Genomic DNA, 543,650 nt, shown 5'->3' on the forward strand with positions numbered 1-543,650 from the left:
GGCCCAGTCCTGAGATTGCTTGTCTGGCTTTTGTAGCTTGGGCAACAGAAGTTTGTACATGCAGAATTGGGCGTCACTGTTTTGATTCTTGACATTGATCATCTACCCACAGGGACTAGAAAACATTTACTTTATTGCAGTATTAAATTAAGTATCTAAAAACCTAGAAAGCAAAGGCCATAAGTAACAGTCTTAAGAAAAGGTGTAGAACAAGAATTGGTGATAAATTCCAAGTTGACTCTGTGTCGTCATAGCTTATCTAGTGCTCTGGACATCCCCAGATGCTAATTTGCATTCATGAAATTTTCCCATCTTCCTCTATGCTATAGGTGTGGGAAACACATTGTGTGTAGTCCCACTGTTCAGTCTCTTAATTAGTACAGGAATAGGGTAAAGAATGACAAGAATTCTGTGATACCACAGTTGCTGTCTAATTCTTATGTGTTGCCAAAGAGTGGAATCAAGCTGTACTTTCTTTCGTTATTGCCCTCCTGTGGCTTGGGCTCTCTGACCTATATCTCCTTCCGTGAAGAGAGTTTTGATGCTATTACTGGAAGGGTCGGTGAGATTCAGTTCCTGAACCCCTCTGGACAATACTTCATGAAAGCAAGCTACTTTTTCTTACCTTTGTTCAGGAAACTGTTTTGCTTATTCTTTTTTCACAAAGATAACTCCCACACTAGATGGTAGAAGGCATTAAATTTTTGTATTGTGAGACCTGAGCCCCTGCAGAGATCCTTATTTCCATCTATCCAAGTCCAAAAGGTCCATAGACTGTTGGGCTCTTCACTGCAGTAATATTGTCAAATTGCTAATTTCCATCTCTTGCAAAGGCTCCTTGTGCTGAGGCTCTCAGGATTGCAGGCATGCAGCCTCCTAAGCCTTGTATCATTGCTGGTAGAGCAGGTAAGCACAGCCCTTTCTCAAAACCCTCTGAACAGTACTGAACTTCTCCCTCGCTGGAGACACTCAAAACCCACCTGGACACATTCCTGTGTGAGCTGCTCTAGGTGACCCTGCCTTGGTGGGGGCCTTGCACTAGGAGATCTTCAGAGGTCCCTTTCAACCCTAACAATTCTGTGATTCTGTGAACTTCAAGAAGAAGAAGGGAATACTGCAAAGGAAAGCATATTGCAACATTTATTTTTTAACTTCTTCAGGCTGTGTTATCAGTACGTGCAGTATGTTCACAACCTCTCTCCTAAAGTCCATCTCTTCTGGTTCCTCATTTAAGAGGATGCTTGAGAAGGAGAGGTGGATGCTTTACTGCCTTTACTATTGCTGCAGTTGCAGGAGGTTTGATGTACAATACTGAGGAAACTCATATGGTAAAATTTACCTTAGAGCTTGCATACAGATAATCTCAATGTAAATATACAAACAGATAAACCATTTTAAAGAACAGTTCCAGGAAAGTAACTTGTCTCTGTTCATCATTCTGCTAGTCTTTGAGTTCTAGCTCAAAAGCAATAGTTAAGTTCTTAATGATTTCTTCCTTCATAACAATGTGTTGCTGCAGCCATTTTTGCAGTTTCATGTAGCCAGATTTGCTTTGTTGTTTCCTCTTCCAATGATGTTGCATTCAGCAGCTGAAAATACTTATAAATTGTTTTAAAAAGAAATAATTTATGCTAAAGCAGTATATTTGATACCCTTCAAATTAAGAATATGTGGCGAATGCCTGGACGGTCGGGATGGATGGAGATGAGAGATCTCTGAAGTCAGGTCTTGAAATATATGGTTTATTGTAAAGGGCGTGGGTGTGGGGCCCTGCTTGGAGCTGCCAGCCACAGCTCGTGGCAGGCCCCAAGGAGTGGGGGCAGGGAGAGATAGGAAGAGAGAGAGAGAGAGGGGTAGCGGGGGGGCGGGAGAGGATGCAAAGAGAGCATCGGGTCCCCTGGCACACCTTATCAGGGGGCCTCAAAGTGGGCGCGGAACAAGAATTGGGCCAATGGATTTACAGATACCTGATGCTTCACGGGGAGGGTTACAAGTGTGGGATGAACCATAAAATTTGAGGGGTGAGATAGAACATTCCATTTGACCCTTGGACCTGTCTGTAGGGAGAGGGCATTGTTTAATCAAAGGGGGGATTGCCTACAGCTGGCTATACTATTATTTTCTAGTTGTTCAGTAACTAAGGTTTGGTATCTCAAAGCTTGTTCTCATCTCAGTCTCACTTATAGTTTCTGTATTTTCCAAATCTTTTGCCAGGCAATCATATTTATAAGGCTTTCCTATTTCATCTTCCCCAACAAGAACAGACGTTTTCTTTAGACCATTTGGATGAAGTTAAGAAATTTATTTAATATGTGGTTCAACTGATAAATGTTTAGATATCACTGTTTTTCACATCATGCCACTCATTTGTAGAAGTTGAATGACAGCTTGGGGATTTTTTTAATCCAGTGGATCTCTGCTGGGAATAATTATCTTGGTCTTTCTGTGTTGCACTTTGTGTGTATTTAGTGTTGTAGTATGGAGAAAGACAATTCCAGCACTCATCTTGCTGACTTGCTTACTTCACCCTTCTGTTTTAGCTAATTCAAAATTATGCCTGCTGTCATGTGTGCTGAGTCACTGGAACTCAGTTCTCCCCATATTCCCACAGTTCCATTTCCTGCTCCTTGTCAGAAAGCCACTTGGAAAGCTGGAGGCAGTTGCTTTGGTTTAGTTCATTTGAAAAGGTTCTTTTTCTCTGCTTTTCTTGCTTTTTGTACAGCCTGGCTCTTTACTGGAGACTTTACTGAGAAATTTTACCCAGCAGGGGGGCTCCCCTTCCTTGAAGTCCTGCCATGATTGTGGATGAAGGGAGAAGAATTCTCACAGACCTCTCTTGACATGGGTTCCCTAACTTGTGCGCCCCTGCACTTGCGCACAAAACACACGTGGTTGTTTTGCTCTTGCCTTGTCCTCTTACTCCTCCAGATTTACAGGGTGAAACATCTCTGTTGTGTGCTTGAAGTTTGCAGAATAAAATATGTCTATTGATATGGACTGTGACTCCAGTATCCTTAATGTTCAAAGCTTCTGCAAGATTTTTACACATAAAGCAGTTCTAAAGTTACAGTAAAATACAGCAAACTGTAATGCTCTATTTCTTCAGTATAATTTTCTGTTCGAAGTAAGTTGTGATTGCAAGATTCATGGGGTGACTTACAGAAGTAGATGTCTGTATTGTTTTTGATATCCTGGAAAATATCTGAACTCAAGCTAGATAAAATTCCTGTAATGAAATTGCTTAGGTGGAAAAGGAAGGAGGGAGAAGACTAGAGATCATTTGGTGTTATCTGGGGTGAAAGGATCATTACCATGTTATCCCTATCTTAACTGTAAAAAGATAGTGAAACAGAGTGAAAATTTAACAGGGTAGAAATCCATTTGGATTTAGGTGAAATGTGCCACTTTGAGCTTGCTAGCATAAGTAAAATATGCTATTTAGTCTGGTAACTCTGCAGCACTAGTAAAACTGCCGCAGCTGAGGAGAAAGAATGTAATTTTCCAAGCTGAAGAGATAAGAGAGGCTCCTCGAACCTTGAAACAGACAGGGCAGGGTGACCCAGGAGTTCTTTCTGTTCTTGCTGTACTTTCTGATAAAAACCTGGCTACAAGTGTAACTAGCTGTAAGTGTAACGTGATATGAGTAGAATGAATATGCATTAACCTATTGTGAAATATGCATATGTATATGCATATGTAAACTAGTAAAGAGGGTTAAAAAGGGATCAGGAGTTCTCAGGGGTGTGCATGTCCTTGAAGGGGAACGATCCCCACATGCAGCCAGCGCTGTAATAAACATACCATCTCTACAAAACTTTATAGGAATTGTGGGGTTTTGATTTTTCGTCCACGTTTCAATAGAAAGCTGTTCTGGTTGGAATTCTTAAAATCTATGCTTTAAAGAATTCTTTGTTTACAACAGCCCTTAGGAAAACCAAAAAGAGAGGTAAAAATAGAATCAAATCAAAAGACCAGTGATGTCACTTTGAAGCTCATTAGCTTCAATATATACCAACATGTTTCCTTCAGTGTCCATCTGTTAGATATGATTACTAAGTCAGCTACACCCTGGGGTAAATATAAAATTTATGAGAAATTCTAATATTTATAGATCTGGATTGGTTTGGATTTCTCATTTAGAGACTAATACAGTCCTGGGTTATGACAATAGTTACACATGGTGACAGTACTTACACATGAGTTCCTGAATATTCATATTTGATCAGGAAATGAAGAGATTTAGAAGAAAATTGAAGAGTTTTTTTTTTTTTTTTTCTGCACTCCTGAGGGTTTTAGCTGCAGCCACATGCCTTATCTAAGTGTTACTGGAAAAATTAGCTGGTCTGCTCAAGGCAAAGACACACTTCTGAAGCAGCAGAGGTGTTTAAGGAGCTTCCAAGACTAGCTCTGTGTGACTAATTCCTGAGGCAGAACTGCTCTGGCAGGGGTCTGATCACTGGGGTGGAGGGGGAGTTTTCATGTGGTTTTTTTTCCTTAAAGTCTTGAGCACAATTGGATGTGATGTATATAGGTCAAAGTTCAGGAAGGTGTCATCTCTCCAGTGACATGTTTACTGTGTCTAAGCTGGAGTGCAGGAATTTTATAAATTATTACAGATGTTTTACTTATGAGTGACTGATGAGGTTATTAATCAATCCCTCAAATATGGACCTGTGTGTTTTTTCTGGCTCCCTGTCAGCCTCTTTCAAACTTTACAGGATTGAGGGAAGAAAACAAGGCTGATTCTTAAGCAAAGATTTTCATGTCAGGCTGTTCTCAAAGAAATGCATTGGAAAATTTCCTAAAAAGCAAGAGAGGTTTATCTGAAGTCAGAGATGATCACAGAGAAGATAGGAGATGAGATAGTTTTCCATCACTTGGTGTTGCTTAGGCATAATTTATTGTGGATTGATGGCTTTTTACCTGGTCAAGTACCTCCACTTAAGTAGACAAATATCCATGTATTCACAGGTGAGACAGTGAAACACTCACCCTGAGAAAAGTACTCATCTCTCTTTCCTAAGGAAGGCTTTGGAGTCATCTGACAAGCTAAAAATAATTATAGAGAGAAAATCATCGTAGCAAGAAGTGTAAGACAGGTATTTTTAAAGGTCTAATAAAAGACCTTGCAAACACACAAACACGATGCAATAAGAATTCAAAAGACATGGATATGACAGATCAAGGATGAAAATTCAAGGCTAAGAAAGTGAGAAAGAAACAAAGCTGTATCACTACAGTTTTCATGCCATCTGTGCATACGAGGAGGTGCTAGACAGAATTTTGCTGACACATCCTATTTTGAAAGCAATGTTGAAGATAAGACAAGTAGTGCATTGTCTGTGCTGTAATTTTCGGTCTTTCATACAGAAAATCAACCCAGAATCAGTTTGTTTTCATATGGGCTTTGAGCTACAGCAACAAAACCACGTGAAAACATGGCTGGTTCTAATCTGGACAGTTGGAACACGGAGATACAGAGAAAGTTCAGCTCTCCGGTACAGAAAAGTGACACAATAGCCACTGAAGAAGAACATGCTCCTTATATAGGAGGAAAGCCATGACTCTTTTTATATATCAGACATCCATAGTGAAAGGACATAGAAGAAGCTGTAAGAGACTGATGTAGTAGATTACGTTTCTGCTGTGAATGTGGGGGGAAAAGTTATCCCAGATTATTCCTTTCTGCAAAAGGCATCTTGCTGATGGCTTATGGGAGCCAGAAAAAGCAGTGAGCTTTGGCATCCTGGTCTGTGACAAGGCTTCTTCCCTTGCTTTCACAGCAAACAACAGATAACTTTATCTTGTAGCAAGTAATGCTGGGCAGCTTTCTGTCTGCAGACACAGTCCATGTTTTAGCCTCCCACTGCACACTCTAATTAGCCCTGCAGTTACTCAGGAAAGGACCACATTAATTCATGTGGGACAAATGCACAGTCAAAGTATGGCCAAGTAGTGTATCAGGGAATGTGAGGACCCTTGTTGTAGGTAGGACAAAGATTTGCTGCAGTCAGGAAAATTCCAGCATTACTAATGATTCCAGACTCCCTACTGCAACATTTGTGTGCTCCTGGCTGGAAAAAGTGGGTTTCCATTCAGGTCCGTTTTTGTGCATGCGTGGTCATATCATGGCTGCAATTAGCAAAGCTACACTTGGATCTCTTGGGAAGGGGAAGCTTGTTCTGCCAGGAGGTCTCTCACTACTGGTGTTTTCCCTGGGTTTACAGCATAGTCCTCTTCTGTCTTGTTCCACAAGTCCAGTGGAGAAATGATATCCAGGACTGCGTTCTCCACAAGTCACGCTATCACATTTTGTTATGGCCACCACCATAACTGGAAGAACAGTGAAAAGCCCCTGTTTTCAAGGTACAGGTGTTTTAATTTCTATTATTCTTGTTAATGTAATTAATACACAAACTAATAAATATTAAACTACTTTCCATATGTTTGTTGTGTAGTTACAAATCTGTCCAGATACAGTAAGTGTTTTGGCATGGCTGCCATATGATTTGTGTCTTCATGCTCTTGAGGTTTTTTGGTATTTCAACTCTGGTTTTATTACAACTGACTGTGCTATTTAGATCTAAATGGGATATGTCCTTGCCAAAAAAAATCCCCTTGTCTACAAAGACACAGTACCATTCTGTGCAGGTGATAACAAGCATTCATTTCTTATAAAATATTTTTATTAATCTCAGTCTAGTTCTTTATTGCACTACACAAGCTTGAAGTTCGGCATCTCCCACACTTGGTTTTGTATGTGTCTTTTTTTTTTTTTGTCTTTTTTTTTTTTTTTTTTCTTTAAATGCCTTTATTCTCCTGGCTGCAGTACCTGGAAATTTCTGTCAATGTACATAGTAAAAGATTGGCACAATTTACATTTTCTTCTTTGACTGCCATGTTCAGGTAACATTTATTTGTTGACTCTGTCCATTTTTTCTGTTTCCTTGGGTTCAAAGTCATGAGCTTGACAGTCATGTAGGTAGATTCTTCCAGGTACCTGGAAGAAACAAGACAGGCTGCTATGTAATGACGTCTGTCTCATTTTATGTGGCTGCATCATGGTAAGCTGCAACCAGAGGCAATTAATTTCATTGCAATAAATCCTCAAGCTTCTAAAACTTCGATACTTCTATGGAGCTGGAGGAAATTTAAGTTAGGTGACGTAAAAGCAGGTATGGAAATGGACCATATGCTTTCTTTTATCTGTGTGTGATACAACACAATCCACTACTGATACTTTTCTTATTTGTCATAAGCCCTATTGTAGCACTGCTAATTCTGTCATTTTTGACTATCAAAGCCTGTCACAAAATGGAGCAAACTCAAATGCATCAATTATATGTACACATTAATGCTGAACATCTAAAATAAGGTATTTCTTTTCTATATGTTGCATGTAATACTCACTGCAAAATCTAGTTGATTTTTGGAAAATAAGATTTTCTTAATACTGAGAGGGGAGGGGAGGGCAATTTTAAGAGCTGCCAGTCAAGAATTTTTAATGGTTGCTCCTTATTTCAATTATTTCTTTGTTTTAACTGGGGGAAAATAATCTCCCCCCATGTTTAGGAATTGTAGGATTGTTGTTGCACTTCAGGAAGTGGCTCAGCACTGCTATTTTTACTGCAAAATGCTACTAGATGTAGGTAGGTTGGGAGTTAATTATGTCTTACAGCAAAAATGTAAAAGCGTCAAATCAAAACACTTTGTCAAAACTTACATTATACTTCTGAAGCATTCACACCTGAATTTATAAATTTTACAAATCTTATTATGTGACATCATTCTGCCTTTAAATACTTTGATACTTTTTCTCTGCTGAAAGGAAGGCTGGATTTGATAGTTACTCAGCTGTTTTTAGGGATCTGCTTATGTATGGTACCAAAATAACCGTGCTAGTACACACTTTTATGCAATTGTAATTAGAGTCAGAATGGCTTGGGTTGAAGGAACCCTAAGGATCACCTTGTTCCAATCCCTGCCGTGGGCACAGACACCTTGCATTAGACCAGGTTGCTCAGAGCCGCACTCAGCCTGGCCTTGAACTGCCAGGGATGGAGCATTCTGGACAAGCATTCTGGACAACCTGTGCCAGTGCTTCGCCACCCTCACAGGAAGTATTTTCTTCCCAATACCTGAACTAAACCTGTTCTCTTTCACTTTAAAGCATCTCACCTTTATCCTGTCACTACACACCCTTCTAAAAAGTCCCTCTCCAGGGAGGGACTCTCCTGCAGACTCCCTTCAGGTAATGGAAGGTGCTGTAAGGTCTCCTGCCTTTCATATTGCCTGCATCTATACCACAGATGATGTACAATTGCAATTCAGTATTAGAAGCCATCTCAGTTTCTCAAGTCATCTTTAATTTTCAAGTATTCAGTGGTGTATTGTTGTCAACAGACTAGATGGGATTACTGAACATAAATGTGTGATTGAGTTATTGTACTTAATTCATGGAAGTAGAAGCTGGCCATAGTCTGGGTGATACTGTGCTTTACACAGAATGAAAGAGATTTTTGTTGGACTTTCAGGTTCTTTGCTCGCTTTTCTCAATAACAAAAACCACATTTCATTTTTTCATTCTTATGAGTCAGTTTAGGGAACCACTCAACTCTATGAGCTTCCTGTTCAGACCTGTGAAAATAATATTTCTTGCAACTTTACTTAATTATTCTGCTGCAATTGAATTAAATATTTTGGATAAGATCAGCACTGTTGGAAGAGAATGAGAAAAAACAGTTGCCAGCTCTACTTTCCATGCTGAAGATCAAAGACACCAGATAGCAATAAATCTTAGTTAACTGAGAGTGGAACCATACTTCTCATGAGACTTATTCTTCCCCAAAATGAAACATTTTTGCTTTAGGCACCAGAGAAACATTGTTTCTTAAGGACTGAACAGCAGTGAATTTGTTTACAAAACCCATTGCAATTCTGCACCCAGATGATTTACTGTCCAGAACACTCACTTTAAAATATTGACAATATCTTCTGCCTTTAATCTTGTTAAAAATGCTAAAAAAATGTAGACAGTATTAACCAAAGCCCTTAATACATATCTACTTAAAATGTGCCCAAACCTGAAAAGAAATACATGTCATTATTAAACACTTTTTTCCCTTTTTTTTTTCTTTTTTTAAGAAGAGGCCGCAATGCAGAAGCTGAAAAGCTCAGTGGCAAGTGAAGAATGTTGCTGTGAGATCCTTTTCTACAAGAGATAAAAAAATTCAGAATTTAAAGAAGTTGATATTTTTAGTACCATACTGCTTCAACATGAGTGCATCCTGGTATCATTAGTTCCAAGTTAAAAGGGCTGATCTTTCAGATATTTATGTCTTAATGAGAAAATCTTAGTCATGTCCTTTTAAAGTTCCTTCTAGGGGCGCAGGGAAGTTGCACTTCATTTTTGTTCAGGTTTATAATTCACTTGATATTTTTGATAGAGAAAAGAACTTTTGAAGTAGCTGAATTATATGGCTTTGAAACATTTTTTCTTACAAGCCTGTAACTTTCAGGTAATTATGTCTGTTTTGCTTGCTGTTGCTTAAGGAGAGATTAGAAAAGAACATGTGATATGATACAGAGGCTTTTAATTTCCTTTTCTCAAATTAAAACAACAAACATTCAGGTTACCTTATATGTTATGGAATTGCGGAAGAGTGGTCATTACAAAGCTGCTGAATATTTACATGGTTTATTCATTTACTTTAAACCTAATCAAACCCAATTTTATTTAAGAAGTTGTTGCGCTGGTTTTGGCTGGGATAGAGTTCATTTTCTTCACAGTGGCTGGTATGTGGCTATTTTGGATTTGTGCTGAGCACAGGGCTGATAATTTAGAAATGTTTTTGTTATTGCTGAGCAGGACTTGCACAGAGCCAAGGACTTTTCTGCTTTCATACTGCCATTCTGGCAACGAATGTGGGGGTGCTTGGGAGGTTGGGAGGAGACACAGCCAGGACAGGTGACTCCAACTGACCAGAGGGATATTCCAGACCACATGACATCATAATCAGTAAATAATATGAGGGGAAGAAGAAGGAAGAGAAATGACATTGTATTCCCAAGTTGCTCTTACATGTGATGGGGCCCTGCTCTCCTGGGGATGGCTGAACATCTGCCTGCCCATGGGAAGCAGTGAATCAATTCTTTATTTTGTTTTGCTTGTGTGCATGGCTTTTGCTTTTCCTATTAAACTGTCTTCATTTTAACCCACGAGTTTTCCAGCTTTTACCCTTTCACATCTGTCCCCAGTTGTGCTGGTGGGGCAGTGAGAAAGTGGCTGCATAGGGCATGGCTGCTGGCAGGGGCTGAACCAAGGGAGTTGGTGAAACAAAAAAGTGCTCTTTACAATAATACCAAGAAGGAACTGATTTCATAGAATACAACTCTTACAGATCAGTGAGTCCATAGACATTGGGACAAAAAGCATCATTTGAAAAGGAACAAGGAATGTGCTTTGATTTTTTTTTTCTTAAAACAAATACAGGAGTTAGTTAGTAGCTCTACTGATAGGTTTACCAATCCCCTCCTGCTATATCAAATTATTTTCAAATGCAAGCATAGTAACATAAGTCAATGAGAAGAATTTTCTTTTTATTTTAGGTTTCATTGCATCAGACATGACATCAAGAAATTTCAGTAGAAATTCAGCTTCACTGCTATGAAAAATGAATTATCACATGCAATTGATAATTTATAGCTGTTTAAATTTTTTACTTTATGTTGCAAGTGGTCTTGTATATCCACATATTAAAATATTAGAATCAGAGGGTAAACCACCAACAGCACATAGGCATTAAAAAATAAAAATATTTTCATTAATTGGGCCGCTGCATTGCTGACCTCAGTAAGGAATGTTCATTGTTTGAAAAACAATCTTTTAATGACAAACTCTGAATTTAAAATAACCTGTTCTTCTTGAAGTCAATAAATCTGCTGTGAGGAATATGTAGCATTTATTGGACGTCTCATGTTGCGTACAAAACAATATATGGTATTTAGTTTCAGGAATAACAGAGCAATCTCATCAGAGAGTCCTACTACCTTAACTCTAATACCTCACAATTGATAAGATGTGGCTAATGATTCATTCGCTTGTACATAGAAAAGGCTAAACAGGATAAAAAATACTGTGATGAAATCCTGAATGCCTGTTCTATTGCATTGTACTTCCCAAAAGAATGTAGGTTTTTTAATTACATGTGCTGGTGGCTGAACTGATTATAAAAACCGTGATGGAGAAACAAGGCAGAAACCCAGCAAGGATAATTTCTCAGTAAATAATAAATATTACTAGAAAATACTCTTAATCTAAACTGCCTTTATTAGCAATGCTTTTTCAAAACCTTCCTGATTTTCCCCTCTTGAGATCTAAGATTACATAAGAAAATCATTGAACAATCATTTTAAGAATAATTTAAATTGTTACAAAAGTATTTTAATAATTTAATTTCAACAATAGTTGTTCAAAATAATTAATATAAGTTGTAAATGGAATATTATTTAATTTTGCAATGTCCTACATTAAAACACATAAACCACTGCATAAGTGTGGAAAGATAATTATATTATGGTTTTTGGGACTGAGGTGATTTTATTAAGCTATGTATTGTCTGCCCTGTGCTTTCTCAGACCTCTGTTATATGTTCTTCTGAAGAAAACAGTTCTATAATTGTACTTTACTCAAAGCACAGATTTTGCAACACTGCTGTCAGTCATACCCTCAAGCATCTGCAGTAGCAACAGAAAAAGGAAGGGATATATAACTAATTTTCTTGAAATTAATTCTACATGTTATTTGTCACTTCTTTCAAAGTATCGCTAATTCCTCGGGGTCTGATTACTAGAACAGACTGTTTTCATTAGCTCTTCTTGATAAAAACCCTTGTGGAGCAGAGTGGTGTTGTCAGGAGGTTGCTGCAGTGGTTGTGGATAGAGCACTGCAGCACATGGGGAGCCTGCCCAAGGCAAGAGCAAACAGAATTTCTTCTGCAAATAAGTGGTAAGTGAAATAAAAAACATCCTCAATTTCTGTGTCCTTGGAAGCATTTGAGGCCATTACACTTATGATATGTAATCCCAGTTTGTTTCTACTATATCTTAAAATACAAGAAGCTGTCACACAGAAAATTGGATAGGCAATAAGGAGTTTGAACTTTGTGCTAGAAATAGATGAAAACTAGGAGGTTTTGAACATGTGAGATGGGTCTTGATGTTTAGAAAATGTCTCCAAATAAAGACCACTTCCTAGAGGTGAAATGGTTTTGTTTGTGCTGTCTTTTGAGGTGATCAGGTCTTATTCTGAGATTAAAAATGAAACTTTTGGGTTTTAATCACCAGAAAGGCTGAAAAATCTCAGCAGCTCCATTTGTTAGGTTTCTCTTCAGGAACACACTTACAGGTGGTCACTGGCAAAGGACCAGCCAGAAGAAGGGTGCTTCCGGCTGCTCCAGGTTTGTTCATGAGCACTTCAGAGGCCCAAAAAGGCCCTTTACTCTCTGCCCTGTTTGTGAAGGCCACATATAAAGCTTGTAGGACTGTGTGGAGATTCACGGGGAAAAAAGGCCTGAAAAAGATTCTGGAAATCATCAAAGCTTTCACACTCCTCCCAAGGGAGAGAAGCCATATCCATGTGTTTGGTAAACATTTACATAGACTATTTCTGAAAGATTTGCCAGACTCTTTATGGCGGATATTCTTCAACTTCCCTAAGCAATACATTCCAATACTTCACTAGCCTTAATCTTTAGAAAGGTTTTTTGTCCAACCCAAATTTTCCTTGCCTTTGTTCTTGTGAAGGAAAATAACCTATGTTTGCCACAACCTGTCTGCGACAAAATACTTTATTGATGTCATGGTGATACTCAAAAATAATGTTGGATGACTCATGCAGGGTGGATTTTTTTCCCCAAACAACCAAAATAAAATTATCAGTATAAAAATTCTTATTTCTTTCCTTTGCTCCTCTTCAAAAGAATCACTGCCCACCATCCCAATCTTTCAGTACATTCCCAATCCTTCACAAGCTGCCAAAATAACACCAAGTCCCAACATTGCTTCAGCTGTTTTTTTTTTAATTCCTGTGATGAGCGACCCACCTTGAATTAATCTGAAGGCAATACTCCACTTGTCTCACTTTTTCTCACTGAGTGATACAGTCAGATAGCTATTAACTTCTAGAAGTTTGGAATTAATTACTTTCAACAGTTTGGAATTAATTTCTTCTAGTATTTTGGGTGTTGGAGCTGCATAATCCTTATGTCCTTTTCAGCCCAAGCCAATCTGTGATAATGCCAAGGTCTAATTAACACAGATTAAATAATCTGCCACTTCCTGTGAGAGCATTTCTGCTTTGCTGTAGCACTTCAATCTTTCTATGTCCCTTAAATAGATAATACTGATCAATTGAATATGATAATGCTAACTTCAAATCTGTATGAATTAAACTTCCATTTTGAAGTACTCTTACCTTAATTTTAGGCCTTGCATTTACACATTCCTGGACAAAGAACTGATCAGATGTTGGAAACAGTCCTAGACTTGGCAGAAAATGGTACATGGCAAAACTTCTGGACAACTTAATTTTGGCTGATGGCTTTAATGCACATAAGCACATTTACATGTGGGCATTTGCTCTTTTTATATGAGCAGTAACAAGAACATTTAGTAATGGTGATTCAAAAAGAAAAAGGAAAATTAGAGTTTTTCCTAAATTTGTAAGTAGCACTAGGGGTGTCTTGCCAATGAGTCAATGCTCTAGTGACTAAGTAGCAATACTAGCTAGAATTGTACTACTAATACAAAAACCATAGTATCACATTAATAAACAGGATAAAAATAACAAACATTAACTTCACCAGACAGAAAATCCATGTGCCTGAGTGCTCTGTTCCCCTACCTGCACTGCACCTGGAAGCATGTCCTTGGTGCCTTCTGGAAAGAATGAGTTTGCTTTGTTTGCTGCTTTTGCATCTTTTTAGGACCAAGATGGAGTCTTTAAGCCTTTTGTAGAAATAGTACCTCCAAAATCTCACACTGTTCTTTAACACATCGTGTTTTGCTCATAGGTAAGATATTCAGAAGCTGCATATGCTTCACAGGGTTATATGACTGATAATATGCTCCTTAGAGAAAAATTCAGGGAATGCAAGAGGAAGATTAAGGAATGCAAAATCCCTGCAAGTGTATTAGCTCAAGACACGTGGTCTGCTTTGAGCTGTTGGTTTTTTTCTGTTCATTAGGGGTCTTCTTAACTTGTTTTACTTTCATTGTTGCATATGTCCTTCAAGTTATATTCTGAGCAGCTTTTAATAGGTATGACAATTTCTTTTTTCCCCATTTTTGGTTTCCTAGCATAACTATAAAATCCCCCATGTCCTTTACAAAGAAGAAGATGTCAGCCTCATTACCAAAAGGCTGCTGAAGCAGAGACAGCTACCTGGTTATGTGTCTTGCTTTCTTGGGCCTGCAGGTGATGCACTGAGAAATCAAAGAGTGGATTATGTTACTTGGTCCAATGTTGGCTGATATGACGAACAGTTCATCCCCACAAATACAAGAAGCACAAAGGCAGGATGGAGAATCCCTGTACCCCAGAAAGAGGAATGAAGCCCTTGTACCAGAGCTGCCCCAGGAAAGCCATCAGCCTTGCTGTCAAGCTGTGAGTCCCTGTGGATGATCCTGCTGCTGGAGAGGTGCTCTGCATCTGGCCTCCAGCTGTACTTGCCACAGCACATTTAGGGGAGGAACCAAAGGTGGGGAAAGTGGGAAGGGAAGGAACAAGCATAGGAAAAGAGAGGAGAAAGGGGATAAAAGGGACTGCTTGTGTGAGAACAGGTGGCTGCCATTACACTTAAGGTCATTATATTTTGGTCATTACATTAAGGCTGCACCCTCTGTTGCACTCCCACATTCTGTTCTGTTCCATCATGAAACTCCATTTCTAACTACTATAAATACACTTTCATTTAAAGACAGCTCTTTCTTTAGGAATCGCAGAATTTTAAGTGCCACTTAGGATTGTGCCACTATTTTTCCCATATCTTCAAATCTAGGAGGTACAAAACAGCAAAAAAAACACCAGAGGGCTTGCAGACTCTGTAAGTGGTTTTAAAGATAAAATTTTGGCTCTGTTTTTGAAAATGCTCTGGCACTTCTAAATGTACAAGATGTAAGTACAGCTTGATAAAGCACATTTATTAACATTCCCCATTCCCCAGGTTTACTTTCATTAATGTATCTTCTATATGTGCTGCCTACTGAATTAAAACATAAAAAATAGTTGCAGGTAAGGTATACAGGTATGCATAAAGGACATCACTTATTTAATTTGTGACAGCAGTAAATTATTACTTGATTTTCCTTTTTGGCACTAGTAAGAACACTTTTAAACCAAGCTACTCTTTAATTTTGTCCTTTTAAGATGCTGTGTGATGGGCTTCATTATAATTTTGAGAGGCTGCTTATTCTCAGGCTTTCCATGAGAAGAGCGTGGCCACACAGAAGGATGACGGGCTCACAGCTTTTGTCTAGGGCATTGGTACCCACATCTGCCTCTGTTCCACTGGAGGAGATGAGCTTTGGAGGATGCCAATCCACCAGCACAGCTAAGAATGTAGGAAAAAGTGTCTGGTGAAGGAACTCAGGCAATTGAAGCATGAAGTGTATGCAGTGTTTCCAAGCAGTCAATTTCAATTTTAGTTTTATGTTTCTTTTTACAGCTCTTACTCTCACTACCCCACTGCCTTGTCCCTATGCACAGCTCCCTTTCTCCACTCTTCTCAGACACGTTGCTTCTCCTTTCCTAGCAAAGACATCCAAGTTCTCTAAATAACTTCCTTCACTCTTAATAGGAAAATTACCCATATCTATATATATTTTTATTACAAACAGCTACATAAGATGGGATAAATAAGGCACCTTTCAACATTTTTATTAAAGCATTTTGAGAAGTATTCAGGATTAATGCATACTACCAAAGTTCTACCCTAAGTCACTCATGTCACTCAAGCGTAGGTACAAATGGGAATAGGCACTGATCTGTAATTCATGTAATTATAATGTCATCTTGACAGAACTTGATAGCTAATTTACAGAATAGCAAGAATAAAACAATTTCATTGTAGCTAAACTGATTAGTTTTAGCAAGTTTAACTAAGACTGATTTAAATAGTAAGACACAAACTAGTCGCAAAAAATGGAATTTTATGCCTTCCCCTTCCTTTTTTATTTAACCTGCCAGTCTACATTGATTTTTTTCCTGTTTGAAAGTAGAAGCAACTGCACAATTGTCAATTAGCAGCATAAATTATTTCATACCACCCACACCCCTTTCTGCAAAGCTTGCAGACTGTTCACACGGAAGTAAATGTATAGCAGTGAATGAATTATATACAGTCCTTCAAAGGTTACTAATTGAGAGAGAATTATAGCTGCTAAAACATAGAATACAATTAATAAGGTTCTTTGCATTCTTTAAAGTATCTCACTGAGGTGCAGGTTATGATGTAATTTTGAACTCAATTCCATAGTACAGAAAAACATAAAAATAACCTTTGGAAAACATTCCAGCAGCAATTTGGTCCTTAAACACCATATGGAGAAGTAACTAATCCTATACACAACTAGATGATTCAGTGGGATAATCCACAGAAGAATTTCCATATGGCATTCTCAGTGTTCTTCAACATCCTTTTCTATCTCCAGCCAATGCTTATGAAATGCTGGCTGATGCACTGCTGCTACAGAAGCCTAAGTTGAAAAGCAAAATGAATATCCATTTTATCTGTATCCAAAGACACAGATGACACATGGATGTGTCATCACCAGCTAAATGCTGGTTATTTGTCTCCTTGGATGGTGAGCCAAGGCCAGCAAGAAGATAGAATTTCAACTGGCCTATCTCTGCCATGGTACAGCCTATCTCTGCCATGGTACAGATGTTCCAGGCTTGAGCTTAGATTCAAAGTTAGATCATTAGGATGGTTGAAGGATTTGACTGGACTGAACATGACTCCGTTTGAAACACTCTTTTCCTATATTCCCAAACTTGAGGATCTGCCAGTGTAATCTCCCTCATTTCCAACTTCTCAAACTGAAAATCAACTTTTTTTTTTCCTTCTATCAATCCCTCAGTGTTAGTCTATAAATAATTTTGTAATTATCTGTCTAATTAGAAGGTCTTTTACATGAAGGTACTCCAGACACTTTCAAGCAACCTCGGCCCTCATGCAGTGGTCTCGAAGGTAGCAAATTGACACAGATCCATTAATCCATATTTCCATTATAAAGAGTACACAGAGACGGCAGAGCATACAAACAGCATAGAGAGATAAAAGCATCTGACCAAATAGCAGACATGGATCTTAGTGATTTCTTGGGGCATTATTTTTAGCATCACCTTCTTTAGCATGGAAAGTCATAGTAATGACACTTCGCTGATGTTTTTCTCTGTCAAAGAGAATGAATGGCCTTGATGCTCCCATCACTGCACAATCTGGTTTTAAATTATCCATTTCATAAGTTCTGTTACCAAGAAGTGTATTTTACTTCACCCAGCATTTTCATTTGAAAAGAAGCAGATATGGCTCTAACCCTGTAACTGATTTCAGGAGCTTAAAATTTAGACTGACAGGTAACTTTAGTTTCAGGTGGCTTGCTCTGCTGAGAAAAGTTATGCAATGTGAAGCAGAGCCAGATTTCTTATAGTACCTTTATGAACATCAAAGCCTCTGAGCAAACATTAGATCCATTTCAAATTCTTTCTGAAACAATAGAATAGTTTCTTAACTTATGCTCACTGATGATGACAGAATCTTATTTACTTCTTTATTACCTTCATAGCAAATTTTAATTAATTATATATTCTTCAATTATTTAATCACTTTCAGTTGACTATCCTTCCAGACTTGATGTATGCAACATTAATTATTTGCCTATGGCAAGATTTTTTGAACTCTAATATGCACCACATGTTCAACTTGCTCAAAATTAAGTACAGACATTGTATTTGGCATTAATGTATGTCTTTAATTGACTTTAATTTCACATCTGTGTTGCTTTATATACAGCATTCTTTATCAGCATAAATGCACACTGCTTCTGATGTGTGTAATAGCAGCCATCAAACCCACCTTTTGTATTAACATTTTTATCTTTTCATATAAATCTACTTTTCTGGGTTAAAAAAAAAAAAGTAATTTAAAAATAATCTTTTTCATTCATATTAATTATTTAGAAAATCAGGTAGAAAATGCTGGCTGAGATCTAACAGAGAAAATATAAAGTCGCTAAGCTTTGCCTGAACAAGAAGGTTTGCCTCTTTAAGAAAAAAATCTCTTCGAAAGAGGCTTTGTTGTGGAAATCCATGCTTAGCCTGAAGAAACAGGCAACAGCCTCACTTACTAGCTAGCAGCTTGTTAAGGACAGCCCCAGGACTACTCCCACGGTTCCTCTCAGTTTGCCCAGAGACACATCTGAGGTAGCTGTAAAGCCCTGCCTTGGTTCCAACCTGGAGGTGAAACCGAACAAGCCCCAGCACAGAAAAACGATTCAACTCTCGCTAGGAATCTGGCACTGGCTTATCATGCAGGTATCTAGCTGTTGATACACAGATTAGGCAAAGTAATGCTAATTAGGGTAAGTTCACAAGCATTATAAGTACCTTTCCAATTGCAAGGTGCAGATATCCTAAAAATTACAGCAAAACAACACTACACATCTCAGATAAGATACAATGTGTATTCAAATACAGGACGCTCTTTGGTCCAGAAAGTGCTCTGCTGAAACACACAGAGATTTGCCACATTGACAATTTAGATTTAAGAAAATTGTGGTATCATTTTACTTTCTGAGGGGATCCTGATCGTGTCAGAGCTTTTTCAGTACAATGTGTTTTTGGACCAGTAACTCAGACAGTGACTATCAGAATCTTCACCTATTGCTGAGGGAGACTTCAACATAAACTGTGGAGTAACATTCAGCAATTTTTAGGATAAGAAGGTAGGACCAAATGCTACTCAGCACAAAATATAATGAACTAATTATTCAAGGTAATACTAAATTATATTCTAGGCAACAGGAAAAACAGCATACAGAAAGAAAGTATTCCTTTTCCCTTAGCAGTTGACAGGAGCAGCAAAAAACAAGATAACACTTGAAAAATGATTTCTGTCTTACCACCAGACTTTAAAATTATGCTGTCAGCATACTTGTAGCAAACTGCTTTACACTGAGGCATTTAATTATTTCAAGTCCCAGAATTCCACTTCTCATTCTTAAATACTGGGTAGGACTCAATTCCAAACGGATGCTGCTTTGAAAAGGCCGATGCACATGGTTTAAGTGGAAAACAGTAGCCTGCAGATTCAGCATCCAAACTCCAAGGACAAAATTCTTTGCTTTCTAGAACAATTTAACTTCATACCATCCTTACAGAAAGCCAAATTTTAGAAGCTTGTATTATTTCAAAGTTCAGTTTGTTGCTTTAAAGTGAAGGAAATACTTTCAGTGGTCTCAAATATTTCATCTGGAACTGAAGAGGTGACTTAGAGTGACTATAATATTTGAATTGTCAGACCCACCCGCATCTTCTCCCTGCCTCTTTGCTTGGGGGGACAAATTACTGCTGTTAATGACTTGGCACGTAAGTGGCACTCAGGGGAAGCGGGATGCACAGCAGTTCGCCCTCATCCAAAATCAAGCCAGATTAAACCATTTAGCATTACTGAAAAGAATGCATCTAAACTGTTCAGGGCCTCCGTACTTTCAGAGAATCTAAGCCCACAAGTTCAGCCACCGTGCTAATTTTCCTTTGGGATCTGCTGCCACCTCGTGGGCTCGCCGTAAATTTTAAGTCCCCAGATAGAAAATTAGAAGTTAACCTTGGATTGTGGGGGAAAAGCCCAGATACTTAACTGACATGTAACCTCACTTACATACCAGCATAATTTCTGTCTTGGTGTGACGAGATTTTTGTGTAATCAGGTTAGAGTTGAGACTTCACTTTCTTGAATTTACAATTATAGCAATAAAAGACCTCAAATTAAAATACAACTGTTATTTTTTACGGGTTTGGTCAACAAAGAAGTAATACACTTGAATCACTCTATACTGTGTATAGAGTGTAGAGAGAGAGAAAACTTTTTCAGCTTATTGGAGTGTTCTCCTGTATTGTGTTGGTTTTTTGACATTTTATAACTTGATATTGGAATTAAAGGGTTTCTACAGATTCTCCAGTCTATATAAGACCATGGAGTCATTAATAGCTTGGTAGTTTGTCTTCAGAGAAGGAGGTCACTGGGATATTAGACTGGAAAAAGGAAAAGCAGTTTGTGGGACACTGAATTCCATGGGTTCCTAAAAATTTTCCTATTTTACTGTTGCTGAAAAATCTGATAGAGTGATGTTAAGGTGCTCATCCAAAACTCCTGAAGTTGTTAGAAGCTGATCCATTCACCTTGGAATGACAAAAGCAAAACAGTTGCATGAGCAGTATGAAATGAGCAGTAACTTAAATTCATTTTAACATCATTGGATAGCTTGCATCTCAATTCCCTTTAATTCTTAACAAAAAAAAAAAAAAAAAAAAAAAAAAAAAAAAAAAAGGAAATAAACTGCAGCAGTGATGGCCCTACTGTACAGAGGTTTCTTCAGTTACAGACTCTTTAATTGTACACCCTGTGGACTGAATCTGACTCTGATGATGGATCAGCATCACGGCATAGCCATGACAGCCTCCTCACCTCTGTCCTCCCAGCCTAGGGGTCATTCCCCTTTGTAGCCCATGCTTGGGGCCAGTGAGGCCACTTCTCCCTCAGTCACTGGATACACAAAGTAATTTCAAGCAGAAAACATTGCTATAAAGTTGCCTTACAAACATAAAAATCACAGAATGGTTTGGGTTGGAAAGGACCTTAAAGACCATCTTGTTCCAAACTCCCTGCCATGGGCAGGGACACCTTTCATTAGACCAGGTTGCTCAGAGCCCCATCCAACCTGGCCTTAACACTGCCAGGCATAGAGCATCCATAGCTCCTCTGGGCAACCTGTGTCAGTAACACACTTCCCTCTGAGTAAAGAATTTCTTCCAAATATCTAATTTAAATATCTCTTCTTTCAGTTATAAGCTATTCCCCTTTGTCCTGTCACTATTTGCCTGAAGTCACTCTCCCTCCTCTTCATAAGCCCCCTTTACGTACTGTAAGCCTGCAACCAATGATTTAAAAGTGATGTCTAGAATGATGCTAATATTTCAAGTACTATATAAAAATAGAAATAAATCAACCGAGTCTGTGCCCCCTTCTCCTCTCCTTAGTCCTCTTTTCAGACAGAGCTCGAATCCTCCCTCCGGGCATGGCCTTGCCCCTCCATTGGCCGGGGAGAATGAAGGTGGCGGGATGCCTGCGGCCCTGCAAGCACAGAACGGGCGCCCGCGGGCGGGCCGAGGAGGAGCAGGAGGAGAGCCTAAAGCCCCCCCGCGCCCGGCTCCCGCTGGAATGTCCGCGGCGGCCTCGCGGGGGCGGGGCCTGGCGGTGCGCCACAGCCAATGGGGCGGGGCCTGCCGGGACGGTTCAGCCAATGGCCGCGGCGGGCGGCGGCGCGGGGTTGGCGGGAGGGGGCGCTCTCGGCTGATCCGCCCGTCCCTCCATCCCTCCGTCCGTGTGTTTGTCCTTCCGTGCGTCGGCCGGGGGGCGCCGGGCGGGGTAGGCGCGGGTTTGAGACCCGGCCATGGCGGCGGCAGCCGCTCGGTGGCTCTGGGCCCTCCTGTGCCTGGTGGCGGCCCCCCTGTTATGCCCCGCGGCGGCCGGTGAGTAGTGACCGCGGGGGAGGGAGTGAGGGGAGGTGTCTCCGCGGGTTCCTCTCTACAACATGGCGCAGGGGCGGTGTCGCGGCGCCGCGGGACTCTCTTGCCCGGCCGCTGTCGGGACGGGATGCGGGAGCCGGGGAAGAGGGGGGACCCTGCCCCGCGCCCAGGAAGCGGCAGCAGCGCCGTCCCGGTCCCGGTGCCGGTCCAGGCTGGTGCCTGCGCCGGCTCCCTAGGGAGGGAGAGCGCCCGCCGGAATCCCTGCGGTCAGGACCGGAGCCGGGGAGAGGCATTTCCATAGCCTGCATAGCGGCCGGATCTCCGGCATCCCACCCGGCAGCATGACGGGCATAGACCTCCTCGTCTACCCCAGCGGGTTCCGTGCCTCGGGGCCGGGATGTGTGCCTTCGGCTGTCACGCTGCCTGCGGATGAATTCCCAGGATTGTGGCTTGGAATGGTCTAAATGGGTAAAACCTGACGCAGTGTCAGATCAGGCTGTGTGTTCCAGGGCTCCTATTCCTTGTTTTCAGTAGAAGAGTGGTATCGAACAAGGTATCGAGTATTTTAAAAAGTGGGTGCAAGACGTTTAATAAAGAGCAGGATAGCAGTAAAAGAGCTCCACACATTACAGCTGTGATAGCAGATGTCTTGGCAATGTGTGTTTGCAGCCCAGAATGCCAGTCATGTCCAGGTTTCCCAGAGGATGGATGCTCCATTCCTGGATGTGTTCAAACGAGTCTGTATGGGGCTCTAAGCAGTCTGGTCTACTGGAAAGTGTCCCTGCCCATGGCAGGGGGTTTGGAACTAGCTTATTTTTAAGGTCTCTTCCAACCCAAACCGTTTTAGGAATCTATGTGTCTGTAACTTCCTGACAGGACCAAAAAAAGAGTGGTGGAAAAAGAAGGCAGCTTAAGACAGATATTGGAAAACACCCTTTAATACATAGATGACTTCGTTGTCATAGGAATGGAAACTACAAAACATGTAATATTTTAAAGCAGAAGACTGCAGTCACTAAGACATTTATGGACATTTAATTGTTGTTCTGTAGTTTTGGTTTCTAGTGAGGCTTAGTTCTAGGAGGGAGACAGTAAAAAACTAGCGGAATGAAATACGACAGACTCTGGCCCAACTTTCCATTGATAAACCTACTAATATTGCAAGGAATTCATGTCCAAGTTCCTTCTTGATGATTCAGTCAAAATCTGTTTGGTAAGGTGTTGTGAAAAAGACTTTTGTTGTTGTTGTACCAGTGTAATACATAGTTCAGACGCATCTCAGCAGAAATCTATAATCATTAAATGAATATGTGTGTGGAAGTAAAAGCTTTGAAGGACACCTCTGTCTGTTTTCTAAAACACTGAAGAACACAGGAAAATGAGGATGAAAATGGATATTAAAGCACTGTTCAATTCATTTTATATTTGCCAAGCTTAACCGTGAATGAACAAAATATTTGAATGGTAGGGGGTACAAAGCACAGCAGAGTATAATTCTAAAAATGCTGCTTTAATCTTCGGTCTTTTGTGAGTTCTCAGTGCTTCAGTTGTTTTTGGGGTTTTTTTTTTAACTCCTGATGTGTTCATATCTATGTTTGTTCTGTGACTTCCATCCAGTCAGGCAAATCCTGTCTTAATCATCCATCACTAGTGAAACAATTTACAGTTTTGTTCCAAGGTTTTTAGAACAGAGAATTCAATGAGCAGCTATGTGAAAAGAGACCCCTGGTCTGATTTCTGTTCCTAACTGATTCTTGCACTTCTCAGATTCTGTGAGATGATTCAATTTACAAAGGCACATATTCTCTACAGAGATTTTTGGTGGGTTTTTTGTTTACTTTTTCGTATTTATTCTTTTTTATGTTTCCCCTGAGTTAATAAATTAAATTGTCTCATGAAATAATTTCATGTGACAAGCTAGTGCAAGTTAAGTAGCAGAAATGTGACTAGAGGCAGAAAGGGAATGAGATCTCATTTTGGTGGCAGTGAGTGTTCAAAGGTAACTGTGAGACTTCTTGTAAGGATCTTCATAATTTTCAGAACAAAACTTTCTCTTGTTCATTTTTTGCCTTTCGGGAAGGAATGTTTCCCACAGTCATATGTGGGCCAGAAGATTGTCCTGATAGAACATCAAGTGTGTACTTGTGTTCAGTAATGATGGTTAAGTGTTTCAAATCTTTAAGTATCTTTTTCCCTCTCCCTACTTTTCCATAGGCTTGTCTTGTTGTTACCATGCAAAGGACAATTTAATGTGCCGTGATGTCTGTGAACAGGTAAGCTTGTTTTAAATTTAACTCCATCAGAGTTGAAATTCTGCCTTTAAACAATGATATAGCAACATTAAGTTCATAAGCTAACAATCCTCTCTCTGGAGGCTGTGTGTGAATTGTGAGATGTAATGGTATCGAAATGAAAACTTGGAAGTTTTAGAACCATAGTCCTCTTTCCTTTAGTAGTGGAAAATGGGTTCTGCTGAAATTGAGGAGAAATAGAAATACCAACCTGAGGCCACAATTTGGTCAAGAAGTGATAAGCACATTGGGAAATTAGAGGTCTGAAGGTATTTTACAGAATTTATGAATCTTACGTGTTTCTAAGTTCTGGGGAGTTCAAACTGAAGAACAAGTTGCTGGTATTATTCTTTCTTCCTTCAGGTTCTTGCTTGTCCAATAAGCATCTCGTTATGATTTTGGCTTTGTAAATGCAGCAAAAATCTGCTCACTTACTCTATTCATAACACTGTTTGTTCTGAATTCAAGCTTGAAAAGTATTTTTCCATAACTTATGTTTAGATTTGTACCTGTGGGTAGTAATTTGTACAGCTTTGGGTGTGTGTGTAGTTACATTTATTCATCTGCGTAAGAATTTTACATCAGTAAAACTTACATCGATATACACACAATTTTTATATTAAAGTTTTGTTCTTAGATCATACTTGCCCTCTTTTCTTGTTTTCATTACTCACTTTGGGACTGTTCAAGCAATAAACCTGGTTATGATTAAGTTTATATTTATCTCTGTACTAACAAAACTTCCACTTTAAATTGCACTTTTCCCTCCCTGATATATCTAGAGAATACAACCAAATCTTCTTTCAGCTTTCGTATTGTTAGGTCAAACAAGGAAAAGTCTTACAGTCTCTTTGCATAAGATATTCTCTCAATTCCTATAATAATTATTGCAGCCCTTGCAGCATAAGTTTATCTCTTTTAATGCAGGTAAGCAAAACTATACATGGCATTATTTAAAAAAGTGTGGTACTCAGTCTTAAAAATTGTGTTCAAACTTGGATATAAGAGAAAGATATCCATTCCTGTATATAAAAAAAAAATTGGTGAATTTAGCAGCTGCAGTGATACAGCATTTGGAATCATCTTCCCATTTCTTTCTTGTGTTTCATTGGTTTGAAGTTTTCACTTTATCATGTTGGCTCTTTATGAAAGGCTGCCAGCTTTTTACTGTCAAATTCCATCCTAATTCTGCTATTCTGGTTCTAATTATTAAATAGTGTTCTATGGGTTTTGTAAGATACTCTGATCTGGCTTCATTGGATGATCTCTCTCCACTCAGATAATCAGCATATCCAGAATCTTAGTAGTGAGAGGTCTAGAAAAAGTCTGAAGCAAGACTGGTGCCCATCAAAGTATGCTATAAGTACCTGGCTTAGCTACCTCACATCAGGCTAGTGGCATCATTTCTGTGTGATCCTTTCATATGATGCAACAGGCTGACTGAAGGAACTGTCTGCTGTTATTTTACTGGTTTTCATCTTCTGTAACTTAACTATTTTGTGCAGCTGACAGGAGGAAGAAGTTTCATGGCTGTCTTTGGATATGTACTTTCCTTGGAGCAGATGAGGAGGAATGATTTGCTGAGGAGCCATCTTGGCCTAACCAGCAGATTATAAACAATACCACCAGGAGAAACACTCCCTTCTGCAGGGCATGGAGGCACTCTCCTGCAGAGGAGACTTTGTGGCTAAGGTCATTTGGTTTTCAGGGACTCAGATCTAGGATGTTGCAGGAATCACAAGGTTTTTTTGACCCTCAGACTGGTACCCATTGTCTGCACATCTATGCAGACACTGGCAATGGTATTGAGGGAGGCCTTGCCTGGGAGCCCAGGGACTAGGGTGAAAGGCACAGGACACCCAGTGATGTTGCCCTGGATCCTGGCAGTTAAGGAAGAAGGCTTGATTAAGGGTAAGGAATTCTACTAACCAGTAAATCAGCTACTGTGAGACTTTTGAAAAAGAGAATGTGGATTACAGCTATGTTTGTCAACTAACATGATTCAAACACCTAATTATTTTGCATTCCTAATAAGTATTACTTCACTCTTTGCTTTAGTATCATCTCCTTTTCATGATTATTTGATCAAACGTGTCAGATACTGTAGGAAGGAATAAGCGGGCCTCTCTTTCTTCAGTTGACTTTTTTTCCCCTAAATTTATTTCTGAGAAGTTTCATTGTGAAAAGTTTCCTGGCAACATTTATCTTTATACTGTTCCAGAGGAATCTATCCATATCCTTCTCCAAGCATAAGGACTGTCTGTCCCTGCTCCCAGGAAAACACCTTAATGTTCCAAGAATCTGATTCATTTAAACAGAGAAGTCATTAACAAGCTTTGGTGCGGAAAAGATATGGTATAGAGAGTGTAGAATCAGGGAAATGTCTTACAAGAAGAATTTAGACTTTTTGCGAAGGCAAGTAAGGTTGTATAGGGAAAGACAAAGCTCAGCTGAAATTGAGACTTGTAGAGGAAGTCAAGGGCAACAAGACATTTTATGGCAGTAGTTAAAGGCTGAAGAAGGAAAAACGTAAAGCTGTTGTTGAAGGCAGTGTGTGATTTAGTGTCAGTAAATCATTCCTGGCCAACCTGGTTTGATAATAAGGATGGATTTTCTGGATGAGGGGAGAGGTGTGGATGTCATTTGTGTTGTCTGTAGCAAATTTTTAAACATTAATTCACTCAATGTATTTGTATTCATTTGAGGATCATATGGCTTTGAGGAATGGGCAATTAGATGAGTAAAAAACTGGTTGTAAAATAAGGCTCAGAGATAGAGGTTAGTGGGTCCTACTTTGCCTGCAGGCTAATAAGACGTGGAATACCAAAGGGGTCTGCCCTGGCACCTGTCCTGTTTAACATCTTTGTTAACAACCTGGACAAGGCAACTCATTGAGTTTTCAGGCCATATGAAGCTGAAAGGAAGTGTTGATAATCTTAATGGTAGGACTGTCATCCAGAGGGACCTAGACGGATGGAAAGAATAAGCAGATGGACACCATGGTCTGGTCTCGTAGTTTACCCTTCTTTAAGCATGAATTTGAAATAAATGATCTTTTAAGATCCCTTCTAACCTGAATTATTTTATTGTTCTATGACCTCAGAAGAGTCAAAATACTAATACTGTTCTTTTTTTGCTCTCATTTCTGAAACAAATGGTGTTGTTCTCTTTGTTTTCTTTCAATAGATTTATCATGTTAGAATAGAACTGATAGTTTATAGTGTTAGAGTAGAACAAATTTAGAATAGAACTGTAATGTATTTTTGCTTCTGAAATTCATCTGTTTCAGTTATATATAAAATACTTCCATTTTCATATCACACATTAATAGGTCTCTTTCCATTCCTCTTGTTGACCAGTTTCTTGTTTTAATTTATAAGTAAACCTTTTTTAGACTGCTAAAGGAACAACATCTTCAACATCCTCAGTTGTATTCCATCCAGCGACCTCCTGAGTTTTCAGTTTGCCTGTGGGTATTATGCATTCCCTTGTTAGTTTTGATTGTGTCTTTAACTAGTCTTGGTTTTGTTCGGCCTTTTTCCACAGAAATTACTTGTTTCAGGGTTTTTCTGAATTTTAATTGCTTAAGGTCATGTAACATGTAGCAGAAGGTTAAGTAAATAGAGTTGTATAGTGTTTTGATGTGTGCAGCAGAAATCCTCTTGTTAACATTGCCCTTCCACATTCAGTAGAAACATTTTGATTGAAATGTTTGAGGAGGAAATTCTCATTTCTTCTAAACAGAAAAAATTGTGTCTCTATAAAAAGTGAAACATATTTGAGAAACTACAAATACATAAAAAGAAATCTTAAATTTGAATTCTGTTCATACTGTTAGGCAAAGTAGTCAGAGTAGATATTAGAGAAACTAAAACCAGTGAAATAAATTGAAAAAAGTATTTGATGTGCCATTACATTCTCTATGTTTTAAGATGTGTTTTGTTTCTAACAGATTTTGTCTTCTAAGAGTGACTCCCGTTTGAAGCACTTACTGCAGCGAGCACCTGAATATTGTCCAGAATCAATGGTAAGGCTTGCTAGAAAAGCTCTTCAAATGAGCTTTAACCTCAAAGTAAGATTTTTTTTTTATAAAGCCATCATAAATTATGTTACTTGCAATAAGGTGGCATGTATAAGCTATAAAATACAATGAAAATCTTATCTATGTTATAAAAACTTGTGCTGGGTGATTGTCACTTGGATGTTAATGGTAGTGACTTAAATTAGATTGTACCTTCCAAAATGTGTGGCACAAAGCCATGAAGTCTTGGGCTAAGACAAGAAGGCCCTGATAGCTGCACCAAATTGTTTATGGCCTTACCTGAGAAACTGAAGTAATGCTTTTATTGGACAAGTGAGATTATTGTTTCCTGAAAGTTCTGTAGTATCACTAAATTTCTTTAGTTTCACTAAAAAAATAGTGTAATCTGCTGCATCTTCTAAGGACAGTATAATCAGGGAATAGATAAGTATGGTCATTCAGATTGTAAATTTTAGAGTCTTATCTCTTGGCACCTTTTTGCAGTCAGAAATGCCTGCTTTCTTCTGGTAATTTCTGTTACTTCTGAACAGTATCAATACTGTTTGCAGCAAGCCTAAAACATAGCTCAGCTAAAACTCAGCCCAAGTGAGCCTAAAACTCAGCTCAAGTGAGGAATGAGTAGGAGCAGTAAATCTAGGAATAACATTTAATCAGCAACTTCACAGGATTGTGTTTGCTTATAGATTTTTTCTGTCTGTCAAATTCCTTTGGTTTTTTGTTTCTGGGGTCAATAGTTCTAAGGTCTCAGAAGGTTATAGACAGCTCCTGGTATGAGTAAAACCTGTCATGAAAACTTATTGAAGTGATGAATAGCATTTGGTTTGGTACCGGTTTTCTTTATCTTTTATTCGCTGATGAGTAGAATCTTATCTGTACAGTAGAGAACTGCTTCTGATAAGACAGGATTGGAGATTATCTGAAAGGGGGAAAATGACACAATGGTTTTTATAACTCCCAATTACTATCTTTATAAATGACAAGTCAGCTGTCCAGTGTGGATCTTAAATTAATATCACTGAACTGGTAATATCTAGATACATAAAATAGCTAACCATTCAACAACCTTATTTGTTGTTCTCAGATATCTCTTGTCTTGTTGGACAGGTGCTCTAGTGCCATTTCACTGATGAGCAGATGGGTTTAGATTTAATCAGATGGTCAATATTCTCAAGCACTGGTTACAGACATTGTGTTGTATGTATTCCTTCAAGGAATATGATAGGGAGTGTATTGCCTGGTATTAATTTAAAAAGTAGCTGTCAACACAAGAGGTGATTTTTTTTTTTCTTTGATTCATAGGTTCATTTAGTTTGGAAAAGACCCTAAAGGAAGTTAACTGAATCAAAGGGATGGAACTTGGAGAAGTAGCAGCTCTTTACCATCTTTGTTTGATCCTGCTTTGACTCTTGTCTAGGTAGAAAACCTCCACAGATACAGAGGAGGATAGTGTTAGATTAAATACAGATTCATTGCAACTTCGGAAAGTCATAAGTTCCCGTGATGATAGATAGATAGATAGATAGATAGATAGATAGATAGATAGATAGATAGATAGATAGATGTGTCACTGTGTGACAATACGGTTTGCTGTGTCAGTGTGATTGAAACACTTTTTAAAATTTGTTTTCTGTGTGGTTTTGTGTGTTTAGGGTATTTTTAAGCTGGTGGGAATGAATGCCAGGGCAGTGAGCTTCTCCGCAGGTCTTAGTCCTAGACAAATCTTGTTCTTTGTTTAAGTTGCCGTTTATTTCTGTAAACACTGATGGAGAGAGTTGACTAGCTTGTGTATTCTAGATAACTACATTATGTTCTACACCTGCAAAAATGCTGCTATTGATTCCATAGTCTGTGCATAGCAGCCCCTCTCATGAAAGGAAGTGGTACTCAGCTTCTATCGTAGCACTTCTTTAAAATATGTTTAAATATAAGAATTCTTTCAATCAGATATTTAAAACCCCCAGTGAAAAAATGCTGAAATTGCTGGTTTGAGTCTGCTATAAACTCTCTTATTCTGTAGACTTTCTTTTGCATAATTGCATTTTTACGTTTCAGAGAGAAGTGTGGGGTTGTATAAATTCTTCTTTGCCAGGTAAGAAATACCAGTTGATTATTGAATCATGTTGCTTTTTCACCCTCTGTCTGTTTTGATATTGTATCTGCCACCTGTACCTATCAATTTCATGATAGTTTAACTTCCATTATGCATCTAATATAAACTGTGTGTTGTTAAGTTTCCTCTAGTATATAATGAGTCACTTGTGCATTTTATTAATAGTTTTCCTAGTTAAAAAATATTTAATATATTTGTATAATTAAACATGTTCTTCTGTGACAAATCAGGGAAATATCAGCATTTCTTTATTTTCAAGATTTTTTGGGTTTTTTTATTTTGTTACACCTTAACCTGATCTACAAAATGGTTGATAATTATGACTTTAGTCTAGATGCAGCATAATTTGAACAAAAACTGAGTAACACAGGGAGATAGTAAGAATTAGGCAAGCAATTTAAGTGAAGGGGCTCAGATTATGAACCAAACTGCTTATTAGAAGTGGATTTAGAAAGTGTGACAGGTTGAAGCTGGCCAAATGCCAGTTCACTCACGAGAAATCATTTATTCATTTTCCTCTGCTGTAGTTAAGCAGAGGGGGGAAAGAAAACTCATGGGGTGAGATAAGGATTAGGAGAAAACACTGTAGGGGCAAAGCAGGCACAAAACTTTAAAAGGTATAAAGAAAAAAAAATATCAACAGAATTAAAAGAGGATAATGAGAACTAAAACTAAGGGAGGACCTGAAGAACTCCAGGCTTGGACAGTTTCACCTCAAACCCTCGGAAGGTAATGGAGCAGATCTTCCTGCAAACAATTTCCAGACACATAAGAACAAGAATGTCATACTCTATAGTAAGCATGGATATATGAAGGGGAAACTGTGCTTAACCAACCTGATGACCCCCTATGATGAAATGACTGCCTTTTTAGATGAGGGGAATGCAGTGCATGTTATGTATCTCAGCTTCAGTAAGGATTTCACCGCTATTTTTTATGACTTGGTTATAGACAAACTGATGAAGTGTGAGCTGGATAAGTGAGCAGTGGCGGTGAAGTGAAAACTGGCCAAATTGCTGTGCCAGAAGGTTTGATCAGCATCACAGAGTGCAGCTGTAGGCTGGAATCCCAAGGGTTGATGCTGGGTCTAGTCCTATTTAACATCTTCATTAATGATGGGAAAGAGTTCACCCTCAGTGTATTCGCCAGTCATGCAAAAGTGAAAGGAGAGGTTGCTAGACCAGATGGTTGTGCTGCCATTCACAGGGATGTTGATTAACCAAAGGAATAGGCAGACCTTATGAAATTACAGAAAGGGAAATGCAAAGTCCTGCACCTGGCGAAGGCCCCATGCTCCACAGCACACAGGAGGCTTGGCCAGCTGGAAAGCAGCTTGGTAGAAAGGTACCTGGGAATCCTGGTGACCAGCAAGTGAAACATGATCCAGGAATGTGCCCTTGTAACAAAGAAGACCAGCAGCATCCAGACTGCATCAGTGAAAACGTCAGGGATACTGTGTCCAGTTCTGAGCATTTTGGACGAGAAAACTATGAACATTCTGGAGCAAGTTCAGCAAAGAGCCACTGTAAAGTGATTAAGGAGCTGGAACGTATATGAGGGCAGGCTAGGAGTTTGTGTTAGGCAACTAGATGATTTGTTATGGCTCAGGAATCTGTATGGTACAGATGAATGTGATGAATTATCCTAACTGTGGGCTCCAGTCAATTAATTGTGCACTGAAGGTGTATTTTCATTTAGAAATGCACACAACTCCTTGATGACAAAATTAATTTATAAGTTACTGTATTAAGACTGAAGTTCAGTGTTTCTTGAGAGTGTGACATGAATTTATTCACAAGCTTGTCTGCTGGCTGGATATAACCTGGAGAGAGGGCCACTTGCCAAGAAAACATTAACAACAGCTGAAAATTATCAGCCTTCTTAATTTGGTGTGTATTTGTAGCTTGTTTCATTATTTTATCACCGTTAAGTTTAGTTCCAGTATGTCTGAAACCACAGGCCCTGTATTGTACAAAATATGGATGACTAATTACTCAGTGGTGACTGCTCATTGGTGACACTGCTCCTGAAGCTGTCCAGCTGTATTTACCGTGTGTTTCTCCTGGATACAGCTAGTTATTGCAGCAGAGATTTCTGGAAATCTTTTTTTCATATTGCACATGATGTTTCTTTGATGTTTTTTTTAGATTGCTTATGCCTTACGTTATCAATCCTACTAATAAGTGTTCTACCAAACATTACTGTTCTGATTGAAAGGAATCCTCACACAGGAATTTATGCAGAAATTACTGATGTGTTATTTTATGCCTAAAACAGAGTACAGTGAGTGGTTGATTTGGCCATTAACTATACATATGTAGGAAAACCTGAATTCCAGATTCCTGAGCACTGATTGCAAGCTATTGATGTGTGCACTACAGCACACATCCATCAAAAAGATGCTTAACCTCTGAAAAACTAATTCTGTACCCCAGTTGTGGAAGTGAAAGGTGAGCTGTATTTGCAGTTGTTAGTGACCTTCACAGCTAGTGTGAATTGGAAAGCTGAGGCAATGCTCTGAATAGATGTCAAGAGGATTTTGAGAGTCTCCAGAAGGACCTATGGATCATTGGCCTGCAGAGGGTCTGAACCATTCAGATGGTCAAACTGACAGAATACAGCCTACAACCAGAAGCTGTAGTGCAGCTTTGCCCCTCACTTCCCTTCACCTGCTGAGCAATGCTGCTGCCTTACTTGCATCAAGCATTAAGCTTTAAGCTTTTAATTTGTATTTTAATAACTGTTATGCATATTTTAATGTCCATGGGGAATGTGTTCATTTTGCTTTGTGCAGATTTTGCTCCTCTATAAATTTGCCATTAGCACATTTTCTTAATTTACCCATTGGAATGTCATGAAAGACAGATGCTGGCAAACTTGGCAAACTTTCTATGCCACCTGGGTTTGTAAGGCCAATCAAATGTGTTTAAAAGGCAATTTTCTTCATTATAAATACTGGTTGGCCATTGTTTTCCATTGATTGCAATTATTTTTTATTCCTTTTTTTCCAACACTTTTTTTCAAGTGTTTTTGTAGCATTTAAATTTAAGATCTTACACCTAGCTCTTTCACTTCCCTTTTTCAAAGCTGGACACCCCATGTGGCTCTTCTAAATAGGTATTTCCAATAGGCTTAAGAGCATTTTTAAAAACTAACTTACTAGTTCTTCTGCTTTCTGCTTTTTTATTTCTACATAAAGAATATTATTTATATATTTAATAAAGTACTTCTTTACTTTTTAAATATTCGTAACGAAAATGAGTGGTTCATTTGAGTTAAATAATTCTACCTCCTGTCCTAAGAAAAGGAATGTAACAAGTTTGTCACAGCTGCTGAGCAGCTGCATAGATCAGACCTTCCCTTTATTTCTGTCTTTAAGGTTACAGGAGAAATAGGTACAGGAATGCATTTTAAAATTTTATTTATGGTGTTTGGAAAACATTAGAAAATCTGTATTTATTATTAATTTAAGAGGATGAAGCATCTAATGGCAACAATTTGCTTCTTACTATATTTCCATGTAACCTTGTGGTAAGAAATGACGATCATGCAAACAGTGAAATAAATGGATTAAGAGAGACAAGGAGATGGGAAAGTTCTATTGGCAGTAGTTCTGGCTATGAAACCATGTTGCTGGGGAAATAAATGACAGAGAAAGTGTTGTGGATTAACCCCAGAAGGCTCCTAATTACCACACAGTGTTTGCTCATTTTCCCATTAGTGGGAGAGGGGAGAATCAGAGGGCAGCAGTGAGAAAACCCATGGGTTGGGATAAAGACAGTTTCTAATTTAAAAATGGAAGGAAGAACAAGAAAGAAAGGAGGAAAAAAACCCAAACCCAAGAAAAACAAGTAAAGCAAAAAGAAAATAATTGCTTACCACCAACCAACTGATACCCAGCCAGTCCTCAAGCAGGGGCAGCCCCTGCCATCCTCAACCCCCAGCTTTTACTGCTGAGCATGGTGCCATGTGGTATGGAATGTTAGCTGGGCTCAGCTGTCCTGGCAGTGTCCCTTCCTGACCTCTTGTGCACTGCCAGCCTATCTTTGAGCCCCTATGAAAAACAGAAAAGACATGGATGCTGCCTCTATTTGCAGTAAATAAAACATCCCTATGTTATCAACACTGTTTTAGTCAGAACTCCAAAACATAGCCCCATGCCAGCTCAGCTGAAGAGATTTAACTCAATCCAGACCAAAAACACCACAGGAAGTTTGGAGAAAGAACACGGAACATTTCCTGCATTGGCAAAGTTGGTAGAGAAATGTGCTATTGGAACAAACAACAGGGTGTATCTGTAAGAGATGATGCTGTAATGAGATATTTTTCCTGATGTTTTTTGTTGTCTTATATATCAGATTAGATAGATTATCAAAATCTGGTATTTCCATTGAACATGTAAAGCATCTTTATCCTCAATGTGTGGAAGGTACTTCATTAATTGCTAGTTTCAGCATTTATGAAAACACAGACTTGTGGTTTTTGCTTGAAGTTGGTTTGGAATTCCAATAAAATGTAATCTGTACATAGGCTTCTTGAATGAGAACAGGATTATCAAATTTGAAAAGTAGAGGGAAGGGAAAAGGATGGCATAGTTTCTCTTTCTACTCTAATTTAAAGTCTGTCATCTTATTTCCCAAGGAGTTTGGAAGAAGTCTGATGGGTGGGTTGGTTTAGGCTGCTGTGAGCTGGCTATTACTGTGGAATGTCGTCAGGCGTGTAAGCAGGTAAGGCTTTCACCCTACTGACTGAATCCAGGCTGATTCTGCAGCTGTCTTTGGTTATGCTAAGCTTACTTCTCACTTTTTGTCACAGTCTCTACATAAAAGTTGTTACTTTAAAATAATCTTGAGTGAAAGGCAACACATGGCTGATCCTAAGCTTTTTTTTTTTTTGTAGTGTCAGGTTTAGTGATACAACATTGTGGTTACAGCCCCAAACAGATTTTTGTGCCTCTTCAAAGAGGTTTTTGTTCATCAGATAAAAGAAAAGGGGTTTTTTTTGGTGTTAATAGAGCCAGTGCTTTTGTCAAGTAACAGTTTTAAGCATAATTTGTAAATTTAGCAATGACCTTTTTATTAAAAATCTGTGGTGAAGCATTTAGTGATTTTTTTCCCTAAATATGTGTTTGTGGCTTTAAAAATATCTTCAAAATCTAGGAGCATATTTGTGTTTATCATCATCCTTGTAATTCATTTGTGGAGCACAGATGTATTTAATATTCATATTTGTGAATGTTGCCTGTGTAGTCTTAATCTTGACCAAGCAGCCTCCTGCAAACTGCTGTCATAACAAAAAAAAAATTATACTTTGACCCAAAAGCACAGGGTTTAAACTATGTGGCAAGAGATGAGCAGTGAGTACAGAGTAGTGTGGGAGAGAGATGAGGAGTGAGTAAACTGGATACTTTTGATCTTCAGAAAAGAAGATGTGTGTTTATTCTCAAATGCATTTTAAGCCATGTTTTCAAATATGTCCTAATGCTTAAATGTCTCCAGACCTGATAAAGACATTTCTGTTTATTGCAGTCTTCTTAAATTCTATTAATTTAATCTCATGATTGTTACATTGTTTCTCATTATTCTCTAAATCAGATGTTGTATTGTTTGATTGCAGACTGTTCTTTCAGAAGCTTAGCTATATTTTGTACTTTAGCAGACTCTGGTTGAAACATTTACTATTTTTTTTCATTTATTCTAAAATCTAAATACCTGCTAAATATTAGGGATAATGGGAAATATTTGGATTTTAATTTTGATCCTTGAAAATTGAGGGGATTTTGGGGTCATTTTGAAGGCAGTGATATAACAGGTCTGAGGACAGACTTTACCCAAGTGTTTTAAATTACTGGAGGGGGAAGTAATGTGTTAGTAGTTATTATAGTTTTGAATATCTGTCCTATGAAAAAGGAGCACAAGATTTTGTGTAGAACAAAGGGATTTGCAGTTTGCAGGGAGAATTTCTGCAACTCAGTTTGACAATAGGAACCATAGAAATGAACATATAAGAGGGAAGAGAGTGGAAAACGACACACAAAAGTTATTAATCAGCAGGGAAAATGGGGAGATCTTTATGCTCAAGCTCTTCCGTTTCTTAAATGCTTCCTGTGATCTGCAATCTGGCAGACCTTTCACAAAACCTAAGTTGCTTTGTGTGCTTCTGCTATCAGCTAAGTTGGTGCAGAAATATGAGGGTTTGTTTTTTCATCAAATGTCATCTTAACAGTCATGGTGTCTGCTATTTTTTCTTAAAGCTTTCTTTAGGATTCTTTAGGTTCTTAAAGGAACATTTTAATAGATCATGAATCCATTGTTATTGCAGTTAATTTAAAGGTTATTTTGCAACATGATTTATCATTTTCTACTACAAATGGAGAAATTTATCTGTCTTTCAGGCTTCTGCAAAAAATGATGTTTTAAAGGTCTGCAGGAAGGAATATGAGGTATGTTTTTATGTGTCTGAATATATCTGAAAAAAAATCAGCTTTTATATCAATCGTTTTAAAAGTCCTGTAAAAATATCCTGTGGAAGAGGGAAAGTTCAGTCTTTTTAGAGCTGTGTTTCTGAATGTGCTCATTTTCATATGAAACTAAATTATCTCTCTGCAGTTTTTATAAAAGTATAATCACATTCTGTAAAAATGTTTTGGATTTTTAGACTTGCATATACCTTAATTTAAATGAAGAAGTTGGAACTTTCAAATTGGATTCCCAAAAAGTTTATTTCATAGGAGTTTTGATCAAAGTCAGCATTTGTTGTGATCATTCAATCTGTCAGAAACCTTTCAGCTTGGACAGTGAGAGTCAGCTTAAAAGTGACCTTAATGAAATAAACTCAGCATAGAACAGCCTTAATATCCCATCTGAATATAAATAATTTCAGTGTATAATTTTTTGTAACATCAGTGAAACTGTTGATGCTTGCACTTATTTTTACTGTTTTGCTCATAAAATTACTCATCAGGATATCTTCAAAAATCTGCCTTTACCTATGTTCTTTTTAATACAGTGTATGGAAATGGTATTTTGCAAGGACTGCTTTTCTTTTGATCTTCATCTTAATTAAAAGCCAGATTCCTTCCATTTCCTTTCATCTGATTTCCTTCAGCCCTAAGTTAGGTAGTTCTGCATCAGTTCTGCTTATAATCAACAGTTTGGGATATCAGAAAATGTTCCATTCTTTTGATTTGGGCAGAAGTGGAGCAGTTTTCCTGTTTTTTCCAGGGAGTATTGAATTACTTTTTTGAAATTTATTTTCCCTTTTGTCATTTTATCTAAACAACCTACAGAGTATTTTCCTAGACTCTTCAATGTGGATGTTAGCATGGGTTGAAGTTGCCATAGCTTGTTCTCTTGAAAATGCATTCTCATTTTAAGTAGTTCTGTCTCCTTTCATGCTATAATATGCTATACTGTCAATATCTGCAAGCTTCTCCTCTGTTATGCTGGTCTGTTTCCTTCTTTTTTTCTGGATTTCTGCATTGCTGTAGGAGGTTGGCCAGTATGGGTTGAAGGAGAATGGGAGAGGAAAGGTAAGAGAATAAAGAATGACTTCAAAATGGTCATACTCATCTTATTTACTTTTCCAGTTTTTATCTGGAATTTTGAAAACTGGGCATCTCACTCCTAATCAGGAGTGATCTTGCTGTTATTGTACAGAAAACCTTAATGCTTGCTATCTGTGCAAGACTAAAAGAGAAGGAGAGAGAGAAAAATCATAGTAGAAAGTATCAGTCTTCTGATTAGGGAAGAAGGAAAGAACTTTTTTAATGAGGACTAGGTGTAGTAGATACAAATAGTGTGTCAGGGACAGAAATTGATGTGCTAGATCTTCAGTTATGATAGAATTCTGTATGACAATGATTTGTCATATGTATCCAGGCTTACAGGTGCTCATGGAAAATAATACTTAAAATACTCTGAGAGGCTCATTGGTTGAATTAAATTCAAGGAAGTTATGCCTAAGATTGAAGATTCCAAATACAACTTTTGGAGGAAGCCTGCAGTTTCCCTGTCATTCTTTCTTTTTAAAAAAAAGAGAAAAAAAAAAAAGAAACCATTGTTCTTGCCGCTTTGGTGTATGAGTCCTCCTCCCTCTGTAGTCTATGAGTAGCTTCTGTGTCCTGTACTGTACTTTGCATTCTGTGGAGTTGACTGGGGAGGCACTGAACTGGGGAAGGAATGGCCACTTCAAACTGAAAGAGGTGACATGAGATCACAAATAGCATGTGAATCACATAAATACCATGTCATACATACTGTGTTTGGTTTTGCATTTAAGAATTCATACTTCTCTAAAAATGAGAATCCAATTAGAAAATTAGTTTGCAGTATGGATCATAGTGCTTGGTAATCAGCTCTCAGGTCTGTTGCTGGGGTATTTAATAATTAAGTACATGACATAAAAGTAAAAACTATATTAATTCAGGATTTAAATTATAATTCCATTTTTTGTAAACACTCTCATAGCTTACCAGTCTTCTTAACTTAGTTAGCTTACCCACACAAGGATTTCCCAGCAAATTTTCACAAGCTGCTTAGAGAGTCTGAACTGTGCATAGTACATTTCTGTAATCTTTTGTGATTAGGAAAGCAACTTAGTGAGTTACCCTTCAGCCTCCCACTAAGTTAATGAGGGTGAAGAAGGAGGTAAATCTTCAGGGTTAGGGCAGAGGGTTCAGAGCAGTGAAAAAAACCAAACTCCATGCTGGAGCTGTCACAAGTTTGAAGTCACTAAGTGGAGTCTCAGGTTGTGAAGTAGCAGAATCACTTCAGCATTGATGTGCCAGCCTTAATCGAAGATGCTTTTCCTGCTGATCATATATTTCTGCATTCCTTTTACTGTAAATATTTATGTTTATTTTAATGTGGAGATTTTACACATTTTAGAAAAGTATTGTGTTGGAATAAGGTATTCATTTTTTATCAGTGCTTTGAAGATGGCATGTCCTGTTAAACAGTTTTTATTTTCAAGTAGCACTGCATACAGAAATGAATAAATTTTACACAACTTGCCCAGTATTTTTGAGTGTTACCAAAAGGTATTTTATTAGCCTTCTTTTGAAGATTTTATTCTAATAGTCCTTTTTTTCCATCTTCTGCTGCTCAGATACTCATTTTGTCGTCCTCATTTTTCCTCTAGTTCTCTGCCCCTCAGTTCTTTTATCTTTCACTACTTCTTCCAGCTTTCTGCTATCCTGTTCATCTTCCTCTAAAAAGAAGGTAGGTAATAGTCAAAGGAAGAAGAAAAAAGAAGTGGAGATGGTATGGATTGTATGTAGGATTTTCTGATTTTTGAATTTTTAAAACTTTCATGTAAAGTGGGGGTTCATTTTTTAAAAGACCACATGGAATACATGCTTGGAGGAGCAGCTTAAAATACTTCATTAATCTTAAAATAAGCTGTAAAGGCTTTATTACTGTGTTTAAGATCCCTTTTCTTTCTTCTGTGCATGGAAAGAGTAACACTAAAGTTTTGATTAGATTGCAGCTCTTGAGTCTGTGCACTGCATATTGTGAGTTCATCTCTCTGAATATTAAGAACTCCAGTTTTTACTTCATGTGTTCCAAATAACACATATAAACTTCTCTAGTTAATTGGCACTGTGAGAGCTTTATTGCAGCTGAGCACTATTAACCCCTCCCAAGCAGTTGAAATGCAACTGAAAATGTCACCACTTATTTAGCCTCTGCTCTTAAAACTACTTTTGATGCACAGTGGTGAACACTTGATGTCCCTGGATGGCTTAAAGGTAGTTTTGCTATCACAGATTTGAGCACTCTAGTCTAATCTCACTTTGCAGCTGTTAAACACAAAAACTTAAAATGCAGTGCCTGCAGCTTCAAGTGCTGTAATGGGGATTCAGAAAAGTATTCACTCTGCTATGGTATTGGTTTGTTTTTTCTTTCTGGGGTCGTATGATCCTGCTTTTTGTTGAGATTTTACTCAATGCTGGCTATATTAATACCCCTGCTGAAAAATGCAGTCATCAGTTTTTAGCTCTTATCTAATTGTTTGTGTGGATTACTCCGAGACAATAGATGATAACTCAAGGAATTCTTTGGGACATTGTTTAGCTAAAGGTTCCTAAACAGTTTTAATGAACTCCTAAGGCACAGGACTGTGTGTGGCCTCTGGAAATACTGCTTAATGAATTCAGGATGGACTCTGACCATACACTACACATCGTAGATAATGTTATTGTCATCTACTGGTGCTTTTTGTCTCTATTCTCTGCTGTTCGAAGAAGGTTGATAGAACACTCAATGATCTCACCAAAATTTGAGTTCCAGTAAATTTTGTACTATCTCACTGTGCAAGTGTTTTCAGTTCTTTGCTGGTTTACATAATGGAGGAAAATCTTGACCTTACTTTTTATTACTGCAAGTTTTTAAAGTTTTTAACAGATGTTCGTCATCATTTGACACTTCAGCTGATTCCACTAAACCTTAATATGCTGTTACCTTCTGACTTTTATCTTCTCTCAATAAATTCAAAGATTAAATGAAGTCAAGAGGAGATCAAGAGGGTTTTCTTTTCTGTGCTTAACTGCACAGAGTTAAGCATTTTACTATTATATTTGTTAACTGTAGGTAATACTTATAAAATAAGATGGCCTTAATTGGGTAGGATCTAGATTCAAATATTTGTCATGGTTAGGTTGCCTGAGACAATAGTACTGAAGTTATTTTTCTGCCAAAGTTAGTAGAATATAGATACCATGATAATTTTTAGGGAGGAAAATACTTTTTGTGGGTTTTTTTCAAAATACTCTTAATTTCTGGTGTGAAACAACAGCTTCACTGTTGCTTTTCATTTAAGACATATGATGCAGCCATTTAGAAAAAATGTGCTTATAATGTGAAAGCATGCCTCACAATGCAGAGGACTTCTTCCTTCAACAAAATATTCTGCTCTTTTTGTGTTGGGGTGCATGCATTTTTGAGTTTTGAGCCGTTACCTGCAGCTGATGAGCTCCAAAAAGAGCGAAACCAGTTAGGTCCTGCAGTACTGGCTAAAATCTTCCTTCAGGGGGTTCTGGTGGGGAAGACTAAAGAAGGTTCTCTGCTGCATAAACCTCAACAGCCTTTTTCAATTTCCATAACACCAAATTAAATCTTTCAGAGTATTTGCTTTAAGGTGTACATGGTTGTGATGCTGGTGTCCGCCTGCCACTTTTCACTCCTTCTGCTTGTAGTCTCACTGGTTTTAATCACCAGGCTTGGAAACACCTGGCTTTAAAAAAAAAAGAAGTCTGAAAGATGGGACTTGTGCACAAGTAAAACAAATCATTGTGTTTGTGGTTTAGAAATTTTGATATTGCCATCTTTGTTCTTAATTTAGTATTCAACACATGTTAAAAATGGAGTATGAGACTGTGTGTACACAGTATTGCCTTTGTACCATCATTTTCCCAAATCCTGGTGACTTAATCATTCCTTTAAAGAGAATATACTTTTTTCCTCGTTTGGTTTTTTGTTGATTGGCTGGTTTGGTTTTTATTTTTTTATTTTTGGTTTTATATCTGTCTTTTACCTTTTGTTTTCTGTGTCTTTTATCACTGCCAGTTCACTCAAAGATTCCAAAGGAACCTTGAGTGGGTGGAAAAGCTGGTGACCTCTTAGATATGAGTGCTTATTTAGTAGAGATGGACATGAACTTTGTGTTCTGAAAAGAAGTTGCAGTTAGTAATTCAAATCAGACTGACTGCCTAATGCTGTTAACAACTTTATTTATGAACATGTAATTAGACACTAATTTTGAAAATTTTTTAAAATACTATCTCATATCTATGTAGCTATACCCCTCACATTTGTGAGGGGTATACACATACACATAAACTGAACATTACCCAGACCTGCCCAAAAAACAAAGTTGGCACCCTCAACTAGTATTCTAGTGGTGGCTACAGACACAGTTTTGTGAAATATGGTGAGTTGCTGTAACAACTCAGTGCAGCTGAACTTCTTCCCCTGCCTTCCTTCAACTGCCATTTTTCCACATACATTCCCTCCCCTTCCTTGCCTTACTCTGCCTCTGGCATCTGGCAGGTCCTTCTAAAAGACAATATCTAAAAAAATGCTTCTTCTATTCTGTTCTAACATAGTATTATACCTGTTGATATCACTGACTTAAATCCTAGGGGATGAGAAAAATGAGTTTTCATCGGGGTTAGTGAGAAAGATCAGGTCATGACAAGGTGATGGTGCAAGGGCATACACAAGACTATGCAGCTGGGAACAAAGGCAAGGTGGAAAAGAGAAGCCAGACCACCTCCTCTTAACAGAAATGTGAGGATTATTACAGCGATTCAGCAGTCTGTGGAACTGTGGTTTCGAAATACAGAAAGAAGACTTATTATTACGTTAGGCATTCCTGTATGTATAAAATTGGTGTGTGAAATCACTGTGAGAAGATCATTTTGTCTCAATTTGAGCCCTTCTTTAGAGGAAGAATATTAGTAAATGGCATAATTTTATCAACATTCTCCTTTCTTTTGTGTCCTCTGAGCAGGGCAAGTGACACTATTATTCATTAATTGCTTTAGAATCACTTGTTTGTATCATTCAACTTCTAAATAATGTGACCATTTTTATATGAGTTTATTGCAGCATTACAGTATGATTCTAAGTATTGTTTGTGCTAACAGTATGGTCAAGTACTCTGTGTAACCATGGCAGACAGACTTAGACTTTCCAGCGGCTTCTGCTGTCTCAGTGCCTTAATCAATAAAGTTACGATGCTCATTCTGCCTGGCTAGTTTGTGTGCCACCTTCCAGTGCTCCGTGCAGGGTGGCTTTGGAGAAGTCAAATTTCAGCAGCTTCTGAGGACAGTCAGTTTACGGGCAGAGTGTTGTTGTGTGTGGCAGGTCCCAAGGAAACCGGATGGCCACATCAAAACAGGGCCTTTCTGGTAACCTTTGCTTGGCATCCACAGTGAAGGATATATGGTGCTGCAAAAATGTCATGAGCCTTTAGGCAGCAGTATAAATCTACTCTTTACAGAGGTGACCCCACCTCTGTGTTCTTTCTCCATTAATTCTCTTGTCCCTCATCTTTGTTACACGGATGCGTAACAAGATTTGGTTTGTGTGTAGGAAAGAAGGGAACATCTAAAGTTAATCAGATGAAAACGCTCTGCTGGGATGAAGAATGTTGCTGCAAATTCATTGTAATCTGAGAGAAATAATGTATCTGTGCTTTTGGGAGAAAAGATCTGAAATATTGTAGAGGTTATTTTTGGCATGAAAATAAAACATCTGAATTGCTGCTTTATGAAATCTGGGGCTTTGTTTTATCTAAGGCACATTTTTCAATTTTTGTGTGAGGTGTACCAATAGGTCTGTGCTTCATTTATGATCACTAAAATTATAAATAGTTGCTGTTTCTGGAAAAATAACTTACACTTTCAAGTTAGATATGTGTTTATTCTCTTAGGGCCTTTCTTTGCCACATCTGCCATGGCTTACCCAAGGTTTAAATTAATTTCTGAGTGTTAACAGAAGGAATTTGATGCTGCTCATTATAGTATTGGGACTGTCCTGTTTAAGTTCTTGTGTTCAGGAGAAAGCAAGTAGAAAATACAAATGAAAAACAAATTCCTGCACACTAAACAATATTTAAGTCAAAAGGAAAAATAAAATAATCAAGTTAATTCCTAACAAATTTGTATTTTCATCTGTTTGCAGCAGTACAGATCTGCATAAAAGTAGTTCCACGATTATTTGGGATACCCACTTCTCTGCAATGCAATGAATAACTAGTAATTAAGATAGATGAAGAATGGTGAACTACTGAGCTTGAACTAGGTCTGCATTTTGAGCTCTCTTCCATGTCTTAGAGGTAGTAGCACATCTGGTGCTTTCCTGTGTTGAAGCAAAACTGTAATCCCACATGATTTGGGATCAGTCTGATGATGATTCTGTTTTCTTCTCTAGATGCTCTCTTTTGTGTGAAATACAAATTTGTTTAATTATAGGAATAGGGGAAATGGAGACCAGGAATTTTATGAAGATGAGGATTGTGTTTTGTCATTATATCGATGTATTTGATCAGGTTTTATAATCTGTTGTTCTGATAATTGTAGAGGTTAGATATTTCTAAATTCAAATTTCTCTTTTCTCACAATCATATAATTTTAGTCTTTGATAACTGGGAACTACATTTTGGAATTTCAGCCTCATTACTTCATCTTTTCATAGAGTTCCAGACAGCTTATATGCAGTATCTATTTTTTTAATGGGAAATGTGCTTATTCAGTGTGGGGAAGACTGTGGGTTTTTTTGCAAGAGTTCAGTAGTCGTTAGGGAGGGGATTCTGCCTCTCTGCTCTGCTCTGGTGAGACCCACCTGGAGTGCTATATCCAGGTACAGGATGTGCTACATCCAGTGCTACATCTTCAGCCCAGGAAAAATGTGGACCTGTTGGAATGAGTCCAGAGGAAAGCCACAAAGAGAGATGGAGCATGTCTCCTATGAAGAAGACAGGCTGAGAGAGGTGGGGTTGTTCAGTCTGCAGAAGAAAAGGATCCTGAGAGACCTCATAGCACTTCCTGGTGCCCAGAGGGGGCTTGCAAGAAAGCTGGAAATAAACTTTTTGGCAGGGCTTGTTGCGATAGGGCAAGGGTTAATGATTGTAAACTAAAAGAGGGTAGTTTCAAACTAGATACAAAGAATATTTTTTTTTTTTTTATGATGAGGGTGGTGAGGCACTGGAACAGGTTGCCCCGAGAAGCTGTGGATGCCCCATCCCTGGAAGTGTTCAAGGCCATGTTGGATGGGGCTCTGAGCAGCCTGGTCTAGTGGAAAATGTCCCTGCCCATGGTAGGGGGTTATGACTAGATGAGTTTTAAGGTCCCTTCCAACCCAAACCATTCCATGACTGGTCTGCTGATTAGAGACCTCTGAAACAAAGCAGCAGGATGTGTGTGTTTCCCTTCTTCTGACATTTGAGACGTACATCCCCCAGCTGTGCCTTTTGGCTGCAGTTCAAGGGAGTTGGTTGCATGCTTCAGCTTTTAAGGTACATTGTCATGGAGTTATTTTGTTGAGATTTCCTGTTTGCATGCATCCATCTGTGCAGAATTATTTTTTTCTACATAGAATCTTTAAAATTATTGTCCTTAAAAAAAATCCCAACATTTTGGGACACCCTATTATAACCATTTATCCTATTTCTAAGTTAGTCCAGAAAAGTCTTCCAATTTACTTGTTTGCTTGAATATTTATCTGTTTTATTATGAGTACACAGAGAACTTTGGTGACCCTGGATCTCTTAATTTCCTGGTTTCACTGTTTGTATAGTGGTTTTGTTTTAATGTAATCTAATTGAAGCAAATAATTCCAAAGGTTTATTAGCTCATTATAACAAATGACTGGATTTATTATTGTTATTCAAATTTATTTGAAGTTTTCTGGCTTGTAACACTGCTTTTGTTTTGATTTCAGAATGCTCTCTTTAGTTGTATTAACAGAAATGAAAGTAAGTATATAATGAATAGTTTCTTTTGTTTTTCTTTCATAATATTCATTTTTTCTCTAAACTGTAAGAGATTATGTAGGTGAACATATACTCAAACACATGGATTTCAGACCCATATAGGGAAAAGCCATGAGTAAATTGTCTTACTCAAGTAATGAAGGGATTTGGGTATTTGTATAATTAATATCAGTTTTCAGTTTGTGTATTTGCATTTGTCTTTTCTGTCATCTTTTTCTTCTGCTTGTTCATTTGATGTGTGCTAAGTAGCAAAATTAAATGCATAGTTTAAATGTTGAAGAGCCATGCGTTTTGTTGCGTGATATCTGTTTATATAAAATGAAATCAGTGTCTCAGAATTAAATCCAGTAGAAGCTATTCTCAAGAACTACTATATGTATTTAACAGCATAGCAAAAGTGGGTGGATCGCCAATACCATCTGTCTGGGTTTTTTGAATGATACTACTCATATTTGTTTGTTTATTAGTAGCATTTCTCTCATAATTCAATTATTGGACATGTCTGGTTACCTAAAATAAGAACAAAACAGTTGAAAATGAGATTCAGCTGGCTTGTTCATGTCTTGAACTTGAGTTCAAGGCAACTTTAATACTGACTTTTTCTCCTGCCAGACAAACAAATGTAGTTTGGCTAGTTACAGATATTTCCAGTCATTCTGTAGACAGAGGTTTTCAGTAGAGCATAGAATTTATTCTTTTTTTTTTTTTTTTTTTTTTTTTTTTTTTTTTTTTTTTTTCCATTTCTTTTAGCATCCTTGTGTGTCAGACTTGCTCATCTCTTCATTTCTCTGCGTAGGAACCCATAGATTTTCTGTTGTTTGTCTGTTTGCTTCCCCAGTGGGGTCAGTGTGTTGCAGTTACGCAGGTCACCATACGAACTGCCGGGAATATTGCCAAGCAATTTTTCGGACAGATTCCTCTCCTGGTCCGTCACAAATTAAAGCAGTTGAAAATTACTGTGCATCTGTCAGCCCTCAGCTTATACACTGTGTGAGTAACTACACACAGTCATATCCAATGAGGAACCCCACAGACAGTAAGTACAAATAAATCCATCTTTACTGAAAGAAAGTTATAGAAGATACTGAAAATGTACTTCTTGTACATTTTATATAAAATGTGTTATTGTAGAAGTCTGTCATATAATTGTATTACTATCATTATATGAATGTATATGATGATAACTTTTGGGTATAGGTGCATTAATAATGTTTATTTACTTTTCATTTTTACATATTGGCTTTGTAGTTTTTTTCCAGAGTTGATTCTGTATCTATTTAGGAGAAGCAATGTTATTTGAGATTCTTTGGAGAAGACACCTAACCGCACTTTTATTTCTCAGGGCTGTTATGTTGTGCATCTTTAATGTTGTTTTGTGCTTGACTGTTAACTGTTTTGTTAACAGGTTTGTATTGCTGTGATAGAGCAGAAGACTATGCGTGTCAGACTGCCTGTAAAAGAATTCTAATGTCAATGAAAACAGAGCTTGAAATTGTTGATGGACTTATAGAAGGCTGTAAAACCATGCCTCTTCCTCAGGACCCACTTTGGCAATGTTTTCTTGAGAGTTCAAGATCTGTTCACCCAGGAGTCACTGTGCACCCTCCACCTTCAACAGGCCTCGATGGAGCTAAGCTCCATTGCTGTTCTAAAGCAAATTCTTCCACATGTAGGTCAGTATCTCTCTAACCTCATTTACAATTCTGAAAGTACTTAGGAATTTGTCTTGTTTCTGGCCTTTGCCTGAATCTTGCTGTGTACATCAAATAGGAAGTTCTGGAATTCTTAGAAAAAATACAGGTTCAGGTAACCAGAGAGTAATCTGTTGAGTAATGTATTCTCTCCAATACTTTGTATCTCAAAACATACTGTTTTATAAGAGGAATCAACCTTTTCATACATTTGGCACTGGCTTATTACAGCAGACACAGTAAGTTAATGAAATTTGCACCGTACTTGTGGTCATAATAGCCAATATTGCAACCTCTGGTTAAGAGGTCTTAATGAGATGCTAGAGAGAGACAAACGATTATCAGCTCCACAAATGCTCAAGTGCCTGGTTGCTTTATGTTAAAACCTTGGCAGTATTCCTTTCTAGATGTTCTTCTAGTTTTTGTAGGTGAAAAATAACTTAGGTAATTTAGTAATTAAACAAGGGAACTAACTATTCTGACATTTAGAAAAACAAAGGTTTTCAGCAAATTGTTGCATGCTTCCAAATTATTGAGGCATTTTTAGTCTAGAGTGGTTTTCTGTCCACTTTAAAAATAGATGATGATTGCATTTTAAATGCATCAATGTGTCTGAATAAGTGGCAAACATTTTTGAGCTGTTACTTCCTTTTATATCAAAGTTTCCAGTAACATCTCATGAATGCAGCAGGATCTTTAAGGGGTTTAGTAGTAGAGCCTCAGAATTACATTATTTCTTAGAATGTTGTAGCATAGGATAGTTAATAAAGTATTTTTTAGTTCTTTGCTTTGACAGCGAGTTCTAAAATGGATCCTTCTATCAAGTTTTCAGTAGGCAGGAGATCTAATAATACAGTGAAGTTCCGTATCTTGGAATGGAAACATTTGTAGTTTGTAGGACATTGCTGTAAACAATGTGGGCTGGGTATTGCTGACACCAGGAAACATCTCAAACAAAAGCAGCAAACAGTGTCCCAAACATCAAAGAAGGCAAAAGAAGGAATGTATTTTGCTTGACAGTCATTTCTGTAGGAGGAGAAAGTGTGATTTGAAGCTGAAGGATGGGATTAGAAGTTGTTCATTGTGATGGCAACTTAGATTTATTACCAGTAAAAAGAGCTGGGATAGTTTTAATCTCAAAGTTGTAAGTTCAGGTTTCAAGTTGTTACATTTTTATTGGATATTGCCGTTTTATATCCTGAAGTGTTTTGATCTTGCTAGCTTAAACATGTACTGACATACTTGAGCAAAATGGGTTATTTGCTTTGAGCACTACATTTGGGTGCCCTTGGAGACTTTGTGGGCTCTAACACAATGCTCTGTGGTGAGCAGAGGCAGAGTGATGGAGCAAAGAAATGATGGGCTATATCTGAATGGCTGTTCTTTTAATTTTATTTTCTTCATCTCTATTTCTTTTTTGTTTTCAGAGAGCTCTGCACTAAACTTTATAGCACGAGCTGGGGCAATTCACAGAGCTGGCAAGAATTTGATCGCTTTTGTGAGTATAATGCAGTTGAAGTTTCCATGTTGACCTGTTTAGCAGATGTACGAGAACCTTGTCAGCTGGGCTGTAGAAATCTTACTTACTGCACTAATTTTAATAACAGGTAGGAGAGAGACACTGAATATTTTATAAAGGAATTCCTATGCTTTGATTTCGAAAATAAAATGAATTGTTTTTAAGACTTATTTTGAGATTGTATGTAGCTTTCTTTCTGCAAATATGGTTTTAGTTAATTTGAAAATAAGTACTTTTTCTTTAGAATGAACCTTTGGAAATGCATTTAGCAACAGATGTAACAAAACTTAAAAGAATAAAAGTTGTAAAATGTCACAGTGTATTATTATCTCTGTGTATTCCTCTGTCTTACTGCATAGACAAGTAAGTCATGGTTACTGGAATGTTGTATATTATAAATAAGGTTAAAGTGTTTGTTAAATTTACATGTTACTCATTTTCAAAATTCCTTTTTTGCAGAGATGTTTCTGTGGGTTTATAGGACAAAATTATTTAAAAGTGGTGTCTGAAAGTAATTGCAAGGTTAGAGTTTAAAAAAAACAGAGTTTAAAAAATCCCCTAAATTTTCTTAGCTATTAGAGATCACTGGTGTGTTTTTTTTTTTTTTTTTGTTTTGTTTTTTTTGTTTTTTTAATAGTATGTAGTGGTGTGAGTGTTATAGGAGAATCCTAATTCTGGCTAAATATAAATCATAAATAAACTCGCATTAGTGATTCACTAAGAAACAGATAATTACAGAGATATTTGGGCTAAGATATTTTCTCTTAGGTCAACTTCAGATGAGAAATATTAAAGTGATACTTGATCTAAGAGATAGAGGTGAGAAGGGAGTTTCAGCCTTGAGTCTTAAAGACCTTGTCTTCCTTAAAGACAGATTTCAAATTGATTTTGATCTTGCTTAACTGTGGGAGGGATTAATTGCTTGTATACCACAAAAAGCAAGCCATATGAAGGATGTAGAGTTCTTATGGTGAAAAGGTAAAATGTGGGGTATTTATTTTTTTTATACATGCTATACATGCTATATCTTACCTTCTCCTTTTAAGACCAACAGAACTATTTAGAAGCTGCAATACTCAGTCAGACCAGGGAGCCATGAATGACATGAAGCTATGGGAAAAAGGGAGTATTAAGATGCCTTTCATAAATATTCCTGTGCTTGATATTAAAAAATGCCAACCAGAAATGTGGAAGGCAATTGCCTGCTCCCTGCAGATTAAACCTTGTCACAGCAAATCTAGAGGAAGTATTATCTGCAAGTAAGTACCGTGGGGAAAACAAAAACCATTTTAGAGGTTTTACTAAGGATTTTAATGAAAGCTAAAAAGCTGTAGGACTGTGTTTGCTATGTTAGGAAAACATGGCAAGGCAAACATGGAAGGAATATGAAATTGTTTGGTTGCCATTGCTTGAATCTCTAACACTGTAAATTAAGATATTTGCCTGTTAATGAGATGGATGTATATGCTTGCATTGTGAAGTGAAAAAAAAACCCAGATGTACTGAAGTTTTTTTGGCTCTCTGTGGGGTCTTAAATCTTTCCTCTTTTTTGGTTTTGAGATCTACCAATGACTTTCAGCTGACAGAAAGATCTGGGGAAAAAAGGTTTTGTTTTTTTTTTTTTTTTTTTGTTTCTTTTTAATAAATTTTGAAAGTAGGTGATTGAGTAGAAAAAAGAGCAGTCAATAATGCAGGTAGTGAGGTAGAGTTCAACCCATATTAGACATTAGTAAATTAAGGAAGTTCTTGGTCTTGGAAGATGGCATATGATGCCATAGAAAATGAAGATCACCAAGCCTGAAGTCAAAGAGGAGTAGTACAAGCAGTAGTTTCTGTCTTTGTGTCACAAATTTGTTCCTTCCTCCTACATAAAATATAGCAAATATATATATATATATGTATATATATATATATAAACACTCTGCTGTGAGGCATATTGGGAAAGTTGTGGATTCAGGGAAGGGAATAACAGAATAACATAGAAAGAAATCTTTTTCATATAAGCCCTTTTTTCTTCAAGTAGTCTTCATGAAGTTCTGTCTTTTTATTTACCTGTAGATCAGATTGTGTGGAAATACTGAAGAAGTGTGGAGATCATAATAAATTCCCTGAAGGCCACTCAGCTGAGAGTATTTGTGAGCTCTTATCTCCAACAGATGACTTGGAGAACTGTATACCCTTGGATACTTACCTGAGTAAGTACTAACATACCTATGCAGAAAAATTAGAAACCAGGATACTTTGAATGCTTGTCATTACTTTAATAATACTCATTCTTGATCTTAAAATTGTATTGAATTCGAGACATTTTATTTAGTGTATTAGAGAAAATTTGAATTTTCTAGTTGCCATAGTTCACTGCTTCTATTCCTTCTTGTATTGGACATATGTGACAGGAAAATTATTGGGCAGACAAGATAAAGAAAATATATTTTGTTTGTGAAGGATTATCTGGGTCGTTATTTCCAGGACTGAGGATTAAACTATTGAAATAAGATAACTACCTGGTCATATAGCACTTCTACATCTATAATTAAAGTAAAAAAATTTCACAGAATTGGCAAAAATATTATTTTACTGGATGTACGAAATGTCATGCTTTGCTGAAGAAACAGAAGCCTCATTTAAATCAGTGTAGATTATGTGTATTTTGTTTTCAGGCCCAAGTTCTTTAGGCAACATTGTAGAAGATGTCACACATCCATGTAATCCAAACCCATGTGCAGCTAATCAGCTATGTGAAGTAAATAGAAAAGGATGTCAATCTGGAGAGCTGTGTCTTCCATATTTGTGTGTGCCTGGTAAGGTTTTTTGGGCTTCTCTTTACTGAATTTTGCAGGTAAACATACCACTGAAATGTTGTCGAAGATTTTTGAAGTGAACTACTGTGCCATGGTTTAACCCAGATGACACCTGAGTACTGCACAGCCACTCACTCGCTTTCCCCTCTGGCCTGGCCAGGAACAGTTTAGTCACTGAAATAAAGTTAATAATAATAATTGTCAGGGTGCTGCTGATGAAAAGGGAGATAAGAAAAAGAGAGGAATACAACCCAGAGGAACCAAGTGATACACAGTGCCACAGCTCCCCTCCTACTGACCCAATGCCCAGCCCTTCCACCAACGATGTCTGGACATGCAGCTAACGGCGTTTCTCCTTCCGCTCCCTTCAGTGACACATTTAATGTGGTTGCACCTCACCAGAAAGACAGTTATGGTCATTTGGGAACTGCTTTTTTAGAACACTGGTGTTGTCTAACATCTGCACCATGTGTAAATGTGAGCTGACTGGGGAGAGAGCCCCATGCAGAATAAGTTTCAGGTACCTGACTTTGAAATGGCAGGGTTGGGTGGTGTCAGTAACAAGGATCAAACCTACAAAAGGAAGTGAGACTCTGCAACGTCCAAATTCTACAACCCCTTCATTGTTCTGCCCTAAGGTACTGGTAGTGCTTGCCATAGTTTTCCCCTTTCCTTTAAAGCAGGACGTGTCATTCAGTGACATGAGGGGTCAGCTGTAGTTCTTGAAGCAGTGCGGAAAGTGTGCATTTGGTGACCACTTGAACATGCGTGTGACTGAGCAAGTGAGAGCAACACTCTCACTCAATTTTTACACTGAATTGCGTGTTCTAGAGGAGGTGATAGAGAACATTGCCATAGCTGTCTCACATCAGTTCCCTCAGCCTCTTTTCTTCCAGCAGTTCTATGGCTGAGTAGCAGTTTTCCCCAGTGGTTCCTAATTAAAAAGGAAAGCTGGATTTTGCCTCACTCATACATCTGCTCTACTTGAGCTCTTTTAAAAGTGAGGATAGACTTCAGATCATTCTTTGTGTGAAGCTAGGGATATTGTTTTAGTTACACTTCTATGACCCTTACAAATATTTTTGTTTTCCTGGAAAGCTGAGCCTTATTGCTATAGAGGTTGTATTGTCTTCATTGTATTGGCTGCAAAAGTCATTCAAAGTCATCTGAAAACAAGCTTATACAGAGCTTTTGAAGAGACAATTTACTTCCTCTGAAGGTTGGAAAGTGACTTTATATTTTAATTCAGTCTTTTTACTGGCTGAAAGTTTCAGGGGGTTTGTTGCAGTTCACCCCTAGTAGGGTTATTTCAATCTGCTATTTATTTTATTATTTTTCCTTGCAATTTTTAAAACAGTTATTTTTTTGTTTCCATTCTTTTTTAAATCTACTTTTCCTGCTTTTTCTCCCTTTCTCTCCTCTTCACATCTCTTGTAAGAATCCTTCAGTGTTCACTTAAGAGGTACAAGTAGAGAAGAAAGGCACAATAAAATATGTGAGAGAAGGGAAATAACGGGGCTTTGCTTGTGAGACCCTTTAGTTCAAATTCTGTATTGGAGAGGGTGAAGCATGTGTAGTATTTGTCATATAACATGTTTCATACTACTACAGAGCTGAAAAATTAAAATACTTGAGAATTTTAATTTCAAGTCTATTTCTCAGAAGTAACCTCTTTACAGGTACTTCAGAACTTTGTCTCAAGCAACTGTCTTCTATTTTTGCTGTTTATTGCCTCTGTGAAATGGGTGAATAAAAGGGCAAGAGTAAGGCTGCTCAAGAACACCTTATGTTTTTTGCAAGTCAGTGTAGTAATTAATTTCAGTAGTGGCACTTGCCCACATGTTTACTACTTACGAGCTAAAATTTTTCCTTGTATTCAGGCTGCAAACTGGGAGAAGCCTCCGATTTTCTTGTCCGACAAGATACACTTATCCAAGTTCCATCCTCAGCTGGTGATGTTGGGTGTTACAAGATTTGTACCTGTGGACACAGTGGCTTGCTGGAGAACTGTATGGAAATGCGTTGTGTTGACCTCCAGAAATCATGCATTGTTGGAGGACAAAGGAAAAGTAAGTAATAGAGTAGTGATGCATCCAGCACCTGCTCCTTACCTAAGGAATTTTGAGCTACTTGAGAAGACACAGAGAATCTGAATTCAGAGTTTATCAGAAAATACAAAAGATGATGACTGCATCCCTATTTTTAGTACTGGGTTAAGTCTTACATATGCTGGAGGGTTCCACTGTTGCAATCAGTACTGAACTCTGCCTGTCTCAAATCAATCACAGTCCTGTGTGAAGGGTATTCTCAGTACAATATTTCTTTTTAGCGTGGGATGGTTTCTCTGCTAGCTCCAAATGGTTGGTGAAGGGTTGTTTTGGATTTGTTGGGGTTTTTTTCTTCCTTCCAGTGGCTTGTGGCATCTGGGCCGGTCAACTCCCAAGGTTTGTGTTTCCACTTCAGTGGTTGGCACAAAGACCTCTTTTCCCTACTTAGTGATTCATTCAGCTTAAGGTTTGTGAGTACTCATGCAGCTATTCAGAGTAGGAAGCACGTATCTTAGAAGTGTAAAAATGGGATTAAGTTGTGGTGATCAAGTGTAGGGTTTAGTGAGAAAGGCATACTGTCCAGCTACCTGTCTACATTGAACCAGTCTTTTTTTCCCCTCTTCCCTTTGCTTTCCCACACATCTTCCTGCTTGATTCATCCTAATTCCTCCTTTTCCTTTTCTTTGGCTCTTCCACTAAACATATTTATCCATGGGGCTAACATATGCCTAAAAATAAACATGTAAGCAAATACATGATGATGATGAAGGTGCATTGAACACTCAGGTTTTTAAAGTCTTCCTCACCATGGCAGCCCCCTGTTTTAATTGGCATGGGTAACAAGGATTAATTGGGTTCTATCTAATCTGACAGTCCAAGGAGTTCAAGGAGATGTGACAGGTGCTTCTTAGAAGATTATATTGATTTATTTTCAGATTTACTCTTTGCTTTAGAGCTTTAAATGTGTATTTTTGTCATGCAAACTGGCATTATAATCTTGGGAAAAGAAAACAAAATCAAAAACAAAAAAACCAAAAAAAAAAAAAGTTACTAAGGTAGGGGGAAACTTACAAAAGGTCTTGAATGTAAAATGGAGTCTGTGCTGAGCTGTGACCTATCGAAGTTGGTGCCTTTTAATCAGCAAGCAAGACATATTCTGCTAGTGAACAGTTGCATAGCTCAGCACTGGACATTGTTTAGTGTCTGTAAATCAGCCCTTTTAAACTACTGTCAGACTGTTGTCCAAGCAGAGCTAAAGCAAGGTAAAAATAATCTCATGAGTCCAAAATAACTGAGGTTTCTTTTTTACCATGTGATATGAGTTATTTTCACATTAAGTAAAACTTAAGAAGCAAGGCACTTGTTGTAGTTTCATTTGTCACAAACATAATTTTCAGATTGGGAACCAAACGCTAAATCATGAAAGACCAGAAAATTGGGATATTTCTTTCTCACAAAAGATACCAAGTTGAGCTAAATAATCAATTGAACTATTATTTTCATCACTCAGGAAAGTCTACCTGCAGTATTCCAGGAATGGAATGGGGGATTTTGGAATCTGTTTTTTTGTTGTTTTTTGTCCAAAGAAGATAAAAGGCAGCCAAACATATTTAAAACTTTTATTCTGTTATTTTCTTTTTTTTTTTTTTTTCAGACTTGGTACTATTTGTTCATGGAAGCAGAACAATGAAAACATCTTAACATTAACAATATATTTGATGGGCAGTTGTAGAAAATATCTGGTGAAAGTGGATACTTTTAAGATACAGTACTTTTAAGATACAGTTGTTAACAAATACAGTTTTTAAATGGTGACTGTGACTTTTTATGGACCATTCTATTCAAGGAAACTTGTAGGTTTTCAGATTATTGGTGAAAATAATCACAAAGATGTTTGATGCTGTATTTGTATTTTATAGTTGCACAGTGTACAGCTCTCACTTGTTCTGGGAACCATAACAGTATGTGTAGCTGTAGATTTTCAGTAAGTGCTGTCTATTTAAAAACAAACAAACTACCACAACCCCAAAACCAGACAGCTTCCTCTTTTGCCATAGTGTCTTATGTAGTGTTTATGGTGATTAAGACTCTAGGTATTATGTTATAAAAAAATAAAAATTACTAGGTTCCAAATTTGTTAGATGATGCATTGAAAGCAAAGAATTAAAAGTTTATGGTCACCATGTAAATATTTTGCAGTAACTATATTTCATTGGTTTATATGTCAGTCATATAAAAAAAGGGTTTAGACATAACATCTGAACTGTGTTTTTTATAAAGAAAACAACTCTGAATGTTTTGAATGATGCTGTTTTGTTTTTTTTTGTGTTGTGAGTTGACTCCACCCAATAAAATGATTACTGATGAGGACAGGTTGCTGTGTGCACTCTTTGACAGTGAAAGACAATAGCCCTGCACAGTTTTCAGGTGGATCCTAAGTCAGGTACTCTGAAGAATCACCTGAGATCCTGTGTTTGGCATTACCTCCTAAGCTTTTCTTCTTCCCTGCTGGCAAGTTCTTTGCTCCTTTGAGAAGTACTGTGGTGTAAAGAGAGCTTTTTTGTGCTACAGAGGCTTTCTCTTCCACCCCCTCTTTTCTGCCCTCATTTGTCTTCTGAATTGCTCCAGTCCTGAGGGGTTTCAAGCCTGTGTAATGTTTTCTTTAAAATTCTAATTCTCAATCTCAACCCTTTGAAGAGATGAGAGGGAATTACCTTATTTTGTAATTGGCTTATTTTATAAGGTAATTACTATTGCATTTTCCTCAAGAGCTGTGTACATTTTTGTAGTCTTTGATAACCAGTTTGGTTATAGATAGATCAGAGTCTTGTCATCGACGTGAATTGATTTGATATAAAACATATATCACAGAGAAGGGCAGTCATATGGGCAGTTCAGAAAACCAAACTGGCGTTGCTAAACTGAAGAAAAATCCTCTTAAGTTTGCAGTTTGATTCTTAGATTCAGGTGTGAAAATATTACTCACTTATTCCAATCCAACAAAGGCTGGAATGAAGCATTGGAACTTTTACCTCTTGACAAACACATACAAGTTGTGCTTTATGTGTGAGACTAAAAGTTTAGGAAGCTTATGTAAAGCTTTACCTTTAAGAAAATACGAAACTTGCTAGCCAGAATTTATTGTTCTTAAAAAAAATAAACAGAAAACCTAATTTATACAGGCTTTGAAAGGACTAAGTGCTTGCTTCTGTGGCTAACTAATTAATCAAAACCATATGTGAACAGGCTTTTCTGTAAGTGAATAAAGCAAAACTTGAAATCTATTGAAAAAAAAAGGATGGAAATTTCAGTGGGCAAATACACTGAAAAGAGAAATTACAGAAGCAATAATGAGAATGTAGTATCTATGTAGTGCATATGAATATGTAGTCTTTGGGTGTATTTGCATTAATTGTATGTATTTACTTAATTTATTTGAAGGCCATGGAGCATCCTTTAATATAGATTGCAACGTCTGTTCCTGTTTTGCTGGAAACTTGATTTGTTCGACACGTCAGTGCCTAACTGAGCACAGCTCAGAGGATGAACGTCGGAAGTTTACAGGTAACTTTCCAAACCATGAAAACTCTAAGTTGAGTATTTTTAGAGCAGAAATTATCAACTAAATTCTTTCTGCAGTACTAATGGAAAGCACCCAATAGTTTGTTATTACTATGTTTTTTTAACTATTTCTTTTTCTCACATCCAACCTGCACTGCAGGAAAAAGCACATACTTTAAAGAAGAAAATCAATACTGAAAAATAAAACCTCAAGTAACACGTAAAAGTAAGTAGAGACAGGGTGCACTAGGTATGAGAGAGATAAAGAGTTTAGAGGAAAAATGGAGAAAGCTGAGTAGAATGAGCAGAGGCAGGACACAAACTTCTCTTCCTGCTCCTTGTGCCTCCAGCACTACTAAATGGCAGGTGGGAGAAAGGGGCTGAAGGCGAGACGCCTCAGTGACACCTTGTGTATCTTGTGTCATGGAAAATGAGTGTGCACCCAGTCCCTGTTCTGTGCATTGCTCTTGCAGGTTTGCCCTGTAACTGTGTGGACCAGTTTGTCCCAGTCTGTGGCCAGAACGGGCGCACATATCCCAGTGCGTGCATAGCTCGCTGCGTTGGGCTCCAGGACAACCAGTTTGAATTTGGATCGTGTATTTCCAAGGATCCTTGCAACCCAAACCCTTGTAATAAAAATCAAAGGTAAAAGCAGAATATGTTTTTCAGTTTTTCTTTTGCTTCGTCCACTCATAAAGCAGATTTACGTGTTCTTTGAATGTGTTGTATATTGTAACATTCTACTTTGGGGGTATTCCAATAAAAATAACTGTTTGAAGTAGCTGCTTTTTATTTATCATAGTTAGTAATATTGGACTGTAATAACTGCCAGTTCTTGGTTCCAGTTTTGTAATACTATGTCAATTAAATTCATTATGCAGATCTCAGTTTAGCAGTAAAGGAGACTTCACATATACTTTCAAAAGTGGGAGAATCAGATTTTGTCAAAATGGCAATAACTGTCATTTACTACTTTGTTTCACACCTTTTACTAGTTTACAAAGAAGACCCACATCTGAATTCAAGACTTGGAGTCAGTCTTGCTTATTCAGTCAGTAATCTGTGCTTTTTGTCTCTAAAATAGGAAAATATCAATCACCCTTTTTTTTTCTTAGACTGAAATCTTGTGAAAACTATGTCTGTACAACCTCTCGTTTTTCAATATCAAGAAAAGCAAAATCTGCATAGACAAATATATTAAAACAAAAATATGCTTTGTACTAGTCTCAGGCAAAAAAAAAAATCTGACCTTTCTTACAGAGATCAAAGTCTGTGGCTCACAATATTGGTCTCTGTCTTCAGTTTTCCCAGTGTTGTGCAATATTGCAGTCTCCTTTGAATTAGTGCATTTTTCTGTTTTGAAAGAAAGCCATCAAAATAAGTTGTGTAATACTGTGCTTTCATGAAAGCTGATTGTAGCAATTTTAGGGTTTTTTCCTTTTTCTGCACTTATAATGCCATGATGCAGAAAAATACTGAGAAAACACTGTAGTTTTGTAGCTGTTACAGCCATAATGGCATTCAAAATTGGAATTTCAAACCTGCATTGTGGATAAACATTTTTTACTTTTTATGTTTGAAATTTGGAGAGGACATAGAGACTTTCCAGTTTTTCAAAATACCATTATGCTTAGAACCTCAACTTGTAGTTTCAGTAAAGGATTGTACACAATACATTTTTCTGGGTCAGTTTGGTAATACAGCTCAAACTGAACATGCTCATCTGAACATGCCCCTGATGCACTTGGAATGTATTTAGGATCTTACATTCCACTTGTGAAGTGTTTAAATCTCAGAATTTCCAAGCCTTCCCTAATATCAAAGGCGTGTCTTTAATGCATGGGAGTGCAGCACTCAAGAGAGAATAAGGACATATTGTGCATTATCCAGTGGTGGCAGCACTGCTGTAATTTATTGAAGGAGGGAGTTGTCCAGAGAGGCCATGAGACCTTTCATCAGCCTGCTCAGCAGACTGCATTGGCTGGCATTTCTCTAGCAGAGGGATGCCTTGCAGGGCCTATGCCAAATGTTTTGCAGATAAGATCATGGAAGGTACATGTTTTATACAAAAGGGAAAGAAATTGTGCTGGTTTTCTGTCTGTACTTGTCTCTGCAGAGGAATGGACGGTAAGAAAGGGTAAATACAAGATTTTTCTGTTTGTTTGCAGTCATCCTCTAGATGGGATGTTGTACAATATTCCAAACCTCTAAAGCTAGAATCCAATTAGATATTTGTAATTGAAACCATATAATCTTGTAGGTCTTGTTTTCACCCCTTTCTCAGAGAAGGGAAAGACTAGACCTCTGCAATAGAATCTTTTCTTCTTGCTGTTTCCATGTTTTCTCTAGCCTACCTGTTGCTAAATATTCATCTACAAAATGAAGTATGGGAGGTAGGTAAGAAGTTTTTCCAAGCATTTGTCAGTAATCCATTGAAAAATACATGGTAAAAGATAAATGTTAGCAGAAACTGCGGTTGTTTTGACATCATTGAGTAAACATGGTGTGAAACTGTCCCAGGTTTGTGATGAAAAGGGCTATTCAGAATGTTCTATCACTTTTATTTCCTGCAGCTCTGCTGAACCACAGTTAGGTCTAAAGCACTGGAGAAAATTTCACTGAAAATATTTTCCCTCAAAAAATAATCCCGTGACATGACATGAAATTATTATGACTTTCTGCAGGTGCATACCAAAGAAACAAGTTTGCTTGACCAGTTTTGAGAAGTTTGAATGCAGCCAGAATGAATGTGTGCCAAGGCAGTTAAATTGTGACCAGACACGGGATCCTGTTTGTGACACAGACAATGTGGAATACACTAACTTGTGTACTTTGTACCAAAAAGGAAAAAGTTTGGCATACCGAGGACCATGCCAGGTAGGAAGTGGTTCTGGCAATAAGTATCAAATCTTCTTTGTTCCTTGGTGTTCAACTTAACAGTTTTTATTTTAATTTTTTAAGTATTGTTTGTTTGTTTGGGTCTTTTTTTAAGTATTCTTTTTGGAGTTTATAGCTTATAAAATATTCTAATAAAAAGTAGTAATCTAAAAACTTATTTTTAACTAGTATAAAAATAAGTAATCTAAAAACTTATTTTTAACTATTATAAAAATAATCTCACAATCTTCAGAATTTTGTCAAATCTTTCTCTGCTTTAGTTAACAGTTGTCTCAAAGTCAATCAAAAGCTCTACTTAAGCTTTCTTGGGGGTAATACTCTTGATATTTATATCTTCCTATATATGCTATTAAAGCTTGCACGCTAAGATGTGTTTGTAGTAATTAGTGCAGTTCCGGGGTTACTTAAATGCTAATTCTTACTGATATTAACTTGTTGAAATATAAAATAATGCCCAGTCATACAAAGTCTTTAGCTTTTTGTGTGATTGTGCCTCAGGTTTACCAAGTTCATTGCTCAGGATCTATTTACAGACTAGGAGTCTGTAATAATTTCCTAGTTAGTCTGCATTGGATTAGTCTTCATATTAATCCTTGGGAAGGATTAAAATTAGGTTTAGTTTTTGCATCCCACCACTCTCTGCGGTGGTGTTAGATGAGCTACTTCTGTCACCTTACAATAACACATATACAAATATAAGTAATATAGGTAAATAAGTGATATATAAAAATATACAATGTGTTAGAAACACATGTGCATGCACACTAAATTTTAAGCACACAAAATGAGTTGTTAACAAATTAATTTTTTTAATAGAATATTTTAAGGTATAGTGAAATTATAATGATTTTAATTGATTATAAAAGTTGATTTAAATATGGTCATTTTATTTAAGCACTGGACAGAACAAAAGTTGTTCGTTTCTGCAATATGTTTTATTGTGCATTTCTCAGACTCTGTCACCTTGAAGGACTTACCCTTTTCTTTTTTGGCCTATTCATAAACTGGCAGGTTATTTCCTCTGGATTTCCTACCTTTTCAAAGTTCTGACAATATTAGTAGTGAATTCCCATTAACTTTGGCTTTCCTCGTGTTGAAACTACTCAGCAGTTTGTGCAGCAGGGCTGAGCTGACGCTGCCGGCGTTGCTGTGTGTTACAGCCCTTCTGCAGGTCGCTGGAGCCCGTGTGCGGACACAACGGGGAGACCTACGGCAGCGTCTGCGCCGCCTACGCCAACCGTGTGGCCGTGGACTATCAGGGGCACTGCCAGGCCGTGGGCGCGCTCTCCAACTACGGCTTCCACTCCGAGTGTGCCTTTGTCAGGTGTCCCCAGCTCTCTGCCACCGGCTGCAAACCAGTCCTTGCGCCAGGTGCGGCAGGTCACTGCAGAGAGGGGAGAGTGCTCCGGGCTCTGGGGATAAATAGGGCAATACTTGGAACAAAACACAGGCTTTAAATGTTATATTAACAGAAAGCATAAAGTAATGACTCTGCTTAGGGCTAGAACAAGCCAGTAACAGGACTCAGACAAGTAAACCTGAATTGGAAAGGCCTTGGCCTTAGGGGGATGCTCCTTCAGTCTCTTAGACTGGCAGCTGGGATGGGTTTGGGAGAAACGAATGAGCTCTGTGGTGTCCAGGGTACGATGCTTCTAGGAATCCGATGAGTAATTTTTTGGAAGTGGCAGCACAGATACCATAGTGGAATGCTGAGCGGTCATCAGCATAGGGTTCCCAGAAGGGCAAAGATGGTATTTAATTAGAAGACAGAGTAAAATACCATATGTATTCACAGTGCTGTGGAAGACAGCAGTAGTTTTGCAATGTGCTGGTTTGAACCAGTTTTTTATTGTTTTCACAAGTGCTTCCTTTATGAAACAACTCATCATAGGTAATACACAGAGCAAGGATAGCTCTGTTCTTGAAATGGAAGTTTTATTTCTTTTTCTCCTTTGTCACCCCCTTTGAAAAAGGTCTTCATACTTTGTAATAACATTTAGTACTGTAAATGTCACTCTGTGAATGTGAATTGCATATAACTTGGAGAGTGGATTTAATACAGAGGCATGGATAGAAAGTTGAAATATTATCCCTTTGGTTTCTGACATGGTGAGGAAAAACAGTCAGAGAAATACGATGTCTGTCAGACAAGCACTTTTTCTCCCTTGTTATATAAAGATTTTACTCTCCAACATGGTGTAACTGCAGAAATTAATGCTTGCAATGTGCATAAATGCTTCTGTCATGTCCTAGCTATATCAGCTCTTGAAATCCATAATTTCTATAGGTGATATGCATGCATCTGTACAAAATCTTGTGGTACACACAGTGCCTCCAGTTTTTAGCTTACAATAATGAAGGATTTTAAAATGAATGAAAATTAATTGTGTTGCTTCATGCTGATAGTAGTAAATGTGTGTTGAAAGGTGACTGATTTTGCATTATAAATGTTTTCAATATTAAAAAAAAACATTAGAAATGTGTAATTCTGCTGTGAAATTGAAACATTTACTTTGCTTTGGTAATTTTGCTATTTTCATTCTCAGTTAATTTTCAAATTTTGACTCTTGCTTACTTAAAAGTGAAAAGACTATTTGTTTTTATTACTGAGATTTCTTTAATTCACATAGGAGCCTGCTGTCCACTATGTGCTGGAATGCTGAGAATCTTATATGACAAAGACAAGCTGGATAATTTTGCAAGGGTAAACAGTTCAGTCATGCCTAATGTTAAATGGTATATGAAAAGTCAAGTTACCATGCACTTCCTCCTGAAAGGTTAACATGTTACAAAAGCCATTATTTTTTAGTTGTTATTTGTGATTGTAGGAGGTTTTTTTCCTTATGCTGCTTATACTTTCCTTTATTTCCTTATCTGAGTCATAAATCGAATTACAATGCAAAACAAACCAGAGTTAGATTACGCATGAACAAGCAGACTCAGGTTTGCAGTTTGTAATACTGTGGTTTGTAGCAGTTTGCAGTTTTTGACTTGTAATAATGCAGACAAATTACATGATTCTACTATGATCTATGATTCTAGTGCTTTCCTGTCAGAGATTTTATGTTTGTAGGTGCTGTGTATGTGTGTTGACCAATTTTGCTGAATAACATTATCTATTGGGTCATGACTGCATCCTGGATTGCTGTCCAGTTGTCATCTCTAATGGTACCAGGGACATAGTGGCTACTGCAGCTTCTCAGTTCATACATTACAAGAAGAATTGAGTGAAGAAGAATTTTTAGTTTCTGTTAGAAGAAGGCTTTCTAGTTAAAGAAATGTATTGGTCTTATTCAAGTAGTTGGTGATAACTGCTCTCACCTACTAAGTACCCTAATACCTGGATTGTAATGTCTGCCTCTTTTAGTTCAGACACCTTGTTCATGTGAGAAAAAACTCCTTCAAATACTACAGAGTTCTATAAATCTAGGGCTGCCCTGCCTCTTGTTTTCCAGTGTGGGAGCACAAACCCCTGTAACAGATAACCAGTTACATTTTTTTGAGGTACCTGATACATAGACACACTAACCATGAAGGTGGACAACAACACATATCAAAACCACAGTTAATATAAGAAGTAAATATTTTTCCTCTTTCTTTCTTTCACTTTTTTTGTTTGTTTGTTTGTTTGTTTTTTGGTTTTTTTGGAGGGGTTGGTTTTCAGGTTTTTTTAGAATCAGTGAATCATTTTTTTTAATGATATTTTAGAAGCATTGAACCTGTTAGGTCTTTTGCTAGCATTTAGAGTAGAATTTGGAATGGCTGAAACATTTTCTGGCATGACATAATGTTACAAAACTGAGGAGGAGAATTTTCCATAATACCACATCATCCACAGAGTTCTTTGTTTTCCTCCAGGTAACAAATAAAAAGCCGATAACGGTACTTGACATACTTGAAAAAATCCGTCTGCATGTGTCAGTGCCACAGTGTGATGTGTTTGGATACTTAAGCATAGAATCAGAAATTGTGATTCTCATCATTCCTGTGGATCAGAATCCCAAACCATTGCAGGTAGATGATGTTATTATTTTATTTACCCAGCATGAATTTGCTTCACTTTTGTATGTGTGGGATGGTGCTTGTTTCTCAGGCAGATCCATTGTGTGTAATTTGATTGCTCATGCCCTGTTATGTCCAACTCAGCTCCAACTTCTGTCTCCTTCTCTAGCAGAAATAGCCCAAAATGTTACCAGGACTTAGGAAGGAAAGTCTTGCCAGCCTGGTCAACTCTCGCTCCATCTGCAGCAGATGCTGTCAGATTCCTGGGGGGAGGAGGATTCCGAAATCAGAGGCTACCACTGCTTACCTCACTGGTGGCACCCATTGCTGAGCTAGACACTCCTCAACTTTCAAAGCTTTGGACCTCCAGATATTAAGCTTGTCAAGTTTAAACTTCACCAGAGGCAGCTTCCAATGCTTTTAAAGAGACTTATTGCTAAATTTCTTTCTAGGGTGCAGTAGAAAATGAAGTGGAAAAAATTAATTTCCTAACATAAATTCATTAATATCATCATGTCAATGGGGTAATGGAAACCTGCAGTTTCCCAGGTTCTGTTACTTCCATTCTTTTCTCCCTTTCCCATAAAGGAAATAAGTTATCTCTCATTTGGAATAACAATCCCAGGAAGGAGAAAATCTGGGTTTTTCTACCATTGCAGACTTCAAGGAATTAAGCTGGTCAATCAGGAAGGAAGTCCTCAGTTTTGGAGGCACTTTCTTTAGTGATAATTCACGGTGGGCTTTTTTGCATCAACATTCAAAATGTATCATCCCACACTAACTTGTATATAGCTTCCTTCCTTTTCCTTTTCTACCGCTCAGGGCTTCCACAGGAGTTTTCATAGTACCAAAGTCTATGATGAGACCTCTGATCTGTTTTCCAAGTACTCCCCAAAATTATATAAATCTTATGTGCTGATGGGAATATTTTTGCATTGGCATTTTACATGGTAAGAAGAGAAATAATAACTTCTTTTTCCCTCTAGATTGAAGCCTGCAATAAAGAGGCAGAAAAGATTGAGTCTCTGATCAATTCAGACAGCCCAACATTAGCATCACACGTGCCTCTGTCAGCTCTAATTGCATCTCAAGTGCAAGTTTCATTCAGCATTTCTTCTGCTTCTGCTCAAGTGGTGCCTGCTCTGCACTCCCTGTTCATAAGCCTTCTATTCCCCTTGTCATCAGCATTGAGATACTGCATATAACTGCTTGGGAAATATGCATGAGCATTGTGGCATTTGTATTGTGAAGGACATTTGGAGTTGTTGAACACTGAACCAGAAAAAAAAAACATGGAAGATTTGGTGAACTTACATTTTTCAATGAAGGACTAAAAGTATTTGAATAATGTGAAAAGATTATTCTCTTATTCATAACTAGTCAGATGACTGTTTCAGCACAATTAGATTGTTTTCCATGGATCTTGGAAACATAAATATGTTCTGGTTCTGACATTATGGATTTATGATTTTGAGGAGAAGGGATCCTATAGGGTTTTTTTCAGCCATGAACTAAACAGTGTTTTGAGTTTACTGAAGAATGCTAATTTTATATTATTCAGATGAATATCAGTGACAATGAAAACATGTACCTATTTTAAAGATCAGTTTTGGAAGAAAAAGATTGCTGCTACTTAATTACCTTACCAAAAATTTAAGAGTTTATTCTCATGTAAATATGCTTTCATGTTTTATTATGAAGAAAACTAACTAGCCCTGGGCTTATTTCAGTAGACATCTTTCCTTGGACTAGTGAAGACTTGCAGGACTTCGGGCTCACTGCTTGTAAAATGACAATCAAGCTCTATGCTAGTACCTGACTTCAGTGAAGAGATGTGTTCTTTTTATAGTTTTGTACATTTCAGAATCTCATATTGGATGCAAAATATAAAGAATCTCAGTATCTATATTTAAGTGCCATTTAAAATATTGCAGTATTTGCATGTTATCTAATGAAATTTATACTTTAAATGTTTATACAAACAGTATGTTTTATTACTTATTGTATTTTATGCACCTGACTTTACATGAAGTATTTTATATCAGTATTATGATAGCCAAGTTTTGAAGTATATACAGAAAAACTTATTTTTGCCAAAATGCTGAACTTTGAAAGAAAGCACTGAAAACTTTTTGAACATGTATGTTGTAGCATGTTTGTAGCAATTATTTTCTGCTAAGTCTTTTAAATGCAAAAGCATTAAAGCTTTTTATTTTAATAAACACATGTGTCTTGTGTCCTTGTGTAGAATGCATGTAATGTTATGGATTCAGCAACACTGCATATATTTCCCTTTCTCTCTCAAAATAAGCACTTTAAAACGAACTGCACTTACATACATGCATGACTCACACAGATAATGTTCCCAAATAGATGTCAAGAGGGTCTCAAGGGTGAAAGTGTTCTTGCAAAATACCTTGAGGAAGACTCATGCACATAATCATCCAAGTCTTGCAACAAAAAACTTGAGTATGTTGATAATTCATCTGTTTCTGAAATGTTATGTGTATTCTTTAGACTTGGACACAGAAATAGAATGGATGCATTTTTGAAAAGATTTTTGAACTGAAATGGCTCAGATGATAGCCCCAGAAACTTCAAACAATTCAGATTGTTTAATTTTTCCAAATCATCAGCAAGTATCTCTTCAATATGTAGTTTCTTAGCTTGACTAGCATTTAGCTGAAGCAAATATGATGCTTATTTTAAAAAGGAATTATAAATGTCTTAAGGAAAAAAAAATTCTATATACACACATACATGTCTGTTTATGTATATATATATATATATATATATATAAAATGTATATATGTGTATATATATATATGCGCACCACACTGGAAAACTTAGTAAAGAGCTTTAAAGTCACACTTTTTTGTGGAATAGAATATACAGTGAATTTACTTTTATACGTCAGCTTTTGTTAATTAACACCATGAAGCTGAAGGTTTCAGTTATATTTGAACCTATAATTCTATACAAATTCAATGCTACCAATAGATGCATTATGGAAGGGCAATTGTGTGTAACTAATATTGAAAGCAAAGGTGCTTACTTTGTAAACTGGGGAAACATCAATTGCCCAAAACCTTTCTTAATTTTAATGGACTTTGTACATGCACTTCTTAATGGAAAAAAAGTGGGAGCATTTAATCTTAATATAAGGAAGACATTTTTTTACAGTGACAACAAAAAAATCCCTGGAATAAACTCCCCAGGAACATGGTGGAGTCCCCCCAATTGGAAGTTTTCAAGATACAACTGAACTGCTAAATGAACCCAAAGGTTGGATCAGATGATCTTCTGAGGCAACAGTGAAATATCAAAGTAAAAGCTCTTGTAAAAGGATTTTTTTGACTTTCAGTTTCTAGGACATAAAGGAGAATAAAAAATAAAAGACAGCCTTCCCTGAAGATGCAATAGTTCCTGAAATCATGCAGTAATCCTACCATTACTTACATAAAGAAAGGTTATTAACCTTACATTTTTCATTAGATTATCATATATATGAGAACAATTCTGATTATATGTGTATATATATAACACATATGTGAACCTATAAATTACTTTAAAACTTGTATTAACAGATTATTAGAGTTAACAGAGTTAATTAGATCTCAGTCCTTTCTTAAAACAGAATAAATCTATTCTTCCCCCCAGAGTATTTTCTGATTTGCCTTCCTCAAAGCTGGATTCTGCTTCGTTTGGCCAGGTCCACTAAGGAGAGTAATCTGAGCCAAAGGGTGTTGATGCCTCTGTAATTCTGACACTCCTTCATAATTCCATAGCTTCTTGCTGTAAAGAGCCACCCCTGTGTTTTTGCAAATGCCTTCTGGTGTGCTTGGCAAGATTTCTCAATTTGCGTCTTTGTGCTCAGTTTTCAGAAATGAGCTGCAATATATACAAAGGTCTTCCATCTGTTTTATCAAGTTCTGACTCAGCCTCTAAGCCAACATTCCTCTGCAACACTGCTGAATAGTCCTAGGGGTTAAATGATTCAATCAGTGGGTTATGATATATAGCAGAACAGAAGTTCTCACCAGTGCTAATGTGGCAGGTTTCAAATTGAAGCTTGCTCTTCACCTTGGTGTTCTGCAATTCCACGCTGGTGGCTGACAGTGGAAGAAGTGGATGGGTTGTTTCTACTGTTTGGTGTATAAATTTACTTTTTAGCCATGTTTTAAGCTGCAGCAGCAGGAGTAACATTCAGTAAATATAAATGAAGATATATGCATATGCACATATATGCTTGTATACACACAAATATACACATATATATGTATATAAATATATTTATATCACAGTGTTCTGTATCAGGCCCCATATCAGCCTCTTCAGGAAGAGCACATTTGGCCATTGTAGAGAATTTAGCGATTTATTTTAGTAAAGAATATAAATATGAGGGGTTAATACTTTGAATTTCAAGTACAAATGGCAATCAAAGATGCAGGATCACAGAGACTTATCACGTAATTTATACACTATGTTGTCCGGCAATATTCACGCAAAAAGGTTAAAGATAACTTTGGATGGTTTCATTCTCAAGTGCACTCAGCTGCAGCAGTTCATTTTCCTCTGAGTTCCCTCTGGAATTTTCACTCTGGTCCCTCCTGCTCAAGGCAGTAAGAGCAGCTTCCAAGTACCGGTGGAATTGCTGGCATCAGTCCGGAGCCACCAGACCGCTGCCACGTCAGGGCCTCTGGCATAACAAAGTAAGTTTAAATATTTGCAGCCATTAATTCTATGCAGCAAATGAGCTGCTGTCAGCAAGGCTGTGGCTGTGTTGTCATTAGCAGTGGCTGTGGGCACCACCAGCTTCATCCAGATCAGAAGCAGGGACATGTCTTAGCCAGAAGACAAGATACAACAAGCAGCCTGTCTGGCTTCCATGCTGGAAAACAAACGCCGTCACACACACACACATTCCCTGTGCATGTGTTGGATATGGCAGGTTGTGCATTTTGCTTCTTTACCAGGCTTGAAGTGGCAATGTAAACTCTAGATCAGCATCTTGTAGCTGCAGAACTTTCTGAAGTGCTGCTCATATCCATAATGCAGGATTTGCTGCATCCCTGCACCACAGCTTTAGGGCCTCACTCAAGGCCCAAAGGAGTCAAAGGAGATGTGAGAAATGCAAATACACAATTCCAAAGTATAAAAACTTAAATCTATCTTATTTTCCTTTCTGGCTTTAGGTTTCAACAGGAGAAACTGTACAGGCAGAGTCAGAGGAATGAAACCATGTAACAGAATGTTTATCATAGAGATGAGCAGAAAAGAGAGATGGAAACTATTATTTCCTTCCATACATAATGCAATAAGGATATGCCATCACAAACAACCTCAACACATACTTCTCACCCTGCTCTGGGAGATGGAACAGCCAGGCAGTGCTGGTCAGTGACCACAGCTTAGGAACAGAGCAAGCAATGTTGTGGCCTATGGAGGGGAGCTGAGTTACCCTTGTCCCAGGACAGGCAGTTGTGATGGCGAAGCAGCTAACACAGTACAGATTGTAACAATAGTGATACATGGAACTGAAATGCATTTCATTATTTTGAGAAGGATTTTTAGTCATGTTTAAGCACACTCAAAAATATGCAAAGACTTGATTACAATCCAGTAACAGCATCTGTTATGTTGATGTGGAGAAGTTTTTCTTGGCAACTGTTTAAAAAACTTCAGAGGCAAGCATAGGTGTGAGCAAGGGCCAGAGCCTCGGAAATGCTCTTTGAACTTTTCCTATCATTGTTGCTGCATCAAGGACATGTGCAGTACAGAAACACAGACTGTTAACCATTACTGTGGCCCTTCTTGCTCTGATGCGTGACCCATGATCCGCCACACCTTGTGTTCATTTTCTGTTATGTAGTCAGAAGCAGCACACTCACAATCAACAAAAAAATAAAAATAAACAGCAAATCCACACAATTATAAGCAGACTGAGTTCACATCAATGGACCACACTCCGCAATAAAAAAAATTGTTCAGTCCTTGTTCTCAGTCCCAACTTTCCCAAACTGAATAGTTCGCCCAAGTTTCCTGTGTACAGCAGTGCTGTCCATCGGCCATGAACTGATCCAAGTGAAGATAAAGGCATTGGCAGTGTGGATGTAGCAGCTGTGCCATCCTTTGATGCTCTGATTTTTAACAGCAGAGACACTTCCTACCAGAACATAGCAGGAACGTTTTTTCTTAATAAATAGGTGTGCAGGTGCTGCTAATCTTCGATACATTTTTACTGCCCTCTGCAGCAGTCTTTTAACTACTTTGTTATTGGCAAATGTCATTTTCCAAGCCCTCATTTGTTTTCTAGAAGTGTTAGGAAAGGCAGACCCTGCTGGCAGGACAAGAGGCAGTGGACACAAATGAAAAACCTCAAACTTCACCTGAACATCACTTTTACTGTAAGATTGGTTAAAGCAGTGCTTGGCACAGGTTGCCCAGAGAGGGCAAAGGTATTTTCCATCCTTGAAGATAGTCAACACATGTTGGGACACAGCCCTGGGCTCTAGGTGGCTCTGCTTCTTCCCACATCAGAAATGCTGTAGTTCTGTAATAAAGCTCTGAGTAGCTGAAAAGTACCACCATACATGCTAACCACTTTGCCGGTCTCCTCGCTTACCTTGCATTTTTAAAATGTGGTCATTTCCAGTGTTTGGATTTGAATTCCATGACGTATTTTCTCTCTGCAAGTTAATTCTAGATAACAGCTCCATTGTAGCAACACATAATCACAGAATCACAGAATACCAGGCTGGAAGGAACCTCAGGCATCGTCTGGTCCAACCTTACTTGGCAAAAGCACAGTGTAAAGATGGCCCAGAACCCAGTCCAGCTCAACCTTAAAAGTGTCCAGTGCTGGGGAATCGAACATTATTCCCTGGAGAAATTATTCCAATGCCTGTTTGTTCTCATTGAGAAAAAAAAAAATCTTCTTGCATCTACTCATAATAAATATCAAATATCTTTGAAATGGTTTTCTTTGTGCATCCAACCCACCTGCAGCCATCTGACAGTGCTGTGCCACATCCACCAGGTAGGTACTTGACACCCTTGAAAAAAACCGGCACTCACTGAGCAAGAGGGTTGAATGTGTCCAGTCCTTCCCAATCAGGATAAAAGTGGTTACTAAACCTCCAGTAGCCCTACTGGCTTGACTGAGAGCTCTGAGCTTTACTTGGGCAATTCAACCCACAACTTAGTGACAACAGTTCTGTGTTTGGAAAGAATCAAGTGAGTTGAAAATGCATTCCATACATTACTACTTATTCCTGAAGAGTACGTATCTTTTCTCATATATTTCGGCCTTTTCTGTGTTGTGGAATGAAAGGTCTTGCCCAATATATAGTTAGTGAAAGACTCAGAGCCATAACCCAGATGCTTCTACTTTGAGTGTTTAAAACTCAGGTCACTTGTCTGGAGTTTAGGACTAGTATTACACTTTCATATCCATTTTTTGAAGTTTGCATTTAATTATGGCTCCCAAATGCTAATCTTTTAACACCAAAATCCTCTGCTCTCCAAAACATGTATGAATTTCACAGGTTCAAAATCACTGCTGCAATGTCTGCAGAAACTCACAAGATTTTTCATAGATTGTATTACTCTGATGATTTTTTTACAAGGCAGATCTAGTATGCACTAAGCATTTCAGAAATGCCTCTGTGGGCAGGAAGTATATGAGGTGCTGGGCTCAGGTCTGTAATTGCTGACAGCAACACATCAAAATTTCTGAGAAGGAATTCAACTTTCCTGAAATTCAATACAGAAATAGCTAACTACAGAGTGGGAAACATTTGATAGACTCAGGAGGACATCATGCTCTTGTGGTTTTAAAATAAACCTTCAACCCTAAGATTAAAAATCTAAATGCTGTGGTCAGGGTTGTGTTCCCCACAGAAATCCCATAGGTGGCATCACAGCACAAGGGGAATTACATTTCAGCTGCTTTTGATTTAGAAGGAATGCAGCCGCCTTGGGATTTTTATTTTTCAATTGTTTTTGTTTAAAGCTAACACTTTCCTGCAACTTCAGTTCTATTTTCTGTGCCACTTCATTCTTGAGAAGATCAAATCTGCACAGGCTTAAGTCTCTCTTGCTTTATGTAAATTTATTTCCTCCTGCAGATGCCTAACAAAACCTACTCAGGGCTGCCCCAAGAATGTAATTCTCCAGTTGAGAAGGATAGCATTGGGTAGGTCATGTCTGAACAACCTGGTCTCCTTCTATGACTAGGTGACCTGTCTGGTAGATGCAGGAAAGGCTGTGGATGTTGTCCATTTAGACTTCAGCAAGGCCTTTGTTACTGTCTCCCACAGCATACTCCTGGAGAAGCTGGCAGCCCATGGCTTGGACAGGGAGCAGTCTTCGCTGGGTTAGGAACTGGCTGGATGGCCAGGCCCAGAGAGCGATGGTGAATGGTGTTGCATCCAGCTGGCGGCCAGCCACCAGTGGTGTCCCTCAGGGGTCTGTGCTAGGACCAGTTCTATTTAATATTTTTATAGACGACATGGATGAGGGCATCGAGTCCTTCATTAGTAAATTTGCAGACGACACTAAGCTGGGAGTTTGTGTTGATCTATTGGAAGGAAGGAGGGCTCTGCAGAGAGACTTAGATCAGTTGGATGGATGGGCAGAGTACAACAGCATGAAGTTTAATAAGTCTAAGTGCCGAGTTCTACATTTTGGCCACAAAAATCCCCTACAATGTTACAAGCTGAGGACAGTGTGGCTGGACAGTGTTCAGGTGGAAAGGGAATCTGGGGGTGCTGGGAGACAGCCAGTTGAATATGAGCCAACAATGTGCCTTGGTGGCCAAGAAAGCCAATGGCATCCTGGCCTGCATTAGGAATTGTGTGACCAGAAGGAGTAGGGAGGTCATTCTTCCCCTGTACTCGGCGCTGGTAAGACCGCATCTTGAGTACTGTGTCCAGTTCTGGGCCCCTCAGTTTAGGAAGGACGTTGAGATGCTTGAGCACATCCAGAGGAGGGCAACAAGGCTGGTGAGGGGCTTGGAACACAAGCCCTATGAGGAATGTTTGAAGGAACTGGGGTTGTTTAGCCTGGAGAAGAGGAGGCTTAGAGGTGACCTTATTGGTCTCTACAACTTCCTGAAGGGAGGCTGTAGACAGGTGGGGGTCGGTCTCTTGCACCGGGCAGCAACTGACAGAACAAGAGGACACAGTCTCAAGTTACGTGAGGGAAAGTATAGGTTGGATATTAGGAAAAAAATTTTCACCGAAAGAATAATAAAGTACTTGAATTGTCTTCCCAGGGAGGTGGTAGAATCACCATCTCTGGATGTGTTTAAAAAAAGACTGGACATGGCACTTGGTGCTGTAGTCTAGTTGAGGTGTGTAGCAGGTCAAAGGCCCTGAAAGGCCTCCATGGCGGTCACTAGCCTAAGGTAAGAAATGCAGAGTCATGATGAGTGGAACAGAGCTACCCCTCTTCCGCACATCAGACCCCTGTTATCTCTCTGTAAGGCTATAGGTCGTATTCTCCTCGACCCCAGTGATAGGTCAATTCCTGATCCTTCAATACCCTATTTAAACCCATACCTTTGCCCAGTTCAGACAGAAGAGCTTTCACTGGAACCCTTTGCAGAAGCTGGCAATAAAGACATCTCCGCAGAACTCCACACAGCCTTCACCTCTCTCCATCCCTGCGTCTGCTGAGGCACTTTGCGAGCACAGAGCTGAAATCACTAAGAGCTGAAATCACTCCACAAGTGCTCGCTAAAGTAGCCAGCAGCTCGGAGCTAGCTGGGGGGCCCAGACAGGCTGCGCCTCCTCAGCACAGTGCTATCCGGGACACCTATGGCGGCTGCTGCCCCAGGGGCCAGATGGACCCCCGGGACCCAAGCCACGATACGTGGCAGCCTGAACGGGAGAACAGACATCCTGGTACTCCTGAGAGCAGCATTCCTTCGTGGATTGTTACTGCCTTGGCCTGCCACGACCCTCTGAGGGTAACATCTCCATTATAGAAGAAGTTTTCTGGAAGAGGCGTCCAACTAACCTGAATTTCACCATCTGGGACAAAAGTCCTCAGCAGCTGGACAAAGCAGACACCCACCCAACAGTCTCTGATCCAGTTTCAGCTGAAAAAAGTGTAAGTTTAAAACAGCCTTTCTGCGCACTTTTAATTTTGGGTCCCCTTTTTGGTTTTTTTCTTTTTTTTTTCTCTTTTTCACTGCTGGGCGGGACAAGGGAATTTACAGCAATGGGATCAAACTCTAGTAAATTAAAACAATCCCAGAATGAGAGAGATATATATTTACAAATACTGGAAATCCTAAATGCTAACAGCTTTTCTTTCTCTAAAGGCAATCTTTCAAAAACTAACTTGAAAAAATTTATAACATGGATCCTTTCTCAGTTTCCAGACGCTAACATAAGCATGATTAATTCAGACTCCTTTTGGGACTCAGTAGGGACAAGAATATGTTTTTCAAACCCAAGAAGACTTTTCTGTTACTAAATTCCTGCCTCTCTTTCACTACATCACAAAAGCGGTGGAAAAAGCTAACACAAGCAGCCTAACAGCAGCTGAGGAAATTCCAAACTTATCTCCCATAGCAGATCCTCCAAATGCTAATCTCTCAGATAACAGTCCTCTCTCTGTCGGCTCAGTTCTTCCTGGTATGGGGAACAGGGGAACCACGCCGCCCCCACCCACCCTTCTTGCACCCGCGGGGTCCGCGGAGCCCGCCCGTCCCTCCACCTCCCTCCATCCCTCCGCCTCATGCTCGGGTATCTTGATCGGGTCCACCCCGCCCTGCCCCAACACCGCCCTGCAGCCTGCCGCACCTCTCCCCCCCACCACCGCAACTCTCCCCACCCCCGTTACCACCCCTACCCGCCTGCCTGCCACAGATCCAGCTAATATCTCGGCAACTGCCGTGGTGCCAGCGGCAGCAGCACCCCCCAACACCACCGCCTCCTCTCCCCCCCTTCTCCCCTGCCTGCATTCCCAAGCAATGCATCCACCCAGCCACCCTCAATGCCCACCTAATGGCAACCCCCCACACTCTGTCCAGTCTCCCACACCCCTGCAAAAGGTCGCTCCAACATGCCCAAAAAAGCGTGGAGCACCTCCTGACCACACCTCATCAGAGGACAGTGAGTCTGAATCTGACACAGACAAAATTGATCCATAGGCTTTAATTAAAATGGAAGCAACTCAGGCAGGGGATTGGGAACTAGCTCAGAGAATTACTGCCTTCCCAGTAAATTATATAAAGGGGAAAAGAGGGGGGACCACTACTAGAACAACGTGGGAACCTAACACAAATAAAGAATTGCTACAACTACGAAATATAACCAAAGAACACGGTAGAAGTTCACATATTTTCAGAAACTTCCTTGAAGCGCTTTTTTCGGCGCATATTCTGGTCCCTCATGACCTTAAAAACATTGCCAACTGCCTTCTTTTCCCGGCAGAAAATATGCTATGGGAAAGACAGTGGAAAAGGCAATTAAAAACATTATCAGACACTTATGCTCAAGATGCAAATAAGCCAGATTTTACAGTCCAACAGCTGGCCGGAGAAGGGGATTTACAGAAACCCTCTGACCAAGTTAACACCTTACCTAAGGCAGCACTACAAGATTTGGCTATTACAGCAAAAACCTCATTGCTTCTTACCCCAGATGACTCTATCCCTACCCAACACTTCTCTAGTATTAAACAAGGAATAGATGAAAGCTTTATCAAGTTTGTAGACAGAATTAAAGATGCTCTGGAAAAACAGATAGCACAGAAGCAAGAAAAGAACTGTTGTGCAAGCTTGCTTTGTCAAGTGCAAAAGAACAATGTAAAATAATTCTGAGGGCCTTACCCTTGGATACAGAACCCACCACAGAGCAAATGGTGGAAAGCTGTACACATCATCTGTCCACTGAAAACACAGTGGCCCAAGCAGTCTCTAAGGGAATTGCAGAAGGAGTTTCTGGTGCATATGCAGTAGTTACTTCTAAAGACCAGGACCGCTGCTATTACTGTGGGGAATTTGGACATTTCATGAATCCAGACAGGTCACCTACCCGAAACCCCCATAACACCTACCAAAGACCCCAGAACCAGCAGCGATACCAACAGCGTTCGGGAAACTTCCAGCAGAGCACGGCCAGGCCCCACGCAAAGACAACAAATCAAAAGCCATCCAGATCCAGTCACGCGTCATCCCAGCAGATTCCAGGACACATGGAGAGGATCCAACCCACGGAGAGATACAGATGGGAACACGGCACCAGTTGGTAACTGCTTTATCCATTGACTTTAATAATAAGGATGTCTATCGTGTTCCCACAGGTAAGCATGGGCCAAAAGGCGGTCCTTAATTAGAGGGGACACTCTCCATGGCCCAGAGGAAATCTTTATCATTCCAGAGGTACAAACAATGCACCCAGGACAAGAAATCTCTGTTCAGCTGTGTTGCACGGACTTACCATTTTTTCTTTCAAAGGGAACTCCTATCGCACAAGCCTTTCTACTCCCAAAGAATCACAGGGAACAGCTTCCTCTCAATCCAACAGTAATGTGGACACAAGTTGTGGGACCAAGTAAGCCTACCATCGAGTGTGATCTATCCTACAGAGGAGAAAAGTTCCACCTACCAGGGATGCTGGACACCGGTGTGGACGTGACCATCATCACTCGCTCAGAATGGCCAGCACACTGGGGACTACAACCGATAGCAGGAATGATTTCAGGGATCGGTGGAGCTACAGTGTCCATGCGAAGCAAGCACAACATCCTTGTCAAAGGGCCGGAAGGCAAGCTGGCAACCATCCGCCCACTCGTGGTAAGAGCCCCCATCACCCTTTGGGGAAGGGATGTTCTTTCCCAATGGGGGGCCTCCCTACATATTCCCAGTCAGGATTTCTGACTGGGGCCACTGAGGAGCACACACTACCAGATACCCCTCAGCTCACCTGGAAATGCCAAGACCCAATCTGGATTGACCAGTGGCCCCTCTCTAAAATAAAACTGCACGCACTACAAGCCCTTGTGGAAGAACAGCTCACCAAAGGTCACATCGTCGAGACCACCAGCCCTTGGAATTCTCCAGTATTCGTCCTGCAAAAACCTGGGACAGACAGGTGGAGGCTCCTCCATGACCTTCGCAAAATCAATGTGGTACTCGAAGACATGGGTGCCCTCCAGCCTGGACTGCCTTCACCATCGATGCTGCCCCGAGACTGGACACTTGCCATCATAGACATTAAGGACTGCTTCTTCAGCATTCCGCTGCACCCTCAGGACGCTCCATGGTTCGCTTTCTCCATTCCATCTCTTAACAGAGAGGCTCCACTCAAAAGATACCATTGGTTATATCTCCCCCAAGGACTAAGTCTCACCCACCATATGCCAGTGGTACGTCGCTCACATCCTGTCTCCTGTTCGGAACCTATTTCCAGATGCAATCATCTACCACTATATGGATGATATCCTGGTCTGTGCATCAGAAAAAACTTACTTAGAAAAAGCAGTTAAAGGGACAATTGAAACCATAGAAAAAGCAGGGTTCGAGATCTGTGAGGACAAAATACAATACACCAACCCATGGACTTATCTTGGATTCCTGATCCGAGAAAGGACAATTGTACCCCAGCAGCTTGCTATCCGAGACGACCCAAAAACCCTGAGAGACTTACACAGTCTGTGCGGATCCATCAACTGGGTACACCCCTTGCTAGGAATTACAACAGAGGACCTTGCTCCCCTGTTCAACCTTCTTCGTGGCAACGAAGACCTAGACTCTCCACGCACGCTCACAACAGAAGCCCGAGACACCATCGCCAAGGTCCAAGAAGCCCTGTCTTCACGCCAAGCCCATCGCTTCGAGCCCAAGCTGCCTTTCCAGTTCATCATCCTTGGAAAAGCACCTCGGTTCTATGGACTGATCTTCCAATGGGATCTTCAACTCCAAGACCCTTTATTGATACTGGAATGGATCTTTACAAACAACCAACCTTCAAAGACAATTACCACCTTTCAGGAAATAATGGGACATTTCATAAAAAAGGCCAGAACTTGCCTCCACTCCCTTTCTGGGTGTGAGTTCACATGCATATATTTGCCACTCAGCACTGGGGATCTGGAACATTTGCTCCAGACCAATGAAAACCTCCAATTTGCCCTAGACAGCTATACAGGCCAAATTTCCATTCATATCCCAAAACATAAACTTTTTAATGCAGTCTTTAATCTGACCCCAAAATTAGTCCAAAGTAAAACACCTCTCAAAGCTCTAACAATTTTTACAGATGGCTCAGGGTCATCCCATAAATCTGTAATGACTTGGAAGGACCCTAAGACTCAAAATTGGGAATCTGATATCCAAATAGTGGAGGGATCTCCACAGATTGCAGAATTAGCAGCTGTTGTCAGAGCCTTTGAGAAATTCAAAGACGAACCCTTTAATCTGGTCACAGATTCTGCATATGTCACAGGTGTAGCTATGAGAGCAGAACATGCTCTTCTCAAAGAGGTTTCCAATCCAAAGTTACATCAATTGATTTTGGCATTAACATGCTTAATCTCTCACAGAAAGAAACCTTACCATATAATGCATGTGAGGTCACACACTGATCTCCCAGGTTTCATCACAGAAGGGAACAGGAAAGCGGACGCATTGGCCATGGCAATAGAAACTGCTAACGTTCCTGACATCTTTGCCCAGGCAAAGTTGTCACACGCATTTTACCATCAAAATGTACCTGCCCTTATCAGAATGTTCAAGCTTTCAAAAGATCAAGCAAAAGCTATTGTCACCACATGCCCAAACTGTTAGAATTACCAGATACCATCTATGGGGACAGGAGTCAATCCCCGAGGACTGAACAGCTGCCAGCTGTGGCAGACGGATGTCACTCACTTCACAGCTTTTGGAAGGTCAAAATACATGCATGTATCGGTCTACATGTCTTCGGGAGTAATATTTGCATCAGCTCATCCAGAAGAAACTACACAGCACACCATAAAGCACTTCCTCCTTGCATTCGCCACCCTGGGAGTACCGAAACAAATCAAAACAGACAATGGACCTACCTATACCTCTCGAAAATTAAGAGAGTTCTTCAGTGAGTGGGGAATAGAACACAAGAGAGGTATACCAGCAAATCCCACAGGACAATCAATCGTGGAAAGGACACATCAAACCTTCAAAAGAGTCCTCAATCAGCAGCGAAGAGAGACAAAAATCATATCTCCAATTGAGAGACTTTGCAAGGCTCTCTATGTCATCAATTTCCTAAATGGTACAACATCAGAGCCTGACCCGCCAATACTTTGCCACTTTGCAAATACCACCCAAGCAAAGCTCACTGAGAAACCACCAGTGCTAGTGAAGGACCCGGAAACACATCAAATTTCTGGGCCTTTCCAGTTGATTACTTGGGGTAGAGGGTATGCGTGTGTTCTACTACCATCTGGTCCAAGATGGTATCCAGGAAAAAACATAAAACCATACCTAGGCAATGCAAACACTACTCCGACAAACAGTGACAAGAATTCTCAGGAGTCAAATACAAGACCTCCTCAAAATCAGACAAGTTCTGCCTGGAGACGAAGACGTCGTCAAATGTCCACATACAGAAGAAAAGACCATCCTATCATGCGACAGCAGACAAAACAGAAAGTGGAACAACATTCTGCTGTAGCAGTTAAGCCATAAGCTAGAAACAGCCTGAACACAAATTGTTCTCTGAATGATTACCCTTTGTTTACCCTAAAAAACCCTAGTGCTTTCCCTTCCTAACTTCTTAACTCTTACCAAAAACCTTTAACCTTACACCCACTCCCCCATCCTTAGCTTAAAAAAGAAAAAAAAAAAAAAGGGGGGGGAGGGAAGGAAAGGATGAAAGGAACAAGGGAGAAAACCCTCTCCTACCACCATAAAGATAACAAATGTTGCTTATACTCCCTATCAGAAGCCCCATCCTTATCCAAAGATGAAAATTATCTCCATCGGTGCTGTCCTCACTGCCGCCTGGATGTTCTTCACTGTGCTGTATGCCTACGGCTGGATTAGCCCACAGCCTAGCCACAATGTTTGGGTAACCCTAGCAAAAACATTAAAACAGGATAACATGTGCTTATCCATGGGAAGCATTGATAACCCACTTTCCACATGTTTAGTAGGGATTCCATTTGTAGCAGACGATTGGCCCGCCTACAATTCAGAGCTTCTCTGCACCACAGGTAAGAGACCCAACATAGTAGATACTTGGGACGAGTGGGCAAAAATGTTGCCCAATGCTCAAGAGGAACCCCAAGAATTGGACCTGGTGGGGTCCTCCAAGGCAACATACTGCATCAAATTTTACTTTAGACATCCAAAGAACAATTGGCCAGAAATTGACAAGACAAAAAACACATACAGAAAGGATGCATCACCCATTAACAAAGCCTATAACTATCTGGATTGGTGCAATTACACTGCTCAGGTGATCTCTGTATCCTCTCTCCACCCCAAAGTATTACCCAAGGGAACGTTTCTCATCTGTGGTGACAAAGTATGGACTGGGATTCCCTCCCGCCTTCAGGGAGGTCCCTGTAGCCTTGGAAAACTTTCCACCCTCACTCCAAATATTACCTTGTTACATAATTGGAAAAAAAGAAAGCGAATTAAAACGCCACAAAAGATCCTACACGGAATTTGATGAAAATTGCGATCCAAAATTATACAATTGGAACAAAACAAGAAAGATTGCAGTCTCCCTATTCCTACCCTGGGTAGCTGCAGCTAAAGCTCTTGGGGAAATAAATCACTGAGGGTGCTGGCTCAGCAAGCAAGCCAATGCTACCTCTGCCACACTAAGCGATCTTTTAAAGGAAGAAGAAACCACAAGACATGCATCACTTCAAAATTGAGCAGCGATCGACTTCCTACTGCTAGCCCATGGACATGACTGCGAAGACTTTGAAGGGATGTGTTGCTTCAACCTCTCTTCATGCTCAGAATCCATCCACGCAAACATCCAGAAACTGAAGGAACTTGTGAAGGACTTAAAAGTAGAAAACAACCCAGACTGGGTTAATGACCTTTTCGGTCAATGGGGATTAACGGGATGGGTTGCATCTTTGGTTAAGGGAATTTTGTGGATTTTCATTGTAATTGTCATTGCGTTAACTATGTTTTCATGCTTTGTCCACTGTTTCAAAAGAACTATAGGACATGCATTTTTACTAAATACAGAAAGTGGAGTTGTAGCAGTCAGAGGCCCTGAAAGGCCTCCATGGCGGTCACTAGCCTAAGGTAAGAAATGCAGAGTCATGATGAGTGGAACAGAGCTACCCCTCTTCCGCACATCAGACCCCTGTTATCTCTCTGTAAGGCTATAGGTCGTATTCTCCTCGACCCCAGTGATAGGTCAATTCCTGATCCTTCAATACCCTATTTAAACCCATATCTTTGCCCAGTTCAGACGGAAGAGCTGTCACTGGAACCCTTTGCAGAAGCTGGCAATAAAGACATCTCCGCAGAACTCCACACAGCCTTCACCTCTCTCCATCCCTGCGTCTGCTGAGGCACTTTGCGAGCGCAGAGCTGAAATCACTAAGAGCTGAAATCACTCCACAAGTGCTCGCTAAAGTAGCCAGCACCTCGGAGCTACTGCGCCTCCTCAGCACAGTGCTATCCGGGACACCTACGGCGGCTGCTGCCCCAGGGGCCAGACAGACCCCTGGGACTCCAGGCCGTGACAGAGGTGTTAGGGCATAGGTTGGACTTGATGATCTTAGAGGTCTCTTCCAACCTCATTATTCTGTGATTCTGTGATACCTGACATCAAGAACATGAATGGATGTATTAAATTGTTGGCATGGAAATGAGTCAAATCCACAACCATAATTTTTGTCACCAGCAATCCAAAGAGTTCATTTAACTGGATACTTCAGGGATGAATCAGACACAGGCACATACACAGGCACACTCTCAAGTTTTCAGTGCTTGTTAACAAAGAAGTGAATATTTTGAAGGTTTTTTTTAAGAAAACCCTGATGGTTCAAAGAACTTTTGTGCGGACCTGAAATTATAATAAGTAAATTCAGCATTATTGTCTTAATTCAGAAGAGGAGGGAAAAGCAAATGAGTGCATTAATATCTGAACAACAACCAGTAGATGTCAGCACCATTTTTAATCTAGTATTGGGGGCCTCCACAAGGGGAGGACTGGGAAAACCAGCGAGGAGTCCAGGACAAGGACTGGACCCAGCCCCAGTTCACCACCCGACCATCCTGTCCCCAATAATGAACATCAGGCCAAAGTGCCCCACCCTTCAATTAGAACCACATTGGTTTGCTTGATGTGCAACCATCTGGGCACAATGTATGTTATCTCCCTTCAAAAAGAAAAAGGAGGCAAATTGAGGCAGGGGTTCCTCTGGGCTGAGCCTTGACTGGATGCCTGACACCTGTTGCTCTGCTTCTCCCTTGCAGCTGACTGATTATACAAAGCAGAATAAGAAAACAGTGTACTTTTAATTACCAGTATGGAAGAAAGGAGAAAAAAAAAAAAAAAAAACAAACCAAAAAAAAAAAGGAAAAACCCAGTAATTCCCTCTTGCAGGGTGTATAGCCCTTCTCAGGACTTCTCAACATAGTATTTCCAAACACAACTTATGCCTCTGCCCTTGGCTGAGTCTGCTTATAGGGTTTGCGAATTCCTTTGTCTAAAGCTGCCTGTTTAAATTTTTTCCCTCCTATATCCTTAAGAATCCACCTCCTCCCACCCAGAGGGACAGAACACGGAACTGGCTCCACCAGTTAAACATCTTCTAATAGTAATGTCACTGTATTTCAAGTTTTTAAGGCTTCAGATTTCCCATAGAGAAATCTGTTTCTCAGTATGATACAAATACTCCAGCAAATACACAAGCAGATCTAACAATGCTCAACCACAGAGTAGTACAAAGCAAAAGCTTTGTGCCAATAACAGAAATCTGTCAGTTAATTTCTCCTTCACTTAGTCCAGAACTAGACAGAGAAGATACACAAATTGCAGATTCTTGGGTATTTCAAGGTTTTTGCCAAGATTTTTGCGTATTTTATGGCAGTTGATCTCACTGCCCCAAGGGAAAATGTGCCTTAGGGCAACAGAAAGAGTAGGAAGAATCTGCTCTTTTTTTTTCCTACTAATATATCATTTTGTTGAGCTCTGTTTCCCCAAGAGCCTTGCAGGATTAAGAGGTCTTTATTGGTGCTGTTGTTGTTCTGGTTCCCTTCTCCTCTCCAAAATGAAAGCATTCAGAACACTATGTGCAATTTTTTTAATATCTATATTATTTTTTAAAATAATTTATTTTATACATATTTGACATTTTATTTTTTAGTTGAACAATTCTTATTAGAAAGCCTCCAGTCCAAGCTAATTCATGTTAAAGAACAAAAATGGTGTCTGAAGAATCCAGTGTCACTTTTGAGATGGACCTTTGCTCTACCCAAGACTCCATGGGCCTGCCAGCCCCAGCCCCTTTGGTGCAGCAGCACCAGCTTGGTCTCATGCTCAGAGGGGCTCTGGAGAGGCTCCCCCATCCCCACTCCCACAGCACCCCAGCATCCAGGGACCCCAGGTCCTCTTCAAACTCCTCACTCGTGCAGGGACCTGGTCAAAGCCATGTTCAGCAAAACCCAGGCTTTACAAAGAAACTGCAGAGCATGAGCCACGACCACTGCGCTCACAGAGAGGTGTTTTGGGAATTCACCTACAGCAGCCTTCCTTGGTGCAGTGTTTAACAGGGAGCTGCCTCTCAGCTTCCAAATGCCATTCCACGCTCCGACCCAACAAGAGTCCCACCCTTGTTAGCTGGGCTTTCGGTCTGCTCCCAGGACACACATTTTTGCAGAACTTGGCAGGTTCCTACAGAGACTGCCCAGCCCTGGCCTGCACTGGTGAGTGGCAGCCCCTTCGTACCTGGAGCAGCTACCTCACACACCTCCCCTCAGCCAAAGTTCAACCCAAAAACATCTTCCTGCCCCAATCACACTTGGTCCTTCTCAATGTCACAGCCCTGAATCCAGCGCTGGCTCTGCACAATGCCACACTGAACGTGGTCACATCACCCTCCATTTGTGCCAAGGCTACCCCTGGCCTTGAGCAGCAGTGGGCTGGGTGGATCTACGCTGGCTGACCTTTATCCATGTGTGTTTATAAATCATGATGCTGGTTGCATGAAGTCCCAGCACCCAAGTTCTTCATGTACAATACTGGTTCTTCTCTGCACCAAAGCTGCCTAGCAGATTTTCCTCCATTAACAAGTAGGGTTAATAGATTTGCACTTTTCACAGCATTAACAGCATTAATAAGATCAGTCCAGATAGCTACCTTAAAATAAATTCATACTCCAAAATGCAGATCAACAAAATGATCAGAGGTATGCAGCACCTCTTCTACAAGGAAAGGCTGAGAGAATTATTCAGACTATAAGCCAAATTGACACTGACTCTGATAATAAAATTAATCAGATCTTTCTCCAGAAATGCCCAAGCCTGATGGTTTTCAATGACACGCACACTGTCAGCTGTCCCATCCTTGGCTTACTTGGTGCAGCTCAATGCACACCCCACCTGCCAATCTCAGCCTTCAAGGATGACAGGAACTGCTCTCACTCCCACTTCATGGACAAGCAGACAAAATAAGAATGATACCTGCAAAGCTTCTTGAGACTTCTAATCCCCCTCATTCTATTACAAGCCGCTCTGAAACATACTGCCAGGTAAAACCTTGATGAACAGCAGTTGATGTGGACTTACAAGGGTGGGCACACGGCCCACTTCCTCCTGGTTATCTGTGGAACACACTCCTCGAGCACACTGGGCAGCACCACAAGCACACCACAGACACTGCCTTGCAATCAGTGTGCTAAAATGGGCAAGTGCAGAGCAAAAAGAACAATGTCACATATGTTTTTGTATATGGTACCCAGGTAAGAAGAGAAATGGTCACAGCTGCAGGCTGCTTGTCAGATCTGAACAGCCAGAATGAGACAAGGAATAAGACAGCAGGCACTGAAGTGAGGTGTTAAGACTTTAAATGCAGCACCACAAAGCCTTCCTTCATTCATGAATACTCAATTTGTTCTTTTCACATTGCAGAGAAGTTAAAGGTCTCCTGACTTTAAAAAAAAGCAATGAATGTTTTCATTTTATTAAGGTTTTGGGTTTGGGGATGGTTGTTTGGTTTTTATTTGGTTTTGGGGTAGTTTTTTTGGGGGTTTTTTTGGGGGGGAGCATCCCCCTCGCTATTAGATTGCAACTTTTTTTTTCATGTATCTGTACTTTCCTAATAAATATCAAGTATATTTCCCACAAAAAGGTGTCCATAATCAAGTTTTCAAGTTTGAGAAATATGTTTGAAAATGGCACAGCCACAGCTGCAGTAGAATATTAGCTTTATAGATAATTTTGTTGAGAATTGCAAACCCAAAAATTATATTCATCAACTAGCTGAATAAGCATCTGAGGTTTTCTGAATTTTAAACACTGAAAGGAAAAAAAGTTTGATGTGTTCGTGAAGGTAGGTTGCATTCCATACAGTATTGAAAACTCACCACAAAGGTGCTTTGGTTATTGGTCCCTTCCAAAATGTCAGTTTACCAAACAATATTCACTTAACTCCCAGCACATAAGCATATGCAGAAAGAAACATGACCAATATAATAATAATCCTTCCTAATACATATTCAAGTAATAAGTTATCACACTATTTCACAAGCACAAAACTCAAGGCACCACAACAAAGTATTACTGCTCAAACATGGACACCTCTCCAGACCAATGTATTTCAGAAGCCGAATACATGTAGATTTCGGGCTTTTTCAGTCCCATAGGAAACAAGTACTTGCAACAATTATCCTGCAAGCCAACCAGTATTCTTCCCAAAGGGGCTTCCTTCACATGCTTCAGGGACTTGTATTCATAGTCTGCTGCAGAGGGCAGCTCCACTATTCTCCCATTCCCATATCTTAGCAGTGTGAGGCTCTGTCCTTAGGGAAGTGCCTGAGAGGCAATTCCACATTGCCCATGTGGAGCCTAAGGCAGGGGCAGCAGTGTGTTTCCTGACTTTCTATCTGAATGATTTCACCTGTGAGAAGCCCACAGCAAAAAGGCTGATTTAGTTAAAGTCACTGATTTTTAACTTGGCTGTTTTCAAGCTCCTTAGTTTTCCTGAAAATCACAACCATACTGTGTTCTCAATCACCACTTTCACATTTCAAAATTCATCTGGTTTTTATTTCTACAGTACCTACTTAACAAGAGCACAAGCAGTTAGTGACAGCAAATTAGTACCAAGATTTACGAATATCAGTGTCTGGGAAAAAATGCAGCCATGAGTATTTGAGATAATACATAATTACTATAATGCACTAAGATCTACCTGAGGCATCTAGATCCAAGTTCTACATCTTACTTTCCTCTTGTCTCTTTCAACAGCCATTTTGCACCAAAAAAAGTTCATATAAAGTTCTGTGAATGTATTAAAAGACGGAAGAGGATGGATAGGCAATCATTTGCACACACACCTAAGAGAAAGTTAAAAATATGGTTTATTTGGAATTGTAAAATCAAAATCCAATAAATTAAGTGTTTAATATCAACACTGGACACTATGTAGGAAAACTCTGGTAAGACTGGATTATTCCCTTGGTGCCCCAAGCATGGATGAACCATGAAATTACTTCCCAGCTCTCCACAGCCACATTGCTCACTCTATAATCTTTCCCCATTCATGGCAAGCCTGCCCCAGATGCACACTGCCAAACCCCCATCCTGGGGTCTCATCAGAACCAGCAGAACTGCTCCAAAGATGACAGGGCTCACAGGGCAGAGGCTGTAAGAGCAAGAATAAGTGCCTATATTTCAGGACTTCTTCCTCACCCACATCCCTCTGAACAGGTTTCATGAACAGTGTGCTATGGCCAAATGTATTTTATTTTTTAATTTTTAATGAGCTATTATGAGGCTCTAAGAACACAGTTTCTTAATCACTTTTTGGGGTGGGGCATGCAACTGATCCTAGAAATATTGTTTATATTTGTTTAACACTGCTATTAAATTACTAGGTTTTTCCAAATAGCAGGTTCTCTCTAAGTAACCGTATGTTACATACACATTAAAACTCTTTGAAGCAATAAATATGAAAATATGAAGATTTTACCCAAAATATAACTCCAAACAGCTTATAAAGCCTCAGGCAGGAAGTCACCAAATTCTGCTAAAAATGTCACGCCCTTTCAGAAACAGCAATAAAACATTCTGTATCTGCTTTAAAAAGTGCCTATGGCACAGGTCAAAAGACTACTTACTACCTTAAAAAATAAAAATAAGCTTGGGCATATCACCCTTTCTTTCTAACACTGGCACGAGTGAACTTCATTTTTTTTCTTCTTAGAAAGGAGGGTGGGGAGAGTGGGATGAAGAGGAGGAAATAAAACCAATGCATCTTACAAGTTATTTATTATGCAACTGGCTGTTGGTATTGGATGCACTCTTTGACAAGCCAGATGAAAACAAGCATATCCAGAAAGGACACACACAAGGCCTTGATGTTTGTGCTTCAACTCAAGTGAAACTTCCCAACAGCTCTTCTGTATTCTGCAACAGAGATGTTAGTCCATACTGAAGGTAAGCCTGTTTGGGTGCGATGCTCTCTACAGGCCAACAAGAATCCATCACAACATGAATATCATGAGCTCGAGTACTCAATAGTTTAAAGTCTTGATGCTACCAATTAATCCAGGTTCAGTTTGTACCACTTCTGACCCAAGGGACTTCAAGCCAGGGATATAATTTGCTGGGGAGTAGGCGCTGCTCAGTTATAACCCCATAAAACAGCAATTTAAAATGTGAGATTTTTCACCAAATTTGGGTGATATTTGGATAGGGCTTCTACACATAAGTGACATGCACAGAGGTCATATACTCCATGTATCAAAGCAATGTGACACTCTCCAAAGCAGCTTTGTTTTTTGAAAAAGAAAATAAAATAAATGCTGCTTTGAACAACAGGTAAACAACCAGGCTTCAACACCATATGAAAAGGATAAAAAACTTCTGGTTAGCAAGATCTATTTAACAGATAACACAACCATTTCAAGTCAGTTCACTGTAACACTTCAATGGGCACCCAAAAGCCCCTCATGTTAATACTCAGCAGGAACCACAGATCACCAGACTTAACTGGCACAGGTATTGTGACCAAGGAAAAAACCACAATGTCATGTATTTCACAGCTACCAGTTCCATGGGAATTTGAAGGGGCAATGGATGTAATGGTCGCAATCACTTCTTCAGTAGATAAACCAGAAACAAGTAAAAAATATCAGGACTTAAAAATATAAATAATCAATTTCATCTTTTTCACATAGTTTACCTTGTTATTTTAACCTACACTACACATTTTGTTACTTAGAAAAGATGACACTGCAGAAAAATAAAATAAAATAAAATTTGGTTTTAACAAGTAGGAGGGTTTTACACGGTAGTATAAAAAATGTAATAGTAGCCTGGAGGGGAAGAAAAATAAATGGAAGTGGAACAAAACACAACAAAAAACAAAAACCACAAAGCAAAACAAATAACAAACAAAAAACCAAATACAAACAGAAAAAAACAAATCAACCAAAAAACCCCCACAACACTACCCCCAGGGAAGGTAAAAAGCTAAAACAAATTCCAGATGTTTAAGTCTGAAGGTTTTAACTTTTAAAATACACAACTACGTGTGGCTTTCACAATAACAGTCACAGATACTTTTTGTATTACTGCACCCTTCAACAGGCCAGTCTGCAAGTTAAAATAAACAATATAATAAACTACTAAATTTTAAGTATGCAATTATGGATTGCTTTTAGCTGTTATAAAAAGCTGGGTTACATATCCAATGGTCCATCTTTTAAATTCAAACTGTGCTTAATGTTTTTTAATTCAGACATACTGAAACCCATCAGCACAGATGGTTTGTGATGTTTTATTGCCTTTAAGCATGTATTCCTCATTTTTCCAAAGAATGATGCAACATCAATTTTCCACACATATAGCAGCAAGGAAAGTAATTCCACCTCTTTTTTAGAAGGATATGGCCTCTTGTGAAAGTAGTCTGACAAAAACTGTTTCTGTGCCTCATATGAATTGTGATCATACTGATTAGGATCTACTGCTAGAAAGCGAAGATCCTCACTAGAAGGAAGCTTCCTCATCTCAGTCCTAATCTTTTGTCGTTTAAAAGGCACTACCCCTGAATTAATTTCATTCTCTGCAGACAGAGCTATGCCATTACTTAAGCTCAAAGGCTGCTGTTCCTTATTCCTTTGGTCTTCTGCAACAAAGCAGGAATCTGATTGCTTTCTTTTCAGTAACACAGAAAGATGCTTCTCACCATTCACAAACAGCAGCTCTTTTCTCTCAGTGCGCTCAAGCTGCATCTTCAGGTTCGAGTTGGTGTCTTTGGGAGCACTTCTACAACGGAGCAAATGTACAGCAATAGCTGTCAGAGTCATATTTCCAGTGTACACACCACAACAGTGGATGCACTTGAAAGCAGGAGACTTTAAAATTGTATGCACAGTCGGCATTATATGATGCCTCTCTTTCAAATGCTTTTCATAGGTTTCTCTACCAGCAAACGTACCTAAGCAAAAGGGACAGGTGAACATTTTTCTAGTGCATCTCCGGTTCACTTGTGCTGTCTGAGGTTTCACTTTGATGTAAACAGGGACAAGAACTGTTGAATATATTCCAACAAGCACTGCCAAATGTACTTCTCTTTCGCCCATGTCTTCATCTGGTAGCACTGTGTTGAAATCAAAGTGTGGGAACACAAGGCCACCCTGAGCATCGTTACCTAGCTGAATTCCCCTGTTGCTGTAACTTGCATGCAACTCCTTTCTCCCACTGTGTGCAGTTCTGTTGTGCTCCACAAGGCTTTTTAAGTCATAGAAAGTACCTGTGCAAAACAAGCAAGATAAGCCATGCATGAAGATATGCTTCATGAGCTCTTCCTCACAGAGAAAACATTTACAAGCATAACACCGGATCGCCTTTTCTGTCATCCTCAGAAAGGATGCACAAGCTGCAAGTTTGTGAGGTTCTGGGGTTTCTATTTTTACTTCAAGTGGTTTGTGGGCCACCTCCATGTGCACCTCGTAGACATTTGAGGGGAAAAGCTCATTACAAATAGGGCAGGTCTTCCACTGCTTGGCCTGTCTGACAGCCTGGCTTGTTTCAGGAGCAGGTGGGGAGGCCTGCAAGGATACATTGTCAGAGGTCAGAACCACAGGAGGAGAGGGAGCATTGGCTGGGGTCCGGGACAGCTGAGCCACTGATGCCGTCTGCATGAGCTGAATGGGCACCTGTGGAGGTGTCACAGTTGCTACTCCACCACCGGCAGAAACAGGCAAAGTAACAGAGACGGGGGCCAGCGTGAAAGTAGGTATCCCATTAACCTGCTTGCCAGTGGGAATCAACTGCCTCAGTAGAGAGCCCGCAGTCAAAAAAGCTGTGCTTTGAGAAACCGGAGGTTGAACTGGTTGATTAACTGGGATAACTGCTGGGGCAACAGGTTGATTAAGCTGAAGGAACCCAGGTCCAACAGGCTGTCTGACAGGAACCACTCCAGGAGCAAGAGGCTGGTTAAGCTGGAGAAGACCCGACCCAACTGTCTGCGTCACTGGAAGAACCCTGGGATCAATGGGTCTGTTCATGTTCCCAAGTGACTGGCTGACAGACAGAATTCCTGGAGCAACTGACTGATTCACAGGGAGGACTCCTGGTTGACTCATGGGGCCAACAGGTTGAGTAGTAGGGAGCGGTCCAGCTGGAACCAGACTGTTTATAGTCCCAAAGGTTTGATTAACAGGGAAGAGCCCAGGCCTGACGGGCTGATTAAGAGGAAGAACTGCAGAGGCCACGGCTCTATTTATGGTCCCAACAGAATGATTAAGACGGAGCCCATGAGAAACAAAGACAGCCTGTGAAGGTGACGGCTGAATACTAAGGTTATTCTGAGCCACAGGAGGATTGCCGGGCACAAGAGCGACCTGTGAGGATGTAGCAGCAGGAGCAGAGGTGGTTTTTGGGAAGCTGCCAGAGGCACTTGGGACAGTCACTGGCCCAACTGTGTTCTGAACTGCTTGTGTATGCATCATGCTCTGGTTTTGATTATTCTGTGGAAATGCAACATGGATGCAAGCTGGAGCTGTCACAGAACCTGCTGGGACAACAACAGGCCCTGCAGATGGGGCGGCTGCTGCTACACCTGGGACAGGCTTTGGAGCAATATGCATTTGTTTCACAAGTCCAGGTTTCTTAATACGTTCTGAAATCAGAGATCGAAGTTTGTTCTCCAGGTCTCTGTGTGTTTCAGCTGTCAAGACATGGTACATTAAAGAATCTGGGCTGTTTGCAGGAGCATTACATTTTTTACAGTAGAACTCAACTGAATTCAGCGTACTTTCATCACATTTCTCGCCGAAATACGCACTTAGCAAGTTTTCAAAATGGTTCATCAGCACGTGTTTCTTCATATTGTAATACAAGGTGTCTGTGAATTGACATTTTAGACACGTGAAGTTTATGATGTCACTCCTAAATTGTTTCATGCCATCCAAAATGCTGACTGTATAGTTCTGTATTTGTTTATTAAACGAATGAAACATCCAGATGTGTTCTCCCACTACTTTGGGACGAGAAGAAAATGCACATTTTGGGCAAGAAACCACCATCTCTTGGTCCACTTCATCCTCATGGTAACGATGCAAGTGATTCTTGAAAGAAGTAAGCAATTTGGATGAGAACTTGCATAAGCCACAGCAGTATGGCTTTGTTCTGTATCTCTGCAAACAAAAGAAAAACATCCACTTAGAAACTGTCAGTTCCTATGCCACTGGTATATGTTTAAATCGGCACTATCACCTGTCAAAAATGCCTTCACTGGATGTAGAGCATGTATCTTCTCAGTTTCTTCTGGTTTTGAAAAGCAGATTCAAAGATTAGATAATTAAGGGGAGAAACATTTGTGCCTATTTTGTTTCATAATAATTTACTAAGAAGCCTTAAATGAGTTTACTTCTACCCTAGTTCACAAGAAGCAATTCTGAAGCTTGTCTGTTTTTAAATACAGGAATCACAGAACAAGACGGGAAGAATTTGTATCCCCACTGTATATAGAAGTTAAGCTTTAGGAATCAGGAATAGCAGCCCTTTTAATATGACACTTTTAAAGCTTTGTTTATTTCACGGCCAGCTCCTATCTACTGGACAAAAAGACAAAAAACAGAATAGGCAAGGATTTTTTTTCTGTATTTCAACAACCTATTCTTCACTGAAAACTCTCCAGACCTTCCTAAGAAAGCCATAAACAATGATTTTTTTAAGAACATTCTTTTGGAGCTAAAATAATAATAGAAAGTAGTAAAACCCCCTTTATAATAAAGCAATGATGTATTAACTCATATATACAATTTATTTCAACTCACACATACTGGGCATCCCAGTATTTTTCCTCAAAAAAATTTCCTCAAAAATGCTCAGTACAGAGCATACACATTCCTCTCAGAAAAGTATTTTAACTGCTTAAGAACACATCTATCTTGCACTAAGCAGAGATTTGCTCCCTCAGTTTTATGTCATGTGACAGCACTGCTTTAATATCCATATGAACATCATTTGTTCTTTCTGAAAAACTGGTATCCCCATCAACCATTTCTTCTGATAAACTTCCTAGGAAGTTAATCCTGGCTCCTTGCAAAAACTACAGAATCAGTCACAGCAACATCCATGTGACAAATCTGTACACTCAAAAATCTAGTGGAATCTGTTCCTTCAGACATGTTTTTCACCTCACTGATTTCTGCCCTCCTGAAACGGAGCCCAAAGGGAACAAGCTGTTATGCCCTACAGCATCCAGCCCAGTTGGATCACCCACATACATCTCACTGACACACCATGAAGAACAGCAACACAACACGTGCAGGTTTGGGGTTTTTTTTCCATGTTATATAACCATGCAGGTTTTACAGTCAGCCATTTACAGACAACAGCCAGCCATCTCCTAGCAGTACTAGGAGTCTCCTGATGATAACCAAAATCTGAGCTCCCAATTCAAAAGACTGGGTCAGACAATGCCACTAGCTGGCTAAGGCTGCTGAAGAAGCACATTGCTAAGCTATCACTGAATTATCTTCTAGTTATACTCTTTAGGTGTCTAATCTTAGCTGCTAGTAAACAGCAACAAAGCAAATTTGCAGATGCATCAATCTTGAAGTATCCCACCTAGAGAAAGGCCACTTACACTAATGAACGAATGAAGCACACATAACATTACTAGAAAATATGCCTCACTACTTCTGAAGGAGTAAAATGACAAAGGAAAAATTCCAAACAATTCTCTTTCAGCTGAACAGAAGCAGGTGGAAGTATGCTGCTTTGATATTCTCTGTATGAAACAGAGCTCTTCCACACAAACCCTTTAAAAACCATTCTGCCAGCACGTTCTCCTTCCATACTCATCTGCTTTTTCTGTTCACTCATCTGCTTTTTCAGGTTCACCACAACCTACCAATGGCATGCCAGTTTTATAGAAACTTTGATGAAGTAAGAATTACAAGCCACTTAGGAAAAGCAAAGCCTCTTGGAGAATGACCAACACAACCTTCAACTGTATAAAGGAATCCAAAAGAAGGCTTATTAGAGACATTGAGGTAAACTCAATTAGCCCTCCTTTAAAGAACCTACCTAAGAACATAGTAATATACAACTGTCTGTTGTGTAGTCTCACATTCCCCACAACCTAGAATCATGCAGAAAGACAAGACATCCTCCAAAAAACAAAGTTCTGCCAGAACTGTTAATGTCTCCCTAAAAACAGTACAAACAGTGGAAACCACCAGCTTCACTTACATAGACAACTTCTCCAGCCTACTGAGTTTACAGGAGGAAACTATTTTCCCCTTACGGCAACAACTTTGGAATAGAACACTCTGAAGGACCAGCTTATTTTCTCCCAAATCTAGGCAGCATGATATGTGAATGATATACATTAATAAACCAAAATGGTTTAAAGAAAAAGGATAAGAACAACATTAGTATACAAAAGACACAGTTTGGAACACAATCTGTTCCACAGCAAGGTGTTATCAATTCCACATTGAATTTCATCGACAGGTCTTCCTTAAGAAGGCCATGAGGGGCCCTAAGACTCTTCAGCAAGATTGATTGACTAGTCTACATTTTTTTCTGGACATACTCCACTGCTCTATACACAGCATCTTAGAAAGTTGTTACTATATAAAATTATAGAATTGTTCATCTCAACCCCGCCTTTCTTGTGGAATCTAGATATATAGAACTAAAATCTGTTTCACGTACACAAATCTAACTGGAAAGAGTTTTCCACTGCCACCCTATACCAAGCCACTAATAATAATTTCATCTTAATCCACCTGCATCTATGCAATCACACTTTCACTCTTCCAATGAAACAGGAGTCATGTTGTACAGAAGACCATGCTAGGACTACATATTAGGTTAGGCTAAAAAGGCAGAATATTGTTGTGACATCTTAAACACTGATGTTCAGGGTTGTATCTTTAAAGACTGAAAATAGTAACTGAAGTCTTCATAACCACCTGCATTACAGGGAAAAACAAAGAGGAAATATAAGATTATTCCCTGACTAATAGCACTTAGAAAACAAATATTAAAGCTATTTTTTTCCATAAAAAAGCTGCATTACAATTTCTGAAAATTGTCAAATTCAGCAACTCCACACAACACGTTTATCCAGAATTTGTGTCACAAACATACATACCTTCCTTTTGCCCACAGGCTCCCAAGGAGAGACATCACTCCATGAAGTGTTACAAAAGTAGTTTTCACCTGCATCAAAACTTTTAAGATTCTAAAAGTAAAATAAAAACATGAAATGAAAATGAGGAATTTGCAGTCTGTTCTGAATATAAAGAAATTCTCAATAGGAAATAAGGAAAAATAAAAAAGAGAAACACACACAAATAGAGGATGACTTGGAAGTCTCTAATCTCCAAATAAATTACTTCTTTGATCAGCTTTGATTTATTTTACCTCAAATATTTGTTCATGTGACTGCCTGGTAATACAGTAGGAATTCTGAACATTTCTTAAGTTACTGAAAATAATATTGGGAGTGAAAATACTTACACTTGAATTCCACTGCTTCCAGCCAAGTTCACAGTGAACACTCAAAGTATTTTTCCCCTATACCTTCCTCCTCCTTCATTGGTAATATTTCATTGCTTACTTCATTCCTTTATTAACTTACCACTACGGTTTACTTTGCAACAGGTTTTAGTATTAAATCTGCATAACATTGTTATACTTCTAACTTGGAAAAACAAAAGACATTCACAGAAGCTGATTTCCAAGAGATGCTTTTCCTGAAGCTGCAAAAGGAAAATATTACTATGTCTACAACAACCGTGTCAGGGAAAGCAACTGTCCTTACAGCCTTCTTTTAATTAATCCCATCAGAGCAGTTCACATCCCTCAAGCCAAAGCCAGCTACTATCTTAAAAATACTAAGTTCATCTCTAGATTTCTGAGACCCACATATATTTAAATACAAACTTAATGTGAAGAAAAAAAAAAAACCAAGAAGAAATCCCCAAAAAACCCAAGCTAGATTCCAACTTACTAAGCATTTCTGAAGACCCTAAACTAGATTCAACAGCACACCCAGAATGCCTTGGATGGAACACAGGCTACAAATCCAGGCTTTATCCATAGAAAACTTGCATCTCTTCTCCCCTCACATTCTTCCTTTTCACAAATCTTTCTTCACTCAAAACTCTGCAGATACTTAGAGAAAGCATGATTTCCATCTCTTCACCAAACACCAGCAACAGCAGAAGCAGGTAACAAATAACATTTAAGATCAGATGACCTTACAAAAGGAGTGGAATTCATAAACCTAATAATTTAGCAGCAATACAGAACATAGTCAGCAACAAGGAGCAACAAAGCTTCAACAATCAAAAAAATACAGAATTCTACTTAACGCAGGCTCTGTCTGTACTAGGCTCTTGTCCATTTGCACCCTGCAAATATGAGCATTCCTACATGTTCAGCAGATTACAATAAGCCAGAACATCATGCCAGTGATAATTTGATTTTAACCTCATTATTCAAGAATTTAGAAAAACATAGCAACTGTGTTTGTAATATGCTGTCTACCTTTTCAACTGTAAATTACACTCAAAGAGAAACCAGAAAAGCTCAGGGCAACAATAAACAAATCCCCTGGAATCTAATCAACCCTAGACACTGAATGAGTCATGTATTTGCCCTTCAACCAAGCAACCAAAAAAAAAAAAAAGAAAAAAAAAAAACAGCCAAAAAAGACAACAATAAAAAAACCCCACAGAAAAACCAACCTAAGAAACAAAAACAATACAAACCACAAAACAAACCCCAGGAACCTTAGAAAGAACTCTTGCATGCAACAAGAGAAATTTCAGAACTTTAGTGAACTATTTTTGATAGAGAAAATAGAGCCACTTAAGATTCACTAAAACTTTTTCAGCTGAATACGCTGGAGTGAATTACACACTGTTAAAAAAAGTTTTCTTAAAGTTTACGACTTATCTGAAACATGTTCTGGTTTTGGTTTGAGTGATGGGCTCCTACAATAAAACACCAAATTCCCACAAGCCAAACACATGAAATATGACTAGATAATTTTGCTAAAATAGCTATTTCCTACAGAGGAATAGCCATTCTTATCAATACAATTCTTCACCAGTGCAAATGGCTGCTGTGAACACTTGCTTTAAACAAAGACCCATTAATTAGTTATGCCCTTTCCACAATTTCTCACTTCCAGGAGGGGATGAAAACAGAAGGGAAAAGTAACAAGAAAGGAACAAAGCCCTCTGAGAAGCCTGCCTAATCCTGATGCATAATAGGTATTTTTAAGTTGAAGAGAAAAACATCTTTAAACTAAGAACTGTTCTCCCCTCTGTATTAAAACTACCACTGTTTTCCTTAACAAAAAGGTAAAAAGGTAGGAGTTTATATGAAGACACAGAATCATAGGACAGAATCATGGAATGGTTTGGGTTGGAAAGGACCCTACAGACCATTTAGTTCCAGCCCCCCCATCATGGGCAGGGATGTCAATCACTAAACCAGGCTGCCCAGGTCCACATCCAACCTGGCCTTAAACACTGTCAGGGATGGGGCATCCACAGCTCCTCTGGGCAACTGTACCAGTGCTTCAGCACCCTCTGAATAAAGAATTTCTTCCTAACATCTAATCTAAACCTATGCTCTTTCAGCTTAAAACATTGCTGCCCCTTGCCCTGTCCCTATCTGTCTGTACAAAAAGTCCCTCTCCCTCCTTTTTATGAGCTCCCTTCAGGTATTGCAGGGCTGCAAGGAAGTCTCCCAAAAGCCTTCTCTTGTCCAGGCTGAAAACCCCAGCTCTCTCAGCATGTCTTCAGCTTCAGAGCAGAAGTGCTCCAGCCCTCTGATCACCTTCACAGCCCTAAAGACCACAGTATGTTAGAGAAGCTGGAACAGTGTATTAAAGGAAAACGTCTGACCTTACAGTGTACTTAAACACACTACTTGGAGAATCAAACTATAACTCCAGACAAAATGCTCATGTTTTGTTCCTAGAAGAGATCAATTAGCCTAAAAACTAATCCTTTTGGTCTCTAAGCTACAGAGACGTACTAGTCATACATTCTATCCCTTCATCTTCCTCACCAACTATTGTCCATTATCGTGCCTTATTACAACAGTGAAAGACCAGATTCAGGTCATGTTTGTAGCATATCATATTTCAATCAATTTCTTACATTGTCCAGCCCCTTCATAAAGAGTCCAGAAATCAATCTAAATATTTGAGAAAACAAACTTTAGGTACTTCTCACTAGATGGTTTTCAAGGTGCTTTCAAACCCAGGCCCTTCTATGATTCCAAGTTTTATTAAAACATCACATATCCCCTGCTACCAAAAAGCAATACCATCATCATATGAACCAAGTACAAATCAAGCTATAGAAACCATTCTTCCTACTGCTAAAGTTGTACCAAACCCAGCCCCAGATTACCTGGAAAAAACAAACTGAAGTTATGAACTTTGTTGAGGGAGAATTATTTGCAAAAAAAACCTAATATGGTATTTTTTTGGCACAAATCTCATAGAGGTTTTTCTACAATGGAAATGTTTGCTGGGTTTCCCACCACCATTTTTCACTTAAAAATGAAGCAAAACCAACTAAACATACATTATACATACCCCCAAAAACCCAATCAAATACAAAACAACTTTTTACTTATTTACTATTGAAGTCCATGCAACAATCAAAGAGACCACAAGCAATTTCATAGTAAAAACCTGTCACCATTAAAACACTCCTGCTTCCAATGGTCAAGACAGCTTCTGAGTTAGAACTGTGATTATAGAATATTAACAAAATAAAAACAGCAAGTAAATGGGTATTAGTAGACATTATGATTTTCCTTGAGCTGTTAGAACATTTAGATATATAAAAAACTGTTCAAACGCAATAATAAAGAATGTTCCAAAATCAGTTATGCATGTAGTCTTGAACATTTTTTTCCAATTACTAACAGAATTTCAGAAAGAAACCACCACAAAAGACACAACAGCACCCTTATGGAGTGTTAAACCTACTTTAGGACTGCCATACAGAAGCAATGAACCTCTTGTCAACGCGAAGGCATGAAATGTACTCAACAGCTAAAAAAGCCTGTGCACCAGCTCACTGAAATACACTATTGTTAAGAAATGGACTTACATTGCTGTGTTTGCACCTCTTCTGGTATTAGGTTTGCCAATCTGATGGTGTGCATTCTTCCTGACTGATGCACAAAATTCTCTTCTCAAAGTGGCAACACTGGTACAAGGTTTATCTTAATCACCCCAGTACACCTGCATACACTTTTTAAGATACAGAACCAAACTACAACTCTGTAAGATCATTTTGGTATTTTTCACCAGACACAAAGTTTAAAGGCTTATCCATTTTCAGAAACGCAGATGATTTGTATGTCCCTTCAGAAGCTTGCCCTTGATATGTGATGGGATGTCTTTGAGGAGATTCTTCCTCATCTGCTTGAGATCTTCAAAGAATTGAAAGAAGTTTTGGCATAGCACACAAATAACAATTCATTAGTCTGTGGTATTTTTTCCTAAAGCTGTACTGTTTCTTTTTGTTGAAACATTACTAACAGAATATGTGGCACCATCTATGACATGTATTTTTCAGGATTTTACATTTCAGATTGGTTTACATTCTTTCAAATACTTTACCTTCAACAATTCCCTGCAGCTGTCAAGCCCAAGATCCACAAGAATGTCCTTCACCTTTTTTCGAGCCTTCCTTACATTATCAAGGTTTTGAACAGGCATTTGAAACATTTTGCACTTTTCCTGGGAAAAAAAAAAACCACAGCAACCAAAAAATAAAGAAAAAAAGAAAATAAAAAAAGAGGAAAAATAAAAGAGAATGAAAAAAGGGACTAAATACTTGAACACAGGCACTTGCATTTAAGTGTGTTAAAATAAGAACTAAAATCTGAAAAGTCATAGAATAGAAATATTTAGGTTAGAAAAGACCTCTAATATCATTGAGTTCACACATTAACCCACCACAATCATTATCCATGCCTCTCATCACTACACCTATGTGTCTTCTAAATACCTCCAGGAATGGGGACTGAACTACTTCCCTTGCCAGCCCATACTAGTGCTTGGCAACCCTTTTTCAGAAGAAGTTTCTCCTAATATCCAATTTAAACCTTTCCTGATACAACTTGCTCTTTTCCTGTCACTTGTTATTTGGGGGAAGAGACCAACCCCAACCTGGCTGCACCCTCCTTTCAGGCAGCTGTAGAGAGTGGTAAGGTCTCCCCTTGAGCCTCCTTTTCTCCCAACTAAACACCCCCAGCTGCCTCAGCCACTCCTCATTGGACTTGTGCTCCAGACCCTTCCGCAGCTTCACTGCCCTTCTCTGAACTCACTCCAGCTCCTCAATGTCTTTCCTGACGGCACAAAACTGGACACAGCACTTGAGATAAGGCCTCACTGTGCTGAGTACAGGGTCAATCACTGTCCCAGTCCTGCTGGACACACTCTTGCTGATATGGGCCAGGATGCCATTTCTTAAATATGGAAACCCAAAATCCTTAAGCCAAAGTGGGCTCATTAGCATTTCCCAAGTAGAACACTTGACTGATTTTACAGGAAACAGAATCTAATATGGGGTGGGGGGAAATTCCTTATATTTCTTCTATCTACAGAAAATTCCAAGTATTTCTTTCAGATCTCCTTGTATCTACATGGCAGGAACATTGGCTTTGTAGGGGTTTTGTAAAAGAACACGAACACCAGAGTTTTATTAAGTTCTATTCAGAAAATTACTATAATATCATTTAAGAAGGAGAAATTCCACACCTTTCACCTTAAATGCTAGCATCAAGATGGGAAGTCTCTTTGATAATTTTGTTTGCTGTCAAGCATGTAGGTGCTTAAAATATGATTGCTAGTAAAATCTAGATTTCCTGCAGAAGCTTTTACTTTTGTAAACTTTTAAGGTATCTCCATAGGCTGAGCTTTAGAAGTAAAAAAAGCTCTTTGTCAACTCCTTCCTAGATTACAGCAAGATGCAATTTAGACTGAGCTTTAAGAAACTACAATGGACACAGAATGCAAAACCTAACTCTAAGCCTGCACTGAAAAAGGTCACTGGAAGCTTCTGCAGTATTTGATGCTTAAATAGCTGACAGAGGATCCAGGAACATTTACAACATCTTAGTCCTTACTGCTAAACAATTCATCCATCCAGGACACACTTGAACAGGAAAAAGGAAAAAAAAAAATCAAAATAGAGGAAATCTCCAAACAGTACTTTAGCACACACAGTCTCAAATGTCTAGAAAATCTGTACTTTACCAAAAAAAAAACAAGCTCTCTGCCAACATGAAAGCTCTACTTTGAATGATAAGACTTTCATGTAAATAGTTGCAAAATCCCCTTGCACATAAGACACCAGGTACAAGCTAAGCCTAAAAAAAAAAATCCCCAACACTCACAAACCATGTAAAAAATGTTCTATTCTGTATGTAATCACCCCAAACCTTAATATATGTACAAAACATACAATTGATGGGTTTATGATTAAAATTCAAACAACTCACATACTATTCTTTGCTTCTTCTCCCTTGAAAGGAAAGGTAGGGAGAGGGAACCCCATTTGACAGACGCTAGTCTTGTTTTCTAATGTTTTTTATCACCAAGAAGTCCAGAAGACATTCTGATACCATCAGGGTAGGTGTAGAAAAGGAACCTATACAGAATGGAATAAATCAGAGTAATTGGTCTGCCGTTCTCTCAAAATGCAATGAGCAAATATTTGACATAAAATACTCTTTTTAAAGTGAAGTCCACCAGGAATTTGCAGAGTCCCTAGTTAAAGCTTTAAGATCAGTCCCTCTATGACAGCAGGTTATGCACATCAACCCCACAGGTCCAGTGCGGGTAACAACAGAGCTGACTGGACACCACCATGCCCAGTGGTGATCAGCCAGAAGGAAATATGGTTCAATACATTAGGCTCCACTGGAAACAGTTTCCCCATCCCAGTCCTCCAACTCATACACTAATGCTACTAAAGAAGGTGAAGCAGGCATTTTTTGAGGCATGTCTAGCTCACAAATAAGAAACAATCTATAGGGGCATAGTATGTGACATCCATGTACCTCAACAGTTCTCTTAACCAGTGATCATTCTGAAATTATTAATGCAGAAGAAAAAAATGAAATAAAATTATTAATTATCCTTAAATTATTAATCCAGGTGAAAGAAAAACACACCAAAACCTCCACCATAACAGAAAAAACTTGAATATAAATTATTTTCCAGTTTTCAAACAGCTGGTCTTCAATCCAAAGGCCACCGTGTGCAATCACATGCAATATTATTCAGTAGGTATTTAAACAACCTTCTTGGGAGTAAGGATCTTAAAGGATCTCGCACCAGAATCACAGAACAGTATGGGTTAGAATGGATCTTAAAGATCATCTAATTCCAGACTTACTTCCATGGGCAGGGACACCTCCCACTAGACCAGGTTGCTCAAAGTCCCATCCAACCTGGCCTTGAACATTTACAGGGATGGGGCATCCACAGCTGCTCTGGAAAACCTCTGCCAGTGCCTCACCACCCTCACAGTTCTTCCTAAAATCCAACCTAAATCTACTCTGAGTCTCTCTATCCATTAGACCAGCACTGCCCCACCATAAAGGTCACAAAATATCAACCTTCTAAATTTATTCCCTCAAATCCTCAGTTTAATTCCTTGATTATTATGCAGTTCATTATCCACATCTTCATACTAATAATTTATTTTCCTTATATTTTGGACATTCCTCAAGCTTTAGTTTGCACTTTGGTTCCATGCATTTGTTGCATGGAACAATACACAACAAACTGTTCCACATTCCATTCTTAATCAGCAAATTCAACACGAAAGGACTACAGTTAAACTCAACAGTGGTTACCAAGAGTCTTGATAATTTTAATGTGCTGCCTGTCTAAAAGACAAAAATTTATTCTTCACTGCTTTTAATTGTTGTTTCCAAAAACCTGATAACCCAGAGTTTTCAGACTAGTGCCACTTCATAAACAGAACCAAGGCAACTTTTTAGCAAAACAGAAGAATAATTTTAGCAGCTGATGTCTCACATTCAGTTCTAAGAATGCCATCCAACTCTTGTCAGGCATTTTAGCCATCAAGCTATTCCTGCATTTGTTGCTTGTTCAGATAACATCTCCATAATAATATACACAGTGGAGCTTTATTCAACACTACAGGTTCGTTTCATTTCTACATTTGTTATCACAGATTGTTACACTCAACAAACTACATTTGACTTTTCAAAGATCACAAATGCAATTCCCTTCCAGCACTACTGCAGTATTTTAAGACTAGTCTAAAAGACAAGGTAACAGTCTGCACAGTATCTTGGTAGTTAAAGACACCAGTTTTCAAATTAACTACCTTTTACTGTCATTTCTCTGCATTACAAAAAAAGAAAGGAAAAACACTAACACTGCACCTCTTCAAAGTGAGAAGTCATCACAAAATGCCAAGTTTCTATTCATTCTACTTCTTAGAACCATTCTCATTCACCTTGGAAGGAACCTCAAGAGGACACCCAGTCCAGCTTCCTGTAAGCAGGCTCAACCATTAATTGCAGTCAGGGCACTCTGCTTTGGCCAGTCAGGTTTGGCGACCTCGCTGAACAACTTCCTCCAGTGACAGACTGTGGTCACATTGAGAGCTTTATTCCTTACATGAAATCGGCACCACTCTTGTTTGTGTTCCTACAGGAAATAGGTATTTGCAAGCAAATGAAAATGGAGTTGGTATGGAGCTGGCAAAAGGAAGATGCACATATGTGCCTTCAATGGGCATGTAGATACTTACAGCAAAATCCAGTCAACTAGATAATGAGGCATTTCTAGAGTTTTCAGGAAAAGAGGAATGTTAGAAGATCCACAGAGAAAATAGCCATAATGTATTTTAGACACCAGATAATCTCTACAGAAGCAAATCTCCAGATGTGTTCCTTAAGTGTTTGGCCTTCACTTGCCCATTGCTCAAAATAACTGCTTTGAGCAGGAAAATTATGAAAGATTTATGGAACTTTGTCCTTTCATCTGCCTTGGAAACTGAATAATTTTTAAATTTTTTTAACTTTTATATAGTAACTGAAAAATAATTTTATAAAGGCTTTGGTCTTTTTAAAAGGTTTGTACCTTTTATAGGACCTTTATAAAAATGTATGGGTTTGGAACATTTGGGTTGGAGTATTTTGGAAGGCTTGTTTACCAACTTGTATTTCAGCAGTTGTCAGAACTGACAAGCACCAATAAAAAATTACGTGTTGCGGCCAGAATATTGCTAATAAAGTCCAGGGTAAGGAAGCAAAAAGGGCCTTTGCATGGTATCCACAGATGTTTTATTCAGCCTCGCAGTGAGATGTTCAGGGTCCAAGGCACACTCATTAGGGGAAACCTGGTTTCTCCCTGTCCCCCGAGGTAGGGGCTGAACTGTGCTCTCGGACAGTACAAAGATGATGGCCGATAGGGGAATAGGGAGGGAGTGGCTGAGGGACATAGTAACAGGGGAAGGAGCCAATGGAGGTCCCAACAGCCCCCGAGGGAAGCCTCTTGTGTCTCCCCAACCCAGGGAATGCCTCCCAGGGTCCCCACAAATTATTTTCATTATAGTAAACTCATCGGAAGTTGACAATTCAGTATTAGTTCAGAAAACAAATAAAACTGCTTCATTCCTGGAAGTGGAATGAAAGCATGTGATCTATTTTCAAGAATCCAAGGAACAAGAACACTGGATGGCAGAGAGCAGCTAGGAGGACAGGCGCACTAAGAAACTGCCTAGAAGAATGAAAGTTTGGCTCAGCCATGCCAAATTTTACCCTCATCAATTTTGTTCTGTTTCTGATAAGCTTACATGTCCTTTAAGAAATCACATCTGGGTATCTGCTCAACCACACATTGCACGGTCAGTTCCATTTCCTGGACTCTTATCTCTGCCTTCTGAAAGATTCCTAACCGAATTTACAAGTATGTCAGCACCATCAAAGCTTATCCAACCTATGGAGGGAGAGGGAAGAAAGCTTCCTAAAGAAAAAGTCGATTGATTAGAATGGATGCTATTCTTGTTCATTGTTTAATCTGCTGTAATTTAAAATATATTCTAAAAAAACTTACAAAGAGCAGTTCTGGTCAACAAAGCAGTTTCTCTTTATCTTCTTATATTCAAATTTCTATCCAAGGGCAACTTAATAGAAATGTCAAGTAAGAAAAAAAAATTTAACTCTTCTTTGTCTAGCTATATCAGAAACTTCTGGGCACTTCAAATCATAGATCTCTTAGAGTCACAATAATTCTGTTTATTTCATGGCTATAAATCACATATCTGTTAAAAAGGTCATCTTGCCCAACACCAAGATGACCATCATTCAACAGCTGCTAACACACAATGAAGACCAGTAAGATATGTGATGGTATTGCTTGAGATGCAGCACAACAACCTGCATCTTACCTAACATATCAAAGCAAATTTAGATCACTAACTTCAGCTACTGTGGTATTGTGATGGTTCATTAACACACAACCAAGTCCCTGCTATCCAAGACTGGTGAGAAGAGGCTAAGGGACACTACCATGAAGGGACACTACCATTTAAACTCATGGAGCCTTCCTAAAGCACTAACACAATACTTTGACTCCCTTGAGAGTCCCTTCTCGGTATTGGCAAGAACCTGAACCCAGCAGGACCCAAGCTCATCCTAGGTGATGTAAGCATCTGCATGGAGCACACTCAAATCCTGCAGGATTTGTCAGCCCCATGCGTATGTGTTCAGAAGAGTCACATCCTGAGTGCAGCTATTCCAGGAGGAAGTACCACTGCATTTGTGCTGCACTCGTCAGCTTGGTGTGACCCAAAGACTCTGCACTTTACAAATGCACACAACAGCCCACAGTATAGACAATCCAAAATCTTAACAGGTCAGAAAGAGGACAGAACTGACAACCCCCGCCCCAGGGCTACGCAACAGGTTTCAGAAGGAGGACTAAAGCATTCAAACACAAACCAGCTCCACCAGCACTCAGTAAGACTTAGCCCAAGGCCAGGAATTCCCAATAGAAAAACATAAGGTGCAACAAAAGTGTGTGTGCTCTTCCTTGTTTCTAAAGATTTGCTGTAATTTGCGGGGGATGTTGTTTTTCACAAAACTTCCATGAAACAAACCACAGAAATTATTACAGCTTATCATATACACTATACCTTATAACAGGTCTTATTACAGCTTATCATATTATTTATTTCTTACCTAGTTCCTCTAAATATTGTGCTTCCTTTTTTTTTTGATCAAAATTAAAGAGAATTTTTTTTTTAAAGAAGCACGAGGATTTCTAGAATACAGATTCAATATCCCAGAAGTCTTTTTAAGTATTTAATTATAGCTCTTTAAAAGTGTTTTTAACAAACACAGATTTCTGGTTGACAGGTAACTGTTAAGGACAACAACTAATTCCTTCCCAATAATTAACACGTCAAAACTTTATCTGCTGAAAGTGAGTTGTTCATAACTTTGACAGTACAGGACTCAACCACTGCAGGAGGAGTTACACACGTGTCTTTTATTCCATTTACAAACCAGGAAAACTGTAACTTCCCATTACCTGCTCTTGACCACCAAACAAGTGCATTCAAATGGTTTTCACGGCTTGCATTGTGCGGCATGTGTTTGTTTACATTATTCATAAACTTCTTTTCTAAACGTATGCATTGCTGAGGCACCACAAGAATATTCAACGCAATTTTGCGTCCCATTAACTGGTTCCATTAACCGGTGACGAAGTGCTGGTTCTGTACGTGCGTCACTCCTGTCCCTGCTACAGTTTGTCAAACTGTTTCAAAACAAAACAATTTATTAAAAGTGATTAAAATAATTTATCTAGACTTCAAAGCAAGCTATTAAGCTGGCTCCTTAGACACTCCATCGATGAAGTGCAACCTGGAATTAAACAGCCAACAAGCAAGACGCGCAATAATAACGAGCTGCTCACAGCCCGCAGCGGCGACGAGGCAGCGGGGAAGCATTCCCGCGTAAAGCGCCTCGTCCGATGGGGCCACGCCGGACCCGTCCCGTCCCTCCCCGCCCGGGGAAGCCACTCTGAGTTCGCAGCGCCCGCCGAGCCGAAATCGCGCATACACCGGGACGTTCGCCGCCCTTCGCCCCGCCCCGCCCCACGTACCCGGCCGGGCTGCAGGGGGAGCCCCCGCCGCTGCTGCTCCTCCTCCTGGCTCCTGCTCCCGCTCCTCCTCCAGCGGCCGCCGCCGCCGCCCGCCGCGGTCCCGCACCACCGCCACCAGCCGGTCACGGCTCTGGCTCTGCCCACGGCACTGCCGCCGGCGCTGCCCGGTGCCGCCGCTCCCGCGGCCCCGCCTCCCGGCCCGGCGCCGCGGCCGCGCTCAGTGCGCTCCCCGAGGGGGCGGCGGCATGGCCGGGGCTCCGCGCACGGCTCGCCCCGCGCCCGCCTCTCTCAGTGCCCGCCGCCCGCGCGCCGCCCGCGCCGCATCAACCACCAGAAAGAGAAAATGGCGCTCGATCTGGCAGAGGAAGTGACGTGAGGCTCATTTGTATGGCAGACGGCCAGCCAATGGGGGGAGACTCTACCAGTGCTCCCATTGGCTCCCCGGATGGCATGGGCGGGGCTAGAGGCGGGACCTCAGGTGGGGGCGGGGCCCAGCCTGGAGCTCACCTGCGCCCCTTCACACCTCTAAGGGGCAGTACTGAGCGCTCTCGCGAGAGCTGTGATGTCACCCTGGGGAGGAGCCTGATGACACCATGCCCATCACGCGAGGCTGCCACGTGACCACCCAGCACTGGGCCGCATGGGGTGATGGGTGGAGCCTCATTTGCATCTGCTACATTCTGGAGGTTCCGCCCACCCTGCTGGCCACTGGGGCAAGGCGAGGCCTGGCAGGAAGGCTCCCCATTGGCCGCGCTCCTGGGGGCAGGGCTCACACACCTCGGCACCATGGCAGGGCTGGGCCGGGACTTGACACCTGGACCTGGGCTGGCAGGGACACAGGGTAGGGCCTGGGCACACAGCCCCTCTGGTGACGCCATCTGGGAGCATGGCACTGCCACACTCATGGTGCTAGAAGGCTCTGAGGTGTGATGGAAGACACCTCGCTGCAAGCTCTCTCTACCAAACGTCTCCATGTCTGTCTGCTAACACAGTTCTTCTTGCTCTTCCCATGATGGCAGATGGTTTCTGATGGACACAAGATACAGAGACAATCCCCTGTGCGGGCAGGCAACAGCTGTACCACAAGGACCAAGACAAGCAGCCACAGCAGCAGGATGGGTGGCTCTCCACCACCAAGACCCCTGGTGTGGCCCTGCCACCAGAGCCGGCAGGAGGCCAGTCATGGCAAGAGACCCTATACGACCATGCTAGATCCCATCCTTGGCACATCAGGACCTTCTCCCTGCATCCCTACCATCTTCCTGGCACAGCTCTCAGTCTTCCCCTCAAGAGTGACCTGGCTTTGCTCCAGCCATTCCCAAAGGTTTCACAATTGACTTCAACTAGAGATTCCCTAAGTATTCACCATGTGAGTGAGACACACCCATGGAAGCCAAGGGGGATATTGCCATGAGCCTGGGCAGTCATACAATTTCACTGTTGGTCTACACACAACTCACACACAGGTCAATGTGTTGGCCAGCACACTCAACGCCTCTGAAAGCCACAGTAGCAAACTGACTGGCATCTTTTCAAAAAGTAATACAAATCAAACATTCACTTTCGCAGAAAAGTCTTCTTTTTTTAATTTTTGCAGCAGTGGCCACAAAAGTTATTTACTTTTGCAGTCAACAGTCCAATGAGTACATTGAAATGCAATTAGTTCTTTTTTTTTTTTTTCTGTTAGCAAGTTCCTTAGCTATGTACTCTCAGCACTTTCAGTGTATACACAGTAAGGTTGTAGGTAAATGCATTTACAAAAAAATGGACAGCCATCCATGAAAGATAAATTATCCATAGTAGATATAGGACCACAATATAAAAAATTGTTACTACACAGTGCAAGGAGGGATATGTCCCACTTAGTTTAAATGTAGCATTTAAAATAAAGGTATTAACTTCTGTCTAATAATTCATAAAATAAAATAATTGAACATGGCTCTGTCAGTATGGAGAGGCCCAATAGCTCCCACATTAGACTTCCATTGCTACAGACCCAGTAATTCCAAAGTGTTTTAAACAGTGGATGTGTTAAAGAGATTAAGCAAAAGGTTAAGAAAAAACATTTGTGAAAGGGTCTTTCATGGCTGAACATTCCAGCCAAACTGTGGGATATGTCCTCATTTTCACAGACCCCAGGATGGTTGAGGTAGAAAATGACCTCATGAGGCTGTCTGGTCCAACCCCACATTCCCAAGCCACCTGGAGACACTTGCCCAGGATCATGTCCAGATGACTTTTGAGATCAACCAAAGTGTTTTCTATCAGGTGGTAAAAAAGGGAGCTACTTTATAAAGGGGGCAAATTAAATGTACCCACATAATAACTTTAGTTGTAAATCTGTTACCTGTTTATCGCCAGCTGCCAAAATCCTACAGTGTGCTCAGCAAAACTGGATCATGTTTAAATCATGGCATTCATTCACTTGGGAAGGGAGGTGATATTTTCACATTGCTGGACTGGCATTAAACTGCGGACATTGGCAGTAGGTTCATCAGCCACCAGCACATGCCTAAGACTTTCCAAAGTGAAACTTGTGACCAGGCTTCAAATTCCTTCCCTCATAAAAAAAAAAAAAAAAAAAAAAAAAAAAAAAAAAAAAAAAAAAAAAAAAAAAAACACAACAACAACAACAACAACAACAAAAACCCAAACAGACAAACAAAAAAAAAAAAACAAAAAAAACCAAAAAAAAAACCCCAAAAAAACCCAAAGAAACCCCAACAAACCAAGCAGGACAGACACATGCAAAATCAATTGAAGAAGAGGATTTGGAAGAATAAAAATGGATCAGATTAAGAGGGAGGGGAAATGTATGTATTCACTTTTCCTGCAAGTCAACAACAATTTCACAATATAAAAATAAGTGGGCTTGGGGACAGCAGAGTGAAGAGAAGTCATAAACACACAATGTGAAGAAGAGTAAAAAAGTTTAAAAATCAGGTTTTCTTAGATAAAATAGCTTTGATCAATCAAATCCAATGGCTTAGTCATTTTCTTTGGGAATGTATTTGAAGATTAGTACTTCTCCAACTAGAGAACATCAAGAAATTTGGTGAATGTAAGTTTGCTGTCATATGAGAGTTAATATTTGTTTAGATACCTTAACAGGTTGCATTTAACAGTAACATATTAAGTAATATTTTGCTTATACTGTTGGGCAGTTCATGTCTGGAGGAAGTGACAACAACAAGAGAGTGCTTTGGCAGGTCACAGTGACTTGTGAGTGCCTTAGGCCTCTCCTTTCCTTCCTGTGCACATAATTCACAGTTTCAGCTCTTCCCATTAGTTGTCTCCAAGCAGAACAGCAGCAGCAAAGAGCACCCACCTGCAGGTGTACAGCCAACAGCTGGGCTGGCAAAAGGGACTGCTCAGAGTCTATAGGAGAATCAGGAGAATTACCTTCCATGGCTGCCTTCCAGGTCCCGGTGTAAGATCCCAAACCAGTACTGACCCAGATGTCTTTTTTGAGGAAGTGCAAGAGGATAGAGGGGAGCTCTGTCTTTTTACAGGGATTTCCAGCAATATCTTTTCCCTTCAACTCTCCAGTACATTTTCTGCATCAGCTTATATTAATGTTTTTGAAGATGATGCTGCAGCACATACCGGTCTCAGTGATCATCTGTAACACTGCCTAATGAACATGTTCATTGGGTTATTCTAGATGTTTAAGGATTAATGTAATTACTTTACACTCTTTCTTCCCAACAAGCAGAATTTGCAAGGTCTCTTTTTGCATAGTCTGTATATGTAATTTGCCAGGAAAAGGTGTTTCCTTGCTTGTTGTAGTGTTGTCATGATTCTGGAGAAACAGAAGACCTTGGAATAATTTCCAAAGGAACCATGTGCCAAGCCTACCATTGCAACCCCACTCTTCTGCTCCCTGCAGGAGACCTTCTCAAATTCCACTGAAGTCTAGAAAGACTTTTACTGAATGTCATAGCTTTTCAAACAAGTTTTCATTATGAGAGGAGGAGTTTCTCTTCTAGAAGAAGAAAAGGAATCCAAGAAGCAAAGCACAAAGAAAAGACAAAGAACAATGCCAAGAAAGCAGAAGTTATGTGAAAAGTAACCATACTCAATAAATTGTATTAGTTCAATATTTGTGTTCATATTATAGGAGAAAAATATAAAGAATCCCAGAGAAAAAATTATCTCGAATACTTGTGATTCTGGCTGAAGCAATACCACTTTTTTTTACTAAACAAAACAATGTTTATCAAGATGGTTTTACCTAGAAAAAAAATAGACTTAAAATTACTGTTAAACTATGTGATTATTTGACTAAAGGAAAAATAGATCTTAAAAATCCTGGTTATGTTGTAGAAAGGAACTAATTATTCAGACAAGCTGAGAAGGAAAGATAACTAGAAAAGAATGAAGAATCTGTCCAAGTCCATCCCCTAATTAGGATCTCTGACATTAATTGACACTCAAAATTATTCAAATTAGTTTTTAGTATTTATGAATTTCAAATATCATTGGGAAATTTTCAGTTTAAATTACATTGAAGCATTTTAGCCAAATTTGAAAAGAGCATGTCTAGAGAGATTAAATATCTCTAATTACAAAAAAAATATAACATCTGCACAGCAATGCAGACAATCTATTCCTTAGTAGATGCAAATATTCTACTGTAAGAATTCCATTGGAAAATACAATTCAGTCTACTTTTCATAATTTTCACAAGAAAATGTTTCACAAGAAAATGTTAGAAAAAAAGAATCACAATGCTTTTGCCAACAGTTTGCACATACAATTCTGATATTTTCTTTTCAGATGTTCTCTGTTTTTAGAAGAGGAATTTAAAAATAGTTTTAACAAAATATTAGGTGTTGCCAATCTTTGTCTTTTAAATGCTAAACATCCATTCAAGGTTAATCCAATTTTCCTTAGGTTGTTCTGGAAGTACAGAGGTGTATGTCTACCAACACCAAAGTCAGATTACTAACTGTAGGAGTGCACATTTGGTTCACACAGTAAGGCTAATAAGGATGATTAAATCCACTAGAACGTCAGTGTTTCTCCATTGTTTTGGACTTTATCAAGCCAGAGAAGATACCAAAAGAGTAGGCTGTATTTTTGTCACCTCTATTTTCTCCTTGTTCAAATTTTACCAGGAGATAACTTTCCTATAGTACTAGATGTCACATGTAATTTGTGTGATAAATAAGTACTTATACATGCAGATTGTTATTCACTTACTCAGCCTTTTCCTTATGTTCCCCATCAGGCAAGCATTCTGAGAAAGCTATAAACCAGGATCATATAGCTTCTTTCTGAATTATGTACATATTACATAGCAAGTATTTTTCTTTATTCAGAAATACTGTTTATCAAATTCCGAGAATAAATGTAACTCATGTATGTATTCATTCACATTACCACAGTATTCAGATTGTAGTCTTTAAGAACAGGCAACATTGATTACCCCATCTTGGCTCAGCTTCCTGTGCTGGCCATTTGATGGGAGATGAAATAAAACATAAAACAACTGATGATTAACAGAGCTGCAGATTAACCTATAAAAGAATAATTAATGGCTTGTCATTGCTAGATTTAACATTAAGTGGAGGCTTTTTTTTAATTATCTAAGCAAACAAATAACATGCCTTGTTATTGGCCAGGTGTAAAATCAATGTATTTCAGCTAATTCTGAGAAGGGCTGATTTTGGACAGTCCCTGTGCAATGGTTTTGGAGTTCTTCGAAATAAATTAAAGCCTCTTTTTTTCAGCCAGTATGCTGAACACATACTTGAAATAATTAAGTGAATATTTAAATGTTTGACTTGTGCTATTCACATATAAAGGAATTTTTCTATTCATTTGAAAGGTAACAGATTTATGTCCAAAATAATTAACACTTTCATTAGATATGCTGTTCATGGTCACTCTCAAAAAATTCTAAGTTCCTTTTTAAAAACACAATAATCCCATTTGAATATATCTGGAGTTGAAAATCCTTTGGCCATTGCATAAGAGAATAGGCATTTACATTTAAAATTAGAATGCTTTAGCTGTATAACACCCTGAACAATCCCTCACCTTGTATGGATTCAGACATTTACTGAAATATTGCTGGGAAAAAAACAAACCAAACCAAATCAAACCAAACCTCCAGAGATAAAGGTCACTTACTGTTAAGTCATTGCAATCTCTCTAGACAGCCTGGCCAGTGCCCACCACTGATGACTGGCAGACTTGCTCTTGGAAATTAGATTCTTCAGTTGGGTAGGTGAAAAAAATGCTTGTGGAGCTTCTCCCTCTTCCAAAGCTGACATGTAAATCCAAGTCACAATATCTAAAATGTTGAAGAGATTATTCCATTTTACAGCCTTTCAGATGCCTTGTCTTGACATATTCCTAATGTGGACAGAAAGGTTTACCTTATATGTTGTGAAGATTAAGTTTATATTGAGTATGAGAGGTACACGTCAGCTGGTAGGACAGCAAGGTGATGACTCAGTGTCTGGTTTTGGCTAAAAATATGTGGGTTGGAAAAGGAATTGATTGATTTCATCAATATCTCAAAGCAAATTCTAAATAATTTAAGCACAAACAATTTTTTTTCCTTAAAATTTACAGTTTTGCTGGAAGAGAAGATTGATGTAGAGGCTGATTTAGATGATATTCCAAGACTGCCTTATCGAGATTAGGATCTTCATTTTATTTTACCATGATCGTTTGCCACACACTGTTTTGGCTAGAGAGATCCAGATGAAGGCTGCTAGAATCTCAGGAAAATTGTAAAGGTCGCAGACAGCAGCAGATTCACAGCTGACAAAAAAAAGCGTTCAAGAAAAGTGGGGAAAATGTGGGCTTTGTGAAATTTGCCTTAACACAGCTGAACAGATTCAATTGGGTTCAGTGCCAGCAAAGGAGGAGCAGCCTATTGATGATTAGGAAGCATTACTTCAAAACACAGCATCTAGGGTTGATTGTGAAGAGCCTAGTTTTGTTCCTGTTTTTAAAACCAGGAATGAATTTGAAGCTACTAACATGAAAGTCCTCCAGACATATATCATTTGTTCGGCCTCCTCACAGCTCATCCTACATAGCCGCCTAAGAACTTCTCCTTAAAGGAGCTATGCGTCACATCTATAAGAAGACTCTCTATCTTTTTCTAAGATTAATACAACTATCAAAGTCCTGTTTTCAAGCAGGTACCAAAACTGCCAATCAAGCTCCACCTAAACACACAAAAATAATACAATGCCTTCTTGTGCATCAGGCAAGATATTTTTGTAGGAAAGGCACACACCAAAGCCCTGGTGAAAACTCATCTATACCACTGTGGACATTTCTCATTCCTCAGGTTCAAGTAGGAGAAATTCCATCTGAAGTAAAGGCAAACAAAGATGAAGCAGTTAAGTAGGGACATGGAGGACCTATGGAATAAGAAGAAAACTAGCAAGGCAAGACAACAGCTGAGAGAGCTGTCATCACTTTTAAGAAAGTTAGCAAGGATGAAGTCCAAGGAAGGAAAAAAGCTACCAAAGTGCAAGAAAAATAATGTTTAACAACAGAAACCAATTGAGTACTTCTGTCCAAAAGGAAAACCTCAGCATCAACAGTAAAGTAGCAAATGTCCCTTGTTGTATTGGGAAGAAGGAAACCATGCATGCTGTCTATGCCTCTGCAAAGTTCACACAGAGGAAACCAAAACCCTATCTTTCACCTCTCGTGTCACCACAATAAGATATACCCTTATTTACATAGTCTGAATGTGTGCATCCATTTTGGCACCAGCAGGGAAAATTACAAGACTAGTACATTCCTTCCTCTTTCAAGGCTCAAAATACTAAATCCTAAAGGAAGAAGAGACTTACCAGGCTTTTGTATAAGTTCTGAACATTTCCCCATGAATGGAGGTGCACAAATAACTTTCAGAAAAATTTAAGTCACCAAGGAGCTTTGAAAGTTTTACCCTATGGATGGAACCCATATAAACACAGCCAACTGGGCAGCTTAGTTTCAGTGGGAAAAGGGGATGTGAGGGTGATAGCAACAATGGGATGTTTACAGTTTGGAAATTTGCCTGACTGTGCTTTGGGCATGGATCCAAATGTTCTAGGTCTGAAAATAACCTGCCTTTCGCCATCACCTCCTCCCCCTTGTTTTTCAAAGTCTGTATTATTTTCAAAGTGGTCTCTTGTCACTGTTCATTCCAGCCAATGGAATACATTTGGCTACATTTTGGCTTTTGAGCCAAAAGTGTAGATGACTCCAGGTTGAGGGAAAGCAAGACATGGGAATCTCCTGGGACATGGGACCAGTCTGTACCTTGAAGAGGAAGGTCTTGCTTGCATACTCAGGGAATTGTCAGCTGCTAGCACTGAGATCGGGATGGAGTTTTCCCCAGAGCAGATTGGCACTAGTCTATGGGGTTTTTTGCCTTCCCCTTCAGCATCAAGCATGACTACTGTTAAGGGTTCTCCAGTCCCTTTCTTCCAGGCTGCTCATGCACCTCAAAGAGGGCCTCTTGTGCCCTGCAGCTGAAGGGAGGAAGGCTTTTTTCCCCCCATGGTGGGCTAGCAAGTGTCTCTAGCAGGTTTTTTTGCCTTTGCAGCACTGAGCACAGTCCCTTGCCAGGGCTCCTCTGGGCCCTTACAGCTCTGTTCCTGCCTGCTGCCCTTGCACTTCCCAGACACTACTGGTGCCCTGGGTCTCTCTGACTCTTCTGCCCACTACAGGCTTGGGGCACCAGCCTGCTCCTCGCTACATGTGCATTGTGTTAATGCTTGCAAGCATCAGCTATGAAACAGATTCCGAAAAGTAAAAGAAAATTACGTAACATAAATTCAGATATAAAAATAAAATACCATTCCCTTTGTAATCTTTCAGATTTGTGTCCTTGAACATGTTTTTGAAGATGAAAAAGCCTTGGTATTTCAGGAAAATAACAGTCTCATCATTGTTTGACTCATGGTGAGCATAGTGAATCGAATAGAATGGAATAGAAGAGAACAGAACAGAACAGAACAGTGCAGGACAAAATAGTTCTGCTATGTTATGCCCAGAGTTCTGCATGACAAGCTATGACCCACATCAGAGTGTTCTATCCAGGAGAGCAGCTCTCTGCAGTTTCAGAGACACCTACAGCATCACTCAGGCTGAGCTGGAATATACCCCTGCATCCCTGGGCAGGAGTCAGGGGTGGAGAGGGGAGGGCAGCCTTTAAGCACAGACAGGGCCCTGGCAGAAGATCTGCACTGATCATGTGCTCTCCTGTAGACATTGATGGTTGGCCACTTTGGAGACAGCATTTTGTACCAGATGGACCTCAGCTCTGATGGAGCACTGTTGTTCTTTGGGTCATGTTTTAAAAGGTTTTTCCAAGAGAAATGACTCAGGTATTTCTACAGCTGAGTACAAGGAGAAAAAAAAAATCCACAGGGAAATGAACATGTATTGCTCACATCAAACAACTTGTAACCATTTAGTCTGAAGCACCTCCTGCCCCTGACTGAGGGATTGATCTCAAATCTAGATCTCTGATCTAAGTGTCAGAGATGTGGGAGTTTGCCCAGCTAAACTGGATAAACACAAAGGACTTTCAAAAAATACAGTTTTGATGTGGTTTTGCAAATGTGTTCAGGTGATCAAATGTTCTTGAGGTGATCCACAGCTCTCACCCCCATGAAAAGGTACGTGCCTCCTTCCTACAAAGTGAGAGAGCCAATGCCCAGGCTGGGACACAAATGCCTATTCCATCCCCTCATCTAGTGTAGAGCTAGGAAGAAATGTCATCAAAGATATCCTGAGCATCTAATGGTAAGGAAAGGAGGAGGAAGCAACAAGAGCCAAATCAAATTAAATCAAATTGGATCAAATTGAATTGAATCAAATAGCTGAGTTGTAAGGGATGATCATGGAGTCCATCTGCCTGACTACTTCAGGGCTGACCAAAATAAAAAGCATGGTATTAAGGGCATTGTCCAAATGTCTTTTAAACACTGACAGGCTTGGGGAATTGACCACCTCTGTCAGGAGCCTGTTCCAGGGTTTGATCACGCACTGGATAAAGAAATGCTTCCTCATGTCAAGTCTGAACCTCTTCTGAGGGGCACAGCTTTGAGCCATTCCCACATGACCTCACACTGGGTCCCAGGGAAAAGAGGGACCTTTTCTCCTTCCTTGCCTCATAAAGTTGTAGAGACCAGTTGCCCCTGAGGTTGCCCCTCAGCCTTCTTCTCTCCAAACAAGAAAACCCCAGTGTCCTGAGCTGCTCCTCACAGGACACCCTGCCAGCCCCTTCCACAGCTTTAGTGCCTTCTCTGGATTCGTTCAGGGACCTTCACATCCTTTTGAAATTATGGAGCTCAGAAGCACACAAAACACTCAGGGTGAGGCCACATCAACACCAAGTACAGCAGGATGATCCCTTATTTGAAGTGGCTGGTAAAGCTGTATTTGATCCATCCCAGGACATGGTTTGCCCCCTGGGCTGCCCAGGTGCACACTGCTAACTCCTGTTGAGCCTCCTGCCAGCCAGCACCCCCAGATCCCTCCTGCAGGGCTGCTCTCCAGCCACTCATCCAATTTAGACTTTTGCCTGCCATTACTCTATGTGCAGAATCTGACATTTATCCTTGTTCCATTTCATGCCACTGATGTTTGCCCAAATACTCCAGGCTACCCAGATCCCTCTGCAAGGCCTTTTGTCCCTCGGGAGTGCCAGCAGCACTTCCCAGTTTGGAATCATCAGCAAACTTGTTCATGGTGCATTCAATTTCTGCATCCAGATCACTGAGAGATATATTGAACAGAACCAGCCCTAGAATGGAGCCCTGAAGAACACTGCTGGTGACCAGACACCAGCTAGATGTGGCCCTGTTCACCACAACCCTTGAGCTCTGTCCTTCAGCAATCCCACATGTCCTTCAGTCATCCCACAGCTGGAAAAGTTGTCCCAAAGGATGCTCTGAGGTACAGTACGAAAAGCCTTACAAAGATTCAGAAAAACCACATCCACTGCATTCCTTTCATCTGCTGGGCAGGTGACCTTATTACAGGATACTAAATTATTTAAACTGGATTTTTTTTTATGCATCTGCATTGACTATGATGATTGCAGTGTTCTTTAAGTGTAGTGATAGGACAAGTCCTAAGTTTTAAATGAAAAGAGAGTAGATTTAGATTAGATATAAGGAATCAATTGTTACGTCAGGGTGGTGAGGCACTGGCATGTTGTCCAGAGAAGCTTGTCCAAGATGCCCTATCCCTGGAAGTGTTCAAGGTCAGGTCAGACGGGGCTCTGAGCAACCTGCTCCAGTGAAAGGTGTCCCTGCCTATGGCAGGGGGCTTGGGTCTAGATGATCTTTAAGGTCTCTTCCAACCCAAACCATTCTGTGATTCTGCTGTATTGTAGGGCAACCTCCCCTTGTTGATTTTCTTTACCTCCCCATTAACTATTGGAATTAAATTTTCTGTATTTCTCGTAGAATTCTCTTTTACTACCTTGTTCACTGTAATTTCTTTAAAGCTTGAAGCCTTCTGACTTTATACACTCTTGCTATTATTTTTTATGTGCTTTGAGTCAGAAAGTTTTATTCTCACTTTTTATGATTCCCTATTCATTTTCAGATCTCAGTTTCTGGAACATTCTTCCCTGTTGCTCTTTCTCTGCTTTTTAAGCTGTTAATACATTTTCTAAGTCACAATGTTTTGCCTGACTTTACCCAATGGATGAGCAGTTCTCAGTTTTTTTTCTGATGCAGTTCCCCAACTATAAATTTATTTTCTTTCAGGGTTGTAACTTTATTGGCCATCATTGGAATGTTTTTGTAGAAAGTGTTCCCCCATTAGATTGGTCCTCTAGAGAAGACCCTGTCCTCGTCTCTGTGTGATGAAGCATTATTTTGCTTCCCTCTTCCTTATATCAGAGTAACAGGCACCATCACTTAGAGGTAACTTTTGTGCAGGTCACTAAAAAAAAAAATAAATATTGCAATATAGAAACCATAATTTTATTGGAAGTGATTAATCAACATAACTGCAAGAAGTTTTAACACAGTGCTCCAATAGATATATTTTACTGCTACAAAACTGCTCTCTGGTTGAAAGTCCCCCAGCTGCAGCAGCTTGAAAGCTGCTTAACAGAATGTCAGTAATGGCAGTTTTTCTTACATACTTTGTGCTAGCAAACCTGCTCACATGTGGCAAACTATTAGTTTGAATGAGGAAGTGGTAAACATGTACAGCTTTCAGTAGCTATGGCAGGTTTTTTTTGTTATTGGCAGCCTTCATTTCGAAGGGAGTAGCTTTTTCACTTCATGTCCTTTTACCAGTAGGCTGAGTTAGAGTTTTGTCATCATCCACCTCCAATCCATTTGCCTCTTCCAGTAACTCATCACGTAGCTCATAGTCTGAGGCGGATTCAGTGTTACCGTCCCAGTAATCAGCTTCGTATCTGTCCAGTAAGTGTTTCTGTGGTGTAATGTCATCATCGTCAGGAGGATTCTTTGCTTTTTTCTTTTTAATTTTCTTTTGAATCTTAGAAAGCTGCTGCTGCTGCTTCTCTGTCCAGGCAATGTTTTCTATATGTCTTGACACTTTCATTTTTTTATAGTCCATTATCTGTTTATTCAGCAGTTCATGATCAACACCAAACAGATTAGGCTGCATGGGTGAATATGAAGATTGAGTTGTTGAAGGGAAGAGTTTACTGTGGGAAAGAAAACAAGTATTGGCTTGGGTTTTTTCCCCAAATATATTTCTATTTCTGACAACTTGAGTAACACAGAAATAAATTGGACTTTTCAGTTTAACTTTATTAATGCCCTGTGTTCCCTATGTTACAAAGGAAGAGATACCACCATATCATGTGTCCAAGGACAGTCTGTGTCAACAGATTTAATGGGAGAAAGCCAATAAAACAACATGCCAGATGAAACTGTCTGTCTCTGGGAAAAAATGCTCACCTAGGGGTGAGCACTGTATCTGGGAGCCCCAAGGAATTCAAGACTTTTCCCAGCTCTTCCAAGAAGTGAGAAGCAGCAGCCTCTGTCTAAAACACATCAGAGCAATGTGACACCTTATGCTGAACTTGACTATTTCTTCAAGACACAGAGGAAGCCGTTAGGTGCCCTTTGGGGAATCTGTCACAGGAATGACTTCCCACAAGACGCAATTTCTGATTCACACCTGATGGACCATCCTGTGAGATGCTGAGGCACAGAAGACATTTCTACCAACAGACTACAGCACACAGGTACAAAAGCTGTTGGCTTTGAGAGCATCCAGTCCACAGAACCACTATTCCAATAGGTTGTGCAGCCCTATCTCTCAATGGTTAAAATTCCTTCACAGCAGAATGTCAAATTAATTTAGGGAGATTTGTCAGTAAACTTGCAATCCATGTATGTTATATCAGAAAAAAAGTTGCCAAGTAGAGCAGTACTGGTAAATGCCATTTTCATCTTCATGAGACAATTACCAGCAAAAAACAAATATTACTGCTGCTGAGCATTTTTAAAATTTTGATTATCATCAATACATCAAGTCTTGATATCTTAGAAGTTCTACATATATTTCACTCATAAAAACTAAGATATTAATACCAGAACAAGTATCAGGTCTGCAAGTAACAATGTACACACCTAAGTAAAATACACTTTCTCTTATGTCAAACAATACCCAATTTAAGCTGGCCAGCAAAGATGAAAACGGACACTTGTACAATTCTGAACCAAAAAGACCCACCTTGAATCATTTTGAGATGTTTCTTCTTCTTCTGGAGGTCCAAAATCAGCAATTGCCAGTAAGTCCTCGACCTGTAAACACACGAAGGCCACACTTATTAAGGATCCTGTTCAAATCTACTTTGTTCCCATCTACACAAGAAACAGACAAGTATCAAACAGCAAATATGATCTTTTCTATGTTTGGAATATTTAGCAAAACCTCTTTAAAACAGCCTTTTCCTTATTTTACATGGAATTGCTTGTACTTCTTGCCTGGGATGTTTTTGTCAAATAGCAGATCCAGAGATTCCTACAAACTTTTTTGCCTTATGTGCATTATGAGCGTTTGGCTAGGGATTGTCTGACATATATATTTTTTGGTTTATTTCTTCTTACCTCAGTCTTGCAAATCCTTTTTCATAACATCCTTTTTCATAACATCCTGATATTTTTTTCACCTCTTCTCCCTTTCTGCAAGTTTGCATTTCTCTTTTAGGCAACTATGGAGTTCCCAAATCCCTTTTAGCATGGCATCTAACCAGTAAGTGCTACAAATTATTAATGCATTATAATATGCTGTGCTTACAGACTATATGTAATTGTAAAAATTTTCTCTTGTTTGAAATTTCATTTCAGCTTTTCTTTACATTAATTCCCTTCTAATCCATTGTATTATTCTAGAAGTTTAATTGGATATTTTTCCCTTTACTTACAATACTTAAAAACCAAGTTCAGTGTGTTATTTGAATCTGTGATTGACATAAATCTGATGAACTGTGAAATGGGAGAAAATTATCCATCTGCTCCCCAGTGTCATTCCCTGACAGAAGTTATATAAAGAGGGTTTTTACTTGTCTTCTGTGAAGTGAAACTCAGAACTTTTCTGATCACAGAAAGTTCAAGCAGTTCATTGCATTTCTAGAGAATCTGAAATTCTTTTTATCCCTTCCAGCTCTGCTCATGCACACTGCAGGAGCCCATAAGGGTCTAACAGTAATTGGCTGTAGCAGTAACACTATTATAAATAATAAGGCACTTCAGGACACAGAAACATGAACCTGTTCTTTTCCACTTCTGTTCACATCAACAGCTTGAGGAGACATTTCTCATCAAATTCTACTCATTGGTGTCATCTTTCTTTTCTGGAAATCTCACTATTTTAGAGATCTCATTTCACAATCCCAGTGACAACAAATTCCTAGGAAACATCAGTATTCTTGTAATATATCAACTAGTTAAAACTATCAACACCTTGACAGAAAACATGAAATAGTAAAGACAATTTTAAAAGTTAAGTAAAAAAAAGTAGTATGAATAAGCCTATATCCCCTATGCAAAGATTTGTACTTCCCACAAACATTTTAAGAATTCACAGATGGAAAAAGATATGGGGGAAAAAATAACAATTAAAAAAACCCACTGGTTATTCAATTGAATCTTAAAAGCACATAACATTTAAAATGTGGAAAACAGCTCCTCCAACCTAGTTTCCATAATCATATGTACCAGGTAACCCTATATTATTCCTTAAAATGGTAATTTAATACTTTAAAATTTCTTCACTGGTCTAATGATACTGCCTACAATTCTTCTACATATTATATAGGCATCAATCTTACTCAAGATTATTTGTTAAAATGATCTTTGCAACCATAGAGAAAGACTGATTTTTAAAGTAAATTGGTAGAGCAACTAAATTATCAGCTCTTTCTTAAGTCACTATATTTGTACATTGAGTCAAAGATTAGATTTACCTCTTTTACAGCTGCAGCTCCTTTGTCTTTTATAAATACTACTGGGGGTACATTTCCTACAATCTGCTGACTCTTCAGAAGATACCTGGCAAAAACACAGCATTCACCAGCATGAGTATCAGTATATCATTTCCAGGACAAGTAAAAGGTGTTAAATTAAATCCAGCAGTACTGCACATTTAAAGATATGGCTTGCAAAACTTTCAGTCTGATGAGGAGCTATTCGGGTTGTTGCTAAGCAATATATCACTGCAGAGCTCCAACTTCAAATGCATGGCATACCAAAACTACTGGCTGCAGGTCCAGCTGAGTATTGATGATAGTAGGTTTGTCTGTATCTGTATACATAGGCTGGCACAGGTCTTTCCCCACTTCATTTGGTATCCTTATCCTTATCTCTGTAGGGATAAGAGCAGTGGGGGATACAGCCCTCAGAGCAGGGCAAGACAACTTATCCTACATGCTAGCTGCAGGAAGGATTGACAGGGGTCCCCTTCTCTTCTTTCCAGGCAGCAACTTTCCCTCTTAAAGAGTGGAAGCTGTGGAGTAGAAGAGAGCATTGTGATGGAGCAGGAATTACACAGCTTAGGGAAACAGGGAAAGGAAATGGTTTTACAAGTATGCTTCTATGCCACCTGCCACATGGGTGAAGTCCTGAACTTCCAACAGACTGGCTGGATAGAGGGAAGGCCAAGGAAAGGGGGGAGAAACAAAAATGTCAATGATACCATGAAAAATCACTGGACTCTGTGTTGGAAAAATGGGGAAAAGCATCACAATACATGGTATAGCATTCTCAATTTGGGTTTTTTTTGGTATCAGTATTGTGAAGAATTTCTGTAATAACAGTCATCCCTTCTGAAACACAAATCATCCCTAGCAATCAGAACTTCTCAGTGAATCTGCAAGGAGATCCTTGCAGCTGTCAGCCCTGTGTACAGCATCCCGTCCTGGACTACTGTCCCGCACAGCCTGTCCAGCCACCACCATCAGGACACTGGAGTGAGACCTCACCCACATTCCTCTTGCTTTCTGCTTGGCCCACTCCTGTCCTGGGAAAGCACAGAAGCCAAAAAAAGCCAGCTATGCTCCAACAAAACATCACACAGCTGGTCTGACACAGCCACCCTTCCCTGTGAGGCTCATCACAGGAGATGCTCTACTCCACGTATCTAAAAACCTAAAGCATCCCAATAGGTCAGGTCTAGACTGTCAGAAGTACTTAAGAAATGGCTCTGGAGGTAGGAAGGTGTGTATCCCACAGCAGTACCGTACACGTGGAGCGCTCTTTCTCAGCACACTTTCAACGTAACTTTCCTTCTCCATAGTGGAAGCAGGATTCCAGTACACACGGCACACTGAAAAGTTGGATGACAGGGACACCTATAGAAAAGGCAAATCTGTCTTTAAAATTATACATATATATACACACATACCTCATATACAACGAAGTCTGTGATGGATTGCAGAAAGCCTACTAGAAAATGTCTTTTGATAACAGAAGTGATGATATCAGACCAGAATCAGTTCATGAGTAAATCAGGATTGATCTACGCCCAGCCATGTCCCTGTGCAGCACAAACACTGTGCAGCTGTGAAATCTGTACTGTATTGGGAAGAAGTCTGTTTCTTTCCCTCTCTGACATTTTAAGTCATTTAATTTACAGCAATGCCTCCTGAAAGAACTGTCTTGCCCACACCAGCCAGCATTTTTACATGCAGACATGTGATCTGAGACAAGCAATCCTCAAAGCCCTAGAGAGACAGAAATACTCTGTGAAGGATACTGCACATATACAGCCAAAACACTCATCTTGCCCATGTAGTTTTGAACACTTGCCTGACAACAGAATGAATTCAGCTGGCAAAACATCTATTTTAGTCATGAATGACAACCCTTTTGTCATAGATGCAGCTATGAGGTACCATTTTCCATGCTTCTAATATCAAAGCAAAGTCCACCAAGCTTTTAAGCCAAACACTGGTATAATTTAATCTTTACAGAACAGCAAATGTAGAAGATAAAAACTGCAGACAACAAACAAGAATGCAGAGACTGACTTAGTTCCCATATCAGAACTCTAACATCCCTTTCAGATCCACAATTTATGACACCACTAGATACAATTATGTACAAATCTCAATTCTTTCTCAGATCTGGCTTGACAATGACATTTTCTTAGGCTTGCCCTTTTTTTTCACCTAATCTCATGCATCACTTTAGTCTTCTGCCAGTAACATTGGCAGTGTTATTGGCACTTGCTGGGAGTGACACAAGCAGATGACAACTGTCACACAGCTGCATGAAGAACAGACTAGACTGTTGGAAAGATACACTTATGTTGGTAAAACCACGCTCCTCCTTCTGAAGGGGCAAGACAAAGAGTTTATGTCTGAGTAGCAGGACAGGAGAATTGCCATTTAATTGGCCTGAGTTGCATTTGCATTAGAGTGGCAAAGGTCTCCTAAGCCAGGTACTACAGTGGCAAAGCTCTGCTCGTGTGTACTCCAGTGCCTGATCTTGCTGCACTCTGCCACATCAGAAGCAATGCAGTAAAATTCATCTTGCAAACATCACAACACCCAGGGGAGCTCCTTTGGCACATCCATGCCAACCTCACAACCTAATCAGAGTGGCTCAGCACAAGCTGCAGCTTTGGCACTTGCCTTGCAGATTTCCAGCTTGAGATCATAAAATTCTTGACTGACTTCACAGGTAGTTGCCATCTCTAACACAGCTTTATGAATAAGACCATTCAAGACTCTGCAGCGCACGTTGTCTTCTTTCCTTGTTTTTGTAAGCTCATTTTTCATTAAAAAGTCCAACTTGGTTGTTTTATACAACTATAAAAAGAAACAAACAACACATTAAACAGTAGTTACACACACTTGTATATACAGTTTCATGCATTTTACTAAGTGCATTCTTATTTCATTATTGCAGCTGTGATGGCTTTATATAGGTCCTATGTATCAAGTGTTTCATTAAGGAATATTCTGTTCACAAAATCTTTGACATTCTTGTACTACAGTCAAAGTTTCTAAAGTTCTTTTTGTATTTTGTAGCAAGTTATGAAGCTCCAAAAATCTGCTTTCTCAAATACAGCATGCACTGACTAAAAAGCTTTGCTTGTTTGAAAAAACAAACATTAAAAAAAATTTTCATTAAACTAAGCTCATAGAAATTTTAATCTGGATGATCGGTACTCAGGAGTGTGCAAGACAACACTGATGTTTGCATGGATGAAAGATCAGTACAGAAGAGGAAACAGCCATGGGAAACCAAATGGCAATCCTGTCACGGTCAGACTGGAGCCCTACTGTTTGTTCACAACATCCTGCTATTTCTCCATCAGAAAATGCTTCAAAGTTCGAATCAATGGCAGAAACACAAGTCTGTTCCTCCTGGCAAAAATAAACATATTGCATTCAGAGCTTGCACTTACCTTTTGTGATCCCAGGGTAGGGCTGTCATACCAGAACTTCTTTCTTTTGGGAAAAAGAAAGGAAATCAGCCTTATCTTTCAGTAGCTCAGAGAAATAAGGATTCCCTGTGTAATTAATATTCCACCTGCCTGAAAGAACACCACAACAACCAGGTTTTCATGCAAGTACCTCTCCTCACAGCTGGGGTGCGGGGAACAATGCTTCCCATCCACAGCTAAAGCTGCACATAGATGGGAAGGGAGTGGAAAAGAATAGCTCACAGGTTTCTTTAGATTCAGAGAATCATTAAGGTTTGAAAATAGGGCTAACATCAAGTCCCACTGTTAACCCAGCACTGCCAATTCCAGCACTAAACCATGTTTCTAAGCACCACTTCTACACGTTTTCTAAACACTTAACAGAGTCAGTGATGACACCACTTTCCTAGGGTGACCATTCTTTCCTAGGGTGACCATTCTTCTTGACCATTCTTCCCTTTCAGTGAAGAAATTTCTCCCAATATACAATTGAAATGTCCCTTAGTGCAACTTGAGGCCATTTCCTCTTGTCTTGTCACTTGTTTCCTGGGAGAAGAGACCGACCCCCCACCTGGCTACACCCTCCTTTCAGGCAGTTGTAGAGAGTGATAACGTCCCCCCCCGAGTCTCTTTTTCTCCAGACTGAACACCCCCAGCTCCCTCAGCTGCTCCTCACAGGACTTGTGCTCCAGACCCTTCGCCGCTGCCCTTCACTGGATATGCTCCAGCACCTCAATGTCTTTCCTGTACAGAGGAAAGACACAGCTACTCGAGGTGTGGCCTCACCGAGGCCAGAGCACAGAGGGACAATCAGGGATCCGGTCCTGCAGGACACACTATTGCTGACAGAGGCCAGGGCCATTGGCTTTCTTGGCCACCTGGGTACACGTTCAGCCGCTGCCGACCAGCTCAGATCGGCGTCTCGGGGTCGGTGTCTCTCTCTCTTTCGCGGTACCGGGGCCGCGGGAGCACCCGAGCCCCACACCCCCCCTTACTCCCCTTGCCCCAGCGCCCACAACCCACCCCAGCACTCCGGGATGCCCCCGCTCCCGCCGGCCCCACACCTACTTATTCTTGCGGAGCATTTTCCGCAGCAGGTTCCCGGGGCCGCCCAGCCCTGCGGAGCTGCGCAGGGCCCGGTACCACCGCGGCACCGCGGCCACCCGGGCACCCCACATTGCTGCCCTGGCCCCCGGCCCGGCCCGGCCCGGCCCGACCCGGGAAACTCCCACCTCAGCTCCGGCTGCGGCTCCCCCTGTCGGCACGGAGGCCCGGGCCGGCGGCTGGGGGTATCCCGGCCAGTCCCGGCGAAGGAAGGAATGAGAGAGGGAAGGAGGGAGAGAGGCCGAGCCGCCCTCAGGCTGGGCAGGGCTCGCACACACTCAGACCCTGGCGCTCCGGCCCGCGGCGGGAGCACGCACCCAAGGGTCGGGATTGCTGCTGGAGCGGCGGCAGGAGCCGCTCCGACACGCCAGCTGAGCTTGCGGCTGTGCCGGGCGGTCCCTCTAAGATACGATTTACGTGTCCATCAATTCGCTGCTGCATCGGCGGACAGCTGTAAGGGCATGCGAGGAAAGTAAATTACACTGAAGCAAGACTGTGTGCTCTGGAGTTTTCCCATTGAAGATCAAGACAAAACACTGAAGTTTTCCACACAGAACCACTGCTGGATATTTAAATAAATTGAACCTGTGCTTTATATATTTTATCTGCATAACACAAAATTACACAACATAATTACAGGAAAAGTGATCAAATTACTGTTTCTGCACTGATGGCATTAATCCTACATGCAAGCTGCTTTAGGGCAGCACCTCACGAGGGATAAGAAGACCCGCCAGGCCTGCCTCTTTGCTTTTTGCCATTTCCTCCATCATAACCCAGCGTGTCTTCTTGGTGGCACTTCCAATGTGAGGAGTTATTATAACATTCTTCAGCTTTAACAAGGGGTGATCCCTGGGAGAGGAAAAGAAATGCTGAACTAGTCACTCACAGCACATTCATGGGTATTTCATCAGTATTGCAGGCCACCAGGGAAAATAATAATTAAAAATAAACCAAACCCTAATTGCATGACCCACGTATATTCAGAGGAGTTCAAAGTGCTGCCTAGCTTGGTTTTATATAAAGCCCCTAGCTTGGGGTTTTATGCAACAAGTCCTCCAAATGAGTGAGTGTGAATTTTATTTGGCTGGAACAGGATTGGGGACATGATTTCAGCAGGACTAGTGCACATACTTCATGTACTCCTACTAACAAAATTATGCAACTTCTCACATGCTCACAAAATTTTACTCACACATACACCCTAGTTCGAACATCACACATACACCCTTTTATTTTTAACTTAAATACATGTCCTACCTTGGCAAAGGTTCAGGATATGTCACATCCAGAGCAGCTGCCTTAATAACTTTGTTTTGAAGGGCTTCCACCAAAGCATCCTGATCCACTACCAGACCTGGGTTACAGTAAAGAAGGATATGTTTATTTTCATGTTCCTTTCTGTCCTCTCAGTATTCTTTTGGGCACAGTGGTCAGGCAAACAGAAGGGCAGGCCATAGTCACAGTGCAGAAGCAGCAGTGGGGTGTGGTAAAGTGGGAGTGGGAAGCCTGGGTATGTGCATCAGGGAACTAGCAGCATGAAATAGAGCACCAGGCATAAGAGTAGACTGTGCCACCCTCATGTGAATGAGCAACAACACTGCATTTAATAAATAAAAGGCGATATATAAATACACATGAGCTTTTAACACTCCAAGGTCACTAACATTTCAGAGACCTACTTTCTCATTATTATGGGAACAGTTAAATATTTTACTGAGATATGACCATGAATGTCTAAATAAACTAATAATCAGAAAATTTACGGAAAAATTCAGAGGGACAGACTATATTAGAGGTTTTCCCAGGACTTGTCATGCCACCAAACTTTAATGCAGTTTTGTTTATTCTGCACCTTACCTCTGCTGATATTAATAAGAGTAGCAGTGGGTTTCATCAGCTCCAGCTCACTCTTCCCAATCAGTTTGTGTGTCTGTGGAGTTAGGTTCATAGCCAATAATACAAAATCTGACTGCTGGAGCAAATCATCTACCTTCTTACAGTAAACAGCTCCAACAGCACTTTCTTCTTCCTTTTTTCTGAAGGGAAAATCCCAAAATTAAACTGCAGTAGCAAGAAACAAGGGAAATATCAAATCACCAGTAGAGAAAAAGTTTCTTTATTGTTTTCTTTGCTGTGTAGCAAGAAACAGTTAGCTGTTTGTCTGAAACTCAGTAAAAATCAAGCTATTTCCCACAATACCAAGTGAACTGTACACAAATGTGCAGTACTGTGGGGATGGACAGTAAGAAATTAGTATCACATAAATGCACTGAATAAATGATAATTTCTGCTAATAATGGGGATACTTTTCCTACCCAAAAGCAAGACTGATGTCTTGTGAAAATTAAGTAATTCAAGTAAGCCATGTGAAAATTACTGAGGAAACACACAAGACAGGGCAGGGATTAAATCTTCCCAAATCTATGTCAGCAACAGCCTGATTGTGCTGTGCATCAGTGCTGATTCACTGAAACCACACGCTGCAGGACCTGCTGGTGCACTTGATCTGTATAGGACGAGGTTGGCTGGCTCTCATCAAATTCCCACAGAAGAAAAGAATGGAATGGGCCTGATGGGAGCACAGGGGCACAGGGCACATACACCTCATCTAAAAGACAGCAGACTGCCAAGTCTGGCCCTTTATTGTCACGTGGCTTTGGAAGGGTGAGATACCTCTGCCTGAATCCTTGCCTCACCTAAATCACAGGAGTTAAGTACTCCCAGTTTTCTCCTTTCCATTGCAATGTCACCACCATGGCAGGAAGAAGTCAGCAGCCCCAACTAATGGGGAGAACAGTGAGGTATATCTCTCCCATTCCTTCCTTACTTTCTTTCTGTATAAACTGGGAAATTAATTATCATCTTGGAACAAGTGTATGTACTTTTCCACTTAAAATAAAGAGCACTGTAAAAAGTAAAAGCACAGTGAAAAGTACAAATAACAGATAAATAAAAGATAAAACAGATACAAATAACAAAATACAGTTGCCTTGGAACTGCAACAAGCTTTACCTCTGATTTCTGTTGTGGTACAAAATCTTCATTTCAAAGGCTTTGGCTCTTTCGGCCACTTTGTAACCAATTTTGCCCATTCCCAGGATCCCCAGGGTTGCTCCAGAAACCTCAACCCCCAGCCAGTCAGCAGGGAAATACTCTGTGTCAGGGGAGACTGCCATCTCATGGCCTTGGAAGAGCAGAAGAAGAATTATGTAATCTAAGGGATATTCCAGCATCTGGTTACTTCCCCCCCACACACACACTTTTTATTGTAGGACTAGGCAGAAGCACAGGAGCAGTAATGTATTGTCATTGTGTTTCTGGACAAGAAGTGAGTAATGCTGCACTGTACACAGGACTGCCGACACTGATTTCTTGCTTAGGAGAGAAACATACCCAGCCTCTCTTTGGCAAGAAAGGAAGCAAGGAAGGTAAGGCCAAAGCAGCAGTAAAGGCCATCTGGTTCCCAGCCTCCTTGCAGATACACCAAGGTTGGCAGGAAAAAGAAAAACAGAGCATGGTGGCTAGATTTCTGGACAGCTTGTTCATAATGACTCAGATACATGGTAGCTTGGCAAAGATAGACTTCAAACCTCCTTGAAAATGTATTATTTTCATCCCCTTTTATTGCAACTTGAAAAGCAAGACTGCAATGAACAAGTAAAATGATTAAGTGGCTGTGGGCTGAGGGAGAAGAGGCCTGAATTTAGAGCTGTCCAAAGAAGGAACAACTCTACCTTGACAATATGCCAATTTGGAAATAGGATGCCAATTATTGTCAACAAGACAGATCTGTCTTAACTTCTTCCTTTTCCCCAGTTTCCCGTATTTCTAGTGTTAGGCTTACATTTGCATCAGCACACATTTTCTGCATATTTTGAAATCATCTTTTCTATGAAAAGACTAAGACCATTTAAGTTATTACCTTCCAGAAGTCTCCTGGAAGAGGCCAGCAACAAAGCCATCCCCATGTCTGCAGTGTCAGTGGAAACAATAAATGGAGTATTGGACACCTTCACACCATAGCTGAAGAGGAGTTTCAGATCCAAGTGATCTGTTCCCACTCCAGCACTTGCAACTACCTTCAAGTTAGGCAAGCTCTGGAGCAGCTCTTCATTAATAGCTGGTTTGTGATACCACATATAGATCGCTCTGATCTTTTTGCTGAGAAATGTCTTGTTTTCAAGATAATCTTCCATGGTGATGAGATGAAAACGTTTCTTCAGAAATCTGAGATGATCTTCATATACTCCAAGTCTCCCTCCTATAGAGTCAACTAGCACATAAGGCAGTTCCTGACCCTCCATGCCCTACAAAAGCAAAGAGAACCAAAAGGACATGATCTGAAGTGATCCATTATACCTTTTTTCCTAAAAACTAGGAATTGATTGGCTCAATTACATGCTGTTTTCCCACTTGATGAAGAATTTGGCTAAAGATAATTACTCCCACATGCAGAAGTATTTTGGCTTCTCCCTATGTTATTCAGAAGGATGTTCAATTTTTATATAATCTTGTTAATAAGAAAACATTTCTGGCACACTAAGTATGATAACACTCAAACAAATGAGCAACTAGTTGTTACTCCTGTTCAATGTTCAATATTTAAAGCCAAAGTCTTGATAATTTAAAAATGTGGCCATGTGAGTGGAAAGATATCTTTTCGTCTGCAAGTTCTGCCACTTCTGCAATTATATTAAGCAATTATCATTGATGAGATGATCTCAGTAAAAATCTCATTTAATGTAACAGAGTTATAAACTGTCAACTATGAACTTTGGAGTTACCCATGAACATAAGTTTACCCTTTCTTTCTTTCTTCTGTCTCCTTCAGTGCTTTGCCAACTCTCCACTCTGCTGACTCTGCAAAGAGCCAAGACTGTGATCTCAGGTTAAAGCCAAGACCCCTCACGCTGCCCCTTTAGTCCGAGGCAATGCTCCCGCATCGCTCCGGCACCGCCGGGCCGGTTCCCCGTTCTGTTCCCCGACCACTTGTCCGCCGGAGCGCGGTGTCCCGGGAAGTTCTCCCTGCCCAGGGTGGGCTGAGCGTTTTCCGCTGTCCCGGCGGGCCTAGGGCCGGGACTAAAGATAGGAGGGAGCTGGATCGGCCGCCGCGGGCTCTGTCTAGCTCTGAAGGACAGCTGGGAACGGGCGAGATTCCTCCCGCTCCCAGCCCGGGCGGGGCGCGCAGGACCGCGGGAGCCCCTGTGGCCCGTACGCCCGGTGCTACCCCCAGAGCCGCCGCCGCCCGTGGGGCTCGGAGCCCTGTCCCCGCCCGGCAGAGGTGGTCCCGGCGACCCGCAGGGGTCCCGCGGCGGCGCTCGCACTCAGCCCGCCGGCCGTGCCCGCCGCCCCGGCCGCTCCAGTCGCAAAGCAGGGGCGGAGCGGGAGCGGCCGCCGAGGCGGGCACGGCCTGGCCGCCCACACTCCGCCGGGGCAGCCCACGGAGCCAGTGGGGAGGAGAGGCGGTGCCAGGACACGGTACCCCAATCCCTCGGGGAGCCGAGAGAGAGCAAGGGGAGCTCACGAGTGATTGTGTGTTTATGTAGAAGTGTTTCTGTGCTGTTCGTGATTTCAGTACAGTCGGGATTTTACATTAACGTCCTGCACGCTGTGTTTTCCATACTGTCTTTGGAAACCGGACGTGGTCTGGCCTTTCTGCTGATCATTACAGTCTGTGCACATGAATTAACATAAGATGAAGAGTTGTCTCTGACCGACAGACACCAGTGACAACTCTCACTGCACACATGAAGGTCTTTTCCAACCTATATGATTCTAGGAATATCCTCAAAAACTCTATTTGAGAGCTAAGCAGCTGGGGCAGGCTCAAGTGCTTGGACATCTGAGATGTTATCCCAGATACAGGCAGTCGTGTGCCAATTTCAGCTGGGAATATGTGAGATTTTTTTCTGAGAAGGTTACTTGGTCTGTATCATAGAATCACAGAATGGTTTTGGTTGGAATGGACCTTAAAGCCTATCTATTTCCAAACCCCCTGCCACAGGCAGGGACACCTTTCACTAGACCACGTTGCTCAGAGCCCCATCCAACCTGGTCTTGAACATTGGTAGGGATGGGGCATCTACAACTTCTCTGCTCAACCTGTTCCCTTGCCTCATCCTCAAAAAGGACAATTTCTTCCTAATCTTCTCCATTCTACTACCTAATCTAAACCTACTCTCTTTCAATTTAAGGCCATTCCCCTTATATCCTATTACTATTTGTGAAGAGTCCCTCTTTAGCTCTCTTTAGGTACTGATAAGGTCTCCTCTGAGCCTTCCCTTCTCCAGGCTGAACAACACCAACTCTCCCATTCTGTCTTCATAGCAGATGTGCTCCAGTCCTGTGGTAATTTAGTGGCCTTCTCTGGACCCACTTCAATAGGTTCACATCTTTCTTATGCTGAGGACCCCAGGGCTGGATGCAACAATCCAGGTGGGAACCCACAAGAGCAGAGTAGAGGTGAAGAATCACCTCCCTTGATCTCCATACCCAGTGATGTAGACTGGGAAGTACAGCTTCAGTTCTCAGTTCACAAAAGCTGTGCTAAAGTGATTCCCCTTGATGTGCAGGTGGTCATAATCCACTGTGGAGGATGCCTGGTTTCTGGAGTCGCAGCAGCTCAGGAGCCAGGACACACCACTGCTGTGGGCATCCAGGGATCTTCCTCCTTTCACACTATGGAATATCCAGCCATAGGGTGCTGCTGTGTCTCTTGTGACTACTGTAGTGCTTTTCAAAAGAATGGATTACAAAATGCTGTCATCTTGAACTCTGTCAAGCACACTTTGATATGCTGAACATAAAGACAGTCAAGTTTAACACCAATCCTTTATAAAATTGCTGATAAAAAATAAAATATAATAACAATTCATATCAATTACACAAAACCATAACCTGTTCTTGTTATCCTGGTAATGATTTTTGAGTATCAGTTGCTTACATTAATTTCAAGTACAAACAGTTAAACTTCAAAGCAAAAATTAATTAACTAGCAATATGGAGTTACAGAATGTTAACTGGATTCCTAGTTCAGTTTACTTGCATTTTCTTCCTTTAAAAAAAAAACCCAACAAATATAAAATGATTACACATTACCTCTTTCAGATCAAAAGTTTCCAAACTGTGTTGGTGATAAGATTGTAATGAGTAAGCTTTTAACTTACTGCTCACCTGAGATTGAAGGATCCTTGTAAAGTCCCTCTCAAAGACACAAGTCTGAGTAAGGAGGCCTACCACATTTTAGTCTTGAAGGTAAAGAAAAACCTTTGGAAGGTCAACACAGTAGTTTTTACCTTTGTATATCAAATCCACACATTTGAATGAACAAAACGAAGGAGGAATTACTCAGAGAGCCAAAAAAATAATAGTCAAAGGAATGTTACTCCAAGCAAAAATCCAGGACATATGTATCAAATGTCAAAAAAATGGGTGTGCTGTGTGGTTAGATGCGGAGAAAATCAGATGTTTTCAAAGCTGTTTTTTGCAACTTGAACATCCAGTTTTCAAGCTATATTTCAGGAGCTGATACAGCTCTACAGAAGCTATATCTGTTTAGCATCATATGTGAAAAGAAGTTGTCAATTGCACCAGTGCACTCTCATGTTCTAAGTATGTTTAGTTTGTAGACCACCTTATAGACCTCCATGTAGTGTGTTAAGCTGAATTTCACAGTGTGTACATCGTTGCTATGTGCATGTTTTCTCTTACAGAAAGAGATCTGATATACCAGCACTGTACAGAGCACTGAAATGAGTGAGGTCTGTGGGTACGTAAAGAGAAGTATTGCATAGTCTGTGGACTTCATCCCCATCATTAAGTATTGCTGTTGGCATTCACGTAATCCTGCAGGGTGAGCTGATGCCTGCAGTGTTAATAACGTGCTTGTATAATAGTTGTTTCTTAGCATTAGGCTTTGAAGTATTGCATTACTCTAAAAGACTTTTGTACAATGTAATGCATACATTCCTCAGGTGGGTTGTACAGAATAGCTTAAGCATGAAGCTGGATAAAGACATACATTTCCTAAGTCCACATTAAGTTTTATACGGCAGTATTATATTACAGGCAAAAAAAAAAGCTGAGGCAGGAAATCTTCAGGCAAGGCCAAACCAAATGATGCATTTGTTTTCAGTGACTATAAACCATCATAAAGTGTTATTTGGTATCAGCATGTCTAGTTGCTGTAGGTAAGGCCAGCTTTCCCAGTAGACCTCTGTATCAGCACTTTACTCCAGATCATGTACTTTTTGCATATCAAAATATTTCAAAAAACCTGAATCAATGGAGTGAACTATAATGGATCATCTCTTCTCTCATGTGGCCACTGCATTTTTGGATCCACTTTCAGTAATCATGACATTAAAAGTATTGTGTGTAAACCAACTCATTACTCCAGTGACTGACAGGCAGATGTGTCTTCCCTTCTAAAGTGCCCCACTGGCAGGGAGCACTTCTGAAATTAATCAGCCCAAATTCTTGAAATATCTGCAGATGTAGGAGTAAAACTCTGTTATGTGCAGTATGTATAATTTGCGCCCATAAAGTGATATATGGGTAGAAGTTTTATTTGATTAAAAAATAGACATAAAGCAGGTGAGCCAGGGCAAGGGGGTTGCCTCACGTATGTTGAAACTGTTGCCGATAAGCTTCATTTGCAAGTTAATACATGTGGCTCCCTCAGAGATGGGCCATTTCTCAAGATAATCTAGGAATTCCCAAGCGATGATCATCCTGACAACTACCTGAGATTGGGATCACTGGAAATTCCAGAAGATGCATCTCAATGGCGGGTTCCTCAACGATGTACATCACTTCCCAGACCTAGAATTGTTCAACCCGGTGCAAAGAAAAGAGACTTTATGAATATGTGGGACTTTGAATAGAAAGAAAAGGCTGATCGCTGAAATCCTGGCCTCCAGCAAAATAAACTGTAAAAAAACTGCTCGCACAGGATGGATGGTGTGAAGCATAGGAGACCCTCTGCAAGAGCAGAGGGACCTGTGTCTCACCCAGTGCCGATCCCGGGCTCAGCACTGTCCTTTTCTTTGTGGCCGGCTCAGATAGAATTTGATCACTATAATAAAAATAGTTTTTTCCTTTTTTAATTTGGCTGGGTCAGTTTTTACCTGTAACAGTGTTACCAATATCAAGAACGGGACATGCCTTGGCAGAGGGTCCCACTCCTCAGCTTTCCCACTGCCGGAGAAGCCTTGTTGCATCCTGGGATTGGGTTTTAGGGGTTCTTATTTGTGTTAGCTAGCCGAGTCCTGTGTACCCCCGCGCTTCCCCTGTGTCTTTTCTCCCCCTCGTGGTGTCTTGCCCCATGCTGCCTGCCGTTGGGCTGTCCCCTCTGCTGCTCCTGTAACCACTCCCCCGTCCAGCCCCGGGAAACCCCGTGCCTGCTGCCCCATCCCCACAATCCCACTCAGCCCGAGGCTCAGTGTCCACCCCTGCGGGGTTCTCTGGTTGGTCGCTGTCCTACGTCATCAATGGGGGGCGGCATCTGCCCTCCCTATCACATCCCCTATATCATCCCACTCCCTCCTGGGTCCTGCCGCCATTTTCCCCACGTGGAGTGGGAAGCATGGGTCGCTACCCCCCCACCGCAGCTCTCAGCAACAATAAAGCCTTCCTGCTCTCCTCGTGGGTGATCTGGACATTCCTTCCCTCTTTATCTCGGATCCCGTAGCACGGGCGACAGAACCTGGCAGACCCCAACCCACGTGCCAGTGCCAGCGGCACGCAGGAGAGAAGCGGCAAACCCGGAAGTCCAGGGGGAGGCGGCGCCTGAGGGCGTCAGAGCTGCCCTGAACCGGGGAGAAAGAGCGAACGCTGCAAATGGCGCCTAACAGTGGGGCTTGAGCCAGCAGAGTCACCCTGCGCCGGTGGAGACTCACCGCGACGCACTGGGAGCCGTGCGGAGAGCCGTTGCTGCCGGTGCATGGTCACGCCACCGACCAGCGAGCACCGTCGCCGAGCCGAGTGTGCGCAGTCCACACGGAATGCCGCTGTGCAGGCGCAGAGCTGCACCGGAACTGTGCTTTGTGTTAGACTGAAAACGGGAGAGAAGACTCCCCGGAGTAGGTCAGTGAACTCCCCACCACCCAAGAGGGAGCACGTGGATGATTTTCCCCACGTGGGAGGGGAAGTGAAACTCTTCACGGCCACGAAGAGCCAAAGAAGAGAAACTTCCTGGGACCGAGGGCCCTGGTGACAGCTTTTTGTTTGCAGAGATCCCGGTTTGGTGAGTACTAGCAACGGGAGGGTACCCGGGCTATACTCTCCTTCACTTGGGTGGGCTTTACCGCGCTTCCGAGGGTACGGAACATGCAGCACACAGTGTGAGCAGTGGCCGCCGGGGTCTTTCGTGGTTTTTTTGGGTTTTTTCCCTCTTTTTCTGCACCAGGGGTGAGGTTGTGTGGGTAGAAGTAGCATGGGGATCGTGCTATCTGCCGACCAGAAGGAATTTTATACCCTACTTAAGGGAACTCTATTGGTGAAGGGCCCCTACCCCAAAAGTTCAGTTAAACAGTTCATAAGGTGGTTATACTTTTCCTTCCCACGCATAACCGCAGGGGATGCTCGCAAAAAAGAGTTCTAGAAGCAGGTGGGAGTGAAATTGGCGGAGGGGATCTAACGCAGGGATCCCCCCATTAAAAATTTCTTTGCCATCCTCCATTTGTGGATTTCAGAAGTGGTGAAAGCTGAATCCGCACGAGAAGCGAGCAGGGAGGGGAAAGAGCCATCGTACAAAAATGTTGTTTCTCCGGAACGTGTTTCCCCATCTTTCTTTCCTACCCCTTCTTCCCCTAGCCCAGATGGGCGGGGGGGGTATGCCGCTATTTTAATGCACAGGGCAGTCCCACAAGCGTGGGCCGTGCTCCTGGTTCTCCAAGCTCCCCCGGCACCCCTGCCTTAGTGAAATTGGCTACTTCACTGAGGAACTTACCCTGAACCGCTTTTCCAATCCCTTTTTCCCTGCTGAAAATCCCTGTTCTAGAGCTGCCCCACGCTGCTCTGTTTCTTTAAACCCCTTTCTTTGTTCTCCTGAGGAGGCCGAGGCCACGTGCTTGATCCCTTTGTCTTCCCAAGATGGAGGGCAGCCACATGGCAGGGTCTCTTCTTCCCACAACCCCTTTCTGTCCTTTGTTCCTGGTGTCCCCACCTTTGACCCAACCCCCACCTGCCTCCCTGTGGGTGTGGGTGCCACCCCCTCGGGAGGTCAAGTTACTCCCTCACCCATTGTTCCCCTTCCAGTGGGCATTCCCTCGAGTCCTTTGCATGTCCTCCCTGCTGAGTCATTGACCCTGTCCTCCCCCACCAGGGAGAGCTCTGCCATCTTCGCCCCGCTGCCTGAGGGAAGCAGCCCCCATCCTGTTCCCCACACCCTGTCCCCATCTTCCCATGGGTCCCAGAGATCTGGGCGGGAGGGAAGAGGGGGACGGGAGGAGCGGGGACCCCTACCCCCATCTTCCCATGGACCCTGGAGAGCTGGGCCGGAGGGAAGGGGAGGGGGGACGGGGGACGGGAACTCCTACCTCCAGGTTCCCATGGGCCCCAGACGTCCGGGCGGGAGGGAAAAGGAAGGGGGGGGGGAAATCGGAGCCCCTGCCTCCACATTCCCATGGTTCCCGGAGACCCGTGAGGGAGGGAAGAAGAGGGAGGGGGGAGCAAGAGCCCCCGACTGCATTTCCATGGTTCCCGGAGACCTGGGAGGGAGGGAAGCAGGAGGCGGGGGAAGCCGAAGTGGGTCTCTGAGCATTTTCCAGATTCCATGGAACGGGTCGAGGTGGTAGCTGAGAGGCATGTGGAGGGATCGGAGGTTCAGGACAAGTCCATCCTGGAAGCGGCATCCATGAACACTGATACACAGCTTGAGATCCCTAAAAGGCCCAGAAGCCACGTGGTTGCCTTGGATGCTGTGCCTCCAAAGAACGCTGGTCCGAAGCAGCCTCCATCGAGACGCCAGTGCTTCCACTGTGATCGGAGGGGACATTTTGTGGTTCAATGTCCATTTTTGGGCAGGGCACCCCCAGGGACAGTGGGAGGGGTGAGAGGGGGGGAGGGAGACCCCATTCCCCCAAAAAACTGAAAAAACAACGCGCATCTGCCTCGCGTGAAGATAAAAATAAGGCAGGCCACAGCACTTTAAGGGGAGCTGTGATTTATCAAGTAATTGTGCAGGTGGTAGTTCAAAACATCAGGGTGCCTGTGAGTGCGGCAGATGACCCCACCAATCGGGGGGTTGCATCAAACCGCAGGCGATGCAAAAAGAAAAAGGACCCTACAATCTCCTTAAAAAATGCTTTTCCCCAAAGCCCTAGAAAAACTTTCCAGCCACCCCAGTCTGTGTGTGTCCCAAATCCCCATGTTTGTAATAAAGTTGTCCCAGTTCCCCTATTCCCAAGCACCCAGTGAAGAACCACTCCAGCATCATCACAGCAGGCCCTCTCCATCTGCAAAGGGCAGCCATTGCAGCAGCTGAATCACCAAGAGCAGAAGCTGAGCGAAGAAGCAGTCAGATGAGCAGCGAAGAAGATCAAGCAGCCGTTCTTTTTATATTTTGAAAAAGAGGGAATTGTTGCATCCTGGGATTGGGTTTTAGGGGTTCTTATTTGTGTTAGCTAGCCGAGTCCTGTGTACCCCCGCGCTTCCCCTGTGTCGCTCCCCCCCCCCGCGATGTCTGGCCCCATGCTGCCTGCCATTGGGCTGTCCCCTCTGTTGTTCCTGTAACCACTCCCCTGTCCGGCCCTGGGAAACCCCGTGCCTGCCACCCCATCCCCATGATCCCACTCAGCCCGAGGCTCGGTGTCCGCCCCTGCGGGGTTCTCTGGTTGGTTGCTGTCCTACGTCATCAATGGGGGGCGGCATCTGCCCTCCCTATCACATCCCCTATATCATCCCGCTTCCTCCTGGGTCCTGCCGCCATTTTCCCCACGTGGAGTGGGAAGCATGGGTTGCTACCCCCCCCACCACAGCTCTCAGTGACAATAAAGCCTTCCTGCTCTCCCCGTGGGTGATCTGGACATTCCTTCCCTCTTTACCTCGGATCCCGTAGCGCGGGCGACAGAACCTGGCAGACCCCGACCCACGTGCCAGTGCCAGCGGCACACGGCAGAGAAGCGGCGAACCCGGAAGTCCGGAGGGAGGCAGCGCCGGAGGGCATCGGAGCTGCCCCGGACTGGGGAGAAAGAGCGAACGCCGCAAAGCCTTAAAGCCTTTAAGGTGAAGGAAAGGAGTTGGTTCTGGTGAAGGGTTTTATCCAGAGCTTTTATTCTGGCCTGCAGGCCTCTGAATGTAGCACCGCCTCCAAGCAGACCTCCCCCACAGGCCTATGAATCCAGCCACAGCTCCACCAGGACCCCCGGACCATGTGGTTCCCCTCTCTTTTACCTGGGGGAGGGAAGGGGGGAAGGGATAGGGAGTCCATCAACCAGGTATGGGAGAGGAGGTCTCAGGGGACAAAGGACACCTGGATGGGCCAATGCCCCCCCAGAGATGGAGGGCATCTTTTGAATCTGCCCAATCACTCAACACCCTTTCTGGAATTCCAAGAGTGACAGACAGTGCTGGCAGGGGTCAGGGTGGGGAAAGGAGGAGTGATCGACACACCTGGGAGGACAACTTCAGGGGAGGAACCAGGTTTTGGGGGTAAACCATGAAGGCATGCCGCAACACCTGAAAAGGTGCAATGTCTTGTTTCCTGGAGCTGCAAGAGTTGGTAACATCATTGTACATTAAAGTGATGGGACTACGTGTATTTTGGCCAGCACCTGTGACAACCACCTGCAAGACAAAGGATCTGTAAAGATGCATAAGGCTCCAGGCAAAATCCTGGCTGCACTTAATGGCAACTTTGCTAGAAACTTTACAGATAAATAATCATACTATTCATAAAGTCATGCTACATAACAAAAGGCCACTGCCACTTTGGGTATTGGTTTATTTGCCTTTTGGACTTGTATTAGACAACAGAAACTATATAAACACAACTGACACGATGGCAAACTGTTTCCTTCCAAGCTTTAGTGAGGTGTATGGACATTCTTGTATTTAAAAAGATCCTTAGAGCTGATATGGAGGGGAAAGATAAGAATAAAAAGAGAAAGAGAAGAATAAAAAGATATGCAGTATCCTTTCACACATCAGCTAGGGAGCACTTCACTGGGTAGGGGGAGACCATTCAGGGCTGCTAGTACGTTTTCAACTGCTTCCTCTGTTATCATGTAGGTGGCCTTGTCTGTTTTAATGCGGAGGTGAGGTGCTATAATGACGTTAATTTTAACAATGCATGATCTCTGGAAGAAAAGAAAAAAGAGTTAACTATTGTTGTTCATCTAAATAAAGAGGAGTCTTACTTTAGCTTTTGCACTGTATTTTAAGTTAATTTGATACAACTTTACAAGTCCCACTTAGACACGGAGAACCTGAGCACCTATATTGAAGTAATTTTGGACTGTAATAGGATATGAAAAGACTTCATAGTAGCTCTTCTCTCCAGAAACACACTTCTGCCATGAGGCAGCAATTTGCACTATATCAGAAGAGAGGATTAAGCCCTCCTGACACATTCACCTTACACAATAGTCTGAGCTGTAGTTATTTGCACACAGGCACAACAAGACCAAACTTCCCACAACCCAAAATGCAGCCAGCACAGTTAACTCCAAAAGGCACCATCCTGCTAGAGTGGTCTTTTTAGAGAAGCTAAGCAGTCTCTGGGCCCAAGAGGTTTGCAGTACTTCAGCCCTGTATTGTGGAAAAAGCCTGTGAAGAAGGACACCTCCTGGCTATGCAGCAGGTCTTCCAAGCATTCCACCTATTAAAACTGGCAAGCTGCACTTTCTAATAAAGCAATTTACAAGTGAAGCACTCCTGCAGCTTCACGGGGTGATTCTAAGGACTGGGTTTATATGCTTTCCCTCCCTCCTGCTGTTTCCTGGCTCCCACGCTTCCCTTTGGTTTTATCAGCCCCTACATCTGGGCTGCATCCCACTCACATTCATGGCATTTTTATCCAAATTCAGGCCAGGGGCGGGGGGGCAGCTTCCTGCCTGCTGCAGGGATGCCTCTGGCCTCAGCAGGGCTCCCCCATCCTTCCCGAGAAATAAGCAGAGATGGCAACCTGGGCAGTGGTTCTGGGGAGGTGACATCCAAAGCCACGGCCCTGATAACACCGGTCTGCAGAGCTGCCACCAGGGCCTCTTGGTTTACTGCACCTGGTGTGGAATGAGAGTGTCTCTGAGTGCACCTGGCAGGTAAAGAGCAGAGAGCAAAGAGAGAAGGGAAGGGGAGAGGGAGGAATTTCTGCCATGCCTGATCATCCTCGCCATGTGCTCCAGCTGTGCTGGATGCAGCATGGTGCTGTGGAACGCAGCAAGACCAGGCTGTGAGGCCAGCCAAGGGATCTGGACAGTACCTTGACTGATGTTTATGAGGGTAGCTGTGGGTTTCATCAGCTCCAGCTCTCTTTTCCCAATCAGCTTGTGTGTCTGAGGTGTCAGGCTCACCGCCAGCATCACAAAATCTGCCTGCTGGAGCAAGCTGTCTATCTTTTTGCAGTAAGTGGCACTGACAGCTTGCTCCTCTTGCACTTTCCTAGTGGGGAAAAAAGCATTTCAGTTATGGAAACATTTTCTTCAATGATATCACCAGTATACAAACAAACTAAAGGATCTGATTTTCACATCCATATAGCAAACAGGTGGCAAACAAAAGTGAATTTACCCTCAGCTCAGTGTTTAGATCCTTCTGGAGAGCTTCAAGCCCTACAGCACAGGATAGAATGCACTCCTGCCTCTCAGCCACTCCAGTGCAGGATTCCAAGGGCTTCTACAAATGAACTAAGGCTGAGTACTGAAGCAGACAGCAGCACACAGTCCATTCTCCAGAATTCTCTGTGCACCTCAAAGGATGCAGCCACTGCTCAAACCAGAGGAGTGGTATCCACCAGAACTCACCCATGCATGCTCTGCAGTGGTCCTCATCCTGTTGGCACTTCCAGTAAGCCTGTCATTTTTTTTTTGAGTGAAGTCAGCAAGGCAGCTCTTTGCCAGGCTCCTGGCTCTGCCCCAGGACCTTCATAAAGTAAAGTGTTCAGCAGAAAAAGTTACCAGAGTAGAGAGATTATTAGTTTTAACTTTTCACAGTGCAAAAGAATACTTGCCATTTCTCACGTTCTTTGTAAATTTAGCTGTCTGAACTTTGGGGAATAAAGAAGCAATGATAGGAGATCATGTGTACAATTATCTGCTTCTGGTTTCAAGAGAAGGGCTTTAAGTTATCTCCTCCCTAATCTAGAAATAAAGAAGTCACACTAAGAAAATAACTTCAATTTAACTTTGACCCATGTCTCTCCTAACAAATCCACTTCACTGTTTTTTATCAGGCCAACGACCAGAGAGTAAGTGGGAAAAGAACAGAGTAGAACTGCAGCCAGTTTTGCAGCATGCAGAGTGCATCGTGATTCAGCACACAAGCTGGAAGTGTAAATGTACTTTAAATATACATTAGGCTTTAGATTTCTCTTGCACTGTGCATTAATAATTCATCACAGCACTCTTACATAAATATTAAAGACTGAAAAATATTAAACAGAGGGAGTTGAGGATGATACACATTAAAAAAAAGAATAAAGGGATTTGTGCCTTTTAAATGTATTTTTTGTGGTTTGTGAAGAAATTCTGAAATATCTTAAGGAGTACTTTCTTTTAAATGTAAGTTTGCTCAGCTGTTTTTCTGAAGAAACAGGAATGCCAAGTATAGCTAAAAATTCCTGGCCTCATTCACCCTTGTGATTTGTCTACACCTAACTAAACCAGTGACCCTCCTCCTGCAGTCTGCTCATGGGGAAATTCCCTGAAAGCCACATCCTAGCACTGCAGCTTCTCCCTCCAGTCACAGAGAAGTAAAGTTCTCTCAGGGTAAGTCATAGTTTATAGCAGAAAATATTTGTTCTGCTCATTATCTGCACCTTGCCTGATTGCAAAGGCCTCAAGTTGTTCATGGGGGTCTTGCTCACTTTAAATTGAAGAGCCCCTGAAGTGCTTAATGTCTAACAGGGTTCAGATTCCCAGCTACACAGCCTGGGAGGGACTAGAAATAAAGGGTGAAATCCAGTTAAATACTTGCTAAAATTCCTACTGGCTTGAGAAGAAATGAGGTTTTCTTAAGAACAGCTCTCAGTCATATTTTGCCAAGTATATGCTTCCTAGTTTCCATCCATTGTTTCCAAAATATCCCTCCTGAACTTCAAAATATGGCGGGAAAAATGAACAAATAGAGTTATGTTGTCACTATAGTACAATGTGATAAGAATAAAAAAGCATAAGCTTGATTTCCATTTTTCCACAGCAAATGTTGAAATTTCTAATACAAAACCTAAATTAAGTTTCCAAGTGTTTAATCACTGACTAACTCTTTACAGGACTGATTTCAGGCAACCATTCTTTTTTTTTTTTTTTTTTTCCTTTTGTTTTAATCTTGGCCCTATTCCCTCATTTCTCGCTGTATTTCTGACATAATTCCTTGAAAAGAAAATACTGGCTATCTGGAAGAGTTTCTGCTGCAATTAAGGTCAAGACATATCATTACCTCCGTGTCCTGTTGTGGAACAAAATGTTCATTTCAAATGCTTTGGCTCTCACAGCAATCTTAAACCCAGTGTTACCCATGCCAATGATCCCCAGAGTAGCTCCAGCAACTTCAACTCCCAGAATATCAGCTTCACAGTAGTCCATACTTGGAGAAATTGAAATGTTAAGGACTGCAAGAAAAATACATAAATAAGAGAAATGAATGGAGTCAAACACAGAGGAATAAGGCAAAAGAGTCTGGACTTGTTGTGCTACTATAGCACACTTCTAATGATTACAAACACATGATTTTTAATGTAATGTCCTAGGTAATGCCCTAACGTATCATTACTCCTGTTACATATATATATGATATTCCAATTTATTCTCACCATTCTACAAAAAGCCATTTGATATAATCCCTCCAAAAATTTATTACTGCTTTAGACTCATGAAAATATTGCCCTGTTCCTCATCAACAATCAAAATAATTATTGCCAATAACAATGCAGAGTTTGAAGATGTCATGTGGAGAACAACACCAGATATTGGGTTTCCTCTTGACATCGGTCACCCTCCTTGGAAAGAAAAGTGTGACTTGTTTAAAAATCACAATTTGGTAATTTCTGTAATTACCGGTTAAACCTGCACAATTCTGGATAACACATAAAATACAGTTATATACACAGTGTCAGCACTTCTAGCAAGGTGACAGCCTTTTGATATTTCAATCTTCTAAAACACAAGCAAAATATTGTGAAAAGATACTAAAAATGACTCAGGAAAAAACTCAGTTTATCAGAAGACTCAGAGCTATCAGAAATGCCACCAGGGATGGTTTAAGTAGATAGGAACATGAAATTAATCTTCCTTTAAAACTGTCTCCCTTTTGTGAGGTAGAAGCAGACTTAGAGGGATGCAAATCCCCTTTGAGTTTCTATGAATCCTGTGGTACAGATGGCAAGTCAAAGTCAGGTAAATATAAAAGGATAAATCTGAAGGATTTTTTCCTGAAGAAGGAGGCTTTCTAACCAAGCCAAGGGTAGGTCTATTTGGCAAAATAGCAAGAAAAAATTGTTGATGAAACTAGAAAGGATACTACTAACAAAAACTGCAGTAGGCTGCCTCTATTATTAGTCTTTAATGCCCCTTAAATGCCCCAATTCTGCACCAATACATTTCAGTCTCCAAGAATATGCCCATGCCTCTATCAGCCTTGTGGATCCCTTCCAACTCAGGATCTTCTATGATTCTATATAATCTTGTTATGCTCCATTGTTGCCTCCCACTAAGTTCTTCTGCCAGCCTGTGATTCAGTGATCATCTGATTTTTGGCATCCCCCACTTTTGGTCATAGCACTCTAATACCATCACATTTTATTTATACCTCTTTGTAATACATGCTATGTATGTCTAATGTAATGATTTAAGTATACCTATTATACATAAAATATATTAAAATACCTATTATTCTGTTTGCCAAGCCAACATACTTACATTTTCACATTTTATGTAAAACCATGTGCACTACAGGTAGCCCTAAGAAAAATCAAATTAATGGCAGGTAAATCTTGTATGATTTTTACAAGCCACAAAAGAATTGAGATGTTAACCTTCCACGAGTCTTCTAGCAGATGCTAGCAGCAAAGCCATCCCAGTGTCTGCTGTGGTACTGGAAACAGCATGTGGAGCATTAGCCATCTTCACACCAAAGCTAGCTACAGGCTTTAAATCCAGGTGATCCATCCCCACTCCTGAATTCGCAATCACTTTCAAGTTTGGCAGGCTCTGGAGGAGCTCTTTCTTGATGACTGGTTTGTGCCACCACAAATAGATTACTTGGACCTTTTTCCCTACATCCTTTCGGTTATCAAGGAATTCCTTGATGGTGATTAGGTGGAAATGTTTCTACAGTAATGGCACATGGCTATGCAGTATCCCATGTATGCCACCAATTTCATCTACCAAAAGCCAAGGCAGTTCTTCTCTTTCCATGATCTGCACAAAGAAGAAAGACACTAAGTGTCAGAAGAAACACACATTATTATTTCCAGACATTTTAAAGAATAATCATTGCCATGCCCTCTTTCATGATGTTTATTTATGTTAAGATATTCTATAAACCACAAAGGAAGATAAGAAAACCAAGACAAGCAAGCAGCTCTTTTAAATATCCTACCAATTATATTCATAAACACAGGTGCCCACACATACACACACACACACACACACAGATATTCACATACTCAGTCTGAACAAGTTCTGTCCTCGTGAACTAAGATTTCCTATTACTACTACCATGCTCAAAACACAACACTTCACATTAATTACTTAGTTTCAGATCATCAGTAGTCTGCAGAAAATAGTGCAATAAATCTCCTTTGCTACCCTGAAATCACAAAGTACCCTAAGTAGTTTAGAAACACGTCAGACCAAATCTACATCATAAAAATAAACTGCACATCATGAACTTTGAATTATCAGGTTAATTTTTAAATGCTTCGTTGCAGATTTTTGCTGCCACGTGTCCTGAAGAGACCCCAGTGACTGCATAGCCTTTTCCTGAGCCTACTGTAAATTACCAAAATAACAAAATAATATATGCTTAGGCAAGTGTTTTCCAAGAAGGACATATGTACTCTAAATTGTTTGGTTTGTTTTTTTTTTTTCCAGAATCCCTGACCATCTGGTTTTGGCCCCAAGAGGGTCTGTGAATTGAGTTACTTTGGTTTTTTTTGACAGACTATTTATAGCTAGCTTTGATTTTCTATAGCAATATTGGGAAGAAGCGTGGGGAGTGCTCAAGGGCTGAAGATCTTGGAATAGCAATCCAGTAGCAATTCTGTTGCCTTGCTAGTATTAGTTCACTATTTCCAACAGAACGTCTAACTCTTGGCTTGTCTACACATCCTATGCTAGAACTTCATTTTACCATCCCTTCAGGGAGCCTGACCATGTTACAAAATAATGGAAAGTCTTCCTGACTTTATGAAGGTGACAACTATTTTATTGAATTTTCTGAATTTGTTGATTACTAATAGGAAAGAGAATGTAAGAAAACGCCTGGCCCTGGGCTGCAAGTCAGGACCGATCACTAATTTTGCTTTAGGTTATACCCTCATCCATGTGATTTCGATGGCAATTCTACCTTTCTTTCATGGCCAGTCAAGATAAAAGCATCATTTTTGTCTGTATGGAGGAACTAAATCTCTTGGAATTCACTTTGGTTTTCAAGGATCCTCTCATGAAAAATACAGACAATAAAGAAAATAAAGACACTTTTTCAACAATTGGCTTTAACATGTAAATGAAGCAGGGTTCTTATTAAATTAGAAAACTGTAGGCCTGGGATCACTTTAAAGAAAATTTCTTCAGTGTCTTCATAGAAAAATAGAATATTGGCTGAAAAGTGTTTCAGGATACAGTCAAATTTCTGCGGGGAATCAATGCTCAATCATCTTCAACAGATTGGAGAGTGTTACAGATTGTCAGGTGCACTTGCTTATCATTATGTAGCAGCAAGAACTGGGAACAGAACATTGCTATTCACTGAAATAGACTGAATATACCAAAATGCGTAACTGCTCAGTTAAAATTGCCAAAGCCCACCACAACCCGGGCTAGCTCTATATACTCTGGTAGCCATGACAAGAATGGGGAACAGCTGGGGACTGGGGTTTGCCCACAGCTGAACCTAAAAAGCTACAAGTTCTACAGTACATGCTGTTACAGCCACGGCAGGGACCAGGCAAAGGAGGAAGGAGGAGGCTCTTTGACTTTGAGGCTCCACAGGGAAAATCTATCCCAGGTGGAAAGAACAGGACAAAAAGGCCCCTCAGTCTGGTATGCCAGGGGTTTTGTTCAGATATGAGTCAGGGGGTGGATACAAACAGCTAACCAATAGGGAATCCTCTGAGGAGGAGTGAGGGGATTACATCATCACTGTCAGACCAATCAGGATAGGGGGAGGAGAGGGGAAAGGTCACATGGGTCAATGGGGGCATGGTAGATTAGGAGATTTCCAAGTGGGTGTTTCAGTCAGGGATTGGCCCAGAGGGTGAGTGGCAGGGAACATTCAGGAAAAAGGGGCAGGGTTGCCTTGACAGGCAGGGAAGGGACTAGACAAAGGGAGGGGAATAGCTTGAGGGACAGCTTTAAGGGAAGGCACAACATAGGGAAAAACCAACTTGGGGAAAACATGTGGGGATAACAGAATGAACGATTTAACAATAACTCAATAAAATAAACATGAACCGCAACATCTCCCCCTTTCTTTTTCAAAAAGAGGGATCTGGGCAGTATTCAGAACTGGGGTACAAATCAAGAAACCATTGGTGGAGGTAGAGGTCAATTGTTCAACAGAAGACAATATATTTTAAAATAGAAAACATAACTAAGACAATGGTACTGAAAAAAACCTAATAAATTGTCTTTATAACAGAAGAGAGCCTTCCTGTGAGTACCCATCCTTGAAGGATGTTATTCAGCCAGCCCTTGGATTCTTCTTTCTTTAAGAAGGCATGGATGTCCGTGGTTTTGGATGTTCTTTCTAGATGGTAGCACAATCCATGTGTCCAAGGCTGGCACCAGGAGGATGGTGACAAGGAGGACCTATAAAAAGGATGACATCTCTAGGAAATAACAAAGATTAATAAGGACTATGTAAATTTTCGAAATTGTCAATAAGCATATTTAACAAAAGAAAATTGGGGTAGAAAAGGGAGTTAGGGTCTCCTTCTCCACCAAGCTGTTTTTGTCCTCTTTTCTTCATACTCACTGCTGACACTTCATTGTTTCTGTCTGGTGGCCTGCTGGGATGCTTGGGGACATACAGTTTCACCCATTTCTGCGGAATCCACCACAGTCTCAGGGGCGTGGATATGCAGGCATACCCACATCCCCATGTCACCAATTTGTACGGTCCCTCAATCTTGCCACTTTCAGGGTCCCAAACCTGTGGGTGGGAAGAACACAGGTGGGTGTTCTTGGAGCCTGTGATTGCTGTGAGGGGAGAAATGTCTGACCACTGGGGGGTTCATGTTCTCAAATGAGCAGTTTAAAAAGTTGATGGTGAAGAGGGCTTTACACAATCTCCCCTGCGGTGTTAGCCCTCTGCTGCTCTCCCATTCATTCATCAGGACCCTTTTGAGCATCTGGTGGGCTTGCTCAACCACAGCTTGACCAGTGGATAGAGTGGGGAATGCCACAGTTGTGTTCCACTCCAGCACCCAGCGATGGCATGGCTGTGCTTTTGCAATGGGGACATGTGGCCACAATGGCTCTAGCCTGGTCGCACTTGCGTTTGAACTGCTTGACCAGGCCAGTCACATTCTGGTGGAATATCTGATGACTCGGCTTGTTGGAAGATGTCAGGAAGCCTTGATAACTCAACAGAGGCAGCTGCAAGAGAATCGGCTCACCAATTCCCCTCAGCAATCAGGCCAGGCAGATCGGTTTATGACCTCACACGCGTCACATAAAATGGGTGCCTTGGTTGGAGACAGCATGGATCAGCTTTCAGAGCAACTCAAAAAGTACTTTGTTTGAGATTTCTTTGAGAACTGCATTCTTAGCTCTGGATACCACCCCTGCTACACAGGCTGAATCTGTAACCAAACTGAATGGCTCTGAAAACCTCTCAAAAGCCCTAACTGCTGCGGCCAACTCAGCAATTTGAGGGGAACCCTCGATATACTCTACATCTGTCTCCCACTGCTGAGTTTGGGGAGTCCTTCCAGGTCATCACTGATCTGTGAGAAGCCCCGGAGGCATCAGTAAAGACCGTTAGAGCCTTGAGTGGTGGTCAACTCCTTTTGTTTTTCAGAACCAATTGGAATTTTGATGCAAATAATTTGTGGGCAGGGGCGTGGACAGAGATCTGTCCACTGTAACCCTCTAGAGTGATTTGCAGTGTTCCGTTTTCTCTCAGGAGATGCTCAAACATTTTGTCAACCTCTCTGGGGATGTCTCATCCCCTGAGAGGTCAACAGGCAAGTGTATGCATGCAAAGTCACAACTGGCTAGTTCCTGAAGCCTTGTCCTGGCTTTCCTGACCAGCTGTGCCATCAGCTCCTGTGGCCTCGTGATGTTTTTGAATTGATGATGACTGAGGAAAACCCACTCCAGAGAGGGTCCTTCTGGTCCTTCTGGTCCTGGTGCCATTGAAAGAACAGTCCATGACAGTGTGGCTGTTTCCCCAACACAACAAATTTGAAAGTTAATTCAAGTTTGCACCAGTGTCATTCTCTTTTCTCCAGTGCTCTACCTTTTGCAGTGCGACCTTTGCCGCTAGGGTCAGGGATCTCGGAGAATTGAGCTCCTCTCCCCACTTCAATAAATTGAAGAGGGGGGCTAGGTCATTGGTGGTGATGCCTAGCCAAGGCCTGACCCAGCTCTAAGTCCCACACAGGGAGTGCAGGTCCACCAGAGTTTTGGGATTGCTGTTAAATGCCAATTTCTGAGGAACAATGGTCCTCGTTGTGACCTCCATGCCTACATATTTCCAAGGATGCATCCGTTGAACCATCTCCTCCTGCAAAGAGAATCCTGCTGATGTTAGAACCTCAACCACTTGCTCAAGTGTATTCTGTAGTAGCATGTCACTGGGGGCGCCCACATAGTGGAGAATGATGGCCTTCCCCACTCTGGCACACATAAGGAACAGAAGTGAGACAACGTACCACTGGCAAATGCTCAGTGAGTTCTTCATGCTTGAGAAAGCACACACCAGTGGAATCTCCTCATTGGGGCTTTTCAACTGGTAGTGGGAACCGAGAAGGCAAACCGTAGGGCGTTGACAGGGTCAAGGGGAATTTTGAAGAAGCAATCTTTGATGTCAATAACAGCCAAATTTCAATTTTGGGGGAGCATTGCTGGGGAAGGCATCCCTGGTTGAAGGGGCCTCATGTCAACAATGACTTTGTTAATTTCACGAAGGTTGTGGAGGAGCTGCCATTTGTCCTTCCCCAGCTTTTTGATGACAAACACCGGAGAATTCCATGAGCTGAAGGCGGACTCGATGCTATCCTGAGCCAATTGCTCCTCCACAAGCTTGTTGAGTGCCTTCAGTTTTTCTTTATTCAGGGGCCACTGGTCTACCCACACTGGTAAGTCATTGGTCCTTTCCAGCTTCTGGGTAGGGCACTCCACAGTGGCCGCAGTCAAAAATCCTGGGGGGTTTTTGGGATTTCAATGTGAACTCCCCACTGCGACATGACATCCCTTCCCCACAGGAGAACCTTGTAATCTGCAACAAACGGGCATATATATTAGCCAATTGCCTGTCTGGCCTCTCAATTTGCACTACATTCTTGGATATTTTAGCCAATTGGGCATCCCCTATGCCCTGTATCTTGCCAGCCATGTGTTGCAATTCCCAGTGACAGCCATCTCCTTTCAGGGATAACAGTCACATCTGCCCCTGTGTCAAGCAAGCCCCTCATTCCTAGGGTGTCACCACCCTGATGGATATTGCAAGAGATAATGGACTTGTCTTCACCTACCACTTCTGCCCAATATACTTCTGGTGCAAAATCATCTACTGGAACTCCCGACGCAATGGGAATGGCTTGGGTGACGACTTGGCCTTTGCCCAGGTGGAAGGGTAGGTGAATGCAGCATGCTAGAAGAGTAAGTCCCTCCAGATCAGATGGTAAAATGATAGGAGAGATCTCAATCTCCGGGGATGCATACTTTGGGTCCCCGATGACAAAGTAATTACAGTCAGATCTCTGTAGCATCAATCTTTCACTCAGTAGGTCCATGGCAATCACTGTCCAACGTCAGGTCCTGAAAAGGACATCTTTCAAGGTGATTAGCAAAAACAGTGATTGAGGAGACCGTATCGTATTTTCCTTTTCATCAGAAGAAGTGTCAGTCCCGTAGCATGAGTCACGTCCAGTGGAAAGGTCAGATCTGGTTTCCCTCCTCCTCCCCTCAAAACCTGCTCCAATTTTTCCATTACGTGGAGGAGGTCTGTGCTGCCTCCTTAGTTTTTTTTTTTAATTAGGTGTTCCCCCCCTTCCAAGGTCCCACTGTTCCGGCCTGCAACGGTTGGGTGCAGGGCAAACCCTCGCTACATGTCTCTTTTGTCCACAACAGTAGCACATAAATGGCTCTCAATGTGCCAGTGGTGGTGAAAGAGTCGAGGTGTCAGGCTATGGCCTCCTGGTACAGAAGCCTTCCTGGTACAGGCCTCAACAACTGTTGTAAGGGATGGTGGAGGATCCAGAGGCATTCCTAGTATGATTTTCTGGCACACCTCATTAGTGTTCACTTTTGCCATCTCTAGCAGGATTGTAGGCTGCAGTGTCGGATCCTTGATCTGTCGCTCAATTTGCGCCCAAAGTGTGTCAACAAAGTCTATGGAAAGTTCATTGGGGAGTTGCTTGATAAACATATAGCTGGCCTGGGGTTTACGCATAGGAAGTCGATTAAAAGCCTTTTCAGCAGCTCTAGTTATCAGTCTTATGGTTTTTTCATTCAATGCCCTCGCTTGATCTCTTGCTTGGGTTCCTTGCCACAAAAATGGTCCATAGAAATTACATTGTTGAGGGTGTCAAGTGTGGTATCATTCCCCTGAACGCATGGCCCGTAATGCCCTTTTCCATGCACCCTCCCATAGCATATATTCAGCCAAGGACAAGAGGCAAGTAAACACCTCTTTCACAGCAAGAGAGACAAGGAGATTGGAGTAGAAAGTGCTTTTAATAAGCCCTTAAAAGATTCACTTCTCCTATCAAATTCCTTTTGAGCTTTGCAGAGCTCCTTCTTGTTTTGGTAGGAGAAGGACTCCCATTCAGGGAGGACACTTCCCCTATCCTGGAATGCGACTGGGGCGATGATGGGAAGCGCTTCTGATTCCGGATTCCAGTTTCCAGCCTCCTCCCCCCCAGCCCTGACACTGTGGGAACCGGAAGGAGGGGCATGGGAACTACTGGGGAAGGGATTAGAGGTGGGACAGCAACATGAAAGGGCGGGAGCTTTCACTGGGGTTTCCGGAGGTGGAGTCAGGGTGGGAAAGGAGGAGTCCAAGGGGAAAGGAAAGGGAGGATATGAGGGGAGGAGGGGATTGGAAAAAGTGGAAAGAAAGGGATTCTGGGGAGAAGAAGCACAAGTAGGGTGTCTTGCCATGTGGCCCCCGCCATCTTGTGCCCTTTAGGGGCCATTTTGAGGAGCACTGGGTGGGATAGAGGGGCAAGGCATAGAGAGAATATCTGGGTACACCTTTGGGGCAGAGGAGCGAGGTAGGAAAGGGGAATAGGGAGAAACCACAAATCAAACAACTTTTGGAGTAGAAACTGGGGTAGGGGTTTTAGGGAAAGGTCCCTGACAGCATGGCCAGTGCTGCCAGGGCTAGGGGGCCAAGAGAGTTGTGGAGAGCCAGGAAGACTGAGGCATGCCTGGCTACCTTGCACAGAGTGGACTGCTCTGCACAACCCCCCCAGTGTAGGGGAAGAAATTCGGGGAGACAGGGAAGGGGTAACTGGGGCTGAACTTTGGGGTCATTTCTCCACTCCCCCCCCCTTTCAATTAAAGTGGTCTGAATCATGACAAAGGAAGCAAATTGGATGCTGTGGTGTCCCCCTGATTAGTCAAATCAGTTAATTTCATTCCAACTCTGTCCCAGAAGGGGATGGAGACCACATCGTGGGGGAACACCTGGGGGAAGTGAAGAAACAACCAAGGCACTAATTTTTTCACCAACCCTCTCAAAAAATGCTTTCTCCCACCCTCTAGAACATAAGACACCCACAATTTGGACATAAATCCCCCTTCGTTCAGCAGACATGCAAGCACCCATTCTGTCTACTGAAGCACTCCACCTGCACTCGAACCAAAAGGAAATTCAGACAAATCAAAAAAAGGGCACAGGAGCAGCCTGGGGAAGGACACCACACACACATACGCAGGGTCCCCCCAACAACACACACTTCTCCCCATCCAGGAGATACTCACCTGCTCCCCGGACGTTGGTGGTGTGAACACAGTCCCAGTCCCCGAGACAATCCCTGGTGCCGCAAGGGTTCTCATCTCCCTCCCCAGGAGCGCTGCTGAATAAAACTAGACCTACTGCAACTGAGGTAGCAGAAGCCCAAAGATCTTTGTCGACTTCCTGAGGGAAGCCGACTGACCCTTCGAGGGTGCCTCAGGGAGGCCCCACATTGGAGCGCCAGCTGCCAAAACCCACCACAACCCGGGCTAGCTCTATATACTCTGGTAGCCACAGCAAGAATGGGGAACAGCTGGGGACTGGGGTTTACCCACAGCTAAACATAAAGTGCAAGCTCTACAGTACATGCTGTTACAGCCATGGCAGGGACCAGTCGAAGGAGGAAGGAGGCGGCTCTTTGACTTCAGGCTCCACAGGGAAAATCTATCCCAGGTGAAAGGAACAGGACAAAAAGGCCCCTCAGTCTGGTATGCCAGGGGTTTTGTTCAGATATGAGTCAGGGGGTGGATACAAACAGCTAACCAATAGGGAATCCTCTGAGGAGGAGTGAGGGGATTACATCATCACTGTCAGACCAATCAGGATAGGGGGAGGAGAGGAAAAGGTCACATGGGTCAATGGGGGTATGGTAGATTAGGGGATTTCCAAGTGGGTGTTTCAGTCAGGGATTGGCCCAGAGGGTGAGTGGCAGGGAACATTCAGGAAAAAGGGGCAGGGTTGCCTTGAAAGGCAGGGAAGGGACTAGACAAAGGGAGGGGAATAGCTTGAGGGACAGCTTTAAGGGAAGGTACAACATAGGGAAAAACCAACTTGGGGAAAATGTGGGGGGATAACAGAATGAACCATTTAACAATAACTTAATGAAATAAACACGAACCGCAACAAAAATCTTCAAACAAATATCTTTTGTTAGTTTCCCTTTATTTTTTTTGAATTGTAAGTAACAGAACAGATCAAGTCTGAGAGTTTTGCAGCATCATGATGAGCAGTTTAAAAGTGGTAAGAAATAGTGCCTTCCCGTATACAGGAGATTTAATAGCATCATCTGGCACTCATCATTTGGGAAACACTTCACTTGGAAAAGGTTGGTCATTAAGAACAGCCAGCGTGTTTGCTATTGCTTCTTCTGCCATCATACGGATGGCTTGGACTGTTGCAGTTCCAATGTGCGGGGTTATGATGACGTTATTCAGGTTTAATAAAGGATGATCTCTGGAAGAAACAGAAAGAATAGAATGTGTTACACATGGAACTTATTTTGCTGCTATCCCATGCTAGTTGTGAAGAACCGAACCTCAGCAACGGCATGGTTCAGACCAAAGAAGAGAATGAGCACAAAGCTGTGGGATGCTTGCTTACACATTTCTTCTTCTCCATCCATCTTGCTCATTGCCTCGCCCATGAGTCAGGCTGGCAAAGACCCAACAGAGGTGGGAAAGAGGAATAACTTGTTGTTTATTTATGATTGTGCAAGACCGTCTGAAGTTTTGCCCTTACACAATGAGTCTCCCCGTGGAGAGCAAAATTATGAGCACACTTTGAACACAGTTTAAAACATTTCAGATTAACAGACTGGGAAGGAAGTTTCTTTACCTTGGCAGAGGCTCAGGATGTGTCACATCCAGAGCTGCTGCTCTAATAACTTTATTCTGGAGAGCTTCTACCAATGCATCTTGATCAATAACTACACCTGCATTGAAATTAAATCTTGATATCCTGATGACTTAATAAACACATTTTTACCTATAACAGGGGGGAAGGTCTCCAGGGTCAAGTGAGAAAAACTAGAGGATCTTTATCTTGTTAGAAACTAGAATGCCTTTTTAATAATTATTAACCAAACCAAAGATTTTATTTATTAACCTTTAATTATAGGATGATTATGGTCCACTGCATAAGATTTTTCCTGGGATGAGACCAGTTCCAGTCCTTTCCTCATTTTGACACTTCCTGTATTATTACAGACAAATCATTTAATCTCTGCAGACTTTCCACTATTTTATCTCTGCTTTGTTTACTGATAATCTCTCTCATATGCTCGTTCAGCGCCAACAGATCTGTCATCCCTTGTGAGGCTTTCTTTCTACACTGCTGTTCCAAATGTTACTTAATGTTTTATTTCGTACCCTGTTCTCCCTCGCTGATGATAAACCTTTCAGTTATTTCCACTAAAACCTGCTGTCTCTAGAATAAGGCTAAAGAGAACCAACCATCTGCTGAGCATCCCTAATTTCCATAGGACCTTTGAAGACATAGCATATGATCCATATAAGTCACACATTTGTAGACTGCCAGCTACTTCATGACTCAAACAACAGAGGGATATCACAGACTGAGGTTGGAGAGGGGAATGTCAACACAATCAGACAAAACATGACCTTAAGTGTGGAGCCACAAACAGTGATTTCAGATCCTCTTACCTCGGCTGATGTTTATAAGAGTAGCTGTGGGTTTCATCAGCCCTAGCTCCTTTTTCCCAATCAGTTTGTGAGTCTCAGGAGTCAGGTTCACAACCAACATAACAAAGTCAGATTGCTATAGCAAGTCTTCCATCTTTGCACAGTAATGGGCATCAACAGCCTCTTCCTCCTCCTTTCTTCTGAAGGAAAAATGCACACGTCCCCAAATTGACACAACTATTTCTAACTGAATTTAACAATCAATCAGCCCTAGGAGAGTTCCAGAAAGCACAGAAACTGAGAGACTTGAGACCAACGTAAAGGATAAGACATTGACAGGCACAGTTGGTAGAATGGATGCAGAAAGGATGTGGGCTAGAGGGAGCAAGAGGCTACAGGTGGAGTGATGTATGTGTGAAAGCACAGCAAGCACACAGGCAATATGAGGTTAGGAGGCTGACCCTGCTCTTCTCTCCTGTGTCTATGCTAATTCCTGTGGAGCCTTTCCTTGTCTGACATGCCAGTTAGGACTTGTGGTTGAAAAAATATGAAGTATGAGAGAAAGGGAACTACAGATCCATGAGCAATTAAGGCCTTTGTCATTGATGAGTGATGAGTGATCTGGCTAGGCTGAAGAGACTAGCTGGGAGGAACAGGGATGCTGCCAGAAGCCTGAAGAAGAGTCTGACAGGACAGGGGACACCACGAGGGCACCAGGCCTGGTTTGCTTGCATAACATCTCCCAAATGCTTACACAGTCCTTGTTTCAAACTGGTAGTGGCTAACCAGGACAGGGCAAGTGCAGGGGGAACTGCTTCCTGAGGGGAGCAAGAGGGAGCCAAGTGAGGAAGTGGTGGCACAGTGGTGCTTGTCACACTGCTTACAACTGCCACAAGTGCATAGGAAGAATGGGGACAGAGCCATGGCTTCTGTCACTGCCCCCTGGACAATTAAATGCAGAAACCAGGTGCCTTTAGCTCCGGTTTCTGTTATGGTACAGGATCCTCATGTTGAAGGCTCTGGCTCTCTGAGCCACTTTGTATCTATCCAATGCTGCCCATCCCAATGATCCCAAGGGTCGCTCTGGTTACTTCCACTCCCAGCCAGTCAACAGCGAAATATTTTGTGTCTGGAGACATAGCAATGTGGCAGCCTGTGTGTAAATACATGTTGAATGGGTAGAAATCAGCCATAAATGTAGGCCTGGGGGAAAGAAAAGGTTTATCACCATCACAGCAGTGGGGCTCTGGAACACTCCTTACAAAACACCTTTGTTGATTTGATATAAGGGCCTGGATGGTGCCAATTCCTGCACCCAGGCCTGAAGCCAGTAACACAGTGGGATCCTGACTGGGTACTGTGCTGGAAGGAATGACTCCTTGGGGAATTAATTCTTCCACAACTGGTGTGTTTTCTTGGAAGTTCAAAAACAGCTTCTTTGAAACCACCCTGCATGCATTGATTTCACTTTTCAGCTGGGGTAAATCTCACCGTTTCTCTCCTGGATCACAACCCAAAGCAGTCTCACTAATTGAGTAGGGGTGAAGGTTTCAAATTCCAGCTCAGCCAGGGATCTCTGTGAGCTTTTATACAAAGAACTTGAGGCTCAGAAAGATGCAATAGTGAGAAAACATCACTGGGAAAGAGATGTTATTTCATGCTCAGGGATGTGAGCAGCAGTGACAAGAACACCATGAGTCTCTGAAGAGAGAGGCGGCTTCTTGTTAAAGTCTCTACTGACACCTTCCTTCCCTAGAAAGGCATTGAATAGCAAGGAAGAGGGGAAAGAACCTGCTTTTAGGACACAAGCTAATGCTGGTGGTACAACTTATAACAGCTTTGTCAAAATGATTATAATTTATTTCAAAAACAATGCTGACACTCTTCAGGAAATACAACCCACTGGTTTAGACAAACTCATCACAGAAGCAGGAAAAATAATTTATACTAATTACTGCTCTGGAGTTGGAGATGTGACCACTAATGCTGTGTATCTTCCTGTAGCTCCTAATGCTTCTTTCGAAGGGAAATGGAAAGTGGTGACATTCAGTTTGGATGCACTCTGTACTCAGTTTTCACAGCTATAAACAACCCACCCAGTGAACGGCCAGAGAAGAATTAAGCCCCAGACATTATTCCAAACAGGACATCACAAGACTTTCAAGTGCATAATTTAGACAAAAACCTTACTCTTGTCACCCTAAAAAGAAGTGAGACATAGGAGAAGTAGATTCCTCTAAAATTTAAGGCCTCTGAAAATTGTTTTTGGATGCTTTTTTTTTGGATGTAAAAGCATCCCAAATATTGTTTCAGAAAGATTATTACAGCAAAAGTGAGTTATGCCAAAGAAGTAGCTAGGACCAAGAAAATTTAAAACATTACCTTCCACTAGTCTTCTGGCAGAGGCCAGCATCAAGGCCATTCCTGTATCTGCTGTTGGGTCCACCACAACGTGCGGGTTGTTGGTCACTTTTACACCAAAGCTCAAGATCATTTTCAAGTCTAAGTGATCCACTCCAACCCCAGAGTTTGCAATTACTTCTAAATTAGGCAGGCTTTCTAGAAGCTCACAGTCAATAGTTAGCCTGCACTCAAACACAAAAACAGATTTGATTTTTTTTCTCATTTCTTCTTTGTTTCCGAGAAATTCCTTCATGGTGATAAGGTGAAAGTGTTTCTTCAAAAGTGCTGCAAGGTCTTCTAGCACACCATGAGTTCCTCCTATATCCAGGATCAAAACAGCTGGCAACTCTCCTTCTGCCATGACCTGCAACAGTGGAATTGAAGAAATACTCCTTTGTTTAGGAGAACACCCTGAAAGGAGCAATGATGTTTCTTTAAAAGTTATCATTTAAATTCACATGAATAGATCAGGAAACAGATGGAACTCAATAGTGCTTTTAATCCACAGTCACTTGGTACTAGTGTGGTATGTCAGACAGCTTCCAAGTACTTCTACCAAGCGCTGATTTAGACTGTAACACCAAGGAATATCCACACTCTTACATCCAAATCCAGTCCTACAAACTGTTCTTCTCAGAGTTTCATTTTACTCCTGAATCAATACTGATTTAATACAAAACTAGTAGCTTTTCTGGTAGCTTACTCACCAATGCCTTTCTATAAGCAGTGCTATGAAATAGAGGCTGCTAGAAATTTACTCAAAGTTTCTTGCCTGTTGGTTGTGGTTGGTGAAGCCACAGGCAATGAAGGGTGGCACTGAGGCCCAGATAGGTCTGACAAACATCTGTCAAAGATGGTTTACGTCTAACAAATTTGCATGATGAAGGGCCACTCTTGGACAACTGTTAGACTGCTTGCCTTCAGTGCTTCAAACATTCAGATCTCTACCTGAACTTACATAATGCAAAATTTAGCACACCTTTGTGCTGAACCAGTGAGGAAGAGCACTAGAGCAGATACCACTGATAACACAGTCCTTCATGCTAGAACTTGTGGGAGGGGTCCCCGCTCTCCCTTGGGAGGCAGCACCAGCATAGAAAAGATTGTCAATCACCTCTTGCTCCCCGCCCCAGTTGAACTGCCCATCAATGGTTAACACACTCCCCGGTTCTGGAAAGTTCCCTTGTTCTGTTATCCCCATTGGACCCTGTTGGAATGCCACTCCTCCCCTGTACCTTAATTGGTTTATTGTATGTCACCCCATCCTATCTCCTCCCCTTTGCCCGTTACCCATTGGTTGTTCTGTACCCCAACCACTCCTACTCCTCCTCCCTTATATACCCAACCCCGCCTCCTTTCGGGGCTCTTGGAGTCAGCTCCCTCCGAGAGTGCTTGTGTCCCCTGCCTTTTCCTCCCGTTCCTGTTCTCACCCTGCAATAAAGCCTCTTGGATTTTACTGCTCCGGAGACATCTTGTCTATTGCTGGTGGAGTTATCTGGGTTCCATCTACCCCTCCCTGCAGACCAGTCAGCCGAGGATTGCTCCCCAGACTGACTGGGAACCCAGGGGGCCCCCGGGACGTATATTTTAATACAAGAACTTCATGCTAGAACCTGAGAGTTTTGAGCCCAGTCCTCTCTGCAACACTCCTGCAAATGCACTTTGCAATAAGATAGGGGCTCCACACACAACCAAACATCTAGAGTTCCTAATGGCAAAAGTGGTAGTTGAAGATTTCCTGCATATCTTAACAATAGCTGTGCCTAATTTCTTACAATTCTTTTTGCTGTGCTCCACTGACTTTTGATCTCCATCCCATTCTATCTCCTAGACTTGTGTCCAGGAAACCTGATGTTTTGCTACTTGAATCAGAACAATTTTCCACAGCAGTATGCTAATTTACTCTGGGCACACAGTGCTGGCCAGCTGTGTCCTGCTGCTTCACTCCTCTCACAGAAGCCGCCTGTGAGTAATCAGAACTCAAACCTGTGACAAAAAGGTGTCAATGTAGGTTGGAAGTTTTTGTCAACCATATTTACCCTTGTCCTGAGCAAACTCATACTTATCCCAACCACATCTATTAAATGGTTACAATCTTGGCACCAGTACTGCTGTTTTATCCTGGCCTTGATGTACATTTCTGCTTCAGTTTCTAGTCTGCTGCCGCACATGGGCTTGAAGGAGCCTCCATGCTAGGACCGGTCTGCAGTTCACCACAATGTCTCTGATAATACTATCTGGTTTTCAACCACAGCAAACAAAGCAAGGGGGTGAACAGTACAACCAAATTGCAAAGGAAGATCATGTTTTTATATTCATCTCATCTTTTTTTTAACCAGCTGAAGTTGTCAGCCACATGTAGTTGTCAGAACTGCAAATTTCCCCAGGTGTAGTCTGCATTTCTTAAGAGTATCACACATTACTAGGATAAACTAGATTTGTGTTGCAGAATGAATGATGCATAGAATAAAAGAGGAGTTGATATCATATTGTGATGACATTGTCCAGCTTCAAAAATGATTAGAATCTGGCAATCCTGGAGGGCAGCTAAACCTTCTGCTGTTAAGCAGGGAAAACTGGGAACCAGACAGGACCAAGTGACTGGCAGATGCCAGTGAGACAGCACTGTATTACTCCATTTGCTTTCATCACTACCTCCTACCCCATTACAATACACCATACATGATGGGCAGAGCCAGACTTGCTTTCACTTTGGAAGCCTTTCCTACACTTCAGAAGCAGAAAGGTGACCCATGAAGAAGCCTCTAGCTATAAACAAACCAGCTGGTGTACTAGAAGCAGGCTGGTGGCATGTTGATGGATCTTTTAGTGTGTGTAGGCATGCTGAGCCTGCCACCATTCCAGCTGTGTTTGATGCACGTGTGACCCATTCACTGCCTGCAGCACTGGTCCAACAACTGGTCTTCTGCTCGCCCCAGATACAATCTTAAAAAATCACACTGATAGCAGGAAACTAAAAACACTTAAAGGAACCTCACAGAAGGAAGGGGGCTCTCCAGATACCAACCTTGGTCTCAGTACTTATTGTTTGTCTTCCAGCACTACATGGACACGTCATTTAGCTCTGTTTGTAAATTATACTTCTGTGACAGCAATGTCCACAAGAAGCAATAACTGGATGAATAAATTTGTAAGCCAAATTTGACTGACCAAACATCAAGGGAATCAGTTTTGACAGACTTGATGCTTTGCTCCTGAACATAATTATTCAGTTATCAGATGTCTTGTCCAGTGTGCTAAATGTAACACCTGTCAAGGATATGACAATTTTGGTTTTGGACTAGTACCATCTGCAGTATCACTAAGTTCCTTTTTTTTCTTTTTTTTAAAGTTGTCTCTTCTCCTTTTGTATTTACATAAGACTATATGTTTCCATGTAGGTAAACAGTCATAATCAACGCCAGGACCAGAACTTACTACACTTACCTTATATCAAATAATTAATATAAGGTAAGTGTAGTAAATTCTGGTCCTGGCATTGCAGAGAAAACTTTGAAAATATGATTTAGATTGAGACAATGGGGCAAATACGTTTAAGTATTAACTTCAGCACTAATTGAAGTTGCCTTATTTCATCTGTGGAGCTTGACTCGCTCCTTATTCGCAGCTTTGTTGGCTGGCACTGCTGTATCACCTTGGACTTAAACAAATCATAACAAAATAAACCTACGTAATTTTTCCTAACTCAGTTTTCAATTAAAGTTAGCAGCCTACGTTATCCAGGATCAATTTCTCCCACTAACTTCTCTAAAGAAGAAGACTTATTATATCTGAGCGACAGCCAAAGCACTCACCAGGGCTGGTTTCTTTCTGACGACGTGCCTTTCACAGCCCGATCCCGCGGCAGCGGGAAGAGTCAGGAGCTCACGGCTCCTGCTCGGGGCCGGGCACATCCGCTCCTGCCCAGCCCCGCTCTCTTAACCCTGCCCTGCCCAGGCACCGCCCGCTCCGGGACTGGAGACTTCCAGGGAAACTCTGGCACGGGGATCACCGCCGCTGCTGCCTCTGCCCTTGTCTACAGCCACACCGGACTGTCTCTCCTTTCCCTCTCCCTCTTCTTCTCCTTCTCCCGTCCCCGGACGTCCTAAAAAGGCGATAAAGCAAGACGAGGACTCGGATAGTTTTTGTGAGCTCAGCAATTGTGGGGCCAAGCTATTTGCCACCAAATCACATTGCTCCCCACAGCCCAAGCTGCACCTTGAGGGGAATTTTTATAGTGGAAACTATACTTTTGTCCCTGCCTGCTGCAAGCTAACCTTTCAAATGAGTTGTCTGTTGTGGAGTTAAGGAAACAGATTGGTCTGGGATGGTCTATGCCAATGGTCAGCTCGATCGTAGAACCCAGTGCTGGAATGTGCTGGTTTTGCTGTTGACCACTTCCACTGGAACGTTTGCCCAGAGTGCTCCCGTAGTGGTATTTTGATTGCTGGAGCGATGGGAGAGCTCATGGAACCCCACCGCGAGTCTGGGAGTGGCTGGCAGTGCAGCAGCCACGGCAGGGCCGGGGCTGGGACCATGAAAATTGTCACTGCTGTGGGTGAATACACTGAGAAAAGCTTCCACAGCCAGGAGATGCAATAGCACAGAATCACAGAATGGTTGGGCTGGAAGGGACCTTAAAGAGTATCTGGACCCAGCTCCTCTGCCATGGGCAGGGACGCCTTTCGCTACACCAGGTTGCTCAGAGGCCAGTCCAACCTGGCCTTGAACTCTACCAGGAATAGGGCATCCACAGCTTCTCTGAGCATATCTTCTTGATCAAATCCCACGGAGGCACAGGAGAATGTACTAACAATCAGAGTGATCAGCAGCACAGAGTAGGAGATCTGGGCTCTGATCTCCTCTGTTTCATCCTCCCCGTGCTAGCCGGCATCACCAATCCCCACGGCACGGCTCCACCTCCCACCTGCAACGGGGGACACGGGTGTCCCTGGCCAGCCCGTGCTCGCCCGTTCGGCGGCGGGGTCTCCTCCCGTCGGCAACGCGGCTGTTCCGCCCCGCCCGGGCCCCCGCCATGCCGGAAGAGCGCGTGTCTCCGCGCGAGTGCACGCGCAGTCCCGTGCCCGCCCTTCCGCTTCCCTCCCGTCCCGGCGCTGCTGCCTCTCCGTGTCTCTGAGGGAAGGACGCTCGCGGGGTGCGCTGGGGACGGGCCGCGCCGGGATAGACGGGCCGCGGCGGGGGGCGGGGTGGGAGGGCCCGGGGCGGGGGGGGGGGGGGCTCGGTGCTGGCGCTCGGTGCCCGCCGGCGCCCCGGGAGGGCCCGGGGAGGGGACAGGCTGTCAGCTCCATGGGTATCCCTGCCGTCCCGCAGGCTCCCCAGCCGGCCGCCAGGATGTCGTACATGCTGCCGCACTTGCACAATGGGTGGCAGGTGGACCAGGCCATCCTGTCGGAGGAGGACCGGGTCGTGGTCATCCGCTTCGGGCACGACTGGGACCCCACGTGCATGAAGATGGATGAAGTCCTGTACAGCATCGCCGAGAAGGTAAACGGGCGCTTTCTGCTCCTTCTGAGCTCAGTGTTCCCCGTGGCTTGCTTGGAGCCTGGGGCAGCTTATAACTGGGATTCTGCACAGGTATCCCAGCTTTAGAAGGCAGCGGGAAGGCTGTGTGGTTTCACTTTCACGAGTGTCTCCTAAAGAGTGCCCTGATGTTTGCAGTGTTCTGAGGGGTGAAAAGAGCACCGTATATGTTCGGAAATCGAGATTGCTGCCCGTTAATAACCCGTCATTGAGCGACCATCGGCATTCAGGCAGATACAGTGCTCGGTGGTAGGGCTGCTGCGGCTCCAGGTAATGCAGCACTCTCACTTTACAGTGGAAATGTGTGGTACCTTCAGGTTTCCATCTGAATAACTTGAGAAGTTATATAGAAATAAAATAAAAGTATATTATTTATACTTTCATTTTGGCTCTTAAAAATGGTGAGGTGCTAAAATGTGCTGGATGGTGTTGATTAATCTGTCATTCATATAATTCTGATTAATCTATCAGTGGTATTAATCTGTCAGTGATGTTATTCATGGACACCAGTAGCATTCCACTGAGTTGCATGGACTGAATTAAATTCTAAGAGCCGAACTCCACAGCTGTTTTCAAATGGAAACTGAATGATTATAAACAGCTGGTCACTTAAGAAAGATACATAGATAGGAAAAATTAGAATACACAATCAGCTATAATTTACCTTTTCATATATTTGCTAAAGGTTTAGCAAAGCAGTAGATGTAGAATATTGACAGCTCTTTAACTGAACCACATGAAGAAAGAAGTAAAAAAATCTGAATCAGAAACGCTAACTTGAGTAGGAAAAGGTGCCAGCTATCATAGAATGGTTTGGGTTAGAAGGGATCTTAAAGATCATCTCATTCCAACTCTCCTGCTGTGTCTTACACTAGACCAGGTTGCTCAGGGCCCCATCCAACCTGGCCTTGAACACTGCCAGGAATGGGGCATCCACAACTTCACTGCTTTCATACAAAATTCTGTGCATGCTGCATAGATTAACATGGAGTTGTTTTCGTGGTTTACTTTGCCTTCTGAAGTTTTTTTAAAAATAACTCATGTCTTGAAAATCCCCACAATTAAAGATCTATACCCACAGCCAAGGGTTGAGATGTTTTAGAATGCAGTAAAGAGTTGCGACATGTTTTAATACAGTTGTTTAGTATTCAGCCTGGTGGGAGTGTTATGCTCAGATACTGTTAGTATGGACTTATGGCAGGATGCTTGGCAATTTGGCAGACCTGCTGGCAGCTAGGGGTGACTGGGGGAAGAAAGAACAAAGTAACTTCTTATTTAAAAATCTCCCTCTGCAGAAATGGCAAGTTAAAGGGGGAGATCTTACCTCATCCTCTTGCTTACAAGCCATGTTTGGATCTCTGCTGTTTTAAAGAGTGAGTAAAAGTTCCAATTGTACAGGTATTTATTCTAGAGAATAATACAGAATGTTAACGTGCTGTAATTGCAGGCTACATTTGAAGACAATGTGGCCGTATTTTACATTTGTTACCCTGCTGCAATATTCTTTTAGACTGCAGCATGTTTTTGGGTAGCAGTAATATTTATCTGTACTTTATGATAGGAGAACAAGATTTTCTTTTCAGTTTTCATGGGAAAAGAAACTAGAATGCTATATTAAAGTACAAAGTAGATTATTTTCACTGAAATGTACTCCACTTGGAGTTGACTGGGTTTTTCCCCTAGTGTTACATGAAAAAGAAGCAAGGTTTCACTGAATGTCAAAACAAATCATAATTGTGAGATGTCAGATTTTTTTTTTTTGCTTTGTCAGGGTTTCAATCAAACATTGATTGAAACAAGAATTGAGTTTCACAAATTTTGCCTTAAAGACCTTTTCTAAAAATACACTTTTTTATTTTCTTTAAAGGGAACTCATAAAAACCTATCCCCTAAAATACAAGGATTGGTTTGCTAAATTAATACACCTTGTTTAAGAAATTATTTAGCTGTGACTGAATATAAATCAGGTAACTGTTGTATTGGATCAGTGTGGGTTTAGGGAGGATTTTTCAAATGTTGTGCATTTATTTAATCATAATCAGAAGTGTGAATAGCTGTGGCTTGTCCTCAAACACGAGTTGTGCCTCTGCGTTTCTGGTAAGGTTACATGAAAAGTGAAAGAAGAAAAGAAGGTGGGGCGGGGAAAGAGGTAGCTATGGAAAAAGCATAGGTATTTTAGCTACTAGTGTTTGTAATGAAAAGCTGAGCAAAGTTAATCCATTTACTGATGTCTGTAGTTTTCAAAATTATTAGCTGTAAGCACTGCTCTTGGTAGTACAATGTCTTTCTGTGTTCCCTTAGAAATTTATCACTTAAACTTACAGCATAGTTAGCAAGAAAAAAATTCAAATAAATATTGTCAGTACAGACTTCTGAGTTTGTACTTGCTCTGTTCAGTTCAGTAATCCAGCTACCTTCAATTCATTTGTTGCAAATGCTAGTCTCAGTTCCTGTATTTTTTTCCTGTTTCTTGCCCATAAAGTAGTGTTCTGTTCTTCTAAACAGAAAAAAACACTGTCTAGAAACTGGTTAGAAAGATGAGAAGATAGAATCTTGGATCTTGTTTCAGATTTCCTTAGATGTTTGGGCTGTAAGGTTTGCTTTTCAAAGGCAGCTGAAATCTTAACAACTGAAAAAAAAGGAGTATTACTTACCTCTGACAGAAATTTCAAGAAACTCCACGATTTTTGTCATTCATCCTAGGCATTAATCATAGTGTCAATCTCATGTAGGAATGAATTTATTTATTTTTTAGAGGGATATTGTTAATGAAAGAAGTCAGGGAGGAGAACTTCAGAGGACAAATGAGTCCCATGGCATATGATTTTTCTTACATCTGTGTTTCGTGTTTACTAGCAAAGTGTGTAATCTTCATGAAGACAGGATACAGAATCTCAAAGTCCTATAGATTTCTCTGCTTTATAGTCTTGAGCCATTCAGTGTAAAGATTTCATAGGAGTCCTCTGGCAGATACAGTTCTGCGAAGTATTTAAACAGCCAGGAACAGTGGCCAGGCAGTACTGTACTTCTGGGTTTTCCACATGCATGTTCAGCCATGTGGATTGATTAGACTGATCTATGAAACTACCATCACTGGGGAGAAGGGGAAAAACCAGCAAAACTGAAGCTCAGCCTGTGAAAGCAAGTCATACAATTTTGAATCCATGCTGCAGTTTGACTTAGGTTTCCTACTCTACCCTGTCCCCATGGAACAGCAACTCCAGTACCCTGGTAAGGCAGAGGAAGTTTAGAATTCAAAGACAGATAAGGGAAGTCAGGAATGTCAGAAATAGTTAATATCTGTCTCTGAAAATGCTTTTATCTTCAGTTGTTGCACGAGTGAGTTGCTTCCCAGAAGGAGGTGTCTCACTAGAGTTTTGATTCCGTATTTCTTCAGAAAGCAGTTCACTTGCTGCAACAAATTTACTGCATTTAGTGTATGTTATGGGGTTATGCACTTTCAGGATAAACTTCTGTTATTATGTGTTCAATTTCTAAAATAATACAAGGTTTTTTTCATAGTCTCTACAGTAAAATTTTGATTTCCATTAACAAATTCAGTGTAGTCTCCCTAGTAACTACTGCAACTGCTTGTATTTAGTTGGATTTGCATATTTAGAGTTGTATATTTTATTCTTGTTCTAGGGTGTCCATACTGTATCCTCAGTTACAACTCTCAAGTCAGATAGAAAACTTCTTAACAACTGCTGCCTTGACAGGGTAGCAAAGCTGGTTTTGTACAGGGATGTAGGTTTCCAACTGACAGCTCTGTCTGAGCAATGGATTCACATCCCAACAGAGAGGGGTCAACCAAACCGTGCACATCGATAGCTGTCTGAATCCATAAATACTTCCACTGCTTTTGCTTAAATCAAAGCTTTTTTTGTGAATTAGAGCCAACTGTGTGTGAAGCCGGCTCAGATGCTGCTCTGTACTGCTGCTGTCTTGGCTCCAATATTGCGTCTGAGACAGAAACTGCTTCTTCAGGCTCTAAAACTGGTCTATACTGTGCAAAAAGAGACATCTGAGTCTCTGCAAGGCTTGTCTCATGTTGAAATGAAATGCCTCTTGGTGACAAGCTTGGCCACCCTGGCACATTAAATTGCCCAGCCCCTAAATATAGGCCATTGAGAGGGTGATCAGTTCTTCTGCGTCACCCTCTCCCATGTGTTTATATAGTCCTCCTTAGGCCTGAATTCCTATTTCCTGCTGCTATCCTTGGCAGCCAGTGTCCAAACTCAACGAAGCACACCCTCATTCAATGTACTTGTAAGCTAACTTGGTTTGTGGAGTGGTGATCTTGCCAAATTTTAAATTAGGAAAGTGAGGGGTAAAGAATAGAACTGCTTTTAAAGTTTTGAGTACAAATTTGAGTCCAGCTTTAAGGTCTGCTTCAGACTTAATATGAGCTTTTCAGCAGGTGACTGTCATCAGTTTCACTTCTATAAAAGTAGGTCAGATAGAAAGAAGATTTAATTAAATGTCTTGGATGCTAGGATCCTGGTGATGACTTGCATATGTGCTCTGCAAAGGTGATTGAGTGATCCAGGTTTTTTTTAGCAAGATTTATATAACAAATTAAGACTTGTATAGTCTGTTTCTGTCGTATGAAATCTTAGGCTGTTGATGATCACTGCTAGTGACAAGCATTTCTGCTTCTGCAGCAGCTCAACTAAATTAAATGTCATAATAATGTCAAGCTAACTTTAAAATGTTTTTTGTTCCAGTACTATCTAGAGTACAGAGTTCTTCGAAGTAAAATTTTGGTTTAGGAGTGCTTATGGAGTAGTATTCTAGTGCAACATGTAAATCTCCTTGGACTAATCTTTTACTGAACAAAACAGGTCCTAAGAATGTTTTATTAATGCTAGGTTTACCTTAAAGTAATTTTGCAAGTTCCAAATTAACTAATTGTTCAAAGATGGTATGCTCTCTCAAAATTGCTGAGCGTGTTGTAGAAATTTCCCCACGTGGTGAAGGTGTGCTGCTGATGCTAAAAATGCCAGCAGGGTGGAAGAAGTAATGATAGCATAAAATGAAAATGGCTCCTCAGGTGGTTTGTTTTCTAAAAACAGGACCAAAACCCCCACAACTGTCTTTTGTCTGCCAGGGCTCACCAGGGAGTAGCTTCAGTTACTTCTCAGCTAAATTGTGTTGCCTCTGAACATCCCATTAAGGTTCTTAAAAGTCTTTAATGTAAAATTGAAATGGGTGTGAAGGATCCCTTCAGAGGGTTTGATATTATGACTATTTTAGTTTACAAGGCTTTACCTCCTGCCTGATTTAGAACATGGCTTAAACAGGATGTTTTCATTAGAATGTTGAGTGAACGTAGGACTATAACTGGCTCCATAAAAGCACAGTAAAAACTTTAAATGCTGCTTTGCTCTATAATAGATTTTCCTTTCTTTGCTAGTAATACTTACGTTCTTGAAGTGTGATTATTTTTTATAATTTTGAAACTGTCTTGAAGTAGAAGTCCATAAAAATTTATTTACTCTGCGTTTCTGAGGGTTTTTTGGTAAATAAACATCTCCATACTTTCTCAGTAAAGTGCCTGCTAGGATGTCTACGTACAGGATACACAATATATCATATTTTTCTCATACAAACTAATCCTCCTCTGTGAACTAAAATAAAATATTGTTCCATCAGGCAGATATTATACTCATCATAGCATTTCCAGACTTTTGATAGCAAAATTAACAAGAGGGCAGTACTGTCATGAACAGTGCATTTGTCATAGATGTTAGACCTTTGTGTTAACCTCAGGCTGGTAATTCTGGGCAGTCAAATGGGAGGGACCAAAATTTTGTTAGCAGGTTACTGAGGATGGGGAGGCACAATTGTGCACTCCTGGTGTAGTGCAAAATCATTTGATAATATACCTTACAGTTAAATGTTTGTGCAATTTGGGTCACTTCTGACTTAGAATGTAATGTGTATGAGTGTGTTCATTTCTACTGTGCACTTATGAGCTAAGTTTAGAAACGTAAACTTCCGTTAATTCCCCTTAATGACAAGTGTGCTACATCTAGGAAACAAAAATGTGACATGGTTTTCTTGCAGGAATGAAGGCATTGACTGTGACAGTAGAGGGGAGGGATTCTTTTGCATCTAACTGAGTAATTCTGCAAAATGAAAGCCAGTTTTACCAAAATTGTCCAGACAATAGTTTCTCATCAAGGTCTTATTTCTTTAGCAATTATACTTTTAAGTTTTAGCTTTGCACCTCTCAAAAAAAGCTACCAGTTTTTAAATTAAATTATAAGTTTCCTCTTCATTTAATGAGTCTTGTTAGACAAATTGGATATTATTGAGGGGGAAAAATGATTGGAGGCAGGCACCAGGGCATTGTAGATCATTAATTTTCTGAAGTCTGTAAGCAGCTGATGACAAAGGCAAAATGTGTCAGCTTGGCTTGCACAAAGCAACTATTCTACTTGTTGAGAGCTGTGCATGTCACTGTGAGTTCTCAGTTCTATATAAAGGGCATTTGTTTCTCTGGATGTTGATTTAGCATAGTATCTTTCCAGTTGACACTGGATGTGAAAGGAGCTTCTTGGCTATATTGAAAAATATTTTCCATGTTAATTGGTTGTTGTGATTAACAAAAGCAAGGCAGTTTATTCTGATTTTATGACTTAATAATTTGGAAAGTAGATGTTACAATAATGAAAGTTTATGTCTTTTAATTGGTAATATATATTGCTTTTGTATTTTCTGTTTTCTTCTGTTTAGGTTAAAAACTTTGCTGTTATTTATCTTGTGGACATCACTGAAGTACCAGACTTCAACAAGATGTACGAGTTGTATGATCCCTGTACTGTCATGTTTTTCTTCAGGTATGTAATGGTTATGGAATATAACTCATTTAAACTTTCTGTTTGTCAAATACAGTGTCTCAGCAGATAATTTCCAAATGCATAATAGCACACTGATGCCTATATTTACATTGCTCTACAGAAGAGTAATCTGATTTTATAGGAAAATGGCTTGTTTTCCAATAAGCCTGGTAACAGTGTTTGATAATAGGGTGCAAATTAGTGATGGTAAAAACTGGGTTTAATATATATTTTTCTTAGTTTTAAATTTCAAACTTCCTGTAGAGAATACTGTAGTAACATAGCAGTCAAGCTTGCCAGTCGTGCTTTCAAGATAAATCAAAAGTAATAAGGTTTTTTTGGAGTTAAGGTTTCTACATTGATGAGACAAAATGTTCTACTGACAAGCATAGAAGTCTCTCTGGAGATAGACAGTAGTGGGAAAGAAATACAAACAATAAGGAATATGCTGAAGGATAATTACTTTGAGTAACCATTTTGGGGACATGTTTGGAGTCCTTATTCTTGCTTTAAAAATTGGCTGTAAAATGTCAGTTTAAGCGAGAGGAGTAATGCTTGTTTTGCAAGCCTGTTATAAGGGCTTCCTTTGATCCTACAAAGCATTTGGAGTGGGGTAGAAGACTTTTTCCTGAATTACAATACCATATTAACCTGGTTTTTTGTTCTTCCTCTTTAAAGGAACAAACACATCATGATTGATTTAGGTACAGGTAATAACAACAAGATCAACTGGGCAATGGAAGATAAGCAGGAGATGATTGACATTATAGAAACTGTTTATAGAGGAGCCCGCAAAGGTCGAGGTTTGGTGGTATCACCAAAAGATTATTCCACTAAATACAGATACTGATGTTTCTTTGGGCTGCCTTTTTTCATAATCCTATGTCCAGTTAAATTTATTTCTGTGTATGTGTGTACATATATATATATTAAAATAAAAAAACCCTACAAGTCCTTGAATATTGAGCATAATTTGAATTATTTAAAAGATTTGAATTCTATTTGAGAAGTAGAAAACTCAAGCCTGGAATTGTCTTGAATATTACTGCAGTAATATTGTAGCTGAATTTTTGGGTTTTCTTTTTTAAAGATTCTCCTTTGTTGTCCTTTTGGTATTACATATTATTTGTACACAAAAAGTCTGTTTGCAGAAAAGCATTTCAAATGGTTTCATTTGCTTTTATTACACAAATAGCTGGGAAAACTATACTATAGTTTTTTTAAAGAATAAAGTGAGTTCCACTTATGCACCTTAATTTTTTTCAGCTAATGAAATTTGACAATGAATACAGATGTAATTGGGTACAAGTCCATAATGTTGAAGATGACTTCTGTTGGGATTTCCTTGCATTTCATACTAGTCCCCTGTATCCACTAAAAATGTGAATAAAACAAGGTGCATTTCTTAATATTTAGCAAAACTTGGAGAAAACATCTCCTGTGACTTTGCTCACCACCACACCCCCATCAGCCTGATGGACTGTGGTGCCAGACTCCTTTTTCATGGTGCCTGTACACTCACTTTGAAGCACTTCGTGAATTCTGCAGTGCCAAAGCATAACTGCACTTCTGGAGCTGGCTGCAGACAGCAGCTGAGGAAACCAAAACCCATGCTGTCACTTGACCTCCAGTTTGCCTAATAGTATACCAAAATGCACATGTACTTGGGAGACTTGGATTGGATTCCACTGTGGCATAGCTTTTGAAATTTCCATTTGCATTTCTGACAACTTTTATGGTAATGGAGTTGATGTTCTGTGGGAGATTGTTTGTTTTTTAAACTGATACATGCATGTTTACAGGATTAATTAAAATCAAACCAGGCTAGCTCCTTTCTCCAGAAAGAAGAAATCCAGTTTGTTACAAGATGAAGAATTTACTTCTACTACCCAGTGTGTTGTAGAGGATTTAGGAAGCGTGAAGAAAGTAAAACAAAAGGGTCTCAATTTCTGCTGAAGTTAATCTGGTTTAGAGTGGTTATTGATTTTGGAATAATTTATGTTGGAAGGGAATGTCAGCCTCCTAGCCATAGTAGGTTTCACATGGTCAGGTTGCCCAGAATTGTGTCCAGTGTTGAGCATCTTGGACTGGAAGATCTTCAAGATGTCTTCCAACCTTGATGATTCCTTGTTCTCTAAAGATGGAGATTCTTCAGCCTTTCTGGAAGGCCTGTTCTGCTGTTTGAGCACCTTCCTAATTGAAAAAGGTGTTCCTTGCATCTAGCTGGAATTTTCTGTGTTTCAGCTTGTGTCAAGTAACCCTGGTGTACAACACCTTCAACAAGAGTCTGTTCCCTGTGCTCTGCCTTGGGGTCCTGGTTGGCAGCAAGAAGCCATGGTCCTTTCTTAAGGCTGGACTAACAGATTTCTCTCAAACCTTGTATCCGCTGTACTCTACTCTAGCTTGGTGGCTCTTTACCTCCCTCACACCACTGCATCTCTTGAACTGGGCAGCCTCCAAACTGACAGAATATTGTGGGTGTGGTCTCCCAGCGAGGTGAATGGAGGGGGAATGACTTGCTGGCCCTACTTTGTGCTAACAGTGACCAGTGGGTTGCTGTGGACCTTGCTGCCCGGGCACCCTGCTCACTCAGTCAACTGTAGGAGGAGGGGTTGGGGAAGGCAGTCTAGGGTTGCCATGGGAAACAGCAGTTGTATGAGTTCTCCACCCCCTTTTGTAAGAGAATTGTACCCTCCCCCTGTCCTGTCAGTTATTGTTCAAGTCTGCCCCTTAGCCTAGAATCTTCTCTGTTCCACGTTTTCCCTTTGGTTCTTCCACCAAGAACACTCCTTTCCCTTTTCCCCACTGGTTAATGTTATATTTCCCCTCCCTTTAGCCTTTTCCCGATTGTACCCTCGAATGCTAAACCCTCCTACCCTTACGCAGTTAAAAGAATCCTCACCCCGCCCTTCGGGGCTCTCGGAATCTGCCTCCCTTCTGCTTCGTTGTCTCCCTGTCTGCCCCTTCTGCAACCCTTCAATAAACGAGCAGGATTTCAGCAGCCCGAGTGTCCCTCCTGTTCTTCTGGTGGACCCTCAGATGTACCAGCTATCCGAGCTTTGTGCCGAGTGGCTACAAGCCCCCACGGCTCGGCAATTGGCGCCCGAAAAGGGACACCAGTGGGTCCAGTCCTTGACCGTCTCCTGGAGATCGCCTGCTCTGTGACCAGCCTTCCCCAGGATTGCAAGCGGCATTCGGGACCAGTTCCAGGGACGGTCGCCCTTTCAGTTCGGAAGGCTTCTGTCTCCTGTGTTCTGCTGATAACCGACGGACCTTCGAGCTGCGCAGCAGTGGCAACGCCCTCAGACCAGCAGAAGTTCCACCAGACCCCTCTTCGATGTCCCCGTTTTATGCCTGAGTCCTTCAGAGGTATGCTTATCTCGCTTTTTCTTACGCCTGACCAGGCTTCACCTCCTTTTTTTGGTTTTTTTTTTGTTTGTTTTTTTTTTTCCCTTTTCGAAGAGGGTGATTTAGCTGTGAGACCTGATATAATGGGCAACCGCCTGTCTCCAGCTCAACGGGAGTTTTATATCCAAGTTAAGTCCCACCTTGTTTTAGGGAACATTTCTTTTAATAAGAGAGATTTAAAGCCTTTTGTTAAATTTATTTTTGAACATTTTCCTGCTACTACACGGGAAGATGTTTTGGTGCCTGATTTCTGGGGAAGAGTTGGGAGAAAGATTTACGATTTACAAGTTCAGGGGAGGATTTCAGTCGGTCGTTTTTTTCTGCTTTTTCATTCCATTCTTAATTTGTTAAAAAAGAAGGGGGAGAGTTGGGTCCCCAGTTCACCTACCTCATGTTCCTCCCCCCCAATCCTATTCCCTCTTCCCCTAAGGGCGGATTGGGAGACAGATCCTGCCATACATCGGCACAGAGCTGCTGCCGTCTCTCTGCTGCTTCCCGATCCTCCCTGTCCCATTCGTGTGTTGGGACTGGCCACCCCAACACACATCATTCCTGTTCCATCCACCCCAGAGACCCTAATCCTAGTTTGAAACCCTGTTGCTCTTTAGAAGACTTAACTGAACAAATGGGACAAAATGGCGCCTGCCTCATGGCGAAAAAAGACCAGCCCCAAGATGGCGCCCCTCCTTCTCCTTCACCCCAGAAAATTCCCGCTGTCTCGCCCCTGCCACCTCCTCCCCCTCCGTCGAGTGCCGCCCCTGCGTTGGGACCTGTCCCCTCCTTCCCTCTGACCACACCCCTGGGTGGGCCCCCTGTGGGTGGGACCAGCCCCCAAGTGGGCCCAGCCCCCATGGGTGGGAACCTGCCACTGGAAAGCCACGCCCTGGTGGGTGGGTCAGGACACGCCTCCTCTTCTCCTGCCACTGCCGGTTCCCACGCTACTGGAACCGGGAGGAGGCCTGGCCGGAAGCAGGCCATCTTGGCCTGCAGGGCCCACTGTCTCCGGGACCCACCAGCCAGGGAGAGGCACCGTGCCCTAACCCGGCCTGCTTCATCCTCGGAAGAGGATGAGGAGAGTGGCAGCCCCCGGCATTCCAACAAGTCGGGGGGGTGTTGGGCAAAGATCAGAGAGGAGGCAATTAAGGATGGGGATTTGGAATTGGCACGGGACTTGGGCAGCTTTGTGACACCGGTCATCCTCCGGCGGGGGAGGGAGCCAAAGTGGGAGCAAATTCCATACGCTGAGGTGAAGGAGTTAAGGAAGGCCGCCAAAGATTACGGCAGAAACTCGCCTTTCTTTAAAAATGTGCTGGACTTAACATTTGCTGGATGTTTGCTAGTCCCCCATGATTTAAGGTATATTGCTAAGGCACTGTTTTCTCCCACCGAATGCGACCTCTGGGAGATTCATTGGAAAAAACTGTTGAAACCACTCCTGCGCAAGTATGATCTCGCAGAGGTGGTGGGAGAGGGGGACGAGGCAATGGAGGCCCTTGCTGGAGAAGGGGAGTTCAGCAGTCCAGAGGACCAAATTCTACTGGCACAGAAGCTGCTTCAGGACATAGCAGCAGCGGGAAAGGAGGCACTCCTGAAGATACTGGACGGTAAGACCCCCCTCCAAAACTTTTCTTCCATCATGCAAGGGCCTGAGGAGACTTTTATTACTTTTGTTGATAGACTGAAAGAGGCCATTGAGAGACAAAAAGACAACGTAGAAGCTCGAGCAGAGCTTCTACAAAAGATGGCCATTTCTAATTCTAATTCGGAAACAAAAAAGATTCTCCGTGCACTACCTCAGGACCCCGAGCCCACCATCTCTCAGATGGTGGAGGCTTGCACAAAGGCAATGTCAATGGAGCATACGGTGGCCCTGGCTGTCAGCAAAGGGGTGGGAGAGGCCATGATAAACTTACAAAATACGCGCTGTTTTAACTGTGGTCAGCTGGGTCACATCCAGGTGAACTGTCCCCACTGGCCACAGATTCAACAACCTATCTTGCCCCCCCCAAGACCATATCCTAGGAACCCATTTTATCAAGATCACCAGTTTCATCTACAGCGACAAGGGTACCAGCCAGTGGGAAACTGGAGGCGAAGCGCGAGGAGGGGCCACGCGACGACACCAAGTAGCCCTTCTCAGCATCCCAGCCTCCCGACCATCAGGGAGGACGAGTGGCCGCGCGGCCAAGTCCAGCAGTTCAGCGCAGCCACGAGGACGGACTCCGCCTCTTCCGCCGGACAGGTACCCTGTATCAGGGCAATCGTCGGGTCCTCTGCAGCAGCGTCACCATCTCCAGGATGAGGACCTGACGAGAGTTCCTGCTGGGTTCCTGGGCCCCCTCCACGACTGTCGGGACACCACCGTGCTCATCTTAGAAGACTCCTTCAACACGCCGAATGAAATCACCATCTTACCTGAGGTAGTGTGTTTTCCACCAGGAGAGGAGATCACCGTCTCCGTCATTTGTAACCACCCGCCATTTACTTTAAGGAAAGGAGATCCTTTTGCTTTGCTTTACGTACTGGACACCCACGATGACCTGGACACAGAGAGACATGTTTTCTTCACCCAAAATGTATGTAAAGAAAGACCATTAATTGATGCCAAACTTTCTTTCCAGGGAAAGTCAGTACAGATGTGGCTCATGGCAGACACAGGAGCTGACGTGACCATCATCCCCCAGGCGAGGTGGCCCAGCGACTGGGAGCTTGTGCCCCCTTGCGGCAGGATCTCCGGTGTGGGTGGAGTGGTCCATTCTCTGAGGAGTAGGCATCTTGTGTGCGTGGAAGGTTCGGAAGGACAATTGGCAACGGTGAGACCTTTTGTTGTCTCTTCAAACATACTATTATTAGGAAGGGATGTTTTATCCCAATGGGGAGCCCGCCTCGACATCCCTAGCCCTTCGTGGGATTTTTAGTGTGGGCCACTGCAGAGCGCACTTCCCCACCCCTGACCTGGAAAACCAACACACTGGTCTGGGTGGATCAGTGGCCCCTTCCATCAGAAAAATTGAGTGCGCTTCATAAATTAGTAGAGGAGCAGGTGAAACTTGGGCATTTAACACCTTCTACCAGCCCTTGGAATACCCCTGTCTTTGTAATTAGAAAACCTGGCACAGACAGGTGGCGCCTGCTTCAAAACCTGCGAAGGGTTAATGATGTGATAGAAGATATGGGCCCCATTCAACCAGGCCTTCCGTCACGTTCTATGCTCCCCAGAGACTGGCAGCTAGCAGAGATAGACATCAAAGACTGCTTTTTTAACATTCCGCTCTACCCCGGGGATGCTCCCAGGTTCGCCTTTTCTGTATAATCATTGAATAGGGCTGAACCTTTTAAAAGATATCATTGGACATCCCTGCCTCAGGGGATGAAAAATTCCCCTGTGCTCTGTCAGACTTTTGTAGCGCAGATTTTATCACCTGTGCGTCGGCTTTTCCCTGAGGCCATCATCCTGCATTACATGGATGATGTGCTAGTTTGTGCTTCCGACTCGACATACCTAAAGGCAACACTGGACAAGACTATTAAGGCTATCAAAGCTGCAGGGCTCCAGATAGCGGAAGAGAAGATCCAACTCTCAGCACCATGGAGGTACCTCGGATTCCTCATCACGGGAAGGACAGTGACGCCACAGACGTTGACCATCAACAAGGATCCGAGGACTCTGTGAGACCTTCAGCAGCTGTGCGGAACGATCACCTGGATCCGCCCTCTCCTGGGACTGACGACGGAGGAGCTGTCACCCCTCTTCTGTCTGCTTCGAGGCGACGGAGACCTCGCCTCACCGCACGAGCTGACACCTGCCGCGCGGGAAGCCCTGGGACGGGTTGCTGTTGCTCTGAAGTCTCGCCAGGCACACCGCGTGGTCCGGACCCTTCCCGTGAACTTCGCGGTGTTGGGTAAGTGCCCCCACCTCCATGGACTTCTCTTCCAGTGGGATAACAGAGCATCTGATCCCCTGGTCATCTTAGAGTGGCTCTTCCTACCACACCAGCCCTCTAGGACGATCACGACCCCTGCAGAATTGCTAGCCACTTTAATAATGAAGGCACGACACCGCCTCCAAACTCTTGCAGGGTGTGACCCTGCGTGCATTTACTTACCTGTTACATTAGATCAATTGGACTCGTTGTTGCAAACTAATGAAAATTTGCTCATTGCTCTGGACAGTTACCCCGGACAAATTTCGGTTCACTATCCTAAGCATAAATTGTTTAAGGATACATTGCATTTGGCCCCAAGAATGTTTAAAAGTAAAACACCAATTCCAGGTGCTCTCACGGTGTTCACCGATGGGTCGGGCAGATCCCACAAATCAGTGATCACTTGGAAGGACCCGGACAGTCAGAAGTGGGAGTCTGATGTCCGTCCAACTGGTTGAGGGTTCCCCCCAGATCACGGAACTTGCCGCAGTCGTGAGAGCATTCAGAAAATTTCAACAGCCTCTGAATGTGGTCACTGATTCGGCCTATGTCGCTGGGCTAGCAGAAAGGGCCGAAGGTGCCCTCCTCAAAGAAGTTTCAAACAAAAATTTATACAGTTTACTCTCTGATCTCATTTGGCTACTTTCCCATAGAGAGCAACCTTATCATATCATGCACATAAGGGCACACACCGATTTACCCGGAGAGATCACTGAAGGTAATCGGAGAGCGGACCTCCTAGCCATGTCAACACAAATATCTGCAACCACTTCAACCACGTTACCAGACATACTCCGGCAAGTGCGGCTCAGCCATGCATTTTACCATCAGAATGCCCCGGCTCTTGTGCAACAATTTAAGATCTCGATAGCACAGGCAAGAGCCATTGTTTGTATCTGCCTGAGCTGCCAGTCTTTGGCTCTCCCTTCTCTCATTACGGGGACAAATCCCCGAGGGTTGGGAGTGCTAGAGATATGGCAGACAGATGTAACACACTTTGAGCCGTTTGGTCGGATGAAATACATACATGTCTCTATTGACACGTTTTCCGGCGCAGTGTTTGCCTCCGTCCACGCAGGCGAAAAAAACAGGGATGCCATTAAACATCTTTTCATGGCATTCTCTACGTTGGGAGTCCCATCTCACATAAAAACTTATAATGGCCCATGCTATGCGTCAAAGCGCTTCGGTGAGTTTGCGCAACAGTGGGGAATTTCCCATACCACCGGAATTCCCCACAATCCTACAGGACAGGCGATAATAGAGAGGGCCCATAGAAATCTAAAAAGGCTCCTTGAACAGCAACATAACCCGGACATTACAGTGAGCCCAGCCGAAAGGTTATGTAAGGTCCTGTATATCCTGAATTTTTTAAACTGCTCAGAAAGGGAGCCTGACCCTCCTATTATCCGCCATTTTCACAATAACACCAGAGCGCAACTCACCGAGAGGCCACCAGTCTTGATAAAGGACCCGGAATCCAAAGCTATCCAGGGCCCTTTCCCTCTAATAACCTGGGGGAGAGGGTATGCCTGTGTTTCTACAGATAAAGGACCAATATGGATTCTGGGGAAATATGTCAAGCCCTTCGTAGAGGTGCCAGCTCAGCAGACAACGTGTCCCTGGTGCAAACCACCGAGAACACCTCATCGCTGGACGGAGTTTCCACTGCCTGGAAGAGGAGGAGAAGAAAGACCGTTCCTCCCAATATCGTCACACGTGTCATGATTACCCGAAGATACTTTCCCCCGCTGAACTCTACGTACCCAATTACCCCATCGCCCCCTGTGCCCTTTCCTTTCCCCTAACCTCCCCTTTCCCTCAATCCTTATCCCTTTTCTCTAATTTTATTTAGTGCTTATTTAATAAATAAAAACGGGGGAGTTTGGGGAGGGACCACTGAGGAACGTTTATCATTTAAGTTATGCTTTCTTTTATCACAAGACGCTGAGGATGACTGCCGCCTTGAGGACACCTCTGAAACATCTGATGCTCCTGATCGCCATCATCTGGCTGTCACCGGTCAGGAGCTGGATAGTCCCACAGCCGAGAGAAAACATATGGGTCACACTGGCGAAGTCCTTGCAGCAGGACAACTTCTGCATGGCCATGGGAAGTGTGGACAATCCGTTATCCACGTGCCTGGTAGGAGTCCCCCTGTCACCAAACGACTATCCATATGCAGGAAAAAAACCTAATCCTGTGGACACCTGGGATGAGTGGACGAGGATTCTGCCACATGCACCACAGGAGCCCCAAGAATTGGACCTATTGGGCTCCTCTCAGGCAACATATTGTGTCAGGTTTAGGTACCAGCCCTCCCAGAAAGACTGGGATCAAATGGCTAAACTCCACCCCGCTGGTACTCAAGAATTAAAAAGACACAATGTATCTCCTCACGATCGGAGATACCATGCAGCAAATTGGTGCAATTACACCTCTACCATGGTATCTAGGTCCTCCTCAGTTCCCAGGGTGCTTGCCAGGGGGGTTTTTCTCATCTGTGGCCACAGGGTGTGGGCAGGGATTCCCTCCCAAATCCAGGGAGGCCCCTGCAGCCTTGGCCAGCTTACCACACTGACACCGAACAAAACCCAAATTTTAAATTGGAAAAACGAAAATAAATTGGCTCACAAAAAGAGATCCTATAACCAATTCGACAAAAATTGTGATTCAAAAATTTACAAATGGGGAAAGACGAAGAGAGTCACGGTATCCATATTTTTACCGTGGTATGCCACAGGAAAGGCCCTCGGGGAGCTTTCTCACCTTGAGTGTTGGCTCAGTAAGCAGGCCAACGCCACGTCCGCTGCCCTTTCCGACTTGCTAGCGGACGAAGAAGTCACCAGGCACGCCACACTGCAAAATAGGGCTGCTATTGACTTCTTACTGCTTGCCCATGGCCACAGCTGTGAGGACTTTGAAGGAATGTGTTGCTTCAATCTGGCATCAAAGAGCACATCCATCCAAGCTAATATCCAGCGGATCCGAGAGCAAGTTGACGACATCAAAACTGAGACCTCGACTGTAGACCCTGTGAATAAACTGCTGTCTCAATGGGGTGTCCCAGGGTGGGTTGCTATCATCCTCAGGGGACTCTTGGATCTTTCTGATAATGTTCATTATCTCGCTTGCTTTATTTTTGTTTAGACGTATGTTGCTTAAAACGTTGGGAAATGCTTATTTAATAAATAAAAACGGGGGAGATGTAGGAGGAGGGGTTGGGGAAGGCAGTCTAGGGTTGCCATGGGAAACAGCAGTTGTATGAGTTCTCCACCCCCTTTTGTAAGAGAATTGTACCCTCCCCCTGTCCTGTCAGTTATTGTTCAAGTCTGCCCCTTAGCCTAGAATCTTCTCTGTTCCACGTTTTCCCTTTGGTTCTTCCACCAAGAACACTCCTTTCCCTTTTCCCCACTGGTTAATGTTATATTTCCCCTCCCTTTAGCCTTTTCCCGATTGTACCCTCGAATGCTAAACCCTCCTACCCTTACGCAGTTAAAAGAATCCTCACCCCGCCCTTCGGGGCTCTCGGAATCTGCCTCCCTTCTGCTTCGTTGTCTCCCTGTCTGCCCCTTCTGCAACCCTTCAATAAACAAGCAGGATTTCAGCAGCCTGAGTGTCCCTCCTGTTCTTCTGGTGGACCCTCAGATGTACCAGCTATCCGAGCTTTGTGCCGAGTGGCTACAAGCCCCCACGGCTCGGCAGTCAACCTTTCCTCCAGATGCCTTTCCTGCAAAGCAGTGCCAGCCAGCCTCTCACACCTACCCAACTTGGCATTTTGAACTTCAGCAACGTCCTGTTGGCCCACTTCTCCAGCCTGTTCTCCAGCATACCAACCTCTCCACCCACTCTGACAGTACGTGCAAGTCTACACTGATTAAAGCATTAATTGGAATGATTTCTTGATATTAATGAAGGCTGTAATAGCATTTCTCCCTCATTAGCTGAGGTATTCTGTTAACCTGGCAATGCTTCAGTTTCCACATTTATGGTAAAAGGTTCCCATTACATTTCAGATTAAATCTTCCCTGCAAAGGCTAGGAGTGTTTTGGTGTACAGCCACTTTAACTTCAGTGCAGATGTCCTGTTTTCTGACTACCAATTTCTTCTGGACATGCCTGGCAACTAGAATTCCTCATCTTTTTCCAGGTCTTTAAATAAAACAAACTGTTTTCATCAACGTAGCTAACATTAAAGAACTGAAATTGTCACAATATAAATACCTGGGTGATTTTACCTGCAATGGTGTGCACAGCTTTGAGTGGGCTTGTGAAAAGAGCAACAACTGAGCAGTTGTAGCATACACACTGCCATTTTTTTAGTACAGAATGGTTTATTCTAAGAACATACAAGCCAAAAAGGCAATAAATCTTATTATTTTAATATTAAATACATTTTCATACATTGAAAACATTTGTGATTGGGTAAGTTCACTATATAGGATATAGTTTTCTATCCAAAATAATGGCTTTGTCTTCTCTGAAACCAACAGTTCTTTTTCAGCTCCAGAAAATAAAGTGCCCACTAAGATGAACATACCCAGCTTTCTATTTTTTTCCTGGAGTAATAGTTAAATTTTTTTTCCAGGTTCTGTTATGACATGATACAAACACATTTGTTTTCCCTTAACATTTTTTGTCAGTGTGACACTTGACTGTAAAATCTTGGAGTCAGTGCTATGCTGTTCTGCCCTTAATCTACCTCAAACACATCCTCATTTCAGTGCTGCAAAGATACAGTGAATAAGTAGGTTAGTGATTTATTAATGAATGTGATTCAGCATGGAGATAGGAAGATCTCTGTACAGTTAAATACATCTTTGTGGATTGTCTTTCTGAATTTCTGAAAATTATTGTGTACCTTGTGCAAAAGTCATCAGAATGAACAGATACCTAAGTTACTTCGGAATGTTTGCAGACATTCCTGTCTTTCACTGGGTAAGAAGTTCCAATGACAAGAATAATTGATGTGTCTCAATTTGAATCAGGAAAGTGTGCAACAACAGGAAGACAACATCACTTGCATCCACAGAACAGGGAAGCAGTGCTGCCTCATAAATAATAAGAACACAGAGTCAGGCATCTATCAGGGAGGGGACTGGCATTTTTAACAGACAAATATAAAATCCAAAACAATCCTGAAATGTAGCATGATTTTATATTATGAAGTGACTGATGACAATTTACTGTTGTGTTTGGGGTGAGTGTATGTGAGAGGTGTGCTCCAAGCCACACTGGGAAGCTGTAGTAGGTTTAAAAGCAGAGGTACACAAATTTATACCAGCAAGAATCCTCAGCTAGGTTAGCATACCTGAGGGGCCGGAATGGTGAGCAGGAACACTTCAGGCCACACGCATTTCACTATGAATGGACAGCCTCGATTTACACACTTGGTAATTTAGCACTGCCCCCTTATATATTGCACTCAGCTGGAACGGAGGCAGCAAGATGCAGTTTTTCTTTTGTGAAAGTGATCGCATTCTTTGTTTCTTGGCAAAAAAAATTCCAAGGTATATTAAATATATTTTTAACAAGTATACTTTCAAATCCAAGAAAATGCAGGTCTACTAAATATGTAAACACCATTATTCGCCCATCACTTAAACCTAAATGGAAATATATAAAACACAGAAAAACTTAAGTAAATGTCTTTACTCCCAAGTCTTCATCGCTGTTTTCTACCCCAGCCTCTGTCATCAGGTCAGCAACATGCTTCTCAAGGTCACTGATGTGCTCACCCATTTCTTCCAGTAAAAAGTTAAAGATAACTTCTATAAATAAGAGTTCTGCAATTTTACAGGTTTTTTCTTCTGTAAGAAGAACAAGCAGCTTTCTTCCAGATATGTCAGCCTTTTACTTGTTCATGGTTAATGCAAGATGAAGCACACACAAGGTGGTATTGTTAGAACACAATCCCATGTTCTCTTACGACAGATAAGCATTCAAATTCTTAGTATCAAAAGCCTTTGCAAATACTCATGAATGAACTGTGTAAGAGATTGTTTTCTTTCTGAGGAACTCTTTTAGGTGATACCATACAGGTAACCTACAGAATCAGGACATGAGTGCTACTCAAACAAGGTCAAGTTTCCGAAAAAAAATTAATAAATGCTTCAGAAAGCAGAGGTAGTTTCTGTAAGCACATGTAATAAGAAAGCTCAAAGCCCCTTCAGGTCTGATTTTCGTCTTTTGAGGGCTCACCTTGTCATACTCAGGCCAACAGCTGCTTTTAAACCGTGGCTCATTTGAGCTGCATTTTTGGAGATGCTTTTTTTAAATGCACCTTCAGAATCTTTGCACATAATTCAATACTTATTTTACTTGAAAGCCAGAATTGTTGCACAGAGACTACCTTGCTACTTGTAGTGAAACATTTTTTAGGACTTCCTTCTTAGAAAAAGGGATCTATACCAGGCGGGGGGGGGGGGGGGGAAGTCAGGTGCCTTTACGTCATAGGTGTTTACTCACGTCACACATTCTACGCTAATTTGATGTTTAAGAAAGAAGCCCATCCCGCTGTTAGAAGCAAAGATCCCGCCCACCCTCATCAGTACGCGGGGGGCCCCAGCCGCGGGATCCCAAACCCAGCCGCGATACCCCACGTTCCAAAGAAGATATTTCTCAGCGTCAACTTCTCCGTCACAGCCTCAAAATTCTCCTGCAGCCGGCAGAGCAGATTTTCCGCCTGCAGGAAGAGGGGAATATAAAGACGGGGGAAGCAGAAGGCAGGAGCCAGGGCCGTACAGAAGCCCTGCAGCCAGGGCACTCCGCCCGGCCCCGTCTCACCACCTGCTGCAGCTCCGGCGGCTGCCATCGACTCCGCGGGTGCGGCAGGGTGGGCAGAGAGCGTACGGCCTCAGGGAACCCTTAACTACCAGTCCTTCATTTGCTGAAGAAATCGTCGTTCCGCGCAGCAGTAACTAAATAAGGATGGCGAGGTTTGATCTTAAGAGGCCTTACAATTTTTTTTTTTTTTTTTTTTTTTTTTTTTTAAAGTTTTGCTTCCTTTTCCCTCGTGCAATTAGTTTTGTGAGATGGAGTGGTAAAAATACCGTGGTGGTTGAAATTCCTTGCACTGCAGTGTCGAGCGAGACAACATCAAAGGCATCAGCAAGAGTCGGATGGTGCCTCTTGCAGCACCAGCATCTAGGTCATCCCTGGCTTTTGGGCTGCACAGCATAAAAAAGCTCCCGGTGCATCTGTTACAGAGGTATCGTTCTTCTGGATACTGGGACTGTTGCCTGATGTAAATGAAGAGGTTTTCAGTTTACTGTGTCTGTAGGGTTAGAAGCATATCACTGTTGGGCAACAAATTACCTTAGTCAATTACTTTGGGTAATTACATATGCTAGATATGCCAAATATGTGTCTTCATCTACAAAAAATTTCTGAGCTAGAAATTACTTCAGTTGCTGTAAGCCTACCACTTAGAATATTTTGTAATAAACTTCATTGTTTTCTTTCTTGACCTTTCCCACCTCATTTGAGAGGGTGTGTTAATCTCGGAGGTGAAATGCTGGCATCAAAGCAAACCTCTGCATTGCTACCTGATTCCCATAATTGTAGTGTCTCTGTAAAGCCTTATTTTTTCCCACTCTTGCAGGTAGTCCTCATTGTAGAAAGAAAAATTAAGCACATTTTGCAAAGCTTGAATGTTTTAGCAGTATTACTGCTCTATAAAGCTTCTAGATAAACAATTTGAACAATATTATGCATGTAGCTAGGGTTTGCTTTTGTATGTAGCCACTAGCTTCAACCATACAGCCTTTTTGTTCTGTTGCATAAGAAATAAGGAACAAATTGTGCTTCTTACCTGTTTATTTGTCAATAGTAAATATTCTTTCCTTTAAGGCTAGGTAGTAGTAGTAGGTAGAGCTGTAGTATTTTTGCATTTTTACTTCTGATAAAAGCCATAGTCTTCCTGGTTTTCCCTCCTTCCAGAAGAGGTAAAAATCTCCCTCAGGCAAGAGTATTTTTCCCCCAGAGGCAAAGCAGCTCTGTCTGCTTGTGCCCAGTTATCTTGAACAAAGCCATAGAGTCCTATTTGTAGTGAAGAGCTTGCAAGGATAAAGAACCAGCTGAAAATGCAGAGGAGCAAGCGTTATACAGCCAATCAATTTGTGGGAATCCCACTACATCTTTGTAGTGCCACATTTTAGCAATGGCCAGGTTAGAGTTCAACTGAAAACAAGCATGACTTGATAAAGGCTTTCTGTAATTAGCCCCTCATTTTTGTAAGGTAAGTCAGTGTGGTCAAAACAAAAAAAAATATACTATCTAGCTGGCACAGCAATGAAGGACAGGCAATTAAAAGTGTGAAAGAGACTGTAAAATATTTACCATGCATTTCCACCTTCAAAGGTTTGGTTCTTTTACTTTGTGGGCTCAACAGCTGATGTGAATGGCCCTCTTAGTTCAGATCTGGAGCTGAATTAAGCCAATAGTGCACAGCTGAGTTTATGAAATAAAAACAGAAGTGTCTTTAAAGCTAAAAGTAGCCATGGAAAAGTTCCAAACTTCAGAAAGTCTAAGAACAGAAGAGACAAATTGCAAGACCAAACAGACTTCGCTTAACAATGTATTTACTTATAATAGAACTAGCATGTTTGGTTTTGCTCTGCTGTCCTCTAGTCTCTCCCTTCTCAGAGGGCTTAGAAGTTAAGAATTGAGCTTTTGCATACGTTTCCAGGGTCTGAAGTCTGGGGATGTTAGATGAGCCATAGTTTAAAAGCACAGTCCATGTTGGGCAGGCACCCATGGGCTAAGGGAAGCTGAGCACAGACCCTTTGGTTTTGTTTTGTTTCAAAAGCAGAGGGCTAGCTGAGAACCAGTAAACCACCAGTGCTCATAAGAGTATTTACTGCAATAAGAATGCTTAATTTACTAAAAGGATAACAAGAAATTCATTTTGGCAATGAGTACAAAAACAGGTCCTGAGGAGGTTTGAGAAAGGAGCAAAAGAGAAGATTTGACAATAAATTCTTTTTCCATTCCAAAATATGCTTTATGCTTTCTTTCAGTAAAAAGCTTAGCCTTTGGTCACTTTCAGTCTAAATATGTCTTCTTGATATGAAGAACATGAAGTAAAAATAAAATTAGGGTGACCTTGAGGCTGAGGTACCATCTGCTTCCATCCTATTTCAGTATTGCAGACCTGTGCTGTGAACTCTTCACAGTGTGCGCTGAAATGGTATCCAAAGCATGTTTCTATTGCTCTTTCCTAGGGAAATTCCAGTCCCTCCACTGCTGGAAGGAGAAGTCAGACTGCAGGATAGGACATAAAAGCATCTTGAAATATTTTTAAGACCTAAGCTCCAAGTTCACTGTCATGCTGTAAAAGGCTGTGGTGTGGCGAGATAGAAGATCTGTTGTAGAAATGCATTACTCTTACTGTTTGGATGTTACATAGAGCCTCTTTTCCTCCTCTTTGCTGACAAATAAGATTTTATATACCAGGGGTAAGGAATCCTTTGGTCACATGCTCCAAGCATGTCTGGCTCAGGGTTGCTTTGGAATGGAGGTGAGGCCAGAGAGAGGACATCTCAAAGAGAAGCTGAGTATGAAATGTGTGGTAAGAAAGAAGACAGGAATTTAGTCCTGGAAGAAGGCAAGGAGGCAAGCGCTCCTGGGCCAACATGGCAGCTTGTTTGACTGCAGATCAGAAGCCAGGATGCAAATGGTACTGTAAATTTTGTGGGTTTGCTTTTTTTTCTTCCTGGCAGAGGCATGGTCAATACTAAAAGTTTTCTCTGAAGAGAAGAGGGCTAGGTACAAGTTAGTGCTTGCAGCACAATCATGGTATTTTTGCTAACAAATTGTTGGGCTGGGTCTTTGAGTCATGCTATGTTTGGTCCTTCCCTCTCAGGTAGGTTCTCTTGTGTCACTTTGCATTCGTGATTCAGAGGGACACAATGTGTGGAAAAAAACATCTGGCTTTGCTAGGTCATCAGCTTTTATATACAGCAATCCCAAATGGTACTGATGGTTCTTGTAGCAAACTTTGACATTTACCCTATCTTTTGATTCAGCATAATGCAGTTCACTGAAAGCTTGCTCCATGGAGTACTTCCTGGTGAAGGCATCACTTTTCTTTCATATGGTAACATCAGTAGACCAACAAGTTGTTATTTAAAAGCATGGAAAGACCTGGTGAGTGAAATGCAAATGCCTCGGGCAGGGGCAAAAGCATTTGGGTCAGTGGTGTCTGATAGCTGGTGCTCCTTTGATAGACGAAGTCATTTGAGGTGAATATTAAAAGCCTGGATGTTTGCTCATGGTTCAAATTTCAGGTTCTGTATCTTTGAAGAGAAAAGGGTAATTCCAGCTGTTGGAAACCTGATCCTTGATGGAGGTGCTCTGCCTTTAATAAAAGTGTTCTTTATAAACTTTAATAAAAGTGTTCTTTAATAAAAGTTTTGGCACTGCTGCTCAAAAATCCCCTTATTGTGAAGTATTTCAGCCAGCCCCTTTCTGCAAGTATCTACAGAAAGAAAACTGAAAAGGTTAAGGATAATCTTGATCAGTGTGTGCTGTGGGCATCATGTACTGCTAAGTAGCTGTAACAGAACACAGGGTGTAATTTTCCCTGTAAGCATATGGCACCGGGATAAATGCAGGAGCAGCAGAAAAGTGACTTCGGAGGCTGGTCTGGTGGGTGAAGAGCTGTGTGTAACTCACGGCCCTGCTGCTGTTGACTGAGTTATTATCTGGTGGTCCAGAAATCTCCAGCTATGTTTCCTGGACATGGCTGGTAAGAGATGTTGCTTCATGTGTTTTTTTTCTACTCCAGCCTAGTTTCATCGTCTTTGGATAGTGAGGATGAAGGAGTATTCACCACTCAGCTCGCCTCTGGAAAGGCTGCAGGAGGGAGCTGGAGGTATTTGTCCCTGGTGGGAGTGGGAGCAGGGTCTGATTCTCTGGCCTGGTGGCCTGCTGCTAGCATGCCTGGCACTGCATCTGGGGGCTGTTCAAACCACCCGGTGGTGGCCTTGCTCCTCACACATGGACAGAGGAGCTTTCTTGAAGCAAACGCAGTGTGTAACAGGAGAGGCTCTGCTATGACGGCAGGATGGTCAGCCCCTGCAGCACAAGGACAGGCAGCTGACCTCACAGGTTCAGATCCCACAGCCTGGTGTAACTCTCTTCCAGGGACCTCGTGGTCCAGAGCAGAATGTGCATTTTTTGCACAGATATTAAACATGGCATGTGCTGTGGTGCGTGATGGAAAGAGTATTTTTCTAAAATATTTGATAAAGAGAGTCTGTGCTGAAGAGGCACAGACATATTGGTCACACAGTGGAAAATGCCCATTTTGCATTTCCATATGGTGTAAAGAACTGTTGGTAAAGTTTCCTGTGACCAAACTGCAGTTATGCTAATGTTTCCTTCTAGCTTCAGAGACAATTTTTTCCAGAGGAGGCAACTGGAGTGTCTCCCTGGTACAGGCAGTTTAAATTCACCTTGAATTAATGGAAAGCACTTAGTATGGTTGCATAAAAAGTGAGTTGATTTGGGCAAATATAGGCAATAACACTGAGAAACACTGGGCGTAGGATGCATGCTCTAACAGCAAGATGTGGTCAGTGAGCAATGACAGTAATAAAAAAAGCCAAGAGTGTGGTAATCTGATTCTTTGGTGTTTTTTTTTTTTTTTTTTGTTTGTTTTTTTTTTTTTTTTTGTGAGAAAAAGCTTACACTTCCTCATCTGAAAGAAAGATCTTTTGCAAATATGCTCTTAAGACTGAAACCTTGACTGGCAGTGGCCTGCCTGCTTCTTCTGTGAGACATTTGTGGCAGAGGGGAGGTGCTAAGCGTTATGACAGGTATTTTATGCAGCTTGCGTAATGTTGGAAGCCCTCCCACATCAGCTCCATTTAGTGTTCCACATGGTGTTTGCCAGCAGGAGACACTTGGGTGCATATTCCAAGTATGCCTAGCAAAAGGCATCTGAAATTACAAGGGCATAGAGGGGTCAAGGGTGCCAAGGGACACTGCCAGCATAGGTAGCACAAGCGTCAGCTGAGCAGAAGAGCACTGGAGATTCGGCCTTCCACAACTAGGGAAGAGGTGCAGTGGCATGGGCCCCCAAGGGGCCTACTCTTGGGGCTGGCCAGATTGGCTCAGAGGACACATGAGAATGTTAATTTTCTCTCTGGGATAGACTCTGTATTAAGCAGAAGCAAAACCACCTGTAACTGCAATTCCTTGGGGTTTCAGAAAAGTCAGTCTGCAGTGTTTGTGTCTGTCGTGTCTAAATTATCTTTGACTCAAGTATTACTCTTGCAATAAAGATGGTCTTTGTGTTTTTTTTTTTTTTTTTCCCATTCTGCACTCTTTCCTCATGGTAAGGAGAGCATAAATTTAGTTTTGTTCTGTTTTTAAATGTACAAGAGCTGTTGAGCTTATCTAACAGAAACAAGCCAGGTGTGTGCTACAGTGTGTAAATGCCACCAGGAACACTTTGTCCTTGTCCTAGAACAGAAAAAGAAAAAACAGTTTGAGTCCTGTAATGCTACTGACTCCAGGTCACCTGGTAGTATTTTGAATCATGATAAAGCTGTAGTTTCTCTGTCATTTTTCTTTTCTCTCTCTGCTTCTTCTTTACTCCACAGTGGAGAGAAAATGAGTCAGAGTAGGCTAGGGATAGTTCTCCTGACACTTTGGATGCTGCATTTGCACCCTCACTTGTTCAGCGAGAAAGCCAGCTTGAGTATCTCCCAAATGGCATTTCATGTCCTGTGTTGGCTCTGGCTACAATGGAGTCAGCTTTTTCCAGAGTGACCCATGTGGTGCTGTGTTTGTGACTAGAACACTGCTGGCAGCACACCAGTGTTTTAGCCATCACTGAACTGTGGTTGCACAGCATCAAGGCCACCTCTGTTACTCTGCCCTCTCCTCCAGCAAACAGGCTGGGAGTCACAAGAGGCTGAGAGGGGAAGCAGCCAGGACAGCTGACCCAGGTGATAAAAGGGGCATGCTGGACCCATAGCATCACACTCAGCAATAAAACCAGGCTGCGGGCAGGAAGTTTCTTCCAAAGTAGCTGTTGCTCAGAGACCGGCTGGGGACCGTGGGATGTGGGGACTAGTGGGATGTGGTGAATGGTTGACTTTGCATCACTTATTTATGTTCTTTTTTATTCACTACAAGACTTTTATGTCAACCCATAGGTATTCTCCCCATGGCTTCACCCTGCTGATTCTCTTCGTCATCCTGCAGTAAGGAGTGAGTGACCAAGTGGCAGTGGGGGCTTCATTGCTGCCTAGGATCAACCCACCAGACACCTTCTTTCCCAGCTCAATCTCTGGTACCAGCAGCTTCTTGTGGAACACAATTTATCCTGTAATTACTGAGCATTTTGCCCCAGGGAGGAGTGAAGTGCATGAGAGAGGGAGATGGTACAGAGCTCTTTCTGCATCATGTCAAGAAAGGCCCAACAAAAACCAGCTTAATAAAATAGCCATTTTAGTAAGATGGAATAAAAAGAGGAATCTGTCCCTTCTGATGCTGAACACCATGCATTGGATCAGCAATGAATGGAGCCTGCATGGTACTTTCCCATGCACACTGTGCAGATCCCATCTGCGGAGATGTTCTTCTATTACATATTTTCTTAAGACAAAGCAGCTCTACTCCTGAAGGTTGCTGTGGTGAGAACTTCTGGCTGCATTGCTGGATATGGGCAAGGATATGCAGGTGGATTGGACTCCTCTGATGCAGCCAACTGCTGAGGTGACCTTGATGCCATGGGACACACCAAAGGCATCCCAAGAGCAGGTGGGGAAGAAATAATTGCAGCCAGCTGGACCCATTTGACAGAAGAGCAGGCTGTGGGTTAAGCAGTCCTGGTTCAACATCTTACCTAAGTAAGCAGCTACACAGGTAAAAAGTTGAACCAGGACTGCTGTTTGTTTATTTCCCCACTCCGAACTTTGCCCATTATTTACAAAGCTGTAATGGTTTGAAGAAGGGTTCATGTATCTCTGCCAGTTGTCAGACTGATTCCTGCTCTGACATGTTTGCTTTAGGGCTTTTTCTCCGTTTGTCTGTGGAGATGGTAGCAGACCAAGTACAGAGAGGAGTCTAATCATCAACCTCCATGGTCCTGGCTCCTGCTCCCCAGTGCAAAGCATGTGACTACTGCCCAGGGATGGGCATGTTTGTCAGAGTTTCTCACTGGAAGTGCAGAGGGTGTTCCTCTGCAGGTGAGTGGGTGTTCCACTCATGCTGATATTCACTGTTCTGTTTGCAAAGACCAGCGCAGAAGGAGAAAGGAAGAGTGGTGAAGATGTGCAATAAAACTGTATCTCCTATTAACACTAGCTTGAGTCTGTCCATCAGCTGCCAAAACAGGGGCTCACCGGTGCTTGGAGGGGCCGGAGGCAGCCTTTGCCACCAGTTGCAGCAGGGTTGCTTTAAAAAAATCAAAAAATGGAGACAAGGATAGCTGATTTAGTGATAATACATTACGGTAGGAATGGCCAATTTCAAGACAGTTAAGACCCATTTACTTCTTTCATGAACAGTACAGTGAATATTTCTTTTTAATGTCCTCATGGCTGTAGTTGTAGAATGAGATATATAATGTGATAATTGAAGGGAATTTGGCTACCATAGGGATTCACTTTATCCTTTTATTGTGCAGTTGTTCAAGAAGTATCTTAGAGCTTATTTGCACTTTACCAGGGTCTTGCAGGGACTTAATATGCTTGCTTCTGTGCAACGGCATTTCTCTAATGTAGAATATAAAATAATTTTAATACTCATCTTTCAAAATCAATTGACAGAACAACAGACTGGTTGGGAGACTTGCAGCAATCTGCTATTTTTGCTACTGCAGTAACTACAAGTGAAGTACCAACGGCTGTCCTCCTCCTCCTGTAAAAAACTGCAAAGAGATGGCTAAGGCTTGTCATGAAACTGGTCCATTGGGTGGTTCATTTCTGTGTCCTGCTGGTCCCAGTGTCGTCCTGATAGGAATATGGCCATATGGAGCCAAGTGTAGAAATGGGGTTCTGCTTACTTTTAAGTCAGTGTACCTATTTGCAAAAACCAAACCTTATATAGTAGTTTTTACTACCTCTACCAACATTAAAGTTAAAAGCCCTTTGAAAGCATCCCATGTCTGTTCACCATTTTTAGCTTGCTTAAACCACATCCAAAGATACTACAGGAACATTTATCAGATTTCTTACTCTAAAATAAATCAAAGTTCTTGTGATGTTTGGAGGTTTGGTTACCAAAATGTTAACTGCTAGAAGCTAGTTCATAACTAGGTGGCTAGAGCTGCTCACATAATCAATTTCAATTCTCCTACAGCAGATGTCCTAAAAAGATTAATTTAGTCTTCAAAGATCTGGTGTGAAACTGTCTGCTTCTGTTTTCTGAATGGGTAATGTAGTTCTAGCAAATAGAGGATTTTTTTCCTAATGGGGGAATTTTGCCAGTCTGTGTGAAAAAATAAATACACCTGTTCTTTTTCTCCTCATTTGAAACAGAGGATTGCTGTCTGGCAGCGAAGCAGTACTGTTTCTAGGGTAGGCTCTGCTTTTTTACCAAGAGAACAGTCCTTCTGAGGTCCCTCTCTGTTACTATCTGTCAGAGAAAGAAATCTGCTTTCATATGAAGCCTCACAAGGCTCATTCTTGTGTGACTGCACTCAGACGTGCAGGTTGCAGAACTTTTTCTTGATGATGCAAGACTCTCTCCAATCACCTGTTATCACCTCAGGTTTAGATAAATTTCTTCCAGCACACTTTCCTACTGTCATCTTCCTGGGTCTGCTGTGGTTGGGTGTTCCTGTGTCAGGCAGGATGCTATGGCTAGAGGCAGCAAGCACCTCAGGATGGCACCACTACCAAAAACACCTGAGCCTGGCTTTTTATAATATCCTGAGTCCTGAAGGGTCCCTTCCTTGTTGGGGAAGATGAAATAGCAAGGCCCTATAAATATGAGGGCCTGGCAAAAGAATCAGAGAATACAGATATCGAGATGAAAACGAGGTTTGAAATACCAAACCTTCATTACTGAGCATCCCGAAAACAATAATGCAATCCCCCCTTTCTGATAGAACCTAAGGTCAAATGGAATGTCCTGTCTCACCCCCCAATGTATGGTTCATCCCATACCTGTAACCCTCCCCTGAAGTATCCGATGTCTGTAACCCCATTGGCCCAAGTCCTGTCCCAGCCCACCTTGAAGCCCCCTGATAAGGTGTGGCCGAGGGACCGAACTCTCTCTCTCTCGGACCTTCCTGCTGGGACACCCACCTGGCACCATCCCTCTCTCTCCCCCCGCTCTCCCCGGGCCTGCCACGAGTTGCAGCTAGCAACTCTAAGCAGGGCCCTTCATCCTTTATAATAAACCCTATGCTCTAAAGACCGGGCCTCAGAGATCCTTCGTTACCACCCACCCAAACCGTCCTGGAGTCCAGCAATCCCCGCACTTCCTGATGCTGGCAGCTGTTCAGCCAACCTGTCATTCCTCCTCCTACTCAGTGTCTGGTGTCACTGGTCAGTTTAGCTTACATCAATGGATTAACTCCTGAACAACCAGGATGTTTTTTAGTGACCAAGAACTGAATTGTGTTCACACAGCAACATGCTGTAATTCACACTTTTTACCCTTACAGTTTCAAGTAAGGGAAAACAAGCTAAGTTTAGGCAGTTGTCTGTTTCCAGCTGAGTATTTTAGAATCTGAATATTATATACAATTCATTATTGAATAGACTTAAGAGCATCCTGGAATAATTCTGGAACTTAACCTGGAGATCTGGTGGCACCTTGGGTAGTTTCTTCTACTTAGGTAACCATTAGTTCAAAACATCTGTTTTCTCAAGACAATTTCTTCATGATTTCTCAAAATACTTGTATTTACATGAACAAAAATTGGCTTTCTAATCTGGGCTACTCATATTTTCAACTTGAAGTTTGCTTAGACCATTGTGCTTAAGGAAAAATAATGTGCTAAGGGCTCCAAGGAAAGCATGTAAAGAAGTTGGCATAACTGCCTGATCTTAATGTGCAAGTGATACATGAAAAATGAGCCATTAAATAATAAAATGTTTTAAATAATACATAATTGGATTGTTATAGTCTCTCTGAGTCAGATGCGATGAAATCAGGAACTTCAGGATCCTCATCCAAAAATCAGAGTTCAGAACATCCACTATGTATTTTTAACTTCAGTAATCAAACTATCAAGTCTGTGTAATGGAATAGAGCTTTGTTCAAGTAGCAGAGCTGCTACTTCCTTGTAGGAAAGCTAAGTCCCAATGTTTTCACTGGTCACCTGATCTACATAGGAGGCTGTTTTGGATATTTGTATGATGGCGTTCCAAGAATGTCTTTGATAATTACATTCTGCGGTAATGTGCAGGTTCATGTGCTGCACGTATGCTGCAAAAATTGCCCAGTGGAAGAAATATTTGCAGTTGAGCAAGGTGCTGCTATGCAGGAAGTAAACAAAAGGCTTCTGAAATCCCAGAACAGACAATTCTATTTTTAATTCAGCTCCTTTTCCCTTTTAACACTCACAAAATACATTTGCAGTTGCTGCTATAGGACACAAAATCATACATCATTCAGATGCAGGAAAACCCATCTAGTTTCCTACCTGTTGGATGAGCAGCAGAGGATGAGCAGTCTTCTACTTACAAGGTAGAAGGAAGCATGTCTGGGGTAGTATTATGGGGAGCCCAACAAACAAGCTTTGAGGACAGCTGTGCAGCCACTTGGATGCATGGTGGATGATCCATCCTTTTAAGTGTTGCTGGAGGAGGTGGATGCAGTTTCCATGTTGTCATTCTTCACACAACACCTGTGTGCAGCACTTGCTGCACTTGTCCTCTCCTGGCCAAGTGCAAGCAGCAGTAGAGGCTCCCTGGTCACTTTGGGTCTGCCCTACTTTGGGTAGAAGATGCACACTTTTCCCTCTCCAGCCACTGCAATTCAGAGAGCCACAGAAATCACAGAATGATAGAATGGTTTGGGTTGGAGGGGACCTTAAAGACCATCTAGTTCCAACCTCGCTGCCATGGACACCTTTCATTAGGCCAGGTTGCTCAAAGCCCCATCCAGCCTGGCCTCGCAGGGATTGAACAGCCACAGCTTCTCTGGGCAACCTGTTCCAGTGCCTCACCACCCTCAAGGTAAAGACTTTCTTCCTAATATCTAATCTAAATCTACTCCCTTTCAGTTTAAAGCCATTGCCCCTCTAGTCCACGAGGCATGACGGAATTTTCCGTAACTCCTGGGGAGCAGGACCCGGGGCGGTAGCTCAGCGAAGCCCGCGGAGGAGCAGGCGCCCAGGTACGCCCGGGGGAGCCGAGCCACTCCGGCCCCGAGCCCCCCACGGTATCGCGGTGCTACCCGCCGTATCCCGGTACCGCCCCCGGGCGGCAGCGCGGTAGAAAGGGAGGAGGGGCCCGGGCCCGGTGCCGCCGGTCCCCGCCGGAGGAAGGGGCGGCCCCGGCGCTCATTGACGGAGGCGGGGCCGCTCCCGGTACGTCACGGGCCGCCCCGGCCGCCACTGCCCGCCCGCGGAGCGGCGCCGGGGGATGGAGGCAGCGGCGGCCGGAGGTCGGGGAGCAGGTGCGGGGCGGGCGGCCGTGCCTGTCCGCGGGGTGGGGAGAGCGTGGGTGGGCGAGGGAGGCGGAGAAACCCCCTCGGAGACACGACCCAGGGTCCGGGCAGGGGTGGCGGCGGCGGAGCCGCGTGTCCGCGCCCTACCCGGCCGCTCTCAGCGATGGGGCGGCGCGGCTGCCGTGCCGGGGCCGGGCTTCCCCTGTGGAGCGCCGGCCTGGGAGTGGGGCCGGGGCTGAGGCTGGAGCGGGGGCGGACCCGACCCACCCGCGGCAGGGCGGTGGTCCGGGCTCGCCAGCGCCCGTCTGGCAGCGGCCGGAGCCACCCTTGGCAGAGCCAGGCTCATGCCCCATCCCTTTCACCAGGTCCGGGCCCCGCGGGAGAGGGCGCAGTCATGGTGCCACATCTCGGCCAGGAGCCCGCCCGTGGCTAGAGGCGGCCCCGGAGAGCTGCGGCGGGGCACCCTTAGCCTGAGGGCATCCCTCAGCTTGAACGCCTCCCCGCGCGCCCCCGGCATGGAGCCGGGCGGCCTGGAGTGGCTGCTGGTGCCCATGCAGCAGCTGGTGTCGTGGGGCGCCGCGGGGGCCATGGTGTTCGGCGGTGTCGTACCCTACATTCCCCAGTACCGGGACATTCGGCGGACCCAGAACGCTGAAGGCTTCTCCACCTACGTCTGCCTGGTGTTGCTGGTCGCAAACATTCTGCGCATACTTTTTTGGTAAGTTGGCTGTGCTTCTGCTCAGTTCTAAAGGTTCGTGCTTGCTTGCTAGTTGTAAAGCTTTGGTTGGAATATTTGAAGAAATAATGTTTTACGTATGTTTTCCCTTCTCTTGAAGATCTAAATGCTGTTTTTCCATCAGTGGGTAAGCCTATTAAGTAGAATGAACTGGGCTGGGGAGCATGATCTCTTTCCCTTGACAGATCTGATTATCAGCACTCTGATTTCCAAGATGAAACTTTTTAACTTGTTGGTAAAGAGTTTTATGCTAAGTCAGGTCTTTTTTCTTGCTGACTGTATTTTGCACTTCTCATGCTCCTCTATCTCCATTTTCAGAGTGAAAGCCTCGGTACCATCCACTTATTCTAGTGTCTAGTTGGCATTAGCGTCACTGGAACACTTGCCATATATTCTTGCATTTTCCCAGGATGCCAGCTGGCTTCAGAGGGGATTCACTTGTAGATCTTCATGCACAACTACAGATGAAAATTTTCATTCTTGGATAAGCAAGGAAAGGCTGTGCTGCCTTTCAAAAGCAAATTTATTTTGCTTTCAACACCGGTTTCAATACTTAAGAGCAAGTTTGTGTCCATATTTTGGTCTTGTGCTGCTAGACAAAGAAAATGTTACCATGGCATGATTTCTGTGAATCGATGTTATAAACATCTTGCTCATTACTTCTTATTATATAGGTGCTACACTACTGAGAATGTACTTGGGAAGCCAAAGATGTAATGGTCTGGGCAATTACTGCAACTAAGGACAGTTATTCTGTGATTCTGTTTTGATTACAAAGTAATGATTTTTAATCCATAAAGAACTGATAGGTAACAGGCTGCATGTGTTTGTTGGTTTCCAGTTTCTTTTTAAAGAAATCTCCTCTGACTCTGTATAATGGCTTAGTAGGTTCTGCTACAGCTGTGCTGGAGTGGAAAACAGGAGACCCTTTCTTGGCTCCACAAGCTGGCAGTCAAACATAGGAGTCATCACTAGATCAGAGCTACTTGTTGCATTGGAACTGTGTTTTCCTGGGGAGAAGTATATGGAGAAAGCAGAGAGCAGGAGGGAAGTAGAGGAACTGGCAGGAGGAGGAGAAGTGAAGAGCCTGAGCTGACAGTGTTAGAAAGGGAAATAGTGTAATTTTTGATTTTACTGGAGGTAGTCAAAGTATATAAAATGGCTTACTCCTGAATGGAGATGCTGACAGTTTCTAGGTAACTCAGGTGAGTGCATCTATTAAGTGAAACTCAGACTACGGAAAAACTGAAAAGATCTTTAATTTGAATTGATTTTAAGTACATCTAGTTAAGAGACGTGTCAAAGTATAAATACTTCCAATGCAAGTACTGAAAAGTTATAATTTATGTCAATATTTAAAGGTTTGTCAATACGTCAAAAGAGAGAGAATGCAGTTATATTGATAGGAGTATGTATGAGTATTTAAACCACATGATAGTATCACTCCCTGACATGTATAAGCACTGTGTAAGTTCTAGTCACCTTGGAGCTTGGCATGGAATGGCTTTACGCAGGAGCCTGCAGAAACCTTTCTGTCTGTACTTGCAATGACTTGTGTCTCTCTAGTTCTACTAAACTAAAAGACAAAAGAGTACTTGCATAATGATAATTCAGTGTTCCTGGGAGAGAATATTTTGCTTGTCTGCCTAAAAAATTAGGTATCCCTGGTAGTTAGTTATAAGCACCAGTATGTCATGAAAAGGCATTGAGGATGGATGTTATCCTCGGGTATCTGAATGACTAAAGGAGGGTTGTAGAGCAAGAGTCTGTGATTCCTGTGAACATTGTGAAAATGCACCCAGAGAGCATCTTGGTAATTCAATTTTTGCATTATTTGGTTAATGTCACCTACGGCTGATGCATTATCTGGGACACAATGCTTTTGATAATGACATAAACAGCAGAATTATTTTAATTGTATATGTAATATTAATTGGAGGAAATTAGTAAGTTTTTATTTATTTTGTTTTAAATTTATTAAATAATTTAATCCATTCTGGTGCCAGGACAGAATTGTTCCTACAAGTAATTTTGTTCTGTATATAATTTTCCCCCCAAGTACCACTTGACATCTCCTTCCCTTTAGATTTCCCAGATTAATCCAAGTCTCTCTTCTGAAAACTCTACTGCCATAAAGCTTCCGGTTTAATTTGGTTTCACTTCATTACCTCTGATTATTAAGCATGTGATTTGAGCCAGAGCAATTTTTTCTGGACTTCCTCTCCACCCTCATCCAAAAAGAAGTACTTAAATTGTTAGGCCTTAAAAACTTTCAAGTTTTAATAGTGTTGCTTTTCAGGACTTAATTATTTCCTAGGATGGCTGATGTTTCTATTGTTTTTTACTTGTTTGTTTTGTTTTTAACTTCAAAGACATTTCTGTAGTTTGTTTCTGTTGTGACTTCCAGGTTTTCCCTGAAATTTCATGTATTGAATTTATGGCTTGCAAGGACAGACTGTTCCTGCCTCTTACGCCTTTTATGCCTCTGTATTTTTACTCTTGGGTAGTGCTGGTGTTTCTGTATTTGTGTTACTCGTAACAGACCCAGTCCTCCCACCTTTCCCTTATGGCTTTATTATACTTCCTTCCCCTCAGCTGTGGGGGCAATTCCCTCATATTCTCTTGTGGAATGATGGATTCCACAGGTTCCTATAACTGTATTGGTTATTTCAGAGGTTATCCTTTTTTGGTTTAATGCCTGGTTTTGTTGTGGTTTAAGTTTGACCTTTCATCTCCCCTCCAAATACAGTACTTGCTTCATAATCTTCTTGGCATGTTTTATGTGTCAATAGAGTTTCAGCTGGTGGATTGCACTGTGACAGTAGCCAGTGAACAAAGTACTACTCAGATCAATCCTCTTTCCAGTTACCTGTTCTTATCAATTCTGTTTCTCTGATTAGACTGTTTTCAGCGGTAAGCCGTCTTTTGAAGTCAAGAAGACTCAGTGCAATGCCTCTCTTCCTTGTCATTCTTACATCTAATCACTTAATTTCAGTATTTTCCCAAAGAACTTTTAGTTTACTAGTGATGACAATAGCACAGTATCCATTTTTCATGCTTCTCTTTCACATATTGTCTCAAAATGTCATCTGTAAGGAGCTGTTTCTGCTTTCACTTATGTGTATTTGGCCTTGCTGTGTTCCAGCAATGTGCCAGAACTTTGTGTGAAAGGACTGGTCTGGAAGAATGAAGACAGGGTATGGATAGCAATGGGTGTGATTCTACTTCACTTTATTTATGCATGCATGGCTTTTGTTTAGGAAAAAGAAACTAGAAGTTTGGCCATGTTTAAGTCTTATGCCCTTTTAAAGAGGATTCTTAAAAAAAAAATTTAAAGGTAGGCAATTTGTGCTTATAACATCAGAAGGGAGTCTCTGTTTAGCAGTGTGAAGAGCAGATTTTGTGCTGTAGTAGATTTTATGCCAATTTAACTTTAGTAGTAATCAGTTGTTACAATTTTATCTAACACATCAAAGCAATGTGTATTTTGGGGTGCCAGTATAGCTGCTAGATATGATTTATGGCTGCATCAGCTGCCCCTTTGTTTAGTCCAGCCATTGTCAGTACTGCTTCTCCTGTCTGTCTTCTCCAGCCCCACAGGCCATTGTTTCTCTGGACTGGTCAACTTGGGGAAAGTCTACACTGTGGATAGGCATCGAGAGGCAGTGCAGAACTCCAGGCTTTTTAATTCTGGTGCATATGAAAGTGTATGGCCTGTTCAAAAAAAAAAAAAACAAAAAAACAACCTGATAGCAATTTTCTTCCCTCTACATTTTTAATTAAACACTGCATTACAATTTTTGATTACTTGTGCCTTGTATCTTATTAAACGTTCTTGAGTTAGCTCTGTGTTCTTGCTCAAGGGATGCTTTGAAGTGATTATCTGTTTAAGGTGTCCCAGGCTGTTTGGAAGTTGTGGGATGGCTTCCAGAGTTCCCTGTGGCACTAGACCAAGGTGCACACATCATCTGGGTTTGTGTGGCCTGCCGGCTGCCAACTGAGTAGCTTTGCATTGTCATGATGGACAACAGGAATGAGAAGGCGGGTGAGAGTTGTCTAATCAGTTGGGGGTGGAGGATGGAGAAAAACTTACTTGTAGTTCTCCCTCTCTACCCCCTCTGTCTCTCTTCACCCTTTCTTTTTTAAAACAGAGCTTATAAGAGATAAATTACAGTTTCTTCTAATATTAAAATGAGAATAAATAGGTAGAGAAAAAGGAATTATAGATTTCTTACAAATCAGTGTAGACATTTTTATATATATTTTGACTAAGTGCAGCCAAAAGTACTTACGTTGCCTGCTATCCCCAGAAGTTTTAGGGATTTTTTTTCAGTTTTACATTTTGTAAAATGGATGTCATTATATGATAGGTTTGTATATTTTCCAAGAAGACAATATTCTTTCCAAAGGTTTTGAGCTGCAGTTCCAAAGGACACTGTCCTGTCCTAAAACTCATACAGCAGTGCCACAGAAATCCAAAAACAGAAAATAAAACCATCCAGTTTTGGAGTTGTTCTCACAAAATAGTTACCGTAAGGTAAACCGTGGGAACAAGTTCTGATAGCCAGGGACAGGATGGAGACTATGGACTGTGTTATTTTTGAGCAAAGATAACCCTCTACCCATTCCACATCAGTTGATGTGAAACAAAAAGTCTTCTTAAAACAGCAATATCAATAGAGCTCAGAGCTCTCAGTGCTAGAGTCAATGGAATAAGCTCCCTGTTTAACAATAGAGGTTTAGAGACTCAAGTATGGAGCTGGAGGTAATTTACAGAGAAATTGTGAACTTGCTCTTGTCAGGGGTAGTTTCCTAGGTATTTATTGTGCTGTAGCATCTACAGTGCTACTTGTGGACCAGGTCCCTTCTGTCTTGTGTTGCTCTGGCTTTGGAAAGCAAAGCAGTGAAGTCTGAAGGACTTTCTGCAAGAAAGAGAAACTTGTGCTTTAAGGCTTCTATTACTAAAATGAGTCTTGCCAGTTTTTACCATATGTGGCGTGTGGGATGATGCTGTGAATCAAGCTGATGGAATGACTAGAACTTCGAAAGATTGCCTTACGTATGGCCTGCTGGTATCTTGCTCAGATATTGAGAGCAAAAGTGTTATGCAATTCTTCCTCCTTTGTATAAGTGCCACAGAGCAGGGATAAGAAGTGCTATTGTTTTGTGCAGTAAGTAAAGTAGAATTTTGTATGCCCAAGTGAGGAGCTTCGTTTGGGATGATGCATAAAGTCTTGGAAGTTTGCATGTCAAGAGATGTATCAAAAGATCCTATTGCAAAACTAGTTTGTTTCTTCTTTCTGCTTAAATCCTACAGTTTAAATTCGGCAATTGTGTGGGATGACTTTCAGGACAGCTGCTGTGCTGCTACCCTGGGCTGTCTGTTGTGATCATGGTAGTGTGTGGTGTATCCTGTGTGCTTTCCCTGTTGCCTAGAATCTGTAACTTCCCAAAGAGCTGAAAAGCAGACAGCAGATGAAAGCTGGAACAGCATCTCGGAGTGTAGGAGGAAACAGAGTGGTCAGGGTCATGGTGATGTGGTTGCACCAAAAGCAGTCAGTTTCTTTTCAAAGATGTCTTAGGAAAAGTGATAAGCAAACCTTTTATGTTTGGTCTAGCTTAGGCTTCTTTTTCACAATTGGCATTTGCCATTTTGAGTAGGCCCAGGACTGGAATAGCAGGATTACTGCAGAATTGAATTGTACCAATGGAATTACGTCGTTTTCTCAATTACTAGTTAGTCTCTGCTCTAGCTTGAATGTGTACTTCTCTTGTCTTCATCACCCTGAACATGCATTAGTCATTTGAAGGCTGTGGAAACACATAGCATGTAAGGCACTCCCCCCCTTTATTTGCATATTTGACTAGTACAGGAAATAAAGGGTTCTTTTTTTTTTTACAAATTAAGTAAACAATGGAAAAGCACTTTGTCTCTTTGTAGTCTGACATATGAACTCTGAGTTCCTTGAATACTGCAAGTGTCACTGTTCACTTTGTTACATAATGCTGTAGTTATAGGATGAAAATGCAGAATAACGGTGGTGACCCATCACCCCCAGGACTTCAAAGCTGATCTTTTCCACAAGCCTGTTCTAGTATCCTAAGGCTCTTCGCCTTTCTCTCATAAGGTGCTTTAATTACCTTAATGTGCCTCCTCTCCTGGTTCCTGCTTACGCAGAGACAGGAATAATGTCTGTGAGGCAGAAAGGAAACAGAACATGGAATGGCACGCTCTCCCTACAGGGCTTACATCCTGTAGTGCTCCTGGCTCAGCCTGGCCTGAGGAGTCTTAAACTGGATTAAGTGTTGCTTTGGCAGGCCCTGATATTAATGCAAAATAGGGTAAGTAACTCGGAGTGGTGTTTGTCCATGATCCTGAGCAAAATGAGTGTTCTGGCTTTACTTTCACAGCTTCAGGAACCCAAGAGTGGTCCTTGACAGTGGTATTCCCTTCAGTCTTGCTGCCCAGGTAGTGTGGTGTAATCCATGTGGTGTAGTTTGCTCTGCCTGTTGGTTTCCATGGCAGCTGTTTGTTTTCCTGTTTATGTGATCTAGTTTAGTGGGTTGTGTTGCCTGTAAGACTCATTCTGGGGTTTGGTGTTTGGGGGAGATACATTTAATATAAGTATGTTTTGTTATATAAACTTTGTTGTTTTGAAAGGATGGTTGTGAAAAACCCTGCAGGTGGTTTGCATTGTTTGAAGTTTCCATAAGAATTTTTAAATATCCATTTTAACTCTCTTGTGTGTTGTGAGTTTTGTTTTACTTTTTTTTTTTCCACCTAGTGTTTAGGGGGAGAGGGTCTGTAGCAGTACTTGAATCTCATGACAAATTGTTGTGATCAGAGAAGCATGTGGCTATGCTTATTTGTTTTTGTAGTGAGTGGGTATTTATAAAGCAAACAGTACTTTTGTGAGGCACCCATTAGTGAATGACCAATAATCTCATCAGCAGGGAGAAGCTAACCTTGCAGTGACCTGTGGCTGGATTTACTGTCATAATAGCTTCTAAGTTCTTGTGCTGCTAGCTCAGCCCCTCTTAAATGCATTACTGTATTTTTACATGCAAATACATTTGTAATTGGAGATGATTTTTCTAAATCTGATGTAAACTGGTTTATAGTTAACTGCTCTGTAATTCTCAGTAAGTATTTCCCATATTTTTTCTCATCCCTGAGTAAGAGACAAATATAATAGTATTGAATTCCTGTAGATGAGGGGAACTTGGCTGCAGTCAGCAACACAGGCTGAATGAGCTCTGGAATCATGAACCTGGAGCATAGGCTAGACTAAACTTTTATTCTTTTCCCCTGCATTTTGAACTAGTGCAGTGAAAGCCTTATTTAGAGCACACACTGCCTATGATTATGCTTATCATCTGTGTTCTTTATTTCCTTCCTCATAATGTCCTCCAAATTTGGTACAGTAAAGGCTCCATTGAGGGTAGAAGTGGGGGACTAAAGGTTACAGAACTACTATTCCTGCAGTAGTAACTGGTTGGCCCTCTGGCAGGAGTGTGAAGGCTCAAGGAGTTGTACTTTTCCTTAGCTGTATGCCATTAAACAGGAAATACTTGACTGTTTTCATTGATGTGGGTGCCTTGGCTGTTCTGCACACGATTTCCAAGGAAGCTAGTTAAGGGCTTTCCAGTCTCTCTCCTGTTCCTTGTTAGTTGACTCATAACAAAAAATCTCTCTGATGAAATGATTGCAATGGAAACACAGTAGTGTGAGACAGCATGATAGTGAACCTGGCTGGTTTCTACTAGCATGGAGTTCGGCCATAAAAGTAGCCCAAGCATAACATTACATTTTGCCAGGGTGCTGTAAAACAGGAACTGTCAAGAAGAAGACAGTAATTGCCATGCCTGTGAGGCTTGGGACTCTGTCAGCATGATGTGGTTGAAGATTGACCTTAGTAACTGTGCTGTTAGGAAATTTAGAAAGCCTGTGGGCCTCATGGTGCAGGCGAGGGAGCTGGGGAACACAGCAATATGTTCTGACCAAATCACTTCCTCAGCATCTCTGTTTTCAAGGCATAAAACCTGGCAGAACTGAGTACAGAGAAGCAGCTCACTGTGATGTGTGTGTCACCTTCCTGTTGTAAATGCAATATGCTTCAAGGGCTGCACATGATAAGCTTCCACCCTTAACCCTTTATGCACTTACTGAGTGTGTGGTGGGGATTGCTGAGCTTTCATCAAGTGATGTAGGAAGAGCATTACTGATCTCCACTGAAGGCTTCTCCTTTTCCTACAGCAGAATCTTGTGCAATCACTTAAGAGTAAGCTCTTCAATCAGGACTGGCCACAGTTCAGGTTCACCCTCTATTGTGTGAAGGAAGTGCACGGAAGCTCCCATGACACATCATCTGTAGTTCCTTACTTCCCCCAGTCTTGGTCCAAATAAGGCAAAAATTGATTAAATTGTTGTTGTGTTCTGCAGACCTTTTCCACTCAGATGTCTAGACAGCGCTGTGGGTGTTTATTTCTTTATAGGGCAAGTGCTGTTGTTTTATGACTTAACTTAAAAATGGAAAATTGAGAAAGGGAAGTTTTGCACAAAGTTCATGTAAAATCTTTGGAGTGTGTGTGTGGCGAGCACACATAACTGGTGTTAATGTGACATAACTCTCTGATCTCTCTGTACCGACTTACTGCTTAATGGATGTGATTCCCCTTTCAAAACAATAGGTTTGCTGCTGGCTTTTGAAGCAAAGATTTAAGCTTCTCTCTTCAGCATCTCTAGGATCAGTCCACTGGAATGTTGAAATAAGGTTCTCAGATACTTCTGCTCTGAGCTCCTCTATGGGCAGCTAGGTCTGTCTGGTGACTGTGACTTCCTAAGCCTTCCATACCTGTTACTATTTCCTTTTCTAGGTGCCTAGATGTTTTACATACTTTCTTTTCCTTTTTTAGGTTTGGAAGGCGTTTTGAATCCCCTCTTTTGTGGCAGAGCATTATCATGATCATTACAATGTTACTGATGCTGAAACTGTGCACTGAAATTCGTGTGTCCAATGAACTGAATGTGAAACGCCGGTCTTTTGCAGGTCAGTGATGGGAATTGGCTTTTTTAGGATAAATATCTCTGAAAATATGGTGTGCTCTACTTTCAGTACAAAAGTTCTGTGTTGCAGTCCAGTCTCCCCACTGTAGCACTTTCTGAACTTTTTTTTTTGAAACTGCTTATTTTCCAGATAAAAATGTATGGCTGAAATTTTATTTTAGACAGGTCTTGGTTCAGTCTAGAAATAGGAGTTCTCCCTAATATTTCACAACACATTCTGAATATAGAGCTGGTTGTTATGTTATTGTGCTAGCCTGGATTTTTAAAAATATCTTGGCTGGAGTAAGAAGTTATTTTCTTCAGCTGTACTTTTTACCAAGTTCTTAGTTATGATCTTACACTATTATCTAAATGTTGTAATTGCAGACATTTGCTTTTGTAGATAATAATTTTTTATTTACTTGAGTTACTGACCATCAAGAAACCAGGTGCTTCTTACCATGGTTGCAAAACTATCTCTTTTTTTTTTTTTTTAATTTGTGTTCCATTTCCTTTGGCTTTAGTGTGGGATTACTTGGGATTTATGGGAATTTTCTCATATTTTTTATTTTGGTTAATTTTGATAATTTCAGTTGGGCCAGACTATTATTCTTGGTTTAATAAAATGTTCAGTCTTTGTGCAAAGTCCTTGCTTTTTCCCCTGCAGATAAGAAATGTGAGATGGGTAGATTTTTGTTTCTCTGTGTTGGCTTTGACTTACATTTTATGTAACAGCTTATTACCAACAAGAACAGAATTAACACTCTCAGCTTTCTGTCAGTTGTTTTGCCATTAAGGATGTATAATTTATTCTCTCCATCTGTTCTCTTCCACACTCTCTAGTAATTGAGGGTCTGATCCAATTCCATATATCCACAGCCATCAATAGAAGGCAGCAGCTCCTGGCTGTGCAGTTAGGGTAATTTATCTAATAGCTAAGGAAGCTACTTCCATTCCTGCTCACTGTGGAGTGTAGTGAGAAACTCTTCAGGTAAGTGAATTCATGTGGAAGAGGAGCTGCAATCCAGCTTCCAAACACAAGCTGCTGTGTTCACAGGGGTTTTCAGTCTGGCAGGATGAACGACTTAAAAACTGCTTTCAGCCAGATTTAGCAGCAGGTAAAATCCAGGAAGCATTTGGGAGGGGCATATATGCTTTTTTCCTCCTTTGCTGTTTGTGCTAGCATTTTGTGGAGTGACGGAGAGGTTTCTGTTTGCCCTTTCTGAGAGGAAATTGTTCTTGTGCACATTTACATACACACACACTTGCAAGCTCCTTCAGTAACCTTTGGACAGAAAAGGGAGGCTCTTCAGTTTTATATATAATGCTCTTTAAGCAACTCTCCCTGAAAATCATACAGTCTCCTAAGGGGTAATCAGTCCTTCCCTTAACAGATGATAGAAACTCTTTAAGTTTGCATTGTATTATATAAACCTTTTTCCTAAAACTCAGTTTGTCATACGGAATTTGCTAGAGATGGATTTTTACCTATTTGTAGTCCTTAATTATATGTTTTCATCGAAAGGCTTGCATCCTCCCACAAACACTGAGAATACTTGGAATATTTTTCTTACATGGGATTGATTTTTAGTAAGGACAACTGTATGATGGCTCAGAATGAACATTCAGATGCATACAAAGCTCCTTTCAAGCTGGCCAGAATGATAGGCTTCAAGCACAATATGAGTAGTTGTGAGAGCTCTGTTTCTAATCATACACCTAATCTTATCTCTAAAGTTTTATGGTGATCTAGGCAAGATGATAAGTCTGCAGACTTTCTTTCTTTCCTTTATAGCTTACTGGGGCTGTGAAGAGCTAGGTTTGAAGTCATTGTTTTTGGTTAACCTTGCAGAATCCTGAGGGAAGGTACAGCATTTCTGTATGATAATAAAATTATTATTTTTCACATGGCTGGTCTTCATTGCAAACTTTTTTTCTTTTCTGTCCTCCCTTTGAATGTTTTGACAAAATAGTCCAAAATATTTTAAAAGAATAGAATATTTCAGTGGAAGGGAATTTGCTCTTTTCTTATATTATTGTTAAATGTGGTATTTCTTCCAAGTGGCATAAATATATGTTTACCAGTGTGTTTTCAGTTGTGTGGGAATTGCCTTTTTTCCTTTTGTTTGTATTTTTCTCACAAATTAGGTCCCTTAAGTAATAATTAGTTCAGAAAGAATCTGCTTCCTATCTTGAAGCATTAAGAAGTAATCTCTCCAAATCCTGACAAGCTTGTTCTGTATTCTTTATTCTGTTTTCTAGTGTTACTGGCTTAGAATACCCAAAATGTCAATAACTATTCAAAACATATAAAGACATTCAGTCAATTTGATTGTACTTTCATTTGTAGAGTAACTATCATAGCATGAGAAATGCAGACTCCCTAGATTTTCTAGTAATGTTTGATTATTTTTTGGACTCTATTCAGAGAGAACTTAAAAAGATTATGTGAGTTTTCTTAAATTTTTTTCTGTTCTCACAGTTACTTCTCAATTATGGGATTTTCCCCTGCTCCCTCTTAGTATTGTAAAATGAAATAAGTTGAAAGTGGTGCAACCCATCTTGTGCTGTTGCTGCCTTCTCTGATTTTTTTGTTTTGGATACAGAGACTTTATCCTTCAATACATACCAATTGAAAACAGAGCAAATACTGTTCATATATCCAACTGTTCTATTATTTTTTTTTAACTTGCACTGTGTAGTCTGTTTTTAACAATTCAGGCTGGAGAAAGCCAGCACCCAAATCAGGCAAAATACAAAATGAACAAATACCCCAATTTGATTTAAAAAACTCCAGTGATGGGACAGTTCTCTCCCCTGCATAAGAATGCTTTGAAAACTACATGGAGTCTTCAGTTGAAATTAGCAGGCATCAACAATAGCTTCTTTTATCTTGGATCTTGTATTTAACCTCACTGCATCTTAAGTGCTCTAATGCAGATCTCCTGGTACCATTGTTGGGGTAAGAAAAATTTTCCATATTTGTTCCCAAGTTTTAAAGTTGTATCTGTGGTGCCATATGTATGCTTCGTTGTTGATTCAGTACAGAAAGGGCCAGGCTTCTTGTTAATTTTCTTGTTGTTGATTTTGTTCAAAGTATTGTAATATTTTGGGACATGATGTTGCTACCGTGCTAAAGAGCTGAATATTGAAATACAAATGTGGATGTGCTATGTCTTTACTCAAGAACCAAGAGATGGCTGAAGCAAGATTGTCACAGGTACAGACAGCTGAAAACATCTGGTTACTTTTGGGAATGTTGGTGGGCCAGAGCAGTTTCTTGATATTCTTAGAGAGACAGACACTCTCCCCAGATCAGCCTTCCACCTCTCTCCAGCAAAGATTCTAATAATGTCCAAGATGTTGTGACAGATTTGGAGCCCCTTGAATGTATGAACTATACTGAAAACCAGTGGACAATATTTGTTGAAAGGAGACTCTTGGACATCTCTCCGTACTTGTGCAGCCCAAACTCCACAAGTAGAACATGGGCTCCTGTGTTTTTTACATTAAGGTTATTTTCTCTTGCCATTCAACCAGTTTTGCTGGTTGACTTAATCTCCTTTGTAATTTGTGTCTTATTTATAGCACTCTGATCATTTGAAGAGCTTTGGTTTTGGCACTGGAAAAGTCTCTTGTGTAATAGACAGTTTTAAACTGGCAGAGGAAGGTTAGAGTGAAAGAGGTTTAGCATGCAACATGGTTGCAGATGAGGTCTGGTCTTGCCTTCTTGATGTTGGGCTTTGTGACAGTATTTTTAAATAGCATTTTCCACCAGAGGCAAGGCAACTACTGTCTCAGCTGTTAATACATACATATCCACACACCCAGTGTTGCTGAAGTAACAGGTTGTTTTCTCTGATCATAAAAAGTTAGAATTTATGTAGTCTAAAGTAAGAATCAAGCTGCCTGTTTCATTGTTTCTTAATCTTTTATTTTCCCCTCATAGGGACACTACTGTTGGGTTGTGCACTGAGACTGTTCTGTGGCTTCCTACTGCTCAGTCCTATCCTAACATTGTGGGGTGGGAGCCTTAGAGAAAGCATGGGGACTAAAATTTCTGGCATGTTTTGGTCTGGCTATTATTTTTTAATGAATAAAATGTACTAACTGACTAAACTGTAGCTCAAATAACCACTGTTGCATTTAATCCATTTAATCATAAAAGTCTGTTTGTCTTTCCTTTCTTTTTTTTTTTTTCTCCTTCAACTCTTTTTTATGTAGCTGCAGATAGTAAGGATGAAGAAATCAAAGCACCTCCCAAGAGATCCTATCTGGGTATGTACTGTACAAACCCATTCTGCCTGAAGTTGTCCCCTTAATCACATATTTCATGATTTGTTACTTTTTGTGATCATTTTTGGAAATGGTTGCATGATCATTTCTATAGAGAATGTTTGCATTACCTTTTTTTGACATACTAAAACTTGGTGTCTGTTTTATTTTTTTTTTTTTTAATTTTTCACCTGTCCACTTTTAACTTTCATGGAAAAGAGGAAAAGATGCTTTCAGCTCTATTTCAGTAACTAATTCTTTGAAGGCAGTTGAATTGACTGCTTTGTGTGTCTTCCTTACTTCTTCCCCAAGCTGGACAAATGAAACGGAGATCCACCTCTTCAGACTCAGTTGGCCTTTTTTCAGTTTTGGCCTGGAGGAAACTATGAAATATACAGCAGTATCTTTCAGCAGATATTTCACTTTGATATTCAAGCAAAGTGCCTGCATCCTTGTGAATATTCCTCTCTTTTTCATTATAGAGCAGCCTCAAAATTGCTATTTGGGAATTAGTAATGCCCAAGGTGAGAGCTTCCAATCTTCAGTTTCAGAGTTGGAATCTATGTTGTTTAATTTACCTAAAGAACAGGAAATATTAGGTGCAAACCAGCCTTGCAGTACTTTTTCCACTCTTAATAGTTTGGAATGACCGTTTTAGTCAAGTAATTGTGATTTTGTTTTAAATTAATTGGGGTATTGCATCAAAGAAGTTACACTGACACAGAAGTTAAAGTCAGCTTTTAGACTGGTTTTAACTGAACTGATTCAGAATCTTCCATTGGTACCAGTTGTGTTCTCTTTGCAGTTCTTGAGTTAGTGAGGGATCAAATCAACTGGCAATATCCAGGGCACAGAAGAACAATACTGTGGCAAAAGGAGAGTCTGCGTATTTCTCAACACACAGTTAATCAAGCTGGAGTTAGCTCTAAGAAACTGCCCAAGAGTGGTATTAACCTAAGTGTTTTCTTGAAGCCATAAGGCCATCCCTGCTTAGGTTAAATAAGACTCTCTTTTACTGATTCATCTTCTGGATCTCCCCTTTTAGATTTAGAGGCAAAATCCATGCTTTGGGAAATTTATCAGTTTTTTTGTCTTATACCAGTATTTTTGCAAAGCACCTTTTCCTTTTATATTTTCAAAACATTATTTTTTCAGGGTTTGGTATCAAACTATTTTCTATTTGTTTGTCTTTTACTTTAGTTTGTGTGGTCATTCTCACTAGCTTGCAACACTAACCATTGGAATGTAAGGTTTAAGCAGTTGTCTTCCTTGTGCCTGTATTCCTGTTGTCTTTTACTAGTTTCCAGCAATGCTTTATTTACAGTCTCAGAGGTATAAACAGTTGTCAGCTTCAAGTGGTTAAAATTAAACAGAAATAAGTAACTTAATGCGACCTTTTACTTATTTCAATCAGTTTTTTTTCTTTGTCTTTTTGGTTAAAAAGTCATTTGTTGGTAGTTTGATAGCCTAAAAAGATGTAGAATAAAGCACCACACATCTTAATCCAGCTGGTTGGTCTAAGTCTGAGACATTTGGTTAATAGCTATTAATTGAGGTTTTTTTTGGAGTTGCTTAGCAAAACTGGATAAATTGAATTACCGCTAAGGAACAAGACAGCCTTACACTACTACTCAGAAGTTTAAAGACTGGGTGGGGAAGTCTGAAATATGACCATTCTCACTGCTATAAAGAAATTAGAAATGTTTTAAGCTGTTTGTGTATAATGTGCATACAGAAGTATGTGCTGGTTGTATAAAGAGTGGGGTGCACAGAGCTGTGTGTCAGAGTTTATGTCATACTCAATTTACATAGGGCTTAACTGAGCTGTGCCCTGCAGTGCTGTGTTTTGCTACAGCTCTGGGGAAGCTCACTTAAGAGATTAGCTGAGGGGAATATTTACCATATTTTCATGTGTTAGTGCATTCTCGTTATGTCCTTTAATGAGTTTTAATTAAAACTTCTGCTCAAGAAGAACAAATTGGTTTTTAATTTCCTTTGAATAATTGAGTGGTGTAAAAACTTTTTCAATGTATTTTTAGGCTTCAGAAATTATTATTTTCTTTTTCTGGTCATGTAGTAAATTATGTTTGTAAATGAAGATGGTCTCTGAAAACTATTTCACTCTAGAGCTGTTGAACAATTAATTTGAAAATGTACTGGGCTATCAATGAATTTTAGGTGAACTTATTAGATAAATACAGAGGCATTTGTTTAGTGCTTCTCCTTGAATAGGAACTGAACTCCTGCTGAGCTCCCTGAGATTGCTTTTTTGTTTTATTGTCAGTATTTCAAGAAACCACTTAATGCCACTGTTTTTCCACATGTTATCTAAAAAAGCCTTTATCTCTGTCACATGACTCTGAAAAGTGACTTTATCAGTCAGTACTGAGAGAGAGTTGAGGGTGTGTGGGAAGGTTACTGCAGTTTGAGTGACCTAAAAAATTTACAGTAAGTTTGGCCGCAGGGTGTAGGGTTTTCTGATTCCATAAAGAAATAAAATGATTTCCCCTTTTTTTTCTTGGCGAAGGAAAGATTAAAAAGAAGTAACTCCAATTCTGAAGGATTAATGCTTTATTTCCTTTGTTTTCTAATTCAGGTATCTAGTTCTACCTAGTGCCTGGTAGCATGGCAACTGCCGAGCTGAGTGAGGTGCAGTTGAGTTGAAATTTGGGTTTTTGCTTTTTCCTTGTTTCACGATGAGATGATTTAGAACAAATGTGAATAAGTGTATTAATCTGTTTTGCTAAAATACAAATTCCATAGATATATTTTGAGCCCTGTAAGTGTTGGAGACTTTTGGGGTAACAAAATCATTAAGGAAGTAACAAAACATCACTATAGCTCCAAAGAGCCTGTATTGTTTAAAGTTTTTCAGAGTGGTTTCAGTGTGTGGCAGGTGAGCCTCAAGGTGGATGGGACTTGCTGGATTTCTTTTTTTCCTTTTAAGTAGATGGTTAAGCATTTAGAAAGACATTTCTGTGATTTCTTTCCCTCTCTGCAGATGGTTTTAACACTTGCTGTATTACTGAATCCTGAACCTTGGTTTTAACTCAAAAAAACCTCATCAAATCACATTAAATTTTAAAACATGAGTAATAAAAATTAGTGGTAATGAAACAGGAAGAAAACTTAGATTCATCGAATACCTGTTGCAAAATATTTTAAACTACTAAACATTTTTTAGGGGGGAAAAATAAATGTATGTATCGTTAACTTTGCAGACTTATATCTGCATAATAACGAGGAGAAAATAGTAATGTGAATTGAGCAGGTGCAGGCATCTGCTCAATGTTTCCACTGGCAGTGTGACAGTCTGGTGAATAACTCACACTTCCACCTCGCCTTTTGTCTGTGCTCTTTAGTTAGCTCAGGGCATCATTTGGCTTGTGTTGTTCAACAGCACCACCACAGTGTTTATATATTTTAGAGCAGCACTGATACATTACATGTGCCATGAAGGATCTAAACTTTATTTAATCAGCTCTCTGACTTCTTCTGTTCAGTGCTAGGTCTGTTTCAGCTCAGTGGGGCATCCTACGCAGCTTGCAGGCGAGCACTGTGGTTTTCCAGGAGTGGTCTGTAAGTAACATGCACAATGTGCTTCTCTGTCCAGCCCCGACACCCTGAGCAGAGCTGGAGACAAAGAAGAGGCACAGCTTTCCTTGCTGGTTGTGGGCAGCACCTTGGTATCATTGAAAGTGCTTGACTTCTTCACTGTGCTGCCCAGTAGTTGAATTCCCTGTACAGCTGGAATGATGAGAGCAGAGTTGTTGCTGGGGTGTCACCACCTCTATCTGTGTGTAACTGAACATGGAAGTGCTCTTGGAAGGATTTTGATCCCTCCTCCCCAGGATTATATGTATCCTTGTTAGACTAATTTCAGAGTGCTTTTGTTAGTATTTTGGGGAGGATGTTCAGGAGAAGGGATTGTAATGGCATGTCTGTGAGAAAACAGCATGCCAAAAGGATATTTTTTTTCTTGTTTGTTTTGCTTTGTTTAGTTTTATGGTTTGTTTTTTTTTTTTAATTTTACTTTTTAAAAAAAGGATTTACAAAAACGTATTAATGGGCTTCTAGTTGTTGAAGAATTCAGGTCTACTCTGCCTGAGAAAATGGCACCTGTCTGCATTGACACTTTGGTTGTAATTCTGTGTATGATGGGAACAGTCATTTCCCCATGTCTTTCTCTGCATCAATTTTTTGACCTTTCAGGAGACAAAAGAGAGTAAGAAATGGAGATTATAAACACATAGGGGCAATTTAAAGTTTGTTTTAAGTAAATACTGAAGTGGTAAGCATTGGTGTCTTTTTTAATACATAAGTTTGGTTTCTTTTTAGTCAATGTTGCAAAAGAGACCAACACAAGTCTGGAAAATCATTTTTCTTTACAGGTATGGGTCTGTGCTGGAGGTCTAAGTTACTTACTATTCAAGCATTTCACAACAATTCAGTCCAAATAGAACACTTGATTTTTTAAAAAAAGGAGCTTAGAAATTGTTGGCATACTGAACAGATTGAACAGATAACTTTTTTTTTTTAAGCTACAGACAGATAGGGAATAGTTTCATTTAAAAAGTTGTTCTTTTATTTTCATAGGGAATTCGTCCTGAACCATTTCAAGTTCAACACTAAAATAATTTTCTTTCAGAAAACATGAGAAAAATGGGTTTGTATCAGTCTGTTTTCTGGGACCAGTTTTATGTTTCCAAGTAAATACTCTCTTTCAGGCTTTGAAGTTCCATTCAGTGTAAATCTTTCTTCAGCCCCCTAGGCTAATGGGCCTCAAAATAAAAGTTCTGTGGCCTTTTATGTCCTGTTGAAAATGTTGAAAGTGGTTCAGTAGGAGGGCATACCTTTTTGCAGGCTTATCTGTTATTATTCAGAAGGTATAAAAGGGAAGGTTAAGTTTAAATTCTATATTCCAGAGAGACATTTTCCTTTCAGAAAGACAGATGGGAAGAGAGAAACCCAAGGGATGATTGTTGAGGCCTCTGAGCAGCTATAATCTCTGCCTCTGGCAGTTTGCAGTTTCCTTAAGGTGAAAGATCCAGAAATACACACACCCACTGCAGTGAGGTGGAGGCATGAGGCCAATCTGTTTCCTGCCTGCCTGAGTGCTGTGAAAGCACATTCCTGATCACAGTGGTCAGGAATTAATTTTCTTTTAAATTTTCCCATTTCCCTATGCTGGAGTCAACTGGCCCACCTGATTCTCTGGAAGGTGGAGCAAGGGGAGAGGGAGAATTGAAGTAAATCCAGAGACTTACAGATGAAGTGCTGAGGGATCCACATGGACAAGTCACTCTTGTAATGCATGGCATGTAGCAGGTTTAGGCCTCAGAGGCAGGTGGTGGCTTTGCATGAGAGTTACGGTGGTCACCTTTCGAAAACCTAATGGTATTTCTTTTCATGGGATGCGTGGATGAACTGGGCAACAGAAGTGGAAGAGACTGACATTACCTGTACCATTGATATGTAAAGTATGAAGCAATAACTTCCAAGTCTTAAACTGATCTCAGATGTGTTGTTCCATTCATGAGCTGCAGACTTATCGGTAGTTGTAGTTAAGCCATAGGGAATAATCCAGTGTTGTGGACTCACCCCGGCATGCAGCTCTTCTCAGCAGAGCCACCCACACGCTCCCCTGCAGTGGGTGGGAGGGGAGAGTCAGAAGGCTAGAGCTGAGAAAATTCCTGGGTTGAGGTAGAGATACTTTAATAGGTGAAGCTGTGCATACAGGCAAAGCAAAATAGGGATTAATTCTCTACTTCCCATCGGCTGCCAAATGTCCAAACATTTCTAGGGAAGTAGGAATTCATAATGGGACATGATGGAGACAAAATCTGTAATTTCAGACATCCCTGCTTCTTCCTCCTGAGCATGGTGCTTACACTTTCTGTGATTACTTGATGAATATGTGAGCCAGCACAGGCAGACTCAGCTGTGATTTGCTTATCTCCAGAACAGGGCAGGAATCTCAGGCATGTTTGATAGGATGCCTCTTAACACAGTTGTATGTTACCTAAACACAGATGCTTGAGTTGCCTCTTGAAGAAAGGTGAGGTGATGAAATGTGGTATAAATCCAAAAAACCACAGCGTTTTTTCCGATCCCAAGAAATGCCAAGGACTCCTCTCTTAATTCTGCTTTCTGGTGTAGTAGTGTATGGGAGCTGTGGAGCACCTGTTACTTCATGCTAGCACATGGGTCCTCCTTCTCAAGTTGAAGTCTCATCTTAGTCAGCATGATTCATAGTGGATTCTTACTGGGTCTGCCAGTTATCTGAAAATTGAATGACATGTGTCTGCCAGGTAAATAGTTTTTTTGGCTGCTGACCTGCTGTTTTCTTTATGTAGGTAGCATAACTCAAAGGTGAGATCTTATTTAGGTGGTAATACTTAATCATTTTTTCCCAGAATTTTGGTTAGCACAATGGTGGTTGAACAGGTTCCTACTGATCTTGAGGTTTGTTTTGGAATTTAGCTATTCTACCTTAATTTAAGATAAAACTAGAATTGGTAGGCAGAGAGGTAATGTCCTTGAACAGACAACTTGGGGAAAAAGTGTTTTCAACTGTGCAAGTTCTTGTGCAGGTCTGAAATAGAAGCAGTGAGCTTCAAGCTCCTTTCAGTTTGGAAGCTGCTTTTCTCCAAGTTTAACTTGTGTATCTGTTACAACAGTTAAGCAGGAAGAATAGTTGCCTCCTGCCAGGTCATCATGGTTGCCTGTGGGATGGAGAATGGAATGAACACTCACCATGGAATGTGGATGGGTGAGTTGCATTTCAGGTTATATTTTTAGTGGGCAATGAAGCCAGCGGTTCTGGAGTCTGTAATTTTTGGTTATCCATTGATGAATTTTAGTTTCTAGAGTTATTGTTCGGCAGCTTTACAAAAAAATGTTCATCTTTTGGGCTTCACTCAGAGATTTGAGTTGGCACCTTTGACAATGAAAAGGTTATCTGCCAATAATTTTTCTCTCCTTAGTTGTATGTGTGAGATGGTGACTAGTGGTTGTTTCATATTAGCCACATGTTTTGCACCAGCAAAGTTGATACACTATACAAAGTATTTTGCATTCAGTGGTAAATGTAATAGCATTCCTGTGCTTTGAGAGCTGTATTGTAAAAAGTACTCTTTCAAAATACTTGAGAAATTGGAACTGCCACCTGCAACTTCTTTTAGTTATTAAACTGAATCCTCTGAAGCCTTAAGCACTGAAGGGGTTATTCTGATCTTGTGTAATGTGGACAATAACATTTTGCTTGTATTTTATTGTATTGCATACAGTAACTTGTGGTTAAGCTGGTTCTTCTTCACAGTTAAAAAAATTACCCATTTTTAATCAGCAAGGTTCAAAGTACCACTTTGTAAAGTGAAATGTCCTCGGTTTTTAAATTTTTAACAGGTTACCATTGAACAGAGTGGACTAGATATCCTGCAGAAGGCTTTTCTCATCCTGACTATTGTGAGATTGTAAATAAAATACTTGTGATTTCCTCTTTCAACTGTATTAGCTTTATAATGTTTTGTATAATATGTTAATTAATTTGGCTTCTGTCATTGGTGGTAATCAAACAATATACATATTCTCTATCCCTAAAACGGAGAGTTGAGAAGGTATTAACTGTGTTTACTTGTTATCAGGGCAGGGAACTTGAAGGACAGTGTTCTATTTTTGCTGCTACCGCATTTTGAAATTATTATTTAGCTCCCTTTAAGTTTTCATCTTACAGACAGTAGGGAAGTAGTCAAACACAGACTTGTACAATCCCTTGTGAGTTAGTCATTTCAGTAAGACGTTATTTGGTCGTAGAGTAGTATGCTTGGACCTAAGCCTTTTGACCCCTTCTTTGCATCAGACTTGCTGTTGCTTTTGAATGGCTTTGACATGAACATATAGGTAGGCTGTTGGTTTATGAACTTCTTAATGCAGTTTACAGTGCTTGTGTTTATAGTTTAAGAGGTACTGCCAAGTTAAATGTAGCATGTGAAGGACCCATGCCTGTTCCAAAAGCCTACCTGCTGCAAGGAAAAGGGGATGAACAGGCAGGCACAGTTTAGGTGGACTAAGGAAGGTGTGTACAGTGTCAGGGCCTTTCTTTTGCTGTGCAGCACAAGGAGCACACTGCAGTGGTTGGGAGAGCTGGAAAGAAGCTGTTTTTCTCCCAGGCTGTCTTTGTTTAAAAAAAAAAAAAGAAAAAAGGTGAGTGGGGGAAAAGAAAAAATCTTTATCTGCTACCAAGAAATTTCAATGTTACCTGAAGTTGAGGGAAAACTTTTTCAGTCTGGGGAGAAAAGAAGAGAGGTGGTGAAGGTTGCTCCCCAGTCTGGCATGTGCGATAATACCTAGAGGTTCACAGGAGCAAGGTTCAACACCGTGTTTGTGGAGTGGGCTGCTCTGGCTACTGATGTCCCTGACCAGCCCTCTGGCAGGCCTATCATCCAGCTCTACTCTGGTGGGAAGAAGAGACTTGAAACAGGGTCTGCTGGAAGAGCTGTGTGGCAGCAGAAATATTATTTATGGTGTAAGAACCATGCCCAGTTGATGGTGTGGTGGAGACATAAACCTGTGAATAAAATGTTGATTTTGCTTGTGCCTCACACAATTCAGACGGAGGAAGGAGAACTCCTAGCAACATCTAGCCACATGAGGGTGCTCTGGGGTTTCCAAAACTTGTCTGCTGAGCCGCTAAACTGGAACCTCAGAGAGAAGGCTGAGCTCACTTCCAGGGCTGTGGAAATAGCGAATAAACAAAGATGCTGAAAAAATCTTTTGCTTCTTGGTGGGAGCCAGAATAATTAGGTGCTTTAATAATATCAGCAATGAAACATCTAAATGTTCAGACAGCTAGTTTGTCTGCTCACCCTTCATATCGGGGAGCACATGTGCAACAAAGCTGCTGCTTTGGTTTGGTAGAGGTGAGAAACTTTTGCAGTTGCCTGCTTCTTGAGCTTGTCACATGCTGTTGTAAACTTGGTCACATGTAGATCTGAATGGTGAGCTTCATTCTTTAAATTTGGCTTGGAAGGGTCTTCTGAAGTTATTTGATCCTGTCCCCTGCTTGAAGCAGGTCCAGTTACATGAGGTTGCTCAGGGCCTTGTCTGGGTGAGTTGTGAGTCTCTACGGAGATTCCACAACCTCTCTGATACCTGTGCCAGTGTCTGACTGTCTTCATGATGATAAAATTTTTCTTCCAACTAATTGGAATTTCCCTTGTACCTTGTGTCTTGTTATCTCCTGTCCTGTCTCCAAGTACCTTCAAGAAGAGCCTGCCTCCATGATCCACTTCCCCCTTAGATAGCTGTAGGCAGCAAGAACCCTTCTCTTAAAGCTGAACGGGTCCTATTAGCCTCTTCATGTACACTGTATACCTGAGCTCTTTAATTATCTTGGTGACCCTCCATGGGGCTCATATATAGAATCATAAAATTATTTAGGTTGGAAAAGATACTTAAGATCATTAAGTCCAGCTGTTAACCCAGTGCTGCCAAATCCACCACTAAACCATGTCTCTAATCACCACACCTGATCTTCTAAATTCCTTCACATGTGGTCACCTGCTACCCTGGGCAGCTTGTTCTAGTGCTTGACAATCCTTTCTGTGAAGATTCTTTTCCTAATATATAATCCAAACCTCCTCTGATCCAACCTGAGTCCATTTTTGCTCATCATACTGCTTATTACTTTGGAAAAGAGCCACCTGGCTACACCCTCCTTTCAGGTAGTTGTAAAGAGTTATAAGGTCTCCCCTGAGCCTCCTTTTCTTCAGGGTAAACACTCCCAACTCCCTCAGCTGCTCCTCATCAGACTTGTGTTCCAGGCCTTCCCCAGCTCCACTGCCCTTCTCTGGCCACACTCCAGCACTTTCTTGTAGTGAGGGGCCTAGAACTGGACACAGGACTTGAGATGTGGCCTCAGCAGTGCTAAGTACAGAGGGTCAAGCACTGCCCTGGTCCTGCTGTCCACACTAGTGCTGATGCAAGCCAGGGTCATTGCCCTTCTTGGCCACCTGGGCACACGTTGGCTCATGTTCAGCAACTGACAGCTGACAGGCACCCCCAGGTCCTTTTCCACTAGGCAGCTTTCCAGACACTCTGTCCCAGCCTGTAGCTCTGCATGGCATTGTTGTGACTGAAGGCACTTGGCCTTTTGAGTGACACACACTTGCCCTCAGCTTATTGATCCAGCCTTTCCGGTTCCCTCTGCAGAGCCTTACCCTCCAGCACATCAGCACTCCCACCCAACTTGGTGTCATCTTTGAAACTGCTGAGAGTGCACTCCAGTAGGCCAACATCTTTCTTGTACTTGGATGCCCTGAATGCATTACTTCAGGTAATGTGTCTTGTGGGCATTGAGTAGAGAGGAATAAACACGTCCATCCATCTGCTTGCTGCACATTTGCCCAACTGTACAACCTGGAAAGTGATTGAGTGCCTTTACTATTGGTGTACACTTTAACTCATGTTCACATTGGCTGCCATGCTACCCTCTGCTGTTCTGTGAAACTGTTCTCTAGTGAGTCAGCCCTCTGCACCAATACTGTGGTTACTCCTTCCCAGTTGCACAGTAACCCTGAACTTTATTGGTGTCCCTGTCAGCCCATATCCTCAGACTAAGATCCCTTTGAATAGCAGTACTGTCCTCAGATCATAGAATCATACCATGTCCTGGGTTGGATGGGATCCAGAAGGCTCACTGAAGTCCAACTCCTGGCCCTGTAGAGGACAGCCCCAAAAATCACACTGTGACCCTGAGGCTGTTATCCAGACACTTCTTGTACTCTGTCAGGCTTGGTGCTGTGACCACTTTTCAGAAGAGCCCAACCACCCTTTGGATGAAGAACCTTTTCCTAATATCAAAACTAAACCTCCCCTGACACAGCTTCATGCTGTTTCCTGAGGTCCTGACACTGGTCAGCATCTGCCATTCTGCTTCGCACTGGGATGAAGTTGTTTATTGCTTACTCTCCCTAATTTGGTATTCATGAACTCACTATCATCCAGGCTGTTAATGAAAGATATTAAAGAGCATTGGCCCTAGTATTAATCACTGTACTCTGCCTTGTAACTGGTTGTAAATTGTATGTTTTTCCTTTGAGAGGAGAAATTCTTTGAGCCTGATGATCCTGCCAATTTTCTGCTTTTATTATAGTCCACTAACCAATCGGTAATTCTTTAATAAAAATACTGCAGGAGACTGTCAGCAGCCTTGTTAAAGGCACTGTAAAAAACACCTACTGTTCTCCTCTTGCTTTTAAAACCATATATTCATAGAATGTTAAGGAATTGGAATGGACCTCAAAGACCATCTAGTCCCAATCCTGCCACAATGGGCAGGATGTGTCCCACTAGGCCAGATTGCTCAAGGCCTTATCCAGCCTGGCCTTGAACACTTGCCAGGCATCCAGAGTCTGCCTGGGCAACCTGTTCCAGTGTCTCATCACCCTCACAGTAAAAAATTTCTTCCTAATAGCTAACCTAAATTTCCCCTCTTTCAATTTTTACTCATTACTCCTTGTCCTATCACTGCAGCTGCTGAAGAGTCCCTCTCCAGTTGCTGGTACGCTCCCTTAGATACTGGAAGGTTGTCTCATAGGTCAGGTTGGTCAATTGCAGTTTGTGCTTGGTAAAGCCATGCAGGCTGTCCTGGTTACTTTCTTATCCTTCCTGTGTTTTGAAGTGAATTCCTTGAGGACTTCTTCCATAACCATCCCAGGGATGAGGTTATCCTGACTAGCCTGGTCTCCTCCTTGGAGATAGGTGTGATTTTTTTACCTTTCCTTCCCCCTGTCCCCAGTAATAGAAAAACTCTCCCAGTACCATGATCTTTCAGAGATGATGGATTAGCCTTGCAAAGACATAAGCCTTGCAGCCTCAACACCCCCACGTGCATCCTGTCTGTGTCACTTGAAAATTTTGGTAGTCCCAAACTCCTGCTTTCCTGTTCCTGGGTACTGCTTCACTCCCTCAGGTTTGCTAGCAGGGCTGAGCAGCTGTAGGGGGCAGAACTCACCAGTGAAAGCACATTAAAGCATTATTAATGCAAGAAGGCAAGAGGTGAATTTAGAGCCATGGTGACAGTTAGTTCTCTGGCTTTCACGGTGATGTCCTGCTTTGCTGCCTGCCAGCTCTCTTTCAGTTTCTGTAAGCAAAAAAGTGAGAAGAGAAATTACAATTTTCTAGATGATGGCCAAGTTGCCAGTTCAGTGCAGAAGACAGAAGTGAAGAAATTTCTAAAGTGTAACTCAACTCCCCACAGACCTCAGAATAAACTTTCAGGCTGAGGGGGCTTTAATTGTTAGTACAGATAGCTTGCTTTCTTAGTTTCCTAAGTGACTTATGGCACTGGTGGCATGGTGTGTGCTTAAAGAAGCACTGTTGCCCAGTGCTGCCTGCTCAGACATAACGGATTGTCTAGACAGCTTGGTAGGGAGGAAACTTCTAGTTGCAGCACATTTTTATGATTCTGGAACTAGGATCTAGGATCCAGATTTAGTAGATTTCATGAGTTTTTAAAGAACCTTATCTTTGCATTTAGGTAAGTGGTATGGAATCAACAATTTAACAAATGAACATGTCATCAGAGTGAACATCTGCCAGTATTAAAGTTTTGCCATGTACAGGAGATGGGGCATAGCTTGCATTCACTTTCTGCTGCTGACTGTCTAACCATACTCCCTAGGAAAGGCAGATGTCACTTGGGAAAGCTCATTTGATATGTTAGGGCCTTCAGTTGGAAATGAGCCTGCTGAGATAACCATACCCACTGCTGTATGCAGTGGGAGGAGTGGACAGTGAAGTGCTGGGCAGGGTGGCAGCTTGGTCCCAATTAAAATGCTACATAGGGCAGGTGTGACATTGGATGTCTAAGCTGTCATAATTTGCTCTATGAACTGTATGTGGAGGTAATGCTAAAGGTACAACGTGATTGTTTTACACAGCCTGATGGATTTTTTCACTACATTTTATGTCCTATATGTTTTGGTAGCTTTATTTAAAAATCACTGAAAATATAAAGTTACTAGTTTCTAGTAAGCTAGAGCAGGGAATATAAATAAATAAATCAATGCTTCTGAAGCTCTTATAAATAATGCCATTTTAACAAGGTATTTTCTGATGCTGGAGATTGAAAGACACTTATCACTGAAACATCAGTGCTTTGCCATTTTCACTGCTGTATGAACAGAAGACAAAATAAACCCTTTTCTATTTTGACACATATGTCATGCTTTTAGCCTGTAATGCAGTAGACTGATCATCCTGGACTGAAAACAATTTGTGATAGCTTTATTTTCTAAAAAGATTCCCATTTTCTCTCCAGTGCACACTTCCACTTTGCAAGCAGTGATGCACCAAATGTTCATTGGAAAAGGATTTTCAAACTCTAGGAGGATGTTTCAAGTGAGAGAGAAGAGAGATCTTAGACACACTCCCTTGTCTGTTTGCTTTTAAGAGATGACACAGGAAATCCTATTTTGTGTCCCATCTCTGAAGCAGGAAAATGAAGCAGTAGAACCTAGGTACTCTGTATCACATGTGAATGCTCAGCAAGGATGAATTATGGCAGGGGGCTTAGGTACTCCTGCTTTCCTGTGTGTTCTTGATCCCCTGTTCCCACCACAAGAAGGTGCATGCAGTTGGCTCTGTTTAGCCCTCATTGCCCATTTAGTTTGTGTCTGTCTCTTCCCCTGAATATTTGTAGCCCTGTAAAGACTGGAGCTGAGCACTCCAGTTATACAGTCTGCAAAGCAGTATCATGACACTTGCTTGCACAGATAAATCTGAGTTCATTTGTGTGAGCAAAGTGGCTCTAATGGTTTCTTGGTAAGCCAGGCTGCAGACAGGGGAGAGAGAGCCCTCAGTGGGAGCCTGAAGCCTGCATCCTAACCCTTTAGGCTGTTTAAGTACTGACAGTTGCCATCTTTTAATGCTAGTGCGATTTTTTTCCTGACTTGGGATGGAGAAACATCTGAAATGTCAGTGTTTTCCATAACAGAAAAAGGTATCCTGTCTGGGTCTATCCATGACTTGCTGAGTGGCCTGCACAAGCTGAAAGCAAGCCAGTCTCTCCCCATGAATTGCAAAGGGCCTGAATCTGAGTCTCAGTCTGGTGGGTTGGACTCCAGATCTCAAGTCTGATGAGATGAATACTGCCTTCTGTGGTGCTGAGATCAGCACCGTGTCAGGGAAAGGTGGCTGCCTCATGAAGTTTTACTTACTGATTTTCTTTTGCAGTAGTAAGTTTACAGCTGGCTTTATTTGTTTTTATTTTTGGAATAATTTTCTATGGACCAAGGTGTGCTGAAGAGCAAACACCTAACCAAACAGCTTTCTGGTGTGGATGCCAAGTTCTTACTTCTGATGTTTGGCAGTTACAGATGCCCAGAGAGTGACTTAAGATTGCTCAAGAGAAGAAACTTGTTTACAAATTATTTGTCAGTTCTGCTCCTGTGTGTTGGGGAGGTGGGCATTGTTATGGGAAATGGTGCAGACCTTGGCTGTAAGTGGGAAGGTTGTTTGATGGGAATGCTGCGGTGGAGCAGATTTGGCCTATGCATCCATTATGCTCATCTGCACTGAGGTGTGACGGTCAACTGTCAGAGACAGGCAGTACATAATCTTCCCCCTGCCTTCCAGCTTGATACCTTTTACTGTTGTATGCACCTGATATAGATTGTTTCAGGTTGCATTAGATATTGGGGCAAATTATTTAGACATTTAGAGGTGTGACAGCACAGTGTAGAGCAGTGCTGGTTTACAGCCGCATTCCAGATTGCAGCCAGGACTGCTGGAGGGTTGTACAGCACATTGTGTCAAGGAACAGGCAGAATTAAGGTGGAAGGATTATTTTGTAGGTCATACCAGTTCCTGAATTTACTTCAGAGTTGTGTCCCACCAACTGTTGTTCCCTTTTCAAGGCCCGAACCATCTCCTTTTCACTTCCAACCGTTTTGCTTCATTAAAGCTGATAAGGAAAGTATAAGTTTTTTTTCCTCTTAGTGCAGAGAAAGGTTAGTGTTGGATCTGCCTTTGCAAATAATGATTTAAATTACCAAGCAAGAAATATGGTAATAAAATAAATTACTTTGTGTCTTTATTAAAGGAAAGTTTGGTTCGTGTGATGATACGTGTAAATGGTATAACTGTTTTAGTAGTGATCTGTTTAAATTACATTTTTTAACATCTTAAAATATTAATTAAACGGTCAAATATTGCATTACTTATAGCGTGTAGTAAGCTGTTTGGGTTGAAAATTGATTTAAAATAGAAGTGCAAAATGACTTAATTTAAATTACAAAAAGGTAAATGAACTGCAGTGTTTGTTCTGAAGGTTCATTTTGTGGAAATGTTTCTTTTTGAAAAACAAATGAAGTGGGTATTATTTTCAGATAGATTTTTAGTAAAATTAATTTACTCTTTTTTTCTCATTCTTTTATACACTCTATTTCTATTCAAAGACATAAGAACAAAGCAGATGTTACTCAGCTCCAATCAGTTTCTTGTTGTTAGAATAAATGAGATGTTTTTTACTAAGCAAAACTGAAAAAGTATAAAAATTGTTCTTGCAGAAGTAGACAAAGCCTTCTAAGCTCTGGCTCCAGTGCACCAGCCAGTAATTCTTCAGATGTAATATTTGGCTCACTAAAGCTATGCAGTAGTGATTTAAGTGATGTTAATAGGCTGGCAAATACAGACCTCATCAGAAGGGTGCATAATTACATTTCAGAATTTGATTTTGTTTTATGCTTCAGAATGTTATCTTGTAACTAAGAGAATGGTGTGCAGTCTCTGTCTGTAGGAGGAGGTGACATAACACTGAGTAAGGTTGGGAGGAAAGGATGTAACTCAGCTCTTCATGAGAAGCTGCTTCCTGTATGGTCTCAAATCAGCAGCAGAAAAGGTGTTATTTTTTGTGAATTGTGAATTTATGGAGGGGCAGGGTGTACACAGTCTCCCTCCTAACACTTGGATTACTAGTAAACAGCATGTTTCCCTCCATGTGGGAAGGAAACAGCTGTAACAACTATAGGAGGGAACAACTACACCATTATTCCTAAAATTATGAAGGTCTCCTTTCAGATGCATTTATTATGTGCCCTACTTTCTATTTGCTCTGCTCTGTGATCAGTATGCATTGCATCTCTGCATCAGGATCCTATGTCCCCTCCCATGGGTGGGGGAAAGATTCCAAATCCCAGAATTCAGTTCTGACAGATTTATTTTTACTTGCATTGTACGTTTACAAAAAAGGGTCTTGTTCATCCTGACCGATTCCATGGAGAAATAGAAATCTATGAAAGGAAGACAGATCCTGAGTATTTCAAGGAAACATTTTTTATTTTTAGAAGCTGCTTAAAGCTGTCTTTTTTACTATTACCCATTGCAGCTGAGAAGTCTGAAGAGAATTTAGGAGATGGAACATTTTAAATATTCAGAACATCTCTGTTTCCTTGCATAAGGTATGAGTGTCAAGATTTTTTTCCCATCAAAATCAGGACCAGTGCCGCTGTTTCTAAAATACATGGACTGCCTTGGTGTTACACACACTTTAGTAGCCCTTACAAGTTTGCTGTGTTTTTTTTGTGCATGCATGTGTGCATAGCTAATCTTTAAAACCTGATATTTATCTCTGTGATAATAAAAATTATGCCATCCTCTTTTTTCTTAAAGTGGCTTTTTAGTAGGTTGCTTTGGAAGTGTCACAAACTGCAATTGTTGGTAGGTAAATTTTTTCCCCTCCTTATCTGCAGTTTGTATAGCCTTTGGGAAAAACGAGTTGCTAGTCTTGAAATTCTCTGCTTCCCATCACCACCATTTTTTTTTGTCCATTTATACAAACCATGACAAACTTGCAGTGACTCCTTGCTTATGTCAGTGTTTTCCACTGCTGCCCTTTCTTGTCTTTGCACCCCTTGGCATATAAAAATCAGGAGCAGTTATTTTAAGGAAATGTCTTTTGCCTTAGATTTTTTGCTGTGTCTTCAGAGATGCTATTTACTCCCTAATACCTTTCTTCACCCCTCTTGAGAGTAGGTTGTAGTAGAACAAGTAACCATACTCAGGGAATAGAGCAAACTTAATATGGAAATGGCTTAAAATAGTCCTGTGCACAAGTTCCTAATTTAATGTTTGTGTACAGTAGATGTTTAAGAACTGATCACTCTTGAAAGAAATTCACTATTTCTTCACAGCAGAACTCAGAAATGTAATGAGGATTTTGTGGATAGACTATTGTTTGCAGCTCACTGTTTATGGTTCACCTGTCATCATTCTCCACATCCCCTGCACTCCTGAGTACATAGTGTGAAAGGGACAACAGCAGTGGAGGGCAAATCCCAGAATCACTTGGCCAGGGATAAAAGGACTTTGCCCTGTGGTGGCAAAGTCATCTCTCTGGTGAACACTTTCAGTGCGCTCTCTTCTGCCTGTTTTGGTTTGAAGGTCTTTTGTTGTCCTTTTTAAAAGTAAAAATATTTCTAAAGGGGCATAATAGCCAAAGTCTTTTGACTCTAGCAATGGCTGGGTGCCAGGATGCTTAGCAGCAATGCTGAGGATATTCTTGATCCTCTTTTTTCCCCCACTTGTTCTTGCCCCCTCACTTGTACTGACAGAACAGTTCGTGGGATTATGTTTTGAACCAAATAAGTGAACTGGTCTTGCTTAAAACGCAGGCTTAAAAAGCATACATTTTGTGGCTTCAGTGGGAAATGCTTCCGGGAACTAAAGAGTTAGCCTGTTAGAGATTGAGAGGGATAAGAGGAGCTTAAACTTCTGCTGGGAAATGGGAACAATTTGAATGCACACCTATGTCACCACCAAACTCTTCATTATAAAGCCACTTACTTAAATCAGCTACCTTTTGATCTGTGTCTTGAAGGTTTTTTAGCTTTGGAGCATTGAACTGCAGGCACATGGTGTTCCGAAAATGTTATATTCAGAAGTGCACCTTACATAAAAAAACACTGCTCTTGTCAAAACAGGGATTTATCTCTGGTCAAACTAAACATCTAGGAAGTTGAAGGGGAAGTTCTGTTTCACGGAAGCTCTGTCTCGCTTGGCTCCTCCAGTTACAAGTGCTGTAATCAGTAAGGCAGTCTGCAGGCACTCAAATGAAACTCTCAATTGGTCTCCCATCCTGTAAATTCTTTCTGCTAGTGCAGTGGAAATTCCTGCTGTTTGGTGCCTGTATACAGTAATTTAGATTTGTGCAGACTTGCTGTAAATATGATAAGCTTTGGTTTAATAGTTGTGAGGGGACACTGAAGGCACAGAGGTTCTGGAAAACCTGCTACCAGAAATCTTTTTATTCCCTTTTCCCTAGAAAGTTGCATGGAGATTGGAATTACTGCCAGCTTTATCTACCTAGATATATATTTTTTTTAAATAGCAGATGAATTTCCATAGTCACCTTTACACTTAAATAATGTTTATTGTGGTAAATGAGAAGTTATAAGTTGAGATTTTTTTGCTACTGCTGGCCTGAAATTTGTAAATTGATTGGTGGTGATAAAGGTTGTTACCAGTGAATGGTCACATCTTCACAAACACAAAAACATAAATTATTTTAATGAATTTGGTCCAAATTGGTCAGAATGTAGGAGATGCTTCCAGACCTGAGTGGCTAATAGCTTTATGACCTGCTGCCACAGGACATGGAAAACCTTAGCTGGAAGGTCCTTAATTCAAATCAGAGACATTAAAAGTTTAAACTGATCTCCCAGATCCCATCTGTATGTTTGCCTCTCTCTTCATCCTCCTTCAGATTTCCCAAAGTCTTTCTTTTTATTCCAGCATAGAACAAAAATCGAGAAACACAATTTTTTTGGAATATGGGATTTCACCAGCCTACCTTATTATTATTAACTATAATAGATATTTGAAAGGAAGCTCTATGAAATGGAGTAGACTGTGCCATCGTTTTGAGATACTAGCATCTTTGTAATGCAGTTCAGATAATTAAAGAAAACTTGTCTGACATTTTCATATGTGTAGCAGGCACTGGGCAGAGGAGAGAGGTGAGTGAAAAAAAAGGTGAAAGCTTCCTATAATTTCCTCCATGCTTGTGATAATTTTAAAGTATTCAATTATCAATACTAAAATGGATTACTCTGAGGTCAACTGAGGTAATAGCCAAGAGATGTTTAGCAGGCAACATTGTTTTAGCAAACGAGGCAGCTGCACAGGGCATTCATCTGTTTAGACACTAAATTACTAGGGCCTGTTTGGGGACTAGAATTTGTCTTGGCTGGTGGTGGATTACCTAGGAAACAAGGATTAAACTTGCCCCCAAAAATCCTAAATGAGGAGATGAGTTTGTGTTTTTATGAAGAGTGTTTAGCTTTGTGTTGTGTACATACTTACATATGTATTTATGCATGTCTGACTTCGGTGTCTGAAAAAAAATCCCAAATGCCTCCTTTTTGTGGTGTCTTGACAACAGAGGAGATAGGGTCTCAGGCAAGTAAAGCTCAGACAAGGCTGAAAAAGAGGGATCACTTACCAGCATTTTTCTCAGAGATCTACAGTTCAAAAAGTGCTAAAGTCTTACCTGGCAGTTACTTTCAGAGTTTCTGGGAGTAACTTGCTGCATTATACATGCAACCTGGCATTGTAATCTCTGGCATGGTGGAATCTGAGTCAAACTGCATCTGGTCTAACACACAGCTTGGTTTTGTAATGTTTATAAGAACTTCTATTAATTTCTTTAATTACAGTCTTTAAATGAGAAAGGGCATATTTTTCTAATATTATAGTAGTCTTGATATCTTCTGAGATTTAAGCTGCAAAGAATAAGTTTCAGTACTATTCAAAATAAATTAAACTGTTTTCATATAGAGTTTATAACTCCCAGCTACAAGAATTTTAGAGTCAAGGCTGCCTGCTCTACAATGCTTAACTTACTCAGTTTTAATCTTTTTTGGAGGCCTTTGTATATTGCCTGCTAGGGCTGTGGGTGATACCTGTTGTGGTGTGGTTTTTGCTTTGTGTTTGCCCACTATTCTCCTCCCTAATCTCCTCCCCTCCCGAGTTACCAATCTCCCCAAGCCCTTCCATAACTTCCTCCCTCCCAAGTTGCCAATCCTCCCTATCCCTACCCCTTTTTCCAGAGTGTTCCTTGTCTATCTTGTAGTATTCGATACCCCATTTGTTGCTTTGTATTATCCCCTCTCCCCTGCTCTCCCTGATAGGTTTATAGAATGTTAGTCCTGCCCTAGATTCCTCCCCTGCCATGCCCTCATTGGTTGGTTGCCCTATACCACTCCCCCTATAAAAACCTCTGCAGACCCCCTGGGCTTTGTCTTGGGGTCCCAGGTCTTGGAGCTAATAAATCCATCCAGTTTTACCCCAAGTCCCGTGTCGTCATTATCTGTTCCTGCGCCGTACCAAGCGATAACTGGGAATAGCAGAGCTCTCAGGGGGAAGGTCGCGCCCCTGCTGTCACTGCCCAGCACGATACAGCGCATTGAGACAATATCTTCGATAAACTATGAAGATGATAGTGTAAAATATTGTTAAAATTATTGTAGAAATAGAAGCTTGGTACTACATGTTCTTCTTGCTGTGACATTCTCATCATTCCTGCTTATCTTCCTGTCAGAAAAAGAAGTCTCTTTCTATAGTTAGCATAGAAAGGTGTATCTGGCCAAACGAAGAGTGAGTTTATCTCTTATTTGCCGCCTCCATCATTGGCACGGTTGGGACCTGACTTGACAGCTCTGCTTGAGGGTGAAGGGTTGGGGCACTTCTTTAGTTTGACTTGCTCTGGAGTTTTTGATGCTCCTGGTGTAGGAGGTGAGCAGAATTGGGAGTATTTGTAGTGAAAGCAGAGGCTGCCCAGAGTCATCAAAACTCTTGCTATGACATTCCTTGGGCTTTCCATTTCACTGCCACTGCTGCAACTTTAGAGGAAAATTTCCTCTTGGGGTCTGTGTTCCTTGTGAGTCACATGGCTTCTAAAGCTGTTCATACTGCTTTCACTCCACCTTTCAAATACAGAGCTTATTTCTGTAGCACTGAATCCTTTGGGCCACAGCTGTCTTAGTCCAGTGGCTTTCCAAGCCCCATATCTGCCTAGTTATTAGGCTGTTTTCCTTCATTGGTCATAATTGTTGCTTTTGCCTGCTGTTGAGACTATGGACACAGTGACTAAGAAGAACAGTCAATACATTGGAATAGAAAGAAGAGACTTCTATACTGAATAGGCAAGAGTAGCAGTAGGGAGTTGCAGTAGTGATGCTACTGGGGACGCAAGTCTTTACAGGGAGAATATAGTGCTCTAAGTGCCTTAATTTAGATATACCTAGCCTTAAGATAGGTGCCCTGCTCTTGTAGCAATATTGACATGTGTGTGGTGGTTGTTGTCTTTTTTTCTTCTCCTAATCTTACTGGCCTACTAGTATACCAGGAGTAGAGACACAGTACATTCTCTCAGCTGGATTTGGAAAGCAAAGAATTTGGTTAGCATATGTTGCACATGGTACAGTAGTAGGGGGGTTGCATGTGTACCTGCTGCAAGATTGCCTCAAAAGCATCTTCCATCTGGAGAAACCCAAGAAATGTCCTTGCTTTGGAAGAGAAGTCCAGAGTACTCTTCTTCACGCTTTTTGTTGGAGGGACTGGGGTAGGAGTTTGCTTCTGGCTGCTCCCAGGTTGGTTACGCTCATTCTGCAGTGATGTTCAGAGATGGCTGAGCTGAGCTGTACTGCTCCATAAGGATTTCCCAGCTCAGCTGACATTCACCAACAATTTCTGAACCCAGCAGTTGGAACCTTCTTCACAGATACTATACTTGCTAAAACTTCCTCTCTATTAGAATAAAAAATCTTTGTTCTCCCCTGCTTGGTTTTATAATTTTGCTTTCTTTTTCATGCTTGTATATCAGCAGTGCTGTGAGGAAGAGACATGTATGTGTATGCAGGCATATTTAGGTATAAACACAAAAAATGTTGACAGGGCTGGTATCAGTGCAGCACAACTAATGTAAAAAATTCTGCATAATTTTTTAAGACAGTGGAAATTCTCAACGATGAGGTAAAGGTCAACCTAATTTTGTGGGTTTATGTAACTGCATTTTTCTCTAAGTTTGTTTTTTCTTCTTCACTGTGAGACTCCCATAAACTCAAGCTGTGTACAAAGCAAGTTATACTGCAGATAGCACAGCAAAGGCTGTCAGTTGCACAGAAGGTGCTCAGGGTACGAATATTTTCATTTAGCTTTTCATTCCCATTGTTGTGTGTGTTGTTAGCAGCAGGTGTAAAACTTTCAGAATAAATTGTAACTTTTAAATTGCTGCTCTTTAAGGGTCACAAAATAGTCAAGGTAGGTGTTATCACTAATTATCTCTAGTGGGGACCACTGTGCTAAGTGGTATTCAAAGATTTCCTCAAACTGAATGCTCTAAAATCAGGGAAATAGCACATTAATGGGAAAGGCGAGGTATTAAGAAATAGAGTGTGGATTGTTTGACTTTTTCATATGTACTAGTGCATTTGTGTCAGATTTTTCTGAAGTAGTTGTAACTCACATGTGTTTCTTAACTGGGCAATTGATAATTATCTTTGGTGAGAAGGTAGACTAGACCCTACAGAACCCAAAGGGGAAGGATAGAGCAGTTGCTGATGCTTGTAGGTATGTTCTGGGGAACAGTGTAGAATATGAGTGAGAAGCTCTGGATAGGCAGGATAGTGCTGAAAAAATGTCAGCCCACTTATGTGTAGTGTTTTTGAGAAGGAGGAAGAAGAGTGGGTAATAATCCTGATAGGAGAGAAAAAACATGAACCTGATGTGACAAAACAGAGACCCAGCATAGAAGATTTTAGAAGATTGTGAAGCAACCTAAAGTAAGGCAAAGAAAACTAAGGCAGGTACTTGCCTTCAAACTAGAGAAGATGACTGAGGGGAGATAGGAATAACTTTGATGTAGAGGAGGTTTCCTAACACTTGAACTTATAATCTCACGTGTTCTATCTACCATCAAGTACTGAAAGCTCCACTGAGCTTTTAAAAACAAAAGTTCTTTGTATGAATCTTCACGGTTTGCATGGGTCATGCTTTCAGCCTTTTTCTATGCGATTAAGATTTGACATTTTCCCCCTCACATGAAAATCTGCTGGTTACTTTTTGTTGACTAGAGGACTCATGCTGGGCCTTCAGGGAGAGTCAGATACTAAGAGGAGTGGCTTTAATGAACTGACATTAGTCTAGATGTGGCCAAAAGAAGGCACTGTATGAGCCGAGGGATGTCAAAAAATGGATTTCATTGGAAGAGAGTAATTTATTTGGTATAGGCTGGGGTGATATTTTCAGAAAAGATTCAAGACCCTCCGGAATGTTTTGCTCCCGTCTTGCATTGGCTAAAGAGGAAAAAGTGACAATGTTTGGGTACAGGTCAGTGTGAAGACCAGATAGAAGGCAATGTTTGAGAGATGCTGAAGTAGTGCAGTGACAGGGCTGAGCAGATACTTAAAGTTACTCAGAGTTTGAGAAATTCCTAGGTCATGGGCCTGAAGGAATGGAGATAAAGAGCATTGTCTGGTTATAGATAGTGTCCTTTTAAAAAGACAGTGGTTTGGATTAGAGCCAGAAGTTTTTCGTGCTAAGTTCTCCTTCTCTTTTGTACTATGAGTGAAAGATAACAAGTCCCTTTTCAGTCCCAATGAGTGGAAATGCTGGCTTCAGACAGCAGGTTTCTGTCAGTTCTTAAAAAAGGAGGAAAGAAAATCTAAACGTATCAGTCTGTCTGTAATTCTGCTTCCTTTCTTCCTTCTTTCTGGAAAGAAAGGGTGCCTAGCTGGATATGTGGATGATGAGAGTGAGAGAAAAAGTTTTGGATCAGGCAGTAACAGTCATGCATAGTCTTACTGCCCTTATCACCCCAGTTATTTCCTGAGTGCCCTGTGGGGTACTCAGGAATTTCAGAACAGAGTATCAGAGAAACCCAGGTTCTGTCTGGGAGCTGCTCAGAATAAGCAAGGTAAGGAGTGCTAGCCAGCATGCTTCTCTGCAATCCTGCTGCTGTTTTTAGATGAGACAGCTGAAATCAAGATTGCCAGGGAAACAGATAATGTCTGAGGCTTTGCTGCAGCTGAAGAACTGGAAGTGTAAAAGTCTCCTTTTTAGAATCTACTGCCTGGGCCCAACCTCTTGTGGCAGGTGCCTTGCAAGTCCTCTTTAGAGAATGTGGCAAAGTGCCACTGCTGAGTGCAGGAGCTGTGTATAGCTTAGAGCACTCATTGGAAGTGTGAGAGGTCTGAGTTAGTTTCTTTTTTCAGCCTGGGGATACAAGTCTGCATCTTCCAGCTGTCCAAAGAGTTGCCCTTGTAGCTGGGCTGGGATGAAGAGCAGCAGCATATTTGCCTGCAGCTCAGAGCTGAACCCCTTTTACAGCAGAGACCATGAGTTCTGGAGATGAGCAGAAGAACAGATGAGGGGGAGAGTGTTGTACTGTAGCCCAGTGGCTGAGACCCACAGGCAGCACAGAATGTTGCCACAGAGTGGCCTCTGCATCTTCAAAGTGTGTACATTTTACAGGAAACAGACCGTGGATAATAATCTGAAATAATTCCCAGCCATGACTGCATTTTGTAACTGGTCCAGGTTGGATATATTACTGTAATCAGGCTCTTTCACAGCATCTAAGCAAGGTTTTGGATTGCAGTGCTGTTGAGGGAGGCGCTGGACATCTGACTGCTCGGACTGGACTCCTTTGATCATGTGGCAGGAACAGGTCAGGTGGGCATGCACGGTGGTTGCCAGCCAGATGATGGAAATTGGATATCCTTTGAACAGCATCACAGTCTCACAAAACATAAGAATAAGCTGTGTACCAAGGGGTAGGAGGATTAACTACTAAGTTATCTGTTTAGAAGGGCACTCAGGGGTAGAGACTGTCTGCTCAGCATGCTCTTAGAAGGAGTTAGTGAGCAGTGCTTTTCATACAGGAGGTCAAGAGTTTAGTTATGGGAGGCAGTTTGGGTGAGTGACTGTGATGTAATGGCATTCAATAAGGAGTGGCAGAGAGGGTAAAACCAGGAGCCTTTGTAAGGAGAAAAGAGTTTATTTCCTTGTCGCAGCTATACAAAGGGCTCAAATGCAAACTCTCCCACCTTGCAAGGGCAGACAGTGAAAATTACAAGCTTTTCCTTGACCTCAAAACTAGGAAGGAACCAACCAAATGGAGGAGCTGGGTCACATGTCTAAGGACAAGTGTAAATGAATGTAGTGTAAGGATGTAGGTACAGAATTAGGTCACAGCACAAAATAAGATGCAACTAGTAAGAGAAATTGAGAGCTACAGTAAATAATTTTTAGTATGTCAAAGTCTTTGCTTCACTTTCCCAAAAGGAACTAGCATGGTATCTGGCTTGGTATAAAATGTTTCTTGTCTAAAAATAATGTAACCGTTTGGACCTCTCTTTCATCCTCACTTGAAAGTTGATACTGTGGACTCTTCTTTGTGTCACTTGGCATCTATCCCACACCAGAATCTTGAATTTACTACTTGCATTTTGGCCCAACTGGTAATAAACATTGTTATTTACAATGCTCCGCCTGCTTCACATTTTTCATCTCTGACATGCAGAGTGCCTCCCAGAGGAGGTCTTGTAATCTCATCCTTCTTCACCCTCAAGCTGTGTAGAGTTTTCTCCAGTCAGTGCACAAAAAACCTACCGAGCTGTTCCTTCCCCCTCAGCATTAATAGGATTTTCCAACATAAATCTCTCATCTATCAGTGGATTAACATGCTTAAAATGCAATTCACTGAGTGGTTTAAATAGCTCAGCCATGGGTAATAAAATACAATACCTTTCACCACAGTAATGCAAATTCTGATCCATACAGGATGTTAGTGACTGGGAGCTACTGCTTGAACTGCATCAGCTGAGTGTGGTCACAAACGCATGTCAGGGATTTCTCACTGGGCAGAATGGAGTGAGCTGTGCAGGCAGTGACTTCCCATTTCAGGGAGTAGAAAGATATGCATCCACATTTAACTTGGACAGTTTTTAAGATGTTTTCTAGAAATAAATGGTGGTATGGTGGGATTTCTTGTTTTGTCCTTCTAAGGAAAAGAGATGATGGGGGAGCAAAAATCCCAATATGATATTTATTATTCATACTTTTATTCAAACATGAATAATGTTTGCAATAATATGTATAACTTTATTCAGTTCTCAGATGACATGGTCTGGGACACAGATTGGTGTTCTCTTCCTGTCTTCTTGGAATAGGACTGATTTGCACACACATGAATTTTATTCTATTTTTAAAAACTACTTTTTTTTTAAGTATTTAAATTTTTTTTTGCACATACCTATCACTGTATTCAGCAGAATTAACATTTATTTATTTAAAAATATCACTCCCATTACAGAACTAATGTGTTTGGACCCCCTTGAGAAGGGAGCCACTTGGAAAAATGAGTCACAGTTTATTTCCAGACCTTGAAGTGATGGGTGTGTGACTTTGTTCCCTCTGAGTTTTTGAAGCTATTTCTTAAAGAAAATAAACTTTAGCCTTGGTTAAAAAGAAGAAATCATGTGGCAAAACATTTTAGCAGTTCACATAAGGGCTGAAGAAACTACAACCCTTATGGAAAGTCAAGTGTTTCATTCTCTACTTTTTTTGTAATGCAGTGTGGTGAGTTTTAGTGTCCTAAGACAGACTTCTGCATCTGGAGAATACATCTGTTAAATAGAGCAATTAGTGATTTTATACTGGGCTGCTTTTACAATAACTGAGATGTTTTTCTCTGCAAAACTATTACAAAGGTTATGATTGCTCTTATCTCTTTTGTCCTCTCTTCCCTTCTTTCTTAACTATATTACCAAGTAAAATATTGCAGAAACAAGAACTTTTAAACTACTACAGTGAAATGGAGATTATCTAGCATCATGATAGTTTTGAGCAAAATATAGTCTCTGTGCTAGTAATTAGTTCTTCAGCTTCAGCCGAAATCCAGTTTCACACAGTGTTTTTCTCATCTATGCTCAAGTGTTTGCATAGATCCATGGATTTTGTAGCTCGCCTCATGATAGCTATGGGAATGTTGACTTTTTTGGTTTCATGAACTTCCTAAACTTTTGTTCCTTCAATGTAGTTTTAGTTCTTTGATTTCTATTACAAAAATGAACTGGAGAATTTAGGATTTGGTGTCCAGGGATGGGTATTTTGAAAAGGATCTTTGAGCATGTGGAGAACTCAGTAGGAAAAACACAGTGTATGCAGGGCAGATGTGACAGCTGGTAAAAAGGTTAATGAGTGAAGGGCCATGGGCCCTTTATCTCCAAAAAGGGAGGCCTTCACAAAGCTCCAAAAATGCAAGAGGCTCACATCGTTTGGGCTGTCCCAGCACTGGCTCTAACTTTTATTTAGTCTTGTGTCCCTGAATTCTGAGGCTGAAGAACCACTACCATAAAATACTGAAAGTCAACATTTACATTGACAGTGGTTTTGCCCCAGGTCATATTACTCAATTCTGGATGATGACTGATAATGCTGCAGGTTGGGTATGGCTCCTGGCCAGTTGTACCATCCTCTTCACGTGGCAAAATAAAATGATTCAGCTGGGTGCAGTCAGGAAGTGTCCTGAGGCGTGGGTTTGCTAAGTACTAAAAAGAGATTAGCTAATAAAATGTGTCTGAGAGCCAGACTGATACTGATATGAAGGTATGAAGAGTTGCAGAAAATAAAACTATTACTTGGTGTATGTATCTATCCTGAGGCAGCTAAGTGGCCTATATTCCCATCTCACTGAATTTTCTGTTAGTGTTAGTCAATGGAGGTTGATGTCTTCCTTGCTTGAGTTAGCAGTGGCACTACTTCTGTAGCTTTCTCAACTACTTCTGAAATGACAGCAATGGAAATCTTCTAGTGATGTGCTGTGTGTTGCATGGCTTTGGGCTGGTTGTAATATCCCTGTTAGGACAGTAGTTCATCACCTTGGTAGTTTAGAGAGTCCAGTTGGTCTTGAAGTAGGTGCTTCTATGAAAGGAAGGCAGGAACCGCACCTGCTAATGAACAGTTATTGTAGCATTTTTGTTAAAAATGAAGTTGTTATATTGCTATATAGTCAATCGCTATGGGGTTGTGTATTTTATTATTCATCAATAAGGTGTTTTCCAATGATACACTATTAATGTACCAAACAAATGCCATGGTTGGTTTGTTCCTTCTCTCCTTCCCTCAAGAGGGAATATTGTGTTCTGTGGCTGAGCGTTTTGTTGTGATGGATGCAGAAATGGGTGCTACAACTGCACTTCTTGGTGCTGGCAAAGGCAAGAGCAAAGTTTTGTCCTAGGAGTGAAAGTGATGATGTCTGTGAGAGGCTTTTTTCTAGGGAAAATCTTGCCTCAGTCTTGTACCTGTCTCAGTAAAACTGTAGTAGCTGCATTGGCATCTTGCCCTTCCCCAAAGGCAGCTACACTGCACCAGGGAACAGAGCTGTGGACTTCAGGTGACCTTCTAAGCAGCTTGGATTGAGGCTCTTGGAAGGGAGAGATAATGATCTAAGAGAAGGAATGTTTCCACTGTGGTGCTTGGGGCCTGTTATTAGTACTGGAAGGTTTTTGTGAAACATTTCTTATGCCAGTTCCACTAGAGCAGTATGCAGAGTCCTTCATCTTTGATAGAGGAAGGTATTTTTGAAATGCTTACTTTTAAAAAGTTATCTTTATAAATATTTCCTTGGCTTGCAAACCTTTGTTTTCTTGTTTCTTTATTGAACATCCCCCCAGAAAAGTTTTTGAAATCAGGACTATTATTCTTTCTTTTTCTTGTTTTGTGGGATTTTCTTTTGGCGGGGGGTGATTGCAAGTGTGTTTGTTTGGTTGTTTTGTTTTTATTTTTTTAATCTTATCCCTCATTTTCTACTAACCCCTTCCTCCAAAGACTGTAGCTCCTTCATGCTTCCCAGTTCTCAATTCCACCCTGATTAACTTTGAGTTGGTTGGGAGAACATATTTCATTCTTTTTGCATTCCTGTTCTGTTGCAGATTTTGACTTGAACTATTTTTGGCATTGGAGCAAGTTTACAGACTACATGCAGTGCATCCTCACCTTCACTGGTGTGACTGGTTACATCACTTACCTATGGCTGGACTCCTCCCTCTTTGTGGAAACACTGGGCTTCCTTGCTGTGTTCACTGAGGCCATGCTGGGCGTCCCCCAGCTGTACCGCAACTACCAGAACAGATCGACAGAAGGAATGAGGTATGGTGCTTCTCCTGCATCAAACACGTGTGTGTGCCTTCGTGGGGGTTGTCTCTGGAGTGTGGGAATGCTTTTCCAGGAAGGGTAATGTCATCTTTACAATTTTCACTTGAAAACACAGCAGCAATTGGAGTAGACTTTCTATTGGTAGGAGCTGGTGCAGCACTGCTGAAGGCATTGGGAGTTCCGTGTCACCTCTGAAGTCTGACCCATTATTATTCAAGTCCAGCTGGAGAGTTTGAAGGTGAAATATGTTCTAGTGAAATAAACATGTGAAACCACTGCTGTTGCCATTAGCAACATTTTGCAGTTCTACTCAAGCTGTGCTACGCTGGTAATTAGAAATGGTCTAAAGAGATCTTGCATATCAAAAGTAATAAAGAGGATGAAAATATTTTGAGCCTGCAGCCTATAACTATCAGTGTAACTCATATAATTAGCTTTCCTCACATGTCTGCTCATCACTTCATAATCCATTGCTACGTTTGTAGAAAATGCCATCAGTATTTATTTTTGTGTCAAAGCTTGAAACTGACATTTATGAAAGCTCCAGTGTGACTTTCACAGTCATGACTGTAAAAATGTGGGACAGAAAACTTCAATCTGTGCCCACTCTTGAGTCATTAAATCAGAATATTTTTTTCATACTGTTTATTGGATAACTCAAATGGTAACACTAAGATTATGAAGGCAACTTGTGAAGCTTTTTGAGAGAGGAAACCTTCACTATGGTGCATCAGTGCACTGGTCTGTGGGAACAATACAACAGCAAATTCAGTTCACAGAGTGCTGTGATCATTTGTGACTCTGTTTTCTCTTTCATTGTTTCATTATTACTTCTCTTCATTCCTTTTAAAATTTGCTGGGATAATTTTTACTTTGGTCAAAACAATTAAACATGCCACCCCCAAACCAAAGCAATTCTGTCCTCTTGTTTGCTTTACTTGTTTGGCTTGAGCATGCTTATACTAGCTACTCTGAGATCCTTTCTAACTTGAAATGTTCAGAAATTTGCTTTGACGCTTCAGGCATTTTCTGATTGGGACCCTATTTGGTATGGAAAGAGTCAGGATTTGCTTCCAAAATATTGGGGTATTTTTCATACACCCACTGTCTTAGAAAATTCTGTACCTATGATATCCAGAAAGCAACTTATCTGCTAGGCAGTTTTTATGCTCTGGTTTGACTTTTCCATTTCTATTTTTCATCTGTGAATCATAATGCCATATTAATGATGGCCACTGGTATTGTTTTGCTTTTCCTTAACTCCTTCCTGGGGATGTGAGTTTCAGTTTTGCTATTTCTTGTATGTGCTATTAGCAAAATTATTTTAAAAATCTCTTTGTTCTTTGTAAACTGCTAAGCATAGAATTGCAGAATTCTCATCTAGGACTGCTTGGCGAAAGAGTACTGTGTGTAGTCAAGAGAAAATAGCATGAAAGCTCATGTTTCCTTGCCATGGAACAGAACCAGGTCAAGCATAGCCACACTCCTTATCACTTGTGCCCATGGTTCCAGAATGCATTCCTCTCTCTGGTTCCACTCTTGAAGCAGTACTTTATGTGGCATTAGACATTGATGGGTCTGGGCATCTGAAGTAATGCATAACTTTGTGCTGTTGTACTGCAGTGGGAGGATATTCATGCATATGTTGGTGCTCTTTCTTTTTATCAGGTTAAATTGTGGTTTTATATATGTTGCAGGTACCACACACACTTTGTAGTACCATGCAATCCTGAATTGACTGGATGTTCTCTAAGCAGTACTGGGCTGTTGCTCCTGTGAGAATGGGTGACTTCTGCCAGTATTTCCGCTGTTGGAAATACTTCCTCTGAACTTCCCTTCCTGTGCCCACTTCTCTAAGGGCATATCAAGAAGAGACCCCAGTCGCAGGAACACTGAAGGCAGCATATAACAGTGCAGCCAGCCTACTTGCATGGGTATTTTACCAGGTGAGGGCTGGCTGATGCCCTGGTTAGCTGATTCCCACTGCTCTGTGCAGTTATTTATAGCTCAGGGCAGAAATAACCATGTGTGTGGTTGGTTACGCTGTTGGAAGCAATTGCATTGGAGATCTGGGCCAAAATGGCTGGCTGCCAGCCATGCTCTTAGCAAGCCTCAGTGGCAAAGAAAAAGAGATGAGTTTCTAGTGTTTCTGTGACTTGAAGCTTAATGGGGAGAGCAATGACTATTAAGCTGTTCTTTGGGTCAATCATCACATCCTGGTTGGAGGTGGTAATTTCTTAAACCACAGTAATTCTGTCATCCAGTGCAGGAGTGCAGTCCCTGATAAAGATCACAACCTTTACTACTGCCAAAGAAGTGGTTGTTCACAGGTCCTCGTGGCTTGGCTGAGAAAAGCTGTAATGTGCATCTGTCTCTGAACTGGGACAGAGCAGCTGATACATTAATTCCATTTAGCAAACAAGTCCTTTCATAAAGGTTAACTGCTGAAAAAGAAATGGAGAATAAAGTCCCAGTATGTGGCCCCATCTGATCAGACTATCCTGCCAGACTCATCTGACACTCTTGTTTCTGAAAAAAGGCCACACTATCCACAACCCTTACCCCCCAGTAACACCTGTTTAAGTGAGAAGTTGAGGACATCTCATACTTGAGGTAGCAGTCATTTCCTGATAAACAAACTTGGAGACCAGGGGCCATGAGAGCGCTAAATGGGAGAGGTGGCTGAAGTGGCAGCCAGGATACCCTCTAGGACTCTGTTTTGGAAAGGGTCCTATCATCTCACCCCTGTATTTCCATTTGCTACTGCCTGAAAAGTCCCCTACTGAAAATGTCCTCTGTGTCTGAGGTAAATGTCCAGAGGGCATCTGCAGCTTAGACAGTTTTGTTTATTGTCATAGAGCATGGCTGGAGTGAAGGAATCTCAGTTATGTGCTTTGTAGTGCTCCTGAGAATGAGTCTGCTGGTTCTTTGATAGCTCTGTTCTACTGGATAGAGCTCCTCACATCTTACTAAGTTTTCATTTTTCCCTTCTTTTCTCATTTTCCTTCTTTTTGTAGGATTATTACTACTAGGTCCTGTAGCTTCCTCCTCTGTTCTGACAGAGCAAAGACCAAAGGAGAAGTTGGAAAGAAATGGAAACAATAAAAGTAGAAAGGAGATGCATGCTGAGTAACAGCTTTTGTGGAGTGAAGATAGTGTAGTATGTCCTTGTGGGCTGATGATTGATGGGTGGAAATTTTCCTATGATTAAGTAAACAACTAAGCTAGTCAAAGTAACAGAAATTTTCATCATGTTCTCTTTGACGATTCACCTGATTACTTTTGGGATGAGTACTTTATAGAAACTTGGAGCTCTGTTTAAGTATTTAAGTACTTTTGAATGGTTGCAAACCTGAATAGTACAGTAGTAGTTATATAAATTACGGTACTAAACTTGACAGAAGTGCTTTGTAATGAATTGTGTTAATACCTATCAAAGAAATATTCACTTAATCTCCATTCTTTTCAAGAACTAAACTAGCTCTGGTCAGGTCACCTAGTAAAAGAGTAATTTAATTACTTTAATTATTGGGGTGGATTAGAATTTTAAGCAATTGTGTTAGAAAAGACAAAAGCTGCCTCAAAGTTAAAGAGCTTTAGAGTATTTGAGAAAAAAAGACACTATGACATTAAAAGATTGTTCATCACTTGTAAATGTTTTTTATATTATGTGGTAAAATATTACAAGATTTGACATCCAGAACACCTCTCCTATACCACCTGTTAGGAGTCAGAGCTGCTGAATGCTATAGTTGGGATCTGATGCTCCTTATTTTTTTAACTGCTTTTGTTTGGGGAGAAGAAACATACAGACAGGAATTTACTCTGTTATTTATCTTTTCGTCCCCACTCCTTCTAGGATAGTTGCCTCCCAGTCACTTTCTCTTTCTAATAAACTGCATTAATAAGTGTTCTGGTTTGAAAGCAAAACCAGTGAGAGACTCTAAGTCAGAAATACAATTTATTGGGAAAAGAAAAAAAAAAGAAGACAAAAATACATGTAATGATACAAAATGAAGACCACTGACAAAGTCAGAATACAACCTGACACCCCTTTGGCCAGCGTGCTGGTAGCAGTCTAAATTGGAGTGGCAGATGTGGTTGCTGTGTCTTCTCGGAAACCTGTGGAAAGGCTGCTTTTCTGTCTAGAAATCCCTGGATTTATCCAGGTGGGAATGCCTAGCTTCTCCCTCTGGGCGGAGCATCTCACAATGGGCTGATGTTATTTTGAGTCACAAGGTGTGTTCTTAATCACCTGTTAAACAGAACTGGCTCCTGGAGAGTGTTATCTCTGAGTCATGTGGCAAGACATTGATGGGCCCATTAACAGGAGATAAGGAAAACTGTCCAGATGCAACTGCTACTCGGATGGTAATAGGAAACATCTTGGTGCTCAGTCTTGGACAATAAGAAAAGGTAGCATACAACAGGAGGCAGTGGAAAGGGCAGGAAGGTTGCCTCTGGATATGGCAGCAGCACTGCTGCACACAGAGGTGAGTGCATTGGGAGAATCCCATTCTTGTGTGGACACACCTTTTATGGAGTTCCTGTAGGGGGGGGGCAGTGTGTACTTTTATGCAGGTGTGGGGAGAGCCTCTGAGGGGAGGCACTGCTGTTATTATGCTCTCCTCATAATCCCATCTGACCTCCCTCCACCAAAGGAGGAGGATGGAGGGTTGTCCTGGGGTGACTTTTTGATGCTTGTGTCCCCATTTGTTTGTTTAGCCCAGAAATAAGTTTTGCACCTTTAAGACTGGTTCTGAGAGCAAAGGCAGAGAGAGAAGAAGAGCAGAGTTTGTTACCAGAAACTGCACTTGGCTCCCCTGCATCCTGCTAATGGACTGTGCTGTCTGAGCACAGACAGACAGCGGGACAGAGCTCTCCTTTGCTTTTAGCTAGTTTTTAGCTAGCTGAGGCAGAGAAGTTCCCTGGACTGAGGTTTTTCTTTTTCTTGTGAAATGAACAGGGCTAATGCCTTTATTAATGTTCAGCTCTTTATTGAAAAGATCAGCTGGGCAGGGGGCTCGACGCAGAGCTCGCCCCCGCAGTCGTAGCTTTTCCAGGCAGCCGAAAGGAAGGCGGCGTGCAGAGTCGGTCACTGGGGTCCTCAGCAGCAGCTGTCCTTTCTCCTTCCGTGGCACACCGGTGGCCCGAGGATGAGGAGGCGTGGTGTGCAGAGTCTGTTGCTGAAGTGCAGAACAACAGCTGTCCCCGCTCCTTCCGTGGTGGCAGCACCAGGGCTCTCTGTCTCTATCTCCTTGCTTCTCAGAGCCTAATATAGTCTGTTCTCTCTTAGGTGATGGCGATGGTTAAAAGCCAGTCAGGGGATGTGTTTCCCTCTTCCTCAGCTAGGGCATTTATCTAGACTCCTCTATTGTGTTCAGTTTTTGATTTATATTCATTTTTATCTCCTAAAAATACTCCCATGATCCTAAGGGGTTTCTATTTGCATGTTAGTCTCAGAGTGGCAGCGTGGAGGGGTGGGGGGCCGGTTGTTCCCAGGTAGTTTAAAGAAAACAAACAGAGCAATTAGCTAATTAGCATTTCAATATCGGTCTTTTAGTGTTGCCATGGGAACTAGGAAAGCCCTGACCACGTTTCTGGGGAATACCTGGAAACTATTCATAACAAATCCCTCCTCTATTTCTTTGATCGGGCTTAAGCCCGCATCAACTTACAGTCCTTGGCTTTTGAGGGCTACCTTCTTTTGGCATTTGTATACTTTCACTCAGGACTGAGAGTAATTCTATTGTTCTTTAGGAACCAAGTTGTAACTCCTTTGGCTAAAGGACACTTAGTCTTATTAAACAATTACCAAGTACTTAAACCTTTTCTATGGTACTTTAACTCAGAAACAGTTCTTAACACCTCACTGTATATCAGTCTCTAGCAAGTCTTCCTTAAAGTTAATTTTAGGTCCTCTGGTTTCTTAATTATTGTCCATGCACAAGAGGAGGCGGGTGACACTGTTGGGTCTGGTCTGGCGTCTGGGGGTGGCACTGGTCCTTTAACTCTGGTGACGTGGGTCCAGCCTTTTTCTTGGGTCCGTACCGCAGTGTGTGTGGTGAGTAGTACCTGGAAAGGTCCTTCGAATTTGGGGGTTAATGGAGTGGTAGTGTACCAGGACTTTATCAACACCCAATTCCCAGGACTGATGTGGGCATTGGCGTCCAGAGGGGAAGTTTGGGAGAGATACCCCTTCTTTCGGAGGCCTTCTAGGGATTTTCCTATGACCTCTAAATATTTCTGAGTTGCTGCCTCCCCTTCCAGATAATCTGCTGTACTGAAAGGGGTGATTAAAAAAAGGGAGTCCAAACATTATTTCATAGGGAGAGACCCCTATGTCAGACCGAGGTCTGGTTCTGCTGCACAAGAGAGCGAGAAGTAAACACCTGAGCCAATTCATCTTTGTTTCTTCAATTAATTTAGTTAACACATTTTTAAGAGTTCTATTCATCCTTTCCACTCTTCTAGAGCTTTAAGGATGCCATGGGGTGTGCAATCTCCACCTTACCCCCAGGACTTTTGTTACTTGATGTAAAGTTTGAGTGACAAAATGTGTACCTTGGGCTAAGTCAATGTTATTGACTAGCCCATATCATGGTATGATGTTTTCTAAGATTATTCATGCAACTTCCTGCGCAGTTTCCTTTTTGGTTGGGAAAGCCTCCACCCAGTGAGTGAGGTGATCCACGATCACTAGTAAATGTTTGTACTTTAATTTTCCCATGCAGGATCAACTTTTGGGCTTCCTTTATCAGGATAGCTGCTGCTGCTGCGATTACTTGCAGGCAATTTGGCCATCCTCTGGCTACTGGGTCTAGTAGTTTTGAGAGGTAGGCTATTGGCTTTTTTTTTTTTTTTTCTTTCCCACTTAAATACATTCTTAGGGCTTCTTTGAGCAACTCATTCATGTTCTTTTCTTGCCAGTCCTCTATCTTTTCTAGTTTTTGTCTAATATCGGGTCAGGATTTGGTGACAAACTAGACCTTTAAGAGGACTTGGCCCTCTGGGCTATCTGGGTCTATATTTGAATATAACTGGAATTTTCGTTTTAGTTGGTTAAGCCAAATTGCCGGGGTCTCATCCTTCTCCTCAGTACCATCAAAGGCCAATTTCGTGTTGCTTCCTCTAGGGATACTCTTTGATCCCTCTTATCATGAGGGACCTATAGTCTCTTATGTTTTGCCTACCTTCTTGTTGGCTGGGACTCCAGTTGGGGTCCACCAAGGGCATCCCCTGGTTCCCTGGGGGCCCCAATCCACCCTCTCTTTCCCATATCTTCACCCCTGCCGCTCAGATCATCTGGACCTTTCTCAGAAAGAACAGAATGCTTAGAATAGCTCAGGTCTCCCCAGGTACAAATACTCAGCCCTAGAAATTGGTCCAACTGGCTAGATATTCCAACGGGGTCTTCCACTAAATTTCTTAGCTCTTTCCCAAATCCCCGGACTTTGGAAACTGCCAAAGGTGCATCCACAAACCTAACTCCCCCAGCTGCTCTACCCATAGGAACCCCTCTAAGGGGAAAGAGCCCCTCCACCCTTGGTGCTTTGGATCGGGTGCTACAATACGGCCCTTTTTCTAAGGCACCAAGCAGGGAAATAGTAGTGGAGAGAGACACTGGAGGCCAGGGGGCATGCCAGGTGGTGAACCAACCCTGGGCAAAGGTGGCCTCAGCTCCCAAGTGGGAGGAGGCAAGGAAACTCCAGCTGGAGAAGAGGAAGAGGGAGTTGGGGAGATGGCTGAGGAAACTAAGGGAAGGGACGATGAAACAGAGGTGGGAAAACGGGGGAAAGGAATCAGGGACTCAATAGGAGGGGCTGAAGGACCAACTGGGGAAACTGTTGGGGAAGTAACAGGAGCAGACGGGGACAGGCAATCGAGGGGGTCTCATTCCTTTATTTTTCTAGTCTCCCCCTCTCTATTCCCTTTTGTCTTCCTCTCTATTTCTTTGTAACTTGCATATTCTCACAGTCTCATTATTTATAGAATTCTCCAGCCAGCAAGCTGCATGAGATAGTTGTTCTATATCAAGGCCCTCTCAGTTGTGGGTTTTTTTTTTTTTTTTTTTTGTGTTGGTTTAACTGATTACACATCCACTGATCTTGGGTTCCATATCACGGCCACTGTCCCTGTAATTCTAACTTCGGCCATACTTCCTATACTGTAATGTATCATCTTACTCTTGTCTAAACCCTTCATAGTCTCCTGAGAATCCCATTAGTCTAACAGTTGCCCCAAGGGGCTGTTAGGTGGAATTCTCTTTGCTTTGGAAGGATTTGCTCCTTTACTATAACCTCTTCCCATTTTCAGGCCTCAAAAACAAAAAAAAATATATACCTTAAATGGTGCTTCTATCTAAAATGGAATATACTGACAGGCAGCTAAAGCGCATCTGACCCCTCCCAACTTCGTATTTTGAATCACTTGACTAAACTTAAATCACTTTTAACTAAATTCCCCTCGTGGCACTTTACATTGTCTCTTGGCCAGGACAATCACTAGTCATACTCTTATCTATTGTCTTCTGTTCTTTTTCTCTTTGGCCTAAGTTTTGAACTCCTTGATGGACTTTCTAGCCTTGTACCCCTGCTAAGTCCTGCCCAAACTCTTACTTGGCCTTTTGCCTAACCTTCTTACTAGGCTTGGGAAGCTTGGTCTCCCTGCCGAGGTAAGGTCGAACGTCCTGCCGAGCCTTACACTCGAACTCCGGCCAAGCCCCCTTGCCTGACTCTCCTACTAGGTTTGGGAAGCTTGGTCTCCCTGCCGAGGTAAGGTCGAACGTCCTGCCGAGCCTTACACTCGAACTCCGGCCAAGCCCCCTTGCCTGACCCTACTAGGCTTGGGAAGCTTGGTCTCCCTGCCGAGGTAAGGTCGAACGTCCTGCCGAGCCTTACACTCGAACTCTGGCCAAGCCCCCTTGCCTGACCCTACTAGGCTTGGGAAGCTTGGTCTCCCTGCCGAGGTAAGGTCGAACGTCCTGCCGAGCCTTACACTCGAACTCCGGCCAAGCCCCCTTGCCTGACCCTACTAGGCTTGGGAAGCTTGGTCTCCCTGCCGAGGTAAGGTCGAACGTCCTGCCGAGCCTTACACTCGAACTCCGGCCAAGCCCCCTTGCCTGACCCTACTAGGCTTGGGAAGCTTGGTCTCCCTGCCGAGGTAAGGTCGAACGTCCTGCCGAGCCTTACACTCGAACTCCGGCCAAGCCCCCTTGCCTGACTCTCCTACTAGGCTTGGGAAGCTTGGTCTCCCTGCCGAGGTAAGGTCGAACGTCCTGCCGAGCCTTACACTCGAACTCCGGCCAAGCCCCCTTGCCTGACCCTACTAGGCTTGGGAAGCTTGGTCTCCCTGCCGAGGTAAGGTCGAACGTCCTGCCGAGCCTTACACTCGAACTCCGGCCAAGCTCCCTTGCCTGACTCTCCTACTAGGCTTGGGAAGCTTGGTCTCCCTGCCGAGGTAAGGTCGAACGTCCTGCCGAGCCTTACACTCGAACTCCGGCCAAGCCCCCTTGCCTGACCCTACTAGGCTTGGGAAGCTTGGTCTCCCTGCCGAGGTAAGGTCGAACGTCCTGCCGAGCCTTACACTCGAACTCCGGCCAAGCCCCCTTGCCTGACCCTACTAGGCTTGGGAAGCTTGGTCTCCCTGCCGAGGTAAGGTCGAACGTCCTGCCGAGCCTTACACTCGAACTCCGGCCAAGCCCCCTTGCCTGACCCTACTAGGCTTGGGAAGCTTGGTCTCCCTGCCGAGGTAAGGTCGAACGTCCTGCCGAGCCTTACACTCGAACTCCGGCCAAGCCCCCTTGCCTGACTCTCCTACTAGGCTTGGGAAGCTTGGTCTCCCTGCCGAGGTAAGGTCAAACGTCCTGCCGAGCCTTACACTCGAACTCCGGCCAAGCCCCCTTGCCTGACCCTACTAGGCTTGGGAAGCTTGGTCTCCCTGCCGAGGTAAGGTCGAACGTCCTGCCGAGCCTTACACTCGAACTCCGGCCAAGCCCCCTTGCCTGACCCTACTAGGCTTGGGAAGCTTGGTCTCCCTGCCGAGGTAAGGTCGAACGTCCTGCCGAGCCTTACACTCGAACTCCGGCCAAGCCCCCTTGCCTGACCCTACTAGGCTTGGGAAGCTTGGTCTCCCTGCCGAGGTAAGGTCGAACGTCCTGCCGAGCCTTACACTCGAACTCCGGCCAAGCCCCCTTGCCTGACTCTCCTACTAGGCTTGGGAAGCTTGGTCTCCCTGCCGAGGTAAGGTCGAACATCCTGCCGAGCCTTACACTCGAACTCCGGCCAAGCCCCCTTGCCTGACTCTCCTACTAGACTTAGCTTCCTTGCCTTCCTGCCTTTCTCCTTACTTGGGTTATTGCCTGCTCTGACGGGGACATCCTGCCCTGCCTTCCAGGGCCATTCCCCTATCTGCTCTGACGGGTACCTCCATCCTTGCCTGCCATGGACATCCTACCTGCCCTGTTATCCTGTCCTGCCTGCTGGGGACATGCCCTCTGCCTGGCGGGACTTGCTGCTCCTGCTTGCTAGGACATCCCGCCCTACATGCCCTGTTATCCTCTCCTGCCTGGCGGGGACATGCCCTCTGCCTGTCGGGGACATGCTTTCTGTCTGCCAGGTACATGCCCTCTACCTGCCAGGTACATGTCACTCCTGCCTGCTAGGACACCCTGCCCTACCTGCCAGGGACATCCCACCTGCCGTCCTATCCCATCCTGCCGGCGCCGGGGACATGTCCTCTAGGACCTCCACATCCCACCTGCCCTGCTGGGGATATTCCCCTTGCCCTGATTGCCAGGGACTTACTTTGCCCATAGGGCACCTCCACACGCTCGGAGGAGGGCCTGCTTTACTTCTAAGGAGACGCCTCAGTCGCTCCTCTATTCCACTCGCTTCCCCCCGTTCCCGGCCGGCCCCTTCGCAGGAGTCCGGAAACGCGGTACTAGCGGGTCCCTCTCACTTCGGGGGTCCGAGCTGCCGGCCCCCGTCTCACTCACTCACTCATTCGCTCGTCTCCCGGTTTTTCTTACCCATCCGATGCTCCTCTGCGTTGCTCGTCTCACGCGGATCCTAGGGTCCGAAGGTAGCCAGCAACTCCCGAGGGTCCCTCGAAGCAGATGGTTGAGCTGTCCAGCTGTCCGGGGGTCCTCTTCGGGCGTGGCTATCCCGGACGAGCCCCCAAATTGAAATGAACAGGGCTAATGCCTTTATTAATGTTCAGCTCTTTATTGAAAAGATCAGCTGGGCAGGGGGCTCGACGCAGAGCTCGCCCCCGCAGTCGTAGCTTTTCCAGGCAGCCGAAAGGAAGGCGGCGTGCAGAGTCGGTCACTGGGGTCCTCAGCAGCAGCTGTCCTTTCTCCTTCCGTGGCACACCGGTGGCCCGAGGATGAGGAGGCGTGGTGTGCAGAGTCTGTTGCTGAAGTGCAGAACAACAGCTGTCCCCGCTCCTTCCGTGGTGGCAGCACCAGGGCTCTCTGTCTCTATCTCCTTGCTTCTCAGAGCCTAATATAGTCTGTTCTCTCTTAGGTGATGGCGATGGTTAAAAGCCAGTCAGGGGATGTGTTTCCCTCTTCCTCAGCTAGGGCATTTATCTAGACTCCTCTATTGTGTTCAGTTTTTGATTTATATTCATTTTTATCTCCTAAAAATACTCCCATGATCCTAAGGGGTTTCTATTTGCATGTTAGTCTCAGAGTGGCAGCGTGGAGGGGTGGGGGGCCGGTTGTTCCCAGGTAGTTTAAAGAAAACAAACAGAGCAATTAGCTAATTAGCATTTCAATATCGGTCTTTTAGTGTTGCCATGGGAACTAGGAAAGCCCTGACCACGTTTCTGGGGAATACCTGGAAACTATTCATAACACTTGGACCTGTTTAAACCTGCTCTGGACTGAACACTGAGAGGAGCACCGGCAGCTCGCACCTGTGGCCCACTGGGCTGGGTCTGGGCCATGGCATTTCCAGCACCGGAGGGACTGATAAGAGACTGAGTGAGCAGAGCTACAGCCCATGGAGAGGACTTTCTGAGTTTGTTATCTCTTTTAGAGCAGCAAGAGGTTTTATTGTTTAATACTGTTCATTTTTTTTGTGCTGGTGAATGCTTTGGCTGTTAAATAAACAAGTTTTTTCCACTTTTCTCCAAGGAAATATTTTCCCAAACCAGTTGGGGGAGGGGCCACTTGAGTTTGCTTTCTAGAGAGAACCCCTTTGGAAGTTTTCTCCCAAATTTAACCTAAACCAGAACAAGGGTGTTCCTCTGTAAGGTATATGGCCAAGTTGTAGGTGTATGGTCTTACCCAAGGACCATGTTAACCTTGGGACTGCATGAGGATTGATTTGCTCCAGGACAGTATTGCATTCCTGTCTGCTGCCCTGCTCCGGAAAAAAAGCAACTGCTCTTCATCAAAAGTTTTTTGCAAAGACTTCTCAAAATCACCTGGCAGTAACCCTTTTTGACTGCCAGCTGCTGCTCAAACCCCATGGAGAAGCAGTTTCTTTTCAGTCAGAGCTGCTGCATGGCAAAATCTTCCCAGGTCCAAGAAAGAGGTCTGTCAGTAGTGAAATGAACAGGGCTAATGCCTTTATTAATGTTCAGCTCTTTATTAAAAAGATCAGCTGGGCAGGGGGCTCGACGCAGAGCTCGCCCCCACAGTCGTAGCTTTCCCAGGCAGCCAGAAGGAAGGCGGCGTGCAGAGTTGGTCACTGGAGTCCCGAGCAGCAGCTGTCCTTTCTCCTTTCCTTGTGGCACACCGGTGGCCCGAGGATGAGGAGACGTGGTGTGCAGAGTCTGTTGCTGAAGTCCAGAACAACAGCTGTCCCCGCTCCTTCCGTGGTGGCAGCACCAGGGCTCTCTGTCTCTATCACCCTGCTTCTCAGAGCCTAATATAGTCTGTTCTCTCTTAGGTGATGGCGACGGTTAAAAGCCAGTCAGGGGATGTGTTTCCCTCTTCCTCAGCTAGGGCATTTATCTAGACTCCTCTATTGTGTTCAGTTTTTGATTTATATTCATTTTTATCTCCTAAAAATACTCCCATGATCCAAAGGGGTTTTTATTTGCATGTTAGTCCCAGAATGGCAGCGTGGAGGAGTGGGAGGCCAGGTAGTTTAGAGAAAACAAACAGAGCAATTAGCTAATTAGCATTTCAATATCGGTACTTAGCTAGAGTTAGTAGTTTTCTTTTAGTGTTGCTATGGGAACTAGGAAAGCCCTGCCCGTGTCTCTGGGGAACACCTGGAAACTGTTCATAACAAGTAGGACAGAGCTGGGCTGCATATCTTGAAATCTCAGAAGCCACAGTCCATTGGATACCCAAATGTGCCCATCAGTTGTTAGCTTGGAAACATGTGGGTTCAATAAAGCAAGGTATTTTTGCAGCAGTAGTTGAGGTCCTGATATGCACTGTTGTCTCTTTCCTGGCTGCACTCTGAGCATGGGTTGGCCCTTGCTATGCCTGGCTCAGGGTTGCATGTGCAGCTGCAGGGTCGGAAGGACACAACCAGGGACACAAACCTGTGTCATCCCTCTGCAAGCAATTTCCCAGGTCTGTCTTCTTGCTCATGGACAGCTTTTAGTCTGCTTGGAAGGAACCTCCTTTCTGCACAACTTTGACTGTTGTGTTTGGCTGACATTGGGTTGGGGGCACAGAATTTCACTGCCTGGACACAGCCAACACAATCAGTGACTCTGCTTATGTGTTGATAGGAGACTGTCTTGGGAAATCTAGTCTGAAAAGGCTGAATGAGGATAATCTCAGGATTTCATTCAATCGGGTTATTGTGCTATGAAAGAAAAATAGTAATTTAGTCTCTCCTGAGGCAGTGCTGGGTCAGTCACAGTGATTATTCTGTTTTAAAAAGTACAAACCACTGATGGAGAAACAACTGGCATTTATTGTCTCAAAAGCTGCTGGAGTCAAAAGCTGCAAATTATAAGAAGCTTTTTCATTCAGAAATGTTTTATAAGGGGTGCTGCAGCTGTGAGCTAGTTATGAGCAAGTGTTTATCTGAAATGTATCCAGTGAAATGAGTGTGGTATACAGAGGTGTGAAAGAAATAAATTTTATTAAATGATTCTAATATGTATATATATTTAATATATTATTTACTTTTCTCCTCTATAGATAATATTAAAAATACTAGAAGACAGTATTTCTTAGAGAGATAAATTTTATTGTTGGTTGCTTTTATTGAATACTGCTCTATAACTTTTTCCTTTATGAGACATGCAGCTCTTTTTATCATTTTTCATGAGAAATTTTTTGACTTCTGAGAACAGTGTTTGTCCCAGAGACAAATCCTGGGTTTATTCATTTCTATTTTTTCTGCTTGTCTTGTATTAACCAGTTGCTGTGATGAAGCAACTGAAGGCTTTATTCAGGACTGGCTAACCAATGTCTGGCCACCTCCTTTAGTGAGATTTAGATTTAAGGAGATTCAGCAAGTGCTCTAAAAATGCTGCTCCTGTGGTTTCTTGGGATTTTTTTTAGCCTGAGGGAATTTTTTATTTGTGAATAAGTAAAACAGCTTCAGTGAGTTACTTCCTTTGGAGTAACTTTTGAGTTACTTCCTTTATGCTATTTAAAAGAAAACAAATCCTTGTGCTAGAGGGAGGTAGCAAGACTTGTGGATATTTCTGCTCAGGCACCAACTATGTATTAGCTTCTTAAGCATAAATTTAGTTCCATTAAAAAGGGAGGCAATTCACATCTGTTATGGCAATTTTGTTACATATCTGTGCTTTTTGTGGGAGGCTCAGTAAGGGAGTAAGAGAAATTACCTGGAAAAGAATTTAAAAAGTGCTAAAAGGAAGGGAAGTTAAAAGAGAATGATGCAAGCAGTGGCCATATTGAATATTATGGATTTTTTTCTCTTTAGCTCCTTTTTCTCAGTGTCAGAAATTGCATGGATGAGAGCAAAATCAAAGAAATAGGAGTAGGGATAATGGATGCCTATGAAAAGATTTCCTTTCCTGAGCATGCCACATACACAAAGCAGACACCAGTACAGTGGAGACCTGAGTTAGGAGTAAATTGTGTCCAGTCCAGAACTAATACCAAGGAAGATGCTGAATAGACAGAGAACTGTTTCCCACGGGCTTTGGCATTATACCCTCCAGGTGCTGGTTAAGCAGTGTCTTCTGTTATTCTTAAAATAGTAGCTGCTTTGTATATTAAACAGACAAACTGAGAACATGGTAGAGCGGTATGGTGGGTGAGGGCCATTTAGTTCAAACAAACAAACAACCAACCAACCCCCAATATAGTTTTGTGGATTCAAATCATCTGACCCAACTAAGAAGCAGGTTTTCATTGCATAAAGCATTGTGCAGACACTCATAGGGACTAAGTTATGAAAAAGTAGTTCTTGAGGGACTAGTTAGGACCTAAAAGTAAAATATGGGGCAAATAGAGAAATCAAGGTCTTAAGCATGAACCAGAACTACATCAAGTAAGTGTAGAATTATTAGCTCTACTTAAATGTGGTTTGTATTTAGGGTTGTATAGCCCATTCCTTAGTTTTGCTGCCTTTCCTGTTGCACTAAGTTAATCACAACTGTCACTGTGCTTACAAATTGTCTGTTTTAAATGATATAATTTACTGTTGTTCTGTGATTGTATTCTTTTGTCTTCCTAAATACTCTTCTTTACTCAGATCCTTAGTTTTCTTTATGGACCTACAATTGTTGTCATTGCTTCTGCAGCTCCAGCCAGCATTCATAGTTTTCTGGGGAAGTTTTAATTGTTGGATTGTTTTGCTTTGCTGCATTTCCTCTTCTGCTCCTGGCACTGATTAACTGGTTGCTATTGTCCTTTATCATGGCTTTTATGTAAAATATTCCAAAGTTTTTAATTTCTGGACTTTGCATGCACATCCACATTTGCATAATAGTCAGTGAACAGTTTTCATGACTGGATGGTTGAGGTTTTTGTACAACTGTAAGGCTTACTATAAACTGCTTGTCTTCTCTCTTAACCTTTTCATTTGTAGTTCTAATGGGCAACAGGAACATCAGGTTCCCTTCTCAAATCTGCCTGTTTTAAGGCTAAGAGATTAAAGAAAGTAGTCTGTAATCCTCAGAATATTTCTAATTTCTTCTCCCTTGAAAGTGTTACTACATCGGGAAAATAAACAGGCTCGGTCTCAGTGCACTCAGGATGAGGGCAGAGTCCTGTCAGCATGTGAACAGATGAGCTTGAAACTATTTTGTTCTGATGCTAGGAATTAAGTGGATCCTCTCCTCTTCTCCAGACCCTGTTTTCACTTGGAGCAGACCTGTGATCGATGCCCTAGGTTCAAGGGCCTGCACTTCCTGCTTGACTCTCTGCAGATCTATGGCCTGTGGGTTGCTGGGCTGGGTCAGCACTGCAGTCACCTCTGTGCTGGCCTGCTGTGTCTCCCCAGAGCTGTTCTCTCAAGACCTGCAGCACAGTATGAGTCTCTGAAGACAGTTCTTGTTGCCCTTTTGCTCCTTCCCCAGGAGGGAGACCTTCCTTCCCTCAGCCTCCCAGCACTTCTGACAGCGTGAGCAGCGGTATCCACTTACCTTAAGCATCTTGAAGGTTGTAGCACAGTGTGGACTGCTAAAGTTCTTGCACATACTGAACCTCTTTCTCATTTCTCTTCCCCTGGCACCTCATCCCCTCTGTTCAAAAAGTAAAATCAAAGCAAATGACTTCAAACCAAAAGCATTCATCTTTTACAAATAGTTCAAGGCTTCTGTACAGTAATAGGAATAAAGCTCTGCTGGCATGTTTAATGAGTGCTCTCTTGGTAGGTGCTTTTCTCTGTGCCCTGAGAATTTGAATTACAAGAGAAAATTTATTGTACTTCTGTTACAAAACCATTCCATTAAGTTTAGGTGCTCTGTCTTCCTCTGGCAAGGAGGTGTCATGCAAGGTATTTTGCATAGATAAAGTCAGGTCAAGGCACAAAAGATGGGAATTGAGCCTGTCATGAAGACATGAGAGATGAAAGTTTTCTAAAAATGTTGTCTTCCTCTGTTACCTAACAAATTTGGGAACAGAGGTGCCTCAGTTCTTGACATTCCAGCACCTGTATTGCTTTGTTAGAATTCACCTCAGCCAATTTTGTAAGTGTGTTAAGTTACCTGCACATAAGTGGTTGCAGAGCTGTCTCCCTTAGTGCAGTAGGACTGAATGGGATTAGAAATATGGAAGTAAACTGAGATTTGAGTTTGAAGAAATACAGGTTGAGATGCAAGGATGCAAACAGCCATAATGATAATACTGACTGTGATGAAGATCTGTAAAGTCAGCAGAGAGGTGAGTAATTTAAGTAGTTAACAGATGAGCCAGAACAGCATTAAAAAGAGAACAAAGAACCTTAGGTCACGAAGTGACTTTGCAGGGTGGTCCAGAAAGACTACTAAGAAGAATTGGGTAGAGAATGGGAGTCAGGCAGATGTGAGTGGGTCAACTACAGAGATTTTCTGTTTCAGCTTTGACCTGTAATGGTGTGTTTGGTCCTCTGCTCCTCAGACACAGAGGGACAAGCAAACAGAAGAAGAGTGGGAAGTGCAGAGACTGACATACTGAATGATGAGCCCAAAAACTGAGATGGGGAGAAATGCTCATAGTATTCTTGAGTGGAATGTGGAAAAAAAAAAGTCTTGATATCAGAAAAACCTGTTTGAACAAGGTTGAAAGGTAGGGTTTTAATTTGTTCTGGGGAGGATGGCTAGGAATGATACATGTCTACATCACATCAGGGAACATACCTAGCCAGATGTCCTGGCATTGTCAGGCAAGTTTTCAGGGTAAGTTGTGGAAGCCTTGTCCTGTCAGATACTAAGTCTCATAACAGAGAATTTCCTAAAACAGGATTCATAGCATACAAGGCAGCAGATGGCAAGAGTTTGGGAATGAAGATAGGCTAGGGGATATCTATCCTTGTTGAACTGCAAAAAATGTACTGGGGCTCAAATTTTAAAATTTGTTTCATGCTACTATGTGTGGGATGTGATCATGATGCTTTTATTTCCTCCCTGCAGCGTTCAGTTCTGCCTACAGCAGGTCTTGAAAGCTCTGCAGCCACTGTGGGTCAGTGGCAAAGTGGAAAGTGGCTCAGAAAGTGTTGGTTTGTGGTGGCACCTGCTGACCAAGCACAGCCTTCCCACTGGGCTTTGCTTTAAGAATCAGCATAGAGGTGTATAGTGTGTCACTGTCACCAGTAACTTCATTGCTGCACCTCTGTGTGCACTTGAGCATGTGGAAGGAAATGGAGAAACCTGGAATTTCAGATGAAGAACTAGGTGGTGACATACCTTCATATAGAGCTTGCAAGGGATTATTTCATAGAATCAATAAGGTTGGAAGAAACCTCTCAAATACTGAGTCCAGCCATTGACCTAACACTGCCAGGTCTGCCATTATTTCCTTATGGTGCTAAGATGTTTTGGAGGAGAATGCAAGCTTTGTTCTTGCAAGTATCTGTAATTCCTTTCCAGACAGTAATCTGGACTTTGTCCCTGAGTGATCACTCTTATTTTACCCACTAGTGTGTTTGAGGTTTTAATTTCCCCAGTGTTTTCCTAGAACATGAGAAGCATTTTTACTAACTGAAGGATGTGATTATTCATGAAAAGTAATGACTGCAACATCATTAGATTTTGTCCTTGTGGATGCTGGCTTTGAAGACAAGTGAACTCCAATCATCTAGAAAAAGGAAAGCACTGGAGCTGGGACTGTTAACTTGCTGTATATTGACTAAAGAGGTAATTGGGGTTTTTGAAGTAGAAACTAGAAGTGTGCTCAAGCTTTGTACTTGTTACCATATGAAGATGAAGGGAAAATGTGCTCAAATTACCTCGAGTTGAATGAAGAGTCTGATGATCTCTTGGATGTCTAGGGCAGGAAGAAAGGAAGATTTAAAAGCATTGCTTTGAACCTTGGGATACACAGCTGTGCTGAAGCAAACCTCTGTTCTCTCATGTCTTTTGATTACCTTTCAAATTGAATTTGTCCCAAGTTATTTACAACTAGAGCAGGAAATGCACTGAATGGTGTTGCACGTTAAGTTCATACTTCTTGGCAATGGTCTTGCAGGACATAGCAGTGACGTGGCAGTAGGCAGGCTGCAACTACTGGGATGTGGCAGGCTAACTCACCCTGCAGGGAAGTGAGCCATGGGAAGGAGTGCTGCTTCCTGGGATTTGTTTCCCTGTGCCCTTGCATGGCAGCAGGTCCTTTTATCACCCACCTTTCAGTGCATGATGTGGGGCCCCAGGGTGGGCTGTGCCAAGTGGCTGGAGAGATGGGCAGCAGGAGAGCATCTAGAGCAGTATGAGCCAGCAGCTGTGCCTGCAGCTCCACCAATTGCAATGCCATGAGTGGGAGGTGAGAGACTGGGAAGCAGGGACAGATCTTTGAGAACAACTTCACGAGTGAGATCTTGAAGAATGGTGTAATTTAGGTGTGCTCTGCACCATTCTTATTACATTGATGGTGCCATGTGTGTTGGCAGCTGACTGCGGTTATCATGAGAGGTGCAGGATGTGATTTTCTGCCCTGGCACCAGAGGAAATCTGGTCCCTGCCACGGCAGCAGGTCTCAAGCTTCCCAGTTCACTAGCAGTAGAAACAGAGCCTGTCTGATGTGTGTTCATACCACATGTCTAAGCAGACCTGAGCTTTGCAGTCTGGTTGGTATCCATCTGTGTCTCCTGCAAAAAGGGCACTGGTGTGAATTGTGGCTCAAATCTCTCCTCTGATCCACACCTGCTTCATAGAACTTGGAGTTTTTTGTGCTGTTTAAGACCTGCTGTCCTTCTTTCTGCAGCACAAGTTGTAGAGTACTAGAAGTACTTTGTAGCTGTTAAGGGATACAAGTTTCTGGACCCCTACAGACTGAACTTTAGGCAAAGCTGCTTGGCATAGTTGGAGGCCATATTAGTGATCCTGGACTATCTGCCAGCCCTGTGTGTCGTGTCTTGTAGTTTCCTCTTGATTATCCTTTCACAGACACGTTCCAACAAATACTGGCTTTTGGGTGGATATGCTACATGGGATCAAAATGCCTGACACTGCCATACTTGGGAATTTAGAAAACACATATTAATGAAAAAAAAAATTACAAATACCCATTTAACCTGATTTTCTGTGAAATTTTTGTTTAGATGCACCTTTTTGGGTTTGTTTGCCTGATGGTGTTTCAGACTGAAATCCTGCATTTAATCTTTCCTCATTGATGAGTACAGTCCCTGAAAATCACAGGAACTTATAGATAAGTTGCTCTTGGATTGCAGCTAATGTGGTATCAATTGCTTCTGATTGTGGCTTTAACTCATCTGCTTCAGCTTGGTTACAGAGGTCCAAAATAAATGCTGGATCTCTCTTGCTGCATGCTCCTCTTCTGCTAGTATTGTGGGGCTGGATTAATGTCTTTCTCTGGAGATGGTCAGTGCTGCTCCAGCCTCAGAGGAATTGTTGAGAAGTGAGGTAAGGCACCCACACCAAGCAGGGCATGTAGGACTGGTGAATGGTTTCATGCTTGGATTCCCAGCTGGCTGTGCAATATTTAAAACAAGATCTTTGCTTGTTCACACAGAAGGACCTGTCTTAGGGTATGCACACTTAGTTTCCATGTTTTCAAACTTCAGACACTTTGGATATCAAATCCATGTGTTTTCTTTTTTCTTCTTTTCCTTTTAATTGTATTTGGCAGGCTAAGCAAATTGGTTAGCATGAGGAGGATTCCTTTTTTTGTTAAGCCATATGGCATTTTGTTAGAAACAAATGCTCTGTTTATTAATTTTTGTTTTGTGCAGTGTTAAAAATAGCATGGCATTCGTGTTTCATGTTTTCTGGTCTGTGTTTCACTGCTGTAGGCGGGCCAGCCTCTGATTGAAGTACAGTGTTAGGGATGCTTGCTGTCTTTCCTAAGTAGACTATTTTGGAGCTGCAAACGGGAACTGAAAGTTTTCCAAAGTCAGGATGTTACAACTGAGTCTGCTTTCTCTTTCAGACATACTTGTGCAAATGGCTTGTGGGAGGTAGCAGCTTAAAAGGTTGCTGGAGAGATACCTTCTGTACCTTCTTCCTCACTTCCCAAAACCAAATGCAGTGTTGAAAATACTCACTGACAGGCTGCTTCTGTGTGGATTTATTCCTGAACTAAATACTATATTATCAGCTTTTAAATTATTTTATTCTGCTTTTGTATCCCATCATTCAAAGATTTGTCACTGTGTTTTAACATGTGTGAAAGTCAAGTGCTAATATATGAAGAAATGTCTGAAACCGTGGCAGTCTAATCAGATTTTATGACTTGGCAAAACCTGTGTCATGGTCAAGATATGGGGAGTTTACCATGATGTGGGGCCATGATGTATGGAAGTTGTAGACAGCTTCCACTGATTCTTGAACAGAGTCCAGGCTAATTCTCCTCTTTATGTAGGTAAAGGTAAATAAATTATATTCTTTTTTTCTCTTATCAAACATAACTTAGAAGTCATAGAGTGTCTGAGCACAGCTAGCCCTAAGTTTTTGACTGTAGCAGGATGTAATTACATCAGGGCAACACGTACCTCCTGTTGCTATTTGTGCTGAAATGTCTGCTCAAACCACTAGAGGATTTTTCAATGGAAGTCACTGTCTAGTGTCTGATTCTCTCAGTGTCTTCCAGCGTGCAGGGTATTTTTGGGTTTGTGTGTTAAGCTACAAACATGCAGAGTCATAACATCAGTGTGAGAAAATCTGCAGTGCAAACAGGAAGCAAGGACTGCTGTGTCTTTTTCCTTCTGCATGTTTTGTGCTCAGTCCCAGCCTGTGTTCTGCAAACTGATGCTCTGCAGCCCTTCTGCTGTTTGGATGGAGGGTTGCAACAGTCTTAAAACAGACTGGTTCACCAGGGAAGTGGAACAGGGAGGCTTCACATCTCATACTCTTTTACAAAATCCTTCTTTTTGTTAATTTTTATTCTTTCAGATGAAGGAAGAAGAAAAATGTAATGATCCACAAGTGACTAATGTTGAGCAGAGTGTGCAAAGACTCCAAGGGAGAATCAGAGACTTGAGACTCTGATTTTGAGACAGCCAGGTTTTGTGCAGAAGGAATGAAGATACTGAGAAGCTTTGATTAGAATAGTATTAGTCCTGGATAAGGCAGATAGAACCTGAATATCTAGCAGATATAATAGTTTTGTAAATTACTCATCCTCTAGTATAGTTCCACAGAAAGAAGCAACAGAATATGGTTTGGAGGTTTTTTTCCTCTTTCGAATGTAGCTTTTTCTACATCTAAGTAATTCTATAAAAATTAAGGTTTGTTGGCTGACTGCAGATAGCGTGTTACTGATAGCTGCTTAGCTGCTGTTACTTCTAGTTGCTGTCACTTCATGATTAATATACAAGATACAGGGAACCTGAAAGAAGGAAGTTATTCCATGAGAAAAGTGAATGCTGTTTTCCAGCATGTAATTTATTTATTTAGCAAATGAAGATGGGTACAGCTTATTTATGAAATCTGCTATCAGTGGTAGAGAACAGCAGCACCATAGGGCATTTTCATATTACCATATTAAAAACCATCATTTAGCAACCCACCCCTAATCTAGTGTCTGATCAGAAGGGCTCAGTGTCCCTCTGAGAATTAATTCCAGCAACAGAATAAATAAGTGCTCTTTCAGATTTTAAAAACAGTTGAAAAAATACCAGCTTTTCCTCTTTGTGGTCATTTGCCATTTATGCAGACTTGGCCTGGCTGTTACGACATTAACAACTCCTTCTATCGAGCTCAGCTGTGAGGAAGGCGCTTGCTTTTTAGGAGGTTTGTTGTCATTGGATACTGTGGTGCTGATGTACATTACTGGGAAGTGCTATTTTTACTGCAAGTCTGCCTCAGCCTCTGGCAATACCAGCTATTTGAGTGTAGTTCCTGCCTCTCCAGTTGGCATCTTTATTGTCAGACAGACAAATGCTGCTATTTGCTTATTTCTGCATCCCCAGGTTGCTCTCTGGCACTGCTCACCCCTAATCTGCTTGCTCATTTGTGCTAAGAGCAGTTGTGCTGTCCTCCTAGAGTGTATCCTCCATATCGACAAGGTGAGCATTTCCTGCCTTCTGCCTCTCCCCAGCTTAGCTTTGGGCTGTTTCAGGAAAGAAATATTTACTCCTAAGTCCTGCTTTGCTTTGTAGCTGGTGCTGCACAGAACAGCTTGGCTTGTGTGACTTTGCAGATAGCAGGAGGATGGAGTGTGAAGTTAGTCTTTGTGAGATAGTCTGGGAAATTTTTGCTGCATGCAGCCTCTTTGTGCTGTGCTGTCCAGTATAAGGCAGTGTTGATAATGGGCCCTGACTGCCTGTTGTAACAAAGCCTCTTCTGCATTAGCAGTGCAGCATTTTTGCTTGCACTGTGAAGCCAAGGGTCAGACTCTGGTGCACCAGAGTCTGTGGTCTACCAGCCCACAATACCTAGAACATGGCAAAGGTGCAGATCAATGGGCTGACATTGGTTATATGAGCATCACCAAGACCAAATGCTGGATCCTGCACTTGGGTTGCAACAAGCCCAAGCTACAGGCTTGGGAAAGAGTGGCTGGAGAGGTCCTCAGCGGAAAAGGACCTGGGGGTGCTGGTTGACATCCACCTAAATATGGAGATATTTAAAAGATGTGCAAATGCACCACTTAAGGGCGTGGTTTAGAGGTGACTTGACATGGTTGGGTGAGTTTAGGTTAATGGTGGAACTCAGTGATCTTAGAGGTCTTTTCCAACTTCTATGATTCTATGATTCACTCAGCAGAGTTACAGTAGAGCAGTGAAGCAAGGGCTTAGGTGTGCTCTCCTCTTTTTGTTCTTTCTTCTCCACAACCAGTTGAAAATTCCCATTTCTTCTGGGCAGTAAAATGCTTCCTTTTTCACAGACACTGCTCTTTTCTCCACCAGGCCAGGTAAGGGGCAGCTATCTGCCCGAACTAGAATGGTGTCTTTCTTGTCTACCCCAAAAGTAGGACCAAATAAAAGAATTACCTCTCTTCCCCAGCTGGGTAAATTTGAGAAGCTGCAGACAAAAACTGGCTTTTCTGTGCAATGTGGCATCCCGAAGTGATACAATAGCTGGAAGGTATGAGAATAGTGACAGTGTATCCATGCCATCCATCCCTCATAGTCGTACACAAACCGCTGCATCATTGCAAGTGACATCTGCATATGCAGCAAGGGCAGAACAATTGCAAATCCCAAACCAGGGGGAGGACCATTATTATTGCACTGAGAATCTGGAGACTAGAACTTGACAGAAGCTGTGTTGATAGTGCAACCTTCATCCAGCCCGTCTCAGGCCTGTGATGTGGTAGTGGGGGCAGAGCCAGCTCTGTTTCCTCCAAGGTGCCACACAGATACTCGATGGGTTTCCCAGCAAGCTGACTTTGAGGCTCTGTGTGTGGGTGCTGGTTGATACGGGAGAGAGTCAACAGCAGTTGTAGCTTTTCCTCTCCCTGGAGTGGGCACGGAAGGAGTGAGACATGTACTGATTTGGAGAGGGTGCTGGGGGCATTCCAGGGTGCTTAGAGTGGTGAGGTGAGGGTCCTGGGCCAGCACACACCTCTTTGCTCATTCCCTAGCTTTACTCTCATGGTGGATTGATGTTGGCTAATGCCAGGTGCTCACCACGCTACTTATACTGCTCCCGCTCCTCAGCTGGACAGGGGGAGAGAAAAATACAACAGAAGGCTCATGGGTTGAGATAAGGACAGGGAGATCACTCACCAGTTGCCATCACAGGCAAAACACTCAAGGAAATCAATTTAATTTATTGCTGATCAAAATCAGAGTACGATAATGAGAAATAAACCCAAATCTTAAAACAGCTTACCCAGACCTCTCCCTTCTTCCCAAGCTCAATTTTATTTTATCTTCTCTACATTCTCCCCACAAATGGCACAGAGGGAGAGGGAATGGGGGTTATAGTCAGTTCATCACATGTTGCTTTTGCTGCTCCGTCCTCTTCATGCTCTTTCCCTACTCCATTTGGGGTTCCTCCCAGGGAGACAGTGCTTCATGAACTTCTTCAATGTGGGTGCTTCCCATGGTATGCAGTTCTTAATGAACTGCTCCGCTGTGGGTTCCTGTGTGTCCTTTCCATGGGGTGCAGTCCTTCAGGAATGGATTGCTCCATCCATTGCTCCAGGGGTCATAAGTCCTGACAGAAAGCTGCTCCAGCTTTGCTGTTGTGGGCTGCACTCTTCATGGACCCCCAGGTCTTGCCAGGGACCTGCTCCAGCACAGGCTTCCCATGGGGTCACAACTTCCTTTGGGCATCCACCTACTCCAGGATGGAGTACAGGTGGATCTGTGCTCCCCCATGGACCTCCATGGGCTGCAGGGGCACAACTGCTTCACCATGGTCTTCACCGTGGGCTGCAGGGGAATCTGTTTCAGTGCCTGGGGCACCTCCTCCCCCACCTTCTGCACTGACTTTGGTGTCTGCAGGGCTGTTCCACTCACATGTTCTCACTTCCTCTCACCTGGCTGCTGTGTAGTGCAGCAGTTTTCCTCCCTTTCTTAAATACATTATCCCAGAAGTGCTACCACTGTCATTGATGGGCTCAGCCTTTGTCAGTGGCAGAAGCATCTTGGAGCCAGCTGGCATCGGCTCTCTTGGACTTAGGGGAAGCTTGTGGCAGCTTCTCACAGAAGTCACTTTGTAGCCTGCCTCCCTGGCCCCTGCTACCAAAACCTTGCCATACCCCAAACCGTCGACTCCAAATTAAGGTCATTTTCAAGGACTTGTGTACCAAGTTTTAAGTTCTCTTCCATTCCTGTCATTCCCTGTCCTGTTCCAGTCTCTTTTTTTCTATCCTCTTCTCATCTGACCAATCTCTTGGCTCCTCTGCTGTCTCCTTTGCTTTCCTCTGTGGCCCTTCATTGCCTTTTCTCTCGCACAAGACTGTCCCCATTTTCTTGCTAAGCTCTTTGTGATTACCCCCTGTACCTTTTGGTCTCTGTTGGACGTGCTCTTTTTGCCCAGTCCCAGCCTCTCCTCTGGGAGGGCAGCCAGCACTCCCACAGTGACTACATTGCATCAGCCCTGAGAACCTTGGTGCAGCTGAAGGACTGAATGTTGTGGGATGTCAAGCGTTTTCTGTATTTTATTTTTGTTGTACCTTGGTGACTTGCAGGTTTTCTCTGGAGCTTTGTCCAAACTACTGGACTGAGAAGGATGTATGTTTTTTGGTACACAGACAGACCAGTGGCATTAGCTCTTTAAACTACCTGTAGCATTTTTTAAGATCATTTTTGTCAAGGATAAGTTGAGATTTTCATGTGTGTGGAGTGTTGTCATGTCCTCCTGGAGTGAGAGCTCCAGGCATGATGATGATGTCCTTGAGTGTCAGATGTATGAGCTGAAGTGTAGGCTCTGGAATGTGCAGAGCCTATCAGAACATGCACTGAATTTACCAGCCAGTATTGCAGACTGTTGAGTTCACAGGTGGCTTCCTAACAAAACACAGACTTGCTTTGGCAAACCTGGCACAGCATGTGACACAGTTAGGGGTGTGCTTGGCTCCTGTGGTTCTGCTGAACTGCAGGTCCTTAAGTTTTCCCTCAGTGATTGATTATTCTTTCTTTGAGGGGGTTAACTCTTCTCTAGGCTGTACATCTTCTGACTCTGTATCTTCTCCTCCACAACTGCACTGCACTGTAAAGTCACTTTAAAAACCCAGCTGGCTTTCTCCATTGAGGGAATGAGTGACAAATATCCTTTGTATTATGGATATTTGTTAAATTCCTATTCAGCTATCTCATGGTATTCCTGAATTTCCCTTTTGTCAACAGTGAGCAGTTAGTTTGATCAGCCTGGCTGAGCATGTGCTTTTAGTGAGGGTGCCTAGCCACGTCAGGACAGATTCACAATTAAATTGTGATTAGTTGCCCAGCAATCATTAATACGCTTAAAATCAAAGGAGGAGAAATACTGACTGTCAGCAAGCAAGGTGCCAGTTTTATTACTCTCAGTTTATTGCTTTCCTAATTAAAATCTCAATCAATCCCTTGACCACCACCTGCGTCTACAAATGTCGTGTAAGTGTGATGTAAAGTGACTTGGTGTGACTGGGAACGTGCACGGGGCAGGTGGTGCAAGCTCTTTGCACCAAGCACAAATTATGTTTAGAGTTCAGCAGTTTTTTTCTTTCTCTGATTATTTATTTATGTTTTTAGAATGACCTTGGATGGGAAATGACTGCTCACTTAACCCCATATCCTTGCTTGCAGTTCCACATAGTTTCTGTGGAAGGTCCTGATTGTAGACCTGTTTTGTGCTGTGGGCCACATGACCTGAGTTACAAAAGGCTTCTGTACAAACTGATGCTTTTGTCCACCCTTTCCATGTGGGGACAGAATGGGCTGCAGCATTTGGCTTGGAATGGCATTGTGCACTTGTGCCCAAAACACAAATCCTGCAAGGTCCTGCCTGAGTGTTTGAAAAATGAACATTAAGTCCTGCCCTGCTACATGGACCTGACTGTGTGTGATGGCGTCTGTGCTGGCAAGATGTAAATTGCTTGTAATTATGACAAATCATGTGCAATGCTCATTCTGTGAACTACAAAGCTTTTGTCCACTGCTGCTTATCCAGCTGCTTAAAAAGCTCTCATGATAAAGTGCATGAAGCTCAGAAACAGCCTTCCAGGTTTGGTTGTTCACATTTTGTTGAGGACACTGAAAATAATTTGGTCTGTTTGAAGAAATTGCTTCTATTCCCCAGAGTTTCTCCTGATATGGGGGAGCAGAAGCTGGACTACAGGACAGGAAATACTTAGCAGAAGAGCAAGATGAAAGCAAGTTTGGTTATTAAAAGGAACTCTGAGCATTGCTCTTGATCTGTGTCCTTGATAAAAATCCCTAGTGCTGTTCATCCTTCCAGTAACAGCTGCAGACATGTAATTTCTCCTCTTTCTGTATTACTGGACAATCTGTCTGCTTTTTTTAGTTTTTTAGACATTTTCTGCAGTAATGAGTTATTTCTTCTATCTGTTTTGTTTGTTTCAGCACATGCTAAAAGTGTGCATGCATGAGAAAGCAATCTGTGTGTTACTTTATCTTGCATGAGCACAGAATGGCATGCAGAAGTAACTGCTGGGATGAATTGTTGTTCTTTTCCATGCATTGTGTGGCAGCCATGTTTACAGAACACCACTGAGTCAAATATCCTAGCTGGAGATTTTAAAATGTTTGATACCTTCATAGCCACAGGTGTTTGGAGCTGTAATTGCTGAGATAAGAGTGCTGCAGTTTGTGGAGCAGAGAGTTTGATCCTCCCTTCCAAGTACAGTGCTACCTGTCTTGGCTAGGCATGCTGTCTGCCCCTGTCAAGGGGAGTCCCTGCCCGCTGTTGGGTATAAATACTAGCTGCAGTAGGTGGGATCCTCTGGCACAGCAGGTCTAATCCAAAACCAAATTCTCAGTAAACACTCTTCCCTTTCTTCTGCCTTTTAGTATCAAGATGGTGCTGATGTGGACTAGTGGGGACACATTCAAGACTGTTTACTTCATCCTGAATCAGGCCCCTTTCCAGTTCTCCATCTGTGGACTCCTGCAGGTATTTGTGGACATCGTTATCCTGTTGCAGGTTTACTTGTACAGCCACTACCCTCAGAAGCCCGTGTCCCACACTGCACACCCAGCCAGCACCAAGGCCCTGTGAGGAACTTGGCTGGGCACATTGCAGGTCAGCAGAGTCAGCCATGGCATCTCTTCTTCCACTTGTAAATACTCCTGTGTTGCTAAGTTGAAAGCAGAAATGAGAACAAGGATGGAAAATATGGCTGCGCGTCCAGCTCAGGAGGTTCTGTGTTAAATAACTTGCTCTGTTTTCAGACTTAGCTGTACAGAACTGTTTCTTGGCGGGGGTAGGGGCACTTGATTTTTGCATACGTACCTATGAGCCTTATTAATTCATAAATGTTTGTATATTTAATCACAAGGGCTGGATGGTTTGTGGTTTTAATGCTATTTTAAAATGTTATACCACAGAAATCATAGGATATTTTGTCTGAAACTTCTACCTATTTATATAATATAAAGTCTGTATATTGGCAGGAAGTTTGTGGTGTTTGCTAGCATTCAGTATCTCCACGATGGAAGAAGCAGTATTCAAGAGCAAATCCAGGAGCTTTCTCTTTTCCCTATAAGGGTGTCTGGTGAGAGAAGGTGGGAGTGGGAGGCCCTGCAAAGAGGGGCACAGCCAGAAATGAGCTGGCCACAGATGCTGTAAAGCTAAAGAGCGAGCAGATGTTCATCCCTGATGCAGGAGGACACATGGAGGAGATGATGGAGGGGGTCTGATGGTGCTGGAGTCACATCTAGACTGGCACAGCCAGTCATCCAGGCAAAAAAAGGAGCCAGTGGGAGACTGCAGGGAACTTAGGTAGTCATGCTTTGAAACTGTGGGGTGTGGGAATAGCCTGCCCTGCACCTGGGGGGCAGCACTGCCCCTGCAGCTGTGCACAGGACAGAGCTGGACTGTAGGATGTCTTTCCCAAACCAAGGGGCCAGCAGATGGGTGTTGCCAGTATTGCCAGGCAAGTATTTCTAGATGTGATTGAGCCGCAAAGATAGAAGCAGGTCCACTTTCATTGGCTCAGAGAAAAAATTTAAGACAGAGAAAAAGCTGCATCCCCTGGAGTGGGACCAGCATCTGACAGCTTGATTTGTTGAGGTTGAGATTCATGTTCATGTTGTTCAATGCCAAGCAAGAACCATGTTATGTTTTGGGGTGTTTCCTGCATTGGCTCAACAAGGAAGGAGTCCATGTTTTCCTTTTACTGTTGTGAACTGTTAGGCTTTTAAAGAAGTTCTTCTCTTTTAGAAGAATCAGCAGCCTGTACTGAGAGGCTGAGAGAGCAGAGTTCATGTAGATGTTGCTCCTAAAGGCCATTAGCCAGCATAGGTCACCATGCTCTGTCTGTGACGTGCAGCTGCTGGTAGTGTTGACCTGTGGGGGCTGTCACCAAGCCCCTGGGCTCCTGTTGTGACACTGCTGTCATGAAGCTGCCCCAGGTGATGTGAGGAGGCTGTAGCAATGCTCTTGGTCCCAGGAACAGCTATGCCTGTGCTGCTTCCTTCATGAGGCTTCTTTCCTCTGCTGGGTGAGTCCCATCTGGCCACAGGCAAGGTGTTGGACAGATTTTTCAGAATAATTTTTTCTCTAAGAATAGCCCAAGAGCTTATGTTTTCTTAGCAGTGGCAGCAAGTCTCACGTTTGATAACTTCAGTGTGTAAGTCAGATACTTTCCCTACCGCACTTTCTTTGGGAACCTCACGATTTGAATCTGGACTGTCGTCATTGGTGGCAAACTGTCCAGTGGAGGGGAATCACACTGTGCCAGGCACTGACTCCATGCTCGTTGTTCGATATCATACTCTTCTAGGCCTGAAGTGACCTTACAAAGACAATGTACTCAGCATGGCAGACTATGAATGTTTTGTTCCTCTCTTTTCTCCAATGTTCTGGTTGTGTTACAAGAACATCTTGGCTTTTGTCTTTTTTAATTGAAAATTTAACAACTGGCTTCTCCGGTATGCTGCTTTAACGAGGATTGTATTCCTACTGTTTGAAAACAAACACTTTGTTGTGTGTTTTAATGGTCTGAAGGGTTTTTTTTAATAACTTGTAATGGTAAGATGTTTGTATTTGGTGGTCTTTTTCTAATATTCTGCAAAACAGGGGTGTAAGAAAATAATGAAAACATACTTTTGTATGTTATAGCTTCACCTGGGAGTGCACACTTTTGGCCACCTCTGTGGCTTTGAACTACAGATATTACTGAGGATAAAACAATTTCTGTTTTTTTCCTTTTGAGATTCTTCCTTGGGTGGATTTTTGAGTCTGTCATCAGTACCTAAACCAGTGAGCTCTGCGGACCAGTCTCATTTACACCAGAGCAGCAAATGCTGGAAGAGAAGCCAGTGAAACCATGTCTAAGTCATCTTTTGTATGTGGCATTTAGCAAGTAGGACTCTTGGCCAGGAACTCTAGAACTTCTTGCAAGGTACTTTAGGGACAAAGTGTTACAGAACTTCTGTTTTGTTCTCTAATTGTCAGAAAGTATCTGTTTCAATAATCACCTCAGAGAATAAGAAATCGCCTACTTTAAATGCATATCTTTGAATATATGGCACATTTGATGGACTTTATTTTTTCTGTCAGTTGCAATTTTTTTTTTAATAAAAATTACCTGTTATATATAAATTGCAGTGTTGCTTTGTTTTGTTCAGGTATAAAATGTGTGCTTCTTAACTCTTGTTATAAATCATCTTGTTAGGAGCATTGTTGATACGAATAACTAATGTGGTTTTTCCTTCTGATGGGTGAGTAAGCAGAAGGCATAAATTATCCTGAAGTCATGATGCACAGCAGGGATTCTGGATTTCTGTTCCCTGCTCTTCCATATATACCAGGGTAAATTTAACCATTGAGACCACATAACTTGCGTTTGCAATGCTCACACTAAAAACCAAATTATTAACAGATTATTATGTAGCTTTAAAGGAACCCTGTGTCATGCAGGCTGCAGAATTAAGAGGGACGTGTTTTTGGCAGCCTCTGCACAGAAGATGAGGACACTGAGTCTGTCATCTCATGGCCAACTGCTGCCCCAAGAGAAGTCTTGGCCACTCTCTCTGTTCACTCTGAACAGGAAAACAAGCCAAGGCTGTCAGGAGCGGCCTTGCAGCTGCTGTGCACCTCCTGATCCTGCCAGGCTGCTGATCCAGGATGTTGGGCTGCTCTGGCATGGAGAGGTGGTTTGCTATTGCTGTGTGCAATGACTGCAGGACCTGCAGAAGGGGAGTTGGGGAGGAGAGAGGGCTGGAGGTGTAGGAGAGAGGGTTGGGCAGAGCGAGAGGAGAGATGTGGGGGAGACTGAACTTGCTCAAATAAGGGGTTGAAAGGTGATACTCCTGAAGGGAAGGGATAGAAGGAAAACCAAAACATGAAGATAGGTAAATCAGCAAAATGGACAGGAGAGGAGGAGGAATGTGAGGGTGGAGAGTAAACCCTGCCTGCTCTCTTGCAGTCTGCTGGCAGTGGAGACCCAAGCAGTTCTCACAGCAGTCAAGCCTGCCTAACACTCGCAGTGCCTGCACCTTCTCTCCCAGACAGTGCTGGTATTACTGGCTGCTGCTTTGGCATTCACTGTGGGGCTGGCCCCGAAGGAAACAAAGGGGAACCCCATCTCTGGGTGCTGCAGGAGCCTGCTGGCTGGTGCAGTGCTGCCCCAGACCTCCCTTAGGGTAAATCTCTCCCTCTGCTGTGCATGGCAGGCAGTGGTCTCCACTGTGGCTCCATGGAGGAAGAAATTTCATGGTTAGATGTTTGAGATGCATGCAGTTAGGTGCAATTAAAAATATTTACAACATAAAATAAAGCTCACATTTTGTACTGGGTATTAAGCAAAAATTGGCCCACAGGTTCTGTTTGTTAAATCTGATTGTGATCCTTAGGCTTGAAAGCCAAGCAGGCTTCAAGGACCTGACTGACAACTGTAGCTTTGTTGGAGGCTTTCTATAAGAAAGAAGACATCAATATGAGAGTAAACAGTGTGCCAATAAATAAACACTTCCTGGATACCTGTGCCAACAGCCGTAAATAAAAGACGGGGACTAGAACATAATGTGAGGTTTACCCTAGGGCAGGGGCAGGTCTTCCTGTAAACAGCCTTGTATGCCAGTCCCAAGTGGACGTCAGCATCCAGAAATGCACTGACAGCAAATACAGTGTTTCAGACCCTCCTCCTGCCCTTCTGTGTCCCAGCTTATGTGCACTTGGTCTGGTAGGTGCTAGCTGGGAGTCTGAGGGGCTTCACTCAGCCACAGGTGGGCCAGCAGCACCACACTGGATTTCTCTACCCATAAGCCCTTCCATGTGCCTCTGTCCTCTTCCACTCCAAGGCTTCACAATCCTCTAAGGCTGTGGCTTGTGGCTGCCAAGGATGCTTTGCCCCCTGAAGCATCTGCTGTGAGGCTGCCATAGCCTGTGCCTATTCTGGCGTCAGCAGTGTAGGACAGCAGCCTCTGTCTGGCTTACAGTTGAGATGACATGAGCATCACATTTTTTCTTTGCATTACTGCTTTTTCTTAAGTGAGGCTGCTGTGCTGTAGGAAGTGGCTGTGCACATGTGCTGTATGAGCTGAAGTTGTGTTTGACTTTGTGCCATTACCTTTAGCTCTGTCCCTTTACCAGTTAACACATCCTTAACTCTCCTAAGCTATGGTTTTCATGACTAGTATTGCCAGCTGCCAGAATTTGTAGGTCTAGATCCACGCATGCTGCCACCAAGGTGGATGTGTGGACATGCAGAAGAGGTGGCTTTGCTCATGTTTCGAGTCTTTGTCCCATATAAAAGAGAGAAATATTTCTTTCCTTTTCTTTTTTTCTTTTTCCTTGAGGCAAAACTAGTGTGCTACAATTGTGAAGCACTTAGTTGTTCAAAGAAACAGGTATAACTACCTGCTGGCACTGGTGTGCCTGCAGACAGCAGTGTGGCATTTATTATAGTTAGAGATAAATGGCCTTAAAATCATCTGTGTGCTGTGTCAAAAAACCCCGACCACCATACACAACAAAACCAACATTCTCCAGCAGCTGATCAAAAGCAATAAGCATCACCCATAACAACAGCTGCTCTGGGTGAAATTAATTTTCCTCCGAATGTCTTTTATGTCTGGCAATGTGTGCATCACAACTTTATACAGCTTCCAAATATATGTTGAAAAGGTTCCTGGTTTATATTTGTTTCCTCATCTGTCATCCCAATAGATGAAATGAAACTTTATTAAAAGCTAGGCTTTGACTAGGAGACATAATGAGTGGGTTTTGTCACTTTATTAAAACTCTGTGCATGCTGGAAATAATTGTGTGCCTTTTGAAAAATACAAAGAACTCACTATTGAAGGACAATAGCAACTTGATGGAAAACAGCAGCAATATGGTGTGTGTCATCAGTCTGTTTTTCTACACAGCTGCTGAGCTGCAGTTTGCTGTCCTAGCACTGGTTTTTTCATGCTGCAAAGCCAAAAGCTGCATTGATTCATGGTTATTTGCTAGCACTGCAAGTGTGAAACTCTTCGTTCTGCAAGGATGTCTACTCCAGCCTGGCTTTTCTAGTAGTAAGGTAAGGGTGCTTGCAGTTTTTGGGCTTCACCACCTTGAGGAGATGCATTCTGCACCTTCCATGCACACTAGCCGTGGTTGCTTCATTCTCACTGGAGATGGAGCATGAAACACACCTGGTGTGCATGAGCCAAATCACTATGAGAAGTGAACTTGTGAGTCCACCTAGTGAGTCTGTCAGGTGCCACTTTAATATTGAGCATCTGAATGCCCCCAGAAGATGCAGTGCTGCTCCTTAGCACCAGGCCACATTGTCTCCCTGTCACTGCTCCCTTCTCCAGTTTGCAATCAGCTGGCTCCAAAGCTGTATCCCTGATGTCAGACCTTAATAATCCTTAATGAAAGAAATGTCTCCACCGGGAATAAAAAACCAATAAAATTAAAATCTTTCATGAGTCACAGCAACCCAGTGCTGGCATTGCTTTGCCAGGAGTCTGAGTCAGCCCAGGCACCAGGTACCAGCCCTTGGCCCTCTTCTCTAGCACAAGGAGCAAATGTGTTCCCGGTGCTGCTGGGCCATGAAGGATGGGCAGAACCCTGGCGTGGGCCCCTTCATTTGGTTTGCCTGCAGTTCAGTACAGCTGGGGCTTTGCTGACCCAGGTGCATTCTGCAGGGTAGGGGGCTCAGTTTTGCTGCCTCCATCTCCTGCAGTGCTCAGCAGCAAGTAACATGACTTACTTCAGATCAGCACGGCAAAACACCACCTCCCTCCACATCCAAATCACCAGACACAAAGAGTCAGCAACAAAGCTTTATATTTTTATTAAAATAAAGTGTAACTTTTCCATTTCCCTTGCTTCATTCCTATAAGGAATGGCTTAATATGAGAGTTTGGTAATGTAGGATTAGTTTTACAACATATGTTGAGGCAAAAAAAAACCCCAAACAACAGACCAGAAAAATCCTATCTTCAATACATCAGGTTTTGTTCCCTTCCTGGTGGGTGGAGAATATGGAGGGTGACACTGCATGGCTTTAGTACATATAGGAGTGTAGGTACAAGAGACTGTTGGGTTCCATCTCCCTCCATTCCCTGATCACATCCCACCTGTAGGAACACTGAAAGACCCATACAGCATCCTGACTTGGACCAGCTACATAGTTCCGCCAGGGTGGTGGCTGGAAAGCTCATGCATGGGGCTGGCATCAATAAGCAAACATGCAGATGCCACCATATGATTAATTTTCCCTTTAAGGTGACTTAAATCCTTTGAGAATCAGGAAGAAGAGCCAGAACACTTGTTCTAAGGACAGGATTTTCTTTTTCTTAGTAGGAGGGCAAAACCAAAAAGCTACTCCTAATGCAGAGCACAGCTGCTGCACTGCAGCTCGGGCCGGAGCCCACTGAAGGTGTCTTGCTAGCTTCACTGGGTTTGTACTGCTCCCCTACTCCTGTCTGCACATGACTGCACCACTGAGGAAGACTGCAGAGCTGGGAGTCGCTGCTGGTTTAACATTACCCTCCCCTTCCTGAGCTACATGTAGTTCAGATTGGTTCAGTTGCCTGTTAAGCACAGTTCTCGATACATGAGAGATGGAAATAGTTAACAGAAAGTGGAGAAATGTCATCATTTATAATAGTATTTTTAATATTTGGCTGTTAGCAAAGGAAAAATAACCAAGTTAACATTCAGTACCATAGTCAGGAAGATTTTTTGTATGTGTATTTCTGTCATGAGACTAAGATATAAAGCTTAGGATGGTAAATATGCATCTCTACTAAATAATAAAAACTGTGCTCACACACAATTCAGAGCTGGCAGCGCTGCCAGCACTCTGGCTGCGCTGCTTCATCTGTAGAAGACAAAAGCAAGCCCCTGGTAAAGCTGAAGGAATGCTTCTGCCCTTCTCTTGCCATCCCACCTTGGCTTGTCTGAGGTTTGTGTTCCTTGGTGGTGCTGCCAAAACAAACGTCGTGTGGCGTTGCAGCACAGGGAGCCCCTTGCTCAGCCCCTTGCACAGGGAGTGCCACTGAGCAGGGCAGGGAGGAGGTGGCACACTGGTTCTCTGCCACATGGCATCTGGCACAGGCTGTGCTTCTCATTACATTCTGCTGGCTGGCTGTATTCAATGGCTGCTCCTTGGGCATACCCAAAAATACTTGCTCAATAGAAAAGTCCTAAGAAAAGCAATGGAGCAGAGCTGTACTTGGTAGAATTTGTAGGGGTACTTTTCAGAGGTCCCTTAAGATCAGAAGTTGGTCTTTAGAGAAACCTTGTGTGTGTCTGCCCCTCATTTATGCAGTTCATGGCATTCTTGCAGAACTGACCTCCCATGTCCACTGCTTCTTGTGCTGCCAACATATGTCCTCAGCTGTTCAGGGTCAAGAACTTCTCTTGGCTTACTGGTCCACCAAGGTCAGATCCTCCTGCTCACCAGCACCTGGTGGGAGTGTGGCACTGAGCCCCCTTGTACTGTCACCACCCAGGAGCTCAGCGTTCTCGTGCCGCTGGCATACCTGCCTGCTGGCTACTCGCTGCTGCTGCTCCTTCAGCTCACTGTAGGAACGGGAAAAGGTATGAAAGATGGATGTGACTGGGAAAGCCATCAGCAAAATCCCACTCAAGATACTACTCAGGGCTACCACCTGTCCAGGTATGCTACGAGGCACCATGTCCCCATAGCCAACAGTTGTCATGGAGATCACAGCCCACCAGTAACTGGTGGGGACGCTGGTGAACTCTTGCTTGGCTCCCAGTTCGCTCTCAGCCAAGTACACCAGCGGTGAGAAGAGGGCCATGGCAACGCAGAGGAAGAGCAGGAGCAGCCCAAACTCACGGGTGCAGCGGCGCACAGTGAGCCCCAGTGTCTGCAGCCCCAGTGAGTGCCGGGCTAGCCTCATCACATACAGGATGCGCAGCGCCCGCAGGAAGCGCAGCACCAGCCCCACCCGCTCCAGGTACTTGTTCCCAGCTCCCCCGCCAGGCTTGCTGCTGTTCTTTGTGGAAACCACATCCACAATGAGAGAGATGTAGAAAGGCAGAATGGCCAGGATGTCGATGATGTTGAGCGGGGTTTTCAGGAAAGCACACTTGTTTTCTGCCTGAATGGATCTCAGCAGGAACTCAAAGGAAAACCACGCCACACACACCGTCTCCAGCACAAAGATGTCATAGCACTTTTGTGAGCATTCACCCTGGGGAGAAGAGGAGAAGGAAACATAAAAGAGGGAAGAAACAGATTTAGCCAGGGAGTGAAACAAAGAGAGTGTCAGTTCTTAAAGGAAAGCACCATGTGAAACTGATACGAATTGTGATGTACCAAAGCAAAATCATGGCTGCTGAGAGGCACTAAAACCAGAGGCTACGTGTTTGACTACAGGACAGGTCAACAGTGCTCTGGAGTGTCCCAAAGCTGCCAAGAACTTGGTGTGATCTTATCAGCTGTTGGCCAGAGAGCCTAGTGCTAAAAGGCCAGTGGCTCACACTTAATTTCTAACCAAGACTTCAACACCTTTAATACAGAATTCATGGATTGTAATAAATATGTAATCCTTCCCTCCCTTTCTGATCAATAATAAATTGCTTACTAATGCTTACTAATTGCTCATAAACACCTACAGCATTTTATGTGATATCCTTGGAGTTACTTATAATCTATTATTCACTAAATACGGTACATATTTTACATTCCAGTGAACATTTATTAACACACTACCCCTACAGTCTTATATGGAGTACTGAGAAATGTAGGCATTTCTAAAATAAAAAATACCACAGGATAGAGTGGGGTATGGAGAGATAAGTGTTTTTAGTTACTGCACCTGTAACAGCTAGTGACCATAATGCCTTCCCCAAGCTTTCTTCCTCTGCTTTTCCCTGTAGGCTCACTTGGTGGCAAATAAAGAGAGCTCTGGCTCTTTAGTTACGATGCTTGTAAACAAGTCAGTCTTCAGTGCACTGGAAAGGCAATAAACAATAATGCTGGTGATGGCCACTCCTCGGTTGTTAATACTGTGGCAATTCTCTGCTATATCTCAGTACTTCCAGCTGAATAATAAACAGATTTTGATGTGGACAATTATAGGGCTAGTGCTGTTTCCTCTGTAAATGCTCATATAAAAGTGTGAATGCTCTGGGGACTTTGTGTGGAAGGCAAGTGTATACTTATTTAAGGGAAGTGTATATTTACTCAGTGTGACAGTTTGAACAGTTTGTGAAACAGTTTGTTGTAAGGAGTCCAGCCATGCTAGTGGGGTGTGTGACTCCCACTGGATGCTACAGGTATTAGGTCCCAATGCCCAACCTCGTTTTACTTGCCTATGCCAAATTACAGCAATAAGACATCAGCCGAGAATGGCAAAGCTGTGTCAAGCTGGTCCCCATTTCACCACTGGAGAAGCTGAGAACCTGGCACATCTATTAGCAGTTTTGCCTACATACTCAGCCATGGGAGTCTTTTGTTCCAGAGAGCCAAGGAAATTTTTAATGCACAGCACCACATGCTAACTTCATCCCTCTTGAAGTGTGTATGCACAGGCTTTTTCCCTGTTTGGAAAGAGAGCAGCCAGCCAAAGATTGATGAGGCTCTTGTCCTCTTTGCTAACTGCAGCCTTCCCCAAAATGTGGATATGTTTTAAGGGCTGTTGCACTGCCAGCAGTGAGAGTGTCATCACATTGAATGCAAAGCCTTGGGTTACCTCAATATGATAGCCAAAATGCTGAGGCACTCTGCGCACCTTACACTTAGGAGATTGAGACAATAACTAAAGAGATGTCAACAAGAAAAACAGATATGAAAAGGAATCCTCAGAGCCAGCATTTATGGTCCTTGTAGTAACCACACTAAAAAATTGTGATGCCTTGTGTTTATGGATTTTTGTTTTGTATTTCACTTTCAATTGGCACATGATGTACCTCCCACTGTTTCCCAGGGGGTCATGCTGATATGGAGAGAAAAATTACTTGTCCCATTGAAATTACTGTCAAGATTTTAAGCATATTGCAGGGAGGAACGATAATCTTATTTTACCAGTATAGTATTCGGATAGCCTGTCTTTAAATTCTGAATTTTGATATGTGTGAACACTAGGAGCTTAATTTATATCTGCTTCACCAAACTAATTTGGTCATAAGTAAGTATTTTTGTCACAAGCATAATACATAGCATATTAGATTTTGTTTCTAGGAGCTTTCCTCCTATCACAGCATAATTATGCTGTCAGGCTCTCCTATCAAATACAGAATCAAGATGCTTTCACATCACAACACAAATCTGGCTCTGTGAGCCAGAGAAAAAACTCACAAAGTCAGTGGAAGGACTCTCTGCCTGTACCACAATAACTTCTCTCCTTATGACCCAGAAACCAGCCCTCAGACCAATATTGTTCCAGAGCTCTGCTGCCTGGGAGTCTCTCATCAGGATATGCTTGATCTCATACCTAAGGGCAGTTGCTGGAGGTGATTTGCAGCTCTTCATCCTATCCTTGCAGGTGCTCTAGAGGATCAGGTTGTGATGTTATAGGATGACAACCCAGAGAAGAATAGCTATGGCTTGAGCAAAGCAACAGCAATATCAAGATGAATAACCCAAATGTGCTCTGACAGATGCACCATACTTGGACCACCATCTGTGGAAACTCAGATGCACCTTGCCTTAAGAGCCTTATCTGGCAGGAAGTGTTCTGGATTCTGATGCACCTTGCCTTAAGAGCCTTATCTGGCAGGAAGTGTTCTGGATTCTGATGCACATGTACAGACTTTTTGCGCCACTAAATGTTTTGGGAAAGTCAGTGAAGCCTATACAGAATTTGGCCTTAAAATAAACCTACAAAGTCACTAAGGTGATTAATAGTTAATTTGGCACCTAATTCTCCCAGGACTTTCTACTAGCTGCATATGGAAAGGAGACTCTCTGAAGCATTTTTTGGTGTGAGTTTTGGTGTAGGAGAAAACAGGAGTGAAGATTGTTCCTCACTAATGGGCTACCAGGGCAGATGGCTTCAGGAAGACCCTGTCTGCTCTCCCACACTGACATGTTTATCCTGTGTAGGTCCACAGACCTAAAGCATTGCTATTTATGTCTTCAGTCTTCCTGCAGAACTAAATCCCAAACGCAAGGGCGGGAGAAGCCTGGCAACCTTTGTTCAGCCAAGCTCAAGAAGCTTGGTGGAATCTGGAGCTCAGATAATCCAACACTGCAGAACCAAGCTGCATCTTTGCACATCAAGATAATGATAAGCTGTAATTTCCTCCATCCAGAGTCGTGGCTGGGGCCTGGCTTTTTTCCACTCTTCCCACGCTCCACAGCTGACAAATAATATGAAAGTCAAAATGTTTACTTTCAGTACAGTGGAGTGATAATGTTCTACAACACAGGGTTCACTTCAACAGGATGAAACAATCCCCCCTTCCAGCAAATGCATAATTATCTCCAGCAACTTGCTCAGTATCCTTATTAACGTATCACAATCTGAACAAGCCAGGCTCTGTCCAAAGGCTGTCCTAAGAATAAGAGGGTCTGAACATGCTTTTCAAAAACAGATCTGTGTGTCAATCCACCTGCCAGAGGTCTCTTTTTTCCACTAATTAAATGTCTTCCTATCCCTTGGACCATGTTCCAATGTCATCTGGTGTGACCTATTATTATTGTCACACGTTATCAAAAACAGCAACACAAAATTGTATTTCAGGCTCTTTGCACTTAATTTCTTTCGGTTGCAGCTGCTTTTCCTTTGTGGTTTTTTTTTCCTTGCTTGACTACAGCATTGGTTAATAAAGAAAAAAAAGGTAATTTTTTGCTTTCTAAACCTTCTGACTATGTGTTCCAGTCCAAATGGATGCTGTAATTCTGCTTGGGCTTATGAGGTTTTTCCATTCAAGAAAACAAAGCAAAAATTCTCAGAAAGGCACACACACAGATGGAAAAAAAAATCAGGAATTAATCAGCCAGTGGAACACAAGAAAAACAAGTCCTAAAAGAATAGGGCATCCTGCCCAAAATAGGTCTTCATCAAATCTGTATGTTCTCAAAAAAGATCGAGCTATACCAACTTGTGGCCATAAATGCGTCCAATAACAACTACACACTGCTTTTTACTTTTTATAAGCAAAACAGCTCTCTCTCATAACAAGTAACAAAATTTTTTCACCCTGTAATCTAATGGTTCCTTTTTTTTTCATATTTAGATTGATGAAATTGAGCCGCAGGGAAGACAGTTGTTTTTCACAAAGTTTGTATATTTATTTATCTGTGTACATTTGTTTCTTTCAAACCATGAGTAGTTTGGGTTTCTTTTTCATGCAGAAATTTCTTGAGTATGGGAAATTATCTGCAGTTGCACAGAATTTGGGGGCTATATACTGTCAACACATGACACAATGTCAACACAGGGAACAAGGAAAGAAAGTAAGAAAGACATCAGTGAGTAATTCTGTGCAGTCAAATTAAAGTGAGTCTCCTTCCTTAGGAACTATAGAAATTTGCTGTTTAAAAGCCAACCACAGCATCTTTCTTCTGGAGAAACATTTTCTTTGCCAAAAGTTCCTTTGGCAAAAGGGAAATTACAAAAGGAAAATCAGTGTCACTGGAGTTCAAATCCATCTGTATTCATTGTTCTGTATGGCCTGTCTAAAAGTGGCAGACATCTTTCAGAAACATTTTGGTTTGGCTTGCAGGGTCCATTTCACTTGTACTGAACCCTGTACTGAGCCTCAGAAAAACTCTCCACTGTGTGCTGTGTGACTTCTTGGCCCTGCCTTTGTCCTCTGGTCTCCTGAGAAGAAATTGTGACTCTTCCTTAGATTCTTGAAGGCTTTGACACCATCTTCTAATCCCTCTGCATTAGAAGATGTCAAAAGCCAGATCACCTCTAACTGCTCCAGTTCTTGTGTTGCTTTCCATGCACTTTTTTGAGACGTCAGCAGCTCCACAGCACTTTGAAGGAAGAAATTTCAATGCTGCCCACTTTGACCCTGCTGTGAGATTTGCCTTACTGTCAAATCTATACGTTAAGAAAAAAAGAAACTCCAACATGAGAGGCATTGCATACAAAAGTACTTACATAAGCTTGAAAATCATGACATTTCTAAAGTGATATTTTTGTACATGTTCACTTGCCCCTTGTTACTTGAGTCTTCAGGTTGCATGTTTCAAGTGTTCCTCTGTGCACATCAGATCAAACTCTTTTTTAACAACAATGTGGAAACTTGAAATTCTGATGCAATTGAGATCTTGGCATCAGAGATCTGTGTTAAGAGACCTGCAGACAGAGACCTGCAGCCCTGAGGCTGCTGACGAGTCTGCCTACAGTCCCCAGTCCAGAGGCTTAGGGTGTTCCCTTTGGATTTGGGTGGGAGGCTGAGCCACCTGTTTTAATGAACATTTTCAGGGTGACCCAGAAGACAGACACTCCTCCACTACCAATTATTCAGCAGCCCAACACTTGGAGCCTTTGCTGGGCTGCAGAGAGACTCAGCTCCTACTCCTATGGCTCTGTCCTAGTGCGTGGGAGCGTCTGGAGCACTGGATCATTTGTTCTCTCTTGTCATTGTAAAATGAAGAAGCCTTCCTTGAGAAAAATTCCAGCAAAAGACCAACATTCCCAGAAACATGCCTCACCAACGAAACTCAAAGGTATTGCTCACGCTGGCACTTTCTGATGAAAGGCAATTTTCTGATGAAAAGTGATTTTCTGGTGAAAGCATCCAGACAATTTTCACAGCAGGGATAAGTGCAGGACTCCTGCGATGTGACCGACCTTGGAAGGGCAGCATCCCACCCTGCCCTGGGGCACAGGCAGCTCCCCTCGCTCTGACCACCCACAGACACAGTGATTGTAACTCAGTGCTTCTGCCATTAACGCTGGGGTCAGGCTGAACTCACAGTCAGCCTGCTCCGAATATTTCCTTGTGCTCCTGAACAAAGATGATTCAGATAACTGCACAGCCTATCCTCAAAGCTGGCTGGCTATGAAGTCAGAATTTCTCTTTTTAAAGTCACCAAAGGGCCATGAAAGAGTCCTCTGCTTCTTGCTGTCCACACTTCGATCCGTAACTCGAGCTTAGTTTGTGCTTCATCTTCAGCCCAACTGCCAGCAAAGGTAACCTGTGCCTTCTGAGGGAGGGCTGTTGCCAACTTTGTGCAGCCCTGTTATGAACACAAGATAGCTCTTGTACAGCTTGTCTTTGTTGAGGAGAAAGGGCAAGGAGGTGGGCAGGAGCTACACCTGCTTACCTGCCTGAATTTCCCTTAATCCTGAAACAGCACAGCACAGCCCCAAATCACCACTTCTCAAAACTCCTCAGCCTGACATTTTTATCCTGCCAGTGCAGCTGCCAGCTGCAAATAAACACGGAACACCAAAAGGAACAAGGGAGATGCCAAAAGACTATGGCAGATGCTAGAAGTTAACTGCAGGGTGTGCTAAAATACCCAGCTAGAGTTTAATCAGCTTGTGGAATTGCATGCTGTGCTATTCACTTGCAGTCATGCAGCCAAAGGGTTACTGAGATACTTGCGTGTGCCTTTCATTTGTCTCAAATTGCTCCTCTGACCTGTAACTGTGAAGCCAGATGTCTGTGTTCATGGAAATCTCAGAAAAGGGCCGGGGAGTCAATGAGAGGGAAGAGAAGACCACATGAGGACTTTACCTATGACTATCCTTGTAGACTACAGAGACAGGAGACATGGATGGGCACCCCTGGTCCAGGAGGCTGCAGAGGGAACCAGTTGTATTTCCTTGGGTTATTATGCCCAATCCACAAGCAGCTGATGCTCTGGGCCATCTCAGCCCCAAACTGTACAACCAAAATTAGACACTGTAAGTAGGCCTCGGGTTCCTAAGCCATGTAAATACTGAGCTTTGAGATCTGTTTAACTGATACCTTTTTTCCTGGAAATGCTACTGATGTCTTAATAGCTGACTGCATGGATTTGGCATATACATCTGAACGGTGGTGAAAGACACAGACATGAGGGATTCAGTTGCCTATCTTCCAGGCAAGACTTACTATGATCCTAAGGCTTTCTTGTTTCCTGCCTCCTTCACATACTGCCCCTGACACATGCAGATACATTCTTTGGTCCACTATCCTGCCTCTTTTTGCTCCAGTAGAGCTGTCGAGAAGAATGGAAAGCAGGTAAGTAGTACTACAGATGTACAAAATACCCTCTCATTAATGCCCTCTTATTAATGCCTTCTTCTGAACTAGTTCTCCTCATGCCTGTGCCCATTTTAGCACACACTTCTCCAAAAGCAACAGTATTTGTAAGAAGGAAAAAATGCTAACTGGGTCTACTTTATGGAAAGCAACCAAAACCTAAAATCAGTAAGAAGTAGGAAACACAGAAAGAATAAAACAGACCATGAAATATCTATGAAACAGAACACCATCAACTTGCCTGATTTTCAGATGCCTATCAGGAATAAGCACAGCACCTCATCCAGAGAGGCTGGGGGAAATGTCAAGACATCCAATGTCTTAAAGCTCATCAGATTGTGACTGTGGCTGGGAGCAGCCTAAGGAATCAGTGTGAGCTCCAGCAGCCAGCTGCTCCTATCTCCCACTCTGATCATGCCACACACCAGGAGTGAGGGGCTGTACTATAACAAACGGAGAAGCAATACACCCTGGGTAACATTTTCTGCAGATGTGGTCCAGGAGTGGCTGGGAAGGACAGCACCATCAGCTGAATAACTGCAACGAGCAGGGGAGCCAGGAGGCCGAAGAAAAGGGACCTTACATGATCAGTCTGTACTGGCTTCTTGCAAAGAGAGCCCGTCACTAATTGACAGAAGAGTGTTGGCCAGAGAAGAAGTAGCTACACCAGCTTTCAGAACCTGGACTCTAGAAGACCCACAAGGTTCCAGAAAAGACCTCCTGCAAGAACAGGGAAGACCAGAGACCTTTTAAGATGAAGCTTCTCAGTTTCAAGGGTTGGTGGTGTGATGTAGCTCCCATGAGAACAGGGGTCTGAGCTCAGCTCAGAGGACCCCTCCAAGTCCTACGTGCCCATAAGGTTCAGCTGGCAAAGGAAATGATCTCTTGGTGCCACTAGAGTTAGCCCTTGGGGTCTGAGATCCCCACCTGGCTGGGCCACAGCTTTTGTCTGTGTATGAATGTAAGACATAAGCAGGCTATTACTAATATTTAGAGAATTACAACCTATATGTACAAGAATAGATTTACTACCATTTGCTTGAACAAATATTCTAAATCAAAACACTACTTTTGTACCTGGGGTCTGCTTGGACAATTTTGCAGCCATTCAGTGCCATCAGGAAACTGAAGACAAATAGCTACACAGGAAGACACAAGTCCAGGAAAACAAGGTATTGTATTTGAAACTCATCAACTCCCATGGCATTCGAGGCAGGATTTCAGAGACCCCTGCCCATATGGCTTGCTTGTCTTTGCCCTGCAGCTGACCCCTTTGTGGGAAATACCTGTGGGTGACCCAGGGGTCCAGGTGTGCCCAGGATTCCTGCACAGCCCGCTGTGCTTGGACCAGGCACAACCTGCCCAGCCTGGCCTCAGGGGGCAGCTCAGCAAGAGGATTTGTTTATCAGCCACTGCCACCGACAGAGGCAGGAAGGCAGGAAAAAGAACGATGATTTCACCAAGTCAAGGTGCTCTCCAAAGAATAACTTCAATTTAGAAACATTAATGTTCTTAGTATTTCCGACTAAAATTACTTTGGAATTTTCTATTTCTGGATTTCCGGAATTCTTTTTTTTGGGTTTGGCCCATTTCTTTCACTGAAATTGAAAGTAAAAGCCCCCAAGAGAATAATGAAGCACCAGGAGTGTCCTTACTGACAAGTGTCCCCCTCTTCCCCTGATTTTACATGAATAGAAATCTTCCTTCTTAGCCCCCTCTATTTTCTAGCTCTGATAGAGGCATCAGAGCCTTGGAAGTTTAAAATGTGTTTTTAAAAAATCCAGTATTTGCACATCTAAGTAAATGCTTGATCCTGAGCTTTCACAGGAAGAAGCCCAGTTACACTGCAACTTAGCAAATCTGACTTCTGAAGAACTGTATTTTCTATCCTAACACTCTGAAAACAAGGCAGACTCAGTTGGCACTTGGAAGAGCTTGAGCAATGGCACTTGGCACTTGCAGCACACCTGGTCCTCACAGACAGGGCAAGATTGCAGAAATCAAGGTGAGGGCTTGATTGGCTTAAACCAAACCAGCATAAAACTGCAGAACCAGAGCAGGGCTGATTTTTTACCAAGGGCACTTGGGTGCACTTTGAACAGTTTCCCCAGGGAATGGGAACACCTGCACACCCCTCCAAAAGAACCAGCCCAAAAGGGACAGGGCTGTGTGACAAAGTAGTGGAATTCCCAAGGCTTTCACACTTACCCAATATCTGGGAAAAGGTGATGTGGTGGCACCTAGCTGTGCTCACAGATATACACTGCCTAGAACTGTGGTCTTCCAAAACCCAGCACACTCTTTCCATCTTCTCCTCAAGCTTGTCTCACACTAAAAAAAGAATCTGTCTTGTTCTCCCTCTTTCTCTCACTTATTGATTATATTAAAAGATCAACTGATTCTTAATATAATTTAAAAGTGTATTTTCCCTCTTATTTACCCCAATTTCTCATTTCTTTCAATAATTTTTTGAAGCTCTTCTCCTCCTGCCTCCCACTCACTGCTAGTTCTGTTTTACTGACCCATATTTATTTTACTGGTTCCTGTAACCCTGTAACCTGCTATAAGATCTGAGGGTCTGTTTTTTTCCTTTGAGGAAAGGAGGACAGAGTCAAGCTTACTGTTTTCCTTTGACATTTTTTCCAAACTTATATCTCTCCCCCCTCAGTCTACCTTTATCCTCTTATCTGAGAGCAAGGGAAGGATTTGCCTGTGTTGCCTGTGGGAAGATTTGCCTTCCTGCTGGTAGTAGCTCAGGCACAGCTGGCAGTGAGCTCCTGCAGTGCCCTTGCACTGAAATGCTCTTAAGTTGTGATGGATTTTTGCAAGGTGGATGACACCACAGTAAAACCACACACACTGTCATATTCTCTCTTTCTGCTCAAGGCAACAGTAAAACAGTGCTTTCTGTAAGCGCACAAGAGCTTACCTTAAAACACCCAACATTTCTACTGTGTGTGAAGGCATCGAGCTGCAGACTGGGAGAAAAGCTCTGCAGTGTCTGCTCACAGTCAGAGCAGGGGACTTTTTGGGAGAGTGCTGCAATTTCTCGTCATCATCTCTACCCAGTGTACCAGGTGCCAAGTTTCCAGCACAGCTCAGGATGTATTGCATGGCTGGGACCTTCACACTCTATTTCCTATTTGAATCCAGGCTCCGTAAATGAGATGGGGCAAGGGAAAGGGATTGTTTGTGTGTGTGTGTGACTTATGGAAGGGTGAGGGTAGAGTTAGTGAATGGGCAGAGGGGTGGGCTGGCACATGTCCTGATGAACAGCCTGTTCCACCTGTGGATACACCCCACCAATAGCATATCCCAGCCCCTGTGGCACTCCCTACAAACACAGTCAGTGCTGGACAAGACAGCTGGGTTAGGATGTTGCCTTCATGGGACCAGACTCATCCCATGTCACTCTTCAGAGAGCTCAGACTTCTGAGCTTTTTCCGGCTGCCCTTGCCTTTAATCACAATTATGAACTGTCACTGCTCATTTCATCTTACTGATGCCTTCAGGTCTGAATATTCACAAGGGCCAAGAAAGCCCCAGACAGTGAGAAGATGTACAGCATCCTTGCTGGCACCTCCTATACTAGCAGGAGTCAGGGACAGGATGGTAATGGCTCACTGGCCTGGAAGGGCAGAAGAGGCTCTTGAGCTGATCCCCTGTGGAGCAGAGGATCTTGCCAAGTGGCTCATGAATCATCTGCATAGCTTCAGCTGAGCTGAGTTATAATGTTTAGAAGGACTGACAGAATGTATTTAAAAACTCTGTGAGATGCACACAGGCATGTCTAGATAAATGGTTTCCATTGTTAATTACCCACCCTGTAACACACTTTAATTCAGAGCATGAGTTTGTCCAACTGCAGCTTTCAATTATTTCAGTTCACTGTTGCCCACAGACGTTCTCTTATTATGATTCCCACTGCATTAAAAGCACTTCCAGTGTCTCATTAAAAAGCAGAACTTTGAGATTTTCAACCATTTTTAAAACTTTTTTTCAATTTGCCTGCCAAATGAATTCTGGACACAGAATCTCAAGCCTCACTTGATATCTTATGTTGGTTTTCTTCTACTATGAGATCTAACAGATTTTTTTTTAAACAATAAAGAAGCCAATTTTTGAAAAATGCCTTTTTATTAAGGAAGAATATTGTGCAGCACTAATTCAAATGTCTTACAGAAGTACCTACATCAGAAGTTACTTTCTTCTGAAAACTTTATAACCTCAAAAAATTATATTAAATTTGATTAATGAGTGGTGTTCTACACAGACTAGATCAAATGTGACTGATTGTACTCAATAATATGTTTTTGATGTTTTGATTACTTGGAACTAATATCATGCTTACCGTTAGAAAACCTAACAGCTTTATAGATTTCTCCTGGACCTTTCTCAAGCCTTTGTTTAAAAACTTTTCCAAAAAATCTTATAACCATGTTTTTCCCATGTGTATACTATTCAATTTGTCTTGAATATAAATGTCTACACTGCAAAAATCCCGTTTCAAAAACTTTTATATTTCATCTCCATTGCCACACCCTAGGCAATGAAAATGCGAGCATTTATAATGTTGAATGATTTAATGCAATTCTTCTAAGTGCCGTACACATGAATCAGCTCATTACCTCAGCCTAACTATATGAGTTGCAGCCAAATGTACATCTGCCTGCTTGCTTTCATTCCAAACCTCTAGAATTGATAGCAACGTATCCTGGAGTTCTGAAATGAATTTTCCAGATTATATTTTCATTTCAAATAAATGAAAGAGTTCTCTCTTTCAGAACACTGGGACAATACTCAGTAGGCCCACAGTGCCCAAGCTGTCCTACAAAAGGCAGTGGAGCAATCTATGGAATACAGGAGCTCTGCTGTACCCCCAGAATGTTAGGCTGTGATGAGTAGCTGTAGTAATTTTACAAGCATGTCTAAGGCCAAGCGGCTATTATTGTGAGATAGCTTTAGAAATTCCCTGGATGATTTACCTGGAAGTTTGGAGAACAAACTCACTGGTAGGGACAGATACTTAGGGGGGTGGAACCAGAGAGAGATATTAAAATAACTTAAACATGGAGCATATTTTGCTGGGTGAGCCACACTGCACCAAATATAAACCAGTTAATAATGTGACAAAGTTACAAATGCTTTTATGAAATAGTTTTAGCTGTTTAATTATTTATCACTAATGTTACATTGCAGCATATTTATATAATATTTAAAAGAAGACCCAAGCTTGCTATTTATTCATGAGAAGATATCCTGCAGACTGAAAGAGTTCATTGGCACAGAATAAAGTTATTAACAAGTCAAAAGTAATTTTCTTAGTCAACTCTTGCCTTATCCCAAGCAGGGCAGAGAAACACTCTGCATTTTTTTCACTTCTAAGCCTAAAACACTGCAGAGAATCTCAGGTTCCTCCCAAAGCCTATACTGTAACCTGCTGTCCTCAAAATGTTCCAGGGCAGATCCTTGACCCATAAGGATTTCTCTCCTTATTTGGGAAAAGCAATCCAATAGCAGGCGCTGCCATGAGAGCCACGGTTGGGCATTGAGAGCTCAGGCGGCGACTTCGCTGAGAGGTGGAATTTTGAGCAGAAGGTCTGCAGGCTAACTGAGGGACTCAGTGTAAACCTGTCATGCAGTGCTATGTCCCCACCCTCAATCTAAGGGCAATTCTTAGAGAAAGAAAATACCTCCTAATCCTCCTAATACAATGGAGGATGATTTTCTTACTAGGATGATGATTCCTTTATCTGCTCTTGAAGCAGCTGCCATGATGGTACTATCAGGTACAGCCAGTTGTTATCCAGCATTTTGTCCACACAACCAATTGCAAGAACAACCAATCATTCCTTCATATGTTTTCTATTTGTTAGCGGCTTAAGGCAGCCCTGCAAAGAGGAAGGACTGTCTTGTAAAAGAGTTGGCAAAGCTGGCATATGATGTGCTATTTAACCAGGGGTTAAATAGCCCCTGCAGGCAGCAGGGGTCCCGGGCAGTAGCTGGCAGAGCTGGTACAGAGGGCAGTGAGATGTACAGCAGTAATGCTGGCAACTCCCAGTACCCAGTGTGTCTTCTCAGTGCGTGAATACAGCAATCCTGAACTCAGAAAGATAAACTGATACTGAGATATGCTCCATATAACACCTGGATTTGGACAGCTGGAAAGGAGGGATTGAGATTCGGATCCACAAAGCAAAACCAAATGTGTTCTTTTACATTAGAGACTGTATCTATCAAATGCCTCACAGACAGCTCCCAGGAAAATCATCAAAGGACATGATCACCACTTCTCAGTATTTACAAAGAACATTTTGCCATTGGTCTCACGCTTATAAATTCCACCGGAGTCAGATAAAAGATGCACACCACTCAGAAAGCCCCACAGAACTTGACATTTAAGGTTTAGATTGAGCAGTGCAGAGGTTCTCAGCTCCGTGATTTTAACGCTGTCTGCATGACACACAGAAGCAACACCACTTATTAAAACCAAACCTCCTCACTTCCCACTGCTTTCAGACAAACCTGGTCTCTCTGAAAGACAACTTACCTAGCAAATGTCTCTGACCATCAGAAAGGAGATGCGAGACCATGCCAGCATGACTCAGACTTGAGAACTTTGCAGTTACTCCTCAGTTTGGATTCAGCATGAACTAATTTGGTCTCACTTGCAAAAAAGAATTTCCTTGCCTAGAAACATGCCTTGCAGGTGAGGCATAAGGAAGGTACCTGAACAGCAGTTACGTAGTTTTATTTTTATTATGATGGCCATAGACATTTTGTTTAAGATATTCTGCCCCAAAGCATTTCCAATCTAAAGGCAAGACTACACAGAACAGGTGATGGAACTAAATGAGGCCAGTTGAGAACTTCAACAAGAAAGCAAACATTTGCTTATTACTGATAACTGAAACTGTAAGTAAAGGATGCTATCTAAGCTTGTAATTTGGAGTGTGCGTTACCAGTTTGATTTAAGTACTATCTGAGGAGAAAACCTACTTTGGCTTATGAAAGGAATAAAAGTAAGAAACACCTTACTTCCAGTTAAAACAGAGTTCTGCAGTGCTCTGAGGCCTACATCCCTTAAACAAGGACATGTGAATATTAAACTGAATATGAATCTCATGCACCTACAGGAACTTCCTTGTGCACAACGTAGAAAAGGCAGGTGACCATTGCTACTGAGTCATTTAGTCTTTCCCTGGCCTCCAGCCAGCTGTGGCCTGAGGAGTCTGGAGCAGACGCAAAATGCAAATTAGCAATATAGGGTACAAGTACAGTAGATCAGTTCAGATGCCAGAACTGGTGATACTGTTAGAACTTATGATTTTTGCATTTCAACAGCAGAGCTGAGAGTGGTATAACAAATTCTCAGATGATCCCCAGGGAAATTAGTTAGTCCAATTCCCCAGGATTCTTTTTATAAAAAGTCACCCTCAGTGCCTATACACTATATATAGTTATCTGTAACACCAGCAGGGAGATATTTTTTAATACGTGTTTTTTGTTGACTGTGCTGTGATTTCTAGAACAGTTTATTCCACAATGAAAGTAAAAACACAACCTGCAATTTTATTAATACTTTCATTCATGAAAACAAACCATTTATGCATCACATGTGACTCTGAGTTAAAATTAAGGTCTCAGTATCACAAGCAGAACAACAACTGAACAGTCAGAAAAGAGGTAAAGTCATAAAAATGACACCAGTAATTCCAGAGTCTCAAACAGAGTGCCATCTTAGGACAGCAAGCACCACTGGACTTTGTCCAGCATGTCTGTATCTCTCTTGCACTGAGGAGCCCAGCACTGGACACTGCTCCAGGCGTGGCCTCCTCAGTGCTGAGCTGAGGGGAAGAATCTCCTCCCTTGATGTGCTGGCAGCACTTCACCTGATGCAGCCCAGGATACCAGCATCTTTCTTTGCAGCAAGGGCACAGTCAACTTGGTGTCCACCGGGATCCCCAGGTCCTTTTCTACCTATCTCCTTTCCCTCTGGGTGGCCCCAGCACGTACTGATGTGTGGGGCTGTTCCTCACCAGGAATGCAGGACTCTGCATTTCTTTTTGCTGAGTTTGCTGAGGTCCACAGTCTTTCTCAGCCTGTTTCTCCAGCCTGTCAAGGCCATTCAGGGCGGCAGCACAACTGTCCGGCCACAACTTGTCCAAAGTTTGTGTCATCAGCAAACTTGCTGCTGGTACACTCTGCTTCACCCTCCAGGCCACTACTAAAGAATTCTAAAAGGACTGGAACCAGTACAGACCCCTGGGGCACACTGTTAGTTACTGGGCTCCAACTGGACTCTGCATCACTGATCACCATGCTCAGGGCATGGCCATTGAGACAGTTTTCAGTCAGCCTCACCCTCTGCTCATCCAGCTTCTTACAGAACAGTTTGTCTATTAAAAGCTATTGAGAACCATTATACAAGACTCTCTTAACCTTGTCTGAGATTACTTTTGTGTGTACCTTTGTGAAATGAAACCTTTAGTCACAAGATTGTTTAAAATGCACATTCACAATTTACCTATTCCCCATCCTCAACATTATGGAAGTTGAAGCATGGTGTGTAAATTGAGCTTAGAAGGTTAAATAGTTTTGGCTTTATGAGCTATTATTAACTTCATTATTTATAAGTCTCTTTGTTGTAATGTTCTACAGCTGAAGGTTATTGAACCTTCCTATCACAGCATCTCTAATTAGGCTAGCTTTTCCCAACACCTTACGAAGTGTGGTGAAGAATGAGCTCTCTGATCTGCTTCTCCTGTTTTGCACTGTGCTGCTTACAAATGACTGAGCTCAGGGGTCTCAGGCCTATAAATGCTTTTTTGAATCAGGACAGAATGTTTGATATTATTATCTATGTTCCACCTTTTCCTCTCTGATGACAAAGACTGCTGTCTAACAAAGAAGAGAAGACTCATTTTCAGAGAGAAATGGTTGACATTTCTGTTTTCACCAAGAAAAAAATGAAGAGTCTAGTATGATGACCATCTGGCTTTCAGCTGAACCTCTCTGAATATCTTTTGGTTGTTTAGCTCTTACTGTATATTTAAAGCTTTTGCTGTAATATATCCCTGACTGGTTTACTTCTCTGATGTATTAGCTGCTTTCTTTAAGTCACTCGATAGCTGCTATTTGTTTAGAGAGGTGAGAAGTCCACTTAAAGGTAGGATATGACTAAAATGCCTTGAGGATACTCTGTGCCTCTGGCTATTTTTATGTCTTGGAGATGACTTTTGTGGTGGTCTTGAAAGAGCCTGGTGCCTGAGGGCTCCTGCTATGATTTTGTCTCAGCAGATTTAGCCTTTAGAGGAGACTTTTCACTATTAAATCTAAATCTCCCATTCAGAAAAGTTTGAAATAAAAAGTTTATCATTGTCTTGTTACTTTACATGGAAGAACCTGACTGCCTTCACATGTTTGTTTTCTTCACATACTTGAAGTGTCCCTTTCCTGAAATTTCCAGAAGGAGCTATTATATGCATTACTGAATTGGTGGATTTTATTTAATTTAATTAGTAAATAAAAGCTAAATGAGAAAAAAATGGACTAAATATATATCCTACTTTGGTAAGTGAAATGTAGTTCAGGATCTGATTCTGTTAACTCTACTGACAATTGTGCAGCATCTGAAATACACTATATTACTCCCAAAAAGAGTAACACTCAAGGTGAATCAAGGTGACCTTTAGTAAGAACAAGTATCTACAGTACAGGGAAGCATGAGCCTTCCCACTCTTGTTAAACCACCAGGGATTGCCACTATCATCCAGAACACCTGGAGCAGCTAATAAAGTTAACAAAATGTATGATTGAGTTTTCTGCTCTATTTAAGAAGAGAAAGGCAGGCACCTAAAATAATTTCATCACCCACCTGGTAATTATTTCTAACTTTTAAGTTCCCACACTTAACATCTTGTGTGAGGTCATTTACACCTCTGCAGGACATCACTGGGTGTAACAGCTGGTCCATTCAGATGGCATTAAAGGATCAGGGTATAGAAAATTGCTCCCCAGCATGGCTTTTTTTTTCATGATTGGCTTCTCTGTCTTTCCCTGAAGCAGTAACAGGACAGATAGATGGCACATAGAGATTTTGTTTTCTGTAGTAACATCAGCTCAAGGAAAAGCCACTGCTTGCTAGCTAGAGCACCTATACAGCCCTGACATGGAACCATAACAACAGCAATGTCAGCCAGAAAGCCTGGGAAATGTGCACACTGAGTATGGTGTGCCTTTGAAATAGTATTTACTATTTATTTGTTCCTTAGTCAGGAGGGACGTGCATCCTTTTTCTGCTTGTTAGGAGACTGCAAAGCCAGACCAAAGAGCTATCCCTGGGCACAAATTTTAATCTACATACTGGGGATAGAGCTCAGGATTATTACCATGAATTTGTATTCACATAAGCTCTCTTATCTCCACACATGTTACTTGCAGAGCTGCCTTGGCTTGCTAAGTCACACAGGGAGTACACACAAGGAGTCTGCAACCATGGTCCCAGACCCTACAGGGGATTCCAAGTGAGCAGATGCCTTGCCAGAAGTGATCCTTCACCAGTCCCCTGTGTAAGAGAGCCACCTTTGTCTCAAACAAAATAACCATTTCCAGTCTGTCCACAGACCTTCCCTGTCCAAAGTGCAGAACAAAGATTATCTGCAGGAGCTCTATGCTTTTAGAATTTAAAGGCACAGAAGAACATTGGATAATTTATTCTGATCGTCTCTGTATTGCAAGAATTTCACCTTTGTAACTTGATCTGCAGTTGATGCTTTTCTTTTGATTTAAGTAAATTCTCTTTAGCTGAGGGCTAAACAAAAGGACACTGAGCTTTTAACTGAAAATGTCTAAAAGCACGAAATCCACTAATTTTCTTCCTAGTCTGTCCCAGTAATGAATCACCTTGGTATTAAATACTGGCATATAGTTTCCCATATGAATTTATAAGGATTCAGCTTTTATCAATGTATCATTCCCCTGCTTAATTTAAAGGTCTTCTAGGTTATACAGTTCTCCCCTCATAAAAACCCCACGTATATGCCTAAACTACTCACCTTCCTTCCAATAATTTAAATCAACTGAAATGTTTAAGTTTCTTATTGTATGGCATTTTCCCCAAGTGTCTAAGATTTACAGGTTTTTAGCTCTCTCCCTATTTTTCAAAACACCATTAAAAACATGAATGTGAGAACCTGCAGTATTCTAGAGTCAGTCTCACCAATACTGCATACAGGCACAAAAAATCTTCCAGCTTTTTATAAATACACCCCATCTTAGATATTCAAGGATGACATTAACCCTTCTGACTTTATGCTGCAATAGGAATTTATGGTTGCTTGTACCCTAATTATTATTTAGAGCCTCATTTTGGGAACCAGAGTCCCTGCTTTTACATGAGCAAGCCTGCATTCATCTTTATTGCAAAATTTTGCATTTGACTATGAAAATGTGCTCCTTCTAATGGTTCCAGCATACCAAGAAATCCAGGCTTCTCTCATATGTTTGCTCAATCCTCATTATTATCCTGCTCCACCCAAAAAACGATTGGCCTATTATTATGAGTCCCTATTTATGTTCGGACCATTAGTAAAAACATAAGGTTCCTAAACTCTCATAATTCATAATTAAAGCAATAGTTCAGCTCTCACTTAAACCTGGGAACAGCTAAACGCTAAATACATCTCAGTTTTCAACAGTAAAATATCCCTTGTGCTTAGAATTCAGGGTACTAGAGCCCTGATGGCTAATTACACTAAAGGGCATGTGTTTTGGAAATGATATCTTAAAAAAACATTATTAGGACAACGTAGTGTTAACTAGTACCCAGTACTACCATCCTCAAACTTTAAATCACAAAAAACCCTTAAAATAAAGATCTAATAATAAATCATATATCAGTTAACACATCAATGTTTTATCTTTTTTCCTGGCTGCTCCTGAATGAGTCTGATTCTAAATCAAACTCCTCAGGTGAGATGTAACCTGAGCAGACCTCGCAAGCAAAGGGTGGGTTTAACTGTACGCAGGGTGCTCAGTCAGATGCAGGGGTCTCTCTGGAGCAGCTGGATCCATTTTCCATCACCCTGCATTTTACTTTCAAGGTGGCATAACAGTAAATGCCTCAGGTCTGGGGATGATCTCCCTCTTCTGCTCATGGCAGTAGGGCACAAGCCATCCAGCCCCTGTGTGACAGAACATGGGAATAGCTGCTTCCAGGAGAGCTCAGCCTTCAGCTCAGAGGCAGCACTTCATGGGCTGAAGTACTGTCTTAGTAGCTGAAGTTCACAACCACATTTAATGACCACGGGGCTGGGAAATAAGCCCAAACATTTCATGTCAAGCTTGGACCTGGGTAAAACTAGAGAGGGCGTGAATTCTTCAAAACATCCCCACCCCAACTCCTCAGTTTGCATTTCAGCACGTATATGAAGAAAATGTAAATGTCCTCCTCTACCATTTTTCAGATAAGCTCTCATTGGCCTACATACAATTAATCCTAGGGAAGTGAACAAAAAAGGAACTAAACCCTTAGGAAATTTGATGAACTTAAGAATAAACAAAATATCTGTAAGACTTGATTTTCAAAGGCATGAATCATCCACAGTTTACACTTGAGAATACTAAGCAGGTCTGAAAATTGGGACAATTGCTCTGTTTCTGCTGTTAAGTTGCTGCCTTAGCTTCCCTGGCCTTTACATCACCCTATAGCATCAAAATACTTTAGATGTGGTTTTTACACTGGCACACTGAGAGTTCATTCAAATTGTTAAAGTACCTTTAGGGAAAATTGATTTGTTAGCTCTAAACTTAACCTCAAAACATTAAACCAGAAGAAAGGCTGGTTTTTATTCCCAGAGTAGCTAGTTTGTCTTCTGGTTAGACATATCAGAAAACAAATCTGGGGTGTAAGGCTATCTGCTGGTGTGAACTGGCTAAGCTGGGCTAGCAGGGCAGAGTTTGGCCCAATCTTGCCTCAGTTCTAAGTTACATAATGCTTTCTGTGCTCTACCCAGCCAGCCCTCCACATCATATATACTGAACAGAGTATCTGCCTATCTGCTGGAGTGATTTTTCCTGTCACCTTTCCTGAGGAGACAACTATGCAAAACACAGTCTACCCCAAGAAAGGCTGCACTTACCCGATCCTCTTCTTCTCTGACATCTGGCATGGTGCTGATGCAGAGGCTGACAGCAGTGATGGCAACAAAAGAGATTGAAATGCAAGCAAAGATCTTTCCTGGGATCCCTGAGTGGGGGTTCTCCACCATATCCCTGAGCTTTCGCATGCACAGACTCAGTCGGCTGTTGTCCTGGAAGGCACATTGTGTAGCTTCATTAAATACCATCTCCCTTTCAAACAGCCTGGCCTCAGCTGCCTCTTCCTCTTTCTGTCGCAATCTCTTTTTACAGCACCACTCCAAGTGGTCCTCTTCTATCCCCCAATACACAAGCTCCTCCTGGAATGAAAGAGCACACATCTCCCTGAGAAGCCTCAGCTTCCCTGCTGTCAGGAATGTCATGATCGTTCTGAAGGCACTAGGATTACGGTCAAAAAAAAATTCATTGCAGCTAACATCATAATCATCGCAGATGTCCATGATCTCATCATAATTGTTGCAAGATTTTAGCTTCCCAAGCCTGGTCAAGGGGCAGTTCTCCAAGGTGGTCCAGGGAATTTTGTACTTAATACCACCTACATTGATGATCACAAACCTGGACCGGTCATCCAAGCGGGCTAAGCAGCACAGGTCTTCTCCAGGATGCAGAAGTTTGGCCTTTTTGTAGAAGAATCCTTTCTTGGTTTGTACTTCACACAGGTTTTCCAAGTTGTTGAAGGAGTGGGAGCTGAAGTTAGGATCTGCATTTCCAGTGAGCAATGCCATTTCGTGGTACATCTGTTGAGTCCATAGGGAGGTTGAGGCTACTCAAACAAAAGCATCTGGAGCTTGACCAGAAAGTCTATCTGTAAAACAGAATTTTAAAATTACAAGAAAAGTGCAGCACTTTTAAATGATAACAATCCTATCCTCTCCCTCCTGAGAAACTCTTCTCTATGGCATTCCTTCTTCCCCCATTATTTTAGGACTATCTTTGCTTGATAGTTGCTTAGGAAAGAACTTACAATACAATCAGGTCAGAAGCCATGCTGTTACTTCTCAGGGGTTTAGTTAATGTTTGAATGGAAACAAAACCAGTGTATTACCATTTTTAGAAATTTCTAGAGGTTCAAGCTATATCCTGGGCATCAATGCATACCAGAAGAGAAATCTAATCATGTGGATAAATGGCAATTTACAGTTTAGCAACTTAATTTAAAAACTTAGTTGCAAATGGTTTTTCAATTCTTTTGGCCCATTTACATTATGTTCCTATTACAAAAAGCCTATAGGGTGAGGATAAAATGGATACTTACAATACAGTCAGAAATGTGATGGCAAAAATGTGGGTAATTCCCAACCTAAATTCACCAAGCCTAGGTGGCAATAGCAATGAATATGTGGGAGCTGAGGGCATGCTGGGTCTGAGCTAAAACCAGAGCTTGCCTGGGAGCCTGGAACTGCTGGAAGCTCTGCTGTGGTCTTGGCTGTAGTTGTGGACAGGGTTCCAAGCAGTCTGGCAGCAGTTCTGAAACAGGAGCTCAAACTCAGAATGAAGCCGAGCTGGAAGTGACTTGGTTGCTGCTCTTTCTTACTTCTCGATAGTGCAGAACCCAAGTGGTCACACTCAGAAGGAATTATGTATAATTCCAGGATTTAATTTGTGCCTCCTGGTTATCCCTCATTGACCACACCACAATCCACATTGCTTCCTTACTTTCTCTGAAGCCCATCACATGCATTCTTCAAAGCTGTATCTCTAAAGCAATAATGGGATGTCTTGAAATGCTACCATGTAATCACATTTGTGAATCACCCAAAACTTCCTTAATTGCTCAAATATGAAGTAGTATATAAGAAGTCAGTGTAGAATGGCTGGGTCTCCACACAAAGACCCAGGCTAAGAATAGATGCAGTGATGGGGAACAATTTTAAGCAGAGGATAGAGAAACTGAGAAAGAACTGACTAGTGAAGGAAAAACTGACATTTTTGATGAAGAATGGTAATCATGAGGCAGTAAATCCATAATTTATAAGCAACATTCTCCAATTCCCTTTGAATCTCATGCCTCAATCAGGAGAAAACAACAAACAAATGGGTGCTAAGAAAAACTGGAGAGCATACACATTCAAACACATTTCCAGAGGAGCAATTTCCTTTATCTTTAATCGGCTCACCAACTCTTAGCTCATTAGACTTAGTAAAAATGATATCTGACAGACTGGTGAATACTTTTAGTCACAGCCCTGAATCACCCTCTAAACATTCGTACCAACCACTCTCAAACAACAACACTGCAGTAACAGTGGTACTTTTGCTTCAACATTTCTATGAGGATCCAGTCCCTGAATTTCAGAACAACGCTTTGATATTTGTAAAAAGCCAGAGAATTGTTGCTTTATGTGCAAAAAGCTACAGTCACCCAAAGATACTTTCCAGCACCGTGAAAATTTCAGAAGAGCTAACAATGCCAAAATCTCTATAATTTCACTTTGGGGGAGAGAAATAATTGTTTAATAAACATTTGTTTCTACAGGGCAACATGAGCAACAGAGAAGAGATCCTTCATCTGGCTAAGGGCCAGTAAAGGGCAACATGCACTCTAAGGAATGGGTGCTTTTACAGCACAGGCTTGAGTGCAGCTGGGATTGCAAATACCATTACTGTCACAGCAAGAGCACACTGTCAGCACGGCATATGCTTTAAGGATTTGGTCTCTTGTTGCTTTCTCTTGGTAAGATAAAATATTCACTGTCACTACTGAGGGCTCTGCACTTTTGTTTTCATGCTGCACTTGTTCCACAAGTCAACATATTAAAAGAAGTTTACCTTGTTTTGACATCAAGGCCAGGATTTATTTTTTTCCTCTCCCCCGTGTAGCATGTTGTTGCATAAAGGGGCCTGATACATTTCACAGAACTGCTTTGAATCTAGTCTTACATGTACTTCTTCCTCCTTCTAAGCAGCAGCTAACTCAATGTGAAAATCTGTAACTATGTTGTTTGCTACAAAATCTATGAATTACAGTTTTTTCTTTTGTGGATATAAAATGATGTTGCTTAACTCTAAAGCTTAAGAATGCAGTTGGGTTTTTTTTAAATCATCAGTGGATAAATAGAAAATGAGAGAGAAGTAGTTACAAATTAAAGTTACCTATGATTTAACAGGTTGATTCTGGACAGTGCAGGCAGCACCAGATGCTGGAGCTCAGTAACTAAAATGAATTTTCTGACATCACAGTTCAACATCCCAGAATCCATAACAGCTGGCAGCATTTGTTTTGGAAATCTCATATTTAATCTCAGATTAAAAGATAAGCATGTGAAGACAATTGTTTATTATTCTTCTTGGCACTTCCACCTTGTAAGCTGACTGCCCAAGACTGGGCTCAGATGTCAGTGGATCAGCTTGTAGTGCCATTTTAACTCTCCTACAGAAAACCAAAATACTGTGGGCTCCCAATTTGGCATCTAAACTGAGAAGTAAAACAAGCTTGAAAGGTCTGCTTCTGATCTTATGTGCATGGAATGTATCATGGCTTTCACTAAATATTAAAGAGTGTTTCAAAATTATGTAGGTCTTAAAATACTCCCTGCATGCCAGGGTTATCTAATGTATGTACATGACTGCAGTAAAGCATCCCATTGAAGATTAACATTAAAAGCCAATACTTCCAGAAATTATACTACATTATCATCCAGTTGGCATTTCTACTATTTAATCTGACACATGGGTGCATGAAAGACTATTAAAACACAGTCTGGAATAAGTTGCCCATCACAGGGATGAAGGACAGAATTTGACTCTATATTTGTTGTTCATAATTTTGAAGTGCTGGGGGAGAAATGCTGTATGAATATTTCAGTTTGAGGATCATATACAGGGTGGGTTATACATTGTGTGGATTCTTTTTTTTTTTTTTTTCAAAGCATAGTCCAACAATTTTTATTCACTAAGAAGTACTTTCTTAGGCCATCTGTGTATGCACATGTATACCTAATAACACACATAAGTTCAGCCACATTTTGTCAGCAGCAATGAAACATAAACTTTAAAGGAATTTAGAGGTTTTAGAGGAGGTAAGATTTTAGTTAGAGATAAGCCTTACTAGAGTTAATTAAAATAAATGAGTAGGCCTTGATGAAGTTAAGAGTTAGTAGTTAACTGATAATTGATTGCTTGTCAACACAATGTTTAGTTAGCTGGATTTGTAATGAAGAATACAGAAACTGACAAATAGCTTTTAGGAACATAAGACAATTGTGGGCCTCCTCTGTTCTGAAACCAATTGAAGACAGAGAATGGGAGTTCTACCAAGGTTCATTCATCATATTTGCATTGAAAAGGTAGAAAGGTCAGAATGAGGAAGACTTCATTTACTTCCTCATTTTGGGACCCCTCCCCATAAAAGGGACCACCAACCCATTTCAAAGAACAAACTACGCATGCTTAATAGCTTTTGAAATGATTAGCATACAAAGTGGGGAATGGGATGTACCAAAATTATGAATATGCATTTGTATTTGGGGTATTCAATACTTGTATGGATAAAAGGACTCTGTAATCATTTGAAAGGTGCGGTGTGTATTTGGGAGCTATCCCACACGCTGCCCGGCGTCGCAATAAACATACACTTTCTAACTTCAAACTGTTAAGAGAGTTTTTGTCCGTCACAGTTGGATATTGGTACTAGATCAATATCCGTATTTCTTTAATAAATCAGCAGACAGCTGAGATCTTCACAATACAGGTATTTCTCATAAAATATTTCAAAGATTTAATAAATGTCAGAAGAACACAACTGCCTCATATTCTTCTTTTTGCTGAATTATTTCCTCAGCAGAGAAAGAGCTATTTCCCTGCTTACTGCCTTTTCACTTTGCCTGCTCCCACTTCTCTTCACACCAGCATTCCTCATTATCCCATTCTATCCGTATCACTGATCTAAGTCATATGTGATTCTACAGGTGGCTCCCCTGGTCTCAAGTTGCCTTGGATAAGAATGAAAAATGGGGCAAAATCATCCCTACCAAGAGGCTGAGCAGCCTGGCAATGAGAACTTGAAAACAGTGATGAAAGGGAGGTAGTGGTGGAGCAAAGACTGCAGGATGCCATGGCAGCAGAGACCTTGTGAGGAAGAGTGGCCACATAAAGCACACACATAAATGAGGGAACAGGAAAGTGTCATCGGCAGAGCACTCACACCTTTTCTGAGAAACCAGCCTGACCAGGTGGCTCTGAAGGGCCCATAGACAAAAGTAGGTGGCCAGGGGGGTGGAAACAGGGAGAATTCAGAGGTCTTTGTGCAGTTGCAAAGAAGAAAACTGTTACTCTGAGGGTGGTCAAACTCTGAAAGAGAAAGCTGAGAGGTGGTGGAGGCTCTGTCCTTGGGGATATTCAAAATCCATCTGGACACAGTCCCAAGTAACCTGTTCTAGCTGATGCCACTTGGAGCAGTGACAGATAAATCAGATGAACTCTGGAGGTCCCTTTCTACTTGAACTACTCTGTAATTTTGAGAACAGTCTCTTTTTAATGCCTGCTGTAAAATTACAAAGTATTGAAAGTTTACATTTGAGCTACAGGAACAAGTGGAAGCTGTGAGACCTTTTAATAATTAATGTTTTACGATTTCCTTTGTGAAATGAAACATATTTTGACAAAGAACAGGTAATTGTGTCATATTTAAAGCCACAAACATGAAACATACATTAAGGTGACCACAAGATGTTTTTTCTCAATTCCAATGAGAGTTGAGTCAGTGAATCTGTTCTGCAGTGCTCAGCCATTTCTAGTCAGGGATGTGCTGAAGCCTGGCATTGCTGCCTGGGACCAAAGCAGTTCCTACTTCTTACTGTAATGTGATTTATAAATCACAGCACACACAATCATTTTAATACTAAACCTTACACATGCAACTGACCTTCCATTTGGTGATATTACAGCTAATAGTGTGGACAAAGAGGCTTAGGAGATCCACGTTATTCTTGCACTTCTTACAATCCAGTAGAACTTCGACTCCCAGTAGTAAATCCTTGCTAGTCATTGTGGAAACATGGAGAGGAGAGCACCTGCCCATGAGCCTTACAAAATGCAAAACAGATGAGGTACAAGAAATACACATATTTAAAAACAACAAAACAAACCCCAACAAAACAAAACTGAAAAGGGGACTGGGAGGATATGGTGAAATAGATGCACCTAAGCCTAGAAGGCAGATCCTACAGGATTTGGGGAATTAGCTTCTGAGTTTGTCCACACTGAACATGACTACGGCTCCCTACATACTCATTATCACAGAATCATAGAATCATTTATGTTGGAAAAGACCCTTAGGGGATCCCTGAGTCCAACCATTACCCTGACACTGCCAAATCCACTAAACCACCAGTAAACCACATCCCAAAGTGCCACATCTATGGTCTTTTAAATACCTCCAGGAATGGTGATTCACATTTCCCTGGGCAGCCTGTTCCAATGCCTGACCACCTTATCAGTGAAGAAATGCTTCCTAATATCCAATCTAAACCTGCCCTGGCACAACTTGAGGCTGTTTCCTCCTGTCCTATCTCTTAGTACTTAGGAGAAGAGACTGAACCGCATCTCGCTACACCCTCCTTTCAGGGGAACTTTAACTTGGATATAGTCAAATTTTTCATACTTCTGTATTTATTATCAGTAAAATTTAATATCCCTAACCTCCTACACCCCTGCTTAGGGAAGGCAATAGCTCAACAAGTTGAAAAGGTACTAGAATTTTGAACAGCCCTTCATTTTGTCTGTTTCTTCATCAGAGTAACAGGAAGCAATGACACCACCTTACACACCTAGCTGAGATGTCCCCATCTAACAGAAAAATAAGTGTTTCTTGTACAGGTATGGAGCACAATAGCCAAGATAGTTTTCTCCAGAGAGTGTTTTGGGGGCCTTGAGGAGGATGCTGCATTAGTCAGTCAAAGAAGCTCAGGAGGCTCATGCTGTAATGAAGGCTGCAAAATTCAGCATGTGAAGTTGGACATTGTTTAATACTCTGAGTGTACATTTTCCTTAATATTTTCATTAATTCAGTGGAGGAAAAAAGTAATAATTTTCTTCTCTGAATATCCCTCATCACATTTAGGCCACACTACATAATTAGCTGAAACAATTCAATTTGTTAAATGAAAAAATTAACTTGGCTCAACATTAATTATTTTGACATACACCCATAGCTATTTGTCTCCATTAGACAGATTGAGTTATCTTGTGTCATTGCACTTGCCAGAGTTCTATAGCGAAAGTATTGTGACATCTTTAGGAAATCAGGGATTTGGTTACTATCTACATGAAGGTCTGGGATCCTTACCTGTATCTTTACAGCTAAACTCAATCTTATTCTGCACTTCCACAAGCCTTCAGTGCCCATTTATCTTTTTACCCTAAAGAGCATCAAACTATTATTTCTATGAAGCTATTTGCACACTTCAGTTGCACAGCAGACAAAGGCAGATATGCTAGGTAAAATACAGACAGAGGAAGAACTGCTTATTTCTGCATTCTACCCAGAAGTACAGAATTCTGTTCAGGCTAGCAAGCTTCAAAATTTCACAAAGGTCTTAAAACACATATTTCACTTAAAAAGAACTATAAATAAAAAAACAAGCAGAAACTGAAAGGATTAGGTAGAAAAGTTTTCCCCACAGAATTATTACTACTTAAAATAAAACAGAGCATCATGTTCAAACCATGCTTTATTTGTTTAGGTGAATTAACCCTCAGTTGGTTACCAGAAAAACAGGTTTGCAAAATGTGCTTTCATCCTCAGTTCATATTTCCTGAACAACTGAACAGACTCCAAATATGCACCAAGTGGATGATGTGCTAAACAGAAGGGACTTCAGAGCAGAGCTGTACCTCCCAGACTCTGGGAAAATTAGACTAGACATGGAGATTTGTTTGATACAGTTCCTGTTAACTGCAACCTTGAATTAAGTATACAGTGTCAAGAGCCTAAAATTAAAATGTGTTCTGTCTGCACTTGCTTGGTCAGAGATTGAGCCCTGTGAACACAGTACCTTTGACCCTTACTGACAGCCACTAGATGGTGAAGTTTTTATTCTTCCATGAATCACACACAAGTTTATTTTAGGAGTCTTACTGATTAATCCTGTTAGTATCCCATATAATCAGCCAGTCAGATAAGGTACTATGAGTTAGTTGCCAATCTGAAATATTTCTTTCCCTGTTCTTAGATTATTGTATTTCAGAATAAAAAAAAAATCATCAAAATCCAGTATCTGGATTTGAAGTATCTGCTCCAGTCATGATTACATACCCACAGCTGGCCTAAGATACAACGTGAATGGCACTATTAAATGCAAAAGTGACAGACTGTGTAGTATTTTAAAACACATTGTTTATCCCTCTCATCCAGGAAATTAAACAAGTTGTCTCATTTCTGTTGCCAAAATTTGGGAAGCACAAAAAACCAAGCTTTGGTATCTTTGAAAATTACAGAATTGTCAGTCAAGAGTTCCAGTTAGTCTGCAGATCACTGTGGGGGGGAAAAGCAGTTTTTAACACAAGCTCTGCTCCTAACACTGATCTTTCTGATCCATCCTACAGGTTTTTGCAATTCTATACTTAGCAGCTTCCCACCCACATGATTAATATGCTTGATTTCTTACAGAATATACCAACTAGATTTCTGACTAGAAATAAGAAGGTTTGGCTGTGTGATGCCACTCTTGGCATAGTTTCACATTCAGAAGTTCATAAAGATTTGCTGGGGCATTTTTCCTAATAACTGCACCTATCCTTGTGTCTCTTTCAGGGCCATTTACAGGTTTTTGTATGAATGGTTGTTAGATACATATGATTGAATGTGAAAGAATGAGAGGAAACAGCCCCAAATTGTGCCAGGAGAAGTTTAGACTGGATATTAGGAAACATTTCTTCACTGGAAGACTTACCAAGCATTGGAACAGGCTGCTGAGGGAAGTGGGTGAGTTAACATCCCTGGAGATCTTGCAGACACTGCACCTAGGGACATGGTTTAGTGCTGAACTTGGCAGTGCCGGGCTAATGGTTGAACTCAGTGATCCTAAGGGACTTCTCCAACCTAAATGATTCTATGAATAAATGCTCTTATTAACCGCTCACAGATTTTAGATGTAGATCTAGTCTTTTAAATTTCCACATGAAATCCTTTGCAGAGAAGATAAATTGTATACAGATGCATCTTGCTTCTCTTGTTAGCTTGAATTAGTGAACACTGGATTTTATGTGTTTTCCTTGTTTTTTTGCAGATGACATTCTTGTTCTCATGTGTTTTGTAAGTCAATTGTGCACTCTCCTCAAAAATATTCCCATCTCTACTTAAACACAATTCTGCCTCTAAATTTAACATGATTGTAGTTAATTATTAACATCATTGCATAGAATACTTTGTAAATTTAAACTCATTAAGATTGTATATTTAATCCATGGTTGGAGTTAACAGGAACTGGATCAAACAAAACTCCACATGTAATAGAATTATCTCAGAGAGACACTGGTTAAAGGATAGTTCCTGGCCTAAAGTCTGTCCACTTTAGCGCATCACTCTCTTTGTGCACATCTGGTGTCCCCAGAGCTTGTTCTGCCTTGTTTGTCCCAATATCCCTACCCACACTCACAATGACACACATATTTTGCAGAAGATTAATATGGCTGTGGTTCCAGAGCCCTTGGATGAGGTGACTCCTAAACGGAGGGGGTTCTTAACTCTGTGGCATGATGCCCACACTGAGCACTGTGAATACTGACACAGTGATTCTTGCTGCTTAGTGCAGCAAGAATTACCTGCTCTACCTGCTGTGGACAGAATTCAGGAATCCTGTCCTCCAGATGTGTTTTTAAATGAGAAGGTGTTCCAGATCTTGCTCTGTACACAACTTGCATTTCCACATGGAACAACCATCACTGCCTGGAGCGGGAAGTTCCCAGAGCCCTTCACTTCTATTATGTGCAGTCTTTACCCAGAACATTTGCATTTTGCAGCTTTCAGTTGTGGTGAACTGGAAATACTGCAGCAGCTTAAAGTAAATTAAAAAATTAAAATTTGTGCTTAAATGGTAGGAAAACTAATACTATGACTAACAAAGAACCCCTCATATATTTATATAAATTTAATGCAAAACTCTGTTTCAAAATATCAATTTAATTACATCCTCTGCCCTGAATTCCTCCTAGACAAATGTGGTAGCAACATCAACTTTCCCAACAAAAGCTGAAAGACAAAGCCACAGCACCTTGTGCAGAACCATTCTTTTGGTTTCTGGAAAGGTGGGAGACCGTTTATATTTTTTCCCCTCAAACAGGCAGAGAGAGGTCTTTTGCAGTTTGCGTTTACAGATACATTTTCACATTCTTACCCTGCTATCGAAGAGGATGAAAATGACCTGTAGTAGTCTAAGGCATCTCTGTAATTTCTCTCACCAGCAACCCACTTTCCCCTCCACTGAATTGGCATTGCTGTATTCAGTAGAGAAACACTTAAATTCATTAAACACACTCACTCACTTAAAAGATCATCTGATAATGTTACCAGTTTAAATGTTTCATAAAAAGCCAAAATTATTAGAAAACTCTGCACTTTCTCTAATGCAATTATTTCAGTCAGCTCACAGACTGAGGATGTTAGCATTTTTAAGATCTTGTTCTCTATAAAATGTCAATGGACTTGTCTATGCGATGCAATGGGAACGAATGGATTCCACTGTGAAAATGATAGCTTTAAAATCAGGTAAAATATGACTGATCCAGTTATGTGCAATATCTTCAGCAATCATTGAATCCTTCATAAATCACCTCTCTTTTCAAAAACACTGGAACAGATACAAGAGGAAGGCTGATAGGCTAATTATTCATGTATGCAATAGATGAAAACATTTCACTGATACCTTGTTGGAGAACCCTGGTAGATCAGATGTCATGCAGACACATTGATGTAACATTTCCAGAGAACTGCTATAATGCCAGATGTGTCAGAAGCTCAATTCTAAGACCAGTTCTCCAGTTAGAGGTTTTTGACCCAATAGGTTTATATGTACCACTCAGTAAGGTGAGCTCTTGGGGCAGTGAAAGCAGGCAATAATATCAACAGTATGACAACAATCCAGACCTTTAAAGGATTCTTAGGGTGGCTATTTATTCACTAATTGTTTTTGCACTTGGGTTAGCAAATGAACAATTCCTATTCTCCATGATAAAGCTCTCTCCTGTTCAGAATACCTTCAGTTTCTGCCAGATTGCTTACCACCTTTCTACTTGCAATACTGGCAAATACACAGAAACACTGGGATAAAATGTTTCTTTGTTAAAGGAATTAATTTTACAGCATCTCCACTACTGATATGATTTTGTTTCTGAGCAGTAATTTTCACGCAGCAAAAGGACATGTTGTTACTCATAAGGCATATATTATTCAGCAAGTGAGACAAACAATAAATCACTGCCAGATCCCAGTATCTCTGGCATACTTCAAAGCTGCTGGTTTCTTCCTCTGTGCTGTCATGCTTTAAATCTTATTACCGTCAGAAAGATGATGAGGAATTTCCAGTTACTTCAGTTCACTGCCAAGTGGCCTTCCCCTTCCATGAGGAAGACTCCATGAGCTGCGCAGTCTGTGGTGCGCACATTAAAAACTCAGGAGGTAATTAACCAAATAGCCTTGCTCAGGAGGTGTTTAAGACTTCACTCCAGGCCTCTTCCATGGTTGCCTCATTGGTTTTAACCTCCCCCTGCAGGTTCCTCCTGCAGCGCCCTGTGAGAGAGGCGAACTGTGGGGTACTATGCAGACACACAAACAGGCTTTACATCAGCAAATCACTATGATTATACAGACCAATTTACCCCAAATCTGGGTTACACTAGAAATCCATACAGAACTGCCACTCCCAGTGCATGCCGTGATGGCTTTGCTCAGAACTAGGCCTACAGAAGGCAATGAGCCTTGGTAATTCCATTGCCAATGGAAAACAGAAAGGTGACCAAGATGGTGAACTGGGCAGCAGAGTTGAGCAAGTTGCTTCTTCATTCCACCTTTACCTGACTGGCCAGTTCATTGTGCAGCTAACAGGATATCCATAACTATTTCACTTTGAGCAATGGAAAGCTGCTCTCATTTTCTTGTGTTGTCAGAAGATCTGACAGGTTCTCAAAGAAGCTGGAGACTGGCAAACGTAGGGATAATTTTGCACCTCTTTTTCTTTCCAACTATGCTCCCTGACTGCCAAAGGAGGCTCCCTGGAAGGTGCTCTGCAGATGAATAAGCTGGTCTAACTCATCAGGTTGCGTTTGCTAGGGCACTGCAGTACTGGCATAGTCAGGGGAAAAAGATGGATGTTCAGCTAAATGAGAAAGATCACAGAATGGAGTTTCATAGTACTAACAAAAAAGCTGGGCTCCAGCTCTATTGCAAGCCTGTATTTTGGTAAATATAAGGTTTATCTATTACACTGAAGAATCAGGAGCATGGTCTCTACAGAAACTCTCCGCAGTGACAGCAGTGAATAGAAGTGATTCTCAGGCACACGGCTTATATGATCAGCAGCTCTGTATATTTGTATCATGCAATAGAGCAAAACACCCCAGATTTATCTACCTCAATTTTACTTATCCTAGGGCATTTGTTCCAAACAAAACTTCATTATTCTATTACTGGGTTTTTTGCTAACAACCAACCTAACAGTTAGCACAAAAGATAAACTGAATAAATAAGCAACAAAATAACTTTCATTGTCTCTCCTCCTGAAAATTTTTATTTGAAGGACACCTCATAAAATATGAATTCATACCCAGTTTGCTTGCTCATCAAGTAAAAAGCAAGCACAGATATCAGCATCTAAAAATCTGAATAAAGATTAGCAAATAAATAGCTAACAGCTACTTAATGAAGATGCTCAAAAAAATGCATGTAATCAGATCTGTACTGCATAATTCTTTTTGTATAATAATATATTTTACACTTTAAATGACCTTGTTTTATTTTATTTAATGCATTCAGTCTCAGTAGCTCACTGATACAGAATAATTTATTTTGAATTCTGATTAAGAAGCTGCTCTCCAGTTCAATGAGTCCCCTTTCCAACAGCAAAATTTTATTTGGCTGGTGAATACTTCTATACACTGACAGCAACTTGAAACCCTATTTGGTTTCAGAAAGCTTGTCCTGAAGTGTATAATCATACTCCACAAAGCCTAGCTTCAACTAAACCAACAGGAATTGAATGGGCTGTAGAACTGGGTTCTAGAGAGGTCCATCCTCAGGCTTTTGAGGAGCTGGAGTGAAGGGTACCCCCAGGAAGACTTGCTGGACAGAACTGGAAAGATCTACCAGTGCTGTACAGTAAACCCCATTCATAAGATGAGTTTCTGTGTCTCTGTCATCATTACAGAGATGTTTTTGTGGCTGTAAAGGATAGCTTCATGATCTGAAAGGGAAACAAATTGTGAAATAAATATAAGACATGAGCAAACACGGGTTCACAGAAAGAGAGTGGGAGAGAGAAAGCACTAGCTAAACCTCTTGTGGTCAGCTAAGCAATGTAAATGGTACTGTTTCGAGATAAAATATGATCATAAACTAAAATCACTTGGTGGTTTTATGTTTACTAAATAAAAAAAAAAAACCCACATGTAATTTACAGTGTGAAGGCAGAGGAGAAGAATAAAAGGACAGAGATCAATATGGTATAAAGCAGATACTTCATTATTTTAGAGCCTAATTCAAGCATATGCCGAATCCCTGCACTTTTAATGCAAGTTAGCAAGTGCCAAGCAGCTTGTAAGAAGCTCTCAGAATCAGGCTCCCAGTCTGCTATATCACCTAGGAAAACCATTACCAACTACATGCATAACTGGTACTAAGCCCATGCTTAAATGTATATAAACACTCCCCTAGAAAATGTTGTATTTTCTCCCATGCATACGTATATCTATGCAGATATCCATATATTCCCCTCAACAGGCAGGGAAATGACAGATGTGAGATCTGCAACATGAAATGCATGTGGCACGGCTCCAGCCCTCAGGAGCACAAGGCCAGGAAGCACCAAGGAAGGTCAAATCAGTCATCAGCTCCCACTGGCTTCAAGTAGAAATGAGCAGCTTGAATCTGGTGCCTGCATTGCCACCCACTGCAATTTGAGACACCTTGGGATATCTGATGATAGCAGATGCAGCACAACAGCAACAGCTGGATGCCAAGAATGATGCACTAATACATCTGAAAGAGCCATCTTTGGGCAACCAGAGCTACCCTAGGTAAACAGGTCCTTTGAGAATCTTTGCACACAGAGCCTTTGGGTGTTTATTTTTAATCTCTTGGCAGTGACAAAAGATCCTCCATATTCGTAACTTTTTAAAGTATGGCACTCTTACATTAAAAGTCAGTGTTGCAGACCAACTGACCTCTCCATGCAGATGAGATACTCACTGAAACAGCAGAAGCGCTATTAAAAAAAAAAAAAAATAGTGGATTTCTGCCATGCTTTGCTGCACGTAAACCTGAAAATTCCAGTAATCAAAGTTAAACACTATCCTGGAAGAAGTTTCCATAAGATTCACATTAGGCAGCTATATTTATTATTAAATGTTTCCTGTTTTACCCAAGCTGAACAAATTCAGCAATTTGCATTACAGAGCATAACTCCTTAATTTTGAAGTTAAATGTGATCATTGCAGATACTGGTTTTGCACATACTCAGCCTGTGCATGTGAATTTCGAGTGTCTGTAGCTTCATTAGGTGTCTGCTCATACAAAGGTACCTGTGATGGGGACCAGCTGGAAATAAGTTTGTGCATAGTTATAATGTGTGTACAAATGTGTGTACAGGTTGAAAAACAGTGCACATTATTCCTTATTTTTGGAGTGACTTTGGTCACAGAATGTCATTATGGAAAACCTGGCGGTCCTCACCCTTCCAAAGCACATACACACACCCAAGAGCCAAATGGAAAAAGAGAAGCCAGTGAAAGGGTTAATGTCAATTGGTGCTACCTCTTCTGCTGCTGGATAAATGCTGTTTTCTAAAAATAGCAAATAGCCTTCCTGATCCTGGACTGGTAAAGTAGAAGGATTTTAAACTAAAATGCATCCTCTATGAACCACAGTAAAGTCCCAGTTTCCTCCAAACCCTAGAAATTCTACTACTCACTGTATTTAAACAAAACCAAAGCCCAGCTATGAAAAATAAATTAAACCTAACCACCTAAATATCTTTTTCATGTGTTAGAATCTCATGCTTTCTCCTGCCTCTGTTTTATGCACAGTCTGCATTCCCACTGACTTGACAAAACTGGGAATTTGTTACAGTGACAGAAAAAGCAAGGCCACTTAATTTGACAGTCTGTGAGAGTAAAGCAAGCTACTTTTCATAATGTATGTACAGACATCATGTAAGCACTCACTGGTAGCTTTGTTGGAATGCCTGGATACTGTGTTTGTCAGACTATCATAAAGATTTATAAATACACAGTTACAAATTGCAGATGAAGTCTTGCAGTACGGACAGGCTACACACACCTAAATGAAGAAGGTGCTTTAATTCTTGATACAGAAATATGCAGAATGTCTTTTTGCATGTAAACCTGTTAAGGTTTTCAGATTATGGTGGTTTTGCACAGAGAAAATCAATGCTCCCTCAGGTTCAGCAAGACCTACAGGATTCTGCGTGGTTCCACCAAGTGAGAGGAATAAGAGGAAGCAATATAGAAACCACTACAAAGGAGCCTTCTTGAGCACTGAGTCTCAGATTATAGGGAGAAGATGGGGACAAGGTGAGAGAATAGACAACATGTTGCCTCATTTCCACCTCATTTCACACTCCTTAATATCTTTATTTCCAACCCAGTAAGACAGGAGCAATGAAGACTGCAGTCAAGCCATCCCAGACAGACAGTGGGGAGGAATTTTATACAAGTTACAGACAAATTCATTCCAAATTCTCCTGAAAGTGTCATAGCTGTTGATGAGCACCTCCCTTATGGACATTTGGTCTTACGTCCATGCCACTTTTTAATGAGTGATCCCCTCAATCAAATCTTGAGCTCAATTTTTTTTCTAAAGCATGACTAAAACACCTTGATCCATTAGCCTGGTTTCTGCTGCTTTCCTAGTACTGAAAAGGTGAAGGAGTCACTTGCAGTATCTTTTCTTACTTCCTGGCAGATATAATAATATTTTTTACTAATCTGGCAGATCTCTTCTCCTTTTGAACAGTTTCTTTACTCTCTCTCCAAGCTATTCTTTGCTAGAGCAACATACTTTTCCTCTAATTAAGGATCCTTTCACCCCAAATAAATGTCTTGCAGTATCAACCCACCGTGCATCAGTTCCAGCTCCTCGTTACCATGTCCATTTTTCCTTCTGCAGACACCTGCATAATTACATTATGTGAAATAGCTTATATAAATCAGCAGTCTTTGTAATATGTTCTAAAAAATTGACCTGCAATTGTTATCTACTGCAAAACTTCATCCCAATTTTAGCAATCTAATCTAAGGCATAACGTCAAAAGTTAACTGAATTCGGGTTAACTGAAGCTGCATTATAACTTGCAATTTATTTACCTAGGTCCTACTTTCAAAGCTATTGTGATCTCATCCCCACAGACCTTGAAATTTATTTTTGAAACAATACTTTAATTACCTTCCTACCTGGCAAGCTTTCTTTGGTGCTTGGTTCAGAAGCTGAGACTGACCCTGACTTTTCACGTCTGGGTCTGTGCACTGGTGTTATCTGCTTTCCATCGTCACTCACTGCTGAGTGTGCCAGACCAACAGGGCTGGTGAGTAACTATTAGAACACAGGGCAACAAGTAAAGCTTTCCTGATGCTTTCAATAAACAGTGACTAACAGCTCTTTAAATTATCAAAACCGTGACAAAAATAAATTATATTTAAGGTTACATTTTCACCACCTCCTTATTTGTAGGTTCAAAATACGTCCACATAACTGTATCAGCTAATTAGCTGTGCAGCTATTCAAATGCCTTTTCAAATGCACCTGTACACGGTCAAATGTAGATTTTTCATACCTGAATGACTGTAAACAAACAAACCAGAAACCAAACGAAGACTTGGCTATTTAATCTAGAGGATATTGCATTTTAAGAAACACAGAATTCTAAGTTGCAACAGTGTAAATTATTGCTATCCTTTTATACATTTTCAGTTCCTTCATGAAAAGAATCACATTTGATCCATTGAAAATAAATCTGGTCAGAGGCTGTTATAAAATGCAGAATGTGCTTCCACAAACAGAACAAGCACACTTGTGTAATTGGTACACTAATAATTTATTTCAAAGTCACTCTGTTTGGTGACATATATCTGTTCTTCTTAAAACCTTTTCCAATGAGTTGTTTTATGTTCCAATAAAGGCTATCTTAAATCTCTCATTTCTTTCTGTTTAATTCTGAATATTTCACCACTTGAAACTTCCAATGACTATCTGCAATAGTTACATTTAACCTTCCATATGTCCCTCTTTCTCATACAATTGTTTACCTTCTAGGACAAGGACTGGTATCAAACTTCCTTTCTTTTGATCAGGCTTCTTTCCTACTGCTAGGTAGCACGTGCACCTCTTAGGCTTTCAGTTTACTAAATTAAGTGTCAGACTTTTTATGATCCCTCCACAGATTTATCCCCTTTCATTATCCTTGGCAGTTCTAAAACCTTTCAAAATTTGGTCTGCTGAAATTCAATAAAAAAGGACATAAGGTTCACCCTGACAAGATATAACTACAAATTTTGAGCACACCTCTCTAGTTAGCCTTGCCCAGTCTTCATCTGTCATTCAATGCCTAGAAGTAGAACTTGGGCACACTATACAAACCCTAAAACCAGAAGTGCATGCTTTCCCTAGAAAAATATATACTTCTTTCCATTTCCTGATCAGTTCTTCTCCTCATCACTGTTTCAACTACTCTTAGTGAAATTACATTACCTGACTGCTTTGCCTAAGGCAAATGGATATATATTATTTCAGCATCTCTTTGTTTTCTTTTTTCCTTCTAGAGGGTGAGGCCAGTAAATTGTATACTAGACTAGCAACATGCTGCAAAGTCAAAATTGAAAGAAATATTCTGCATGCCTCCTGCTCTAATTTTTGCTTTGAAAATTGGTACTTCTTATGTTGACTTGAAATATGAAAAATAACTGTGTATGGTCATAAAAGTGCACAGGAAAACAAAATCTGTCATTTACACTGAGCTATTTTTGTCATATCTGGCCTTCTGGGTCTATTCCAACTATATCACTGTAGTTAAGTCAGTTATTTACTATCCGTTGCTTGTCAGCTCCTGGCACTGCTCCATGACTTCTTCTAGGTGACTCACAGAGCACAAGATTGACCTTAAGGTAGCTTCAAATGACAATAAAATGTGCAACTTGCCAGAATAAACACAATTTCTCCTTCTCCTAAACCCCAGTCTCATCCCACCTGTGTTTCCCATTCCAGAACATTCAGAGTAGGAGGAAGGAGGTTATTTGAATCATCAGCCTCCAGGTGTTTCCAAGACACGTCTGTGATTAAGCAAAGATTTTCCTTTGACTTTGTCCAGCTAAAGAGCAGATGAAAGTAAATAGACTTTTTTTCCCCCCCTCCATGATTCTATCTTTTACATTAACTTACTTCTGAAATGCTTTCCAAATGTTTTCTCAGGGTTTGGCCTAAAATCTTGATATGCTGCCTCCTAAAATTCTCCTCAGACATATGTTATTTGCCTTGAAATCGATAGTGTCTTTCCACTTCAGAAAAAATCTTCAGTTAGAGGCACCATGAGATTCTCTATTTCCAGACCAAATCCATTCAGTTATCGAGAAAAGAATTAGGTCTTCTACAAAATCCAGTCAGGGCATCGAGAGAGGAAGCTGATCTGCTAAATAAGGACCACAGTGCCTTTTCAGAGCTGAACTGCCATCTGCTGCTGCCTATCCCTCCTTCACTCACATCCCCCCCTGGAGGAAACCAGGTCTATGTACTTCAGTCCACTGGCTCAGCCTTCCCCAAAATGGTGTGCACTTTACTTTGTTGCAGGCTAATGTCTTCTCGTCCCACCTCAAGTCACTGAAACGGGTTTTTGGTGCCTTAGGCACCCTTCAAAGGAGCAGGTGCCTCTCTTCCATGCACATTACACCAAGTGATGCAATAGGGACACATGATCCTTTGAGAGTCCGTGGCAGGCTGAGTCACAGACACAAAGTGACATGTGACACACTCTTTGTTTCTGGTTTCTTGTGAGGAGCATGCCGGGTTGAGGACGTGGAGGGAAGTCAGTGTGGTTCTGATTCCCTTGCACTCCATCAAGGGAGCGGGGGGATAGGCAATGAGAGAAGAGCTCTGCTAGGCGCAGCCTAAATCTATCCCTATAACATGCTAAGAAGAACAAAAGCTTCAGTATGTGTCATTGAGGCTAAGCAGTGTCTTCTGTACAAAGAGAGACTCCTTGAAGAGTTCTGTGACACCAGTGTCCATCAGGAGTCAGGACTGTCTAGTGCAATAATGGAGCTCTTACAGCCAAGCACACACACAAACCATTTCCAGCCCTTCCCAGGCTCAAAAAGTTTTGAAATGAAACTCCAGGCAAGACCTCCCTGTTGCAGTCTCACCTAAGCCTTCCCTCCAGCCACATCCTGCATGCCAACTCATAGCAGGCATTCCTAACCCCCTGGCTGCCTGCCTTGTCCTCCTCTCCAATGGGACTTTGGCATCACTTTCCACCCGTTTTGCCCCTGCAAAGCTACCAAGGCCTTGCCTCTCACATTCATGCCTGCCACTCCACTCAAAAAAAAAAACAAAAAACCAAAGGATGGAATTTGGGTGGGAAATAAAACCTGATAAATGAGACTGCTTTTATATAACTACAAAGCCCTAATCATAAATGTACTAATATACTTATTCCTGTGCTGTTGAGAACCCACTGGTAAGCAAAAATGTAACATTGGCAAATAAGCAACACAAAAATGTGCCAAAATTCATCACTGGATCCCTGGAAACCCAAATGTTGTTTCTTGGCACTCCAATATTTACCAGCTGGCACCAATGAAATTTTGGAAAAGGCAGAGGGACACTTTTCCTGATCACACTCATTCATTATCTTCCATCCTCACTATCACTGTACAAGACACACCAGTGTAGGGCACAATGTCATGTTCCCTCCTGCCTTTGTCTTTCATCCAGCCCCTACATGGGGCTGAGGAGTTAATTCAGAAACCTGAAGTCAGGTATTGTCGATCCTAGCTGGTAAGGACCCACACCTTTATTCAGAGACTGTCCCATGAATATGGAGCTGGTGACTCTGAAACCACTTCAGGTGACACCTGTTATCTCTGTGAATGGGTAGGTGAATGCACAAAATGAATGGAGAAAAACTCTTGCTTGCTACAACAGAGGACAGAAAATAATGCAAACTGTACAGATTAACTGCCTGAACACTGTTGTTCTACTCTGACCTAGTACTGTTTTAAGTCAGAACACTAGTCTGTGGTAATTCTACACTAACTTATTTTAAGTGAAAGTGGATTATTATATTATGACTACCTGAATACATTTAATGGCCAGGTGAAATTCCAGGAATGGATCCCTCAAAGTTGGACCATGCCTACTAGCTTTCATAGGTGGAAACAGGACAAAATCAGTAGTTAACAGAACACTTCACTGGAAGGTTCAAAAAACCTCATACTGCACATTCATGATGTATCCTGCTCTTGGGAGCAGTTTGCCCCTAAACCCCAATGCTGCATTTTCATTTACATTCTGAAAACAAAGAATTTGATTTCAAATTCAATCAAAGAATTTGATTTCAAAGAGTTTGATTTCTTTTATACCTTTCTTATGCTATTGAATTTAACTTTAGCTTCGTCTCTTGCTTCAAGATTTTTCCCGGAAATCTCCAGTGATGCATATAATAACTTCAAAATTGTAGAGTAGGATCTTTTGGTGGTATAATTACTTTTTCTCTTTAATAGTGGTCCACTTTTGAGAGTGCCAACAGTGATATAAAGGATGCCAAGGAAGCAAAAATATGGGGAAGGAATCAGGTCACTAAACTTCAATAGTCTGAATGTGCTTGAAAAATCTTCTTGACAAAGGAAGCAATAAGAGCCCAGAGAAATGCTGACTCCAGAGGCTTCAGAAAAGAAACAGGTGGCTACCACTATATATGACAAATCCTCATCTGACTTTCTGGTTCTTCATGCTGATGCATGCATAGAGCAACGTGCCCCCCTTATAACTCTTTTTTATAAGAAGCTCAATTAATCCAGTTCATTAAAAAGTATCAAAGTATGAGTTTTGGATCGTACACCAGTCTTCTCTCACTTAAGCTAAAGCTGAATCCTTTCATTTAAAGGATAAATAAATTCTAGATAATGTAAAAAAAAAAAAAGAAAGAAATTTCCATCATTTAGAATTGTAGTCGGTTGTTGAACAGGGAGCCATGTTTGATATGAAGCAAAAAAGCATGCATATCCACATGTGCAGCATTTGAACAGGTATTATTTGTCACAGTCTCCCATAGATGCTATCTAGCTTACAGAGGAATGCAATGGTTATTAAAGATGATTCACTGCACTTATTAACATGACAAAGCACAAGAACCATGAGCTAGTCATTAGAATGAATGAGATTTGATAAATAAAAGGCTTTTCAATGTTCTATAAGGACCCACTCTCGAAACCCCTTACTTTTTGTGAGCCCATCAGCTTCAAGACACCAACGCAGTCGGTAGTCTGTTTGTGTGAATTACTCATGAAGGGTCGCTCCCAGCTCATACTATTCTGTTATCCAATGCCATTGGGACAGTGCAGAGAAGTGGCCAGTCTTTGATTACAATTGCTCAGCTAAAATTTTCACCTACAGAAAACACAGTATTGCGGTGCCAAGTCCAAGCTAGTACATGTTTTGATGGTATTTATGCTGATTCCCCTCCTGCAGGAGAAAAGCAGAACTTGCCAAAGTGACTTCCAGATGGAAAGTGCATCCCTGATCATACATGTCAACAAACAGACCAAGCTGGGCAGTCCTGAGGCTGCTCTCACTTGACCCAGGTGCAGAACCATCATATTGGAACTCAGAGTAGAGGAAGAAAGCCAAGTGATGTGGCAGCAGCTCTCTGGCCACAGAGAGCAGGCACAGACTTTCCCAGGCATTGTCCTGGGAAAGGCTGTGAGAAGATCAGAGAAAAGAATGACAAACTATTCTTATCTTCACTCGCTGCACCTGTTGTTGTGAACATGTGGAATGTGTTATGGAGATTTGTTTACCAAAGGGTGATTTCTTAATTGGCCAATGGTGATGGTGTTTAGATTGAAGGACCAACTGCACCCACCTGTATCATGACTGTCTGCAAGGGTGATGGGTTTCTTAATAAGTATAGTGTAATAAAGTAATTGATCAGCCTTCTGAGAATCATAGAGTAAATGCTAATTATTACCTGGCTGGGGGCCTGTGGCGGCAAAGTGAGAATCACCTATTTTAATTGAAAAGTAATTAGGCAAGAACACCAGCAGATTGCAATGGAAACTGAGAAGCCATGGAACAAATTGCATCCATAGACTCAAGGATCCTTGTGGATTCCTTCCAACTGAAAATATTCCATGATTCTATGATCCAAGGGTGAAGTCTGTCAGAATTAGACACTAAATGTAAGCTCTTCTCACAATTTTTTATTTTAAAGCTAGGAAAGAAATAAAATCAAAAGTTTTACTCTTGCTTAGTCCAAGGGTGATATATTATTCATCCATTACTCTGAGGGGTTTAACTCTAGACCACTGTATGAGTACAAAGAAATACAAGTACAAACACCTAGGACTGAGGCATGCTCTCATTTACACAAAGGTAGGTCTAGACAGGCTCCTTTGATTTACATCAGCCAAGAAGAACATTTCCTTGCCATGCAGCCAGGAATTGCTCCCAATCAAGAGCCGTGAACAGCAGTCTGCAGAACAAATTCCAGCCCCTCTGCTGCCAGAGGAAGCCTTCATAGTATGAAGCCTCATACAACCACCAGGAGAGGCTGAGCTCAAAATCAGGCTTTTAGGGAAACACTAAAAGCAATACTAAACTGAGAAATAATTTAGTGACATTTACATTGAAGAATATACACGTGAAAGAGGATATTCACAATCTACAATCACAAAATGCTGGAAACTCTCTAAAGCCTGGAGAGTATGCTGCTTCTGCTTCCGGTGGATAAATAAAAGTTTGTGTATGCTGTGCATTTCCCAGCCTTACAGCACTCAACCTTTTGTTTCTAAATCAACAGACATGAAATGGAGCCTTATACCTCCTTCTAGACTACTTAAACTTGTCATGAAAAGACTTTTCAAAATTTCTTTTTTTTACTCTCTCTTTCACATGTAACCCTGATAAACTTCCTTAATCTGTATATATATTTGCAAAGGTTTTTGCAGGCTTTAAAGTCATATTCAGTAAAGTCTTTCCTGAAACACCTTTGATGACTTTACAGTATATAATAACATTAAAAATTACTCCTCAAAATTTGAATAAATGACCTTGAAAAACACAACAGACAAGAACATGGCAATAAAATTATTCTAGGTACAGAACTTAAATCAACCGTATTTGAACCAGAACTGGTGTGACTAGAGTTGTTCCTGCCTTCTCGTAGGCTGAATAGAGGAGACTTTCGTAAGGAATTGATATGACTTTCCCTTAAACAATGAACACAAGTTCTGAATGCAAGCCAGAAAAAAGCCTAAAACTTAGCGGGGAACTTAGACTGAATATATTTTTGAGTACTGCCACAGAAACTGTCTGATTAAACCTAACAGGGTCATGATTTTACTGTGTGCTCCAAAGCCATCATATAAGTGATACCATTCAAAGTTAGCATACTCATGCACATTAACAGAAACCCCAGACAAGCCTCTTGTGGCTTCACGGATTGCTTAAGTCTGGCAGGTAAGGCTGGTCATTATTCCGAGCATGGAGGTAAGTTCAGAAATATATCAATATGCATTATTGCAATCAACAGGCATTAGTGTACATCAGCGTCAATTACTGTAATCAAATTTAACAGCTCAACTGAACAACAAGGTCTGGCAGTGTCAAAAGATGACAAAAGGTCCAGTAATGGTAACAAAGTGGTACTAGACTGTCCATGGAGGTATACAGCAGGTTTCTGCCATCAAAGTATAAGTCCAATTTCACTGCAAGAATCGGTCTTGATGGTCTACAATAATCTTCATTAACTAGAAGCACATTATAGTGATCTCCAAAAGCAATAATTTCTGATGTGAGAATTAGAAACTAAAATTTATGAGATGTGCTCCATGTCCCGGGAAATATCTGCTTTTTCAAGTATTTCTTCCTTAATTTTGGAACATTATCAAAGGCAGTTTGTGAGGGAGAATTAATTTGAGAACCAAGTAAAATTTTCATCCTGACAGATCAGAATAAAGTAGAATTCTAAACCAGACTTTAGTCTTGGGATAAGGTTTGAAAAGCTCTAAAGAGGCTTGAGTTTCACTCAGAGTTTTGCTGAATTAATTTACATTGTGATTGCAGAGTCTCCATAGAGGCTATGGGCTTCCTGGCTTTACCAGCTGAAAAATATTGCACTGATAATCTGAAGGAAAACAACTATTTTTCCTCACGTCCGTGACAATCTGTTCAGCATGGAGTACCTAGGATTCTCACACTTCACTCTGAGAAGTTCAAAAACCCCTCATCTTCCCTCAAGCTCAGTCTATCCTTCATCCTATTATTTAGAACATTAAATGATTCACAGTATTGACAATGCATTTTCTCTAGCAATTGTTTCCACCTCATTTCCAAAGCAGGATGTTTTTATTCTTAGAAACATATTAACCCCCCCTCCTTAAAAAAAATCTGCAAAGTCCAAAACCAAACAAAACCCTAGAGATTTTTTCTATACATTGCAAAAATCAGTCCATCATTATGATAACCACCTTCAGACAGTGGGACAGGTTCCTGGCTGACACTGCCTTACACCACTAGTGCAAACAACATGACCTAGACCCATTAATGGGAATCAAATATTGGTCCCTTCATAAATCTACATCACTTGTGTGGTTAAACCAGCACATTCCCATTCTTGTTGACTCTGAATGTGATGGTCTTATATTTTGCTCATGTAGTTCAGTGTTGCTTCAGCTGTAAACAAATACAGAGTTTGGCTGTGAATTAATTCCTTCCAGCTCAGGCCAGTAACAGCCCAGCAATGCCAAAGCCACCTGAACCAGGAATGGTACACAGCACAGAAACCAGGGCTCACAATCCGTGTACTATCATAGCAAGGGAGGGACCCAAGGGGAAGAGAAGGCAAAAGGGACAGACTCTAAAAGGATGCAAATATTTACACCCTCGAAGACACCACAGGAAACAGATCTGCACTAAGAGATACCCATTTTCAGACAAATGGGTATCCAAGCAGTATTTTCCTTGACTTAAAGCTGGTTTGATGTGACAAACATTTAAAAACAGTAGTGTCGGTCCAGTTCTAACTCAAGAAATTAAAAAGTGAGTAGAAACAAGCTTTCATTTCAGGATTCAGTTCTGTTAAACATACTGGACAGATAAAATCCCCAAGTCTCAGAAATGTGCTAGACTTGAAGAAGTTAGGTTTAGTTTTCAGGGGTACAGGGCTAGGCACAAAAAAATTATTCTCACACTGTGTCAAATCCCTGGAGGATGGTTTATCCTAAATATGGTTTACTTCTCCTCCTTTTTCCTTAATCTGTCCAGTTTCTTCTTAAACATTTTAAAATCACAGATGTCTTGTAACTCAGTGGGGCAAATGTGCACAAAATGATGATGTGAGGAATTAGGTTCACAGCCAACACACAACTGCTACACAGTACATCTAGTAAACCAGTCATATTGTCAGTCCATCCCAAGAATGTGTCTGACTAGAAACCTTAGAAGAAACCCCAACAAACATTGCAAGATGGAAAGAGATATATAACAAACAAACATATTTATAAATCCTCTCCAAAGTTCCCAGAGGACCATGCTCAAATCCCAGATGTACCAAACAAAGCCAGCATAGCACTGGGCTAGTGGTAACAGTCAGACTTCATGATCTTAAAAGATTTTTTGCAACCTAAATGAGTCCATGATCCTGCTGGGTGTCAACACCCTTTTCCTCCTAAGGAACAATGGAATTCAGGCAGAGAAGGGTATCACCAGCATGGCTCCAGCTGCTCCCATTCCCAAGTGGGCATCCTGGCACTACTCTGCACACAGACAAAGATGGATCTTACTCATTACTCCCTGCCCAGTTGATATCAGTCTATTTATTTTGTTTGCAGAACCATTTATAGATGGCTGAGACAAACAGCTTTAACTCAATTGCCAAAAATCCCCCACAACATTAATATTTACAAAGTGCTTCTTGTGGGTATCATCTCAGTCTAAATATTATTTGTATCTTCAAGAAACACAAAGCTCTGAATAAGATGAGAATAATCTCCATAAACACCAACATGTGTAATTCTTCTTCTTGAAACAACACTGAAAGGATAAATTTTTAATGTTTTACTTTTGTTTCATTTTCCTTGCTTTAATATTCCTAGAATCTTGAGTACATTTTTTCTTTTAACTGCTCATATCCTTTCCCATTTGTCAAACATTGATTTATCTCCTGCAACTTGTGCAGAACTCTAATTTAACACATTTTAGCTGGATCTCTTGTTTTCAACAAGCATCACAGATTCTACTGAGAGCTCAGAAAGACACTGACTGACCAAGCACACAGCACAGAGAACCATTGTTTCTGCAGATACCCTGCAAACATAGTGGTTTTACATTTATTTTGACCAACAGCTGGTGTCACAGTTTACAGTCTTAATTATCCTTATTTTTAAAGTAGTTATTTAGAACCCTGAAAGAGAAGAAGAAAGAAATCATTTGGGACCTTTTCTACTCAGGAATAGGAATATAGTGACTTAGTTCAATCACAGTAATTGAAATTCCTCCTTTAGCTTTTTGTCGCTTGGAAAAAATACCACAAACCTCTGACTTGCTTTAAAGATTTAGATTTTAAAGATTTATTTTATCAAATAGTGGTGAAACAGCAAATTTGATGGTAGAACCTGTACAATTACCAGAGATGCCAGTTCATGTTATGAAGCTGGGAGACTGCATACTTCTTATCTTAATTCCAGGGTGAAAAAATAAAGAGAATTTAAATATTTAATAAGAAGAAAAATGCTCCAGAAATTGCTGTTCATACACCTAAGGTTAGTGAAAGCACTGGAAGTTTGAAGAAGTAAAGCACTCATCCTAAAGCACATCAGCATTCAGTAAACCATCACAGATGATTTTTGAAGTGTCAAGGGCAGAAGGACAATATTAAGAAAGCAGAGTGACTCTAGCCCCTCTCTCATCATAAATAACATAGAGACTGTGCATCCTCTCTGCTGGGAAGTCAGGGAAAGGCCAATGGTCTTTCATCAGGCATTATGACCAGCACCAGAGCCTTCACAAACATTGTCTTTTTCACTCAGCTCACCCTTTAACCACAGTCCACATAATCTTAATTTGCATTTGTCTCTTAGTCCAGTAAAGAACAACTAAGTAAGGAGCAAGGAAGAAGTCTCTCACAGGTAAAACACTACACAAGAGCAAGAGACTCTGACTTTCCATGGGCTAAACTGCCTCTTGAAATGGAACGCATGTGTGGTGCAGAGGCAGCATATACCAGAGAAGCAGCACCAAGTAACTTAAAGTTGTCAGGTTTAATTAATTGGTTCTTAAAAATGCCTGGTGCAAACAAAGCATTGAAGTCCCTTGGCTGCTTATAGCTCCCCCTATAATCTGATGAAGACATTCATCTTGAGTCAGGTAACTCAAAACTAATGTCTTAACTGAGAAAATAAGTTATTCCACACAATTCAAGGCACACTTGTATTTAAAGTAGTATTGTATTTAGAGTATTTAAAGAGGTACTGCACCAGAGCTGATAGGTTTCTTCATGTTTTTAGTAGAGCTAAAAACACTTGAAAAGAAATAATCTCAATCCTTATCACCTACATATATCTGAAAGTTTTTGAACCCTCTAATGAAACCCATCTGTATCACAGGTTTAACACTCTGGTCCTTGATTGCCCATGTATTTTTTAAAATAAGAGAAAGGATCCTCAATCATTCAGACATTTAAAAGATTTGGAGTTTCCACTATCTCCAGGTTCCTGTTTCTTCTCTTAATACTATTTAAATTGAACATTTATTTTTATCATTCATTCAGTTTTAAAATGTTGCCTCTTTTTCTTTCTTGCAAACAATCTGAGGACATAGGGATCAGATCTATCTCAGTCTTTCCCCTAATTGCTCAAAACGAGCAATCAAATAGCTGTGTGCACGCAAGTTCACAAGCTAAAAGCTATGCCTAAGCATTCAGAAGACCATACTCTGGAATAATTCCCCCCCTGGGTACTCACCCCATACCAAGAGTACCGGTGCACAATACTAGCATAGCTACAGCTACAGCATCATCAGTTCCCACCAGCTTTTCTGGCTCTAGCTTCTCCAATTAGTCTGGTCTCATGCTGGAGAAGTCCAAGGGTTTCCACAGTGTCTAAAAATCCATCCAACACTGACTTGATTACTGATCCTGTCTGACTGCAGACAGTGCTGGGTTCAGTGCAAGGCACGATCTGATTAACTGGGGGTAATTTCTTACAGTGTCCTGAAATCAGTCAGGCATTTAAAAGGATTTCTCCAGAATCAAACACAATGACAAAGGGAAATATGATCATCACCATCACAGTCCTGCCTAAGTTCAAAAAAAATGCAATTCTAGAGAAACTCTTCTCTCATCTGTTTTATCAACACGGAGCTACTAAGGGGAAATTAAAGAAATAAACTCAGGCGTTTTAGGTCTTCAAAACCAAAGCCACATAAACAAAGCAGGGCTATGTTAATGGGGACCCTGCCAATAGATCCAGGAGCCAAGAGTTAGTCATACAAAGGGCTGTGTCACATTTAAAAACTGAGCTGAAACTTTTCTTTCTGTGCTGTTTTAAAGCCACTCTGTACTTAAGCCCGAAGTGATGACAAACATTTATTGACAGTTAATGCAGTGCTCCTGCAATGTATTATTAGGCACGAGCCCAGAGGCACAAGGCCAAGTGCTGTTAATCTCTTGGCGAGTGCCATAGTGTCTCAGATATGCACTGCCTGAAAATATCCAGTGCTATTGCTAATGTTTTTTAAAAGGCGGAAGTCTTGAGTTTTCACAGAAACTTATACACTGATCAACCCATCAAAATAAAAGTATAATGGAAAAAGCCCTGCAACAGTTCACCCAGTTTCTAACCCCTGTTTCCCCACATCAGGAGTGATGTACCAAAAAAATACTACCCTCCTTTGCCTTACCTCATTATTTACTTCAGCAGTGTCAAATCAGATCTTTCTTGCTTGAAGAAAGATATTTTTAAAAACCTTTCCAAAACAAGTGAAAACATCTATCAGCTTTTACCCAAGGGAAATGAATTGCTGAATATTCCATCATAGGTTTCCTTTCATATGCTCTGCGTGTTTGTTTTATAGAAGCCTTAAGCAGGGCAAATAAAGGGTTTGAAATCCTCTGAGCAAAGCTGACTTCTTTCTCTGAAGGTGACCCTCAAGTCATTTCAGAACCGTGGAAATAGCCAGGGGAGGGATAAACATAGTCAAAAGACAGCTTTTCTTCTCAAATAACTTTGGTGCTTCAGGCTGAACTAAAAAAATGCCCTCAGGTGGAGGTTTGCCACTTTTTATGAACCTATCCAATTTTACCCTGGGGAGAAAGATGCAGTAAGAAGTTCGTCTTCTTACTGCAAAAGTATCTGGACTGCACAAGTGCTTCAAAGAAAGGAGAGATTGCCTTTTCAGAACAACTCCACTAGAAGTTATCAGGCTCGTCAAGGGTCTTATGGTCAGGTTCCTTCATCTTTGGGACAAACCTTAACCACTGTTTTCAGAATCAGTGGCAAAGCTGGAATATTCAAACCATACGGTGTAGATCTGAATCAAGACAGCCACTTCATATTCCTTCAGAATTTATGGTCTGATCATACTAATAATATGCACTCAAATTGATAGTAATGCATTTAGCAAACATTAACTATGACTGCCTTGCCTATTCAGAGCAAATTTTGCCTAGGAATCCAAACTGAAACTCATAATCACGTTAGTTATACATATTATTCAGGAGATGTTGCAGCCTGACTAAAGACTTCATTTTGTGTAAACCTTGAGAAAGACCCGGGAAACCAGCGGGAGCTCTGCCTAAGCAAAAACTATAGGATCTGGGGCCCCTGTGCAGCTCCATGCACGGGCACACCACCGCATTCCAGTGACAGCTCCGCACACACCGTTTCTGTAACGAAAGAGAATCGCCACCCAAAATCCCCAAGCAGGCAAGCGAACAAAGCAGCGCTCCGGGGCAGTCCGGGCAGAGCTGCGCCCCGGCACAGCTCCCGGCCATCGCCGCCCCCGCCCAGCCCCGTTACCTTCTGCCGCGGCCGTGGTGCCGGGTAGGGCCGGCCGCGCTCGCTCCGCAGGGCAGGGCCGAGCCCGCCGCGGCCAGCGCCCCAACCCAGGGCAGGCGGCAGGAACAGGGCGGGGCGGCTGCGCTTCGCCCCGGCGCTGGCAGCGCCCCTCGCTCCGCGCACGGCCCGGGCAGGGACGGGACCCGGTAACTTCGCGCACGGAGCCGCCGGCCAGCGGCGGAGTTGCCGCTACCCAACGCCATTCCCTCGCCCCCGGCCCGCCCGCCCGCAGCCCCCCTCACCTCAGGCACTGCCTCCTCCCCGCCGGGACCGGGGACGGCGCCGGCTGCTCCCCGCTCCATCGCCTCGCCCCGCTCCCGGCTCCCTGCTCGTTCCGGTTGGTGCGGCCCCGCTCGCCGCCGCCGCAGCCCCAGCGCCAGCCCCAGAGCGCCGCCTGCCGCCGGGGTACGGCCCCCCCGCCCCCGGAGCGTCGCTGCCCCAGCCGCCCTGCGAGCCTCAGAAGGCACCGTCCTGGCCGGGCAGCGGCGCCCATCTTTCATTCATGTCTTTAACCAGCACCTCCCTCCCCTCATCGGGGCAGCGCCGGCCCCACTGCCCGGGCCACTGACGTAAGTTACCCAAGCACTCAGCCCGAGCCCGACCGTGACGCGCTTCGAGGCGGCGAACGCGCTCTCCTGGGCGCCGGACCTGTGCTGGCTGCGCTGCGGTCCCGGCTGAGTTTCCCGCTCCGCTCCGAGCCCGCGGGTGACTCCGTGCAGCCGGCAGGTGAGCGCTGTCAGCGAGCCCGCGGGGCGTGCCAGACGCTTCCCAAGGCGGAGAGAGCCCTTTTCCCCGAGTTTCTGCCCCAGCCCGGGGCAGCCGGAGCCCGTCGGAGAGGCGGGAGCGGTGCCGGCAGCCCGCGGAGCGCGGGGACGGTGCCCGGCAGAGCGCGGCTTGGCTCGGACCTTGTCCCAAGCACTGTCGGGGTTCGTCCGTGCCGGGGCTGCCTGGACCCCTTGGGGGGAAAAGTGGGGAGCGGCGTTCACAGACGGTCGGGCAGAGACATCATTGCCCTGCTTGATGTCTCCGATCTGCGAGCGGGCTCTTGGGGGAATGTTAAGCCTTTGGATGCCGGTGCGAGTGCTCAGGCTCTGCTCGCGCATACACCGCATGTACAACGCCGCAGGATGCCGCTCCACCGGGCAAACAAAAAGCGCACAATACTCGTAACTTTTTTAGTTTTAGTAACGAGGATGCTCTATCCCGACTCCTCCCTCTACCCCCCACTCAACCCTCATCGGTTCCAAGTTACAACCTATTTGTAAGGATAGAAATGCATTTCCTGAGGTGTCTCTTTTCTCTCCTGACAGCTTTTTCAAAATGCCTCTGTAGCTAGTACTTGAATCCAGATTTTTGTCAGTCTTAACACATTTTATTTTATTTTATTTTATTTTATTTTATTTTATTTTATTTTATTTTATTTTATTTTAATCCTGGCATTAATTACTTTTAATTCTTGGTGTATTTTTTTTTTATATTTCCTTCCCTTCCTCTTGGGGAAAACTCTGATTAGTTCTGGCATCTCTCGTGATTTTTGCCTCTTAATACTGAAGCAAAGATTATGTGTGTATTAATTAGTTTATTTTCTCAGTTAATGGATCAAGTGCAAGAATTTGTTAGGTCAAACTTGATAAAAACTGTCAGTCCCAGGCAGCCCCTTGTCTCTGCAAGGAGCTAACTCTGTCTCAGAGCAGAACATAGTTCTGCCTATAGTATCTGTAGCTGTTAGGGAGATTCTCTTTATACATGTATATGCATTTCATGGTTTTTACTAATTATTGCTTACAACCACTACAAAATTGATCAAGTTATATGGGAAAAATTAATTGCTCTTGAAGTATTTTGGTTTTCAAGATAGCTGTGAAGAAGTAATTGGCAATTTAAGTACATTACCTTATAATTTCATTTCATATTCTGTTTGTCTTGCATTATGTAAAGACAAACAATCAGGACTTTGCTCATGGCCTTCTCAGCTCCATTTCAGCACTGCTTTTTGCATGCTCTCCATGAATCACTCCCCTCTGCTCCCCCACTGAAGTTTGGAAGTGAGACAGGCATCACAATAGCTGACCTTGTTTGTATCAGTGTTAAAGAACATTTTGAAACCATTTGTCTTTCTCAAAGCAAAACCTTTTTATTTTTTTTTTTCTGCTTGACAGCACAGGTAGACTGGAACATATTTCCCCTGGCATGAGATTTTTGTGCAGTTACTTTTCTGTGCCAGTTCTGTTTATTTATTTAGCATGGATTTATCCCACCTGTGTATGGCTTGTATTTCCTCAAAATAATCTGTATTCAAATACACTGAGGTATGTATTTCTTTCTCTTTTCTGCCCTCTCTAATTCCCAATAAGCAATTTGACAAGGCTATGGAGATTAGGATCTCACTTCTATTCACAAACTGTTGTGGTACTATTATCTTCAGAGGTTACCTTTCAGCTTGCACTGGAGATTACCTGTACATCCCAAGAAGTGAAGAGTGAGCATGATTGGACAGGTGTAATTCTGTTGCACTAAGACACAAAATAACTCACGCACTCACGATGTAAAAGAAGGAAAAGAGGAAGTTTTATTTCTGACTTCGCAATATATAGAATTCTAAAAGTGACAGTGGATTGGAGGATGAATTGCTACCTCTCTAGCCACACTAGCCAAACTAACAGTCCATCAATTCTCTCTTCCCACAAAGAAGAATGCAAAACAATCATTATTTACACAAACAGTGCGTGAGACTTCTAGGAGAAATATGTAAACATCAGAAGGTATAGAAAACTTTTAAAAGAACTTTAAAACTTTTAAAAGAACAGGGTGACATAATTCCACTTTTAACAATTCCAAAATATTAAACAGTATTCCATCTCCTCCACCCCCCAGTTCCACTAAGTTGCAGTTTCACTGATGACTGTGAAGACTAATATTGAAGATCAATAGCAGAGTGTTATTTATGGGGTCCATGCCACTTACCATTAAAAATAATACAACTCCAGTTTTCTAAACAGATGGGGAAAAGGTTGCATGGAGCAGTTAACTGGTTTGGACAGGATCAAAATGGTGCAGTCTTGGCAGAACTCTTGTTGAAAACTGGGTCTCTGGCTCCAGATTTTTTTTCTCGGTGGTGTTGCTTTGGTGCTGCTTTGTGCTCCTGTTCCTTGAAGGCCATGTCATGTGTGCCATTCCTGACTCACACAGCACCCACAGCTGCAGCAGGGAGGCTACAGGCACTATTCCAATCCTCCTGAAGACCCTCACCTCTAGAAGTGGGCCACAAAAGGCAAATTAGCAGCTTTGTTTCATGTCCATGCCTATAGAAGATTGGGATAGCAACCATTCCTTCTTACTCTTTCTCCTGGGTTTGCTTGGAGTAAATACAATTGAGTTTGGTTTACAATCAAGCCTTTCTAATGCAATTGAAAACACATTTATATGGCTTTCTGTGAGGAGCTCTCTTTATTCAGGTGTGTAGGTGCAGCCTCATCAGTCTTCCAGTTTAAAAATTTAATTTTCTACTTGGACCTGGTCCTGCTTCAAATGAAATTACCATCTGAAGTCCCAAAAAATTTCAGAGGAGTGTGATTAAATGCTTTGCAGGTGTGTTTACCCATTTCTTTCCAATCCATCCCACTGGTGTTGCTATTGCTCCTGTTCCACAGATGGCAGCTTCAGTGGCAGTGACATGGCAAAGCACATGGCAAAGCACATCTCTGTTTTACTTCTTCAATTAGTTTAAAATTTCTTAAATATGCTTAAATGTTTTTAGAAAGTAATAAGCATTAAGCCACTTGCTTGCACTGCTCACCAAGACCTACTTTTGTAAAGCAAAAAAAGCAGATTTTAGTGCAGTACTTTAGGGGTTTTTTTAAATATGAAATCTGAGAAAAGCTGGAATATAATTTACACAGAGCTGTGAAAGGGGAAAGGATATACCTTTTCCTTTAGATTCACAACAGAATAACTCCTAGAATTGTGTGGTTGTTGTTGTTGATTTGTTTTGATTATTTTAGCATCTCAGTTGTTGTACTGCCATGATGAATTTGGTTTAGGATTTGTGTCATCTAATCCAGAAGCTACTTTACAGGTGAATAAGATGCTTCAGCTGAGTGTCAATAAGCAGTCTTCAAATACATTTAGCTTCTCAGGACTCATTTGGGATCAGTAGTATTAGAGATAAGAGTTTATGCATGTATTAGTACATGTGTTTTACAGATGGAGAAGCTGTTAAATTAGTTCACCAATGACCAAAGAAACAGTATATGGCCAGAGGCAGTAAGAACCTGCACTAAAGCTGTAATTTTATAGTTTCACCCTGGTGTCCCAGTCAGCCAAGTTGTTTTAGCTGCAAACTGGTGCAAAAAGGCATCCCCATCTGTCTGGAAGGGACCAAGTAGAGAATTGGAAGCTTTTGCAGAGGATGTACCTAAAAACATAGCATCAGGCAGGAGGTGAATTCTATGTGTTAAATAGAGGAGTCTACCTAAAAGAAGGTGTCACAAAAAGGGAAAGAAAGGTGATTGTGACCATGAACTTTGGCCACCTGGGGTGTGTGTACACTGTGGAGATGGTTATAGAAGCTTGCTCCTTGGAGATGGTGGCAGGAACAAAAGGAAGCTCCTGGAAGCCTGACTCCCACTCTTCAGCTCTCATAGCAAACAGAAATCCCAGAGATGGATAAGTGAATATGTCTGTGAAGACTGTATTGAACACTATTATTGTAATGCTTTTGATTGATTGTCACAAAGTACTGCTGAGTGTGTTTTTGAAGGGACAGAGAGGCAGATAGCAAAATTTTGGTACCTGTCATGGAGATAATTATTTTTGTAGCTGAAGGGAGGGAAAACAGGAAAGGGAAATTGAGCATCTCTTGCTTCAGGTAAAAGTGATTTTTCAAACAGGAAAATAACTAAGCTGAACTTCTATTTACATGACTGCAACTGATTCTATTCGGTGTAGCTGATTGGAACAAAGTTCTCAGAGTTATATAATTATACTGCAGGTAATGCAGAAGGGAAGGATAATATAATTGTATCAATGACAGCAGATGCAGTAGTTTTTCCCTCAAGCTATTTTTGACTGAAGTGGTTGTGTGCATGTGCAAAATATTAATGATCTATTAGAACAGTACCCATGTGTATACATTACATAAATATGGTCATGTGTATATTTAATATATAAATATATAATTTATATATATTATATTTATATATAATATTTATATACTATATATAATGTTATTATATATTTTATATATCTATAATATATTATATTGTATATAATATTATTTTTATATATTATATATATTTTATATAAAAAATATATATATAAATATAATATTTTCTGTGTACTTATCTTCTTCTGTATAAGAAGGTATCAAAGGGAGAATTTAGAGTTTTCTGCAAACTATTTATATAAATTATATAACGTGTTGCAAGTAGGATGTAATTTTATATTAATGCAAATTTTTCAAATTATTTCGGGGGAAAATACTCAGGTTGGAAAATCACAAGAGTTAAATTAAAGAAAGTAAAAGGAAATTGAGAAAGTTACAGAAGATGTAATAGAGCTACTGTGGTGATAGCTATTGTGGTGATTGCTTGTGAGCACTCTATATCCTTTTTGTGTGGAAATAATATTGCTGTGAGTTACAGCTCTGGTATTTCCTCTTCTGTTAGATATCAGGTTGTGTTTTTGTAATTTTGCTGAGAGTCACAGCAATGAATTGGTATCTCTGTAATCTCTTGCCTCAAGTTGCAAGAGCACAGTTGTAACAAACAGTGTAGAAGTCACCTTCCAGCTATAGCTAAACTGAATTTTAAGGTAGTATATGCAAACCTACCCTGAAAAAGAAAGCTTGTAATGTACAAAGGTGTTTATGTTCTTCTGGGTCTCTTTATTTCCAGAGTCATGGGGTTGGTGGAGGGGAGAGTAACTCTGCCAAGCAAGAAACTCTTAGCTACTTGGCTCTTTGATTTTCAAATGAGACCCAGGTATACATATTAACACTCAGCAAAACTGGAGCCTTACGACAACATGTATAGTTAGACTTCAACTTTTTCTAGGTCAGATGCAAACTTATGCTGAAAACATGTCCCGTTGTAGAGATCTGACCAAGCTGTCAAGCCCAGGGGCTGGCATTGACTGCAGGCCACACCACATGCTCAGAGATTGCCTGTCTACAAAGGAGATAAAAATCAACATATTGATTTGGAGGTAAAAATCAACATATGTCCACCTCCATGTTGGTACGACAAATCCCAGTAGCCATGCTCAGGCTGAAAAGATATTTTGCTAGTGTTGTGGTTTGCCCACTCAAAACACCAAGGCAGAAAACATTCTATAAATGGGAAGAAATACAGAGCATAAACTGGAAGCAATTTGGAAATTATATTTTTTCTCTCAAACCAAACATAAGCACCCAACACTCTGAGATGAAAGCATAATTACTGAATAAAGATATGGTCAGGCAGCCAGACAAATGGAAAATGAATCCAACAGTGTTAAGCTTGATCCTGCCCTGCTTTGGGAAAAATTGCTTCTTAAATACATTTCATTGTGTAAATTTAACATTTCACCTCAAAGTATTATATTTGCTTCAATACAGACTTTGTGGTCTGAAGGGTTCTCCTAATCCATTTGGCTGAAAATCAAGGACAGTGAGAGAAAAATAGTATCAGAAAGATTTCTGTGGGGTTTATTTTCACTGTTGTTCTCAGGAAAAAAAATTAAGCCGAATTCACTAGATTCTGATTCTTGAAATGGATCATTAAGCCAAGGTAAGCTCTTGTATTGGCTCTTTGATTCAGAACTAAGATTTCAACAGTAAACTGTACTTTATTTTGAAAATAAAATTACATCTCCTTTAATTTCAAATGTCAATACACAGAATTTTAAAACTCTGAAAGTTGATTCAGATAAATGTTTAATCATCCAGCATTGTCTAGAGGCTTATGAACATGGGAATCCTAATGTCTTCTAAAGTAGCATTTAAATTTTTGTTGAAGGAGAATATGCCTTTTTCAGAGAGGAGTGAATTATCCCTACGAGTGGTCTACTCGTAGGAATTAGGAAGAGTTTGTGTACAGTAAGTTCCTGGTCCCACTTACTAACTTCACAGTAACTTCCTCTGCAGAAATGCATCCTGGTCGGTAGAATTTAGGCATTGTTAATCTTGCTGTACACATATTGCAGCACTTTGGCTGCAAAGTGGATCAGATCCTAAACAGTGAAGGATGGCTGTGTCTGCATTAGGAGCAAAATGGTGCCGAGGGTCCAACATTTGTCTTTCAGGAGCTTCTTCTGCAGAGTAGCTGCGGTGTGTTCCCAGGGACTCAAAGCCCGTTAGTGCCTGAAGCACATCTTTCAGTTTAGCTCCTGCAGAAAGACCCTGGTTAGGCAGTATTAAGCAACACACACTAAGTGGGGAGAATCAAGAATAATCTGAACTTCAGTGCTAGTGTAGATGTTCTAAAACAGGGCAGGGCTTCACAGGAGGGCTAGTCTGATGGCAGCCTGGGTGTGCTGTGAGTCTTGGGTGACCAGCATCCTAGGCACCTGCTAGAGGGTGGCTGTGGGACTCCCTGAGTTAGCAGAGAGGCTGGTATTTCTCATTTTATGGAAAAAAGAATGCAGAAAAGCACTCATCAGATTCATGCCCATGGCACCATTCAGTCTGTCATGGCATTTGATGCAGAACTAACACTCTGCACAGCATTCTGTAGTGAAGGCCACATTATAAAGACTGCATTGAGAACTAGCCCTGAAGCTTTTCTTGTTTGCCATGAGAAACAGTAAATTAAATAACATCTGAAATGCCAGACTCTTATATGTAATGAGCATGCAGTCTGCAGAATTCACTAAGCAAGAGGTCAGTGGGCTTAGTGAATTTGCCTGGTTCTTTTAAAAGACTTTATATTATTAATAACGTTTCCAGCTTCTTAGTGGGAGTGGAAGTTACTGCAGAGCTTTTGAAACAAATTTCAGGGGTTAGGAATGGATGTGCTATTTTTGGCTTCCACTTAACCACCCAACAGACAGGAATCAGGTAAATGATTTGCTCATGTTGCCATTAGTATCATGTTGTTGCTATTCATGGCATCTTTTTCATTAAAAAACAACAGAGCTACCATTCCAGCAGCCTACAGCATAGATCAGAGAAAACGGTGAGGTTTGCCAAAGTGCTTTTGCTCTTTACATAGCAATTAAGCTTGAGAGAAAAACAGATGGCCACAGGTGGGTCTCAAGCAGCTATTCACAAACTACAAATATCCACCTAAGCCACAGTCACCTTCTGGGATTCAGGTGGCTTTTGAACAACCAGTTTGTAAAATATTCACATGGATGCTAACCTATTCCTACCTATGAAAACAGCACATGAGAGAGGTGGGAGTGGCTGATGGAAAGAGGAGGTTAGAGCAGCAATATGGTCAGTGTCACCCATGAACTTTGTCCATTGTGGATTTTTTTTTAAAAAGTGAGAATTAGAATTTATGTATCACAGTGCAGATGCTGACATCCAGAGGAGGGTGGTTTGGAGGGGAGGGAGGGAGGGAGGGAGGGAATGTGGTTACCCCATTAATTCCATCATAGCTCACATTAGCAGTGTGTCTTTAAAAACAAAATAGTATGCTGCTAAGGATGTAAAGAGAGCTCTGGTGCATGTTACATCAGTTGTAAAATTGAATTATTTCTAAATTATTGGGTTTTTTAAAATGCCACTGGCTGAGTTATAGCACAAAGCTGAACAAAGACTGCAGTGAAGAACATGAGTAATTTCAGCGATGGGACCTGCAGAATTATTTAAGCAGATTTGTGTGGTAACTGGGGCTTTTCTTGCAGTATTTAGTCTTGGTAAGAATAAGACTGGTATCTTATCTATACTGCTTATCACATTTACTGCTTAATAGCAATGGAGCTGCTGACAAGCAAACAAAAAATTGCCAGGAAAGTTGAATGATTGAATTACCACTGAATGACTGCCCAGAGTTGTCAGTGGTATTTTTGGCAACAAAGAAACCTAACCAAAACAAAATGATTTTCAGAATTCACTGAGGTGATCCTTCAGAAGTGCTGGTGGGGACTACATCAACAGGAGGTGTCACAAAAGAATTGTTTGCCTTCTGCTCCTTCTCCTTCTACACTGGGGAAACAGTTTCAGGCCAGAAGGGTGGACATGCAAGAAGGGGAAGGGAGGCAGATTTTCAAGGAGCAGCAGCCTCCTTGGGTGCCTTCAGCTCATTTTCTGAAGTGCAGCCAATTTGAGGAAAGTAGCTCAGGAAAAAGAAGGTGCTGTGCTGCTTGGGAGCTGACAGGCTGCCCCACCTCGACCAATAATTAATTACTGAAGCCAGAAGATAAGGCTGCTTTTTGGCAAAATGTTTTTTTGTCATAGAATGGTCATGACAGAGATAAAAGTGCTTGGGAGTGCAAAACTGACTTATTTATCCATGCTATAACCTGCATTCATGCCGGCAGATCTAATGATGGTTCATGATGGAGCTTTCATGAGATGAATCTCTGCAGGGAAAAAATTTCACTTGTTTTCCACTGCCCTCTTTCAGATAATTTGGACATGTAGTTTTGTTAAACAGAACCCAGCAATCCTTTTCATATTGGTATTTTTGAGCATTTTTGTTTTAATGGAGAAGTGACAGCTCATTTAGAGCCCAAGAGCATGCATGAAACATTCAAGTGAGTTCCAGCTGAGACAGCTCTGGGTACAGCATGGATGGAGGGAATTTGCATGGCTGAAGACTGTCACCTGTAGCAGGTCTTCTTTCCTGTCCTTAGCTGTCTGTCTTCATTGAAACCAAGGTGACAGATTAAATGTCAGCAATAACCTTTGCACTTTTCCTTTTAATTAATGCCTCTTGAAGTGACTCAGCAGATGCATACGTTTCATCTTTATTATAATAAATTTGCTGTTAAATCCTATTTCACTATTTTTGCCTGATGGTGCCATTGGTTCCTTACAGCACACATTGCAAAACATCCTTTCAAAGCCCAACTAGAAATTAAAATTTATTTAACACCCAATAGACTGCCTAAAGCTGCATGAAAATTGAGCCTGAGTAGTTTCAGAAGTTAGAAATGCTATTCTAAACAATTTGACAGGTTCTCTACCCATAAGAAAGTCCAGAGAAGGATGTCCTGGTTTACAAAGATGCTGACTGGGAAGTTTAAGCAGGCTTCACTGCTGTGTTACACATGAAACTGGACGGTTAGAGCACTCAGGTCAGAGCTGTAGAGATAATCAATCCTTGCTGGTAGGTGGTAGGCACCATTGGGTTGGCATCCTGTCCCTGGTGATTTTGAGAGACTATTAATCTTGTTCCAGTGCAGAACAAAAAGCCATCTAAGGTGCTGGAAACTTTTCCTGTGTTCCTAGGGAAGTTAGTGCTGTGAGGCAAGGACAATGTTTTTCTTTCTACATCCATCTTCCAAACATTTATAATTTCTCTGACTACTCATTGTGTGCATTCTTTATTTTCTCAAAGCAGTACTACTCAGATCCCCTTATCTTATTCTCCAAGGGGTTCCTAAATTGTAAGCAAGCAGGTTGTAGAAAAATTAGCTCCATCTACTTCTTTTTCATTTTTATATTTAATAGCAAACAGTTGCATTTCCATCTCTTGGTGCCCACTAATTTTGAAACTGAAATACTGGGAAAACAAGGCATTTAAGTCTTGCTGTGAGAAAGAACTACCCCAGTGCAGCACAGAAAAAAGGACATCCTTTGCTCTTCATATGCCATACACTCCCCTTCAGCTGCAGGGGAGTTGGACTGGCTCAGGAATTTACCATGATAATATGAGGTTCAGACTTTATTCCTGAAAAGGGCTGAAGTAGCTACAATAGCTGGTCTTCAGCTGGCCATCAGGTGACAGCCTTAACACAGTTGCCCTGCAGAGTTACAATTTTTCCTCCTACCCATCTTCCCTGGGCATATTCCAAAAAGTTAATGAAAATTTCTGCATAAGAGAAATATATTGACGTTTTCCCCCAGCATTTATGATATTACCAAAGATACCATTCCTTATTTAGTTTTCTATTTTTAAGATAAATACTGTGCTCTTTATAACCCCATTGGAGCCAACAGGTTTTTCTCAGCTTACATCTAGGAATGATACCAATTTTCTGTGTTTTTCTCATTGTGCCGTTCTGCCTAGGACACAATTGTGAGAGAAAAAAAGACCTCAGACCTCTCACAGCTGAGGGAGAGGGTCCAAGCTATCTGACTGGGAATTTATGCCACTGTCAGTCTGTCAGCTGTTTATCTTCTCACTGACCCAAAGCCCTAGGAGATACCACTTCGTTGAATCTAAAGAACATCGTGTACCAGAGCCCCATTGCTGGGCAGACCTGACCTTGTGCTACTACAGCATCTAGCAACTAGCTTGTCAGTGGAAAAAAAAAGCATTCAGAGGGGACAGCAATTAAAAAAATGCGGCACAATAAAGCTCAAGATTCTTGTATGTTCTGCACATATAAAGCAACATTCATCCAAATCCTTTTTCCATCCTATTAGTTCAATTTATAATGATGAAGCAATTGCTCAGGAGTGCGAACATGTTCATATATGGAAAGTAAATTAACTCAGTAAATTGCTGACTAAACCAAACAAATTAAATGTTTTTTTCTTTGAGAATAACATCCTCCCTATCCATTATCAAACACAAGATACCTGTATTTAAAGCTTGCACTTGAGGCACTCTCCCTAGTACAGCACTATTTCTGACACAAACACATCAAGTTTATTTCAGCAGGGAAAATTATTTCTATCTGCAAATATTTTGTAGTAGCTCTTTCTTACATACCAATTATGGGTCATTAGCTCCCAAATAAGCAATATCTGCTCACATACATGGCATATAGCCACCTTAAAAGGGACAGTGGAAGCACCTGCCTAATGAGGTCATACTGGGAAATTCTTGCAGCCAGGCAGCTCTGATTAACAAGTTTACAGAAACGGGGACTGCAGGCAGACACTTGTCCATCACTTCTCAGGCTAGGCTGTACAGACAGCATTTTCTCCAAACTGTTCCACTTTGTGTTACGAAGTGTTTAATATGGAAGTTCAACCTATTCTATTCCAGGCTCAACATACTCCAGAACCTGAAGAAAACTAGTCTCAGGGTTACAGCAGCTTAACATTTCAGCACAGACCCTTGAAGGGATCTTCAGGCCTGCTCCTTGCCAGAAGAGTTTCAGTAAGGGTTGAGATCAGGATCCAAGCTGATAGATTTTGTGTTGGGATTTAGACACCTAAACATATAGGTGTCTTATTTTCTTCATAATAAATGCTTTGCTTGTAGCATCACAGGATCTTGTGATGTAAAGGCACTGCCTCAAGCTCCAGCACAGGCTAAGCTGTATTCAGTCTACTGGATGTGCCATAATGAGACAGTAGCAAATCACCAAAACATTGACTCAACTGGCTGAATATGAAAGGAATCAGTGGTCTATCTCCATAGGCTAAAGGCAGGTAAGAAAATAATAAAGGTCACCAAAACAAATGCCACTAAGTGGCCACTTGGCTTGACCTCTCAGCACAGTGTATCAAGGAGCTGGAGAGAGGTAGGGCCAACTGTGGCTGGGAGAGTGCAAGAGAATAGCTTTAGCCCAAGAAAAAGTAGTGTTGGTACATTCAATGGTGTAGAAGCAAGAAAGGAGTTCAGTAAGTACCGAGCCTTCAGTGAAGAAAGGAAGAATGGATTACTTAATCTATGGAAGTTGAAAACTTGACCATAGAATAGCATTTTTTCTGTGGAAGATTGAATATTAAGGTATTAATTAAAAAGGAATGTACAGTTACAGACAGAAAAATGTATTGTCTGAGAGAGTTATTCAGAAGAAAGAATAAAATATCCTAAGAGCTGAATATTACAGAAAATCTGGAACTGAAAAAGAAAAGCTAGGATAAAGTTTTATTTCTAAGATGAAAGGCACCATCTTCTTCATGGAAACTAAACCACTTCCAATTTCATTATGCATCACACATTACTCACATTACTGATCCACAGGTGGAGAAGACATGAGGTGAGCCTGGTAAAGTCTGAAGGAGAGCCATCACAGAACTTGAAGCAGTGAAAAAAAAGATTAAAAAAACTCCCAAAGATAAAATACATCCTCAATTAAATTATAACTCAGCTAGTATGCACAAAGTCAAATGACTTCTGGCTCAGTTTCTCAGAGAAAATTAGATAGTTCTGCTCCAAGTGGAATAAAAATGTATGCTTTTGCAAATGCATTTCTCTGTGTTATGCTTTTAAATCATGTCTGAAGAGGCCTAGGAAAGTACATTAGCACCTCTCCACAAGCACTGTTTGAACATGGTTGGCTTGTGGAGAGGGGAATAAAAGATTTCCAGACTCAGTGCAGACAAAGCCCAAAGGCTGTTGGCATAAGTACAAAGCTAGAATAGTGCTTCAAGAAGACAGAAATAAAATGCCTTTAAAAAAAATTCACCAAAATGACATGAAACAGCAAAAAGGAGACAGGGCCTTTGAGAGCAGTTTTTCACAATTAGGTCACTGCTCTTTTGTGAATGTTGAAGGTGTTCCACAACAGGAGTCAGAAACCTGCTGAAAGCCTGTTCCAAAAACCCTTCTGTATCCCCTATCTCACTTTTCACCATTGCAATTATCAGACTGCCAGGACAACTGATATAGCAAATTGACTGTTCACTTCCAAAGCTGCTTGCTACTGGTCTTACAGAGTTAACACAGGAGTTCTGGGAAGCAGCAGTGTGCCTGAAGCAGCTTACAACATCCCTTGGGGGAATGAGAGACTTACCAGCCATTTCTGTGTGTAGAGGGACAAAGTGCAATACAAAATTATCAACTGCATTTAAAATGTCCCTCTTTTTGTGACCATCACTCTCCTTTCCCTGACTCCAGGTTAGCAGAGTGCTTTCCCGTGCCCTGTGTTTTAAAGAACAAGCTGAAGTCCCGCGTGTGTTCCTGGCTTGGTGTTTGCAGCCCCTGGCAGCCAGCTCTGACAGAGCCATCCAAGTGAGCACTAGTCAGTGGTTGCACCCTGCACCCAGAAGGGGATTTCACATTTGAAAGGAGCTCACCACAGAGGAGGTAAGAAAAGAACTGTGTGCCAATGTGGAAGAGGAGCAGGCCAGCTCCTGGAACACATTTTAGGGAATGTGTTTCCATTTCTTTTCTTTCTTCTAGCTTAAATATTTTACTATTTTCAAAAAGGAGAGCATATGAGTATTAAAAAAAATGTGTGCCAAGGAGTGCACTTGCATTTATAAGACAGCCTGCAGACAGGTGAGATAGCACCTCAGAGGAAGAAGGATACAGGTTTCCAATCAAATCAGTCACTATGCTGTGTGGAACTGGAAGTAAAGCTCAGCACAGGTTTAGGCAGGTCTGTGCGCAGTATGGCAGATTTTCCATCTAGTTCTTCAACTTAAAGTGCAGTTCTGTTTCCTGAACAATGTTTCAGCAGTCTAGGGGTCTGAACAACAAAATTCAGTAAACTGTCATTGTTCTCTGTGTGATGAATAGAGATTAATGTTGATGTATCTACCAGCTTGTGACACCACTGTTTCTACAAGGAACCATTACTCATCAGCTCAACGTGTGGGATTAATTGGCTTTGCTTATTACCAGGGAGAAACAAGCAAAAAGGTCAAGGTGCCCTAGCAAAATTATGTACTATCACTTAGTAATATCTCTTAAGTGGGAAATACTCACTGAATTGAGTGAGCACAATTTTTAAAAAATTTTTTGTCAGACTGATCCACATGGTCTGTGTAATTAAAGTCTAGAACAAATATATGTCCCTGACAGCCTCTCGCTACCTAATGAACCACTTTAGTTATGTACTGACAGTCATGTGCCACAGGAACATTTATTTTGATCTCATTGTTTATTTTACATTAATTCAAGGCATTTCTGACACTGTGGTTTTTTCCTGTGAGTTTGATTTGCAGAAACAAACATTTGGAAATATTTGATGTTCTTTTAGGCCCTACAAAACTACCCTCAGCACAACTATCTGTACAGACAGGGAATACTCAGCTGAGTATTCCTTTATGCACTTTGAATAATCTTTTTTAGAGTGTTTTTGTAAGCAATTGTGCAATTCAAGTTACGAGTTACAAAGGATGTGAAATTAATGATGAATGGAGAATGGCTATGATGCTGAATAGCTGTGTAGAAAAATCTTCCATAATTAAGAATAAGAGGCAAAGAAAAGTGTCATATCTGTGAACTGCTTCCACAAAATGCAGGTGGTGATCTCTTAAAAAAGCAAATAAAAGTAATGTGAGATGTGTGGGCTGTTTTAGTCTGTTTCTAATTGAACAGGAACACCTCTTCCCCACCTCATCCCCCATTATGAAAAGAAATATTGATAAGGAACTGTTTTGCAAGCACTTAGAGATTTTGCAGAAGTTCTTTGGTATCAGGATGGGAGGTGTGTCCTAGGGATCTGAAAGTATCCTACTTCTCCCACTGGTTGGTGAGAATCAGTGAAACCCAACTGGTCTCTGGGCTAAGAAACCATGTCACAGATATAAACTTCAGAAATTTGGCAAGGCCAAAGGTTTTTTAGAAGGTTAAAGATCAGTAAAAATTGTTCAGGATTTTCAGATTTCCTGCTCTAGCCAGGAATACCAAGAGAGGAACAGCTGCCCTCTGTACAAGCATGCAGGTATTTGAAAGCCTTGGGACTATTTCTGATAGAGTAAAGCCTGGGATATTGTAACCCGGGAGTGCCACAGGAGGAGATAAATTAAAGCAATATGAGTAACAGCTTGCCCACCAGTTTGTTGCTTATACAAAGATTAATGGAGAAATAGGGATAATTTGTTCCTCTTGAAACAGAAAAATGACCCTTTTTTGCAATTCTGGGACAAGATGCTTACAGTGCATTCCAAATTTTTTTTTTTATTCTTGCACATATGATTTATAAAAAGGAAAACTATAGAGGGATTCAATAATTTTTTAAAAAGTTATTGGAAGAACTGAATCACATATCAAAAAACAAGACCCTGATTTATGCAATAAAACCCAGTGTTTTACCTTTCATGGAGGCGACTTCCATAGCAGATAGAACAGAATTTTGATTAATTTCCCTGCTGTCCTGGTTCTGGCCAGGACAGGTTTGATTTCTGCAGTAGCCAGGAGAGGGCTTGGCTAGGACCTGGATATTATTCTGTACCACCTCACCTCATTTTCCATATAGGGGAAGCATGGAGCCGTTGAGTTGGATTCTGTGGTGAGCATTTTGCATTTGAATCACTCTGTCTCTCACTTGTACACTTTTGTTATTAATTTTGTTGCCATTAATGTTCATTTTCTTCTCTCATTGCTGTTTCCAGTAAATTGTTCTCATCTCAAGCCATGATCTTTGCCTTTTGTGTCTCCAGTTCTCCACTCCAGTGGACACAGGGGAGAGTTAGAGGGGGAATGGGAAGTGAGTGAGGGGCACAAGTAGAGCATAGTTTCACTGGGAGCACTAAATTCCTAAACCATGACAACTGTAAACACAAATAGTCATGGAAAGGCTTTGTGGAACTTCTGAAACTAGAAAAAGTAATTTTTATTTCCAGTATTTGGTGTAATTTTGTCACAGAAGGAAGACCATCTATTTTTCCTTTGAAAGGCAATGTCCTTTCAGAGCCACAAAATTTAACTTAAAAATAAAATAGTCAGTAATGCAAAGCACAGACATGCCATGCCTTTCTGAGTACCCCTTTTTGTCAAGGTTAATAGGTCAAAGCAACATTACAAAACAAACAGCTCTGGGAAAGCAATACATGTAATACAGATTATTCAGACAAAAGAGACTGCAATGGTCATCTCATATGACCTCCTCCTACTACTACTCCTACTACTATTTGGAGTTATTTGTAGAATATTTTTATGAGAATGCCCACTGAATCTTCATCTCAACATCCTTTACTAGGGTTAAGAGATGATCACACATCTTTTGTAAATAAATTTAAATATTAGAAACAACTGGTGGAAGTAACCACTTATAGGTTGGCAGGGACACTAGCAGAGACATTTGTTAAGTAACATGCATCTGTTCTTTTATTCTTTTACTAATTATCTAGAGTGGAGAATAAAGAATATATTAATTGAAGTCACATATATATTAAATTGAGGAAAATTACTAAGACAAAGAAGACATGAAAAAAATAGGATGGAACTCACTCAGATAAAAAATACAGGGAGAAAGTGAGAAAATGAGATACTATTTATGGATTAAAACACAACCAAAATGAAAAGCTATTCTAATTCACAAGGGGATAGAAAAAATCTAAGATGTGCTTTCAAACAGACCTGCAAAGAAACAATGTGGAAAGAATCTTAGGGCGCTCTACTTTCAATGCAGGATAACAAGGTAAAATAGCCAGAGAAATATATAATGAGACTGGAATATATAGATGAAATCTTTTCACAGGCACACCTGGAATAGCCTGTTCACTTCTTTATGAGATGAAGAAGATCTGATGAAAGAGAGAGAACTTGGATCAGCACAGCAAATGGATTCATCAAGGTTCAAAATTTGATTTATGAGAAAGAATGAAAAGACTTTAAAACATTTTAGATGATTAGTTAGATTAAGAGACAAGTACAGCCTAGGAACAAAGCAGAAGTCTTGAAATGCATAAAATCTGTAAATAATGTTGATAAAGAGACTTCACCAGCTAATCCAAAGCAAACACAAATGAATGGGTGAACCTAGGTAAAGAGGAGGTCAGACTATATGTCAACAGCCCCTTTCCTAACAGCACACCATTAACTTGCACAGTGATCTTGCAGGAGACATAATGAAAGAAACTCCACTTAGCCATTGAAAACCTGAGAAAAAATGTGCAAGAGAGGACAGACAGGAGTGAGCAGCTTCAGCTGCCCAGCTGGAAGTGGCTGGTATCCCCCTGCCCTTCCTCTGCCCTTAACTTCTCACCAGAGGGATGTCACAAGGCAGTAGGGAGCCACTTGTATGTGTAGACCCTGGTTGGTGGCATCCCTATGCCCCTGCCCTGTCCATGGCTGGAAAATTGCTTCTCACTCCCTGTAAGGCTCTTTTGGGCATGAATTAGTTCCCATACTAGTAGAAGTCAGTCTTTCCTTTCCTTGGTTCAAGTCTTTCCTGGACATGCAATGAGTCTGGGCCAGAAGAATGGTGCTGCTTGTTTCACATCTCCAGCTTTCCCAATTCCAGGCTGTCCAGAAGATGCCCATGGGAGTTCTCTAGCCTGGCAAGTACAAGAGCATTGGTGAGAAAGGGTGTCAGCTGGGAGTGACAAGCCCTAACAGGGCAGCTGCAAAGCTGAAACCTCTCATTGGAAAGAAGTGCAGTTTTGTGTCATGTTTCACAAAACAGATAAGATTTGAATGGCAGATTTGGGAAGCAAGGAGTAACACTTGGCAACCTGGCAGTGCAGAAAAATCTTGTTAAATTTCTTGGCATTAATGTCCTGCTGAGATGTTAAGCCATACAGCATCAAAAAGTGAGTTTTTGGGAGGTAATGCCTGCTCTGTCCACCTCTCTAATACAGAGGATATTTCCCTCAAACTCAGTTTTCTCTCCAGGCTGACGTTTCCACACCAGCCCTGATTAGCACAGACGTCCCTATTTCATATACAAGATGCCTCAGCACACAGTCCCTGTTTACCTAGACCAACTCTTCTGTAGCTGCTGGTAAGGATATCATGTTATTCATTAAACCTTTTATTAGCATGCTGCTATCTAACATTTCATTGTCTAACAGCACCCACTGTGTTAATGGTCACAGAGCGTAATGTTGAATGTGCATGGTGGGAAATAACACACATAACACAGGCAGAAGGGCAATTGATTGGACAGTTTAATCTCCTGGTTATTCCCCTGCTGCCACTGGGAAGTCAATATCATTGGGTGAATATGCCAAAGCATTATCTTATGAGAAAACCTGTCTTTGGTGGGATTTAAAGAAGTGATGAGAAGTAAAGAAAACATTAAAAGTAAAACAATACTTACATAAAACTCTGTCAGACCCGAATTAGTCCCACCAGGTTAGCAAGTAGATACTGGTTTCAGGCTGCACATTCCTACAGTAGAACTGAGTGCCTTCAAGCTTCATCTGCTGGATGAATTAAAACGCAGTGACCTTTCAGTGTTTTCTCTAGATAAGCCTGAATCAGAATCCCAAACCCAAACACCCCCAAATGCTGGGGACATTTGGATCTTACAGACAGATTAGCTAGGTAGTTGGGGATAAGTTTAGATGTTTGTGAAGGAGGGAAAAGAAATCTTCCAGTGCATTACAGCCTAAACAATTTTAACATCTGCATGGAATAAATGTGCATGTAAGGAGGGGAGCATGACTAACTGACACAGAAGAGGAGGAATAGGTGAATATGGGCAAGGGATAAAGGTTTCCAGGCAGTGGGAAGAGGAATTTTTGTGGGGCACGGAGTGTGCCCAACAGCATCAATTCTGCAGTCCTGTTTTCTCTTCTTGGCTTTCTGCTACCAGGGAGAACATGGAAAGCTGGAAGCAAAATTCAAAAGGCAAACGATTAAAGGTGTGTCTCCTACAAAAGCCTGAAAGCTAAAAGCACAAAAGATTGAAGTGTTTTTGACAATCTTGGCATCTGAGGAGTACAAGCAACAAGGTTAGTGAAAGCTGGCAAAGCTGACCCCTAAGAACTATTGCTCAGATATTGGAAAGAAAATCTTCCTGCACATCAGTTTGCTGGATGTTACTCCACCAAAACATTATTCTAAAGAAAAGGCTAATGCTGTTAGTGTGGACATATTCCTCTAACTCAACTAAATCATCAAGAACTTTGTTACAAGACTATACCAAGCAGGAGAAGTGGGAAAATCTATTGTGTGCCTTATAGCAACTATGTTTGTATGAGCATTCCTACAATGATCGTGGCCTTTATGTGTTAAAAGGACATGAATTCCACCTGCAAATGCACATATGCAGTTTTGTATGGAAAAGCAGGAGGACATGTGGATTTTTGCCTTGTGGCACTTCCAGACAGCAGTGCAGGCAGGGGGCGTGCACCCCAAGGCTGATGCCTGCAGCAGATGCTGACAGCTGAGGAGCAGCAGATTTTCCAAGGGAGTGTCCTGCATCACTGGGCAATGGGATTTGACTTGTCTCCATTCCTTCTATCTCTGATTTATTTGGAAATAGGATACCAGGTTGCTGCAGGCACAAAATCTGGTGGCTTTCAGAGGACTGGACTGTATCTTGGGCAGCACCACTTCTTTTCACCAAAACAATAGGAAGTACAAGGACCTCCTTTTAGTTCTGTTGTTTCTGGGCACTGAAGTGGGAAGAAGGAACACAGTTGTATCCCTTTTCATTTTCTACTCTGAGAGGGCATGATGGGATGTGCTGCCACACATCAATATGAGAGCCAGGTGCTCTCCAAAGGTGTGGCAAGGACATCCTGGGCTGCTGAAATTAGTGGGATGGCAACCTTGGGCTTGTTGGGAATGCAAAAGTGCCATACGCTGTGTGTAAGTTGTGACAGGTAGTACAAGCCTGAGTGACTCATGCTAGGATCCTATCCAGTCCCAGGCAGCTCCATCTTCTACGTAACCACTGCCCAAATATCCCAGAGAAACCCCTCCCCATAGCAGGAAGGGCACACACTGAGCACCTCTGCCAACTTCTGCAGTCAGCTGAGAGGAGCTGAAATGGCACAGGGAGCTCAGAGTTGCTCAGGAGGATGGTCTGCAGCCACACTACTCAGCTGAGATTTTAATAATTCTAATTTATAAATGAAAACTTTTTCATTCTCTAACAAGCAGTGAAGATGTGTGGTGAAAACCAAGAGAAGATGTTTTGCAAAGAAAAAGAAAGCTTTGCAGTGAACCATGAAGCATGTTTTGGGGATCCCTGATGAGTGCACACTGCTTCAGGGACCTGACCAGGCACTCACAGGCCCTGCTGCAGTGTCCACAGGGCACTCCTCACTCCACACCCGCATTTGTGAGACACAAAATCAAAACCCAGTCAGAAACCAGGGCAGGACACAAGGTTTGCTGTGCTGGGTACAGCAGCAACACAGCTAAATGCCTGGAAAGGCCCCTGTGATGTTAGAATCAAGTGTGCCACAGAGCACCCCTGAAGCAGGGTCCATGTGGGGACAGCTGGGCTGGCTGGTCCCAACATGTCACAGCAGTGACAGACCCTGTGCCAGAGAACAAAACCCTTCCTGCATCATGAAGTGAGAAGTGAGTTGGTTCATGACTCCTCTAGCACCTGGCAGAAGGAGGGAGCATGAAGCCCAGCAGGAACCCCTCCCCTGTGCACGGATGCTTGGAGTATGGGTGAAGATACCCACTTAGCAAGGAGAGGCTCCCACTCATGAAGGCTTTTCCTGTAGAAGACTCAAGGCCATGCCTGGGCTCACAGGTGTTGCGATTCTTAGTGAAAAAAGTGGGTAGAGAAAACAGAATAAAATTCAAATAAATTATGTTGTTCAAAGTCAGTCTCTAAATTAATCCAATTATGCAGCAGCAATCTTTGCTTAACGTCCAGAAGCTAGAAATTATGGTTAGAGAAGTTGTTAGGGAAATCAGTTGATAATGACAATAACCAACAATGGAAAATGCTATTCTGAAAGTAAAGTGTTGTGGGGAGGGGGGGGGGGAGGGGAGAGAAAATACTCTATTATTCAACCTTCAATCAAAGTATATTGCTTAGCTATTACAGGATAATGCACCAGAGCTAACCAAGCACACTGCTGCCTCCAGGTCTCAGCAAGGAAGAAGCTGAAACTTGCTTATCGTTCTTTATTGAGGAAAGCTCCCAGCACTGTTATTATGGAAGTACAGCTCTTAATAACCATTGCACAGTCGTGTTCTGGAACAGTTTGCCCACACAATGTCTCTGCCTCTGTCAGGCAGGCTGCTAAAAGCCTATTTTTATATTTTCAGAATTTATTCTTCAAATCAACTTGGTGCAGAAGCTCAGCTTCAGGGCCTTAATGTTTTTCATAGAATGATAGAATAGTCTGAGTTGGAAGGGACCTTGAAAGCCCATCTAGTCTAATACCCTCCCTGCATTAAGCACAGACATCTTCAACTACACCAGGTCGCTCAGAGCCCTGCTCAGCCTGGCCTTGAATGTCCCCCAGGATGCAACATCCACAGCTTCTCTGGGCAACCTGTTCCAATGTTTCACCTCTCTCTTCATAAGAAATTTCTTCTTTATATCTAGTCTGAATTTACCCCCTTATAGTTTACACCCACTCCTTTTGTCCTATCTCAGCAGGCAGTGCTAAAAAGTCTGTTCTCACCTTTTTCATAAGCCCCTTTTAAGTACTGAAAGGCTGCAATGAGGTCTTCTAGAAGCCTTCCCTTCTCCAGGCTGAACAATCAGACTCTCTGAGTCTGTCTTCATAGGAGAGATACTCCATATTTGTGGCCCTCCTCTGGACTTGCTCCAACAGGTACTGAGGACTTCAGAGCTGGAGGCATCGCTCCAGGTGGGCTCTCACCTGAGCAGAGCAGAAGGGCAGAATCCCCTTCTTTGCCCTGCTGCCCACACTGCTTTTGATGCAGCCCAGGACAGGATTTGTTTTCTAGACTGCAAGTGCACATTGCTGCTCTCCATCTCTTCATCCCCCAGCCTGCATTGGTACTGGGGTTTACCCTCATGCAGGTGCAGCACCTCACACAGTTTTTAACATGGGTGGCCACACTGGGCTTCTAGCTTAAAGCATGAAAAGACAGAGGAGGAGCAGATGCAAACAAGAATGTAGTCTTGTTCTAATCAGTCACTCTGTGTGCACACAGGCAGCCAGCTGAACTTGGGCCTCTTGAAAGCACCGATGAAGAACTGCATGTTGATAGTTTCAAGATGGCACATTAGAAATATTTTAAAACTTTTGGCCCAAAATGCCAGGATAATGGGAAGGGAATTCTACTGATTGCCCTAGATGATTTTCACTTAGTGCCTGCATCTCAGGTAGTCTTTTTAGTGGCAAAAATTGTCTGAAACAAAGGATTCTCATGAGTTTTGTGGGGGACTTGTATTCATGCCACTGCATGGAAGTCACTGGTGTGTGGCATGATTTGCATCCCTCTCATCCCAAATATTCTGAATTTTGGTCTAGCTTTTTTGTTTTGTAAGATACTTCATAGCAAGATTTCATCTTTGAGCTGTAGCTCCTCTCTTCAAACTGCATCATTCAGATTCTCAGGTGCACCCTCCCATGCCAAATCTCACACACCAGAACACAAAGAATATATTTATAAGATATTCAACTCTGAAAATGCTTGCATGTAATTTCTGAGGCAGTATCCATTCTAACATTGGAGAATCTGTTCCCAATATTGCAGCCCACGTGCTCCTCAGAAAACATTTCTTTGAGCTGTGTCAAAATTTCACAAAAGATTTGAAGGAGTCTCATTTCAACTCAGTGGGAAAATCTCATATTGTTTACCTCATTACACCTCGTTGTCTCAAGACTACTATTATTATTCATAGCCCCTCACATTCAAAATTGCATGTAAACCCTCATGAAGCTGTGAGCTTAGCTTAAAAATCACCAGGTATACTCATGGCTGAGCTGCTGAGCTTTTTCACCGTGCAGCCAGGACAGGATTTCAAAGTTTGCTTCACAACCTGAAGGAGTAGAGAAGAATATTCACATTTTCCTAAAGTGCAAATTGAAGTTTCTGTAGTTATAGACTCCACTGTTTTAAGTGGAGAGTTGGTAGCAGCCAGTAGCAGAAGTGTGTCATAAGAGTGCTGCGGCAATATCTACAGATACAAAGGTATTAAATGATAATTATTAGTTAAACATCTCCCAAGAAAGCCAAGTGAACATCATAGCATGAGAGCCACAAGCAGTGAGCCTTCAGTGTCGTGTTAGGAAACCCTGCACAATGAAGGCAGTTTTTCCTTTGTGCTCTCTAGGTTTCCAATGACCTGGCTTCCACAATGACCTGGAAGAGGATCCTGAATTAGTGTTAAATTCTTACTTCTGACCTGAAAAGTAGTCCATAATAGCTTCCAGAGATGCCAAAGAACACCTCCTCAGCCCTTGTGAGTTCCTTGGAGGGCTCTAGGGTTTCCATCAGGTAGGAGCTCCATGGTGTCCCACAACCCTTTGCAGCACAAAGACAACAAGCAATGGGGGGATCTAAGAAAAGCAACACATTTTGTGCCCCTAATACCATGACCTGGATTCCAGATGAGGCTGCTGGGGCATGGAGCTCATGCTGATTGTGAGGACCTGCTTCACCCAAACCCAGGCAGAGACCTGCACACAGGGGCTGTCTTATGGAATTATAGAATAGTTTAGGTTGGAAAAGACCTCTTAGCTCATTGAACCTGTTAACCCAGACTGCCAAGTCCACCACTGAACCATATTTCCTGGTGCCACATCCACATACCTTTTGAACACTTCTCTCTGGACAACCTGTTCCAATGATCATCCTCTCAGTAAAGAATTCTTGCCTAAGATTCAAGTAAATCTCATCTGGCAAAACTTGAAGTACATTCCTCTTGTCCTACCCCTTGCTACTTGGGAAAAGAAACCATCCCCCACCTGGCTACACCCTCCTTTCAGGCAGCTGTAGAGAGTGATAAAGTCTTCCCTGAATCTCATTTTCTCCAGACTAAACACCCCCAGCTGCCTCAGCCACTCCTCATTGGACTTGTCCTCCAGACCCTTCCCAGCTTCACTGGCCTTCTCTGGACACACTCCAGCATCTCAATGACTGTATTGTGGTGAGGGATTCAGAATGTCCTGTTCTGGGCTGCTCCAGGGTGGCTGCAGTCCGAGGTGGGTGAGATGCAGTCCGAGGTGGGTGAGCTGCAGCGGAGTTGCAATCTGTCCCTCTTCAGCACGGGCAGCATTTTTGTTAATTGCTCTCTGAAAGCAGCAGCTGTTTCTGTGCTGCCACTCGTGTCTCAGCCTGCACCACAGCAAAGCACCGTGGCCAGGGCTGCTGTTTGAACACTGTACATTTTCGGGCAGCAGCTGCTACATCCCCGCCCCAGAGCACCTAGGCACTCTTCACACCAACTCTGCGGGTGTGGGGAGGCTGTGCTGGATCTGCATGCACAGCTCAGCTGAGACAGGGACGTGACACAGAGGCAAGAAAAATCTATTAACTCTGGGGAAGCAGAGAGCAGCTGAAGGCTGCAGGCAGTCCTGTAATTAGGTAAACGATATAAGCTGGGGATCAAACAGGAATTACTCACGGACTTATTCCTCAGCACTTCCACTGCGGCTGTTAGTGCCTCTGCCTCACAGATGTCAAATGCAGGCAATTCAAAGTTATGTAAAGCCACAGCTGAAATTAACCCCTGCTGTGCCCCAGTCTGCACCTAGGGCACCCTCCTGTAATGAAGCAAACCAGGGGCTCTGCTTGGTGGCCTGTGCACGGGCTGTGGTTCAAGGAGAGCAGTAGGTGTTGGGCTGATACAGCCCTGGGCACATTCTGTAGAGGAGAATTGCTAATCTAATGAACCTCTCTTTTGCCCACTTCTTTTCCCTTATAGACTGAGGAACCTCTCATGTAAGGAAACAGTGTCCAGCCTTTGTTCATCTTTCCTTGCCTCATAGGTATGTTGAGATGGATGCACACCAAGCATAGCCTCTGTAGTGAGAGATGAGTTCTGGTAATGCACAACTTTCAGACTCTTGAGTTTCTTTTTTTCCCATCCCACAGCCCACAAGGGGCCTGCTTCCACCTCCTTAGCTGTCTTAGGAATGTTAAAAAAGAAGCGAGATTTAAAGTGCCAAAACTCAAAGAACTGAAAGGTGTCTTGGGTTGCTGGCAGGAGGAGCCAGCTGCAGGGGAATATGTGCTTTGTACCAGCAAGCTGAAAGCCTTTTCCACCAGTGAGGGAAGGGTGATGGTCAGTGAAGTAGATGGGTGCTAGAAGATGCACAGCTGCTGTTCTGAGGCAGGCTCAGAGGTGACACAGCTTCCACTGACAGCTCCTGGAGGGAGGAGACCCAAGGAGGATGCAGCTGATGGCTGTGTCCTGTGGACTCGGCACAGGGCTGCTGTGCATATAGGTCCTCTGGTGGGGCTCTCCCCTTGGTCTGACAGGTTGGCTGAGAGCTTGGATCAAAGGACAGAAAGCAAAAACCAGAGTAATTAGATGGAGTGTTCTTTATTTGGTATTCAGTGTCAAGGGAAAGAAAGCTTTTCTGTGGGTTGCAGCTATAAGATTATGAGAGACAAAGCTGAATTATTAAAACATTTGTTTACCCAAGGACATGTTGAACTCTCTGAGGACCAAACTCATCCACTTAATTAAAACAGAACACCAAGCACCATTTGTATTGGAACTAAGTGACATATTTATTACTTATGTCCTGAAAGGGTCATACATATCCATAGTGGTACATCTGAAAAGATAAGAAGCTTTTCTGACTTCTTACTGTACTCCCTGCCAGAAAAGCACCAGCACCTGGTCTGAAGGCAGCATGAGGAGGAGGAGGAGGGAAGAGGCTGTTGCCAACGGGCTTTGCCCCTTATAATTGATCAATAGCAATGGTAGTTTGTGCTTCACCAAGAACAGCTTGGTTGTTGTGAAGGAACAACAACATCCAAAATCTGACAAACAGTCTTGGGGATTTAGAGATGCTGGTCTCCTGCAGAGAAGGGAAAGGAAGGAGGAGGACCCAGCTCTTCTGACAGTCCTTGGTCAAGGTTTCTCCCTCGATGAGGGAGAGGCCTGAGATTCACTTTTTCAAGGCAGGTGTAGAAGGGACAGAGGAGAACCACACTGCTTTAAGAGCAGACTCGGAGAAGGCTGGGTGTTTTGTCATCACCTACTAAACCCATGTGGCTTTGCAATGCAGTTACTGTCTGCCAGCTCTGATGAGAGTTTGGCTCAGGAAGATGGCAGTGGTGCCTCAGGAGGAAGGTATGTCCCTATTCTGCTTCCCAGTCTCCTGGCAAGATGCACTGACTCATGGAGGACTGTTGCAGTGCGTTGTCACGGCATGCTGGGCAGCGACAGCAGGGGCGCGACCTTCCCCCTGAGAGCTCTGCTATTCCCAGTTATTGCTTGGTCCGGCGCAGGAACAGATAACAACGACACGGGACTTGGGGTAAAACTGGATGGATTTATTAGGTCCAAGACTTGGGACCCCAAGACAAAACTTTTTTTGGGGGGGGGGGGGGGCTGCAGAGGTTTTTATAGGGGGAGTGGTATAGGGCAACCAACCAATGAGGGCATGGCAGGGGAGGAATCTAGGGCAGGACTAACATTCTATAAACCTATCAGGGAGAGCAGGGGAAGGGGATAATACAAAGCAACAAATGGGGTATCGAATACCACAAGATAGACAAGGAACACTCTGGAAAAAGGGGTAGGTATAGGGAGGATTGACAACTTGGGAGGGAGGAAGTTATGGAAGGGCTTGGGAAGATTGGTAACTTGGGAGGGGAAGAGATTAGGGAGGAGAATAGTGGGCAAACACAAACTTAAAGCAAAAACCACACCACAGCATCAGACTGCTCAGTGGAAGAGGACAGCACATGGAAGGAACCCATGGACACAGCTGTCCATCCCACACATAGGGCAAGAAAACGCACTTTTACCTGTGTTGTTTCAGGTTAGCATCTGCTCTACCTTTAAAGTGCCTCTAAACCTACTCAATGACTAAGTCAGCCCAGCTTTATCTTGGGATGGAGATCTTTAGAAGTGCCATACATACTTATAGCTGCCAGATATGGCTCCTTGTCTTTTCAGGGAGCAGAGTTAGGATGGAGTGTGGAAAGAAAAGAGAATTAATCATCCTCTGACAAGGGAGCTCTGACTCATTGGGTGGTGGCACAGGTTCTGTGGGCATGAGACCTGCAGGGATGAGAACTCCAGGGGGTTTAAAAGGACCCGTGGAAGACAGCAATGTCAAGTACTGAAAACACATCAAACCCAACTTCTGCTCAGTGCACACGACAGAATCTGAGCCAAGATCAGCCCCCATCTCACCAAGTAAATGATCTGAGTGCTCTGGGGTTGGGGTCTGATCCCTTCCCTGGGATCAGGTCATGGGGCATTTCTACCACTCTCCAGCAAAAAGATAAAGTAACAAAGAATAAGAGGAGTGAAAGGAATAATTTGCTGTACCAGAAATAGAGTTTGTGCAAAAGAGAGCTTGGCTTATAGTTCATGTCTGTTTCTCCACAGTTCTAGCAATCTTGTGTTCCAGGTGCCTGACATCCTTCTCAAATTCTGTTCCAAAATAAACTCTGAAGTGGCTCAAAAACTCATCACATATTTATTAAGATCTATACTCTCATTAACATGTGGTAGGGGATTCTCCAGTAGAGTGTCTGGTTCTGGACTTGAAAGAAAACAAGTTTCTGGCAATCATGCATCCTAAAGTTTCAGCTCCTTAAGAAACTCAGGGGTGAGGACCACACCTGTATTATGCCTCCTCTGTCTTAGCCAGGAATTGTGCTATTGTGCTCCTTGTGCTCACTTTTTTTCCTTTCCACATCCCCTAAAAAAAAAAAAAAAAAAAAAAAAAAAAAAAAAAAAAAGTTAAAAAAGAAGTATCTTTTTACTGTGAGGTGACATCAAAGGTTGTGGACTCTCCATCCCTGCAGACATCCAGATACTGACATGGACATGGACATGAATAGGTGACCCTCCCTGCTTGAGCAGGGGATGACCTCCAGAGGTCCACTCTCACCTCAGCCATTCTGTTGTGCATATATTCATGACAATAGACAACCTACTCTTTCCTTGGAGGAGAAAGATAATAGGATTCATATGGGTCCTGAGGAGATCCAGGAAAGCAGCTGGCCTGGTTCTTAGGGACAATGACTTAACAGCTGCTGGGAATAGTTGAGTTGATCTTCATGGGAGGCCAGACCGGAAGCAAAGTTTTTTCCATTTATGGTTATAAACTGTATGACACTGAGGAATAAATTCCTAGAAGAAAGATGTTCCTTTTTCCACATACAAGCACCCACACCTCGCCTACAAAAAGGCAGTATTTTCTCTTCTCTGTACTATTTGTTACTGCTGTTGCTAGAGGTCATCTCTGTCTCCCTCTGTCAAAGCCAGGTCAGCAGAAGGAGCACAGAACATGCAGCTGCAGCCTATCAGTACAGGTATGTATGCCTGCTGTAGGTGATGCTGCCTGGGGGATTGGGTACTGCTGCCTCCTGTTCCTGAGAGAGGGAAGGGAGAGGAGGCTGGGCCAGGTGCTGGGCTCCAAACACTTCTGAAATGACAACAGAAGGTAGGATTGGATAGGAAAAACAAATGTATACAAGCTTGCCTGCAGGTAGTGAGAATTGTGAGTCTTCTCATGCTGAATTTTTCAGCTACATTATGAGATTCCCTTCCTTAACAAGACCACTATGTATTTATTCTTCGACTTGTCATCTACTGCAATGTTCACTGTAGTAAAATTAGGCAGAGCTGAGAAATCTTTAGGTATAGCTCCAGGTTTGTGTATGTGTATTTTCACACTTGTAAGACAATCACCTATTCCGCAAACAGTAGTGCCAAGAAGGAAAATTGAGACTTCCCACCCTTCACAGACAATGTTATTATCTAAGACTGAGAAAACTTGAGGCCTTCACATATGCACACAACCCAACAGGGAAAGTATCTGCATGCTGGGAGCTTTTCGCATCTCAGTGCTAAGCAACAGCTCCCTCTTCTTCCCCTCTCCCCAGCACAGGCACAAGGAGAAAAGCTTGGCCACTATGCAATGCTTTTTGCCTTTATCACAGGTCCCACTACATCCCCATCCCTGGAAACTTTTGAGGTCAGGTTGGACCAAGCTCAGAGCAACCTGGTCTAGTTCAAGATGTCCCTGCTCATTGTAGGGAGGATAGACTATGTGACCTTTAAATGTCCCAAACCAAACTATGACCCCATCAGAGCTGTGTTGTCTTCTCATTCTCTTAAGAACTGGTGAGGGCAAGCCAAGAAGATAGTAAAACTATTTGTCTTTAAATTAAAATGATGGAACTTCCCAGTTCTTAAATAACCATGAGCCCCTTAGGAGCCATCTTGCCTAGCCAGCAGGGATAGTACATGCTTAGAAGGCTTGATGAAGCAAGGTGCCCTTTCTGTGCTCATTTCCACACCTGGTACCCTTTCAGAAACCAGTACTGCCCAGTGAGTTCAACAGCCTCACTGAGAATCTGGTCCCCACTTCAGCTGTCAGAGTGCCCTTGCTGGCAGCAGGTCCTTGCTAGCTACCTAGCTAGCAAGAAGTAGGGCAAAAAGGCAGGATAAAACACCCAGTGAAAATATCTAGGTCACTTAATGAAGAGTTAAACTCATTCCACAAAGCACATTTGTTGCTTTTCCTAGGATGCTCCTGCACCTTCAAAAAAGTGTAAGCTAGTGGGAGTGAGTGACAACTTCATACATTCTTGCTGGCTAGGTTAGAATGGATATTTAATTTACCATCTATTAAATCTTCAGTTTCCACTTCTCTCTCCCACCTGTGCAGAGACTGGTGACCAGTGCACTCAGCACAGCCATCTGAGTGAGCAGGAGGCTACTTTTCAGCAGAAAGCAGATTTGGTGCCTTCTGGGCTGCTCTGGCAGTGAGCAAGGATTTGCTCAACCCTCCCTGTGCTAGGTCCCTCCTACTACAAGGACTGGAGGGCAGGGATTGTTAAAAGATACTGGAGTGCTGATGGCTTTTAGGACTCCTGCCCAGACCACCCCCTCCCACCAGTTAAACCATCATCCATAAAATAACACTGGGAGACAGATACAGCCTTTCCCACCAGACAACTTGTCCGCAGAGAATCCCTCCACGAGCACTGTGAGGCAGCTGCGGTGCCAGGGATGCAGCACCCAGCAAAGCCTGGCTTTGCTTGCTGGCTGCCCTAGAGTTTAAATGCTGCCCTAGAGTTGCGTGACTAGCAAAGACTATCAGCCAGAACTAGTCTCTGCTGAAATGCGTGCTGTCAAGTCATTTGCAGCATCACGGTGACCCAGAAAGCTGATGTTATTTCACATTATTTCAAGTGGGGTTTTAAGAAAACACAAAACATGCCCCAAAACCCCTGGCATTTGAGTATTTAATTAAGGAGTCATACTCTGGTAGGCTAGGGATGCTGTATTCAGGTCGCTGAAAAAAATTAAAGTATTTTGACTTTCCATTTTACAAGCATTAGTCTTTTTCTTCTGTTATATGATGAAAAGTCACTAGGAGACAATCCTGCTTGTTTTCATAGAGCTACAGGAGGCAGGGCACTGTAGCATTCAGCTTTTTGGTACCTGTGTAAATGTCCAGGAAACGGAGCTGTTTCCCACAAAATCCACTATTTTTGTCTGTGGATGCTGACTTTACATTTTGAAGTGGAAAAACAGTATTAATCTGAAAAGGCTCTTGTATCTTCTCAGTCTTCCTTTTATTGTCATTATGAAGCTTTAAAATTAGAGTGCTATTTGTAAAGCAGCTTAGATTCTACTGAAATGTTCTGTTTTACTGCTAAGTGGAAAAATGAAGTATTTCTGCACCAGAATGTATTTCCTTTTAACCATGACATACAAACTAACAAGTCTTCTTTTGCAATCATATTGTTAAAAGGATCCAATCTCCAGCTGCTAACAATTAAGAATAAGCCATGGTCCTGATAGCCACAGAAATTCAATACCAGAGAGACAACTCTTATGGTAATTTCAGAGGCCAGTCAAAGACACCTGAGAAGAGTCAGATATTAGAGTCCATGAATCTTCTGAGCCAGTGCTTCTCTTCTGTCCTTCAGCTACCTGCCCGAATCTACAAATTTGCACCTGCTTTCAACATTTCTCATTATTTTCATACAGAATAAAGGAAAGATAATACAGAAAAACACCTTATGTTTGATGGAAGGAAATGAACAGGAAAGAGAAACAAAGCATACAAAATGAACCTTTATTAAATGAAAGAAAATATGTTTTGTGGGTCAAAAATGAAATAGAATATACAAAAACTTTACATCAGATCTCTTGTCAAAGAAATTAAATTCTATCTAGACTGAAGTAGCATGTGTCCTTTCCAAGACAACACGAATGGGTGAATATGCATCTTGTGGCAGTACAGGACCACATAGTCTGCTGTGCTAAATTTCGGGTTACAAAGAAGAAAAGTTAAAAATCTAAACGACATCTCTAAAGAACTCAACTATTCAACAAAATAACCTAATATAATGAATGTTGGCCACTATGTATTCTCTTACGAGCAAATGACAGGTGGGTCAAGTGCAGAGTTCACAAACCTTGCATATCACATTCTCTGTTTCTATATAAATATAAATAGTTCTTTTTTTATTTCAAAAATCCTTTTATATTTGATAGCTTTATTTGTGGAAAAGCATGACCAGTTTGTCAGGTTCCTGCTGTACTACCCAGACAATTCCATGTCCTTTATCTCCTCCTTTTATTGAAGATTGTAACCCATAAACCACAACCTGCAATATTTTTACAAACTTGATGTATGTTTAATCACAAGTTTTTGTACCATTGTCCCTTACATGAAGGCTCTGCAGAGCTCCTAACATGTCTTTAGCATAGCATACCATGTCCCATTTAATACTTTTTTTTTGCTTAAAAAAGTATATTTCATTTAGTAAAACAACTTAAAAGCATCTATTTCTGATTTTGTAAAATAACATATCACCTCTTGAGATGCTTTGCAAAATATACACACACATTTTGGAAAAACATTGAGTACTGACATAAGGGACTCATCTGAAGTCTAATCTGTTTATGAGAAGTAAATATAATTACAAATTCAGTCTTCTGCATGAATCTCACATGAAGTCGTTCAGTTCAGCTTCAAGTGCTGCTGCCATTTCATCCGCTTCAGAACTGCTTCCTTCCTCATCTTCATTGCTGGATTCTTTACTGGATTCACTGGCAGCATCATCTTCATCCAGTTTGCGCTTGTGACCCCTGGAAAGATAGATCGAGACAAGGCCCGTGACTGGAAGTGTCTCAGTGCTTACTGAGCGACTCATTTAACATGAGAAAAAGTGAGGCTAAAGGACTCATCTTTTTTCAGGCCTAGATAAAAGTACAGCACTTGCTTTTACACGAACTAACAGTAGCCAGTTCACACAATTCATTTTTTAATAGCTGTTATGTACTGTCAGCGTTAGGTGCAAAGAACAAAGCAGTGTTAATTTGTTTCTTCCATTCTTCTGAAGAAAGTATGAGACTGTTTGAAAATAATGAGTAGATTTACATTCCTCTTGCATCCCAAAAGAAAGAAGAAAGCCATTGTGCAAAAGAGATATTACCAAAATACAAATATTGTTGTATGATTTTGAAATATTCAAGTTTCTGCTTTTTTTTGTAAAAATAAAACCATAAGTAGTGAACCAAATCTCACTGCACCAGCATGGACACTTTCATGTTTCCAAACTTTGAGGTCCCATCCTTCTCTTTTGTGTCTCTTTGGATTAGTCCTGCCAGGCTGAACAACACATTTCTTCGCATCTCTGGAGAACGAACCAGTTTAACAGGAAACTGATGTGCACCATACCCTGCTGAAAGAATCATGTTCCTGGTTCTGAGAGATCTCCAAGGAAAATCTAACGCGTCAACTGGGATGTAGCCATAAGCAAAAGAATTTGGATTTGTGGAATCCTAAAATCTCTTTTCCTTGCCAAAGGGAATTATGTATCAGATGTGTACTTCTAAGACAAAAATAAAGTTGAGATTTTTGCATTGCACAGAATGCATAATGAGATGTAGAAACACCTTCAAAATCCTCCTGGATAATTTGTTCAAATTTCAAGCAGAAAAATGTGGCAAGCACATTTCTCTCTCTCTCAGGATTTTTTATTGAGGTGCACAGAGAGAAATGTGCTTGCCACAGAAAAATACATGCAGAGGGGCAGGCATCTCTCAAATAACTTTCCTTGCTGGGTGGGGTTTCGTTAAGAAGCGCATGCACCCACTTGCAGTAATGAAAAACTCATAAAATGATCTATTTTAGCTAAAAGCAGTAATTTAACAATAATCCTGTTACTTCTGAGAGCACAGAGAAATAGCATATAGCAAGAAAGACATCTGATAAATACTGACATGTGGTAGATAGGGACAGGCGAACGGAAAATCTCGGGATGTGACGGAAAGCAAGACCCTTCCCCCCTCATCCTGCTATAGGTAATCAATCACCCCTGAAGCATGCAGCCCCTCCTAACTCCAGTAGTTTTCCACTCCTTACTAACCCTAGCCAGACCCACCGTCCCCCTTTAACGTAGTAAGACCCCCTTGACTATTTAACCTCACGAGATGAGATAATAAACGGCATTTGACCATCCACCACATTGGTGCCTGTGCATGTCTGTGGCCCGAGTGACCCGGGCGAGGCCGGGTCGCCGTGCTGTGTCTTGAAACCAGGTTGCCCGCCTTCTCAGCGCACATGTTTATTAGCTACACCCAAGCTGGGTGCAAGGAGCGGCAACGCAAACCACCCCTGAAAGTGGTCTGCCCGGGAGCGGGGATCCGGGGGGGCCGGGCGCGTTCCCCCCCTCCCCGAGCCAGAGCCCAAACCCCCCCGCGGAACCTCCCGAAAAATCTGCGGGTTCCCCATCCGTCCCTTCACTGCCGATCAGCGATTCGGTGCCGGGGGCGCGGCAGCGCGCGCAGTCCTTTTGGGAGGAACTGGCGAGGGAAGCCAGAGACGCAGAAAACGCAGCTCGGAAGGAGGTGCGGGCGGCGCCGCCGCCATACCCAGCCGAACATGGCGCCGGTGACTGAGGAGATGGGCGGGACGCGGAGGCTCTCGGCAGGAAGAGCCTGGAGTCGCGGGTTCTTGCTAATGCGCATCCGCAGGGAAAAGAGGAGGAGGAGACCAGCAGAGAGCGCACGCCCAATCGGGAGCCGCGCTCAACGCTGCTACCATTTAAGGGAGAGACCTCCCTCTGCGGGCGACAGGGCAAGCCCAGGGGGCGGGAGCGGCACCACCCCCAGAGGGAGGGGCGGGGCCGGAGCCGCACAAAAAGGCACCGAAGCCTGGAAGTGCACTGGCATTCGACTTCCGGCTCTGAGTCTGGCGACAGCAGCTCCACCAGCTCGGGAGAGCTGACGGAAGCCGACTGGGACTCAGAAACGGAAAGAGTGGAGCTAACGCGGTTTAAAACAAAAACGAATAAAGCCTTAAGCCACATCGAAAGGCAATCACAATGCGAACCAGCCCAGTTTACCGACTGGGGAAAAATAAAAATAGCCTGTGCTAAATGGACCCCTTCAGCCGCGGTCCAAGCCTTCCCGGTGAGAATCACCGGACCAGAGGGGAACCAACAAAGGATATATAATCCAGTAAACCCCAAAGACATACAGGCAATTGTCAAAGCGATCTCAGAGAAAGGGATCAACTCAGCTATAGTCTCCACCCTCGTGGACGGCCTTTTTGGCAATGACGACTTGCTCCCCTTTGATATCAAACAAATAGGTCGCATGATACTCGGCGGTGCGAGAATGATCGTGTTTAAGCAGGAATGGGAAGATAATTGTACAAAAGCGCTAGCCCAGGCTTCTGGAGCGGGGCAGCCATTGCACGGGTCGAGCCTATCCAGGCTGCTGGGAAAACATGATGAGATGGTTACACCTCAGCAACAAGCCGCACAGATGCGGGCCAAAGAAGTCAGGGCCACCACTCGAGCTGCTAGGGAGGCTATTCGGGCTGCCTCTCTGGTTGTGGCCAAGCCATCACCGTGGTCCACCATAAGACAGGCAGAGAGCGAAAGCTTCTCGCAGTTCGTAGACCGCCTGCAGGCAGCAGTAGACTCCTCTACCCTGCCTGCGGAGGCAAAGGGTCCTGTAGTGGCAAACTGCTTGCGCCAGCAATGCAACTCCGTCACCAAAGACATCCTGCGCTCCCTGCCAGCCGGAGCCAGCCTAGCCGACATAATCAGGCACGTCGTAAGAGAGGAGCACCTGACGCCCATTCAAGCGGCCGTTCGCACCCTAACCAGTACAATGGTGTGCTTCAAATGTAGTCAGGCAGGCCACATCACAGTGAGCTGTCCCCAGCCGGCACAGCAGTCCGCAGTGGTGCCCCTACCTCAAGCACGCCCAAGAGGGCCCTGCTAGAGCTGTAAGAAAAAGGAGCACTTCGCTAAAGACTGGAGGTCCCGGCCTCAGGGAAACGAGAAAGGGAGGGGGCGCACTAGCCGCACTCAGCCTCCTCCCGCTACAAATGCGAAGCAGCCCATTTATGTCAACCCCCAGTGGGGCGGGGGGCCCTCATACCCCATGCCCCCACAAGAGGCAGCCAGCCTCGCACCCCCACCAGCGACACAATCACAGAGTTTTGCAGCACCGCCAGTAGCATCTTCGTATCCACCACCGCCACAAGCCGCGCCTATGCCACAGGGCCAGCAGGAGACGCCCCAGAGCAGAACCCCTGGGTGGCCCTGGCCATGAAAATAGGGAAAGAGCCCCTGATAGTGTGGGGGACATACCGCCTTTATGGCAGTCAAGATCCCCAGGTCATAGGGCTTCAGTTCTGAGCAGACACAGGATCAGACTGCTCAGTTTTTCCCCAAGCGCTTTAGCCTCAGCATTGGCAATGCAAAGAAGTCCCCCCAGTGAACGGAGTGGGAGGGCCATCCCAAGCGTAGAAAAGCACCCAGTTAGTAGCTATAACACTCCACACAAAAAAGGGACCAGAACAGACGGTAGCAATCTACCCCTACATTCTACAAAGCTCTCCACCCTTAATAAGAAGAGATATCCTTGCTATGTTAAGAATCAAGATCACAAATTTATCCTGAGGGCCACTGCCGTACACCCACCGCTGCCAATCAGACTAATTTAGACTAACGAAAATTGCGAGTTTCTGTTTGCAAAACATGCTCGTGGGCCGTCCCCATAACGTGTACACCCCAGTTCCAGAGGAAAACGACGAACCACCAAAACGCCAGACAGCACCCAAGAGTCCTGCACCGGTGAGACCCAGACAGCAACGGTGGCTTTATGCAATCTTACTATTAAGGCTCATCGCCAGAAGGCAAGCCAACCCAGACTATTACCCCCATCAGCCATTCAAGTAGGTCATGCAACATCTTTCAAGTGACAGAGTATTCAAAAAAATCACCACGGCAGGCACCCCATCCTTCGTGTTCCACATCGCCGACCTGTTTCCAGAACGACCAAAAATACGACCCCATCACCTACACATCATGCACATGTACCTATCCTACTGGTGTCCAGCCTCCAACCCAGAAAAGAAGTACTGTAACTACCCAGGGTAAGAATATTGCGGACACTGGAGCTGTAAAACCATTGTCACAGATGCCAGACCATCAAAAAAAAGGTGGGAACCGCAGAAACCCGATAGATTTTTACAGTTCACCTGGGCACCTACCGGCTGTAAAAAGCCCGCCATCACGAAAGGAGTCTATAGCAACCATTATACACAGCCCGAATATCAGAAGTGCACAGACTATAACATGACAGTGTTGCAGCCAGAACACCCTAGTTAGGCCACAAACAGAACGTAAACTGTAGTCCTCAAAGGGCCAAAAGAGTAAGTAAATGTGCGAATTATCAAGCTCCAACCGCCAGCACCCCGACCAGTAAGACCCAATAAGGTTGTTAAAGACGTGCTAAAAGAGAGAAAAATAACCCATCCCAAAACCTTGCCCACAAAAGCCACTGATATCCCGACCGGCCATGCGGATGCCTTCCAAATAAGCCGCTTAGCCGAGTCAGACTCAGACCCAATCTTCCGCGTGCTAGAAGCTACCTTTCTATCCTTAAACAAATCCAACCCAAACCTAACCAATTCCTGCTGGCTTTGCTACAATGTTAAACCTCCTTTCTACGAAGGAGTTGCTCTAAACACCCCCTTCAGTTACTCCACAGCCAATGCCCCCCACCAGTGTAGATAAAACACTCCCCGTAGGGGAATCACCCTGAGTCAAGTCACAGGCCAAGGCAAATGCTTTAGCAATGCAGCCTTGGCAAAGCAGAAAGGCAACTTCTGCACCGAAGTCATCAAGCCCAACAGAAAGATCAACAAGTGAGCGGTCCCATCCGCATCTGGGATGTAAGTTTGTCGGCGATCTAGGGTGAGTTCTTGCGTATTCCTTGCCAAGTTCAATGACGCTATCGACTTCTGTGTCCAAGTTCTGATTGTTCCTAGGGTCCTGTACCACTCAGACGAAGAGGTATACCACCTTTTTGAAGAACCCGGCCGACTCCACAAAAAAGAAATAATAACAGGAGTAACTATCGCAATGCTGCTCGGCCTGGGAGCAGCTAGCACAGCCACAAGTGTCTCAGCCCTCGCGACCCGACACCAAGAGCTTACTCAGCTGCAAATGACCATCGATGAGAACCTACAGAAGATCAAAAAATCCATCTCCTTTCTAGAGAAATCAGTCTCCTCGCTTTCAGAAGTAGTCTTACAGAACAAGCGAAGACTAGACCTCTTGTTCATGCAACAAAGAAGACTGTGTGCCGCCTTGAAAGAGAAATGCTGCTTCTATGCAGACCACACAAGAGTCGTTAAAGACTCCATGGCAGAACTCCGAGATAAACTGGCTCAGAGAAAGAAAGAGAAAGAAACCCAACAGAGCTAGTTCAAGTCCTAGTTCAATCAATTGCCATGGCTCACCACTCTAATTTCCACCCTGATAGGTCCACTAGCGACACTGCTTTTAGCCCTTACATTCAGACCATGCCTGCTAAACAAGCTGGTCTCATTTGTTCAAGCTCGCCTAGAACGGGCCAACATCCTGTTTATAGGCCAGCAACAAATGCTGTGAACCAAAAACCGAAGACACTACCAATCGCAAAAGTTCTCTAAACTTCCCTTGCGAAGATTACTCAAGTTTACCAAAACCCCTTTTCCCTTATCAAATTATAACTTTGTACCTCACCTTAGTGCCTATGTTTATAACTACCTCATTCATTAGTAAAAAAGGTGGGGGGAGATGTGGTAGATAGGGACAGGCGAACGGAAAAATCTCGGGATGTGACGGAAAGCAAGACCCTTTCCCCCTCATCCTGCTATAGGTAATCAATCACCCCTGAAGCATGCAGCCCCTCCTAACTCCAGTAGTTTTCCACTCCTTACTAACCCTAGCCAGACCCACCGTCCCCCTTTAACGTAGTAAGACCCCCTTGACTATTTAACCTCACGAGATGAGATAATAAACGGCATTTGACCATCCACCACATTAGTGTCTGTGCATGTCTGTGGCCCGAGTGACCCGGGCGAGGCCGGGTCGCCGTGCTGTGTCTTGAAACCAGGTCGCCCGCCTTCTCAGCAGAAGGCAACACTGACATGAATTATACATATCCAAAAGAAATAAAGGCAAAGATTAAGAGTCAAACTTGTGAGCTTGTAAGCAATGCTGAAATACAAAGCAATTTTTATTTACACAGACACTTTGCTGTTTTCCAATAAAGATGAATGCTCATTAGCCCTAACTGCTTGGTTTGTGGGCTGGTTGACTGACACCTGTCCTGCCCTTTCTCAGCTTTTCAGGGAGATGGACAAATTGTGGTGGGAAGTCAGAAGGGAAGTCCAAATCAAAATAGGAAGTGAGCAATACTATGTTCCATTTTCCCTTTCTGCTGCAGCTGTGGGACAAAAAGAGACGCCGCTGCTGCTTTACAGAGCACTTCCTCTCACTGATGTCAGGTGGGTTTCGCTGTTGAACATAGGGTGGTAGAAGTATAATTCCTGGGAGGCAAGGCTGAAATCCTGGGATACGCTCTGGGCTCTAAATCCCTAACAAGGAAAAATGGGATGAAGTAAAAGTGTTACCTGAATACTTTGCTACTGAAACTCAAATGTGGTGTGCTGAAGCAGTTTCAGGGCACTAAATGTAGCCTAATTCACAATAAAAAGCAGTTTCTCAGGCATAACAGTGATTATTTCCACGCAGCCTCTATTAGCATGCAGTTTGGACAAGGAAGCTTCCAGGCCTAAAATGCCCAACTGGAAGAAATCTCAGCACATTTTCATTAAAAGCTATACAAATGTATAGAGCCTTAGCAACACTTGCTGACTTAGTGATGACTTCAGCCTTCAGAGCTACAGTGCTTTTTCAGGCATTAATTAATGATACTATTAGCAAAGAAAAGCTAATTGGGAATTAAAGAAACATGAAAGAGTCTTATTCAGCAAAAGACAAAAATAGTGCATCTTTAACAAGTAGAGGATACGAAGTACACAAGCAGTGCTAACTGAGAAATAAATATAAAGTCGTGAAGGGAATTTATACCACAGTGCTCACAGCTGAAAACATTTGTATTCATCCGTTTGTAAGGCTGCATCCATGGAATCTGATGGTATTTGCCCACTGAAAAATGAAATTAGCAATCTGACAGCTGTCATTTACACACATGAAATGTACACACAACTGCAGACACTGTATTAAAGGACGTGTCAGGACAAGCAGGCTTTTAGAGCCCAAATACTGTAATTTACTGGGACATGAATCAATAGCACAGATCTCAAAGAAAAGAAAAAAAAAAGGGTCTATAAAGAAATACAAGAATTAACAGCTCACTGAAATAATACCTCACTGCCAGTTCATCATTTCTTGAAAGTGCAGAACAGTTAATTTACCACATAATTACAGCAAAGACTTAGCAGAATTATTAATTTATGCAAGAAAGTAACTTTTAAGATTTCAACGTACTTCACAGCAACTAGATTTTGGTGAGGACAATCAACTAAATACAGGGATCTGAAATACTCAGTGTGACTAATTAATTAAAGAATGGAGCTCCAGCTCACAAAAAGACTTTCTAGAAACCTTAATGGATGCCTCTCCCATATTTAATCCCTCATTCGGTTGTATTAACAGTATCTTTGGAAATCCAAAAGCCTGACCATTATCTGTTTTGTCAGTTCTTGTTATTTCAGCAAGGCTAGAATGACAGCTCTGTTCCATCTCAATATGAAACATTAGTCACTTATGGGGAGGAAAAAAACAGGAAAAAAAAAAAAGAAAACACAGCTCAGTATTAGTTCTCTATAGAAAAAACAACAAAAAATCTCTCCTGAATGTTAGCATTTTTTTTATTACGATATAAAAATCTTTCACTATTTGTGTATTGTAAACTGCAGCTTCACACGTATTCAAAAAACATTTAAATGAGTATTATGATATCAAATAAAAAGTTAACCCTGACAGAAGTACAGAGGAAGGACACCAGGAACACAGAGCTGCATTTTTTCTTTGCAAATTCAGCAAGGAGAGATAACACTCTGTTCATAATTTCTATCTTCAGAGAAAAAGCAGTATATCCCCATGGTGGCATATCTATTAACATAACAAACTATTTAAAATGTATATTTTCCTCACTGTTTTGTGCCCGTTCTTTGTCATTTCCAGTTTCAGAGCCATAGTGTGCAGCACTTTTGAGTGGAAAAGTTAAGCTCATACAGGATTCCTTCCTACTATTTAGAGAAAATGATTCAGCAGCGTTGCAGGCTTCCATTAGCCTGATTTGTTTTTTTATAATGAATTTTGCTTGACTGCTATTAAAAGCCGAACACCTCGATAATAACTGAGTATCTTTAACTTCACATATGAACAACTGCCAAAATACTGAATGCAGAACTTTAAATATCTGACAACTCTGTGAAAAAACTTCTACAATCCAGATTTTCTTTTCCTTTGCATTAAGTATTTTTCCTTTGTAATACCCCATACTAGGAGGCCCACCAGTTCAAGTGCTGGAAAAATACTTTCAAAAGAGAACTACATTTCATAAAATCTCACATATTTAAATGAATTGTCAAGAGATTTAAATAAACAATAAGTGCAATTCACAAAGATATTAAAAATGAAAAGAAAAAACTCTTTGTAATTATATACATATAAAAGTACTTTTGAGGAAAATTTCATCTACAGAATGCTAATAAGAAACAGTGATATTCCAAATGAAGAGGTTTACAAAGTTGCAATAGCACAAGGTGTATGCCTATAAAAATAGCAACAAAAAAATTACTGAAAATTAAAATTTATTTAGTTCTTGATCAGTTAAAATGACCACTAAAATCTGATTACAATGTACATGTCGAATGAAAACTGCAATCTTATGAATTCACTTTAAATGTAGTTCACTAAGAGAGCCATAAGGAACAAAGTGAAAGAAGTACAGTATTTCTTGCTTCTATTGTCTTAAGGCTTTAATTTATAACTGGCTGAAAATAATGTTGGAAAAATATTCTTTCCTTAACTGAAAAGCAGATTGTCTCTGGTTTGTTTTGTATTCCAATGGTACCCCTTTAAGAAATACAGTGCTACATTAAAATAGAAACATCTAATTAGCAAAGGAACTCAAAGGGCAACATAACCCTTGCTTTAAACAAAACGAACTTAAATTCAAAACCTTATTTTAAATTTGTAAATGAAAACTACAGAAAGTATTTAAATACATGTTCACATATCCTTTAAACTCCAAATATCCACAATCCCCATTGCTGTTTTGATAATGAGTAAACCCCTAATTTTTTAAAAGTTGACCTGATTCTTTTCAATAGCTCCTAAAATCAGTACCTTAACAAAGCAGAGTCTGCAGACTAAATGTGTTTAATCTTTTACAAGCAATCAGCTTACAGCATTGACATTATAAATTAGGACTTCAATGTGCTACCAAATACAGCCAAGTTTCTCTCTAATGATAACACTCACAGCAGCCATAAGTAGTTTGGAAGGCAAGGGTTTGGAAACGGCATTTTGAAACTGTGTGCTGCCTTCCAGCATCATCACAGCCCTATAATACAACCTACACCACTCCTGGCACGCCTCCAAAGCTCCATGTGGAAGGTCTGTCCTGGTCTCCACACACACACCTAGACCACAGCTTTCTGTTAACTCCTTCCACAATGGAAAGAAGGTGATATGGCATTTGGTAATGCAACCAGAATTTGACTTCTCTACACAGGAATTTGACTGTGGGAACAATGTATTCAGACAAAATAGTTCTCTGGCAATATTCTTCAGTTATGAAGAATTAGGGCTGGTTATCCAGTAAAACTCTTCTTCAATCCATTTGGAAGATGCCAGCCTAGTACTTGGCTAACAAGCTTCAATGCCTTGAGCTCTGAGAACACAAACTGAAAATCAATGTTGTGAGCATTAATATGTTACATGGGACAGACAAACAAGATGGTTAAATTTTCAGAGATGTTCCAAGTCTTGAGGTTATGTTTTTTTAACATGGGATACATGGCAATATCTTTAAGGTCCCTTCCAAGCCAAACCACTCATCACATGCCCTTTCATGTACACGTGATACAAGAGTGAGCAACTGTCCACAGCCTGCCTGTAACTCGGGTATCTACCCTCTGGCAATTTCCCTCAAAGATCTGTGCAGGGACACTGGATTTTCTGTCCAGGTGCTCCTCCCTGGCACTAGCACAGCACACTGGCATGCACACAGCCGTGGGAGCCATGGACTGCACCACCCCAGCACTACTGGCAAGCTGCAGTGTGTGTTTTCACTTTTTGCTCACGTTGGTACAAACAGGATGCTATTTAGCGCCGCAGGAACAAATGCCAGACACCTCATATATTTCCTCAAGAACTCATCCAATGCTGTCTGCAGGATTACAGGTTATCCAGAAATCTAATACGCAGAAAAATTATGCACTGCGAATGTTCCTTGCACAGCCTTGGGGTGCAAAGAGAGCTCCTGCAGTTAGAAGAACAGTGTGCTTTCAATGCTCCTCACAAAAACCTCTTCCAGGCACCCACCAATTCCAACTGACATCTCCGAAGAGTATTTTAACTAACACAACAGTGAAGTGAGAGCTAATTAAATTCTGTACCGCCTCAGTGCCTTTCTGCTTTAAAATTTTGCACACCTGTGCACAATTCCAAAGGTGAGAAATTATTCTGGAAACTGAAAACATTCTACAACAGCTTTATAGGTAGTTCTCTGAACTAAACACTCAATGTATATCTAAATTTAGAGTATTTTAAGTCAGGAAGTCACAGAAAATTTAAAATAACACACTGCAGTAATTTCTGGATTTAACAAGGATAGTTGGTAAATGTTGCAAAAATTGTCCCATTGATGAGCCTGTGTTTTCTTAATATTCAGATCACAAAGAAAGTTTAATAACAAGAAAATCACCCCAAGTGGTTTCTTAACAATATTAATGTTTTCTTTAAGAAAATGGTGATTTCTTAATAGTTAAACACTGGGATGTTCCAAAACCAAACAGTGTAGCAATAAAACTTTAAATTTAAATGCTGTGTGATCTTATCTGCACGGAACTAATTTAGATACAGATAACAATTAAACTGGATAATGGAAAAGTGAAAAGTTGAACCTACAATTTTGCTTCTGTAATTAAATCACAGAAATAGAAACTGTGTCCCTAAAATATTACTTGTTATTAACTTCAAGTTGTTTAAAAATAATCCATGTAGTTATAAGACATATACAACATGCAATATAATTATTTCTTCAAAAGGCGAAGGCAGTTTTATATCAGACAACAAATAATCTTGTCATTGACATATATATAGAAGACAGCAGAAAATTAAATATACTTTCCACCATACTTTTCAGGAATGGCAGACTGTTACCTGACACTTTCATAAAGGAAAATGCACAGATGCACTCTAGCATATCACTTCTTAACTTGAAAGCTAAACCAGGCCTTTGTTGTTTGCATCGATTCTCTTTCCAGCTTCTTCTAGTTTACAAATATTACCTATTCTGGCAATAAAAGTTAGACAGTAGTTCTGTAGCTCTGCAGAGATTCTGGGTAACTCTGGGAGGCTGTCATACCAAGGCTCAGAAGTGAGCAAAGAAAGTTTCAAACCCTTCTTCCCAGCACCTGGGTGGGCACTGTACAGCAACTCTACTGAGATTTGGTTTGAAATAAGACTTTTGAAAATGGACTAATTCCTCAAACTAATTTCTGTTATAGGACAGCAATAGTCTCAGATAGTGATAAATAATAATGTCCTCCTTAGAGATCTAAATACAAATAATTGTTTTAAAGAATAGTTGTATGCAATAAAAAATTAAAATGAAAAAGTGGGCAAAAAACTTAGGATGTATGAACAATTTAGAAAATTCAAAACCATACATCAAAACAAGAAACTGGAAAAGAAGCATCATCTGACTGATCTGAGAAAAGTCAAACTGCCTTCATTTTTCTCACAGAAGCACAATGTGTATATGGAGATATCCATGTGCCAATATAATGGAGAACCAACTCCAGTTTGAAGACCCCCAACACTGCAGAGTAACACTTGAAATCCTGATTCAATTTGCCAGCGTCACTTACAAGCACTGAGAATACTCTTCAACACGCATTATTTGGCTTCTTAAATTGTTAAGATGAAATTTAGCTGGTAACACACTGACTGTGCTAATCAAGGAGGTTGGAAGTAGGATTTGGTATATGGTGGCTTTTTAAATGAGATATCCATAGATTATCTTAATCTGTAGGTTATGGACTACACCAAATTACAATGAAAGATGATTTTGTCAAAGCCTTCAACTATGATTTTTACTAACTCTTCTCTTACTTTGTCCTTGTTTTCAATAAATAATTGAGATTAAATTGCAAATAACTAAACCAAACATCCTTCTAGGATGTTCATGCACTACTTTGCTCACAAGAATATTAATTAAGAACATCTCTGCTTCATCACAAAATATTGAAAATAAGACAAAACACCTCACTGACCCTATATGGATACTGGTAGTACTGTCATTGCCACCGAGGCACAAAAAACAGACTTCAAATTCCTTTAAAATGTTGTGTTCTATGGGCCAAAATACACATCTCCCCTTTCCACACAGGTATATTCTTTCATGAAATTCACTAGGTCACTCCTGCCAAAAACAGTCAGATCTTCATCCTTTAAATCACATTGCGATGTGATTTAACTGGAAAATCCCCCAGTTTATTGACTGTGCTGCCTGCCTCACAGTCTGGTAAGCCAGTAGTCCACCACCTCTGTAGTTAGCTTCCAATGAGTATTTACTGCACAACAGCTGGGGAACTGGAGCTGTTGTGAGGCTGTGGGTTACACCATAGTACCTGGCACTGAGATTGCTCCATCTAGCAACGAGCTAAAAGATTTCTTCTCTCTATCATACAGCATCTTCCTGCAACATTACATTTTTCTACTACTTATTTCTTTATCCCAATGACAAGAGATGTTATCTTCACACTCCTCACTTCTTCCCTCCCCAAATTCCTAGCCCCGACCACTTAGCTTTTTCTTTATTTATTTGTTGTAATTGTACACAATAAATATTTTTCATGCATTAAAACAGGTTTTGGAAGACTTTTGGAGACACAGCTGCATTGTAACATAAAGCTACAAAGAACTAGAAAATAATTTAACAGCATTAAAAGGTCAACACTTGACTTCAGACAGTCCATTTTGTTATTGGATGTTTTAGAAAAGCTAGTAAGCTACAAAATGAAATGACATCAAGGCAGAAGTCACTTCTCAGTAAAAGAAATTTTCAAAAATTTGTTAGACGCTTGGTCTAGAGACTGCTAGACTTCCATTAGAAACAGAGCAAAGTAGTGTCAAGCCTTGGTTTACAAATAAGAAAAATCTGAATTGAGGCTGTAAGAGTATCTGCCAGAACCACATGACTTTTACATCAGCTTTATTAAGGTTAGCATAAATGATATATACAGCATAAAAATACATGCAATACATTTGAAAAAGAATGCTAGCCATTTTTCTTTTACTGAGCAATTCCAAAAAATTCCCAAAAAGTGTGTCTACATTAATTAAATTTTGATCTCTACAATACTGGGTCAGCGAGCATCACCAATTCAATCTGGATCAAAAGGCGTGTGCCAACCCCCAGCCTATGTGCCAAATGGAATCAGACTGCTGAGAATTCCCTGTACCTGTTGTTTTCACACCAGCTACGATGTAACAAACTACAGATCGCAGCTCTCCTGCCTGGCTCACAGTCTTGGTCCCCTCCACAGTCTGCTCTATGATTTTTTCTGTCGATATTTCTGGAATAAATTTAAACTAGCAAAGGCAATTTATACTTGATCTGTACTTTCTGGTGCTAAGGTGAAATTTTTTATGATGGTGCTGTCCAAAGCCTAGATTCAAGGTATTACTCAGCTGTAGTCTCCCCCATACCACTAATGAAGAAGGCAGCTGAAGGAGAACCAGCTTATTATCTTTTATCAGTCCAGAGGAAAAGGCAGCTACTGAGCCTGTGTCATGGAGTGTTCATTTTCTTTCTACTAGTCAGTACAGTGTGATGTTTTGAATTCAGTGTGAGACTGATGTTGATAACACACCGATGGCTCAGCTGTTTCTCAGCAGTGCTTACCCTGAGCCAGGGGCTTTTCAGGTTCCTGTGCTCTGCCAGTGAGGAGCTGCACAAGGACCTGGTAGGGAGCATGGCCAGGACAGCTGACCTGAACTGGCCAAAGGGATATTCCAGACCACAGAATGTCATGCCCAGCACATAAACTGGGGGTCACTGGACAGGAGGGACTGATTGCTGCTGAGGGAGAAGCAGCAAGGTGGTAAGCAGTTGTATTGTGCATCACTTGTTTCCCTTAGAGAAATTAAACCTACTTCCTCATTTAAATTACTATGATGTTATTACAGTATTTTATTTCAATTATTAAACTATTCTTATTTGAAGCCATAGGTTTACTTTTTTCCTGGTTCTCCACCACACATGGCAGGGGGAAGTGAGTGAGTGGCTGTCTGGTTGTGTCTGGAGTTAAACCACAACAGCCTGGTCTTATCTATGTAGTGGTACTGGCCACAGGCTCTGATAAAGTACAATTATTAATTTACCTGGATATATGGATGCGCACAAGGGGGAAATGTGAAAAGCTATTTCTCCAGGTGCCAAATGACTAGATAAACAGAGCACTTCAAACATGTAACAAAAACTGAGACTGCAACAAGTTGTTCTCCTTCTAATTGCTATCTGAGAATGAGAGAGCCACACTGATGCAGGGACAGGAGCAAGGTCTGAAATGCCAGGCAGAGGACGAGACACTTCTCTATTTGCCTTTAGGAATAAAAGCACTTTACAGGCCCTCTCCCAGACTGCTGGAACACATTTCACAGCTGACCTCACTCAGATATCCCTGTCTCCTTCTCAGCCTGCACAGGTGACCCTCAGGGGTGAGGGGTAGTGTCTGTGTGCAGCCCCGGCAGAGAGAAGCCCGGCCACATACCAAGACCTTGCAGGCTATTCTGGCCGCACTGCTCAGATGCTCTTTATCCACCCTTGCTAACACCTGTGACACTAAAAACTTTCTGGTATTACCATTCAGTGGTCTGACAGTGTCAACATCAGCTGAGACATGCCTTTTTCTGTTAATCTGCAAGCTTTACAGGTTGTCTACCTAGCAGGAACATATTTCGCAAGAACATTTAACGTGATGTGGTTTGTCTGATGGGTTATTTCACTGCAACTGGAAAAACATATACTGTCATGTATTCAATTGTGTTTTCCAGTAAATATTTACTGGGATAGCTAAAGGCACACTCAAGCCCCAGTGGTAGACTGAGAAACAGCAAAAGGAGGCTCTGAACAGGAGATGTTTCCCTCAGCAAACAGGGACCTCTTCTGTGCAATGCAGTGGCTGGCAATATGCTTGGATCAGACAGTAAAGGACACATTTGCTGCTTTGACACCTACTGTGGTGTGGGGAATTAAAACATCCCTATTCTGCTTGTCACATGCATGGCTGACAACAACACAGGAACAGGTCTCCACAACTGGCTTGATACAGATACAAGAGTCTTCTGAAGCAAGTCCAAGGTTTCTAAAATATCAGACTTTGTTCTTCCCAATGGAAGAAGCTGTTAGGAGTGATTAATAACCTACTTGGAAATGGGAATATCTACCCATTTTGATTGCTAGATTTCCCCCCCTTCCATTAAGAAGCAGTACGGCTTCTACCAACATTTTTAGCACACGCTTCAAGCTGGCATTTTAATTGAAGAAACACACTGCTGTTTAGCAGCCATTAAAGACTTGCAGCGATCAAGATTAACGCAGATTAGTTATTATATTGTATTTAAAGTACTTTTAGAATTCATTAGGGAAACTAGAGCTATTTTTCCTGATCGGAACAATGTTGCCTTACAGTTTCCTGCTAATGTCCTAGGTCTCAACACAATGAAGGATTAAAAACCTTCACTGACAGATCTTAATGTACTTCTTGGTTTCCTTATTCTCAAGAGATATTCAGATATTCACATATCTTACTAAGGAAAAACATAAATTGTTTGAGAGCTCATAAATTGCAATGAAGAATTTGGCCTGACTAAAGGAAAAAATGCTGCTTAAATTACCTGAGGGGCAACCCCCTGCTATTCTTCAGTTCCCAGTGCAGCTCTTTCACCAACACACAAACCAAAGCAGTACGTTACAGGCTTGCCTCACCCTGAACTTCTGCTTTACATCTTTCTTATCCTACACCATTAGCCACAGATGCAGAACAACATTAATACCTAGAGACTGCTGGAATGGGCTAGTGGTGCTGGGGGAACTGTTATGTGAGTGGAAGCAGGATACTGGAACCTGGTGTAGTTAATTACTCCTGTGCAGGAACAGAAATACATCCAAAACAATCTGATGCTCCAGTTTCTTACTGGAACTCAGATTTCATCAAAGAAAGGAACTGTCCCCTCTGTGTGTAACAAGTGCTCTGAAGTTGAAGACAGAATGAAATGGTTTTCCTACTCTTCCCTTTGTGAGTGAACACTAGCAGCTCAGGTTTTTAAATTAACTCAGGGTTCTAGTTCTTGCCCTCTCACCCTGGCAATCACATGAACCAAGCTGGGGCTGCTCATTCTTCAAGGTGGCAGACCATTAAGCAGATAAGTCTGTAACTTCCAATTCTTTTCCCATTATCCTAGTTTCTTGCAGCCTTCATTTATTCAAGCATAAACTGTGCTTTTGGCATTTTTTTTTTGGATCTAGGAATACCTAAATGAAATGTTTCACACAACAGCATCTCTCCCAGCTGGGCCAGAGGAACCAGCATCAGGTAACTGCCCTTTGTGTGTTGTTCTGAAAACTCTTCACTCCCACAACCTAGAAGCCCAAGGGGTAGCATTACATTATCAAGAGTTCTCCTTGTCTGGAAGCTTCTCATATGGGGTCACACAGCTCCTAGTACCCCGGGTTAGGGTTAGACTGGAATCTCATCAACATAAGCTTTCTTCCTTCTTCACCACAAGCACCTAACTCTGCTGTAGGTTCCCAGGACTTGTTCAGGGCTATTCTGACTCCCAAGTAGTTAATCCATGCATTTTCTTTCAACTTTGATCTCAGCAATGTGGATTTTACATATCTCTTAACGGTGATATACTATTTTCTTCTCACTAGTCTTGATCACTGCTTAAAGCCTAGGTTTAGGGTCCTGGAAGGGTGCCACATATGGCCTCTTCTCCAAGCTGAAGTGTTGTTTTTCATTGCTTTGTACTTTCTTCTTCAGCTGGCCTCACAGTTAAACAAGAATCCTCTGCTAGAAAGCACGTCTCTTTTCTCTGTGCTTTCTCTCCAATTATGTGACTGCCTTTAATAATTTTTTCACCCTCACTCTTCCCAGAATGCTTGTAACAAATGATTTCTGAAGTCTGCTTGTACAAAAATCCAGCTCTTGTAGACTGGTGCTTCTTGCAGATAGATTATAGAAAATTATTTTCCCTCAGGCTCTACTCCATTGTCCCAGGATGGAAGCTATTAGTTAATGGCTCTGCAGTGATAAAAGGCAATGACTGCAGAAAAACTTTTACTTCAAATACATTGAGACATTACTGAGAAGTCAATCTCATTATTCACTCAGAACTCTTAAGTTATAGACAGAGTCACTGAATCATTATAGACAGCAAAAGTTAGAACAGAGAAATGTAATAACAGCAATTCCTGTACATACTTTAGCATTTATTAGCACATTTAAGGAGACAAGGAGAACAAGGCAAATACTCTCCTGTTTGATGACCTATATTATAATTCCAAACTTTTGCCCCAAGAAAAAATGGCAAGTTAGATTCCCCAGTTCATTTTACAGATACCAGCACACGTCTATTGAAAAGCACAAGTGAAACCTATTTAGTCCTAAAGTGAATTGAGAAAAATAAGGATATATTTTAACAGCACTTTCCCAAGTCTTGTAACATACTAGTAACATAGAGACTTTTAATTGCTTGTATATGTGTCCCCTGAAGTACCAGAACTGTTAGAACTTAGTGTCATGTAGACTTGCACAGTTAATCTACATAGTATTGAAATAGGAAAACCCATGACCAAAAAATGGTATTGATGACTTAGTCTATAGAGAATTTGGTCAAAAACAAACTAATACAAACTAGCTGTCAAATCTAATACCGAAAACAGTATAAGAGAACTTTATGCTATTTTTCACTTTTCTAAAGACATTTATTTTCCTGATCTCAATTGCATAATTGCTATATTAACAGGTATAATCATAGAATCAGTGTAAGCCAAGTAATAACTGCACACACAGACACAGATGGACTGAATAACATCATATTATTGCACCTGAACAAGTTCTAGGTATTTTCACAGTTATACAGTAAAAGAAGCTAAAGGCAGATGTTCACTCTAACCACACTGTATTTCAAAGCATTTTCAAGCTTCCCATCTGATGTGGTCTTACACAAGCACAAGTATTATAACCCACCACTTTATGAAAAAAGTAGTCTTGTGCAGTTTGGATGTTTTTTGGCAATTTACATATTGTGGAGGCAAACATGAAGATATCAAAGAATTATGTTAAAGTATCTCACACAAATTCAAAGCACCACTGTTCAGCTTTTTGGTGAACAATGAAAAAAATATTTTTAGAACTACTGTAACAACTTACATTATTCTTAACATAAAGCTTAATAGATTTAGGTGACAGTTTAAGTGGTGAACACATCACTCATACCACCAAATGCTAAATAAACTTGCCAAAAGAAGCAACATCATATCCATAGAGAAAAGCTTTGGAAAAAATCTCTTATAAAAAAGAAAGAAGGTTAAAAAATTCAACTGCTGTTTATATTTGATAGGCTTGATGTGAAAAAAACCCCTATGTTCTGTGGATATAAATGTTACTGAGAAACAATTTATTCAAGTTATTTAGGAACACTGTCCAAGAAAAGTAGCTCAGATATACTTTCCAAAAAAGACTCATCCTTGGAGAAATTACCAAAAGTCATTCAGTCCAACTGAACTTCAGCTATGGCACCTGCTTTGTAAGACTCATGAAAAAACCCCAGGTATTTGTGATAATATTGCTGTTGACACAGACAAGATCAGCACCACTGACCAGGCAACAAGTTAGCAGCACACTGGATGTGTTCCATTCTGCTGCTGCAGATGTGAGCAGAGCCAGCTCTCTTAGGACAGCTGACATAGACATAATAGGCATACCTACAACTCTGGTCATTTTAGGATTGTGGGAAAGGCCCAGTTATACTTTAAAGAGACACCTTGTGATCAACCCAGGCTCTCACAGTGCACATTCATTCTGTGCTAGGATTTGCTTGGTTGGACATGAGAACTTTTAGACTGTGCAGTTCACTTTCTAAAAGCCTTTAGGAGAATAAGAATCTCCATTTCAAAAAAGGAAAAAAACCAAAAACTCTGTGATGGAAACTTAGCAGCTTGACACTTTGAGCAAACATGCACAAGCTGTGCATTTGCTCCTTGTAGGAAACATACAGAAATGCAAGACCAAGACTGAAGTCTCACGATCGAAATGTGAACCAGCACTCTGGTTAATTTTAGCTGCGGTTAATAGTCTAGATGTGTGAAAGTTCACACTCTCAGTTCTCTCCTGTTATTTTTTTTTTCCTTAACCAGTTAATGATCTGAGGCTTTCCAAAATGCCTGTTCCTCTTTAACAGATATTAAATTAGACCTCCACAGTAACTCAAAGTATTTCTGAACGTATCAGAAGCAGTAATGAAGCAAACCATGTCCTTCTGTGATTTTTCCTGAAGCAATTTCTTATTGCTTTAATTTCCCACACAGAATCATAAAATTTCTAAAGAAACCTAAGGCTACAGGCTGTCAACACTGTTGTTTAATCTTATAAATGTCACAATCAAGAATGAGAATAAAGAAAACTAAAGCAGTGCATGAGTCCCAAATGGAGCTTCAACTACAAAGCTTGCTTAGTCACACAGCAGACCTTTCTGAAATCTCCTGATTTTAATAATAGTAATAATATTTTTCTAAAGCATTAGATAGGCACACAAAAATATACAACACTATATTCCAGATAAGCAAATGAAATATAGTTTAGTAAGAATACACAGTCATTTTCCTACAAGATTTATTGAGGAGTCTTCAGGGCAAAACTGCCCAAAACTGCAGACATCTTTCTATTGCACACAAGCTTATATCTCAGAACTGATACCTAGGTTTTGGGGAGAGTTGCCCATTTCCATCCTCTTTTCAATTTTTATAAGTAACTGTCTAAGATAAAAAGAAGCTATGAATATTTATATAATTAAAAGCTGATCTCTGCACCTGGCTCTCAGCGGCCACGGGATGGAGGTTGGCTGGCTCGCTGTCCTGCTTGTGGCCGCAGGGCAGACACGTGCGTGGCCGCCCTTGAGTCTCTGCCGAGACTGTTGAGGGTGGCGGTGATTGCTGCAGCGTGGGTAGCACAGCAGAGGCACAGGGCACGAGGAAACCGAGGCAAAGGAATAAGGGAAGGACACTTGTCTGAATCTCCAAACGTTTAATGTTGAAGTCGGGGCAGAGCAAGTGAACCAAATCTGAACCTGAAGAGGCTACTTTTGTAGGGATGGGGGGAACACGGGGAGGACACAACCTTTGACCAATAGGAGGGCATTAGGGGAGGGGTTCAGGGTAAAGGCTCCCCAATAGAAGCAAACATGGGGAGGGAGCAAGCCCCACAACCCAATTCTGCCCTGAGGAAGGGATGAAAGACAGGGAACTCTCCAGAACCAAAGGAATGTGCTATCTTTGACAGACAGGGGTGAGACAAGAGAACAAGGGGGGTATACAGGTGGATTGACATACATTTTGGCCCGGAAAACTGTGGCAAACAACTCAGGACTGAACCATTAGGGAAGCCAAATGGGGTACAGAGACTGAACCATTACAAACTTATAACAAGGAATATTAAAACCTACTACAGAAGAACCAACTGTAAAATAACAGACTACCAAAGATCTTTTTAGATCAATATATGTAACTTCCAGTATGAAAACTATTGCTTTTAAAATGCTTTATCTTCAACACATATATGAGACAGCAATCACTTAAAATTTCTTATAGAGATTGTAATTTGAATTTTTTTGCTAGTGGAACACAGCTTTTTGTCCCTGCTGCCCAAGAAATTATGAGTTTCAGTATCCATCTTATTGTATTTTATTATTCCCAGATAGGAACAGTCAAGACATACATAAACATACACATATGCAGTAAGAACTTTGATTTCTAAAAGGAAGCCATCTGAAGGGTGTAATAGACTTGACAGTCTCCTTTTAAAATTGAGATAGGGTTTTATCAATTGTCCTTTCAGAAATATTAAGATTATTTAAAAGCTCTTATGTAATGGAAACTGATGACAACTTTCTGAAGCCTAAGGGAAAAAAAGAAGACAAATGATGTTGAAGAGAGTGATGAGAGAAGAGAGGTGATGTTGAATAAGCATTCAAGGGACTATAAAAGCCTCAGCCAGCCCAAGGGAATTATTCATTCACATTTTTATTTATAGAAAGATACTATGGCATATTAATTTTGAAGAGTGGCTTCAGATAATGGGAAGTCTAACCAATTACAGAGCTGTAAAACACTACCAGCAGGAGTAACTGACAGAATATCTACAACAGGCACTCCTGTACATAAACTCTTAAGACATTCAAGTAGTGTGATTCAGAAACTTCTCTTCCTCCAGTCTGGGATCCACTCAAAGACATATCAAAAAGAAAATGCAATCATCCCATTATCTTTGAAAGGGTTGCTATAAAGCATCACCTTAAAGCCCATGTATTTTCCTTTATGAACAGTGAAAGAGGTTAAATCCATGAAGAGCTGAAAGGTGAACTTCACAAACACAGGCAATAGGAACAGTTTGAGGGGTTATTTTTAATGTAAAAAGATTTAGCAGTGCTAAAACTCTGCAGAAGGTGATAGCAATTATCAAAGCTGTTTTAATTGGTACAGTGAAGGAAAACTTTCAAGACTTGTAAGAGTTTATGTCACTTTTGTTGAGCTCTTTTGGAAGAGCCTTTCTACTGAGAAAAACATGGTGTTTCTCCTTTCTTCTATACTTTGATGCAACGTGTCAGTAGTATCTAGAGAAAGCTACTTTTAGTGAGAATAGCTTTGTATCAAATATTTTTTATAGAAAACTATTCTTACAAAAAAATGCTCCTTAGTTTTCACACCTGTACAAAACAGGGGCAACAAGACTTTGTGCAGAGAGGATCATTTCCCTCCCTTTCTTCCCAGCAAGATATACAAAGATCAGGTCAGTATCGATAAGCTGGGTTACTCTTGACAACAGAAAACTCACGTTATTTGAGAATTATCAGGTGCAACATGAGCACATTGCAGGAGACTGCAAGCAAAATTTAGACCCACTGATAGAAGCCAGGGCACTGCAAGACCCAGATTCATGTACTGCAACTCCACATAATGCTCCTAGATGGGTGCAAAGGCAGGGAATCATGGAAAACACACTCAAAACAAGCCCTTTAGAGATAGCACACTGGAAGCATCCCATCCTTAGTTCTGGAGGGTTTACAAGCTATTCAAAAGAAGCTGCCGGTCTGGAAGCTGTGGTGCTTGGAGGTGCTGGACCTGAATTTGTACAAGCTCAACTCCAGCATTTCAGTGTCCATTAGTATGTATCCAGCTCTTCTGTATCCAGAATTTGTGAAGAGGGTTCCTTGCAAAATTCTGCAAAAGGAAAAACTTCTCAGGGGAGAAGTTTCTCAGGGGATACTCAAGGTTTCTGGAAAAAAACTCTAGAAAATTGTAGAATCCCAGAGGCTTGCTTTCTACAACTTCCTTCAGTTCATCTGAATGTATTTTGTGCCTACATCTCTGCATGTAGATAAAACACAATTTCAAGCAAGAACACATCACATGACCATCAAAACCACTGAGATTATGGTAATTCATGACTAAAACTCTACTGAGAACAGAGTGAATACATGAATCACATACAATTTTCTGATTTTCTCAATGCAGCTGCAGCTCATGTATCTAAAGCTGAAGATGCCAAGTGCCTATTAGTCTCTTCCCTGAGTGTGTAAGAAAATGTTTGCACATATTACAGAGAATTAAACTGCTGGACTGCTTGCTTTCCTAGGTAAGCATCCTAAGCAGAAGAAAGAAGTAACAATCCTTTCTGACAATCCTAAGTCTTGCAGGTTGCAAATCCAATTTATATACGTAGCCAAGAGAGGACTTTCCAATATAAATTATAATTTTTCAGTGTAACTGGATGACAGTAGAGGGTTATAGACAACATTATAGGAGTAAAGCTAACTGTGAAATTGCAGAGAAGACTTCTCTGAAAAAACCAGGAGGTAAACTTTCCCCTACATACTGAATATTCAGATTCCTTTTCTCAAGTATTTTTCTTAGTCTTCTTGGCAACTGGATGCCCATTGTTTACCAACAAGATTAATCAGCAGTTAGAAACACAACTGTAATTTAGTCTGCAACTTAACTGAAGCTTTAGTAGGTATATTTTCATTAACAGCTTGAAACTTCAGGCCATTAAAATAATTAACAAGCTTGAAGATATGAATGACTCATTTACTTAAGTGCTTTCATAAAGAAACTGAGCTATGCATTCATTTGCTTATACAGCTGTTTTTACCATTTATCAGTGTCACGCTTATAATTTAAGTAATTCAACCACTTGAAATTTTAAATTAGTGTATTGCAATGTCCCAACATTTAAATGATCAAGAAATAACTACAAAATTGTGTTCACTCTCTAGATATATGAATATCAAAAGAGGTAAAAAAAGAAATCCAACTCTGTAAGTGTATAAAAGTTTAAAGAGAGTAATTCCGGTGACTTTTTAACTATTGTCCTATTAACACTGTATGCACTGAGACAATACATTTGACGTTCATGCATGTGGGTTTTACAGCTGATTAAGACACAAATAGGGTTTTACTCTGGACAACCTCTCAGCTCATTCACTGGATTGAAGGTGCATTAGTGGCCGGCTCACAGCAAGCTCTTGGAGTGAAACCCCAGCTTACACTGACCTAAAGGAAATGATGAACCCTGAGATCCCTTTGGGAGTCACACCAAAGCATTGCTTAAAAAGGCACACTCCTCACCTGGGCTAAAACACTGCAGAGATACAACCTCCAAGGACCAAAGGCACCCTCACTGCTACCATTTGCTTCTCAGCTCAGTACTACTTCCTTTGTACACAGAAATGCCTTAATTTCTCACAACTGCTTTCAAACATTTGCCACTAAATGTCCTATAGTCTCCTCTCTGATTAACCTCTGAGGAAATGTGAAATAAATAACATATCCATTTATTTTATGCTTTTGCTAATTGTTTTCTGAACAGCTAGAGTTATTCAAATTATACTTGATGATTTATAAGCTTTTAGACTTGTCCACATGAGTTTTTCTATATGAGATCATAAAGCTTAATTCATTTAAATGAAGAATAAAATAAAAAACTTCTCTACCACAGCAACAGAAGAAAACTAAACACAAAATCTAAAAGTGAAGGACACACAGACCAGATGTGGAAGTTTAAGATATTCATAGAAAGATAATTTCTTATCAAAAACCTAACAAATTTATATAGATTTTATCTCAAAAACCCCCCATGGGAACATTCCACTCTATCAGATAGAACAGAATATCAAATGAAGAAAAATATTTTTCACCAACTCTGAGGGTTTTTTTACTTGTATTTGAGAATTCCATTCAATTTTTCTAAAAAGCAGTGCCAACCTCCCGTACTAACAGTGTTCCCTCTTGTGACAGATCTCCCAGATACCCTTTTATTTGAAAAAAAAAATTATTTTTCTTTGTTTTTAAACAGAAATGTAATATTCCCCTAAACTATCAATTTAGCTAAGCATGTCAGGCATTTTTGTCCTCTTTGATATCAAATAAAATAGTGTATTGAAAATAGCACCACACATTTATATTCCTTAGAGCACACCTACCTGCCAGTAACTCCCAGCATCTTTATACCCTACTGTGCATTTACAAGGGTGTAGAACATCCCTCTGCATCTTGACCTTCTCCTGACACCAATGCCACAAAACCATGAAATAACTCTCATACATGCACTGCAGTAAACGAGTAGAATATTACTGCTATTTTGCAAATGCTATTATTTCAAATATTGTATATAAAAGAGTTGGTTGATTCAATCTTAAATTCAGAAAGATAACTTGAAATGTTAAGGAAAGACAATCAGTGCAGTAGCTTTGAAATATAATGGAACATATTTAAAACCTTAAATGACCTGAAATGTAGACCTAAAGAGAGAATCCCTTGTGATTTTGACCAAGTCTGTCTAAACTCCTTGTACTCCTGTGTTCCTTGTACTCCTTTCTGCTCACAGAAGAAAAAACCTCCAGAACAAAAGCAGACTTTAAACAGAAATGAACAATACTCTATAAATAGCTGAAGGCTGAATACTGTCTGACCAGCTAGAAGGCACCTAAGGAGTTAGGGATCCTTCCTACTGTTAACCCTGTTCAGTGAGCCTGGCAAACCTCACTGGAGAGCAAATGTTAAGATCCAAATAAACTGTTTCACAGCTGTTTTAGAAGGTAGGTATCTCCCCAGTGGAAAAACACTGGCATATTAAGCTGAAGAAGAAAGTAGAATTCTGCATTACCTCTCCACAGGAAGCACTCTTTTTCCCCTCACTTGACTGACTTGTCCACAACAATTCTGCTCTTGAATATAAGATGGTTGATAACTTCTCATATGAGGAGACACTGAAAAGCATCAAGTGGCCAGCACAGTGACTTGCTTTTTGAGCCACAAGTAACAAACAGGCCTCATAGTTCTTCTGGTTGCTGCAGACGTAAGAAGTAATTTTCCTCTCAAAAAATTATTTCACATGGTGGAGAAAACCCAACTCCTTGCCCTGCCCTTTGCTCTAAGAAAACACACAGAAAAGCACTGCATGCAGCTGACAGCTTCCTCAGGGCAGAAGTCATGCTGGATCCCCCAGCCTGCTCTAACAAGAAGAAAAAAAAAAGCAAGCAGTTTCTCTTATCAGAGAACTTAAAAACTATATTCTGTAATAGTTTTAAATTAATTACAGAGTAACTCAGCATTTTATAAGTAAACCTAATGATGCTTAACCTCATTAGTGAGAAGAAAAATCTCTGTCTTCTAGTGGCACTGTTACAGGACTTGCACTATCATAGCCATCCGAATGCTTCTGTTCTCTTGTTTCTCCTTTGTAAGACTTTTTGTAAAAGTCTTCAAATACTCCTTCAAAAGAAAGACTGTCCTAGCAATCTATGTTACTTCACTTGCAAATGAAGCACTACTCATTAAATATAATATTTGCAAGGCCATAGTATAAGAGTGACAATTTTCAGAAGTGTGTTTATAGCCAAGCGATATGATTGGCATGTTTAATAAAAAAGGAATCTAAAGATAATAACTGGGGTGATAAACAAAAACATGTTGGCACGTAGTTTGAACAGTAATATTTCCAGTTCCCAATTCCTCCTACTGCATTTTTAAATTTTCAACTGGTAATTATAAGATGTATCCAATAAGATATTGGAACAGTTGAGTTTGTCAGTGATTTCTCTAGATATCTGCAATTAAATTCTAATACGGTTGAACTTTTCTGATTTAAAAACCCCTTAATTTTCTGGTTTCAGCTAGAGCTCCACAGATCAATGAATAAAGACACACTCAGAATAACTCCCCATTACTTTACTGAAGGTTTATGAAAAAGATTGCTATAGGGAAGGAATCACTTAAGAGCTTGGACACTATTTCACTTCAATCAAGTCTACTTTTTGTGAAAAAAGCTACTCAAATCAAACAAAACATGGTCTGTAACTACACTTTTCAAGCACAAATATCATTGGCACAGCTTGCTCTTAACACCATCTTTTGTGCTTTGTAACAAAGACATGGACCAAGGGGTGTGATTCAACTTAACAGATGCAGAAAGTTCAAGTCGGTAAAACAACCTACCTCTCCAAACTACTTTTTTCTGAGGAGAGGAGGGGTTAGAATCACTGGTTCAGAAATACAAGTTAGGAAAGGTCAATTTTACCACAAATATGTGAAACAAAGACAAAAAAAGCTGAGAATCAACCTAAACAGAACATGGAAAACAAAAGTAAATTGTCAAAAAGCCAATGTCTTAATAACCTACAGAATGTGGTTAAAAGGAGATGGGAAGCACCTCAGTTGCCTAAAGCAACTCTAATGAAGCTTTGAAGGTGGTCATTAATCAGATCTTAACCCTATCAGATAAAGATTACAGCTGAAGGACTCCTGGTTTTCAGGACATTTGGACAACTTTCAAGAGGGCCTGAAAAAGGCACACCCTTGATACATAAACTATCAACTGAGATCTAGCATTTCTTTCCATTCATTCAATCCTCTAGAACCTGGACCTACAATTTTCTAGCTGGGAAACTAAAATTAGTTGATTCAATGTAACAGAGGGTAGAGTACTTGGGCTTACACACACTTGAAAAAAAAAAAAAAGAACCCTACCTCTGGAGTAAAAAAAAAAGTCAATTAAAATAGCTTTAAAAAGCTGTTATTATCTCAGTATTGATTTTCTCATGCGGGAATTTTGGGTAACAAGAGATCTTTCAAATAAAAACATTACTATATGAAAACTAATATTTAATATATAAATACAGAAGCAAATTATGCTTTGCATGCCCAGAATCCTCTTCCATTTTAGAGTCTTCATCAAAATCCCTTCCAAACAGGAAAGCCATTAAAATTTTGTAGGACAGCTGGCTCATGTGAAAACAGCAAGATGTGCTGCCAACAGAAGCATTTCTCTTTAGAAGCTGATCCTGGATTTCAGTCTGGAGTGTTTCACCATTGCTTCTGGGAAAAAAAATATTACCAAAACTGCAGTAATTTTTTAATTGCTTATGTAGACGACATCAAAGAGTCTGTTTACTTCCAAAATGTTAGAAATATAAGATAATTCAGACATTTAAACATACTCTCAGCTTGCAGTAACTATGAGAACAATTATTATGCTGTCGTGGTTTGACATGGAAGTGAATTTTTTCCAGGAAGTTAAGTCAAACCAATCAGTAGTCAGGTTTAGATATTGGCACCTAGAGTAACCACTGAAAGTATAGATACGCCTCTGAGAACACAGGGGGTTAAAAGCAAGAACTCCCAGGAGAACTCTCTCTTTTAGTTCCGGTCGTCAGAGAGTACAGACCTCCCCTGCCCGGCCTCAGGCTGGGTGGGGGAGGGGAAGCCACGCGGCCTTGTCCGGGTAGGCCGAGGGGGCTGAGGGTCTGGAACCAAGCCAGCTCCTAGACGGAAGGGTGGAGAGAAGCGGAGATGCCTTTGCCCCCCCCCCCCCCCAAGAGGGAAAGAGACAGAGAGCCTGGCGGCACCTAGAAATCTGCCGGCAGAGGAGAAGGAGAAGGGAGGGGGAATGCCCAGCGTGAGAGGCGGAACGGCGGACAGAGATATCAGTCGTCCAGGGAGTCTGAACTTTTAACCCTTTCCAGGAAATGAGGGCTTTTTAAAAGTATTACTCCTCCTTGATTTGTAGTAGAAGAGAGATAGTCCGGGAACTGAGATGTTAGAAGAAGAAATATTTAAGTGGGAAGAGATGATGAAGTAGCTTTAGCTAGACTTTTCTTGTTAGCCATAGACTGAACCAAACTCTCCTGCAATAGAGACTGCATTTTAGGGAGATGCAGTGGTGACCCAAGGAGACCTGTTTCAGCTTCGAGCAGCACAAGAATGGCGAGAAACGAAGAAAGCTGAAGAGGGAATGGTGATACCCTCTGTCTTCGGGAAGAAGATGAGTCCTGTTTTTAGACCCCTCGGCCCCAGGAGAAAATGGGGGGGACTGTAGTCCCAGGATGAGAAACTGAACTGTTATATCTTTAGGTCCGTAGCAAAGCATCCTTAAAGGAGCCCTATGAGCAGTCTGTCCATGCACAGTGGTGAGAGCACTGTGACATGGAATGGAGAGTGTCACACTGGCAGATTTTTTCCGGGCGGTTGCCATGTGTGACAGAGAAACACAGGGAGGCAGCTGTGTTTCCTAGGGGTCTGTAGTAAAAGAGAGACTTCTCTCTCCCTTGATAGTTTGAGTATAGATTACCTGAAGGGTGGTAATTTGATCAAGAATCCCGGGTGATGTTTCATGTCTGGGTGTTTTTGAAATTGGAAAGAAGAGGGGTAGTTTAAAAGGTCTTCATCCTAGATTTAGTTTATGTGTTTTCTGTATTAATAGTAGTTTAATAAAGTTTTTTTTTCCTTTGTTATTAAGCTTAGACCTGCTCTGCTCTGTTCCTGATAACATCTCACAGCATTTATTTAGAAAAGGTGCATTTTCATAGGGACGCTGGCATTGCGCCAGTGTCCAACCATGACATATGCCAAGGAAAAAAATGTACCAAAAGGAATCAAGAACAATTTCTACTTTGGACATTGAATGCAATCAATAGTTTTGGGAAAAATGAAATTGGTGAAAGTTTCAGCTCTTAACACCTCAAAACATCCATCTGAACAGCCCTTTAAACTTGTCACAAGAATACTTTACAGACTTGGAACATGCAGGCCAATCCAGGTGTTGGATCTAAGTAACTTTTATTATCCTATAAGTTAAGTTTTAAACACAAGCAAAAAGTACTTATAACAACCTTGCAAAACATCAGTCAGAATTTGGTTATGTAAAAAAATATTCATCACATTGTCTTATTACCTTAAAGATGCTTTCTTCTCCCAGATGTTTAATTTAGAATGCTGAATTAGACTGAATTTACAGGAAATTAATAATGGGAGACAAATTCTGGCTGTTTCCTGTGAAACAGACTGAAACAAAATTTGAAACTTTCTAAGTGTACTAATCTATAAAATTGGAGCCATCACATCATCTATGTTGAACTTCCCTAACTTGCTTTACCTTAAGAGAAGCATTTCCAGGGAAGCACCTTCCAACTGACAAATGCCACCCATCACTGCAAATTCTTAAAGCAAATCAATCTTTCCCACAGCTGGGAGAGGAGGTGGTTGCCTGTCAAGGATCTCTAATTTTGCAGAGTTTAGGTCTGGCTTTTTTTGAATAAGCTTTGAGGGAACAGTCTTTAAAATCATGCTCCTCTGTAATCCCACAGCCAAAACCACAGTGCAGTTTCAAAAATGAACTGATCCTCTAGTTCTGGCCAATTCCAGTAATGAACTCTGGTTCTTACTGAGGGAGTCTGAACAAGAGATTTTCAAAAGGACCTCACTATTATGCATGGCAAAACTCTAATGGCTCCAGAAATGGACGTAGTTTAGAATAACCACACACCACAAAATTCTGATTACAAGTTTGAAACAATTATGTGGTAGAAGCTCTACCAATAAGAGCAAAATTAATTTGAATTTTCTTCAGACAAACAACATTTTCCAATTACCTGCAAACATAACCAATTGTTTACTTTAGGATTTGTTCACTCTGGACTCAAGGTTAAATGTTCTCTTGAACATCCAAGCACTGATCACATACAGAGAGTTTGATCCTCTTTCCTTTTGCAGTTAGACATCACTGAGTGTCCCTTTAAATAAAATCTATTCTAAGGAAAAGGAGATAATGAAAGATTTCATTCTTAAAATTAACTTCACAACATACATTTTTTTCTAGGGTGACCTTACACAGAAGCTCTTTAACAGATAGATTGCTTGATGATTAAGTGAACTATGCTAATGCAACAAATGATCTAGGAGGCAGGAAATTATGACTTTAAATCACCAATATTTCTAAATTTAGACCTTCAGCTTTTCTATACTGTAAAAATCAAATCAGCATACTCACATAATCTAGAAAGGAATTTTGGAAGACTGTTCAGTGTAATAATATCACAACTTTACTAGTGAAACAATGCAATGAATTGCCTGGCTAAGGAAACAGAGGAACCATCATTCTTTGGAAAAATGGTTGAATTTCTACAATTATTTTGTCAGCCACATTTGAGATGTGCTGCTGGCTATTAAGGGTACTTTCAAGAAGACTTTGACCACATACCAGATAGTTCCTTAATATGTTTTGAATGGTCTGTCACTGAAATTGTTTCTGAAAAATAGCCCGGACTATAACAAATCTGAGTCTGACAGCTTGGGAAGCACTGAGCTTGTAAAAAACTTAGGTCTCGAGATTCTCAAAGTAGACTGTCTCAAGACTGAACTGGAATAAAGTTACAGTGACAATGAATATACTTGTTCAATTGGGATACAAGATGTCATCAACAAAATTTTGCACCGGAGTTTGCAGCAGTCTTTTCTGTCAGTAAGAAAGAAAGGCAAACAATAATTTCTGTCTTTTAGAAGAGTGGCTATTGTAAGGAAGTACTATTATATTTGAAAGAAAATACTTGGCAATCAAAATATCACAGTTCCTTTTAAAATTCTAGTCAATGGGCACAGAAAAGATAGTTGCAGGATTTCTGAGGCTCTGGGCTCAATTTTCCTTGATTATGAATTAGCAATGGATCTAGGAGAAAGGCTGCATTTCCCCTCCAGGAGGAACTATCAGTTTTCTCAAAGATTATTTTTTTTCTCCATGCTTGAGAATTTCAGAAGTGGCACCAATCAAATAAATGATCACAGTATTCTGTAAGTTTCAAGACTGAAGACTAACATTAAATATAAGAGCTAGATTTTTTTGTAAGCGCTATGATTTCAATATCAGTAACTACTGGAAAGGTGTAGAGGAGCCGCAGAAACCTATAGTCTCTGTAGGCCTCATCTCTAATAGGAATGAGCTGAGACAGATCATAGGAGAACTGGATCATATGTGGACTGTTTCTTGTTCATCTTCTGTTTTTCAGAGATTGTTGAGACTGTTCTTATATTTCCCCTTTTATACAGTATCTCTTTAGCACATACAACACTTACTGAACATGAAAACATCAATTTAAAGCTTCAAGCTTAAAATGTAATTGGAATGACGGGCTCCTTTCTTATCAAGCAGAATTTCCTGCCTAGTAGACACTGGGTCAGCATGTGAACCAGCACTTTTTGAGTATGTTTTCCAGCACACCTATCAAGATCAATCCCGAATACAATTCAGGATTTACTATGTCTATATAGTTTCTGAGTGAAGTATTGCCAAGCTTACTTAAAAACCTTCCTGTATACAGAATAAAATTTAATTACAAATGCACTTCCTCTATCTTTTTACAACATACTTGGGGAATAGTTATTTAGCAATATTCCTTAATGTGACTCTTTCTTCCTTTTGGTTTCCAGAAACTGGTATGTTTTCCACACAACAAAACATCACAGTATTAGGCTAACTTAACAGCGACATGCCACCACCATGCCTTGCTGCTTCAAGCTGTGTTCTAAAACATTCATCATCTGCTTGCCTTTCCTCTTCCAAACTTAATTTGGGAGAAAATTTTTCTTCTATCCATTTGACACAAATCAAATTCTCATAACTTGCAGACTTTTTATTGAAGAAGGTCAATGATTAGAAATACCCATGATAAACTAAAAGGCCACACAAGCTTCCCCTGTAGCTCTTTCTACAGTAAACCCAACACACAGCAACATTACTACCCAAATCAAAATCTCTCCATAAACATTTATATCTCACATTCTGTGTCAGTTTTTGCAGTTTCTTTCATACCTTCTTTGTGTGCTAGAACAAAGCTCAGAAAAATTATAATAATCTAAGTCATTTGCTTAAGACCTACTACTTATATTACCCTCATTAAGGAAAAAGTGTTAGAGCTTAAAGTCTTATGGCTGGGAATTGAGTTTGGTTAGAGAGCAGAAGGGAACTATAACACATATCTGAGTCATGTTTGCACTTTCAGCACCCTATAGTACAAGCTGATGACCCCTGCAATTCTAAATTAAAATCTTATATTGCTTGCTCTAAATTGTTAAGTTTAAAAACTATTAACATAGTGCAAATGGAGAACCATTCATTAACATATTTAACATAAGCACTTAATAAACTAAGTTCTAGTATACTAGCAACTTGTTTGATAGTCATTATCCAACAGTCAATGCTGGGACAGTAAAATCAATTTTGAAGAAGAGACTAGCAAGTTTAAACTTTAAGTAGAAAAGCATTCCAACAATCACATTGTTATGAATGACCAACATAAAACGATCTCAAAAATTTAGGACAAAAAAAGCACAGCTTTACAAACCATGCTTTATTTTACTTAAAAGTAACACTGCAGAGAACATGGTTCTATATCTGACACAAGATTGAGACAACTTTAAAAGAAGTGCAGTTCAGTTGCCTTCAGTTCTTTCTGAACAGGTGATATCCTGGTACTCAATAAGACATTTACTAAGACCACTTCCTTAAATAAATCCCAAAACATTGCAGAGATAAGCATGACAACTTCACAGACTTACAAGAAAAAGTTGCCTATATATAGGCAAATACCAGATTGTAAGAAAGCATGCTGAATAGCACAAACACAATGAAACATCATTAACACCTCTTACATTTAAAAAATTCATACCTGGGTACACTGCCTGTTAAACTTCTTTCACTTGATGACGACGATGATGATCCAGGTCTCTGACCTGACTTCCTCCCTAGAGTCTCTGTTGCACAAATCTGAGGTTTTTCATCTTCCTCTTCTGTCTTTTTTTTTTCAGTATCACTTTCATCACTGCCTTCTCCTAAGATGTCATCCACCTGCCAAAGAGTGGAGGAGTCAGTTTATCTTCCAGCAGACTACTCTGTATTAATCTTTCGTAATTACTGGATCACTCTTCAATCATCATTAAGAATATGCTTCAAGTTTCCTTGGCCTTCTCTGTCAAAATTTAAATTAAAACCCAATGTCTTCAACACAGCTTCTGTAAAAACTCTAGTAACATTTTATTCAAATAAAGCATATTTATTCTATGCTTAGCTTAAGGTAGATATACATATACACACATACATGATAGTCACACAAGAAACTATTATAAAGATTGCTGTCTTCTGAAATTAAAGGTATAGATGATTTATACTATTGGTACTTACTGATGCATACTTTCTACTAGATATATTTTATATTATTATAACATATAGAATCACTTGGGCAAGGCATATTAAAATCTCCAAGTAAGAATTCTTATATTTACAGCTATTCCTTGGTACATATATAACTGCAAAGAAGTCAATTTCTAAATAATACAATATGAATGAAACAGAATGTACAAACCCCATTTTAACTCGACTGCTTGATTGTGCTAATTAATAAGGACAAATCTATCAAAAGGCTTACATATTTTGTTAAATAGTTGTTTGTCTTTACTTTTGAAAAGTTACCATAGGACTTGATAATCCTCTAAAAACCTATGAATTTGCTGTGACAGGTCTGGATCTGCTGAAAACCATCACTAAAAGCAAATCATACTCATGAGCCACCCTAATGAGCTTCAAAAGGTTATAATCTCTTTGAGCTAGCATTCAACCGTCAGAAAGAGATGAAAACATAAGAAAATATAGGTGAAGATTCCCCCAGCCTCTCAATTTTTGTGACTGGCAGAAGACATGGAAATAAGCCATGTGTGAGCACTTCTCAACTGATATTTAAGAATTTTTCCTAGAAGCAGCTTATCTCAACATAAATTAAAATATGCTTCACTACTATTCTTTGTTCTCACTAATCCACAGCAGCTTTATAAGGAAGAAAAATATCTGCATATAAAAATGGACTAAAAGGTTTCATGCTGTTTATTTGCTGCTTTTACATTAATAATCCCAAAAGCTGAAAGAAAGCTGTAAGAAAGTCATTTATGAATGACCAGATCTAAATGAACCTTTAATTTCTTTGTTTAGCTCATTAAAAGGAACTGCAAACCAGTTTAGACATTTAAGTCCACATGGCAGTTTCAGGTAGAAACTGTAGGAATTGCTGGGTCTAATCAAATAATATTAGTCCAAAACGTTTTTCCTGTGAGCAGAAGTTGTGATACGCATAACAAATCACAATCATGGAATGCAATTAAGGGTCAGGGAGACTGAAAGCACTGCTAGAATTAAGCCAATGGTGAAACAAGGAGAAGAATGTGAAGTACACAGGATGGGGATTTTTCTGTATGTATGGAACGCAGTGAAAGTCTCAAGTGTTTCAAGTGTTACAGTTTGGGATGGGATGGCAGGAAGACCCTGCCTGTATAGATTTGGTAGAAGATACTCCAGGTACCTGACATGGCTAGTACATGACAGCACATATATACAGCTCTAACAACTCCTCTCCTGCAAGTCTTTAAAATTTAAAATTACAGTCCAAAAGCAATATGCTTCCAGAAAGTCTTATGTTTAAAACTATGTTCTCACTACAAAATATGTTAAGGTTTTCAAAAGATAAAGTTAGGTTGATAGACATTCAGTATTAGAGATGCCTCTCTCAAACTGAAGTTTGATAGTATTTTAAAATCTACATTGTGTGAACAGTTTTGAAAGACTAGAAGTCTAATTATTGCCATGTCTGTTTTTCTTTCATCCTGTATAATGATAACATTATTTGTTTGAAGTCTGAAATGACATTTAATATTAGAATTACTAGAATTAGTTGTACAGAAATATATGCCATTTCTCTGGAAGGCCATATAAAATGCATGTATAAATCACAGAAACATATCAAATTTCAAAAAAAAATCATTGCATATGAAAATGATGTGGGATGGTCCCCACAAATCTTTAAATAGAAAGTCACCCAAAACATGAATTCCTGCTTAATTATTGGCTAAATTGCAATTGTGCTGAAAAATACAAGTATTACATCTTCATCTTCCACAATTCTCAAAAGAAAAGGAAAGCAAACCATATTTTCATTGAGGCAGTGAGATTTCAGCCCATTACACTTGAACAAGTTAATAGGCAAAAAAAACTTCATTAATATATAAACACCAACTATCTATCTATACCAATCACTAACTTTGAATAAATAAGAAAGTTCAAAGAACAGAGGAACCTTTTAATCTGATTCAGAACATGACAAATACAGGTGTACCAAGAACCAATTACAGCTTCAGCTTATGTGATTGGATTTTACATGATTAATATTAACGGAACATATAACACTTCAGAAGAAAATGCCAGCTAATACCAAATCCTACTGGTAAGATACAGTGAAGGGATGCTTACTGCTTTAACACCCACAGCAGCTACCTTTGAAATAGACTTTTATAACCCGGCAACAATGACTAACATTGAAAAAGAAAAATTATTCATCCCTTGAAAATGATGTTGTTCAATTCAGTAAGAGAATCAAAAGCCTGACAAATCTCTTAAACACTCAATTATAAAAGCCAGTAAAAGTCCTAATGTGACAAAGCTATTTTATTTCTCATTTAGGAGGAGCAGAGCATACACTCATGCAAAGTATAAAGACCAAAGAAGAGCAATGAGATTTTCAGTTTCATTCTCTGATTAAGAGCTGAAAAGTACCTAAAGCTTTGCTAAAAGGCAAGTCAAAGCCTTCCATAGTCCTAACTAGCCAGATCACCTGCAAGTGTTTTTACTCCAGAAGTTGAGTTTACACATTCAAAATTAATTAAGACTCCAAGAAAAATACCAAAAAAGAAACTACTATGAACAACTTCTATTTTTCCTGAAGTTACAGGCAATGTTTTGATACAGAAAAATGGATATGACAGAGTTATCATGATACATTTTTGGAGGTAATAACTACATATTTCAAAACAAAAAGGAGCTGTTGATAAATTTTAATTCTAGGAAGTGCTTTGGGATTCAAGTCTTAATAGAACTGAGAAGCTACCTTAGACAGCCAACAGGACAACACTTGCAACTGCTTAAGATCTCTTAAAAGTGGTACAGTAGTCTGAAACCTCTCTTAACTGGTACAGAAAAAATTCTGCAAAAAGAATAGGTTTGATAAACAGCATTTTGTGCTCCAGTACTGCACAGAGGATACACACATTTATGACCCTCCCCACTGGTCTTTCCAAAAAGACTTTTGCTCCACCTGATTGTGTAAGTTAAGGGGGAAATAGAAAAACCTACCAAGTATTTACAAGGAGTTTTTTAGGTCTATTTCTACTGCCACAAAAACATCTGTTCATTGTAAGCAATGCAAGCAATTAGTATTGACAGTAAGTACAGCTAAAACCCAGCTCCATTTCAGCATAAAACCTGTGTGTCCTGAGCATTTATTCGAGATTGGGTTGAATGTATTTTATTTTAGGAAGAACTGGCAAAAACGAATATAGTTTGTCATCTGAATCTGTCAAAAGGTTTCAATATGTACCTTATATTTCCCCTGTGGTATATAAAGTCAAAAAATAACTCTAAAATGATCCTATAATCTTTAACCCTGGCTCCCCTTCCACCACTCCCTTCTGCTTTGTCCTGAACTATTGCTTTTTAGTACAGAAATCAGCTGACTATTTTAGAAACTTTAAAAGAGCAGCAAAATGAGAAGATTGAGGTAGGAAAAGGGACATTGAAAATTATGAACCAAGCAGCATTTCTGAGCATGTGAAATTAACAGTGAGTGGCAGTATTAGATTGTAAATCAAACTAGAGAGAGCGGTGGCTCCATCTTTCTGGAACTGCACACTGAACTTGCCAGCCTTCCAGGGCAGAGGTGTGAAAACAAAACTGCTCTTTCTGCAGCAAAATAAATGTAATAGTTTATTAACTCCACACTCCAAAGTAATCTGCAGGAATGAATACAGCACTGATAATGCGAAAGCAGGTGCAGTTATATTCCCATAACCCAGCTTGCAAGAGGTCACCCAACAGCACTGTCTAGACAGCACACACAATCACTTGACAAATCATTATTGTGACACAATCACAAATGCTTGTCCTCTCTTTCCTCAAGCTCCTCAAAGAGTATACCAGGTATATTGTGCAATTGACTTGGAAAGTTTAACTGCTCGACACAAAAGAAGAGATATTGGCAAGGAAGAGTGAAAGGCCATGACAGGACTGACAGAGCCCCTGCATGAGCAAGAGGCAGAAAGCGAAGTGCTGGCTCACTTAACTTTCATGGGCAGTCCCTTAATTTCAAATCCCACTGGGTTCTGTGCTAAACAGCATAATACAGATTTTACCAATATGTCAAACTTTAGCAAGATCAGGTGCTAATTATGCAACTTTTTAGGTCAGAGTAAAGTTTCTGTGATAGCTGCCTCTTTGAATGCTATCTTCTACTGAACACAGCATTAATCTATTTTTACATATATATATTCCATTGTACCCTTGATAAAAATGGCTGAGTTCAACAATATATCTATAAAATATTCTTCATTTCTAGTGAAGCCAAACAGCAAAAAAGCAAAATCAAAGTGTAAAGTAATATAGAAGTACTTAAAGTCGGAAATTGAAATTTCAGTTGAAATTCCAAAACAAAACAAACCTTTCCTAGAATAAGAAAAAATACCTGAAGTCAAGTGAATTTGTATTAATGATCACAGATCAGCACTTATTTACTCTGTGAATAAATTCAACAAAGAATCTGGTTTCAATGGTGTAAAACGGTTTTCTGAAAAGCTTTCAGAATATCCAAATAGTTTCAAAATAAGGGAATGTGTTTTTCTTTGTAATTTTTATCACTTACTGTTATTTATATTCATAATCCCTTTTTGTCTCTACCTTTCAACAAAAAGACATCCCCAATGACATTTACCAGTAGCTTCTTCATTTGCAATTAAAGAAACATTACAACATTCTACTGTCTTTTTGTAATAGATAAGTATTAATTAAATACAGATATTACTGCTTTGTTCCTCAGCAACTGAAGTGCCAGGAAAAGAGATCTTCATGCTCAAAAAGTATAATTTAAAATACATTTTGCTTTTCTAAATACTTTATTGTATATTTTTGAGTGGGAGGTGATTGCCTTTTTCCTCTATGAAAGGGCACTAACCATGGGTAACTTTTTTTAGTTTAGGCAGTAAACAGATTTCTCAGTTATATTCAAAGTCATGCCTTTAGAATGAGAGCAAAACCAAACCTGTAACTTCTGCTTCCTGGCACTTGTGGTTTGGAATTATTTTCACCTACTGTTAATCAAACTGCACATAGAAATACTAGCAGCTCCTGGTAATAACCTTCCAGTTTCAGGATGAAAAGCAATTATGTGAGAAGAAAAAGCCTTGGCTTGACACTGAGCATAGTTGCTATGCTCAAGCTTGGAAACCAGCAATTTAAAAACACCATGTGGAATTTACTTACAAGGAGCCCCGCTGCAATCCCTTGAGGCTGCACAGGGACCCTGATGAAAATGAAGTGGCAGTGCAGCCCCAATAGCTGGAGTTCCCAATGCTGCTGACAGCACTGGCTACAATGCCATCACAAGTTTTAACTGCAGCCCTGGGCAATAGACTGTGCTCCTAAAACGCAGATCTGAAGGGAAAAAAACCAAAACCTACTGCTTCTGATAATGCGACCATTTAATCTTTGCAATTGAAAAGGCAAGGTAACTGCAAGTACAGCTGCACAATTCATTATATTTGAGCTTTACTAGTGCAATTAATACTTTGACTAGAATGAAATAAAATGTCACTTAGAGATTGCATACCAGTATTGGTCATTAAAAAGCACAAATAACAATCCTGTATCCATGTTTATGATTGAATGGGATTGATTCTTCAAAGAATGCCATTTAAAAGTTTGTATTTCCCACCTGGAGAGCAATGTCTAGATTTGAGTGGAAACCTCATAAACATTAAGATGCCTAGAACAAATATATGAAACTGCTAAAAGAAGCACAAGGTGCAATTCTTTCTTGATAATTAGGGTGCCTCAAGTGCTGACTTACGGATTCCAAAGTCTTTCTAAAACATAAATTTTGTTATGGAACAAGGGGAATGGCTTTCAGCTGAAAAAGGACAGATTTAGATTAGCTATGAGGAGGAATTCTTCCCTGTGAGGATGGTGACTCACTGGAACAGCCCAGAGAAGCTGTGGATGCCATATCCCTGGAAGTGTTCAAGGCCAGGCTGGATGGGACTCAGCACAACTTGATCTAGTGAAAGGTGCTCCTGGCCATGGCAGGGAAGTTGGAACAAGATGATCTACATCCCATGGCAGGGGGGCTGGAACAAGATGACCTAAGTCACTCCCAATCCAAACCATTATAGGATTCTCTGATTATTAGTATAATGAAAATTGTTTTCTTTCATTAAATTGGTAACACTTCACTGATGCTGGAAAGAGGAAAAAGCCCATTCCTAACTACTAATTTGTGAAATTTAAATTAAATTCACATGGACTGTAAGTTATTGATTTTAATATTAACAATTTTTTAATTCAAAGACTCTAAAGAGAAAATGTCTCAAGGGAGGTAATACAATCATTTATCCAAAGCCTTTCTGAGTCAGGGACATCACTGGAGCCTGAAAGCTATGGCTTTTTCTGATTATAAAGCTATCCGTAACTCTAATCTTAATTTCCTTTATTCTGCTTTCAAAAGAAATTCTCTGCCAAAAGATTGTTAAATAGCAATAGGCCTGTAAGTCTCAATTGCAATTTTTTTGAAAGGGTGAAGTCTAAGATAAAAAAAATTAATAATACCTGTGTGGCCAGAATACAGTTATTCACCTATCCAGGAGGCCAGATTCAACTGGAACCACTTGAAAACAAGAACAGCATTTCAACTCCACCTTCCCTGCCCATCAGCTTATGGCTGGGTTGGAGAGGAAACAGCCAGAGCCCACTGGAGGCAGCAAGTATGGAGCCCTCTGTTCCTTTGGTTGAAGCATTTCTAAAATAATGACAACCTAGCATACATAACAGCTCAGTGGCTGCTAAATGCAATGATTCTTTAATTAGCCTGCTGAAAATATTCATGCCAAAATTCCAGAAAAGGCTCCAACAATGTAAGTTGAGAGCCAGTGAGTAAGAGCATGATCTACAGCTACCCTTCAGAGAAAGAATGTATTTTTAGTCTGTTACTGACCATTATTTATGAAAAGTTCTGGCCTTAGGTAAGGCAAAAAAGTAAGTAGTTAAAAGAGGTCTGTCCTGGGGTTCTTTGCAGGGAAGCAATCTTCTGCTGACACCGGGAACAGAACACTGCCTCCTCAGCAGCAAATGATTTTTCAGGTCACTCTCATAGCTATAAGCAACTGTGGCTTGCACCATGACCTTACTGCACAGAAAAGAATTCACGTAGTTTGACATCACAATTTTTTTTCCAAATTTGGAAAAGTCTAATAATTTTTCACTTAGTTTTGATCTTAATTTTTTCTACTGTATATGAAAACTTTTCACTTTTTTCCTCAATGAACTGAAAAGATTTTTTATATTTATTCCTACCAGCCAAATGTTTTGGTACAGTTAACTGAGGAGCAAGATATTACCACCCATGTCTCCAAAAAAGCAAGCAAGTAATTTCAGCATGCTTTTGAGAGGTGATATTAGGGCATAATACATGTGAACAATTAAACTTTCCTACAATAGACACAGTCTCTATTAGGAGATTTGGGCTGAATTTAAGTCACTTGGAAACAAAGAAGTCGCTGGAAGGACAAGCTGTCTGAATTAGGTTAAGTTGTCCCTCAGTACATAAAATTTAAGGGAGAATGTGTGATGTAACTCAGTCCCGTTTCTTCTGAGTAATCTCAGAAGAACTTGTCTTTCACATTCTGTCTCATCTGTTTTTTTTTTTAGCATTAAATTACAGCACTTTTTTCTCCTTTCAAATTTCTGACTCAATTTTTAGAGTCACACAATGCACTTATGCAAGTGTCCAATACCCCTTTGTCTCAAACACTTCCAAGGCAGATTTCACTGTCCTCTACCACAATTACCATTGGCTCATTGGAGCAGGTGATGAATCAGAAATATCAGAAATTACTAGTCTTGTTCATGATTAAACAGAAGAAGCACTCTTCCTCTATTTAAATCTCCATGCACTGAGAACTACCTTTGTTCTATCTTGATTATGATAAAGGCATACTTCAGGTTAGAATATCAAAGCCTGCAGTGTTACCAAAATCTATTTTGGCAGATTGAGAAACAATTGCTCTAAACAGTTTAAGGAATATTACCAAACCTTAGAAAAAAGCTTTTATGAGATTTCTTTCCCATATAATTAATTTAGGGATTGACTTGTATGTCCTGGATGACTACATGTAAATTAAAATGCATCCTACTGAAACCAAAGCTGGTCAGAAAAAGCTATACATTTATCTCCTTGTTCATTGTGCGACATCTCACAGACAGCAGCAGCTTAAGTGACCTTCAACTGCTTTAAGCTGAGTTACTGCTTAGCTAGACCACTTCCCTGTCCCACTTCATTTCATGCCTACACTAACACACAAGCAGTAACAGTACACCACAGCAGGAAAAAGCAGCTGCAAAGAGACTTTGGAGAAGGATCTCTATTAAATGTGTTGCCACAACCTCAGTAGCAGAAGACTGCAACAGACCAATGGCCTGGAGAAGTTATGTTAAAGTACTACCATATGCTCTTTTGTGACCAATACAGAATTTCATAATCTGATTAATTGATTGGTACTATCAGCAAATTCTCTTCTGAAGAGTAAAATTTGTGTCACTGGGCCGTCTTTCAAGTTTACCTGCAAGTCTTAAAAAAACAAAAAAAAACCCTGCAACAGAACAGAAACTCAAGCTGCATGCTCAAGTTCAAGTGCCACATATTACTAAGTGTCCTGATTTCACTTTAGGCAAACCTTCACCTTAAAGAAATGAGGTAGTGAGTGAGTCCCCAGGTGATAGTCTGTTGCACCTGAATTCTGTTAGTCTTTTTGTAGAAATAAGCACTCTCTAAATATTCAGAGACTGGAATACCTAGAGAGTCTGTTGATGCTATACAAACAGAATACTAATGTACATAAACTCCTAGAAGGAAGAGAAAGGAACAAGGAGAAAATTCTTATAAAAATACGTATTTGATATACTTTAATTCACAGAAACTATCAAGTGTGCAAGATGAACAAAGACTAACATCATTGTAGTCTTTTCCCAGCCAACAAAAAAGGCCTGGGAAAGACTAGAAGTATCCCTTTTTGTTTAAGACAGGTGTACATTTCAGGGATTTCAGCTCACTGCATGCGTGTGTCCCTACAGCTCTTTTCTTGCAAAACTTTATAGCAACAGGTTAAAAAGGTGCAGCAGCCTACAGCTGTACTGCTCACCTGTTTTAAAACAAGACAGTATCACACTTTTTGTTCTCAAAGCTACCCTTTCTTTAAAGTAGAAAGTATGTTTCACTGATACACAGCAAAGAACAGCTTTGTCTTATAATTTTGCAAGACTCTAAGAACTATCAGTTTGGCTATTAACTGAAGCACAGTTTTGCCAGAAGTTGTCATAACTTTCTTTTTATTCCTAGAGATTTAACAAGAGACATGCACAATCTAGATTTCTTTAAAAATATATTAATCTAATTTGCTAATGAAACAACAGTTGCACAAGTTGTTTAAATACGGTCCCAAAATATCACTGACATACTAGGTTAGAAATCCTAACATTCTATTAAAAATGATGCATGGCAATTTAAGAGGGCACAGAGCCTAGACTCTGAGTGATCTTTTCCGACACTTCACTGCCAAGGGGAAACCTCAGTAGGAAGCTGCTAATGAAGTGCTGAGGGCAGCACAATAGCAGTATGCTACTATCAAGGAATTATACAACTTCTGAGCTCCTAACCTGGTTTTATATTATTTAGGTTATATAAAGACACAGAAATTTGAGTAAAAATAATTTAGCACAAAAATACTTAGTCGACTTTTACTGTTTCTAATCAGTCCCTCAGAGCAAGCCTTTTCTGGACATAAACTTCATTTTACAACTATTTTTTGAACACCAAGATACCATCAAGTGACCTCTTGACGGTATCTGCTCTCACATAGTTTCACTTAAAAACACAAAAGAATCTATGGATGCTAAACACATCTATTGCAGTGATCCCCTGCATGAGCATTTTGTAGAAGACAGCATACTGATGGCCCAAACCTAGTAAGCAACGGGATTCCTAGGCACCTAGCTAGGATGAAGTGTTATCTACTGCTAAAATTCACTTGCACTCTGGCCCAGCTGATGAGTTTCTTTCTGAAGCAGAGAGGCAGGTCTGAATAGGTATGGATAGATTTCCTTCATCAGTGCAACCTGATGACTGCCCAAATAGTTTTTGAAAGAGAATGGGACAGTTCTCAGCATATACTCACTATTTCATCTGGAAATACCTGCTGAACTAGTGGATGGAATTTAAAATAGTATTTTTTTTCCTAATATGACTAATATGAGACATGATCCAGGTTTTTGCAGCCTGCATTTCTAAACAGAAAATCTCAGCTTTTATGAAAGAAGTACTAGGACACTAATCTACATATTCTCTTTCAAGTCATCCTCAAAGGCATTAGTTAATAGTGTAGCCAAGCTGCAAATACACTTCACACATTATCCTTGAAAACTGCTGAGAAGCATTTAGGGCTTAATCCATTTGGTTATTCCATTACAATGAGAAAACAAAGAGTGGGAGGAAACTTGATTTGAACTAATTTCCAAACACTTCAACCTGAATTACAGATTATTTAAACTGCCTTTGAGGTGCTAATGTGCTTCAGCTCAGAGGCAAATGCTAAACTTCTGAAATGCTGCAACCAGAAATGCAGTCTCATATTGCACAGTCATGATCAGAAGATGTTGAAGAACAACAGCCATAATTATGGACTTTACTTCAGAATATGTAAGAACCCATGCAATCCTCACCCTAAAAAGAAGATACATAAAAGCATAAAAAGAGTTGCTGATATAATGTGCACACCACCCTCCCATTTTTTGCTTCTCAACTTTCAAAGCTTTCTCTCAATGAATCCTTGTTATGATGTTTTAACAATATTCTCTCTTAGCACAGTGCTGGGTTTCACCATCCCAAGGTTAACTGAAAGCATACCTTTTGCTTAGAGAGACTGAATATTCATCACTACATACATATTTCAGAGAAAAATAAGGGTTTTTTTCGTTTTCAGATGTTGAATTCCTTTACTTCTTGTTCAGCAGGATATAAAGCTGTTCAGAAGTCATAGTCTAAGTGAAATTGAAAACATTATGGTGAGAACAAAAGACAGACAAAAAAACGCTTTCATTTACCTGCATGCATAAGCTTTCTGCAGTTATCACAGCTACAAAGGAACTCAAACTATCGATTTGTAGAGCACCTGGGATACAGTAGGGCATACTAGCTCAAAATCACTGCTATAAAAACATTAATATGCTGTGTTCAGTATAGATTTATTCACACATACTATGAACAAACCCACCCCTAAAGATGGGTAAGCCAGATTGGATCTGCCTTGACTTGCTAATTTTAACTTAGCATTGGCAGACATCAGCTGGCTTCATGAAGCATTATTTGTCAGTGAACTTCCCTCTTCAATAAATCTGATTAGCTTGGTTTTATTATTACAAGAACCAAGAGATAGTTATCAATGTGCTCAATCTAACAAAACCACCTCAAATAATAAGCATTGGAGAAAACCATTTCTGGTTTTATGAGAAATTTAAGGAAGACAGTGAAGACAGAGCAGTTTTGAAACAGTTTCTACTGAACTGGGCAATTGAACTGCTCGACTCTGTACAGACAAGCATGTAGCTTTTAAGCGAAGTAATGCTGAAATATGAGCACTATATGTGGAAGCATGCTGCATAGCAAGCCTACTCAACAGCAATAATTAGTCATGGAGTAAGTTAAGGAAAAAAGAAAAGACACAATCCATAATACAGTGAAAGATAAGCCCAGCAGCTGAAGAGTGGTCTGTTTCTACAACAAGCTCAATATTAAGGTGATTGAATACCTTGCAGGTTCTGATATGATCTCTGTATCATGGTGTAATAGCTATATCCAGTCCTCAATACCTCTGGGATGAAGCAAGTTTGATGTTGGAGCACTGAAATATCTGGGATAGGCAGCTGTCTGTGTTCATCTCTGAGAAAGCAGTATCATCATATTTACTACAAGGAGTGGCAGGGAATATTGTCCAGAGCTGTCTGTGACCCATGGCAATTAGAAAGTGCAAGCTCATATACAAACTCTTTAACAATACAGAGTAACAATGGTGTTCTCTCGAGATCTCAAATTAATGCCACTACTGTAGACATGAAAAAGTTACTGCAGCACAGCCATTCAGCTAGTTATTTGTTTTGTAACTCACCACTGCTGAGAATTTTGTACATCAGTAGGGGGCTCTAGTTTTGCAGCTTTTCCTAACCTCTGTTAAAGTTGTACATGGAATGGAAATAGTGGTGCTGACACAGGAGCTGAAGGACTATCGCACAGAGTAGCTGTATTCAGTGTGCCTGAAGCTGGGACCTAAAATAAAAAAGACTACCAAAGCAGAGATGTTATCTCTTGAAAATGTCTCTGAAGCAAGCAAATGCAATTATGCATAAGTTAAATTTAACACTAAATCACCTTATGATAACTGATCAAGATCAGCTGATCAAAAAGTACAAACTAAACTGTCCTTCAATGCTCTATGTAGAAATAACCCTGCCTTTGTGGTACCAAAATGGACTTACATTATATCGCAACAGATTTTCAATCACAATTTAAGTTTGCTAGCAGACTAGCATTATGAAAATATTTGCAAAGATTCTTCACAGCATTTAACATACATTATGCTATACTGCAGTTCCTATAGTTCTTTGTATGTTGAAATACAAGTACCAGAAGATCATGGAGAGTAACAGCTCAAATTTAAATGTAAAAACATGTTAGACTCGTGATGAGGCTCAATCAGGCCCTATATGCAACTGCTCAGAATTATGTTAGGGATCAGCTTGCAAATTGTTTAACATGGCTCACGCAACTCATTTTTAACTCTGGCCAATTAGTATTGACAGCCCAGCTGCATTTCATATAGCATATGGAGGTAGACCTAAGTGTTAAAATAAGGTTATTGAACTCTATTTAAAGATGTTTTACCTAATTTTGGGGAGAAAACAAATAGCTGAAAAAGGCTTTGAGCTTCTCCTTACTAAGGCCAGGCAGAGACATTATGTACTACCAGAGTCAGTTGAAAAGCCTTCACAGAATGTATGGAAAAGCCTTCTTCCCTATAGAATAAACCAACACCTTGTATATACATTCTAGAGGTAGAAGCTTTATAGAACGACTTTCCATTTCATATGGAGTAACATTAGAATAATACATTTGCTATAAAGTCAGACATAGTTTAAAAGCCAGAAACCGTTCATATGTGCAGTATCACAGAGTTCAGGATTTATCCTTATTTGCATAATAATTTTTACTTTATGCTTAACAGAATGATAGCAACATGGAAAAAGAAGCAACTCTCCTAAAACCCAAGCTGACAATGAAACAATTTTGTGAACACTTCTGGGAGAATGGCAGGAAATCTGAATCAACTGTTGATTGAATCAGGAATGTATGAAGACTACGTAAGATGGCAGAAGCATCTTTGCTGACAAGTAAATCAGACCAATCATGGACTAACTAAGTTTCGCCTGGATTTCCCTGTTTTTCTGTCGACAATCCATCAATCTGATTACTTTGAGTTTTATCAAATTCCTCAAAAAGAAGTCAGTGCTGAAGCAAGCATAGATACTTCTTTAGTTGATGTCCGCTTGGTGCAGCCCATTACTAATATCTATTGTAGCATAAATATTTGTACTTAGCTTATGAATAAAGTAGGCATAATAGAAGTGAAGTCTCAATAAAAAAGAGGGAATGGCTTGAAGTCACGTCAGGGGAGGTTTTGGTTGGATATTAGAAAAGGGTTCTTCACCCCAAAAGGTGGCTGGGCACTGGAACAGTTTCCCCAGGGAAGTGGTCACAGCACCAAGCTTGATAGAGTTCAAGAAGTGTTTGGACAACACACTTGAGTACGTGGTGTGACTCTTGGGGATGGTGCTATGCAGGGCCAGGAGCTGGATTCGATGATCCTTGTGGGACCTTTCCCACTCAGCCTATTCTGTGATTCTTTGAAATGTTTTCTTTTATTTTCTCCTTAATAGCCTGACCAGCTAAGAACATGATTGATCATGTTCATTTTGCTCAAAAGTCTTATATTTTAATTAACACCTTGTCATGACTGCCATTAAACTAATTCTTACATATATAGCTAGCCTCCATTTTTATCTATGAAATGCAGATATTTATACCGTGTGTCATCTGAGTGCAAAAAGGTTACAGTATGTTTCCCATATTTCCTCATGACATACAAATTAAAAAAAAAACTCTAAAATGAAAATAAGACATACAAGTACACAAAAAAACCTGTGTTTAAATAGTATTTTCTAAGCAACCTGTGCAGAAAAACAGAAGTGATCCACAACTGATTGCCTACTTGAGATAATATCAACTTCGATAAAAATCCTTCTCCTATTTTGGTAATGAGTTGTCTCCTTGTAAAACATGGTATTACATAAAAAGGCCTCTTTCCAAACACTTCTAAAAAGTGCTAAGCAAGCTTGAACCATGATGCCCTCTTAAAACTAGCAGCCAATCAGCTCTATGCAATTAGTGCATAAACTAATGGTCTATAGAGAAATATCAGACCAAAAAAATAGGCAAACATATGTTTCATATTTTGATAATCTATTTGAATCTTACCAGCCTTATCTACACTACATATATTCTGGTGTTCTTTCTATTAGGTGAATAACAATCAGAGTGTCAATGTTTCTGGTCAGGATGTTTTACAATTTAAGTGTGACCAATATAGATTTTCTTAAAAAAAAAAAAAGCAAAAAAACAAAAGAGGAAAGCATAGCTGCTTTTTAGACCACTTTCCATTTTGTGGTAGAAAATTAATTCTTCAAAGTAAAACAAACAAAGGCAGAAACAAACTACTGATGGCCAGCTTCTTTTAAGTGCTCATCTTCCTTCTCTGCAATGCACTGTACCGGTATCTTAATTCTATCCTTCTGATTCTCATGGTCAAACTATTAAAAACAGTATTGGGGAACTTTACTCAGTTTTCTCTACTAATCAGATGAGATATGGGTGAAATAATTGCTTTAACATTAATGCTCAATTACTTCTGTATTATTTAACCATATTAGAGAACGGTGAATGTCAAAATTGTAAAACAGGGGAGCAGCAGTAAATATACTTTCCTTCTTATAAAACGGCTTTAACCTATAGTCTTTAAAAATTTTAATCACATCACATTTCTTGGTGCATCAGCCAGCCTTTACCTGTTCATGGAAGACAAACCAGCAACATGATTCCTAGCATGGCACCCTCACCATTTCTCTCCACAAAATTCATCTCCCAGTGAAAGAAGGCAAGCAGCACATGTAGTCTTGTTGGGTTAAGCCATTTGGTAATAAGCACTCCACAGTGAAAACAAAAAGCTGTTGAGAGCATGGGGGCCAGCGGGTATGTGAGAGTCAGCACATGAAGGAAGGTGACAATAGGGCTGTCAGTAAGGAAACAGCATGAGGAAGCACCAATGGACTGAGACCAGCCTCCTCAGGTCTGCTTATATAAGAAGATGCTTTAGCAAATCCTTTTCATAATGGTCTCTTACTGTCTCGATGAAGAGCAGCACGCTTACCTTTCTTACTTTTCAGTACATGTACTTTCACTAATAGTTTTTAATTGTTTTTACAAGTCCAGTTAGAGTGAAAGCTGTTGGACAGCTGCAAAACAAGACCTCATCACTTCCAAGGGCCAAGGGACCTGGATGATAATCATTAAAAACAGCAAATGTATACACAGGCTTATTCTTTTTCCTTCAAGAAAAGGTACAACTTATAAGAAGCTAACCAAATTTAGCATCTGCACAATTTATGACATAGTACATGCTAAGGTGTCAAACAAGAAAATTTGTATGAGAAACGTAGTTGTGGCAATTCAAAGAACCATTAATCTGGAAGATAATTGACCAAGGGAACCTAGGCCGCTATTATTTGCTCTAGAGACCACATCCTCCACATTAAATTAGTACTTTTTAACTAACCAAGAGGCTAACCACTTACTGAGATAATAGTTTTCAACGATTTGAAGGAGAAAAGCACTCCCTCCTAATTCACTGCATGGTACAGTCACTAATGTGAAATAAAAACCAGAAATTAAGGTATAAATTTGCTTAGATAAAAGCAAAACGCAGAGTGACAAAATGTAAGAGCATAAGTGGCTTTATGTAAGAGCAGAATGTTGCAATTTCAGTCTTTATATATGGTATATAAATACAACTCAATTAAAGGAAAAGAATTTGCAGAATATGTCCCAAATCAACAGAACCATGTTAATGTGAAAGTAGTTCATTAGGCAATTCCCACTCAAGAAAAATCTGTATACTTAAATGCACTCGTGCACAGAACATACCTCTGCAATGTGGTCACTTTGCAGCTGCTGACCACATGTCCCAACCAGATGGTAGGAATCTCTGCAGCTCCACTTAACTGAAGTGAAAAATGGGAAAGCTAGAGGTTGGACTGATATCGGATTCACTCCCTCACTTCCCCTGTCCCAAGTCCCAAACTGAGAGGAATTTCAACCAACAAAATATTTTACCTTAGATGGCAGAGATGATGACACTTGACAAGACATAGATGCTACTCTCAAACACCATGACCAAACCACAGTAACAAATACAAAAACCTAAGCATCAGGCAGCTAGTAAACTATGAGTGCACAGCTGTTCCAGGACCTTAGTAATCCTGGGCCATCCTGGATGAGAAGGTACTGCAAAACAAACAGAAATCTTTCTGCCTAACTGAACTTGTTTCATCTTACTGCCTTACTGGAAATTCTTTTTCAACGTCCTTCCCACTTGTGAAACCCCTACTGGCATCTGTTGAGGACTGGTCCTGAAAGTACTGGCACATATGAGGACCTATGGCTGTCTGCCTTCTACTGTTACCATGGATGCAGCAGCAGCTGAGATATAAGCAACTGAGAGCAGGATCTTGAGCTCAACTCAGGGTAATTTTTTTTTCCTTTATCACTGACATTTTAAAAATAGAGCATCTTAGATTCTTGCTATGCATTTCTACTATTTACATGGACTGGTGAATTAGAAAGGACCTGAAAGATACCATAAGGGAGCTGTACTGACAGCCATTGCTCTAGAAGGAACAGATGAGAATAATTTGTAGCCAAAAGGAAGAGAGGAATGAAAACTCTTGACCTTGTTTACTTATTTCATGGTCAAGTAATTTATCACACACAAGAACATCAATGTAATTATGAAAGGGACATTTATTAAAAAAGGGAAAATCTTTAAGATTACATAAAGCTGACTCCATTTTTAAAAAGCTAGCATGATGCATGAGGCTAAAAATCACCTTCTGTGTCTGCAACAAATACCCATGAAGAAAGAATATATTTTACAGAAAAACAAAGTCAAGGTCCATCAGGAAGCAATTAGTATGCAAAAACAAACAGCTTATTTATAACACATAGGACACAACACTGTTAGGATTAGCTCAACTTAACTAAGTAACTGTGCATGATGCTATCCCAGTTGTAAGGTTGTCTCCAAATATAATTTAGGAATACAAATTTAGAAGAAAATTATCCCTAATAAAAAGGAATCAGCAATCAGTTCTGAAGAAATAGGCTCACAAGATGATCCATGAGTAACCTCTGGGAACGAGAGCTACATGGCATCCTGTACGGAGACAATCAGTTATTAATGGAAAGACACATATATGTCTTCACTTCCTTTGCACATCTTGCTTCAGTTAATAGATCTTATTTCTGGAGACAAATAAGAGTAATTTGAAGCCTGCATTCCACTTTCTGTTTTTTTCTCAGTAAACTACAGATCCACACAACATTCCTGACTCGAAGGTCAGGAGCTTCGACATATCCCTGGCAAAGGATGACAATGCCACACAGTCCCACCCCAAGCAAGTAACAAAGGCTCCTGCAGGTGAGCAAGTCCATTGCTGCTGAACTGGGGAACAAGCAGAGCTGCAGACAGCCCAGTTTCTTCTCCCTAGAGGACAGGCTTCTGCTACAGTTACTTTCCAACACAGACAATGAAAGCAAAAGTAGATAACTTCCCTGTAAAGTGATAGAATTAGGACTGAGAAAACAAAAGTCATCCTGGAACAGCTATTAGGGACAAGAGGCTTCTAGTTAGTTATTGACTGCATTTAATTGATTGGAAACCATTTCTTTAAAGATTTTTCTTTGGTGAAGATTACAGCATACTAGATACAATTCTATATAAAGAGCATTTTTATGGAATGATCTTTTGCAGGTTATGTAGGAGATAGCCAGTTACTTAGAAGTAAAAAATTATCCAGTCCTGTAAAAGTGACTATAAACAAGCTAATTTGACTGGTAGCATTTAATTCTGCTGCCTTTACCGTCCCATAACAGAGACGAACAGCAGCAATCAGTTGGAATGCACCTATGTCAGGCTAGTACAGAAAAAGGGAAAAACATTCAACTGTGAGGCAGCAGCACCAGGAGGCTGCACATTTCATAAGTAGGGATACATTCCTTATGCACTCACTCTGATTTGGCAATTGCCCTTTGAACGGCAATTCTATTACACTGAATACTTCTGTGCTTCCACTTTTCTAAAATTATAACAGTCCATGTCAGAGGGAAAGGAAGCTACCATTGGATCTGATCTCCCAGATCTTTGGCAGTGAAAGATACAAAAGGCTAAGTGACCTTAAACTGCAACCCAAGAGCTGAAATGCTATTCATTTCCTTTGATTTTCTTGGTATGCATAGCACAACTACAATGGAAAAAACAGGAGAAGATAAAAAATCTACGTAAGATCAAATTTTAAGAGCGATGCTTATGCACAGTGGTTCTTCCCAATGGATCAGTAGAAGAGCTACAGCTTTTTTACTAGGAAAAGCGACAAACACACTTTCAAATAGGTTAAGAAAGGGATTTAATTTGGGAATATATAATAATTAAATTCTCTTTATCAGCTTCCATTTTGATACTTCCAACAAAACTCTCCCACATATAAACTACACGTAAATTCTGTATTACCTGGGGCTGTGTGGTCTTTCACAGATTTTTGCAGAGAAAAAGCAAGATTTTCTTTAGATGTTAACTGCAAAGGACTTATTTATTGCTACTTATACCCATAGAAACAGTATATATGAACGCCTGCATTTCCTATTTAATTTTAAAAAATCCCCGTCCCTAAAGCTAAAGGACTCCTTTTGATCTTACTGAATTTGTGAGGGAACTCAGTAAAAATACTGAGGATACAGTTTTAAAGCTTTAAATGCAGTTCTGCCTTCACTCTTACTCCTAGTTCTTCCCATCTTCTGCCTGCTCCTGGCACTAGCACTCATGCAGCAGCAATGGTTATTTCAGGAAGCTGGAAATGATGAAGATTAATCTGGAAATGGTCTTTTTTGTCCCAACCAACTCCCTCAGCTGGCTTGCCATGGGGTCCTATGATTACCAACAGTAGCTAAGGGCAGAGATACTCCAGAGGTGAGCCTGGAGTGGCTTACACTGCAGCAAAGTCCCACTGGCACTTGCTTTCTCTTTCCTTGGACCACATATTCTTAACCCAAACAGCCTCAGCATGAGAACCTGATAAGTGAAGCGAGAAATCACTGCTGTCACTGGAACAGACTCCCTTGCTCTGCCCAGGTAGTCTGCAGTCAGCTGCAGTTCTTGTGGCTGCCACAGCCACTTGAATGCATACAAATGAAGCAAAAGCATTTCTGTGGCAAAAGCAGAAATTTCACATCTCTTAGTGATAATCTGATTCCAGAAAGGTTCTTACTTTTAACATGCTTTAGTGATATAGAACATGATAAAGAATGAGGTGGGGGCAAACACCCTTCTCTGGAAGTTAAAGCAGTCACAGTGTGACCAAAGTGAACTGGGTCCCAACTAGCAAGGTTTATTAAGCTTATTTTCACTTTATTTGATAATGTTCCTGACAGCAGACTCTACTGTGTACACTCCACTAAACGTTTATATTATATAGACTATGCTACCACACGTCATCTCTGTTTCCCAAGTGTACCTCCACACAATGCCATAAATGCCATAAAATCCTGCCTAATTACTTGTGTTACATTTCTTCTATGTGAATACAACACCTTTACTAAGGTGATGCTAGCAGTCCCAAGTTTTCCTTGCCTTTTATAGTCAGCTTCCAGGAGACAATGATCTGCTGGCACTACCATGTACAGTTCAACCTCCCTGATACATGTCCTATGTGCACCCTTCCTCCATGTCTCAGTGCTAATAGTTGATCCTTGATAAAATCATATTGGGAAGCTAAAATACCAGAAAAATCCCATCCTGCTTCTGCACTGAACAAACCCCAAACATACCCCCCTACTGGTTCAGCTGCCCGAGGAACAGAATCTTGATGGAAGGGAAAGCTTTTGGCAGCAATTTTTACCTCAAATCATACTCCTGGAACCAAAGCTAATCCAACTATGAAAAAAAAGTCACCGGAATTTGGGCTTCATTTTTTTCTGAAGTTCATGTAGTCTAGTTTCCAAGCACAATATGCTGCTTAAGCAAAAGCATAATTTAAGAAAAAATCATTGTAATTTAAGATGTTTATAGTTGTAGAAGTAGAAAAACCAATTTTTTTAGTTATAAATGTAGCAGCAGAGAACAATCAATCACAAAACCAACAATGCCAAAAGATTCAGACTTTTCACAAGGTTGCTAAATAGTATCTTTAAAAACAGAATGATAAATACTGAAAAATATGCACACTTCCTTTTGTCTCAGTGCACACACTGCATCAGTAATTCATTAATATCTTTCAAAAGCAACATGATTAGAAAAAAATGTCAGTACATAAAATCATAAAGGTGACCCATAACATCAACTGTCTTTTAAGTATCACTGACAATACAAATGGAAGGCACAGATGGATTCAGGGACTGATATCATGACAAGGAGAAGTACTAGAATACTTCTGGGAAAGTCTGACATAAAATGGGCAAAATACTGCAGAACAAAAAGCAACAGAAATCAGAAGCTGTCAACTCCAAGGTAAAGCTTAACAGGTGAAGTTAAAAGCCTCAAGTCACCTGAAATTCAAAGGAAATCATCACAGCAGTTGAAAGTTATGGGACATTTCCCCAGAATACCAGCTTAAAGTTCTTCTCAAAGTCCATCTTGAATTTACCCTGTACTGTATATAAAATCTCTTTAGGGAAATATGCAGAAGGGAAATATGCAGTTCCCTTCTTATACTTTTAATAAATTTTCTGAAGATAGCTCAAAGCCTTTTATAGCTAGAACCTTGGAATGAACTTACTGCCAAGAACATGGCAAGTTATATGCTCCTGTCCCCACCCCAATGAACTATCTAAGACTGAAGATGAATTCAAGCTCCAGGGTCACTAGATTTTATACTAAAGTCACACAGAGAATAAATTCATGAAAACATGGTGCACAGTGATAGGTAATTTTTCTTCTATGTATCATTTAATATTATGTAAGATGGTGGCTCATTTGAAAAAAGTGGATAGAATGTTAAGTGAAAAGTGAGCAGCTAGATGTTCACAATGAATTTCAAATAATGTGCTTTTGTATGAAAGACATGCAGCTCACTCTGCAACAGAAAGCTCCCTTCACCTGCAAAACAATTATAGCTATTACTTAACAACATTGCAATTACATGTCTGTGGATAATAAAGCCCCATGCTCTCATTTGTCTCCCCAATCTTCCATACAGTCTGCGCCTTATACATCTGCAGACCTCTCTTCTCCCATCCCATCCCACTGATTTTTGTCCACATTATTTTGAGATTTACTGTAAAAACAAAGCAAAGCAGAACAACTCTAAAGTGACACATGGCAAAGCTATCCACAGAGCAAAATCAATAACATGTTTAATGTGAAAAAGCTATTCTTAAATGAAGTTCTACTTTAAAGGTCTACTTACACACCACAGTATTCTGTTCTGCTTTGCAGAATGTAACTGCATTTTAGCCTGAGCTGTACTTTTGTCTGCTGTGGCTTTTATATAAAGTTACTGTAGTGGCATACAAGGTCAGTTCACATACATGCATAATTTAATGAAAGTTAGAACATATGTCATGTTAAATATCTGTCAGAATTAGTTAAGCTCACCTCTTTATCCATACTCTCTAAATCCTCTTTACATAGAGTGTACAGGGGCATTGTTTCAGACATACTTGGCTGGCGTTTCCTCTTAGATGGACCAGGCTGCTCTTCATTTTCACTTGCTGGTAGGTCATCTTCAAACATCTGCTGTTGATGTGGCTGAACAACTCTGAAAGAGTAAGAAAGATTTACTTGGTTCAGAGCTACAAATAAAATCCTATAAACAATTTATGACTGCCACATATCTATGACTTTGCTTAATAAAGCTCTGTGCTCATCAACAGGTCAGTCAAGTCTCCTGAGTAATGCTTTTATTTTCAGTCTGACAGCTAAATTTTTATTTTACCTTTGATAAGGCACTCACTCTCTTGACTTCGCATTGTTCTTTTACATAACCATTGAACCTTTTACATAACCATCTGCCAAGAGCTCCAGTAGTTGCAGATGCGTTGCCCTTAAAATACATTAATATTCCTGCACAAGTGGAGTTTCTCCATTGCTTGACAAATTTATTATTACAAAAGCAATGCTGACATTCTAATGCATTTTTCCTGATCTATATATTCTAGGTTTTTTATTTTGAGTCTCTAAGTATACCCTTTTATTTCTCAACCTTACAGACAAGAGTTCTGCATGTGGAAAGAGCACTTCTGCAGCGTCAGTTTTCAGACATTTCCCACATGCCAAGCCTGGATAAGATGCAAAACAGTCAATATTTCTTTTTTGGCTAGTGTATTGAAATATGGTAGCTTTTTCTTTTAGTCTGTATTCTATTACATTGTTAATTACTGTACTTAATTCAAACAAAAAGGAACATTAAAATGGATAAAATAATCATAGCTTCATGGGAATTGCTTTATGATAGTAATAAAAAGACTACATGCACAACAACAGCAGGAAACTTCCACCTTCCTTGGGTAAAATTTTCTGTGACTATTACTTTAAGTACTAAAGACTTCTAGAAGTTAAAATTACTAGACAATACAGATTAACTACCAGTACTGATCTGTCATATTAGCCTCCTGGAACAAATTACAGCAACTCAGCACCACACAGAATCCAATTTAAAGGTCATAAAGCTCATGGGTCACAAAATATTTATATTAGCCATAAGACTGTGTATTTGGAGAATGACTACCAAAAGCAGGTACAAAAGTGACTGCATTTGAAATCACAAGCAGTTTCAAGATGCAGCTACCAGGTGAGAGACTATCAACCCGTTTTTGAGTGACTGTGACTGAAAAAAAGTACAGTGTACTCTCTGTGGACTAGAGTTTCTATGCAGAATGGCTATGCTCATCAAGCCAGGATTTACAAGAATCAGCTTTAGACCAACAGTCCCCCACAAAAAAAGCCATTAAACTTATGCAAATCCATAAACTTATGCAAAGCCACAGGTAAGGTTCTACAAAATTAATTCCCCTTTTGTGAACTTAACAACTTCTTAAGAAGGCTATCTAAATATCAAGGGTTTTTTTACCTCAGTACTTAAATTCCAGAACGTATGAAATCTGAAAACCATACAAAGCTGTCAGTTTTGCTCATTTTGACACCTTGTATTTAGGAAGCACACATCTCCTCAGATTCCATGGACAGGTGCAGGAAATTTGAAATCTTGTTGTGAATGGGAGATGTAAGGGAAAAGAGTTGAGCCACTGCCATGCTACCCAAGACCTGCACTATCGGCTGTAGAAGACCCCCAGCAGCACAGCACACATGTGCACCTTTGTAGTCTCTTATTCCTGTACAGTGGAATTTCTTGTGAAGCTTAAACAATTTGGATGCTGTGAAAATGAACTAAGCAAACTGTTTTTTTGCTAGTTTCTCACCACTGCTAACAGTTTTTGGGTTGAGTGGTTTTTTTCTCCCCTCTACTATATTTTCTATTTTAAAGATCACATTGTTTTCTTTTGCTATTAAATTGCTCTCAGACAGTAATTTTTATAGGTAGATGATGAAAATAATATGGCATTCCACTATATTTTCCAAAAGGTTCTTTTAAAGTATGATTTCCTTGCCTTTTAATACATAACCTAGGCAGGAAAAGTGGTGACACCGTTCACATTCTTAGCAAAACAGAGAATGGCAAAACAAAAGCTATAAGCATTTTACACAAGTCTGATAAAAATATGACAAGCTTAACCATTCCAAGAATTACAGAGAAGTTATATGTAGCATGACAGCCAAGCAGATTTTCTTAGACTAGAAATAATATCTAAATACATCCAACATATTTTTTAAGAACACATTGTCATATGGTTGATGAGAACTTCTCCTTTTGTAGAACAGAGTGTGAGATCATATTTCACTACATTACACACAAATATTAGCTGTAAAATAACTATAATTCTAAAGGCTCCTGTCAGATGTTTTTCCCAGTATTTTCCCACTGCTACTAGATAAGAAACACTGGGCCTTCTCATGAAAGCAATCCAAAAGCAAAGTGAAATAAAGTCTTCTTAAATCTCTGTAAGACATTTTTGTTTTGTCAAGAACATTTTTTAGGCTTTTACATTTTCAGCTGCCTGTAAAGTTGAATACAAATTAAAGACATGAAAATGCAGGAATTTACATTTATTTCTAATTAAATGTGATTCATAAGTACTTTTTAAAACATAACACCATATTCCACCCTGCAGAGGTTGGTTGGTGCTTGCCAGTCTTACATGCACAAGGACATATGTGCAGTGTGGGGCCAACATTTGTGGAAGTAACAAGCACTTTCCTTGATACATCAGGTAAAGCTAAAATAACATTATCATCATGAAAGTGTTAAAAATATTTAAATTCCAGTCACATGTTCATTTTTTTGCTGTCATAATAACATTGTTAACATTAAGTAGGAAAAATAGTAACTACGAGCACATAAATTCAGACAAAAATGTTGTGAAATTAATTTATACAAATCTTCAAGTATGGCTTAAGCCACTAACATCTGCTTGACACATCTCTTCAAACCAAGTATTCGATGCATCTTAGCATTATTTTAAACCAGGGTACCACTTTTAACTTCTCACATGTAAATGACACCCATACTTTTTTTTCACTCTTCCGCATGGGCTGCAACAGCCATGATAAAAAAGCAGGTGCTCAAGTCTCAGAGCTGAGCACAATGGCAAGACCTATTGCTTGAAATGTTGACTACATTTACTGAACCATCTGTAACTCACTGGTGACAGTTTCACTGCAAATTGCATGTATAAATTTAAACTAATTATATTCCAATTTAAAATTATGTTTCAAGTTGGATCCCAGAAAGAAACTAAAAATGTTGAAACCCAAGACAGTGAGAACTGAAACAGTTCTTATGAAATGGTATTCAGATAACTTGAAGCCCTTTGCAATAACCAGCCCTGCAAGGAAGAGGTTCTATCATAAGTACAAGGAGGTCTATTCTTAGACTAAGACACCAAGAACCATTGCTATGCCACGTGCAGTTACCACATCCGCAAGGGCTTCCACTCACAGCAGCGCAATTCTGTTTCCCACTACCTGTAATTCAGAATCAGATGAAGATTTGAGAAACTATAAAAGAAAATTATTGGAGGCTTTGACTACACTCACCCACAACAGGAGCAGTTTTGAGTGCCAAGAACTTTATGGTTTAGTTACAAATATTCCACTCTTTCTGTAGAATGTGAACGAGGGAGCACATTAAGTCTGTCAGGACAGAAAAAATTGTCCTCTACCAATAAATTGCTGCACTAATGTAGTTTTATCTTAAGACAAGTATTATATCAAATTTTAAAGAAGATGTAAAGCTTTTCTAAAAGCTATCATTGACATATGCATTAAGATAAAGCTCACAGCACTGCCTCAGCTCTTCCACAGTCAAGACACAGCAGAGCTGCTTCTATTCAGTTTTTTTTTACTACTTCACAGCCTTCCTGCTCGGTACTTAAACGGCCTTGCTTTTCTTCTACACTTTGCCAAAACACTCCTCAAGATCTTAATAAAATGGAACTGCCCTGAGAAATAGAGATGTGTCCCAATTAAGAGATCAGTGTTTACAGGTCACCAACATTACCAGTAGAACAAAATCAACACGAAATGTGAATGAAAATATTTTTTCTCAGCATAGACCTTATGCTCATCTCTTTTCTTACAGCTGCTTACTTGTGTGGTAAAGTTGCAGCACATAGTAATTGGATTCACAGTCAGATTAAATTCTGAGCACTGACAGTCACAAAACCCCCCCCAAATTGAAATAAAAGATGGGAATAGAAAGGACACACAGCCTCACTCCACCCTCAAAACCTGTCTGAAACTCTATGAAACTCAACTAAAAGAACACGTAAAGTATATTTCTTCCTTTTCAATAAGGCACTCAAGTGAAGAAGCACCTCAACATTATGGAAAAATAGGCTTAGGTGTGGACAAACTCTTCATCAAGATGTTGACAAAGGTTTGGAAACCATTAAAACCTGTTCTTTTGAAAGCATTCAATGACCCATTAATATCAACATAACCCATCATACTGAAGCACCTCACAAGTGTCATGACTATTACATACATAATTGTCATTATGTATGTAATTGTTATAATTATTATTATACATATATTATTATACATAATAATATGTCAAGATATTATATATTAATATAACATTTTATATATTATATAATATATGTAACATATATATTATATTATAGATATAATATATAAAAATATATTATCTATTAATATAACATATTATTACACATATACATTATTCTTACACATAAGATCTTCCCAGCTTTATTTCTAGAAAAACTCCTTTACACAATAACTGACCAAAAAACCCAAAACCTTTTCAGCTCCTCTCTGGATACACGCTGTGTCGATTATTTAAAGATTCTAATGCCCATTACCATGTCACAGTAAATTAAAACAGACTTTGAAAGACAGTTAAAAAGGAACTGAAAACAGGACATCTTCACAAACAAGAGACTAAAAAAAACTGTGTTGAAAACAAGAGGAAAGCTGAAATAAGAAAAAGGATACAAACAGATAACAGAAAAAGGCTACAAAAAGATAACACTTTACAAAGAAAAGCTTTGCTTTTAATTGTATACTTCTTTACCAGTGGAATGAACAAGCCTTGCTGAGCTTGTTAGACTTCCAGAAAGTCAGATCTTTTATTTAGATAACTGGAGATGAATTCTAGATATTTCACACATCCTTAAGAGACAAGGGGTGTTTTTGCATCTTAACACAAATTTTGACAAAATCCAGATAGATACTAGCCTTTGTACTTCAAAAAGCAGACTGCCTCTTCCTCCTCCAGAATTAAGTGTCTTGACTTAGTGGTCTAAGGATTAGTAATAAGTACCCAGCCATATGGCCTTATTTCACAATGCTCAGTCAGCTACACACCTCTTCCATCACTTCTGATACTCCTCAAAAGGAAAGTTAATGACCCATTTGAAGGAATTAGGTGAAGAGGAAAATTTTATAAACAAGAACTAAATGCTATCAGGTATATTTTATTAACAGAAAACAATCCAGTATTCTAAGACCCATTAAGAAACATCAAGCTACCTCACTTCAGCAATCAACTACTGTAACATTCTTTAGACTTCACAAACTACACACTGAATTTATTTGGTTTGAGGTTCCCAGCTCCACTTCAGTGAGTCACAAAAAGCATCTGGAATTGTAGCATCTTGACTTCAGCTGATTATTCAGTTTTGCTTATTTTCTTGGCTTTTTAGAAAGCAAATAAAATAAAGCAAAAAATACCAATTTAATCAAATGAAAGGATAATGAGAATAAGATTTACTACAGAACCTAAAAATTTAGACAATGTGAGTCTTAACTATGCTTTAGGTACCTGAAGGATGAGTGTTCACCGTGGACTGGCAAAGTGATGGGAGGAGCTGGAGATTGGATGTACATTGACTGCCCAGATGTCTGTGTGGCTTTCCTGATCAGCTTTCCAGTGTTAGGATCATAAATTCGAACTTCAGGACCAGGTTGAGACTTTGGATGGATGGGTGTTGGGTGAAACAGAGCAGTCGGAAATGTGCTAGGTGTATCAGGAAACATGGCAGGGCTATTTTCTCTGCTAGATGGAGTTCAAAAAAAAAAATTGCATTAGAAATTTAAATGAGCTATCTAACCAGAGCATAAAAAATGAGCATTCCCTTTTCTTCTAAAGCAGAAGATGGAAGTGGTTTGGAAAATATCTAAAGAAAAATTTCTTCTCCTCCATCTCATTAAAGTCCCACTGAATTTAAAATAGAAAACTGCAAATATAAGATAATGTCATGTTTAAATTACTAAAATACTAATAAGTGTGCCTTAGAAATTGTCTAAACACAAAGTTTCTGAAATTATTTCCAGGTAGTAGCAACAGCACAATTAGCAAAGCATAATAATCTGCATATATGCAACAAAGAGAAAACAGGCTATTGCATCAAGCCTTCTATTTGCAAATTTGATCTGAGAGAAAATAAACAAGTAGTATTAACTTGCAAGTCATCCTAACTTATTTTTTAAACTACTAAACTGCTTATGATCACCCTGCTGCACTGTAAAAAACATAACTAGAAGTGTCAGCAAAAACATTCAGAGATCAGTCTGCAGGAATCACCATTATGGCACCCTATCCAATTGTGATGAAATACCACAAAAAAATCAAGAAAATTGAATAATTAAAAAAAATTATCAACTAAAACAGCATGTTATGCTCCATGAAAGTAATACTATGTTAAAAAAAGATTCAATTAATTTGTAACAAATACTAGAAGTGATACAAAACTGGAGTTGTTACCAGATGTTTCTGAAGTAGTCTTGTAGAAATAACACAGTAAATCAACTCCAAGTTTATTCTTTTCTTGCTATCTTAAGTTCATTTTACATGCAAATGTTTTCTCAGACTTCTCCCCTCCCCTAGTTTGTATGTGCTTTGGTCCCGTAATCACTAATTCAAACAGCTTCATTAAAGAGAAAATGCTTTCCAAAGTAGCTGCACGTATCAGGTTAAAGTAAAGATATTTGCATATAGATAGGTATCTTACTATCTTACTGACTGAAGCTTGGGGCGGGGGGGGGGGGAAGTATGAAGTTGAGGTATTGCATTTGAAACACAGAAGTAGGAAAATTATCATGTTTCAGTAAAATGGAAGAGTATTAATAGAGGGAGAAAAACTAACATTCATCTATACATCAAAAAAAAAAAAATATTCAAATGTTCACAAGCTACTGTCCAGGTTTCTACTGCAAACTTAGCAGTGTCAAATTAAGCATCCTATGCAAATATTCCAAATTTCGATTTAAAACCACCTGATAATACTTGTTAAATACTAAGTATCCTTGTCAAGCCATAAGCAGGCTACATGTCTTTTCTCAACTTACAGGCATCCTGTGTCTCAACCTAATGTCACATTTGATAAATGCCCTCATTTCCACATGTTTCTTCTTTTGGTGTCTTCAAAGCCTAACACAGCCACGTTCTGCCCTCAAAGGGCAAAGCACATTATGCTGTGCTCCTTCCCGTCTAAACATGGAAGGGAAGATCCTCCGTTAGGCTTGCAGGATGTGGGTCTATCCAAACAGGTAAGTCAAGAAGCAGAAGCTGGCTTGACAGTACCTTGTCATGAGTTACTTTAGTCATGCCACTATCCCGCAGGATAGTTGACTTCCTCTTTGTTAATGTTTTTGGCTTCCTCTTTAATTTACTGTCACCCTAGTGCAGTAATTATTTTTTACCTTTTCTCTTTCAGCACTTACTTATCATACCAAAACCGCCTCTCACTACTTCCTTTCTTCCAGGTTTTGCTCCTGTCTTCATGCCTTCCAATTCTTCTTAAAATTTTCTATGGTATTTTTCTGTTTCTCTCTTTCTCATCACTACCAAATTTCACCAAAAAATGCCATACTTTACCTGTTCTTCATGCAGTCAAAGGATGTACATTTTTTGGCAGCATGAATGATCCCGTGCTTTGGTGGCATTCCCTATGTTAGCTTATGGATGAACTGAAAAGGGCAACTTCTCCAAATTAAAAGAGCTAACAACAATAACTGCTAAAGAAAGCAATGTTACCACAAGTTTTCTCCCGACTGTGCTAGTTACTGAACTGCCTCCTGATCCCTTGACAGTCTCCAGTTTAAGCAAAAGGGAAATGGACAAAACCAAGGATTTCTTCTATAGAATCCATAGGCATCTGAACTTGCCAGAAACCAATTTATTAACAAATCAGAATAACCTGTTTTCATGGCCCCTATTCCCTCAAGGAATAGCACTTACCTGTGTGTTTTGATGTAGTCATCCTTTAAGGGAAAGAGCTGTTCCTCAACCTTGTCCCAGCGCTCCAGGCAGCTCCACAACCAATCAGGGTTTACAACATGGAGATCCTTGCAGTCCTGAGCTTGCCGTACTTTTTCTGTGCCTATTACAGAGTCAAACACAACATAACAGTGTTGCCAGAAACACAGAAGATAAACCAATGTATAGTTAAAACTAAGAACATTTTGTCATCAATTGTACAGAAAAAAGTGCCGCTCCTCCCCATTCCAACAAAACAATCACAGCTATAAAAGTGAGAATCTAAATAAGATGCAGTAACTCAAGACTCAAGCTGGATGAAGGTAACTTTCTGAAGAACTGACACCATGGAAGTAGCCCACTAAGATTTATACAGAAAACCTCTACATCTTCTCTGCACATTAGCCCAACAAACAACACAAGTGCACTTTTCTGTAACATCTCCTTCATTTGTATTTGTTAGTAGTCCAAGAAGCAACTTTTCAATGCTGTTGAAGCCTGACTAATTTTTTTAGACATGGTTCCCTGTTCATACAGCGTGCTACCTTTTAACAGGCTGTCACCCACCAACCTCCATCTACAAGAAGTGGAGGCAAAGCAAATAGAATTCCTTTGTGCTGAAACAGGAACAAAGAATGTGAAGTTAAACATGGCAGGCTAGCATGCAGTCCAGGTGAAACCATCAACAGTGCCCCTTGCAAGTAACAGGTGATCTCAAATTCTACTCTCTGGGGATGCCAGAATGAGAGAGAAACTCAGTAAAGTTGCTATAAATCTACCAAAAAAACAACAAAATCAGTGCTGTGGTTTAATCCCAGCCACCCATTGATTCCTCCAACCACGCCAGTGGGATGAGGAGGAGAATCAGGAAAAAAACATTAACGCTAGTGAGTTAACAACAGCTTATGAAACAAAGTAAAATATAATAATACTAATAATATGAACACTTGTCTGTTTTCACACACATGAGAACAATGAAGCAATGAAGCCTCCAGAAGAAAAAAAATCAAGTGTCAGAACAATTCTGACAAGCAAGCAAGAACACTAAATTAATTTGATTTTTTCATCACAGTTCCCTGGAGTTTCATTTTCATGATTGTCATTTAACAATATGATTTTACATGTTTTAATTTAGATTAAAATCTTGAAGTACCCATGCTTCTTCACATAATTTGAAGATGAAACAAAGCAGCTAATTTCAAATATTTAATATTCTTTGTACAATCCACAGATGAACTACAATCCACAGATGAACTCAAATGCAATTGAGGACCAACTTAACTAGTTGGTTAGACAGCTCAGTTTGTCTGACATTTGTAAGATTAAAAGACTAAGACATTTGTAAGATTAAAAGACTAAATAAATAGAAAGGGCAAGAGATAATTGTCCTTTAGGAAATGCCTGAAAGCCCGTTTCCCTACCTTTTGTACCCCAAACCCAGGGAAATACAGGACTAGGGCTACATTTTTCTCTTGATACACATACATTTTTTCTTGGATTTAGATTAACAGAAAACAATGTTGTGTGCACAAATATATTTATTTTTTCAGCTGTAAATGCAACCAGTTGCACATTTCAGGATACAAGAGCTGTACACATAAAGCTTTACTCCATACTAGTGTCATTGAAAAAAAAAAGTTAATTTCAGAACTCAAGATAAACACAAAAAAAGTACTTCAAGATACAGTCCTGTCCAAGCCTCAAATTATTTGGACATCATATTTTAATTTTTGCCATTTAATAAAACTACTATCCAACAAAGCTAAAGTGAAAACAATTTCAGAACTGCAACTGTGCTAAACCCAGAACAACTCTTCAGTTCAAGAGGTTTTAACTAGCTAAAACATAAAACCCTAATAAGGGAGGTCAACGTACTCCCTTGAAATCATACATGTCCTGATTTAAGAAATCTGTTTTCCAATTAATTATCAGTTACAAAAGCAACTGCGAGGAATTTCATGCAACAGTTGCTGGAAATGAGCCAGTTTACAGTGCCAGAAGGAGCTTTGACTGGAGATATTAATATTTAATTAACCTCAGTAGGAACTGTAGAAATACCTGCAGTTAGAAATAGTTATGTATAAACCTGTATTTAATTTATACACAGGGTATATTTCAGAAGAAATAAAGCAAAGGTTCTGAAAGAGAATCAGTTTAAGGGATCTGGGAGAAAAAGGATTGAAGAAGTTTAACGCTTAGCTTGGACATTGCTTTCTTTTGAGAATAAAGGAGAAAAGGAATGACAACATTGGAAAAGCAAATCAGTAAGAAGACAGGTGTTATAAAAAGGATGCTAAAATCAGGTTCATAAGCATAAGAGTTTCAGAGCAAAAACAGGCAACAAGAGCAAGATATCTGGTAGAAGTTTAGGTACCTGTGCCTGGTATTAGATACTGAATCAAATACCAGACACAGCTGGCAATACTGTCCTGCACATAACAGCTCTGGAGCTGACTGACTACCACACGCAATAGCAGTGGTTTCACTAGTCAGCACACACAACAGTTAACCAGAGCTGGTGATGCTGATGGGACTGTGCTGCTCCTTTTGGACTTCATCAGGGGGAAACATGGACAAAACTGTAAAACTGCACCTTTACCTCATGTTAAATCTCTGAAGTTACATGAAGAGATGCTTTCTCCAACTGTTTTTCAAACTCACGTTTCTGCACTGATGTCAGGGGTTTCATCTTGCTGCCCCCTTCCTCCCCACCCCCACTTGCTGCATTCACACATATCTGATTGTTTCATACTGGATGTGTGCTGAGGAGCTATGCAATTCTTTTACTTGACAGGATTGTGATAGAAAACTTGAACATGAAATCCAAAATAGCACAATTTTGTATGAAGTTGCTACTGGAACTAGATGGTTTTTAAGGTCCCTAACAACCTAAATGTTCTAGGATTCTGTGAAAGTTGGTGACACAGACTTGTGTGTAACCAAACCCACCTCCCAAGAGTCAACAGTCTTACCTTTCTCACCTGCACAACATCAAGGCTTTCTGCCTCCTTCCCATTTCTAAAGTGCAGTGGCCTATTGCACACTCCAACATACTGAAAACCCCATGAGGCAACACAAGTGCGTCCTCTTGGGGAGGGCTTCCTATTTCTAGCTGACATCTTCACAAATCAAGATTTCACATGTTAATTAAAGCAACATTTGGTGAAACACCAAATTTAACTGGGAGGAGAAATAGCACTGTGATAATATGTTTGCTGTCTCATATCCCTTTCCTCAGTGTAACTTCTCCTTTTTGATTAAGACAAAATAGCAAAAAGATTTTAATCCATCCAAGCAACAGTACTTCTGATGCAACTAAAAACATCTGAATTACCCAGCTGAGCTGAAAATCACTTAGAGAAAAACTCATTTTCCAGATTACTTTTATGCATTATTGTCATCTAATCACCTTTCCCTACTTCAAATTCTAAAGTTGTTTCAAAAAGTTAAAAAGGCACAGAAGGTTTTCCACATGAAGCAACTGGGGGCCAAATTTATCACATCTACTCTTTGATGGATATAGTTTGAAGCAGATAGTATTGGAAAATGTTATTTTCAAAGCTGGGGAAGGTGCTCATCAATTCTACTTCTGAACTTGTTGAAAACAGTGCTCAGCCGACTGTGGTCTCTGATTCAATCTCACCCATGCAGAACTCAGTGTGAGTGCTCAAGGCCATGTCAGGACTAACCAGAGCACACAATGGGGAGAGATCACCAGCAGCACCTGCAGAACTTTCTCCTGATTCCGACACACCAAAATCAACATATCCTTATGGCAGTTTGCAACCAGGCTGCCAGACAGTCCTTGGAAAATCCAATCACTAAAAGTTTATTTCTCCTCTGATAATTTTTATAGATAGTTCTTGATTTATAATCAAATCCTCTTCTGCAAGCTCTTCTGCAAGAACACTGACCTATGAAAAGTGGCAGATGTGCTGTTCTGAAGCTATTCCTAAAGTTCAGGTTTAACTCTGCACTGTAAAACCAACAGGCTTACTTGGTCAGTGGCCAAGTTTAGAGCAATGTTTAACCTGATGTTTTTTAAAAGACAAAGCCCTTGAACATATTTTTCAGGAAAAAATGCTGTTGACACATTACAGGTGTAGGAAATGGCATGAACTCAAATATATTTTGAAAAATAAAAAGAAAAATTCATGGCCTAAATGGATGTATTTCCATTCATACCACACTACAATAATTTTTGAGAGACCTGAACAGCTCTATCTGCTCCATCAGCAAAAATTCAATACAAGAATCAACTACAGAGTCTTTAATCTGTTCAGGAAGGAACATAACAAGGTTTATGAAACAGTGCAATAACTGCTTAGCCAAGTCTATACACAGCTATAGAAACTCATCCTACAGTGCAGTTTACTGATGCTTAAAGCAAATAGCAGATGTTTCAAAGACTGAAGCAAGATTTATGCAGCTCATAGACAAGTGGAAAGGACTATAGGATAGCCTTTTCTCAGTCACTCAGATTTATGAAAGCTGATTAGATGATGCAAAGATCCTGCATTTTACAGTAATTCAGGCAGACAGTATTTTCTGCCCTATGTAATGAAAGAAGTTCTATTTTTTTCAAGAACAAGGATTTATTAATTTCAGAATTCAGAGTACCTGTGTCTACAGGGAAACAAATGGCCTATCTGCAGAGAAAGAGACAAGTATATATAAAGAATAAAAAATTTAAATTATTTATTCTAATAGGCTGGGAAGAATACTGTAAAAACAACCTAAAATGTTTTTCAGTAGCCATTCATTTCAATGCACCAAGCTATGATGAGGCCACTTAGCAGGGGAAACCCCATCACTTCAAGACCTAAGGGGTAACTCTGTTTCACACTGACTTCTTCCCTTTTACTTCCTCTGCCAAATTCTTCCTTTGCCTTCAAAATGAAAAAGCTAATAGTATTTACCCCCAAACACTGCTGCAGATTAAACATGTGCCTTTACATCTCAGCTAGTGTAAAGTAAGCATACACATTCAGCTGCTTGTCAGAGTCCCAAGTCTGCCACTGTTAGTGGTGCCACCCAGAAAGACTGAACTAAAAGGTATTTTAGAATCACTTTTCACAACCATGTTAAAAAAATAAAAAAATATAAAAGTATAGATAACAATGTTGCCTGGGCTCATATCACCGACTTCTGAAAAAAACTCAAGAAGGGTGTTTCCCCTTTTCACCAGCAATTAAACATCAAGCAGTGCATCAGATGTTTGCCACAGGAGCCAAAAACGCAGTATTTTTATGGCTTACTGTCCACAAAAGGCTTTGCTCTGTAACCATAAAAGAATCACTATGAAAATCACATTGATAGATGAATTATCACAAATCCATCTGTGACAGGACAAAATTTATATCCTTAAAATCTCTGATTAAGAAGTTCCCGTCATGAAATTAGAACGATGCAGCCTAACTACTCCCACCTTCCAGAGGAGAGAATAATAGTCTCCAGCTGAAAAAAACCAAAACCCCATCACAAAACCAGAACCAGTCAATCCACAGGGATCTTACAAAGGGTTATTGGAGAATACTGTTTTATTCCCTCTAAATCCTACTATTTCATTGCCATTGTTACAGAAATAATTATTAAGTGATGATGAAAGACAAGAGTATTGCCCATTAGGCAGAAATGACTGCCAATTTACCTCAGCTAGAATTAGTGCAATATGCAATTTAATCAAAAAACAAAGGTAAAATAGTTTTTCATATTCAGATGCACTTTAGTACAATTCGCTAAGAATGTGGAGGTGGCAAATAATTTATTTATAAAAACAGAACACAAAGATGCATAGATGAATCTACACAAACACACAAACCTCAAATAGTACATAAAAAAAAAAGTCAACTGCTTCCCATTATCACATGATGTGTACCTTAATGTGTTTTTCAATACTTTTCACTCTAGAGAAATGTGTATGTTTGGGAGCATCTAATTTACATTTATCCTATCAATTTTACCCCATCACACAAAAGTTGCATCTGATGTATAACTACATTCAGAAGTCATCTAGTTTAAGATAAACAAAACAACTTTAAAATGAAACATTTTAAAATTTGAAATTGGAAAATCATCTCTTATACTGATGGCTGTTATTCCTCCAATGAAGTATGATGAACTTGCATAATTCCTTGCTGAAATAATTATTCCTATTTATGACGTTTTAAAATAGCTATTTGGCAACAGTAGTAAAACAATGCAGTCCCAAACTGATGTATCCATTGATTTTAAGACTTCACATTCACTGTTGCAATTATCACATCTTCACAACCTAGAATCCCAGCTAATCTCAATGCATCTAATTCCATCTCCTGAGTTTTAGGTTGTTTTTACTACTAAAGTGTCTATCTCCATTTATCATATGCTTATACTACTTAAATGCTTCTTGACATACAGACTTTTGAGGAAAGTACCCTCTCTTTAAAACACAAGCCAATGAAATTAAGCTGCTTCTGATGTACTAAAACCCCACATGAATAGCATCCAAAAAAAATCCAGTAAGTGGCAGATAATATATTTCTTTGCTTATGACATGTAAGTGTGTCCTAAAAGTATCTAAGTTTTAGATTATTTAAAATGTGCAATTTTACTTTTGGATTTCATGGATTTGACTATCAGATATTTAGTTTCCATGTAATTTTGAAAGACCAGCAATGAGGGAACCAAGCCTCAGGCTGCAGCCAAAAAAAAACAGCGTGCTAGAAGCTGGAGCTGCTGACTGGTAGCTCCTCTGTGGCAACTACCAATAGTACATTGTTATCCATTACAGCTATAAAAAACAGGCAGCTTTGTCAAAGACAACCTAAAAGTTATGCTAAATTCTCTTACATTTCCTTTGACAAAACAATACAGGTTCAGCACAGTGCAGTGACAGGGTATTAGCAGTCGCTTAAAATAATGTTTGAGTTCCATACCAAGTGAAACGGAATCATGAGAGGTGAACCTGAGAAACTGAGAAAGAGAGCACTGCTATACCTTTGTAGCAGGATGATCATAAACTTTTCTTTGACACAAATATTAAAAGTTTCTATTCAACAACTCTGAGTCTTTTGACTATTAGTATCGCCAATTCTTAACAAAAAACTGAGACATAACACATTGCATCAGAGGGTAGTGGGTCCTACTTATAACAACTAAAAGTCACATTTGAGCAAAAAAGAAGATAAAGATCCTTTTTAAAAGGCTGATAAATTGTTTTAGAAAGAATCTTTTGATTTTGAGTGTAATCTCAGTTACATTAAAGTCTGTAGATTATACAAAAGAGCTCAAAGCATGAACTCTAACAGAGTAAAAGCTGCTAAAATACATACCTGTCCTTGCTGCAATGAGATGTGTTGCTTTATCAGGATCATCAGCACTAAGTACGAGATTCTTCACAATTTTAGCTCCAAGTGCTGTGGCATGATAGTGTTCCCGTGTCTTTTCAATAGGGAAGTTTGTCGGGTAAAGTCCACTAAATATTATGGTTACGTCTGCCAAGACTTTACTTTTTAGTTCTGGTACTATTTTTCTGATGTCTGGAATTTCCTCAATCTCTTTTTTCAGATATTTATCATACTTTGTGTAATAATCAGTGTGAACTCGCACAAGGATCTCCTCAAGATATATTAAATGGTCGTCGTCATCTGTATCATCTTCCTCCTCTTCCTCCTCCATGCTCTGGTCTAAGGACTCACCCATTGTAATTCCAGACTGTTCACTAATCTGCGATTCTGTTTCAGCTTCTTTCTTGTCTCCAGACCCATTTCCTAAATCACAAAGGCTTTCCTGTTCACTTTCCTCTTGTGCTTCATGATCAATTTTTTCCTGGAGATTTTCACTAGGTAAAGACTGTGTGTCCCCAGAATGGTTCACCAGACCATCCTTTTTCTCACTCATATCAGTGCAACTCTCTTGCTGCAAATTTTCATCCTGCAGAGGTTGTTTGGATTTCTTCCAACTTCTCTTTTCCTCATTCTCACTATCTGATACAGAAGTGGATGACTTTTTGGTATCCAATCCATCATCACTTTCACTGTCACTAGATAGTTCAAAGTCCAAATAATTTGTTATCTTCTCTTGGGTTTGCTGCTTCTCTGTAACTGTTGTATCAACTTGTTCTGAAAAAATCTGAAATTCTTTTGTATCTGCCAAATCATCAGTGACCTCACCGTCCATTCTGTGACCAATGCTATCATTTAAGGAGTCCTGGGCATTAACTTTATTATGAGAGTTCACATCCCCATCAGATGTTTCACTGCTTACAGGAGTACTCCCATTTGCAGTGCAAGTGTCTGTTGCAGTTTTCTTGAGACCATTACTATGCTCTTCTACACATATAACATTCTTTATTTCTTCAACATCTTTTGCAGAAATCACTGCTGAATCCAATGCCTCAGGTTTTGTGGAGTGGTTTGCTAAGATATGGGCAAGAAAGAAAACATACACATTTTTCCTTTTTTTTCTTCTTTTCAGATTAACCAAAATTTAATTTTCATTGACCTTAAATACAGAGTTTACATATGGACTTAGATTTAATTATGCTTGGAATGATCACTAGGCTTTTCAAAGTTGTTAAAATTCTCTAGGTGTCAATGATTACTAGAAAGGACTCTCAAACATAACAAACATTACTTTTGTAAAGAAGTTATGTAAGCAGCTTTTTTTTCTTTAAATCACAGGTCATAAGTAGTTATTTGTTAACTCTGCAAACATTAAAGAGTTTATCTTGTGTAAGTTTTATGATTACAACTTACAGCAATAAAATAAACAAATGGGGGACAGGTGGGCAGAATTTGCTTCTATCATAAATCCTAATCCAGAACGACAGTACAAGAACTTTATTTATAAACAGCCATGTCTTTCATATTACCTAATTTTCGTAACAAAATAACTGAACTTTAGTCCTTGAAAAGACATACGTATTTTAGCAACACTAAGATGCTACTCATGCTCAATTTAAGACTGATGGAATGCAACTGAAAGTGTAATAGAGTCAAAAACAGAAGAATAGTTTTAGGGTGTGTCCGCAGATGTCTGCGGAAGTAGAGAGACAATTAAAGAACCTGCAGACTTCCAAAAGGTTGCACACAAACGTTCACTGGGAACACTGTGTGAAATCACACTACTTTTCTCCCTTTGTGTGCATGTTCCTGCCCTGTAAGTAAGGACAGGAGTCAATTGTAGAGGTCCCACATCACAGTGACCTGATTCAAGTTGATCATACTATTTCTCTTGTTGTATTGGACACTTCTATTTCAACAAGGGAAAGAGAGCAATGTCACAGGTATTAAATTAAAATAAAACCCAAACCCTTGGCTAAACTGGAAAAAACCCAACAATGCTTTCTTATGAAATTGTGTTTCAAATACATTTTGCCCTCAAACAATTACCAATCTAGTCATGTGTACTTTCTAAATCCATTATGTGTATTACACTGCTGAGCCTGTTGAACATAGGGTTCTTGTGTCAAATGCCAGAACACCATGTTCAGTAGGTGCTAAAAATTCACACTAATTTTATTAGCATGATTTAGACTGGGAGGCAAGCAGATTTCAACATTCATTTTCAGCAGTGTGTTGAGGCCAGAGTTTATTACTTATTCCTCCAAGTCCCAAGGGCAAGGAAGGGGACTGAAGAGGTGAAACCTACAAAGAAGAAAAAGTCAGCATGTTTTACATGGGGGTGTGAGGGAGAAACTGTCACCCTCTACACATTCTTGAAGAGTTTGGTGTACTGCCAAATCAGCTCTCAGCCACAACACTTACTACTGCTTCACTTCTGCTCTGGTTGATGCCAAAAGGAGTGCTGTCTGTAAGAACAGTCTAATTTTACCAAGCTACTCACATTTGTGCTGTCAACTTCAATAGTTTGGGATTGCCCACCTGAGCACAGCTGCAATATTACTAAGACCATCTCCATGATTTACATCAATCATGTTTGAAAAGTGGACAAAGTTTAAGTGTGGTTTAAAAACAATCTAATTACCTTTCTTCTTCATTTGCATTTCTCTTGATCCAGGAGGTGCATTAATATCTCCTATCCCCTGAAAGTATACATATTTCTTCACAGTTATCAAATTGGGTGCAAACTTCCAAACATCCTCTCTATCATCAATGATGCAAACCATGGAATCTCCACAAGGAAAAAGATCTCTAAGAGACAAAATAGTTGATAAATTAAGCCAGTTTTAGAAACTTATGTAGCAATGAAAGCAATTTCTATTGATGCCCTGGTTTATTATGAGCATGTCTGCAGAACATGGAACTTACAAAAGAAACTTACAGAAAGCCAGCAATATTAAAATTATGGAATTCAAAATACAAGCTTTGAACAAATTAACATTAGTGGATAAAAACGAAACAGCTCTTTTAAAATATGTGTCCCAAACGCTAAAAGCAGAAAACAAGAAACCTCCATAAGAACAAACGATTACAACATTTCAGTCTGGTTTTCCCTGGTTTCTGTCAACCAATAGCCCAAAGTCAACTATCACAAGGTCAATACACTACCTATATATAGACAGGTAAAAGACACAAGAAGAGTTTTTAAAGAGTAGATTCATTCAATCCAATTAATTTGATTGAAACAAAAGTACTACTATCATCCATCACCTAGGAGGAAGAGGACGTAGAGTACTTTAGATGCATATAAAAAACAGAGCAAGCAAAGAAAAAAAGCTTCTCATTTGCTACAGTCAGGTGTGGAGGGGCAAAAACTTTAAGTATTTCATAAAGCTGCATTAAACATATCTTAGAAAAAATCTTGGCTTTATACTCTGAAAAAGATCAGAATGTGAATTTAGACTAGCATATGAATTCAAGGCTCTAGATGACCTAATTTCAAGAAACACTAGGAACAGAAGGTGCTTTTAGCACATTTGAAAGCCAGAATACTAGGTATTCAATTATGAATTAAACTCAAACTGAGAATTTTGGTTTAATTAAAACATCCACAACATAAAAGTCATTATACAAGATCATAAGACAAAGTGGAAATACGGTTGTTATTACAAGAATAAGAAGTTTAAATGAAAACATGATGCCATGGCATCACACTCTTACTGTTCTACTACCACAGAACCCAGTAAGTAGAGGAAATGCTGCAATGCCCAACACCTCAGTTTTACTGAGGTGGTGTTGATATTTAAGAGGCAGACAAAGAAGGATATAAACACATTAAGTGCAGAGGGAGTAATTTTCATTTTATATAGCATATTTTCTCTGTTTGTTGTCATGGTTTGTATAATGCCTATGACCCATATACGTACCTAAGGTTCCCAGTTTTAGAAAATGGATCAATACATTCATCCCTTGACAATATCCGATGGGAAAAAAGCTTCTTTTCAGGGTCCAAAAATCCTTTTGGAAGAAGAAATTAAAAAGTTAATGTTCAAGATGTTTGTTCCTTATTTATATTTTATATACTTCTGCTATTTTAATTTGTGCAACAGCAGTTTAACAGACAATTTTAAAGCATGACATCAGATGGGAGAAAGTATAGTGGATCAGGTATTTGTAGCTAATTCAGTGAGATTAATTTTAAAAATTACCTAATAACCTAATTTTCTTTCAAGATGGCATGAAAACTGAATTTGTGACAGCCAAATAAATAAGGCTGAAAGAGAGACAGTAGGAGATAGACACATGATTTTTGCAACTTATATTTATCTCTCTATAATTGGTTCTTTAAAGCTAAATGCTCTCCTGAGCTCATTATGCCTAGGGACTGCAGAGAAGTCTCACAAGAGTTGGCAATGTGCTGCAATATTTAAGCACGGTATGAAGTTAAGAGACAGTTCCAGCCAGAGCTCTTGCATTTGTAGGTTTTAAGTTGTACCTCTAACAACTACTTCAATACATTTACACATAATGAATATATCCTGGGACTTCTAGAAATATTTAGGCCCTGCTGTAGTAACTTTTCTGACTGCACTCTTTAAAAAAAAACAAACAAAGAAACAAAAAAAACACCCAAAACCAAAACAGAAGCTGTGCTAGCTGATCTTAAAGCAAGATAAAGTGCTATTATTTAGGAAAATGATGGCTAGGGTGTACAAACACACATGCACATGCTTCTGAACCTAGTCTCCAGTAATGAAGTTCACCTTCGTGAGCTGATCGCAGCCACATAATTGCTTAGAAAGAAACTGGCATATTACATGCTAACCTGTATTTTTTGTTTTACTGAATTTGTACTGAAACTAGTATCAATTTCTCATTATTCTTATGACTATTACAAGGCAGTCAATACTTACTTGGGAACCATCTTTTCAAGATTTATTGTCTTTTACTTTAAATGATGGCCATATTAAAACCAGAAACAGAATTCAAAATGAATACAGACTCTATGGACCAACTTTAATTTTCTTTCAAGGAGCTCAGATTTGCACAGAATATATGCTCAACACCTTTTAACAGTCTAGCTCCCAAGAGTACCTTAAATTGGGACTTCAAAAACAAAGTTTAAAAAAAACCCTAAAAATCAGTCATCACTTCTGAAAGTTGATTCTGTATGTAATTAATATTGATGTGTAATTGGAATAACTTAAAACCCATAAAAGCAAGAAAATTCTGAGTTAAGGACAGAGGTTCAACCTTAACTCACCCGACTATGCTTAAGAATTGCTGCAAACTCGTAGAATCATCCCCTGTAGTGAGACCCTTGCAGTACCTAGGCATAATGAATTGAGAGAATTAGCTATAAAGATTTATTGCTGTACACACATATACTTTGACAAACTAAAAAGGCTGTCACACAAGTTGCTGTTCTCCTCAACAAAATTGTCTTCTGCTAATTGTCTGAATACACAGGAACTCTCTACACTGAATTAGACAGAAGTGCACTGATTACATAGCAAAACTTCACACATGCTGCCAAGCTAAAACTGTAAGAAAAATGAAGTTGAACTAAAAAGTCCAAATGCAGAAAGCCTGGCTGCCAGAGATTAGAGATAAGGTAGCATTCCAAAGCTTCACAGTAACGCTTTATCGCTAAACTAAAAATACACTGAGGATAGAGTTCATCAAAGATCCAAAGATCCATCTGCAAAGACACAAGCCCACCATACGAGAGTCCAAAGTTAAGCTACCTGAGTAACAACACAGAAAACAGCACTGGTCTCTTTTAAAGAAGTTCTTTCCAGGTCAAACTGGTTTCTTTCGGATGTTCCCCAGTCAACTAAATCAACATAACAAACAATTTGATGTTTTCACATCTCAGGGAAAGGGCATGTAACATTTCATTAATTTCATAATTTGTTTTCTTCAACACACCAGGTACCCACCAAAGTCACTCACTCTTCTCTGCAGCTGGACAGCAGAGAGAAAATATAATGAAGGGTTCATGGGTTGAGATAGGGATCAAGAGAGACTGGGACAAACTAAGCCAAACTGAGATTCCACTTAGTCTCATAAATTAGACACTGTGCTAAGTATGCCCCTAAGTTTCTTGAACAAACTGAAGACACTGTAATTATCCTTCACCACATTAGGAGAGACTATCCAGTAGACTCACCTAGCAGAGACTAATGCCCCAGTTGTTTGTTTCCCACCTCAGACTGGATCTTTGCACATAGACTTACCAAAAAGTATTACCTGCTCTTAGATAGACTCTCTTAGAAAAGAAAATTCATAAATAAGTAAAAAATAAGTTAAAACCATCAGAAGATACAATGTTGAAAACTAACTAATATTAAAGATGTCTCAAATCTTAGAGAAAGATTGAATTAAATACCAGTTCCCAGGAGAAGTTATACAACAGTTGGAACCAACAAGAATTTGAATAAGTCCTTTTATAAATAAAACTAAAATTGAATTTCTGAAGAATCAGGTTACCTTCAGTTCTACTTGAGATTCTACTTTACAACCTGGAAAGAGCTGTTGACCCAGTCTTTCAAAAGCTAGGACAACTTCAGACACTGGTGATTATACATACACACTGTATACATTCTGTAATATACTTGCTGTAACAAATCATACATATGAATGCTCTCAACTTGGTCGTACTTTCTAAATTTCATTGTAAATCTGGAGTGATTTCACATTGCTTTATTGTTACTTAATAGCTTCTGAACTCAAAATTCTCTGTGGCATTTTACAACTAGTTTTTAAGCTGACATCTGTTTTAAATATACCAAACTTCTCTTATAGAGAGTAGAAAAACCAATTAAGTAACAATTGCTCAAAATAATTATTTAGTAGATAAATACTCCAGGTAGCTCTAGATAATAAAATCCAAAGCTCATCTTCATAAACATACTACCAGATATCACTTTGTAAACATGTCAAACTAAAAAAGGGTTTAAGATAAATTATTATTATTATTTCAGCAGATATAAATAGTGTTTACAAATATCAGCTAATCCCACTTAACAGCTGTCAGGAGTCAGCTGAGATGAGAGAAAAGGACTGACAAGATGTCATCTCTTTTCAAAAGCCTTCTAGGACATTAAAGGAGCAGCTCAGAGTTCAGAATTCACAAAGATATATAGGATGACTACAGGGGACCTAAGCAAACAACCTTTTTCTCATGAAGAAGATCCCCAGCATTTTATTACAAGTTCTTTCTTAATGTAACATAGGGATAACAAAGTATCAAACTGACAGCTCTGTGAGAAACCAATTAACCAACACTGCCATCAAGTGTTCTCTATATGTATCAGCTATATATTTCTCTAGTATTGTGTCTCGGCTGCACGGGTGGAGCAAAAACTGCATCCAGTGCTTGACCACAGACTTCAGCTGAAACGATCACCAGCACTGCACAAATAACCCACTTGCAGTTTGAATGCTTTTGATGAGGTTAAACAGCTTCAGGCAGAAATCCAGAAGTCTGTGGGTGACAGGAAGCAGCAATACCCTAATTTGGTGGCTATTCCCTCTATGGAATAAATGGAGTAGCTAGAGCATGATGAAAGTGTCAGCCTGTGGCAGCACAGGGACTGCAGAATAATCCACACTGGGGCTCAGAGACTAAAATGGGCAGAGGGTCAAATCAAATCACACATTGAGAGAAGACAGGGAAAGCAGTCAGATATCATGAGTTAACTACTCTGCAACACCTCCCTGACTCTGAAGACCATTTGCTACACAGCTTCTGACCTTAGGCCAGATCATGGCACACAGATCCAGGTGAGGAAGACTGCCCCCCATCACTTTTTTACTACCATATACGGAAACCCAGTGCATAAGAAAACTATTCTTTTTTTGCCACAGAAAATAAAAATGCATTCTAAGAAGGACAGAAAGGCACAGATTTGTTCATGCATTAGCAGTACACAACACTTAATCCAGCAGCAAGACTGACAAAGCTTTAGTAAGATTCTTCAAACTACAGTCAGACTGAGTCACATAGAGGCATTCACTTGGATTGGCAGGACAGGACATGCCTTAAACCTTTCAAGGAGTATTAGCTGGAGACAACAAATAAACATCACATTCTGATTACAGAAATATTGTATGTTGTCATTCAGAAGTCTCTTAAAATAAAGACAAGCCTCTATGGCATTTAACATACATAAAGAATTGTTTGGTTTGGGTTTTTTTTTTTTTTTTTCCTAAAGTGTTTAGAGCTAACTAGGATAGCTAGCTCTCTGACTATTTTGGTACCTTCCTTTCTTGCTAAGAAGTGGGGTTACTGGGACATTGTTGTTCGAAACACAAAAAAAGCAAATGTGAAAGACAATTTTAAAAAAAGCTAGGAGACATGGAACAGCAGTATGGATAGTTTGACAGTCATAACCTAAAATATTGTTAATTATGTTGTCTTAGACCAACAGACTTGATAAAGGGAAGTTTGAGGAGAAAATGCTCTTCTGATAGAGAAGACTAAAATTGGCTTTTACCCCATCTTGACAGTTTAAAAACATGGTGTCCCTCCTAACATGATTCAGACCTATACACTTGCATAACCAGGGCAGGTTTCTTTTATGCTTCTTGGAAAAAAGAAAACATTTCAGCCAGTGACACACTCAATAGACTACTACCATTATAATTCAAACACAAATTTTCACTTGAGAAAATATTTTTAAGTTCTTGAGAAAAATACATGAAAATATTGCTAGATTTTTGGTCTTCATGAAGTAAGTGTATTTCAGTTACAGGAAACAAACAGAACTGCTGTAAATAGATTTGTAGCAGTAGACCTTCCTTTGGTGAAAGGAAACCACATGGGGGCGGCGTTCTTCACAGGATGAGATGATGTCACACTGTTGAATTTTACAGAACAGTTACAACAGATTTGTAAGACAAGTGAAGTTGCAGATCATTCTTAGGGTCCATCAACATAATTTCTTACCTAATACGAAGGCACTAGTTATCCTGATTCTCTAACCATCAGTGAAACAAAGCAGACTTGATGGGGAAAAAAAGGATTATTTCTAAAATTACACGCCATACAGGCACTGCCTTGTAAACAAGCTGAGAATTCTACCCATAGGACTATTTAGGAGGTAGCTTTGCACAAAACAAAGAACAAATACTTGAAAACAACTGCATAAAGAATATTAATTATATGAGTATGAAGGCAGGGTAGATAAATATTGTTAAATGTAACATACTACTCACCTGCAATTGTATGTGCATACAGTCTACTGCCAAAAGTAAAAACATGCAATTCATAGAGCTTGGCAATTTTTTCTAGGAATTCCTTACAATGAGGACGCAAACGTGTGTGCAACATAGGCTCACCTCGACCTAACTGGAAATGAAATATTCCCTAGAAGAAAAATCATGTTGAATATTATCAAAATAGCAAACAAAAATGTCAGCATTCCAGAGCTACCCTCTTCCCTCACTTCAGGACCACTTATTTGGTCCTACTAGATCAAAGCAAGTTTTGGCCACAAGATTATGTGGATGAATAAAATCCAAAGCATATTTTTGCTCTGTGCCATGCAGTCCAACAATAAGGCTTTCAAATGCAGGAAGCTGTACTGTTGAAAAATTTATGATGCAGGTGCCTTTCTTGCAAATCTTTACTTATGGGAAACCAATCTGAGAAACTTCTCAACGTGCTCATTTCAGAGAATTTCAGGATCTCACTACAATCAATACTTCACAGTGAATTTCTGATAGACTCATTTCAATATGCATTGAGCTCAGAGAAAGTATTTTCTTCATCCAAAAATGTCTGTCTATGGAAACAGCATCAGAGAGCAAACCAGGAAGGAAGCTTACAGATAAAGATCCCAGTTCAAGACCTCACAATATTTTAGAACTTATTTTTCTTTAAACCATGAATTTATACTGATAGAGGCATAGCCTTTCAGAGAGGCAAGGTTTTTTAATCCCTAAGTTGAATATTCACAGTTCCCTTTCCTCTTAATTGCAATGTACGTTTGTAGCTTGCTTTTTCCTAGCAATTGTGAACATATGCTGAGACTGCTGGACATGCAAGAATAGCAAGAGGAAAGAAAAGAACTAAGCAATCACAGTTTGCATGATATTGATGTTTGAGTTTGCATCCTCTTGTTCTTGACACTGTACACATTTCAACCTGTTTCTTGTTTTAGAGCTTCCAAATTAGAAATGGTACAAGCCAATAGCCCTTGTCAGTTCAATAGCAAGTGTTTCATGAAGAAATTAAACCATAACACACAACTTCTCCCCTTCTCACTTCCCAAAAAAAGATTAAAAAAAAATCCCTACACATACTCATGGAATGACAGACATAGGAACACACAGGATTGCTCAAAAAGGGACTTTGAACAGTAATTCACTGTATCTGCCTCAGACTTGGTAATCACATTACTGAGTACTCAGCTTGTGAGTATGCCACAGAGGAAGGAAAGCAGAGATTAAAAATAGCTACCTGAACTATCTCTCAAAATGATTAAAAAGGAAAAGTGCAGGAAAGCATGAATGGAAGAAAGAAAAACGTCCACTTAAATGTAGAGAAAAAGGAACATATTATAGAAGACTTGTTTCTCATTTTCTTCTTCAACTACAATTTTACCTAACCAGAGAATGTTCTGTTAAAGAACCATCATTTAAATATTGCCAGAAATATTCCTATTGTTATATTGGATTGAAAGGTAACCCCAAATACCTTATTGGACATTTGCTGGCAGTGCTGTTCTGTAGTATGGATTAATGTCTGGTCCAAATCTACCATGAGTACCAGTTTTCTATTTCGATGTAGTCGCTGCTGATCTTCTCTTCCCAGCTGCTCAGCTTGCTGTAACAGAAATATTCACTGCTAAGCTTAGCTTCATAGAAATAAATTAGGTCTATCGCCTTTTGTATACTGCACACATCAGAAGCCCTTCTGCTACAAACTAACTGCACAAGAAATGATGCCTCAACATAACTGTTACAATGGCAGCTGTAGAACAATTTTTTTTTTTTTTCAGAAAAAAAATGCTTTCAAAGTCTACTCTCAGATCTTTGGACATTATTAACTCTTAAAATCCAAAAACTCAACACAAAACTTTCAAATGTAGCAAATAAGTAACCACTGATTTAATTTAAGGCCCAGTGTCCTGATAGGAAATAGCAGTAGCTTTGAACACAAAGGAAAATTCATCAGTAGGTGTGAGAACTTTTCACTGCTATGTCCAGCAATTTGCATTAAGTACAATGTCTGAAAACTCCACACTAAGTATAAAGCTGAAGCTGCTGGTGACCAAAATTATATCTGTGAACTTCAAATTACAGAATGTATGCCTTCAGACATAAATAGCTAAGATTATGCAGTGCCACACAGGCACTAACATTAAGACCTTATAATCCAGTAAATATTTACTCCTCCTGCACATATTTACAAACTTTCCAAGTACCACGTGAAGTTCTCGGTTCACCTGATTGACTTGTGATAGCAAGTTGCAGTGTTACCCTCAAGAGAGCTGAACTTAAAAGTAAAGTTAGAGCACTACAAAGCAGCAAGGATCAAGTGCAAACTGCCTTTTGAAACACTCCTCTATGATGGGGACACTTCTAACTGCTTACATCTTCACAGTTCCCCTCACTGGTGTTCTTTGACAAATTACCAGAAAAAAAAAAAAATCAAGTAGTAAAATAGAAAAGTAAAAAGAGGCCAGGTTGATAAAGAAGATAAACAGAGTGTTCATCTTCAAAATAAACATGCTCCTTCCCCCTGCACAAACTGAGGGATAAACAAGCATATTTTGATAATTCAGATCAATGTTTGAACTATTAATGAATTCAGAATACTTGGAATACTTGAAAAATAATGAAATAATTTTACCATCCAGGTAAGTTGCAGCAAATTAGCTCCACTACATCTAGTGGGTCAATTTCAAGGTGAAAGTTAAGGCCAGGTTTCAGAGACATTGCAAGCTTTGAACAGATGTCAGCTAATGGAACTTTTCACTAACTGTTCACTCTTGGTGACAAAAATGTTCAACCATTAAGTTTACAGGCTGCTGTCAAATTGACATCTTTGCAGTATACAGCTCTAAAAAACACTAGTATAAACCATGAGAAAAAAATCAATCTGCACTAAGATCAACTTGTTCAATCCCAAATTCCTCTTCAAAGGGATGCCAAACTTCCTGTATCAAGTACATACAACATTTACAAAACTACTTTAATTAGTTTTCTCAACTGTGGAGCTACTGTGAAAGATGTGAACAAGCATCATGGTACTTACCTCAGAGCTAACTTTCAGTTCTGGGACACTATGAACCATTGATACAGTTGCTGTGGATAATGGTACGCTCTGTTTTCCATTCTTGCTTCGTATCCTAATCACATAGGGAAAAGAAACCTCAGATGAGAGAATAACAGTTTAGTGAAATGCTAAACAGACTAAAATCTGTAGCCTCAAACTAATCACCACCAAAAAATTATAAAAAGAGCTATTTTAACTAGCACACTCTTTCAAATTCTTGCTAATGCAAGCTACTAGACAAAATGGATTGAGATCAAAGAAGCTCACCAGAAAAACCTGTGCAAAAAGTTACTGTATTAAGTTATACTTCGATACAATTGTTTTGTAACACATGACACTAAGATGAAACACATCTATGTATTGATTTGCATCAAAAAACAAGCTATTAACTAGGGAAAACTACCAAATGACTCACATTTAAAACTACTCAGCTTTTTTTTTTGTTTTGGAATCACTCAGCATGCAATTATCTACTTGTTTTCCAAGCCAGAGTATGAAAAATATAGGCGAAGTTGTTCTCTGCACACAGAGTGACTTACAGGTGACTGCTGCCTCAAAAATACCATTGAAAAAAAAAGATGCGTGCATATACAGATATCAACGCACAATAGGTGTCACCCTTGTGTGCATACATATATGTAAGACGGAGTGTGGGTGACTGCACACATGAGTACAAAATTGCTTGAAAACTGAGCAAATAACCCTGTATAAGACCCCTTTCACTAGCTTACATCAAACAATTTATTGGAAATTCTGACATCTAATTGATGATGCAACAATATTAAAAAAAACCTGCCATACAAATTTTGTCCTAGGTGACACATGCACATCTTTTAATTCTCTCATGTACCAGTCCCATCAAGGACAAGATTTGGTATCAGACCTACAACAAGAGTTAAACCAGATTTCACTTTGTGACAAGCAAACTGCCGAGGATCAACTGTACTGAGCTGAGTTGAGGCAAACACAACCACAGAGAGGTATCTTTCCCCATACAATAGTGTATGGCAGCATTGATGTCCAGGTACAAAAGTATTTATTTGGTCTGAAGTCTGTACATTTTAGCATCTTACATCCTTTGCTTCAGAGTCCAGAAAACTTAATCTTCAACCTTAAATGGCATTTTAAATGAGCCTTTAAAAATTATTAACTGTTTTCAGACCACTAGTTGTAGGACTACTAAGAACAAGAAAAGCATCAATGCTTTTGAATTGTCTTCTGACGTAGGCTCAGGAGTCATAACAGTATTTCAGATGCATAAGCCATTTTGTGTAAAATAAAGACACAGACATAAGACATAGTAAGAAGTATTAAGTGAATAAAACTTAATTTGCTGGATACCTTGAATTTGTCTGGATTTATCATATGAAACGTTAACAGTATAGCAACATTTAGATGTGACTGTATTCAAACCTCAAATCAAGTATTCATTCAGGACAGAAAAAGCCCTACTCATGATTATCCTAACTTTGCTAGGTTTGCCAAATAATACTTGTTTACAAAATATTAATATTTAACTTTAAATTAAAAATTACATCCAAACATTAACCAGACTACTTCTTGCATAGCACTCTCAATATTCAGTTCACTTGCACTGGTTTGTGGGTTCACAAAGTAATTCTTAACAATGAGCATGAGTTAAAATGAAACCAAAGTATTTCCAGCCAAACAAAATGAGTATGCAACATTAATTTATAAAATCCCGGCGATTATACAGCTTGTTTTGGAACAGCTGTTGAATTAGTAATTTGATATGCATAAGAAACATATTCTTTACCAAGCAATGAGACACAGCAAAGGAGAAAGATCGCCCTTTCAAATCATCTTTTGAATTTGCTTTCTTTTTTTGCCCAAGGCTGAAATTCCTTTAGTTCCATGGCAGAATATTTCACAAAAAATTGAAAACTGTTAAGAAGCCTTAAATCGAAAGCACTAGAGACAAGCTAGCTCCCATTCAGACACAGACACATGAAGCAAGGTCATATGAATGAGACTGCTATTACCTCTCAGCTATTTGCACCTGCATAGATAAAGTGCTCAGGTTTACTAAGTGAGCCTCTGTTGACACACCATACAACTCTCAGTCTCTGGTGAATACATGGAAAACAGTGTGATGAGAATTTACCTCTCTACACATGCTCCTTATATTTTCTACCTGTTACCCTACATGACCTCAATGAAAAAAGAGCATGCACAGTTCTTAAATCCTAAATGAGTGAAGACCTCAGAGCAGCCTTCTCTTTACAACCTTTAACAACCTGAAGGACCTAAAAGAAACCTGGAGAGGAACTATTTACAAGGATGTGTAGAGACAGGACAAGGGGGAATGGCTTTAAACAAAAATGGGTACATTTCATTGGCTGTAAGAATAAAATCGTTCTCTGTGAGGGTGATGAGGCACAGGAACAGTTTGCCCAGAGAAGCTGCAGATGTCCCATCCCTGTTTAAGGCCAGACTGGATGGGACCCTGAACAACTTTGTTGACTGGAAGGTATCCCTCCTCATGGCAAGGGGGATGGAACTAGACCAGCCCAGGATATTTTATGACTCTATTAGATGAGAGAAGGAAGAGTTTGAATTCCTAATCAGAAGCAAGGAGAAGTTGGGAAAAAAAAAGCTGACAATACATACTGAGTTAAATCTTGGCCACATTCTGCACACAAGCCTTTCATAACAACAGGATGGCTGCATCCTTCCAGTCTCACCAAGACAGTCCTGAAAAAGACACAGGCATTCCATTTACAGAAGGCAGATTACAGACATGTAGATTAGTAATGCACAGATTGAATTAATTCAAAGAATAAATTCTGGTTATGACTTGAGCGTCAGCCCCTTAAGATACATGCTTTTGCCACAACATGGTGAAAAAGACAATCATCTATATTTTCAAATTATTAATTTTCACAACTTTAGAAGCCATTGAATCATATACTAAGGTCAGTTTCTAACTACAGTTTAGCAAGGAAGTTCAATGAGAACAAGTATTGTTTGTCCAGAAACAGTTTACATTCACTTACATACAACTCCCCATGAATATCCTACTGAGCTACATGGTAATGAAAACCAAATGCAGAAACTTCAACATCACAGAACAATTCAGGTTCTTTTTAAAATCACTGAGTTCAGCCACTAACCTAAGACTGTCAAGTCCACCACTAAACCATGCCTCTAAGCACCACATATGCATGTTTTAAATTCATCCAGGGATGGTGTCTTGACCCCTTCCCTGGGCAGTCCATTCCATTGCTTGACAACCCTTCCTGTGAAGAAATTTCTCCTCATACCCAGTATAAATCATCCCCAGAACAACTTGAGGTAATTTCCTTTCCTCCTATTGCTTGATACTTGGAAGAAGCAACTCCCATCTGGCTACAGCCTCCTTTCAGCCAGTTGCAGACAGTGATAAAGTCCTCCTTGAACCTACTTTTCTCCAGACTAAACACCCCCAGCTCCCTCAGCTGCTCCTCATCAGAGGATGTCCTCTAGATTTCTTACCAGTTTCACTGCCCTTCTCTGAGCATTGCTCCAGGACTTCAATGTCCTTTTTGTACTGAGAACTCCAAAATTTAACCCACGATTTGAGTGTAGCCTCACCAGTGCCAAACACAGGGGCAGACTAGTTCTATACCAACTTAATCTTATCATTTTCATGGCAGACATATATTGCTTCAATCTTCTCATAAAAATATTTTGATTTCTGATCCTTAAGCCCTGACTCACCACATCTTAAAATAAAGACAAAGGAACTGATATTTTATTATATCTTTTAAACAATGGCTAAACCAAACCAGAAAATAGAGCTGGAAACAGAAGTGTGACATTCACTATTCCAAACTCTTTAGAAGACAAACTCTACTTTTCAGTTGAATAGTCTAACTAAAGTATTCCTCATCCAGTTATCAAAATTCCCAGTCTTGAAAATATCATTATTTATTTTCTCTCAAACACTTAAGAGTCACTATAAGAGACTTGTTTTCTTCATTACAGATAGAAAACTGATCTTTCAGACTTCCTATTTTTAAAAAATTCTAAGAAGTAGATAGCAGTAGTTCAGCTACTACAAAATTTCACCAACTCCATGATAATGAGCTACAGCATCTCCCTAATATTTTTAAAAAATTAAAGGTCAAGGAGTTAAAAAAAACCACAATCAAAAAGCAAAAAAACCAACAAAATCTGAGCTCTTTCATAAACTGACTGTAGTGCTTTAAGTGTGGCTTCAAACCTGTACTGCAATAAGCAGACTGCAACACGAAGAAAACTGTTCTGCATGCCCAAATCTCTCATTCATATATCTGACTACTAAGCATTTGGGAATTCTAAGCAAAAATTCAGTTTCTAAATAATACCTGCAACTGCTTACTTGCAGCATGTCCCTTATTCTTCAACAACTAGAAGAATGATGACTCTACTAACAAAACTGCATTCACACCCACAGTGAGGATTATTTTCCTCTTTGAGAGCAAAAACTAGATTCAGGTCAGGTTTATTTCAAAAGAAGTTTTCACAAGCCATTATACTACCAGTATTCCCATTTACAAAAGTGCAGATCTATGCCCTTCTCACTGGCAGCCATTATCTGCTTGGAAATTACACCGCCTCTTCCTGTGTAGGCATCTTAGATCCTTTTCTTAAAATATGGTATGTATTTCACAGAAAACAAATGACAAGTCTTGGCTTTTTAAAAGAACTGCACAAGACAAAGTATTTTAGTGGCCCTTCACTAGTGGCAATTCACTGCATGATTATTTCACAGATTTCACAGAATTTTGGTCTCCTCTCATCCCCCATGTTTGCATTATTTCCTTTGACTCTACTCTCCACTCCCTTTGACAATATCTCTTTCTGTCTTTACTTTGATTCACTGCTAAGCTCCTTTTTAGGCTACCAATGCACGCTAACGACCATGTCAGAATTTTTCATCCTCACCATGTGTTCAGTGTATGAATCACAAATTACAGACACACCTAAAAGGCCAAAACTGTCCCACAGTACAAGGTACAGAAACACGCTTAAGAGATTACAGTGCCTGAATTTATACCCCAAATGAATTGGTTTTCAATAGTTCAGAAGAAAAGTCTTTCAATGCCAGCTTAGAAGCCACAATATCGCTAGACATTCTCTACTTTGCAGTCAAGGTAACCTCACACTCCAGGTATGCAACAGGAAAAGCTGGCATACTCCTGGGATGAGATGTGATTCAAAATTGGACATGCAAGAGCAATGATTTTTATAAGAAAATTAGTATTCTAAATTACTCATTGATACTGTTCCTAAACAGCACCTCTGTACCTTATCTCAAACTAAGCATGACCACTAAATAGCAGTTTTGCCCCTGCAAAATCTAAACATAACTAGAACTCCTAGCCACACTTACATGTGCTGGAGATAAAACAAAAAGTACATGATACAAAGTCCTCTGTCATATTGTTCTCTGTGATGCTTAACTCAAAGGACAGAGGAAGAACTCCAGAGCCCTGATAAACTTCTGAGCAACATACAACCAAAGGGTCAAGTTTCAATTACAACTGTCAGGATCTTAGGCAGACATCTCTCAGGGAAAAAGCCCAACACTACTTAGTGCTGCAGAAAGAAAGCCTGAACTCTGCTAAGGTCTAGGCATACTTAAATTTTAGCACATTTATTACTAAAAAGGAACAAACACAGACCTCAAGTAGAATGATTTTTTTTTTTTTAATTTCACATCTGGAAGCTCTCCTTTTACTCTTGAAGTGAGGGCTTTTCAAAATGTAATGGCCAAGATCAAAGCCAATTATCAGACAAAAGTGAGCTGAATCAAAGTGTGCATGTCTGATTTTAAATGGCTGCATAAACCAAACACAGGCTCAGGTTTCTGCCTGTTCTCTTCTCGGGGTTTTAAGTGAAACCCATTTAGAAGAACAGAGCCTTTCCCTATTCCATTTCTACAAAGAAAAAACAGATTTCCCCTCCTACCCCCTTCAAATAAGAGGAACTAGGGCACACTTTACTGCTGGCAACATTAACAGCACCTTCATCTTCTTCAAGATCCACACAGTGATAAGCAGAGCTAAATGGCTACTTCAACAATAACATTCCAAGGAAACCACCTCAAAAGGTGCAAAATCTTGTTCTAGTTTTAAAAACTGTCCCAACTGTGCAGAAAAGCTAGGTGAAGCAACTGGGTAAAAACCACTGCACTGTGACAAGCAAACTTCTTTTTCTGAGTAACCATGGAGGTGGTAGATCATTCCAATACCCAGTCTGATAGCTAAATGACTGCAACAGAACCACAAACTACCCACACGGTTTCTTTAGTACAATGAAACTTGAGCTAGTAAATAAGGAAACCTACTCTGCGCCCTCACTCACATTCCTTCCAGATGTACTTGTAAACAACACAGAAATTAGATGTGCCATTAAGGTAAAATTTTACTTTTTGTGGCCACAATTATGAATAGGAACAGATATTTACCAACAGCCTCAGGATGCAGCTGATCATAAGCTCATCACTGTACTCCCAGTACTTATACACACCCTATTTCTAAACCAAGTCTTTTAATAATATCTGCTTTAAATAAGCAGCATGGTAAAGCAAAAAAAAAACAACAACAAAAAAAACCCCAAAAAACAACAACAACAAAAAACAACAACAACAAAAAAAACCCCAACAAAAACAAACAAACAAAAAAACCAAAACAAAACAAGGGGGAAAGCTTTCATGAAATCCAACATGAACATTTTGCTTTTATTAAAAAAGGAAGTCAATGCCTGTGCTAATCCTAAGGCCTGGTCATTACTGTTGACTCCAAATGAAAGAACTTTGTATCAAGCATAACCATGGAACTGGTTCCCCGTAACTGAATTACATTGGAAAGCCAAAACAGAGTTCTATTTGTGCTACACTACAATTGTAGCAACCAGTTTACTGGATCAAGGGAACCCACTGCAAACAAAAAGCATTCCCCTAAACATTTTATTATTGCTTAAATTTTTTTTTTGTTGGTTGGTCTTTTTTTTCAGTATGATCTAACACTTCCAGCAGCAAGTGCAGGAGTTACAGAAGAATAGAAACAAGAACTTGAGAATTTTTTTTCCATAATAAGTTATGGAATTTTTTTTCCATAATAAGTTATGGAAGCTACCTGCACCAGGAAGGGCTGGCCAGCTGCAGCACTTGAGTACAATGGCTGTAAGATGTCTTCATAGTTGTCTTCAGTAAAGCTCTGTATCTTAAGGATACTCAGCATAACACAGGAATAGAGAGGTTCCCTCTGTTACTCAGAACAAGTCTAACCTGACTGTACATTAACCATGGCCTTCTATTACAGCTTGGATTCACTTCCAGAGGCAACAACTCCAATGTAATGCTGCCAGAGAAAGGCAATGGCCTACTTTCTTTACTCCCCACCCTCATGTTTCCTCTGAAAGCCCACCCCCTCCTCTGGTACTACCAGAAAAGACGATTTCAGTACCCTGCAAGGTCGAACTCACCAGTCCTAACCAAGTTTTCTGCTGGTTTTAGAGTTAAGCAGCTGGTAAGACCAGTCCAGCGAGGGTGACCAATCAAAGATGCAAATGTTCCACAAACAGGGCTAAGACGGGGGTAAGACAGACACAGTTTGAGCAACTCACATTTTCTCTCACCAGGCCACTTTGTTAGCATTTATCTTACCTATCTGTGAAGACTAGCTTGGACAACTCCAGGTCATGGAAACCTAAGTTTTATTTATTATCTTTAAGTCTGCTTCAAGGTACCATGCATTGGCATTGAAAATATAGTGCAAATTCACAAGATGAAGCTGCTGCCCTGCACTGACTTGTACCATGCGAGTGCTGGCAGCCAAGCAATTGGTGGGTTTCCTCAGGTCTGTTTGGTATAGAGAGACATCAAATACCACAAGAAACACACAGACCAAGTTGTCACTGCAATCCCTTAAAACTGCTGCCCTCAATCTGATGCCATGTGCCCTTCCAATTTGCATCAGAAGATGTCTAAGTGTACCAACGCAGCAAAAGGAGATGCTGGAGTGCAAGTGAATAGAAGTCACTGCCCTGGGTTGACAGAATGCTCAAGGGGGTGTTACTGGCAAACTCTCAAGGGGTAAAAATACCAAATGAACACATCTTCAGACCAATGATTATTAATACCAACCATTACTGAATCAACCAACTGATCTAGAACAAATATGAACACATGAACACAAAATCCTTTAGTTGTCAGATGAAGTTAGAATCAACCTAAAGCCTGCTTCTATATTTTCATTTGTCAGATTTCTGAAACACTGACATCTTTGTTTGCTTACACAAGACCAGTATTTTATGGTGTGTCTGCAGCATTTAGCACCCCTACTAAGAGCCCTTATGATAAATTTATGTCAAACCACAGCCTTTGTTACATAGCACTCCAGTTTTGTAGCAAGGATATTTTCAAAGCCTGAATCACCTTACTCTCACCATGTAAGAGTATTTAACAACTGGATTTATATATTTAACTCTCATTAATATCTGTGAGGAAGCAGAGAGAGTCCTTGAATAATTTATTAAAAATACCAAGTATTCACAAAGACACATGGCCCTTGTTGCTACAGGCAACACATGGCCTACAGCCTCTTGAAGCTGTTGGAAGAAATGTCCACTACAGCAGCCACTTGACTTACACTCAAGGACAGCAAACACACAGAGCTGCATTTCAAATATGTATGAACCCCAAATGCCTCACCCAAACAAGTCAGGCCTTTTGATAAAATCCCCCAAAACCTAAAGAAAACCCCCATACCCTAGCCTAGACAACTAGGTAACAAATGTTGTGAGCAGCAGCTCACAGAAAGCACAGTTCACACTTGAAGGCATCATCTCAGTTCTCCAAAGCTAATGGAGAAATTACTGGTCTTGAGATTATTTTTCCTCTGTTAAATACAGACTATTCACAACTAGGAGTTAATGTGTTGTGAATTTTCTTCTTCTACTTTGCAGGCAAAATACCTATTCAGGTTGAGACTAAGGTCATAAATGCCAAACACAGAAACACAGGCCCGGAGTTTCTGGGTTTTATTTATAATCCAAAAAACATCTTAAGCTTGAAGTAAGTCTACTTCCATGATTTGCAAGGCTTTAAGTATTTCCATTTACTTCTGGAGAAGAGTTTGCATTACAAGCAAGGAGATAACTCTGTTTCACCTTCTATGCAGACATCTGTGAACAGCTTCTTGCATGTTTCAAAAAGCCACTTCTACAAGTTAACAATGTATAATAAAAAGGTACCAAAAAAACCAAACAAATGGGCTTGCAGTGCCCTTTACATAAGATCTAGTAAATCTTTCAAACATTATTTACCATGTGTTTTTTATTTAGAACATTTTAAACCAGAAGAATTATTACTTAGGAGAATTCAAGACTAATTTTTTTTTGAAGGGAGAAGGTAAAAACAGTTCTCAGTGCTTTTACATAGAACCCCTTTAAGACACAGAATGAATTCAGAAGTGGAAAAAGATGCAAGCCTGTAACTCTGTAACTTGTATCTGTAGCAATAAGTACTTCTAGTAATCACAGAAGAAAACAGGCTGTCATAGCTCAGTAATTAATTTAAGCAATAAACAGTTCTGCAGCCCACTCCCCCATTATTGTTGTCAACTGCTGATATTACCTTTACGAATTTGCTTTTCTATTGCCACTTCTCTCTGACTGCAGTGTTAGTCATGCAGCGGTTCTCAAATACCTGCTGCAAAACTCCACCTGGGAGTTGAGGAACATCCATCTGACAGCAGGATCAATCCAAATCTATGCGATGAACCCTAGCAATCTAAGTGGCACTTATTAAAAAATTTGAAGTGACTGAGTAGTGACTGAGTATAGCCTGTAGTGACTGTATTGGCAGAACAATAATTAACCTAAACCTGCAGTTTTCTCAAACCACACATGGCATTACACATCAGTTACTCAAGAATAGTACTCGCAGATGAACTGCTGCAAATCCAGACAATAGTCTTGGACTAATTCCACTGCTGACTAATTTTTGTTTTTTTCAGGCATACCCCTCTCTCTCAGATAAAGGCACGTAATTTCCCCTTATCTCCGACTAACTTACCACTGCATTCCTCCTACACCCAGTTAAGATCACATGTAATTACCAGAACAAATCTGGTTTGCCTCCTGCACCTGTAGGTTCACATCTAGAGAAACAGCAACAGATGAACACCAAAACAGCCTGGACACCAAAGCAGAGAAAGGTGACTGAGCATTTCAAACACAAACACACAGAGCTGACATCAAAACTATAAAACATGGGGCTTTACTTCTTTCTGTGCAAAGAAATCTGGGAGGATCCTGTCATCTCTCCCCCTCTGCACTGGAAAGCTGCATCTATTAACAGAATATTACACCTTCTCCAAACATTTGATCACTTTTCCCACTGAAACCACATACTTACGCAATTGCAGTCCCTTTGTTACTTCCAAACAACAAATAAAACAGGAAGAGGCTTACTGCAGGATGCACAATCCTCAAGTCTAACAGCTTCCTCCTGTCCTTTCCCTTTATAGATACTGTGGCAAACTGATCTGGACACTACATCCTGTGTGCTCTCCTCTGGGACTTGCTGTTAAACCAAATGAACACAGTTACATAGGAAAAATTAACAACTCTTAACGCCCTTAAGAGCAATTATGAACCAAACTGTCCTAAGTTACACCACAGTGCTCAAACGAGGAGCAGTAGCTCCACATTTGACAACAACCATATGACAGCAACAGCATCATGTGAACCCAGAAACCCAACACACTCTGAAAGCAGAGGACAATAGCTTAGAAAGCAGCTCAGTTTTAAGTGTGATAAATAGCTGTAAAGTTGATGAAGTTCTCTTCTTGAGCAATGCTTTCCTTGGCTAGGGCCACCTGCCCCCCCTTGGCCCTTCTGAGAATGAGAATCCACAGCATTCACTCCACTAAGCTTGGACCAAGACCTTTTCGACCGCTGTGAAGCCTTAGATGCCATTTTTAAACTAGAAAACACTAGAAAGCAAACAAATAGGCATTATTCAATTCTACTGTATCAAAATCACTGCCTTATGCTACACTGTTTCTTAGAACAGTTGTAGAAAAGCCATTTCAGAGGGTTTTTTTTTTTCAGATATTAGTGCAATAGTCACCTGGCATTATCCCAACTCTTGTCTTAAAAAAGGAAGCATTTCCTTTAACACAGCAACACTGTGTTATAGAAAACCAGGGGAGCCTTTCCATCTTCTAAAGCCTTTTTAAGACCAGCAGTCTCTTCTGCTGGTGACAGTTCTACCCTTCCCCCGTTTCCAATTCTGTAGGTCTAACTTCAGCATAACCAAACCTAGACAAAATGTATAATCAAGATCCTTAAACTGTAACCTGTAATGCATTACCTGATGTCCAGGAAGTAATTTCAGGCTCCCCTATTTGCTTTAAAAGGCAACTACTGCCAATTCAGCTATCCATATATAGCAGAAGATGTTAACCTTTGATTTTTTAACTACACAAAATAGACACCTATAAGAATATTTTATAAGTGACAACTTACAATGAATTGTCTATTTTCCAAAAGAGGTCCCAAAAATTCAAAGTTGGTAGCTCTTTACTGAACCTTGAGGCTAGTATGTCCCATCTGCAAGTATTTTTATATACTCTTGTTGATGTTTAAGAATTTGCAATACCATCACCCCATATTCACTTCTATTTAGCGAGTTCAAATGTCTCATTAGCCATTTACCTAAGGGGAGTCTTCAACTAGATAAATCTGACCTTGAAAATCCAAACAGCTGTGATCCCTGCTAGGGATCCTTAAGTTAACACCAAACACACAGTCATCAAATCAGAAAGGTCCAAATAAGCATGCAAGTTGTACTACTGAGGTTGCTCAAGAGAAAAAAAACTCTTTGGGTCAAGACAAACTTTCAGGACAATTCAAAGCTAAAGTCTTGTCGCCCTCTTCCTTCCTCAAACTTTTCCAACCCTTCCTAGGATAAACATCTATGTATTGTGTAACATAAAAATTAATGGTCTCATTGCAGTTCTCCCATAAGAATTTTTGTCCATACCTTTTCTCTTTAGAAGAGGAAAAACTACAGAAAACCACGTTGCACTTGCTGAGAAGAAACAACATGCACACTTGCCTTTGAAAAAGACCAGTTTTCTAAACAACTCTAGTATTAAAGTAAAGCTTAAAAATATCCTAGAGAAATGAGACAGCAATAACGAAGAAAGAAAATCCATTACTGTTGGGGTAAAACTACAATCTATTTCCAGCACAAACATCTACAAACCAATGTTTTTTAAAAACTGCTATAACCAGCTTGTAATTCTACAACAGGATGGATAAAACAGTACCATGAGCTATCTCATTCTGTCTGCTGGCCCATAGATTCACACACAGCAAAAAGTCCTTGAGCACAAGTAAGATGAGCAACTCATAGTACAAACTAAGAGAGCAGAAAATTCCCTGGTTTGTGAGAAACCTTGTAAGGATAAGAATGTTACTAAAGACTATCACACAAAATGCTGAGTGGAACATACACAACCTCAAAAATGTTATTCCCCAGTGTTGACATGTCATTTATTCCCTTGATGACTCTACTGGCATTTACACAATCACTTTCATCTGACCTATCTATGGGCTACTGCTGAAAGGATAAATTACTCCCCCTTTCCCTACACCACACTCCTGTTGAAGCAACTGAACAAAATAAGGGAATTGATTACTATGGCTTCATTTTATAAGAGACTGGGCAGGAAGGATGAGAAACCAAGCCATCTTTGACTATATGATTTCCAACACTCTACTCAATGCAAGCTGAAGGCACTCAAGTTTGAGCATCACTTCCAACCAACTCTCATATTAGCATGAAGCAACCAGGAAACCATGGTCTAAGAAAGCCACACTGAGAAAAACTGCATACACAAGGCTGCTACAACCACACTACTGGTAAATTCCAAGCCTAATGCCTGTTTCCAGCCAAACCTGACTGAGCAGCTTGATCCTCTTAGATAAAGAAGCTCCTACAAGTTTTGTGAAATCATGGCCATGTAAAGAAAAGGAACTTCGTCCTCTACCAGTCAGTAAAATGAACAATCTTATGAGCTTCCAACTTGTTAGGTGCCTAGGAATAGGTGAAAGAGAAGGCAATGAAAGACAAAAGCCCTAATTTAGAACTTGCATCTTTTTCACTATCCAGCTCAACCAAACACCAGAGAGACAGCCTTCTTTTAATGTTTCTTGGTATCACAGTATATGGCAGAAAGGAGTGGGGGAAAATTAAAAAAAAAAAGAGACGCAAGTCAGAAAGATGCATACTGAAACTTACTATAAAAATAATGGGATGAATTCAGGCATAAAAAGGAATTAGACAAGCGATACAGTAAGTTAGGATTGTTAAGTATTATTCAACAATCCTCAATGTTTGGCACTGAAGGTTTTTTTTTAGTCATAACTTCATTAAATATTTGCCAAGATATTATTAAAACATTTGTGTCTAACAAACAGCAAGGTGCTTTTTCCTGTAGTTTGTTAAAAGCGTCACCACTTTAAAATAAACTGCAATTTATTAGCATTTTTTTCCCCTTGGAAGACTGTAAGATACATGGTACTGGGACCTTGGCCTCAACTGGACAATAAACTAGGCCTTGAGCCTATGTGACATTCAATAACCAAAAGAAAATATTATTTTAAAAATATATTATCAAGTTTCTGGCACAAAAAAATACCAAGCAATGACACAAAAATCTACAGTTTTAGAGAACAAACCCCCACCTCTTTCCTGCTATGTTCTCCAAAACCAAAAAATGACAAGTTTTGCTTCACTAGGATCCAGACAGTTTAAAGAAGATTTTTATTACAACACAAATATACTCTGTAGAATAATGTGATTTTTCACTATTAAAATTATGTGGTAAGACACAAAGATACCCAGGTTAAATATATAGGTAATAAATATTTCAGAAGGCTCTTCTAATGTGAACCAAACAAGACCCTTGCAATAGTCTGTCCCATCAGTAGGGCAATCATTTTATATTAGAAATACTTATGTAAATATTTGCATAAAGCATTAATACTGACCCAACCCAGAATCCTGCCATACCTGTAGCAGCTTCAGAATTATTAACCCTGATGGGTAACTGGCACTAATAATACACAGAGCAGTACAGGATTTTTGACATTTTATTTGTTGCTCCTGCTACCCGTCAAAATTACGCTTCATTAACATCAAAGGCCTTTCTGTACTCCTTGTCATTTACAGTCCTAAAAGGTTAGACACCTTTTCTCTCAAGTTTCAGTCTGACATATGGTGCAAGCCTACCACTGCAAGAATAAGCAAAAGCTACCTACTGCCTGCATGCCTTGGGCTCTTCCCTGGGGAAAGTTTGCACCCCTGTCAATACTAAAAAGTGGGTAATAACACTACAAAAAATTAAGTGCCGTAAATGTGCAGAATAACTTTCACGCAGCAAAAGGTTTCATCTCACACTTGAAATAAAAGAAAAATAATCAAAAGTTATAAATACCTTCTTAATTGGGAGAGACTTTTGCTAAACAATGTCTTTATTTACAGAAATATTATGACCTAACTGACAAAGAAGAAAACTCAGCCACTTATATAGTTTATTTTCAAATAAAAAGGTTTGATCAACTTATGTTCTCATGTTCTAATGAAAAGGAAAAATATTTTGAATAGAAACAGTACTTCTACAGTGTTTCAGGGTTTGAAAAATACTTGCAAGTATCTTAGAGATAGATAGAATTCTATCTATCTCTAAGTACTAAATCAACCAAGTTCATTTTTCTAAAGGCAGCATGGCACCTATCATTCTGAATAGTTTGGATTACAAAAAGGGCATATTCTGCAGATGATTAATAACTTTCAGCTATGTTACTTACTTTAATCACACCAGTGTTTTAATAATGCAAAATATTAACACATATTGAAATATTGTTAGTGAAATGTTACTATTTCAATTCCACAAAATGGGAAGCCACAGGCAAGAGATTAAATGTTTGCCAAAAAAAACTTTTAAGTGACCAAAGAAATGCAGTTATGTCTTCAATTACTGACCAGTTCTACTACCCTTAGGGTCATGCTTATTCTGCCTCTTCACTTGAACTTCTCCCTTGTACTCACCCAGTAAATACCACTGCAACAAGCAACAGAGGAACCTGAAAAGTCAGAATTCCAGAAGCGTAATGCCTAGCAATGGTCAATATCAAATAGTCTTTCAGTTGTGTAAGATATATATATTCCAGAAGCCAAGAACAACGGTAATAAAGAACACCATTTATTTTCTAATTGTCTCAAAGTAAGGACTTGCTAATTATAATCAAGTGACTCATGACAAGACAAATCCAGTAAGAACAATGTATAAAAATTGGCGCATTCCAGTCCATGAAGTTAACATTGAGCAAAGCTAAAACTAAAATGCTGCTAAATCAGCAGCAGACTCAGACTACTTTAAATTGATTATATTTCTCACTTAGAATATTTCTAGTTTGGTTTTCCTTCCAAGTGCTTAGCTAACACAATTAAAAACCTAGATAAAATTATCTCCCCTTTTATTCAGTGCTAGCAACATGAATTTCATCATGCATATGGCGGTTTAAAATTTCAGCCTGTACTTTAAAGACCTTTTTTAGTCTGACTTAGCAGTGACAGTACCTTTGGTCTACATCAGTATTAAAGATTGCCCATGCTGCACCAGATGCAAGAGCAGAATGCTGATGCAGCACAAAAGGAAAGCCACCATCTTATCTCAGAAAGATGTATCTCTATAGCAAGAAACACACAGCTTGCACCTCCTTAGTAGCACATTATATGACTGACTGATATAAAAATGCATCAGACTGGTTTTTTCTTGAACCTTTCAGAGCACCCTCATACACATATGTTTTGCATATACTAGTGAATTTCAATCAAGAAAGTTTAGGCCTAGCTGCTCCCACCTAAAAATCAAGAAAACTGCAATCAAAGTAAATAGCTTGCTGTCATAAAACAGAGGAAGTAGATTGTTTAACTGGTTTCCTGCTGAGAAAGAATAAATCTGCTTAAAGTACAGGGTAGCAGGCTATTCGCCCAACTTAACCTAGAAATCTGAGCGTCCCCTATCTATCAGGCATTAAGAATTTAAAAGTCAATAAACATTCAGCTTTATCAAGACAAACTCATTGCTAAACTATAGGGAAAAAAAGTATTTTTTAGTCCCTTGCTCTTCTAAAAGATAAAATCTTGACTGTATTTGTGAAGTCTTATACATTAAAATATCGACAGTATTAAAAACATTTAGACTGCCAATATTACGCGTAAGGTATTTAATAATTTTAAAATGCCTCGCCGCACTGTTGTTTCCCATTAAAATCCCTTCTATGGAGCACAGAATGATCTGTTTACTCCCCGAGTTTTGCACCAACCTAACCGCCAAGCTAAGATAAGTATATTAGGAGAAGAGGCAGTAGGCAGAAACTGATGCACAGGAAGTTCCACCTGAACACGGGGAACAACTTTTTTATTGTGCTGGTGACTGTACACTAGAAGAGGTTCCCCAGACTGTGGAGCCTCCCTCACTGTAGATATCCCAGAACCAGCTGAATGTAATCCCATGCAACATGCCGCAGGGCAACCCTGCGTGAGCAGCGAGGTCGGACCACTGTGGTCCCTTTCAACCTAACTCATTCTGTGATTTTGTGATTTCCAAGTAGTGTTTCCAGTAAGCCCAGTGCTTAGAGAACCCCGACACAGCAGGAGGGACGCAGCGCTCTCTGAGACACAGCTCACTCACACCGAAGGGCTCAGCTCTGAAACACCACGGGTAGTAGACCACGATCCCTCGGCACCTCCCCGGTCGCTTCCTCCTCCTTCTCCTCGCACGGCAGCTTCCCCCCCTGCACATAGCCCCGGAGGAAGGGCCTTTGTGAGCAGAGTCCGGCCCGGCCCCCTCGGAAGAAGCGCGAAATCCACCTCCCGCCAAGGCCGCCCTCGCCGCCCCCGGCCCACACTCACCCAGGCGCGATGACCTGGCCGGGCCGCGCGCAGAGCTCGCGCACCACTCCGGGCAGCTCCGCGCGCAGCCTGCGCTCGGGGCCGCCGCGCTGCGGGCGGGCGGAGGCGCCGCTGGCGGCGAGCGGCAGCGGGGCGGCGGCGGGGCGCTGGGCGGGCGGCGGCGGCAGCGGGGCGCAGAGCGCCAGCACCGACCCGATCTGCACCGCCGCCCCCACCGACACCTTCCACTCCAGCAGACGCAGCGGCCGCGGGCCGGGAGTGCGGATCTCCGCCACCGACGCCGGGCCTTCCGCGCCGACTCCGCCGCCCCGCTCCGGCCGCTCCTCCATCGCCCTGGCCGGGGGCGGGTCGGGGGTGCCCGGCAGTGGGGCCAGACGTGGCGCTGGCGCCGCCGCCGGGGGGGGGGGGGGGGGGGGGGGGGGGTACGGGGCGCCCCGATAGTCACCGGTGGCGCCGACGGTGGCGGGTTCACGGTGGCTCCGCGCAGGCGCCGCGCCTCGCGTCCGGCCGCGCTTAAAGGCACAGGCGCGAGCGGCCCGGCCCGCGGGGCGGCGCGGGGAGAAACTACAGCTCCCGGCAGCCCCCGCGACCCCGCCCGCCGGCCCTGAGTAGCGTCACGGAATCGGAATTGGAGAATATCCCGAGTTCGGACCCGCGGGGATCGTCAAGTCCGACTTGTGGCGCACAGAACACCCCTAGAATTACATCATGTGCTTGAGAGCGTTGTCCGAGTCTTTCTTGAACTCTATCAGGCTTGGTGCTGTGACCACTTCCTTGGGGATCCTGTACCAGTGGTCAGCTGTCCTCTGGCTGATTAACTTTTTATTTTCCTGTTATCCAACTCCCTTGGTTTAGACCCAGCCAGCAGCCACACTCTACACAGCCACTTTCTCACTGCCCTACCAGAGGAACTGGGGAGAGACTTGGAAGGTTAAAAGCTGGAAAACTCGTGGGTTAAAATAAAGACAGTTTAATAGGAAAACCAAAAGCCATGTGCAAACAAAGCAAAACAAGGAATTGATTCACTGCTTCCCATGGGCAGGTAGGTGTTCAGCCATCCCCAGGAGAGCAGGGCCCCATCACATGTAACAGGTTGGGAATACAAACACCGTCACTCCATCCTTCCTCCTTCCTCCCTCCACTTTATTTACAGACCATGATGTCATGTGGTCTGGAATATCCCTCTGGTCAGTTGGAGTCACCTGTCCTGGCTGTGTCTCCTCCCAACCTCCCAAGCACCCCCACATTCATTGCCAGCATGGCAGTATGGAAGGCAGAAAAGGCCTTGGCTCTGTCCAAGTCCTGCTCAGCAATAAAAAAAAAAAAAAAAATTCTCTAAATTATCAGCCCCGTGCTCAGCACAAATCTAAAACACAGTCCCATTCCAGCCACTGTGAATAAAGTTAACTCTACCCTGGCAAAATCCAGGGCACCAATCTAAACCTCCGCTGACACAGTTTCAGGCCAGTTCCTTGGGTCCTGTCACTGGTCACCACAGAGAAGAGATCAGTGCCTGCCCCTCGTCTTTGTGTTGTGAGGAAGCTGTGGACTGAGTCCCCACTCAGTCTCCTCCAGGCTGAACAGACTAAGTGACCTCAGCTGCTCTTCATACAGCTTCCCCTCAAGACCTTTCACCATCCTTGTGGACCTCCTTTGGACACTCTCTAAGAGCTGTATATATTGTTTATTTTGTGGTGCCCAAAACTGCACACAGGTGAGGCTGCACCTTTGCAGAGCACATTTGGACAGTCATCTCACTCTGCTCTGTGCTGATGCTGCCCAAGGCCTGCAACCTGATGAGCCTGTGGAAGCTCTGCAGCACTCTCCATGTCTCCCCTGGGTCAGAGGGCAGGTGGAAAAGGAGAGCGTCCTTGCCTGGCAGAGCAACCACCTCTCTGTGGCACTGGCTCCACACTGCAGTACACTGGCAGGGCAGGGAGGAGGAATAGGGATGTCCGGCAGAGAGGAATTTGGATGTGGACATATCCATGGAGGAGCTTGGACATGGACATGGCCCTGCAAAGGCACAGCCTAACAGGGTCACTCATGCTATCCTCCACAGGCCAGCAGGGCTGACTAGAGCTGAGGTCAGAGATGTCCCCAAAGGCATGTGTTCCCCACCAAAAGGTGCCATGGACATGCTTCCCACCCACGGCAGCCACATGGCAGGGTACTTTTATCTCTTCAGCCACATGTCAAGGATGGAGGCCTTGTGCCATGTGCCAAGCTTTGTGCAGCCTGCTATGGAGCAATGAGATGCTTCCATGAGCTTCCATGGGAATGCTCGACTACCTCAGCATCTCTAGCGCTTATGTAGCAAGTGCACCAAATCTTTTTACCTTGTTGGTGTTTCCTGAATTAACTTGACCTAAGAGCTCAGAGCAGCAGATACCAGGGGCTTCCACAAGAAGTCTTTTCCAGAGGGTGACTGGCTTGCTAGCGGATAGGATTTTGGTAGGGATGTTGAGGAATACATTTAGTGCCCATAGCTCAATATGCAGGTGCAGTATGAGCTGCAGGTATGAGCCTGAGCCCAAGGTGAAAGGCCATTACCTGACAACCCTTTGCATAACAAAGGGCCTGAAGACCTGTAGCCCACCCAGGGACCTGGGCAACCTAGAGACACAGGAGGAGCTGGTGACTCTAGACTTTTCCATACTTGAACTTAGAGGGTATAAAAGCCCAGGGTTTCCTTTGTTTCTCCTTAACAGCACCCACCTTGAGCTGTTATTTTGCTATTGCACCATGATTAAATTATTTTAAGGATCAGGATGCCTGAGATTCTGCTAAGGGAAACGTGGGATTGAGCCCATAAGGAAACCTGGTCTGACTGGGAGTATGGGAGATGTATCTGCCAAAGGGGCCTTGGTCCCAGATTAGGTGATGCCAGAGTGGTTCCTGGATGGATGGACAGGGAAGTTTCCTTAACAGGGAAAAGCCTGTTAGCATACAGTCTACAGGCAGTCTCCAAACAGTACGTACTCCTGAGTTTTTCCCTCTTAACATTTTTTAAAAGAGACCTTAAAACAAGACCAATGTGGACTGGTTGGGAACTGGACCTGCAAGACATTGCTATGAACATCATTGAGCTTGGGTTGTGAGGCAGCCACCATCACCAACAACCAGAGACTGGGAAATTTTGGAGTGAAAGTTGCTGTGCTTTTTTTATCAGCTCCTTGTACACAGACATAATGACGTATTGTGTATTATTCTTAATGTTCTTTTCATGCTGTCCTGCGTATGTGGTAAAGCTACTTCATAAAAGGTGAGTACTTTTTGCATAGTATTCCATCTCTCTACTACTTGTGTTGCTTTATTTGCTCTTTCATAATCTGAAATAAATAAAATCTGAAAATCTGAAATGAAAATAAAAATAACCAGCACTGAAGCAATATGCCCATGTCCTGTTGCACATGAAAACTGGACTTTGAACCCCCAAGTGTGCTCTGATGACACCACCTTCAAACTCTACCAAGAAGTGCTGACTTGCAGCATTTCTCCTCAACTCTCATCTCAGTGTTTTTAGCTCACACCCAACCTTTTTTCTTTTGTAGAGTGGATTGATATTATTTTGCTCAGGGACAGCAGGCTGATGACTGCCTCGAGAGTGCAAAGAAAAAAAGATAGTCTCAAGGAGCAGGAGAATTCATCAGGAATTTCACTATTAAAACTTTTTAGACTTCTAAATTTTGCAAAATCCAGTTCCATCAAGACTGGTAGTCATAATAGTCAAGGAAAGGCTGAAATAATAGTTGAGGTGGGAATGGACCTTTGGAGATCATCTAGTCCTAGCTCCCCATGTCAAAGCAGGGACAATTAGCAGGTTGCTCAGGGTCAGTCAGTCAGCTCAGTCCAGTTGGGCTTTGACTGTCTCCAAGGATGGAGGCTCTAGAGCCTCTCTGAGCAACCTGTGCCAGTGTACAACCAACCTTACAGTGAAAAAAGCTTTTTCTTGTATTGAAGTGGAATATTGTGTGCTTCCGTTCATGCCAATTGCCTCCTGTCCTTTTACAGGGCACCACTGACAAGAGTCTGTCTTCTTTATCAACCCTCCCCCATCTCTATCAAATGTTTATACAGATTGGTAAAATCCCTCTGGAGCCTTCTGTTCTCCAAGCTGAAACATCCCAGCTCTCTCAGCCTCTTCTCAAGTGACAGATGCTCCAAGCATTTTAATAGTATTTGCTCCCTTTGCTCCTGTTGTTCCAGTATGTCCATGCCTCTTTTACACTGGACCCAGCACATCCAATGTGGTGTCACCAGTGCTGAGTGTAGGGGAAGGATCACCTCCCTTAAACCTATTGGCAGTGCTCTTTCTAGTGCAGCATGGAACGCTGTTGTCTTCTTTGCTGCAAAGTTTACATTTGCTGATTCAAGGGGAGCTTGGTGTTCATCAGGGTCCTCAGGGCCTTCACTGCAGAGCTGCTTTCCAGACACTTGGCGTCCAGCCTGTCCAGGTGCCTAGGGTTGTTCCTCCCCACAGGTAGGACATGGCATTTCCTTTTCTTGAACTTCATGAGGTTCCTCTCTGTCCATTTCTCCAGGGAGTCAAAGTCACTCTGGATGGCAGCACAGCCATTTAGCCTGTCACCCACTTCTCCCAGCTTGGTATGACCTGCAGACTTGCCAAATGTGCATTCTGCACCATGGTCAAGGTCATTAATGAAGATGTTAATGTTGTTCCCAGTATTGTCCTCTGGGCAAAGCAGCAGTGAGTGGGAAAGTAGTGACAGGACACTCCTAGCACAGCATGAAGCACCAGGGGCAAGCTTCATATTCATATTTATAGTCATCTTTGGTTTTTGGTTTCTTTTTCCATTTCTGCCCTAGGGAATAACCTCTTTAAGAAAATCAGGAAAGACTGTCAATTTTATCCAGATTCCCTGAGTGTAATCTTGCCTTGTGTTTGAAGATTAGCTCAGGTAAACAAACTTTGTTGGTACTGAATGTCCCATTATTGTATGTGGAGAAGATAGTCTTGGCAACAGAGCAGAACCATGGCACAAAAATGATCTGGCTTTGTTTGCCCTACACATATCTCAAACTGATGGTTACTCTGTTTCCCTTTTGCCTGCTAATTCCCCTCACTCAAAGACACGCATTTAAGGTCATGCAGCTTTAACACCTGCTGTTTTCTTGAAAGCTGGCCTACCACACAGCTTTTATATGTTTCAATTTCGTATCTGTCTTACCAGATCTCCTTGGAGGGGTAAGGATAGATAATATTTGATCCCTCACTGGTAGCTTTGATGGAGTGACTGAATTCTGACACTTTGAGTGAGGGACGAAGTGAGAAGAGCTCACCTCCCCTTACCAGTCTCTGGAACAAACTAAAGGTGTGCTGCAGCTTCTGCAGTACTGCTGACCTCAGGAAGTCTCTGCAGCCCCTCCTTCCACAATATTTTGTAACTATTTTGTGATTTTCTCTGCATCTGTAATTCTGTAGATGAGCAGCTCAGATGGGAGAATAACAACAGAAATCTGCATAATAATAATTATTGTTTCTTGGTATTTTGATTGACCTGAGACAAAAGTTTATAAAATAATTGCACCAATCAATCCTAGGTAGGTGCAAGGGAAAATCCCTGAGATGGCATGTGATGAGAGCATTAGGGGAAGAATCTGTAATTCTATTAACTAGTAGAATCCTAAGGAGCACACTGTGTTAGGATGCTTGACTTCATGTCTGGATATACCAGATGGCTTCCATCAAGAGGCAGATGTTTTTCCCAGTCTTACCCTCAAAAAGGACATCAGAATTTAACCACGCCTTTGTATTTGAATACATAGCATGAACAAAAGCATATGGTGTAGATATCAGCTTCACAGAACTGTTGGGTGAAAGCATGGGGGTGGTAGATACAGTCTTGTGGCAAAGCACTTCTTGAAAATGATCGATTTTTAAAAATACATACATTGTAAAAATACAGCTGACTTCCAAGAAGATAAACAAGATAATCTGCAGTGTAGTTACTTAAGGTTGAAACATGCTTAGCTAAGATTTCTTTTAGAATAAAAGACACGCTACCCTGCTTTATGTGTTGTAGCTGTAATGAAAATTCAAAATTTATATTATATATAATATTATATAATGCCTCTTAAAGATGACTTGGCTGAGTGTTTTCCTATTCAGACTGATGACTGATGCTGTCACAACATACTTAGTCCTCACTAATACCTGTTCCATAGTAATTCTTGGGAGGGTGTGGAGTACAAGGTGGTCAACCTCCCAAAATCTCCAAGTGGCTTACGGAGATCTGCAAATGGGAGAGAGCCACGTGGCTCTCACTCCATACTTCACTGCTCTTGGGAGAGCTGTGGGGTGGTTTGCATACAGCGCTTAACAGCAGCTCACCAGTGGCCCATGGACCCTTCTCCAGCCTGAAGCCCAGGCATGCAGCTGCAGCGCAGGGTGTCTAGGCAAAGTCACTCTTGGCATTCCCTGTGGCTGGGGATTTGAATGGACCGGCTGCCCTTGTGCTAGACAGCCCCATTGCCAATTATATGATGTAATGTTATTATGAGAGCTGTTGCTGAACTACTCAGAAGTGATGCAAAAGTTGTTCAGGAGTTACAGATTGGCCAGTCCCTGTGACAGGGAGTTTATAGCTGTTATATATAAATTCCTCAGTACAAGAAGTCTGCAAGGTGATATCACTTTTAAATATTATGAAAAATATAGAGGCATACAAAAGGTCTCACAGCTCTTCTGTGCCTAGACACCTTATTGTATCCACTGTGATAACCAGTGACAGATTCCACTTGGAGAAGCTAAATAACCTCATCCTGTATTTTGAGCAATTCCAGTAGGAAGGGAAGCTTTACCTTCCTCAAAAACTGGCAGGGCTTATTATCAGAAACTCAGGCAGCTTGTGCTGTATGTGAGCACCCCATGTGAAAGAGGTTTGGGTAGTTTCCATTGTGGCAATCCTTTCCTTACTCTAGATTCTTGAATTCTTAGCCAAGAACCTTCTGCCAGGGTTTCCCCTGGCTTTTACAGAAGCAACCCAGGGAATGATTTTTAACACACAGAATACAATAAAATGCAAATCTGCAGCTTGACCCCACTCCCACTGAACTATCAGAAATGTTGTCAATTGCCTTCAAAAGGAGATAATGCAAATTCTTAGCATTGCAATAATCAATTAGCAGGCAGTTTAAATTGCACTATCACCAGCTTTTCCATCAGCTGTCTCTTAGTGTCTGAAAATGTGATCTTCATACTCTGTTAACAGGGGATATTTTTTTTTCCCAGAAAATATCTTTGGCAAAGCTCTGTGCTCCTCAGTGGAAATATAGCAGAGACTAATTTAGCTTCTCAATTTTTGTTTTTCTTGGGCAACCTGAAAGAAAAAGATGTAAAAAATGAACCATTTGTGAATGTTAGCATTACATTTTCCCCGCAGTCCCTTTTCTGTGAGTGGGGTTAGTATTGCACTGATGGGTCTGCACAGGTGTATGTTCAGCAGTGCATGGATGTTTTTCTGTATAGCAGCATCAAGACTGGCTCATGCCAGATCAGCTTCACAGGAGATTACTGCATGCACATCATCAGGTATGTGGCTGTCTACCCATATACACCCCAGCATAGACGTGTCCTTTTGGTCCTGCCCTCGTAAAACCTACAGGTTGCTGTCTTTAGTCGTAAAGTAAACCATTATTTACATAGGTTAGGGCTACTCCCATGATGCCTTCACAGTCATGCTTCACATCTTGAAGCCCACATAATTTTGAAGTGCATGACTTGGAAGCGTGAATGAACACTTCTCCCTTTCCTTAGCAGGGATGCATACAACTTAAAATCCCTTCCTCCTCTGCAGAAGAGAGACATGTCTAAACATTTTCATTTCAGAAGAGAAGCTGATGACAGAGTTTCCTGTGCCATCACAACAGAAGTTCATTTAAGTGCTAGACTGGGCCATTGACAAGACAAGATGGGGAATTTTTATAACCTAGGCTGTTTGTAGCTGCAAAATGTCAGAGCAGTGATTTCCAGCCTGTGCTGTGCAAGCTTTTGGGACTGGTGAGTCCATAGATGGTGATTAAGAAGGACACTTTGCTGTCTAGTAGCGTACAGCTGGGAAAAATTTTTTTCCCCTCACGTACACTGGAAAATGTATAGAGATGAAAACCAGCCCAAAAGCCCTGTCATAATGAAACATCTGCTTTTCTTATCAGACTTGTGTGAAAGGTTTATTGAGTCCAAATTTTTCAACTTTCACCTGCCCCTCCCATTGTGGCAGGCCAAAAAAAAAAAAAAGAGAAAGAAAGGAGGGGGGAAGGAAAAGGGGAAGAGGAAGAGGAAGGGGAAGGAAAAAGAAAAACAAAAAGAAAAAGAAAAAGAAAAAGAAAAAGAAAAAGAAAAAGAAGAAAAAGGAGTTAAGTTTTTATCAGATCTCAATTTTTGCACTGTCCCTGGCAGGTGGTGGGGCTGAAGTGCTCCCCCAGCCCAGAAGGGTTTGCCTTTCTCCACTGTCTTTTTCTAGCAGAGTGCCACAGGATGGTTCTTAAGAAGAAACAAATATTGAAAATACTGAGTAAGATAACTCTTACTTAAACAAGAAAAAAAAGTTTATTTAGAGCAACAAAGAAAAAACATATACTATCTGGGGAAAAAAATCATATTGTTTCTTCTACACAGGAAAAATGGGACAGATAAATTCCAAGTTCAGAAGAGGATTGAATGTAATACTTCTCTGCTTATTGTGGATCAGGAAAAGTTCAGAAAACTAAGCAGTTATGTAGGGGGGAAGAAAGAAGCTGTCAATTGTGATTTTTAAGCAAAGAAAAAAGTCATAGCACTGCAAAGAAGATAAACAGAATCAAAAATTATCATACGGAGCTGCTGATTGAAGGGACAACAAAAAAGTCATTTGGTCTGATGGCTTGCTGAGGAAGGACATGCTGGAGACAGAAGTCATTACCAGGTGAGGAGAGTGAGGCAAGCACCATTTTCTTTTATTCAAAGCAGGGATAAAAAGAACATCTGAAGAAGGGGGAAGACAGGACAATGAACAATCAAAGAAGACATAGCATATACCATGTAAGAGACAAGCATGGCAGCTTCATAAGCTAATCTTAAAAACCATAAATTATGGCAGTAGCACTAGTTGTGAGCCTCTGAACTGGGAAAAGTGTCTAATCACTAATAAACTCATAATCATATCTTGAAACATGTAGAAGCAATGTCTCCACAAGCTGAGAGATAAACCTTTTTCTCCCTTTTACTTCATCTGAAAACTTGCTGTATGGATGGTACTCAGGGTTTTTTTCTCTCATTCAGGGATATTTTGCAGGAGACATTTTTATATTCTATTCTCAGGCTGGCAAAGTTTGGACTCCCCTTGATCTTGATGATGGACACTTTTAAAACAGAGGAGAGAAACTTTTAGCAATGATCCTCAGTCAGGATCTTCTCTGCTCCAGGTGGCAGCTTTTTATAGGTTTTGATGCATCACACAAGCGGAGAGGCCAGCTCTTGTTGTGCAGAGTCCTAGACTATGAAAATGTTTACGAGGTTAGTCCTCTGACAGAGATATAGTAAGCGAAGAAGCCACACTGTACTGATGAACCACTCCATCACTGGTCCTTGGAGAAATATATGTGTTCTTTTCTTCTTGGTTTGACGAAAGTGCTCCTGTCTTAGAAAAGTAAGTGAACAGGGTATGTATCTGGAGTAACGTTCAGTATAATAAATGCACATTTTTATAGGAGCAAAATCATAGTCTAGTAGAAAAACTAGCATCAGGTGTGATAGCACAAGTCAGAACTATTGTCACACAGAATTCAATTTTGGTTAATATCTGGTAAACATTTTACTTTTCAACTGCATACTTTGCACACTATTTGCATGACATCTCCTTTTCTCTCTTTCCCTTGTTGGCTGACTTTGTGCCCTTTTGGCATGTTCCCCCCCTTTTTCTTTCTCCTTAAGCCTAGTAGTGATTCACTGGAAAAAAATTCATTTAGGCAGTGAGTAGGAATTTCTGACCTATTTACAAGTGAACTTCACTATACTTTTCATAGGTCAAAGTCAAGCCCAAAGTACGCCCCAGACAACCTGTTAAAGCCCTGTCAGTGACTTCTGATGTTTCCCCTCCAGCCCATCTGTGCTTACCTCACCGGGCCTGCTGTGTCATAGGTGCTATTCACTGCTAATCAGAGTAATTTCCCTTTAAAGAGCCTGTATTCTTGGGGATGGGCTGTGTGTCTTCTGAAAGGTCTCTAGAAGATACTGCATTGCTGGAGGAATAACGAGAAATAATGTCATTGGAGATTCTACTCTGCTTTCCGAGGTAACACGGAGCTAACTCTTGGTGCTTGAGCTGGCTCTGCTGCGTAGCCTCCGCATTTCCTAGAGGATCATCCCCACTTCTATGAGCAGAACCTCATGTTTTCCTGGCATTCACCACAGGATGGCAGTGCAAGATTTTAATTGTCAGTCTGTTTCAATTGTATGTGTATGTGCCTTGTGCGTGTGACAGCATAGTTAGACAGAAAATTAAAACCAGTACTGCTTTTTTCCATTTTGAAAACAAAGATACACTGGTTTCCTTTGAAACAGAGTGTATTGTGAAAACACAGAACCAATAAGAAAACAATACTGCTGCTGCACATGAGGTGCTGCCATATTTCAGAAATGTACCTCAGCTTTCTTTGTATGCTGACTCTGCATTTAATTAATTCACACCTCCTCCCTCGGTGTAAAACCTGTATTGCAAAGATTGTTTACATTATGTACTCTAAGTGGCTTTTGAATTTAAGGTGCTTTTGTCCTGACAAAAAGCATCTTTGCATCTTTGACATTGCATCTTTGGCCTGTGTGCTAAGACATGCTCCCTGCCGGTATGGTCTCAGAGCATGTCCTGCCAATAGAGCTGCAAGTGATGTTCAGAAGGTCAGTTCAGCCTTCCTTCTCTCTCTCCAGTTTTGCCTTCTCATTTTCTTTTTGCATGTCAAATCAGGAAATTAGTTTCATCTGAAAATGTACCTGACAAAACCAAACAGTTGTTAATTAGGTCCCCTATCTGGCTTGCAGCTTGGGTGCCAGCATGCACAAGAGGAGGCAGCAGGGAGCCTGGGATCATCGTTCTGACTGCTCCTCATGCCCAAGATGTTTTAGATGATGACAGAGTTAAACTCTCAGGCCTGGGCTCTGCTGGTTGTTGATTCAACTGATTTGCCATCACTGGTGCTATTTTCTGATTTGGTCTTCAGAGTGAGATGCTGATGGTGTTTCTTGCTCTGTGACATTTTTGTCAGGATGCAGTACAGTAAAGTCTTATCAGGTCTATATCACTGCCGCATGCAATTCAAGTTTTCAACGAGACATCCTCCTTTGAACTGCTGCTCGCACACACACACACACACACACACACACACACATACACACACACACACGCACTCACAGACTCAATATCTTACTGATACTTAGAATTTCTGTGCTAGGGCATTGCACTGACTGCATGGCTAAAACTGTACAAAGAGTGTAGCTTTTGCTGGAGACAGCTTGATAAACAAAAGCTAAAGGGTTCTTCAAGTAGTATCTGTCAGTTAGTGATGCCACTTTTTTAAAGCTTATGTACATGTGTTTAGTAGTCCCAGTAGTTCACTGACAGATAAACAAAGAGTAGAGTTCAGCAGTGCTGCTGGAGATGTGATAAAGGCTCCAGAACAGCAGTTCTGTTTTCTCCTCTTCCCAATAAAGGGCAGTTTTATGTTTCAGGGGTTTCTGGGATGATTAATATGATCTGATACAGTACCAGTCTGCACTGGAAGACTTAATGGAGGAAAAATGCATTTTCTATAGTTAGCACTCAGCACACTTAGCCAAATCTGAGAGAAGTGCTACTCTTACACTGAGTGTTAGACTTAAGACTATATTTGTAACATTTCTGAAACCTGGTATTTTTCTTTGCAGTGTAACTTCAGGAAAATATCCATTTTATCTGAAGAGAAGATTATTTTTCTTTTTTAATTCTTACAGAACATATCTCTCTCTGTCCGTTCTAGTGATATAGTGATAACTGAAAAGTGGACAGAAACACCTATTTAGTATGAGATGTAGCTACATTGTCTAAACTGAACTGAGAAAAAACATCAATCTCTTCACTCAGAACTATACAAAAATTCCATCATCATTTTTTCCAGATGTATAATCTGTGTTTTCTTCTTGCACAGATAGAAATAAATGTCTGCAGTTTGTCCAACTGCAGTAACAAACTGCAGAACAAGAACAAGAACAAATCTCTTCAAGAACAAACCTTGCAGCTAATATTCAGTTAATATTCTCATATGTTTCCAGATGCAGTATCCCAAACCAGAGATACTGCAAGTTCACAAGTGCACAGACCCTGAGCATGTCACACACACAACTTCTTTAGTTAAGGAATTAAACTTTGCCAAACCCCTGTGGCACAGGAATGGTGATGATCTCTATTTCCATGGCAGGCAGTGGGCGGGTCCACCTGCAGCCTTGGTATGAGCTGTGGGCTGGTGTGATGCTGTGTGGCAGAGGAATTAGGGGCACAAGGGGAAGGGGACAGCATGCCTGTAATTGCTACTGAGATGGGCATCCCAGTAGGCTTGTTGTCCTACAAGACCATGTAAGAGCAGTCATTTTTTCTTCAGGAGGGTTTGCAATATGATGAGACCTGACCAGTAGCACAGCTGCTTTACAGGTACTGTAGTGGTGTGTTCATCCATGTGCATGCACTTCACAGTGCCACACTCTGAATGCATTCCTTTGGCAGGGGCAGTTTTGGGGCTGGAGAGGGGAGGGGAAGAGATGGTCAAAACTAGAACTGAAAATGTGCTAAGGAAAGAGGAGTATGGGAAGGAGGAAGAAAAAGGGAGGAGGGCAGGAAACACAGAGGGCATTAAGAGATTTAAGGTAGCAGCTGAGAACCTACAATGGTGGGAGAGATTGTTAAGAACAACAGTAATCAGAGAGCAACAGATGAAGTGGTATTGCTTGTACAGAAACACATGCTCACACATATGTCAGAATTGACAGAAGATTGGTATTAGGAGGAGGGGGACTGTCTCACACAGAAAAAGGCAGGGTTTAGATATCTGTGGCTGTCCTGGTTATAAGAATTCCCCAAACGCCTCCTGCTCTGCATGCAGTGGAGCTGCTGTGGACCCCTGAGGCTGTGGAGGTGCCCACAGCTGCTCTCCCAGGGCATGTCTCTGAGGGCAGACTTCAGCCCAGCAGTAGGGCAAGTGTGCCGCCGGCAGCAGGGCTCCCCTGTGTGCTGGCAAGCAAACGGGTCAAGCCGTGCTTCTGTGGGAGCTGGGCAGAGCTGAGAATAAACCCCAGATTTCCTGCACCTCGGCTCCATCCATGAGGTAGCCGCTTCCCCACGCAGCAATCTGACATTACAGAACGTATAGCAATGCAAAGCCACAAAGAAACTAAATTAGGAGAGTAGTAGGCGTAGGACTTGCATGCAATGTTTCCCTTTCACTGCAAATTTCTCGTTTACTGTTATTTTTGCATTGGCCCGTGTGACTGAATTCCCATAAAGTGGTCTCCCCCACCTCAGGCAGTTGATAGAGCAGGAGGCAGTCACTGGGCCTATCTGTGCCTGAAAATTAGAGAGACACAGACACAGACCAGGCATCTTTGAAAGAGATATTGGTGTGGGAAGGGATGTATGAACCACTCTGGCACAATTCAGTTGTTAGGCAAATGAAAATGGAGGAAAAATGAATTGCTTCCCTGACTGTATATATAAACTGGACATTTGTGGGGAGTGAGCAAGTGGAGTGGTTATCAACAATAAAAGAGTAATAAAAAGATAAGATCTTTGCATTCCAATTAAAAGAAAAATCATTGCAATAGGATCAGATGTTTTCCCTGGCAGAGAGGCAAAGAATTTCTCTCCAGGCAGGAGACAAATACCTACCTCTTTCCTTTTATCAAGCATTAACCCATAGGCCTCTGACAAGAAAAGGTAGAGAACTAGCAGAGGGATTTCTATTGGAAATGGGAAAACACTTTTTTTTTTCTTTTTTTCTTTTTTCCTTTTTGTTAAAATTTGAAGAAGATTGGACCAATGAATCAATGGGGTGGAGGAAAACCAAGCTATTAGGAGATTGAGACCAGGGGAAACCTTTGAGCAGGATGGCTTCTCTGATGGAACTGGGTAAGAAATGAAAGAAACAAACATCAGCTTTGCTTCCCCTTCCTATCATCTGCACATTAGACACATGTTTGCAAAACACACCATGCAGCATATGCTGATCCACTGGCAAGACTCACTTCTGCAAGAAAACTTTTTCTTACTGAGACTGTCAGCTCCAAGCAATGAAAAACAAGTATCAGATTAAATGATCTAATGACAAATTTGCAATATTCAGTGCTGAGGTAGCATATGTATGATGCTTGAGTCAACGGAACAAGTAGATTTGTCTTTTCTGTACTGTTTTTTCAAGATTGTTCCAAAGTGGCCGGAGTGATGTGTAAGGGTTAAGCACATGATTTACTGAAGACATTCAGAGTCCACATTCTGGCTTGCCTTCTCTCTGTCAGTGCCAGGCAGGTAGATAGATAATCAGGGAGAAAGTTGGTTTCACTGATTAACCTTAAGGATCCATCGTGGAGATTACAGCTTTTTAGAAAGTCAAGAAATGTCATTGATTCAACTGCCCAGGACACCAGCTACCTCCTTAAACAAAATTTTAGAAATTATTTCAAAAATTGAAGTGCTTAATTATTTACTATTGAGTATAGTTTTTAAATCTGATTGTTGCTTGATTTTTTAAAAAATCTGTTTGCAGTGGAAGACAGAGTTTTTTTGTTTTGTGCATGTGCAGTGCAGACCTGAGAAGAATATCTGTTTATTACCATGGAAAATGCTGTCTGTAAAGAATGCCTGAAAAACTAAGGAAATATACCTGAAAACGTACAACAATGCAATATTTCAGCCAGTATAGTCCAGACAAAGTCATTTGAATGTGGCACAGTGGCACCTCTTAGAAAATGTAACACATTTCCCTGTTCTATGAGCAAGTTTCTCATGCTGGCTTCAGCTCCCACAGTGCTGGAGGAGCCATATTCATGCTGGGGACAGCTGTACTGTGCCATAGGAGGTGGGGGCTGATGAGGAGGTTTCCTTAGGCAGATGAGACTTCTGGCCCAAATGAGATACTGAAGACACATTTACAGATCACAGATTTGAAGTTATTGCTCCTCTATCAAAAGATGTCAGTTTTCTAGTGGGAAATCTATCCTCCAGATTTTCTGACCAAAACTTATGTTTATCAGCCTTCTAATTCCAAAGCCTCTTCTCCAGCACTTCCTTTTCTTTGACAATTCACTAACAGCTTCATTCCCTTCCCTATCATTGGCTCATCTTTCTTCTTATGTGGAAGTGTAGATCAGCTGAAACATGTATATTTCTTGTCTCCTTCCAATAGCAATTTGATTCTTTACATTAACCTTAAATTTCAAACACATCGAGGAGACAGGTAGGAGGCTTCTGTACCTGTCATTTGTTTCAGTATTAGGATCTAAACATAACTTCATTACATCCCCCACTTTTACGCTTTACATACATTATAGAAAATGTTTTAACAGCATTTGGCAAGACACAATTAACCAGTGAGCAGACCTTCCTGATAAATATTCACAGGTTCAAATCTGCATGTAGCAGGCTGAATTAATATCTACACTTACTGCATATGCTAAGTATGATGTCATGGAAGTACTTCAGTGAGTTCTAATTCTTAGTGGATGTATATCTATCTATCTATCTATCTATGCATATATCTATCTCAAGCTGTAGATCCAGATAAAGATTCCCCATATGGGTACCCAAGCGGTATCTTGCACGTGTTCCTTGTGGTCAGTGCGTATGACGGATACATCCTTAGTGGCAAGATGACAGTTACTTCCTCATGCCAGGGGAATACCCAGAACAGCATTAATAGGTTTCAGTTGCAGGAAAATTGTCTGACCCATTGAACCTTTATTTTTTTGCAGAGTAGAGAATTTCTATTTTTTTTTACATTTTAAATGTCGTGTATATTTAATGAAATATGTGTTTTAAAAAGTGGGTTTCTAGAACTGCACAATTTGTCTAAGTAACATTTTCCTAGTTAACAAGTGTTTAGGAAAACACCAAGATCCATCTTATTATAAGCCAACAGACAAACTTCTAGAGGGTACCTTCTAACCTAGGTTTTTCTAATTTAGCCCTAATTTAGGACTTATACTTAGTCTCTTGTATTCTAGGTGATTGCCTGAGTGACCAATCTACTGGCTAATATGGGAAGAATCTCTCATCCTCTCTTCTGAGGGTTGCTCCACTTAATATCAGAAACTACTTATTTGAGAAGGTCTTTGGACTCTGAACTTTGCTGTGTTTCCTGACTAGTGGGCTGGAGAGTCAAGGTGTCTTTTCTCTCCTTGCTATCTTCCCTCTACTTTGATTTCTAGACCAGTGGTAGTTAACAATTTACATGAAATTGAACATTTCCAAAAGAAAAGATGGAAAGAAACCAACCCCTTGGTAGCTAGGTCATCCCCAAGTTAAGTCACTAAGGAGAGATTTGGGAGAAAGTGTTTGGATGCACGAACTATCTTTAGACAGACAAGAGTCTGTCTAATCAATTTTTTGATTGATTTGAACTTAATACTTTTTGGGTTTAATCTTTATCTGTCAGCACCCTTATGCAGCCCTGACTCTTCCTCATATGCTGAATTTGGGGGAAAATGAGAGAGACTGAGCCATAAGAAAACCTATTAAAATTTTTTTTTAAATGCAGTACTGAGATTTATACTGCAACTCTGTTGACTTTACAGTGTCTTTCAAAGATATTACTAAATCCACTTTCTTTAGTTAATTTTAAATGTTATATTCCCTTGGTTATTTCTCTTAGCTGTGTTTCCCTAGTTTTGCTTTTAAAATATAGAATTAAATATTAAAAGGTTAAGGTTTCTTTTTTATACTTTCCTCCTCCCCTCTCTTCTTGTCTAGCCTAAATGCCAGGAGGAGAAAATGCATTCTCAGACTTAACTCAGCTGCTAGCTCTAATTATTCTGTACTAAATTAAGTACAGAAACATGGTACAGATACAGCTACATGGTACTCTGGAAATATGGCTTTGAGCAACAGAATTGTGATAGCTCAGGAAACTGCACTGACAATCAGCAAGGGCTCTATCCTGATGAGTAATGGGGGAGATTTGTCATTGTCTTCTCACACCACATATTTACATATAAACTCTACTTTCAGAACCAATTAGGCATCATATACTTTTGCACATGGGCACATTTTCCTGAACAATATGGGAAGAAAAAAACTTTAAATTAAAAAAAAAAAGTAAGAGAGAAGTTCAGATCAGTAACACTCTTATTTTAATCTTGCTTTAAATGTGCTGCTTCCTTTTTTTTCCCTAAATAGTTTTTTATGTGGTTGCTGAAACATCTTTGTAAGAAAAGCTACAATACTCATACAAGGAAAGTCCCCAGTGGTTTTTCAACACCATTTTTATTAAGATTTTTTAATTTTAAAAGGGAAGATCTAATAAGCACACCAGCCAGAGAAACCTCTTATCATCATGACTACTGTTTTATGAAGAGTAACAAAAATGACATCTATGCAATGGGTTGTCTATGGTGGTATCTAAAGTGGTTTGGGAAGGTACATTCTGAAGGAAACATCTTTATATGCAGAAAAATTAGGTCTGAAAATGTATTGATTAGGCAAGATCAGCCATGCAGATGAGCATTTAGGTGTGTTTGAGTTGTTTAATGTCCACAGTTACCATCGAAAATGAAGATACACACATACAACAACACCAGCAAAATAATTAATTAGCTGCAAGATACATAGGCCTTTCTTTCAAATGTTTTCTCCTTCCTTTCTTCCAAATGTTTTCTCCTTGTACATCAGTTTTCTATAAATAATCTTCTAATGATTACATCTGACAGCTCTGAAGACTTACATTTAGTCCGTGCCCAGTACAGGTAGGTACAACATAGATAACAATATTTGACAATCTTTCTATATCACCATGTATTATTCTCAAGGATTTTTGGCAGACCCTTGAAAAGAACTTTGGAAGAACCAGAAAATTTATTTTTCCTACCAAATGCATTCACAGTACTGTACCAAACCCTCCATAATATTGGGAAGGACCTCATGATGTTAATGATAGTAGACAAAGACTCTGACAGAGCAGATACACTCATTAAAAATCACTTTGCACATCTTTACAAAATCTCTAGTGTTCATTTTGTAAATTTAAATACATCTTCCGGTGGGTGGATGAATTCCGTCAAGCCATGTTTCCTCCAGATAAGACAGGAGGTCAGATTATCTAAACTATGACACTTTTTACTGTACAAATCACGACCAGGTTCACAGGTGGTAACTCTGGATTACTTTTTCAATCAGGAAACAGAAGGCATATATGGCATTGGAGCATATCCAGGGAAGAACAATGGAGATAGGGAGGGGCCTGGAGCACAAGTCTGATAAGGAGTGGCCGAGGGAACTAGGGTTATTTAGCCTGGAAAAAAGGACGCTCAGGAGGGACCTTATTGCTCTCTACAATTACCTGAAAGGAGGCTGTAGCCAGGTGGGGGTTGGTCTCTTCTCCAATTAACAAACAATAGGACTAAAGGAAATTACCTCAAATTGTGCCAGCAGAGATTTAGACTGGATATGAGGAAAAATTTCTTCACAAAAAAGGTTGTCAAGCATTGGAACAGGCTTCCCAGGCAAGTGGTGGAATCACCGTCCCTGAAAATGTTCAAAAAATGTGCAGGTGTGATGCTTAGGGACATGGTTTAGTGGGGTACCTGGCAGTGCTGAGTTAGTACTTGGACTCAGTGGTCTAAAAGGTCTTTTCAAGCCTAAACTATTCCATGATTCAATGAATTCCCACAGGTGTGTGAACAAAAGAGAGTGTGTCTTGTGGGCTTCTTTGTTACCAGATCAGAGTCTAGCAGAGAAAAACTAATGACTGGAATATCTTTGAGACCCACTATGTATTACATAGCTTTTGATGACTGTGAGATATTGATGACCTGACTGCATCAGTTAGCAAGGCTGTGCAGGATCAGTTCCTCTCTATAGTATTCTGCCACTTGCTTGGCACCCACCAGTGGGCATCAAGCAGTTGAAGCCAATCAGAAGAATCTGAGGAATAGCTAAAACATTTCTAAAGGCTGTCACCCATATGATGGCATCCATTCTGTTGCAACTGGTTTGAGGCAAGGGGGTTTCCAGGGTTTCAAAGAGTTGTCTTTGTCTTCCTTCCCTTATCAATCAATTGAATATGGGAACAAATTTAATGTATGATCAGAAACAATTTCTTTCAACTTGAAAATGTTGGAAGATATGGCCTTCACATCTCATTACAGGGGTTCACATCTAGCATTACTGTAAATCATAGAATCATGGAATCATAGAATGGTTTGGGTTGGAAGGGTCCTTAAACATCCTTTAGTTCCAACCCCCTGCCATAATCAGGGATGCCACCCACTAGATCAGGTTTCTCAGGGCCCTATCCAACCTGGCCTGGAACACTTCCAGGGATGGGGCATCCACAACTTCTCCAGGCAACCAGCTGTAGTGCCCTGCAGCTGGAGTGTGGGTTGTGCCTAGCATGGCAACAGGACAGCGTGCAGCACTCTGGCTGTGAATCAGCGGTGCCACACTGCTTGGAAAGCTGTGCTCACTATTTGCTTCTGATAGGGCTGACAGCAAACACAGAACCATTGTGGCATGCAAAACTGAAAAAGTATCAGGCAATCTGTGGTGTTGCCTGATGACCTACCTGTTACTGTGGTGACTAAGATCAGATGAGTTGAAAGAAGAGTCAACACTGGCATGGTATCACCCTGAAAAGATGGGTATTGACTTCCAGTGATTTTTAACTGTTACTACATACATGCAAAAATTTTCCACATACATGTGCAAGCAGCCCAGACTCCTTTCCCCTGACATATGAACTGCTTGGAGCCAGTGGTCAAGCATATTGAAGTGTGTGCAGGGTTGCTAGGTGCTTACTTTAAGTACATTCAGATACTCTGGAAAGGTTGTATCTTCCCAGACAAGATAAATTTATGATTGTTCTGCTTACTGGACAAGGCTGTTTTTTTTTCCTTTAAACTCTTGTTTTTAATGATATTTGAGCTAAGCACTCAGAGGCCTTAAGGCAGGAATCCCTTCTTTACTAACTTGGTATTAGCCTTGATTTTTCCTTTTCATGTCTGTTATTAGCAGGAAGCACAGAAACTCAGAACATGTATTGCTATGTGATGACTGTTCAGCATCTTTCCAGTGCTGGGGAAAATGCAGTCTCCTCGTAGGACAGCTCTTTCAAATGTACAGTGTTATGCCACCAGAGGAAGTACCCTTACTTATTATTAAAAGGCAGCTATGAGGCTGTGTAGGTATTAATTTCATATTCCCCATAATTACCAAGTGCTTGCCTCTGCTTGTGAAAAAGGTAGTGAGTCACCTTCCAAACCTTCCTCTTCCTGTCACTTAGGCCCTGTGCTACATCACCCTCAGTTCAACAAGAGAAAAATCACCAGGCAAAGCTGACTTTCAGCAGTGACTTTTTAGGCTTCTTTTACAATCAAATTGTGAAATGAAATCATAGTGTTGTGTTTTCTCGAGGTTTCCCCAGCCCATTCTCAGTGGCCTCCTTTGGTGTGCAAATTAAGCGTGGCTCTTTTGGTTCAGCCTCTTTCCAGCATGGCTATAGTTAGCAGTTGGCTGAACACCCAGCACTGTCACTTTGTTTCATAGCTTTGCCATCAGAAAATGACAATTATAAACCAGCTTTTTCAGTTTGTTCTTCAGGTGCTTGCCTGAGACTGGAAACCAAGATTTTTTCCTAAATTAGCATCCCTAAAAAGCCCCAAGCCCCAAAACCTCGGCCACAGAACACAAAGTTTCTGAGCCTGGCTGTCCCAACTCATGTGCTCCATTAGGACAGAGGCATGAGCTGAGCTATCAGCATATGGTAGCAACAAGAGGTGCAGGCTATTTCACATGCATTAGGCAGTCTTCATGACAAGTCAGTCTCCTAAAGCATTTCTAGGATCACAAACATTTTACAGTTAATAAATTTTTGAAGGGTAAATGGAACAAGTTGTAAACCACCACACAAGTACCATCATCTTATGTGGCATCTAAGCCACAGTTTTCATCTATATTCTGTGTTGGACCTTGCCACTGAAGCTGAACTTGAGTGTTTGTTCAAACTGCTGAGACTTTGTCTGTAGCACTTTAAGACTACAGGCATCTGCAGAGGAGGCAGGAGCACTCAGCTGCTGCCTCTGTGCCATCACAAACTTAAACATTGAAGTTCCAGACTTAAACTTCTCTCTGTATAAGTAGCCCTTGGACTGGGAGAGCAATTTCAGTGGTGTGTATGCTAACCATGTGCTAAACCAGCTTCACATGGCAAAAACCCCTCCTCCATGCAGTGGAACTGGGTGTGCATCACCAGCAAAACTGGTGCAGTTTAAGTTAATCTCTCCTCTCAGCTTCACTGGCTTGTCACTGCTCCTTATCTGAGTATCATCACTGACAATATGAGGACTCTGTGTCTGCTTCAGTGCAAAAGAGAAAACCACCAAGGCTGAACAGGATCATACCACTAATAATTTCCAGACAGTGCTTTCCAGTGACATAACTCATCCTCTGGATCATCAAAGGAACCTGAAGAAGTTAGATTAAAAGAATAAAATAAAAACATAAGTAAGGCAGTATCAGCATTAGAGGGATTTGTTAAATTGTGATTGTGGAATTAATGAAATAATTAATTTCCTAAACTGATGAATGAAGGGACACACAACAGATTGCCTGACTCTTCTACTCTACATAATTTGTACTCTTCCTCTGAGGTATCTGTGGAGTCTGGGAAGGGGAAATGTTCAACTTGCTCTTCCTTTAAGTCCTAGTAGAGCCAGATAAGGGATTTTGTAAAGAAAAAAAAAAAAAAAAAAAAAGCCCATAGCACATTTAAGCACTCCAACAATGCTAGGAAATGTAGATGCCTGTTTAGAATGTTAACATCTCATATTTCCTCTCCCCAACTTCTACACACAGAATGGGCACAGACCACGCTCCTGTTGGCACTCCTCCTGCTTTCTTTTTCCTGGAGAAGCTTTGTCCTCTGACACATGGCAACACCAGGGCTTTTCTCCTGGGCCTGTCTGCAGATTGACCTGCTGCCTCTCTCCTATTTTACTCAACATCAGCAAACAAACTGCTCTGTCCTCTTTTTCATCTTCCTGGTGTTTTTCCAATATACTTGATTTTGCTGTTCCAGACAGTACTTAATGTAGTGAAATTTCAGAGTGGATGAGGATAGCAGTTCTTTAATATGTCTTTCTGAGTGTCCTTGCACTGAAAAAGTGAATCTCATTTGCGAGTGTTGGTGTAAGAAACATGAATGCAATTTCCTGAAGTTTTGCATGAGACATGTGAGAGCAACAACATACCTTTCATATCCTGCCAACTTGATTTCATTAGGTCTTGGAGAATGTTGACCCTAGGGACAGTTGATAGCCAACTTGTTATTTTGTATAGCTGATAGTTTTTATGTGACCTTTACAGAAGCAAGTCTTACTGTTTATACAACAGCATATGTATATATATATATTTTTTTTTTTTTGTATGTGTGTGCCTCTCCATCTGCCCATGGCCTATGTGTTAAATCCTTCATAAAAGCAAATGGTACACCATGTCCATCCTTTGAAGACAGTAAATTCTGTAGCAGCTGTCCAGCAGAATAAAAAGACTAATTCTTAAATGAATTACTTCTCACTTAGACAATGTAATAAGTTTAACCAGCACTCCTCCCCTTCACCCCATATCAGAAAACATAAATTACTGGGTAGTAGGTAGGAAAAGCAGCTGCTAGCATGCTTAGAAGGAAAGAAAAAGTTAAACTAAAATAATAAGTGCTATTTAATGTGTGTCCCCTTGTCCTTTCCCCAGATCCTCAAAGCTTTACCATTTTTAGAACATAATTTTTTACAGCATCCTTGTTAGGCAGCAGGGGAGACAAATATTATTATCCTTGTATTACAGAATGAATGAAGTGAAGCAGACAGGTCTCTGAGGACATGTCTGTACTAATCATCCTATTAGTACAGACATAGAATAATTAGTATACAATAATTCTATATTAATATAAAATGATAATAAAATGGGCTATTTCCAGTTCCTGACACCAACATGATTGATGCAACATATTTCGTGTCCATATGATGGTGAAATACTTCAGTCAAATCAGTCTGTCTGCTTTCAAATTGCCTACCAGGAAAGATTCCTAGTCTGTGTTTAGGGCTGAAAAACATGCCTGCAAGTCTAGAAGAGACTTGTTCAGGTCAAAACAGATAATTTCACAGTGTGCTCTGGCCCATGGTTTGGGAGTACAGACCTAACCAAAGGATTTTACCTAGTGCCATGCAACAGCTATATTGCTGTACTTAATTTTGGCATCATCTTTTGCTTCTGTGAAATCTGACTTTTGCCTCTGCCTCTGTTGCTCTCCTCTTCCAGCCTGGCTAGGGTGTGTTGCCACTGGGGGGCAGGTCATTAGAGCAGACAAGCATGCTTCTTTCCTACAGGCTTGTCTCTAACAGCGAGCCTTAGAAACAATTTGGCATTTTGCAGATGTTTCAACCAATATTTAAGTTATGATCAAATGGAGTTCCTCTGTAGGGACTGGATTCTGTCACCTGTACAGTCTTTAAGCAGCACCTGTGTGCAATCATCTGTTGAAAGCAATAAGGAAAGATACTGCTTATTGTTAGGAAAGATAAGAGACTGTAGCCATAATGTGTTATGTTATAGAGGAAAATAAAACCACAGGCAGAATTTAATACAAAGCAAAAGCGACACACCATAACTCTGCTACTGTCTCTGTCAAAGTCTCAGTTTTGGGTAAGTGGAAACTGGTGCAGCTAGTATTTAATGTGTAGGAATCCTACAACTGCATTATAAGGGAGCTTAGTATCCTTTGTTACACAAAGTATGTGCAATGTGGACCAAATTAATCTCTGGCTCAGTTCTATCCAATGCATTAAAATTCCTTGGTTTATTAATTAGTCCCAGACCTACATATTTTTTCCACGATTCTGTCTACCACTATTGGAGGAGCAAGATTTTCATTAATTTTCATGCAACACAGCAAATTACTTCCTAGGATTTGAATCCTCATTTATCTTGCAACAATCAGGGACTTTGGTGAATATGTGAATTGAGCCAGCATTAGTGGGACATTATATTCCAAAAAAACTGCATGTCCCCTAAGGTGCCCCTTTCTATACACAACTTATCTACTGCTGTGGGCAACATATATGTCTGTTAGCCTAAAATATTATTTTCTGAGTGTCTGTTTTAACTGGCTGGAACAATAGCAGCAATCTGCAATCGAGACCAAACCAAATCTCTCTGCATCCATCTTGCAAACAGGAGAGATGAAACAGAACATTCACCACCAGTCCAGGGCAGAAATCAGTATCCCTTGAATGGTGTGAAGGTACATACGTAGTCAGAGCAAACTCCTAGTGGCTGCAGAAAAATGAAATGCTACTCATTCCATCCCTAGAATACCTAACATCAAATCACTTCAATGCGCTTAGCAGCCGTAGCTCACACGTGCTGCAGTTCAGAATAAGCATTTTAATTTCCATTCCACACTTTTTGATCCACCTGGAATAACAAAAAATTCCTCTAAATGGAGCTTGCTGTGCTTGTTCACAGTCTTTTCACCTCAAGATTAGCCTCCTGTAATACGCTTTCCTTTTGGCTATTGCTTGAGATCATTCAGAGCCTGAAGGAAGTCAGGAATGCAGCAGTCACATATTAATCAGATCTTAAATTCACAGCATGTCACACTAGCACTCTCTGAGCTGCCTTGGCTTCCAGCAGGATTCAAGGTATTGGTGCTGACCTTTAAAACTCTGGATGCAGGCTCTCTCCTCAAAGCACACTACCAGACAGCCAGCAGTGGAGGCATTTGGGAGGCAGCTCTGCTTGATAGCAAGGACTGCCAGCAGGGCAATGTTTGCCAAAGCCACCTAGCCACCTTGGGTCTTCAACTGCACTAAACAGCCACACATGCTGCTTGAGCTCTCTTTTTTTTTTTTTTTTTTAATTTTTTTTTTAATTTTTATTTTTATTTTTATTTTAAGAATTTAGAAAAAGGTCATCTAAGAGATGGACTGTCTTTTCTCTCTTATGAGATGATTCCAAAGGGTAGTAGGGGTGTACCTTATAAATAACCCTGAAACATATTAAAATGACTTGCAGTTAGCACCTGAGCTGCAGGCCTACTGTATTTGCAGTCTTGACATAACCATCTAAGCGGAAACTCTGTTTTACCTTACGAAGTACTAAAGAGCAAATCTAATTGCTGTGCTTCAATGAGAAATGTCTGTATCACATCAATGAGACACAAGAGACAGACGTTGAGTGCCGGTTCCAAACCTGGCCTGTGGAAAAATAGGACCTAAGCTAGTTAATGTAAAGTCCAGTTATAGCACCATGTTTTCTCTTGGGTGCTAAAAACAGCTGAACATTCAAGCATCTCTATGTTGGCAGTAAATGAATTGTCTAAGTGACCCTGGCTACAACACCAGATTTTACCATTCACAGTGCTAATAGAAAATGTACTGATGCATATTACTGAAGGAGAGTCCTGAATATGAAGTAGCAATAGAGTTAGAACCAATCCTCAGGCCATTGTACAAAGCAGGAACTGATAGCAATAATGGAGGCTTCTGCTTCCTGAAAGGGGCTTCTCTTAAGTGACAAGTGAAGTGCAGTGGCAGTAGCGTGCCAAAGCACACACAGGGACTGACTTATGGTGATGCAGCTGTAACAAAATCCCATTTGTAATGAAGCAGAATTGAACTGTGAAATTATTTCATAAGCTCTTTGAATGGTTTGGAGGAGATCATCATCATCATCTCAGGCTGTCTTTTGTGAAGGCTCAAGAAGTATGAAGCTCCTGTTCTGCCCTAAGCGACCATCACAGCTGTGAAAAAGTAATCGTGGATTCTCTCTACAGGGGACTCACCGCTGTTCTTTGCAGTGCTCTGGGCCTTCATGAAGGTGCTATTATTTGATAGCTTCTGTGCCTCTTGCCCATTCATAGAAGCACACACTGCTATAAGACAAAATTTAAAACACTGGAATGTAGTAATAATTTTTTAAATTATTGCTCTATAAGTAGTTATGTATTCCCACATGAGTGTGCATTCATTAAGCTGTATTTTTTAGAGAGAGTGGACAAGTATGATATTTGAAAACATTTGAAAATAAAGCTACACAGAGGTAATTTTTTCAAAGACAATCTACTGTTAGAAGTTTTGTCATTCTAAACAGATTGATGGCAGTGACACTGGTGCCTAGCAGATCTCCTCCTACTTTGCTATATTGATCTATTTAATATTTTTCCACATTATACATACCCAGCCTTGAAGATTGTGTGTAAATAGCCTCTCCACTGCAGAAAATAATAAGCAGGAATCTGTGCTTGCATCCCCTGGTCCTTAGTGCTTGTCTGAGTGGCTTTCCTATTCAGTTATCACTATGTCAAAAGTAAAAGAAACATTACCACAGCTTTTACTGCCCTATCTGGTTGCCCTATGGGATTATTCAAGTTGGTAAGGAATGCAGCAGCAAGTCCAAAACCTAGCTCTTTCTGATACAAAAGAACAAAAAATGTTAAAAAAAAGTTCTGTATGACTGCTGGGAACTGAGAGTACTCTGCACCTTGCAGGATTAAGTTCTGTGATAGAGAGTGCTTTTGCAGTAAGAGGAACCTGTGTGAGAACTCCCCACCTACACATCTCAAAGCTGATCAAGAGGAAAACACATCTGTCAAACAGTGTAGTGTTTTACTGCAAACAGAACAAGGTACTATGTTTGCAGATGGAATCACTACGCAGCTATGGACAAAATTGTGAAATTTCTCAGTTCTAGACTAATTTTTTGCAGAGATGTTTCCCTATTTTTGTAGCTATGGAAACAGACTTTTGTTTCTTTAGAAATAAGCCAAGAATTAGGGGCCAGCCACAAAATATTCTGTTTTATTACAAAACCACCAAAACGTGATTTCTCACCAATTTAACTGGCAGCAAGAATATTTCACACAGAAGTACCATGTACTGATGCTCTCCTGGGGAAGCTCAGCAGCAGTAACTTTGGCTGAGAGTTAGGACTATTTTTGGAACCTTCAAAAGTATCCAGGGAAAGTACTTTTTACTTTTATTCATATAAACAGTATCTCTATTTATTTAAAAAGTGAGAAATGGCTTCTCCTCAACTTCAGATGGTTTTGACAATAAAATTCTGCTTATATCAAGGTCTTGGGAGACACATGAAGCTTTGTGACAAATGGGGTGTTTGGATGATGAAGAGATTACTTGAATACTCAGGAAGAGACACTTCAGACTCCTGCCCCTGGAGCACAGTGAAATAAAGGTGAGTGTACTTAGATCCCAGCTCTGTGTCGCCTACCCATTTAATGTCTCATGCCTGCATGGGGATGGACTATGATGAACTATAAAGTCTTTTCCATCTTAAATTACTAAAAGGCTAAGTAAGTAATTCCTGCAGTGAAAAGAAGGAAAAAAAAACTCTATGTAAATGTTTAGGTTCCTAAGTACAGGCTTAAATCTTATTGAAGTCCATAGAATTTAAAGTACTTAAGTGTTTTACTGAATAGGGATATGTTGCTGAATCATGGCCAAGACTTTTTAAGTTGATGTACTGTTATCTATGAAATTACTAATATGCTCAATATCAACCCTCTACTTAAATGCATTGTTAAAGGGGAATAGACTTTTTCAGGGATTCTTGTTCATCCTCTGAAAGAGTCTCTGGCTGAATCAGGGATTCAGAATAAAGTCAATGAGTAAAAATGTTAGAACACGTAAAGCCTAACCAGAGCAGGAAATTGTAGAATGAGCCAGGGCAAGAATTTTCTAGACAATTATGCTGCTATTGACAACTTCAAAGTTCAGTACTCTCTGCTGTGGTGTTACCACTCATTCTGAAATTTGCTTTCCATTGAGCAGAAAGCAACACTGGGAATTTTATTGGAAGTGTATCATCTTCATTTCCATAATCTGATTTCCATCCCTTTGTGTCCATCACCTAAAGATGTTTCCATTAGAGGCAAGATAAATCTCGTTGTATGAACAGAAAATAAAGTAGATTAACACTGTCTGTTGCTGCATATTAATTTCCAGTGCCCTTTTCTGACTTTCTTTTTCTGTCTTCCACCACTTCTGCAATAAACTCTCTGATCTACCAACACATCAAACCTGCAATGCAATCAGATGCTCTTTCTGCAAGATGTGGGTTGGTGTATTAATTTGCACTTAGGCACACATACAATGAGAGGGTTTACTGCTAATGGCTGGGGTGATCAGCAGTGATGAGATTAAATCAAAATTTTTGAACACATCATATATCAGTGAGGCTTTAGACGTCAAAGATGGTCTTGAGCACATTGCCCCTAAATGTCAGAAGAGACCAGGCTTGAGGTGAAACATTGTAACCTAGGGCTGTTCAAAAGAAAACCTGCAGCGAGGTATTGTGTCTGTTGTATCAGAAGCACCAGTCTCAGCTGTGTGGCAGTACATTTTCCCATTCTGTCAGGTGAGGCACTATTCTTTAACCTCAGTTTTTCTCCTTTTTGGCATTGATGACTTTCTGGAGGTGAGACCTCACAAAAAATTGTCATGAGTTGATTTCTGAATCCTGGCCATTCAGAGAGCAAGCCCACATGTTAAAGCATTAAGAAAATAACATTCATTTGGTGTGCTGGGAGGGATGTTTCTGCCACCAGCCACTCTCTCCCACCAAATGTCACTGCCACCAGGGTCCCCACTCACCCCCCAGCCTGGAGTGGCCACTGCACCCATGCTGGGCTCCTTGACGAGATGTGCTTTTGAAAAAGAGCTATGGGAAAAATGCCCCACTTCAAATGACTGCAAGTGATTGTCCATGGAATAGAAACAAGAGGCTCCATCCAATCTCTCTTTTCACTGCACGTTTCTCTGCTCTGAAGCACTTTTTGTTGCTCTTTCAGTAGCTTTCCTTTGCCAACAAATAACAGGCATTAAGGATAGAAAAACAATAAAATTACATGAGGAGAGAGCAACAATCAGTACACAAAGATAAACATCAGCAATAAACACTTGCAGCTGCCAGCCCTACAACATATATAAATGACAGAGGGATGCATGTGAGGGAAGGGAACAGAAGTGGTGTGTGCAGATCCAGGAAGGGATAGTGCAAAGGCTCCTGGCAGAAGCTTGGGAAAGCCCACGTGGTTCAAGAATGTTGGAACCACAAATAGCCTATGCCCAAGAGCTGACTGTGCCTGAATGCCACATCACTGTGAGTCCCTTTGGCTTCTTGGAGTTGAAAATCGAGCTTTAGGATTAATGTGGTGTGTCAAACGTCTATGAAGGAAAAGTGGCACAAATGCCATAAAACTGACCCTCTGAGGGCAAAAGAGAAAAAAAGATTTTTTTCTCCTCTCTATGATATTGTAGTCTACAAATAGAATGAAATGCTTCATGTTTATGGGGAAAGAGGAGCTTTGCTTTGTACTTGCTAGAGACATTTTTCATTGTTTAGAATCCACTTCTAGATGGCAAGTCATAGCTTTGTCATTCTTCTCCCATTGTCAATACTGTCCCGCCCAAATCTCAAGTTGCTATTTTTTTGAAAAGGAAGATTTTGAACCTGGTTAAAAGAACAATATTTCTTGCAACAGATTGATTGGAGGAAAAAAGAGCTTGCTGTTTGCTGCTGTTTTGAAGGATGGTTCAGCAGAAGAGGAATGTGATGGGCTTAATGCATGTGACATGGTGAGGAGCACATGCTGAATTCAATGTGCCCAGAACTGGCAGCTCAGATGGTCTCTGCAGCCAGAACCAGAATTTCCAGGCCAGCTGTTTTTCATTTCTTACTTTGGTGTTTGATGTTTTTAGTTTGTTTCTTTTCATTGTGTTTTACCTGTTGACACTAACACACAGTTTCATAATTGTGGACAGTTTCAGCTTAACTTTCTACATGTGACAAGTGGTGACTGGCAACAGATATTCTCTGGGGTACAAAACCCCTGCAACAACTGCTCCCTGAAGTAAAAATCTGGTGTTTTAACTGCTTCCCTTCTGTTAAAACTGATGGGCGCTCAGCTTAACAGCATTCTCCATCACTTTGCTCCAGAGTTACAGCCCAGACACTACCATTTTGTAACTGACAAAGATAATTTTGGAATTATTAATGTATTAAAGGGATAAAGGGAAGTAGCTCTTATATTGAGGAGTGGTTTGACTTGGTGTCCAAAGATCTTCTTTCCAGACAGATACAGGCCCACTGTCAATGGAGAGATACTGTTGCTGAACAGATCAGGTGTACTCAACTGTGAGGAACACTGGAGATGGTAGGGCAGACATGGAGATTCTGGTGCCCTCAAACACTCCAAACAGATAAATCCTACTTTCCCAGCATCTGGAAACTCAGAGGGAAAACTGAACCATCATCCATATGACAGGAGATTTGTCATGCACAAACTTAAGGTACAACTTTCATGGAACAACAGAAGGATTTAATCTGATTCAAGGCATCATATGCTATGGAAAAGCATTATGACTTGTCCGAGACAGAGCAGTCCATCTTTAGCTCAAATTGTTGTAACAAACAATTTGAACAAACCCTGCCATCTACTTTAAAGGAATGATAATATGAAATGGAAAAAGTAACTCCTGATGAAATTCAAGGACTGTCAAAATGAGGAAATATTTTCACCTTTGATCAAATAGAAATCGTGCTTTTCAGTGCTTGAGACAGACACAACTAAGCTTGCACAGCAAAAAACTGGACAGCAGTTTTAAAATACTTCAAGCACGTTATCATTTTTGTCTATAGAGGTCCTTTAAATGTGTTTCTGTATCTCTGAAATGAGGCTTTATCAATTTTTTTTCAAGCTGGTAGCTCAACACTCTGTTAGGGTCACACAACAGATTAATGGCAAAGATAGACAGTAGATACAGCATCCCAGTTCACTTAGGTGGCCTAAACCACCTTTCCTGTTCAATTTTTTGTGAACTTACAGCCCCCTAGTTAGTGCATTTCACTCATTTTCTCCAACATTATACTAAGCATTGAGGGACAAAACCAGAAGTTACTTCACATACTGATTTGTCTCTTTAAGCTGGAAGTTGTTTTAGTCAACTCTTCAGAGTGTCTATTGTTTGGATCTTTTTTGCCTATTGGCAACGTTTTTCAGTTAATCCGGTGTCCTAGTTTTAGCAGAAGCCAGTGGCAAAAGCGATACCGATGTTAAATGGAGTGTTATAGACTACAGGGTGAAGTTCTATTCCTGCATGAAAAACTGCCAGTCACTTAATCTCTCTGTGGGTGTCTGGTGTAGCACAGCAACACCTGAACTGGCTTTAAATTAGCTGAGTGTGACAGCATTAGCACATGCACTGAAGCAGCACAGGGCTTAGCACTGGCTGGGAAGCTTATGTTTGGTAAGGAGTGGAGCCTCGCTACTTGTGAAAGGAACATGCAATTAATATCTCTGTTTTATAAAACACTGCCCTTAAGATCTCTTAATTATACTTAGTATGGCTAGATAAAACTGGATGCATGTCACGTGCACTTCCTTTTTGAGTATGGAAATGGAAAATTTAGTACAGTGAAAAACTGGCCAAAGAAGTGATGGTCTGATGCTTCAGAAAGCCAGCAAACACCACCTTACCCTTCCTTTCAGGTCATAATTAGTACAAGACTCCAGGACAAGCCATTGTGGGTAATGTACACATGAGGAAGTTGGAAATATTCAGCTCTGCCTCATGATTTGCTGTGTGCCTGAGTTAAGCGTCACTCAGCTTAACCACATAGAGCCTAACCTGGAGCACTTTATTGCCAGGCATCAGGAATGGCCCACACATAATGAATATGATTAAACTTTTCAAATGTCAGGTTAACATTCTTTTTGACACTTCTTGGCTGCATTTTGCAGTTTGTTTTCTTCTTTAGAAAGGGGCAAGATGCTCATAAATGAGCATAGTTCACCTTCAAGAATCATGAAAAACCAACACCAGATTTATCATCCACCTCAAGAAGAAAGACCAAGAGTAGCCAATGTTTGATAGTCTCCTTGCACACTCTAGTGTGTCATTTATGGCATATTAGGATGAATCATGAAATTTAAGCCTGGTCAGTTGTCAATAGACCATCTGTAAACAAGTTACTATAGTTTCAATTTTCCCAAGTGAACTCTTTAATAAATGTTTCCTCCTCCCAATGAAAAAGTAAATAAACAAACTGAGGTTACAATAGATGTCTTTTAGAAACACAGATAGTAAAAGATAATTACATTTTTGTCAGATACACTTTTTGCCACAGGGACAAAAGACAGAAGCTCTGTCTTTCACTCACTCTCTGACAAATGCCCAGTTTGAATACTGTTGAGATACAAGATACAAAAAAGTTCTTTTATCCCCATCAGGGAAAACTCTTATCTGTTCTGGAGGTCATAACCACTCCTTGAAAGGAAAATAAGCACTATGTTTCTAAGCTGTGAGAAAACGCATCTAGTAATTTTTTAGTAGCTCATCAGGATAGTTAAATACTGGAGTGATAATGAAATTATCTCATAACTCTTTGCTCTTGGGTTATGACAGGCCAGTCAACAAAGTTAAATAGTTCTACTATCACATGGGAAACAATTCCTGCTTTATACTAACTGGAAAGAAGTACTATTATTAACTGTTCAGAGAAGCTGCAAGTTCTGCAGCAAGGAGCTTATGTCCAGTAGTAATGCTTTCCAGCAGAAGACAGCCGTGGTGAGTCTCTCTCTCTGGCCTTCTAGGTGGTCTTTCCCTCAGATCTAATGATAGGCCTGTCAGAGTGATTTATGGCACTTATCCATGCCTCAGTGTTTTCCTCCTTGGCTTTGGGTCAGCTGTGGTCTCCAGCGCTCTGTGGTTGTTCTTAACACGTATTCAGTAATCACACAGGCCGAGACTTTTTTTTTTCTACATTTGTGTTTTCTTTCATTCTGCCTGTCTTAGAATTTCCAATAACACTCATCACCACGGGACACCGCTTCCATATTTCACCTGTCAGTAAAGCTTGAGTTAATCTTGCACCACTTGCAGCCCTCTCTGCTGGCTTGTGTTTACCGGCATGCACTCAAACTCAAAGTAAAAATGTATCATTGCATTACTGCTAGTCTGGATCCTAGTGGCCTCTGTGCTTGATCCACATCCCATTAAAATCAGTAGGAAGTTTACCATAACTGTTAACTGGAATTTTAATAAGGCCACTTTAGCTAATATGGGGATGGACTGAGTTCTGCTGTATGGTGCACAGATGGAAATAAGCTGAGGCCACTTCCATGCTTCTTGTGGCATGCACTTGCACAACGTGGAGGGCTGGTTACCTATTTCTGAGAGAAAAACAGCCTGAGCAGGGCTGTGGCAGGAAGAAATTCTCTGCTCCACATTCTTGGGGCACTCTGGTCGCTTCATCATAGTGTAAGCAAAATTCCTCCAGGACTTGGATTGCACATCCCTCCAGAATGTGGGAGCAGCAGCAAAAAAAAACTCATGATAGAGCCTGTAGCCTGGGACTCCTTCATATGATAATCTTCTCTTATATTTGGCTCACTAATAATAAATCACACATCACTTGCTGCATAGATGCCAAACAGGGTACCACCCATTCTTTTTTTATTTAGCAACAGTTTCTGAACAATGCTGCTTTATCTGATCATAATTCTAAAAACCAAAACATCTCTGAGACAGATATTTTTTATAGGAATGGTAAAATATGAGAGGTCAGTGTAGGGTAGTCTAAAGCATTTCTGTTGAAAAATGCATAAAATTCTGGATTCAAGTGAAGGAATAGGCAGATAAAAGGAATTCCGACCACTGTGTTAGCTTTAATTAAATGGGAAGAAGAAAGGCCTGCCACATGTGTTTTACAGACAAACTAAAACCCTACAGCTTCTTTGAAGATAAACAGTTAATCTCAGGTCAATGTGAGTTTTGTCCTAATTGCAGAATCATGCTGGTATTTACATTTCTTTGTACACCTAAGACTGTATTTAATGATTAAGTAAAATTTCACTGAATGGGAGCTCTGTCCAAATTGGAAGCTTCCTGTCCTCAGTGGTTACCCAAAGTGTCATTTCTCCCCATAATTTTAGAAGACTATTCATTTTGGAAAGCAGCAGCTATGAAAAGAAGCAAGCAAACAAACAAAGAGTTAAAATAGATGAGAATACAACTGTCATGGTTCTTTATCCAAGATGTTTCACCACCACCTGAGAGCCACGGTTTGCAAGAAATAACATGGAAGTAGCCAGTGGAGAGCAAAGTGCAACTCAGAACAAATGTTGTGCTAAGAATTTCCAGGAAGTGTCTAAGATTTGATTCATATTTTAATTTGGGTTGCAGGAGAGGTAGCAGGAAGTTCAATTAATTTGCAACAAGAGAAAAGTAAAGAACCTAGAACATACTGTATTTCCAGAAATTCTGAGATGTCATAAGAGATAAGGAACAAACCAAGGTGAAACACCTCCTGCCATGGTGATAGGGGTAATTGTGGCTGACTGAGGCAGCTCGATGTTGATTTGTGAGCACACAGATGACAGTGTTTTTATCTTAGTCTCCATTTGACTGACAAAGGAGAAGAAACCCTTTTACTGAGCAATCCTACTTCAGTTTGGGCCTTTTCCTCATTTAGTTCTATTCTTGTTCTAAAGATGGGAACTGTAAATCCTTCCCTCCTATGAGATTAGCTGTCTCACTCTTCACATAGATGTGAAACAAGAGAATCCTAATAAATATCTCCTAATAAATATCTTCTGGCTGGACTCAGGAAGGAAGAAAATCAGGGAAGTAGGAGCTTCCTCTGTGCAGGACTAGCCAAGTGTGAACCTGAGGGCTAACAGCTGGAGGAACATTTTAAGAGGCACTAAGTTTTTTGGTAGACTTTCAGAGGTGGCATTCTAAGCCCTGTGGCCCAACTCCAGCTTTCTTCCATCAAGGGTAGGTAAGGGAGAGAAGTTGCTCTCAGGCAGGGGTAGCAGACTGAAAAAATCAAAGACATTTATCTCACAATTTCTGTAAGGTTTTCTTTTCTGGAGACGCAAGAGATTTGGAGGTTCCAAAGGTGTGACCTTACTGAAATAATGTACTTAGCATTGTGGTGAACCTCTGTTTACTAACCTTTGCTAGTGTTTTGGAGCTGAGACAGAGTCTTGGCACTGGTAAGGTGAAAGGCTTCTGTAGGATGGCGGGAAGCAGCACAACACATTTTCTCCCTACCAGAGTACCAGCATCATCTTGGCTTACAGAAGTATTCTTGTAGCTGATGATGCCAGTTATCCTGCTCAGATGTTGACCTGGAACATCGGGAACAACAGATTGCTGCCCTGATCCTATGATCATGGCTTTGGCTCAGCTCCTTCTGAAAACAACCCCAGAGAGACACAATAACCCTACTGGACTAAGTAGTACTTAGTGTACTACCAAGAAGCCATAATATCTAAACTGTGATGGACTCAAAGTAACATTACTTGACTTCAGACTTTCTGTCCCTGCCTTTTTGAAATCTACTTCAGGTAAATAATACTTTGGTTGGGAGAGCTCATGTGATTTAAAGAACAAACAAAATACAAGTGACATCCAGCTGTTTCAGATAGTGACAGACAACAGTGGCAGAATACAGGATTTCCAATGTTAAAGTGGCTGAAACACCTGAAAGATATTTATTCTGCTGCCAGTGAACCAGTGTGGAAAGTATTTGGTGCTTCCACATTTCATCAATGCATGCTGCCAAGCCTGCCAGCTGGGAGGGACTAAGATGGGCATCAGTAAACAGATGTCAAGAAAGCTGTGCTGGTCCCTTCCAGCAGTCATCACAGTGGTAATAACTGGCTCCAAGCAGGCTCGGGGAAGGTAAAAAAAGGCAGGTAACAACAGGAACGAATAGCAGTGTACAAGAAAGGCCAAGAAGTTTGGAGGTGGTTTGTGAGAAGATAGTCTCCAACTGTAAATGCATGGTCCAGCTGTATTTGTCCACAGTGAGGTATTCAATCACACATCCCTAGTGACATTACTAAAACTACAGGCCCTTTTCTGCACACCTTGTTTTCAGACACTGAAGCCCAGACAGGCAAGTGGTGCTCTTAAATCCTTTTAGCTAGCTGCTGCTTTGGGGAGCTATGCCACACTGCTAGGCTGGGTGCTCTGGGCCTTGCTGGAGTTTGCATGCGTGAAATTAAACTCAGATCAAGCATTTTTCAGGTGACACACCACTTCCAAACCCTGATAATGTTGCTGGGTAGAGTAAAAGCAGAATGTGATTTGCAAATATGGCACCTGCTCACTTTTCCTTGTATCACTGTCAAAACTGCCCTAAACTTTTCTATTTGTAGTATCTGAACCTCTACAATCTGCTGAACTCTGAGTAATCAGTTCATGGCAATGAAAGTCTTATTCAGCACATCTGGAAAACACTTCACTGGAATAATTTGGTAGCACTCCATAATTTCATTGGGCCCTATTCCCTGCATTTGCTCCTGTGATCAGTTGGAAAACCTCAAATGTAGGGAAAAAGGTAGTTTTTCCTTTTCTTCTGTCTAATACACCATTGCATTAAACTTATCACCTTATTTTAAGGGGAACTGTGCTCCAAATGAAAATAGCTCTTGGGACTGTAAGTCCCCACATAGTGGCTGAGGAGGTTCTTATAACCCCCCTGGAGGCTAAACTGCCTGGAGGCTAAATTGCCAGAGAAGCAGGTGTTTCTATGCACAAGAGGTAGAGGTTACTTAGAGGACAACTAAGAATAATGGAGCTAATTGTGGACTGCATCTGGCACAGGTAGCTACACATGTGAGGGTTTTTTCCCTATGCCTTTCTGATTTTCAGGCAGCACTAGTGTTTTCTCCTCTCCAAGCAAATAGTAGTTAAAAAGAAAAAAAAATATTAAAAGTTTTCAGTTCAATAGAGATCTCACTTTTCTGTTTTTACAGTAGACAGAGCTCTGAATATGCGAAGCATAGTAGGCCATGAGTAAACAAGCTGCATGTGCACAGGAGAGCTGTCTATCATGGCCTGAGAGAAAACTGCCAAGTACTCATCTTCCTTCAAATGACTCTTCTTTCCAAGAAAAGACTAAAAAGCATACAACACTTTGAGTGGAATGAGGAAAGGAAATGCATGGCTGTGAAACATGTCCATTTGAAAAAGATCTTCCATAGCTTGTAATGAATTATCAGATTTGCATTAAACTTACATGCTCTGAATAAATGTTTGAGGATGTACAGAGCTATGGCTTCAGAAAAATTTTAATTCATCTGGAATACCAAAATCTCATTAGGAACTAGAAGACCCAGCAAGTTTCTTCTTGTGGTATCTGCTGGGTTGGGCAGCAGAGGATAATTTACAGTCCATTCCAAAACTGCTGAGTCTAGACCATGACTTAAGGAGATTGTGTGGAAATACTAGTCAGCCCTGGCTGTGTTCCTATTCAGGATGGAAGAAAAGAAAGCTGCACAAGCCCAAGAGATTGAATAATGGCTTCCCTATATGTGCATTTTTGCAGTGTGTCAGGGGTCTAAGTGACTCATACCATTTAGCATTTGCCATGACACTAGATAAGCTGGGCTGTTCTCACCATGACCTTAAACATGACCTGCAGGGGTCCTAAATGTGTCTGTGTGTCTTGCATGAGCATTTCCATAGGTCAGAAAACACCAAACTTAGCCTGACCTCATTGAATACTGAATTGGTGCAACAGTAGATGTGAGCAAGTCTATCCATTCACTGAAGTTTCCTGGAATAAGTGCTGGTTGAGAACACAATTGCCCTTCTAGAATTACTTTAGAAATAAATCTTCTTTGTTATGCATTGCTGTTTATGGCTGAGTTTATGGTCAGATGAACAACTAAATAAGATAAAAAATGTGGGGTTAAGCGAGGATGTGAAAAGGAGGTTCCAGACAAGGTGCGGGGAACTATTGATTTTTGTGGTTTGTCACAACGTAAGGATGTCTCTCAGTCACCTCATCTATGGACAATTATGAGTGTAATGGGAAAACAGCCCTGGGAGAATACCCCAAGAGACAGTAAGAAAAATAGAGAAGACATTAAAATCAAAGGCAGGCATGATAGCAAAATGGAGATGGAGTAATGTGGAAACATTAGAAATAAAGAAGAAAGGGGGGAAATTAAATGGAAGCACTGCAGAAGCAGTAAACAAAGGATTTTCAAAAGTGCCTCACTATCCTAAAAAGTTGTAATTACTTTCCCACTGATGCTTGCAACAAAAATGAATAGTGGTGGCAATGTCAGGCTAGCAATGAGCACTTTAAAAAAAACTCAGCTTAGAATTTCACTGCCTTCTTACAATGTCTGTCTGCAACAATGGCATCAAGTAATACTCATGGCTACTAAATTACAGCTAATGTCCACTTAGATATTCTGGGAAATCTCAGATGTCTGTGGCATTAAGACATCCAGCAGCAATTAACACACAGGAACTTCTTGAGGCCCTCAGAGACTGGTTGGAAAACTCACTTTAAATAATGTTAAAAATATTAATTATTGTGGAACATAGAAAAATTTGTTTCTCAGTATAATTAAAATGAAACCCCTGAAAGTCAAATTGCATTTAAAAGCTGCTTAGGCTTCTATGCACCCTTTCATTATTTCTGAAGTGTAGCACTCAGGAAAAGTGCCAAGTTTATGTCTCTGTGGACTGGGCTTCTCTCTGTTTATCAGAGGTTGATCAGAGAGAAAGGAGTGGCACTGTGTGCTTCCTGGCGCTGCCCTGCCAGCAAGCCCCAGCTCTGACCTGGAGGGACCATCACTGGGCGTGAGAAGGCAGCTCGGGCTCCACACCTTTGAAACCTTTGGCATCTCTGTTGAGCCTCATGAGAAAGCAGCCAGTACTGCCAGTGATGTCTGTGATGTGTCCTTGTATCCCCAGGAGACTATCACGGTTAATTCTTTTTTACGTTTTCCTTAGGTGATTGAATAACTTGCTAATGGTGACTGTTTTGGTCACTTCTACCTTGAACTTGGTTCACCCCACTGCTTTAGTATCTCAGTTCTAATCTCTGGACTCAAATAAGCACCAAAGAATTTAGGGTCCTGAGATGTAACTCATTTGCATTTCCACAGAGGTCAAACTTTGAAGTCTAACAAATGACATGTTGTACCACTAGGACATCTTGGAAAGCTCAGATCCTTGTGTTTATTAGTTCAGAGTGCAATAATTATTAGCTAGAGAGAAATACAACTGCAATCAAAAAGAAAGCCAAATAAAACCCACCTACACAGATTTCTCATACTGGGCCCTGGGCATGACTCACTGGTTATGTATTAGGCATTGTGGGTGGGTACTCTAACGTGTATTTGTTCCATTGTTTAGATGTGTTTTGCACACACTAATTCTGACTTTCTGTTTTGGCAAAATCTTACCAAAAAACCCAAACCCATCACCACCCTCTTGGGCCGCAGTCATGAAAGGCAGCTGCATTACCTCACCCACCCATCTTGGGATCAGGGTGGGCTCTGGAGAGAAAAAGGAGAACTGCTTGCTCGGGATGCTGGGAGGAAGCATGTCATGTGCAGGTGCAGATGCTGGCTGGCTGTGGAGAAGCTTTAGCAGCATCTTACCCACTGTGTGGAGAGAGTCACTTTGCATTCTCTTCAGGACACTTTTCCAAGACCAGAAAATTATTTTGGTGCTTTAAAGCATTCACAGGAGAAATAACTTGGCCTGTAGTTTGCAATGCATTTTTGTACTCTAACATGCCAGCAGACAAGAATATATTAAATGTTAAATGGAGAGGACTTTTAACACTGAAAAAAAGTGTATCCTTTTAAAATATTGTAATGCTTGTGCATGTCTAAGCATAAGAAACATTATTAGAAAAAGTAATGAGAAAATGATTGGAACTGAAAGTATTTTCTTGGCATTGGATCATCAATAACCACCGTCATCTGTGGAGCATGAACTAGAAAAAAGAATTCAAATGGTAATTCAAATGGTAATTATTTAAATTATACAACATATGAATCATAAAGATATATAAATATAATACATTACGTCTATTAGTAACAGGATTGTTTATGTGGCACTTGTCACCATGAAGTGAGAGAGGCAAATAGGAAAGCTTGAAGAATGAAGTCTGATGATGACTAGAAAAACATGGTGATACGTCTGGGAAGCTGATTCGAGCTGCTAACTGTTTTGGTCACCCAGGAAAACTGTAAGGCTCTCTACTGCTTTCACCTTACCACATGTCTCTGTGACAGCCCAACGCATATCTCCAAATGCATTCTCAGGAAAACTCTCCTGGCTATAGTGTGAAGTTTGGCAGGAGCCGTCAGCTGTGTAAACAACCGTGATGTGTAAATAACTGTGACTGTCACTGTCTAGGAGTAACCCTGCAGTAAGTACAACAGACACTGTGACACAGTGGTGGCTATCACACCGCCTGCTTGTGGGTGACAGCCATGGAGAGGTCTGCCTTCTGAGAGTTCATGGCCTTTCTGCAGATGAATAGCCTACCGAACATATGCAGAGAGGCCAGAGGAGCCAAAAATCTCCCACAGAACAGAAGGAGATGGCAAAACCCCACAAATGCAAAGCTATGCCCTGACATTGAAAGACCCAAGTGCTCTGACCCATGTGCACTTCGGCTTCTCTGGGCTTCCCACACCTCTGCATCCTGGCATCACCCTTGATACCTCAAACTTTCAGGAGACCCCAAAGCTGCATCTGACCTCACTGTCATCCCTGACAATACTGATGTCAAATTTTGCAGGAGACAGAGGCTAGATCAAAATCATAAGTCTCAATAGTCCACAGCTACTAAAAGGATGTGCTCAACGCACCAACATTTTCTGCCCTTGTTTACTTCACTCACAAAATATGCAACTTTCTTGACCTTAAGTACACTCCTTAGGAGTGCTCAGGCTGAAAGGGGCTCCACATCTGCCAAAAATAAGCATGGCTGACCTTAATAACTACTTTCCTTCAATCACAAGGGAAGCACCAATGCTACACTGTGTGCATCACTTTTCCTTTAACGCCTACGTGTGAAGTGAAAGAACTATGCAAGTTAACCCTTTCACTGCTGCTACCAATGCAAAAGCTTACAGGTTTGAGCAGGGTCCTTAGCAGCCTTTCAGGTTTGTTTTCAAGGGGTTACTTGTGGGATAATGCAAGTCATTCAAATTTTCCACTACATCACAAAATTACACTCATGCCTGTTCCCACTATTTGTTTAAATATAAACCAGCACTCAACTTTCCAGCAGCAGCTTCCTGTTTAACAAGTATTTAAATGAATGGCTGAGTAGGTTTTACCAAGCACACTTGGCAGACATAGAGGTGCACTGCTCGATGTCTAAACAGCAAACAAGGCTTGCAGTTGCTGTTGAGGCAAACAGCAGTTAGATGGGGCAGACTGACAATGCTGTCCCATGTGTGCTGCAGGCAGGGCTGGCTGGGAGGTTGTCTGCAAGGAAACAGCGGAAATCACAGAAGCAGAAAGCCAGGGAGACTAAATGGCCCAAAATGAATCTAGAAGAGGAACAGTGGACTTCCTCACAGAACCACCGAATATTCTGAGTTGGAAGGGCCCCACAAGGGTCATCTAGTCCAATTTTTTTAGTGAATGGCCTGTACAGACATTGAACCTATGACCTTGGCATTATTAGCATCATGTTCTGAACAACTGAACTGATCTCCTCTGTTGATTTGAAGCACACAGAGAAAGAAAGAAGGTGCCTCATTGCTCAGACACCCCAAAGTAGCTGAGTGGGAATAAAACGTGGCCCTTTGTCTTGTGGCTCTTTATTAACAGGGGGCATTGGCTTCTGAACCAGCCTCTGAACTGCACTAAATAGGCAGGGGAAAGAGGGTATTTAGCCAAAAAGGGATTGTACATTTACAGTGTGCACAGTTACAGTGCGCTCTGACTATGCTATTCTCCCTTTCAGGGACCCCTGTGACTGGAATCAGATAAACAGGGTCCCTTCCTTCCTGCTCCCCTGTGGCTGGCAGAGAGCCAGAAAACCCTCCCTGTCCAGAGCCTAGATAAGGCCATGACCCTTCCTGTTCAGTCTCTCTTTTCCCCTCCATCTCATGGATTAAACAAGCTCGGAGAACCACATTGGGAATTGGAGCCTCTTTTGTACCTGTGCCCATCTCCTGACGTGCCTTCCCTCAAGGCCCCGTATATCTGGGTTGGCCTGGTGATTCGGGGGGCTGCGAGGGTAGGCTTGTCAGTACATTTTGGCTTGACAGGGTGTGAGTTTTCTGTGTTTCTCACTTTTATATCCAATGTGATTTCTGTGAAGTCTACAAAATTATGCCAGAATTAAAGAGGTGCAATGCACAGAAGAATTTCATCTTTAAGATTTAATACTGATTCTTCTTAATTAATTCATTATGCCAAGACTAGAAGCATGCTAGGCGCCTGTAACATTCTCATTTACCTCTCTATTTCTTATAATTTTATTTCATACTGCAAAAACATCTCCTGTAATTGGACCTTTGGATACCTATTGACTTTCCATAAAACTGGTTGAAAACTACCACTCTGTTCTTAAATTTTCGTTGATATTTATTCAACTGTATGTTCCTTAATGTTTTAATTGGTTGCAGAAGCTCATATATATATATACAAACGGCTCTCAGGCAGAAAACATTCTTCCAATGAAATTTCATATCAAGGCAGTTACTGCACTGGGATGAGATCAGCAGCCTTGTTAGAGGTATATGAAATTCAATTAAATGCAAAATATATATCACTGTACTAATTGACAAAATTGCAGGGACAGAGCATAGTATCCCCTTGATGTAAATAAGAGTAGTGAATTGGCAAACAAAGACTAGTCCAAATTAAGATGAAGTGTCAGAATTTCTGGAACCAAAATGAGATGTAGCACAATACTAACATTAAAATGCTATGGAAATTATTGCATTTGTCACTACAGAGTCTTGCAACAAATGATCTGCCATTCAACAACCCAGAAGGCAGAATGACAATTTTATTCCATAAGACCATGAGGAATTTATGCTGCTGAAATGAAAAAAAGAGCTATATTTGGGAAAGCAGCCATTGATTCAGGTTGTCTCTGGGGTGATTTGATGCTTTTTTGGCCTCATATTAGCAGTTTTGGGTTCTAAGAATTCCTGTATTAGTTTCTGGAAGGAACTCACAAGAGATACTAAAACCTAAATGAGATTCCAGAGCTCCTGACTGCATGGTTTGAACTTGCAGGATAGCAGAAACTGAGTGGACTTGTGTTTAGCTCATTTTGCAGTCAGAGAGGACTGGGGTCTGTTAAAAATCAAGCTGCAATAAGTTCCTTATGACTGGTTGCACAGACCTAGAAATAAAGTTCTGATTGCCTACAGCCCTATTCTGCCATTCAAACTTTTGTTGGGCTAGCTAAAATGTCTGTGTAACTGTCTGATTAAAATACATTAAAACCTCTGTGAAGGAAAAAAAAAAAAAATCTTTAAAGGCATATTTTTAAAATCAGTTGTATCTTCTGTTTTAAGGGTTCATGGGCTAAAGCATTGTTGCCCCTGGCCTGGCTGATCATGGGCTACTTCAATTGCCTCACTGCAGAAGAGATGCTGGGGAGAGGAGAGTTGGGGTCAGGCTGCTGTTTGAAAATATTTGCTGCCTGTGGTTAAAAAAACAGTAGCAATGTTTGCTTTTGGAGTTCTGACAATGACTGCCAAGTTATACTCTCTTTTAGTTATTAAGTCTTAACCAATAAATAATGACAGATACTGAAAAGAGAAGAATGGAAACCACACACAACAGTCTTGTTAATGAACCCTTCTCTCTTGCTCTTGGATCAGCTCTTTTGGAAACTGTGTTATGGAGTATTTGGCTACCCATTCAAACCCACCGTTTTTAACAAAACCATTTCCTCACACAAGGCACTGCAGCTCCTACCAGGAGCCATTCAGCTGGTAACTTGAGGCTATGATTAAGAAAGCCTTGGTCGCAGCTCCTGGGCTAACTGCAGCTCTTGTTCTTCCTGCTTTCCAGCTGCATCTGCTCAGATCTTAACCTACAGCTGCTCACTTGAGGTGGTGTCAGGCACAGCTTGTACCCCTTTCTCGCTTCGTGTGGCTGTCTCAGCAGTCTGACTTGCCTTCAGCATCTGTGGATTTAGGTGCTGTGACAATGGCAGTCAGAGACTTTTCCAAACCAGAGATTTTAAAAATCAAAAACATGAGAGTGGAGAGCAGTATGTTATGAGTCTCTCTGCACGATGTTCCAGCAAAGCTCCTCAGCAGCTGTCTTAACCACCGTCTCATGGAATCATAGAATAATTAATTTTGGAAAAGATCTCTGAGATCACTGAATCCAACTCTTAACCCAGCCCAACTCTTAACCCAGCCCCATGGTCAGTTCACCACTAAACCATGTTCCCAAGTGCCACATCCACAGGCCCTCCAATTTTTCCAAAGATGTGATATAAACCTCACCTGGTTCAACTTGAGGCTGTTTCTTGTTCTATCACTTTTTACCTGGTACACCAACCTCTACCTGGCTACAGCCTTATTTCAGGCAGCTGTAGAGAGTGATGAGGCCTCCCCTGAGCCTCCTTTTCTCCAGATTAAATACCCCCAGCTCCCTCAGCCATTCCTCATCAGGCTTGTACTCATAAAAGAGGTTTTACAAGTATCCAGTGATCTTCCCAAATCTAGGTTAGTAATATATGTCATGTTTTTCTATTAAAGTCAAACACTCCTGATCTCAAGCTTAGCTTGCTATCCTCTCAATCCTAACACAAACCTAATAATAATATCAAACAAGAAAAAGCATGTGAATTTAGAGAAAGAAAAAGTAAAGAGGAAGAACCAGTGTAAGTAGAAGAGTTACTTACAGAGGGAACTTGAAGTTTAACTCCATCACTTGCAATAACACTGTATTATACTGAAAAAGTATTGGCTTGAATAAATAGGCACAGAAATTTTTCTATTGCTATTTCAGAACAATAAAATATTAGATTGCTTCATTTTTTTTCTCAATAAATCAGAAGGTTATGATTTACTACCAACAAGCTTAAGCTGATTTTGCCTGCCATATGAAAGAGATCACCTGTCTTAGTGAACGAAAAGCAATGTAGATAAAATCTTGAAAATGCCAGTGGCAACAGCAGCAGTGTGTCCTTGCATGGTGTTAAATGAATGAAGATGTCATTTGCTTGAGCAGACAGATTGCAAATAAGCCCATTTAATAGCTTTATGTAGAAGCCCTGGCTGTGCACCCTGTTGCTCTGGTAGACTCTGCGTGTTTTAGCATGGGGCCCCATTAGATGACCCCTGGCTATTTAGAGATTATACTTAACAGAAAGGGAACATTTTCTGAAATTCCACCTGTACCAACTGCCTTTCCCATTTGTCTGTATAATCTTCTCAATATTGCAGCTTTATAAATGCTTCTCTCTCCTTTACTGCATCAGAAATCCAAGCAACAGAGAGAACCAAGAGACCTGGCTGCAGAAAAAGGGTTGAGAAGGAAAGGAAGCCAAGGTAAAGTACACAAGCCTTTCCCTAGATCATTCAGTTTGGCAACACCAGCACCAGAGGTAAAGCATATTCAGAAAGTAATTCTGTGGGTATTCTCAGCTCAGTCAGAGAGAAAGAGAAAGGTTTTCTAACCAGGCAAGAGCCTGGGAAATAGTTGGGAAAGAATGTAAATAATTCTCTAATCTATCTTGTTATTCACATTGTTTATAGATATGTTCTGCTACTGTGTGTCATTCAGTGCACACCAATGGTGTGACATGTTTTTGCTCTAAGACCAATGAAATTAGTCTTCTCGATGTTCTCTATATATAGAGTGGTACATTTGAAATAAAGAGAGAGCTCATTTTCTTAGCCTTCTGATCCGGAGTTCTCTGTTCCTGTCCTGCTCAACAGCGTCATAATTCCATTTGTGAGTTGACTGCTTCCCTTTCCATTTTCCCCCTGTGATATTCCTAGTATCAGTCAGAAGGCTGTAGTGGAATGTTTGTGTTTTTACAAAGGCATTTATGTATTTTGCTCACTGATAGAGTACCCTCTGGCATGCCTGGTCCTGGTAAGTCCACAAGTTTCCCTTGTGCATGACAAAGGTGGGAAGGAGCCTGCCCAGGGAACAGGCTTTCCCGCTGATCTGCTGGTGCCACTAGCAGCACAAACCCTCTTCCTGGTGAGCTGGCTTCCAGAGATCTGCTCTCTGCCAAGCCACTTGCTGTGGCCACATGCTGCCACTGGAGTTTAAATACACCCTTCATCACACAAAAGCAGTTAATTCAGGCTATAAATCATATCCTGACATGCAAAACTTCTGGTGTCTCATTTTGTTTGTCTGAAATTGTTCAATGCAATTGATTTTGAGGTGAGGAACTCTTTTATGTTGTTGATGTTTAGAGAAAGACTAATAGATTATTTGTTACTGGTTTAATAAATGCACTCCACAAACTACAATCAACTGTCTCCTGTTCATTTCACTGCTTCTAACTGGCTCAGGGTACAGGTTCCACTTCCAGTCTGATGTGCCAAGCTTAATTTTATTGAAACATAATTACTTTAATTGTTTTGGGTTATTACATCTCCATTAAGTAGGACATAGTTAAATAAAAACATTCCTTGATCAGAGCTGTTTTTTTCTAACCAGTTATGGAAATGACCACAGGGGAAAAAACTCAACAACAAACTCCATACTTCAAATGATGTTGCTTTCCTCATGTTAACTAATCACAGTCTTTGTACAGCCCCTCCCATTGAGGCTGTACTTAAAAATGATTCATTCACCTATAGTTTCTGTGTCACTCCACAAACTTCAAATTATACAAACTTAGTATAATGTTCAAAAAGCTTTAACAGCAAGGACTGAATGAAGGTCTCTCTTTCTTTTTCTATTTTTTTTTTTTTTTTGTCACCAAACTCCAGACTCAAAACAACATCAGAAACCTCAAGTTCCTGAAGAGTACTTAGCAAGGAAAGTTTAAGTATTTCAGCACATTGGGGGTTTCCAAAAGCACAAACAGATTCCAAATATGCATAAACCTGTGTTTATATTTATTAAATCTCATGATCATTAGGTGAGTTCCATGAATTAGGTCTCCCAGGCTGTGCAGTCCATGGGCTGTGTAGCTAAGTCAGCTTCACAGTCTCCATGTACAGCTGGGAAGCAAAGGGCTGACTCAGTATTACTTAAGACTGACCCATGACAGTTTTCCAGAGACAGAAAAGGAAAGGCAGCAGAGGACGGGACAGTGCTTAAACCAAATTGGAAGGGCAGTGTCTTTGGGCAGGGCAGGCTGGTCTCAGCATGGACTGCTCCCAGCATGGGAGAGAGAGGTGGGCCCTGGCCTGGGCCTGCCATACTGTTTAGTGCTCATATTTTCAGGAAGCTCTTCAAAGCTTTTAAGGAAGATTTAGTGCACTGCCAGAATAGAATTTCTAATGTCAATAATTCCAATAACTCTCACCCTCTTATTTTCCTTTTCTCCCTGAAGGGTGGTGGGGGAGGCTGACAGGCACAGGCAGCAGTGGGTGGCAGCTGGAAGGAGCCCCATGGCCAGTGGGGCAATGGAGTCACCCTTTGCAGGGAGCATCAAAAAGGGGTTGAAGTATTCAGGAAAGACCTGTTGGCTTCCTGCTGTCTACAGTGCAAGGGTTGTGATAAGGCTTGGAGGGAGGCAGGAGGTGGTGTAGAGTGAAAGCAGCCTTGGGATCCGGTGAGTCTGGGGAGTTGCCTGTAAACACACTTGGCTTTGGTAATGTGGTCAGTGAGCACTCAGCAAAAGTCTTTTCCTCATGGATAAAAACCCAACAGTGCTATATTCCTATCTACCCAATCTACCTAGACGTGCATAAAAACACCAGTTACTAAACAGGCTGTAAGGGTCTGGGCTCAGCTGGAGGGTTCTGTCTGCTTTCTGTATGGTCACCGGTGATACCTGGAGCAACAGCAAACTTGTACCTGTGATTTGCAATGTACATGGATACCTGCACTTCCCAGGTGTCAAATACTGTAACTGCAGGACCCTCATACATAGTACATAGCCCTCACTGACTGCCTGGCCAAACCAATCAAAATTAATGTTTAGGAAAAAGCAGACACTTTGGTCATTTTGGTTTCAGAGCCATAGCATCTGAATGACTTACTGCAAATGGGATGGTTGAGGATTGCTCTGAAGAGCTGCAGCTGCTGAACAGCCAAAGTAGCAAAATTTGGTGTAAATTCTGCTTAGAATGAAAAAAGCAAAAATTGTGATCTCAGACAAATTCCTCATTTAGCTGCAAGGCTGGGTGACTGTTGGAGGGGAACACATGGAAACACTGGCTGAAGTGAGGCTTGGAACAGTGTTTCCTTCTTTTTGTAAAAAGATGATCAGAAACAAACCTGATGAACTGGAACAGGAGATTTTTTTTCAATGTCAATGTAACTAAAACATAACATGATGAAATGCAGGGAAACTTTTAGGGGACTTAGATGCAAAATAAAAGTTTCAGACTTGTGGGGATATGACAACTGATTATCAGGCTTCAGTGCAGCAGTAAGAAGTTCCTTCCAAATAAGGGCAAAACTGTTACAGGTAGCTATAATTTCCCACCAACTATTGACACAAGAAAAATCAGAATGAAGCCTAAATCAAAGGATACAGCTGTTCAGAGGAACAGGAGTGGTCTGTATCCTTACATGTGCTGCCCAAAATTTCCGTAGTGAGACAAGAAACACCATTTAATCCAAAGAACCTAGGCATTTTTCACTTGCAGAAAACAGAAGAAAGAAGAAAAATATGGGATATACCAGCTAATCATCATGACATTTTTTTTCAACTTGAGCAGCTTTAATTCAATTTTCTGTAATTAAAAATAAAATTTCAGAAGGGGGGCAGATGAGGTTGAAATCAGCTTAGAGGTTTACGTTGCCATTTGGTGATGTTACAGGCAACCATTTCAACAGCCATGGTGGGGTACTTGACACTGGTTATATTTATTTGTTCAGAGAGGGACTTTCAAGAGTTTTGGTTTCTTAGGTGCTGAGTGAGTGATTTCCCACTGTCTGGGACTGAGTACTCAGCAAATGTTGTTCTATACAACCACAACTCTCCGCACTAGCTCCTGAAGGTCAGTGGATGCTGTGCAGGGAAACAGGAGATGAAAGGAAGCGCTGAAGAGCAGGCTGAGGCTTTGCAGCCCTTTTGGTGGGACAGTGGCCAACCCCTCTGATATGGGACGCCATCTCAATAAGGGAAATCTATTCAGATTAGACTACACTGACAGTTAAAGAAATGGTTTATCCCCGTGGCACCTCATAGATAGCCTTCCAAATTATTTGCTCTATCTCTCTTATATGCAGCACTGACTATTTTTTCCAAAGAAGCTGTAAAATCGTACGCTTCATGAAGACCCATATCACTCTTGAATGGGGATGGTAAAATCTTTGCCAAGATATATACAAATAGCCTAGCACCTCTTCTGACATCCACACTGACCAGCCAGGGTAACCCCTCCAGAGGCAGGCCAAGAATAACATAAGGAGGTTATTAAATATTATTCATTACCTTCAGTGGAACAAAATAGAAGCCTAAGTCTTGGTTCCAAGAAAACATTTGATAGGATCCCAAGAGATTTTTTTGTTCTTTACTTTAGAAGTTTTTGGTTTTGGCTTGGAGTTTGTATCATGGATAAAAATGTTTTTCCTGAAAACTATGCCTTGGTGATAACAACTTGAAATCTCTTCCACTTCTTGATTTAAGAGGAATGACGCAAGAATGTCTCCTCTCCTCCCACTACATGTGCCATCTTAACCATGCTCACCAGGTCATAGGTGAATAATTGGAAAGCAGCAGTGCCAAAAGTTGTTGTGTCATGTTGTCTTGGAAAATTAACTCAGTCCTTCCCAAAGCATTACCAATGTCACAGCTAGGACTTAAATCCAATCTACTGTAAGTCAGAGGCCATTCCTTTTGTCCCAACTAGTGAATTCTTAGGTGACACGAATTTGAAATATTTTAGTGTAAAGAGTTTAGTAGAACTACATTATACTTTTCAAGAAATGTACCCACTTTGTTAAAAAAATCACTAAATGCGGACATCTGGCAAAAACTTTCTAACAGCATTTAGTCTTATATCCTCCTCAAACCCAAAGTGCATTTCTTAGCTCCTGCTCTTTCACTCATTCAAAATGACTGATAAAAACATGAAATGTGAAACGAGGCAGAAAATTTCTGTGGAAAGCCAACCATAAAAACAAAGTATATTAAAAAAAAAGAAGAAGAAATAACTAGGCCATTTCATCTGCCCTGTCTTCCAAGTAGTTTTTTGCACTTTCCCTTACCAGTATTTTCATCTTCTAAAAGAAAATGCCCCTGGTCACTCTTGAAACTTGAGAAAAACAACTGGGGGACTTATGAAGACTTTGATCCTGCAAATGCCTGTTAAGAGCAGCAGCTCACTTGTGTGAAATGCTTTAGAGCTAGAATGTGTTGAACAGCCACGACTGCACCTTACACCTGGAAGTCACAGCTCCAGCTGCATGCTAAATTGATTCTTGGTTTATACATTCCTTTTAAACAAACAAAAAAATGTTAAGGCAGAAAGCCATTCACATCCTGGGGTGCACCAAAAGCAACATGGTCGGAAGGGTGAGGGAGGGGACTCAGCCTGTCTGCTCTGCACTGATGAGACCCCATCTGCAGTGGTCTCATCTGCATCCAGCTCTGGGGTCCACAGCACAGGAAGGACACTGATCTGTTGGAGCGTGTCCAGAGGAGGCCACCAAGATGATTATGGGGATGGAGCACCTTTCCTATGAGGAAAGGCTGAGAGAATTGGGATTGTTTAGCCCAGAGTCTTTGAGGTGACTGAATTGTGGCCTTCCAGTACCTGAAACGACCCCACAAGAAAGATGGAGAGAGGCTTTTACAAGGGCATGTAGTGACACGACAAGGGGGAATGTCTTCAAACTGAAAGAGAGTAGGTTTCGATTAGACATTAGGAAGAAATTCTTGACAGCAAGTGTGGTGAGGCACTGGAACAGGTAGTCTAGCAAAGTTGTTTCTATCCTTGGCAGGTTTCAAGGCCAGGTTGGATGGGGCTCTGAGCAACTTGGTCTAGTATAAAATGTCCTTGACATTGGCAGGGGAGTTGGAACTAGATGGTCTTTCAGGTACCTTCCAGTCCAAACCATTCTGTGATTCTATGGTAAGCGCTAAGGCAGCCAATCAGCTGCCACCAAAAGAAAACAAAGGCTTTTCTCAGCTGGCAGTTTTCACCTCAGGAATACTTTTGTTGTCTCATGTCTTGAGGACCTTTGTGGCATTACTTTTGAAGGAAACCCACAGGGTTATGGAAAGGCTTGAAGGCAGAAAAGACAGAAAACTCTCCTGGAGACTGTGCTCTAACTGTAAGGCTGTCTCTATCCCAGCTGACCATATGTTTCCATGACTGGAAACAGGTACTAAGCTGGCACTTGAAGACATCAGAGTCATCTTATGCTGCTTCTTAATCAATTTGTATAGTTTATGCCAATTCCAAATGTGGGTGAGGTAAATGATCCAGCACATGACTTAAGGCCTGAGTTGTCATGATCGAGGCAACATTTCATTACCTTTTAACTTGATTTTGATGCAAAATTATTTATGCATGAAATTATTGATAGAATTAATTCTTTCTCAGGTTCACTAGTTAACATATGTTGACATATTCCAACAGTGATAGAATAAATGTACACATAGAAAGATTTCAGAAAATTAAGAGACAGCAACACTTTCCTCTTAGATCTTGGCTTGGTAATAAATATGGTTGGATGTAACATTTTCAGATAGTACAACATGGTTTAGTCTCCTAAGCCTGTTAAACAAGGAATATTTGAAACTGGTGCAGAATTTAGAAAATTAATTTTAACTGACTAAATATTAAGCACCAGGCTTTATTAGTTGCTTTTGTCTGCGTTCTTACTGAATTACAGAGACATTCTTAGAGATGACAAGCTTCCCACTATGATTCATTTCAGCATTGCAAAGTGGGCATCTGAATTGTGGAGCTTTGAATGGCTACCTCAATGTCTGAGCTGTGGGGAGCCCTGCCCTCTGCAGTCTGCGAGGCTCTTTCTGCAAGGCCATCCCTGGAGTCAGTGCTGTGGCCAACTGACTTTCATCTGCTTTATATTGAATTGAGCAGCACAAAATTGATGACAGTAGGTAACTCCCTGTCATGAGACAGACAAAATGTGCACGGCTGACACCACACATCTGTACAGCCACTGGGTTACCCACTGCTCCAAAGACAACTTGTCCATGCAATTTCTTCTTTCTCTGCACTGTAGTTATCTGTTATCTAGTTAGCCTGTTTCCATTTACCTTCTGGGTCCCAGTCTATGATTTTGGTGTTATGATTAGAAAAGATATACCAGAGTTTTGTTGAGCCTAATTATGAATCAGATTAACTGTTAAGTAGAAACCTTAACCGGTAAGATTTCAGATATAAAAGCAAGCAAATGTCTGTTCTATTGAAACCAATAGTTAACTACACATAGTTTTTTGAACTACCACAAGTAACATAACTACAAAGGGATTATCCAGACAGAATCTAAGAGACAAATTACCTTGATTTGTAACAGCTAAATCCAGCAAACCTGAGTAATTCTCTGTAATTCCACTGATGGAACCACTTTAAGAAGACAAAGCTTGTATAAAATTATGTTTCTGCTGCACTGAGATCTGCAGAAACCACTCTTGAGCACACTACAGATACTTCAACCCTACAGAAGTGTATCAGCAGAAACAGCATTCCAGATGACCCACATCTTGGCAAGACAAGAAGCAGATAATAAATCTGTACATGTGTTGGGGGATGGATGTATTATTGGCTTGAACAAAGTGTCAAAGACCAAATTTTTACCTCACCAGTCAGGTGACAGGAAGGGGCAATTTCCCTTTGGAGATCATCTCTGAAATGATCTGTTTAGTGACTTCGTGTAGACAGCAGGCAGACCTATTCCAAAGAGTGTTAGAGAGGATAATGGAAAAAGGCAAATTTGAGAAAGGGAGAAAAAAAGTAAACATTTTTATTAAAGAGCAGAATGTAAAAATGTTGAGGAGTGAGTGGGTTGGAGGATAGCCTGGGCATCATAGTAACTCAGTTAGATGTCTCATTCCGGTATGTGCATTAGCAGAAGATACTTAGGAGCTGAAGTCTCCTCTAGCCAATCAGCCTGCAATTTATGGTATATTTAGGCACTCCACGGTGATGAGGAGTCTTGGGCAGGCATTCTCAGAGAGTTACTGCTTTCTCTGCAGCCCTTACATCACCATCCAAGCTCTGCAGTCATCATCTAGAAATTTATACCTTACAGCTAACTACTGTTTCAGTGGAGCAAACACTACACTATTTCTAACCAAGAAGACAGCTTGTGATGATATGCAGCTTTTAAGTGTCTTGTGAGATCTGGCTTATATGATAATGCACTGCTGGCAGCTTGTCAAAGAGAGAACTGCAAAAGCAATCGTGTTGTTTTGAGGAAGGGACAACAATTAAAGTTTGGTTTCTGTGGCTTCATGAAGAACCCACAGAGAGAACAAAAATTATGAGGCGAAGCACACAGTTGATATTAAATTACCAACACTTCATTTACTTATCCTTGAAACAACCACTGGAGATCTCTTACTTACTGAAATAGTTAAAAATAAAACCTCTAAGAACATTTAGTGCTGGCCACAGGCATTTCACAGAAGTCGGTGTTTCCCAGCTCCCCATAAGCCATTAGGGCTTCCCTCCTACACCTTGACATGCTTCAGTTAGAAACAGCTGAAGGCACTAAGCTTTTAAACAAGAATCTATTTACATGAATTTTTTTTTTTTTTTGTCTGCAATTTTCCATTGGCAGTAGCAATGATGGGAGTCAGAGTAGGCAGAGCACCAGGCAATTTAAGCATCTGTCTCTGCTGAGAGCACATCTGCACAGGACGATGCTGGAAAGGCCAGTGGCTCACAAAGCACCATCTGCCTCCCCATCCTTCTCATGGCTGCTGCTTCAGCAGGCAGAGGGCCAGGCCTGGGGGGAAATGGGCCTCAGGACTCGAGGCATCAGTCCTGTGGAGCAGGTGAATCCTCTGGATATATTGGCTCTGCCTGCTAAACTAGCACACTTTGTGGCGTTTATATTCTTTGAATGTTTTTTTGAATGCTGGTGTAGTCATTCTCTTGTACAACATGAGATACTATACCATATACACCCTTCTGCAAGGGCTGACATCTAGGTATGAAGGCAGGCAATGGTACACATGTTGTTCTCAATATCTTTGAATCAGACTAAACAATTACAAACGCAACTGTACTCTCTGTGACTAACACTCTTAATTATATAATATTTTTTGTGATACTGACTGGGCAGTATCTCTAAGTACACAGAAGACCAAAGCTGGCTTTTAACACAGACAATTTTCAACCAGTTTCTCTGCTTTACTATATTAAATAATATCATTGACCTTGCTGGTTTAGCTTGGCCACAGAAGTGAATTTATTTGAACATTTTGCAAATATTTAATGGGTTACCCCCACCTTGGCTTATGGCTGTCCTGGGGTGACTTTATGCTGCTTGTATCCCCGTTCATCTGTTTAGACATAAGTTTTGCACCTTTAAGACTGGTTCCAAGAGTGAAGGGGGGGAGAGCAGAAGGGCAGAGTTTGTTATAAGAAACTGCACTCAGCTCCCCTGCATCCTGCTCCTGGACTGTGCTGTCTGCAGCACGGATTGATGGTGGGAGAGAACTCTCCTTTGCTTTTGGTTAGTTTTAGCTAAGGGTTTTTAGTTAAGGGTTCTATTTTTCTCTGAGGCAGAGAAGTTCCCTGGACTGAGGTTTTTCTTTTTCTTGGACCTGTTTAAACCTGCTCTGGACAGAACACCCAGAGGAGCACCAGCAGCTCGCACCTGTGGCCCACCGGGCCGGGCCTGGGCCGCGGTGTTTCCAGTGCCAGAGGGACTAATAGGAGACTGAGTGAGCTGAGCTACAGCCCATGGAGGGGACTGAGTTTGTCATCTCTTCAGATTGACAGGAGGTTTTATTGCTTAATATTGCTCATTTTTTTGTGCTGGTGAATGCTTTGGCTGTTAAATAAACAAGTTTTTTCCACTTTTCTCCAAGGAAATCTTTTCCCAAACCAGTTGGGGGAGGGGCCACTTGAGTTTGCTTTCTAGAGGAACCCCTTTAGAGGTTTTCTCCCAAATTTGCCCTAAACCAGGACAATGCCCAGGCCTTTTCCTAAATCTCTAAGGCACATAAGGGTGAGGTCCTGCTGGCCAAACAGGGTGAAAAGGCATGGGTACTCTAGTTTTCTGATAGCTGTATGATGTTGTCATCCCTGATGACTACAGAGCACCTCTCCAGCAGATGTGGCAGCTTGCCTCCTTCCATGTGCTCAGAATATGCAGAAGTTAGATGCAAAACAGCTGAGAAACTGCTGAATCCAGATGCTTTGCTTGGCCTGACCATCTCCTGTTCGTGACCTTGCTTTGAGACTCCCCAAACCACCTGACACGATCGATCTGTTTCTGGCTGAGGAGACTGGGAAAAACCAGATAGAAAAGGAGGAATGTGGGGAAAAGACATAGAAGAAGAAGGATGGAGGTCATGAACAGAATCAAAATGTGGGAGAAGAGAAAAAGGCAGAGGGAAATAGGAAGAAAAAGTATTAATATAGCACAATTTTCAACAAGAAGGAAAATTATGTGGAGGGAAAACAGACATCGGAAAAGACCCAAGGAAGGAGAAGAGAAGGAGGTGAGGACTTGGCAGGGGAGATAAGCAACATCAACAAAAATAGATTTCTTATTTTATCTTCCAAAAAACTGCTGCCAAAATAAGATAATACTCAACTATAATTACCATTATTAATACATGTATGTGGACAAAATGACCATGAAGAGGAGATTATCCAAGGATGTAGCTCTGGCAAGATGCCAGGCACCAGGGAAACTCACAGGAGGATGCAGCAGCATTCTTCCTGAAGGGAATGGAAATTCCCTTGTCTAGGGTAACCTGGGTAGAAAGTTTGGAGCAAAGGCCTGTTGCTTCTGCTTCACCTTTTGAGGAGGAAGGGCAGAGCAGGTCATCAGAACAGCCTGCTGCCTTTTCCAGTCTCATGTCAGGTGAGGATGCTACAGTGGCATGCAACAGACCATTTTCACAGCATATTTTGGGTCAGAGAAACCAAATTTCTTTTGTAGGCTGCATTGCAATATTGGTGACAATTCAACAGTGCTTTTGCAGCTGAATCATCATTCGCAGTTAATATGAGCTAGTGCATTCAGCTTTGCAGCAGCAGTATATTGCTGCTATTCCTACATGGTATCCTGGGAAGCCTTAAGCATGTGAAATTCCCTGTCTGTTCCTCAGATTCCCCATCCACAAATCAGGTAGTGGTACTCTCTGATTCACTGTGTTTTGAGATCCACAAGAGAAAAACACCAAATAAGAGGTATGACTAAAATTACCCTTTCCCCCCATGTACAGAGAATTAATTTTCTTCTTCATTTTCATGCCTTTCATGTGGTCTACATTGCTTTTATATTCTGCTTAGTACCTTGATCACATCAATAAATTTATCTTCTCTCTTGCTTTTCTTCTTCATAGAATTGCAGCTATTTCATAGCTTAGCTCTAAAGTAAAAGAGTGAAGAATATGAAGTAGAAGAGTAATGTCATTAAAGACCCTAGAAAAATAAAAAACCCTTTCCTCCTAATCCAGGTGAAATCTGCTAAATCCCTTTACCCTGCTTTGAAAATAGATACAGAGTTTCAGTGTTCATTAGGGAGTATGGAGAGGTCAGAAGCCCTCCACAATACACATTCCATATTCCACATCCAGTTATCTGTATGAATAGTGGAAAACATCATGGCCTGTGAAATAACTTGTTTAATTCTTAAATCTGAGTATATAGTTTCCTACAGATTATATTGCCTAGCATTTTGAAAGTATTAGCTTTGTCACGAAGCCTGTTTTTTAAAAACTCTTTAAAAATATCTTCCCCACTATGCACAAGCACCTCATTTCCTTGTACTCTGAGGCTTCTACACACTAGCAGTGATCTAAAATAACCCACCTGCTTTCCCCTTGTACTTGTAAGCATTAGTGAAATTATTAGTCCCCTCAATTTACCCAGTACAAGCAATAGACAATCTTCCACTTATATTCACTTATAAAAAGAGGAATGTAGCTCAGCCCAATAGCTGCTACATTCAGTAGGATTTTCCCTAGTGGTGGCTAGCCATTCCTAGGAGCTTATTAGGCTCCTCTTACATTGTAGGGGGTGAAATGACAGATGTCTATCAACCAAATGAAGTTCAGTCCTGAAAGGGGGAGATGGAACTAAACAAGTCAAACAATAAAATTTGATAATATGTTTATAATTAAAAAGTTGTGAGTGACTTCCAGATATCAAAGAAGGAAAAAAAAGTAATTATTTATATTTGGCATGATTTTCAAAGTTGTCATTGGATTCACAGGTTCTCATTGAAGTCACTGTAAACTGTGGGTACACAGCACCTTTGAAAACCTTGCCAAAATTGCCTTTAGACCGCAAGCTCCTTAGGGCAGAGACCTGTTACTCATTTGGCAAATTACATTGCAAAGCTCCTTTGCCCAAACAGGCTGCTTGTGTAATTGATGATAATAATAATAATAATAATAATAATAATAATAATAATAATAATAATAATAGTAGTAGTAGTAGTAGATAACAGATTTGTGCTGGAATTCAGAAATATCTGATGTGGTTCTATAGCCTTCTTAATAACACAGTATTTCAAAGCACTAAATAAAAGCTCATTTTCTAGGCAAATCACCAAGGAAGTAGGACCAAAGGAAGCTGGCTGAGAACAATTTAGAATCAGAGAGGTGTTTGCTTGGTCAAACATGGAATTTCCCTTCCACCACACATTTCAGGCTCACATTATTTGACTCATAGGCTGTCATTTGGGAGCATTGTTAAACAGGTAGGCCATGAAATATGCATCTACCCATGGTTGGTTTAGAGCGTAGAATAGATTCATGTAAGTACATACATCAGTGTACACCTTCAGCCCTGGGGATGTTGCTACACTCCTCAAATTCATGTGCAATCCCTCCACCTGTGACAGAGACAACTACGAATGAGCGTTGACTCACTTCGCCTGGGAAGTGCCAGAGCATTAGGTTCCAAATTCAAAGGGTATCAGCAGAACAGCTATTATTCTCTGCTCTTACTTCAGAAATCTTACTCATTTCAATAACTCAGCCTAACCCAGCTGTAACTCAGTACAGTATTTTGCAGTTTAATTTACAAAGTAAACTAATTACACATCTTCTCAATAGACGTATGAAAAGTCAGCAGTGATAGAAACATCACTCTCGCCCCAGTAGTTTCAGGGAAGCTGCAAGTAGTCCACACCTTCTCAAAACTGGTGGCTGATTTCTCTAAGTCCAGCTTTCCTCCAGCTGTTCCTCGGCTGCAGAGTGTGGATAATGGTACCCACTTTTCTGAAGGGCCTGGAGATGGATGGGGAAGTGCACTGCCCAAGGAAGATGTGTGATACCATCAGAGGAACATCTGCTGCACCACTGTATTGGCACCACTGTGGCTCCAGGTGCTGGCTGTGTCAGCAGGCAGCATTGCAAAACCCCTTTCATAGTAATATTTATCCAGAAAATAATTATGAGGAAAAGGAAAGAAAACTGACCAGTCCTAATAAATACCAGCCCTTTCAGGAATAAATTTGAAAGATGGCTTTCTAGGTATCAGATGATTGGAATCATAAAGTTGAGCATGCACTTACTTCAATGAATCTGGTCAAAAGCGCTGTCTGGAATGTTTATTTATTCATTCATTTTTACTTGAGTAGACAAAGTAAATCTACCTTTGGTTTTCATAAAGTCTTTCTTGCTACATTTTATTTAGTTTAAGTTGGCATCTATTTGATTCAACGTGGAAAGCCCAGCCAAATCCAATTAGTGTCATTGAAATGCATGAAGTTCATTTTTTTCTCTTTTTTACCCTCACTTTAACAACCCAGAAAAAGAATTCCAGAGACAAAAATTTGAAACTATTCCCCTTTCTCACCTGCACAAAGGATGAGATGGTAGGGAGCAAATAATAATAATGTCACAAGTACAAGACCAGGATGGACAGGGCTTTGATCAATCTGTTCTAGTGGAAGATGTCCTTATCCATGGCAGAGGGGTTGGAACCAGATGGACTTTAAGGTCCCTTCCAATTCAAATCAGTCTATGATTCTATGAGAAGTGAAAAAAACCCCTGTCTGTGTAGCCCATTTTTGCCACTTTTGCCTGGCTGCCTGGTTGGTTTGTTTTCCCCTCCTGCTACAATACTGTATTTATTTGTATTTAAACTCCTGAGCAGCCCATCTCAAATCCCAGCGGATTCAGATGCACGTGGCAAGCCATGATGCTGCTGCTTTTACCCACAGAGCTCAGTGTGCCTCTCAAAAGCAGGGAACCTGGGGCAACACCTGTTTCTTTTGCCTCCTCCCATCCATCCCTCTGCCACTCGAAAGCTCCACATGGAGCCTGGGCTGGTGAAGGACAGCAGGGTGTGATCTGGCAGCCGCAGGGAATCATGCAGTCCCCGTCTCAGCTCTTCCACCCTGACAGGTCCACAGGCCTCGCTGGGTCAGCAGCTGCCCCCACAGGCAAAACTTCTGCCTTGGGGAATAAGGTGGTTTCTCCGTCAGCTCCCAGCTGAGGTGTCTCACTTCACTTCCCAAAGGGTGTAGCGGGTGGCAGAGAAACAAGTTAATTTTGCTCACAAAATTTCGTGGCTCATTACAGAAATGGTGCCTTCAAAAATATTGCTAAAATATGAATGTTTTGCAGGGGTTGCCACAGAAACTTGTAGAGCATATAATCCAAAATAGGATGTCTAGACAAACTCCTACTGTCTGACCTTTTATGTATTTCCTAATCCAGACAATTTTGCCAAGCAAATTGGTGACTAAGCAGCAATTCCCTTTACATGGTGTCGTAAAGGCCTGACAAGGCCCAGGTCACAGTTATAAATTTCAGTCTGGCTACTTCAGCAACTCTCAGCTTCCTTTACCAGCACAGCTCTCTTTTGGTTTCTGGGCTATGATGTGTGCTCTGGATCATCATGAAGTAATTTTGGGGCTGTAAAATCCAAAAGCCACAGCTCCACTGCGAAACAGAAAGCACTTTCATCCTGCAGGACCCCAGAGTTTACATAAAATTGTAAAATAGGGAGGCTGGAGAGAGTCTCGGGTGAAAGCAGAATGAAAGACAGTGGCACGAGAGCCTGCAGCAGCTGTCTTCTTCTGAGGGCCTGGGCCTAGCTAACACCCCTTTTCCCACAGCCCCAGGTGCTGACTGCTGGAGCTAGCAGCACCAGCATGTCATGGAGGTCCTTCTACTCTGGGTTCCCATTTTCTCCTTCTTGAACAAGCCCTTTTGTTTTCCTTTGTTTACCAGAAGTAGCCCTACACAAAAAGGCTTCCATCCTCTCATTACAGCAAAAAATAAACAAAGTGCCCTTCAGTGATGCGTCATTTATCAGCATGGTCAGATTCCAAAAGAATCAAAAAAAATGGCAATAAAAACAGGGAAGGAGGCAGGGACATTGACTCAATCCTCAGTAGCCCTTAAAAAACTGTGTAGTATGTGAGTGTAATTCAGAATACTCTGGGATTTGGTAGCAGTTTCTGTGATACAGAAGTAAGCAGCAGTGCACACGTGTGCATACATGCATTTGTGCACATACAGGTCACAGAACCACAGAATGACGTGGGTTGGAAGGGACCTTAAAGACCATCTTGTTCCAAGTCCTCTGCCATGGGCATGGACACCTTCCACAAGACCAGATCGATCAGAGCCTTGTCCAGCCTGGCCTTGAACACTTCCAGGGATGGGGCACCATTCTGCACAACCTGTTCCAGTGCCTCACCACCCTCTGAGAAAAGAACTTCTTCCAAATGTTTCATCTAAATCTCTCATCTTTTGGTTTAAAACCATGCCCCCCCCCCCCCTTTTTCTGTCACTATCTGCCCTTGTAAAAATTCTTTCCCCCTCCTTTTTGGAGGCCCCCTTTAAGTACTGAAAGGTACTCTTAAGGTTTCCCCAGAACCTCATTTCTCTCAGCTTGTCCTCATAGGAGAGGTGCTCCTTCCCCTCCTTCCCTCTGATCAGTCTTTGTGTCCCTACTCTGGACTTGCTCTAAGAAGTCCACATCATTCTTGTGCTGAGGACCCCAGGTATGGTGATGCACAAGCTTATAAAGGTGAGTAGATTCCTACAACAAAAATAATTTGAAGCAGAAGCTTTTTTTTTTTTTTTTTTTTTTTTTTTTAATTTTGTTCCACATTGCCCATTCCTCTCTCCCACAGAGCAAGATTTGGGGCTGTGCTTAGGCTGAAGGTAGGAAGGCTGCCATGGGCAGTGGTCTGAGACTGAAAGTATTGGTGTTTCTGAGTTAAGTTGTCCCAGGTACATGTTCTGGTAAGCTTAAGGAGGTCTTGTACACACCTCAGGGACAGAGGCTGCAGAACACATATGTTACTGAGCCAACAGCAAGTGTGAGAGAGAGAAAAGAGAGCTATTGTCAGAAGGAAATAGGAGGAATTGGTAAGAAAAAAAAGTTAAATTCATTTCAATTTAATCAGCCCATTAATAGTATCATGTACTGTACAGTATTATGTAGTGGTAATTACACACTATGTGTATTAAACAGTGGTAAGAATTAACAACTTAGTATCTGGCCTCTCCAAATATAGCTTGTTATAGAGAGGTGTTGGATTTTATATATATTTTCTGTGAACTTTAATTTTCCATGTGGTGTTTGATCGGGAAATGGAAAGCCCCTCAGGCGGAGTGCCAGAAGAAACCTTCCTGAGTAGGATGTGTTCTGCAGTGTGTGTGGAGAAGATCCCAGGGGCAAATATTTCATCTTCTGAACCATTCACTTCTGCACAATACGTTGTTTCTACCACAGATGTTTCATTCCTGAGAAATATTAAAAATAAACAAAGGTGAAGAAAAAGATTTCTGTGATGCATCAACAATTCATACAAGTGCAAAAGAAATTAACAGCTTGTGATGAATTGGAGAGAAACAGTAGGCATGTAAGGAAAAGCATTGCATTGAATTCAGGTCCTGCATTAGTGATAAATAGTTGCTCCTTCTATCTGAAGCTTCACAAATTTCTTCTTCAAACAAATGGTTAGGCCACCATAGCAGCTGAAATCTGGAAAATTTCCCAGGTCCTGAAAAAACTATCTCCTGAAGGGGAGCATCAGGCAACCCATACTTTGTATGTGGATCAGGAAGTTCTTCTTTGGATAAAAACATACAAGAACTAAATAGCACTCACGCAGACTGGGCTGTGTGGTTCACATTAAAAATAGAGGGGACAATAATGGACATGGAAAGAAGGTCACAGAGGTCTAGACGAACAGATAAGCAAGGATTTGAAGAATTCAAGTAGTGCAAAATATATAGCATGGTGAAGAGTAGTCAGAAATTAGAAGCCCAAAGTAAAAGCAAATCTAGAAGTTTCTAAAACTCTCCTCCTAATAAAACTGAAAGAACTGTAATTTCAACATTAACATAAACTTAATCCTAACCTAAAAACTATAACCCAAAGCCTTACTCTAACCAACATAACCTTAATTCTAATGACCCGATTTGTAGTAACTCTACAAGTAAGCCGTAACTCTACAAGTAAGCCATAACTCTAAATGCCCTAACCCGATACCCTAACCCTAATCCTATGCCAATGCAAATGTAGAAATGTCTAAAGCAAACCTTACTGCCTTAGTGCAAACGAGGGTAAGACTGGATCAGACTTCTCACATTAGAAATCATTCCTTTCAACAATTCCCCGAGGTTGTTTTTCTGGACAAATTGTGTTATGGTTCCTCCTTTTGTCTTGAATGAAAATGATGAAATGATGAGTGTGTGCTCTGGTCCTTTGTTTCAAGGGCACTCTCCCTTGGTGGAAAAGAGACTTGTGCTCTTCCATCTACACAGACATGGGTGAGTCCCCCTTGTTGGCGAAGCTGGCAGCCCCTGTGTGTTCATTTTAGCTGCTGGCTACAAAGAGCTGCCTCCTTGGGGTGCAGTGATGCTGGCCTTCCTCAGGAGGTCCTGCCACATCCCTCCTTCCCACTCCCTGCTCTTCCTAGAACAAGGACCTACGCTTTTTTTTTTTTTTTAAGAAAGACTTGTGTTCCTTTCAAATGGCAAATATAAGCAAAATTATATTCTGATGGTTGGATTTCACTGAGAAAATGGCAGTCTGATCTCTTTGTTTCAGCGTCCTCACACACAATTATTTGTGCTTGTGTATATGTCTGTCATTTTCTGTGATATAGCTGTCAAACTGTGCCACAATCCCACCCATGAGAAATGGGTTATTTAGTTTGATGTTTGCTTTAAAGTCTGACCAGGGTTTTTGTGTGTTGCTGGTTACTGGTTCTGGCAGGCTTTAGTCTGAGCACAGTACTCATTGCTGCTTCCTCTGTTGCCTATTAATGGTCACAAGATGATCCAGTGAAGAGACAGTGCTCCTCTGGAAAATATTTATAAGGGAAAGACAAAGCAACATGCTAGAATTTTTGAACTACAAAATTAGTGAGCTCATACTTCTCAAGATCCTCTCAATTTTCTCAGATTTATTTTCTTGTAACTAAAATGCAATTTGGCAAAATACCATGGTGTACTTTGTTACAGAAAGCATAAAATGTACCCTGATGTATGAAAGGAATGCATTTTCATCTTTTCAACATAAACGGGAGGCAGGTGGCAGCAGGAACTATTGACACCATCAATCTTTTCCCTCTTCTTATATCTTAGAGAAATAAAGCCTAACACATACCACAAAGTTACAATTTTTACACCCAGTCTATATAGCTCTGTTTCCTGTCACTGGTAGCCTCATCATTTCTCTTACATTCCCTCTACTCATTTATCACATCTTCTTGTTGCATCGTATAGTAATTTTGATTTTCAGCTCCAGAGGACACAACTACCACTGTAGGATGGTGCCTTGATATAATGAGAATACCAGATGAACAATTATTAGATAGAGGACAGCAGAAGTCAGCACCAAGACCAAGCAAACCCGAACAAAAACATCTTGGTGTCTTTTTTTTTTTTTTAATAGGAAAAATAGTATTTTTGTCTTATTTGAAAAACTAATTTTTCTAGTACAGGCAAAAGCAGCTCTTACCTCAGATTTTGTGGCCTACATAACAGTCAGCAGAGTGGTAGGAATAAGTAAGTAATATTAATGTTTCTTTGGATTAACATTGGATTTGACAATGAAATTGCCGAAGCAACCAAATGCTGACTCTATCCCAAAAATAAATGCAAACTCCAGGCTGTCTGGAACCTGGAAATCTTATGAAGACACTAACATTAACTGCTCCCCTGGAACACCTCAATGCTGTCTGCACATTCAGCTGGTCTCACTTTACATGTTCCCCTGTCTGAGCAACAGCAAGCTGTAGGCAATTGAGTCAGCAAAAGGGAAGTGACTGCTGAAGTGAATGCACACAGATACAGCCCAGCACTTGCAGTTGGTTTGTCTAATGGCTGAAGTCACTGATATCTTCATAACACCATTAAAGGTCCAGTTGCTGTTGTCTGAAAGTGGATTTTGCCCTGTGAGGCAGAGGAGAGTCTCATTTAGGCTGCATGTCACCCAGCTGAATTACCCTGTCAGCTATAGGCCAGTAGCAAGTATTCATTTCACACTTTTCATCTCATCATCAGGAAAAGGACTAAATCTAGTGGCCACAGTGGCAAGGAAACAAGCTTCTTGTCTTTAAAAGATCCAACATCTTACATATGTCTTTCAAAGTCTGTCAATCCAGTCCACATCATCATTTTCTGCAGCCCCTAACTCCTGTGTTAAAATAAAAACAACAGGATCATTGTGTTTTACAGGACAATTCCCTGGTGAGGAAATCTATTTGATCTTTGACCTTTTTCCTTTTTCTGTGTAAATTTCAGGATGCTTATCATCACCACACAAGGTTCAGCAGTGACACTATTTCTAAAGCAAATATCACTGTCCATAAACATGGACGATGTTGCCAAAGGTGTGTTGGCTGAATCTTTTAAATAAAAACAAGAACATGAAAGTTAAAATTGGCACACTGTGGGCTCAGAGATTATGAGAAGAGCTATAATTTAAAAAAAGAAAATAGAAACAGAAACTCCTCAATTCACTTAATGAAAAAATTAGTAATTTTGATATTTGATACTCATCAAAAGGGTGATTGGCATCCTTTTTATTATGCTGCAACTAACTACCTTTTGCCCTTTTTATTTCAGAGGAGCATCTTTGGCATCCCATTACATGAAGTACTGTCCCAGTAAGGGTTGACCAAGCTGGCCTGGCAGTTGTGAATTGTTTTTTCAAAGCACCTTATCATTAGAACACAGATATCAAGCCCCATTTATTAACAACTAACTTTAAGAAACCAAAGCAAGTAAGAGAGCATTACTTCAAACACATTCGAATCTTTGCCACACAGGTTTTGCTATATTGTTTTCCAATGAACAAATTAAGTTTGATGAAGGGAATTTTTAGATGTTCTCCATACCAAAGGAGGGACTTGTAAGAAAAGCTAATGAAAACTATAGCACTGCATTAGTCAAGGACAGAACACTATTTCATAAAGCAAAAATCAGAAAAACAATGATGCTAAGAAGCACATATAAAAAGAATATCCATTGGGACTCACAACCTTGCTTTTGATCAAAATGTCCCAGTTCTTATCCAAGCGGGTTTCCTCTGGCACATGTTCAGTGCAGAAAATTGCCACAGGGCTGCTTGCCAAGCTCTGTCTGAAGGGAAAGAGCCAAGAGCAAGGGTAAAGAAAGAAGTGGCATGTTGTAGGAAACACCTCAGCAGGTAATACCACAGAGAGCCCAGACACCATTGTTAGCTGGAAGACTGCCACCATTTACAGAGGGTGTCCAAGTACTTGCCCTCACAACAAAAAGGAGATGTGATTGCAGCCTGGATAAACCTGTCTGTGATAGGTTTTGTCTGGCAGCTCTGCAGGACAGCAGTAGTTAAGGCATGGTGGCAAAGGCATCAGCACCTTCCTGCAACACATCACCTCCCTCAGGTGACAAAGCCCCACAGACCTTGATTTTTGATTGTGGGCTAGTCTTCACTGCTCTTATGCCCAGACTAGCTAGAAGCTGTTTCAGGCAGTAGTCAGGCTGCCTGCACCCTGTGCAGCAAGGCCAGGGATTTGTCCTGCCCCTAGGCAGTCAGAAAGCATATGCCTTTTAATCTAAGAGGGTCTATTTTTCTCTAATCTAATAGATCCTAATCTACTCTGTTCTAAGGTATTCTTTTTAATCTAAGACAGAGTATCTAGAATGTAGAAAGATCTCATTGCATTTAAATGGTAAGCTCCAAAAATCAGTCCCTGCCTTTGCATTTTGGGTAATACAGAGCACAATGCCAGTCCCACCAAAAGGCTTTGTGAGATGTGAACATATGTAGAAACTACACAGGCCTTATACTGATCCTACTACTTTTACACTGATATTAGTCTGAGTTTCTCAGGGTAATAGGTAGCAAAGTCAGATCAAACCGCACTCAAATCATGGTATTGTGCTGAGCAAAGCAAAGTCATTAGTTTTTCCCTTTCTACTTCCCCATTTCTAATTTTGAATAAGGAAGTTATCCTGGGGCATCTTCATTCCCTATTTCTCAGTGTCATAATGTATGTTCCTCTTTGACACATGAGTAGTTTTCTCAGGCCGATGATTTTCTTGTATCCCCTCAAAAGGTTATTTCAAAGTAGTCCAAAAAAGCCACATCCACACAAACTAGAACAATGTAAAACTGGCTTAATTTCAGGATGATACAAATTCAACATGCAGATCCTAACCACTTAAAGGTTTTATGAGTTGAAGTTTATTCAAATCTGAAACTCAAGTCAATGTGAAGGAATGCAGGAAGAGAGGGGAGGCCAATCATAACAGAGACACCCCCTCTCTCATATTTGCAGGAATTGCCTTATGGTAAAATAATAGACTTCTGTGTAGAATCAGATGTTTCTTCTATTAAGATGTCTAAAAAACCAGGGTTTTATAACACACAATTTTTCCTAGAATTGTGGTTCTATTCCATTATGAAAGTTCATTACCTTACTTACTAACCAGTAGAAGTAGGCCTCTCAGGTTATCCTTTTCCTCTCTGAATCCAGCCTACAGGATGGTTCCAGCAGCCCCTAGCACCCATACAGGAAGAGCTCACAGGACTGGAGACATGCCAGGGGCTTAGACACAAGGAGTTGCCATTAACTCGTCCTAGCCCCAGAAGAGATACCAAACTGGTCTTGGAAGTGCTCTGCCAATGCCGTTCAAATAGCCTAATCTACTTGAAACAGTCAGTATTTTCCATCAGATAGTCCCATCTGCTTTTCACCTCTTTTCAACTTCTTTAAGGCCGGGATGGTTGTTTCTGTACTCCTCTATATGAACATCACCTGAACACAAATTTACCAGCTCAGGCAGCCCTTCCTGCCAGAACTCCAGATCAGAGTAGGGATCACAGGGTATGATCTATACAAAATATAGTCAAGAGGAGATTTAGACCTAAGGGAGCAAAGAATGCTCAAAAGGCTCCAAAAACACTGCATGCATTTTGCAAGCCTGGTAAGAGAAGGCATAAAGCAGTGGGGTGATCACCCAACAAAAGCCAGATTTCAAGAGGGGTTGGCCAGTCTTTGCTGGGGCAAGGTGCCCAATAATGCCAGCTGTTTGCTGGTACTTCTGCAGCACTTCCCCTGCACTTTTTTCTCTCCTTTCTGTTTTCAGCACGACAAAATTTCCCCTAAATAACCACTGTATTATTTTATAGGTTTAACCTTGTAACTCTTTTCTCTTATTTCCCTCTAAGTCACACGTTATCGCTTTCACTGTTAAATATTTCCTGTCTGTTCATTCATCAGCTTATTTTAGCTTCTTCCTTCCTCTTAATTGGCTGCCTGCCCCCAATATGTCTGTCTTATATGTTTATACTCTTAGCCATTGTTGCCTGTTTTCTTGGCCAGTGAATTGGTTCCCATTCTTTGCCATTGTGAAACTCTCAAAAAATAACTGACTTGCTTCACATTCCCTTTGAGTGAATCATAACTCTTGCGGTCTCCAACACAGCAGCCATCAGGAACCTGTGGCACTTCCCTGGAGTGGAGTTCCACAGCAGGAGTAGGCACTGTCTGGGCAGTAGACCTTCATACCTCACTTGTGATTAGCAGGTCACTTCAAGCTTCATCTAGGTTCTATTTAAATTCTCTTATTTCCTTTCTCTACTGAAAACAAACCTTCCCTTCTTTTATAAAATTTGTATGGGAACCCCAGGAACTCAAAGCTAACTTGAACTTTGGAAAGCTGTATTTGATACATCCTAGCAACCCATTGAAAGGAAGCAACAATTCACAGATACCCTCAGCCACTCTCCTTTTGTCTCATATAGACACAAACATATGGATGTGTGGGATTTTTTTATCCCCATGAAGTTCTGTGCGATAGCATACAACATTAAGATTCTCAGAACCTCTCAGTTCATGCTGATCTAAAAGGCACAAGGATCATGCCCCAAAGCAGAATTCTTCAGAAAAAGGCATTTTCTTTTTCTATACCTGTTTTACTGAGATGTTCCCTCCCAGCACTTACCCCTTGATCTTACTTAGGTGCTGCCATGTTGTTTATATTAGAGATGGTAGAAAGAAAAAGCATTAAGAGGGTGAGTAGGAGCTCTTATGTCTCAGATTTGTTTGATTAGCAAAAAGCACCCACTGAGCTCCTGAGAGCATGACTGAGGAACAAATGGGATTATCCAGGATTAGATTTCTCTACTACTTTTTGACTTTTAAAAATTTTAATGAAAATTAAGATTATTGCTGCAAATCAAGAGTTCATTAAAATATTGAAACTGGAAAGAAAAATATGTTGAATATAGCTGAAACACAGATCACTAAGAGGGAGGTCTATCTTGGGGCCTTGCGTATGTAGTCCACACTGTTAGAGACAAGGAATGTGCATGCCAGATGATCTGGTGCTGTGCAGTTGCAGGGGCCACAGCATTCAACCCCATTGGAAAGTAATTCTGATTGTGAATGCAGCATTTGCTGAATGAAACTATGCAGTAAAAATAAAAAATGGCAACCCAAAGTGTCATGTATATTTACTACAATAAGTAAAATCAATCTGATTCTTTTCCATTAGTATTTTGTCTTGTATCAGCTTTCCATTAAGTTGTAGACTGTCTTTGTATTTATCTGAGCACAAAATAGTCCTTAAAAGAGGAGGAAAGCATCCTTCTTACTCCGCAGTGCCTCAATGCAAACCTTAAAATAAGTAACTGTAGAGGACAAGCAATCTTAGAACCTTAGATGAATACACAATTTCTGCCAATTTTTAAAATTTGCATTTCTTACTTTTTCGAGGTATACTTTCCAGGGAGGTGGGAAAATTGATAGTTTCTAAGGTAGACCTTTCATGTATGAGGAGATTTGTTGTCAAGGTATATACAGGTTTAGATACACATGCTTCCATATACACCTTGTGAAATAAGTGTGTAAGTGCTGCCATTTTTTGAGAGCTTTCTATTTCCTCTCTTTCTTTGTCTCAGCATGGCTTCAGAATTTACTTGTGGTTTTTCTCCCAGTCACTGGACTGTAGTGAAGAGGCACATGTTTTTCAGTTTCTTATACCTATACTGCTTCTCACTTAGATAACCAGAGCCATGTTCCACATGATTAGATAGTGAATCTAAAATTTCAGGCTCACTAACCACTTCAGGAGACATTTGTGAGAAGCTGACACAAGGCTATGTCTTTGGTGAGTACCTGCCCATCTCAAAAACCACATTCAGTGGGAAACTCAGCTATAAACAGCTTGCCATATGTGTACACACATACTGGAAATTTTGCATTTTTAACATTTGTAAATTGGAGCATCTTAGAGGAGATGCTATCACAGCTCAGCAGCAATCTCTCCCTTCATGCTGCTCAGTTTTCATTACAGGAATGCTTTATACCACTCTGTAAGTAAGTAGGTATTAATACATAAAATGCCAAGAGAGAGACACCAGCAGCTGGTCTCTATCCTAGACAGCTCCTCAGTTTAGCAGGATTAATAAAACACCTTATTGTATGCTGCAACTGAGTACCCTTTGTATGAAGCCTTGGGCTCTCACTGCAGTTGAATTCCACATTTTTGCAGGCAAGTCATTATGGCACCACTAGGGCAGAGCTCAGCTCCAGCTCATGGCAATTCCCCACTGCACCATCTCCCCAACCAGTGGGGTTTCTTGCGTGCAGTATGTGGCTCAGCAATCTCCAAAGTGCATTGAGATGAAGGATTACTTCAGCACCAGGCTATTCAAACTGCTTTTAAACAAGTTCTGTTCCAAGTATTGTGGGTTTCCCCATGCCTTACCTCTACTTTGATTATTGTAGCCTTCCCTGATTGCTTAGATAAAGGCCTCCTGGAGTTAATGGGGAACACTATAACTCTCAAAATGGGAACCCACCTCACTGACTGATATAGCTCTCAAATGGAAGCTCATTCACTGTGCTGATAGTATGGACTCTTCTGCTCACACCAAGCTCTTGACTCATGATCTTTCATCACTAGCCCATAGGGAAAGACAGGATGGCTGGTCTAAGAGGCTTGTCTCCACCTAAGAGGTACTGCAGCTAATTGTTACCAATTACTGTCCAAGTCCATTTCTATGGCTCCAGTATTAGCCTAGGTTAGCTTAAGTGTTCCACAACACTTAAGCTTGTAGCATCACTGATTTCTATTTTGCTGTGACTTCCTGGCATAATTAGGTTATCTGTCCTAGCTACTCACCTCAGAGATAGGGATGCCCCATTCACATGCCTTCCTGCCCTCTCTTCACTGTTTTGTGCTGAGAAGTTAAATAACCTGAGTGACCTTCTGATCACAGCCTTAAACATATTTTATGCAGATGCTCTCTGATCAACAGATGAGAATCTCTGTGTGGGAGAGAGTAATTAAACTACCAGGGATTTCCTAGAGCAGAAAACCAACTTGGAGTCTTTTAGGTGTTGGGCTAGCACTCAAATGTGATGCCCATATTTGTAACTATGTCAAAATGCACATGGGTTGGCATATAGACAATCTCACCTCCAAAGCAGGATTGAACAGATCTCACAGGAAAGTGCCACATAAAACCTCTCAGGGTGAAAATAACTCAGCTTAGTGTTCCTCACACTCTAAATACTCAAAATTTCCCTATGTCTGTTGTACACTCCAGCCACGATGAGCAGACACATTTACACTTTCATTAAAACCAAACGTGTTCTGAAGAAGAAAAGATCCCTCTTCAAAAGTGCTACATAGTTAATTTCTATGGAAGGTAGACAGGATTTTAAAGAAATGGGAGAGATGAGGAGTCACTGCCCGGTATAGGCAAAATGCTGAGCTCTACAGTCATATGTGGAGTCACACATTCTGACTATCACTCATACGATTTCCTCCAGATATCTAATTTGAGTGCCATGCAAACCCACAGTCAGAAGTCCAGGTTTATTGCAAAGGGAAAAAGAAAGATAATTCAGCCATGGTCTGCAGTCAAACTGCAGGATTCATCCCAGCTTGGATGTCCCAGTTTATGTAAGGGATATGATAACTGACAACTTAGATGGATCAGTTGAACCCAGTCTTCAAAACAGACAGATTGGCAGGATTTGCCTTGAATCAAAGCTACTTCTTGTACAAAATAGGCAAGTCTCCCATGACTGAGAAGCTGAATTTATCCAGATTTCTAAGTGTGCCAAAACTAACCAGGTATTTGACTTTTACAAATTCATAACAAAATTCTTGTCTGTTTGCAAAGTCATGTAAGTAATAACAATCCAACACATCTAATGTTTTTTTCTGCTAAGGCTGAGCACAGGAACCACATCTTATGATGGCATCTGCAGTGCTGAAAATGTTGCTTTGTAGGGTAACAATTGAGGCTGCACCTTGACTACTGTGTTCAGTCCTGGATCCCTCACTTCAAGAAAGACATAGAGGTGCTGAAGTGTGTCCAAAGAAGAGCAACAGAGCTGGTGAATGGTCTAGAAAACAAATCATATGAGGAGTAGCTGAGGAAACTGGAGTTGTTTAGTTTGGAGAAAAGGGGGCTCTGGGGAGACCTTATCACTCTCTACAACTGCCTGAAAGGAAGTTGTAGCCAGGTGGGGGGTCTCTTCTGCCATGTCTCAAGTGAAAGGACAAGAGGAAATGTCCTTCAGTTGTGCCAGGGGAGGTTCAGATTAGATACTAGAAAAATATTTCACTGAAAGAGTGGTAGGCACTGGAATAAGTTGCCCAGGGAGGTGGTGGAGTCATTGTCTCTGAACGTGTTCAAGAAGAATCTGGATGTGGCACTTGGGTTTATGGTTTAGGGGTGTCTATGGTGGTGCTGTATTGATGGTTGGACAAAGTCTCTTCCAGCCTTGATGATCCTGTGATTCTGTAACCCTTTGCTCTGGAGATTTGTTATCCCCTGCTTACTGGGTGAAAAAAATCTGAAATTGATGCTGAAATAATTGCTGTCCCCAAAGGCTTAAACACCCACTTCTTTATCTCCAAAGACAATGAACCTACAACACCTCTAGAACAGCCACCATGAAAGATCACAAGACCCTCCTCATCTACTTAGAATGATAAATCTCTGTTGTCAATGATTTCTGTATTCATGGACCTTACCTTGTTGACAATCACCTTTACAGTGAAAACCAGAAAATGTTCTTCAATCAACATGTCAGTCATTTTCCATCTCAAAATTGATTTCAAGGCACTGGCAGCTCTGACCACATGAAGCAACTCCTGCAACAGAGAATAATTCACCTATGGAAGCTTAAAAATACCCAACCAGCTACAATTGCTTGAACTCAAGGAGCGAAAAATTAGAATCAGCTGTTTAGCATAGCCCAAGAGTCTCTACTGCACCTAAACTGAGAGAAAGCCAAAAGGGAATATATTTTGTCTTGGCTCTTTACAACAGCAGTGGTAAAAGTCACTTTGAATTCATTACTTACTCTTGCTTTAAAAGAACCTCACTTGCTGTATAGGTATTCTACAGGTGGAAATGGGAGTGATGCAGGAAAACAGATTATTCATTCATTTTCTAACCTATGTTTTCCTTTCCAAACCAGAATTTTCCATAGACTGTTGCCACCTCTAACTAAAAGCACAGTTTCTGAAACACCTATCACAGCAACACTGAATAGCTATTTTTTTGCCAAGTGGTTTAGAAAATAAGTTGCATGGGGCAAGTATAACTTGAGAGCAGACAACATGTCTTGCATGACTCATACCAAGCCCTGCCTGCTATTCCAGTAGGCAGGGACATGAACTGGCTTCATATCCAATCAGCTTTGCCTCCTCAGTCTCTGTGGCACTTATGATTGGGGTGAAATCAATGTTATACTGTCTCTGAGTAAACTAGGGGCGTGGAAAGAGGAGTCACAAATCTCAAAAGCCAAAATGAAGAATTCAAGGAAAGGTGAAAATTTCAGCAGTCCATTTACCACAGATGAGAGAAGAGAAGAATTTTAACTTGAAGAGAAGGTGGGGGGACTTTCCTATCACTGTTTCCACATTTGTCCTTGGTTTCTGCAGCACTGTTCCCAGCTGCCAGCTGCAGGAGAGCAGTCTGTGCCTTTGTGCACACTTACAATAGTAAGTGCCGTGTCCTGGGATTGCTCTCTGCCTCTGCATTCTCAAGATAATTATTTTCACTTTTTGACATTTTTAGTCAGAAATGAAAGTGGCCAAGCACATTATTAAATTTGGCCTCAGTTTCAAGAAAGGGATGATGTGGGTGTGTCTGACCATAACTACAATGAGGAGATAGCTGTTTCTAGAAGTGTCAGCTTTTATTTTTGAGACAGCCAAGTTGGCAGATACTCTTGGCTTTTACTGCACAATTCATGTGAAATGCAAAAATAAAATTAAAAAAATAATAAAAGAAAGAAGAAATTTAACTAGTGCTGCCCAAGAAAACCAGACAGACACACATGAAAAAGGAATGATGTACTATATAAAGCATTAAATACATGCACGCACACAGAGGCAGGACTCTGCTTTATAGGATTTGAACCATATGCACAACTACACTACACATGCACACGCACTAACTCACACCAATAAATCATTTTAGCCAGACTATCTGTCTGGTGTGTGGAACAGAAACACACTTATGAAATCTATTTTCTTATTTTAGCAGCAGGCTAATAATTGATAAAGAGCCAGACCAGGGGCTCTGAGTTTTATAGACAGATATACAAGGCTGCTGTTCTCCTCCTGTGTGCCTTGCCCCTTCTCTTTCCTGCAGCAGCTGCAGCCTGAGACCGAGCAGAGCCCCTTCCTGACTGGCACAGACTGGGCTCCTCAGCAGCTGCCCAGCAGCCCTTCCAGGGCAGGGCAGATCTCCTGATTTAGCTAAGGCAACAAGAAAGAAGTAGCCTGTGGTGTGACTCAACAGAGGCAGGAGTCAGCTGTGTATACGGGCCTGGTCTTGTGTGGGCAGTAGTGGCTGCTGGCTCAGTCCCTTGGGTAAGGTCTGGACACAGGGATGTGCTTCCAACATGGTCCCAAGCTTCGCTCAGCAGCATCCTGGCAGACAGCATTGGGGTGGGGTTGGCAGTGAGATCTCACTGTAAGGACAGTGTGGGCAAAACAGCAGAAGCAAAAATGCCCTGTTGGCCCTTCTGAAGCTGCCCCCACCACCTCTGGAGACACTTGGAGGCAGGGAAGCATGGTCAATACCAGTGAAAATAATGGATTACTCTGAGCACCAGGGCTTCCTTCCCTCCTCTGCATGTTGCTTGCATTACAGTATCAACCCCAGATGCTGTATCAATGAGATGATTGTCTGCAGTTTATTTTTCTAGGTTTTTTTCCCCTCTGTCTCTTTTCTGTGTGGACTGTTCTCCACCTTTCCCAAACAACCTGTAAAGCAAAATTTAGCATCTCTCAGTGCTAACCCATTTCTGGATGCTGGTGTGACTCCTCTGGTCTGTTGGCTTTGGGCATCTGCTGGCAAAGGGGCAGATCAGGTAGAGGAGACCCAGGCTGGATCTGGGCCAAGTGGAGGAGAGATGCCACACCGTGGGACCACCCATCCCAGGCTGTGTACTGGCCTTGGAATAACTTCTCCTGAATGACCCTGTGCTTCCTCTGAGTGGTCAGCTCAGACTGGCTGCTTCTCCCAGCTTTTTGTACTGTCGTCTTCTCCCCACTCTCCCTCTTAACTCACTGCTGACTCTTCATTCTTTTGATGTACAGTCAGATCATGGGAAAAAAAAAACCAAACCAAACCAAAACAAAAAAACCAAAAACAAAAACAAAAAAAACCCCATAGACTTAAAATATATTGAAATTGTGGGAAAAAAATAGTGAAACACAACCCACTCTCAAATTATTTCCATATTACTTGTCATAACTAAGGGGCAACCCTTTTTCAGGCGATTCCATTTTTTTTGTGTTTGGAGTCCGGCCACTTAATATCCTTACATTAAAGGACCACAACTTGCTCCTCAGACTCTTTTGACAGGCAGAACAGGGATAAGCCCCACTTTGGTGAATCTCACAAAACAGAGAACGTATTTACTTCAGGGCCTGGAGCCTGCCAAGTAAGCCTGCCAACAGGAGGTGTTGCTGGCTTGGAAAGAGTATTTACCAGGCTTCCCACTAACAGAAATACCTGATGCTTGTAATGGTCTTCCTCCTGTTAGGCTGTAAGGAGTCCAAAGCTCGGGGGAGGCTGCTTTGTTTGGGCTAAGCCCTGCACAAAAGCAGCCGGAGAGAGAAGCTGCACTGCAGGTTCTGATTTTCACTAATTGCATCTGCCTTGATTTTCTCCCCCGCATCATTCATGTGTAAAAGGACTGGAGCTGCCTCAAGGATATGCCTCTGATTCCAAGACAGCTGGAATGCAGTGTTCAACTTCAAGAAGGCAGTTGTACCATGCACACCCTATTGAGTAAAGGGGAAAAAATCTGAGTGCTACCAGAAAACTGGCTTCTCCCCTTCCCTACAAGGTCTTCTGCAACCCATCATCAAAACAAAAAGAAGTGAAACTTCAGTTCTAGATTCTGAAAGCTGTTTTAGCTATCCAATTATCAGTGAAACCATCAAGATTTAAAAGTTAAACTGCATTTAAGATAACAATCACTTCAGATTATGCTTCCATTACAATGGCACCAAAGTGCTTGAGAGCATCTCTGAAGGGCGCTCTCTCTGGGGGACTTTCCTTCTAGGGGCAGTACTACATACCTCAATTCCTTGCTGATCTACACAGGCAGTCACCACTTCTACTAGGTCTGCACAGCAAGGTTTGTTCCAGGTTAGCTTCACTTTTAAACCCCATCACTCATGAAATGATGACTTGTGCCCAACAGGGCTCTCTCCCTGGGGGACTTTCCTTCTAGGGGCAGTACTACATACCTCAATTCCTTGCTGATCTACACAGGCAGTCACCACTTCTACTAGGTCTGCACAGCAAGGTTTGTTCCAGGTTAGCTTCACTTTTAAACCCCATCACTCATGAAATGATGACTTGTGCCCAACAGGGCTCTCTCCCATAGAGCAGAAAGCAGTTCAGTTTGTAACTGGAGTGTGTTTGTGCTCCTTTGGGTATGGGAGGTCTATACTGTGCCGGGGCTGTGGGAATGTGCCAGCTGAGTAGAGATACCACACACTGGGATTGAGGAGAAACAGAATTCCTTGCACATCAGTGCTGATATTTTAATATTAAATCATTGCAAATTATGATGATTGCAGAGTACAGACCTTGGCATCTGCTTCTACCTTGGCATCTGCTTCTAGCCCGAGAGGAAAGGGCAGAGAAGCAAGGCTCTGTCTTTAGCTTGTGTCCTCTGAGCTGGAGTTTTCCTACTCAGTTTTTGACTGCCATCAGCAGAGATGTTACACTGAGCACCTATAGTTTGTGCAATGCGTACCAGCTTCATCTGCCTTCAAACGTAGTAACCCTATTAACATCTTCAAACAGTTTGATCTAGGAATTTTAAGGGGAACTTTACCTTCTAATCCAAAGCTACATTTGGTTGAGTTTGGCCCTGTATGTGGGAAAAAACTCTTGGAGAAGCACAGTAGTTACTGTACAGACACAGCTGCTGTTTTTCCAAATGAAACACAGTATTTCATCTGTTTCAATGATGTTTTAAGTCAAATCAATTTGGCCCATGAGTTGCTCTGTATTTTGCCACATTTGAATTTTGTGTTTAGAATCCGGGCTGGTAAGTTAAGAATGACAACAACATGTCTGAAACAAGAAGAAATTAACTCTATTTATCCCAACACAAGAGGAATTATGAAAGACTCGTGGAGCCAAATATCAAGCAGGCTTTGGCATGCATGGAATACATTCAGGAGACTATAGAGTTTGGCAACAGAGAAATGCCAAGGAGCTGGGAGGAAGGCTGTGTAGAAAGCAGATTCAGGCTTTTGCTGTGGTGGGGAGATTTGATGAAACAAGCCATCTTAGGAGGGGACTAGATCTGGTGTAGGTGCCTGGACCTGTGATAACCATGTGCCCAGTACAGACATTGATGTGTAGCACACTGGCTGTGACAAGTGGGCTGGACTGCAATTACTCGCTCCAAAAATGAAATGGTTAAGACAACTGCAGAGCTATCATGGACAGAGAAGTATGTGACATCTTACCAGCTGAAATATTTGAGGCCAAACATAGTTACTCATTGGGAGCTCTGCCATTAAGCTCCCTCTCCCCTGGTATTTATGATTAACACTTTGAAACATCTGCATTGCCTTTTTGACTCACAAGAATTCCAGTTAAAGGGAACAAACTTTCTGTAGCAAAGTTTCTGACTGCCAAAAAAGAGAAGATTTACAGAGCAGCTGTCTCTTACCCTGTTCTCTTCCCAAGGCAGTAAAACAGCCTTTGGAAAGAAGTTGTTCTCCAGCACCCCTGCTCATAGCTCTGTGCCCAGAGATCTCCCCATACGTTGCCAAATACTAATAGGGCACCAGTCCCTCTCAGGCTCCCAGGCTTCTGGAGACACATGTGAGGGGGCAGTGACCCTACATGTGTCACACCCACACCCACACACCGACACCCCCACTCACACACACACACCACCCTCTTTGCAGCATTAGCTTCAGGATGCCTGGCAAGGTTGATGGGCTCTACCTTAGAACAGCTAGTATGGAGGCACTTCCCAAACTCAGGTTTTGGTCAAAGCTCCCAAGAAAGGGAAAGCAAGGTTTGTAGAAGATGAAATAGAGACACATGAGTGCAGAAAGCACATGAAAAGTAAAAAGTAAATGATTTTTTCCTTTTAACAAACTCTTCCCAATTAAAAGGAGGGGAAAGCAGAAAGTACTTGAAATTAGGTCCTGTGGTTGCAGAACCACTTTTCTGAAATACAGATCTCTCAAGTATCAACTACATTGCAGAATGACTAATTGTGGGGTGACTAATTCCTGTCTCCCCTCCAAAATTATTACTTCACAGTAGTGAAGAAAACATGCCATAAAGATGCTGTTATTGCATCACTCACATTTATTTGCATTGAGAAAGACTGAGCTTTTTGCAGTACTTGTCTGATTACCAAGAGATGCTTCTTCCATGCCAGAAAAAGAAAAGACCACTTAGTTTTCACAGTTCATCCTGGACAGTTGTAAAGGTGTTTGGTGAAATGCCTCAGGGCTGGGGAGATTGCTTTCAAGCAAAAAAAATCCCACAGACAACAAAACAAAACAAATCAAAACAAAACACACACACACACACACACACACACACAAATAAAAAAAAAACCCAACCAAAAAAAAAAACAAAAAAAAAACCCAACCAACCAAACAAACAAAAACCCCCCAAAACCCAAACACCATTCCTCCCCCCCGGAAAAAAGAATTGGGGGGTAGGGAGATGGCAGAAGCAGATGGATATTCAGATTGACAGAAAATGAAAACCTGCCTTCATCTTGCTTTCATTAGTCTTCATTATGTGACCACGACATCTTTAATTGCTGCCCTGCATACATAAGTAATAAAAATGTAAAATGTTTAAATGAACTGTGGCTCCCAAAGCCATTATAAAAGATTAATGATGAGTACTATTTGCTAACTTAAACGTCTTCAAGAAACACATCTGAGCAGCCCTTGTGGCTAAGGTGATATTAGAACAATATTTGCTGGACTACTTGTCTCAACCCATTATGCCCCTAGCTTTGATGGTTTTGATTATTCTATCTTTAGCTAGTCTGAATTCTAGACATATTTGATTACAATTTATGCATTCCTGACAAGTTATCCCACTCCTGCAATCCAAAGAAAGAGTCTTCAGGTACTCATAATCATATTCTGTCTTCAAGAATTGCTGATGCTTGCTTTGATGGCTTTTACTGCCAATGTTGTTGAATGTATAGTTTATTAGTAGCGCTCCAGAAATTACTGCGTGAATTAATACACTATCCAGCTGAAGGGAAAATTACACAACCTTTTCTATTTAAATTGGAATCAGTACCAAGACCCATCTTTGAACTACAAGTTTCCCTTGAGGGGCACAGATTTGACTCTGAATGCAAATGTGAGAAAGAAGCTTTATTTTTAAACTGGCACCAAAGCAAAGCCAAGTTTTGACATAGTTTTGGCCATCCACCTCTCCTTTAAGTTAGAAACCCATCCTCAGGGTAAAGCAAATGCTCAAGAAGAAGTGAAGGTACCAGCTCTTGTCTTCTCACTGCTACCATTCACTGTTTCTTTGATGTTTTACCAATATATTTGCCATTGCATCTATTTGTTACAAAGAACTGTAAGGCAGAGACAGCCCATTAGCTTCTGCATCCATGCTCTGCACACAGAGCAGAATAGGTTCCAAGAGCTGTACAGCCCATGTCTACTCCACCCACTGGAGTGAGCCCAGCTTTGGGATGAGCCTGGCTAGCAGCTTTTCAGTGTGCCGCTCTCCGAATGGAGCAAAGGCTCAAATCATGCCTGAACATTGCACATATAGCCAACAGAGCAGAGGTAGGATGACAGAACTAAGGCAACTTTCTGATTTTCTGCCTCTTTTGTGCACAGGCAACCATCAACATTTCACAAAAGCACAAACAGCTTTTCCATGGATAAGCATCTCCCTTGTGAAGTCATCTTGATTTTCTTGACAGCTACACATCTATGGGAATCAAGAGACCTGCAGGGAAGTTGAACTTCGGTGTGGTGTACTCTGATATTTGTCTTCCAATCCAATTTTTGGATAATACTAACAAATTTGGGAAGACTCATAAAACTTGATACTTTGTGACATAAGCCACATTCTTGCTATTTAGGATTGCACTAGGATTTTCACAACTGGCAAGAATTTGCTGGCTGCAGATCTTCGGTATGCCATCCTTTCCAACATCACTTGTGGAGGCCAAAAACTAGATTGATGGACCACTAAATGATATATTTCTATGTTAGTTTCTGCTTTAGTTCTGCTCATCTCGCTATATTGCACTCAGTGTTGACTTTCATAACACAGTCTCCTCTGCCAGGAGTGGACTATATTGACTACTTAAGATCTTCCAAGCCTTCACCTGGTCTCCCACAATATGATGTCCAAATTTTCCCATTTCCCATTCCACTCCCATTAGCTCTC

General features: G+C 41.1%; 9 protein-coding genes, 1 long non-coding RNA gene and 2 pseudogenes across 37 annotated transcripts; 4 read left to right on the forward strand and 8 right to left on the reverse strand.

The window, feature by feature from the left end:
- The first annotated feature begins 21,695 nt into the window (after positions 1 to 21,695).
- On the forward strand, positions 21,696 to 66,491 carry RECK (reversion inducing cysteine rich protein with kazal motifs). Of its 2 annotated transcripts, XM_053988383.1 has the most exons (21): positions 21,696 to 21,811; positions 24,023 to 24,081; positions 28,052 to 28,126; positions 30,194 to 30,230; positions 34,893 to 34,978; positions 36,646 to 36,693; positions 45,698 to 45,731; positions 46,588 to 46,785; positions 47,155 to 47,422; positions 48,868 to 49,047; positions 50,006 to 50,218; positions 51,018 to 51,154; positions 51,620 to 51,760; positions 53,641 to 53,829; positions 57,250 to 57,372; positions 57,843 to 58,014; positions 60,054 to 60,246; positions 61,428 to 61,638; positions 62,898 to 62,971; positions 64,126 to 64,281; positions 65,256 to 66,491. In XM_053988383.1, the coding sequence occupies exons 1-21, from the start codon at positions 21,733 to 21,735 to the stop codon at positions 65,472 to 65,474; spliced, it is 2,892 nt and encodes a 963-aa protein (XP_053844358.1). In that variant the 5' UTR covers positions 21,696 to 21,732; the 3' UTR covers positions 65,475 to 66,491. The 2 variants fall into 2 exon arrangements, with proteins under 2 accessions (XP_053844358.1, XP_053844368.1); XM_053988393.1 differs by lacking the exons at positions 21,696 to 21,811; positions 24,023 to 24,081 and adding an exon at positions 25,976 to 26,010.
- Positions 66,492 to 86,808: 20,317 nt separating this feature from the next.
- Positions 86,809 to 107,393, reverse strand: ADNP2 (ADNP homeobox 2). Of its 7 annotated transcripts, none has more exons than XM_053995293.1 (7): positions 107,136 to 107,393; positions 106,560 to 106,787; positions 103,477 to 103,670; positions 101,487 to 101,631; positions 99,597 to 99,716; positions 95,088 to 95,177; positions 86,809 to 92,112 (listed from the first exon to the last, which is right to left on the reverse strand). In XM_053995293.1, exons 5-7 carry the CDS (start codon positions 99,702 to 99,704, stop codon positions 89,152 to 89,154), a joined length of 3,159 nt encoding a protein of 1,052 aa, XP_053851268.1. In that variant the 5' UTR covers positions 99,705 to 99,716; positions 101,487 to 101,631; positions 103,477 to 103,670; positions 106,560 to 106,787; positions 107,136 to 107,393; the 3' UTR covers positions 86,809 to 89,151. The 7 variants fall into 7 exon arrangements, with proteins under 7 accessions (XP_053851268.1, XP_053851032.1, XP_053851108.1 ...); XM_053995057.1 differs by having other exon boundaries at positions 101,483 to 101,631; XM_053995133.1 differs by having other exon boundaries at positions 101,483 to 101,631; positions 103,403 to 103,670.
- A 24-nt stretch (positions 107,394 to 107,417) lies between these two features.
- On the forward strand, positions 107,418 to 108,695 carry LOC128817219 (uncharacterized). Its single transcript, XR_008440133.1, has 2 exons — positions 107,418 to 107,507; positions 108,155 to 108,695. It is a non-coding gene; the product is annotated as an uncharacterized LOC128817219 (long non-coding RNA).
- A 10,387-nt stretch (positions 108,696 to 119,082) lies between these two features.
- Positions 119,083 to 127,247, reverse strand: RBFA (ribosome binding factor A). 2 transcript variants are annotated; one of them, XM_053995710.1, is made up of 7 exons: positions 127,107 to 127,247; positions 126,021 to 126,063; positions 125,242 to 125,418; positions 123,845 to 123,957; positions 122,575 to 122,659; positions 120,840 to 120,910; positions 119,083 to 119,802 (listed from the first exon to the last, which is right to left on the reverse strand). In XM_053995710.1, exons 1-7 carry the CDS (start codon positions 127,214 to 127,216, stop codon positions 119,409 to 119,411), a joined length of 993 nt encoding a protein of 330 aa, XP_053851685.1. In that variant the 5' UTR covers positions 127,217 to 127,247; the 3' UTR covers positions 119,083 to 119,408. The 2 variants fall into 2 exon arrangements, with proteins under 2 accessions (XP_053851685.1, XP_053851678.1); XM_053995703.1 differs by having other exon boundaries at positions 123,797 to 123,957.
- A 470-nt stretch (positions 127,248 to 127,717) lies between these two features.
- On the reverse strand, positions 127,718 to 131,991 carry LOC128817309 (probable 2-ketogluconate reductase). Its single transcript, XM_053995721.1, has 6 exons — positions 131,948 to 131,991; positions 131,068 to 131,452; positions 130,158 to 130,329; positions 129,003 to 129,181; positions 128,403 to 128,499; positions 127,718 to 127,994 (listed from the first exon to the last, which is right to left on the reverse strand). Exons 2-6 carry the CDS (start codon positions 131,447 to 131,449, stop codon positions 127,841 to 127,843), a joined length of 984 nt encoding a protein of 327 aa, XP_053851696.1. The 5' UTR covers positions 131,450 to 131,452; positions 131,948 to 131,991; the 3' UTR covers positions 127,718 to 127,840.
- A 9,110-nt stretch (positions 131,992 to 141,101) lies between these two features.
- Positions 141,102 to 146,719, reverse strand: LOC128812152 (probable 2-ketogluconate reductase; annotated as a pseudogene).
- Positions 146,720 to 155,659: 8,940 nt separating this feature from the next.
- On the reverse strand, positions 155,660 to 164,493 carry LOC128815251 (glyoxylate/hydroxypyruvate reductase B-like; annotated as a pseudogene).
- A 61-nt stretch (positions 164,494 to 164,554) lies between these two features.
- Positions 164,555 to 172,821, forward strand: TXNL4A (thioredoxin like 4A). 2 transcript variants are annotated; one of them, XM_053991808.1, is made up of 4 exons: positions 164,555 to 164,630; positions 164,807 to 164,980; positions 171,758 to 171,861; positions 172,540 to 172,821. In XM_053991808.1, exons 2-4 carry the CDS (start codon positions 164,828 to 164,830, stop codon positions 172,709 to 172,711), a joined length of 429 nt encoding a protein of 142 aa, XP_053847783.1. In that variant the 5' UTR covers positions 164,555 to 164,630; positions 164,807 to 164,827; the 3' UTR covers positions 172,712 to 172,821. The 2 variants fall into 2 exon arrangements, with proteins under 2 accessions (XP_053847783.1, XP_053847794.1); XM_053991819.1 differs by lacking the exons at positions 164,555 to 164,630; positions 164,807 to 164,980 and adding an exon at positions 166,306 to 166,389.
- An 11,117-nt stretch (positions 172,822 to 183,938) lies between these two features.
- On the reverse strand, positions 183,939 to 186,139 carry HSBP1L1 (heat shock factor binding protein 1 like 1). Its single transcript, XM_053983988.1, has 3 exons — positions 185,813 to 186,139; positions 184,850 to 184,944; positions 183,939 to 184,623 (listed from the first exon to the last, which is right to left on the reverse strand). The coding sequence occupies exons 1-3, from the start codon at positions 186,006 to 186,008 to the stop codon at positions 184,537 to 184,539; spliced, it is 378 nt and encodes a 125-aa protein (XP_053839963.1). The 5' UTR covers positions 186,009 to 186,139; the 3' UTR covers positions 183,939 to 184,536.
- An 11,503-nt stretch (positions 186,140 to 197,642) lies between these two features.
- Positions 197,643 to 363,163, forward strand: SLC66A2 (solute carrier family 66 member 2). Of its 10 annotated transcripts, XR_008440790.1 has the most exons (9): positions 197,646 to 197,785; positions 198,142 to 198,494; positions 207,429 to 207,562; positions 211,783 to 211,836; positions 240,831 to 241,047; positions 342,822 to 343,010; positions 346,354 to 346,449; positions 347,490 to 347,598; positions 348,415 to 349,264. XR_008440790.1 is itself a non-coding variant. In XM_054000435.1 (7 exons), exons 2-7 carry the CDS (start codon positions 198,292 to 198,294, stop codon positions 271,892 to 271,894), a joined length of 735 nt encoding a protein of 244 aa, XP_053856410.1. In that variant the 5' UTR covers positions 197,657 to 197,785; positions 198,142 to 198,291; the 3' UTR covers positions 271,895 to 272,259. The 10 variants fall into 10 exon arrangements, 7 of the variants coding, with proteins under 7 accessions (XP_053856365.1, XP_053856375.1, XP_053856392.1 ...); XR_008440793.1 differs by lacking the exon at positions 346,354 to 346,449 and having other exon boundaries at positions 348,415 to 349,263; XR_008440802.1 differs by lacking the exons at positions 346,354 to 346,449; positions 347,490 to 347,598; positions 348,415 to 349,264 and adding an exon at positions 362,314 to 363,163.
- KCNG2 (potassium voltage-gated channel modifier subfamily G member 2) lies at positions 275,929 to 329,665 on the reverse strand. Of its 4 annotated transcripts, none has more exons than XM_054000360.1 (3): positions 329,581 to 329,665; positions 298,425 to 299,248; positions 275,929 to 278,318 (listed from the first exon to the last, which is right to left on the reverse strand). In XM_054000360.1, the coding sequence occupies exons 2-3, from the start codon at positions 299,178 to 299,180 to the stop codon at positions 277,524 to 277,526; spliced, it is 1,551 nt and encodes a 516-aa protein (XP_053856335.1). In that variant the 5' UTR covers positions 299,181 to 299,248; positions 329,581 to 329,665; the 3' UTR covers positions 275,929 to 277,523. The 4 variants fall into 4 exon arrangements, with proteins under 4 accessions (XP_053856335.1, XP_053856327.1, XP_053856352.1 ...); XM_054000352.1 differs by lacking the exon at positions 329,581 to 329,665 and adding an exon at positions 329,175 to 329,260; XM_054000377.1 differs by lacking the exon at positions 329,581 to 329,665 and adding an exon at positions 328,894 to 328,958.
- On the reverse strand, positions 360,768 to 462,968 carry CTDP1 (CTD phosphatase subunit 1). Of its 7 annotated transcripts, none has more exons than XR_008440786.1 (15): positions 462,882 to 462,968; positions 448,529 to 448,612; positions 445,877 to 445,970; positions 444,314 to 444,442; positions 442,831 to 442,981; positions 437,535 to 437,625; positions 436,253 to 436,419; positions 433,597 to 434,682; positions 426,266 to 426,407; positions 423,848 to 424,081; positions 418,042 to 418,204; positions 408,178 to 408,350; positions 407,821 to 407,951; positions 406,920 to 407,053; positions 395,641 to 395,728 (listed from the first exon to the last, which is right to left on the reverse strand). XR_008440786.1 is itself a non-coding variant. In XM_054000312.1 (13 exons), exons 2-13 carry the CDS (start codon positions 448,567 to 448,569, stop codon positions 361,659 to 361,661), a joined length of 2,616 nt encoding a protein of 871 aa, XP_053856287.1. In that variant the 5' UTR covers positions 448,570 to 448,612; positions 462,882 to 462,965; the 3' UTR covers positions 360,768 to 361,658. The 7 variants fall into 7 exon arrangements, 4 of the variants coding, with proteins under 4 accessions (XP_053856287.1, XP_053856277.1, XP_053856312.1 ...); XR_008440781.1 differs by lacking the exon at positions 407,821 to 407,951 and adding an exon at positions 412,323 to 412,399; XR_008440780.1 differs by lacking the exons at positions 406,920 to 407,053; positions 407,821 to 407,951 and adding an exon at positions 412,323 to 412,399 and having other exon boundaries at positions 395,646 to 395,728.
- Positions 462,969 to 543,650: the final 80,682 nt, after the last annotated feature.

This window comes from Vidua macroura, chromosome 1 (assembly GCF_024509145.1).
Source record: "Vidua macroura isolate BioBank_ID:100142 chromosome 1, ASM2450914v1, whole genome shotgun sequence".
Taxonomy (NCBI): Eukaryota; Metazoa; Chordata; class Aves; order Passeriformes; family Viduidae; genus Vidua; species Vidua macroura.

Coding starts and splice junctions, on each gene's coding strand:
- RECK (XM_053988383.1), top strand. CDS start 21,733: ATGGCGGCGGCAGCCGCTCGGTGGCTCTGGGCCCTCCTGTGCCTGGTG. Junction 30,231..34,892: donor TATAAATTCTTCTTTGCCAG/GTAAGAAATACC, acceptor TTATTTCCCAAG/GAGTTTGGAAGAAGTCTGAT. Junction 53,830..57,249: donor TGTTGGAGGACAAAGGAAAA/GTAAGTAATAGA, acceptor ATTTATTTGAAG/GCCATGGAGCATCCTTTAAT.
- ADNP2 (XM_053994974.1), bottom strand. CDS start 106,586: ATGCACTTGTTTGGTGGTCAAGAGCAG. Junction 99,717..106,559: donor TGTTTGGTGGTCAAGAGCAG/GTAATGGGAAGT, acceptor TTTTTTTCCCAG/GAAAAGTGCAAAATGTTTCA. Junction 92,113..95,087: donor AGCCTGTGGGCAAAAGGAAG/GTATGTATGTTT, acceptor TTTTGTTTGCAG/AGATACAGAACAAAGCCATA.
- RBFA (XM_053995703.1), bottom strand. CDS start 127,216: ATGTGGGGTGCCCGGGTGGCCGCGGTGCCGCGGTGGTACCGGGCCCTG. Junction 123,958..125,241: donor TCAAGCTGGAAATCTGCAAG/GCAAGTGCCAAA, acceptor CCTTTTCTATAG/GTGTCCCTGTCATCCAACTT. Junction 122,660..123,796: donor CCTCCAGAGCCATTTCTTAA/GTACTTCTGACA, acceptor TGTTTTTGCCAG/GTATCTTCTGAAGAGTCAGC.
- LOC128817309 (XM_053995721.1), bottom strand. CDS start 131,449: ATGGAGGGTCAGGAACTGCCTTATGTGCTAGTTGACTCTATAGGAGGG. Junction 130,330..131,067: donor TTCCAGGAGACTTCTGGAAG/GTAATAACTTAA, acceptor TGCTCTTCCAAG/GCCATGAGATGGCAGTCTCC. Junction 128,500..129,002: donor TCTTATTAATATCAGCAGAG/GTAAGGTGCAGA, acceptor ACTGTAACCCAG/GTCTGGTAGTGGATCAGGAT.
- TXNL4A (XM_053991808.1), top strand. CDS start 164,828: ATGTCGTACATGCTGCCGCACTTGCACAATGGGTGGCAGGTGGACCAG. Junction 164,981..171,757: donor TGTACAGCATCGCCGAGAAG/GTAAACGGGCGC, acceptor TCTTCTGTTTAG/GTTAAAAACTTTGCTGTTAT. Junction 171,862..172,539: donor ACTGTCATGTTTTTCTTCAG/GTATGTAATGGT, acceptor TCCTCTTTAAAG/GAACAAACACATCATGATTG.
- HSBP1L1 (XM_053983988.1), bottom strand. CDS start 186,008: ATGGCAGCCGCCGGAGCTGCAGCAGGTGGTGAGACGGGGCCGGGCGGA. Junction 184,945..185,812: donor GGAGAAGTTGACGCTGAGAA/ATATCTTCTTTG, acceptor TTAACTTTTTAC/TGGAAGAAATGGGTGAGCAC. Junction 184,624..184,849: donor ACAGCGATGAAGACTTGGGA/GTAAAGACATTT, acceptor CCTCCGTTCCAG/CTGAGTGCAATATATAAGGG.
- SLC66A2 (XM_054000390.1), top strand. CDS start 198,292: ATGGAGCCGGGCGGCCTGGAGTGGCTGCTGGTGCCCATGCAGCAGCTG. Junction 198,495..207,428: donor ATTCTGCGCATACTTTTTTG/GTAAGTTGGCTG, acceptor TTCCTTTTTTAG/GTTTGGAAGGCGTTTTGAAT. Junction 207,563..211,782: donor GAAACGCCGGTCTTTTGCAG/GTCAGTGATGGG, acceptor TTTTTTATGTAG/CTGCAGATAGTAAGGATGAA.
- KCNG2 (XM_054000360.1), bottom strand. CDS start 299,180: ATGTACCACGAAATGGCATTGCTCACTGGAAATGCAGATCCTAACTTC. Junction 278,319..298,424: donor TCAGAGAAGAAGAGGATCGG/GTAAGTGCAGCC, acceptor TCTTCTCCCCAG/GGTGAATGCTCACAAAAGTG.
- CTDP1 (XM_054000302.1), bottom strand. CDS start 448,569: ATGAAAGGCTTGTGTGCAGAATGTGGCCAAGATTTAACTCA. Junction 437,626..442,830: donor GTATGCACATACAATTGCAG/GTGAGTAGTATG, acceptor TTCTTCCAAAAG/GATTTTTGGACCCTGAAAAG. Junction 395,729..418,041: donor TAGAGAGTATGGATAAAGAG/GTGAGCTTAACT, acceptor ACTCTTTGGCAG/GTGGATGACATCTTAGGAGA.